Here is a 576716-nt window from a genome sequence, read left to right as displayed (position 1 = left end):
AACGATTATAGAACTAGTGTAAAGATTTGGTGTGTTTTGAACCATCAATGGAGCATAATGATGTGGAAAGGTGACACTTATGTACGCATAGTAGTGCCTGTAAGTTGCGGGGACTATGGTATGCGGGGACTATGGTGCATTTATGAACAAAATCATGCTCGAGTAATAGACAAGTAATATATTTTGATTGAGAATCAGTGGCTGGTACCGTGCTTTTGAAGATATTTGCCAAACATACTGACTGATTTTTTCTAAAAAAATATACAAAATCAAATGGAAATATTCAATAATTAAGACAATTATTACTTTTGTTTTATGATTTTGTGAGTTCTGTGTGCATGAAACTATACTCTTCGATTCTTGCTAGCTTCTAGCATTAATTGTAAGCAGTATACTGGCCACTTTACACCCCCACCACGACTCGCTGCGACCCCCTCCACTAGAAATAGACTATTAAACCTCAGTCAACTCCCCTCTCCTTCTCCCTGTCCCGCATTGCCCCTTCCTCCCCTACCCCTCCCTCTCTCTGCTTATTCCCCTTCCTTTCTCCCTCGCTTCCCCCTCCCACCACCTCCCCTGCGTCCCCTCCTCTTATCGCTACCCACGTTTCAGTAATCCTCTCGCAAAGATTGGTCTACAAACCAACCGCCCGCCCGACCCGTGAAGCCCGATACACCATCCCATCCCGCACTATCTGGATGTCTCTGTGGCATCTGACAATTATTAATTTCACGTGTCGACAAAAGTCATATGCTATTGGCAATACTTCTTTCCTTTTTACGATTTTAACTGATTGAAAATCTGACAAATGTTTAACATCACTCAGGGATGTGTCTCAAAATCTCTGCCATGAATGGCATCTCATGGTTTCGATTTAGATTAAGAGATATTTTACAAAGTATTTTTTTCAAAACATTCAACAGACTTTTCTTTTCATTCGGCATCTCGACATCATAAATGACAAGATTATTGATAATTATTAAAATAAAACCGTCATATTTCTTTGCGTTGTCTCATTTCATGTGCGTTTCGGTTACAAACTTAATTTTCAGTGATGTGTGAAATGTGAACATTATTTTTCGTATATAGATTCCGACAGCCTCGGGGCCGGGCGATAGCGGAATTTAAACTGAATCATTTGACAGGAATATCAATATTTAATTTTTGTCCCCCCACCCTTCTTCTCAAAGGCTATCATGCTGCTATTAGATTCACCTTTCACCGTACTTAATACATGGGTGAATTCTAAGACTTTTGAATGATACCACAATGAAGGGCGGGAATGAATCATATGCTAACCACAGTAAGTAGAAGCAGGTGTATAGGAACCAGGACAAAGGGAGAGGAGCTCCCTCAGTTTTGTGAGAAAAAGAAAAAGTATCCTTTTTCCTAAAATAAAGTGCTCATTTTTGTCATAAAATGTACCCTTTCCATTTTAGTAAATATAAAAAGTTAAATGTGTTCTTTTGTTTAAAAACAAATGATCAAAATGTACTTGACGGAATGCAAAGGTCTCTTTTGTTGGAAAGTTTTGAGGTAACGTTGTGGTTTGACCACTCAAATCAAAGTCACATGTTCCCCCTGGTCCCTCGAAATTTATATCAACCCCTCCCCCCCCCCGCCCTCCTCGCCCTCCTATACAACTGAGCAGCCTTTTCAAAGTCCTATATGACAACTAAAAAACCAATGCCTTAAAAATTTAGTGAGTTAGAAAGGTAAACTTGACTAAAACAACTTTTGAAAGGTCAAAATGTTTTAGCCCGGTCAATAAGCTAAAAAGTGAAAGTTTCGGCGAAACCTACATAGTTTTGTTGCAATTATGAGACATACAAAAACCCCTTTACCATAACAGTTTCCTTTACCCGTAGAAACGATAAACCGCAGATGTTTCCGATATTTCGACTGAACTCAGTTTCTGTTGCAGAATAACATTTAAAATGTGGTTTGTTTTTGTTCCTCTTTTTTTCATTTTCGGTTTGTCATATTTTGGTTAGCAAAGTTGTTAACACTACGGCGTGATTAGTAAACTATCTGCAACATTTCTCAAAAGCATGTATTATCTGTTCGGCAAAATTCAGCGATATTTTCTTTGAGCTGGAAAGCGTTTGGCGATATCCGGGTCAAAAAGCACATCGAGATATGAATCGTGATAACATAACATTTCAACAACTCCTCTCTCAAGGTCATTTTCATTGCCCTCAGAATTTTAGCTAAAGCTTTCAAAATTACTTTGCTTCGAGTTTCTGGCCTCCAAATTATTCCGAGACATTGAGGAATGTTCAATAAGACAATTTAAATATCTCACTGAGGAAAAATGCTTGGTGGGTGGGAGTAACATGCATGACCATAGTCGGAATTTCAAGCATATTTGGGGGAAATATTGGTGACCTTTGAGCGAAGTTACTGCGAAGGGGAGTGAAAGTGCCGGGGAGGGGGGGGGGGCCGGGAGAGGGTTTGGGTGGATTTTATAGGAATAAATTCGCAAACAAAACACAGCACATTTCACTTCATAGATTATGAATTAGGAAACTTGCTAATTGTCCTTTTCCCTACAAAAGAAAGACTGTATATACGTCCATGCACGTTTTTCACTGTGCAGAAATTTCATACTACACTCCTCATATTGACTACATAACAAATGCCTTGAGTCTTATTTCTTATTGCATTTATTGGGAGGGGTAACAGGGGTGGGGGGGGTGGTCAAAAGCATCTTCCATTCTTGTGTAATTTTATTTTTGTATTATCTTAGATCTACTCCAAACCACACATCTTAACAGAATAGGTTTGTGCTTTAATCAAACTTAGAAAGCACCCCCATTTTGTGATGTCATATTCTCAATATTCTTAGGAGGATGTTTTCAGTATTTTTTTTATAATCTAAATGAATCAAAACAATATCATGGGCTGGCACCCTTCACTGATATAGACACTCCTATTGTGTACAGGTTTATGGAGGTTGACATTCACTGATACACAGATGAAGGCATAAATTTGTTTCTTAATATTAATGCTATGAAAATGCAATGAAAATGAAAATTATGCAATGATTTTTTTGTTAAATAAGGTACCCAAACTAAAAAGCAAAAGTTCTCACACTGAGTGTATGGGTTTCAATGGTATTTGTTTGAAATCAGCAGCATAACCAGGAATTTGTATGAGTGGGGTGCAGGTTGTTGTATATATATATGTATGTGTGTGCGTTTGTGTGTGTATATGTCTATATATACTGACAGTTCGTTATGATCAAAGTTTATCAAAACCAAATGTCAACAATTTCTGAATGAATTTGTGCAACAATCCCCGATTCCCCTTTCTCATTATGTCAAGCTTAATGTCGCACACTGAGCTGAAATAACCGAAACCTTCATGCACCCTCTGACCCTACCCATCCTCAACCCCACTACTCAATACAAAACTTTCTTTATGAACAGTTCTACTTTCGACTTTCCTCTACAATTACCTTCACAGCTATCTTTAATGGAATGACAATGGAGATTACACTGGCAATTATAATCCCTCTATGCCTTCAATAAATTCACTTTAATCTTTAGACTTATTCATCTCATTCTATCAATTTAACAGTTAGCTCTGGAAGTCTGTGTAGTGTGAACAAGATTTTATGGACATTGACAGCCCTTTCTTTCTATAACTGACATAAACCAGAGGGAAGGAGTCTGGGAGGTCAAAAGCTCGGATAATTAAGTGCAATAAACAATTATGTTTATTAACAGGTCAGAAGATATGAAAAGGCCTCTTTGGTTAACCACAACAACAGAGTCAGTGCCAAAAAAAATACAAAGAAATAGGAAAAATGCAATTACAAGTAACTTAAATAAATGTATTATGGCAAAAAAATTTGGGTACTTTAGTCAGAATTTATCTACAAATTCATTTCACAAAAGAAAGTAGAAAATGTCCTCCTCTGAAATAAAATTAAGGAAAAGCTATTAGATTAATACGTTATCATAGACACAAACAAACACACACATACTAACATGCAAACACACATATGTACACACATAAAAGCATAGATACATACATAAACATACATACACACAAATGCACACATTTATACAACAACCCAGTAATCTAGCACCTATCTGCTGTTACATAATTTGTAATAGAATATGTACATTTCTTGCAGCAGCATATTGTGCCTGCAAGGTAATGTTAACAATGTTTCCTGTCATACAAATAATACACTCAAGCACAGTGTATGTTGTTAGTTGTATGTTCAGGTCAGATCTTCAAAATGGCTGGTTGCATTTCATCAATTGGTTCAATTTTCTAACTCATTCTTGTGTTGTTTCTGGTGAAGGGGGGGGGGGGGGTGGGGGACTGATGATATATTTATTATGTGTTTAAATGATAATTCTCAGAATAAATACTGTGTTAACAATACAACCTGCACTGACGACAGTAATAGAATGTCATCAATCAGTATTAATTCTCTGCCTAAAGTGTATCTAAATATAAATCAAATTTACATCTACATCAATATACATTTTAACTGGTACGATAAAACTGGTTCGTATTAAGACTATACCGTCAACCATGTTCTCCAGTATGATGCTACTACTTAGTCTTATCTAGTTTTATGATATGGTTGAGTTTTGAGAGTATTTCAGCAAACCATCTAGCATTATGCTACTGCTTAGCATTAACAATATCATACCGGTCTACAGTAGGTGAAAATCTTATCTAGTGTAATGTTACAGTTGAGTTTTAGTGAGCATCACACTCAGTCTTCTATTGTGATGATACTGTTTAGCTTTGAGAGTATCATATTAGTGCAATATGAGAGGTGACATTCTTATCTCGTGTATTACGTTAACACTGAGTTTTAAGAGCATCACAGCCAACCATCTAGTGTGATGATACTGTTTTAGCATTATCAGTATCCAATACCAGATTATGAGAGTTGACCATCGTAAACTAGTTAACCTAGGACAGCCATTGACATCACTAGTATGATGATACTGCTTGTATCAACAGCCATTGACATCACTAGTATGATGATACTGCTTGTATCAACGTGTCCACTGCTCTCTCAATTCCCCTCAATTTAATCATCTTCTGAAACTTTTCGGGTGCTTTGTCAAGAATGTTTCGCCTGTCTCGCCTTTGCACTGCACAAGAAGAAAACAGAGTTTTTAGTAAATTTGGGGATCTGCTCCAGAAGGTAGATGACTATGATGCTCTGTAAACTTCTATCTTCCTCTAAAACATCACGAATTGTGATTCCCTCTGCATGAGATTGCACACCAATGATTTTTATCGTAGTTAACCGTATTTCAAATTTTGAAGTGATGTAGGGCTGCACACTCCCCCCCCCCCCCCAAAAAAAATTCTCATGCATCACGGCTTACTGAATCCTCATGGGAGGGAGAGGGCGATAACGAAATTGAACCTGAATAATTTTGCAAAGATATTTAAATATGAACATGCTTTTCAGGCGCCCCCGCCCTTTTCCCCCATAGCTGAGAGATCTTTGCATTTACCCTTTTTGAGGGTTGGAAGCTCCCCCACATCCTAACCGAAGCATGTACCCCTCATATCCATTAGAGATCTTGGCTGGTCAGCCTTTTATTAGAAGGTTACAAGCTGTCTCATCCAACGCAGAAATTTTGGTCAGATTGATTTGTTTGCAAACCTCTGAGGTTGATGTCTAATTTCATTGATACTGGCCTGATGTGGGTGGACTAAAAGCAATGTACTGTGTGACTCGGTACATTATCTTTCATTTAACGGTTAAAATATGTTACCACCAGATTGTGACCAATTTCAAATTTTCAATGCAAACTACAGGTTTAAGTTGGCACTGATAATGTATAATATATGATAATGTATGTTTGATCTATTAAAGAACTATGCACAATTAAAAGCCCAACTCTTCTTGATGCCCCTTCCCTGCCACCCTCTGAGTTGTATGGAATGGTACAGGGTGTGATCCCTGGCTACATGGTATCCAAGGTACTGTGACCTCTGACTGGTACACCCTCCTTCCTCACCAGCAATCAAACAGGCTTGATAGCTCAGTATGTGGAATCCTGTCAGTAGTTTGTATCCCATGGCAGTCGCTAATTGCTTTCCTCGTTATTAATTCATTAAAATCCCTTTTCAGTGTTCTGTTGATGATTTACTTATAATTAACAAAAGTTTGCAAAGACTGTTTCAACCAATAATTTATTAAATGAATAAAAGCATTTTCTTTTCATTTCATTTTTGTTCATATCTCTTTTTTCCAATATGGGAAGTGGCAGTTTGCTTGGCTGAAGGTGTGGGGTGCCTGTCCTTAAGCAGAATGTTTTCGGAGGGTCGGCTACTAAGAACACCAACGTAAAATAAACTAAATCAACAGGATTAAAAAACAATGTTCAATGACCTGAGTTTCAAAAAAAGAGACAACTTACTTTGTTCAGTCGCAAAAACATCAAGAGAAAAGTTCTCCTCAACGTTGGAATGGGGTGTTATCTGTATTAGCCAAGTCACAGTGTACACAATTCTAAAAGAGTAAAAACCAAAAAGAACAAAACGGATCAGAAACATTCCAAACATGGGAAAAACATAATCAGAGGGACATGACAGACAAGGTGGACGCATGTACCTCTCGTTGTCTCTAGTCCTCAAGGGTTCTTTGTATCCTTAATTGTATCTACATAAAAACATTTCATAACGTAAAATTAAAGGCATTCCAGAACCTCCGATCATGTACTTGTGAGTAAACAAGCATCGACTTAACCTTGTGTAAAAGATTTTTAAAAGTTCTGACCATTTGCTGGTCTCCAGTGGGCAGCAAATGAACTGATGAATGAAGTTAGACAATGGCATGCCTGTGAGTGAGCACACATGTTACAACGGTTTTCAACTTTTGACCTCTAGTCACCTAAATTGACCATTAGTCTCCAGTCTTAATATAAAACAGGAACTTGAAGAATTGCCCATACGGGCCTAAACACCAAGTTTACGGTTCATAAAGATGCCTGCCCGGCAGTTGTTATTGGAATGATTAATTTGTTTTAAAGTTTGACTTCAAAATGACCCATGGAATCAAAAATGGCACTGGATGAACTATGTCACAAGCAGGTTTAGAGTGACCTCTATGATTGCCTCTACGACCCAACTACCATACGCAGTCTTTACTTTATGTGGCAAGTGGACAGATGAGCAATACCAATGATACGTACAAGCCATTTTGGAGTTATTGTGATGGCAAGGTTTGCAGATTCTTGTCTCTCTTGATCATTCATCTTTTAACTTTATAAGTTTATCCCTCCACCTATGCACACAGCCCCACCCCCCCCTCCACCCACCCCTGCTCTTCCCCATTCTATTCTGGTCCCTCACTATTCTTGAACTCGAAAACCCTCCTCAGACATTTTCTGTTGCTACACAGTCAAGAAGAAAACAAGCAACCGTTTGCCCAGAAATGTTAACGTTCACTGTAAGTTTGGTCGTACCTTTTATTGTCATTTGAGCATTAGTTTCCACAATAAACCCCATCTGAAGCACAAAAACCACTGAGTAACTTTACTTTCTTAATGGACTTACCCTCTCTGTACCGGATGAAAAAACTGCAGGATGGACAGGTCATTATTCGGATAGAGGGTAACGCAACCTGGGTAAGTTTTCTGGGGATTTGAAGAAAGCAAACACATAGATCCTGTAACTTTTTAGTTATCTTTTTAAGATTCTAAGTTACATATCTCTGATAATGTTTCACTTTTCTACAAAAATAGCTTTCTCTCTCTATCTTTTGTGGTTGCCAAGCTAATCTATTAAGCTCACAGCCTGTATTTTTTTTTGCACAATCTCATGAGGATGTCATCTTTGCAACACCAAGTGACCATCTTATTAGACACCTTTTACTATCAATTTGGTGAATGATAAATTTCCTGATACTTACAGATGTGCAAAATAACTATTTAAAGAAATTTTTATATGTTCCAGGGCTTGCATCCATATGCATCCTATACATTAATATCAATATCCATGATGTAAAAGTTTGATGTTACTTGACTACAACCTACCAGAAAGTAATGTCTTACTTCAAACTTTTTGCTATATTATGTTCAATTACTCTCCCTAAATATAGTGATTATAGTCCTTTACTCCCTGTCTATTACCAGGAGCTTTTTATACACAATGACACATATGTATATTTCACGTTTTAAATTTACAAGAGACATACAGGAAATAACTTTCACTTTGCAAAGCAAAGAAAATTTCACTTTGCATAGCAATTTTTCAAGATTTTTTGTTTATTAGTTATAAACTATTTATTTCATGTTCGAAAAACTGCTCTAATACGTATTTACATGTGAAGCAAGTCAGTCACGGTTACATACCAGTTTGCTATCTGCTACCTGATCAATACTTCACTTAACTTTGTGAATACCTGTCCTTAAAGCAGCAAGTTGTATTTAATGACAGTTTTACACTTCCCAGCTGATTCTAATCACCTGCACAACAGTGTACAAACTGTGTGAAGTATTTACTCAAGACTCGAAACGTCAAAATTTGGTCATAATTATTTTCAGCGGATAATGAAAACTACAGCATCAGATCATTAATAATGTGCAAAAAAAACTGACTGAGGGTTGATAAGATTCTTTTTTTTTATCAAAGCAGCAGACTTTTATTAAGTGTCTGAAAGATACTTTGTAACATTAATGCAACAAACTAACAACTTTTAGCTCAAGCATATTTACAGTGAGTGAAGTTATACAGCCACCACAACTGCTTTAAATTGCCATGTTAGGGGGCTGTGTGGATCCATGGGTACTCACCGCGAAATGGTTGTATGCTTTCTTCCTTTCACTAAATTTCCCCGAGTACTGCTGGAAACCTCTTAGAAATGGCTGCAGAGAACATGACTGGGTCATCTGACTAATAAATGCATTGATATCGTTTCTGACCCACACATGGTCGACTGAAATCTCTAACTTTGTGATCTGCGCTCTGTGTTCTTGTTCTGCTAGAGCTGGTATTGTTGACTTCTCAGTTACCTACACGAAGAAACAAAATATTAGATCTCATTTGGAAAATCTTGTTGCCAAACTATTCTACTTATGACCACAGTCAGCTTTCTTTTCTTGCTGTGTCTTCTTCCTTCTTGTTGTGCTGACTTTAAACAATGAGTAAACATTACCGTTTATTTTTGTTGTTGGATATTTATTATTGGTTTTTCTTAAGCGAACTCTTTCATACATCTCAGTAGTAGATAGTGGAGCTATTACTCTATGCAATATTCATAACACACTGTTGCCAAGGCAACATATTCCTTGGAGCTTAAGATATGCGAGGATGTCTTCAGACAGCAATAAAACAAAACTACCACAGTGGTAAAAGAAGAACCAACAGAGGGTCAAGGGCTGAGTGGTTCCTTGAGGATGCTAATACTTCTGTGTAATAAAACTAGTTGAAGTTGGATTTGCATATTCACTGGGATAATTTTGAAGTGGGTTGGGGGAGGGGAGGGGATGTCCTTATACCAAAGATGAGTAACAACCAAGCTGGTTACGACTGGAATGTCTTCTCAGACTGTCATGGTAAGTTCAGGATTTCACACAGCAACACTTGGGTGATTTGATCATTAAACATCAACAATTTCTTTGCACATAAACAAAATGACGTGGGCATTTAAAAGGCCAAGTATATTTTTTAAATTTTGTCACATCATAATAGTTTGTTCTAAAGATAGCTACACTAAGAATAAAACTTAGTCTACCAGAGGCAGTGAGCTGTGGGGCAAGGCATTACAACACTATCAAATACCAGTTACTTTCCTTAATTGAAAATAAACTCTGACCTCAGTTTCAATGACCTCAAATTTGACCTTAAATTCAAGGTCAGAGCAGGCTCCGTCTATCGTCTGGACTCTGACAGTTCTCTCTGGTGTTTGCTCAAGCACTCTGCTGATGACATCATCAAACCGGATTCCCGTAAACGCTTCTTGAAGTTGCACCTGCTCAAGAAACGTTAAATATACGATGTTAAGAAATATCACATGTATAGGAGGTTTGGGATTTTGTAATATACAATTAATTTAATCCTCAAAGAAACTATTAAATGGATCAAATTTATGCTGGAGCTAAACATTTGTAATATCAAAAGTTCTACGTTGAACATTGAAGACAAATTAATAACGAGAAAAAGCAATATTCAACATGATGACAGGTGAAACGGTCAAATTTAATAGACAATGATGTAAAATAATTGTTCATCTGATGACCTTTGGTCCTGGACTAGGTAGTCCAGCCAATGTGATTAATGATCCTTAAACAGGGTTCTAAACCGGGTAAATCCTTTCAATCCAAACTGACATGAAGATGTAACCAGTATCGACAGAAGTTGTTTTAATCACTCTATAAGAATCCATGACATTAACTTTATGACCTCAAGTCAACCTTTCCATCCTTATGGTAAATTTTACAAAATGGCTACAAAAATAAGAATATTATCACATAGCCTGGTACAGTGCCTCAGTGGTCAGATTTTTCATACCAATTAGAGGTATCTGAATGTTGAAACTATAAAATAAGGAAACTGTGATTATCTGTGTACAAAAAAAAAATTCAATGTGCACTTGAGGTCATGTTTTATATATAACCTAATGCAATTACTATATAGATCAGTGATTACATCATGAGGAGAAATGTTTACATAAATCTATTTGAGTGAACATACTTAACCACTCCAGAAAGTCATAATTGATTCCAAAGTTTCAGAAAATAATTCCACACCCCCCATACAGCAACAGTGGATAGCAATTCACTCATTTATTCTTACTGAAATGACAAAAACAATTAACAAGGTCAATAATGCTAGTTTACCTTTTTAAGAATTGTTTCCTCTTCTCCAGCTGTAGCAGAGTCACTTTCATTGATGCCATAAAATTCTCTGCAAAAATAGAACAAAGAAAATAGTACAACTGCATACTTAATCACAACAAGATTACAAATCACAAGTTATCCTGATTGAAGTCTACAGAACAGGTCTGAATTCATAATAATCCTTACAGTGTTCTCAGCCATCAAGAGGAAAGAGGTAAGTAATATTCATATTATGAAAGCAAAATGACTAATCCAAAAGGTTTTATATGTAAATGTGTAACAGCAGAAATATGTCAGCCTTTAATCAAGTCACTTACAATTGATTTTCATTTTTGGGATGTTGCATTAAATCCTAACCAAGTTTTCAAAAGCTTGTGGAAAACTCTTTGTTTATTAAAAAAATATAGCAGTGATTCTCCTAGGCCTACTCGAACACTTTATTGATATACCTACCAACATGCTTATCTGAAGATAATATTTGGCCTTTACTGCTTTACAGTGGTTTATTACACCTTCTTGTCGAGAAGAAAGGACATCATAGTGTTTGTAACTTTTGTGTCGAATGTTGCACTTTACCACTTGAGTAAACCTGGCAGTGGGTGGAATACAGAATTCCAAAGGCTAAGAAAAGGGAACACAACTAGCTGCTTTCTGAGAAGACTTAAAAGATTTATGTTACTAACCCAATTTCCTCCAATGTTGTGGTCGGTATCTCTAATACCTTAAACTCCTCCTGAAATAGTACATCTTCCAACTGAGCAATCTCATCTTCTAGCCTCAGTATTTCTGCTTTACAGGATCCTACTGTCTGCCTATTCGGTGGAGAAGAATTGCCATTGACATTTCCTGCTGTTGATGTCTCTATTCTTGTACTAGACAGAACTGGATGTTCTGTCACCCTCTTTAGGTATGTCTCTATCGGTTCGGGGACATCATTCTCACTAGGGAAGCTAATATAAAAGTAAACATCTTTGACAAATCATCTGAATGGGTTAAGTCGGCAAAAATCTTACTAATGGACATAAACGCCAACTGAGCACTACAAAGTATGAGTTATAAGTTATTAGATAACAAAACAAGAGTTAGTAAGCTTGTCTTTGCAACAGTATAGACTAGGTGCATGCACAATGTCTGATGCCAAAGCATTCCAATGTGGGGGAAGAAGGAATATTTATATAAATTCTTTCAAGCGTAGGGAACTTGGAAGTTAAGATCATATTTATTACTTGTGTTAACACTTTTTGTTGGGATTAGATTGTCTTTATCAATTGATACAAGATTGTTATTGATTTTATAAAGCATTTGTAGACGTGTGTGCTTTCTTCTTGTTTTTAGAAAGGGCCAATCTAATTCCTCAAGCATATTTGTCACACTGGATTTATAAGAGTAGTCTGCCATACAAAACAGGGCTGCTCTTCTCTGAATAGCTACCACTTTATCCACATCACACTGGCGATGGGTCCCAGACTACTGAAGCATAATCGAGTACTGGCCTGACAAGAGTTTTGTATGCAGCCTGTACTGCCTGTACTAGTTTTAACATCTTTGGTTTGGACAGTTTGAGAGGTAATAATACTTCTAAAATTGAATGCTTGCACTGTAGATCCAGTCTAGTCTACTTGTAATGTTACTTAAGCCTAGCCTACTATTTTATTATGATAGACAAAAAAGTAAGTTAATTTCAATCACACGTTCAAACCAATATAGGCCTTAGTAAGGCCTAGGCTAACATCCTAACATATAGTTCGTCCCAAGCCTAAACCCAGGCCCAGTTCTGTGAAATTGTATGTTGTGTCAGTTAGAAGTTTTATTTTAACTTTTCCTTGCGCTCTTAAGTCTAAGGCCTAAAATACATACTCATCGATCGCCCTTGAAACTGTACTAAAAGCATCTATATCAACTTCCGATGACATTGCAGCAATAAACGGAGGATCTAAGACTGGTCACATCACATTTACCGTTTGACAATCAGCAGACTACACTGATATGATAAACAAAAGTTACCGGGGAAAATGGGTGCATCGTACTAAACGTCAACCTATACACATTTTGCCCCGTTTCTTTGCGCAGACACCGAGTGCTGGACTGGAGTAAGGACGCGTCTTGTTTGGGTTAATTTTCATTAACTGCTTAGATGTATGGTTCCTGCCACATTTCGGAGTTTGATATTTTGTTCCTTTTGTCGTCAAGGGAGGATAACGACCTACTAAAGGTCATTACTTAAAATAATCAAACAATAAAAATGGTCTTACGTGTTTACTTGACTCACAGACCATACGATGAACCTCCATGACAGTGTTTAATTAAACAAGACATAAACAGTAAATCTATACGCAAATCAGTTATCCACAAAAACGGGGACTTTCACCCACGAGACAATATTAAACAACACGCGGTACATAGGGGAAGGTCCATGCGTTTGTTCGGACCCAATTCCTCCCCACTCTCCACAAACCCGCACCCCTTTAAGATTGAAAAACAGACAGGTCGTAATTTAACATGTAATGTGGAAATTTTGAGATAAGATATTAAAACATTTCAGATAAACGTTCGAAATGAATGTCGAAACTACAATTAGACATTTCACCTTCATCAAAAATGTTCCAGAGAAAAACGTGCAAATAATGCAGCAGTACCGTATGAGTTAATACTTCTATATAATTTTCAGTTTTGGAAAGTACATTCTTCTCTTTTTCGTAAAGAGACTCAAGCGCCAACCAATCTATGTACCCATAGGCGTAGGAGGCGGGGCTGGTGGGGCTGGAGCCCCTAACCAAAATTTTTTTAGTGAAAATTCGGGCAATATGCTGAGAATTTTTCGGGCACCTACGGTACTGAAAGAATAATAAATTGCAGTGTGTTTTTCCGATTTTTTGGTGACAATTCGGGCAATATGCTGAGAAGTTTCCGGGCACCTACCGTACTGAAAGAATAAGAATTTGCAGTGTGTTTTTCAATGGTTAAACTTATATTATTATCATCATTATTGTTGTAACGACTTCCCCAATAATTACAACCAATATGGCAGGGTAATAACACGGAAAATGATTGTCATGTGATGTAAACTTTTATTGGCATGTGATGTAATAACCGATGAATGCCTATTTAATATGCACACTAACCCTTTGAACGCGCGCGGAGCGCGCGAAAAATTTTGGTTATATTATTCGGGCAAGTCGTTACAGCCACCCCCCCCCCCCTACAATCAAATTAGGCTCCTACGCCTATGTATGTACCAGTTAGAGTTCCTTTAGTAAAGGAAATCTAGGGTTATAACTTAGGAACTCTAGTACCAGTAGAGTTCCTTTATAGAGATTTCTAGTACCAAGTTCATGTAGAGCGCTCTCTATTCATTCGAAACGTACAAGTTTAATTCTAAATGATAATTAGTTAGGTCGATCATATGTTATTATTATACATATCCGGCAGAAAGTCCATATTCGAGTACGAGTTAATAATTTCAAATATTTAATTTTTTTTTACTACCAACCCAGAAGGTTTCCTTTTCGTTTTTGCTTAATGAAAAAAATATCGTTGCCCAATTGACTATTCCTCAAAGTTTAGAGGGTCATAATCTTCCGGAGGCAGAGCATACACGTTTGGTAACTTTGTGCAAGTTTAGCATGCTAACTTGGGGACTGACTAAATACTGACGTCATATCTATATTCCACTTTTTCCATCCACCAGTTCGGAAGAGTTAACTAGTCCACTATTTTACACTACTTCTAGTGCAATTACATGCAGACTTACTATATACCAGTCATTGATAACTGTCGATGCGATTACTTATGAAGAATGAGGCCTTCATATATTATATCTTTTTTGGAAAATAAATAACAATAGTTATATTTCGTGATCAAGTTTGTATAATGAAAGACGTCGACGTCACGTTGCACAAAGTGCCCATATATGCAATGTACACTCACGAACTAGCAAACACGTTTGTCAAATCTTTCAAGTTGCCCTTGTCCTCAATGTTTCGATCTGTTTGAACATAATTTTTTTTTTTGCAAGTGGATGAATTTCTTCTGAAATTCTTAACCGTTCTTGAAATTGATGCTTAAGCAATCCACAGAGCACAGAACAATCATTCCTGGTCAGTCATTGTATATGGGGTGAACTCGGTAATAAGAAAAAGCGCAAATGCAAACATAAAAATGTCCTATAGACACCAATCTGTCACAGGTCACATCCTCTTTTGGAAACGCGCACCTTACGCAACTTTATTTTGCGTAGTCACTCGCATGCCATGACGTCATTAACTAGAATTTTCGCGCGGGCTTGTTCAGTACAAGGACCACAGAAATTTCTGTGACTCGACAGATGGAGTAAATTCTGATTTTACATTATATAGGACATGCGCTCTCCAAGTGCGCAAAATCTTATACACATGTGCAAACAAACGTTATTCAGCACATTATATCATAACTTCAGCTTTACTTGCTCCGTATATAAACAACGCGAAGTTAGTACTATAGTAGTAGTACTAGTAGGTTTCAGACTATGCTTGCAAGCGGTAAACATAAACATAGCCAACTCTTGCAAACTTGGATCTTGCCTAATTTACCTATTGTAAACTTCTGTAGAGAAGATTTCGAAATAGTGTAAACTTCGGTTTGTTCCATAGGGTATACCTTTGATCAATCCAATTGAAGGTGGAATCTGATCAGAAGAAGCAATTTCTAAGTTGTGGGGTGCTCGGTCAGCTGCAGTGGCGCGAACAACATGCCTCCCGTTTCAGTGAGAGAGACCGTATTGAATAACATCCAGTCGAATGATGTTATGGTTTTCAGCAAAACGACATGTCCGTTTTGTAATCAGGTACAGAATTGCATGCGTATTTCTCATGAATTAAAAGAACGAAAATAACTTATGTCATAAGTTTATATTACTAACGTTACTTCTGTTATGTTACTATAGTACTGGCTAGGCTTGCTGTAGGCCGTAGCATTCTACTTGTAAGGTATACGCGTACAGTTACTTCAGGTCTACGCCTAGGCTAGCCTTATGATTTTAGTAATAATAGTATCGAAGTGTTTCTGTTAGGCTATTACTAAGTATTTAGGCTAGTATATACCTGCAACGTACAAGGATACAGTAACGTTACCAGCGTAGTACCAGACCAGCATCATAACTTGGTAGTGGGCCTAACCTTCATAATAATAAAGCCTAGTACTAGTACAGTATGAACATTGTTAGTGACTTGTTACTCATTTAGGCGTAGCCTACTTGGATTTGTCAGCCTAGCCTGTGACTAAATTCTGTATTATCATCATGATCATAATCAGTACCTTACATTAGCCTGCAAGTGCAACTAGTGCAAGTTACATAATAGCCTAGGTCCATGAAGAACGTTTCTCTGTTTTCCATAATGGCTTTAAAGCACACCTGTATCATGTACCTTACTACCTATCTTTACATTTCCCCATTTGGCTAAATATCTTGTTCATGATCATAAAAATTCATTGATTTATTGGAATCTCACATGCATGTTACTGTACCTGTTTCATCTCTAATTGAGATCTTACAATTATACTTCTTCAGATATAATTGATTCAATTGTATGACAAATTTTTGCAAAATATTAAAAAAATAAGTTGTATTGTTTTGCAACGGTTGACCTTAGGATTGGGCACACCAAATAGTTGTACCAATTATGTAGTAGCAGATGACACAAGACTTAAGACATGGTCTCCAAAGTTTGTTCTTCAACAACAACTCGCACAGTCAGACATATTGAACCTTCCATGCAAGTCAGTTCTAGCTACCATTGAGCAATGAAAGCAATTTGTCAGTTTTATCAGTCCTTTGTCCTGATTATTACATTTAAAGTGTTTGGAGCTTGTTAAATATCATATCTGCTACCATTTCTTTGACCACTTCAAAGTCCCACAAAGGAAGGGTAACCCTTCAACTGAGACCCATCCCCTAGCCCCAATAGCATGTCCTAGGTGGTGGAAAGGGATTCATTTATCCAGTATTGCATTGCATAATGGTCAAATTGTTGTACAATTCAAAAGATGTTTACATTTTTTAATCTGCTACACAAAATTTAAATGCTCACTTAGTCCCTGGTGGAGCAATGACTTTTATACTGATAAACCATTGAATATTGGTCTGACTCTTGTCTCCAGACCAGTTAAGATTTGCTCCAGAGATTGCAGACTACTGGAAGCTTTCATTTTTGGCTACAGATGAGAATGTTGACATATTTAATTGAGCCTTGGTGTTTAAAAGACATAAGATTTTGAACTCTACAGTTAGTTAGAATGCGGCCACGTACACACAAATATTTACTTACCGTGACTTCTGCAATCACTGGCCAAACTTTGTATGCTTAACAGGAAATTGATGGAGGTTATGAAATCTACCAGTTATATTAGAGCTTAAAATGCTGCAGTCATGAAAACTGTGTAGGGAAACCTTCATTTGATAAACTTTTTCACAATGTCAGCTAATTTTGTTCAGTAATCAATTAGTCAGATGCTAGGGTAGTGAATTGGTGTGAGTACTTGCAGCTAGTAGCTATGAGAATTTTGCATATGATTTAGAGGCAAGTTTTATTTTTTAAAAGAGGATAGGAGGAAAATATATGAATCACTGAATCAGCATTTCAAATTTGCTTTCAGTTCAATTCAGTTCATTTATTTCGTCTATACATGTGTAACAAATAAATAAAGAGTCCAGCCAAGGGGGGGGGCGGTGGGGTTATATTTGTCACTAAGTCGAAGTGTATTTGTTGCCAAACTTCAACGGAGTCTTACGAAGATAAAAGACCATATCTTGTCTTTACAAACTTTGATACCAAGATAACAGAACACGTCTTGTCTGTATAAACGCTTAAGTAATAACTGCCTCCAAATCTGTTCCAAACCCTATTAAAAGAAAACACCCACAACACGCACCATAGTAACAAATCACGCATCGCAAGCAACACGCACAACCGACACATGCATAAACAATCTTAACACCCTCCCACACGCACAGTTGATGCGCACATTACTTCAGTAACACATTGTTACAACATGCTTACAATAAAAATGCAGAATAGTATAAACAGAAAACTAGAAAAACAAGGAAAGTTTATCAAGCAGTCGACCAAATGAAAAACAAAGAAAGACAAGCTTGCACATTTTCGAGCAATCAGCACCTGGAATTCCATTCCAGATAATTTAACTTCTAAGCCTAACATACTCTCCTTTCGTTACAACTTTACAAGATCCCTTATATATACCATTAACCATGGAGGTCTGTTTTTCCTCCATGCACTAACTAAGACTTTTAGTATCTAGTTTGTATTTTGAATGCTGTAGTAGCCATCCTTTGGTATTGTAATTAAACTGTGAAGAAACAAATAAATGAATTGAAGTAAAAATAAAGTAGAAAATATACAGGCTCAGTACCATTCTTGGTGGATCTTGAAAATCATTTGAAGTCAACAGAGTTTGGAAAACTTGTAACAAATATATATCTCAAAAATTAAAAAAAATGTTGGCAGATGTGATACTTGGCATGTGGCTTCCCTAAAATGAGTACAGCTTTCCTATTGTTTTTGTCAAAGGTCATTTGTGGTCAGCAAATGGCTGTAAGTACTTTACTGTATGTGAAAATCTTAAAAGCAATAAATGTATATATCGCAAAAACCATAACATGGATTTAAAGGTTTCCTTGTGTCTTTGCCAATTTAGTAAATTAAAGCAATAGGAAAAAACAAAGAAAAAAACCACATGATAGCTGGGTACAGTGTACATACTTGACACTATTTCCTTCCGTGAAGATTATTCCTTCAAGAATCTTGCATTCCATTCCTTGCCATCATCCCATACTTTCAGATGAGACCCTGTGATCTTAATCCCGGAATAGACTAGGATCAGGGGAAGATTAGATCCCACGCTTGATGTTAAACATGACTTAATCGCAGCTAAGGTTGACCCCGGATCAGTGGTGATCTTTAAGTTCCATTGTTGTTTGTTACACGCATAACTTGGTACAATTATTATCTGGGCCTCATGTCATACTACTTATGGTTTCACACCATTTCTGGAACCCCAACTTCCTGTTTGGTGATCGTGAGCGCTTGTTTTTAACAGTATGTAAATGCACGGGTGTTCAAATCAACTTAAGGCTGAACACAGAGCACTGGGTCTGAAAGTTTGTCATAATATAAAGTTTAATAGAAACCTCGTTATAATGTGCAGTAAAACAGTAGTAAACAATGAGCAGTAAAACAGTAGTTCTCATCAGTCATGTGGCAAAAATGTGCATTTCAAAATTCCCTTCAAAAATTTGAAAGCTGGTTTTACTTTCCTTATCATTATTTAGTATTGACAGGAAAAACTGGGAGGGCTTTTACTCAGGTTGTGAATTGTTGATAGTTTAGCTGATCCAGGCATCATTTTTTGTAAAAAGTGTGACATATTTACAGTGAGACAACATCTGAATGTTTCCATAATGTAGGCCTTGATGTCTGTTGTGACATGATTGATCATTGGATAAAAAATCATAAAATTATAGATATCAGTTTACAGTACTGCCCTTTCAACCAATTTTTACCCTCAGCCCCTCTTTCATCCTCCCTTGTACTTCCCTACTCGCCAACTCCATAGTAGCTCCATGCTTTGACCTTGCAGCGATTCCAACAACCTACTCTTCAAGAATCTGTGTACCTGCCATGTGCACATGTCTCGCTAAATTCCACACAGTTCTCTACTACATGTACGTACTGTAGGTCAACTACACATGCGCAAATCCTCAAAACCTGCTCCAACATTTACCCTGGGCTCTTTGCAGTGTTTGCAAACAACCTTCTCCATGAAAATTACAGTAGGCCTATGTAAATAACTTTTTATGCAATGTCGATTTAAAAAAAAAACGAACTTCTATGGCTACTTCTTGACTACACAAAGTACATTAGTTTACACACGAACATTGCACTCAAAAAATTTACGTGGTCAATGGGACTGCGAAAAAGTTTGCAACAGAATCTACTGTGGTATGAATGTACATTTTACATCAGCAACTCTCAATGCGGAGAGAAGAAACATACTGTAGGATGCACGCAAAATCCTTTTCAGTATCAGAGATGTTAGCTTCCCACAAAATTCATAGATTGTCTCAACTCATAACATTTTCTGATCAAAACAATGATTCAAATATTACGTGATAGTCTCACAAACAAATTTAAGTGCATCTTCCTACCATGAGCGCTTGTTGTGGAAACATACAGTACTGTATGTGACAACAAGGCCTAACGTTATGATGTTTGAGTGCACACATATGATAGCCTATACCACAAACGTTGTTGTCTCTGGGAAAGTAACGATAACAAGTAGTTGCATACTTTGTGTTCATTGAGCACTATTATGCAAGAATGTATGCAGACAGTTGGTAAGGCCAATCATCGGAAATTTGGAAAAGCATCATTGACTATTTTTAGCATGAAATTCTTTGTAATGAAAATGTTGTTAGTCCTGTACCTTGCCGTAGATTGTTATGATTTATTTGTTTTCAAACAAATTCATTCAACTGTAGGATTTGAAGGTTTTTTGGTTCTTTTCAGGAGTAGTTGTGGTTTTTTTTAAAGAGAGAAAGAAAGATGTTCATTCAAAGATGTATTTTGTTATGTTTTGCATAGGCCTAGTTGTGAGTGTGTGCACTTGGGGTTTGTTTCACTAATGAATAAGATTGCACCCCCCTCCCCAACCTGAGCAATTTGAAGGTTTTGCTACCCTTGCAAAAACATTGCTTCCCATACCCAGAATCCTGCATTCCTAACAATGCTGATAATACTGTCTGATAATGTCAACTCATGATAGTGTAGTTCAGTCAAGCAGTTGAAATGCAAAATGATTGCACCTTAATGGAAGTTTTTGGAGGCCTGGAAAGCTGAGAAGGGTGAGCGATCCATTTTCACCATATCTTTATTTAACGGAACCCTGGGTGTTACGTGATGGGGTGACGTCTATGGATGTACAGCGATTTTATCAGCCAGGCTCTGAATAATTGATGGAGTGTGCTGATGTGTCAGCTAATGATGAGAGTGAAGGAATCATCACAGTTTCTATGCCTCTTGCCTTGTACGTAAAAGACCAGTTTAATTAAAGGATTTTAGTACTGTAGGAGAGATAAAACAGTATTAGCAAACAGGTAAAACAACAGCATTTTATGTATTTGAAGAGCCTGTCCAATTCAAGGATCGTTAAGTCACTGCTGATGATATTTTGTGGACTTATGCCTGGATTCTTTCAGGTTGGTGTCAATATCAACATATTTAGTCATGGTTTCCAGTGAAACTGTGGTACCGTATAAGTTGCTCCCTGTCGACACCAAGTTGGGACGAACTGGGTATGATTTGTGCCCCAACAGAATAATTGTCATAACATGCTTTAGCGTATCATATATGGTCTGTCTCCAGTTGCCTTTTCATTTGTACATTTGTAGCCATTTGTACTGGCATATACCTATACCTTCACAAGTGCATGCTGTCCTGCTATTCCTCCATATGTACAGTACTGTCATAAACTACTGTAGGTGGAGGCAACTAATGTTATCAGCTTAAAGGCATTGAAGACTTGCCCCAAACCGCGTGCCACGCTCTGAAAAAAGGTAACTTTCCATTGCTTGCAAGTGAAGTTTTCTTCTTGTTGCTACAAAATGCAGACAGTAATGAAACGTGATACCTTGTTATCTTTTATTTAGACCTGAGATGTCCATCGCTGCTATGTACACTGTGTTGTGGGTATTGACCGTAGCTGTATGTATTGACTGTACACTTGTGTCTAAGTACCAACGGTAGCAAGCTGTGTGTGTATTTTCTGGGATCGATGGTGGTGTCTACAATTTCTGTTACACCTCAGTCGAAACTAGGTCAGATTACCAGCATGAGACATTTCTTTGTGCGCGAGTCTTCACACCCTTTAATGTCCTGAGGGCAGTGACCAGTGTTGGGAAAACAGCTACGGTTGTTGTACTCATATATATATATATATATATATATATATATATATATATATATATATGGTGATATATAAACTGCAATTAAGTTTAGCACACACATTGGTTTACTTCAATCAGCGACAAATTTGACAACTTGAAAAGTTTGTACTCGATTTGCACTCATTGGCAACTGTGGTCTTACTGTACCTAATTCAGCTTGCGGTACTGTATGTCGCCATTAGAGTCTCAGGCTTGCATACAGTAAGTCAAGGTAGTAACTTTATCTTAAGTATTTGGTGGACCTAACCCCTAAGCCAGACCCTACAGAAGTATTGCCTGGGCGGTTTTAATATGACGCTGAGATAAGCTACTGTTACAAGTTTACCAGAGAATTCATTCATTGGGTCACAATAAATGCTATAAACTGAAAATAACTGCCTCTTATTGCTTTCTGTGTGAGGATTTGTAAATTAAAGTTTGGATCTAAAGTTATAAAAGATGACTAGCATGTGCCTGTATTGGTGAGTACAGTTCCTGAACCATGGATTGGCTTGAACCTTTACCCAAACCCCTATTCATTATTCCAAACATTGCCAGGATTGAGGAATGGCTCAAAAGGTTTAGGTTTGATTTCAAGATTGTAAGCATGATCTGCTGTGGCATTGGAAAAGGGAAGGAGGAAAAAGGAGTATTATGGTATCTAATGGTTTCAAGAGACTGAAATGCAAACTCTGCCAGTTGGTTTAATCACTGAATTTTATTTTGCAGGTAAAGGAACTGTTCAAGCAGGAAGGCATTGTGTACAAGTCATTAGAATTGGACAAATTGGGTAAGTTTTACAGTACATAATAAATTTGTCCATAAAGGCTACCTTCCCTTAGAATAATGTCTGGAACATTGTGAAGAAAGTATAATTGTAAAATTTCAGTTTTTAAAAACTGGAATACCAGTTAATACTTGTAATGCCCATTCTGGATACTATCATAATTCTACTTATATTTCTACTTATATTCCAGTAGGGATGTCTCTGGAGTCTGAGATGATTAATTAATTTATTTTGTTTCAAACTTTTGACCCCATGCCAAAAGTATTTAAGTTGCTTGCTGCATTGTTGCTGCATGCTTGTTACTGTGTGTAGGTTCACCTTACGGTGAATACAATAACTCTGTTGTTTTCTTCTAAAAGGTTAAAATGAGTTGAAAGGTCATTTGAGGTCAACATAGGTCAGTCTAATGTAATATCTCCTGAAGTTCAGCTTGGATGAACTGCATATTTGATATGTAGAATGACCTTTAAGAAGTTAAAGAAATAAAAGAACCCAGTTAATTTTTGGGGAGGATAAAGGTCATTTGAGGTAAGCAGACTCAATGGACTCACTAATGGCTCTAACAAGATTTCTCTCTCACAGGAAAGTGCAGTGAAAGTGAGATGCTAGTTTTAAATCTTCTTTCTATGTTACTGAAGGGATGTATCTAAATGTAATTCAATATGGTTTAGCTAACAGCCCAGTACATCTTCAGTATACAGTACAACACATTCTCTTCTGAAATTCTCTATATAATGACCAGTTTGTCAGCAATCTTCTTCTCATAGCTACAGTGATAACATAACAGTAAAGCCACCATAGCTATTGCAATTTTGTAGGCACAAGTTTCATCACAAATTTCCACAAGACCTTCTTCAACCTACAGTATATAATTTCATTACAAGAAAATGCTGTGTCACAATGGATGTGATGGTGGGTGTAGTCACTCTGAAAATTTGGAGCAAGGTTTTGACACTATCATCCTCTGCCATTGGAAGATCCCTTTAGTATAGGTTTAACAAGTTCTGTTCAAGCGTAAAACATTGAGAGTAGAACTGAAAGTTCTTTTCCCCATTTTAATACGATAGCCGCCTACCACTAATTTAGTCAGCCGTGGCACAGTGAGGCAGATCTCGCTTTTGTGAATTCATCTGGAGGCCGGAGTAATTATCTTGTGACATTAGAGAAACTATTGATTTCGTATGGTGTGCGTGTTAAAGGCTGTTGGTAATTGGATAAGACTGGATGAGTGCCTACAGAAAATGCTGTGTCATACCATTTATTTAACTCTAAATACAAGGTTCAGTTCGAAAATTACCCTCCGGCTGGCTTATAGCTAGGCTCTCCCAGAGCTGATTATTATATCGGTTGTTTCAGCCTTTGAATTGTTTTATATTGTGCTGAAGTCCAAATCTATGAATTTTTTGCACCGTAATGCCTTCGACTGGCGTATATATATTAACGTCCAGGCAAGATGTGTGTCAGTACTGACATTAGCAAACCTCACTTGTTTTCTATGCTGTTGGTGTATCAGATGGTTGTAGGTCAGGCTGGATTGTTGCATAATCGTAATTTGTCGTATGCTTTTTCTACCAGCTAATAAATGAAGAGTTAGTGGGTTTGTGTGTCAGCACTGACATACTGTAACATAATCTCACTTGTCTTTTGGTTTTTCTACTTGTATTGGAGGCATCTGTTTGACCTCACTGATGTTACATAAAATTACTTGTTTTGTGTTTGGTTTGAACTACAGTACAGTAGGATTCCACTCCACTTGCAAATAATTTACAATTGCACTACTACAACTTTTACACTACTACAACTGCACTTTTGCACTACTACAACTACAGTTTCACTACTCAGAAATTCTGCCTTTTTTTTTTTCCAACATGTCTTGCATGTGCTAACTTTAAAAGTTTTAGATTCCTGGAAAAAATTGATTGGTTATTGCATCATTGTACTGTATAATGGCACAGTATCAGAGCAAATGGTGATGTTACATAACAATTTGTAACAAATGCACAGATGTTAAGCTGTATATGTCTTCCCAGAACGTCAGTAATGTCAACCAATACCTAAACATGGATTTTGGAAAGAACAAATCATCGAATCGAACAAATAAACAAATAAATAGTGTAGATACATCAATATTATGTCACTTATAATTGGAAACTACAACCAACCTTCAATGCAGCTCAATGGGAGAGGCGTATTGCAGCTCCAGTGAGCCACTACTAACGGCAAGCAATACTGAGTGGATTGTTTTTATAGCTACAGAAATAGAATGACAGTATATAATCACACAAATACTACTGTACTGTACTTAGAGGAAGGTACCCAAATTAGTGTTCTGAAAGAGTCTCTCCCATTTGCAACAGATTTTGAGGATTTTGAGGAGATTATTTCAAGTTCAAGTTTATTTGTACCATCATCATCATCAACATTAATTTATATTTTATAACATGATTAATAGTAAATTAATATACTTACATATAATAAATGATATGCAAAAATCAGTATATATATATATATACATATGATGTGTAGAGGAGTCAGAATAAGCAAAGCTTTTCGAGTCTGACCCCTTACAAAAAGAAAGGAAAAGCAATAAAGAAAATAATTAGCAATGTGCTAATTACAAAAGAATAACAGCAACGTTAAAGAATGGTTTAAATATGCATGTAATTATATGTAATATGAAGTCGACATCAATTTTTTCCTCAACCTATTTTTAAAAGTATATAAAGTAATATTCAATTCAGTGAGATTAGATGAGAATGAATTCCAGAGAGTAACACCACTTGAGCGAATCTGGGACTGTCTAAGTCTAGTTTGTGAATATGGAATGTTTAGAGAATACATAGATCTAGTGTTGTAATGATGCATATTATATCTATAATGAAAATATGAGTTGTAAATAGGAGGAAGATTTCCATTATTAAACTTAAACATAAAAATACCTAGCTGATAATCAAATAAATCAAAAGTAGTTAAGACGTTCAGACTCTTAAAAAGAGGACCCGAGTGAGCAATATACGGCGCAATACAAATGTTACGAACCGCACGTTTTTGCAGTTTATATAAATTATGCAACAGTGATTTATTTGCACCTCTCCAAGCAAGTCAATTATAATTCAGGTGTGGAAGTATTAGAGTATTATATGAAGTCAATAATGTATCTTTCGGAAGAACATGTTTTAATCTATAAATAATTCCATTTGCACCGGCAATTTTACTACAGATATATGAAATATGATTTTTCCAGTGAAGGTTACAATCGATAATACTGTAGTACCGAGAAACTTAGTAGTTGCTGTGGTTACTACAATAGTGCCATCAATATTGATGGGAATATTAGTAGTATCATGTAATTTATTGTCGAATATAAGAATATTAGTTTTTAATAAATTCAGAGACAACTTATTTGCATTAAGCCAGTTAATAATATGAGTAAACTCTTTTTCGGCTTCTAGAATTGCATCAGTTATATTATCCTTCTGATATAAGATTGTAGTGACATCAGCAAATAAAACAAAGTTTCCCTTAGTAGAAGAATGAGAAATATTATTAATGTATATAAGAAAAAGAAGTGGGCCTAAAATAGAACCCTGTGGAACACCAACATTACAAATGGACCTTGCAGATGTAACTTCGTTATAATATACATAGTTTATACGATTACTTAGATAACTTTGAAACCAGTTATAGGAAATTCCACGTACTCCATAAGCAAGAAGCTTCTTTAATAAAATAGAATGATCAATGTTATCGAAAGCCTTTGATAAATCAATAAAAATACCAACAGTAGACATTTTTTTATCTAAGCCACATGATATACTATCAATTAAGTCGATAGCTGAAAGATAAGTTGAATAGTTTTTCCGAAAACCATACTGATGTTCATTTAAAATGTTGTGCTTATCAATGAACTTAATCAATCTGTCATACTGTACACTAGTCGTTCAACAATTTTGGAAATAGTGGTTAAAAGTGAGACAGGTCTGTAATTAGAAAACAACTTATGATCTCCAGATTTGAAAATAGGAATAATTTTTGCAACTTTTAACTCTGATGGAAATATTCCACTAGAAAATGAACAATTAATAATGTGAGCAAGCGGAGCCGCAATAAAATCATTAATATGTTTTATAACATTATTGGTAATTTTGTCATGACCTGGACTTTTATCATGACCTGGACTATTTCTGTTGTTCATCATACAAAGTCTAGAAATATTTGGTGCATCTCAGCTTTCCACTATTAATATGGAAGGCAGTTGTTTGTCAAAGAGGCGAAGACTTTCATATCCGTTGAGAGATTCTTTTCCAGTCACAAGTAGAGGGAGGGACCTAACAAGTGCAGTAACAAATACTTCAACCGCCATGTGTGTAATCATATACTGAGTTTCTTCAATGTGCGTGTCTTTGGTGGAAACCTTGTGACATAAATGTAATATGATATTTAAAACAAAGGTCAATGTACATTCTGGACAAGGAGGTAGTTTGAAAAGGATCTGATATTAGAAGGATATTACTGTAAGATTAAGTGGGAGGTGTATCCAAAAGGTCATCAAATTGACCTAATGCTTTTAAATATTTGCAGATCAAATTTGCAGATCAACCTTTGTTAGGTTTTGTCCCTCTAAATTACATCCTGATATTTAGGAGAGTTGTTACATACATACTGTACAATACATACTGTACAATACGTACTGTACAATACATACTGCACACACTGTACAATACATATTGTGCATACTGTACATTTTACAATACATACTCTACAATATGTCGCAACTACTCTTGCCATATTTTCCAACTAGCACACTTCGTTCCTCCAACAAACTGTATTTAACTGTTCCTAAACCACGTTTGAAGACCTATGGTTACAGAAGCTTCGAATACTCTGGCTCTTATCTCTGGAACAAGTTACCAGATCACATTCGAACATGCTCTAAACTTTCTACATACAAAAGTCTACTGTAAGACCCATCTTTTCACTTGTTCTTTTGTAAATTAATCTGCTTTCTTTGTAAAGCGCCTTGAGCAGTGACTTTTGTCTACTGATTTGGCGCGATATCAGTCTCATTTATTATTATTATTATGTACTGTACAATACATACTGTACAAAACATACTGTACATGTATACTGTACAATACATTCTGTAACAAGGAGCGAAGAGAAGATGTCATACTGTACCACCCCACTTCTAAAGGATCTTCGCTGGCTTCATATTGACTTTCGAGTAAAGTTCAAAATACTTTTACTTGCATTTTGTGCTCATGATTTACAACAGCCTGTGTATCTCACTAACCTCCTATCATCTTACTTTTCTGTACACACATTACGTTCGACAAGCAAATCATACCTATGTGTACCTAAACCTACTCAGCCACAAGTCTTTGGAATCAGTTACCAGACCCTCTTCAAACTTGTTCAAATCTATCAACTTTTAAGAGTTTACTGAAGACTCAATTTTTCTGTTCTGCATTTCAATTTTGATACTTTCCACTTTGTGAAGCGCCATGGGCAGTTACTCGTTTCCTGGAGTGGCACAATATAAATCTACATTATTATGATTAATATTAAATACAAAATGTACATATTAAATTATGTACATACTGTACAGTACATACTGTACAATAAATACTGTACAATACATATTATACATACTGTAACTGGTAAAATGTCTCACTGGTGCGACAATGCTTGTTCAAGTCAAACATCAGTGACCATAATAATGAATATGACATATCTAGACTTCTAGCATATAGGGAGGAGATGGGGAATGGGAGAGGAGAAATAGCTTCAAGACTGAAATCACCATTTAATTCTGCCATGTGAGACATTTGAAGACAATAACTTTTTTTAAGCTGAGTGAGCTTTCATAACTTTATATTTTTTTTTAAAGTACTGCCTTTCACACCTAATAATTCATACAGTATATTCACTGAGAAATACATGTTTTCTTCCTCAGTTCCAGTACTTCCTTAAAAGTATGAATAACGCAGAGCTCTGATCTTCTCTTCAGTTGTAACAGATATTACAACAGATATTACTTAGCAACCTATTAAGGTTAACACAGAAGCTTCTTTAAAAGACAATCATGACATTGTAATATTGCAGAAATTATGCTGTAGGAGTTGAAAACTTTCAGAGGTTGTATTCATACGAAAAATTGCTTTCATTGTTTGGGCTCTAATTCTCACAGATTTGCCACATTAATCAGAAAAGGTTTTTGTTGAAAGTTTGAACAAATTTCTCAGTTTATAGAGAAAGATTTGGTGTGTTATAGGTTTCAATATTACAGTACATGTCTAATCACTTACCAGTCTCCTCGCAACAACAGCACCATTTCAAAGGAGATTGTATGGTTACTATATAGTAACATTATTGCCTTAATGATAATGTAGCCTTGTCTGAATATTAAAGTAAAAATCTTGTGAAATTCTCAAAGGTTTCAGTAACTAGTGAAAAGATGGGATAGACTTTGGTTTACAACTGAATGTTAATTGAACTCTCAGGATGTGGTTGTGGTATTGATTACTAAAGCTAAAAGTTAAAGCAGTTAAGCTCATAGGTATTCTTATCAAGCATTGCTTTCCTGTATGGCCAATGGGTCATATCAAATGTGACAATTTTCAAAAACAAGGAACTAATGTAACCGACATGCAGGTATATGCTGACTACTATGAAGGGTTCTATGTCTTGTATGTACACACAACAAAGTCATGCAACAATACAAATTGCTTGCCAGAAATTTCCTGGTGATGACATGATATCCGATATTATGCAAGGTACTTCATTTGAAGCCCTTTTGGAGCTATTGTAGTATGCTGCAGCCTGTCAAAGAGCTAGCCTACAGTATGTTATAATTATGAACTGCCAATGCCTATGTTAGGGTATTGCCTTAAGACAGACTTACTGTTGGCACCTTTACACTGACTTAGGAAGTTCATAACTACCCAAACCCAACTACACAAATGGTAGGTCTAAATGATGGAGATACCTGTAATAAACAATGTCCCCAAACAGCCAAGAAAATATCATATTCCATCTTGGGAGATAATCATACTGTAGATTTAATGTTGCTTCACACACAAGGCTAAACCTGTAGACTTGATCAAGACTAAAATATGAGTCACATGTACTTCATTTTTGATTATGCTTTTCTTTATTTTAACTATCGTACAATGTTTCTCTTAGCTGTAATCCTGTAATTGCAAAAGCTGAATAAGAAATATTCATGCTCTTCATATGACCTAATGATGGCATTGGGTTTCAGTTTCAACACTGTCAACATTCTACCTTGAAAATATGGAGAGAAAAACAAAGATAATTAAGTAAGAGGTTTAGGATCCCTAGTGGCATTATGACATCACAGATTTACAAAATGGCAGCGACCCAGACTGGACTCCTAAACTACTGTAGGATATCCCCCAAGCAGAAACAAGACTTTTCTTAGATCTCTGTTTGTTGGAGTTGTTCCTCACAAACATCTCTGTCATAGCCCTACAGTATAAGCTAAACATGATGGTTGGGTCTGCATCCCCTTGAAAGGGCATCAGTATTGCTCTCAAAGTTTAGAATGCTAAATATTATTTAAAAGTACTCTCCTGGTGGTTCTTATTTCCTCCAAATTATTTCCAAATATTTCACAGAGGACAGATACTTTAAGGATAGCAGTTAAATGTTTGTTGAACTGGGGTTGACTTTCTAGCATATTCTAGCATACTTTCTAGAATAATACTAATGACCTTTTCCTTAAGTCATGTTTGTTCCAGATGATATAGTAGAAGGTACTATGATCATCGTATTATAAATATTATTAATGTATGTGGTGGTTTGATTGCGATATTAAATGCCATCAGTCTGCTCGTCATAGTTTAGCAATCTGAGCAAATGTTGATTTGTTGCAATTTAAGTACTCTCTTGGATTTTTATATCCCTCTAAATTACAATCCCACAGCTTTCTAAGTGAGGGACATAAAAGGCTTAAAGTTGTAATTTCTACAGTGGTTGCTATGGTTAGGCTACTGTTCCTATCAACAGTAGTTTGCTGCACACTGAAAAGATATTGCCTCATCACTCACAAGCAAGGAAAGAGAGAGATTTAAGCCGATGTTGGTGCAGTACATGCTTAGATCAAATTGAGACAATAAGTGGAGCTTACAGGTATGTCAGCCTCGTGTGACATCTCTGACTGTAAACAAACAAAATCTTTCATATAATAGTATACTTTACATGCTTCTGGGGAAAATGTCTGTTTTGCCCCTCCCCTCCCCTGCCCACCCCTACCCTCCTCCACCCCCAACTCCTGCCTTCCCAGACCATCATACTGTACAGTGCTTGGGAAGACATGCAGAATTTGTAGTCAGCAGCATCTTTCATGGACTTGACCTGCTCTGTGAAATCTTTTCTGTTGTGGTTACATCTTAGCAGATGTTACATCAAGCAAAAACCAAGCTGAACAAGCTAATGAAAGAAACAATGAAACTAGCATGATCTTCTCCTTTATGAATATTCACGTACACAAGTAACTTATGGTAGAGTCATAGATGAAATTAAAATAATTCTAAAAATAAAAATACATTAAGCAGGAGGGAGAAAAAACAATGAAGGTCGTCTTTGCTGATTGGTCAACAGGATATAAACTAATGACAAAAAACTTGAAGACCCATGAAGTAATGTAGCAGGCATTTCCAAATGAATTGATTATGTCACAATCTGGCAAATTTAGCGGTGGTTTCTCAAGTTACACATCCAGATGAGATTGGTTTTCTCTTTATTGATGTTATTTAATTCTCAGGAGGAAAATGAAAAAAAACTGTTGGGCCTTTTCTCAGCAGTGTTACAGCTTACACTGGGCAGCTTTTGTTTTAATTGCTACTATAGTGTATTACTATGGAACGCGAAAAGGACCACAACATATGATGATGTTAATGATGATCTAATTTTATACGTTCATGTACTAAAAAACTTGCGATCATGTACTAAACATATACGATGATGTACTAAAAAACTAAGATGTACATCAAAACATATACGATCATGTACTGAAAACTTGTGATGATGATGAAAAAGCGCAAGTTACAAAAAAGTGGCGTATGAATATCCATTATTGTCGTTTGAATACGCGTACCCCTAGGAATGATACCGAAGCCCCACCCCTAATGGTTCTTAATGAGTTTACACTGAATATTCATACTCGTATGCATACGCCACATATGAATATACATACGCGTATGCAGACGCCACTTTTTTTGAACATAACATTATTATGTACATCGTACGTTTGCAGTACATGATCGTATATGTTTAGAACATGATCGTATACTTTTAGTACATGATTGTATATGTTTGGTACATGATCGTAAATTTTTAGTACATGATCGTGTATTTCTAGTACATGATCGTAAGTTTTCAGTACATGATCGTATAACATTAGATCATCATTAACATCATCATATGTTGTGGTCCTTTTCGCGTTCCATATATTTCTGCACCTTTTGCAGTGATGTGACATTACATCAAGCGAAAAAAAAAAATAATAATTGGGGAGGGGATTGATTGTTTTTCAGATGATCTTAATAGGGATTGTGTAGTTAGAAACTCTGGAAATTTCATTTGAGACAGACCTGAATTATATTTATTCATATTTGAGTTCCTGTCTTTGCTTTAAATTTTTTTTTCTTTATTTTTCTAGACAATGGCCTGCAAATACAAGATATGCTGTTTGAGATGAGTGGACAGAAAACTGTTCCAAATGTGTTCATCCGCGGTTCTCATGTGGGTGGATGTGACTCTACGATCCAGGCTCATACAGATGGAAGGCTAAGGCAACTTCTCAGTCCACCGCCTGCTGAAGGCTACGATTATGATCTGGTTGTGATAGGTGGTGGATCTGGTGGACTAGCAGCTTCAAAGGTTTGTCCTTCCTGCATTGATTCAACTTGAAACATTGGACAGGGGTTCCTCTGCCAAGTGAGCTTCAAAGATTTGTCCTTCCTGCATTGATTTAACTCTAAACAGTGGACAGGGTTCCTCTGCCAAGTGATAAATGGTTAATCTGTACATTTACTTGATTCCTCTCTCACCTGTTTCCTCCCAGACATATATGCACTCTGATCTACCTAGCTAACAAACTGGTGACATTCATAAAGTTTTGGGGTGCCTTTGTTTTTGATGGATAGCATAAATTAAGCAACATTTAGTACCTTCTATTTTTGACCTGAATGCTCCTGTTTTGAGAAAAAGGCTGGAAAAAAAAAAACATGAAAATGTCAGTTTGATTTTTCTTGCCAACTCAGCTACACGAACTCTGGATAGTTGGACAGGTGTTGTGGACCCTCCTCCTCCTTGATTTCAACACATTTGCTTCAAAATTCTAACTGAACCTTGTTCCTTTCACATTGATGAAAGTGCCAACCACTATCCACAAGATAAACTAGATCTTTATGCCCTGCTCACCTGTCTCCCCCAAATACCCGCACTAACCGGACATTATCTCACCAACACTTTTTTGGTTTGGACCTGTTGCTGTCTGCGCAACATCTCGAGGAGGTGTCACTGGGGGCAGTGTTTGCTTTCTTCCCGTTTACTTGTAGGACACTTTTTTGTTGGGAAGGGGGAAACCGTCTTCGTTCCTAGTGGCTAACCTAGGATATGCCCTCCCTATTCTTTCACACATGTACAGTAGTATTGTTAAAGATTCACAGTCTGAAAACGTTCTCTGTATACCCATTGAGCGTCCTTCATGATGATACATTTCCTCATTTTCCAACACTTATTTTTGGTCATTTCTCTTTGCCCTTAAAGATAGTATAGAGGTTTAGCTCGGTTAACCTTGCACATTGAAATTCTACTGATACGGTATCAGAATTGGAATTCATAAGATAAGAAATCATTGAACAATAAAATATGCAATAAACAACTGCTCATTTGATTGAAATCTATGTAAGTATCCTTGTGCGATTAATGCCACTCCATCAAATAAAATTATAAAAATATACATAGCATTATAATATCTGAGAACTGCCTAAGTCTACTGGCGACCTTCAAATTATTGCAAAGATAGCATGTGCTTCATCCTTCTACAGTATCTCCAAAACCATCTGGTTTTAAAAGATTAGACTGGAGACGAATAAAGTCCTTGAATTCCCTTCGAAATTGACGTTCCTGCCGTAGAAATACGTATTTTATCTTCGACTTTGCAGTGTTTTTTTTTTTTTTTTTTTGGCCTCATAATGGAAGGTAAATTTGTTTTGTTCAGAAGGCATGAAGCAGCCTTAAAAGCCATTATTCTTCATCAAGTTCTGTCTGGGCATGCGCAGTCGTCGTATCCTAGAATAAGCTGAGCTGTATATGGAGGATACTGCTCGCTTCATCATAGTAATGTATTTAATACTGAGAGTGATGTATGGTACAGTATAATACACCTAGCTTACATCAAGGGCCTCATTATTAAAACAGCTTGCTATGTACAGTATCTAGGGATGCGTAACTTGTAGACTGTACCATGTGTGTTATTATAAACAGGTCGACACACAGAAAACGTAGTTGACTACTTCTACAGTAGTACAGTAAAATAAGGACTTGTTGATGGCTCTTAGTATTAGTCTGATGTTCTTAGCTGTTTTGTACTCGAGTCGTTGCACTAAAGTATTAATTATTCATCGTGAGAAGACTAAGTTTTGAACAGTGCAAGTTCTTCATCTTGTGGGGATATTTACGCTGCATGATCAGATGTCCTTATAAAGACAGGTTTTATGCTTCCTTGCCAGAGGCTTTTTATAGGAATCTATGCAATGGTGCTGGGGTGCATGTCTGTGACACCATTGGATGGTCATTAAACACTGTAACTCTAAAACTGCATGGCTGACTAACTTCGTACTTGGTATACTGTACATGTAAATGTTGATTTTATCTCAGGGAGTGATGAAGCTCCCTCTTGTAGCCTTTTTTGTCATAGAGCTAAAGGTCACCTGAGGTCACAGGAGGTAAAAAATTGGCCAAAATTGTTAACATAAAGTATATTAAACTTAGGAGCAAATTATACCCAGTATGTAGAACCAACACACTGAGCACAAGGTACCTCTAGTTTTGGTGGGGTCAAAGGTCATTTGAGTTGACCAGATCAAAGTCTGCAAATCTTATATAGCACAATGTCAGTGAAAATTGGTTAAAAATTCACACCCATTGTATAGACCAACCTACAGTATCTGAGTACAAGGCACCTATAATTAGGGGAGGTCACAGGTCATTTGCAGGCCAAACTAAGAATGTAGTGTGCAGTGTGCTACATTAAATGTTCTCATGTGAAACATGGCAATGAATCACTAAGCCTGTTAGATTTCTGGTTGTCTGCAGCAACTTAAATCTTTCCTACTTCTTGTATTAGAGCAGCGGGTACGCCTTCCCGTTACCTGTCTCCAGTCTACTGATGCACTTTCCTCTTCCTAACCTACTTAAGAGGTAACGATTTAGCACTGTGACCCCTATCCCAAATTTCTGGCTCCGCCCACACTCCTCTGAATCTACCATTCAATGGGGGACCTACATACGCATTTTTCACAGACCCTCAATTGTGGAACATCGGCTTTAACTATTGTGGTGACTCGCTGCATCTCAAGGGACTTCTTTGACCTTAGTTCTCTACACAGTAAATTCAGCATTGCTTGGACTAATATTCATTCGCATAGTAAACAGGAAAGATTAGGAATAAGGAAGTAATGTTTACAACCATCTTACTGATATTAAATTGCTCCCCTCCAGTTTTGGTTTTCAAAATGATGTGTGTTGAATTACACATCATTCCTGTTCTACTCATAACATTTCAGGAGGCAGCCAAACTAGGGAAGAGAGTGGCAGTGTGTGATTTTGTGAAAGCAACCCCCAAAGGAACAACATGGGGTAAGTACTTAGCAACCTTTTTCTTCTCTCTGTGACATCACGGACAACCCACTTTAGAACCTTTCTATAAATCACATAACAGACATTCCATGTTAGCACCTGTTCTCTTAATGATAATTTATTTGATAATTTATTTGTCATTCATAATTTATTTTAATAATTTATTCCTTTCATTTTGAAGTGCAATGAAAATGAAATAATCAGGGTATGTATATTTTACATGATGTTCCAACCACACAATAAATTTGGTAATTTTTCTTAGTTTGATATGGAATGATAAATCCAAAGTGAATTGCAATCCATATCTGATCTATCAGGATTTTTTGTCATTTTTAAAAAGCCCACATTGTCTACTACCACAAGACAGTTCCATTTAGTTTCTTTCATTTGTTAAACTTTGATGGATATTCCAAGTCGTTCGTTTTAGATATCAATGCCTTATTCCCCATTCACATGTTTCCTTACTTAATCCACCGTCGATGGTCAGGCCTAATGTTGCGTAAATTTGCAGAACTTGCTCCGAATTAAAAATAGTTGTGACCTTTACGCGTAGAATGACTCAACAGAATCTTCCAGTGTATTAACATCTGCCAGCTGAATAGGTCTCAGATACTACAATGGTACTGTTTTTTTTTTTTCTAAGTCATTTCTAAGTCAAATTTAATCTTAGATCCTTTGATGGATTTGGGCATTTAAAGAGTTGCAGGAACACATTAGATTTGGGTGACCGGGCTTTTTAAACTGGTGGTTTGCATGTTAATGGGTCTGGCTATACCACATAAACTTCACTAGATGGAAAGTGATGCTAGTCGGTTGCTTTAATGTGTCAACAGATGTCTATTTGTGTACAGAAATATTCTTACAAAATATTGAAATAATCACATTCATTTTGGTCACATGTTCTCTGTGTCAACACTGACCGTCACATGACTATAACATCTTACTGTGACAAACAAAAATTTGCCATACAAAAATTTGTTTTTTTGGGCTATTTTTTGTGAAAAGTTTGAAAGCTCATGGAGAGAGTACTTATTTAACGAATAATATGCATATTAATACATGAGAGCCGCCACTATGATGATGTTTTTGAGGCTTGAAATCCCAAACAGGAAGTAGAATAACTGGTGCCGTCTCGTAGCCCCCTTTTGGTACTGTAGCTGGCAATTACTATTAGAAATGACAATTTAACAACTCTTGCCCCAGCTTCTTACTTAGTTGAAAGTTTATTAGTTATTATCCCCAGAATATGCTAGAAAGTCCGATAGTGGTCACCTTTGCTCAAATTTCAACAAACATAAATTACTGCCACTATTACTGCCACATATATTACTGCCACTCTTAAAGTAGTTTATCCACACTGATAGATAATTTGTATAATTAGACTCTTACATATATTCCTCAATGGATGAGAGTATAATATGGAAAATCAGAACCTCCAAGGGTCAGAGAGTCCTCTTGTAAACTTGTAGTACATTTTAGCATATCTTGTATGGTGTAAAAGGCTGCCAAATTCTGAAGACCTTTAAGGATGCGCAGTTCTGAGACACTTGGTTTTTTAGAAATCGTTTGCGACTTAAAAGGCTGAACAAACGAACAAGGAAACTTTTATACTGTTGTGTATTCTTGTGTTGCAACATCACAAAGTACAACCTAGCCTTTTCAAGCTACAGTGGTTTGATGAAAATCCCATATAAACAAAATCACAAGCAATATTGTCAAACGGTATCCTGCTGTAACCTCAGAAAATTTGAACTCAAATTTTCTTGGAAAGTAACCCTTCCAAATGTTTGTACAATATTTATACAAATCCGACATTTAACTGGATTTCCAGCACTGTCTGAACCACTGCAGGACACATGGTTGAATAAGTCACAATGTACCCACTCCTTAGTGTTGTATTGTTGCGATTCCCTATACAGTGGGGCAAAAGTTTATTATTATATATAGCTGCATGGTTCCTTCATGAGTGTTGACTTCTGTTGTAAGCTTCTTATTCAATCTACTTCAAACATTCAAGTCAAACAGAAAACAGAAACAATTTGTAGGGATCGGTGGCCGCTATCGTTCCAGTATTTAACTTGAAACCTGGAATTTGAAGTACACTAACTATGAGCCCTGCTAAAACCAAGTATAGCATTGAAAGTTTTTTCTTTTTTGGGGGGAAATTCTGCTATTATACTATTGTGTTTTTATTAGAACGCCAGTGTCTTGGGTAATGAAAGGATTACGAAAATAAGGAAGTTCTGGGCAGTGAAATGACACCTTCTGAGGTTGATCTTAATGTTTTCAAAATCTTGTTTACTTCTCTTCTGATGTTAGTCACTGTGATTCTTATTGTTAATATTACCACGCAGATCTTTTGGCTCATTTCCTCAGAACATAAGTTGGCTTTCCTTTTCGCTCCTTGCTGGAAGCAAAGGAACCTATGTAGTCAGGTTGGATATGTGTATTTAGGAGCCAGTTTTTGGGGGTCAAAATATTTTTGGGACCATTTAGGCACAAATTTTCAATCGTTTTTCAGACTTTGTTGGTTAATAGCTGGTACAATGTGGTGCCTAAATATGCATTTATTTGATCAACTATGAAATTGGGTGATGACACACGTTACTTTAATAATTCTACAATAGCGCATGGCACCGTAGTGCCCGTTGGGCTCTTGTTAATTTTACAATCCCTGGAAAACATTGTTTGAAAAACCACCATCTTTTTAACATTTCAATTGGGTTATGACGTTCTGAAATACTTCATGTGTATGAGCCTTCAAAAATAATTTTATTTAGTTGAAATTAATAATTTGCTTAAACATGGGAACATAGTGAAGTATTCTTTTGGTAGTTAACTCTGTGGAATTCATAACAAGTACAGTGTTTCTATGCAACGTAGATACTGAGCATACCGAATGTGAACTTATTGAAGAATTCACACGAAAGTCAAGAAAAACACATGTCATGGAGAAATGGTACAAAAAATGTGGACTTCATTTTGTAGAAATTTTCAAGATAAAACATAATCCCTTACTGTATTACTTTCATCAGTTTTGAAATATTAACATCCCCCCCTCCCCAAAACAACAGTGCTCTGTAAATCAAATTGTCCTTTTGACCTTATAATATTAATGTTTTATACACAAACTTGGCATTCTGATGTATGAAACAGAGATGTACTGTATCTCGATACATCTTGATACAAAATCGCTGTTTGTCCTGGTCGTGAATTTTACTATAATATTTGTCTGTGAGGGGGATGTTCTACAATGCTTTGTCTGTGAGGGGGGATGTTCTACAATGCTTTGTCTGTGAGGGGGTTGTTCTACAATGCTTTGCTTTGTCTGTGAAGGGGGGGGGGGCGTTCTACAATGCAAGGTTTATATTCAACAATGGAGATACTAACTTTACCTAAAAATACTCAATTTTAATCACCATGTGTTTCTTACCAAACTAACATTTGAATGTTGAATCTTTTCTGTAGGTTTGGGAGGTACGTGTGTGAATGTTGGATGTATCCCAAAGAAACTGATGCACCAAGCAGCACTCCTGGGTAAGTTGGCAGTTATATAGGTATGGGGTCTTTTAAAATGTTTTTATTCAGGGGGAGTTACCCTTGAATCTTGGAGACACTGTATATTCAATGTGTGACTTAAATATGAGTCATATGTACATTTATTATTCATGAATTCCATATTTGCTACTTACGATAATCAATCAAACAAGTCAATTGTTGAAAATGAGAAAGCTGAAAGAGTGGATGTTCTGAGTAAGGTTTCTTGTGTCTGTATGGTTATCATGTGACCTGACCTGAGACTACTACAGGCAAATGTGCCAGCTTGAATCACAAAATATACGTAAATACTGATTCATCTCTCTGAAAAGTTGACATCTATGTGGATTGTTTTGTATACAGTCCGATGTGCCACCCTCGATGCATTCAACCTTCAATACTGCAAAAGTTGAGGGAATGATTACATGTTGATTTATTGAGTTGTTGTACTTAATGGGCACATTAAATACTATGTAAAGTACTTAATATCTGTTCTGAGTGGAAGGCGTTACACCAAGCATTTCCTTCAGTGAGATAACTCTTCACTGCAATTTGTGACAATATGTAGAGTAGGGGGACACAACCTCATTGTCAAATATGTTTAAAATTGGTTGGTGGACGGGGAAGGGAGGGAGGTGGGACGGGAGGTTGGACGGAAATACCCAATTACCCATCACTCATAACGGTGATATTGATAGATAAACATTATTGCTTTCTTTTTATCATTTCAGGGGAGGCATTGAAAGATTCCAAGAACTATGGCTGGGAAACACCAGAGAAAGGTAAAACTATAAACAGGTTGTTATGTAACCTACAAGCCAGAACACCCCCCCCCCCACCTCAAACCCACAGGTGAACAGAGCACATCTGGCCTCTGGTCTTTGAGTGGCTAAATTTTGAAGCCAAGCAGCATCACAATAATTTTGTCATCAGTTAGAGCCCTGTGTACGTTACTAAGTGATATATATATTACCCTCTAAGCAATTATTTTAACCTCTCTGAGCAGTTATTACCCTTTGGGCAATGTAAGACACAAACCTCAAATCAGCCTGCAAACATTTCCTAATTTTGGAAATGAGAGAAATAATATTATTGCTATTTTTCTTGAGAATGGTTGGCCCTGGAAGTATTTGGTCGTTTCCTATGCCAGCTCTGTCACTCTTAGCGCTCTGTTTGGATCAATCATTGCATTCAAATACCTGGCAGCAGGTCAATTGTGTTAGGCAAGATGGCCGATACTCAACAAGTGGAACCAGTTGAACAATAATAAATGATGTGGATTACTCGTTAAGAAGTTGCTGTCCAAACAAACATGTGAGCTGAAATGATACAACTCATTTCCCCCTCCCCCGTAAATATAGTGTCTACATTCGTCAACGATGCTTAGATCACTAAAGCTACATGTTATGAATAACTTGGGCAATACATCTCTACTGCCATGAGTGTTTATTGAGAGCTGATGAAATATTGAAAGGGTTTTTAATTCTTCCAAAAAAAAGGCCAAAATAGACCTGATGGGTAATTGCTATGGCCAAGCTAATCAAATATGTACACTGTTTAAATTCTGTGATTATCATTTAAACTGATTTAAAAAATCCTACACATGTGTTCATGCAAGATTTCACGTATCTGAAACCATCTTTCAATGCGAAAGAGGAAAAATTTTGTGCGGCATATAATGGAAAGGCTGATGCAGTCAGTCCCAAGACGATTTTCATGTTATTAAAATGTTTCCCATATCATATTAAGTTTCTTGCAGAGCAGCTTTTAAGAGACCTAGCTGAGAATTGTGCAAACAGACTTTAATAAAAAAATGCAAAAAATTCCAATGTTAGTTTCCTGTACTGTAGGGCAATGTCGATTTCATTTAGTAGTCCTTCCGCCATCTTCCGGCTGAGTATGTAACCATGGAAACAGTTTTAATCAACGTCATTGCTATATTAATTTCAAAATATTACTGTGAAAATTGGTTTAACAATAGGTAGTAATATTAACGTTTATTTAACCCAGAAATCACATTTAACTCAGAAATACATATAATTAAAATGAAATATAAAACATTTTCACTCAAAGTTGCCATTGGGGGTGACTTAAAAAGTTGTCTTTCATAAGTTGGTCAGAATTAGTTTAAATATACCTTGACGATTGTTGGTGATTTTTCATAGATGCACTCAAAATGTTTTGTTATTAGATCAGCAGTCGTCTTAATATGGTTAGAGTTAATATGAACCTTTAGCTAGGTAAGATCTACTTCGTAGGAAACGTTGATTCCACATCATTTTATTTGCTATAGTCGGATGTGCCGGTTAGTTATGTAAACGGTGCAGCATTTAATTTCGCTTTCTAACGTCTTTTTCTTCTTCCTTTGTCAAAAGTGCAACACAACTGGGACACACTGAAGAATGCTGTTCAGGATCATATAGGTTCCTTAAACTGGAATTACAGGGTTCAGCTCAGGGATAAAAGTGTGACTTACATCAACGGTTATGCTGAATTCACAGACAGGCACACCATCAAGGTAAAAATATGTAGAAGGCAATCATTCTATGTGCGACTCACTTCTGTAAATTATGGGTTTTTTTCTCTATGCCCTGTCAAACAGCAGCATCCTTGAATCATATACATATGATTAATACATATCATCTGGTTACCATAGCTTGTATCATCAGCAAATGATAAACCGTTTTTAATAAGCCCTTGGAACAACTGCACTGATTTAAGGAGATGCCCCAATGGTAAGACCCACTCATTTGGAAATGCAAAGGATATATATATATATATATGCATACATACATGTACTGAGACCAAATGGGAGGCACTTGGTATTCTCCCCCCCCCCCCACACCACCTGCTCCATTCCCTCTGTTTGTGTAGTCCTGCTGTAATGTCTAACTTCAAATAATTTTATGAAGTACACTGGAAAGTATTGCTAGTTAGTAAAAAAAAGCTGCTTTACTCTCAGCAAGAGAGAGAGAAAGAAAGACCAAAGCCTGTGCTTGGTGAACGGGAGAGTGAATTTAATGATAAGCCTTACCCTATTCTTACTGGGTCTGTGTTATCATGTTTCTGGTATCTAAGGACACCACCAGCTATCCTAGTTTTTTGATATTTCAATGATGAGGAGATATCCACCCCATAGCTCTGGCTTTGAATTTGGCTCTCTATTTGACACATGCCTTTCAGCAATCCTTCAAGCCCAAAAAAAGGGAGAGAGGCAATTTCCTGACTCTGCCTCATCAAAGTCCATTTGATGTTTTGAAGCATCAGTTTCCATGGAAACAAATGGCATTTTGTCTGGTATAATTACTTTTATATGAGTCCATGATTGCAGGAATGTTATTTTGGGAGGCCTGGGTGAAATGACCTTCTCTTTCCGAAGTAGTCTGTTGATTATTAAGTTAACGATTGTCCTAACTGCCGGTAAGTCAGGGATAGATCGATGTTTGATGAGAATTGAGAGCGAGATGGAGATTCATTTATCAGTGCAAATTATGTTACACGATCGTCCAAGGCGACAGTCAAGGTTAGTTGGCATAATTCAGTAACGGATGGCATTTTCAGGGTCTCCCCTTTTTTGTACACATCCGGTACTAAGGTCACAAACATCAACTGTGATTGGAATTTTGTAGTGTAAGCATTATAGTGTAACAGCGACTTTAAGGCTAATAATCAGATTAATTAATGTGTTACCAAGTTTTTTTCTTTATATGATGTCACAAGTTAAAACTAAAATAGTTCAAATCGATATCGAAAAGGTAAAAACGATTGAAAGCAAGCCAGATATTTGTTCTTTGCGTTGTAATTTGATCTCACAAAACCATTCAGCATAAAAGATGCTGTACGGTAGATAACGAAGCCCAGCCAAGGGATGTATGTAGTTAGATGCATGGAATTACATAATATATAGTTAGATGCAGATATATAGATAGAATATGTAGTTAGAATATACAGCTAGAATATGTTAAATTTTGATTTGGATATCATCTAAATCAGCAGGCTGTAAGAGAGGCTATTTTGAGCACTTTTCTGTTGTAACTTTGTTGGGTTTATGTTATAATCCTTGGTCAACACCAACTGTAGATATATTGTATGTGTTGTAGATTAATAGATCAGATGTGTTTGTCTGTTGTTGTGATGTTTTTAACTATTTTTTCCCTCTGTCAAATGACCATTCTTGTTAAATGAAAGAGCCTAAAAGGCCTGTATGATACTATAACATCGTTAAACTTTGTTTTGGGGGCTTCCATTGTTCTTTTCAGACCGTTAACAAAAGGAACAAAGTGCAGACTTTCAAAGCAGAGAAGATTCTACTGGCCACCGGGATGAGACCACGGTATCCAGACATACCAGGGGTGAAGGAGTTTGCAATAACAAGGTAATGAATGCTGTAGTATGTTTTAACTTGATACATCCTGACTGAGGAAAGAGTGGAGAGATAAGGAAAATACTTTCATCTGAATGTGTAGCTCACTGTTTAAGTCACATGGAATTATAAATACACTGTCTGCCACAGTCATAGAGAAGTTCACCTTGTCGTCTGAGAGCAATGGATAGTTTCGTCTCAGAGTGTGAGAGGGCTTTGTGACAAATGAAGGGTTTAAGTTGTTAATTAACACCTGATAAATAAAGGATATTCAGTGTGGTGTATCCGACATGTGTATGTTACCTACATAGCAAGGTATCTAGAGTGAGGTGCTGTCTGAAGACAAATATTTATATGCTTTAATTGGATAGTTTAGATTTAACACAATTGTGGGAGATTAACCATAGCTTGTTTAATATTTTGCAGGTTTGGTAAAATGTTGATAACATTAAATCCTTAGTTGATCTGTGTTTCAGACAAAGACTTATTCCAATCTTCATATTAAAGGTTTCTTGCAAAGCTGTTTCCTTTATAGCAAGTATGCTTTTGCAATTACAGGCAAATCCAATAGAAAGTTCATTAGGAAATAAACATAGTATGTGAATGGATGGTAGGTTGGAGTTTTTGACATAAAATCTCTTAGGCACATCCCTGAGGAACAAGATTAGCAACTGGGCTTGTGAGAGTTTAATAAGTCTCTTTCAGAGGAAACAATGTTGAAGCCTTTTACTGAGAGAATGTCTATCGTGTACATATTAAAACCTTTCTGCATTTTATCCAGATTTCACAGTTCTCAAAAACAATTTGTTTATCTTGTGTGTAGATGTTAACACTTAAAGGGATGTGGTGGTTGGTTCCATGTCTCTGGTTAGTCTTACTTATACACATATACACAAGATTGAGTGCAAATGATCCTGTTATTATCATTCAAAAACATTTGCAAGAACGATTAACTGGAGTAAAGCAATATACAGAAAGCATTTGTATAAACAAAACAAAAAATGACGATAAATATTGCAAAGCCCCAAGTTGAAGAAGTTACTGAATAATGTCCTCGAGCTCAAGAAAAGACTTGAGGAAGACAAAAGCATATTTGGAAGCGTTCTGGCAGAGCAGACTTTAGCATAAACTTCAAGTAAATCTGAATTAAGGCCATGAAAGAAACACTAACCCTCTGCATCATACTCTGTGATTTATCCTGGGATGTCATAAGACCTTTGACCCATCACTGTCTGTATCCCTCTGGACCAATCTACTGCCTTCATTTTGATTTGGAAAGGTTGCCTTCTTCATTGGAAATCTTCGCCACCGACTAAACAGATTTCTAATGTCATTCGGAACCATTCTTTGATCTCTTTTTTTCCATTTCAGCGATGACCTGTTTTCCCTGAGCTACTGCCCGGGAAAGACGCTTACAATCGGTGCCTCGTACGTATCTCTGGAATGCGCCGGTTTCCTGACCGGAATGGGTCTGGATGTCACAGTGATGGTTCGTTCCATTCTCCTCAGGGGGTTCGACCAGCAGATGGCAGACATGATCGGCACGTACATGGAGAAACACGGCACGCACTTCCTCCGTAAGTGCGTACCAACAAGGGTGAGTACAGTGTAGGCAGTGAGAATCAGGAGCCCTGCATAGCCAGGCTTGATCACTTAGTTAATTGTAGTTGTAATTGATACAGCATATCACACTTTCTACTAGATCAAAGTTGTGCCATGGATTGTGCAAGCCCCTTTGCAGGGCTCCACATTCTCTTCTGTGAGCCTCTGGGGCAAATGTTTTTCAGCGATCCTCGATGTTTAAACAACCAAATGAGCTCTCGCTTCTTTTCCATAGATTGAGCAGATTGAAGAAGGAACCCCACCGTTGTTGAGAGTCTACTACAAGAAAACAGATGATCCTCAGGAATTTAGTATAGATGTGAACACGGTAAGAAGACAAGTGATCATTAGGAGATCGGTGTAGATGTGAACACAGTAAGAAGACAAGTGATCATTAGGAGATCGGTGTAGATGTGAACACAGTAAGAAAACAAATGATTATTAGGAGATCGGTGTAGATGTGAACACAGTAAGAAAACAAATGATCATTAGGAGATCGGTGTAGATGTGAACACAGTAAGAAGACAAGTGATCATTAGGAGATCGGTGTAGATGTGAACACAGTAAGAAAACAAGTCATCATTAGGAGACTGGTGTAGATGTGAACATACTAAGAAAACAAATGATTCTTAGGAAATCAGGATAGATGTGAACACAGCATAGATGCAAACACAGAAAGGAAACAAGTGATAAGGAACTACGTATTGATACAAACTTTAATGTTAATAATAACATAATTACCACGTACAAATTTTCGTACTGCAATATATAGCCATTTGGAATTCTGGTTCGAAAAACTTCTCACTTTTGCCATTCCCTTCAAAGTCATAAACGGAGAGCAAGAGGGCCTTCTCTGATAACTGGTAAACATCGTGGTAATAATGTGTGATCTGAAGGAAGAGCTGTTATGACTTTCAACGAAAGATAATTTTCTCAATTATGAGTGTCTTAGGCTCGGTAGCTCAGTTGATAGAGACTGTTTAAGTTCAAATAGTTATTCAATATTAGTTTCAAATAGTTATGCAAAATGATGCTGGTTTTATGTAGTAAAACATTAATTCAGTATTAGATTTTAATAACTCTGTGTGTATATCTTGGTGGTAGGTTTGCCTTAAGCATGTTTTTCTATTACATGAATATTTCACTGCTTCATTTTATTTCAATTTTTCAAAAAGGTTTTAATGGCAATTGGTCGTGATGCCTGCACCAGTGAGATCGGCCTTGAGAAAACTGGAGTCTTAACGAACCCAAAGTAAGTGCAAGTTTAATCAACACTATCACTGGTCACTGTAAAACCGTGGATTGGAAGGAAACTTAGAATCCTATGTGTTCCTTTTAGAATTTCTTTCTGCTGCTACCGCCTGTCTGTCTGCCCGTTCCTGTCTGTCTGCCCGTTCCTGTCTGTCTGCCCGTTCCTGTCTGTCTGCCCGTTCCTGTCTGTCTGCCCGTTTCTGTCTGTCTGCTCGTTCCTTTCTGTCTGTCTGCCCGTTCCTTTATGTCTGTCTGCCCATTCCTTTATGTCTGTCTGCCCGTCCCTGTCTGTCTGTCCGTCCCTGTCTGCCCGTCCCTGTCTGCCCGTCCCTGTCTGTCTCTCTGCCCGTCCCTGTCTGTCTCTCTGCCCGTCCCTGTCTGTCTCTCTGCTCATTCTTTACTGTCTGTCTGCTGCTCGTTCCTTTCTGTCTGTCTGCCCGTTCCTTTATGTCTGTCTGCCCATTCCTTTATGTCTGCCCGTCCCTGTCTGTCTGTCTGCCTGTCCCTGTCTATCTGCCCATTCCTGTCTGTCTGTCTGCCCATTCCTGTCTGTCTGTCTGCCCATTCCTTTTTATCTACTGCTACTGCCTGTCTCTCTGCTCATTCTTTACTGTCTGTCTGCTGCTATTGTGACCACTTTCAAGTCTTTCCGCATATTTGAAACAGTAGAGATTGTTTACGGCTATTAATGGAAATGTTACAAAAATCTTCTCTTGAAATCACTGTAAAATGTATCCCTTTTTGTTGTTTCCCTAGTACACATTTTGCTGTAAGTTGTTTGTTATAAAATATGTGTAGTTTTGCATTTCTTGTATTGAAGCTTGTAAGTAACTCTCATTTCTTTAGCTTGGCATTCCCACAAAAGGTTGTCATAAATGTTTTGTTATCTTGTCCGTTTGGTTGTTGAATGAAGAATGAATGGTACTGTTGATAATTTTTTTTCTTTTAACAGTGGTGTATTGTTCTTTCACCATAAATGAAACTTTCTTTCAACCATTTGTATAATGTTCTTTCATTGTTCATGTATTGTGTTCTTACACTGGTTGTGTATTTATCTCTTGCGGGTTATGTATTGTTTTTTTCACTACTTATGTACTGTTCTTACACTGGCTAAGTTTTGTTTTTTCACAGATTATGTATTGTTCTTTTACTGGTAAGGTATTGTTCTTTTACTGGTAAGTTATTGTTCTTCTTTCACCAGTTATTTTATGTTCTACTTCCACTATATGTATCATTCATCCTTCACAGGAACGGGAAAATCCCGGTTGTGAACGAGCAGACCAATGTTCCTAACATTTATGCGATCGGTGACATCATGGAGGGCGGCCATGAACTCACTCCAGTTGCCATAGAGGCAGGCAAACTCCTCTCAAGGAGATTGTACGGTGACTCATCGAGACAGGTGAGTTTTCAACTCCAGTTTTCAGTATCCCTCTAGTTGTATTTTCTAGGCTTTACAATTTTGTTAAATGTAGAAATGTAGAATTTTCTGTATCTTCAAATTGCGTTTCTTGGCTTGAACTTCTGTTTTAATTTGAAGATATCGAATATCAGGATCTTTCAATTGTGTTCTGCTTAATATTCTGTAAAATGTTGAACTAGAGTGATATGTCTGATAGATTTGAATGTGAAACAAACTCAGCAATTTCACAAGTGGATTTTTTGTGTGCGTTTTATCGTTTCACAGTGTGATTACATAAACGTTCCTACCACGGTGTTTACTCCGCTGGAGTATGGCGCCATCGGCTATTCAGAAGAGGATGCTACTGATACGTTTGGGGAAGACAATATTGAGGTAAGTAAACGTCAGAAAAAAATCCCAACCATCGTCATGATTTGATCAAGGAGATACGAGGGTGAAGAGGTCGACATCTGTGGATCGGCTGGGACAAAGTTTTCATCTCTTAGGGATATTTCATGATTAAAAGTTATTTCAGGGGGGCTGCCATTAACTGTCATTATGTTATGCTGTGGAGCCAAAAGAACAGCAATATTTTAACAACATTTTACAAATACGACTCGAGATAGTTAAGTTAGTTTACCACTCTTGAAGAATTTGCATGGAGTTCAGTTTAGGGAATTATAAGATACGGCTCTGTATAAGATGACCATGAATAAGGGAATACAATTTAAAGACAATTGGCACTGTGATGGCCTTTTCAAACTTTGGTTTTCATTTTGAGAATTTAGTTGTTTATATGAAGCAATGTCATATTTGTAATGTTTACCAAAATGGGGAAATCTAATTGGTAGATGTTTAAGATAATGGTTTGGTTTGCTTGTTCCTAGCAGGCATAAAATAATATCAAACACACGCAAGATATCATGAGGAACTTCTCACTCTTGGTTGCCGATTGTAACAAACAAAACCCTCAAAATAAGATGTTGGTATATTCAACTAAAACCCAACTCCCTAGACCTATTCGCCTGATTGACCTCAAGGATTTAAAACGATTTCATTTTACTCTAAAGATCTCCCCGTCTAGACACTTTCCCTTATTCTGATTTCTGTTGCTAACATACAAAATTGGAATTGGATACTACAATTTCTTGACTCCATATTCTTAATTCTTGCGACGTGAAGCTTGACATGTTCAAGATAATGCACAGCATCACTATGGGATCTAATTATTGAATAAAAATTCACCAATTAACCCAAATTCCCCCCAAAACAGCTTTCATAATTAGTTTTAAACGATAGGATACCTAACCTTGTAGTGTTAAGAGAACCATGTTCTACTTTTAAGTTAGGATATATACTTAAGGCTTTGTCATGTACACTAGTACCATGTGATTTTTAGGTTTCAATCACATGACTGATCTCGGCCTACAACGTCTTGTGGCTATCCGGCCGATTACATGCTAGTATTCAATACTATTGTACTGTAATATTAAAGAAAAATGAACAATATAATCGTTATCATAATATGTCATTGTACTATGTAATACTATATGCAACAAATATAATTGTGGCTTTTTAATATTATATTATTATGATGAAATATTATGGTATGATACTATATGACATGGGTAATATTATATGCAACAATATTATTGTGGATGTTTTATATTATATTTATTATAGTACAATGTTAATGTATGATACTATATTAAATGGGTAATACTATATGCAACAATATTATTGTGGATGTTTTATATTATATTATTATGGTACAATGTTATTGTATGATACTATATGAAATGGGGAATACTATATGCAACAATATTATTGTGGATGTTTTATATTATATTATAATGGTACAATGTTATTGTATGATACTATATGAAATGGGTAATACTATATGCAACAATATTATTGTGGATGTTTTATATTATATTATTATGGTACAATGTTATTGTATGATACTATATGAAATGGGTAATACTATATGCATCAATATTATTGCGGATGTTTTTATATGATATTATTATGGTACAATGTTATTGTATGATACTATATGAAATGGGTAATACTATATGCAACAATATTATTGTGGATGTTTTATATGATATTATTATGGTGCAATGTTATTGTATGATACTATATGAAATGGGTAATACTATATGCAACAATATTATTGTGGATGTTTTATATGATATTATTATGGTACAATGTTATTGTATGATACTATATGAAATGGGTAATACTATATGCAACAATATTATTGTGGATGTTTTATATGATATTATGATACCGTATAACTGTATGATACTGTGAAACGGGTGGGTTATCATTATTATCAGTAATTCAGTTGGTTGTATAACCTTTGTACACAGTATAACAGCTCAATAACTATAAGTATTTTGTTTTGACATTTTGACTGCACTTCACCTTACCTCATGTAGAAGTTTTTATGCTTTGAAAACAAAGTAGATATTTTATCATACTAGTTGTTATTAGCATTAATGTTTGCTACAAGTAAACATTGTAGAATAAGTCAAACTTTAATAATTAATGTTTCTAAGTCCATATTCTGTATGTCGGACTGGTTGACAACATTTCCATCTCGGTTGCTAGGGACATATGCAGCATACCTTGCAACATTTCCAACTTTTGTACACACTCTTGATAATTTATATGATAACACTCCCACTTTTGCTATTTTCAGGTTTATCATGCCTACTTTCAACCATTGGAGTACACTGTTGCCCATAGAGATGAAGCTGGTTGCTATGGGAAAATAATTTGCAATAAAGCTGATGGGGTAAGAATTTGGTTAAGGGCTAAATGTCGTGCTTGTTTGATGTTTTGAGAAGCCATTACTTATCGACACTGGGAGAGAGTTTTCTAACAAATGCTCTCTCATGACAAAGTCTGTACGAAAGACAGTGGATTGTTATTGTGATAAATCAAGCAAATTTTGTCAAATGTGACAGTCAGCAATCAGTCTAAAACCATTGGCCTAAATTGAGATGTTTGACCCAAATGGTCTCCTGCAAAAAAGTCACTGGAATTATTTTTTCCCTCAGTACCCTCAGTACCTCAGTACCATAAGTGGATGTCCCCCCCCAGTGAAGTCAAGGTTCCTACACTGCATTCTCTAAGGTGCCTTGTCCACTCGTAATGTACTCATCCCATTTCTGAAACCCTGTGGCTTATTTGTAGTTTTGGATTCTGCCCCCCCCCTCCCCCATTCCATTCATTTCCCACAATTCCCACCCCGCTCTGTGTATGCATTAGCATATTTGAAGCCTAGTGTTCAATTCTTATTTCAGGACAGAGTTGTTGGATTCCACATCTTGGGACCAAATGCGGGCGAGATCACACAAGGCTATGCCGTTGCTATGAAGTGTGGCGCCACCAAGGAACACTTTGATACCACCATAGGTATTCACCCGACGTGCTCTGAGGTAATCATGTAGTTTATAAACATTGCATAAAGCATGAACAAAATATTTATGAAAACGAATTCGAACATGTATATCTCTCAGACGTCATGCTCAGTGTCGTAACTCTTCGAGGAGGTACTTTGATCCACAGAGTTTAAAAGTAACAGTGTTTTCTGATTTTATTCACCACGCTGTAAGACTTGTCCCTTAAGGGTCATCATAGGGTCATCAAAGGCACATGTAAAATATTTGAATGTAGTATTCTACTTCCCATATGTAAGAGTCCTGTCAGCTTCCATGGTATTAACCCTACACAATCCTCTCTTTTGCTTGCCAGGTGTTCACGACCATGGATGTTACCAAAGCGTCGGGACTAGACGTGACCACAACGGGTTGCTGAGGTTAAGCCCTGCTGCTTTAAAGGAAGCCTTAGTTATGTCTGTTAAAACCAAACTCTTCATCTCTTTAAAAGGTTAGAAGTTCTCAAGTCCAGATTATATGAAAACCAATTGTGTGCACCTACTTGCACCTTTTTCAATAAGCCAGCACTTAGGTCAGAGTTTTTTTCCTCCTTTTTTTGTGTTCTGATATCATTTTCTGCACTTTCAAGAAGGACGTGTTAGTGGCATTTTGTTTCTTTTCATTTACCGTCCTGTATCAGCGTCAAAATGCTCTTGATTTTTATCGATGAAATACTAATTAAAATAACAGCTTTCTTCTATTAACTTGCCACAGTTACCATCCAGTCAAAGTAACTTTTTAATTAACATAGCAATATCTAAACTATCCTTAGTTCTTCCACCAAGGTTTTTTGTGTCAAATTATGATAAGTTCCAATTACATTTTTACCACTTTGGACTTGAGAGTATTCTAGGCTTGTAAGGATGGATTTTGAAGAATAAAAACAACAACAACAACAGACATATCTGAAGGCTTCTCGGCAGTAGGGTAGCGAACATTGAGTGTTAAGCAGAAGAAAGACGTCTATGAAAAGACTCTATGAAGACATTACTCCTAAAACTTGCTCTCACAGGCGGGATGTTGTCGGAACTAATCTCTCTTTTTGCTTAACTTATATATCATCTGCATTGATAGGAGTGGACCGTAGTCTGGTCTCTACTAAAAAATGATATGTTTAAATTTTTTCTTTTCTTATTTTAAATTTTTGTTTTCGTTCTTATAGCCCACCTCTTATTTTTCCAAAAAGTTATCAAATCAAAAATCCTTGGGCTAAGGAAAAAAACGTTTTTTTTTTTCTTATTGAAAACAGCGACATAATTGTTTGGGAAATAGTTTTTGGTATTTGCGCGATTGTAAACGAACCTATGGCAAGATCTTAATGAAGACGAGTGCTCTCCCAGTTGGTAAAAACTTGCTGATTAACATCGGCTTTTTTGAGATCTTCAACACTTATAATAGATGTGTCCCTGCTTGCCCAATGTCGGCGTCAGTCAGTGATATGAATTGTGCTGCATGCTTGCCCTCAACAAAATGATTCGCATCTTTTGGTACAACATTTTATAAGGCTGTATAAATCATCTTTTGATAACTTTTTTTGACAAAACCTTACGATTGTGCAAAATAATTCAAGTGTGCTCACACAATTGTTAGGATTTTCCTATTTGTAATGTTGGGCAAAACTTTTCTTATAATGGGATGGTTTAAGTGTTAATTTAATTGTTAAGTGGAAACCATAGGGGAAAAACAATAAGCAAAAGGGCAGTTTCACAGCATTTAGGTGGATTTTGTATCCCTAGTTTGCATACCTAACCACCACTGAAGGGGGTTGTGTGGGTCTTCAAATTGACTGTTTGGTCAACACACAAGTGCCTGACATAGTAACATCATCTAACTAAAACCTGTGCTTTCAAATCATCACATTACTGCATTAGGATATCATTACGTGGGTTTCACAAATAGTCTTAGATAAATGAGTTAAATACACGTCGATATTGAAAAATACTTTATAGCAGTGTGTCAAACAATTGTAAGATATTGAGAGGGTATCTGGGCTTCAGGGATGTAAGGAGGAGCCTTCATGACTCTTTTGTAATGACAAATATAAAATATTTGTCTATAAATATTCATGCGCTTTAGTATTGAAATGTGACTCATTTTCAATGAGCACTCCAATAATTACAAGAGTTGTAAAAGTGATGTTTTTACATGGGACTAAATTGTAAAATATGAAGATTGCTTTTTGTGTCTTTAAAATCCACTCCTATCAATGTCAGTGTTATTCACATTTCCACTGATTTTTCTGTTTGTTTTTTTCATTGTTTTTCTTTTCTATAGCAACATATGTATATGAAAGTGACTTTGATTTTGTAATGATCATATAAAGTAATGTTGTAATGTGTTGTTTATGAACAGGGACAAATATTACTATTAAAATGTAACTAATACAGTGGCACTTGTTAAATGTCTTTTTTTAACATTTTTGTCTCTTATGGAAAACTTGATGCACACTTGGATGATAGAACAGGTATTGTATGGACAATATCAAAACAAATTTTCCAGGCAAGGACCGATCAGTTTGATCGGGAGGAAGATCATTTCTGGAATGTTTTCAAGTTGGTAGATTTTTAAATGTGACTTGGAATATGCAAAGCAACCTTCCAAAATACTAAAATTTCTTCTTCCCAATAAACCACCTTTGGCTATCAAGCTCATCTACATTTTCTCATGATGGTTCCACGAGAGGGACCACCATCAAATCCACAAGAGGGACCATCATGTCCACAAGAGGAACCATCATCATGTCCACAAGAGGAAGCATAATCATGTCCACAAGAGGGACCATCATGTCCAAAAGAGGGACCATCATCATGTCCACAAGAGGGACCATTGTCATGTCCACAAGAGGGACCATAATCATATACCCACAAGAGCGACCATCATGTCCACAAGAGGGACCATCATGTTCACAATATACCTGGTCACTTTTGACATAACAGGACTGGTTTGAGAGAGTGATGAAGTACAGGTAAAGATTTTATTTTTCCTTGCTTGTCCGGTTCTGTCTTTGGCACTGATTCTGTACACACATTCAGGGAACTGTGAAGATAGGTGCCAACTCTACTGTAAGCTTGACCAACAGTGACTCTCTGAGGACATGAGACCAGCGGCATTCAACAGCAATTCAGCTAGTGTCAAAGCGCTGTGGCACCTTCCAAGGTCATCGGAATTTGGCTACCAAATTACGGCTAGCTAAAAATTCCTAGAAGTTTTCAAGAATACTTTAAATTATGAGATGCTCTAATCCTGCAAATTATTCCCAGCTATTGAGAATTATTAAAATAAATTAGATAATTAAGTATCCCAGGATGGGTAACTTTTTGTTTGTTTTTAACAGTGGCAGTGAAATACTGTTAAATTTATAGCATTGGTGGCCATCACTTGACTTTCTAGCATATATGTGGTTAACATTGATGACCCAAATACTGCTGACCATTTAAGGCTGACCCTTTAAGTTCTCATGAACTCATGTTGAAGTTACTCAACGCAGTTCAACACTCCCAATGTGTTAGATACACTCCCTGGCCTTTGAAAAAAAATTGAAAGGCAAGACAACCACTGTCATGTTCATAATTTTTATCATTTATTACATAAATCATACTTTGATATTATTCAGCTTTCACATAGTACAGAAAACACTATGTCTTACCATGGTTAACTCCTATTCATTCACATCACACTAAAGGTAAATTTCATTTGTATGAGAAACACTGTATCCTTTTACATCTTTATGATTATTTGGCATAGATAGCTTAAAACACAGATTTTTTCCTGGTTCCATGATCATGGTTCCATGATATGGGAGGTAGCAAGAGGGAAAATATGATATGGATTGTGGAATATGCAAGAAATGATCAACCACTGCATTTTTTCCCCCGCACCTTAAGATCGATATTTACAATTTGTTTCATTTGATTCTGATAAATTTTACATATATGTTTATTAGATACAAGATCACCAAGACACAAGCTCACCAAGTTCACTTATTGTTTTACCTTTTTTTAATCTTTATTAGGTGTTTCAAAACCACATTTAACACACTTTCAAGCTAGAGAATTATATTGCTAGTGAAGGTATCGCAGCGGAAAACCAATTTTTAGATTCAACACACATGTAGCAATACTGGCAAGTAAACTAACCGTAAATCATCAGCGAACTTCAATATACATGTGACAGGATATAATATATATTAATTTTCATTTCAAAGTGTCCCAGAAATATTCATAATTAACATTGCTTATTTTGTCCTTATTATATTTATAATGTATTCATGTACTATGTCTCATGTCAGAGTATGACTCATGTGTCCACTGTTAGGTCAAAGACTTCAAATGTGCTTGTGATGAATCTCAATTCTAAAACAACAAAAAACAAGGAAGTTAAAAACTAAAGATATTAATCCGACCCAACTAATTTCACCCTGCAATTGCAAGTTTTGGTAAAAAAAATTCTATACGGTTGCATAGAGACAGGAATGTGAAAATATAGAATGTGAAACTGCAATGTTGGTTTACAGTGAAATCTACACAACAAGCATATAGGAAATCATCTACTCAAATCTTCTAACTAAACATAGCATTGAGGTAAAAATACAGCATAAGGGACGGACATTCATTTGATGATTTGTCCAATGGTTATAAACATAAATTACAGATAGCAATATGATAATATAAACTTTAACAAGAATGTCCCTTGTCAATTAGTGCTCCTCCGTTTGGACTCTAAACGGCTAGACACCTGCGTATTGGTATCTATCTCCCTCTCTCTCTCTCTCTCTCTCTCTATATATATATATATATATATATATATATATAAAATATGTCACCAAAAACAGAACTAGTATTGTTCGATACAGGTGACAAGCGCCTACAGTGGAATTATGACCTTCCTTACCGGTTTCGAACCTCTGGACATACAGTCAGCGTCCATAGCCTAGTGGTTAGGGTGTCCGCATGTAAAGCAGGAGGCCCAGGTTTCGAATCCCAGTGGAGGCTGGACGTTTTATCACTGTTTTGGGTTTCCAGCTCATTACGTTTTCAGTTATATATACATATATATATAAAGGTGAGAAGTAGTTGAGACTAGTGGAACACTAGTCGTTGTTACTCCAGAGTTTTACGTGTTTGACAACCGGTACGGTACAGACAGATGCATGCTTCACGCATGACATACTTCATGCCTCCTGGTCATGAGTCGAGTCAAAGCTGCGACCGACCCATCGAAGAACCTATTTTGTTACCATCTGAATTTTAATAATGAAAACTTCACGCAAAAAGCTTAAGAATTATCACAAAGTATTGTCAATTCAATATCCTATTTTGCTTTGAAATATGTCTTTGGCAAGATTGTCAACAAGTGAGGTCTTAATCACCTTGATTTGTTTAATACCGTGACTGACCACATGATGCGGGAATCAATTTAGACATTTCTTTTCATATTTCTTCATGACTTGATTGGCCAAGCGAATAAAACTGCTGTGTGAGAAGACTTTTACCATTAAACAGTGGTGACTTAATATAATCATCTATGGTATTAACAATTTCTTGATATTAAACCCAAAACTTCTTCCCATCATCAATGATATTAGCTATGTAACAATGTAACAAAATACCTAAAGTATATATAAAGCATATATATACATATGTAATCTTGTGCCTTTAAGTGTATCTCAAATCATGAAACAGCTGATTGAAGATTCGATTATACAGGTTTTATCCCAAGAATTGCAAAGACGGGTCACGATAAATACCTGAAACGAACGTCTCTTTGCATTGACTGAATAAGTACCCTGCTGAACGAAAAAACTGGTGAAACAATGTCCAAGCACCCTGAATAAATACTGAATAAACAATGAATAAACATTGCCAATAGAGTTGGTCTAAATAAATCCTAAATCTATAGAAATACTAGCAGCATGTTACAAATCATGTGTTCCCTGTTATTTGGCAAGTGAAATCACTTGCTAGAACAATAAGCTGTTTTGTGCTTTGAGCCTGTGTTAACCCTGTCCATTCTGAGAACACATGAATTCTTATAACAGTAACCCACGTTTTTTTACTAAAATATCCATTTGTTAAATGATCAGCATTAAAATTGCGTTGTTCTGAATAATGCTACCCTCCAGCTACGTATTCAATATTTTGAAAAAAAGTAGTTTTCCATTAAAAAAAAAAGGATGTCTCCATAAGAAGAACCTGGTTATGATTATGAGAAAGTGGCAAAATAAGCATATTCTTACACATCGGATTAACTAAAGGGAAATTTTTTTTAAAGTAAAAAGTATAAAAGAAATATATGAAACAAGAACATGTGAGCTAGTCTTCATAAAATATTATTTGCAACAAAAAACAGCTTAAGATGGTGAAATTTCTTAGTTGAGAAAAATTAATGCCATAAAATATAACAAGTATTACAGATATGGTAAAAGTCCTATAAGTAACAAAAGCTGCATATTCAATCAAGTTCTTCAAATCTTGACACATTTGGCTTCATTATAGATAATCTCTTTCTGTGGAACAAAATAATTTAGTCTTCCTCCTCTCCGACACCAGGGGTGATGAATTTATCCGCCTCTGGTATGGATGAACCGTTACCATCCTCTCCTTGAGAAGGGACTGTGGTCTTGAGGACCGAGTCCTCCCCCAGTATCTCGCAGAGCTCGTGTAATCGCTGTTGCATTCTGGGTATTCCGGCCAGCTGGCCCTCTAGCCGCTGCTTCTCTTCGTTGAGGCTGAGTCTGGTAGCTGTGTTCAACTCTTCGAGTCTCCAATTCCCCTCTCCATCGAACTGAAGTAAATGGGTGTGGTATTTCCTAGAATGGCAAAAAGACAATATTTTATCAATTATAGAAAGTAACTTTTTCTGCAGCTCTTTGAGATAAATTTAAATTTGTGACCCTCTACCGATATTCAAAAAAACTTGAGAGAAACATAAACTGACAGAGAGACATGGACGTCAACGATCGATGAGTTACTCACCAGAGGGAAGGTCTGTGAGTTATGGTCAGGAGAATGATCCCGGCGTCCTTTGCTCGTACAAAAATTTTACCTTCGACGTCGATGCTCACTGCACTGGTACACTCGTCAAGAAGCGCAAACTTTGGTCTGTAATCGAAGAGGAAATTAAAGAGATTTGAAATGGTAGCACCTACTTCATGCCCAAGCTCCATCTTAAAGTATCTGGTCATTCTCTGATCACATAGGGGTTGCTACATCATTAACAGATCATAACATAGAGATATTTACCTTTGATAGAATAATCTGGCCATTCCCATTCTCTGCTTCTCTCCTCCAGAGAAGACGTCCGTCCAATCGTTTATGGTATCAAAGCCTACAAAGGTAAAAATAAAAGGAAAGAAATTAATCAACAGACAATAAAGTAAATCATTTGTAGGTTCTTGAAAGAGTAAGGAATGTTCCATCATTTACAATAAAACAAAATGTTCAAAATCATAAAATGTTTTTCTTCATTTCAAATATTCTGAAATATTATTTTCAGTATAGAACTTGTTTGGACACTATTTTTTTTAAGATATGATAAAATGCAGCAAAATGATTGTAACCACACTGATCTCTTGAGTTAAGGGCTTTCCAATCATGCAAAGATATTTAAAAAAAAAAATTTATTTAATAATATATTTAAAGAGTAAACAAAGCACTTTTTTTCTTTCTGTAAAGTGAAGAGGTTAAAGTTTCAAACAATGATCAAGATGGTATTACGTAATTCTTTATAACCAATTTAGCCAGCCATGTATCGCAGATTTCTAGCAGTGAAAAGGGAAGGCAGCACTTGTGTGCAGGTTATGTTTGTATGTAAATTCCAGTTTTCAAGATATCTATATCAAAATATGCTAAATGTCTGGAATGCTCCTGTAAAGCAAATGTGGTGACAAACACTTGCCAGTCTAAACCTTTAATGTTGATCCATTGTTTTGTAATTGTAATTACTCAAACAAACAATACAACATACCCAGCATGAAATTACACCACATTAGTCCTTGACAAAATGTCTGATATATTTCAAACATTTAATTTAAGGTCAAAAAATTCTATCTGAAGTTTGTGTTGCTTCTGATGAGTTGACATATAATTGTTTCTGTGGCTAGATAGACTTTGTAGACCAGCCGCTTTGATTTATGAGACATCCTATTAATGTTTAAAGCAGAATTTCTCAAAAGCTTTGCAGGGTAATCTGCATTGATGTTTGACAGTCTAAAACTTCATTTCTTTATTTTCTGCCGGCAGTCAACCTTTAAATCTACATACCGCCCTCTCGCACCACAATGTACTGAAGGTTGACAGTCTCCAGGATTTCCTCCAAGTCATTGTCCGAGAATCCTTTGGCCTGCATCTTCTCGGGAGTATCGGGATAAATGATTTGGTCCCTCAGTGTGCCCATAGACATGTACGGCCTGGAAGAATAGAAACGTATCACTTCATGAAGGCCAAAACTTCATTTCAACCTCAAATCTGGTATCCCTTAATTTAAACCCCAGCTACTCCAGGCCACCCCGACCTGTCCTCCTTTCTTGAGAGATAAACCCGGTTTATGACCCTAGTTTTACGACACAATCTCATTGATCCAGTCACTGTATTTAACCTTGTTAACATCTGCTTCACCAATCAAAATGGCACTGAAATCTTTCACAGTTTGACATTCTCAAATTTAATGGTTTCATTGCAATAACATCAGCTGCTGTGCTGCAAGCATGTTTGGAAAAGATGCTCACCGTTGAGGTATGAACAGCATGTGCTTAGCATCGGGCTTGACCAAAACCCCTCCATAAGCCGGCCAGAGTCCACAAAAGATACGGAACAGTGAGCTCTTGCCGCAACCATTGGGCCCGGTGATAAGCAAGTGCATTCCTTCCTGAATCTGAGTTGAAATCATTGGAAAGACAATCTTATTTGCAAATATTCATTTAAAGCACAGACCATTTTATGCTTAACGATCCTACAGACTCAGCGCTGACCAAGAGCGCAATCACATTTTAAGTACGGATGGGAGGGAGGGGTGGGTGGGTGGGATTTAGAATGTTGTTAGAGAATTATCTACCGTTTTCATCGTACAGCACATACATGTTATACATATTAATGAACTGTACACTAGGATTTTTTGTACTATTCTGTATGCCAGTTGGGGGAGGAGGGGGTTTGGGGGGCATGGTTGAGCCTCAGTCACTGACTTCATAAGAAAAAGGTTATTTAGTAGAATGTGATCAAAAATAAACAGTTTCAGGTTGGAAGCGTAGAAGATGAGGTTCAGGTTGGACGTTCGTGTCCTGCTCCGTTTTATGGCTGGACTCCTGAAGCTCAAGTTTATAATTCCTATGAAGTCAACTGTCCCCTATTTGGAGACCTCATTGTGAAAGTGTTCACAGATCTCTAATCATAATTTACTGTAAATCAGTTCAGCTGCTTTTATCGCAAAATGCTGGTCGAGCTTTGCGAAGCTCAAATAGCGAGGTAATTGGTGTTATGAAAAGATAATGATTTCTCAGACAAACCTTTATGGATAAGCTGGACACGACCACATCTCCTGTGGGAGTGATGATTGGTAAATCTTGGGCAATAATCAGCGAGTCGTCAGTAGTTGTGACATCTCCTGAAATATGTCAAAACAGCAGAAATCTCAATCTCAGTTTATGTTTTGGTTTTTTTTTAATCCTTGCATGTGGATATAATTTTCAATTAATACTGACTGAAAGGAATCCCCCCCCCCCCACCTGCAGTTCTGTTAGTCCATGGCAGTAAGGGCTCAACCATGTATACTTCTTGGAGGCCCCCCTAAAAGAAATTGGGAGGAGGGTCACCACCTCACACTGGCAGACAGAATATTAAGAAATGTCCTAGTGTGCAGTGCATAAAAATATAACATGTAAATGCAGTACAACCTAAAGTCAACATTTCTGTTACATTGATTCAGAAGTTGAAAATTACTGAACCATTTTGCATCTAAGCACTTCTATTTTACCAACTTCCTCTAAAAGTCATGACATCTTAGGGTTCCCCCCCCCCCCCCCACCCGTGTAAGTTCTACCAGGCTGCATAACATGTAAACTCAATGTACTCAACATGAGCATATGATTGGGTAATATAGCTGTAATTATTAAATAATAATAAAATAAAAAAGTACTTATATAGCGCGTTCATCAGCAACGCTGCTCGAAACGCTTTACAGGAACTGAAACAATTAATATACAGGAAACATTTAAAATACAGGAAACATTCAAAAGCAAATAGTAGAAATATATCGCCTAAAAGGTGTACACCATAAAACTTATAATAGGATAGAAAAATACAATAAAGCTATGGTGATACAAAAAATACTGTACAGTTCAAACATCAAAGGCAATTCTAAAATAATATGTTTTCAGCGATGTATTAAAACTGGCAAGGCTTGCTCAGGTACGTATTGAAATCGGCAAGGCATTGAATCGGCATTAAAATCGACATTCCAAGCACTGCAGAAAAAACAGTCCTACCCACTGTGGTCTGGTTGTTGGGCTTATTCAAATGATAGTCAATGACATCCAGGGTTAAAACCTATCCCTGGAACCTTGTAACCGTGTAGCCTGAGCTAATGAAAAATACACCTTTTTTTAACCTGACCTTTGCATTGCTCTTATCATTGAGACACTGGCAACAAATGTAAAACTAAACTTTGCTTGCCCCTTATCTTCAAAACTACACAAGATATATACACTTAAGTGCAACAAGTGCATCTTGAGGCCTTTGGGGGTTTCATACAACATCTACACCATGTGCATTAACACATGGCATAAATGCCATTGACTAAACTACAGACTAATCATAGCACTCTTTATCAATATGCATGATAGTAAAAAACCAAAGCAGTCTATGAAATACACAGATCATGCTTAAAGCAGTCTATGACATATACACAGAAAATGCCCAAATCATTCCATGAAATACACAGATAAAGCCCAAAACAGTCTATGAAATACAGAGATAAAGCCACAAGCAGTCTATGAAATGCACAGATAAAGCCACAGCAATCTATGAAATACACAGATAAAGCCCCAAGCATTCTATGAAATACACAGATTAACAAATTTAAATATGTATGCATCATTTCTGTATATATTTATTCAACACACAGTTTTGTAAATTCAGTCCTATGAAAAACCACCTAAAATCCTCCCTCTTTCTAGGAAAATCCGCTCAATGAAAGTTTCTTTCTATATAGCATGTTCGTATATCTTGTATATATCTTGCGTCTTAACTCAATAGGCGGACCGTAAAATTGTTACCATAACCATTTCCAAATGCAAGGATAATGCGTCGTGGCTTGGCCAGAAAGAGAGGAGGTTTACACAGACCACTGTATCTGACACACGGGCTGGCTACAAGGCAAATTACATTACCTTTCCATGAATGACGCTAATAAAACAATAAAATGCTTACATTGAAACTGCCGATAGTGAATAAGAGGAGTTTTTATTCAACTTACACTGTATTATGAATTTATGGTTTTTCTACTTAATCTTTTGCTTCTGAGCAAATTATATGGTGGTATATTGGTGAACTGATTACAAGATCAGTTTGACCATCTGAATAATGGACAGAAAAGGTTTTGTCTGGTATCAACCAAAATGGCCTCAATACTGGCTGAGTACAGGTATGTGTTCTGACCTTGAATTGCTAGCGGTTTACGGACCCTGTCGGCAACTTTGTCGTCGGTGCCATTCCTGTTGCTGACGGTCGTCCGGATGTACGTGCCCTTCCCGACCTCTTCAAACACTGTCAACATCTCGTATACTCTCGATGTGTAACCGGCTAACTCTGTAATCTAATAATGGACACAAGAGAAAGAATACATCCACCTGTGTTATAGGCTCGAGTGTGGAGAGAGATGAGTTGGGTTGATATTGCCCGTTATCAAACTTACATTAGTTTTGGTACAAAATATGACAACTCCAAATACCAACAGCTCAAAAAAAAACACAGATAAGAATTGAATGATAATTTCACTGTGATTTTTGGGAATCTTGATTGTGAGGGCATTGTGGTCAAGTGGTTAAGGCAGTGGACTTGTGGTCTAAGGATTACAGGTTTGAGCCCTGGCCAGATCATTACGTTGTGTCCTCTGGCAAGGCGCTTTACCTCCATTGGCTCTCTTCACCCAGGTGTATAAATGGGGACTTGGGAGGTAACGAGGGACACGTGGTTGTGGTGCCCCAGGAGAGATTGATTGAATTGTGCACACTTTGGTGTGTAGGTGTGATAAGTTACCAATGACCAGGGTTAAGTTGTAAAGTCGTGTGAGAGGGCCTTGGCCCTGAACAAGACTGTAAACCTAAAATTATAAATTATATTTTATCAGTTAAAATAAGGTCAACACCTGGACTATCCTTCTAATTTTACAGGAAAATGTGCAAACATTCCTCCCAATTTCACCAGACGTACTTCCAAGTGTTCTATCACCCTGGGTTATATTTACTGGAGAAGGTTATGTACTAGAAATACAAACAACTATATAACAAATATATTTAAGCAGTTCACCTCTTTATAAGAAGACAGAATTCGTTCGATAGCATCACCACCGTTGATCAACAGGTTCTTGGCTGTCGTGTAGGCCTGCGACCGCAAACTCATCGCTTCAATGTCCTCCATTTGAGAGCCATCTAAAGATTATGGAAGAGAGATAATATTCACAGTATATTAAAAGAAAATATTACAATAACTTGATTTATTCATCGATATTTCTCGCAAAAACTTTTTTAAGAAAGACACAACTGCTGCACCTGACATAGAGGGTTTGAAATCATGACAAAACAGTTTAGCATCCACTGTATAGTAGTCAGGCTGCCTTGAACACAGGTGCTGTGGCCAAGTGGATAAAGTAATGTAATAGACTAATACAACAAGTCAAGTGATGTACACAGTTAAAATGCTATATACTGTAGTATGAGAATGGTAGGGGAGAGAGGTAAGTGCGGGGGGAGGGGGAGGGGGTTTACAAGGCAGGAGAAAAGAGATGATGGCAAGAAGTTGGCAACACAAAGATCTAAGGTGATACAAGCCCATGTATGCATTTGGACTACACAAACAGTGTTTATTAATGGAGAAACCAGAAAAAGTCCAATATGACCATAGCAGATAGTGTATGACCATTAATGAAGGGAGCACCCTAGCTAAACTTTCTATCTTTAAAATGCACCATAACGAACATAGCAGTAGCTTACTCTGAACTGAGTGAAGTGTCATGAGCATTGACATGAGCATTCCCTCCCTCACCCCCCCCCCCGCTTCCCTCATCCCCCCCACTTCCCTCATCCCCCCAAAAAAAAAATTTGAGCAGCCATGATGAAGACAGTTATCTAGACTGACCACTGATAGGTATTACAAAGTGTCTATGTTGATCACTCAGTAGCACAGTTAATCTGTTAGTTGTGCACTACACGGCAGTTGCAGAACTCTTTTCATAATAAATTAATATATAACATCTTGTCAAAGTGTTCTTTTGTTATGTAAATAACACTTGGAATATCTCAATCTGATATGAGACACTGATTACAGTTATTAATATCTACAAGATCAAAGAGATAGTTTGATGAACTTTTGGTTCTGTGGGCAAAAACGGAGGTTAGGGTCGAGAGAAGCCAATTAAACACGAATCATTAATCGGATCAAATCACTCGAGAGCTAACGAATGGGGACACAGGTTAATCAGTTCAAAATGAATAGATGAATGCATAGCTTTACAGCAAGCTACAGTGGATTCTTTGAACACTGGATATTCACAGTTGTACACATGAATAGGTGTGCATAGTTGGTGGCCTTATAACTAAACAGAATTACTGCCTGCTTATTTATTGATGCCTTAATTACTGCTCGTTAGTTAAGTACTGCATGAGTCTTCGGGTGAAGAAACACTGGTCAGATTATGTATCGATTTAGTTTTGAGAAATACTCAGAGAGTTTGGTAAATAGCCCCAAACCTCTTGTGAGTATCCACAAACACCTGCAAGTGTTAGTAATGAATATGCTAATAATATACAAATTAAGTGCACTTGATTACCATCAACTCCATCAAAATGCCCTTTTCTTCCCAGGGCATTATTTATTACGTATTATATCAATTTATGTGAACATATATTAGTAAAGTATTCAACACAGAAGGTGTTTCTGCTTTTTCGGTTTGTAAAGTCATTTGTGCTCCTTTAAACCACGGTACAATTAGAAAGACTACAATTCTATTTTAAGGCCAAGGTTAAGACTGCCATTGATCTAGTTTGTAGCCTTGGTTGTTGTTTGTTCATGATACTGGAGGAAAGAGAGCTTAACACAAGTGAAAAAGTGTACCAATGGAAATGAGTAAATCAACATGTTTGCAAATTTTTAACAAAATGCCAAATCCTTCCCAAATCAAAAGCGTGACACAGTCTCCTTTATAGTTAAAAACTACGGAGATGGGAAAATATTAATACTGTAACAGACTGTATATACAACGATGTTTGTTCACAAGGTATATATGATTACCCCTGTACTGTAGGGTCGTGCAGAAGATGTTAAGCTCACCATACAAGATCAGATTTGAAATATGTAAGGCAGGGAGGTGGAGATCCTGAGGGTAGGGGAGGGGGAGGGATGGCTGGGACACAACAGTTATGCTGTTTCCCTGCCCCTTACCCTCCCCCTTCCTCTCTCCTATGATAAAGTCTCTGGTAATGCCAATAGTCATAACAACTGAAAGTGTAGTTGTTCATTTCAACAGACATTTTGACTCCAAAAACTCTGCAAACAACAAAGGGGAGGAAATATCAGAATCATATTTACCAGGATTCGTCGGCGTTGCAGTCAAAATTGGAATTGCGACCATGGTCATTCCTGAGGCACTCCAGACGTATTTCATCAGAAACTGTTCCAGCATAATATACCAGAGTCTCTTACGAAATATCATCGTCATCTGCTTAGCAACCTGTCTGTATTTCTGCCACAGCTGGTCTTGTTCGATCTAACAAACAATGAAGTAGTATCGAACGACGTGCAGTAAATAATACGGTAATTTAATTGAGATTCACTCTTTTAAAGAAATTTAATTTAATTGCAAACATTATACTTGGACAATTTTTTTTTTCTCTTTTAGTTATGAAAAAAAGGATTTAAGCAACTGCAGGAAGGAAAGGTTAACTGCTACAATAGAACCTTGCAAGGCCGGTTCTCTCTTTTCAAATGTTTTGCAGAAGATACATAGTCTCAGAGTGAGCAATTTGAAAGAGTCTGAATGTTTGAAAAAATGGACATTCTTCGTCCATTAGCTACATCCATCTCTGAGGGTATATAAGAAGAGACTCACCTCATGGCCAGAATAGAAGGCAATTTCTTCTGAATTTGTGATGACCCTAGAGTGGCAGTATCTCAATTGACCTTTCCTCGATGCCTCTTCTGCTACCAGCTTGCCAAACTTTGGTGACGCCAATCGCAAGAGCTTGAAGGTGGTATATAGAACACAGGCGGCCAGAAGTGCTGGGAAACCGGACTGTGCGTTGCCCTCATTTGCCATATTCACCAGGGAGTACGTCATGATGACGACGTCCAAGATGGGTTTGGTCAGATGCGAGTAGAGATGGGCGATGGAATCGCAGAAGTTGGTTATGTCCTCCGTCAGGTTCTGGTCGGCGTTGGCGATCCGGCTGTCCAAGTTGCCGACCCTGTAGTACGTCTGGTTCCTGAAGTAGAGTTGGTAAGAGTGTTTCACTAGTCTGGTGCGGAACGCCAGGGCGAGACTGCACTCCAGGAAACGGATTGCACTGTTGATGAAGGTGGCCGGTATCGAGATACCTATCCACTGGCTCAGGACCACGGCGAACTGGTAAGCGTCGGTCTGGACGATGGCTTTCACCATCATACCTTCCAACTGCGCAATGTACAACGAAAGAAACGTCCTCGATATTAAAGCGGCCGAGTGGAGGAACAGGATTCCAAACTCTCGGCATCTCACCCCCGGCAAAATGATCTTCAGAATCCTCCAGATGCGCTGAAAGAATTCCCTGTCCACAGCTATGTTCTTCTGTTTGGCTTTCTCCTTGGCTTGGCTAGCCTTGCGGCTGGAACTGCCGTAGATCAGCAGGGACGGCTTCGATACGACCCGTACGAGGGCGGTTGCCGGGGAGTCGTTCGGTTCACTGCTGTTGTAAACTGCCGTGACCAGGCCCTTGGCCCCGTAACCGGCCAGTAACGTTGCTACAATTCCAGCTGCGACCATCTTGGGATCCCCAATGTTCCTCTTTATCAATTCTCTTGCCTGTGATAAGCTTGCCATCTTTGAAAAAAATTCCAGCGGTACTTGCAGAGAGAAACTTCAGGATTGCTGATTTATTTTATCTAGATTTCTATAAAAAAAATCTGCTCAATCTTCAAAGAATATATCCAAACTGTGTAAATTTAAGTTCTTCCTGTCATGGTGTTCTCGGTATGTATACTGTTACACGCACACTATGATGGAGCACTTAGCAAGTTGGAAATCCATGTCACAGAAGCAATGACAGATCACTATATCTTGACTGTGTCAATAGTCCACCTGCAGATTTAAAGAAATTGAACAAGTTCTGTATTTAGGGTCTCTGATTGTTCTCTTGTAGAGCACAAAGACTACCTGTACATTAATACCAGTAAGCATGGAGGGTTTGACATTCTTTCACCTCTGTTTCACAGAATTGTCCCATGGGATAGGTTTTTTATTATCGATGGCAGGCTTCTGTGTGGATTGAATAGTGGCACTATAGCTCACTTAACAAATGAACTTCAGACTTCATGAAGATCTCTAATGTAGGCCTAATGAGTGCTGAAGTGGTCGCTTAAAATATTTAAGAGCACCATCCGTATTTAGACGATTGGATAATAGGGCTAGCTGAGTCTTAACCAATTTAAAACACAAGTACAGTAGTGTACGATATTTGAAGATTTTTAACTTAGGCTATGATAAGATGATAATTAATGTTAAACTAGGCAGCAGTCCAAGACTCCATGGTACTGTATGTAAAATAATAATATTAAGGCGATATTAAGATTCACCGTATGTCCCCAATCTTTTTGGGGACAGTCCCAGATTCCAATGTGTCGTCCCTGAAGAACAAGTGTCCCTGAAAATGTCCTTGATTTGGCAAAAATGTCCAACATATAAATTAATAATAATGTTGTAAAAATGTAATATTTTGTAAAGGGTACGTATAGCCTACTGTGTAGTGTGTATAGTTAAGGCTTCATAATTGCACACCTTAGTAATTGACGTCATTCAAATATTACTATCAACGATACAGCAGGCAACCTAAACTTTTTGCAGCGAAGCAGTGTTACATATTTCATGAGTTTGAATACCTTTCAGGTATGTGCTGATCAAATTATGTTGCTTAACACCCTACCCCCAAGTTCTTACTACCTAAAAATAACCAAAATTACCTCAATATGATACCACTACTCTCTGGGACCTGACCTGTCTGAGCTTAAAGGCTCAGAGTATAGCAAACAGCATCCAGAGTCAATGGATGTATACTTACACAAAAGTTACAGTTAGCTTTCGACGAATGTGTCAATTTCGGGGTATGAAAGAACTTGACACAGCAGACATTTTGTGGTCAAATTCTGCTCAATTGTACATTGCATAGGCACTGAACAATAAAAGTTTTGAAATCATTGAATTTCTGAGGAACTACACATACAAAAAATGCATACAGTTGATTAATTTGGATTTTTCTTTGATAGACATTGTTGATGAAAAGTGTGTCAATTATGAGCCCACCATGCTACCTTATGCAAAAGTTGTGAAGTTGGCTAGTACATCAACATTTTTAAATTATGTTTTGTACTGCATTCCTAGCATGTGATAGGCTAACAAATAACAAGCATCTGCAATCACAGTGATCCAAAGTGCAAGAGTATCACTGATTTGTTTAGTACTGCTATGTACGTAGCCTTCTGTAGCCTTTGCAGAAGTACTAACACTACAGTGTCACGGTGCTTTTACGGTGCATCTGGTACATGGACTCATATTACATGATGTAAAGTCTACGAAATGAAGAAAGCAACACACAATTGCTCCAAAAATACCAAAATGTAAGTTATGACAGTGGGCCTAGATCTTCAATTTTATTAGAAAATTATATAAAAGCGCTACAAATATATAGCGAAAAAGGAAAAAGGAAATTGTTCCAAATTAACTTGACTTAAAACCTGCCCTTATAGTATCAACATTTTGCATCTGAGCACCCTTAAAGGTAGTCTGTATAGGCCCCAAATTATAGAGTGCTTATAATTGTTAGGTTTCAAAAAGTACTCATCTGGAGCTATTTTCCTCCAGAGTGGTATGAAAACAGTTAAAGAATTTTGACCAAACGTGACCATATATCTATTTCGCATAATTAGGTTCAATACAGCATACCTTTATTTAAAGGCATTGAAGACTCGAGCTCGCCCCAAACCGTGTTCCGCGCTCTAAAAAAAGTGAAGTTTTTTTCTTGTCGCTACAAAATGCAGACAGTTATGAAACATGATACCTTGTTATCTTTTATCTGGACCTGAGATGTCCATCGCTGCTATGTACACTGTGTTGTGGGTATTGACCGTAGCTGCATGTATTGACTGTACACTACTGTCTAGTTACCAACGGTAGCAAGCTGTGTGTGTATTTTCTGGGATCAGTGGTGGTGTCTAACACTTCTGTTACACTTCATTCGAAACTAGTTCAGATTACCCGCATATGACGTTTCTTTGTGTGAGAGTCTTCACTCCCTTTAAGCCCATAAAAATGTCTTAAAGGACAGGGGAACCACCTCCACTTAGACTCCTCCCCCAGGACGGCAATTATAACAGGTGTCCCGGATTTTCAAAACTTAAATATGGTCAGCCTAATCAATAATGTATACCCTTTTTCAAGATTGTGTGTTATTACTGTATCTCAGCGTATTGCCTTATAATAATATATTACTACTAGCCAAGTTATATTAGTACTAATCATACTATATAGCCAACATGCAGTAGGCCTATGTACTACAGTGATCGTACTGTTTCTACCAAGCGAAATTATGCAAAAAGTGAAATTGCTATTTTGATCAAAAGCATGAAACTTGACTGAATTTACTGCCAAGCACAGAAATATTTCCGACTGGAATTTAATCGTGGAAATTCATATTTAGCCATGCCCATTTAATTGTTCGTGAAATTGGTACCACTACTGTACTGTAACTTTGTAAGCTAGGCTACTCGGTCACGCTAGTAGTATCAATCGAAGTATCAGTTATTCTTATGCTAATTTAGAAATGTTTAACCAGTGATACAGACGAAGACTTTTGTTCCTAGCGATCAGGAACGGTTTTAGCTCTTTTTTTACTCACCGCAGACTGAATTGTCCTTTGATCAGCGAATGAATTATGACGGAGATGACTTTCGAAGACAGAGACTATTGTATTGCGTTTGGAATTGCTTCAAGTTCCACAGATGAAGCTTATGTCTGCATGTGACATGGGGGAGGATCCGACCTAAATAAATAAGTACCAGCTGAACCTGATTATGAGTGATGCTTTAGACCACGCCCCGTGCGGAACATAATCCCTTTGGCTCCGCCTACTATAGGTTTTTTCGTTTGTCCAGGAACAAGAAGGTAATTGTTGTCTTCCTCGGTGGTAGTGCTGTACCACATTTTCTTCTGAGGCAATTCGGCGGACATCTGAAAGTGACACATTTGTATACCTCATTTACAACAAACAAGTTTTACCAAACCGATGCTCCTGAGTCTCACCAATATTAGGTAGAGTCTAATATTATAATAGATTAATGGGTGCGAATCTGTTTCAAACTCCCTACTCCGAGGCAGGGGCGAAACCACATATACTTAATTATAGGAGCTCCTACTCCCTCCCCGGAAATAATCGGGGACTCATCGACCGATCCTCTCCCCTCCATGGAGACAGCTGAATAGTACTCCAAAAATCATAGTGTAAGTTCATAAATATAAGAACAAAATGTATGCGGTACAGCCTATAATATGATAAGAGTAGAAAATTCTACAACATTGTTTAAAAAATTGCAAAACATGTCGCACCACTTTGCATATAACTTGCACTCACCATTTTTAACAAATCTCTCGGAGGGCCGGGAGGAGGACACCTCCATCTATTATTGACCCTTCCATGGGTCTCTCCCTGGACAACTTAATCATTTTAACCTCCCGCTACAATCAATAATGGTTGCGCTCTGAGGCTCTTCAAATGTAACATAGTCATGATTTGGCACACTTACTCGGTTCGTTTGTGCATACATGTGAATGCAAGTGTGGATATGTATGTCTGTGTGTTGATATGTGTCTCTGTGTTGATTGCTGCAAATTTGCAGAAATTGCGCAACTCGATCGTAATTTTCTCTCTAGTGGGAAAAAGCATGGTAGGCGTCACGTATGGCTGCCACTCATGTTGTGACGATACTGTTGAATGACACTTTCAGTTGCAATCACTGACAAAGTGAACTTCGTCATTATCAAGTGTTACCAATGGGGAAATACTTTTACTTTTACCCCTTGCAAGCATAAAACTTCAGTAGGCCTACGGCCTACCAACAATGATATTTCCGAACGACAGGCAAACAGAAAGATCATATTATTTCTAATGGTTCGCCGGTGGCGATATTTTTACTGTGACGTAGGTGGGTAGCGCAACATCATATGGAACAATAATCACTGAAGTCAACGGACCCGACTTTATGTTAGACATATTAGACACACATAAATTAGTAACACACTGAACTTGTCTTTGTCGTAAGGATGGTACGTAGCTAGTCCTGTGATTCTAACCGCCTGGTGATATAAAATCGTGAGTATTAATCGAATTCGTACACAATTCGAATTGAGCGTAATTGTAAGGAAATTTCAAGGACAGTTTCATAAAAGTTCTGACCCAAAAGTGATGGGTGCTAAGTTAGCATAAAGAGCAATTACTTAGTAATGGTATCTACTTATATATTTTCATGATACCAATAATCAATTACTGTTATCATAAATTATTTAATGATATCATTCAATAGTAAACATAAAGTGAAACAACTAGTGATACGTTATTAATTTGTAAACTGAACTTTTGACACCTTGATATAAATTGATGATATCTTGAGTAGGTCATCAAGAGTTGAATCCATGATATCAACAATTCGATAAGAAAAAATATATGATAATATCAACTTTCCGACACCATTTAAAGATATAATAATGAATTAAACATATATTCAAATTAATTGAAGATATCATTGAATCAAATGATTTTATAATTAAAACTTGAATAAAAAGTAAGATGGCTTTGAAATACGGTGGCGCTCTGTTAATATATGCCAGGCGGGAAATAGGAAGTTACAAACAGCAAAACAACCTGGGCCTAGCTCCAGCCTATTCGCCTAGCTAAACTAAGTGGAGTGAAAGTTTACGTAAGGTGAAATATGACGAATTACACATGTTTCTGGTCAACTTTAACGGAAGGTGATTTAACTGTGCATAAAGGCGTGTTTATTTCCTAGTAGTGGTAGTAGTACTAGGGCCTATAATGTAATAATGTTAGGCTATTAGTATTAGTACCAAATATAATTCACCTTCTCTACTATAGGCCTTGACCTGACGTTAGGTCTAGGCTAGTACTAGCCTTACATTAACAGCAAAGGCAAGCAACAACATAGAAGTATCCCTAGCCTACTGTTACTTGTTAGTTAGCTACAGTCAACAGTAGGAATTCAGTGTCAATGTTACTTGTTAGGTTAGGTCTAACATGATTGGCTGCAGAATTTTGGGGTTTTCATTTCATTTTTTTCTCCAGCAAGTTTACAGAGTTATAATACTAAAATAGTGATATTTAGGCCTACATGTTGACATACTGTTGTTCATTATACCTCTTAATATTTCTCAGGGTAAGACTAAAAGGTGAGAATTTGTTCATGTTACAAGCAAGCACTTGCAACTTGCCGGTAAGGTAGGGCTAAATTAGCCAATAATGTCGGACAATGTTCCTTCATATAAAAGTAGATAAGGTAATGATGACCTAGCATCACACCACACTTGTAAGTTGTATTGCATGCAGTGCTTGTAACACGTGTTTGCTAGTGTCAGGGTTGGCGTGAAAAAACCAGTGCAGGAAATACTTCCGACTGGGAGATAATGATTCATAGGTGGGAAATACTGGGAAATTTTTAACAACTGAATATTTTTTCATTGTTTTATTGTTTATTCATACAAAAGTGTTGTAACAGCACCTTTAAGACCAAAGAACCCAGAAAATGACCAAAGAAAAGAATGATTACTAAGGCTTGTAGGTTCTATGTACAATCATGTAAACACAATACTGAGCATGAATTGTTTCGATTAAAATGGTACAACTGTTCAAATTTCCCCTCAACATTTTTGTATGAAATCAATTTACATAGTCAATGCTGTAGATGATACAATCATACAATGGAAACTCATTCTATGCCAAATCACAAAGTAGTCCCCTGGTGACCAACTCCGAGTTTGCCAGATTCTTCTATTATTTACACAAAATGAAACAACAGAAAACTTAAGATCTGTAACCCAAAGGATGGGGAAGTTACAGCCCTCTGAAAGGTAATATTGTTTTATTGTAAATGTTGCCACTCAGCTGTATTGTTCTTTTTTTTTGCAGTTTAGGATGCTAATTGTGTTTGTCGGATAAATACTGGCCAAAGATTCAGAATCTGGTGTCAAAGTAGAAAAATAGGCTAATTTCGTTTTGTTAAAACAACTAAGTACACAACAATTAAGTCAAGCAAAATTATAAATACCTTTTGAATCTAAATTGTTACCCTATATGAACACTACAGAAAATGACAGCCTGTTAATTTGCAATTGTGAGTCGAGGTGTAACTTGGCATCTCCCACTGTCAAAGTTCATTGTCAGAGGACAATGTGATGCCCATCTCACTGATGTCGCTCAATGGTTTAGAAGCAAAGTACATTAGTGACGTCACAATCCTGTTTGTGATGTTCTTTCTTTGTGGGGGTTGTGTTCATTTTTAAATGTCTTTTTCTCCCCTCAGTCTGTAGTCATGAGATAAAGGTATACTTTGGTGATGTTTTGTATTTCTCAAGTTATCTGCGATATCCAGGCTATTTGGGAGCCACAAGTTCTGGGCTATTCTTTGAATGATTTTAGTGAAACATATCCAACTGTGGCATATATACTATGTAGTTAAGGGTCTTGGAGCCAGGACCAAATTTGTCAAATTTTGCCAAGACTTCACTAATCCTAAATTTGGTTTTCTGGTTTTCCTTCAGAAGCAACAGCTGCAAGGTTGGCAGGAACGGGACAAATGGACATGCAGCCTTCGATTTCTGAGATGTTCAGATGAGGAACCGGTTGAGGTGAGAAAACTGGCAGTTGTTATTAGGGTTGTGCGGGATCCCGGTAGTCAAGTGAATACCGGTATCCCGATCCCGGTTTTGACTAATCCCGATCACAAAGCAATGTGTAAATACTACCGGTATTGGGAAAACAACCGGTTATTACATTCGTTTCGGTATCATTCCCGGGAATCCCGGACATAATAAAACTATCTACGTGTTACTATTTGAATTAGAGAAAAGAAAACACGTTTATTTCTGGCTCCTGTGTTCTTAGTTTGAATAATATCTGATCAATTTACGCACTGGCCTAGACATATTAACGAATCAACTTTTCACGTAGTAATTTGGACCTAGGCTACACCAAATATCAAACGTTAGTTAGGCTCAGCATGTTACGAGACCTCAAAGTTATTCAGAAATTTTCGTTATTTATTCTTCCTTCAAACGATGATTGTGAAGGTTCCCATGTACAAAATCTTACCCTTATGCATTTCACCACATTTTGTTATAATAATTATGACGATTTAATATTTTTTGAGCCAAAACCGCAGGGAGTATATCTAGTTTAAATCCATCTTCGCACGAGACTGTATATATATTATTATAGCCTAGGGTATGGTACTGGTAGACACTGCTGTGCGGTACTTGAGAGTTTATGCTGTAATGAAATGGATTCGTTTATTAATGCGGGGGGTTCCACGATGTCATTTCTAGTTATCTTTCGCTACTTTTTTATTTTTAAGAACTTTTGTACGAAGATTGATATTGTACGTATTGAAAGTATATTTTCTGGAGTAAACAACAGCCGATTAACGATATAAATAAATCTGAACTATTCTTATATATGTATATATATATATATATGTAGTTTATAATCCCGTATTTGTGTAGCCCCTATCTTACATTATTATTGTCTGAAGTTCAAACACGTGGGGACTTGTTGATAGTTAAAACTTTACATTGTGAACTTTTAAACTTAAAGTATTAGTAGTAAGTCGAGTCCTGTCTTTCCGACATGCTTAGTGATTCCCGTTAAATTAAATTGAATTTAGGTAAAAATTCATGCAAACTAGGTAGGCATCGGCCGATCCTAATTCTAAGCCTACATCGAAAGTTACGCCCTATACACCTCGCAAGAAAACCACGATAACCTTGAATGAAAAAACAATATTTTGCACTTGAAGATCTGTCTTCCCCCAAAATGCAATGATAAGGTTGATACATTGAGTTTCCAATTACTAGTCAAAAATATTTTCTGGAAAAAAAAAACGTACCGATATTTTTCACAAAAATTGATGATCAGATAAATGCTTCCTCACAATCAACGAGCCGCCCCGAAATTCGCTCCCCTTACGTAAAACTTCTATATATATTACACGTGGAAAAACCTGAGTTTTTACACACATAATTCCCATTGACATTGGTCACGGAACATAAGTAGGTCATCGACATTCGAACTTGGCAACTTGCCCAAGTTCATCGCACCTTGGGAACGACCCAACAGATTGAACATTATGTTACATTTTCCCGCCATCTGGACGCCAATTGTAAATTTTGGTGTAATTTGCAAATTATGAATGGTACTGCCCTTGGTAAAAACTTAAACTATTGCGACACATACAAATTTTGGGAAGCTGTTGTAGAAGTAACTTTTGTATCAAATGTAAAGTACTGTATGGTAGGCCTACTATAATTTATAAAAGACGGTTTTCCTCAGGTGATAGGGAAAAGGGATGTTTCAGTGAACTCGATCTCTTTGTATAGTACTTGGATACTTAAAATGACCATGCAGTTTCTATCTTCTATAGTAAGCTCTACTTAGCATTTTTATCCTTTGTGGATCTTTATTGGAATAAATACGAAATGTATTGTTTGACGCCAGTATTTAACGGTAAGCATTTCTTAAATTGTTGATTGAGCTTCAAAATCCATTTTCAAACAAGTCTGTTAATTTTTGTGAAGGTTTTATGAAAATCGACTTACAGCTAGGGAACGAAAGTTTTTCTACAGTATATGATCCAAATAAAATACATGTTTCTCCTACTGAGATCTGAAAAAAAAACGGGCGGCAATTTTTCTTCTTTTCGTGCGCTGATACTAGTTTGGAATATGTTCCAACCTTTACAAAATAATTTTTAAGGATAGTTTAGATTTCTTGTAATCCGAATAGAAACTCGGGAATCAGGAAAAAGGAGGCCCATTGCGCGGAAGAGAAACATGTTTTGTTTTTAACAGGCCCTGCCTCAAATATGTTGGGTGGAAGTTTTTTTTTCTTTTCATTTTGTTGGAACCAATGTTAAAAATAATATAAAAAATTGACACAAGAAACGCTTAGTAACACTTTATTATTTCTTCAAAATATTGCTAACTATTCAAAGTAAACTTATCCTCCGTGGAACATGGCGGCAATTTGTTTGTCAACGAGTTTATACGCGATTGTACTTGTTGATACGTCTTTATACGATCATATGCGTGTACACATGTCCAGTTATACGTGGGCAGTACTCTAGGCTATGCATATTGAATGTATGACATTGAGTCTCGTAACTAAGTGCTTTGAACCATAGATGAAAGTTGAGGAAAATACCGGTTGTAGTTACGATACCGGTATTCATGTTGCAACACTACCGGTTGTGTGAAATCCGACTACCGCACAACTCTAGTTGTTATGGTGACTGGGCTTCATCCAACAGTATCTGAATTGTACAGGTGAGGAACTGAGGGAGATACTTAAAAAAGACCTCTGTAGGTTTGAACATTATTAGGTTAAATTTAAGATTCTGCCTCTTATTATGATTTGGATAAGGTCTAGAGTGTTTTGAAAACTGAATATATGGACACGAATATAACAGATGGAAGGGATTGTGGAAACAAATAACCTAAAAGCAACCTAAAAGCAAATAACCTAAAATCAACCTAAACACAAATAACCTAAAAGCAAATAACCTAAAAGCAACCTAAACACAAATAACCTAAAAGCAACCTAAAAATAAATAACCTGAAAGCAACCTAAACACAAATAACCTAAAAGCAACCTAAAGCCTACTATTCCACATCAATTGTGATTCTTTACAGATGATTCTGTTCATGACTTGTGACCTTATAGATAATTGTTATGAGAGGCACCACCTGAAAAGGTTTTTGAAGAGAGTTCTTTCATGTTGTTTTATTGTAACCCCCAAAACACCATGTCCAATAGTTTGATTTGAATGGGGAGAGACAATGTCTGGAATAAATATGAAGGAACTCTGAACTATTCTTTTGAATAGAAGCAAGCTGAAAAACCCTCTCTTGACCTTATTCCATTGAGATGCTTAAGATGAAAAGCTCTATCAAAAGTAACAAAATGTCTTGTTTAATACTCATGAGATTTTTGCAAAGTTTGATTTCAGATAACCACAATGGGGTAAAAACAACAAACTCCCCTCTGTTTTCATTTTCTGAATGTAAAAGATATATATTGTTGCTGAAAACGATGTCAATAGCAGGTAATGAAAGAATGAGAATGAAAAACATTGCAGTTTAAATTAAATTAAAGCACTGTGATCCCACCACCCCCCCCCCCCCAAAAAAAGTCTTGTTTAGCTTGTTAAAGGGGTTTTGCATCTCAAATAATCTCTATCATATAGCCTAAAGATGATTGTTGGCGTGATTTCTTCATCAGAAAACACGTATTGAGGCTTTAATTGGGATTTCCATGATTAAAATGGTCAAATATATTTATTGAAATATTGTAAAGGAAAACAAATCAGTTTTACCATGAGATGGTGTACAATCTTTTCACTATGGAATCTCTTGACCTGTGAAAATATTTAAATTTGTTAATGTGAGAGGGTTAAAAACAACCCTGCTAGGACCAAAGAAACTGAGTTTTTCTTTGTGATGTAGATCTGTGATATTTTATCCTTTTGCTTGTATTTCATGTACTTCATTGATATCCTCGCACTATGCTGAAGTAACAAACCTCTCCACCATTACGACCGGGGACTCATTTATCTGGTATTGCAATGTCATCCAAAGTAACCAAATTGCTACACAAAATGCCAAAATATATCACAAATTTTATTTAACAGAATTATTGTTGTTTTCACTGTTCTATGTTAAATACTAGTGTCCATAACTCATTGAAACTTGTTATCTGAATCTGATTCAATAGTCCTTGTACTTAACAAGGAGAGAACTGTAAGATTTCCGAGCCACAGATGGTTAAAGGCTAAAATCCAAAAACAAAATACAATGTACACTAATAGTAGCAATGTATTCAATGTTCTAAATCTGTGTTAAGTCATCCTTTAATGTAATTATATGTGTTAGTTTCGTTTTCTTTAACACTCTTGTTTCTTTTTCTCTTCATAAGCGACAGCAGCAAGGTTAGCAGTGTCAGGACAAAGGATGCCTGAGATGTTGAGATGAGGAACTGGAGAGTTGGCTGAGATGAAGAAGACTAGCAGTTGTCATGGTGACAGGACCTGCATCGACCAATCTCTGAGATGTTCAGATGAGAAAGTGAGAAGATGCTTGAGATGAAGAAATTTTTGTATGTTTATTCTTAGGTTTAATACTAAGGTGTTGTCTCTCATCATGATTTGGATAAGGTCTAGAATCTGTCTAAAACTAAATATACGGATACATTTCTGACAGATAGAAACAATTGTGGAACAAATAACCTAAGGCCGACTATTCCAAGTCAATTGTGAGTCTTTACAGATGAATCTGTTAATGGCTTGTGACCTTATCGATAATTGTTTTGAGAGACACCACAACTCAAGATTTCGTTTTAAAAGATTAGTTTAGAGTGCCTTCAATTTCTGTAACCCCTAAAACAAATAATAACAGCAAATTTGATTTGCATGTGGAGATAAAATATCTAGAATAAACTTGAAAGAACTCTGAACTATTCTTTGAAAGAAGAAGTAAACCCAGCAGTCTTCTTTGAATTATATGATTGAGATGCTTCACATGAACAAGCTCTCTTAAAAGCTTAAAAATAGCTTCAAAGCTAAGAAAAGTGCTGACATTTTGTTAATGTTTGATTTGATAGTGCCACAGAGGAGGTTAAAACTACAATTTTCCCTCCTTTCTGAATGTGAAAGTTACATGTCGTTGCTGGAAACGATGTCACCAGAAGGTCAACTAAGACTTAGAAAGAAAAACATTACAATCTAAATTAAATGTGGCTTAAAACTAGCTGAAGTCTTCAGTCTTATGTAGTAAGTAATTAATGCTGTGATCTCCCAATCACATGATATTCTTGTTTAGCTGTTTAAAGGAGTGTTTCATCTCAAATTATCTCTATTATATAGGGTAAAGATGATTGTTGGCTTGATTTCTTCATTGATATGGTATTCGTGTGTTAATATCATGGTGTTACTGGTATTTGTGCTGTAAAACCAAATCAAATCCTTTAAACATTTTCTAGTATTCCTGATTGAATATTGGGCTGTTCCTGATGAAAACACAATTGAAAACACAATTGATGAAACAAAATTGATTTTACAATGAAAATTCTCTTAAGAAAAAGTCTTCATTTTAATGTTTAATTGCAAAACTTTTCTAGCATTGTAATGTCATGGTAACACCACACCAACACCATTTAAAGAAGTATCTTGCAACTAAAAGTGTCTATATGTTGTTTACCTATGAAACTACTTTAAATAATATCTGGAAATATTAATATAACATATTGAAGCCACATGGACGTGGTTTCCCGCAAAAAATATTCAGCTTGTTCGTGTAACTGGTCTGTAATGGTCAAATCAGTTTTACCATGAGATGGTGTACAAACATATCATACATATATATATATATCATATCATACATATATATATATATAATGAATTCTTGCCTAGCTTTTTAAATGAGTTTTCATTTCAAATTAGCTCTATTATGTAGGGTAGAGATGATTGTTTGCTTTATGTAATTATTAACACTTGAGAAATGCAAATCTCTTCTTTGAATCCAGTGAATGAGGTAGATGATTTACGAGTACCTGAGATCATCTATCCTGAAGGGCATCACAATATTTAGTTGAAGGGCATCACAATATTCAATTTGAGGGCATCACAAACTCTTTAATTTGAAGGGCATCACAAATCTTAATTGGGGTTCCATGATTAAAATGGTCAAATGTGTTTCACCATGAGATGTCGTACAATCATATAACTATGGAATCTCTTGACCTGGGAAAATATGTAAGTTTAAAAATGGTTAAAAAATACCCTGCCATTACTTAAAGAAACTGAGTTTATCTTTGTGATGTAGATCTGTGATATCTTATCCTTTTGCTTGTATTTCATGTACTTCATTGATATCCTTACACAATGCTGAAGTTATGGTCTTTAGTTGGAGGGCATCACAATCTTAAGTTTGAAGGGCATCACAAACTCTTTAATTTGCAGGGCATCACAAAATATTAGTTGGGATTTCCATGATTAAAATGGCCAAATCAATTTTACCATGAGATGGTTTTAAGTCATCCTTTAATGTAATTATATGTTTTAGTTTTGTTATTTAAACTTTCTTGTTTCTTGATTTCTTCATTAGCGACAGCAGCAAGGTTAGCAGTGTCAGGACAAAAGGATGCCTGAGATGTTCAGATGAGGAACTGGAGAGTTGGCTGAGATGATAAAGACTAGCAGTTGTCATGGTGACAGGAGCCGCATCCATCAATCTCTGAGATGTTCAGATGAGGAAGTGAGAAGATGCTTGAGATGAAGAAACTTCTGTATGTTTAGTATTAGGTTTAATACTAAGGTGGTGTCTCTCATCATTTTGTTGTTGTTGTGAATTCTGGATATTGGTTGTAGCCCAAACAGAGGTCTGTGTGGTTTTGTTGTGACTTTCCAAACTTGAAATCAAACTTTCTCCAGTTTTGTGCAGAACATGATTTCAGTTGTTGAAAGAAGCATCATTGCTTATCTACAGGATTGATTGTTTGTTGGACAATGAAGTATCAATCAGACATGAATGTTAAGCCAGACCCAGTGAACCATCATTGTCAGTGACACAGACAAATTGAAAGAGTCATTAATTGATCTATTGATAGATCTTTGACTAGATTAGTCGGAAGGGATATCAATAAATCTATCGATCCATCAGTCAGTAGTGTTTATCAAATCATCTGTTTATAGCTCAATCAGAAGTGCTCTCAGTAGATCAATCAATAGTTGTTCAATATATCTGCCAATGGATCTATCAGTAGACCAGTGGATTTTATCTGTCATTAGATCTATAAATAGATCAGTCAGTAGTGTCTATATATAGCTCAATCAGAAACTGTGTCAGTAGATCGATCAATAGATCTTTCAATGGATCTATCAATCGATATTTATCAGGATTTTATCATCGGTCAGTCAGTAGATCAATAACTCTGTTAGTGGATAAATCAAGAGTTGTGTCAGTAAATTAATTCATAAATCCTATCAACAGAACAAATTATCTGTCAATAGATCTATTAATTGATCGACCAGTTTGATCGAGAGATATATTTGTAGATTTCGGTAGATCAATTATTTCTATCTGTAGATCTTTCAGAAGATCTGTCAGTAAATCCAAAAACGATAGATCTATCAGCAATCCATCAATCGATCTATCAATAGTCTGTCAATAGATCTATTGATTTTTCAGTCATTAGCTGTTTTAGAAGATATGAAATTAATGATGATGATGATGGCATTGATAATGTGTAAAGCAGCTCCCGCAGGAGTTGACTTAACCCTGAATTGGAACCCACAATTGTACTGAGTAGTTGGCTTATTTTCGCTGCTGCTTGTAAACGCGCTCACATGATATGTTGTTTGTGATTGTTACGAAGTGTGCGTCATGTAAAGTTGCAGTGCTACTGCGCGTGTGCGTGTTTGTGCGAGTGTGCGTGCGTGCGTGAGTATATGTTTGAAATTTGTTGTTTTCGTTGGTTCTGTCTTTACGATCATTTACCGTAATTTGAGTTCAGTCGATATCAAGAACGTATTGAAGCAAGAAGTATTTTCCAGTGTTAAACCAAAGATTTTATGTAAGTTTAGTTTTTATTGATATAACGTTATATATTTGTTGCATACATGATTATTTATTCTGTATGATTTGGATTTATGCATTTATTCTTCAATAATTGACTTATTCATTAATCGATTTCCTGATTGTTTAATTACAAACGTATGTTTCGTTTTTATTTGTTTAGTTACCAGATTGACAGATTAGCAGATTAACAGATTACCAGATAGTTACCAGATATCAAAGCTAATAAATCACGAATCGACTCAACATTACTTCTGCGTTGAATAATCTTTGGATTACAGGAATACAGAATAAAGAAATCTTTATTGATTTACACTGCTGTTTCACTCCTCTACATTTGATTTTGTATTTTTGTATTCATTCAGGTAGTTTGAAGAAAAAGATGGCAAAAGTCTAAATATCGGGAGTGTCGTTGCTAACTGCACTATGTCACCCAATGTGTTTGTGTTACTAGACATTTGGTTACTAGTTTGGTTACTAGTAACATTTGGTTACATTTGGTGTTTGTGCTACTAAACATGTTTGTGTTACTAGACTGGTGCTGGCTATCGGATGTAAAATGTTAAATATCCATAGAAAGTTTGTCATTTCCTTTGTTAGTCATATTATAACGTGGCGTAGCCTAAATTCGATATATTCATTTTTCAATATTTTTTTCCCCTCCTTCTCTTTCCCGAAACAACCTTCAAAATTGTTTATTGCGACTATTGGTAGAAGAAGAGATATTTAGTGAAGAGCTTGATGATTCATTGTTAAGAGATCAAGGCAAAGATAATATAAATGGCTATGAGTTTTAGGTACGTGGTTTACAGATTGGGTGTGGGTATGAAAGTCAATGCGGCATTACTGGATTACTTCTTATAGTTTTATCAAATTATATTAAAAAGACATTCAAAAGTCAAGTTTTATATTTCGTATGGGATGTAAAGAAAAGTGACATACCCTAACTTTATTTTTTTCTCTTGACTGCAAACAGATTGCAAAAAACGAGCACAAAGAACGTCCTCATTCATCTTAAATTCCAGTAACGTGTTATTGAAGAGATTAATTTGGACTGTAAAGATAAACAAAATGTTGCATCTTTGGCTGCAATTTTTTTATCAATTTTTCATCACTTTAGGAGGAAGGAGAAATTTTTATTATGGTATTGTATTAGATCAAGGATAGGCCTAGCATATCAGTCAAGATCTGTGTAGAAGATTTGGCCCAAAATGTTTTTCCTGTTTTAAAATGAAATTTTCGTTCATACTTAACATCTCTCAAATGCCGTCTTGTCGGTCCCAGCTTCCGTTTGATTCAGAAATGTGTGTGTGTGACGTGTGCAAATATTTGCAAACACATACTTATATATACTCTCAGTATAGTGAACGAGCATAACTTAAATTATACGCTTGTACGTAGTCTTGGGTATCACAGACGATTGGAGTCAAATTTAACCAATATTGAAGAAAATTTTTTATTAAAAGACAGTATTATTCACAAATGTTTAACTCAAAATTTCATAAAACAAGACCTCCATTAAGAAGTCATCAATATTTGCCCCAAATGTTAACTTGCTAGTTCTTCAAAGTTCTTCAAAACTTGTCTGGAGGTTTGGGGCCACTATAGGTGATTTACAGACATGGAAGAATGCTTTTAATGAAATAATTGCTGTGGTCTACTGAAAGGAAGTGATATGAAGAAATATTATAGTTAATTGCAATGAGTAATTAGTTTTGAAGTTCTTAAGTGACCATTCTTTGACCTTTCTAGCATAGAACTAGTGACCTTTCAATGTTTGGTAGAAAATGCGAAATTTGTGCTGATATTTATACTGCTGATTACCTCTGGTGAATCGTTCTGAATCTATTTAGCAATAATTTAAGCTTTTCTAAAAGAGATCCTAAAGGCCTGATAAGGCAGTTTGTAAGGCTTCTTGTAATATTAATCGGTTATCGGTAAGTGGACAGGACTGGTATTATTAATTGCGAGAAATCGTGGAAATGTTTTCACATGTTTTAAACTTCAACTTGTGCGTCCAAAAAGTTTGTATGTTGTGCTTCTCACTCAGACCGGGAGGGGGGGGGGGGTTCTTTTTGTGGAATTTTGGGGGTTTAGTATCTCAAAACCTGGAATTTATGGTATTTTAGGGCAGCTTGAAAGTTATTTGGATTGTTCTTCTTGGCAAATTATTCCAAGATGTTACTGTCTATAATGACATGTAGTCAAGCTATCACATATATCGTCGAGCTACGGTTTAGCTATCAGCTATGTTACTCCAGCAATGTAGTCAAATTTTATACAAGCTTTAAAACGCATATGTAGTCCAGCTATGTGGTCAGGTCAAATGCTTACCTATAAATGGAACATTAATTCCTCCAAACTGAACAATATGCAAAGACAAATATAATAACAATTTCCTGTATTCACGGGAAAACTTGCTGGCCTTGATTTTCGGAACCAACGTTGGACCACTCTACTATTACTACTCTCTTGACACTAAGAATAATTTACATTGTAACAGAGCATGTGGGGGGAAAGGGTGTGTGGGGTGGGAGGGGAGTTGGGGAGGGAGAATAAGCCATTTCATTTCACGAGGCATTTCTATGCAGTTATTAATGACTTGTAAATAAATTGAATAATTTTTTTAAGGTTGCTCAAGATATTTCCAGATATTCAACATTTTTTTCTTTCACTCTCAAGTATATATAGTTTGGTTGATGAAAGAGTGAAATTGTTTACATCAATATTTCAAAGTAAACCTATGTTTCTACCACTACTTGGTTCCCTCAAGTGTAATTGTCTTGATGTGGTATTAGTAGCATTACTACATAATGTACTATCATACTATAGTGAGGTATATTAAAAAGAAATTGTTTTCATACATTTTGTTCCTCATTCTACTTATGTTCATACAATTCATACTTTTAACTTTTATTCATACTTTTGTTCTTCATTTATCTGCTTTCTTGTCTCTTAGTTACTTTTTTATCTTACTGCTTGAAATAGCGAGTGAAACAACCTTTCTCCATCACGTTAGTAGTGAGAACCACATTCTGAAAACATGATTCAATCCGAAAGATATGGATTTTGAAAAGTTTGGAGAACTCTCTTCCATTATGGTAACTGCCTAATTAAACTAATGTGCAAGTTGCAGGGATTTGCTCGATGGTTGGTATGCTCGTTTTAAGAATAGATTGTTTTCAGGTATTACATGTCTGCTAAAGTAATACTCACACAAAACAACAAACAAGAAACATTGTGATGGTGAATTTATGAGATAGAACATTCCAGTTTATGACGCCCAATCAGTTTCACTAAAGCGATATTAATAATAATAATAATAACTAAGATTTATAATAAGCTAATTATAAACAAAATAGTTGTCAAAAGCGCCATACATATAAATATGAATAGAAAGAAAAGCAAAAATAATAATGCAACAATGAAATATAGTTACAAATCAAATTGAAAAATGTTTAGCATAGAGGTAGGTTTTTAGTTTGGATTTGAAAAGTGATTTATTAGGTATACATTTCAAATGGTTTGGGAGGGAATTCCACAATTTGGGACCAGAAACTGAAAAAGCATGGTTGGCATAAGTAACCCCATTGGTCCTAGGTTCAAGGAGGGTAATAAATTTTGACTGACGGGTGGCACGCTTGTATTGCTTTACTATTAGGAGTTCTGAAAGGTAGTTTGGAGATAAATGATTATAAATACAATTGTGGATTAAAATAAGGACTTTGAAATGTATACGCGTTTCAATTGGAAGCCAGTGTAATGCTTTAAGAAGAGGGGTAAACATGTGTAAACTTAGTTTGCCTGAAGATAAGTTTGGCAGCCCATTTTTGAATTTTTTGCAAACAATTTCCAGATTTTTTGGAAGGCCAATGAAAATTGAATTACAGAAATCAAGCGGGATGTAACAAAAGCATAGATTAATTGCTCACTCATTTCTTAGGAGAGATATGGTCTGACTGATTTAATATTCCTTAAGTGTATACAACAAGATTTAATGACATGAGAAATGTGTTGTTCAAGAGAGAATTTTGAATCCAGTGTTACTCCTAAGTTGCGAGCCTGGTGACATGGATTTACAATCCTCCGCAGAGATTTAAAGTTATGTTTGGTAAGGGTTTCTGTCTAGATTTTGGGGGCATCAATAAAAACTCAGTTTAGAAGGATTAAGTTTCAGTTTGTTAAGTTTCAACCAATTGTTGATTTCAGAAAAGGTGCTCTGAATTAAATTGACTTTAGTTTGGATATCAGTTGGGTCATCTACGTTAACTTTAGTCCATATCTGCGTATCATCTGCATACATGTGAAAAGAGATGTTAGACATACTTGCTAATAAATAGTTGAGAGGCTTAGTATATAAAGTAAATAATAAGGGACCTAAGACACTTCCCTGTGGGACACCAAAATTAAGTTTATAGTTTGACGATTGATGGGTTAAAATTTGATTCTTAAATATTCTGTCAGCCAAGTAAGATTTCAAAATGTCAAAAGCTGTGCCAGAAAATCTGAACAATTTTTGAAATCTATCAAGAAAAATGTTATGATCTATGGTATCAACTGCTGCACTAAGGTCTAGAAGTAACATTATAACTGCATGACGAGAGTCAAGGGATATTAACAGCCTATCAGAAATAGCATTGTGAATTCCATTTTTGGTTTCGATGATAATTGTAACCTATGCATATATGGCTATGTGTGTGAGTGCGTTTGTGACGCCCAGCTTGTAAATACGATATCTCAAGAAGGGAAGCGTCAAACCAATTTCATATTTAGTGTGTAGAAGTACCACATTGAGTACAAGGAGCCTATTATTTTTGGTGGTGATCAAAGGTCATTTAGGCACCAGGGGTCAAATTGTGAAAACCTTGTAACACGATATCTTAAGAAGGAAAGGTCAGACCAATTTCATATTTATGTGTAGAAGTACCACATTGATTACAAGAAGCCTATTGTTTTTGGTGGAGGACAAAGGCCATTTGGGGTCACCAGAGGTCAGATTGTGAAAATCTTGTAAAAACGATAATTTTAAGAAAGGAAGCTTGGGCCGACCTCTTATTTAGTGTGTAGAAGTACCACATTGAGTTTAAGAAGCCTTTTGTTTTTGGTGGAGGTCAGAGGTCAAATCGTGAAACCCTTGTAAACATGTACACCATCACTATACATTACATCAGATTCATGAAGAAAACTGCTCATGTTACATCATCAAAACCACAATGCATTTTTTTCATTCTGGTTTTGATGGTCATCGTGCAAGTTGGTTCTTTGTGATGACAGAGGAATACACAAAAGTGATGGACTTAGATTTGGGTGTTAACCAGGCATGTGGTGTGAAGAGGCACAACCAAATTTTGCCCAATGTTTTATTCCTTGCCCGAAGGCTCAAGGAATCTATGCGATGGTGATTGCGTGTGTGTATGTGACGCCCTTGGCTCGCAAACACAATACCTCAACAATGGCAAGTTGGATTGAAGTCATACTTGGTACATAGATGCGCCATGGTGAGTAGATGAACACTATTGGTTTTGGTGCTCATCTCATGAATAATAATGAGGTCACAGGGTCAAACGAGAAAATCTCCAAATACTTATAACTCCCCAACCGAAAGTCAGAATTTATTCATACTTGGTATTAATGTGTCGGTAGGTTTTTGTTTCTTATATTTAAGGTTCATAGCGGGAGGAAAGGGATATAAGAACAGTAAAAGCAACTGCCTACACTGGGGTTTGAACCCTAGCCATGGAGTTTGTCTTGAGAACTTACCACTGCACCAATTTAACTGTTGAGAAATAATGCTTGTTTCTAATATTTAGAGGTTCATAATGGAAAAAGGAAACTGCCTTCACAGGGGTTTGAACCCTAGACTTTGAGTTTGTATCGCACTTCAGGTACAGAACCACTAACCCATGGGCGCAGATCCTGGTGGGAACAGCGGGACGCGTCCCCACCAACTTTTTCAGTGGTGGGGACATGATATACCGTGTCCCCACCAATTTGTCTTTGACCAAACGCAGCATTTCAAATTCCCGCCCTGTATTGAACCTTGGCCCAGTTTAATCTAGCATTGTGCAAATGATAAGCTATAAAAGACGAGAATCATGACTATTGACACTGTTAGGCGTGACTTCTCCACTGAACTATTAACTCATTCAATCATGTGAAACATAATCTATACACGAGACTGGTAAATTGTGGTCAGCAAAACGGACTGAGTGCGAACAAAACAGACGTTAACAACTCACACTGTATGTTGCTACCCTTGAGCTATCTTCACGTCCTGCGGTGTTTCCACTTTCAGTTGAATTACCTGAAGTTGTGGTCAATTTTTGGAAATATTTTGAGAAGATAAAATTTTGGAAGGAAAGAATTTGAATGTTTCTAATTATGTGTCTCTGATGTAAGATGTAACAGGGGCGTATCCAGGGGGGGGGCGCAACAGGCGCGCGCCCCCCCTATTGGCCGTCACCAAAAAAAAAAAGTTAAGCAAAAAAAAAAAAAAAAAAAATTGATGACGACCTTTATGTGAGATGTCGGTGATCGCTCAACCCCCCCCCCCTCCCGTATGCTTTATTTTTTGTTTGCCAAAAAAAGGTTCTGGCGAAGTTCGGCGGCATAATAGTTTTAGAAACATAGATGGTAATTGTGTTTGTATTATCACTATAAACACTAAATGACATGCCAGCCATACTAAATTGTGCATTTTGTGTCCATATTTACTGGAAATGTTGCTTATTATTAAGGTCGAAAAATGGATCACATATGGCCATGGGCGGCGATCCTGGGTGGAGGGGGGATATATCCCCCCATGAAAATGGGTGGAGGGGATGTAATGCACCATATCCCCCCCCCCCCACCAAATGCCAGGGATAAGAATATTTTCATGCCTACATTTATGCATCTTCGTTAATGTACGGCTCTTTTTTAGCTTCATTTCTCGCCTACCATAAACGCAGTGCGATCTTTTCAAATAAAGCGTCTTTATAAAGCAAAAATAGTTGACTGTAGGCTTCATTGGCCCTATAACAACAAAATGTATTATTGCGCCCACGGTATTGATATAGTACATATATGCACCCTCATAGTATTCATATAGGCCCTATAGTAGGCCTACACACGTACATGTTCCCTCGAACAGCTGAGAATCTCATGTAACCAGGGTAATGCTTAATACACGTTTCACCTGGATGCCCTAGCAATCGGTACCTAGGAATGTAACTATGTGTAATTGTGTATTGCATGTGTATAGGCCTATAATAGCCTGCATGAGGCCATTTTCTTCATCGAATAATATAACAGAGCTCTCGAACATTCTAACGTTGCGCCTGAAACAAGATTGACAGGGGCAATTTTCCCAAACTAACACCCGAAATTTAAAAAAAAAGTATTTTGGATCCTGATTATGAGATATTTCGGACATGACATCCCTATTTTAAAGTTGGGTACATGCCGCTTGGAAACCTCGGGAAGTGCCGTTTCCGGCCATCTAGAGGGTTTGTTAATCCCAAAATTTTCTTGTACGCTTCGCGCCAACTCATGGTGGCGCTACGCTTAGATAGTCAACAAGGTCATATCCCCCCCCCCCCCACTCGGAAGTACGGATCGCCGCCAATGCATATGACACCATTTTGCATTTCAGCCCTTCTTTGAAAGCAAAAATTGTACACCCCTCCCCTTAGACCCATCCCCCAGGACGGCGATCATTCATGCCTGGCGCCCCCCCTATTGGAAAATCCTGGATACGCCCCTGTGTAAGAATAAACTGGGCCTTACAACCTGCAACATTATAATACACTTTTTCTTCGTACCGTGTGAGAAGTATGAGCATTTTAAGATTAATATACGAGCATGCAGGAGCAGTATTCATATATGTCGATGTAAATTAAATCATCACTAGTTCTCATTTTATTATATTTATACACAGTTGTTAAATATAGGACGGAAATCGCATTTGCGGCAGTCAGTCTATTTCTATGAGAGGAATCCAGACCCATCGTGTACAAAAGTCTACTGTGTCCCAGGGGAGGTTTTAGCACCAATTGAAAGTGGAGTTCCATCAAATTGTAGGCCTGAAAAAAGCCTTATAAATATGCTAACATTAGGGTTAGCACTGCCTAAAACATTTAAAAAAAATTTTCACAAATCATCAATCAGGTTTTTTTGCCCCCCCCCCCCTTGCACGCCCCAACACAACACCCAATTCCAAAAAGAGCTTCAGATTCGTAATCAGCGTGTCGCGAACTACCAGAAAAGGTACACATTTATCGTCTTTCAACGAAAAGTTTGTTCACCGAAGAAAACCGTAAGGGGTACGTAACTCTTGCAGTTTTTGCCAAAACTTCACCCATTTATTCATAAATGTCAAGATAAAACTCAAGATGACAAACAAAGGTTTGATTTGACTGCTTTGAAATCACGTATCACTGGCAAGATGCGTCGAGCGCCCTTTTATTTCGCTCAGTTTGCAACTTTTCAGAGGAACAATAGAAAACGGAAAAACTTTTAGGGGCAACAAAAGATTTTAATCCTTTGTTCGTCGTAAAAGTTTTTCGGTCTTACTTTTTCAAGTTTGAGGTGGAAAAAATTGTTGTCGCAAAATCGATAAATGTGTATCTTTTCTGGTAGTTCGCGACACGCTGATTACGAATCTGAAGTTTATTTTGGAATTGGGTACCAAAAAGAGGTACTTTTTTAACTTTTTAGACAAAAAACCTATTTTTGGCGCAAATAAAAATTGCCAAAAATTGACCCCAAATAGATTTAGCCCAAAAGACGTAACAGGGAGTAATCGATGCTCAGGAGCCCAAATCTGCAACTCCCAGGTCCATATCTGCTTCCGTTCGGGAGATACGTGGTCCCAAAGTACAAGATAGAAATACGTGTTTTTGCCAAAATTTATGCCAAAATTTCACCCATTTATTCATAAATGTCAAGATAAAACTCAAGATGACAAACAAAGGTTTGATTTGACTGCTTTGAAATCACGTATCACTGGCAAGATGCGTCGAGCGCCCTTTTATTTCGCTCAGTTTGCAACTTTTCAGAGGAACAATAGAAAACGGAAAAACTTTTAGGGGCAACAAAAGATTTTAATCCTTTGTTCGTCGTAAAAGTTTTTCGGTCTAACTTTTTCAAGTTTGAGGTGGAAAAAATTGTTGTCGCAAAATCGATAAATGTGTATCTTTTCTGGTAGTTCGCGACACGCTGATTACGAATCTGAAGTTTATTTTGGAATTGGGTACCAAAAAGAGGTACTTTTTTTAACTTTTTAGACAAAAAACCTATTTTTGGCGCAAATAAAAATTGCCAAAAATTGACCCCAAATAGATTTAGCCCAAAAGCACGTAACAGGGAGTAATCGATGCTCAGGAGCCCAAATCTGCAACTCCCAGGTCCATATCTGCTTCCGTTCGGGAGATACGTGGTCCCAAAGTACAAGATAGAAATACGTGTTTTTGCCAAAATTTATGCCAAAATTTCACCCATTTCTTCATAAATGTCAAGATAAAACTCAAGATGACAAACAAAGGTTTGATTTGACTGCTTTGAAATCACGTATCACTGGCAAGATGCGTCGAGCGCCCTTTTATTTCGCTCAGTTTGCAACTTTTCAGAGGAACAATAGAAAACGGAAAAACTTTTAGGGGCAACAAAAGATTTTAATCCTTTGTTCGTCGTAAAAGTTTTTCGGTCTTACTTTTTCAAGTTTGAGGTGGAAAAAATTGTTGTCGCAAAATCGATAAATGTGTATCTTTTCTGGTAGTTCGCGACACGCTGATTACGAATCTGAAGTTTATTTTGGAATTGGGTACCAAAAAGAGGTACTTTTTTAACTTTTTAGACAAAAAACCTATTTTTGGCGCAAATAAAAATTGCCAAAAATTGACCCCAAATAGATTTAGCCCAAAAGACGTAACAGGGAGTAATCGATGCTCAGGAGCCCAAATCTGCAACTCCCAGGTCCATATCTGCTTCCGTTCGGGAGATACGTGGTCCCAAAGTACAAGATAGAAATACGTGTTTTTGCCAAAATTTATGCCAAAATTTCACCCATTTATTCATAAATGTCAAGATAAAACTCAAGATGACAAACAAAGGTTTGATTTGACTGCTTTGAAATCACGTATCACTGGCAAGATGCGTCGAGCGCCCTTTTATTTCGCTCAGTTTGCAACTTTTCAGAGGAACAATAGAAAACGGAAAAACTTTTAGGGGCAACAAAAGATTTTAATCCTTTGTTCGTCGTAAAAGTTTTTCGGTCTAACTTTTTCAAGTTTGAGGTGGAAAAAATTGTTGTCGCAAAATCGATAAATGTGTATCTTTTCTGGTAGTTCGCGACACGCTGATTACGAATCTGAAGTTTATTTTGGAATTGGGTACCAAAAAGAGGTACTTTTTTAACTTTTTAGACAAAAAACCTATTTTTGGCGCAAATAAAAATTGCCAAAAATTGACCCCAAATAGATTTAGCCCAAAAGCACGTAACAGGGAGTAATCGATGCTCAGGAGCCCAAATCTGCAACTCCCAGGTCCATATCTGCTTCCGTTCGGGAGATACGTGGTCCCAAAGTACAAGATAGAAATACGTGTTTTTGCCAAAATTTATGCCAAAATTTCACCCATTTCTTCATAAATGTCAAGATAAAACTCAAGATGACAAACAAAGGTTTGATTTGACTGCTTTGAAATCACGTATCACTGGCAAGATGCGTCGAGCGCCCTTTTATTTCGCTCAGTTTGCAACTTTTCAGAGGAACAATAGAAAACGGAAAAACTTTTAGGGGCAACAAAAGATTTTAATCCTTTGTTCGTCGTAAAAGTTTTTCGGTCTTACTTTTTCAAGTTTGAGGTGGAAAAAATTGTTGTCGCAAAATCGATAAATGTGTATCTTTTCTGGTAGTTCGCGACACGCTGATTACGAATCTGAAGTTTATTTTGGAATTGGGTACCAAAAAGAGGTACTTTTTTAACTTTTTAGACAAAAAACCTATTTTTGGCGCAAATAAAAATTGCCAAAAATTGACCCCAAATAGATTTAGCCCAAAAGACGTAACAGGGAGTAATCGATGCTCAGGAGCCCAAATCTGCAACTCCCAGGTCCATATCTGCTTCCGTTCGGGAGATACGTGGTCCCAAAGTACAAGATAGAAATACGTGTTTTTGCCAAAATTTATGCCAAAATTTCACCCATTTATTCATAAATGTCAAGATAAAACTCAAGATGACACACAAAGGTTTGATTTGACTGCTTTGAAATCACGTATCACTGGCAAGATGCGTCGAGCGCCCTTTTATGTCGCTCAGTTTGCAACTTTTCAGAGGAACAATAGAAAACGGAAAAACTTTTAGGGGCAACAAAAGATTTTAATCCTTTGTTCGTCGTAAAAGTTTTTCGGTCTAACTTTTTCAAGTTTGAGGTGGAAAAAATTGTTGTCGCAAAATCGATAAATGTGTATCTTTTCTGGTAGTTCGCGACACGCTGATTACGAATCTGAAGTTTATTTTGGAATTGGGTACCAAAAAGAGGTACTTTTTTAACTTTTTAGACAAAAAACCTATTTTTGGCGCAAATAAAAATTGCCAAAAATTGACCCCAAATAGATTTAGCCCAAAAGACGTAACAGGGAGTAATCGATGCTCAGGAGCCCAAATCTGCAACTCCCAGGTCCATATCTGCTTCCGTTCGGGAGATACGTGGTCCCAAAGTACAAGATAGAAATACGTGTTTTTGCCAAAATTAATGCCAAAATTTCACCCATTTATTCATAAATGTCAAGATAAAACTCAAGATGACAAACAAAGGTTTGATTTGACTGCTTTGAAATCACGTATCACTGGCAAGATGCGTCGAGCGCCCTTTTATTTCGCTCAGTTTGCAACTTTTCAGAGGAACAATAGAAAACGGAAAAACTTTTAGGGGCAACAAAAGATTTTAATCCTTTGTTCGTCGTAAAAGTTTTTCGGTCTTACTTTTTCAAGTTTGAGGTGGAAAAAATTGTTGTCGCAAAATCGATAAATGTGTATCTTTTCTGGTAGTTCGCGACACGCTGATTACGAATCTGAAGTTTATTTTGGAATTGGGTACCAAAAAGAGGTACTTTTTTAACTTTTTAGACAAAAAACCTATTTTTGGCGCAAATAAAAATTGCCAAAAATTGACCCCAAATAGATTTAGCCCAAAAGACGTAACAGGGAGTAATCGATGCTCAGGAGCCCAAATCTGCAACTCCCAGGTCCATATCTGCTTCCGTTCGGGAGATACGTGGTCCCAAAGTACAAGATAGAAATACGTGTTCTTTATAAGTGCAAAATTTGGAAAACCCCCTCTTTTCAGCCTCCTCTCTTGTCCTCTCTGAAACACCCATCGACATTAAAATTAGACGTGGGGTAGAAGACACCCTTGTTTTTGTTACACATCAACTTCGTGTAATTATCTGACCGGTAAAGGCTTTTTGTCTATATAATTTCTATTTTTTCTATTGTTCCTCTGAAGTTGCCAACTGAGCAAAATAAGTTTCTAGAGAGTGCGCTCGACGCATTTTGATCTTTTGCGATTTCCTCTTCCATTCTGAAGTAGAAATTTTAGAAACGAGCATTATTTCTCAACAGTTGCTGTGGCGCAGTTGGTAGTGCCTGTACCTGGAGTGCAAGACAAACTCAATGTCTAGGGATCAAACCCCAGTTGAGGCAGTTTACCTTTTACTATTCTTATGCCTCTTTCCTTCCATTCTGAAGTTGAAATATTAGAAACGAGCTATATTTCTCAACAGCTACAGTGGCGCAGTTGGTAGTGCCTGTATCTGGAGAGCAAGACAAACTCAATGTCTAGGGTTCAAACCCCAGTTAAGGCAGTTTTCCTTTTATTATTCTTATGCCTCTTTCCTTCCATTATGAACCTTAAATATTAGAAACGAGCTTTATTTCTCAACAGTTGCTGTGGCGCAGTTGGTAGTGCCTGTACCTGGAGTGCAAGACAAACTCAATGTCTAGGGATCAAACCCCAGTTGAGGCAGTTTTCCTTTTTCTATTCTTATACCTCTTACCTTCCATCCGAAGTTGAAATATTATGAACGAGCAATCTTTCTCAACAGCTACAGTGGCGCAGTTGGTAGTGCCTGTACCTGGAGTGCAAGACAAACTCAATGTCTAGGGATCAAACCCCAGTTGAGGCAGTTTTCCTTTTACTATTCTTATACCTCTTTCCTTCCATTATGAACCTTAAATATTAGAAACGAGCTTTATTTCTCAACAGTTGCTGTGGCGCAGTTGGTTAGTGCTCTGGACTGGGAGAGGCAGACAAACACACTGTCATGAGTTCAAGACCCAACCAGACCCTTTTTAATTTTCTGTTCTTTGGAGCAGGTGGAAATATAAAGGTAAGAAACGAAGATTATTTCATTGGGAACCAAAATGGTGTAATGGGTTGTTCTGTCTGCGATGATACTGAGCAGCAAATATTTGAAATGCATCCAACAGTAGCATCTCACCTAATGGTCTGGTGGTAGACACAAAAAAATAAGCATCACAAGGTCCCTGGTTCAATTTCAAATCATGCTCTTCTTTTTTTTATTCTTCCAGTGAAAGCAAAAGTAAAAAAACTCACCACCGATTTTTCACATTTTCTTTTGCAGCTTACAAGTAAAAAAAAATAACCAAAACTTGCAAATAAACTATGTCCACTTAGTGCCAACCAAATATTGCATCTATATCACACCTACCAAAGAAAGGAGTTTTAGCATTCACTAGATAGGGGGCAAAGAATTTTGATTTTCTTGCCATATAATTTGCACAAAATCCCACTTGACTATCTGACTGATGTAGAGTCAAGTGAGTTAACATTTGTTCAAGAATTAAGTGAGAACCAGAAATGATCAAACAATTCAAGCTCCCTAGACCACAAGAAGGTGTACAAACTCACTCTTTGGACATCAACCTATTCAGTCACTGATGACGTTTTTAAGTTTTATGGCCAAAAATGGTTTAAAATCCAGAAAGAACAGTCTTCCTTTTATGTGAAATATAGACCCAAAGATGTTGAATATGTATGAGCAAATGGACATTACCCCTTCAATACACTTAAATATTTTTAATAACAAAGCATCTAGTATATGTAGACTACACAGAGTAAGGCAACTTTTCAGACAGCCTGTTTACCCCCTTGAGACTCAACTAGTGACAACTGCCAGGGATCACTTGAGGTGTGTTTTAAGATCATACAACACATGATTATCACTTCTGAAGCAGATATCATTTTCCTGATTGACTGTTTATGCATTGTTCAAGGTTACTTCAGATCTACAGTATCTGTAACTTGAGCCAATTCAAAAACTGAAGTTGATCAAATTATGTTCACGAAAAGGAAATGATTGCAATGGAGAACTCACAGTGGGGCACCGTCATACCAGGTGAGCGATTCATCCGACCTTAACTTTTGGAGTTATCAAGGTGGTCAGAATTTGACCCTAAGTGACCTTTGACCTCTTCATAGAACATTCAGTTCTTGTACATTTCTGAGCATGAGGATAATCGCAGCTCTGATTTTGAAGCTATATATGTCGACAAGAATTTCAGGCTTTTGGCAGCTGATGACTCCAATTTACATTTGACCTCTTAACAGAACTGCTCCAAGTGTAATGCTCAGTGAGGGGGGACCTACCACCTAACTATGACATTTTACCGATACAGATGTTCACTAAACTCGACTACGAGGTTTTTGTATTTTGGCCACTGATGACCTCAATTGACCTTTGACTCCGCTCAATGACTGGAGCAGCTAAAGAATTCAGTGCTGTAAATTTACATCCTAATTTTTAAGAAATTCATGCAAGAAATGCTTGCATCATCACATGACCATCCTTAACAAAAAACCTTTCACAATTTCCATCTGTAAATCTTAGAAAATTTTCAACACGATACCCCTGAGAATAGCACTTTGAAAACATGCAAGAGAGAAAAAAACACCGGTATTTTTAGCTGCAGGGCTGAGATGGTCTTATGGTATTGCAGAAGTATTCAAGACTAAGCATGAAATATAGGTAGATTTCTCCAGGAAAAATTCTGCCAAAATGTTCCTTAAAATTTAGGAAAGCAGTGTTTTAAGTACAGCTTTCATAACAGTATTCTCCATTTTATCTCTTGCTATTTCAAGGAAAAAGAAATGCATATCCTTAGTGCTTCAATATTTACACACATGGTCATACAAAAATTAAAGTAGAAAAGCTTACATATATATATATCATATATATATAATATATATATACATATATCTTTTAAGAAGCTGCAACATCGGTGGCTCAAAAAGTTTGTGATCCTGAAAGTTTGAGACCGGCAGGACTATCTGGTAGCTGGATCGAATCACTTTCCGATTCTTCTTCAACTTTAGTCCTATTTCTAATACCTCTGAAGGAAACTTCCATTGGCTTGTCATTTTGGATTGATGAAGCGTTGGGCACGTCGCTACCTGAATTGGAACTTGCTGTCTTCTTCTGCCTTCAGGAGGTTATAGTCTGGTAAGCCTTTCCTGATCTGGTCAGAGTTAGACCGTACTTTACTCGGAGATGAGATTGAGGCTGTCATGTTCATAATGAGACTAGAGAAGGGATCTGAATCGGCTACAGGGGCTTGGGATTCCAATTTATTGTCTCTGTCTGATGTTTTGTCATCTTCCTAAGTCTCTTCCAAATTTAAGTCTTCTGGAGGTCATTTGGGGAGCTGTTCCATGGTGGTCACCATAAGTGGTTCTGTCAACAAAAAAAGTATGAAAGAAAATTACTAGATAAGAAATATTCCACCAAGACCCACCCTCCCCCCTCCCAACCTCCCAGACCAATTCTCTCCTACTCTCTTTACGTGTAGGGTTGTCCAGAAAGATCTGACCTGACCCGACGTTAATAATGTTACACCCTTTTCAAGATTTTCCTCTAAATATATTTATATCTCTGGGATTATAGGACAAAATTATCACTGCACAGAACAAAGCCTTATTTGTCAAAACAAACGTGACACAATGCACATACGATTTAAGGGAAACACCCCCCCCCCCCAAAAAAAAATAATGCACAGTTGCATATGGCAAAACTAATGGCAGGTATAATATTGTTTCCAATACACTAGTAATTTATCCTTACAATATGCACCAAATGTACTTTACACTGAATCTGAGGACGAAGAAACTAAACTTGATGTATTCTTTAACGTTAGGAAATATCCACTCTCCTCAACTCTGTTGTATTCCATCGCCTTCGGTAAGACTGAATATTACTAAGTGACATTTCATCACGGTGAGGGATACTTCTTTCCGGGGGTGGGGTGGGGTTGGCGGGGACATAAATTTCAACAACTGCACTCATTCAATACAAAACCTTGGTATCAATTCCATATAAGTTAGGTAATGTTCATCTTCGCTTGCGAACTACCATAAATAGAACATTTTAACCAAATTTAAACGTCCCTGATTTATGCTTGACACTCCTGCTACACGCACTCAGGTTTATTTAGCAGCGAAGTAATTCTTTGTACGCAAGACAGACTAATTGGTTAGTTTTGAAATTCATTCAAGTCATGTTACAGGAACAGATCTGAGAAGGAGTTGAAATTAAAGCCTCAATGAATGAGCTGGAGCTTGCGGATTAAACACCAAATGTTTCATGACCCACAGCAGTGGGTAGTTTCACTCAGCATTCTATTAAACACGAAATGTATTGTAAGCAATGAAACTTGGAATTTTCAACAGGTTACATGATGTTGCATGTTAGTCGCAAAGTAACCTTGCATCTAATGATATTAAACACCAACAATGTTTAATAGGACAGCTCTTGAACAAAGCAATTAAACTTACATTAAACTAATGAAACTATACTCAAACTGACAGTTGAATGATCCATTAATTAATAGTTTTGTCATCTCACCTTCATTCTGTCATGGATTGCTTCATTAGTCATCTTAATTCCTTGCATACCTTGAAGGTAGCCATCTTTATCAATCACATCTTTCCTGTCGAGAAAAACAGAAACGAATGAACTTGCTTATAAACTCCCTTGTTATGGGATCTTAGCATCTATTACGATTAAAACATAAGACAAGATGGCAATCCAATGGCATCTCATCTCTTCTATGATGGAAAGGATCTACAATGAACTTTGACCTTGACCCTTAACAACTGCATAAGTTAAATAAGTTAAATTTAAAATTTGTCCCATTATAGTCTACATATTTTGTGGTTTAATGACTTTTTCCAACATACTGACAAGCAGAAAATGGCTACAGTGTCTGGGTATTTGACCTTCCACCTATGACATTTATACCAATCACCTAAGATCAAGTTTACAGTACATGGTCAGGCAACTACCCACCAAGTATGAACCTGATCGGACTTATAGTCTAGGAGAAGTTCACGACACACTCTTTTGCACAATTTAGACCAATTTTAACTTTAACTCAATTGACCAGTTAACTACAAGCCTAAACAGCTACATCTGTCTCGTTTTAAACTTTGTCTCTTCATTCTCTACATATAATGTGGTTTAATGCCTTTGTCCAACAAGTTGGCATGCAGAAAATGGCTAAAAACCATTGTTAAGATTTCTTGACCTTCGACCTCTTTGACGTCATCAACCACGCAGGCATGAGTTAAGATGGTCAGGCACCCACCCACCCACCCACCAAACTTGAACTTGACAAGACTTTGGGTCTTGGAGGAGTTTGCGACATACTTAATTTGCTCACTCACTCACAAACACGCACTCACCCACCCACCCACGCAATTCAAAGAGCAATAAAAAGTAAGACTTGTAACTCTTGACAGGAGGAACTCTAAACAGGTAAATTTGTCAACAACAGGTTGGAAGAAAGACAGGACCCAGTGACAAAAACTTGTAACGGTTTATCAAAACCCAGGAAGGGGAAGTAATCATTGACCGTCACAAACGCCCCTTACGATAATTACGACCAATTTAAACTAAAGGCAACTGTACTGCTATCTCTTTGTTTCATAGTCTCCTTTTAAATTTCTTGTTTGTTCACTCTTCTCTCAACAGTTCAAAGCAGCTTAATATCTCATTTAATAACAATGGCTTTTAAGAGTCCAAGGAAGTAGAGGAAAAGAATGCCACAAAATGTGACAAATTAACATGGTCCTGGAGTGAATGCTGATTGGTCGAATCGTCCGGAAGATTAGAGCATTGTACATTAGGCAGGACATTTTGTTGAAAACTGATTGGTTAATGTTTTTCTATAAATATTGAAGACTTAAAGAAAAATTATCGTGCATTTAAAATTGTCTGATCACCGGTTTGAACATCTGAGCACCACACTAGCATTTTTAAGCACTGTTTTGCTGTTAGCGTGTAAAGGAAAAGCATTTTACAGCATGTGGGTTGTGTTTTCGTCTTTTTAGCTTTGGTATCCATTTTTTCATAGGCCAAAGACGGAGAGCATAAAAGCCAAGGCATAGAGAGTTTGTTGAGGGTATTCAAACCACATTGATTACTGGCAGTCAAACGGGCAATCAGTAGAGTGGCTGGTAGCAATTCACTCCTTGTTTAAATAATCTGTATCTGATCAAGTAGCTACTGGATAGTTCCCTAAAAACATTTTGATGAGTTTTACTTCAGCGCCGTCGAAATGGGTGCAATTTAGTCCGTAAATGTATGATGCTTGGCTTGGCAAAACATGGATGGGGCAGACATTGAGACTCAGATTTAAAGAGGACAGAAACAAACAAACAAGCAGAGACTTAAAGTAGACTCCAGATGTCGTTTTTATCACTGAATGGAGAATCGGTTGAGAGCGCATTTCAGAGATGAAGACTGAATTGAAAGCTAAAATAAAAGATCAATCAATTTTGTGAAGAAGCATTTAACCTACTACACTTTATATTCCATTCCAATTACCACCAGGTGAACGCAATATTATGCAATATTATCTGTACGAAACCCTTGGTGTATTTCTCCCCCTCCAACCCACGACCAAAAGAGGTGCAACTTCACATGGCTAATTAGCCTGATCACCTCTGTCCCTTCTGCAATATGCAAAGTAAAGTAAGACATCTTAATCGTCTCTTACATTTGATCTATCTGTGGTTTTAAATTGTTTGCATATTTTAAATATTCAGGGTGGCATTTAACCCCACCCCCCTCCCCCCCCACTTCCGCACACACATCACCCTCCACCACCTAGAAAAATGAAAATGGATGAAGTAAACAAGGTAAGAAAACTTCAGTTTCTACTGATGTTTGTTCTAATAATGTCCTCATAGATAGTACAGAAACCTCAAGTCTGCAATATAAATCCACCGTGAGTAAATGATGATATTTCGGTTGCTATTATTTCCCAAGATGCACTTTTGTTTTGCTTTTGATATTTAATTTATTTCCTATACCTGTTGGCCTGGTTCCATACCATCACATGAACTTGACAGCGGCGCATCCTGGATGACCGAGTGGGGAAAGAAAACCAAAACTTGCAACAACATCAACGACAACGACTGAGTAAATACAGATTTGCGACAAATTGTGACACGTTGTGACAACGTCACATCAAAATCACATCTTGTAGCATTTCTTTGCTGAACAGCCCAAAAAAAATGCCCAAAAAGATGCAACTGTCATTTTGTTGTGCAAGTTGAAAATAATACTGCTTATATGTTGGATGGCTCCATAACAGTCACCTGTGATTCATGGAAACTATAGAGTGGACCTTCACTATCAAATAAGCTACATGTACTACTTAGTGAGTGTTTACAAGTCTGTGATGGTATAAGCTCTAAGGTGATGGGTATTACTTCCACTTTTCCTCTTTGAGGTAGCTGAGAGGTATCCACACCTACCCATTCAATCATCCCATTCTTTATCATCAAGTTGAAATTTGATTTCTTCTTTTATAATTTAAATAATTTAAAGTTGCTCACTCTTCAACCTCAGCAACTTGTTTCTGTTCTTTTAAGGTGAGGTCATAGAATGATAGAAAGCCAATGTGAGGGTGGAGTTCATAAATACTGATTTAGTTTCAGGACAATAACTAACTTCTATTTCACAATTTGTTCTAAAACTGCAGTTAATGAGTTTGGAGAAGCCATTCATTCATAGAGTATATTCATTAAAATGTTGTTATTATTATTATTATTATATATTACACGAAATTTATATAGCGCCTTATCCAATTAAAAAATTGCTCTAAAGCGCTTTACAGCAAAAGATAAAAATTTGTTGCATTTTTACCTTTCAAAAAGCAATCCATTACGTATAGTACTTCTTCACTCACTTCTCTAGTGCAATACAAAATATGAGCCATCGTTGAATAAAGTTGCAGGGTCTGGCATAATTATTATTGTGTGACAATGCTGGCTGCTTTAGGGGCTGTCCTGTCTGATGAAAGAGAAAATGAATGAGATTACAGCACATTGAAATACTGTTGTGCAGCTAGTAATGGTGTTGTTGGAACAGCAAAGTTGACTTTATCAATATCTATAAACATCTACAGCTCAAAATACTCATCATGAGCCTTACACTTGATCATCACATAGCTCTTAACATTAACTTTGAATAATGGCCAAGTACAGTGATAAGTAAAACTCTGGCTTTCTTATAATTAATGTATATGACTCTACAACATCATATACATGGCATTCCATATCAAAGTATCCATTTCTTGCCCAATGAAGTAGCACTTGGAAGTGTAAAAAAACATAGTTTGAAAACTGAAGTTTCTCTTGATCATACCTAAAACCCTATCACCTCTTTTAGCAGCTTCGAGACAATGTTTAGAAGGTTGCAGAGATGAGTCAATGTAGATACCTAAGTCTCTTTCAACAAAGACCTCCTGTTACTCCACACCATTAAGATTGTAGGTATTCTTTTGGTTACTTCTCTACCAATATGAATCAACTTGCATTTATTCATATTAAAAAGCATTTGCCATCCCGGAGACCAGGAAAAAACCTTATCCAAATCCGTTTGAAATTTCTCAATCTCTGACTGAGTCTGAATCACTTTTGAAAGAGACCTCAGAAGAAAAGTTTGGTGTCATCAGCAAACTTCTTAGCTGTAGACGATATACTGTATCTCCGTCAATGTCATATACTGTATATGTATAGGCAACAAAACACAAGGGACCCAAAACAGACCCTTGTGGGACCCCAGGGCCACTAGTAACGTCCTGCCAATAACATTAACAATGCAAGCATGCATTGTCATGTATGATGTTAGGCTACACCACATTCATGCGAGTCTGTTCATTCTTAATAATAGCTGCAGCCTAGTGTTAATATTCATACTGACATTGATTCTTTTAGTCGTAGCCTACGCAGTGTACGTTGTCGTCCTATCGTTACAAGTTCACTAGCTAATAATCGAATAGCACCTGCATTAATACTACTTACTATTTGACATATAAAACGTCCCAAATTTTAATGATAAAACTGCAGATCCTTGATTTCCAGTAAGATGCTTAGACAATGCACCGCAGAAGAGCATTTTCTGTAGTTGCTATGAGACGCGGTCTCAGTAATAGTACCGCGCCATCTTTTCATCTGGCCTTCGTACTCGTAGTGTGTGCGTGTGCGCGTGACGTTCACCGTACGTGCAAATGTCTGGGGTGAGCACCCTCACCCCCACGCAGACCCCTGGCACTTTATTCAGTATTTCACTAACTCCTGATCACTATCTTTCTTATCCTCGCCGCATATTCGAGGGCGGTTAATAATATATATGGTACTGGTCGACCAAACGGGGATCATGAGCGAGTTCGCGGACAGCCTTTTCCGTAACCCCCACGCCCCCCCCCCCCCCCGCCGCTCCGCTTGTCAGGCCTGGCGATCGCGACAAATATACGTCGAAATTTACTGACATATTCCATGAGTTACATTAATGAGCTATGAAAAATACTATAAATTGCTTAAATTCTGCATATGGAATAGTGCAATCTGATGCATATTTAGGCTATAATTAGGTCTACACGCAAGTTTCTGCTTACGTCCTTTTTTGAATGTCCTGTTGGAAAATCATACCATCCGCTTTCAATGTCCATTCCCTCCACAAATGCTCTCTATTAAGTTAGAGGGTCTGAGTGATTTTTTAAACCTTATCATGTGAACCTTATGAAGATGAAAACGTTTGAACGCAAAGATGAAAATGTTTACAACATTCTATAGAAAAACCTTCTAGTCTGAAAACAATTTGAATGTGGGGGGGGGGGTGGGTCACAGTGACAGGGAACCTCTAAAGAGCCTCTTTTCTTAAAAAGAACAGCACCTATTGATGAAACAGTACACTTTTCGTTTTCTGTAGCTAATGAAAAACCTTTTCTCCCTAAGGCATAAATCCATGGGTTGTGTGGACTGTCCCCCCACCCACCCAACTCTTTTTTGAAATATGGAATATATCATTGTGATTTGTTTAGCTGGTACCTTTTTTTCAAAAGCTTCAAATTTCCTATAACCAACATAACCTTTTCTTTTAGTTGTGACAAGAACCTTGCTTTACTATATTACATATCACATTGATTGGACTCGATTCTTAATCAAGATATCACTTTTATGAAACCTACTTTGAGTTGAATCTTGGACTTGGGTCACTGCATTATCTAGATCTATGGGAAAATGTCCATGAAATTGTGTTTGAGTTACTTAATTTCTCTGAAATTTAGTGACTCTAGTCCTGACTCGTTGCATAACTGGTAATAGTTCCTGAAAACTCAACATGATTTGAATATGGACCACTGAATCAAGAACTACTGGAGACTAATAATTCTGCAGATCCTTGGCTAGATGAAGTATTGGTTTCTAATACAAATGGTATACTTTATCAATCCGCAATCTGCAATTGAATTCGAGATATCTGCAACTCTATTTCAGATATCTAAAATTCTATTTCAGATATCTGAAATTCTCTGGTATTTCGAGATATCTGAAATTGATTTTAAGATATTTGCAATTATTTGTAGATATCCTAAATAAATTGGAGATATCTGTAATTTAATTTGAAATATCTGAAATTATTTCGAGATATCTGAAATTCCTTATTAAATGTTAAAACGGCTTTCCATAAAACTCCACTCCATCTGCAGCTACAGATGCTAATACATACCATTGACTGTATGATCTTCTCTATGATGAATAATACTGCCTCAACTATAGGGAAATCTGTTTCTCGGGCTGGATGGTCGTAGAGAAAAAGGGGAGGGGAAAGGGTAACAGGCGACGGAAGAGTTAAATATCATGTGTGGGGAGTGGGAGAAGAGGTGACAAAAACGTCGACAATTCTATATATTTATATAATAGCAATTGCCGATTACTTTTAGAATGTGTCAAGACAGGTGACGCACTAACAGGAGGGTACTGCCTGCAGCACTTTATGTAACCCACAGTGGTTTATAATCTAATCCCAAAAAATTAACGAAACTAGATAACAATAACCGTTTCCTTTTTCATCATTTTCGTCCACTTTTTCTGTCACTGTGAACAAACAATTTAGGACAGTGTCACATAAATAATACGACACAACGTTTACACACGTGACAGTCAGTTTGATGCTACATTATAATATTTCGAAAGCCAGGGCTTGCCAATGATCAGAAGTTCGAACTGGTCACTTACACTCGTAAACATAAAAAGTTTGAATATTTGAACCCTAGTGTTTCTAAGTAGTTTTGCTCAATGTGCTCAACAGGTAACAGTGGTTTGCAGGGTTCGTATGTCTCGTTAAACGATAAATTAAAGATTTGTGACGTAGTTTTAAGATAGTACCAATTGCCCAAACAGTAAGGTTAATGGTTGACGAAAGTGTGTTATTTGTCCCTTCAACTCTTCCGTAGTTTCTGTTGTACTCTACAAAAATAGTACAAGAGAAGATATGACATTTGCCAAAAACTTTTCAGTGCAACTTATTGCATGGGAAATTAGATAACTATAGTGTCCTGGCAACAGGTTGCACAATTACTCAGGAAGATGAATTGGGTCGGCGGGACTAGGTATTTGGAGATTTGATTTAACTATATTTGTAACCTTACAAAAATGTGTTAACAAGTTAAACTTAACCTTGTTACATCCAAGCTTATGCAGTAGTGACCTAACGTTAGACTCCCAGTCTTAGAGCCTTGAGCTAACCTAAGGCTTAACTAAGTTAAACCTAACTTAGTAAGGCCTAACGTCAGACTCAGACCTAGCTAAGCATAAACCCGGGCCTTACTATAGCCTGAAGGGTGTGCCTTATCGACAGTTTCGATATGTCATCGTTAATGTTACTGTAATAAGTAGTAAATCACCCACTGCTTAACTTAACTTCACTACGCGTATTAAAGTGCTTACCAGTCTTAAGTTAGGCAACCATTGATTGATCTTACCTAAGGTTAGGCTAGGCCTAACCTAACAACAGTAATATTCCTAGAGCCTGAGTAACAATGCAACGTTAGACCTAGCAGAAGATAGTCTAGTTCGTTTTATAAGGTGTAATGCTTAGCCTATGTCTAAAATAGGTTACTAAAACATAACTGCAAGATCAAAACAGATGATAGTAATATTCATTAGCATAGAAAAGCTCTGTCCTTAGGCTTACATTGTGTTAAGCAACCATTACTAGCTACTTAATATTAGCCTAACATATTTTCAGTTACTGTACATTTGTTTTTGTTTATACAATACAGGAACCGCTTGAGAATGAAAGATGAGAAGAAGCGTCAAAAGGTTTGATTTTTCCCTTCTATTTGCCAGAAAAATGCATCACCAAGAGCTCTTCCATCATATTTACCAATAAAATTCAATGTTACAGACAAACGCTTCAGTCCATCATTGTGTACAATGTAGTGGAGGACATAGTGAAAAGGAAGACAGAATCATTATTTGGTCAACTACATTAACCCCATGCCCAGATATAATACCTATGCCTAGACTCCTCCTATACCTTTGCATCTGGGAGCATGGACTAATGGCCATTGAAAAACACAAGTTAGAAAATAGTTTACAACTGCCCACATCCTTTCTAGAGTTTTATTTCAATAGTTAGACTTGGATAAGTATTCTGTTGTTTTTATAAGATATTATTACAAACTCACTCATGTTCTCAGGAATTCTTTGAGAAGCAGAAATCTGCCAGGAGGATGAAGTTACATAAAAGAGACGATGAAAGTAAAGATCACCCCTCATCAAGCCTAGATCTGATATCTTTACAAATGGCTCATCTTACAGCTCAGCAATTCAAGAACTCAGGTATGTTTAATTGTTTCCATCTATTAGCTGGGGTGCTACCACCATTTGTGAACTGTGAGGAGGGGGAGGGGGGAGGAGGCTTATATGTTATGATGTTAAGAGCTGGAGCCACCTCTCCCCTATAGGCAATTTTAGTCAGTGAAGGATGCTTAGATGCAAAATAGTAACACATTTTCCAACTTTTGAAATATTGTTGTTCAAGAATTTCTGACTATTTATGTGTTGTACTGTATATACCTGATATAAGTTTATGTACTATGCACTAGAATTTTTCTACCGGTAGGGGGTGGGGCTGGGGGTGACAGTTGGGGACCCACTGAGTTTCTCCTGTTAGGTTGCTAAAGCTCCCCCTTCCCTGAAGTATACATCATTGCGCCCCTGTAAAGTGGTTACTTTAACTGTTACTTCTTTTGTAGCTAAGACTCCTAGGTCACCGAAATGTTAGCAATGCTATTATTTCCTTTGTTTATTCTAAATGGATATTATTTTTATCAATATCTTTGTGTGGATAACAACTTAAAGAAAGACTGTAACAAGTTAGTTGAAATTAGAACCATGAGCGACCATTATCTGACAATTTAGAATGCCAGGGGCAAACAGTGATGACTGAGTTAGAGAAATCTGTGAGATGTTCTATGATGCATTGATGTGGAAACAGGGTGTGCATTTCTGAGCATTTGATTCATTAAGGCTTACGGATATAACTATGACCTGAACACCTATGCTGTTCAACATAATTTACACATATTTTGGGCTTTCTATTTTTGTCCATTAATTTTCTGTTTTTTGGGATAAATTCTCAAATTTATGACTGATCAAACACCTATTTGCAGAAATGTATTTATCATGTATTCCAATTCACTGATACAGTTGTATAGAGTGATAGAAATAAACACTATATTATAGATGTTCAGGTTAGATTGAATATGAAACATACTTTAATTTAGATTGAAAATAAAACATTCTTTAAAATAGTTTTTTAAAGTTTGATTTTTCTTTTTTGTCACTAAACTTTGATTCTCTTCAGACACAAATAAAAAACCAAAACACCTGAGCAAGGTTAATATGGAGAGACCATCTTCCATGGGTGGTTTCCACTTTCAGAGACATAACTTTGTTGATTTACCGACATCTCCTCACTCCACACCATCATTGCTACAGCTCAGTGATGATATTCCTAGGTAAGTAAACCAATGAATGATAAATCAGTGAATGTGGCCAGCATGTTTAATGGCATTTTCCTGCTGTATCTGTGCCTGTAATCTCACACTACACCATCATTGCTACAATTCAGTGATGATATCCCTAGGTAAGTAAACCAATGAATGATAAATCAGTAAATGTGGCCATCATGTTATGATATGTTATGATATCCCTGATATGTAAGTAAACCTAAGACATAGAGGCCATCTAAAGGTGGCCATCATGTGTAAAGGCATCTTTCTAATGTATCTGTGCCTGTAATCTCACACTACACCATCATTGCAACAATTCAGTGATGGTATCCCTGATATGTAAGTACACCTAAGAAATAGAGGCCATCTAAAGGTGGCCATCATGTTTAAAGGCATCTTTCTGCTGTATCTGTGCCTGTATCTCTCACTAAACCATCATTGCTAGAGTTCAGTGATGATATCCCTGATATGTAAGTATACCTAAGAGCTAGAGGCCATCTAAAGGTGACCATCATGTTTAAAGGCATCATATATGCTGTATCTGTGCCTGCATCTCTCACTACACCATCATTGCTACAATTCAGTGATGGTATCCCTGATATGTAAGTATACCTTAGAGATAGAGGCCATCTAAAGGTGACCATCATGTTCATGAGCATTGTTATTATGTATTGCCTACATCTCCACACTCTATGACATCAACATTACTTACGGGCTGGTTTGTACCTCAGAGGTGGGTCGACAATACTTTTTGCCATGACTAAGTACATATTTCTATGCAGCAATTGATGTTGCAGGCAGTAGGAAGGAGCTTTCCTTGTACTGAAGGTTCTTACATTAACTTAGAAGGGTGTGGTCAAGCCTACATTAATAGAGCATCTAGCTAGACCTAAAGACACCAAGGAAATTTCTGACGACAACCAGGCGGTTCTTTCTGGTCGTCCGAACAGCAAATCAAGAAATGTAGCAAAGTAACAATGACCAATATGTACACTGTAGGAGAGAGATTTGGTGCAATAGAACACCAACATTGAGGGTTATACTAATCTTATCATTTAACTGGTTTGGAAATTTTCAGTTACAATGCAACCTTAATAAGATGTAGACTGATAGTTGTGGGAACATCTATTGATGATTTATTAAATGTTATAAAACAATCTAAGTCTGGAAAGCATATTTTAAAGGTGAGTATTTGTAATACCAAGAATTGCTAATAAAAAATTAAAAAATTGGACTATGACACTTCAATATCAAACGTCCGCCTACTAAGGCATCATATATAATATTGGATACAGAGGAGGCATGAACACTAAATTATTGGGTTTTTTTTATGTGACAGTCGTACATGATGCCTATATGATCTAAGGATCTCAGAAACATTACTTAGCATATTCAGCACTAAATTGACTAATTGTAGCAATTAAGGTCTCAACATTCTTCCTCAGTTGGTTCAGAGATGGTTACTGAAGATTTATATTCTAATTATCTTCATTAGTGTATAGTCATGCCAATATGATATAAGGATTTTCCAGAATATATTTGTATTCATTAGATTTAGCATACATTGCTTCTACCACTTATGGATTCCTTTTCCTTTTCTTTATTTTTTAACATGGAAGTTCAAGTCGTGAGTTGCATCATAGTCATACTTCCAGCCAAGTGTCACATATATCAAGCAGTTTAATGTCACACAGACAAATACAGCCGTTTACAGGTTACCCAGATCAAAGATTACATGAGGTATGAAATAAATATCAGTATCAGTTTAGTGTTTGGACTTCATAATTCATAATAACCATGTAGGAGCTCTGATACTCTACTGTGTGATGACTCTAGTGCATACCATGTGATGACTATAACATTGTTGTCACTCTTGTATGAATCATGTATGGGGACATTAACCCCCAACAAGGGATGCTGTAGTACTAACCATGTGATGACTCTAATACTAACCTTGCAATGACTCTAGTACTAACCATGTGATGACTAATATGCAAACCATGTGTATGAATCATGTATGGAGACATTAAACCCCAGAGGGACAAACCAAGGGAATGCTGTAGTACTAACCATGTGATGACTCTAATACTAACCATGTGATGACTCTAATACTAACCATGTGATGACTAATATGCAAACCATGTGATAACTATAATATTATACCATGCTGTAACTCTTGTATGAATCATATATGGACACATTAACCCCCAGAGCGATAACCATGTGATGACTCCAGTACTAACTACACGATGACTCTAATACTAACCAGATGATGACACTTATATTATCCATGTGATGATATAGGGTACCTAAGTAATATCCATGACTGAACCATGTAAAGTGTGATACGAAGCACCCAAATGTTGATATATCACATTTTTGTCAATACTGTTGACATACATGTTGTGAGTCTTGACACCGTTAACACTTTTCCATGTTCAGGTGAGATCCCAAGCTGTGGCCAGTCAAGTTAGAGATACAAGAATGAGTTCAGTTTGTGCGTCAGCCGAATCAGATAGCCAGCCCAGGAGACAGCAGAGGTCCTCAGAGCGTACAGTGGTGGGCCAGAGGAAGGTACCTGAGGGGGTGCTGGTGGATCATAGGAGACCTCCAGAGGGTATGCTGATAGGTCAGATGCGGTCATCAGAAGACATCTTTTTCCAGTTCACTTCATCCGCTCCACAAAGGTAACTTGTCCTGTAAAAATGTTCCAATTATATTAAAGTGGTTTCCTAAACATGAATACAGTTAAAGATGATTACAACAGTTGGTAAAGATAAAGTGCATTCAAAATTTTAACAAAAATGAATGTAAAAGTGTGACAATAGGAATACATGAAATTCTTGTGTCATTATATCCATGTTCATCTGATGGTAACAATTTCCCTTTAAAATCCAAGTTTTGCGTTTGAACAAGAATTTCCAGATATTTTATGAATTGAACTATTGTAGAGATACTCTAGATACTGTTCTAGATTTTTCATTGCACCAAATGAAGTTTAGTCGGTGATAAATTTTATCATCCATCTTTTTTCATTGTAAAATTTTTCCATCCCATGATGCTATCAATCACATACAAAAGTCTGATTGTTAAACTGTTCAAAACTTTTTTTTTTTTTTGTTATGTTGAAACTGAATCTTAACTTTCTACTATGAAATACGTTCAGGAAAAAAACCCAAAAAACTCAGCTGCTTCAATTGCACGTCTTTAATTCATTATGTTCTTTTTTTTTTCTTTTTTTTATCTCAGTACTAGAGGGAGCTGTTCAGGACCACCTTTGCAACTAAGAGAAACGACTGTAGCTTCCTCTAATGAAATGTTCTTGGATTCAGAGTCTTCAGATGATTGCACAGTAAGTAACCTTTAAATAACTCTCAAAATACATCAGTCGTTACTAGATGGTAGGAATTCTCGGTGCTTCCGTGTTCACGTTTGTATGAAAAGAACATTGTTGTAACAAAGTTATGACGTAGAGTCGCAAAAAATAATTCAAACGTGATTTGATGTTGAACAAGTGTGTCAATCTTTTTACCCATAGAGATAGCAGATTGATTCGATTCGACTCAAGTTTTTTTACTCAACTCGAGCGAGTGAAGTCATCACTGGTAATTTCTCGACTTGACCGTAAAAATAAAACAACTCTTCTCGACTCTGGTTAAGTTGTATGAAAACTTTAACATTTCACATAAATGAGATAGACACAAGGAACTACCAATGAAATAGAGACGGGCGTTTTGTATGTGTTTCACTAAACGGAGTTTTCCAGCTCTCCCTGAATGAATATTGTACAATATCATATTTTAAAGACCATGAAGGTTTGATAAATTCAACCGATTCAATGTACCAATTTTGTTCCTAATTTTAGTAGCTAAAGGGTTAATTAAGGGAGAAACAAATTGAACACAGTAACAGTCATGTTATGTTGAATCAGTAGTAAATTGATTTTTTTTCAACATTTCTCAGATGTATTCTCCAGATGAGAGAGGACAAGGTTACCATAGCAGCCGCATGACTAACGAAGCAAGTAGCTCACTTAGAGAACGTACCGAGACACATCAAAATTATACAACATCATGCCACAAGTCTTGTTGCCCTTTGCAAAACTCACAGCGCAATCGAGGAAATTTATTCAATTCTACCAGAGCAGGAGAAGAAGTAAAGAATGTAACCAGTGGTCAGCCCTGTACCTTTGGTGTTCCTGGTGGACAACTCTGCACCCACGGTGTCCCTGATGATCAAGTCTACACCCTCGGCAGGTGTGGTCCACGAAACAACCAAGAGGACTCCCCGACAGCGATACCAGGGAGAGAATCTCCAGTTGATCTGTTATGTCATGAAACGACTAACTTCACATCACCAGAGAGTGTCGTCTACATTCCAAGTCAAGAACTGAACCAACAAGAAGTCAGCAAACAAGAATCACCAAATGAAGGTACTGCACTAAAACACATCACATACATTTTTATATCTATATCTATATAATTTAAATCTAAAACATTTCAGGCCAGGGAGGAGGAGTGGGGTGGAGGGGATTTCAGAAGCAACAAAACCTGATATATTGAAATGTTTAGAAAATACACTAATTTCAATTCTATCTGGTTTTCCTCAAAGCTGCATTGAAATCAAGGATGAGATTGTGAAGTGGAGTAATCATCAGTTCTGCTGATAACTAAAAGTTACTGAACTGGAATTTCTGGAGGTTGTTATTCTCCACATTATTGCAGATATTAAGGCCTCCAAATTAAGACATGTAAAGTGAATAGAATATTCTGCTTATAACAGAAAAATAGTTAAGTGATTGGTGACTTGCCTTGTTATGTCTGAAATACTTTATTTATTACTATTATAACTTCTTTTTGGGGGGAAAGGAGGGGGGGGGCTTAATTCATTGTATTGATGATGGTAGACAAACTTTTGAAAATAGAGGGCGCTATGCAAAAATAAATGTTTTATAAAAGTTGAATGGCCCAAGTAACATTTCCTTCCTAGTGGCCTTCTTCTTCATGGGCTAATAGAAATGAAAAAGGAATCACATCAAATTAAAATGAGAGACAGACTGACAGATGGACACTTTAATTGGACAATGGAACAATGAAAAGAGCAAATTAGACAGAAAAAACTGTGAGATGAAAGTGACGAAAAAATATATCTTACTAATGTTATCTTGCATTCATTGGATGCCCCTTTCACTTTCTCCTCAGGAGATATTCAAAGAACCCTTCAGTCTCCAGGCATGCGGTCAGAAGACTTATCCAGATTAAGAACTAACAAGAACAGGTATTAGTAAAGAGTTTGCTATTTCACTTAAGATTCTTTTGTTCCTCTGTTTATTTTATTAATATCTATTCAGAGTCATCTCCATTGTGAAAGTCATCCTTGTATTAACAGGATTGGTCGTAACATTCACAGTGATGTCATCATATCTGTTTATCCACCTGTATGGACTTATGTACATTACTAGAGAATTTTTACTCAAATATTGATAGAATAATTATAAGAAAATACTAACCCAGGCATCACCATTGTCCTGATTGAGATGAACATATAATGAACACAAACTCCCAAATTTTTGCAGAATATTTAATTTCCTTAGGAAGATAAGCCAAGCTGAAAACTCTTACATTGTGATTTTCATTTTGAGATGAAATTGTTTATTCACACAGTTCATCTTGTTTTTTTTTCAGAAGCTCTAGTATTAGCAGCAGCAGCTTAAGTTCATTACAAGATGGATTTCCTAGATCAGTCTTAAGGGAGGTGAGAAAAGACTCTTTTCCTGTTTCGAACTTTTTTTTCTCAATTAGTGTTTTTATAGAGACACATCACTTCATGTGTTAAGGCTAAATACTGTTTGTAAACTGTACAATTTTTTGGTTTTACATATTCTCTTTCGATAGGTTTTAAACTTGGATGCTGATCTCAACAGAGGCTACTCTTCACCGGGAGGGCTTGGTGAGTACAGAGTATGATATATGGGAACTTTGCATGCTATGCTTATGCATTGCATGTGGTGTGAAATGGAGTTTTACTGGGATAGCGTGAAGATCATGTTGAAATTATTACACATGTTATAAATTGCTTCTAAGATGCAAAAGCCAATGTTGAAATCAATGCTAGTATTCATCACTGCCTTTAATAATCAAACAGAATACCTAGTACACAGTTCCCTTAGTGTTTAGCACCATCTATAAATCAGTGGCCGTTTTCTGTTCAGTTAAATACCACGCAAGGTCACAATCGCTGATCCTCTTTTGTGTTCTGAGTGATCCATGCTTTACTTGTTTTTCATATAATCAATTGCAAATATAAAACAAGGCTTTTTATCTATGTTGCCTTTCTGCATATATCATTGTATGCATAACAAAGTGTACCGAGTCCCTGCATATCATGTGAAATATACAGTGTACCCCTTGTCTACATCTCTAGGAAAGTAAACAGTGTAACCATGCCTACATTAAATATAAAGTACTACATACCAGCTCAATTGTAATTAAAGTATGCATGCATTGTGCAGGTACCATTCTCTCATGTTATTACAACCGACAATGTATTTTAATAGCTACATCAACTACTCTATAAAATTATTTTATTCTCTACAGATGATTTTGATGAGCTACCCTCATCACTGAAGAAGAGAAAGCTAGATACATTATTTATAGAAAGCTTTCAAGAAGATGTAAGTAGGGAATTCACTCATGGGCATGTCCCTTTTACATAAGACTGTCATTCCACAGCAAAGTCAATATATTTCAGATAATTGAATGATATTAGAGCCATTTGCAGTATCATGTACTCAGTGTGAAGAAGACGATAATTATTATCACAGGATTCTAAAGTGATATGTACAGGATTCCCATACGACACAAGTGACAGGAAAACCTGTAATATTCAGCCATTTGGGACCAGGGGTTACTCAGATGAGAAATGTCTGGTTAATACAGTCTTAATGTAGTTTACCATTTCAACAGCCTTTAAGTAGCACACCATCAAGGCCCGAGGAGTGTGTTGGGGGGGGGGGGGACGGGATGGAGGTGAGTCAGAGGGGACAGCTAATGGACCAGAGAGGAGAGGGTGTATTGGTAGCTTTTCCAAATAGGTTGGGAACCACTGGTATAAAACATCAGTTTGTTGAGGAAATAGTATCATAGGAATGCAAGGAACAGCCTAGCCTAGACTAGCTTTCTTTTAAATTTATCAAAATGCAATGTTTCTGATTGTGAGTTTTATTCAATAATCATGAATCAAAATAACATGTTTCATGTCCCTGCAGGCTACATAGTTTTACTCTAAATCAGTTAATGCCTAGTCAGTCAACATGTTAAGGTACGTAGCCCACTGTTTGCCCCTGGACACCCCCACCACAGCCCAGACTGAACCTCAACTGTTTTGGCTTGCACATCAAGGTCGTCCTTTTACTCCCCGCAAGTTAAATATTTGAAGGATTTTGTTTGGAAAGTCAGGCTCATCCCTGAAAACAATGAATTTACTTTTTGAGGGCAAACTGATGTGCATTAGCAACATACAATGTAGGTTTAATGATTTAAACTGCATCAAGGCATCATCCTCTATGATATCTAGAGAATTTATTTTACTGGCGCTAAACTGTAGATATTGTTCAATTCCATACACCAACCTTTCAACATTTCAATTGTTTGTTTCTATCGTCTTGATTTTTTTTGGCAGTCTTGCAAGGAATCTGGATCTCTTTCATCCCATCTCTCGCGATCTTCGGATTCTTGTGTCACTTCACCTCCGCCTCCTTCTCCTCGTCTGTCTCATGAGAAGAAGAAGAAACCATCAATTCGAGAGGCGGGTGACACAAAGACCGACCGGAGGATCCCTGAAACGAGGGCTTCTCCACTGTCTCCTTACTCTAGAGATGTTCAGAGGCGAGCGTTGGAGAGTATTTCCTTAATCTCGCCAGAAGGAAGACAAGAAAAGACATCAGAAAATGTTGCCGATGCCAAAAATAATGAAATTTCCAGACCAGCTGACCAGAATCTGAAGGAAGATGTAAGAAACAGTATTTCCAAACCAGTGGAAATAAGTGAGTACTCCAGTGGGTCAGATGTGGGTCAACTCGGACACATTGAGTCAGAAGGGGGTCAATCCACTGAGCAGTTAGTCGCAGGTCAGGTTCGTGTCAGCTCTGGGCACGGTCTGACACAGAAAGGGGTACAGTGTGAGATTGGAAAGCCCTCTGTGAAAGAACAGGGTACTCAGAGTGACTGCAGGATATCGATTGAGAGCTGGAAGGACAGTGGTACCCAGACAGAGGAGACAGTAAGCTGTGATAAGGGTACTCAGTGGGATGGGCGAGAGGGTCAGAGGTTAGCTGGGAGGTCAAATCCACTGTCAGGTAACTATGAAGAAATGCCAGTCGAAAACAAAAGAGACGGGATGCAAAGAAGGGATGACAGAATGAAAACTGAAGAGGATGGAAGTTCTAAGGGCATCGTAAGCAACAACAACAGTGAGAAAGGAGTAAGAATTGCTCACTCTGGACTTGTATCTAGTACAGCCAGCAGAGGTAGCCAAATAAGCCCCGACACAGACCGAGCAATCACAACTGGTGGACTGACTCGGGAAGTGGATGAATCATCAACTGTTCAAAAGGGTCCATTGGAAATGAATAATGGACAACAGTCTGCACTGGAAACAAAAGTCATTCTGGACAAACCCCAAGAGAAGTGTCTGGAGTCAGTGGAGATAGATGTTATCGAATTGATTGGGGGCGCGTCTGCTTCACTAAGTGATGTCGGTTCTGATGAAGAGGTAGCCGAGCGCAACGATAACCAGATGGCACCAGGAGAGGCGACTAGAGAGGACGATGAAAGATGCAAAAGTCAGGTAGCAGATAATCCCGAAACAGAGGATTCCACATTGAGCGATTCTGTTAACTTATTCAGTGCAGAGTCCAGCTATTCCGATACGTTCGATTCCTGCAAGTCTGTTTGAAAGGCCCAATCAGAAAGTTCATGTTAATATGTTTTTTGGGTTTGTTTTCTTTTCTGGTTTTCTTAGAGCTAGCTTAAGATAACAGCTGCTGTAAAAACACAAACTGATCTTTGTTAGGATACAAATGGAACTTACCATGTGAATAAATGTATATTATATTAAACTTGGAAAGCTAACTTTATGGAGATAATACAATTGTTTTTAAGGTTGACACAGTTTACTGCCCATATCAACCTATATATTATGGCAAGGAAAACTGAATAAAAATTGTTAACAAATTTGCTAAAATGTATCCAAACAAACGGAAAGGACATTTTCCCAGCATGCTTAGTTTACATATGGCTTTATGCATTCATTAGTAAGACAGTAGGTTGTACCAGTTGTTTTAATGGAATTTAACTAAAATTAATATTTGACAATTATCAACTTATGATAGCATTTAACGCCTTCTGACACGGATGACAGAGATTGAAAAGGCTCCCTGTTTTTTTTTTGCAAAACTCACTTCTGTATTGGAAAAAAAATAGTATTTTTAAAATTAACTTAATATATCCATCAAAATATGATAGAAAAATAAATGCTTTTTTGGTTGCTGCAAGTTTGCCCATGTTTAGCCTGACAAATCACATCTCACATGTTGCTTATTTTACTAATTTAAATATCTTTAAATCTTTTTGCTGTTCACACAAATGAATGTGAAAATTTTCTACATACTGTTTCAATGTGTTTGACTGTTATTCAGTAGTTGCAGGATTCTCACAGTCATCAAACTTGTTGACAGTTTAATTCCTCCTGCATGTAACTTGCAATAAATGAAGATATAGCCAAAATTTTTCTTTCTACATTCTTCTGGTTTGTGCTATAATTTTCAGCTATTATTTACAGTAATTTAAACTGATATTATTTCAATGAAATCCACCGCTGTCCATATGGTATTTTATTGCCATATTTGAGATCAAATTTTTACGACTTTGTAAAATTTCTGTCAGCAAAATAGCACATAGAGTACACAGGTGACAACAAGATTCAGATTTCTATCAAATGATCAGTTCCTCGGGATGGTGACTGCTTCACACCCTCCCCATGCCCCTCCCCATCACGGGAGTAGTAAAATCGTTCACAGACAAGGTACTCAATCAAAGGCAGCTGAGTCAGAGACAAGGTACTCTGTTTTGGGATTAGCTACTGGATCACAGACAAGCTTCTCCCTCCATCGAAGACATGCTGCTTGATCACTGATGAGGTACTCCATTTGACAAGCGATTGAAACACAGACAAGGTACTCCATCAATTAAGCTATTGCAACAGACAAGGTACTCTATCACAGACGAGCTGCTTAATCACAGATAAGGTACTCCATCTGATAAGCTTTTGCAACAGACAAGGTACTCCATCACAGACGAGCTGCTTAATCACAGACATGGTACTCCATTTGACAAGCAATTGAAACAGACAAGGCACTCCATCCCAGACAAGGTACTACATCACAGACAAGCTGCTTAATCACAGATATGGTACTCCATCTGACAAGCGATTGAAACAGACAAGGTACTCTATCACAGACAAGGTACTCCATCACAGACATGCTGCTTGATCACTGGTGATGTACTCCATCTGACAAGCGATTGAAACAAACAAGCTGCTAAATCACAGACAAGTTTCAGTAATTACATCACAGCTGAGCAGCTTGTGTTTGTTCTCATTTGATTTGGTTTGATGACAATGGTCAAGTTAATATCTTTTTTAACGTCACCTTTCATATACTTACACAGCTTAATAGTGTTAATATCATTCAGGTCACATGAGGACTTAGTTTCAGACATGATATAATCAAAACAAACATGATTGATGTCTGCATCGGCTACTGTGTATAACTATTAAATCATCAATAGTATATATAGTGGAATTACATAAAATTCAATTAAACATTCATATTTCCTTTTTTTTTTCACATAAAGAAAAGATGATGGAAAAGTGAAATTTCATTAATAATAAAATAAATAAATAAAACTCACACTCAGACATATCACTCAAAAATGTGTAAATAAATGAAAACAAACAAATTAAAATCATACACAAAAAAAAAACAATTTGATACAAGCTTTAACTTTCAACTCTTTTATTCCTTTCAAGAGCTTAAATTAATTAAGTCAATTTTCATTACCCATAGTATAAAACTCTTGAAATCAAATGAATAATAGAATGCTATGTATGCCCGCAGTGCATTGAATGTAATACTTTGTGTTCAATTGTCTCTTACATAAAACTAATAGCTCTTGTATATGTTTTGTCAGTTTTTATCTATGTTTTCTTCATTTTTTCAGATCATAAAGAACAAATGCTAGAGGAGTGACATTTAATATGAAAAAGAAAAATGACACTTGGACATATCACTCAAACAAAACAAAAACATAAAAGAAAATAATATACACAAAATAAAACCAAAAAAGCACTTGGGCAACTTTGATTGTCAAGATAATTTAATAAGTCAAAAAAGTAAAAATTTTCATTTCGAATATAAATTCTGGAATTTGCCTCAACTTTTCTTAGATTTTCTTAGATATTTAGAGCAGAATTATAGAACAGTAATACGGCAATAATATTTTCTCACTAATACGATGGATATCTCTGTCCGGAATATTTCCCAATATTCTGCAACAGTGGTGTGCACAGGATTTTAAAGGTGGGAAATGGTGGGGCCAAATTCAAAATTTTCCACTGACTGTTTTGGGGTAGGAGGCTGTACCTGTATGGAAAGGCCAGAGGTGAATGAAGCATTTTATAATGGGGATGTGCTGGCCAGGGGGTCATTGAAGTGAACTCCTAAGTAGGGGTCTCGGGGTCCTCCCAACCCCCCCCCCCCCGTGAAAATATAGACATACGGTATTTAGGAATATGTATCAGTAGCTCTAAATGCATGATTGTGCCAATAATAATTAATCAAATTTTCCCCAAATTGATTTAGAAAGGAGCCAGAACAATTACAGGAGGCCCAAGGGGTGCTACCATGGGTCATGGAAGCTAACTCCCATGTAAGGAGGCCTGGAGGGGGGGGGTAGGCCGGGGGACGACCCCAACCCCCTCCCTCCACCCCACCAACCTCTGCACACACCACTTTTTTGCATTCCAAATTTGGCAAATTTGTTGGCCCTTTTCTGAAAAATGACACTTTCGTGGAAGTAAAATTTGATATTTTGTACTAGAGTATGTGATATTAAATTGTTTGTATAACAGATAGATTATAGAAAGGCATTAATTAATTGCCCCCAATCACTTCTTGGACAAAGATTCCCTTTGAAAAGCTGGTAACAGCATAATTTAAGATGTTTATTTCCAGATAACCCTTTAATGCTGGGCTTACCTCCTCCCCTATCATTACTATCAGTTAATTCAGCCCACTCAAACTTACGGCTCAAATTACTGCCTCAAAGCACGACATACTGAAAATAAAATCAGCACAAAAAACAAACAAACGAAAAAAAAGAAAAGAAGAAAAAAAAAGACATCATGCATTGAACACTTGGAACCAGTTTCATTTTGTTTTATATACGAATAGACAATCTATATATAACAGTTTTGTTATACCAAAGACAATGCACATCAAATATATAATACCTGCAGATTCCTGTATTGCCATATTTTTATGAATTTAAGAAACTGAATAAAACAAAATAATACTGTAGTAACTTTCCCCCTCTAACCACAGTGTGGGGGTAGTGTGGGGTAGTGTGGGGGGAATTGGTGGGGGGTAGGAAACCCTCCCTGGATTTCCAATCACTATAGTTCTATGCTAAAGTACATAGGGTTTTTGGTTATTATTTGTGAACACTCCTGACAGACAAGAGTTCATTTACACACAAACCTGGTTTTGATGGTTTTTATAATGAATATATTAAAATTTGTCTCTTTTTCTCTCCATTTTGAGTATTAAAAGTTGCATCCAAGAAATTCTGACAGCCCTCTTGAAATAAAATGAAAAATAAAATGCTATGTATGCCCACAGTGCATCGAGTGTAAATATTTTGTGTTAAAATACATTTTTCTTTAAATATAATACTAATAGCTCTTGCATATGTTTTGTAAGTTGTATCATGTTTACTTTTACCAAAGGATATCAATTGAGGTACATTAATAAAAATATAATTGCCAAAAAGAAAACCTGTATTCTTTTCTTCCTATTGAAGAAAAGGTATTTTTTTTACTTTTGAGGGTAGCAATGTCACTCAAATGTCCTTTGGAATTTTCCAGAGTCTTTGAGTTTTGAAGACAGTTTTCCTGTTTTCTGATGAGCTTCCATTGTGTGGTTTATACATAACCCTACACTGAAGACCCGGCCATTTACACAAGATCCAAGGTCCGAGTCAAATGCACAGCTCACAATTTCATCTCTAGTGTATAACGTTTTTATCTAGAAAGGAAATTTTGAAATTGCAATAAAATCCAAGACTGGGAAAAAACACCTCAAAATCAAGTTTGCAGTGTATAAATGATAATTGAATCGTGAGGTGACCCTGGATCAAAGGCGATCTCTGTGTTTCAAAGAGAATATGAATGTCTGCGTTGTAGTCGACACTACCACTCGGCAAGAAAAAAGGCGTCATTTGTTTATTTTTTTTCGGTGGAGATTCAGACAAGATTCAGTTCTTGTGACTTTACTGTCAGGAAATATCCGAGACAGAACTTGAACTTTCAAAAGGTAATGTCACAAAAGGTAATGAACTTTCAAAAGGCAATTCAAAAGGTAATGTCAGCCAAGTCTGACAAACATGGGGACTGATTTTTATGTTTCTGGGAAAGTGTGGATGTAGATTGAATTTAATTGAATATGAGGTGACCCTTAGGTGACCCTGGATCAACGGCGGTTTCTGTGTTCAAAGAGAATTTGAACGTCGGCCTTGTAGTCGACAATAGTACTCAGTAAAAAATATAAAAAAACGTCTTGTCTCGATGGAGATGGAGGCAAGATTCAGATGGAATTGAATTGAATGATGATTCTGCTAAGTATTACCGTCATCTTCTTGGTTGAGTACCTCGTACTGGCCTCTCTCCCTGGACGCTCTTCCCAGACGACAGAAAGGAGAATTAAAGAGATCGGTAACTTCTTCTAACCGTTTGCCTTTGGTCTCTGGGAGGCAGAGATAGATGAATAGAAGACCTGTGAAACAGATGACAGCATAAAGTCCAAACGTCCCTGAAAAATAAGAGAGAAATATTAAATAAATTAATAGAACCAGCAAACGTAAGACTTGGATAATTGGATTCAAACGTCTTTTGTTATCAATTTAATTATCCCTCTACCACGTTTTTCCCTGAAATTCACAAATTCATATTCATAGAAAAAAAATTCTCCATACCAATTCTGATCGTCTTTTCTTCACATTTGAAATAAAAGAAGAAGATGTTTTTTTTTGTCAAAATTATGGCGTTTAGAACAAGCGGTTTAAGGATTAATAGACTTTTGCTCTACAGGGATAGATCTTCTGAAAATCCCAAGTTCATACTGGTCCTTATAAGCCATTTGTTTGCTAGGGGGGTTGCAGGCAAGCTGCATAAATCAGCATTTAAATTGTAACTTTGTTATCTCTCCGGGCTAAAGCATGTAACTATGCAAAGTACACTCAAAATACTCAATAAATGAACAAGAATGTCAACAACAGCTTTGAAAGCCTTGAAAGTCTGGTCGCTGCATTAAATTTTTGTTTTTGTGCGGGTGATAGTAAAATCACATAAAAAGGTAAGTCTTTAAAGCAAATACCAGCACAATCCACCACTACAACATATATGTGACATAGGATTAATAGCTAAACAGGTTGGGATAAAATAAGGCCGACATTTATTACTTGCAAGATGTTAACACGCCGAAACTGGAAAAACTTTAACAATCAAAGGGCATTTTCATGAAAGAATTGGTTCTAAATCTTAGCAATATAATGACAATTTAAAGGGAATAGAAATTTTTAATTTCGAAACACACAGAAATGATGACTGCCAGTAAAATTCAGGATTTTCCTCCCTTTACAGCTTCTGCTTCATATCTCTCAAAGGATAGGCCAGAGGAAATATTCCAATTTGGAAGTAGAAAATTGTCACCAAAACCATTAAACAAATTTGTAAGTGTGTTTTTGTGATACCAAAACCTGTCTGCTTAAAGTCTCTCTTGCTGTAAGAACCTAATTTTTACATCAAATTTTGTTACCTCGGAAACGGTGCATAGGATTTGCATGCAAATTTCTTAGGATGCTTACAATATGTTCTTCCTTCATCTCTCAAATGTAAATTTCCTCCCCGGACTATCCTATCATGTATCAAATTGATACACACCGAGAAAGCTTATCATTGTCCGTGGTTGCACGATACTCTTTGACCTATAGCTGTGTCTGGACATGTTAACTCATTAGCATAACAAAAGGTCCTCAAAATTTTGACTACAGTGGCATACCTTGTCTGGTGATGACTTCTGTCAAACTAAGGAATGTCATGGACACAAAGATATTAAATGTCCAGTTGACCGTGGAAGTTATAGCGTTTCCTGAGCTACGAGCCCATTGAGGGAAGATTTCGGCATTGATCGTCCATGGCAACGGGCCCATACCTGAAGACGCAAAAGAAAGACAGGCGGTTGCCTAGGTGATGTAGGGAAATGCAACCAATTCATGTATAACTATGTACCATAGCTATGGTTACAGGGAAGGCTAAACGGCTGTTTTAAAGTGGCAAATTGAATGAATTTGCATCACAAAATTCCAAGTGTTTGGTGACATGTCTTTGCGTGGTCATGTTTGAACATATAAGACATTTACAACTTGGTTTGTGAAATACCAATAACAAATCAATTGACTGACTGGATTTTGAATAACCAATGTCTTATAGTCAGGGCATCTGAAAACAAGTTGTAGATATTATTCAACAGCTACTGTCTGTATTGACAATACGCAAATTATCTCCCATCACTTCCTGACTATCCCTCTCCTCTCCCCTTCCCTCCCTCAACCCTGCCCCACCCCCCACCCCCACATTCTCATAACTATAGTACTGGATAGTAAAGATGATAATGTACCGCTGGGAACAGCATCATTCAGATGAGTGCAAATCCACTAGTCTATACAGCTTGTTTAACACATACATCACTTTACCTGGAGCGAAAAACATCAAGTACATGATAAGACCAACCAGCGCCAGGAATGATAAGGGTGAAGGGCAGTAGTCCGGTGCCCACGTGTACTGGCTGGATGGAAGCTGCAATCTGGAACATGGACCTTCACTTGATTGGTTCTGATACCGCTGGTCTTCTGGTAAGCAGTAGCTGTTAGCGATGGAGTGGTTAGGGTACGAATCAAAGCAGAAGCCACACTCTTCATACAAGATGCAAGAATCGCAAGAACTGCAAAAAGGAAAATAAAAACAAAACCCAAAAAACACATTGAATACCTGTCAAAATGGAATCAAACCATGCTTTGTATGAGTGTAATTCTATTATCTTCATTCTTTGTATGAATATATTTCTATCATTTACATTCTTAGTATGAGTACAACTCTAAAATCTTCATTCTTAATGTTAGAATAACTCTATAAACTTCATTCTTTGTAGGAGTATTATTCTATTATCTTCATTCTTAGTATGAGTACAACTCTAAAATCTTCCTTCTTAATGTTAGAATAACTCTACATACTTCATTCTTTGTAGGAGTATTATTCTATTATCTTCATTCTTAGTATGAGTACAACTCTAAAATCTTCATTCTTAATGTTAGTATAACTCTATAAGCTTCATTCTTTGTAAGGGTATAACTCTATAATCTTCATTATTAGTATAAGTATATAACTCTATAATCTTCATTCTTTAGAGAGTAAAGTACATTCCACTTAATTATTCTAAAATTCTTTTTGCTTTTGCCATTACCATTAGTTAGTTTCCTTTAATCTGGTTTTGTTTTTAGTTTTACTGGTAGTTGCAAGGTATTACTATCACATCACCAGATCAAGCTGAGGCTGTCAAAGAGTAGCTGGTATACAGTTACACAACAGCATACTTGATTCACTTCAGCGAACTGGAGTGAGATCAGATTTTACTCACTCAACTGAAGAACATGGTAGATTAGCTGTACCATTCATCCAGTTTTCAACTTCAGGGGATGTTTCTGAGATGAAAACGAAGGCCACTGCGAGAAAGACTTGACTGAAAGCGACACCTGAAACAGATAAAAACATGATAAAATGATTAATTTCAGAACATCGCCATATTTCATGATCACTTTTGGGGCAAACACAGAAATGAGAGAATGATAAAAGGCTCATACTGTAAATGATGGTGTTCTGAATGATAAGTACATGCTAATTAGTTTCATCACTGTGTACTGTGTTGATGTGTACATGCCAGTACTGAACTTGTACTACAATGCACATTTACATCAGCCACATGCTGTATTTCCTTACAACACCTCACAACATAGCTTAAACACTCTGTTGATGTGTTTGTATGCAAGTACTGTACAACAACACATAAATACATTTAGGGGAGGGGAGGGGGAGGAATGGAATGGAGGAGCGGGGAGTGGTAGGAGTGAGCAGTATCGCTGACAATTGATATCCCCTTCTCCACAGAATGAGAAAAACAGCATTTCCATAAAGTTACCATCCTGCCTGTAATTAAAAATGGAAATGTAAAGGAGTTATAGAGCCAGTCTTGTTTAATTCCTATGTAGATCACTGCTCTGTAAGGAAAGTTTTTAAACGACAGCATTGAAACTTCTTACAGAAAAATTGATGTTACCATGGATACAAATTCAGACGTGAATGTTCCTGAACATTTGTCTGATCAGCCGTATATAGTGATATACCCATCCGTGAGGGAACATCAACTTACCAGCCATGCTGATCAAGGCAAGCATTCTTCTGCCCAGTTTCTCTACGAAATAAACTCCAACCAGAGTGAAAGAAAAATTGACAAATGCTACAGCTGCTGCTAGCCAGATAACAACTTGGTCGTTTTTAACCCCGGACATCCGTATAATGGAGGCACTGTAGTACCTACCAACAGAAAAGAAAAAAAAACAATAAAAAACAATATTACATCAGATGAGTCAAACCTACATTGAAGTATATAGAACTTGATATAACTTAATATGACTTGATATGTCTTGATATGACTTGATATGTCACAGCTTGAGGGGAGAGAAGATTTGAACGTCATCCATTATTGCATCGCAAAATGCTAAACAATTCTTTTGCAAAAGTGTTTAAAGAAGACAAAGATATATATAGCAGTTTTGTACACAGGGAACCATTGGTACTTTATAAGAGACCATATTCAGAGACTTCAAAATTGCTAGAAAAAAATTTAAACACTAATTATTTCCCTGGTATATTCTGGTTTTCAAGGTCTAAATTGATGACTCGGCTGGACAGCAAGGGAGTGTTGTTTAATTGCATGTTGTTGTTCTTCTTGTCTTATCAATAATGCAACTGCTTCCAGCCGGTTTGTAAGATAATGAATCTTGTCAGAATTTACATTGTAGTACAGTACTTAACGGTAATAATTAAAACCTTGAAAACAAGTTTGATGGTATCACATAACAGTCACGCTGATAGTGGTATCAACCGAATGCTGGTATGCTTTTATAATACAGAATATGAGACCTGCAAAATTATGTCGTTCTTAAAGATATTTGTCCTTGATATGATATTGTTGTAGAAAAAGACAAGGAGGGATTTTATGTATTATACATGTATGTATGTATGTATGTATGTATGTATGTGTGTATGTATGTATGTATGTATATATATTAGTATCACTGTTTGATACATGTTATCAAAGTTCTATTCCTTAATATGATTAGACTAGAGTTTGTATCTGTAATACATGCTTCCTGTAATCCATAAGATGTGTTTAAACCACAGTTGGCCAGATTTTGGTGTGCACATTTTCTTTGACATGCGAGAAGTAATAATACTCATTTGCAACTTTCTGATTTTCTAATTTTCATGTCTTTAGTAATATTTCCATTTTGGTAACACATTTTTGTGCCCACCCCTGTTCTAAAACTTAAAACTTTTTTTTCCAAATTCAGTTTCATCTTTAATATGATTTTCTTGTGGCAAACAATGCGAAATTTATATTGAAGAAGGGAAAAGATTCCACACTGCTAGTTGAGAAAAACCCCATCTCAACATATCTTGACCAGAACTTGAGGTATGGTTGATTGAAAGTTACCTACAGTACTTTGAACGGCTAAAAGTGCAACTTCAACTCCAGGAAGTTGGATCACAGTAGGGGGGTCTGTGATATCATCTGGGCAAATGCCGTTTCAAAAGTTTTACTTTCATAGGCTATTATAATCTCCTTGTTGAATTATCCTTGAACACCTCAATACATAGAATTTCATCAAAATGTATCTTTTTGGTACAACTTTTTCCTCGGTGGATAGGATAAATGACAGAAAATTAAATCATTAAGAAAAACAAAGACACATCCTGCCAGAGTGCCCAGATGATATCAAAGGTGTTTTCTCAACAACATGGGATTTATAATATTTTTGCAGTATGTCAGGTCTTCCTCTTGAAGAGCCTAATAATAATATAAGAAGCGGTTAGGCTTACATGATAGTGTTAATCCCTGCTAACTGCTGGAACATCTGTAGCCCACAGCCTAACATGAGGGCTCTCCTAACCGTTGGTGTCTTCAGCATTCGTAGTAATGTGTTAGATGACACTCCATCTGTCAAATAAAAATGTAAAATAATAATCGATGAAATTCCGAGTCCGGAAAGGAACTCAATAATTCAGTACCTCAAATTATCTAGATCTGTTCCCATATATTCGGGTCGCGACACAATATGTGATTCGCGGAGGATTTACGATGGGGTCGCAATCTTCAGAAAATGCAAACAAAAAAAAACAAAGGAAAAAAAAAGAGTGTTTACATTTTAACTTTTCTTTTAATTAATTAAGACTTTTGTCTTAGAACTACTCATCAAAAGGAATATCGTAGAGAGAAAGGAATTTGAAGTAAGGGATGGAAAGTTCTCAGAACTAAAACACATACTCTTTTGACTATCCTCTCGTTCTTGCTCAGCAGACATTTTAATGGCCTCAAACTCCGCCATATATCTTGATCGGCCGTATATCTTCAGGAGGACGTGCCTTCCTTCTTCCAGTCTTCCATTCTTGATGAGCCATCTCGGGCTCTCGGGTAAAAAGAGAAAGCCAACAAGTTGAATGAGAGACGGAATTCCAGCCAACCCCAACATACATCTGAAAGAGAGAGAGATAAAAACATGAAAACAAACAATCGAATGAGAACTAACAGTACACAGTTGTGGGAGGAATGCAAAAATGTACTGAGTTATCATTGACTGAATCTTTTTTCATTTTTAAGTGCTCAGATAGCACCTGATATCTGTACACATCATACCCCTTACAAGAGGTCCACTATTGATGTCCAACGGCTATCAAATGCCATTTCACCTCCACTAGACACGATACCGTGTTTTTATTTTTGAATTTATTAGGAGGCAGCTTCAGGCTAAGAATGAGAATCTGCCGAAATGTCCAATCTGGAGATACAGTGTATACAAGGTTTCCATATTTTGACCACTGTTGACCTCAATGTGACTTTCAATAATAAACAACAGGCTTTATAGCAAAAATCTGTATTACAAGGTATGAGATGCTTCCAAATGTCCCCTCTTGAAACTTTACCTTCACAAGGTTTCCACACTTTGACCTCAGCTGCTCCTGTAAGACCTTGTACCTACTGTACAACAAAAACAAAAGGTTTCCGCTACTCATTAAGGAGAAACCTCAACCTAAGAATGAGAAGCGCCGGAATTTTCCTTCTTGAGCTTTTACATTTTTCACTAGATTTTCACATTTTGACAGCTGCTGTCCCGATGACCGCCAGTGACCTTTGGTCTCCTGTGCTGATCTCCTCGGGACTATATTCCCACAGACATGGTGCGGCCACCTGTTGCACCACTGTACATAAGTCTAACTTCTGCCCAAACCCCCAACCCCTCTTCCTACGTCCAGCTACCAAGGGTTACCTCATCTTCAACCCCCCAAATTCAATCATTTAACCGTTTATCAAAAGCCTACAATTTTCCCTCAATGCATGTACATACATACATGTATGAGGAAGTTGTGGTTCCAGCTTACCTCCAACCCCACGGCCAATATGACAGCACACCATCTGTTAGTGCTGCTACAAACTGACCTCCTGTAATGAAGAGGTTGTTGATGGTGACCATGGTCCCTCGGATGTGTGAGGGCGATGCTTCCGCAATATACATCGGGACCGTCATGGAGGCTAACCCTGTACCGAGATGACAAAATCAAGAATCGCTAAAGCAGTCACCATTGGCTAAATCTGGGCATACTTAACTCTACGATGAACTACACCAAAGTTTACCAGACATAATTTGAGCCGGCTGTACAGTAGTTAATTAATAAGTTTATAAATTTTTTTTAGTACACTGAGTCAGATAGAATTTACAGGTGGATATTTCTAAATTCCCAACGACAATGGCACATTGCGTGATTTGTAAGATCACATAATGAGTTGGAGGCTTTTATAAATACTTTTGGAGGTCCTTTTGTGCCACTAAGCACCCTTTTTGCGATCATCAGCGGCCTGAATGAAAACCGAATTTAAACGGTACTTTCCTTTAAAGTTTCATGTATTTGCAGCATTTCTACCATTTTAATTTATGAATATGTTCCTGACATTGCAAAATATACCACCATCTTTGTCAATGACTCTGAGAATGGTTTTTGATCTGTCTGTCTGTCTGTCTGTCTGTCTGTCTGTCTGTCTGTCTGTCTGTCTGTCTGTCTGTCTGTCTGTCTGTCTGTCTGTCTATCTATCTATCTATCTATCTATAAGAAATGAATGTGTAGAGAGTGGTATGAGAGAAATATAGTACTAAATAAATCAAGATCAACACACTAGAAAAATTCCACTTCACGACCGGTTTTCGTCCATTTGGGACTCATCAGGCGAAGGTAGAAATCGAACCCTGGATCTTGTGTCACTGACCGAAGTCCGTACCACTCGACCACAGTGATGCTACTGGTGTGTGTGATCCACAAAAGTGAGTCCCAAATGGACGAAACCGGTTGTGAAGTGGAATTTTTTCTGGTGTGTTGATCTTTATTTATTTACTAAGGCCCCGGTTCGAATCCCGGTGGAGGCTGGAAGTTTTTTCACTGTTCTTACTCATTACGATTTTCAATTTTTATAAATAAATATATATATATATATATTTCCACATGGTGTACAACATACTGTTATATATGTGATCAAGCTACTGTATAAAAAAAAAGCAATAATATTCTTACCGACCCCGGTGCCCACTACACCTCTTCCGATGATAAGCATTACTTTGTTGAAAGAAGCCGCAAGAATGACGGATCCTGCCAAGAAAAATACGCTTGAGATGAGAATAACTGGGCGGCGTCCGAGTCTATCGTTTAGCAGTCCACCGACGCTGGCAGATATGGCCGCTGCGGCGATGGTTACTGAGACAAACAGTTCCTGCCATACCGTCTGCAGCTGGAACTCTTGTTTCAAGAGAATGAGGGCGCCGGATACGACGCCTGTATCGTAACCGAACAGAAAGCCTCCGATAGCCGCAAAGACAGAAATAACTTTCAGAAACGGTGTAAAGGACTTGGCATCTGAATCTGCTATTAAAGATTCCTCTGGGTGGGATCCGGTCTTGGAGTTATCATTTTCAACCAGAGGAGACTCGTGGTAAGAGTTTACCGATGGCTTTGTGCCAGCGTTGATATTCATCGTGTCCAGATTGATGTGGTCATCAGTCATTCCGCTTCATTCTATTCACTGCATTAATTGGCAGCACTCGGGTAATCCAGTGCAAGCACCCCGCAGTGATTCTCAACAAGGTACATTAGAATCCATCAAGTTCTTGCATAATTAGCATCCCTCAACGAATACCATGACTTTCTTTCTCCAGTTACTGTATTTCATCCGTGATTCACAAACTGTGACATCAATTGGTTAATTTTTTTTTACATTTTTGGGTCGACATCAAGCTTTGCTATGATGTCACAAAGAATGGAACGAATGATCACTTGTAACGTAAATATCTCAACGGTCCACGATTAAAGTTCGCTTGAAGGTTTAATTCATCTCCATCAACCTATGGTATTCATACGACTGTCACCTGTACAATAAGCAGAAAAATATTACTTATAAACAGAAAATAATATGATTAAGATATGATAAAGAAAGTAAATGTATAAATAAAATGCTTCAACAATGAAAGGAACCCTGTGCATTCAAAAAGATACTGTAGTTTACTGTGAAATAAATACTGTGAAACATAGTTGGCACTACAAAGACAGAAATATTTTATTTTTATATTATTGGTTAAAATTGGCATCAAAGACCATTCCTCATACTGAATCGCAGCATGCAATAGCAACTTATAAATGCACAACTTACAAATGTATTGCACGAAAGCATTGTAACCATTATTTTGTATAAGTTTGGACTGGACATTACAACCTCTGAAATTACTTGTAATATGTTAGGAGCAATTTATCACTAAAAATATCTGGAAAAGGATATATTTATTTCATGAAGTTCCAAGCATACAAAAAATTGGTTATTTTGAGAAGATGTCGAATTACAACATACTCCAAAATCTGGTGATTTGATATGGAATTACCCTATATACGTAATTGCTGACTACTGTAGATCGGTCACAAGATGCCCTGAAGCCATTTGCATCCCCAATATCACTGCCAAAGCTGTCGCAAAAGCCTGTCTCTCAAGTTGATGGATCTCAACGTTTGACACACCAGCTACAATCACCACAGACAGAGGTATGCAATTCAAATTGGTCTAATTCAGTGAACTGACAGTGCTGAACAAGAAGAAGCAAACTCATTCAATGTTTAGTAGAACGCCTCCACAGACAATTAAAGACTGCCATCAAAGCGCAACATGACCCTACGCATTGGAGTGACTCATTAACGTTTGTATTACTCTGTATCCGCACGGTGCTAAAAGAAGACATCTGCCACAGGGCCGCTGAACTGGCTTTTGGTACAACCGACCTTTACCGTTTATGTCGACCGCCTTTGGACACAAAATTCTCAGCTAAGCCACACCTAAAGTTCAGAACTAGATCTCGCACACTAAAACCACAATTGCACACAGATCTAGAGCGCTATACACATGTTTGCGTCCGCGCACTGCGATACCGTCAAAATGCCATTTCCACCGCTACAACGCGGTCCTTATCGAGTCATCTCCCAGGGAGACAAACTTTTGGGATCGAGATAAATGCTTAGCACGACACAGTGTCGCTTGACCGGCTAAAAGTAGTGTGGACTCATCAAGCTGATATTATGCAATCTACGCAGCTTACACTAACAGACATAACGCCAGGTTATATCCTCACACCCGCCAGCTCCATCGTCTACTGACAAAGCTACTTCCATATAGGCACTTCCCCTGATCCCCTCCGGTAACAGTCACTTGCTCAGGACGCTATGTCCGATGAACAGCACGCTTTCGATGAGGGAATTTCCTTTGATGTTTTATATGTTTTAACAATAACTCACCTTTTTTTCTTTATATCTGTCAGCGATCTGCGAGAGGGCTTATGTAACGACGTAATTTGACACCACTATTGTAACATATTTCAATGTCTTACCTCAGACTCAGGCTTTATCTAGGCCTATAGTAACAATACGTGGGAGAGTGTCAGTTGTGCAACAATGGTTGATCAGGCCTAGACATGCACTGCAGTAGACTACACCATAGTAATAACGTCTGCTACACTGTACTCAGAACTTTTATAAATATTCAGATTGAACCAACACATTGCAACTGCGATATCACATACGAACTAGCTTACCTGTAAATCGATCGAATTTAAGCTAATGGAAGCGATCATGTCTATCTTATTCAGCCGTGTGTTCAGTGTGGTGGGTACGTTGCACGGTATCTAAACTTTCATGCGGCTCAATTATTGTATTGATGGTACCAGCTGATGTTATGATGGCGGTATTTCGGTAAAGTATCCAAGCTGACCAGAAAGTATGCGATCATATTTGCCATACACCTATTGTTGCGTAAACATCTGTGTATGAAATGGAACGGGGGAGATCTCAGGCTGTAAATTATTCACAGATCGAGGAAAGTAATTGCAATTAGAAAATTTAAATGTCTCATAGAAAGAAAGAAAGAAAGAAAGAAAAATGTTTTGAGGGTGTGTGTAGAATTTATCTTGAAGTTTCAACACGAGTGACTTTTTTCTTCTTCTTTGTACATTTGGCGTCAACATTGATATCCTTTTAATATGATGCTGATTTGGGTTAGCTTGAAATCATGCAAATTTGTAGAGTACATTCACTGTTTCTGATTTAACCGACTTAAAAGTTTCTTTTCACAAGAGTAAGCTAAAACGTGTTGGCATATGCATGTTTGCTGCACTGGTTTTCGTGTTGTGTCGTAAACACTGGAGGCTGCAGAGTGCTGATGGTCCTTTGCAAGTGATCTTTTCTGCCCCGGCCCAATTTGCTTGAGACTCCCGTCATCAATCCCAATGGCTCAAAGTGCTCTACACTGACCAACTCTCCAAGGGCCCCACCCCATGCAGTCTACATTATACCTGCCTCTTTCACTGACCTGCAAATCCAGTCTTGGCTTTCAGGTTATTGCAGGTGAGCCTGCATGAGTACTATTTAAAGGGTGTGAAGACTCGCTCAAAAAGAAACGCCTAATGCATGTAATTTGACCTAGTTTCGAATGAGGTGTAACAGAAGTGTTAGACAACCACCATCGATCCCAGAAGATACACACACAGCTTGCTAACGTCGGTAATTGGACACTAGTGTACATTGAGTACATACAGCTGCGGTCAATACCCACAGCACAGTGTACAAACGATACAGCGATGGACATCTCAGGTCCAGCTACAGATAACAAGGTATCAGGTTTCATTACTGTCTGCATTTTGTAGCGACAAGAGAATAACTTCTCTTGCAAGCAACGGTAAGTTAACTTTTTAAAGATGGCGGCACGCTGTTTGGGGCGAGTCTTTAATGCCTTTAAGAGAAATCCTCCCCAAGTTGAAGCCTGTGCATAAAATCGAAACGACTTGCCCAGTCCCCTTACATCGAGACGTACAGTAACAGCTAGTATGATCATGGATGTTACGGATCAGATTAAACGTTGGTGAGGGATCTTCTACTTTGAACATGAGTACATTCATGGGAGGTATTACATTCGGTCGTGAATTAAAGTTGTACCAAACCAGCCATCACTGTCTCTAGCCTAAATGATAGAGATCTTATTTGTGAAGAACAACTATGAAAAGCTACTGAAGGAATATATTGCTCTGTTTAGTAGATATCCTCGTTTAAATGTTGTGTCTGGGAGCTGTAATTTTGTTAATGAAGTGTGAAATCATAGTTGCCACTAGGATCTGGAATGTTTCACTTTCTCTTTGTTTTTCGTTTCATATTTTCAAGGTCCATTGTCAATTATAAATACAAATTGAAACACCTGTGTCTCGATGATGTCATCTTTAGACTTGATCAAATCATCAACCTTGCATGTGAAGAAACATTAGAGTAGTGGTATCTCCCAAATTAGTGGTATCTCCCAAAAATGGAATAAAAACGTTCTAAGCTGTTTGTGGAAGTTGTTCATGACAAGTATCTGTATCTTTATGATATATAAATGATTTGAGTCCGGGGTTTGTCTCGCTTTTAATAAATTAGAGGGCAGTATACAGAAACAAGTTTTCTGATGTTACGTTTCAGTAGTGATGGCGGTGTAGTGCGTCAGATTAGTAACTTAGAAGTGAAATTGTAAACAAATCCATCCAGGGCACAAATGAATAACCCTCCCCTCCCCTACCCGCCCTCTCTCCCACTCCTTACCATCGTTTTCCTATCTCCATTTCTATAACCCTCCACTCTCCGTGTATATAGGTAGCTTGATTCCCGCAAAGGTGACAATGACGTCATAGCGACGTGTCCGAATTTTGGCCTTTCATTCTTTGAATCAGACAAAGAGAGAAACAATAGTATCCTACTCTATAAACAACGATGCAATTAATTAAAAAATAAAAGCTAACGCCAGAGAGGAAGCCATCTCTTTTGTTAAGGCTATAGACAGTAAACCGAGTCTCGTCTTTTAGTCTTATGTTATGGTTGTAAGGTCACCAATCACCTTTGACAGTGTCACTTCAAAAGTTTTGGTTTGCACCTTTTTGGCCTTGATAGACAATACATTGGCCAAACGTCTACTTCTCTTAAGCATGATGTACGCTTCAGCCATCACAACAAAAGAGTACGTGTCTTCAAAGGTATTTGGTTATAGTCAAGCAGGACCTGACGAGAGAGAGAGAGGGGGGGGGGGGGGTCTCATGCGGGGCTACAGCCCCAGGACCAGGTTTCAATTAGGTGACACGGGAAAATATTGTAGGGGTCCCGGAAATATGAGATGCACAAAAATGAAGACGGTTATAAACGGATCTATCTCTGCCCAATGATATAGTTGTCTCAGGTTACCAACCCACATAGCTCTCGACGTTAATTAGGTTTGCCACTCCAAAGCATTAACTACTTCAAATTTGCCCTAATTCGTGTGTATGTGTGTGTCTGTATAAGTTTGTGTGCGTTTGTGTGTATAATGTGATTATTCTAGCACTTCCTAACATCTTTCGTTTTTTTTTTATCTTTTTCTTTGTAAATTTAATTTTGTTTGGATTAGGGGATTTATACTTATACTGCAGAGTTAAGCTTTCCTTTAACATATTTTTTTCTTCAACATTTATCATTTATAATTCTAACTTCTCCCTTTTAATGTTATGTCTAATCATACGTTTAGTTATAATTATAATACTGCCCTCAAAATCATTCAACCAACACGATTATAGACAGGTAATACATACTGTGCATTATTATATATAGTCACTCACAGCTCGTCACTGTGACGTATACTGGCCTATAGTCACGGGAGGCTGAACAATTGTTCTTGTGAAGTGTGAAGTATGGGTGTGTGGATATTGACAAATTGTTAAACACGGTGTTTGCACACTAACTCATCGTATACCTTGTATTACGTTTGTTAACTTGGTTAAAAGCCTTCTGTTCTATTATACCAGCTGCCAGTGTCAGTGTCTATTACGGGGTACTTCAGCTGAAAATTCGTATAGAATTAAATTCTATATCACTGTCATACCTCGCACGTTAGGCCTATGTAATGTTTTCAACATACATTGCGCGTTGCCTAAGTATACTCTTACATGATTCACATGCATACACAATACGCATAAACAGAAATCAGAGTATTATTGAATAAGACGTATGTTGTGCTCGTGTGGTATATGAAATACTAACGTCATTTTAACGTCCTTAATACATGTTTTAACATTGGGACAGCTTTAAATCTCTTGGAATCTCCCATGAAGCTTATTTTCATGATAGATAACTCAGTCGTTTCTTGGCTATGCGCAAGCAAGCTGAAGTTCAATTACACGAAAGTGTTGAGGTATTATTTATTTATTTTATTGATGAAACCCAGTATACATAGCAAATATTTATGAAAAAGGAGCATCAAAAAGAAAACAGAATGTGATATATATATATATATATATATATATATATATATATATATATATATATATATATATTTATATATATATATATAAATATATATATAAATAAATAAATATATATATACATATATATATATAAATATATATATATATATATATAAACATATACATATATATATATATATACAGGTTGTCGTCAATGCATTTCCCTAAGTTGTCAGTTTTCGATGTTCTCTCAACATCTGGCACATGCATGTATCTCAACACCTTATGATTTAGATGACAACTTGAGGTCATCAGCAAAACACATTTCCTTCGAATTGTGTTTTGGATTGAGCAATAAGTTCTTCCGATCGCATTTTGAAACTATTTACCATTACTAGTGTGTTGATAATTCAAATGATCATTGATAAATGAACTGTTGGATATTCTACATGATAATACAGTGTCATCTGCATATTTTGTGACTAAGAGATGAACGTTAGATTGAACTTCGTCTGTGTATAAAGTTAACAGTAGTGCAGACAACTACCCCTCCCCTCCCACTCCCAGTGCTCCACATAAAAAATAAATTGAAAGTAAATATTAGAAACAACTTTTCATATAGACTAAATTTTAGACCAAATTCAGAGCCGTAATATACACAATTATTATACACGTCTAATTCTTTTCGCCCCGCCCCCCCCCTCCCCCAGACTCCGTTAAAGGGGATGCGTCATCAACGACATTAGAGCCACACCCCTTCTTTAGGCTTTTGCAATTAACGAGAAATAACCATTGTGTAATTTACCATTTACATTTTTGGGGGAAGGGGGTGGTATCAGTTTGTCACTTTTATCTTTCCAGTGACAAAGTTCGCCCGGTTGAAAACATTCCATTGCTTTGGATTTTTTTTCTTCTTCTTTGGGTGTCAGAATATTGTATGTTGTACTTTTGGACTCGATCGATAACAGATGACAGATAACAAATAAATTTGATTCCTTCTATTGTCTAATGATATCTTTAGTGCTCATTCTCGGAGAACCTAGTAAATATAAAAGGGCACCTTATATGATAGCTATATAAAAGAGCTTAACATACCATCTGTGTGTGTGTTTTCATATATTATTTACAACATATTTGCATTTAATATAGTTAAAAGGCTTCATAGTCATAATGCAATACACTTGATCGCAGTTACCCGTAATACCAATTTGAAATGTGTGGTTTACATAAATTACAGGATGATTTGTGGGCAGTGCCACAGTCCGTTGTTATGTTATATAAATTATTAATAGCAATTTTCATGTGTGAAGATTACGCATTTTGGATATAACACATTTAATTTCTGAAAATATACCCATTAAGCGGACCATTAGACGCTTGTCAATCAAAGTGAAGAATGCTTTAACTCTATAGCTTCTTAGAAGCAGTATAAAATATAGACAAAATGTAAAACGTAAGAATCACCCATCTTAACTAGTGTTATGAAGGGGTAAGGGGAAGGGAGCGGGCGGGGGGGTGGGGGAACCGCGAGATCGTTCGTGAAACGGTTTACGTATAGCTCTTTACGTTTCCAGCCGCTGCTAAATTTAAAGCTGTTGTCTGGCGCAAATATCGCGGGAGTTTCGGACTTTATTTGAGCCCTGATATTAATTTGATTTACTATAAAGGCCTATACAAATTATCCATAATATGAAACGTAACTTACGCCAAAAGTTTGTCATCTTTTTGGCAACTTTTGTAAGATTAAATTCAAAGGACAGGGCATGAAAGGGGGAACTGGGAGGGTTTGCTGGTTACGAAAGAAATTCAACGTCAAATAGTGCATTCCGAGGCATATGAATGTAGACAATTGATTAGGAATATAATAAGGTTTTAACGCTTTAAGATTGTGCTAATAAATAATAATAATGATAAATTCGAAATCCCCCCCACCTTGATTGATTTAGCCAGGGGCCTGTACATTTATGGGAAAATCAGAGGCAAATGAAGGATTTCATCAAAGGAGGGGGTCCTGCCATGGGGTTATTGAAACCAACACCGTTGCTGTAGCGGTGTGGGGTCAGGCGTTGGGTGTCCTCATTTAGAAATATGTAAACGTCAAATGGTGCTTTCTTATAGGCATATCTTGACTATAAATTGGTCTATATAAGTAACCCTAAGTGAAAGGTTGGGCCAATTAATAGGTTGCGAATTAAAGAAAACAGTGAGAAATGGCGTGAGGGGACTAATATAGCAGGTCTAATTCTTTCAAGGCTGAATGCAGAAAAATTCCACGACTGCATCATTTCCCAGGACTAATCCCCCCTCCCCAATCCCCCTGCCCCAAGCCCCCCCCCACCTAGCATCTTCCCTTTGCGCACTCCACTTGGAACAGATAAAGTTACCTCTATAGTTCTACATAAGGTTCATCTTTCATTATCTTTTCAGTTTTTTTTTTATTGTAATGTTCTCATATTTATTGATTGATTGAACTATATTTTACGCAAATTTGAAGAGAATGGCTTGTATTTGTTGATAACACCTTCCTCTCCTATATGCAAACATAGATAGGCCTATGATCAGAATAAAGAAAGTAAAATTTCACTTGACAGTGACAAATTCGTGATAATTAATAATCACATATAAGGGTTTGATCACTTCTACCCCGAAAGAGCGTCTTCATAACTTAAACCCTTGATTCTGCCAACTTTTTCTTTATTGTTATTAATAATAATAATTTCACGAGTGCGGGTTTGTTTCACTAATTAGTTACATTCGCGCTTGCTACGCAACACGGGTATCTGCACGTCACAATATAAGTTGTTCTCCGCATTCGTGGCCAATCGATTTTACTATGTATACATATATATATATATATAGTCCTTCGTTTCTTTTCTTTCATTTCGGCTGTTCCTTTCTTTCTTTATTGGCAACACTGGAAGTTTGACGGATAATGAAGTAAAGGAGTGACATCAATCATTATTTAAAGTAGCTGGTTGTGTTCACAATTTCATATTTTACCGTACGTAACAACTTGGGGCAGAAAATCTAATTACCACAATATATATTGTATAATATTTTGCTCTTTTACTATATGTACAGAATGAATATCTCTTCCTTAACATTCAACCAGCATATCGACCTACAAAACTCTTATAACAGATGTACATCAACGGCTCAACGTCTTATTGTTATTTTAATTTTGGTCAGCTGAATGTGGGGGAGGAGGGGGGGGTGGAGGAGATGAAAATTTAAACAATCAGGCTACTGTTAAAGGTCGTCATTGATTGCAGTATTTGAAAACCTCGAGGACCGCAAAATAGTTGCTCGCTGGACTCACGCTGACCACCTGAGATCTACAACCCTGGTATTCAATTTGTTAAACCTTCATCCCCTTGGCGACACCCCCTCCCCCAGTGGTGGATATCGTGGCCTGGGGAAGGGGTATACGGGGCCCTTTTGAGAAATGTTTATGTGTTTAAGTGTGTTGATTTTGAAAAAGGTGATATTTTTGAAGCAATGTTATGTTGAAGATTCTTTCCCCCCTTTTTCCACAAATATCCACATTTTCCTTTTACTTCCAAATTTTATAGCGACCAGCCAATTTTTTCTGACTGTCTTAAAAGGGTTTCGACGACCACTCTGAATACCACCAGTGATCTTGAGGGTCAGAGACGGTCAAGATAATACTTTTATTGGAACCTACGCAATTAATTGGTTATAAAAAACTTTGGATCCAACGCTAATGACCACTATACTTAATAATAGTACACCAACTCCATGTAACAGCCGTCCATGGAACTGTAAGTCAATATACAGGCTGTGAAGTAAGGCAGACCATTTCAGCCAAACCAATACAGATCGAACAAGAAGCTACATTTAGCTGGAACAATTAAGCGTTGCCTACTACAAACAATCAATATTTACAACTTAGCTTTTAATTCCCTCAAATCCTTATTACGTAATCGTTCGAGATATATACAACTTTCGAAGTTCCCCTCGATAGAGCGCTGTATCTATATATGTAACAATATATATACGGTATATATAGACATGCAGTTTAAGGCTAACGATATAAGAACCTCTATTATAATGCCATTTACTATATCAACGGCTTCAATACATTACGGAACATGGCTTATAAAATATTTTTCCGTTGTAGATGTTATGTATACTTATTTGGTGTCAAAGTTATATCAACTAATGTTGCCTTTTATTTGTTACGGTTTTATTATGTTATCATCGATAAATGCATTCAGTAAGACATTTATAAAACTAAATAACGTGTTTTCAACCTAGTTATGGAATATTATCAACTCACATTTCATCAACAAAGCCGCTTACATCTTATATATTTAAAAAGCATTTGCGTCGCAATAAAAGGGGGCAAAATACTTATCGATGTGTAAGTTAAGTATTTATACGCGATGCACGTAATTACCTATTAACGTTTTAAATCCGAAAAAGTAGGCGTAGGCTATATGTAATAGTTTACGACCAATATTATGAGAAGTATATATGTATCAAACGGGAATTCAGGTCGTTTCTTATTTCTGTATTGGTTTTGAATAATTCATCTTTAAAATAAGTCAAATGTCTCGAGTGCTCCTATAAGATAAATGTTGATGATGACGTCATGTCATGCGCAGTAATTCATTTAAAAAAAAATAAAACACAATATCTCTGTCAAAGATGCACGTTCTATATATATTTAAACGCCATTCACCAGCAACGTGTAGTATCTGTGCAAAGGTGGCATCCAACATCACGCAGTTTATCATTGTGAAAGTTTGTCATGCATTATTAGCATTTTTATTTGAGAACCTGTCAGCTTTAATTCCTATTGACTTTGTGCTGATTCGATTTAAAGAGTGGACCTAAAATGGCTGCTGCAGCATTTGTCACACAATACATAGTAAATGCAGCCATATATAATTGCACTCATGCTTTCAAAAGGTAAATTCTTAAACCCAAATTTTGTAGTAAATAAATGATACAAATGAGTTTTTTTTTGTGGTAAATAAATCTGCAAATGTGATAGATGCGATTGCTCTCTGGGTTAAACGTCAATATTTTGATAAATCGGTATAATTTATAGGATTTCATTTCAATTTGATTTACTTTCGTTCAGTATATGTTGTCTTTAAATCAGTTCACAAATATTTGCATACATTTTGCAACGTGGATTTCGAACTGGAACAAGTAATTCTTTACACACATTATTCTTGAACAATTTATCCTCCGAATAATTTAATTAACAGTGACCGCTCAGAAGCACAGGCACTCCAAACGTTGTGATAAAGTTTATATATATATACATATATATATATATATATCAATTTACAAACTGAACTCTCTGATCATGTTAACTCTGCTGTTTACAAGACTGATTGCTTAGTGGGTTGTTCAGTTGACTTATTTAACACCTCGTACTTTAAACCTCTGTTTTATTTTAATTAGATGTTTACTTTGATTAATGACGTCGATAGTTGTCAGTTCGACCTGATGTGCTACTGCTGTGCATGCTATACAAATTAAGGTAACATACCGGGTTCATGATACAATAAACAATGATACAATTTAATGCTGTACATGCGACCAACGATGAGAACATATATGTGTCGTGCATGATGCAGCACTACGGTAGCCTCAATGAGACCATCGAGTCGATTTAAGTAGAATTAATACTAACACATTGTTTTGCATTGGGTGGTTATAATAGCACCGTTTCAAACCGGTACTCCAAGAAAAGATACTCTTTCCAATCCCCCTCCCCCAGCCCCCCCCCAGGGGTCCTTGCAAATGTCACTTGTCTTGCCTTGGACTATGACATATCAAGATTACAAAGTTCCTGATTAAAGGAAGGGCATGGGAAGTAACTTAAAGATCAAATCTGCTTGTACTTATGGCATTATAAATTGCTACATATAGTCCCTTGTTATTTACACACACACGAATATAAATATATATAGAGCCTCTGCGTGAATGTCAGATAATCCCGTTCCAGAGTCTACGCGGGGATAATTCAAGGGAATTCCCATTACACGTTAAAATTAACTGCGATGCTTCAGCAATGAAACAATGAATATACTCAACGAACGGTTGGTTGATCTTATTGTTCTTCACGGTGTTATGTGTATCTCTGTAGGGTTTGACTATAAGATTACTGTTCACAACACTAAATCCACCTATTATAATGCACCACTCACATTATTGAATATATAATGTTCTGATTAAACTGTGGACGTACCCAAAATTGTAAGATGGTCTGCTCATTAGCATCAATATATTAAAGGTGCTGTTAGGCACAAAATTAGTTTTGATATGTTGCAGAGACTATATATTACTCCAGTCCAGTTTGTATTTACCACTTTATTTTTTTTGTGAAATGGCCTTTTAAAAAAAATCCGAGGGTCATCAATTAAAGTGGCTGTACTACTTAGTCTATAACCAGGGAGTTGCTATTTGAAACACAAAACATCTGTTCATCAGAGGCAAAACTACCTCCCCCACCCTCCTCCCGACTGCACCCGACCCCCCCCCCCCCCACCGAAGAACAGGAGACAATATTACAAATCTCTTTTATTTTAAAGCTAAAGCAGTATCCACCTTTAATACTCTGTGTGTCTATCATCCTTCAAGTTTGACAGCTTATAAAGAGCGTTAGGCTGAACAGGATATTCAACGTGCAATTTGATAAGCCTTTATGATGAAGAATGGAAGCAGCCTTTATAACCTATGCACGTATTTATATGACAGAGTTTACCCATTTATATTGACTTAATTGAATGTATTTTATATAGACTTGTCTTTCATCTATTGAACTTTGGTTATCACTAAACGGGAATTTTACAAGAGTGAATTTTGCCATTTATGAACCGCATCATCTGATGAGGAAACGGATGAACCAAGCATTATTCATAGACAGTCCCGTTATCTATAAGACTTTAAAGGATCAGTTCATGATAAGAGACATTCGATAATCGATAATCTCAGTCCGAAACTATCAGGGCACAACCCAAAAGAGGGTTGCTAAAAAGGTTTCGGTGGCGCGGGATCCCCCCCCCCCCCTAGAAAGTCAAATTCTGAGGGTGGGTAGTGGCTCAGTCCTCATGGGAAATCCTGGCACACGTGTGGCCTAAAAGTTTTGAGGACCGCCCCTCTACAGTCTTTTACTAACAACCCCATCAATGGTGACATTAAAATGACCAAAAAACTATATACAAGTCCCACTATAGTTCAAAGTAAGATGTTGGCGTCCTCAGAATATAGGTCAAGCAGGATCATCTCCCCATTTGGCCTTTCCCCCTCTAATTTTGTGCCCATTATACCGAATACTCCCCGTTGCCTTTCCAAACAGGAACCTATCTGCCTCTAGGTATCTTACATACACTCCTCCCGACCATCACCGAGTGGATGACGTCACTTCCGATACCGACAGTTTACGTGCGGTGAGTTTGATATCATTCTGTTATATATATTATTGTCCAATCAACAGTCTAGGACTCCTCTGTATATACTACTGATCATAAGATAATGATAATTAATCAACGTTCATTCCACTTCGACTGGCATGTTTGATGTTTTAACTGTTATAGATAACATACACCGTACGGAAGATCAGCCGGATACGGAAGATTTTAACCAAAGATATCACTACAAAACTTGTATGTTCCTTGATAATGCCCAGGCGCTTGACTACTGTAACTCCCTTTTATTTGGCCTTCCTGACTCTACACTGAAAAAACTTCAAACTGTTCAGAATTCTGCTGCCCGGTTAATATCATGTTCATCGCGTCATGATCACATGTCTCCAGTGCTTCAATCACTCCATTGGCTTCCAGTAAAACATCGGTCAATTTATAAGCTCCTCCTTTTAACGTACAAATCACAACACTCCCTTGCCCCTAGTTACATTACAAATTTAATTCCTCAGTATCATCCTCAACGCCAACTTCGCTCTTCTACAAAGTGTCTTCTTGCCACCAGCCATACCCCAAACACAAAGTTTTATGGAGAAAGAGCCTTCATCTCTGCTGCACCTCATCTCTGGAACAATCTACCATCTTCAATTCGCAATGCACCATCGGTTGACAGTTTTAAGCGTCTCTTAAAAACACATTTATTCCAAAATTTACAGTGATTTGTCTTGCATATTTGTGTACTTGTTTTAAGCGCTTTGAGGCCTTTGCATAAAGCGCTCTATAAATATTTTCTTATCATTATTACATGGGTTATTGTTCGTATTCTATAAGTGCCATATGAGTGAATACTTCGAGATAAAATATAAAGGTATAGAATATTGAAATGATGACTGTTGTGTGCACTGTGAACTTGCTACGCAGAGATATGCCACTAATTACTCGAGGTTACTCGAGTAAAGTTACACTAATTACTCGAGTTACTCGAGGTTACTCGAGTAAAATTACCTGTGGAGTGTGAGAAGTCTTCACCAAGGTCATAAAAGTTAAAGAACTTGCTCGACATTCTTCCTTTATTTGCTTGTAATCACTCCATGGTGACTGAAATGTTAACTTCATATTTGAGCCAATGCCTCCCTCCATGGTATGGGCATGGGGGTGGGGGGGGGGGGTTGGTGAGGGGTGGGAGGGAATGGAGAGATCCCATGGATTCCCTTTAGGAATGTCCATTGACTATTAGCCATATTTCGGATATACCCTACACAAGTGTTCGTTTTCTTTCTTTTTAAAAAAATTATAATAATTTCCGTGGCAAAGATGCAATCAAGGTATTCATCCTAATAGGTTACAGCCAAATTTCTCAGAGATTCATTGGAGAATATTCGGTTGATGAAACTGGATTTTAAACACCAAAACTTTCATTCGACTTTGTGCCCGATGACTCAACAACACGGGCAAATTATAAAAACAACAAAGCAGAAAACAAAAAGAAACCATACAAGAATGCAAAATGTCTGAGCATTGTTACTTTTATTTGATCCTTTGGAAAAATACAATAATTAATTCATAATGTACAAAGAAACCTCCACAATGTATGAAGCTTTAGTGCAGCTATGGCAAATATGTAGAGAAAAGTAAGGCACTGACATAGTTAAATTTTGGTGAAAATGTACAGGAGATATTTAGGTAAAAACAATTGAGTAATTTCAAGTTGTTTTTGGTTTTCGTTGATCGTATTTTACTACAAACACAGCTGACGTTTTCAACTAGTAATTACACAAAATAAAACTAAAAGACATTGTAGTCATTGGCAGTTTCTTCTTTATCCCTGATTGGTTAATTCGTTGATCGTATTTTACTATGAACTTAGTTGACGTTTTGAACTAGTATTTACACAAAATGAATCTGTCAGTGCTCAGGTAATTTCAATCCGACACCTTAGAAAAAAGAAAAAAAGTAGTGGCCAATACTTACAAAGCTTGTTTATGTAAAATTTCACTTGCCAGAAACCATATTAATGAAATATTTAAAAGTAGAATACAAATACTGAAACTTGTGCATCGTAAAACTTGATGCCTTTTTCTCTCTCTCTTTCTATATATATATATATATATTTGCAGTTTAATGGTTAACGGATTGGCATAAATCAGTTTATTAATCTACCTCAAATATCATTATAGCGCAAGAATTTATTTTGCTGCATGTGACATACACCTACATATATATATATATATATATATATGTATATATATATATATCTATATATATATATTTATATATATCTTTACATATACACATACATACAATATATATATCTATATCAATACATATACATATACATGTATGTATATATGTGTGTCTGTATATATGAACATAAATATACGTATACGTAGGTTTATACATATCTGCATGTAAATACATATACCAACATATAGAGTTGCATCACCATGGCAGCTTGGCTGCAAACGTTGGTAGCTCTTTAAAACAGATAACAAAAGAACTGTGTCCTGCACAGATAGGACTGACTTCATGTTACCTAAAACTCCTCTTCATCCACTTCTCAAGCCCCTAATGACCCCCCTCCCCCCTCCCCGCCACCACCAACCATGCCCTTCTTCCTTTTACATCATCCCATATGCCATCAATACAAGACAAAGTTGATAAAATCCCCTAAATGAGTCCCTTCGATTGCAAGAAAAACTTGAGGACGATTAAAAACTCCACATCCCCAAGTCATTGTTCTACCAGAGCAAGGTAAACCTAGCTATCTATTTTCCTATTGACTTGTCTGTTAGTCATCCTGGAAGAGAAACTAATTCCTACTTTGTTGATCCCCCATCAATGTTATCAACCATATCCCACTTAACATACAAGCTTATCTTCCTAAGTACATGATAAAACATTCCTTACCGAACAGTGTTGCACCACACAGACAGACAGGTGTTCAAAGTTCGACAACACCAGCCTAACATAATGGAAGTTGTACATGTATGACACAGGCTACAAAACGACACAAGTGGACAATTTATAATCAACTTGTGACATTACCATGGTTACAAAATATCAATTCTCACATTTTTATTTGGAAATCAAATTTGTGAGATGACAAGATTTGTGACAAGCTACTGTAATTACAGTAAGCATGACAGTGATTTAGTCTTAGTCACTTCAAATATCATAAGAATGAAAATGGAAAATATAATAACATAAATGTCAAACAATAAAAGCCTAAATGAAGGGGAGAAAGATTTCATACAGATATTGTACTATCTGAAGTTTGGTAACAGTTCCTGCAATGCATATATACAATTTTGCTTGAATACAATTTCACTTGAAAAACTTCTTTACTTGAATACATTTTGCCAAATATGCCAGTGGAAATTGTTGTGAGTTGGAAAATCCAGAACAGTGAAAAAAAGTTACAGCTTCCACCGGGATTCGAACCCGGGCCTCCCGCTTTATATGCGGACACCCTAACTGCTAGGCTATGGATGCTGATTGTATGTCCAGAGGTTTGAAAGCCGTAAGGAAGGTCGTAATTCCACTGTGGGCATATATATATATATATATACATGTATATTTATATATATATATATATGAATATGAATATATTTCAAGTGAATAATTTTGTTAACACACAAAAAACACAACATACACGATATACATACAACATAAAATACTCACAAGGACAATTGCGTTTGACTGAAAGTAGTTAATCTTAGTACATTATCTGAAAGACCTCAAATCTGAATACATTCTTCACAAAAAATACAGCATGTTTTTTTCTCTCTTTTTTCTCGATAAGTTTCTAAAAGGTTAAAAATATTACTCCCACATAGGTTAATTTTCGTTGGCATACACCCTACGCATCTTGTGAATATTTTTTTTACAATATACATGAATACTGTGTACAGGCATTCCACATAGAATTTCTTTTAAGTCAATTGCAAAACCAGGTTTGATAACCTTTGCATTATTTTCCATGGCAGACACAAAGTGTGAGAACACACATACGCACACAAAGCACACAGTGGCAATATACCAATTGTGACACCTTGGCAAAGAATGATAACAAAAATGCCAGGTTTGCGCTTGAATCACCTTCCACAATAGGTGTAGCCTTGGAAATATGCAGCGGTTAGGGTTGAACTCGACAGGGCAAACGATACTTTCACACGACGTCGGTTGAATCAGATGGTGATTACTAACCGCTTTTATTAATTTCCCTGTGTCATCCACTCTTGAACACAACAGTGTATTATTACATACTGTGGTATTTTCTCTTATATAATAAATCATTTATACAGTCCATCACTGTGGATTTCTTTTCTCTAAAATCCTGAATCATTACAGCCCATCAAAATAAAGAAACCGTTCCATCCACATTGGTCAATATTTAAATTAAAAAAAAAATTCTTTAAAACTTGTCAAAATTGTTTTGTTTTCTGGCATGACTGCCAAGTATGGTCTTTCTGCCTTCAAGGAACCCCCCCCCCACCTCCCCCTCCAACCCTTTCACCAATCTTGTTGAAATCAGTTTGAAGTTAGTGCTCAGTAAACTTAAATACTAGTTGAGAGGAAGTATCACAATATTTTGACTTTATACTGCACATAACACATAATTCAGTGAAAATGTGATGGTAATACCTTTTGGGTTCTGTTAAAAAATTTATCCTCACAGAAAAATGTAGGATATATATATTCTTGTTTCAATGGACTGAATAATGGACAATGACTCTGCTGGAATACATCCACTTTGCTTTAGAGCTACTCGACAAATATGCAGCGTCAATTTCAAACATGCATCATCCAGGAAATAACTGCATGAGTGACATTTAAGTACGTTATTTGTAAAGTACGCTCTGTGTAAAGTTACGTTTGTTGTGTGAAACTGAATAGAAGACTAGAACAAACAAAACAGGTTTGCTTTGCAGAATATGCGGTCACGGGCAGTCTACTTCTTTTGTACACTACGGTTACATTGCTTAAAGTGGCCACTGATCTTATAACGGCTGGCCTGGTCAAGCCATCTCAAGAAAACACCATCTGCGCATCTACCACACAACCCGATGCAATTACCGACAGTATTTATCAGAAAAACTGTACCTTCACTTATACTGGATCAAAGGTTACTTGATATAAATCAAGTCAGAGCTAAGAAGCTGTTTGCCTTACATCTTGAATTTCTCAAGAATCCATTCTTCTTCAATTCTCCCCGAGATACATGAAAGCTCCATTGAAATTGAAAGGAAGAAAAAAAACAAAAATTTAGCAGTTGCGTCTAAGAATCCCCTCAACAATTTTTGGCTGTTTATGAAAGCTACAAACCGAAATGAACTAACACCGTCTATAGGATCAAGTTACCTCACACTGATTTTTTACTTTAGAAAGAAAAACAGTCTCTCTGCGATTTTCTTGGCTGAAAAATCACAGATTTTGCCTCGAGCCATTCAAATTAAGTAGTAGGAATGGAATAACATAGCTGTTTTCAACCCCCCCAAAAAAAAACATCTAAAATTTTCTCCATACTTTGTCTTGGGGAAACATGCTATACAATAGTAGTCTTGTTTTTCTTCTACAATTCATACAGAGTAACTGGCAGAATAAACCTTGGCAGCCAAGAACTGTACATTTTGTGTACAGTATATTAATACTACTGAATGAATTGAATGATCTTTAGGGAGTGGGGGGGGGGGGGGAAATATTCTCTTTGCATCTCTCACTTTCCACACTGTTGTGCGATATACAGTATGTGGAACCCTCTTGCCCACGGAAACGAGTCTCTGATTTACATATTGACTCTCCCTTTGTGATTAACAGACAGAAATCTTTAAAATTCCTTCATGTTGTCCACTAAAAATTGATCACAATCACTCATTACATCTTCAAAATCCCTTTCTGATATATTCAGTACCTATTTTTTTATTTTATTTGCCTTAATCTCCCTCCTTCCCCATAAACTAGCCTCTTCATGATGTACCTTGCATTGGGTATGAACATTATATATATATATCTTAAAAAACAATTCTTTAATTAAAAGTATTTATAAATTTTGCTTAATTTCTACGATAAAAAGTACATGTTATCTTCAATATTTTTACAGATAAGTGGTATCTCTCAAAAGTTCCATTGGCAAGCTAGAACTGACATTGTACAATCACCCATTGATATTTAATCACCTACTGATGTGCCATATTCACTCATTTTCTTCTTAATATTTAACTACCCTAGCAACATTCATATATATGACCAGAAAATATGACCAGATAGAAATAAAAGAATGAAAATAGTACTGCATAAAGAAACAAAATACGTCGTTGTAAAAAAATGGTCCATTGTTGATGTGACGCTATAAGTATACGAGCCTGCCAAACGATATCAAGTAGCAAAAGTGGTTGTCACAGAACAGGCTAACTGTGTACTGTCTATGCTGATGAAGATCAATATAAATGGTGTGGTTCAGTTTAGAGGATGCAGTTCGAGCAGGAATGCAACGTCCCCAAAGTTGCAGGCTACGTACCCTACAGACTGTACAATCTGTAGCTATCTACAGTGCTGCAGTAGCAAGCCATAAAATATGCAGTATACATATGGCGGAATATGTGGTACATCTATAGCCCTACTGTAGCTGCATGCAGCTGCATATATATATACACATATAGCTCTACAGTAGCTGAACACAAACCACAAAATGCACATGACATCTGTAGCTCTACTACAGCTACAAACTGCAACAAGCATCTTTAGCTTCAATACTGTAGCTACAAACCACAGCATCTGAACAGTGCATCTGTGCTCTCTATGATAACTTTACTATGTTAACTATTGTAGCTTTTCTGTAGCTATAAACCACAGCATGTATATAACATTATTGTGGCTACAAACCACAGTTTATATATATATATAGTACACCTGTGCTCTCAACGATAGCTCTGCAAAACTGCAACAGAGTATCTGTAGCTTCACTGTACTGTAGCTAGAAACGAAAGCATGTATACTGCCCTATTGTAGCTAGAAACCACATATTAAACTGTGCACCTGTCCTGTCTCCGATAGCTACAAACTGCAAAATTATACAGAGCAATTGTATAGTTCTAACATAGCTCTACATAGCCTAAACTGTATGTGCTCTCCTGTATGTTCAATTCAAAGGCCAGAAAGTCTTCAAAGAGCATGAAACAGCACAAAAACTACTGTACTACTTCTGTGTATTCTTTTCAGAGGAGGAGACAAAGTCTTTCCTCCTTTGTATGATGACAAAAAATTCATGAAGCATCCAGAGCAAAAATGAGATACTTGACTTTTCAAAACGATTTCTGTTTTAAGTTTTAAATCCTTTAGAAAGGAAAAGCGTCTAGAAGAAAACATACTACTGAACATAACAGTCTGTAACATTTAGAAACATCTTATATTCTAATTTTCTAGAGTATTTTACTTCATTTCAAATTATGTATGGCAGTAAATTTCTGTTACAATTTCGACAGAAATATTTAACTTAACAGATCTATGTTGACAAAAGTGCTTTTTTTTGTTCAAAAAGAAGGAAAAATGTTATAAAATTGGATTCTGATGTTCTCTAAATGTGGTAACACATCTTCACGCTTTGAAAATTTTCTATTTGCTCGTAAACTGCTAGTTTTTAGCAATTTTTGAAAGTCAACAAGAAGAACCAAACTCTAAAATTTTTTCCCTACAGCGCACTAAATGAAGACCAAAAAATGGGAAAAAAGGAACTTTGCCAATTTACCCCTTGGTTGAAATCATCATAATGGATTTATATTACAGATCTGTCATACCTACAAAACAACGTCGTGCGGCGAGTTTGACCTTCGGCTGCTTTTCGGAGTTCCTCTGCTGCGCGTGCTCTGGTCACCAAGGGATGCGGTATCCCCATTACTTCTCCTCTCCGATTTGGGTGTCACCTGAGCGTACGCTGGCTCGGCTGCGTCGATCGCAAACTCTGTCTCTGACTTCCCGCTTCCGGTGCTTCTCCGACTGTCGGCGATGCTGCCATCTCTTTTACCGTACGAGTTTAGTGAACTCCTGGAGTGTGACTTGAATATGTTCGAGTTGACGGTGCCATAATCCCGTCCAACGGTGCTCCCTAGAGGTTGGATGAAAGAATCAATGACAGATTCAGACCGCCTGACAATAATAACTGGTTTTAGGTAAGGGATCATATATATTCAGTTATCACATCGTAAAAGTGCTTACATATGCCTCCAATTAAAAACATAAGGCTTAGTGATTTCTTGCCTTATAAGTTTATATTGTATATGGATGGAATCACTTGATTGATAGAGCAACTGAGGAAAATGTGTCCTGAAGTCAAGTACCCGAACATCATACCAGACAACTTGATCATTGCAAAGGTATTACTCTTCTGAAAAGTTCATGACAGTTAACAGTCATTAGTGGAAGTGGAAAACCCTCTCAGCCACTTAAAAGAGGAAAATTCAAATCCTATGACAGTTAGGGACACAGAAGAGCCATTCGTCAAACTTAAAAGGTTTCCAGTTTTGACCTGTTGGGACTTCAAAATGACCTTCTATCAGCATCACATTTGGGAAGCTAGTTGGACAACATCTGTCACTAAATGTACTTCTTGAAATAATAAGCACTAATAAGGGCAACTGTTATTAGGTTATGGTCAAGTATTCAAGTATGGTCAAGTATGGTCAAGTAAATCCCTGAGGTCGTTAATATTGAGAATTCAGAGCAGTTTCAGATATTGTGCAGTAATTTCTGACTAAACTTAATACACACAAATTTATGACATCTTAAACAGGCTCAGCATCTTCAACCTGTACCAATTAAGTATAGCGCGAGCACGGGTGTATACAATATAGTGAGCAATGAAATATCACCCTGATATGCCGTAAACTTTCAGGAATTACTAATTAGGTTCTAAAAATACAATTTACTCACAATTTCATAACGACATATCAATTATGGTCTGACCAATTACGTACTTTTCTGTTCACCATGTCCTTGCACAGAACGTCAAAATGTACTCATGATAGGGCATTCATATGCCAATATGACATCTAATGAAACTGCCTATCTTATGCCATGTTTAAAATTCCCAGAGTGTAACCTCTGCTGACCCCAGATGACATGTACCCTCCACCTAAAACAATAGGGTTCTTGTACCCATCATAGAGAAGCTATAGCCATATAAACCAGCTAGTGCAGTTTTCTATCTAGACATATGGCATTTGCATAGTTGAGATGTTATGTGATCTGGTTCAAAGTTGTGTACTATGTATCTGAAAAGAACAGATCACTTTTTGAAGGTAAGCCTAAGACTGAATCTGGGCATGGAAACCAAACTACCAAACTACTGATCCACTCTCAACCCTAGCCACTTTGCATTGAGATTGTGACTAGGTGATCATTGTCAAGTCACTCAAGTGTGTATCACAAGTCTGAGAACAGATACTACACATTACTAAGAATGAACCATATATGATTTCTGTCGATCATATGGTATATAACACACACATATAATTCTAATTTCCTTTTAGTATATAAATGTTAATTAGTGATTTAGTGACTGTAATTATGATATCCCAGAATTATGAAGAAAATAAACAATCAAAACATTTCTTTAGGTTAGTATTAATCAAACTGAAAAACAAAATCTGATATTTTCCACAATTCTGAGCTGTTGTCATGTTTACATCTCTACAGTGTGCTAATTTGCATGTCTCTGAATATTCAAAACCTTTCACTCTTGTCACTCAAATTGGAGTCTGCGGCAAAAGCTGACACAAACTGTAAAAGTGAACTAGGGTTAGCAAATGATTGTAACGAACAGCGCACAAATAAGCATTCTGCTACAGTATGATATCTATAGACAATCTGATAATTCAAAAGTGTTTTGTTTTGCTTTTTTTTTCTTGCAGACTAATGCTGAAGTTTTACTTTTGGTCACTGCTATATATTCAATACACAGCTTAGACACTTTGGGATATTTTTTATTTTATTTGGAAACGTTAATCTTGGGTTTCTATATATCATCAACTAATCAAATTGATTCATTTGAAGAGAGATTTTTGGAAAAAATTAAAGTGAATTTTATTTTATTTCCTTGACATGAAGTAACTAGGAGTCATACTGTACTTAGTTTGCAGGTAGAAGTGAGATCTAAGAACATTGAAATCAGCTCACCGTTTGGTCTTGAATAATCTGAATATGTCATGTCAGCATCAAGTTTATCCTGCTTGATAGCCAAGATGAAGGCTAAAATACCCAATGCTATGGCGTCCAGTACAGCTATAATGGCAAGGATGAAAGCCCAGCCAAAAGGACACTGTCCTGCATTAGCTCCGCAGACCGTAAAAGCGATACCGCCGGATAGGCCTCCTCGTCCGACAGCAAAGAGAATAACGCCAATCAACACAAGTACACCTGCCGAGGAAATAGATACAAATTTGTTAAAATTCGGAATCATTATCAATTCAAAACCATTATTTAACAGGTACAAGTAAGAAAAAAACATGGATTTTGAACAAGACTTACAAAGTGCAGAACAGAGTTAAAAACTATAGTATTGTTAATGGCTACTGCTTGTATTGATGAGATGAACAGGGTTGTAAGTTTTGCAGACAAAGTAAAGCAGTTCACCTTAATATTTGCAACCTAATGCATTTAATACCCATAGAAGTCAGGCCAATGTTCAGTGATATAAAAAGTGCTATTGAAACCATTTCTCTGAACATTATTGGGGGACCATAGGCCCAGGCCACCTCTGGGAGTCTTTAGTATAGGGCCCTGGCTTCTGCAAACAATTTTCAAAACAAACACATGTATCTTCCAACAACAATATTACTAAGTAATGACATTTAACATTAGACTGTACAGTATACAGGATAGGTCATTACATGTCACGTATTATATAATCACGAATATGCATGTTAGCCTACATATGGCTTATGTGCACACTTTTATATTTAAAATTAGGACCCTAAAAATAAGGGTAGGCCTAACGTTTGGTCTTTAACTTAAGTGAAATTCTAACTAGTTTAACCTTGGGCCAGTATACTACTTACATAAATGCAAACTTAACTTACCACATGCGATTTGTAGTGAACCCGCGATCATAAATACAGTCGGTGTTTTGGGTCGCTTACAGAGGAAGAGAAGCATGGAGAAGATGGAAAGGCCGACCAAAACAGCAGCTACCAAAATCACGATGGCAGCTATCTGTATGGGACCGTTGGCTTCAGGGTAAGTAGAACTCGTGGATCCAAATAAACTTGACTCGCATGTATCCGGTGCTAAAGAAGTGCTTGGTTGTCGACAATATTGCCAAAGGCCAAACGAACCCATTCCTTGGGTTGCACCGTACATCCAACTAGGTTCCACGAACAAAATAATCATAATTATGGCGAAACAAAATGTAAAGATTCCCCATGCTATTGCAATAGCACGGGCATTTCTAATGTAGTTAGTGTGGTAGGAATATGCATACGCATTCTCTTTGCGCTCTTTCGCCATGACTGCTGTTTATTTTCTTTGCTTCTACCGAATATTTATATATATATAATATTGTTCCAGATTTGTTCAACTAACGTCTTACGTTCGCAGCCGTGGTGAGTAAAATTATATATCCGTTATCCAACAATTTCTCGTTGTGAAGACACTTTATCCACGCATTGATCCTACTGTACCCTTCTGTGCAGACTACATAGATATCGTAATGAATGCAACCACTACTGACTAAGCTTTGAAGCCCGTTCTGCTAGTTTACCTATGATGAAGTGTAATGTTATTTCTTACCTCACCTACAATATATTTTAATATCTTTTATTTCACAATTTCGAGTCAAAAAAATATATTAGACATGAAAAAATAATAAATTAAATTAAAAAGACTAATTTAAGACGGAAATAATGAAATAATTTATTGAAATAGTCGGTACCATTTTTCAGTGTGTCGGTGTAATGGGCGTAAACGAATAAGAGTTGTCAAAGTTCACACTTTTTTGTTTCGGTAGTACATTCCAGTTAGCAGGTGTGCTGGGAAGTTGGTGGCGCAATTCAATTTTTCGTTCACGTGCGTGTGGGGGTGACACGGTTAACAAAATTTGAAAAAGTTTATCTGATAGTTTACTACTAATTGCAAGAGTTAATACCCTTTATCCTAGAAGCAGTACCAAAATGTGTGCATTTGTGCATGAATCAACAGAAGAGAAAGATGTTCAATACTTTACAAAAGGATAATAATAACAATAATAATCATCATAATAATAATCATCATCATATTAATATTGATAATAATAACAATAACAAAAATAATAAAAACAACAACAACAAGATGAGTATACATCACTTTATGACTTTTGTTACGGATAGCATATATAGCTGATACCTCAAAACCTACAAAATCGTGACCTCGCATTTGGAGTAACACATTTTCCATTCTTGAGCTAAAGGTTCATGACATTCAAAAACCTACAGTTTCCGTTCAAGTGGTACCTACTTTAAAAACCCATCATTTGCATAAAACTCACACTCATGAGAAGCCACATAATTCTTTGGACAATAAATAAAACTAATTTCTGTCTGTTCTATAGACTATAGGGCAGTGAAGACCTGTAATACAGCCCTAGACAGAGGAAGTTGCTGCAAATATTTTGAAAGTGACTTAAATTTGACGTTACAAAGTACAATAGAAAAAAATATCATTCCTATCCTGTATTTCAAAACAGATGTATGTGTCATGACATGCATCTGCTTGTGTTACCGGTATCACTTGACCTTATCTACACTACATATTACAGGGAATACATTACAGGGTATCAATGGAAAAATGCCATGTACAAATGGTCATGTTGATACACAAATACAAATATGTATGAGATGAAAGCGGGCTTTTATGGTCATAAACATAAATATTGCTCGACGTCATATGAAACCAAGCTTCAAGAAGTGTTATCTAAACTTGAACACTAAATTATTCACCTCATTGCAGCAAGTGAAAACCAAAGTTCGCCGAGCGTCGACTGGTGGGCAAAACATTGACACAAGATCAACAATAATACAGTTGGAAGTCTGACCTCAATATATGACCGTTACTAGCAAATTTTCGAGCACAGCTACTTGACACGGAAGTAATTGTTTCGCGCAAATCCGGTTCTACGGACTTCGGTTCGCTACTTCCATGTATGGATGTAATCGGTAAAATTCGCAAACATCCCAATGTCATTCGGGTTTACGAGTATCGTAGCTCGATAAAGGATACTTTAGAGATTCAAATACGATCATTTCCGGAAAGAAACGAAGATTTTACCAATAGAACAGTGCATTTTCTTATCGACGACCAACGCAAAAACATAAAGGTAAGTCAAATCGAGTCGACGTCTATCGTTATGTGACTTTCGCGTCTTAGACAACTTTCAACCGTAAAAATAGCATTTTTGTAATATATAAGCTTGAATCTTACTCATATTTTTCAGAAAAGTTGTAACTCCCCCGAAAAGTGTGATTTTTTGGTCAACGAAAATGGTGCTCCTATGTGGTTTTGGTTGCCCCTAATACATGTATCCTAACGTACATAATACACATATACACGAAAGTACCGTATCCTATAACGTGCAGCCTAGCGCTATATGTCGACTATGATGTAGCAAATGCTAGATTGCAACGTCTCGTATTTTTCGTAATCTTTCTATTCGGCATAGATTCCCTTCATTTTTTTGCGTTAATATGGAAAAATCAGGGAGTTGATAAGTCACGGTACTACTTATGGCTACTAAATAGTTAAAATTTAAAAATTCGAGGGCATAGCGGACAGTAATATTACTGTACTAGGCCCCTAGCCTATAGGCCTAGTACTTTTGTATTTACTAAAGTAATATACTACGACAAGTTTTTACTACAGGTAGGCCCTAGCCTAGTTTTAGTAATACTAGAATACCTGCATAGTTTAGTCCAATTTTAATAATGGACTAAGGCTTATAACCTTTAGTTCTTAGCCTACGCCATCTTGTCCTTGTGGAATAATTCTAAGGGGCCTGTTCTTGAAAAGATTTGGACTGCATAAGATACAATTTAGTATTATTATTATTATACAAAAATTATTAGTAGTACTTGTAGACTGCCTTTGTACTATGTATAAGTTAAGATCATGGCTTATTATGAGTTTTATTAAAGCTGGACTGGGTGAAAATTTCCTCCATCCTGGGATCGGGATCCATTTCAATGTCACTTTGTTACAAGTGTTCAAGACCGGTATTAGATCCATGACTTAAGTCTAGGCCCAATTCCCTATGCTTAATATGTAGAGCAAGATACGTAACACAGAAATAAAACTAGCTTGCTTTATACTGCTTACACTTTATACTTATTGCTATTACAGTTAGACCTACTGCTGGTACTTGAGAACAATTGCACCTCATAGAGCCATGTAGTTGTACATAGCTACTTATAATTCCAGGTGACTTAAAACAATATCAGGGATCATTTTGTGACAACATGTTTTGCTGTTAACGAGAGTTTACGATCTTTTTATTGTTATGTTGTTTTCTATGATAGGTACAGTAGTAGAAGTACTTAGTTAGTCATTCACGTGCAGTCTTCCCTATGTGTGTGTGTGTCACACACAGATTTCTCTAAGGTGGTGCTTTCCCATGTATATATGACCAAAAAAAAGTTATTCCCAAAAAGAAGAAAAGTTTCATTCACTATTAGATTTGTTTTGTTATGTATAATGACTAACATTGCAAAATGCAGTTCCACTGGTATTAAGTATTAGCCCAGAGAGCTTCCAGAGTTTATTACATCCTCATGTTTATTATCCTCATATCTGAAGTCTTCATATAAGAGTTTATTTATAGAAATCTGTTAATAAATGTAGTCTCACATTCTATTTAATACTATATATCTTTTAAGTTCCTAGCTCTGTTATATGTACCCGTAGTAAGAAGGAATGCAGCCTGTGGATCAGTTAAGTGCCTGTTGTTACAACTCTGCTCCAAACTATTGTTTGTTTAATCAGGTTGTATTATTAGTGTGCTACCTTTAAGCAATTTTGTTTTCTATATATATGTAATTTACATTTTTCCTCAGTTTCTGTTATACTCTTATAGAAAGAACAAGTTGTGTGCAGCAGCAGGCTGTAATATACTCAGCAGTCTCATGCCTATTCTCTAGCTAACTCGAACAGGTTATTGGCCCAGACACATACACTGGAAGTTAACTGTGTACAATAGATTGTTGTTTGGAATTTATGTGCTGATTTTGGAACCATTTCTTGGGAAATGTCGGTACTTAAATTGGTTAATTTAGTCGTGACAACTGACCAATATGGCTGGAACAACAGAAGATATGACGTGGAAAATTAACAAAATGGATGGAGTGAACTGGCTGACATGGAATTTCCAGATGAGACATTTGTTTCTTGCAAAAGGCCTGTGGGCTATGAGGATGGCTCATGAAAGTTGGGGGTTACTGTATGTGAGAAGTAGAAGAGTGCAAACTTGAAAAAGACACAACTGGCATTTTTCACCATTGTGCTTGCAATAGCATCTAGTCAGCTGGAATTAATTACAACAAGTGACAAACCAAGTGATGCTTAGGATGCCTTGCGTACTCTGTTCGAAATGGATTCTCTATCCAACAAAATTCAACTCAAGAAAAAGTACCTCAGAACTGAAATGGCAGAGGGCAAGTCAGTTGGAAATAATTTGAATTATATGAAAGGAAGTATAAACGTTGGGATGCTATTGGTGCTCCTATTTCTGAAGAAGACCAGGTTGTTAAAGTTATATGTCAAGTTTGGACTTATTTATTTACTTTCTACTCTTACCTTTTACTTTTATATATTTGTCTTTTAATGTTAATCTTATGCTATATGTCACAGGTATATCTCACCATTTCAAAGTTACAAAACTATCCATCCTGCCACCTGAACTGTTTTTGCTATGTCATGCCTTCACTATGCCACCTTGAAATACCCCTTCCAGTCATAATGCACTTGACATTGTGTGTGATTTTTTTTTCAGACAATATTATTGTATGAAGTCTTCACAGTATGAAGTGCGTTTCATTTCAAGAAGTGTTCAAAGTTTGTTAAGCTATTCCTTCCATTTGAACAAAGTATTTCACTTTGAAGTGATCGAAGTAATTTATTTTTCATGCCCATATTTTCACAGGACATTAAAACATGTACTTTCATGGAGAGTGTCACACCAAATGTTTTTTGTTTTCTTTTTTCTGTTGCTTAAAGTGCCTTATTGTTACAGTTATAAAATCAATAAAAGACCAGGCAACTCTATTTCCACTGTTGACTAATGTTCTACTATGCATGTGCAAAAGAAAAAGAAAACAGCCCTACTCAAAATATTTGGTCAGAGTATCCATAGAACGTGATGTATCCAAACGCGTCCTGTGTACTGAAAGTCCGCTTTTAATTAAAGTCCCCATATGTGGCAAAACCACCTCATCCCTCCAAAATACCCTAACTCTTCCCAAAGCTGGTGAACACCACACCCATCCCAAAGCTGGGAAACTCCAAACCCTTCCCCAAATCTGCTAAGCACCACATTCCCTCCCCAAAACCCCTAAAACACCACACCCCTCCCCTAAACAACACACCCCTACCCAAGCCACAGTACTTAACTTCAATATTGGCAAGTGGTTATGTAGTGTGATACATGAACCAAACAAGGATTGGTATTGACTGGAAAACTGTTAACTGATATTTATTGATGAATATAAGCAACAGATGAGTACCCAGCTTTGCAGAATCTCACTGAGTAAGGGCTACTGTGGAATTATGGTAAGTGGGTAAGTATAAATCATTTGGTATTGTTGGAAGTTCCTTAGAAAGCAACTAGAAATAAGGTTTGGCCTAGGCCATGTTACCTTTGTATATTCGACATGTGGTATGACCCCTTCAGTTTTGACAACAGACTCAGGAAAATTTGTGTTACCTTAATAGTTACCACCATTAATTTAGCTAGAAAGGAAACACCATCTCCCTTGCCCCCTACCCCATTTTGTCTCTCTTACCCCTCCCATATGCAGCTCTCAGTAATTTCACATTTTACCTAATCATATATTAGAGTTTGGGACAAAATTTCTTCCAAACCTTAGCACAACTTATATTACTTAATTTCACGCCACAAAACCTAACATTCCTAATAGACCGTACACTAAAGGAATGGGTTCCACTACATTGAAAACGATTTGAGTGAAGTCTTGTCGGTAGTAGCCCATAGCATGAAAACGGCTTGGCGAAAGTCTATCTAATTTCAAAATGGCGGCGACAGCAACAAAATCGCCGAGTCAAGGTAATCGTTTTGTGACTGGCCGTCTTAGACAACCATTTCACCGAAACTTTACAGCATCATGTAGGAGAGTACAAGATCCACAAATGGGAGAACTTTTTTGCTGTAACTCTCTTTCGTTGGTTCGTTTTGACCTATTTTGTGTCAGTTAGGAATACATGTGTGAGGACGAAGTTGGATTGCAATCGTTGTTTCATAGGTTTTCGTTGATTTTTTCTCGGGTATCTTTGTCCTGCCATACATCGGAATTACTTTTAATCCATTCTGTGAGGTTCCGGTAAGTTGTAAACTATCAATGTCTGTAAATTCTGTGAGTGAAACGTAGGACCGACTTTACGTTAAATGCGGGCAAATTCAAATTTAATGATATGCGTGATCGTTGATCATTCTTCGAGGTCACGGGGTCAGACTTCCAACTGAATACACAAACGCAATTAAAATAAAAGACTGCAAACTTGGTATGTGAAATGATGATATGAAGATTTCTATTCCATCGAACCTGGCAATGTTTTTGTTACTGAGTTTAATATTTAATACGAAAAGATAAAGTTCTTTTAGCAGGTCGAAAAATTGGAAACATTTCAAATTATTTGGTTTGCATTGAATTACGCAATGACTTGTATTATTTTATCATATTTTGAACATATATGTAATACAACCATAGAAATTCCTAATCAATTTCTATGAATAAAACATATCAATGTCACAAATGGCGTCTCATACATGACCTTTATTGTACATTGTGCGAATTGGTGCGTTTTGGTCCTGGCAAATTTGTGTCACCAAAGAATTCCCTAAATGCAAAGAGAATTTTAATCTGTGATCATCGACACCGTACGTGTTATTGACCTATCTCTTTCACGCCGTGCTTGTACTTGTAGGCAAATGTTAGGGGCCAAGCTGTTTGTTAAGAGTCATGTCACTGGCATAGTACTGTACTAGTACTAGTACAGTAGTAGCAGTAGTACTAAGCTTAGGCATAACGAGAGACACAACAGCTAGGCGCAGGGGGCCTAATAATATTGTAATATTACTATTAGGTAGGCCAAATAACCTAAAGTGACACACTATCAAGTATCATTTATGAATTGTTGCCATTGATACTGTTATTGGTTAAACCATGGAGAGCAGGACTATGCTAACAGCACCCTGGTTCAACAAAGCTAGCCAAGAGCTACAGTAGGCTCTAGCCTAAGTGATCTCAACACTAGAGTGCATACCACATCCCACATCCACTTAAAGATATTAGTCGGGGTTACACATCAATTCCAATTTACTTTTCAATATTAAGCTTAGGACTTGAATTCTGATGGCAACAGGATCTAGCAGAATGTACATGACATATCTGCCTAATTTTATCATGCTGTTACTGTGCATCCCACATCTGGGGTACTGTGGTTGAATGACTTCAAATGCTATAACATTTCTTCATATTTACATCACTTACATGTGTTCACTTGCTAAGCATATCAGCACACATTGATATGCAGACCAAGCTATTGCAGTTTGTGGATGTTGGGAAGTATCGTAGTACACTAGTGAAAATAGTGTTGGGGGTTGGGGTTGGGGAGAGGGGTACCAGAAGTCAACTTGTTTGAGGAGGTTGCATTGGTGCTTTTTTCTTTTTGGTAGTTGTATTCTATATTTCAGTTTCTTGTGAAATCCTTATACTCAGAAAGTTACTTGCAAATGCTTTGAGGTATAAAGGACCATCCACATAGAATATTTACAGTGATAAGTTACAACTGCAGAGGTGCCTACAATATCAGTAAAAGAAGCAGAGTTGAGCCTAGACCTCCTCAAGTCCATACCCCAGACTATAAGAGCTGCTAGTTTGACTTGAATTACACTTCTTCTCTCCTTTGATAATCATATAAGACATGGACCTATTGTACATGTTCTGTGGCGACATTCTGACTTGTTATGTCAGTATGCATATTCACAATGAAAGAATCGAAAATTTGAACGTCTCATGAGCTGTATTGTTCAATGTTCTTTGGTTTCTTGTCATTGCGACAGATGCATCCATAGTTGGACACAGAGTTTTTCAATCACTCCTATTGTTGTGTTTGAACAGAGTAAATACAGAAGTTTAACCCCTGGTGTGTCTGCTCGATCCTCCTTCTAGGAAATTATGGATTCGATGTTTGGAAGTGGAGGCATTCCAGAAGTCATTATGGCAGGTATTGTTAAAAAAAAAAAAAATGGAAGTTAGCAAGGAGTAGAGGTCTGCAGTTTGTTGCTTGAAAACAAACACAAATATCATTTTGATATCAAAGCCTTTTGAATGTTCATTTAAAGGCTGTCATCACAATGTAATGTGAGGGAGGAACTCATCACAGCCTTGTCAGGTTTGTGTATCTTGATCCCTGAATAATGTTCTTTTTGTTCAAAACTAATGTAACGATCGGTAGACTATATTGGTTGTTGGTCGTGTTTCTATAATTCAAGCTCTGTTTGATCCTCATCCCTTTGAGTATCAGTTGATACATTGCTGGTAATTTAAACCTTTCAGTAAATTTGTTTGATTATATGTCATATCAGCTGTCATTTGTTTTTGGTGTTTCTTCAAGCAGGGTAACAATTTCTTGACTGCAATAAATTTGCATCTAGGTTTTTTTGTGTTTTGGTTGAGGTTTCAGAGACTGTGTGTATCATCTAGAGGTGGGATATACTACGGTTCTGTCTGATGACATAAATAAAACTGTTGTTGAATGTAACAAAAACTTGATCAAATGGTATATGTATTGAAATTTTGCTATGCTTAATACCTTGGTTATACCAGATAGATTATGCCCCTTAATAAGTTGTTGCAGCACTTGGTAACCACTGTAGGATACATTGGGGTAACACATGAAGGCCAATATTGCTATAAGGACGAAGCAGACAGGAAGAGGAATTGTATGTATTAATTACCAAACTACTGTAGCTTTGCAATGGTCACAATATCTCCCCCACTACACCCCCCCCCCCCCACAATGTTTGAATCGATTCTGCTAGGATTTTTCTGTGAAAGAAAAAGGGGCGGGGGGAAAAGGAGATACTTTCACCATAAGAGGAAGCTAGTGTTACACATGGTTTGGTGTCAATATTTTACAAACAAGCAAAAATGGGAAAAAAGCAAGAACAATTGGATATAGTTATCACAAGCTCTGGTGCAGAGTAGTAGCAAGTAAGGTGTAAAAATTTAAGCAAAGTTGGCAATAGTGGATCGAACTACAATACAAAACACAATAATTGTAAACAAACTACAAATGACCATACCACAGATTGAGTGGGCTTTTGACCACTTTGGCAACAACAAAAAAACAGTAAAAGCCATGATTCCGATATTCAAGTTTTGTTTGTAACCCATGTTCATTAATGATTGCCATTAGTTACGGATGTGAGGTGGCTTTTAGGTAATGTTCATCTCTCATGACGACTGGACATTATGGTTGTGTTGCGTCTCTTCCATTACTTAACTCATCAATCTATTTTAACCCCGACCAATCAGATGCGACCGAAACTGTCGAGCCATCCAAAGTATCGATACCGGGCCTGCAGTCTAGCTTCGTACCGCAGGGTGAAGCCACCTTGATCCACCAGAATGAGAAAGGTGATCTAGTTGGTCCCGAGGGCTCTGCCAAATCTGTCGACGAATACCTTTATTGTCGACTGTGCCAGGCCAAGTTTGAGGTAGTAAAAGATGCTATGGTACATTACAATGGAGAGGACCACAAGGAGATTCTGATAGCGCTCGGTAAAACGCAAGGTAAGTTATATGGACAGACCTATTTTGTAGGAGATACCACCTGTTGCAGCCTATCTTCATTCAGTTAGAAACCATTCCTCAATAAATAAAACAATCTTGTAGTGCCTTTAAAGACAAACTACTGTAGCAAAGACAAATTGTCGTTAGGGTTTTTGTTTTAACACCTTAAATGAGACACAAACGCCACCATTGTCTATGGCTAACTTGACAGTGAACATTGTGAAGAAAAATCTTGTTCTGTTTGGAAAGTATCGTATCGTATTGAAATTTATGTCTGGGGGTTCTCATTGTAAAATTCTGTTATCACTTAGTGCCACTATGGGATATGAATCCTTTGACTTTCTGGGGGTTTGTTTCTTTCTTTTCATTTTCAAGGTAAAATATTATTTAGAGGGATTTGGAGCCACAAGTTTTATTTTGAAATTTCTTTATTCTGTTCTGCTTCAAATTTATGTTTTTTTTTCTCATATCACTTTGGTGTGTAATAAAATGATCGAAATATGATAACCAGTGTTTTAAAAGTCCCCCCCCCAAAATAAAACAAAAAAACTTTGCATTTGTTGATCCTTTTAATAGGTTTGACAACTGCCAGCAAGCCAACCAAAAAAGGAGGCAAAAGAAAAGGTTAGTTTATACTAGCATTAACCATGTTTAGCATAATGTGGGATGTGAAGAAAAGCAGTTAGAGATTAAAGGGTGTGAAGACTCGAATGAGGTGTAACAGAAGTGTTAAACACCACCATCGGTCCCAGAAAATACACACACAGCTTGCTACCGTCAGTAATTAGACACTAGTGTACAGTCAGTAAATACAGCTGCGGTCAATACCCACAGCACAGTATACAAACGATACAGCTATGGACATCTCAGGTCTAGCTAAAGATAACAAGGTATCACGTTTCATTACTGTCTGCATTTTGTAGCGACACAGACAAAACGTCTCTTGCAAGCAACAGAAAGTTAACTTTTTCAGATGGCGGCACGCGGTTTGGGGCGAGTCTTCGATGCCATTAATGTGGTATACCTTAGGAGTGTTTTCAACTTTTCATGGTGAATAGGTTACAGAGTTAACTGGCAAGGTCCTTTTGTGTACAACGTATGAAGACCTAAATTCCTAATCTCCAATTCTCTATCCAAAACGATTTATTTGGAGAAAGATGGACATTTTCTGATCATGTGGCACATTATAAAATGTTTTGACACTTTTTTTTTCATTCTTCGTTGTTCTTTCACTCATGTATTTGACACATAACTTTGCATAAATTTGTCGATAAAAGCTGTTTAATTTCTCTCTTTTAAACATTCTATTCACCAGCAAATAGTCAGCATAACAGAGCCAGCAAAATGCCTGCCATTGCAGATGGGTTGGAAAGTGGTATATTCGTAGACGACAAGGGCTGCCTATGGGGTGCCGAGAAGAACGCCCTGACACTCGGAGAATTTAAACGATGCAGGTTATGTAGCGTCACGGCGAGTTCGTTCAAGACTGCCAAAGAACATTATAACGGCAACAAGCACATCAAAAGGCTGAAGAGGAGAGCTGAAATCGAGGGTAAGTACTATTCATCACATAATAAAATATATATAAAAAAAAAAACAGGTTAAAAAAACAAGAGAAATTGATTCCTTAATGTCAAACTTGGATAAAAGTACTAAAATTGCAAGGAGCAGAGCTGTGGCCACATTATAGTTTCCATTCCTGGTCAGTCAAACCAGGAATGTGTAAAATTCTACCAATTTGCATTTTGTGCCTAAAGTTTTAGACTTCTGTCCACTGTCTTCTGTCCACTGACTGATTCTAAAGACTGTCCTGTATCTTTGTGTGCCAATGGTCAGAGTGTTTATAGAATAGATTCGCTGAATAAATTAACCACGACTTTAGTTTCTTCCAAATGATCTTTAGTTTCTTCCAAATGATCTATGTGTGAACTCACATAGGTATAAAACAAATTGACCCCCTCAGACACTGAGGTTTGATATATATGAACTCAATAGGTTTTGATAACTCGGAAGCATAGGCATAACACATGGGTGTAAGACAAATTAACCCTCTCCGACACTGAGTTTGACACATATGAACTCTTTAGCTATAACTTGTAATCAGCTTCTTAGTAAGCAATAAGCATAAGACAAATTAACCCTCTCCGACACTGTGAAGTTCTTTATAAACAAGTTGTTTCCTAGTTCAGAAAACTTACAAAGGTATTGAAGAAGGTTTTGAAGGTTAGAATTTAAATGCAGTTTCCCAAGTGTGAAAGTTACTTTGCAGTTACATCTGGCAACTTTTGTTGATGAGTATGTGGTCATTATTGAGGTATTGTACAGATAAGATGCCTAGATAAGAACATGTTGCGATTACACAACACGACAACATGAAAATTGTTTCAGATATTATATGCATATTGTTCTACGTTGCAATAATAGGCTCATTGTATATAATGTAAGTAGCAGCTTAACATTTCAGCACCTTCTCAGAATGTCCTGTGGATATTAAAGTGAGTGAATGTTTTCTTTTTCAGGATTGGAGTTCAAGTCATTGGGCAAGAAGCTGTACATGGCTGTTGCACAGGGACAGATTGAGAGAGACGATGACCCTATGGGCTTGTCAGAAGACATGAGAACAAAAGTACACAAAGATGCAGCTGCAGAAAGAGGTAAGGCCAGAGCCTAGCTAGTAACTACCAAAAGAGGTGGGTTAAAGAGAGGTAAGGTAGAATCCTAGCTAGAGAGATGTAAGGCATGAGCCCTTGCTAGTAGCTACAGAAAGAGGTGGGTTTGAGAGAGTAAGGTAGAATCCTAGCTAGATGGACTGAGAATATGGAGGCCTATACACAGATAGGTAACAAAGAATCCTAGCTAGAGAGATGTAAGGCATCAGCCCTAGCTAATAGCTATGCAGCATAATTCCAGCTATACAGAATGGTTTGGGTGGATTTCTAGCTGAGAATAGTGAAGCTATGGAGCGACAGAAGGATACCTTTAATTAACTGCATTATGTTAGTCAATTAGTCTCCATAACTTTATAACCTTGTCCTGTTCCATTTTCCATCCATACCTGTATTCTTCATCATTACCATTTACCTTTAAGAAGATCCTTTCATTAATCTACATGTTTCATGCACCTGCTAAATACTTGAATCTTATTCCTTTATAGAAGCTCAAGAAAAAGAGAGGTCAGAGGAGGCCGAACAGGAGGGGGAGCAGGAGGAGGAGGGGGAGGGTGTAAAACTTGAAGAGGACATGGAAAAAGCAAGTGAGAAGCCAGCCCCTGTCCCTGATGCCCTTGTGACTCCTATCCCCGCGGATAAACAGGGGCCATCGGTGCCAACCAAACCGAACACCAATCAGTATTGTTCGACCTGTCAACTCGAGCTTTCCTCAAAGAGAACGGCAGAACTCCATTACGAGGGAAGGAAGCATGCAAAAATGCTGGCGCTGAAAAAGTACGGACCAGATCTGACCAAAAGTAAGGAAGGCCAAAAAAAAACCGCTCAATTGTTTCAAAGGAATTGAGTATTTGTATTTGTTTCTTCGTTTGTACCGTCAGTTTTGTGTCAGGAAATACACAACATTAAGGAATGGTGTTATGGATGTGAGTAAATGGTTCAGTATTTGTGATGTCTTTATCTTTCATGTTTGTGTGATTTTTTAAGTAAAGGATTTTGTTTTATCATTTTTGGTGATTTATTTTTTCATATGGTTGTGGTGGATTTCTTTACTGAAGTAGTTAGCATCCTAAACAGGTATACCTTGACATAGTAAAACTTCAAGCCCATAAGTGAACTGCTATTTTCCCCTCTTCCCCCACCCCCCCTCCCCCTCACCATTGTTTGTAGCAGTCAGGGGTCTAAACCTTATCATTGCATTTTTGGGGAAGTCAGATCTTCAAGTGCAAAATATTGTTTTTTCATTTTAGGTTATTGTGGTAAGTGGTTTTCTTGCGAGGTGTATACGGCGTAACTTTCGATGTAGGCTAAGAGGTAGGATCGGCCAAGGCCTACCTAGTTCTCATGAATTGTTACATACATTCAATTTAATGCCTAACAGGAGGAACTCATATAAATAGTAACAGACGGGCAAATTGCCGTAATTAATATAGTGGTTGAAGGGTGCGTTGAAGACCAGACGACCATGGCATAAGCCCATACAAGCCATTTGCACTAAGGCAGAGGTCTACTCCAGACAGCACGGCCAGTAGTGAGGATGACTCTGATTCTGAAGATGATTCTGATGATGATTAAGTACAGCGGCCCTTTTTCAAATTTTACAACCTGCGTCCTGGGTTACCTGCCTTCTTGCCTCAGTACACAAAACACTTTATATGATTATCAATAAACCAACAGAAGACTCAACATATAATTAAAATATGAATCTGTCTCAAATTTGTTACGAAGGAAGAAATTCCAAAGTAGAGATGAGAGATAGCAACATATTCTGTTTCTTATAGTTGATTCTCTTTGACAGTTATTAATAACAGAAACATCCACCTTGTAGATCTGAGCTTGGGTACTAGACCTCTGATTAGTCTTGCCTTAACAATGATAAATTGTTTTCATCTCTCCTCGTAGATGGGAAGCCCGTCCTTGACCTGGCCGGTGCCGGTGTACTCTACTGTTCGTCCTGTGAGGTGATGTGCATCACCCGGGAACAACTCGATGAGCATAATACAGGTCAGGCTTCCCCCCAAAAAACAGCAATTAAGTTCATCAGTGTTAACAATAAAACTGTGTTGAGTGGATGGGGAGGAGCTGGGGGGTGGGGGTCGGGGGGAGAGGATGAGATTTGGTGCAATTAGGTTCATCAGTGTTATCCATAAAGCTGTGTTGAGCAGAAGGGGAGGAGCTGGGGGGGTGGGGGCGGGGAGAGGATGAGATTCAGTCTCTTCCTTTTCATGGGGTAGGGTTAACCATGCATCTCTCTCTGCCAGCCATGTAGGGTTAATAGAGAGGTTGGTTATATGTACAAATTGATTGCACATGTTTTGGGAAACTTTGTTGAACCTATTAGAAATATGTGTCATTCCAGAGCAAGAATTGTTCCATTAACTTGATGCTCTTTCAATCAATGAGGTCTTTCTGATCTCAAATATATAAATACTCCTTATTAGCGACTTATTAAACACTCAGTCCAGTGAGCTGTGTGTTCCCCCAAATCAACAGAACTATCAGTGTTTGTGAATTTGTGACTGTCACTTTAGTTAAGGGTTCATGGTGATACTTTTAATGATGCACCGTAACAATTAGTGTTTTGAAGATCTATATCTTGGCATGAATGGAGGAATTTGAAACCAAAATTCAAGGCAACATCTTGCTATAAAGGAAGGAATAAAAAATGTAGAATTTATCTTTCTTTCTTTTGCTTCTTCAAGTTTTGTAATTGTCTACATTTACATTATACAGATCAGTCACAAAGTACCTTATTAGAACTTATTAGTTGATCAATGCCTTGTGAAATTTTGCACATTTCATGGCATATTATACCCCATTTACTCATAAGGGCTTGTAGGATTTAATGATAAACTGCTGCACTGGCGGATCCAGGGCCTTTGTTTGGGAGGGGCCAAAGTGGCATTAGAGTGATATTGGGGAGGGGTCTAAGGGGAGGGGGTGACCCCCTCCCCTTTGGAAAATTTTCTATTGCTGAATGCCCTCAGATGCAATTTGGTGCGACAAAAGTGTACAATGGTGATGTTAATTTACTTCTAAAAAAAATGTTTCCGAGGTGTAATTTTCTCAAATATTTATGAAACAAAGTTGGGATCATCTTTCTCAAGAAATTTTATTTCTCATAGGTTATAAATTTCTTACAACCAGCCTGTAACTGCAAAATGGTGTTAAACTGTAAATCCGCATGCTCGATTTTTTTTGGAATCCTGGTGATGCCTACATGTAAAATGGTGGCACTTAGAAAGGCTTTTGTCACCCAAAATTTTCTGAGAAATATGCATTTTTTTGTGTGTAACATCAATAAATTGATTAGTAGGTGATAATTCATTCTTTCCCGTGGCATGAAAATGTTCGCTGTTCGCCCCAATGAAAAGAAATATAGGCTAATTTGAGGTTCAAATGATGCTGTAAAGGAGGTTTTATACTCTATTATGCTAAATGCTAAAGAAATGATGGTTGCTAAGTCAAAATTAGATGCAAATTTTTTTATGTATACTTGACAATTACAATGCGTTTTTTTCGGACGCTTGTGCGGGTCAGCGGGTTTGGGTGTTAGAATGCGGGTCTAATTCCCGCGAATTGCGGGTCAGTTGGGAGCTCTGCATTCAATTTTAAACCAGAAAACAAAAAGGTTTGGACTAGTCTACCACTGCTATTCCTCTCGATTTTTTTAATTTCCAATCATATGATTTAGCGGATGTTCGGAAACACTTTTTGGCCCCCCCTTGGATCCGCCAGTGAACTGCTGTTATTGATCTAATAAATAATAAGCCGATGGTGTACAGAATCCCAAAAAAAACAGAGGTTAATAAGTAAATAATATAATATAGTACAGACCAGCTGTACTATCCACACACTCACGCACACGCACACTCAAAACACAGACATTTATAGATAGCTAAGTAATGAATATTTATATGTGTATGTATGCATATTGAAAGAATACAAAAGTGAAAGTGTGTATGATCATATACTGGAGCGTGCTATAATATAAGTATGTCTTGGTCATCTCTCAATCAAGGTCAGAAACATTTATCTGTCGTGGAGGGCGAGAAACAGAGGCAGAAAGAAGCCCAGGAGGCTACCACGGGCGATTTAGGATATGGCTGTAGAATCTGCGATGTCAAACTCAACTCCAAGCAGAATTACATTGAGGTAATTTTAAGTTTTGGCTAGAATGGGATTTAAACTGGCGACCTCAGGGTTTGAGATCCTGCATTACAAAAATTGGTATTTTCTCGCAGTCAGTGTTTCATTCACAAGTTGGTCTGATTTTTGAGGTGCGATAAGAAGAAAGGAACTCACAGGTCATTGGTTTACAGAATTTCTGTAATCAGTTTCTATTTGAGCTGCATAAATATTCCTGAAGTAATGTGCTAGTTTGCACTCTTGTTTGTACGCTTGTCTCTACTCACTAGTTTGTACTCTTGTCTCTACTCCCTAGTTTGTACTGTTGCTCTACTCACTAGTTTGTACTTTCATCTCTACTCACTGGTTTGTACTTTTGTCTCTACTCTCTCTTTCGTACTCTTGTAAATAAGTGCAATTTGTTCCTCACCCAAAGAAGTGCAATACCATGCAAGTTTAGTCAACTACTCAAAGGAGAAGACCATAACAACCACAACAACCCAATAATTAGTCTGCTAAAGTAGGGCCTGTTTTGGTGCTCTTCACATTTGCATTAGTTGATGTGCATTTTGCTTTGAGGGTGTTTTGGGCATATTGTGAATTGTTGATTGTTTCAGAAACAAACATTATGGGGGATGGAGGCAGACGTAACACTACAAGCATAAACAACATATGTAAGGATTCTGTGGATGTTGGAAGCATTCTACAAGCCTTTGAACTAGGCATGGTTATGATTGTGAATAAATTACCGTTACTGTGAACTGATAAAAGTGAGTGGTTAACGACATTGCCTTGATCAGGCTGACGATTATACACGTTTCTAGCTTACAGAGATATTCAGAGATTATATTTATTTTTATATTACTCATATATTTTTCATATATTATTTATATATATATATATATCATTTTCCATAGATTATTCATATTTTACTAATTTATTTGACAGCATAAGCAGAGCAAGAAGCACCTCAAGAAATGGAGGGCTAAAGAAGAGAAGAAGATGGAAGGGAAGATGCCATACGGGGTAAGATGCAAAAGATGCTTTTTAAAAACAACGATCGATATTTCACTCAGCTTTTGGTGCATAAATTTAAGCCCATCATACAGAGTAGGGTTGTATCGTGTAATCAGCCACACAGACTTCAACACAGATCCAGTCACCACTGTATGCACTATGTTAATACTTAGGCCAGATATGTGTCACTAAGACATATTATTGGACCTCTGCTTCTTAGTACTGACAATGCATTTTCAGACAAACCTATATAGAATGAAGGAAATAATAACACCCCAAGAATGTCAAACCAGGTACCTACGTGAAAAACGTGATATCCAAACAAAAATTTCAATAATTTTTCTTGTTTGTGGCCAAATTTTACCAGCAAAATCTGTGATTCATGTCATGATTGATAATTCTCTTTGAATCCTGTTTTAAGAGTTTCTTGTGTGTTTGTGATCATAGATTAAAATATCACAATCATTGTGAGATCTGACTTAAATTATTGCTCTTTAATTCTGTACAATTAAGATGTCTGTTCAAGTTAGCTGTCTGTCTGTCTCTTTTAAACGTGTCCTTCGACAGTGCTTTTGTTTCAGTTTGCCCTGTTTTTACCTTGACATGTTTTTTTTGGGCTGTAGAATAAGCAGTTTGTTAAAAGTCTTTTTTTGGCCTCTCGCTTTAATATGTTGCTCCAGTGCCAAAACACATTAAATGGGAACATATTGTGTATTTCAATTACAGAAAGTTTTTGCAAAATATTCAAATCAGTTTAAAGAAAGTTCACATGAAACCTTTGCAGTGTGTTACCACATCGTGGTTCGTCTCTGTTGCAAAAGTGTGTCCCCTCATATAACCACCCCTCAGAATCAGTTTAAGGACAGAAAATGAACCCCTTTGTAGGGAATCTTGGATGGAGGAAATATTAAACGTACTCCTAGAACTGATTATCTTCAGGGTTAGGTTGACCTCACCTTGTTATTAAGTATTAATGACAATATGGATTGCCTCAATATCCAATGACACTGTCGTAAAAGAAGTTTACAATTTAAATGTGGATTACATCTGTGTACATATATCACACAGACAACTATTGACTGCTCTACTTTTATTTCTTGGTCAGGGTTTCCGCCCCGAGCAATATCCACCATTCCCTCCTATGCCACCATTCCCTCCTGTGCCGGGGCCCCACCACAGCCCCCACCGTGGTGGGAGAGGAAGGGGCTTTGACGTCATGGAGCACGGCGGCTGGGAAAGTGAGAGACCACCTTTTGAGAGAGCAGGGCCTGGAAGATGGGAAGGGAGAGGCAGAGGTAGAGGGAGACCATGGGATAACCATCAAGACTTTTCAGGTGAAGGACACAGGAGTGATAGTGAGACAGGGTCCAGCCAAGGGTTTGATTTCTCAAAGGCTGTTAGCTCCGAGGGAGGTCTGTCCGAGGTCATATTGAAGTATCTACCCAAGGAGGCGTTAGTGCAGCTAGCGATGGAGGCATTGACTTCAAAGAGTAAAGAACTTATCGGGAATGCTTCTACGGGCGCAGGAGGTTCCGGTTGGAAAGGGAACGAAGAGGGGCAAAGTTGGGATCAAGATGAGGACTATAGAGCGTACCACTCAGAGTGGAGTGAGTGGAACGAGGGTGATGGAAGGGAAAGAGGGTTCTCAGACCGGGGTCTGGGAAGAGGGTTTGATGGTGGTAGGGGTAGAGGATCTGATGGTGGTAGGGGTAGAGGGTTTGATGGTGGCAGGGGTAGAGGGTTTGATCGTGGTCGAGGTAGAGGGTTTGATCGTGGTCGAGGGTACGATGACGGTTGGTCGGAAGGTGGATGGGGTAGTGGTAGTTGGGAGGAAGACCGTGGTGGGTTTGGAGGCCAGGCGAGAGGTAGGGGGTCTGGAAGAGGATGGGGTGGTAGAAGGGGTGGTAGCTTTGGAGGAGGATATTGACATTCTAAAGGAAAGCATCTCTTCAGTAGCATGCAGGCATTACACTCTCCATGTGTGTAATTCAAGTACATAATACATTAACACATCACTGGGCTAATTCCATATATTTTCACCTGTCCTATGGAATTCCAACAAAATTGTTACTGTATGTTGTTAGTTGTTTCCCTGTGTTCAGACTTGAGAAGGATTCTTCTTAGCATATGATTTGCATATGATTTGCATATAAGAAGAGCAGATGTAGTAATGTACGGTGCTGATGGTTTCCAAATACATATTGGAATATATATATATGTATATATATATATATATATATGAAAAGTGATTCTGTGTGGTTCGAAAAAGGAAATACATAAAACTGTTTTTCTCACAGAAGAATGTGAAAGTGAACACCAGAATAAATTAAGGCTTTGTAACCATGCATGATACTGTATGAGTCATGTCTTACCATTGAGCTACTAGTATTAAGTCTTCTTATTCTCTGTACAAATGCAGACAGGTTTTATTTTGGGGGGGGGGGGTTTCTTTTCTTTTTTTCTATCCAAGAATTTTGACAGAAAATTAAATGAAGTTTTTTCAAGCTGACTTCCTGGTTTTGAAAAGCACAATGCCTTGTTTTGTACTTGAAATATTAGTTGTATGTTCATTTGCTGATAGAACTATGGACCTCAATTCGCCCACTAGTATTAATTTAATATTGAGTGGTTTTGTTAACCTGCAAGTACCCAAAGTAAATTTGTTACCCAGCTATACAAGATGTGCTAATTAAGTGGTAGTAACCATCTTAAGTAAGTTTGTTAACCCAGTTTATCAAGATATTGTGACTGAGACCTCTGTCTACCCTCTCACACCCGTCAGAAGTTAATTTGTTACCCAGTTATACCCGAGATAAATTCTCTAACCCAGTGACACATGATAATGTGACAGGCCTCTGTTAAACGTCTAGTTCCCGTCACAACTGATTTCGTTACCCAGTAACACAACTTGATGGGACGGAAACCTCCGTTAACCAACACATACCCATGGTTAGTCAGTTTGTTACCCAGCTACGAGATAACAGGACTGAGAACTTGTGTACACCGCAAGTACTAACCAGAGCTGTATGTTTGTTACCCCACTTGGACTAAATAAGTTTGGTTTCCCAGTTACACACGAATAATGTGACAGACCACTTAACCCACAAGTAACAATCGTTACTAAAGTAACAATTTATTACACACAAGATAACATTTACTGAGAACTGGTGTACACCCACCTGTAGACCTATGTACAATACCTAACTTTCTTACTCAGGCATTCTGTATAAACTGAGACCTCCTTTAACCTACAAGTACCCATGATAACAAAGTTACCCAGTTACACAAAATGTGACAGATCTCTGTTAACCCACTACTATCATAACTAAGATTGTTACCCAGCTACAAAAGATAATGTGAAAGAATTTTGCATGACATTGGTATAAGGTCGTCTTACCATAGCTATACCTCCTCTCTCCCCCCCCCCCCCCCACCCTTCTATTTCAATCTCCCACAAAAAGTCCAAAGTAATGACTAGCACAGTTTTAAAGTATAAATAAATAAGCCTAAGAATGCATTTGGAGGTCGACTTTACCAACCCAAGGGCCACATCCTCTTCTTAAGTATATCCTGCTTACATCCGCTCATGTCTAATATTAAGTTATTATATCAATGAAGTGTTGAAGTGTCTATTTGTTTTGTTATTGTTTATATTTACATCACAATATGTCGAATGACTTCACACCATGCCAAAAAAAAAAAAAATAAGGATCGGATACGGAATCGTTTACGTGCCATCCTAATAAAGACAAAATAGTGCAGGCGATTATTGCATACCGTATAACACAACTTAATCCTGACAACAGTGCTCACGAAATGCGCCCAGTAAAACGTTTTCAAAATCTATATGTGGCCCACCCTAAGCCCGTCGTCAATCGTTTACGGTGGATGGCGAGTCGGGTACAAAAATAACAGAAGGTTCTTGATGAAAGCTGACAATAATACTCTGTAGTTACAAGCAGTGGTAATATTTTTTCTTCAAGTTTTGATGTGTGCGTGTTTCTTTGCTTAATTAAATTTTAGACAATTTACAATCACGATTGCAATCAAATTGGGGGAGGGTTTGGGTGAGGGAGGGGAAAGTGGGATGGGGGAGTAGAGCCTATACTTCGTCATCGCTGTTTTTACCACGTATAGGTCAATTCCTATGGCTGGGTTAGCTTCACATATATACGGACTTTCTTAAGTTTAGGGCGAGGCGCGGGTACAGGGAGGGGACCCGGGGAGAAAATCCGCCCCTCTTCTGAAGTTTTGGCACTAAAAGGTAGTTACATACACAACTTTGTTCAATCAACGTAAATAGTGGAAAACCTTCGTGTTTCCATTTCGGTAGAAATCGCGGTATATACCGATACTTTTCTTCCCGGTTGCCTCTTCCCGACAAATCCTGGATCCCGGTGCCACCGAAGGCATGTATTGTTACTGTATAGTAATTAGTGCAAATTAATCAATTGCTAACAAATTTGTTCAACAAAGTGTATTTGCATGCCACTGGGCGGGTAAGTTATACCGGGAATGCAAACGCAATCTATACTCGATCGTTCTTTTTTTTATTATTATTTATTATTGAGACCTTGAACCACGAAGTTTGAATTACCAAGTAAGACGGTTTTGTCAGAGCAGGACATTGCGGTAGACTCTTTTTTTTCTTTAACCAGTAACGGATGGTTACCTTACATGAAAGATATAGTGTACTATAGTCACACAATGCGGACCAAAACCTATACATGAACTGTCTACGGTTTTTGTAAAGATAGACAGAAACCAAACAAGAGACAGTTATGACGCTTTCGTCTCACAACCGGATCTTAAACCATCTGTAAATATCCTATATTATTTACCAACAAGGCACAAGCTTTATTTTGTTTAAGTTTTCTTCTCTCTAGGTCAAGGTTTGTCTGCTGAGTTATTATAATCTATGGAAAATAATATCTATAGTTAGGCCAGCTGTACTGAGGACCTGATGACATCATCAATTTTTAAACCATAAAAGAGCATTCCAGACGAAGAATCAGATTGTAAAGCTGAAAATATAGTTCTGCTTTTACGGACTGCGGTAGCTTCAATACGCCATCGAGATCAGAAAATATTTCACAAAATAAGTTTGAAAATAAGTCAGCAAAGTGTTCTTCAGATGGTAAGAAAATGTCTCGTCAGAAAAACAGAAAGTGATGGATTCATTAGTTGCGGTATCTCTTATTAATAATAATAATTATTGTATAAAAGTAAGTTGGCCTGACGTTTCGATCCTAGCAGGATCTTCTTCAAAGGCTAAATGACAAGTAACAGTAACAGAAGGGACAAAAATACGCACAGAATACAGACAGGTTAATGAGCATGGTGAGCAAAAAGAGATAGATGTAGAGAGATAGAAGAGAATAATTATGATTATTATAATACTTAATAATATAATAATAAAAACGATCATGATGATGATGATGATGATGATGATGATGATGATGATGATGATGATGATGATGATGATGATGATGATGATGATGATGATGATGATGATGATGATGATGATGATGATGAAGATTTTGATGATGATGATGATGATGATGATGATGATGATGATGATGATGATGATGATGATGATGATGATGATGATGATGATGATGATGATGATGATGATGATGATGATGATGATGATGATGATGAAGATTTTGATGATGATGATGATGATGATGATGATTTTGATGATGATGATGATGATGATGATGATGATGATGATGATGATGATGATGATGATGATGATGATGATGATGATGATGATGATGATGATGATGATGATGATGATGATGATGATGATGATGATGATGATGATGATGATGATGATGATGATGATGATGATGATGATGATGATGATGATGATGATGATGATGATGATGATGATGATGATGATGATGATGATGATGATGATGATGATGATGATGATGATGATGATGATGATGATGATGATGACGATGACGATGATGATGATAATAATCATAATCATAATTCAATTGAACACGGCTTTGTGATAATTCGCTATATGCCAGACTATAATGAACAGCCTATTTCTAGTATTTTTCTCTCTAGGATTGGCCCCTCGTTTATGGAATTCCATGCCACATGAACTCTGACATGGCCACTCACTGCGATATCAGCGCTTTTATAAATACTGATGATGATCGCGTTTTACCTATGAACACAATTAAGATCCGGGTCCTTGTCTTCACACATCATGCCTCGCAGTTATATTCTATACATGCAGTTAGTCGGTATGAATCAATTGATTAGTTATAATGATAAGGATCTACAGCGACGTTATATATTATTTTAATTTTATTATATGATGTTAACATAATAGGCCTACGTCAGCAGATGTCATGAAACCTAGCGAATGTTACCCAATCGTTTAAAATGATATAGTGTTACATTTCTGGGCGCTTATTCTCTTTGTCTGTTTTACATGTCTCAGTCAGAAAGTAAAGGGGGTACTCGGGAGGCTGACAAATATGTCGCTCACTATGGGACGCGGAACAGGTCTGACAAAAGGCGGTTGGAATTCGTCACTTTCCAAAGCGTAGACAGCACTGACTCTCAACTGGCATGTTCTATACCTCACCACATGATAGTAGCCTCGCCCCGCCCGGCAATCGCAAACTTCCATACTATATATATCCTTTCAGATTTTGAGCTATAGAAGAGAGGGTAAGTTTAGAATACTGCCCTTACAAATCCCTTCCGACTGTTCGCTCGTAGTAATACCCACATTAAGTCCCCTTCTCCTCCCTCCCCCTTCCCCCTCCCTCAAATGCTTTCAATCGAAGAACTATGCTCCTTAACATATATACGCGTAGAAAAACAAAAACAAAACATGACATCGGAAATATGCTAATGTGATCAGCAGAGTATATCGTTTTATATGCACTTTTCCTTTCGAGAGGATATACATTACTATTAATGGTGCCCTTAGCGCAGGCTATATTTATACCAACAAGTATTGCATCCGCATGCGTATAGTTCTTGTTAAACTGTATACAATTCGCCGTTGATCTTGTCGGCAATGCAGGCTATATATACGTACATGATATTCACATGCAAAGTATCTTGCCTATTCCCCACGGTGTTACTTCACTTGAAAGTTGACGTACCACCGGCGGTCATGATCATATGCTGAAGTCTCACTGTAAGGGAACTATACGGGTGAGATTGTATCATGTCCTTTTTGTGTGTGTGTGGGTGGGGGGGGGGGGAGTAGTGATTTTTCTTAGACAATAGGTGATTCATTAAACCGAAATTCGCTTAACTGTGACATAAACATGGCATTTATATGCTTCCGTATGTCGGTACTATTACCTTGTTCTTTCTCGTGCACACATACATTACAGACCCTTGGAATTACGGATTTGGCCGATTTGGCAGCGTTTTCTAAATAGCAGAGGGGCCTCCCCAGCATAATATCAAAACATCCTGTTTCTCCTCAAACGGTATCACTGGCTTTATAGTATGTTGTGATCGTCAAGTGTGTATTGGCAGTTATATACTAGCGTTATCAACACTGACTGCAAATATATGTAGACGGCATATATACACATATATGTATCTAGATAAATATGACATTGTGTAATCTCAAGGGGAGTCATCGTGCAGATTCTTTCAAAGTCTTTCAAAGTCTAGAATCCGGGTTTACAGGCCTTTAGGCCTTTGTATTCACGTATAGGGTGAGCCGAGTTGCAAGGTAAGAGTTCTTTGAAATGGTTTGACTTTGTTACGTAAAATTAAGGCAAACGTTCGTGACATGGTCTTAAATGAGAACGTTTAATTTTTCTCGCAGGTCTTGGGAGCTGGCGTAGCCAATACTCTCTTTAACAACAACAAAATCGTTCAGGTGTGTGTTCAGTTATACTGTCGTGCCCCATTCATCGTATAGTAAGATGATTGGGTGAAGTGGGGAAGTGGGGGAGAGGTGGAGGTGGGGGAGAGACGGCAAGGATACGGTGGGTGGTATTGAGGACAGGTGGGTCAGAATACACCATCAACATAGAATCACTAAGTTCTTCCCCTAACGATGTTACAATATGGAGCTGTCACGGTGTGGCTCATATGCTGGTGTGTCTGGCTGACAGTGTTATAAAATGTAAAATGGTCATTGGTAATTAACACATTTGCTAGATAACTAAGGTCAGTGTATGGCTGGTCCATGACAGTAACTTGATGGGCAATACACTACATGGGCGTGTCTATAGCCAGATCTCACAGATGGAACAATGAAATCCGTCAGTACCGGTCAGCTGTAATACGCAGTACATAAAACAGGTTATTTGTACTAGAATACTAGATAATATGTTGTGATGTAAATCGTGTACGCACCTTTAAATGGCCATCAGAACGGCATATATAGGTCTCAGCTTCGAAGACTAGAAACCGCCAATCGGGTGTGACGTTAAAATATATTACATAAAAAAATAAACGTAGCCTATATATATGAGGACTTCCTTCGTGACATTGGGCTTTGTCATTCTGATGGTGAGGGGTTGGGGGGGGGGGATCCTTAGTCGCATTTTGATTCAGTGTGTTTTGACTTTTTGTATGAATTTTGCGTGCTCGCTCCTGTTTTAATACGTGCTTGATAAAATACACCGGGTTGTAGAAAGTTTATTACATGGCTGCAGAAATTACGTACCGGCTTTTTTTTTCTTTTGTTATATATAGGATGTCTTTTAGACACAAAAATAATAACTTTATCTGTTCCAGTTCTTTAGAAATCACTGCTAACAGTTCAACTTGTTTTCCTGTTGAGAAATTACTCTATAATATGAGGCTCATTGACTAAAGTGGCTGGTCTATTGAGCCTATAAGACAGATACATATTAGGTCAGTACTACTCATATGCAAATGCAAAGGGCAAATGGTGTTTTATTTCACCGAAGGGGGTTTCCGCAGTTGTTTGGTATATGAAGTTAAGAGAACAAGTTGGTTGAGTTATTGAAATAGTATAAAACAATGGTTTAATTAACATTGTGATATCGTGTCTACACTGAGGAGTCGACGTCATCATCAGTTTAGCCTTAAAGGAGCATCCCAGAGGTTAATCATATATTTTTAAAGCTAAACCTCTTGAAAAAACAGAAGAGTTATAAAGAAACATATATAACTTGTATTCAAAATTGTCCTCTATTCGTGCTCATCCGTTAATGTCATTAATTTGGCATCGTGAGAAAAATAGACTTTCATGAACATATTTATTTTCTAAATAAGTGACACTATTTCCTTATTATCCAAGTACACTTTAAATGTTGTTCCATACCCTCTCGTGTCACGCTCGTCTTCGTCTGAAATCTATTATGCAAGCATTGCCTAGACTCTTTTAGCTTTCACTTTCGAAGTTTACTCAATTGATATGAACCTCGCTGTCAAGTCATAATCAACCCCCCTTAATCAGCCAATCTTAGCTTTGTTTTTAATGTAAAGGAAGAAGAAGGAGAAGAAGGGGGAGGAGGAGAAGGAAAAAAAGAGAGACCAGGGAATTCTATGATTGCAAAATTTGCGACAAACATACGTCATTAATAAGAATGATAAATACCCATGTATATCTCAGAGGCGGATCCACACCCACCCACACACACTTCATTGTCAGTTAAAGCTATTAAGATGCAAGTCTGTTTCGAGCTGAACATCATACGAAAGGGTTAATGCGAAAGCTGAAAAAAATAGGAAGGCAGTGTAGCCCGTATACTTTGTTTGGGTGACGACAAGCATGGGGAATGAGATAGAGAGAAATTATGGAGGGGGGGGGGGGGATGTTGGACACACAGACGGATGGATTCTTTTAAATTCTCCCCCTCCCTCTCTTTCTCTCTCTATTGTATTTCTCGCGCATTATGCTAGGGGTTATGCTGCATGCCTAAATAATATGTCTCAATTATCAAAGTAAAATGATATCAAACATTCTGTAATATATAGCTTACTGGTTTTAATGTAGTTTCACGAAATCTTTCGAATAGCCTAAACACTGGTTGCCTGTTGAATTCAGAATTAAGTTCAAAGTACTGCTCCTGGTGTATAAGTGCATTCATGGAATGGCACCCGCCTATTTGTCGGACGATCTGTCCTTCCAGGTCAATACTCGTTATACCTTGCGTTCTAGCAATACACTCACTCTCACTGTTCCCAGAACTAAACTGAAAACCTATGGCGACCGTGCCTTTCCATCAGCCGGGCCCAAGCTCTGGAATGGTCTGCCCATATCTGTGCGGAGTTCTCCCACTCTCATTCAGTTCAAGTCTTGCTTGAAGACTCATTTTTTTAAGTTGGCTTTCTATTAGGGTTGTACAGCGCTATTGAATCATTCGTAGATTTTATCGCTTTATAAGTTCATTTATTATTATTATTATTATTAAACAACTATAACTCGATCGTTATCCAAGTCTGGGGGGGGGGGGGAAGAGACCGATTTTTTGTTTTAATTCTCCTCATGTTTTGTAAAGTTTATGACTTCTTACTTTCATGGATTTCAGTCCAAGTGAATTCGACTCCAAGTTTGGGACCGAATTGGCGTAGCGCATACAATTCTTTTTTCTTTTTTTTTTGTAAACGACTAAATTGAAAGACAAAGGCTAAGAAACGCAAAGTAATGTGAGTTTATACGAATTGGCTTCATGCCAACTTTCGTTTTAATTATTATATATATATAGCTTGATAGAGAGATCATATCGTCCATGTTTTAGTTCTATATATTCTTGAAATAGTCAATGGCTCTTGTTATTTCATGGCAAATGGGAGTCGAATGGGAGAGGGGTGGTGGTAGGCAGGTAAGGTAGAACTTGAAAAATGAGTCCATGCAGAGGTAACAACGACAATAGCCTGACATATTTTGCATAACTTTGAAACGAAACTTATCTTAACAATACATTCATGTACTATGCAATTCCCTGAAAAGTCTTCCAAAAAAAAAATTGAATAAAAGAGAAACAAGTCAGTATAATTTGGCTTTAGCATGCATTGTAACACAGCTGACTTTGTTTACTGGCATCCTTGTTGATATAATAATAATAACAATAATATTATAATAAATAGCAGACTGCGTATACAAATCGCACTCGTTAAGAGGAAATTAATAGTACCTATACTAAAAGATACATAGAAGCCTTAGGGCCTATTATTTGTATGATAAAGGGATCAATAACTTGTTAATTCAATAAATGCTTATTATGAAGGAGATGAGAAAGAAATTCCGGGTATACTGGTCAATTTGAAGCAAAGGGGGAAAATATCAGCACGAAACTTATTTCGTTATCATTGTTTGCAAAAAAGAAACGAAAAAAAAAGAACAGATTTTCACGTTAGTTGAGTTCGGTCCATTTGTATACTAATGATTGATGCTAAAATTTAAAGGGAATTGAAAGAAATAGCTAACAATTTTACTTAAAGTAATACTTTTTCTTCTCATAAATTTTGGAAATTTGACAAATTATTCCTTATTAAATCACGTGAAAATGTGTGTTTATTTATTTTTTTTTTTTTGTGTGCATTGAATTTCGTTCCCGACAACGGTGTAGAAATCATTGCACTGAACCAAAAACTCACGTCACGTGACCAGGGCTATTATGTTTAGGGCATTGCATATTATAACTGGTCGTGACCCCATAATGGGCTGTAACTATATAGCAAGATTATGTATCTATATAGCGTATATTATATATGCAAAATAAGATATTACCTCCGTAACCAAGGAAAGTAATTTAGTTTCCTAATCAGCCACTTTTGTCTTTTACATAACCTTTACCTTGTACTCTGTTTTGTTTTTACTGACTAATCAAGATGTACATCTATAGTGTAAGCGAATAATTGAAGTCCCATGGGCTAAGCGTGGAAGTATACAAAGCCTAGGACGATGGATGTGGTAATTACCTCATGGCATCACACCACGTTAATGTTCTGAGCATAATCAACCAGGTTTATACTTTCATGTAATGCGTGCAGAGTCCTCCCGTTGTATATACATTTGAAAAACGTTCTTTCTCCTCTTGAAGTTTCATTAAAAAAAAAATTAACAAAAAGTCAGTGGCGCTAGACTGAAATAGCTTGTACAAATTTCAGAAAAATCCGATTAGGGCAACAACAAAAGTTTGGTTTACCACAACAGTGCACAAACGCAAAGCCTGTTAACTATTCATATGTATAAAGCAACGACAAACAGGACCAAGTATATATAGCCAATGTACTTCCAATTCACGGATAATTGATGTTCTGCAACTTGGTAGCTATATGGTCTTTGAGTTTTGTGTCATTTTGTGTTATTCACCAGTCTACAAGTCGCACTCACTTTTGAACATAGCAATTACCACATGGATTCTACTTAGCAGGATGATTTCGTAAGAGTTTATGACCGTTTCTGGTGATACAGCAACTTCGAAGTTATAGAAGCGGATATAGGGAAATCGTTTACGTTTTCACGTCCTGTTGTAAACTGGTACAGTGTTATCAATGAAGTAACCTCCACATTGTTTGTTTTTCGCAGAAAACGGACTCTTCTCGGGTTACTACATGTGTAAAACCAACTAGTATTAGCACAGCTGAAAAGGTCAGGGGTATGTATGTTAGTCCATAACTAACGATGAAACATATCCAGCGATGACGAGAACTCTCAAGGTCTATTTCTACCATCCTTCATGAATCCGAGAACACTTGCACAAAAAATCACTTCAGTTGGGAATATACCTATATAACTAGAGTGTAGGGCGAATTCTATAACAAGTTCATTGTTCATTTGCTCTGTGTGTCGATAGGTTCTACCATGGAGCTATAAACATGTCAACTTCAGTCTTGAAACCATTTGTGTATAACTGAATCTTCTCAAAAGAGATTGAGTTTTGCTCCGTCAACGAGGAGTGTGTGCGTGTGTATGTATGTAGTGTATGTTTGTCTGTGTGTATACGCCATAGAAAGCACGCACAAGGGAAAGATCCAATGACGAATACGGCTGACTGGGGAATTATAGACTTCGTGGGCAATGGCTGAGCTAATCCGCGCCATTCAAAGCGAAGATAAAGTAGAAATATGGAAACAACTGGCCACAAGCAAGGAATCGGCTAACTATCAGTCTAAAACTAAACGTGAAACGCCGTTGTTCTGGGCGAGTACGAAAGGATACACCGACGTTGTCAGCAACCTGTTGGCGAAAGGCGCCAACGTGGAATCGAAAACCAACTGGGGGGCGACACCGTTACATGCAGCCTCCGAAATGGGACACCTGGAGGTAGTAAAGTAAGTCTGATACATCGCTGTATTGATCTGCGTACGGGAGGGGGTGGGGATGGAGGGGGAGGGGGCAGGGTGGGGTGTTCCAACATCTCTTTGGTCGTAGGGGGAGGCGATGGAAGAGGGAGGAGGTTGTAAATAGTATGTATTCAAACGGGAGTGCGCTGTTATATCCATGTCTATTTTCAGGCTTTTGTTTTGTTTGTGCTCAGGAAACTCCACTGAGAAGTGGAAGGGATGATCATGGAGGGATGGGTGAAATTGGGACGCAAATTGAAAGTTTAAAATATAGTTATCCAACGCTTTTAACAGTAATATGCCTCTAATTATTGGAACTCTTGAAGAAGAAGAAAATGCCCGATAGTCTCATGCAATTCTGCCCACCCAGTCCTAGCTCCCGTGCTACATATAGGCTTACCACGGACGGATCGGCAGGATTTCAAAAAGTATGTCGTTGAAACCGACTACCACGTAGGGGGTTCGAGGGTTCTCTCCCCAGAGATAAAATTAAAGTGTATAGACGTGAAATAGTGCGTTCTAAGGCATATTTCGATAATAAATTAAGTCCATAAGAAGGTACGCAAGCTTGGGCTATAATAATAACTATTTCATTTTGTATTCGAGGTTGAAAACTGGGTGGGGGAGGGGGGAGGATGTTCACCACGTCGATCCGCGAGGCACCATTCCAAACCTTTGGTTAGAGATCTCGTAACACCGAAATCTGTTCACAGAAAATTCCATCTTTTGATGTTATGGTGTTAACACCCCGTGATCCCAGATTGGACCAGTCGAGTGTGTATGCATATATACGCCACACAAAACAAAGCAAACACTCCGTAACCATTTCACGTCAGCTCGGATTCTATATGCAATTTCTATTTTTCAAACGATAGTCTGATCCGTTAGGGTAATTTTTTTATTAAGGTTTATGGCTCACGGTATGATATAGAGGGTCCTAAGTCTGTTCTCAGTTTGTTAAACGGTTGACATTAACGTAACACACAGTTTGTTGACCTGTTTCCACTATACAGGGTAAACACGTACACAATCATGATAGGCGCCTCCCGTATCATAGATATCGTTGTTTAATTTTATGAATGAAGATTAAAAGTAAACACCAGACGCGTCCCTAGCCTGTTTAATTCGTAGCGTACGGGGTTGTGGTGTGATGGGTAAAAATTCCGCGCCTAGCCATGCAGGCTTCCGTCTTGTGAAGGGTAAATGAGTTGCGCTTAGCCAGCCTTTGGTCGTGTGAGGGGAAAAGACAAACAATTGTCCCAATTGTTGATGGTCAGTGACTTTTCATGACACCGTATACAGATATAGGCTCTACCCGTATATAACGGTGTGTAAAGTATGGCAGGATTGTAGTGATAGAGTGTAGAGTCAAGCACACGATTATACACCCCAGAAATCAGCCCTGGCCGGGTGAAAGCACCAGCCTTTGTATGGTTTGCCAGGAACGAAACTCACAATATAAATTACCGGGGTTTCTAAAACTAGCCCCCCCCCCCCCCCCACGCACTCCTCTTTCATCTTCCGTTCCCTTGTGCTGTCGGAACGAAAGTCGCTTAAAAAAAGTCGACTTGTGAAATGGTTGACGATCTATTAAAATCAGTGTATTGTGTACAATATTTGTTATCGTTCTTAAATTCAAATTTCGGAAATAATTTAGAGGGTTAAAGAACTTCCACCGTAGTTTTAGAAACTAATTTCAATTGTTAAAGGCAGTAGGGTTGTGGGGGGGGGGGGGGGTTGCGGGATGTAGGGCGAGTTTTGATAATTTGCGTGGGGATTGTATAGGGGGATTTGAGTATTGGTAGCTTTCAATAACACAACTTCCGATATCTCTTCCATGACAAATCTGTCGACTGCCATAGTTTATTTGCCACGCGTGGGAGTAAAGTAATAAGTCTGTATAATTGTATTTAGCATGGAAAGTGAATAAGGGGTGTCTGTGTATGTGTACCCTTGTTGTAACATGTACAGGTGTACTTACTTGTAGCGTGGGCGTCAATTTGTTATGTTATACTTATAAAATAACGATTCGTGGCAATCGGATATCCGATTCAAATGAAAGGGCCGCGTGGGCGTATAGAGAGAATTTGAGTTTGAGGATTTTACAAGTTGCTTCTTCTTTTTTGTTGTTGAAAGAATATGCAAGGGTACGGTACTAAATTGTTGACAATATTGCCTTATAGGCCTACATGTTCACAAAACGTTCAATTATGTACTTGTGTGGATATCAGTCCAATAGCACACGGGTTTTGAAGTTATACCCATCAGTATAGATATATAGCCTAACACACACTCTTAAACCATCCCAATTCCTTAATCCAACCCTCCCCCTCCCCCTTCCAACCCACCCATTCATTTCACTGTCTGACCAACCTGTTCGACCGCGAAATGAGACGCTATGTAACAAACCTTAATGTTTTGGGAGCGATAAAAGTATTCTTGCACTTCTCAACTAATGTGAATTCCTTTGTATACACACACACACAATACCTGCCATCCCCTCCCCAAAATTGTCTTTAAAAAGTAGTTCCTGCCTTTTTTCCCGCTATCAAAGCACTGCCCCCCTAAAAGTAATCAAGCTGAGCGCGCCCTGCGAAGGTGGGGGGGGGGGCGGGAGATACCCATCTATGGTTATTCCCTACCACGTGCTCCACCGCTGCTCCCAAGTGAGACTGAATGACGTCTATAGGCTCAGTGAAGAGCAAGTATGTCAGACTTTCAATGACATAGACTTCTAGATCAAACTGAATCTGCAATGAATCATTAGGTTCATGTTTCTTGCTATATAGCGTCGATAGTTTTTTTTTCAAGCTGCAACAAGCTAATGGCCGTAAGTTATCATAGCGTTACCAACTTACGACATAGCGTAACACCGGTCAGCCCCTAACCCGCCTGCACACCGCCCACGCGTCAATTATTAATTATGCTACTGATATAAACGGTAAGCTCAAACTGCAACACTGCAATCAAAGACTAATGGAATAATATATATATTGTCCTATAATTCACACCAACGATGAACAGAAGATACAATTGTTTGCTTTATTTATCTGGAAAAGAAAGGAAGTGACGTGTGCATGTACCTTGACCTTATTACCCTAACTTTTTTTCCTGTTCTCAAGATATGAATGGTATATGCATGTATCATAGGCTTATATGTATATACCTCCTATCTACATAAAGTGTATAGGCATATATGTCGGGTAATTGGCCAATATTTGATCAATGAGTTATCTAGGCAACAACTTTAAATACTTCTCGTCGAAGGAAGGATTATCTCTTGTAATATTTCAATCTTTTCCTCAAGTTGTTGAAATACGAATATATCCCCTTCACCCATCTCGACCCAACCCCCCCCCCCACACACCCAACCCCCCCCCCCCCTTCCAAAACACTTTTTTTTTGTAATTCTCGGTTGACACATTACTCCTTTGAGATATATAAATCCTTCAATAGTTCTGGAAATAATTTTGGAAAAAAAAAATAATAATAATAATTCAAACATCAGTAAGTTTCAGTGTACTGATGATCTTTAACCCCTTCCACAAACACCGGACGATTTTCTAATTACTTCTTCTTTCTTTTAAATTTAAATTTAAAACAAAAGAAAAACACATAAAACAGATAAACAGATAAACAAAACACAATAGGAATGTGTGATACAGACCCCCCCCCCCCGCGTTGTTGTTGGTTTTTTTTTAACATCCTGTATTGTTGGGAAAGGGGAAAATAGACACGCTTATTACCACCACTCAGAGGACACAAACAATACAACATATTATCTGGCTTATAATGCATGTATAGAGAACCTGCTTATCGTCTGAGCAATTGAACAATTTGAAGTGATTATTTGTTAAGTTAGATGCCGTGTTAACGGTATACTGAATTGTACAGAGAAAAAAAGAAACTCCGTATCGTGTAGGGCCTATATAGTATCACAGTGATTATGTCTGTATTATATTCACTAAGTAATTATATGAATAGTAACAATAGCAGCCTGTATACCCGTGACCTCTGTAGATCCGGGTTCAATGAATTATCGCGCTATGTACCATAATATATATATATATATATATATATATATATATATATATATATATATATATATATATATATGCAGTTGTTTCCATTTGATCTTCCATGCATAATTTCCGTCTTTACGTTTTTCTATTTTTTTTTTATATATACAACGGCCTATTTACCCTTAGGTACGCATTATTTTGATCGTAAGATCAATAAATATTACATGTAACGTCTGTGTGTATTATAAAGTGCACTATAGGGTATTGTTTTAGGTGATAAATAGCAAATGTTATTTGAGGTCAACAGAGGCTACAGTAGGTGGTAAGAGCATAAACAAAATATATATAAAAATGTAATATATAAAAAAAAAAAAAAAAAAGTGTACACCAATAAGCCCTTCACTGTATGTGAACTAGTGGGTATAGTACAGATTATTCCACGTTATAGTGCAGTGCCAGTATACCTTGTTACTTCGCGGGAGTTGAAGAAAATAGTTCGAAAACGTTCTAAACAGAACTGCACTAAAACCTTGTATGAACCTCACACGAATGCTAATATAGACATTCAAACAGTCAAATGCTTTAGAATAAAAGAATGGTTACGTAACTTATATTATGTAGTCCCATAACTGCCTAGATATTGGCAGGGAGAATCAGTATATATGCCACTGTGTATAGATATTCACATACCGTATAGTAATAAACCTTGCTCAAAGTTTTGAAGGTTTCCTAAATTGACTAGTTCACCCACACCCCCCACCCCCACCCCCCCCCCAAACAATCATACCCACCCTCGTGCTCTTCGGAATCTTGTAACTGCTGTATTCCAAACTAAATTACTCCAATAAAAATTCGCCATAGAAATTACAATGCAGATGTAACGGATAAGTTTCACGCAAAAATATTAGGTCAATAATAACAGTGTACGTGTTTCAATTCTCGTTGCCCCCCCCCCGCACCCCACATCCTCCCCTTCCCATCCGTTTAATCACAGTTGCTTCAACTTTCTCCTCCTTGGCCTGTATATTTGTCCTAACTGATTCTGGTTATTTTCCAATTTCCCCAATTTTCACCCTAAATTATACCTATGTTCACGTTGCCGCATTTTCGACGGGATGTAAGCCATTGTTTTCTGCAAGTATACTTCTTAATACGTACTCTGCCCAGTCTGAGAGTTTTCGGCTCTTTTCGGCAAAATGCCAAATACTGTCGGAGTGTGGTCATCGCGTTGTATTATGGGAAAATAATACTCAGCGTTTTGAACTGTATTAATTAATCTTGTAATGACAAATGGCAATATAACCCATTGGTGACTGCATGTATATTACTAAATAGCGGATGCACATTCTAAATCCTTGTTGATTTCCATGAATCGTGTCTTCATATCAATGTGGTGTTGGTAACTGCACGGAGAGTATACGCCTACTGTAAACACTCCGTTGTTATATTGCCGCCGCTATAAACGTCACACGGTTAAGTAGGCTATATATCTAAAAAGCATTTATGACTTATAATGTCTGCTCTCTGTAATTATGCTGTTTAATATAAGAGTCAGACAGTCTCAGGAATTGAAAATCATTCATCTTTACGACATGTTATAGAACGTCTGGTTTTATTCATTACCTTTTACAATACTGTATGTATGGGAAGTTTGTAACGCAATTATTTGCAACTGCGTAACTCGTATCGAGAAATAATTTTGTTGGTGTATACAATTGTACACTATTCTATTGCAATAGAAGAAACTAAGGTCCCTTATGCCAGCTACGGAGATTTCCCTTTTCGTTGTTTAGTAGTCGAATTCATAGAAACATGAATAAATGCCAGTTTATCGTTTGGTGTTTAACATGCAGTAAAAACGACTGGGGTGGAAGGTTGAACGATTAAAAACGCGCCATGATATTTGTGGCACATCCGTGTGCCCCCAATAAAACATGTGAGAATCAGCCGTCATGTTATTTTTATTGGTCGAAGTGACTTTTATCGTAATTTCCCTTGTAATGATTGGTTATTGGCTATATATGCTGCTGCATAGGTGTTTAACAACATCAGTATATTTAAACAGCTATATATGGCCCGATGTGTTCTTACCCGTTATCTTATTGAGTTTCGTGTTCACATATGATTCATACATCCGGCCTGAATATAAAAACGGGGGCACTCTGGAGCGGGGTAGGGGTAGATGGGGAAACTAAGACGAAGTGTGGCAGTACCTTGCCAGTTTCCAGGGCGGGAACTCCCATTCGAAAATTTATGACAAAGGTCAACACTTTGAGCTTTTGGATCCCCAATAGTTTGATGTCTAACTGATTTTTTACATTAGTTAATTCATTTCTCAACTTTTGCGCTACCATATCATTCCGTGTGATATTGTCGCTATTTACTGCACTCAGGTCGTATGTCTGTTTTGTATATTGTTTTTTTTTCACCATTCAATACATTAATGTTTAATTGTTTATTAATTTCTTTATTAGGTTGCTCATCGCACACCGGTCACCGTTAAACCTTCAAACACAGTTCGGAGATACACCGGCGCATCTTGCTGCATATCGCGGTCAATTCGAAATCGTGAAATTTTTGGTCGAAGCTGGGTCCGACATATTCATCAAAAATTCAGAGCGTCGTACGATCTTAGATGAGGCCTCAGTCGCTGAGAACGCTAAAATCGTGCGCTACCTGGACGGTGTGGTATTCGGTGGTAAGTACTACGTTTGATAATAAAATGGAGAGGAATTGACCTTTAAATATTGGTGTCGCTGTGACGTGACAAGATTTTAAAGCTGCTGGGCTGACGGGAGATAATTCTACTTTCTTGTTAACCCCGACTGACGATTGAGGTGAGGTGATAAGAGCGCCCTCATCATCTTTGCGCCAGTCACGGCGGCTGAACGACCAATAAGCATAAAATGCCTTAACAAGTCACTTCCTCAAAAACACCCGTCGCACCTACCACCCCTCCCCACCTCCCAAATGAATAACAATGTGTTACCAGAATTGAAAACAATTGAATAGCATTAATTCTCGATTGAGACTGCTGGGACGTCAGCCTAAAGTTTGGGTTAAAGGAACATTCCAGAAAGTTAATATAGAAGAGTGCGTTTGTGGTGTACCAAATTAGATATTTAAATACGACTTGCAATCAACTTGTCTAGGACAATCTAACCCCTAGGAACCACGGTTAATAACCGCATATCAGCAGGGAACAAAATACCCCTCAAGTCATCCTTTAAAGACTTACTGATACTTACATAACTCAATCTTTCTAATTCTTATTATTTAATTGACTGTTTGATTGACTTTTGCAGACGATATGAAACCGACCCTATGGAAGACACCGTATCATGAGGATCCAATGGTGACCACCAATCTTATGCACCCAAACGGCACCAACTCATACCCAACGTCACCACAGAGAAAGCAACCTGTGTGTCGATCGCACTCGACACCCTTCACAGAGCACGACAAAACCACAAAGGAAAGGAAAGGGATGCTCAAAAATTTAAAGCTTAGAAATCGAAGCTTTGATGAAGTTGTCCATCATCCTACAGTGCGACTGCGCGCTAACAATCAAACAGACGACGTTTTGAAATACTGCGGAAGCCGAGCGAGACATCCCGGGGTGGATAGTTTGGACTCACCTAATCGGAGAGAGTCGGGCAGCTTGGTCGATGACGTCATGCATAAAAATAAACATCTCATTACGTCATCTTCGCGCCCTCGTTCCGATATTCCACCTGCCAGCCGACAGTTAACGAATGCGCGTGTAGGCGAGTTGGCTGAAAGCGCGCGTGCTCAGAGCTTGGAGAAGTTAGTACAGGAACTACAGTGTGGGCTGTCCTACACACAAGACGAGCTCGAGAAAACCAAATCAGAGTTAAAAATGGCAAAAGAAGAAATTGATTTACTCTGCAGAACGCAGAAAAACATGAAATCACAATTCAGTAACAACAACAACAGCGACAACCGACAAGCATCAAGCAATGAAAAGAAAAGATTTATTCTGAATATTAACCATAAGTAAATCAGACCTATTTCTATTTCTTTCTATACATATTTTTTTTTTTGCTAGTTTTAATTTGTGTAAAATATTTTCACAACATTGTAAATCGAGTTTATGTTAACCAGCAATACGTGTACAGTAAATGGCTTATATTAAGGAATTTGATCACAAACGTTGTCATCATCTTTGACTCGTTAAAGTGTTATTCCGGTGGCAGTCAATGTAACACTTACCCTTAAAGGAGAGACATACCTCAACCATCATTATTTGTGTGATATAGATAACCGCCATGAACAACCACCCCCAAACAGCTAAGAGAAATATTATGATGTCGTTACAGAAGATATCACAGATTTTATGTTCCTTCACACACTAGACCGAAGACTTGATCAAGTCTAAATATGACATCATCGAGCCACCTGTCCTCCATTTTATTTTCATTTTTATGGTTTTTCTTTATTTTATTACAATGTTCATTTTTCTATCATGGAGATGAGGTTTGCAAATAATGAATCTAACATATTAAATCACCTGACATAATGACCTAACGATGACATAATGATTTAAGTTTCAACACTGTTAACATTCTACCTTGTCGTGATGACATCATTCACTCGGAATGTTGCCAGATGCATTCAACAAGTACCATCAAATTTGAAATATCATCCATGATACATGATGTGGTTTTGTGGTAAAGATGCCGCATGTTTTAGCCACCGGAATATCTCTTTAATAAATGTAAACAACTGTGCCATTGGTTCTTTCGCCTGTTTTTTCTTTTTTAAATATTACTTTATACTTTTTTTAACAAGAAACAATGAAACTTACTCTGTTTTGTTATTAATAGAAGCAACGTAACAGCGAAACGCTGAAATAGTGTCCCTTTAAGGGAGTATAATATAAGTAAAATAAGAAAGCCTTTCACATATTGTAAAAGCATTATCTTACTTTTATCTTACTTTTTTAATTTTATTTTATTTTCACCTATATGTATAGTAAAGTTGTTGTAATTCCCATTCTCCCGTTTGGTATAACAATTATAATATATGATTAATATTCCAACGGTTTTCATAATTGAATGCATGTGTTCAAATACGCTTGCAAACGGTGTTGTTATAGCCTAATTGTCATCGTTAGTATGACATCATACGACGTTTGGCGACGATCGTGGGAAACGTTCCAAGCTATTCGATTTCTAGCACTTCCCATAACAATTAGTAATGTTTGTTTTTGACATTAAAAATTTGACTAAATTAAAGTTCCATTTCACAATGGCCACAAAAAACAACATGAAAAACGCTTCTAGTTTTCGAGTCCCGTGCTAGGGTACATATTTTGTACTCATGCCATATCAAATTGTACTCAATTTCTTAACCTGCAGTCGCTACAAAGCACTCAACTCATTACGCTAAGTATGAACGAAATGGATTTTTAAGCAAACACATTTTTTTAACATCTTTATGAGCCTACATAAAAACAAAAGCTTAGATGTTAATTGTCAGTGTTGTAACGAATCATGACGCGGGATACAAAATATCAAAAGTGAAATGGTTTGAACAATTTCTCAAGCTTGACTCGTAAGTCGTAAAGATAATATCGTAAAGTCACCTCACTGACGACAAATTACAAATTGACCAATTACGGTTTTTTTTTTTTTGATAATTCATCATAATCATTTATAGTAAGCGTAGATACATGTTTGCATCATTTTACTAAGCATTTTAGGCCACGAACCATCAACATTTAATATAGGCCTATTTCGGCTTTTTGTTGTTTCATTAGACTACTGTATCCTACTGTAGCCTAGGCCACGTTTTCGAAATGAATGTACAGTATATATTATAATTAATGATGATATGTCTTTCTTCATCTATTATTTATTGTTACGCATTCAACATGCCTTAGTGACTTTCATTTAAGCAGTTTGTTGTGTTTTTCCTGCTATGTCCGTGAAGGAGTTGTCGCCAAAGCAACCAGCAACACACAGAGCTTGTTTGTACTAAAGGACATACCTCTGCCTAACACACTTCCATATGGCTAGTATACGTAGCCGAGTGTAACCTAGCTTACTGAGCCTACATTACGTATAAACATTCAGGGAGAAACTTATCGTTATTCACTGGTACGGTTATACTTATGGTTACCAGCTTAAAATCATTCACGGGAAGCGTGATTTTTTTTCCCAGGATGCACTGATTGAGACACGCCTCCTTTTATGGTAATTACCCACAACCATCCTGGGAAAAAAATCACGCTCACGGGAAATGTGGTACTAGTTAAACGTACGTAGAACTGTAGAGCTGGAACATGTTAATATATGCAGGAAAACACGATAACCTTTCCGAATTATGTATGTAGCCTACCGTACAGCCATCTTTTGATTACGTCGACAGTGTGAACGTTCGGTTTACATGTGATTCATTTTTCATTTGTCAAAACTGTATGCAAAGCACAATGTTTCTGTCATATGTGATATAGAAACACTGAATATTCATAAAGCTGTCCAAATAGCCTATACTTAGCCTTGATTCTGCTATTTCTCGATGTCCCGATGTAACTTATGGTTATCTTTGATTCACCCTTCTATGATTTCTTGTAAATGCTACTATATATTTAATAATAATTTTTCAATGGTAGTTATAAATTTTTGATTTTGCCATGTATCTTTTCGACGTATCTTGGTTATGATTATAATTATTATTATGATTATAGTTATTTGTCCATGTTATTATTTATGTATCCATGTCATGAGGTATCTCTCAATGCCAATATATTTTCCATATTAATTGTACAATTTTATCATTGTCATTATAGTTACCTATATTTGTCCACGCTATTGTATATTTGTCCACGCTGTTGTATATTTGTCCATGCTACTGTATATTTGTCCAAGCTATTGTTTATTTGTCCACTAAAATATATAAAACTATTCCCAATCAAGAATGGGTGCCCTGCTATAGCGTTGAATGATATTAAAATTCGATGCTTGTTTACTCGTTTATTTGTATTTTTTGTGGATGAAATAATAAAGTAAACACAATGCAGTAACTTTCATGATTTCATTATTTCGATTAAATATCTAATTTATTATAAGTTACGCATCTGAGAAAAGTCAACTTCTTGTGGCCAGTTTGTTTCCCTGCGACGCCATTTTGGATCTGGAATCTTCCCCTACTAGTACTACATAGTGGGGCGAGGAAGGGCGTACGTGTTCCCCGTCCCCCACAAATCAACGCCCATGACTAGTTTCCTAGGGTATACGGTACTAAATTATGGTTACTAGCCAAATTGTGATTGCGTTTTCATGGCAGCACATTTTACTCAAAATCTCTGTCTGTATAACTTACGTATGGCTAGCCTATAACTTTATGTATGGTTCAGCTTCAAGTAAAAACAACGACATTGTCAAGACAACACAGAGTGAAATCCGGGTTTGCTGGAAAAGGTAAGCCTAAACCATTCTATGGCCTAAACACATGTCCAAGTGATCTCAATACTCTCGGTATAAATGTGTCTGCACGTACAAGTGGCGCATGTTTTTTTTTTTTTTACCTGGGAAGTATCACTATATCTTCAACTTGAAACCATGTCTCTAAAGAGGTCGCCGGAAGTTGGGTAGGCCAAGGGGGAGGGGGGGGGGGAGAACGAAAAGAGGGTGTGGCTGGGAACATGTTTTTGGAGGAAACATTACAATCTACTGTAGCTTAAACGTGTTCATGCGAGAGTTAATATAGAATAAAAATATGGATTTAAATATTAAGATGTAGAGCGACTAAAGTTATGACAGATCATTGTGTAGAGTGCCAATTTTGTAACCATTTAGAATTGTCTGGATGCACGTAGTCAATGGTAATGCATTTACGATGGCGAAACCGAGCTATTATATAACAGACTGTAAAATATACAATGCAAGCGGTTTAATTTTTTTTTTAATCTCTAGCCTACTATAGTTTACAGCAATTTTCGAAACATAGGGGAAATTCTTCAAAATTATGATTAATACTGATGAAATAACATCCACCCCCCCCCCATTTTTATTCAATAACTAACAAAACAATTCATTAAAATTTTGTAGTTGAATTTGATGAATTTGTCACAAAAGTCACTTTTGTACTATTCAAATATTGTTCCTCTTTTCTGCAGACTGTTTGTGAACAATGTTCCAAAAACCAAAAATATTCCTGTGGTTATTTCAAAACTTGAACAGGCAGACATTATGTTACTATATATAGTCTGCGAAATTACACCGAGGAGGATTATTGCGCAATGGGTCAGTCGGTACACAGTACGAAACTTTAGTTGATAGATTTTTACGTCATCCTACACCTATATGTATGTACACTATAACGTGTTAGGGAACAGAAAATATTATAATCTATCATGGCCTGGCCTGATAAATCGACAGTGCTTATGATCAGCCGATACTATGATTCAGATCACACACAACTGGAGAGTTATGAAGGAAGATCGGTCGGTTGATCATAATAAAACAAAAATCATAATCATAATCAGCAGACGCTTAACCGACCACAGATGTGGAAGAAACTCGCAATGGGCTTATCGATTACAAATTACACATCGGGTGGTTTCCAATTCAACATTTTTAACTCCAATTTGGCATCTTTTCAATTTAGAAAGTTATTTCCAGATGGGAAAACCATAGATTGCTATTGGATGAAAAACCACCTTATACTATTTATGACCCAATCGTGTATCGAACCCGGAACCTCCCGATTGCTAAGCCTCATTGCTTCAAATGCCACCGCCTTTATCCACTCAGCCACAGAACCGGTACCGTATGTAATGACATTAGACTGGCAAAAGAAATGGCTATAGTGACACAGAAAGGTCACAGACAGGTACAACGCGTGGTTATAGTTGTTATATCTAGCTTATTTAGAGGGGCAGTTCAGATGCGATCGGAAGAAGGGGCGGGGAGGGGGGGGGGCAGTGGAATTTTAGACTTTGAGTTGAGGGCGCAAACCACAAATCGTCTATAAGCAATATGATTATGATCACTAAGAGATTTCTGTATCACAAATTCCAGTATTTTTGGAATCTAATTTTCAACAGTACACCGGGCACATTTTCTCATTTTAACAATTTTCTGAATTTCACATCAAAAGGGCACTTTTTGAATAACCAAAATGGAAAATAAAAGATACTTTTCACACACAAAAAAGAAAGAGTAGATTAGATTTAATGCAAACGTGTTACTAAATAAAACCAGCATGATTATTTGTGCAGAACGGATTAACAAACTTGCCATTCATTCTCAGACGACAATGCCAAACTCTGCTAACATTATTTCTATTATTTCTACTTATTCATCCCGCCATGATTTACAACACAAAATATACCAACAAAGTGCTTATGGTCAAGTGGTTAAGGCAGTGGACTCGTGATCTAAGGTTTGCAGGTTCGAGTCCTGGCCAGATCATTACGTTGTGTCATTGGGCAAGACACTTTAATCTCTTTTAATTATAGAAGTTATGGAAATTCTGGAAACTATTAAAACTATAGAACTGTGTTTTACAAAAATGTCAATGACATAGTGTTAAATGTTATCGAATTGGGTGCGTATGAAGTTACACTGATATGGTTTGACTAAAGTTTTACAATTTCAAAAAAGGTGGATGAACATTAACTTTTATGGCTGTAATAAGGACTTCATCAACAAGATAGTCTTAAAGGAGAATTCCAGAGATATAACATATTTTAAACTGAATAGATATAGAAACATTATCAGCCCTCCCCCCCCCCCCTTCCCCCAAACACACATCTTTTTATAAATTTTCTTGGACTATCACATATGAAACTTGTACCTTGAGTCTATGTGAATACAGCTCAAGTCTATGGATATTGTTGTCTTTGTATATACCCTTTTCTACAATTACCTGTTGAAAATCGTTTTTGGTATTTAAATATGAACCCGGATCTCAGATAACGAACGAACTTTATCGGTCTTATAGTACCTGGATTTAAAGAATATAGCGTGCCCTGGGAGTTCTTTTTCTTTCCACGTAGATCCTTCTGGGCTATTTAAGGTTTTTTATTTTTTTCCAGATCACTACATCCTTTGCAAGGATTTTTGCAGAGCTTTCGAGCAAAACGAGCTCTTCTTCTGTACAAGATCACCGAAATTTTGACCTTTCGGTAATCTATAGTTTTGCTCGAAAACTCTGCAAATCCAAGCATTGGCTGTTTTTACTTCCAATCATTCACTAATTTAATTTCTGTATCTCACTCGAGATCCAGCCGTTCTCTACATTGCAGCATATAGGTTTTTCCCCTTTACTCCTATATATATATATCCCATATGCATATATCTACATATATCTATATATATATATATATATCTATATATATATATTTATATATATATATATATCTATATAGGGCCTATATACATATACATATATATATATATATATATATATATATATCTATATATATATATATATATATATCAATATATATATATCTATCTATCTTTATATATTGATACATTTATATATATATATATATATATATATATATATATACGTCTATATATATATATATATATATATATACGTCTATATATATATATATATCCTAGAAACTCTAATAATGGACACTCATGCTCAAACCTATAAAGTATTTGTTTGCCACCTTCGAAGTATAATCCGCCTCATTGAGAGATTCATTGTACGCCCCCAATATCTGGGCATGCATAACGAGGAGAATCAAAACCTTCTAGATGGTATATACTCTTGACAACTTTTAGCACGCTAAAATGTAGGATCAACACTGATGACCTTTCACGGATATCCTGCTGGTGGACAACGTGGCAACATTAGTGAGGATATAAAGTAAATCAGCGTGTTGCTATGTATCGCGGTAGTGGTTAATATTCCCGAAAAGTTAACCATAATAAGTAATTTGCCCTTGTCATATGTTTTGCACTTAATCTTCTTTGAAAATAAATAAATCATTAAACAATTATAAACAAGCAAACAATAAAAGTTTTGGAGGACTCTTCTCAATAGAATTGGAACCGTAAGAGCACTTGCTTAGATTTGACTTTTTTTTTTTTGCAGGAATTCTGAAACCGTTAAATTAGGGGGGGGGGGGAGGGGGGTGACGGATCAAATGTTACGTGCTCCCGACTTATTTAGGCAGAGCACGAGCCTTTATGGAAAGTTGTGAAAAAAATCCCCCCGAATGGCCGTATCCACTCGCCTTCAACAACCCATCGCCCCCTTTTTGGGGGGGGGGGGGCACGCTACTCTCACACACACACACATACTAATATGCGATTGCTAATTTAACCATATGCATATTCGTTAATATCTCATGACAGAATTTGTACGTGCCTGAACTGCATTTTCCTTTAATAGCATGATGCTAAGATGGCGTGATAAACCACTACGTCCTTTAACCAATCGTTTCTATAAATGCATTGATTAGCATAATGCGAATGAATCATCAAGAATGCACCACGACAAAGCAGTTTTATACAATATAGCACAAAACGAGGAATTTGAACAATTGACTGAAGTGGAACTTTAAAAATGTTAAAATTCTTCACACTCCCTCGTTCTCGTCTATCACGTGATGTATAATTTGCACACACAACCAAAAGTTGAACTAAAAGCATATGGAAACAAAATATCCTTTAATATCGTGTATCTACATAGTCGCACCACATAATTAATAAAGAAATAATTTTTTTTGTAATATTTTTTGTAAACGTTTGTGTGTAAACGTCAATGTGTGTTTGCCAAATTTAAACTTCGACCTTTCAAAGCTGCCCTAAAAGCTCAGTGAAAATGACACCGTTCTATGCAATTTTCATATTAATATTCATTATTTTTATTGAGTTATCTGCCGTTAAAGATCTGCTTTATTGGCCGCATTTATAGCACGCTATAGCTACGAAAGTTTTGTGATTACGTAATCGAACTGCCACGATCGTAAGTCGATACAATTTGCCTGCATAGCTTCTTAACACCATTAGGCTCTTTCTGTAAACACTGTTTGGAAATATGTTCATGTCTACAGTGTGGTTAATCACAGAGCGTTCACACAAAGACACTCATAGAAAGAATATGTGGCAGGCTTTGCAGACTAATTGGTTGAAAGAGGTCATTTTACGACCACGGCAGATCGATTACGTAATCTCAAGAAACTTTTCCATGATAGCGTGCTATATAGTTGGGGTCTATACAGCAAACCTTTGAACATTTGAGCTGAATAAAATTCGCCAGATTTATTAACAAGTCCGTAGATTCTACAAACTTCAATCAAAATTTGCAAGCCCCACCCAACAGATCATGCGCCAATCAAATCTCTGTGTTTTATTTACGACCGTTAGGCATAGGACTAATTTCACTTTCGTGGCTAGCCTATGTTAGGTTACACCCCTTGAATAGTATCTTTATTTTGATCTTACCGATGTAACTTGCAAAATTTTGTCATTTCCTTCCATTGCATTGAATAAACAGATGTTTCCAAACGTTTCCTCCATGGAATTGGGTCAAAGAAAGTGGACGGTACTGAGTATATAACGGTTACAGTTGTGTAATGAACATGTTGATTTGGACGGTCGCAGTGATTTTACGGTAAATCGTTCGCGCCATAAGGGCAACAGAAAAATAAATTTCTTTCGATTTCGACAGCTTTTCTCAATGAAAACCCACCTGGTCAGAGTGCATTAAGAATAATAAACATTGAATCTGCTTCGGAAGTTTGTTTTCCGAAACACATCAGCAAACACGTATTGAGACTTTAACAAAGAAAAATATTTTGGTCCAACTCCTCAACTTGACAGCTTGTTCCATTGCTGAGATACAACATTTTTGAAAATTGCTTCATTTTAGTTGGACGAGTACATTGTGCAATATATTGTGACGTTATGCATGAATAGCATTTCAAACTGTCTTCGTTGTTTACTGGTTTTGATTTAGTCCCTAGCTCGAACTTTACCAACATAAAGCAACTCAAAGTTAGGTAAATTTATTTTGTCAAATTTACGTTAACATCTTATTATTAAAAACAGCTATTGTGTGTGGGCTAGTTCACGTATAACGTTACAGCTTATTGCCGAGAAGACCCTCATACAAGTAAAATTAATAAACTGTAATATATATATCATAAGAACCGAGCAAACTATGTAGCTAAGAATTTTAATCAATGCTCTTTTTTAACAAGCGTTCTGTTGAGTTTCTTTCTTCGAATTTCTGACTTCTTCGTTATATATCCCTTTAATTCCAAATATTATATGAGGGGCCAATCGTGACAAAAACAAAAAAAATAACCCAAAATATAATAACAACCGGTTTTTCATTATAATTATTTATGATTGTGTTAGTATTTATCATATAGTTATGGTGACTATCGATTAAATCTTCTGACAAAATTAACACAGTGTAAAAAATGTATTGCCATAAAAAAAAAAAAAAAAAAACTGACGCTAACAACATGAAGTAGGACAAGCTTGTTGTTTGTAAATTACTGAATTTGTACCATGCTATGGTCTTGCTCTGTGACTGAAAGACCTCTCTTAAAATAAGTCATATTTAGGAAACGTTTCGTTATTTTCAAAATAACTTTTACATGTCAATAATTGTTCATTTCACAAACGGCGTTTCAAGAAGATATAGTATAGTCCTCTATATACCTTACACTAACCTCTAACCCCCTATACCTTACACCACAATTAGAGTAGTGTACATCCGCTCGAAAGGTCAACCATTGTAGAAAAAAGGAGCTAAAATTACCAAATGTGATGCTTGTTTTATTGCATATTAACACAGTTACCATCAACTGAGTGTTCGGCCTTTTAATGTGAAAGAACATCATTAAAGTACAGATGGTGTGAATAAGTGGTTAACCGTGGGAAGATTGCCCTAAAGTGCTCTACTGTATTGATATTTTGGGCATTTTCTGAGGCATCATCAATCTTTTTGATGCTTGGATGCTGAAGAGGATGAAATAAACTACTGATGGCCTAAAAATCTGGAGGATTGAAGGTGAATTAAGGTGGTGAAACAAGAAGATTCCACATCGAGAATTGGCAGATGGGTTCGGGGATCACTATATGCTAAACTTAGAGCTCTTCTATAACTCAAAATCTAAACGGTCATGGTGGCAAAAGTTGCGCCAACATCTATATGGTATGGTGGGTAGGACGTGTCAGTTGAAAACTTATATCTATGCTCTAGCGGCCTTGGAAAGTGACGAGTTTAGTGTGTAAGTCAATGGGAGCAATTAATTGTGGTGCGACACCTAAAGGTGATGTTAACCAATTTTAGAAATTTCTTTGGTTAAATTTTGATATTACTCCGAGCGAGCAGACGGTAGGAATGGGATTCAGCATGCTAAACGTGCTCCTCTTCTAGCTCAACATTTCAAAGGTCATGATATGGACATTTGCAAGTGCGATGATAGGCCAAGACCTCAGCTATGCATGTGGTGGGTAAAGGATATGCCAGTTGAAAACGTTTATCTATGCTTTAGGCAGGTCTTGCAAGTGACGAGTTTAGTGTGTGAGTCAATGGAACGATTATTTGTGGAACGACACGGTATAGGTATACGTCAATGTATCATTAAAAATATGACACTATTCAGAAGCATACTGGTGCATCGGGTACGCATTTCTTGGGTCAGGGGCGTCGGAGCCGGTACGGCAGGTCCGGCGAACGCCGGACCAATATTCACGGCGCAAAAAAAAAAAAAAAAAAAAAAAGTAGGACTAAGAAAAAAAAAATTGCAAAATATAAAGAACCAAAATGAAACAAGCAAGTAGGCTAAATTTGACTACTCTGGTCTTGTTTTCAAGCTCGGGAAGTGCCATTTCCTGCAATCTGGGAGCCATTTTTTCAAAATTTTCTCCATTACGCTACGCGCCAACCATGGTGGCGCGTAGCGTAGTTTGACTTACCAAACGTCCCCCCGATAATTATGATAGATGGCCACACTCCGATCTGCCGTACCAATCCCAAATAGCTTCCGACGTTTGTGTATATTATTAATGGTTTGCCCATTGTTTCGACATATCGAGTCACCCCGACGGTGAGCGCTGTGATATTTCCTTTTCATAATTATGAATGAAAACAGATGACTCTCTCTGACCCGGACAGAATGATGGAAATTCTCCGAGAGCCGGGCAATCTAGCCTTTAACAAATACCAGGATATACGTTTGGTTCCAATTGTTTAAAACAAGAAAGACAAGGCTGTGGAATATTCGTTTTCATAACCGGTAAATCTTAATCCGATTAATACATCTAACAAAGACCTCCACCCCCACGCCCCACACCCACCCATTTCCTGCAGTTTTCAATACAGAGCGAGTTACGCCAAATTTGAAAACAGTTGGTTATCGATGCGACCAGTTCTGCTTGCTCCCAGTTGTCCGTGGTTTAGGATTTCATTATTTGATTGATCAGACGTCAATCAAATACTAATATGATTAAGAATATTAATTATGTACAACGATAACAAAGGTAACGTCACTATGGCGTCAATATATGCTGGAGTTATACCTATTCGTTTACTTGCAACTTGTAACATATGAAGTCATGTCATATTTTCTTCAGCAACGGAAAAAGAGATGGCGCTATTTTAATTCATTTTCTGATCATTTCATGAAATATTGTAATAGCTCTTGCATGTAAGCTCCCATACAGAAAGAGCCAAAAAGAAACGACGCCTCATATAAGCTACGAATCCGATGGGCATTCGCCGCACACCTGTCAATTGCAAAATGTGCTTGAACCCTCTAGCCAATGACAAGTATTTCCGAATGTCTCCCCCCCCCCAAAAAAATAATGCGTTTCCCACCGCCCGACCCTCTTCAATTGGCATCACCTCAGCCATTGCCCTGGGAGGTAACCTATACAATTTCCTCGGCAGTTGAAAGCAAACGAAGCAAAGCATATAGGGTAGGCGCGTAGCCAAGGGGGTGGCAAAGTGTGCGACCGCCCCCCCCCCCCTCTTGAGCATACTTTTGATATCGCTAGTAATTTCAAAATAGAATATGCTTAGATGCAACTTACGAGGCCTGGGAAATGCCATTTACAGCGATCTGGGAGGCATTTTCGGCCAAAATGTTCTTGTACGCTTCGCGCCGACTGGGTGGCGCTACGCTTAGATAGTTTGCCTACAAGCTTTGCCCTCCCTTGGCAAATTCCTCGCTACGCGACTGGCGTAGGGTAACATCAGCCTATGAATTTTTAAAAGTCATCATGCAAGAACATACAACTGATACAATTAATGTGTATCAAATGCTAACACTTATTTGGTTTATATATTATGGTTATTTCCATAATTTGACGTGATCAATTTAAGTCTTGCATGAGCATGAGCATTCAACCCTTAAAGTGTTACAATCATGTGTAATACATGTTAAAACTTATGAGGTGTGTGCTAAATTGGCATAACTTGGCACTATATGTGTAACATCAACAGTATGGAACCCTTAAAGTGTTACAATCATTTGTAATACATGTTAACACTTAGCTTTACATAATTTGACACTATATGTGTTACATCAAACAGTATCCAACCCTTAAAGTGTTACCCTCATGTGTAACAAATTATTTGACACTATATGTGTTACATCAACAGTATCCAAACCCTTATAGCGTTAGACCTATGTATAACACTTGCTTTATAGTTTTACATCAGCATTGTAACAATTAAGTTTCTTTCTTTTATTTCAACTACGCTTGATTATGGTGTTCAGCAAGTTCTTCCCAAAACAAGTCTTCTAAATTCCTCGCTGTTTCAAGATATGGAATTGCGCCCTCCTTTGGAAGACTTTTATGCCAATCTTATTTCCGTTCTTTCTACCAACTTTGCAGAAACAAGTCGAAGAAATGGATCGGAGTTATGGTCTTCGTTTCAAGGAAACCTTCTAAAAATGTGACTTTTTTTTTAAATTTAATGTGATATCTGTCATTGGCAAACTCGAATATCAAAATTCTGAACCCAACTCTCGTTTTCGTTCAACTTTAACACATAGGTATAGGCTATCAGTTTAGTTATCATTAAGTTTATGACTAAAGAAATGAAGGGATATACCATTTGGCACTCAATTATTCTTTTCTAAGAACAGTTCTTCAAAATTATTATATTAACAGCTTCAGGAAATGGCTGAAAAGGATATACTAAAGTGCAGAGTTAAATTGACTTCTGACATGTTAATGAGGAAAACAATTTAAACATCCTGTTTCCCATCTGCTGTTGCGCATGGCGATCATCCAATACAGAGACAATTGAATCTAATATTTCATTATAAACCCCTAATGTTGGTGCCTAATTTGCATAACTCCAGATTTACAAGTCGTCAAAGCAGGGCAGCGCCGATCCCAGGATTCAATCCAAACTACAGTATGAAATGTTGCCTCCGAAAGGAAATGATGGCGGTATTGAAGAACTTAGCATGCATTTTGACTCATTTAAGAGTATTTACTTGGAACAAGATTAGATATTTCTTCTTTAGCTAGTCTGTTTCGTACTCTTCTCTGTTTACTTTCTCCTCCTTCCATCTATTTTTCCCTTCCCTCTCTTCTTTTCCTTTCCTTAACTATTTGCCTTTTTATTTTTTATGGTCATTTCATGTATTTTTGTCTGTGTAAATTAGCCAGACCTCGAAAAGCATATATGCTTCTGTCAGGCCTCCCCCACGGTCATTTTTGTAATATTTTGGTATATTGTGTTTGTATATGATTAAATGTGGAACTAAAAAAAAACTTAAAGTAATTAGTTAGCCTATGACAGATATAGGCCTACCAGAGAAGTATATCTGTGTGAATCTGTATGGGGCGGTGTCTATATCTGTGTAGTTTGTCGTTTGACCGTGACGTGTTTGGTTCCACTGATCTGTACACTAACAGATCAGTGAGTGGTTGGTTCCCGCTGGTTGAATCAATGCACAAAGCATTATGTGTTAGCCTGCGTGGTACGTACCGCTTGAGTTAGCGTATATGATTCATATATTTGTGCATGCACCATTGCGTATATATTCGTGGTCAGTTATCTATTTATGTTACAGTTGTTATTGACGATTCGATTATCGGAAGATATTTACATTTTCTTGGAAGTAACCGTGTCAACCTGTCACGTGCAAACAAAACACATAAAATGGCTGAATATATCAATAACAAAAAACTTGTACGGTAACTTTGGTAAACAACAGGCTACCAAAAGTATATTGTAAACAACGAGGGTTGATTTTAGGTTAGAAATGACGACCCTTTTCTCAAATTTGTTCAATACAGGTCCTTATCGAAGGACAGATGGGCTTTGAAATGGTTACAATGGTAACATGATATCTCCAATCGGGTGTAAACAGATCATCAACGCGCTTAAACATTACTATAACAAAAATCATGTATGATCCTTAGCTGGTACTGATTATCGTGAATGTTCAGACGTTTCTATAGTGTGTATAGGTTAGGTGAATAAAACCCCTCACCCCCCCCCCATCCCATGACAAAGCAACGCAGGACGCTAAAACTATGTTTGAACTAGTAATTTCAATTAAAAGTCAAAGCGCCTAAGTTGTATTCATGGGACTGCTCATGCGCTTACAATATATGCCTATACAAGAAATTGTCTGACCTCAAAGGCGACCCCAGGCTTTCATCGACTTGAAGACAGTTAATGTTATCCTCTCCGTGAACTCTTCGTTGTCCAAATCATGTTACATGTCGGCACGAGGTTTCGCTTTCTGGAAGTCACCGTTGCCAAGAAAAATAAAAATGCAACATCCAGGGACCGTGCACGGTACAGGGTTTCTAATTTTGGGAATTAGCGCAAACGTCAGAACAATGTCATTCACTGGTGACGAAATTGCCGCCAGTATTATAATGGCACCAATCCCGCCTGAGGAAATCGTTGATGTATGTGATGATTATTGGGGAAGGAGCGGTAGCGGCTAACGGTGTCGGGCGGCTATGAGGTTCAGTGGATGGATCAACTTAATTCAACATCTTCATGTCATGGCATGCCACAAGCGACCACAAATTTCAGTCAAATTCGAGGAATGGGAAGAATGTATAATAACACACATGCATGCATGTAGTAATTTCATGTACCGTAGTAATTTCATGTAGTAATGTGAGGCTGACTTTCTCATCACAACAAATGGATGATTACATAACATCAACATAAACTTATATAGCCTGGTATACGACACAGTAGTATTCTGTTATTTATTCGTATAACATGATATCTGGTGCGTGAGGTGAGAAGGTGAAATTATGGGAAAGTCAGAGGGGATTACCCATAAGACAGGCCGTATCAGAGGCGAATGGGATTGAAATCCGACTCATTAAAGCATGAAATTTAAAACAACCAATCTGAAAACAAGAACTGCACTTTGCCTGCAAATACACAGTAGTGTAGTGCGCGTGGAGTGCTTGCAGTATCGGGAAGAACTTTTCGGTTGTTTTTTATGGTAAGTTATTTTTTTGGGCGGACAACACACCAGGGAGTATAATAATGTAGGTACCTACAAAGTGAGGGCGCTTTCGTAGCCAACTTATTCTGAGCCTGTCAGTGACAGGCTCAGGCCAGTCATGTAGTTATCGTTCACTTGGCCAGTAATGCAAATATTGTAGCGCGCACGCGCACTACAATAACAAACAAAAACATTTCGTTGTAGATATACGAGAAGATAAGGTAGATCAACATTGATTGTTTAGACTTAAATTATATACGGCGTAGAGAAACAATTATGGTCTGGCAAGAAAAATATATTAGTATTATTTTCACTTCGTAATTATCTGCAGTGCATTACCCCAAAATACGTAAGTGAAAGAAAGAGGGGGGTGGGGCACAATTGAGTGGTCATGCACCTGTTGTCAAAACATTGTATATTACTCTCTTTCAGAATTTGTCGACACAGAATTATGAAATCAATCAAGTTTGGGTCGGTAGAATGTCTGCGATGATTTGGGAGGAAGGTAAATACTTTTTGAGAAACTATTTTTGACCAAACTGCAGGATTTGTTTTTGGGGCAAAGCACGCAACCTTTAACTGAAAACAAGAAGAAGGCAACTTACGGTTATCGTTGCTTCAAAAACCGGCCGGTACGTCGATTAATCCTACCGACCATATACACACCGGGTACTCGTGAAAAACCCGATCCTCCATGCATGGTCCCCACATACTTCATTGTTAAATAGTGGGATAAAAACATTCACACGAACGACAATAAGTAAACAGTCCGTTCTTAATTGTTATCATATGGGTATATCGTGACCCGTCCATATGCTATAAACTTTAAGCAGTGTTAGCCTAATACACCATTTACTGAAGGAAAGCGTGTTCGACATACCACTCGCATATTATTCTTTTCAGTGTACACGAAATAGTTGTATTTGAAGATTACGTAACTGCATGTATCCTTGCAACAATAGAGAAACTTACCAATCCTACTATAAGTAGATGCATTCTATTGATGCTTAATTCATCAACACTTTAATTACTTAATATATGTGTTTGATCGCGTGTAGCGGAGGAACTGGGGTGAGGAGGGTTAAGTGGGGAGGTTGGAGGTGAGGGGAGATGAGAAAGGGTGTCTGAGTGGCACAGAGTGAAGATATTTTCTTCATTTACACCGTTTCACTTTAAACTAAAAATTAACTCTATTCTAATCAATAATATATAAAAAAAAATCATTAAAATGACAGTTGACGAGATCGCATTTGTTCCTAATCAGAAATATTTGATGAAACTGTGTTACGTGACCAGACAGCCTGCTCACTATGTTACATCACGTGACATTCATAAGTATGTAAAACTCGCGTTTGTTAATTCAGACGCCAGAGAAATTGTCGCCAAGTGACTCCGTATTGAACTCTCCTATGTAACCTTGCAGGGTCCTACGGGACAATAACAAGCTTCTCTAGAAGGGTATATACAGTTCACTTGGTGGTGCAGGGTAATACTCCCTGCCTGTGGAGACATAATATCTCGTCACCACCGCCCCCCCCATTACTCCCTCACCCCTACCATCATGTTACCCACATTCTCATCGTATCACCATTACTCTATTGTACCCGCCCCCACCCCATTCCTTTTCAACCCTCATACCATTCCTATCACGATTCCCACCCTATACCCACCTGATCCTCACTACCCTACCCCTCACGTTCCCCTCGCTGCCTCCCCCACCCATCCTCCATCGCCACACCACTCCATCCCGTTGCAGCCATTCGTCTTGCGTATACAACCGATAATATTAGTAAATAACAAATGGCCGCTATTACAAAATATGTACTTTATTTGTTGCAAGCCTTGCTGGTGTGGAATGCCTATAAATATCATAACACAGGCTTTAACAAGAGTCATGACATCACTATCCCCCCTGGACATATATATATAGGCCACATCGTGGCGACCGTGCGGGAGTCATGTTTGCCAAATGTGAGAAGTTCCTGAATTCAAAGAAATAACAAGCACCGTATTTGGGGAATTTTCCCTTCAAATTTTATTTCTTTCTATAAAAAAAACAGTAAAAGGATTAGGAGGATTTATAATTCGCGTTTGAGCCTAAGGTGCCATGGAGGTGAAATATTTTGCACTCCGTAGACGAGATACAAAATAGGTTTTACCAGTCTTAAAGAAAAAATTGAATTTAAGAAATGGCTATTTGTCAAATGTTTATTTGAACTGGTTTTATGAATAGGCTAACTCGCGTGACTTAATAAAAGTACTTTATCAGCAATATGTTGTTGCGGCCTCACCATCCTTTCATATAGTTTGGTAATTTTTGAATATCAAATTTGAACTTATAACATATCATAAGCTTAAACTTGCAATAATTAAATTTGCGCACAGTTCGCAGCTTTTGAATACTTGTGCACTTGTTTGTAAAAATAGCTTCTGCAATGATCTTTCTCAGAACTGTTTATTAAATTTTCCATATGATGTATAGCAACAATTCCACTGACCGCCTTACATATTAATATGTAAAGGATGTGTAACCATCACGGGTCTACGGTAACTTTTAGGATTCTGGCTTTAAGATTTACGATCCTCAAGGAAGTATCATATGTGCACGTTGCGTGACCTTTGGGCGGTGTACTTTGGGCTCCTTACAGTCTTTGCATGTGTTACGTGTCTTTCACGATCACAGTATACATCATGTGATCTTTTCATCTAACTTACCCCTTACATGACGGCGCATGAAACACAGACGTCCCTCTTGGCCATCCCCCCCCCCTCCCCTCCCCTCCCAATTCCCCACCTCTGTACCATGCACTCTTAATGCCCTTCAAACAATTGATCATTTCCAGGCACCGTATAATACGTCTTCTTAATTGTAAACAAGTAATGGCGCTTAAACGTCTCCGTAGTACTGTTTTCCGCCTCTATATTTTTTTCCTTGTTATGTTGTTGTTATTTCGTGGAATTGCTCGATGACTATTAAGCGATAGTACACTGATAACGGATATTGCAAAGAAAGTGGTTACGAGATCGTACCAGCCTGTTCCAAAGCAAGATATTTTACACGTTTAACTTAATTAGGCTAATAGATACTGTCGCATCTGTTTTATTCACGAATAAAGACTGAGGTGAGCTTGAGTTCAAGTTTAGATGTGACTAAGGTATAATCAAGTTGCGGATAACCGACGGTTATAATCAAGTGAGCTTTAGTCAGTACGTTTCTTTGTAGGCTAAATAGGAACGATATGTATAGATACCCCATGGTCCACCCAGTGAGGACGGTTTGTTTGAATAATCTGTCCTCTCATGTCCTGCTTCAAAAACACTTGTACTTGTACTGGTATCATGAGCACTTTCAATACCGTGTCCGCTTGTCAGTAAAATGTTGGGAAGTGTTCATACTGTAAATACCAGTGCTTTGAAGCACGATGTGAGAGAGTACAGTATAGAGTGGCATTTGCATTTGCACTAGAAACTTGCTCACAGTACTAATTTAGGGGTGAGTGCAATACTGACATACATTGACAAGTCTTGGCACGGTGCCAAAGCAAGTCATAGACATCATGTGATGTAAGAATTGAGAACGTGCAAAATTTTAGTAACAGACAATGCAATGAGACGCGCGTAGCTAGGAATTTTCCAAGGGAGTGGCTAAACTGTAGATTCGGCAATGCAAACTATCTAAGCGTAGCGCCACCATGAGTTGGCGCGAAGCGTACAAGAACATTTTGGCTGAAAATGCCTCCCAGATCGCTGGAAATGGCACTTCCCAGGCCTTGTAAGTTGCATCTTAGCATTTTCTCTTTTGAAAATACTAGCGATATCATAAAAACATTAAAAAAAAAAAATATGCTTAAGGGGGGGGGGCGGCTGCCCCCTTCGCCCCCCCCCCTTGGCTACGCGCCTGATATTTGTTATGTTAAAATGGTTATAATATATTCTTGTGGACAGTGTTAACTATGCCTTGAAATGTGCTAATTACGAGACTATTTCTTCATTGTATAGGCTACGACCTCTGAGGTACAAACTTAACACGAAACAATGTGTATCTTTGGGCAAAGAACTAGTATACCTACTTTCGGTGTGGATAACTGATCTGCATAACAAAAGTCAAATCAGAAGACAACAACAAAAGAGAATAAATAAATAATGAAAACATGTAATTTCACTTTACATTAATAAAACCTTGAAGAAATTCTTCGCAATCAAACGTGACATTTTGGTGACTTTTTTAAACCAAGTTTTAAACAATAAGACTCACAGCAGAATACATATATCTGACAATTTTTCTTTGAGTTGTTTTTGTTTGGGGAAGGGGTGGGGGAGGGGGAGAGCGGGATAAATTATCGACATAATCATGAATAAAACTTGAGTTTTCTCGTCGGTGTTTTGATGGTTTTTGTTTTTGTTGCAAAGTCACGTGACTACAATGTGTTATTCTTTTCATATCTCTATGATATATAAATGATGAGTTGAAAATATGACAGACATTTATTTCCTTGTTTTCCTTTTAAGGAGTCGACTTCAGACATCTTTCCGTTCAACCAGACCAATTAAACCAGCTATATATATATATCGATGCCAATCGGTTAATTACACGGGTTGAGTTGTGCAATGTACTGCTCAGAAATTAAGTCGTTATAACATGCATATGTTAATATTATGTGTATAAAGGCATATACATATATATATACAGCACATATATATATGTAATATATTCAATGATCCTCTTAAGGCCTAAGGAAGGAAACACGTACCAGATGTCGAAACTCATCGAAATGATTCTTGACATCGAGCCAGGGCTGTCAAAACATGTTGAGTATAAAACCATCTGTGAAGCAATGAATTGAGAGTCGCACAACATTGAAGTCATGGGATACTTCAGAACTCTCTATATAAGTATATGCAAGGGCGTCTATTACTTTCCAAGATCTAGGTTATATGTTCCTAAGGTTATGTTTCAAAGTTGGCAAATTATCTGCATGTATTCTAATAACTTTATGAATGACATAAAATATTAATTAGAAGGGAAATCAATTATGTAGAACTTGTGCCATGATAATATCAGAAATTAAAAATTAGGCCTATATGTCTCAAGTCTAACAAGAATAATAACTATAATCAACTCAATTCAAATAGGAAAATACTATTCTGTTTTTTTAGCACTATAGCAATGATGGTGTTGTTGGGGGGGGGGGGGCATTTTTAACCGTTGTGGGAGGGGCACTTTCCCTTCTCCCCCCTCCTAAGATCTACTCCAGTGTAGCTATGATATGTAATTGTGTATCATATCATCATATCATTGTGTATACAATGAGTAGGGTGATAATAGTGGTGTGATACGAATGAGTGGGAACTGGGAGAGGTGTGATACCGGGGGGGGGGGGGGTGTTTTGGATGTATTCAGACCCGTCCGCAGGCCGGGGAACACGGGGAAGTACCTCCACCTCATCATAGTACATCACTAGTTTGGTTATCGTTTTACCATAACGGTGAGCAGACGGACGGTAAAGGGTGTGTTAGGTTTTATATAATACACAGTATTGAACAAAAAGAGTGCTGTAAAAAAAAAAGTATAACGCATGGTTCTATTTCATAGAGTGCAATAGAGCGGATTTTGCATGCAATCGACGAGCAACTGACCAATCAAATGGCCGGGAATATAATTAGGTGTTATATAATACACAGTATTGAACAAAAGGATAAGTCAACAGTGGCTTTAGTGACAATAACAATAGCAACTCGTTTGAGGCTACATTACCGCGCAAAATCCTAAAGGATAGGTTAAGACCCTTATCTTTGGGTCTTAACCCAAAGATGCCAAAGATGCTTTGGGTTACGAGCATCTTAAGAGCTAGTAATTGTTTGCCTCAAACAGTAATCGATCGATATCCTACCCAACGGACGAATCACTATTGTTATTGTCACTAAAGCCACTATGGACTTATCCTTTTGTTCAATACTGTGTACTATTCACATGCGTTGATGTTTTTTACACTGTAACAAATAAGTTTCGTCGGAACGGGTTAACCGTTCGTCTCCTCACCGCTATGGTAAAACGATAACCAAAGTAGTGATGTAGGCCTACTATCGATATCATTATTGTTTTTACATGTATGACTTAAGCACCCGTATTTTCTTGGTTGATGTGATGCCGTGTTGCTCTCGAATAAACAAAAAACTGTACAACACATCGCTTTTGTTCTCATTTTGACGTTGTGTTTTACCCACATAATGTCCAACTTGTCTAATAGGTCCCATCCACGTCCTATATCGGGTCCCACATGACAAACGTCCTATAATAGGTCCCACATGACAATACGTCCTATATCGGGTCCCCCTGTCCATTTTGCCCTAGTTCCGGTCCCCCACTCTTTATCGATTATTGCCTATAATGGGTCTATACACTACTAACAAGCTAGTGAGCAATACTATACCCTTATAGAAAGGTGGTTTCCAGGTACTTGAATGCCAAAGAAGATGTTAAAAGGTAAAAAATGCTGACATCATACACGTGGTTCTCACATCATTGCTCGCGTCATTGCCTCAATACCCTGTTACATTTTCAATCGGGTTTTCACTTCTGGGACGTACCCTGATGCTCTTAAAACCGCAAAAAAAAAAACAAATTTTCAAGAAAGGAGACAACACTATCGCTGAGAACTACCGGCCAACAGTGGCGGAGCGTCCAAACAGTCAGGGGGCGGATGCCCCCCCCCCCCCTGACGGACTCAAATGGATGGCTGGCGCCCTTTTCAGCTTTTTGGCACTTTTTACTTATTCGCGATTATTGACTTTTTTATTTGCACTCTCATCTACCTATTGACATTTGTCACATTTCGTTGGTGTAGTTTACTGACAAAATGCTCTAACGTACGGCGGTATTTAATTTTTGGTACATAATTCTGTTGTACGAAACTCTTTCCAAGAACTGTACGGGGTTTTCGATCTATTTTTTCGAAAACATGAGCACTCACAAAGATACCACATGGATTGTGATGAAGCGCATATACTTTCTACACCCATATAAACTTCCGACTTGTCACAAATGGCGATGACACATATTTATTATTCGTTTATCTGCAAATTTGCAAGGCTCGGAAAGGGTCATTTCCGGCGATCTAGGGAATATCTTTACTAAAAAAAATTCTGTACTCTCCGCGCCAATCTGTGGTGGCGCTCCGCTTTGATAGTGTCGAAAGCGCCCTTACATGCCATTCTCGCCCCCCTGACCAATATCCCTATCTCCGCCACTGCCGGCCAATAAGTCTATCACCCTAATAATATTTCAGACGCAATCTTTGATGTCAGTTTGACGGTCATTTCAGTATGTTACTTGGCTGAAAGCCCAGTCAATCTTTCTTTATTTTCCACGCGCAATTTGCAGATTTGTCGAAAAATGTCAATGCCGGTGTCAAACTCACAAAAGATATGTCATGATATTTCAAAGTAACTTACCAGATTGTTTTTTTTTCTATTTCACTAAACTATTTGATGACCATAGCAAAACATGGGATCTCAAAATAAAGGATGTTGAGAAAACTTTAGAGCAGCTTAGAAGGCCTGGGAAGTGTAATTTCCAACGATCTAGGAGGCCTTTTTAGCTAAAAATTCCCGGTACGCTGCGCGCCAACTCATGATGGCGCTCCGCTTAGATAGTAACAAGAAAATGGTCAAGCCCACCCCCCCAGGAAATGTTCAAGCCCCCCAGCGTGCCCCCACTGAAAAAATCCTGGCTACGCCTCTGCACCAGATAGACTGCCTGATGACATCACAATTTTTTTTTTATCATCTACCTTGAATTGTCTCCATTAAGCATGTGGGTTAAGCTAGTCTTCTTGCAAATCTACGTAGATAAATAACTAATTCCAAAAAGTTAACTTGAAAACCAGGCTATTAACTAGAAAATAGTCAGGCTTGGTCTAACTTTCTATCAGATTTCTTTGAGAGAAGAGCTAGCAGTTTTGTCTATACAAAGCTGACCAACGTAAGTTCAGGGAACCAATTCCTGGCCTGGTAAGTATTAGGTTAAAGAGTCAATCGGTTACAGCAGGGAGTTGTTATCCCTGGTTACAGCTGATACGTTTTCCAGTAAACCAACGGTTTCGCTGACGTCATTGACACGTGTATGTCAACACCGCATAAAACGCCTATTTGATTACGGTAGCCTAGAAAAACCATTACATGGATTTGCACACTTGAAAAATGTCCTTGCATTTTACATTATAATATTTGCATACGGATAGTGCTGATGGTTACCGGACGCGCAGCCAAGTAGGTCGGAGTGGCGGGGAAGGGGGGGGGGGTTAGAGGGGAAGAGTATCGGGGGTTTCCCGCCCTCCCCCTCCTCGAATGACTTGGTTCGTAGAAACTGTTCTTCACAGTGTGCTTGGTTAATGGAGGGGCAATGTTGAAGTCATCAATAACCCCTTGGTATTCAGGGGGGGGGGGGGTAGTCCATAAATATCATTTAATGGGCAATTGGAGTAGAAAAGGTCTGGCAACGTAGAATCATTTCAGAATATATCACTCTGAAGGAGAACCGAGGAAACCACGGTTTTCAAAACTCTTCTGGTACTGAGTGATAGTGATGAAGAAATAAATATATAATAAGAGGGGGGCGGGAATGGGGAGTGAAAAAAGGGACAAAATGGGGTATGGTTGGAAATAATCAGTCGCTTTGTTTAATTTAATTCATGAATATAAATATAAATCCTTTGTTCAGTTGAGATAATAAGATCGTAATGTCTCCTATAAGCCTCTGTAGATTCTAAACTTCAATAGGCGTCCTACGCCTGAACTCACAGACAGGTGAAATTTTGGTTATGTTACCGTGTGCAGCGAATTCTCGAGAGCTGGGATTTGCGCTCATTACGAAAACTTTTACATTGGAGTAATAATCAAACTTACACACGTTACTCTTTCTAGAATAGAGATAAAACCATGGATTCGAGTCTTGAAATTTCACATCACCCAACCTACTTTGAAGCTATCATCAACAGAATCTTCTGTGAAAACTCAACCGAGAAATTCATCGCAATTTTTCAGACTTTGTCGAAAACTTGAAATCCACTATAATTCATCATGCCTGTTGACTGTACCTGCAAATGTTGCCAGGGTAAGTTGAGAAATTGCTAACATTTTAATCAACTATAATTTAGCCTATGGAATATCACATGGTTTGTTTATATCTTACCGATACTAAGCAAAACGTAGTTTGTACGCAGTTTAAGGAATTGAGTGAACATGATACTGAGCCTATAGGCCTATTCATCAGAGTAAAGCTTTCTGCGAACTAGATTTCGATCTCGTAACAAGACTGGCTTGAGTATCTGCCATTAATTGTTCGAAGAGTACGTAAATCAGCTGAGCGAAATTGTTTACAGCCTGACCTAACTTATGTTATGGAGTAGTAGGAAACATTTCAGATGTTTATTCCCATTGTTATTTAGATATCGAATGTTTACCGTTATCATAATGAGTGACAATATAATCTAATTAATGTACGGTATGATCAAGATTTTATGTACCCAGAATTGCACTATATAGATATCAAGTTTATATGTTGAGTAAATATATCAAGTAAGCATGTACGTCATGATATGAAAAGTTGAATAAAGTGCAGAGATATTTACATTGAATCATTCTTACTTTTGCTTCCTTCAGGTGGAACCTGCAAGTGTGGCCCAGATTGCTGCAAAGAAGACGACTGCGCATGCTCCAAGGGAAGCTGTGCTGGTGAGTTTGTTTAACAATACCTTCATTACTTTGTAGTTTGCTAAAATATTTATTAGCAACATCGATTATTATTAAGCCTAAAAACCTGGCCCGGATTTAGTTAAATCATGAACTTCCCAGGCACAGCAGTCAAAATCGTAAATATAGGAATTTGTGACTTCCATCACTGTATAAATATGGTTAGGTTTAGGACATTTTAAGCATATTTTATGGCACTTTCGGTTCAATTCAACTTACTGATTGGGGGCGAAGTTAGAATAATATTTGAAGGAGATGAAAATTATAGGAAGCTAAGATGGAAAAGGCAGGAGTTCTACTTTTACAGAGGGGGCCAAGTAATATATATACCATAACCGATCAGTATTTTCACCACAAATTGGATAGGGGTATGCCCAAACTGTTGGGAGGGAAGTGACCATCTTAGTTATAGGGCTACAGTGTTGCTTTTCATCTATGATACTAGATACTGTATAATGTCAGGTGTCGGGTATTTGACCAATAAGAGACTTAATTAAGTATTCTGAAGTATGTTTTCACTGATAATTATCTTCTCTCTCCATTCTGTTTACTCACAGCTGGTAACTGCTCGTGTGTCTGTGAGTCACCGTGCAACTGTACAAGTTAGATATGCTAAATGAAGACTACACGGATTCACTCACCAGATTGAGGTTAGTTCCACACTTCAGAAATTATCATTTTAATTAAAACCACTGTTTAAGTTAATCACTCCCAAAAAGAAAAGCCCTTGAGAATTTTCTTCCAAATTTTGGATTCTTTATCAAGCACTGTCGAGATTCAGATAATGGCCCCCTGATATTCCTTTGCCATTGGAAATCCCGACATATATAGTTCAAAATAAAGCCAATTGATATGTTCCGATGCCCTGGTCCACATTAGACTTGCTTAAATTTACAAGTTCTAGAACATTTGATCCTGTTCCTTCTAATTTTACTAAAGAACCCCTCTTCCACCCCCCAAAAAAATCCATCCATTTTGCAATGTACCAGATCAAGTATATGGTATGACCAACTGAACTTAATTAGCTTCCACACACCAAATTAAATAACGTTAATTATTTTTACTTTTCTACAGTTCGAACTGACCACTTCACTGACCACGGCTTTCTCTGATCACCGTTCAACGATCGCGTCACTGCCTCGCCAACAGCATACCATGCACTTAACAACGGAACTTTTTTTTTTTTAAAGTCGGACAATCACGGTTCCACCACCATCTGGAAGAATCCAATCTTTTGACCATCTGAGTTTGACGAGAACTGACCAATCGATTACCTTAAATTGCCACAGATATATACACTACAAACCTCGATTAGATGTTTTGTTAGATATTTTTGTCGTGGTGTGATTCGTTGTTGATGTGTATGATAAAGTGACGCGGGCGCGATTACATCATGAGCGTGTGTACGGTGTGATACGTTGGTTACCATTGCTACGGGTAAATGTACATAACCATATATTCAATTTTGTAATCATTTTGTGTTCATTTGTAATCATTGCTGCCCATTCAGCTACTCGCATTTTCTGCTAGTTTTCTTGATGTTTTGTCTAACCTTTGTATTTGTTTCATACAGTATAGATCCATTTATGAATATTTCTCTCACAAAATGTTCTGCAGCTGATTTATTGGAGAGTTAAAAAATGTGTTAAAAAAAAAAAAATGTTTGTGAGGAATGTTGTTCAACGTCAATATTTTGAAAAACTATTTTGTTGTTGTTATCATTTATGTTGATCAACGAAAATGCCCAAAAATACTAAAAGTCTTCGAGATGTTAAGAATACTTCATGTGTCATACACTATGTGCTGTTAGCATGATACCGATATTTGTTACGTCATTATATCTTACAGCTAGATCTCTCAAAGGTCATGAATATTCAAAAGATACTTTTTGACAAGCCTGCTTCTCCTTCACCCTCTCACGATTTGTTTTGTACTATTTTTACATTTTTTCAACTGTTACTGTTTACAACTGTTACTGTTTACAACTGTTTTTGTATCAGTCCACTATCTAGAACCAGCTATATGCATAGCAGTTTAGCAACTTTGAAAGTGGTCAGTCGATCATGAGAAGCACAAAATACACTGTTGAAAACTGTTATAACCAAACATTTATGTGTGATTGTTTCAAATTTTGTTCAATTTCTTGACCTTAACCTACTTTACTACTAAGCAGTACAACCGAGAGATTATATACAGGGCACACCCACTCACCACTCTTTCGATATCCCAACACCCCATCCCCAGCATGCAATACCCACTAGAACTCTCTCGATATCCCAACACCCCACCCCATCCCCAGCATGCAATACCCACCAGAACTCTCTCGATATCCCAACACCCCATCCCCAGCATGCAATACCCACCAGAACTCTCTCAATATCCCAACACCCCATCCCCAGCAAGCGATACCCACCAGAACTCTCTCGATATTCCAACACCCCACCCCATCTCCAGCATGGGATACCCACCAGAATTAACTTGTTCCATGGCAAATAAATTACTTAACCACCACCCCTTTCCAAAAGAAATTTGTTGGATTATGAGATAGTAAACTTGATCCTTTTGCTGAGTGAGGGGGGGGGGTTATGTGGTGACACCCCTCCTAATCCAACAAGTCTACATGGGCCATCTTATGATATGACTTCAGCCACATTGGCTGACAGTCACCATTACAAAGCTTACAGAATTGTGAAAACAAAACGACAAATAAATACATAAGCTAGCTGACGTGAAGTTATTGGCTATTATCCAGATTTAGTATTCGGAAACGTGCATGCTCTCCATCTGCTGGTCAATTCTAAAACTTCTTTGCAAAAAGAATCTTCGAGAGAGCTAACTTGATCAAGTGCAGTTTACATGGTTGCAAAAAGCACCATAGAGTGTTAATAGTTACAGTCAAGCTGGTTTTCAGATATTAACCTTTAAAATAGGATTAATCTCTGCAATGCTCCTTTAAGTTTAACTTGATGAAGACATTGGCTTCTCAGTGCAATTTCGACAATATTAATTTGTGACAGTCTTAATTTAGACAGTATTCATTTGTGACAGTATTAATTTAAACAGTATTAATTTGGATGCAAACTACCTGAGCTGAAATGTTGAATGTTAGTCCAATCTCTGCAATGCTCCTTTAAGGTTAACTTGATGAAGACATTGGCTTCTCAGTGCAATTAAGACAGTATTAATTTGTGACAGTAGTAATTTAGACAGTATTAATTTGTGACAGTCTTAATTTAGACAGTATTAATTTGGATGCAAACTACCATAAGCTGAAATGTTGAATGTTAGTCCAATGTTTTAAAACTCAACCAAAACATGCGTTGTAAACTTGTTACAAGTCATATGCGTCAATAGAAATCAAAAATGCTTTTCTATTAATGTTCTACTTGTTAGACTACAGTCCCAGTCACTTTTACTGATGAACCTCACATGCTAAAAAGGCAAACTTTTCAAAAATTCAGTGGTATGGAAATTCAAACTCACTAAATAGAAGGACAACGCTTCAGATATGTACCCGTGGCCAGTATGGACGAACATATACGATGAACTTTTAACTTAATCAATTCAACGTCATTTTACTAATTATAACATATAACACAAAGATGATATTGTATATGAAAGTATGCTTTCGTCACCAGTTGGTGAAATATATTGGATTACTATCTAAAATTTACAGTCAAATTTTAATTCACTTCTGAAGCAGTTACGAAGGTGCTGGCCCGCAACACTACCGGAAGGTCCATATACCCTAAAACAACCTTGATATGGATTGGATACCAGGATTTTATGAAGGGCTGTAATACCAAGGTCGTTGAATCCTACTTCCATGTACGTGGTTATTAGAGTCCTCCCCAAGAAAAGTTTAAAATTTTAGATGTGAAATTGTGAATTCTGAGGCATACTAAGGCTATAAACTAGGTCAATAATTAGCTCTATTCGCAAGGACTGATATATTTTTTTTCTGTGAGGTTGGTGACATTTTGTAACTTTTGCCAAGAGGCAATAGAGGATACAGAAATTAAGAAGGGGTAACTTGTAATTACACAACAATGGGCAAACAATCTCTTTAATCCCATTTAGCCATTTTCAAATGAGATTGAAGAATTGAAATTGAAAAATTGAGATTCAAGTCTAAATATGACATTATTGAGCCATATTCTGCTGGCAATTTCGTTTTTTTTTCCCCCTTGTAATGCTAATTTTCTTAAATATAGAGATCGCTTTTGAAATCCTGAACCAAGAAGAATCTTAAATGGAAGCAATAGGCTGACAAATCACGACAGAATGGCTGCCGTCGTGACGCGACATTTACAACATGTCATCTCAAACGGAGGAAGATTCTCTTGAGATATCTGTAGGAGTTGCTAATCACAAAGGACTTTATCACATCAGCTAAATATGATAGTTGGATTGACTTCCCCTTTAATGACATGACTCATAGCACCAGAATGCGGTCATAACAGCCTATTACCAAATTCACACTGATCCCTGAAATGAGATGGCACTCTATAATCTACATCCCTGTTTAGGAAATATCCATATCCGTGACGGATATATGCATAGGAAGTGTAATGGAAATATGTGTTATTAAAAGGATATATCTTAACTAATTAACTTAATTAACTAATTAAGCTTAACTGTGATAATATTAGGTGCTGGTTATCATTACAATTCATGCATATTCATTGAATTCAATTTATAAAATCTTTATACTGTAGTGTTTGTATTTAATTATATAATTATATGATCCAAGCGATATCTGCACAGCATTTCCTCACACAAGTCAGATTGAGTTTGAACCTGATAATAAATATAAATAACTACAATAATACTTCTTTTTTTTTTCTTTCATTCAAACTTATATATTATAATCTTCTCTTAAAATAATTATCTCTTCAACTGCCCCTTTCCTTCAGATTGTGCAATAAGTTGCAATGTACATAACTTTATTCTTCCGGAATAAACGACGCCCATACGCTGATCATAGCCTTACCCTAACCAATCCATTAAACCATGACACGTCTGCCCTTATACCATTCCCACACTCCCCAAATAACACTGAGATATTCAGAATGGGGATCTCCAGTCAAAATAACAAGTTCAACAGGGTGTCACTGTCATATCGGCCCCATCTGGTTCCATGAAAACTTGAAAAGCTGTTGCTATGAGTTTTAGTACCATTGGCACAGAATCAACTGCAGTAGCATGAGTTGACCACCATTAAGTTTCTTTATAACCCTTGAAGGAGTGGTGGTTTGAAACATTTGTCAGAATTTCCAAGTCAGACAGGCCTGTTTATAATCATCGTGTAACTTGTGGTTTTTAAAACCTGTGTTTCGATCGGCCAAACTGACCGAGCTTCATTTTGAGTCCATCATCCAGTACGCCTCTGCGTATAAATTCATTTGTTGCATTCGCACAGTTTCATATGAAATTGGTCCCAATTTTTAGCAAGGTAGGCCCTTTCTTTTCTGTCTGATATAAAAGCTTTTGTTACCGAAAAATATTCTACAAGTTAAGCATAAACTTTATATACACTAAGATATCACAATTATGACAGCATTGACCTTCAATGACCTTGCTTCATATAAAGAATTGCCTCCTAAGTATATGCTTCTTGTTACAATCAATTGATTGAAATATAATGAAATATATCTTAACACTGGGACTGACCTTCTGTTGTAGAAAGGGACCAAGTTTAGGACAAAAATATCCCTTTCTCCCCCCCCCCCTCCCCCCCCCCATTTTTTTCCATACACCTAATCAAACTGAAAGACACCTAAATTGTATGTATAAATTGTAAAACAGCAAGGATGAAAGAAAGTCTTAAGATGACAAGAGGTGATGCTGTACCACTATGCCCCCTGTGTCTGACAAAAACCATTAAATATTTCCTGACTAAATGCCGGAAAATAAACAAATATTTTGGTTTGTACATGAAGGTGCAATATTCCAGACACTTGACAACTTTATAATTCTTTCCAGTTATATCATAAGTACTACAGGAGTGCTTTTGTTGTCAAGTGATGTTATCACATAACCATTTTTTTTTTTAATTGCATCCTTATAGCTTTAAAAATTATCTTGTAATCTTAGTCAGATTTTAAGAGAAAACAATACTACCTTGCTATGATAATCCTTCAAGGCTAATATCCAAAATTCCATCAAATTTCAAAATCCATATAAATAAAATATTTTTTGTTTCAGTTTGACTTTAATCCCCAAAACTAAATGTCATATTTTGATCAAACATAAAAAGAACTACATTGAACATTTTCTATAAAATGTTGACTTTGATCTTTGGCAAATAATTATATTTTTATGGTAATTCTTGCAAAATTTCCACCGTGTAAAGCAGTTCCCTTATGCAATGTGTGATAACATTCACAATGAACTCCTATTTTAACAAGCTGATGTTTTAAACAATTCACACAAGTTATTACAAAACTTCATGTGACCTCTTTATGGCAAAATTACAGAAATTTAAAAGTGAATATATTCTCATCTTAATTAATTTCATTTTAATATTCTAGCAGGTAAAGTCATATCTTGTTTTCAAAAAAATATGCTAGTTTACTGTGTTCACTACACCAACTATTGCACTTCAAATTTCACCCCATTCCTCCTCCCCCCCCCCCCCCCACTCCAGAGGAATTTCATGAATGTCGCTTTTCTTCATTGGCAAAGATTGTCAATTTCTTGACTGGATTACAGCATGTTAAACTCTCACAACTATTATTCAGCAATATAAAAGTAGTAACATATCCATGCCCAACATTGAAAGAAACACACATACACAAACCCAAAAAAGGTTTGGTCACGGTATTAATTTACTTGTCACAAGCCAATCAACAGGTGGGAATTCTGGAAGAGGATAGAAATGGGACCATTAAAATGTAGAATTAATTCTACCATGCATAATTACTGGGATGTACCCTACATGCTAGCTCTATGATGTGACCAAGGTCAACAGCAATTTCATCGGTTATTACCAGCCCCCCCCCCCACCCCCACCCTTATTGTTTTTCTTTACTTTTTAATCTACCATTTTGACATTTTGGTGTTGTTTTAAAAAATTCCCTACAGTCAACCGATTTTTTTTCACCTAGCTAGGTAGTTTAGGTCCTGTTCTATACAACTTAGTAGGATTATTCTAAAGTCATCCCGTATGTTAGGCTCTGGTTCACGCTTATGTGCACGTGTACAAGAAATGAGATTGTGATTTCAGTTTTTTAGATTTTTAAATCTTAAAAATTCAGGAAACTTAATGTCCTTGCAAAAAGGCAACAAAACTTTTTGTTCCTACTTGGCCGACTGGGAAAATAAGAAAGATAGCATTTTAGATTCCTGCAATGTAAATTCACATTTCCTTACTTATTTTTCACAGAAGTTTTGCTTCTGCAGTAGGATAAAATACGGCGTATAAACATACTATCTTTTTGAAACGTTTGAATACCTTGAGACTTAGCTATGATGTTTTGTTCAACTCACTATTGTGTTCAAATCGGCTTAGTAAAAACTTGACCGCGGCTGTAAATGTAACTGTATAGCGTGGAGGGTGGTTTGGAGAGTGTGTGCACTCAAGTGTGACTCATTATCTGCTTGTGGCTGTGCTCATTATAGCCGCGGAAAAATCCACCGGCCCGGACATGGCGGTTAGATTTGCGAGGCTTCCCTTACACAACAATAAATGAACATCATGTGTCGAGATTCTGATGCATCTAAAATTTTCAGCAGAGAGTTGGAAGCAAATTTTTGAAGAAAGGTTTGGGTTATTATGCATGAAATTTATGCATCAAGTATTTTGAAAATGGCATGGAGGAAATTACATGCAAATTTCCCCATGAAAGATGATGGTTAGATGGTGTTCTTAATTTAGACAAAAATGATTTTTTTCCGAAAATAATTCATGTCATCCCAAATGTTTGCAGGATGTGTTGGATCCATTTATATTACTAAGTGTTGCTACGGTAACCATGAGGTAATGTACAACTGAAAAGCTGCTAAATGGACCTACTTCATACACATTCTTAATACACATAAAATGTTTAATTCGTTACTACAGCACACATCATGCAGTGATTAACACGAAACAACAGATGCAAGCCTGAAAAATCATTAACCAGCTATTCCTTGGAGAGAAAATAAAAGAAAAAAGGCATTTCTTAGGAAGCACATTGAACTGTTAGAGATATGAAACAATTTGTGTTTTCTTATTTATATCCAAACACGTACAACTTGCATAAACAACATTTTTTGGGGGAAGTGGCCTTTTAAGACATAAGTTGAATACATTAATTATATACTGTAAACTTTGTTGAATAATATACTTTTACATAAGTTGATTTGATTGTAAGAAATGTCTTTCAAAAAAAGGTCTCTATTTATGTAAAGGATAACAGCCTTTGTCTATAAGAGAAGCTATGTGTGTTTATTTTATTACATGACTTCATATCATTCAAGCTCATTTCCAGCATTAGTCACCTGTGCTTGAAGTTATCGAAAAGACGGATTTAAACTCTGAGCTAATTTAGGCACCAACTTTATGAAAGGTCATCTCAATATTGGCTGCAATTATGCTAGAAAGTCAAATAATGGCCACACTTGCTCAATCTTCAGCAAGCAATTCTCTGCCTTCCTTAAATCCATTTTCTGTCATTTTTCTGGTATTTGATTATCTGACACAGACAGTCTTTATTGCTTCTTGTTTGGACAGAAATGCGGATCGCCGTTTTTACTGTCCCTTGTTAGCTACTGCAACCCTTACTCTCTCTTGTGGCAACAGTAACACCACAGACAGTCTTGACTATCTCTGGTTTGGACAGTAACACCACACACAACCTATTTTGTCTCTTGTTTGTACAGTAACAATCACAACCTTTTCTATCTCTTGTTGCAACAGCAATAGCTGCCACGAAACTTTACTGCCTTAGCTGCAGCAGTAACACCCATCGCATCCTTTACTGTCTCTTGCGGCAACAGTAACACCAGACAGGATTTACTGTCTCTGGTTGCAACAGTAAAGGCTAACACAACCTTTACTATTGCTTGTTGCAACAGCAATAGCTACCACAAACTCTACTGCCTTAGCTGCAACAGTAACACTGATCACATTCCTTTACCGGCTCCAGTAACACCAGACAGGTTTCACTGTCTGTTGTTTAGACAGTGAAACCTTTGACATCATTTGACATCATGTGTTAATTTCTAGTCTTGAGGTGGGAAGACGAAATTGGTGAGTGATGCAGCGATAACCTGCTAAAAAACATATGATAACTTTGATACACACAAAACCTGGATCACTAATATTCAATGGATAGCCAGCACACCAATGTACATGCCTGCATACACAGAGAAGATTGTATACATAGTGACATGCCAGTAGCAAGTTTGACCGCTTGACTTGCTGTGAGAATATACCCCTGCTATGTTGACTAAACTGCAGGAGGAAAAACAAGGGGGGTATGTGCAGTCAGAAGAATGGATTCTCTTGAATCTGCATTTCCTTTTGTTTCTTTACCTAAAATCGTGTACAAAGTCAGAACGATTCGGGTCACATCTATGATAGCTTGTGACGAGTTCAAGACAGAGAGAACAAGGTGAAGAGCTATTGGCATGATACCGTCGTTAACTTCTTGGTTTAGAGACACCCAACCATGTCTTCAATACGCATTAATTAGCTTGAGCTAGCAGTGACTGGTTGAGAGACACCCAACCATGTCTTCAAAATACGCATTAATTAGCTCGAGCCAGCAATGACTGGTTGAGAGACACCCAACCATGTCTTCAATACGCATTAATTAGCTCGAGCCAGCAATGACTGGTTGAGAGACACCCAACCATGTCTTCAATAGGCAATAATTAGCTTGAGCCAGCAATGAACCTCCTGACTGTTCTTCTACCAGCCTTCATTTCCTAGCTCTGAAACAATCCCCCTCTACTTCAGAGATTTTTAAAGCCGATCTTGGACGAGATGGAGTCGAAGACTGTCGTGATGCCCCCGGCCTCCGGGTAATCTCTCCCTTTGACGACTGACGAGTAAATTCTCCTGAATAGGTGAGAGACTTCCTCCAGTTTCTGCTTTCGGGTGGTCTGGCCCTCTTGGAGGTCCGACCTGTGGGAAGATAGGAAAGATCAAAGCATAGTCGTTGATGGGTTTGATGTATCCCTGGCATCAATCCTTGGGTTTTCTTTTTCTCTGTTGTTGTCGTTAAAATGCTGACTCAGATGTAGACACAGCTCTAACAGGGAGCAGAGTTAAACAATCAAATTCTCTTCTTTTCATGGCACTAATTTCTAAAGATTCCAATGGAACGGATACGGTTTAACAGCAGCTCAGCAAATGGCTGCTTATAAGTGGATGGTAGTAAAGTAGGTGGGGTGTTTGTTACATATGACAATGACCCTCTGTTAAGTTTGGGCTTGACTTGAGAGTCCCATTGTACCCAGTGCACTTACTAAAAATTGATGTCAACTCTTCACCAAAGGAATAGCACTGCTAAAAACTTACATTTGACATTAAAACTTTCCTTTTTGGAGAGGCGACTTTGTCACCTCTGCATGTATGGATGAAAAGAGAATATATATATATATATATATAGATATATATATATATATACATACTTTTATAAAGCGCAAACTCCATATGATCAATGCGCTATATATATAATGCCCTATATATATATATATATATATATATATATAAATATATATATATATTTTTATATATATATATATATATATATATATATATATATATATTTATATATATACATATACATATATATATATATATATGTATATGTATAAATATAAATATATTTTTTTGCCGACATTAATATATATCTATTTTGCTGACGGAGGAAGCACTTACCACGCGTCAGTGCTGGCGCTAGATAGACTGGACTTCTCCGAGCGCTGCGAGATTGGAGAGCTTTGCGGTGTGGTAGCGTCGTGAATGGTTCCCAGACCACTTACCATTTGCCAGCTGTGGCCGTTTATAAATAAAATCAGAAAATAGAGGTGCAAATGTAGCGGGCAGGTAGGTGGAAGAAAAACACGAAACAGTGCAAAGTGGAACCCAAAAAATATGAAGACTTGGAACAATGGCTGCACCTATTTATTGGTCATCAGTACCACCCTCGTCTTCACCTAACCTCCCTTCCACTCCGTTCCCATCTCTCTACCCCCCCACTCCCCTCACCTCCCTTACCCTCTCCCCCCTTTTTTCCCTCATTTTTGGTGCATTAATAATTGAATGAGCTTGATATGATTTGTGACATGTGCAAATTACTAAGCTATCTTATGCAAATAAAGCTGAGCTTTCTTGCATTCGTAAGCTTAGATAACTAAAGAATTTATACCGTGCCGCATACTTTTGATGTTGGCACTTAGCAAATGGATCCTTTTTCCCCTAAGCCTCCATTTCTGCCCCTACTCTCTATCTCCCTCCCACTCCTCTCCCACTCTTCCCCACCCATTTTTCCCCAACCCATCACGCACCCTTTTGGTGCCTTTCTGGTGAATCAGCTTGGTATGGCTTGTGATAAATGCAAATGACTCGGCTTTCTTATGCAATGAGGTGAGCTTTCTTGTATAATGAATATAATGAATGAATGTTTTTTAAACAAATTCGATGACTCAAAAAGAAAAATGATATTTGGTACTGAATTTTTTGTACCATGCTGCGTATTTTCCATGTCGGTACTTACCAAATGATGTTTGAAATAGATCAAACTTGCGGCATACACACTACAGAGTACCATACTGCACAATCCAGAATTCCAGTTTTCCCTCCATGCCACACTGACCCATCCCTCCCCCTCCCTCCCCCTCCCTCCCTCCCACTCCCTCCCCCCTCCCCTGCCGTTACCTTCCTATACTGAAGAGAATGAAATCCTACCTTCCACATGCTGATGGAGGAGTAGCCTGGAAATGGAACAAAACAAAAAAAATTAATATTTACACAGTTGGCATTCCATAAAAAGCTTTAATGAACAATCTTTTTCTTTCTTTTCTGATATTTCTTTCCTTTCATTTCCTTTAATATTTACATAATTTAACAGCTTCCTTTGTGAAAATACTTTTGTAACATAGCTCTTATTGCCTCCTCAAAAGTATGAAAAGAGTATAACAAAGAGATTGGGAGTGAAAAGCTGCAGACATTTATTAAGAATCCTTGTATTTCATGAGAGAAATTATCTTTCACAAAGAGAATATTTTGGGCCCGAGACTGTCATGCCACCCATCATATTTATCTACAGAAGTCATTGAAAAAATAATTAATCTGAACATGAAACGCAAATTTAGTCAAAGTGATAATAACATGACGTATGGACTATAATCCAGCAAATCTCTTAGACAGTTTGAACAAAGGCTCGTCAGACACGTAGCAAGGAATTTGCTTCGGGAGGGGCGAACCTGTAGGCAAATTATCAGAGCCGTAGTTTCGCCTTTGGAAACTATCTAAGAGTAGCGCCACCATGGGTTGGCGCGAAGCGTACAAAAAAAATTGGGCCGAAAATGCCTCCCAGATCGCTGGAAATGGCACTTCCCAGGCCTTGCAAGTTGCATCTAAGCATTTTCTATTTTGAAATTACTAGCGATATCATAAAAACGTACAGAAAAAAATGCTCAAGGGAGGGGGGGGGAGGAGAGTCCCTACTGTTTTGATATCAGGATGACATAAATTTGATCAAAAATTAATGGTTTTACCTCATTTTTCGCTAGTTCGAGTATTTCTTTCAGAGGCACCTCGATGGGACTGGATACTGGATTAGAAGTACCCGAAGGCCCTTCAGAGCTACTGTACAATGCGTTGGACTTGCCCGGGTAAAATTCTGTTTCGATTACACTGCGAAAGAGGTGAAGTTCGTTCTGTCATTTTTTTAATATTTAAAGAGCGAAAAAATAACATTTCATTTTGCTACAGAGGCCTGAGTACTTTTGTGATGGTATGTTATAAAGTACCATAACTATTCTAAGGTCAGTATCGAAAACAGCTGATAGTATCAACAAATATATCCTGTCAAACAGTCTTAGAGAATATTACCTGTTACAGGTAATGACCACAATGTTGTTGTCAGATGGCATTGCAAATAAATTGATATGATATTTTGGGTTGTGTGGTTGTAACTTTAAACAGGGCACATTATCACAGACAAGGGTGTAAAACCATTTTACCCAATCCATTCAAAATTTACAGTTCTTTTTTGACTGAGAATTTCTGCCTTTGTTAATCCTAATTTTTTTGGGTTTACGGACATAAATCCCGACCCAACTCTACTTACACTGTACAGAACATCTGGATGAACTTTCTACATATAAACATGCATACACAGACAGATCTACCAACACACGCCCACACATCATAAAAAGCAGGGTATGTATAAACAGGCATGCATTCACACACATTCACATACAAACACCCGTACACACATACATAAATACCTATACATCATAAAAACAGGGTAAATATAAACATGCATGCATATACACATTCACAAACACACAAAGGTACACACGCATATCCACACACATACACACCAACGCAGACACGCATACGTACAATCATACACATACATACACCCATACACGCATTTGTAGCTTAAGATCTTACCTATTGCACTTCAACTGGTTTTCACTAAATTGGCTGGTTCCTTCAAACCCATCTAGATTCTTATGTGATGTGTTTTTTGATGACGAATGGCTACTGGGTATACTACCATCTAGCACACTGCCAGAATTTTTATCTACATGTGCGAGAAAAAATGAAGATAAGAAATAAAGCGCATATAATCAACTGGCCTGGAAATGACCTTTAAGTCTTGTCCAAAGTACCTCGACAAAAGAGATTGATGTTGACCAGATGTTAATTGTGATATACATGTATCCCCACCAATCTACAAAGGAGTTGGGAGGGGTTGGGAGGGGAGGGAGAGGGTGGGAGGGACTTCAGGGAAAGAGTTCTCAAGCGGGGACATCCCTTCCAAATTTCCATAAAAATAAACATCTTCCTAAAAACACTCCTGTGTCACCAAGATCTGAGAGATTTATTTTGTCAACTCCCCATTCCGTTTAAAAATCATTCTATTCTATGAGCAAACAAGGTGAAAGGTGACTATACGTAGTATGAGGAAGTCCTGAAAATTCCGGAAAGAAAAGAAATTGGCATATTTGCCTATAAGCCTGTATTTCTCTAATACACAGGATTGCCTCAGAACATACAATAGTATGTGATGCTGGAGTCGTTACGTTACAGACGAACATCAAAGTGAGAAACTGTGAGATCGAAGCATATCACAACTTTTACTACCTCAGGCATCATTTTTACTTTACAAGAACAAACAACGAAACTAACATTCATTACATTTCCTGGAAAATGTTTTTCATGAGAAAAAAAAAAAAATCAAAATACTAACATGTGTGAAGAAGTTTATGTTTTTTTTTATGTCAAAAATTATGGGGTCAAATCTTACCTAATAGCACCATAGATTCACACGAACTGTTTATGGTCCTGTTTGGTCTGTAATGCAAAAGAAAAATATAATTCCAATGAAGCTTCAAGTATGCCTGATCCCCAAAAAAGGAATATTTAACCTACCCCTCCCTACATGGTACAACATATTTTGGTAAAAAATTTCTTCAAAACTCAAAAAAAAAAAATACCCCCAAAGTATTGGATGAAGAAACTCACCTCACTACGGAGAATTCTGAAGACGTGATATGTCTTAAAAAGTTGAAACAAAAAAAGAAAATCTGTAGAAGAGGGGAAATAAAAGCAGATGTGATTGTAAGAAAATATTCTGTCTTCTTTACAAAGGTTAGGTTGTATTGTTTAATGTTTCATTGTCATCTGTAAAATTCACATCTCTCTCTCTCTCTCCCATCTCATCTCAGCAGTGATAAACTACTTATACTAAGTATGGTAGAGCAAGATGCAATTAAAAAGAAAGGAATATTCCAGGCGATAATTTATTTTATCGGGCTGATGAGAGAGGAACATATCCATATCATCCTGGCTCAAGTTGCCATCAATTCCTATTCATTATTTTCAAAATAAAACAAAAACTGTTAGCAAACTGCTCATCTTCTAAAGAGCCTGTGTAAGATAATTTTCATTCAGCCTCTGAAGAATATCCTGCTAGGATCGAAACGTCAGGCCCACTTACTTATCCTCATTATTTTCAAGACGACAACATTTGAAGATGACATGTTTTGTACCCAAAAGTGAACTTGAGGAAAACAGGGTGTGATGTCATAGGTGCACACTGACAAATTTCTTTTTCTTTAAAATCGAATTTTATTTCTTCAAAGTTGAGGTACATTGACATTTTAACACGGTACAGTCATTGGTGGGTATTGATAACTTCACACACCCTTTCAAGCAAAGATGGAACTCTGCCCAATGCAATGTCAAATCAATTCCCCCCCCACCCCCCCCCCCCAAAAAAAACGGCAAAAACTAAGCACTTTGCTCTCAGTGTGCAACTATGACATCACACCTACTTGCTTCAAGTTCGCTTTTGGTAACCAACTGTGACAATTTCTAATATCAAAGCATCAATATCTTGAGAAAACACAAATTTCACCACGATGCCTTAGTATAGGCTGTTCTTTCAATTCGACATAACTAAGTTTTCCTCTTAACTATCCTTTTAGCATGCTTTAGGAAATCATTAAACAGGGTTGCAATCCGATCACTGTGGGAGGCTTCCTGGAAGTTGAACGTGTCAAACAGGACCACATCCCATTTTCCGACGATAGCAATATTGGCAAAATAATTTGAAAAAATTGAAATAAATTCCCTTTGAGACAGTACAGTATGAGTTTAACAAATATCTAAACTTGACTGAGCGAGGAAGAAAAACAAAAGGATGCTCTACATACTTCTATATATCACATTGAAATAAAAGAATGTTGTTTTTTACAAAATATCTAATGAATAATGCAGGAAAGTTGCTGTGTTATTGCAAATCAAACCCTCAAGTCTTAATAAGCCAACCTCCCCCCCCCCCCCCCTTCGATTAAATAGGTTTAGGCTTAGAGAGGGAATTGCTGTAATGCCAAACTCAGCTTTTGTATTAATTATTCCTTTGCTTGTTTCTAAGGCTCTGTAGAAGATTTTACAAATTACTTGTTTCACTGAACACTGTCAGATACTAAATATTTAATATAAAATATGTTGGACATTTATGTACTAAAAATATCTTATCAAAAATGTACAGTTATTGAATATTCCCAGAGATTTACATAATCATAAATTAAAATTTTACAACTCACATCTTCTCCCTTGTCTAATCGGTCACTTAGATTGTGCCTGAAACGAAACAAAGAAGGCTTACAAGACATGTGGAGCAGGTAAATATTGGATTATAAATATTGGATTGTAAATATTGGAATATAAATATTGGATTATAAATATATAAATATTCTTAAATACTTTGAATAGAGCAAACTGCCTTGTCGATACCAGCCCCTGGTTATTCATTCCATATTAAAGCTGCTGTCCTCTCCACTATTTTGTTTGTTTTGGTAAACACTCCTTTATTTCTGACAGCTAGCTTACAATCACCCTAGCATGTTGAAGTATTGCTCTTCCTAAAAAATTCAGAATATTACTTTTTTATTATTCAATCAAATCACAACAACTCTCTGTTTTCGCCACAAAACGCCTGGATTTTATTTTAGGTATTAATTTGCTCATACAAAATTTGGGGAAAATTAAAACAAACGTAGAAGTACAAAAATCTGTTTTGTTTAGACAATGAGGTTTTGTTGAGCAATCCTGTACTAACAAGGCATTCCAGCCTGAAATCACTGTATATTTAAGTTTCAGATCTACCATCCCTCACCCAAAGAAAGGAAGTCTGTCTTATGAATATGGTATTCCCCAGAATTGTCAAATAAAACCCAACCCTGCCAGTTTAAAAACTGGCAGAAACCTAGAAGGCCGCAAACCTCATTCTATTCTCCTAGCCTTTGGTGTCATTAACAGAGCTGATATTTTTGTTATCGGTTATTTGATGTTCTGATGCCTTATGCTGCAAACTACCAAACTGATCTTGGTACCCTAAATCATGTACCACCGTGGCAACCTCCAGACAAGCTGTTATTTTACTCACCCAAAGAGAAGCCAGTCGTAGGATATCGTCAGGTATAATATTTCTATTGCAGTCAACGAGGCGTTCACCCTACCGTCCTGATGGAGGGAGAAGGAACGTTGTTTATCATCATCGGCAAACATCAGCATTGATGTGATCAAGATATCGTGGGACATATCATATTAATGACGTGACGGTATTAAATATGTAGTGAAGTATTAAATTTAGCCAAAGAGACTAAATTCTAGTCATAATAATCTTTTTTGCCAAAATATTTTAACCTTTTAGTTCATGCTGAAGGATGAAAGGCCAATTTAGACACGTAAAATGTTGACCAAAATAAAGTCCTTGACGGCATTACATAATAAAACCCACAGAACTTTTGAAACTTCATGAGCACTTCATGAAGGAAACAAGGTTTATGTGCAAGAATCATAATTAATTAAGAAGCTTCCTCAACATTTAAACAGCATCAAACAGTAACATTTTGCTGTTTTCCAACGACACAAGTTTTGTCATCAGCAGATTTCAGAATGCTGTCGAGTGAGGTTTGACTTTTATAGATAAAGTGAAAAAATTGTGCGACAAGTTTCGTTATTTGATTACATACTCTGCATTGTCAGTTAAAGGAAATATCCACAATACATACTAACCATAGACATCCTACCAGTATAATTAAAACAAAAGTTAATTAATGTTTCAAACTAAAAAGTGAAAACTATTTCACCATTCTATTTTGTGGTGAAAATGCCACAGCAAATTGACAAAAGTGATTTTATTATAGTTGTCTGTTTTGAAGGGTTAGACCAACAACATTTTGATATATGCCTTCTTTCATGTATGACTCTATAGCTGTTATGACTATTCAAGTGAAACCGAAAATAAAATCAGGACCAAGTTTTTTTTTTAATACCCTGGACATTCTGTAAGTACATAAAGGTATATGGTGCACATAACTATACATGGTTCCATTTTCGTTATGGAATTTTAATCTTACTTCAGTCTGCTTTCATACTCCCCCACCATGTGATTCTGAACTGTTACATGACTCACTTAAAGGTATGCATGTAGGACACCTGGAAGTTGCTGGGGAGGAGGGAGAGGGAGTCGTTTGGGAAACACAAAACACAAATTTAGCCAATCGTGTCCACTTTGGAAAATAATGAACTATTCTTTTTTCTTTACTTTGTTATTTTTATTTTCATTTCTTGGTAAAATCCTCTTACTTTACTTTCTCTCAGATAAACATGGTTCCTCAGGTAATTTTTACTTTTTTACTAAGAATTAACATTTGGGCAATTATGTCCACTTTGAATAATGCAAGAAGGATCTGCCCACCTCTCCCCCCCCCCCCCCCCCTCCAACAACAATAGCCATTAAGCCTATTCTACCAGTGGCACTGGCAGTGTAAAACTATGCATACATATAAGTCTTTTTTTCCTTAACATTTATTTCAAATTGAATACCATGGAAGTACGGGTTATATAAAGTAAGGTTTTTATTTATTAGACTCACCGCCCACAAAGATAACCTGAGAAGTGAAATAAAGAGAGGGGTACGGTCCCATCCTGATATACAATGTACCAAGAGACCAGCATCATCTAGAAGACAGAAAGATATAAATATTAAATATAAAAAAAAAATGCTTGGTTTAAGGAAGAAAAGATTAGAGGACATACACCAATATCTACCAATATCTGGACAGGAAATCTGGTAAAATGTTAATATTTTATTCAGAACGACGTTTGTTTGTCAGGTTAGGATGCTCGGTGTATAAGTCTGTCCATCTACTTTTGTGAGAGGCTTAAAAGGCGAAGCTGGTGGTTTTTTCCACATCCTCTTATCCGTTCAGATTTATGTTACATTGAATATTTACACTTGTACCTTTCCATCAATGTATGGCACATTTGTTTTATTTTCTTTTGGGACTCGGTAAAACTTGATCAAACCTAGCACATTTGGACAAGCAATTGGCTCTTTTCGAAAACATTCGTCAGCGCTCACGTGACTGCAGTTCAACCTGTGACGTACATGTGAGGAGTCGGTTGAGGAAAGATTTCGATCAAGTTATTCACCTTAGCACTAACACTACGCCGATACGACACTCTGTCATACTGTTAATATTAAAATGCCAACGAATTGTGAAGTAGGAGGTTGCAAAAACACTTCTGAAAACCGAAACTGAAGTTTCTTTCCGTTTCCCAGTCATCAAACCGACGATAAACATCGCAGGCTTTGGATTAATTTCGTAAGTAGCACCTGCAAAGACTTTCTCGCTCCCGGGGTTCACCACCATCTGCAGGCAAATATATGTTCAGCCCACTTCAACACAAACACATATTATAGGCAGTATAGTCTACGCAGAGGCCCTCTAAGGTAAAGTCTCCCTAACTTTGATATATGCCTAAGCTCATTAGTCACATATGCCCCATTATTCTAATGTGCATACTCAATTGCTTATCTTCAGCCGTGATTTTCCCCATAGGTGCAAGAAAAAAATATCATTTGCAAAAGAGTACACTGTACAATAGGCCCTGTGTGACTTAGTTCTCTTGAGCAGAACCAACGACATGACACTACGCACGGAGCTTACTTAGTGATGCACAACGGACAATATGTATTGTAGGCATGAATATGTTGTACTGAGACGGCAAAAGCTTTCAAATTTTTGAACTTTTGAAACTGGGATATGGAATTTGGAATCAGGCGTTTTTTTTTACTGTGGTGTTCCCTTCGCTTGTGTATCTGCTTTTGTGGAGTTGTGACTTTCTGAAAGCCTTACGTTATGGCAGCAAGACTGAGACATACCCAAAGCTTTATATTTCGTGGATTCGATTAATGGTGCATCTACTAAATGAGATCCACAGTATTGTTTGTGTACTAAACTACTTTAGTATGAGCACAAAAAAAAGGATTTTTTTTGCCACCAGCTATGCATAGTATTATTATACTGATCTTACAAGGTTGGCCACAAGTGGGCAGTGTATCCGTAGTTCACAAGTGAAATTCGACACACGACAGAATAAAGACGATTCAATTCCCATGTAATGAGTCCGACCAATGTAAACTTTCATGTTATTATAACTATTGCCTTAATAACTGAGTGGGTACAAATAAATACATTCCCATTGTACGACTGAAACAATGTTTATTTTCAAACGGACAAACGCAGTCTGCTTCCTAGAAGAAGTATCGTTTAGTTTGCTAATGACCCGTCGAATCATTGAAATATTTATTATGATGATTTATTATTATAATAATAATTTATTATCATCGTTAACACGCATCTGATTGCAAGGACTAACTAGTGCTGTAATAAGGATGTGCTTACTTTTCGTTATGATGGACAGTTGCAGTTTCAGGTAGTTCTGCGTGATTTTAATCAGATCCCAGGCTCTGTACATGTGCCAGTCTATGGTCGTACCGGCGACCACACTGTCGGGAATACTGAGACTTGCATCGACGAATTGCTAAAAATGAATCAAAGAGATGATTTGTTTCCTTAGGGTGACCTTAAAACCATTAACTGAAACTCTGATGATGGGATTATTACTATCATGATTTTATGAAATATATCTATAAGTTAGTCACATTTTTTCACTTATAAATATAACTCAAAGGATTATTAAAAATATGTGCACTTCATATATCCTTAACATAGTTAGGAGGAGTGTAATTCGTTTTAGGTGGTAGCAGAGAGGGGATGGGATGTTGGCTTGAGGGTGAGAGGGGGTGGGGTGGGTATATTGTTACTGACCGAGAGAACACAGGGCTGTCAACAGGGGAGAGACCTGATTGAGGATCCAGCAGGACACTGCTGTATTGTTACATTTGTAGACATTTTCTGGTAGTGATATTAAAGTACAAACATTCATGTGAAAAAGAGGAAAATTCTGTGATATTGCCTATTATTCAATATTATTTAATTTTTTCCAATAAGAACAGCCTGATATCCTTTAATCGTTTCAATACCTGTGACCAATCAAACTTGATACCCTCTGCATTGAATCCGTTGTCCCTGTAGTCTTTGAAAAACTCACAACCGGGGTAGGGGGTCGAGATGAGGCAAAAGTCATCGTACCGCCTCTCCTTGTCGATCTTCTCGGAGGATGATACACTGGTCGGAAAATAAATAGTAAAACAGTGTTTGACAGCTACTATTGCATAATCGTCACATAATTCCATTATGAATGCCTTCTATTCAATGCACGGACAGAACGTTACTTATCGCGGACAAAACTCAGTATCTCAGATTAGGCCAAAGGCATTTTCTAGCACGCGCACTTTTTGAGTCATAGTTTTTGGAAAACTAATAGTAATGGATGGTATAAATAAAAGCAAAAAATTGTATCAATTTTTATCTATTAAAAACAAAGAAAGCTCTGTGTCTGTTTATTGCTACCTTTAATTTTCATAATTTATACCTTTAATTTTATTCTGATCTTTCTTTTGTTAAAAAGGACTCTCAACTTTAAATAACAGACATCACCATAATTAAAGTGATGTAGGGTACCCTGCCAGTGCTGGGATTAATTATGCCATGGTATCAGGTTTTGCAAGGTTACCAATCAAATGTAAATATATTATGCAACACTGCCCACTTTACTGTGAAGCCATTCCAAAACAAACCTCAATGGCAAAGATCTTACCACAGAATCGTTACCAACGTTTCCACACTTTTTTTTGTCATTTCGTTTTGTTATTACATCAAGAAGGCAGAGGAGGAATTGAACATACAGTGGGATTGGTTATGTCACTCAAAATTTTGGTTCCAAATTTGGTTTACCTAGCATTCCACTGCTGCTTTTGGCACATAAATTGTAGACTGGTCTGGGATCTTGTGGTAGAGTTTTGGTCTCTAGAATCCAGGAGAGGTTTTGGGCTAAGATTGGGGTAGGGCTTGGAGAGAGTAATAAAACCATTGGTTTGTCATGTCATTGTTAATGATTTGGACTGTGTGACTGGGACTAATTTTGGATTGAGTTCAGAGTATTTGCTTCCTAACTTTGACAATTCAATGGCTTAACTTTGCTTGGTGTGGCATTGTGTGCTGTTTTTTTGTTATCCAAATTATCCAAAGTTGAAGAGAGAGGTCTGAATTATTTTTCAGGTCTGTCATCCAAAATTCTGGAAAGTTTCATAAACACTTTCATACGAGGAAAAAAAAATGAACTCATCATTTCCACTTACTACACACCAAACTTGACTTTCTTGTTTTCCAACATGAGGTCACAGATATGAGTCACTGAAAGCATCTGGAGAAGGTTGATGTCTGCTGCCCTCACTCTGTCCATCAACGGCCAATCGTTGTTACTAGAAAATAGAACAGTCAAAATGTTTGCTCCATTAACTTTGGTGACTATAATAACTATGTAATTAGCACAACCATAATTTATTTCAAAACATTTGTAAATCTTTCATACATTTTTAATTAATCTACTTTTTCAAGATAGTGACATAACACTGAAAAGATACTTACATTAATTAAAGCTGTTCTAGGAAAGTGTCGGGGGGGGGGGGGGGGGGAAGGGACGGAGGGAAGAGGCAGCAGATTGAGATGGGAAGGAGACAGGTTAGATATGAGAGCAATGAAGATATTTTTCATTCTGACATTCTTTTTTGTTACTCACATAACCAAAACCACTGCAATTTTAAAATTCAGATATATATTTATTTTAAGATTTTTCGTGAAGTCTCTTGTAGGTGCAGCCACTCTTTTGACGTGGGAAATTCCCTGGCTTCTACACATGGAATCAGGGCTTATTATCGAATACCCTAGGTTTGGTTTCTTACATACAAATCTTGTTCCTGTTTGAACAAGATATGCAACATGAAAATAGTTGATAAATGTTTTCTTTAATGATAACGGGTACCTCGCACTTCCAACGATGCCTGTGTCATTCGGTTCTACTGCTTGACTCAAACCACCTGTGGAAAGCCAATAAAAAAAAACAAAGTGTTTATGAATTAATAATAACGAGATGGTGCTTCACAGATATCACGACAGATCCAAAGATGGGCTTAAGCCAGCAATTTTCCTTTTATTATCCTGAATATTACTTCACATGCCATATCACTCTTTGCGCATAACTGTCACAGATCCATTTATTCTATTTTCATTTGGACCAGAATTTATTTTCCTTGTGATTGAGACAAATCTTGTATATGACACACATTTCACAACTAATCACCATTACTGACTTTTTTCCTTCTCGATGACCTTTGAGTGAAACCTTCAGAGCTAGGAGGTCAGGATCAGAGTCATAGTTTTTCTCGATTGTAATCATATTTTGAACAATTAACTCTTTTCGATGACTTTTTAAAAGAATTGTTGATCGATATTACGTCAACGCAAATTACAAATGAAAACGATAGCAGCTGGAAAAATGTAAATGTAAATATTTGTGTTTTATGCTCACAACACATACCCCCTCCCCTATTCTCCTTATTCCAAATAGCCACCAATCCAGAGAATAAGAAAACATGGTATTTTACACCAACCATAGTCTTCATAAAGTAAAAAGGTAACCTCATGACTTTGCAAACTTAATTATTAATATGGACAATATCAAGATATTTATATATATTGTTGAGAGTATAAACAACTGGCAGACAGAGCTCTACTATTCAAACAATGTACTTGACATTTCTATTTGTTCCATGCGATGAATTTACCATTAATAATATAAATATTTTGCGAAGCCAATGACGTTCGGGTATAAATGTTTCATGGCTCACCGGAGAAGATATAGTGGAGTCCCGAACGGCCATAAATTTCAGCTCCTCCAGCTAACGTCGCTGATCTGCAAATATGCTATATTTGGGGGGAAATGGAAAATTGATAAACTAAAAAACCAAGAGCGCTGACCAAAAAGGTTAAAGATTTAAAGGATTGCCCAGAAGATGAAAGATTTAAAGGATTGCCCAGAGGGAGAAACTTTATTTTAACTGATGAAAAGAGGATTATTTTCTAAGCATACTGGTTAAATTTGTTATTCCTTTAAAGAATTTCCCAAGATATTGGTAATTGAAGATGTCACAGTTTATATCATGTTAAGTATACTTGAAGCAAACAGGTGTGATGTCATAGTTGCACAGTGACAGCAACATGTGTTTACTTTATTGTTTTGACAATGGATTTGATAAGGTTCAAACATGAGCTAAGTAGATGTGAAGTAAATAACACACCACTGACTATTTAATTGGAGATGTACTCCACTTAGAAGTAGCAAAATTGGATGTTAATTCTGTAGTCAAACGTAAAACCAAATTTGTCAGTGTGCTTCTTTGACATCACCATGACATCATACTTTTTGATTCAAGCTCATATGGAATGCATTCCAATCATAAAAGAAGTAGCAAAATAACAGTTAATTCTGTAGTCAAACGTAAAACCAAATTTGTCAGTGTGCATCTATTACATCACCATGACATCATACAGTTTGATTCAAGCTTACTTTTGGTACGAAATGTGTCAACGTCAAAATTCAAATCTTTGTTATCTCAAAAGCAGAATTTAGGAACTGGAAGCAAATTTTACTGAAACTCTTAGAGCACCGTATGTTTCTCTTCCAAAGGTGGACTTTCCATCTAAACTACACTCTTTAAAAGTTAACAGAGGAAACGGAAAAGCCACTGACAAACACATGTACAGTCTTTTCTAGTTGGGAAGAGCTGTGTCATTAACAAGAAGTGTCTAATTGCGACTGAAATTGCTATGGGAGATGTTCATTTCCTTTCACGGTTCTAGGAACTTTGAAATGACTAACTATAGAGGTGAATTCCTTACCTTGCCATCAAACAGGATTACAGGAACAACAAATCTGCCCCTACATCTGGCTAGCCTGGTTTTGTACATGAAATCCCTGAGCTTGGCAATATCGTACAACGGTTCCACACTACGGAAGAAACAAAGACAGCAACAAAGATGATAATATTAAAAGATGATCCGATGTGAGAAAGAATACAGTAGGTCTGTACATGAGTAGCTATTTAATGTTACCATTCCATGTAATAATGTATTTACATGAAATTAGCTTGACTAACTTAGTCGAATTTCATTTCGCGCAATGAGGTAGAAAGTCAAGTCTCTTTTTGGAAATGTTCTGTGTATTGCAGGTTTTACAAAATGATGTGATTAATAACAACCATTTTGTGCAAAAGTGAATGAGTCCAAAACTGTTCTGAATCTTGGAATCAAAAGTACTAATTATTTAGTCGTTAACTTTCAATCAGTGAAGAAAAAAATGTCTCAGGCTGTTTTATTGTACAGTAGCTTGAATAATTTCATCCATTCTTCGAATCAAAGAGAGATGTTTGAGCTTGATGTTTCGATCCTGCTACAGTAGGATCCAAACGTCATGCCCTCTAACTTTAGCAACATTTCTTTGAGTAATAGTGGGATCATTTGGTGAAATGTTTGACAAAATGGCAAATGCATTATAATTGTGACACTGCTACTGTAGTACAACAGTCTTTGTGCTTTTAGGTGTAAGCTCACAATAAGTACCGTACCTCATCTCTAACTTGTCTACAACCACAAATTTTTTGTGTTTAATGAGGTAACCTTGTGAAAATGAAACCACACTTGATACATGAGTTTAGTTTCTCAACGATACTTGTAAATCGTGGATTCAGTCGTTATGACAAATGTTGAGAATACCGAAACACATTTCGATATTCAACCATTGAAAGGCACTGTGAACGTAAACCACAATAAAAGTACCGTTGGCCTCCTGTCTATGTCTGCTTTGACTGTAAATAACTGCGCTGAAAAGATCTTTAAAAGAAGAGTTTATGTTTAGTAAGCGGTATTATCACAAGCGGTATTATTAACCGTGAGTATGAACACAGCAACCCATATCCGGAGCGTACAAAAAGGTTTTTTTTATGAATTGTGTATATCTAACAGTGTGGAAAGGGACTTCATACCGTGGTATATTGAACTTTCGACATTTTTTCTTGTAAAAGTTGTCTTACAAACCATCTCCATCATAATAGGTTCGATACAATCTCCTCTACAGAGATCACTGTGAATCTGGCAATAGGTTTAAGATTTAAGGCTTTCAGACGTACACTAGGTTTAGAGTGCATATGTTGAATGGAGACAGGTAAGTGAGGAATGAAATAAATACAACAATATACATAAGCAATAGCCTTACTTGGATCCAAAAGGGCAATAAAGGCCTCCCCCCCCCGAAAAAAAATAAAACAGTTTTTTTCAAAGTTTTTTTCAATTTTGTTTTTTCAATTTTGGTCCTTGGATCAACTTTTAACTATTGTTTAGTGGTTGAGAGTGAGGGGAAGGGGGAGGGGATGGGCAGGAAGTGTAGGGGATATATGCCAGTACCCCAGAGCAGTTCTTTAAGAAGTAGCTGTGTTGTGATGCAAGTTAGTTCCAGCTGTGTTCATTTATATAACTTTTTTCAAAATGTTCTTGGAGACTATTTGGAAAGTATGAATTCATACTGAAATTTTGTACAATATTTCAATCATAAGCCATTACTCACTGTTGTGAGGCAATATTTAATAAAAGCAATAAAGAATATATTATACAGTTCGTCACCGATGTCTTGAATCATGAATTGAAAATGCTCTCGAGGCAGTGACTTACGCTGCCCCTGGGTGGTCCTCTGAGCTGACTTCATATTCTTGAATTATGAGCTTTGTTGGATAATGACTGCATAATTCACCATTCCCATTATGAATAACCTGTGGTTGATAGATAAAATAGAACAGGATTTATGAAAATGTGATGATACACCCTCTGACTTATGCACTGATCTGACTACTACAGGAATAACAGTCATACTTACACAGAAATGAAAATCAGATGGGACATCATAGACCCTATTGACTAGGTTGTCAACTCAGGACTCACTGTAAAAACTGTATACTTCCCACCCTAATGCAATAAATCTAAAACAATTGCTGATAATTTCAAGGCAATTAAGAAGTCACCCAATGCCCCCTCCCCCCACCCCCACCTCCCACTCTCTCTCTGCCCCAAAAAGTCACAAATCTCGCCAAGAAAGCCTGGTACAGTTAATACGAACTTCATTTCACATCGATTTTAAAGAATGCTACATTGCCAACATAACCTTGATTTTCTCAACATACTGTACCATAGACCATATGTATATACTGCACATCATGTTAGTGATTGACTGGCAACCAATAAACATATTCACCCGAAATCAACTCTGAGAACATCCCAAAGGCCCTATAATAATATCAAAATACCCACTAAAATTCACATGAATGATTGCTCTGGAGAGCAGGAGAGTTATAAACATGACACATACAAACATAGGAAAATAGACATGTAGAGATTATATATACACTAAAAGTTACCTACAGCATCAATTTTACACCTATTTTAACAGGAGGCAATTATACTGTGTACATGTGTTGTAGGTATTAGTACTTGTTGCAAGTCTGCAGTATGAAGTTAAAGCTTTAACATAAGCCTTTTAGATTACAGTAGATTACTGTTGACATCTGTTGTACAGTTTCATATAAACAGCCTCGTTAATCGAGTATTCAAGGTCCCGATCATGTCTTTTATTCAAACAGGGTGACGGTCAATGAGCTGCTGTATTGTATAGTAATTATAAGAAAGAGAAACCGGATAAAATTAAGAGGAAAATTCTGATCCAGTTGGATTTTATGAGCTACAGTAAGTGTCTGATTGATTGTCTCTAGTCTAGACTTCTCAAGTAGTGGGCACAATTAATTAAAATTTCTAATCTTCTAACGAGCACTGTTCATCGTGTGAAGCCAGCAAAAATTGATCCTTTTGGTTTTCTGAAATCTTTTCCCGAAATAAAATCTTTCCCATAAACTTGTTTATGATGTATTACCATTGCACATTCACATGGTACTCAACCATACGGAGGTGGGGGATCGATCCTGGGGGGTTGGGGTTTCAAAAAACTTCAAAGGGGGGTGGAACATGTGACTTTGATTTCAGCACACACAAATCACTTAAAAACATAACATTATGGACCCTCAACTCTCTGTTCATTCTGTGCCTCAAATTCCAGTATTTGAATTTTCTTTTTCCTTTTTCCCCACAGAACATCACTTATTTACGTACAATTTGTTTTGTTAAAAGTTTCAACAAATAGACAATTTTGAATCATCTCTTTTTTTTTTTTAATTACAAAAATGAAAACAAAGGACAAAGGAGCACAATTTCTAATTAATGAAAAGAGACCCTATTTTCCAAACCCAGGCCTCCTTGCCCCCCCCCCCCCCCCGTATGGCCAACACTACTTTGCCGGCCCTATGGATCATAGTTCTGTATATATAGATGACATTCAATTGTGACAACTACAGTACAACCAGATGTCCAAAGAACCAATATTGAACTTGAAAAAACTTTCAAAACTTCTATTCTTTTCACCTTGAATTTCAAGGATGTGATCAGAGATTAAACATCTTTCTGACATCTGCAACTTCATTCATGATAAACAGTTAATTCGAAACTCTCGATTCGAAATGAGTCCTGTTTTGAAAGAGCTCTCTGTAGCTACTTCGAAGTTCTGGACAACAGAACCATCAATGAACAGGCAGGTCTAACAATTTAAAACCAGAATCGTTCAATATCTGAAAACTATATTAGTGCTCAATACACCTTACATCTCCCTGGAACCAACAGAACTGAAGTTATAGTAGCCCCCCCCCCCGCCACCCCCATCCCCCTTCCATATCTAAATTACTTGTACATAATATTATTACCTTCTACATACTGTCAGATTGAGTGCAAATCTTGTCATGATACCCAACACAAGAAGCATGCATACTGTACATGTACAGTATATATGAATATGCAAAAATAATATGCAGATTTACATCACAAGACATACATCTAGCTCTAGCTCTAGATAATAGCCAAAACAGCAAAACTGAAAGTGATTCTTCACTCTTGAAGCATTGATCACCTTACCTACAACTACTGTGGGTTCAGTATTTATCGTATAACACAGTGTGAGCACTACTAGGGCTTTCAAAGTGAAACCGGCTGCAATTTACCCTATTCAGCAATGATTTGCACTTAATAACACTAAAGATATACTACTTCATTGTACTCACTATTACAGTGACCCTCTCAAGTTCTATAAACTGTATTAGTCACAGTATTTATGATTAAGACAAGATATCTTTACAGGAATCTTTTAATCCAGTCATATTTTATTTTCAAGGTCATTTCATGCATAAATAATCATGATACAGCAAATTAGTTTGAAAAAAAAAAATGTGGAAAATTCACTCTTGAAAACACTAAAGTACCGATGATATCAAGCATGCTAGTGGATTTTGTAAGTTTGATTGGTACACTAATTACTTATGTACATATAGAGAGAGCAGGTGTGTGAGCAGTTTAATATAGTAACGTTTTAGTTCCTGACATAATATCTGTCTGACCTTTCCATTTCCTGCAGTTGATGTATAAACCTCTGTGGATTACTGTGTCTATTAATTTGTTATGCACACACATATATATTTATATATACAAATAAATTTAAATAGTAATCTACACTATAAAAAATTCATGTGGCAATAAAGTAAAAATATATTGTTTGCTTTAATTAATAAGGAAAGAATATTAGCCAACAAAATGTTTCACTCTTAAAATCTCTGGATATAACAGTTTTGGTATCCAAACAAAATTGTCAAACTGTTCTGGGGAACAAAGGTTCTGTTTATTGATACATTCCAATCAACTTCAAATCCTTGGATAGTTGAAATATTCACCTAATTGAACAAAGCTGTCAACAAACACAACCTTCCCTAGGACCATCTCCTGGCCCTACCCAACCCCTTCCCAACCCCCCCCCCACCCCCTCCTCACAACCTTGCCTCTAACATAGAATGACCCTTGCATCTTGTGTGATTGAAAGTTATATATTTTCTGACAAATCTCTAGCATATTTCAGGACTTACTGTAAACTGGTAATCCTTGGCAAACAGAGCCTGACATTTTCTTTCAATAGCTTCACACTGCGGAGAGAGAATGGAGTGAAACAAACAATTGAAATACTGACCAGTAAAGAGGAACTTCCTCAAGGAACTGCTTAGTACAGCTGTTTACAGAAAATACTTAATAACTGGAGTAACTTCATTCTTATTACTGGGACAAAACAAACAGACAAATTTATATTATAGATCTGGCAGTCCACTATTGATTCTTTATAGCATTCACAAAGTACACGCAGCGATAGAAAATTGCATCTTTACAATGACACTTCTAAACGTACAGTAGGTCTTACAAGAAATGCTATTTTGGTGTTCGATCCGGAATTCTGGACGCAAGTTTTTTTATGGGACACAGACCTTCTTTTCTCCAGTACCTCCAGTAACATTACTGCATGTACAGAAGTTAGGTGCATGTAATTGGTGCAGGTTTGAAAACAACTTAGGCCTGGTAATTTTAAAGGTTGTTCAAAGTTCTGTAACACCTTTTTAATAAGTTGTTGATGGACAACTAAACCAATTATTCCATTATCAACTTTGGTTTTGCGACATCTTAGGAGTGAATATAGTTTGTAGGACAAATTAGTAAATGTACTGAATACGCTGTGATATACAGCTCAGTCAGTGAGAGTAGTAAGAAGTTCTAACTGTAAATGAGTAAAAAAAGTGTGTTCTCCTCTCAGTTTACTACTCATCTCCCCTTTTTGAGTCTTTGCTTGGCAATGAAATTTAAGGAAAGATATAAATATATATTCTGCAAAATCAATATGAATTAGTCATCATGTCAATCATCAACCTGCCTCATATCACCTCCATATCCTTTCTCATGGGAATATAACATTTTGTCATTTCTGGCAACCGTGGTCGCACTCTTGCAAACAGCTGTAACTGTTGAACTCTGAATAACAGGCCAAGATTGGATACAGAGTAGTGAGTTCAAGACGGGGACGTGTTCAAATCTCGTACTTGGATCAAACTTGGAGATAATAATCTGGGCAGAGACAACGGCTGAACAGGGATCTCTGAATCAAATGTATGGAGTAAAACGCTCTCATAATCAACTCCAGATCGAATGAGACCTCTGTATTTTTGTCTGCAAAATGTACATGCTATGTATTCTGTCAATTGTGTTACAACAGAGTGTTTACTTTGATATTAAATCAGGAAACAGATCTGAATGAACCAGCTACTACTGTAGATGGATCTGACCCAGATCTGTTGCAAACTGGGTCTACGTCTCGTAGACTCTGCCTTGAGGAATTCATTCCACTTTCAACGCTTCATCCTGTGTCACAGTGTTCATGCTGGGTTCATAAGATATCAATATCCACAGCCTTTACAGGAACGGTACTCTGCCTATCTTTAAGGTGTCAACAATGTCCCAGTAATCCTGTCTCACAAGCTCTTTGTCATTGAAAGTGTGATTTTTAATTGATTTGGTGGAATGAATTACATAAAGATAGCTCATGTACAGTATGTCTGTCTCTCACTCATGATATCATAATCAAGCTATTCGATAGGTACTGCCAAGTGCTCACATGCAAACACAGTCTCTAGATAGAGAATCAGCAGATCTTTGTTTAGGAAATAACAAAGGGATGGGCTGTAATTACATGTCATTCCATTATTCCACTATCATTCATTAACAAACAAACCATGCACCCACAGCCAACACCCTGCCCCCCCCCCCCAAAAAAAACGGGATTATTTATATATTCTACACTGTGCAAGATGAAACCAAATTCCCTGACACAATTAAGGTCCTGACCTAGAGAATAATTTATATGTATTGCATTGCTATACAAGTGCAAAGATGTGCAGTAGCTTTTAAACATGTGCAGTAACAACATTCTAAGTGAGCAGAAGTTTGTACGCTTCCAATATTAACACTGCAGGTTGTACAAGTGAGCATTCAACCTGATGACATAAATGCTTATGGTGCAGATCTTTTGGGCTGCATTTCTATTTTACATGCTTTAAAGGCATTAAAGACTCGCCCAAAACCGCGTGCGGCCATTTGAAAAAGTTAACTTTCTGTTGCTTGCAAGTGACGTTTTGTTTGTGTCACTGCAAATGCAGACAGGAATGAAACGTTATACCTTAATTGTTATCTTTAGCTGGACCAGAGATGTCCATCGCTGTATCGTTTGTATACTGTGCTGTGGGTATTGACCGCAGCTGTATGTACTGACTGTACACTAGTGTCTAATTACCGAATGTAGCAAGTTGTGTGTGTATTTTCTTGGATCGATGGTGATGTTTAACACTTCTGTTACACCTCATTTGGAACTAGGTCAAATTACTGTTTCTTTTTGTGCGAGTCTTCACACCCTTTAAAGGCACTGTAAACTTGCCCCAGACCGCATGCCACGCTCGAAAAAGTTAACTTTCCCTTGCTTGCGAATGACGTTTTCTTCTTGTCGCTACCCATCTGTTAGTATTAGCTGTAGCAGTAATTTTAAGTCAGACCCAGAGTATAGGCTAAAACCCCATACCATATTATTACTAGGCCCAATGCTACCTACTTCTCTTTCTTTTCTTGAAGTCACAGCCTAAGCCGAATTATGGTTAGTAGGCTACACTGCTTTTATGTGTTCCTCTTTATTCGGATAATTTAGCGATATGTTAATGACAATATTATTACTACGAGTCAAAGTATTTGTAGGCTGTGTTACTCGAGATTGATATGAAAAGATACGTACGAAGCTACTTCCATCCTTGGCTCGATAGACGTTTTTGGTGAAATGCTCTACTGTTCTACGAATATCCTCCTCGTTAATGAGATCCACTTTATCTCCCATCTGAAATTTTCTAGAATCTATGTTTCTTTTTTGCAGACACCAGGATTCATATTGGAGATAACTTTTTCAATGTGATCGTGAGTTCATATCCTATGACAAACATTGGGTACAGTACATGTAGGCCGCGGCCGATGAATATGATGTACAACGAAGATAAACACTAGCAGCACACCTGAACTTACATAACAATGGCTCTGATTGGTGGATAGTAAATTCTAAACCAATGCAAAAGTCCCTTAGTTGCCATCGAAGGCCATGTGAATATCGATAATATTGCGTAATTAGAGCACTTCTAAAGGTCATTTTCATGTCATTGTAGAGCGCTAATCCAGAACTTCAGAAGACGCACTCAGTACTCTGAACTGTTCAACTTCCAAGGTTCAATCTGTGTTCAGTGTATTTCGTTATTAATTAGTGATGCGGTAATCGCTTTATTCTCATCTAGCCACCAATCTCAATTTCCAAGATTTGATTTTCAACTTGACCCGGACTCGGATAACAACAAATGTCTCAGGCTAAGTAAACATTGCGATTACGCCACAGTAAAATTACCGGTTAGCCAACAGTACAGTTGCGCGAATAGGCCTAGAGAGATCTAAGGCTCTTATCAAAGCGATATACGTGTACCATTGTTATGTTTCTATGTGGATACTTTTGCAATGCATGTCAATGATCACAAAATTTATGTTTTTATGTTAATTAAATAATTGGGTTGGACCTACTAAAAACTTAACCACAAAAATCCATGCCCCATTCTGAATACATTAGTAGTATCATACCCAGGACTATGTTTATTGTTATGGCCGTGGCTATTCTTACGACTAGTCGTAACAATTATTTATAAACTATTCTTACGACAAAGGCGAATTCAAGCGCAGTAAAGTAAATTAAGCAACTGCGCATGTAGTAGGGGTAACACTAACTTTAACCCTAAACCCCAATCCTAACCCTAACACTAACCGGAAATTATTGTTACTCCTGGTCGTAAAAAATAGTACTCCTGTCATAAAAATAGCAACTGCACATGCGTAATCGGAAATTATTCTTACGAACAGTCGTAAGAATAGCCACTTTGTATTGTTATTCTTCCTTTTTAGATACAATGTTATAAATTGTTATTTTAAACTGTTCCCAGGTTTTACAGAACTCAGGCATATATTTGCTAATATCCATCACTTTCTAATTAAGTGTTCTTTCTTCACATACAGTACAGCATAAAATGAGGAGAAGACAGCACCTAACTGTTTAGTGAAGTCAGCTCAGTATATATTCATGATTCTGTAAACCTGGTCACCATGTCACCTGTATCTAGGGCTAAACATGTTGTTTGTGCTCTCTCCGGGGGTGTGGACAGCGCAGTAGCTGCTTTACTCCTAAAATGGAAAGGTGAAGATGTGGAAAGGATTTGTCTATCAATATTTAAATGTTCCACAAGTGCAAAATACAACTAGAAAATTATATGATTTATTAGAATAATATTTTTTTTCCTTCTTGTCTCATTATCACAAAAGGTATTTCTTTAGTCTTACTCTTGTGTGAATTCATTCACTACTTTGTTATGAAATTTGACTTTTGGTGCATTGAAATGTATTTTTGTTGACATTGTTCTATATCTTGTTTGTTACATAATTGTTTTTTAAATGTAGAAAAATGGAAACTGGTGTTTACAAGTCAGCTGCTCTTATTCAACTGAATGGTTATGCTTTTTATGATTCATTTTATGGATTTCATTTACAAGATCTTATTCCTCTAAATCTGAGAAACATCTGTTACTTCAGAAGGTTTTACAAATTCCTTTGTACAGGTATATAAGGCAGCTTGACCTTGCAACTTTAGTGTGTACATTTATGAATTTTCCCACTTTGGATAGCTTTAATTCACTGAAATTAGTTTTATTTTTCACATTCTTCACAGTCCTCTTTTTCATTTTCGATTTTTGTGTATGTTGATACCGTATATATTATTTTAATTGAATAAGTGAACAAATTTGCTTTTTGTGGTAGAACTTTTAAACAAAATGCTTGGTAAAATTTGAACATATGGCAGATTATTTATTTTCCTAGTATGTTGCTGTACAGTTCTGATGACCTTTGAACCTTTTGAATTTTCCAACCAGGATACCAGGTCTCCGGTTTGTACATGAGGAACTGGGATCAACTGGATGAGACGGGAGTCTGTACGGCAGATAAGGATTGTGAAGATGCAAAGTTTGTGTGTGACACACTGAGTATACCATTCCACGAAGTTAACTTTGTGAAAGATTACTGGCACGACGTGTTCAGGTACAATCGTCATCTCTCTCTGTGGTTTGAAAATAGAACATTGAAATAGTTTTTTACATTCATTTACTTAACCAAAGTATTGGAGAGGTTGTGCCAGCAACGAGAAAACTGTTGATGAAGATTATAATCAGTCGATGGGAAAACTTAATTGGCTCTAAGAGTTTGCGTAAAAAAAATAGAAACAAATTTCGTTTCGGTGAAAGATGCCAGTAGAAGTTGAAGTTGTACGTTTGCTCTTCAATATTAGAAAGGTGGATAAAGCATAACGTGACAGAATCATTGGGTTTTTGAAAGAGGATACTGTCCTTTAAAAGACTATACAGTAAAGGAAACCATTTGATATGAATAATCATAGAAGAATTGTTATTTGAAGTGATTGTTAATCAAATTTTTTCACACTGTGTTCGTCAAAATTTATGTAGCATATTTGAGGGCATAACTTCCTCCCTCTTAATTTGCTAGTTTTCTAACACAATTTTTATTTTTTAAATTTTTTTATATAAATTGTGTTTGCAGTATATTTCTCAAGCAGTATGAAAGAGGCCTGACCCCAAACCCAGACATCATGTGCAATAGAGTCATCAAATTTGACCGACTGATAGAACATGCCTTTCAGCATCTCCATGCCGACGCGGTTGCTACGGGCCATTACGCCCGCACTAATCTAGGTGACAGCTTCCTTCGATTAACTGAAGAAGATGTCAAGAGAGATATTAAAAGAGATGAATCACGTAAGGTTCCTATATAATTGTTGTTTCTATATAAGTGTTGTTCCTTTTCAAAGTTTGTTAGTAACGAAATGATTACATTTAAATGGATGAACTACTGTACTTGCAAACTAAACAAAAGTCATATTAGAGCAATATATGACTGGTTTGGCAGGAGTGATAGAAGTTGTCAGTGTGCAGTGGTCTTATGGTCTCCTAATAAATAGCCTACATGTCATAACTGCAACACACTGCATTGATCAGGACTTTCAGTGACAGTGTCAAAGGGTATACTGTAGTATAGTCTTTTAGTTTGTGAGCCTAAGCATTGCCAAACTGGCTTAATTGTTAGGACAACCTTTAAATGTGGAATGCTCTTTAATATATTTTGGACCTTCAAGACCATAGGTTCAGTTGGAGAGCCCCCAATTCTTGAATCATTGGCAGTATTTTTTTATTTTATATCTAATTTAAGTTTTATATTAAATGTCTTCAAGTATTGGTCTTAGGTTGAAGAGGATTTATCAATATGAAGGGCCAAGACTAATTAGTAAGTTATACTAATGAGTTACGTTAGTAAGTTATGTTTAATTTTGCTTAGTAAGTTTCCATTGCATATTCATGATACAGGTATGTTTTTGATTTTCTTCACCCAGCTGTAAGGTTACTAAAGTCAGTGGATAGCTGGAAAGACCAAACGTTCTTCCTGTCTCAGATATCCCAGAATGCACTGCGGCGCACCATCTTCCCTCTCGGTGACCTTACGAAAGATGTTGTGAAGAAATTGGCGGTTCAGGCTGGAATGGAAAGAATTGCTAAAAAGAAAGAGGTAAATCGTAAATTGTTTAAAGATAAGCTGAGAAGAAACCCACAGATCATAAAACTACAAGTAGATGGGTGTTTGGGGGGGGGGGGGGGGTAGAGGTGGCATGGGGTTGGGATGTATTTGCAATACCAAGAAAGTATGATGGAATCTGTAGTTTAAAGAAAGGAAGGTACTTTATCCTTCAAACACTCTCCTACTTTTATTTTGCAGATTGATATTGTGTGCATATTGGCATAAGATTTGTTTATGCCCTTATTATGAATTTAACAGCAGTAGCAAGTAATTTTGTTGAGAGTTGCATAAATTGCTTCCCATTGATCACTTTGCATTCCCCTTTTAACAAAGAGAACAATATGAAAGAAACACTGCTCAACTCTTTAGAGTATTCTTAAGTATGGCAGAAATCTCCCCTGAAATACATGTTCTCCCCCATCTTGACTTGGTTTCTTTTTCTCCAACTTCTCACTGTATATCAGAAGTTTTTGGACTTTTCACTTTTCTGCAGTTTTTAGCAAACTCACCCTGAATAATGAAATAGTCCCAGTGATATCAGAATTCATAAACAGACTGCCTTCCCAGCAACAACTCTACTCATAAAAACTTAAAATGCCAATGAACATGAATCGGCCATAACTGTTTTGAAAACAAGTGCTGTAGGATTGTTTTTTTGTAATATTTTGAAATCTTACAGCCATTACAATGTTTCCAATAATTTAGGGTCACTATAAGGAAAAATTGATTAATTAATGGAAATCATTCCCCTACTGTTATCAAATATTGCATCATTAGAAGTTACCTTACTGCAATATTTCACTTCTTTTTTTGTTTTCTCACTTTTTATTTATTTTCACAGAGCATGGGTATATGTTTCATTGGGACTAGAGAATTTAAAACTTTCATAACAGAGGTAAGCTAAACATTCTTCCTACTTTGAAGGTTACTTTTCATTATTAAGAGAATCAAATTTTGACCTACTTTGTCGCACGCGAGTAGTTAACAATGTGGACTTAGTGTAAACTAACGCTCACCTGGGAACTCTCAAACCTTTTTAATGATATTATTCATTTGTGTTAAAAGTGATATTTCAAACTTACCACATTATTTTTTCTTTTCTCTTCCCCCCCCCCCCCCTCCTCCACCCAACAGTATTTAGATCCGAAACCAGGAAACTTTGTAGGTATTGAAGATTACAAGGTGAAGGGTCAACATGATGGTACGTACTTTGGATACAATTTATGTCGTTTCCATGAGTTTGGAATTTCATATCATTATGTATGCTTAGAATGATATTGGTGTGATATCAATTTGTTCGTTACCACGAGCAAATCTGTAGAAGATAAATATCAGGAGTGTTTGCTACTTGGTTATCAACAGAAGTTGCTCTTTCAAATGTTGTAAACATTGTAACAAACAAAAGTGACCTTTTCAAGGAAGCACGCAAACAAAGCCCATACATTTCTATTATTTCCTCCTTTTGTTTCGAGGGGAGAGGATTCTCATTTCCTCTTTTAATTCCATTCTGCTTTTTCAACTTTTGAACGTCATAATTTGAGAACGTTTCCTTGAGAAGTGATATCAAATTTTTGTAGTCGTGCAAGTTAAAACTTCCCTGAAAGTTGTCTATTGGGGAAGCATTTTATTGATAGGTAGAGATCTGTCTTAATTTCCATTATATGTTAACTTTGTATGACAACCAGCACTGCTTTTAAAAATAGTCTGAAAAGTAAGGCTGCTTTGCCCCTATTACTATATATCATTATATAATTAGGATCATATAACTACCCGAATTCACTTTTATACTGCCCTTGTTAACCCTTATCGGACGTGCCTTCATCAAGGTTTAGAATCTGTTAAGACATTTTCTCCAAAGTAAGAATGGTTGCATCTCTAGCATGAGTATTGTGAAATAAAAGGAGTAGCTTAGCTTTGAAGTTACAGGAGGGATTTCCCCCCTCCCCCCCCCCCACCTAACTGTATTTATATTTTGTTTTGTCATATGAGAAGACTTGTAGAGGGAAGAAAATGGAAAAACTCAATTCTGAAAATTGCTTTCATATTTTCTCTCTAGGTCATTTTATTTATACCATTGGGCAGTGTGCCAAAATTCCAGGGTTCCCTCATAAGATGTTTGTAACTGATAAAAATCCAGACACTAATGAGATATTTGTGGTAAGTTTGGCAACAAGTTTTCACCTGTTCCTTTAAATAGTCCATATGTCAATCTTTTGACACCTGATCATTGTTGTAATTGCTTGCATGGTTGCTTTCTGTTATCGTTGTTTGTTTGTGGTTTGGATGATGGTCCGCAAACTATGGCACTGGACCCAAAAGTGGGTTGCCATAAATGTTAATTTTGGTGGGCTGCGGGAATTTTTCAGACTTGATAAAATATCTCTTCAGCTTTCAGTGCCTGCTGATGGAGATCAATTAAGTTATTTTTTGTGTCCAAAGTTACCAGTTAGCTTTTCATGCATTGTGAGCTTCGATTCTGAAGGGTGGGGGGAGGGTCTTGTCTGTTGTGGCTTGGTCCTAACGGAAGATCCGTGGGTCGTGGCCCTCAAAGTTTGTGGACCACTGCATTATAATATTTACCATACATTGTTCTCAAATTCCACCTGCCCTTTTTCTTTTCCAGGCACCTGGTACCAACCACCCCGCCCTCTATCACCAGACCTGTATGACAGATTCCGTTCACTGGATCAACGAACCTCCACCGCAACTTCTAGAGAGGGAAATGTTGGATTGCTTTTTCAGGTTTCAACATGCTGATCCATTAGGTAAGTCTTCAGATGTTGAAAGATTAAGATCACTCTTTTCACCAGAATATTTCTAATAAAACAAAACTGTTTAGCAAACTGCCTCTATAGAAGAGTTTCAGCCTCTGAAGAAGATCCTGTTAGGATCGAACCAAACCAAACCAGGAAGAAGATTTCATTACTGTAGTTTCTCTTTCAAAGAACCTTATTTAATATTCAAAGATGTTTTTTGTTCCCCCAGTAAAATGTACATTGACGCTGGCTGGTGAAGGTTCTGTGATTGTGTCTCTGGAAAAGCCTCTACGAGCACTGACACCCGGTCAGGTAAGATGACACCACCCTGCACTCTACACCCACCACACGTACCCCACTAATGCACTCTTCACCCACCATGCGTACCCCACACATCCATTCACTTTTCTTCCATTATTACTTGTTGTATTTGCCTTTCAAATATAATTTTTTTATGATTATTGTGATTATTGTAATAGTGAGTGCTAGTGGTATCAATTTAGTGTATCAGAAAGGTTGATTTAGAGAGCTTGCATGTTGAAGATACGATTGTAAAGCATTAAATGTTGAAGTTTCATGGAATTCTAGTTAAGCCGAACATTGGAAGTTATTCTATCAAGGTATTTAGTTTAGACTTGAGAACTCTGTATGGTACTTTATAACTATGTGTCATCTTTAAATTCTTTAAAACTATGGGTCTTCTATAAATTCTTTATAACTATGTGTCTGCTATAAGTTCCTTACAACTATGTGTCTATCAATTCTCTATAACTATATGTCATCTGTAACAATTCTTTATAACTATGTGTCTTATATAAAAAAGTCATAACCATGTGTCTTCTATAAATTCTTTGTAACTATGCATCTTCTATCAATTCTTTATAACTATGCGTCTTCTATAAATTCTTTATAACTATGTGTCTGCTATTAGTTCCTTATAACTATGTGTCTTCTATCAATTCTCTATAACTATGTGTCATCTGTAACAATTCTTTATAACTATGTGTCTAATATAAAAAAGTCATAACCATGTGTCTTCTATAAATTCTTTATAACTGTGCATCTTCTATCAATTCTTTATAACTATGCGTCTTCTATCAATTCTTTATAACTATGCGTCTTCTATCAATTCTTTATAACTATGCGTCTTCTATCAATTCTGTCAGAGTGTTCTCAGAAGAACATTCCTGCTGGGATCGAACGTTCTGATTTTCATGTAACCTTAAAACATTTACCAAATAGCCTCCTTTGTGTACATTAGACAAGCATTTTGTTTTAACAGGTTCTGTTTTCTCTCTCTCTCCCTCTCTCTCTCTCGTTTTTGTTTCTGGCGGCAGTACGCCGTTTTCTACCTCGGGGAGGAGTGTCTGGGAAGCGGTCAGATTCTCCAGAACGGGCCGTCTCTCTACGCCCTAAACTGGAAGCAGTATCACTCCGGGGAGTGGAGGTGGGATCCCGCCACTGAGGAGTCCACGGATTACGGGCAGACACATGACTTTAAGAAAGACACTTGGGATAGATGGAGAAACTTCTTACAGGGGAAGTTTAAATGGAAAGATCCGTTCAACGGCGGTTGATTTTTCCCCGTCGTAATCTAGCACTTCCATTTATTTTTGTTACGAAGAAATTTGGAGGTATCATGTCATGCGAGGGTCTTCTTCATAGATTGGAAGGAAATATCACCAATTATAGACCCACATACCAGGTTGGCATGAGTCAAACATCAAATGCCAGCGATAACCAAAAACTATTTTAATACTCTGGTATTATGTTAGAGGTGCAAATATTAATCTTTGTAAAGTGTCGAGATTTAACTGGACGAGTGTCTCCATGAGAGGATTAACTATCCCTGACTTTTAGATAGCCTCGATTGGACGTTGTTATCGGATGATATCAGTCTTGTACGCATCTCCATAATATTTCTGGATAGTTCACAACCGCAGAGTGAGGAAAGACCTAATTTTGAAAGTATTTTCATATTACTACTTTACTGAATAGTTGCAATCTTTGCAATTGATTATTGTCAGATGAAGAGAAACACAGATGCTGAAAATTAAGAAAATGATTGTAAGTAATAGGAGAAGAGCTTATTAGTTGGTTAACTGATTTACTGATTTAGTTCAGAAGTATTAAGAATTTTAGCGATGACGTGTTAAATACTGCAGCTACATTCTGAGTTTCCTTTACTCCAGTTTGTTGCAATGTGACCATGGCTACTGATTATTACTCAAGTCCAGACTACATTTGTTTAAACTAACGACAGCCTTTGAAAAATTCAAGTGCAGATGCATGAACAAGTATAACATGGTAAAATTCAATATTTTTATTCCCTCATACACTTTTGCATGTTGGCATTAGTCACACACTAACACCATATAAGCAATTTTCAAACTATTCATTCAATGATTCCACCCCCCCCCCCCTCAATATTGGCAATACAATTTGACCATGGTTCATACTTCATAGTAGCTGAAAATAAAATTTGTCAAATAATTTTAAAAAAGTCAAATAAGATTTGACTTAGTAATGAAGTAAATCTTTGTGACATTTCAGTACTGAATTCATAGAAAATTTACATACTAACACGAAAGCTTCCCTAAAGTAGCGGTTTTGCATTTCATTGGCAGTATTAAATGTAACCATATCTCATTTCCATACCTATATATTTTAATATTTTACATTAGCCTTCTAAATGGTGAGGCTATACCACCGAGCATCCCTGTTGAGTTGAATCAAGATCATACCGAAAATAACCGGCAGAATCTCAGTTGAAATCAGTTGCAGCGTAAAAGATATTTGCGATGAATAGGATCAGATTTAATGATGCATATGATACGTAAATGGCTTCCTGTATATTGCAACCAAAAGTGTTAGTCTTGTAACAGAACATTTACTGCTTTCAAAGTTACTGATGAAAAAAAGTCCCATTGTTTTCTGCCTCCAACTTGGTACAAGAAAATGTTACTCTACCATATTCACTCTCTCTTTCTGCCTGGTTGTAGTGTTCTTAGTATACCATCCACTTGCCATATTGCATCTGTGCTAAAATATTGTGATATGAAAAAGGATGATGATATTGCTTGTGTGTGTTAAGGAGTTAACAGGGAATCATTCTGTCAAAGTGCCTTCTTCATCTATATATTGTGATTGGGAGGTTGATGTAAGCTATGTCGTGATTTAGACCACTGGACATGCGCATGCAGCGGCATAAATTTATTAATTAGCGATGATGACTCAGGTCACTAAATTTTAAAAGCAAAGTAAACACAATTCTTTCATTTTCTTATAGCGATGGTACATTGTCTTCAATCATAAACTTTAAACAGCTCAAACAAAATTAATAGTGATATGTTAGTGAATTTGCTTGACCATAAAGTAAAGGGCTTCTTTCATTACAATAAAGTCACTCTTTATTTCAAATAAAGTAACTTGTTATAGTAAAAGTATGACAGTGATATGTTAGTGAATTTGCTTGACCATAAAGTTAAGTGCTTCTTTCATTACAATTAAGTCACTCTTTATTTAAACTGGAGTGACTCATTATTAAAATACAAAGACTTTTTTATAGTGAAAGTATTACAGTGATATGTTAGTGAAGTTTGCTTGACCATAAAGTAAAGTGCTTCTTTCATTTACAGTTATAGTGAAATTTTTTTTAATTACGAGTCACTTTATTTAAAATAAAGTGACTCGTAATTAAAAAAAATAAATTAACTTGTTAAAGTGAAAGTGTGTTTTGGACATGCAGAATTCGTTGATAACCATGTTCTGGCATGGTAATGCAGTGTATAAATGTACACTTGATAATTAAAGCAGCCTAATTTATGGAAAAAATAGATATGTTACGCCTCATCTTTCTTCCTTCCTTTTTTTTTCTGATATTCCACGCAATATAAATGGAAGCTCTAGAATTGGTTTAGTCAATGGTCTCGAAGGTTTTAACATTAGTAAGGTTGAATTGACACAGTTCATCAGCCTACACATCTATATATTTTCGGCTGTCAATAGCATTTCATGTCAATTTCTCCATGATTTGGAATTAGATAAAAGATGACAAATTTGACACCGGACAAGAACAAAATAACAGAAACACTTTAAAGAAAAGTATAGGTTTCCTTTTTTGATGCATGTTTTCATTTTTATTCCATAATAAGGGCATAAACATAAATATAACTATTTTCGGACATTTTAAAATACACAAACCACATACACAGTGGCAGAGCTCGGAGCTCCTCCGCAATATCACAGCTAACTTGTTTATCTGGACCGACTGGCTTCTTGACCCTCCGTGGCTCACTTAACGGAGATCAAATACATTCTCAAGATTTGGTATTATTTTAACGGTTCTAGAAACACACCATCAACAGATAAAAAAAAAATTGGAAATCCTGGCCCCAAATTTTAGTTTTCTAAAATTTGATCAAACTTATCATAAAGTAACTTTCTGGTGAAATATGACCCACGAAATTCATCGAAAACAATAAAGAGTGTACGGTCTTTGACGATAATGTCGTCTCACAGAAGGGAAAGCTCGCTGAGGAGTTTTGGCGATCCTATGCTGCAGTATGAATATGGAGAGAGATTATATTAATATTCTAGCATTTTTAGGGACAAAAGTTCATAAAAACATTCCAGTGACAAAGTGGCGTCAGCCAGCTTTGAGTACTTGGTTTATTATTTATGACAGAATTATACTCAAATTATCTGTCAGGATTTAAAAGATTTAAACAGTGTACCTAATTTAATATGCTAAACATATTTTTTTCCGAGAATGTTAAAAACTTGATTGCAATACAGATAAACCCTTTGAGGACCCTATCATAAAATAGCCACAAACTTAAAGTATGATATGTACATATACATACTATACTATATTTCAAGTACGTTACGCATACGTGTGCTGCCTGCAGTAAAATGGTCATTTGATATTTAATGCAATAAATGTTTCACTTTTGGCACAAAAGTTGGTACAACTGAGCGACGGGAACATTTCGGGGGTTTTGAATCGTTCCTAGACAACGCCTTGAACAGCTCCTTTAAAGAATGAAAGAAAGAAGGTAAAAATGCCCAACAATAAGTTAAAAAGAACTACCCTACATCCTTCCTTAAAATACATTCTTAATTCCAGTCCAATCAACTGGACAAGTGATGTCACTGCTTTCCAAGAAGTTACGTTTACTACAGGAACTTTTGCATCAACCATTCTTTGAAAAATTTGACAATGGCAATTGTTGACAACATGAAATCACTGATAGTTCAAAAAGGAGTCTTTAAGACCACACCATTTACCATCATTTTATCTCACGTTGCTTTATCAAGAATGTCAAGGCTTGGGGCAGGGCAAGCAGGGGGGGACGGCATGGGTGGTGAGAGTCACATGAAGGGCACAAAGGTGGAAAAATTAAGGATGGTCCATTTAGGCAGAAAGAAGGGATTTATTTGAATGAATATAATTTTGTTTATGGGATACCTAATGTATGGATGTCATATTAGTGTTGGCTTTCAATGAACCTGTCTTTTGGTATCTGGACAACTAATGAATCAATTCACTTTGAAGCAGTTGACCTTAAAATAGAAGAAAAGGAGCAACAGATCATAAACACACACACACTCACACACACACGCACGCAAACTTGAAGAATGCCTACTTGTTTACCTCAGTACCATCAAAATTCTATATCCTACCATGGTCACATTTTCATTGTCCATCGCCAATTAAGTCTTAATTAATTAATTAATCCCAATATCATACAATGGGTCATGATACTGGCCTTCCCACCAGAGGTTCTACATTTTAAACAAAAAGTCACACACAATGGAAAATGCAAAGGTCAACAGTCACACTTTTTCATCACGATAGAAATTTTTCTTATTTTATTTTATTTTTTTCCTTCCTTTTTCTCTTTTGATTTTATATAACTTGTCAGTTTGGTAAACCCAAATGAGGATTATGAATATTTCTAGGCAGTTTCCAAGTTTTAAAAATCTCTTTTGAACAAAACTGATTCAGAAAGTTTTAGCATTCCAATTTTCAAGAAAACACCACTGCATTAATCCCTTTAAAGGTAGAAAATGGAGAGGCCACTGTTTGACTTCATCCTCCTGAGTGTTAAGTGTCGATCCACCGTTAACATTGTGATTGGGTAGCCACGTCGAGGCAAGAACAGCCTTAGTCCATGATATTCCGATTCAACACTGCTGTGTCTATCAGATGTTGATTGCTTTACCGACGTAGGCGGCCATGTTAGCTTCACGGAAGGCCTCTGACACGGTCTAGAAGAGGGAAACGAGAAATGAAGATAGGTCTTTTCATAACTGTTCAAAGGTATTGAGAGAAAAAGGCTACGGTTGGAAATTCCCTCACCCCCCACCCCTCACCCCCCCGCCCCCCCTCATATATTTGCTCCACACACAAAAGTCTCTCCACTGTACCAGGAAATCTTACGGTCATAACATCCAGCAAGGGACATAACTATTAAACTGCATGATTGGTTTCTTGTTAAAATAACAGTATAATTCAGTCAAAAGGCAATCCAAATTTATAAGCGTAATTTATACTTCACAATATGTTTATTCGTGACATGTCGGTTTGTTGTGACAGCCGTTTACTGAAGTTACAAGCTGTTTGCAAAGGACGAATCAACAGTATTACCGAACCTATGGTCATAAGACATCTAGGCTTGTTGTGACAGCCATTTACTAAAGCTACAAGCTGTTTGCAAAGGACGAATCATCAATATTACTGAACCTATGGTCGTAAGACATGTAGGCTTGTAGTGACAGCCGTTTACTAAAGCTACAAGCTGTTTGCAAGGGAACCATCAGTATTACCGAACCTATGGTCATAAGACATCTAAGCTTGTTGTGACAGCCATTTACTAAAGCTACAAGCTGTTTGCAAAGGACGAATCATCAATATTACTGAACCTATGGTCGTAAGGCATGTAGGCTTGTTGTGACAGCCGTTTACTAAAGCAACAAGCTGTTCACACAGGACGAACCATCAATATTACCGAACCAATGGTCTTAAGACATGTAGGCTTGTTAGAACAGCCGTTTACTGGAGCTACTACATTGACGGTATCCTTCTCTCTGTAAGTCAATACGTGACATGGGAGTCTGAAACTTACCGGATGAGCATGGCAGACCCTGGCTACGTCTTCACTGGACGCACCGTACTCCATGGCGAGGGCAGCCTCATTGATGAGTTCCCCTGCAGAGGATGCTATGATGTGAGCACCGAGGATCCTGTCTGTCTCCTCGTGACTTATCACCTTCACCAGGCCATCCGTATCGGCTATAAGAAGAAAGAAAACAACAGACTGAGATCGTGAAGGGTAGAGTAGAATAGAGAGCAGTTGCAATAAAGGGAAGGGGGTGGGGGGAAGAAAGAGAATGTCTTGTCCTCAGATTCCACTTTATTCATCTTGAAACAGCTTTTTGAGATTGGTTGGCCAAGAGACTAAACTTAGCGAGTGAGACTCAAAAAACAGACTGCATGTGATCCACAGGGACCAGTTAAAATGAGAATAAAGAGCAAGAGGAAAGGGAGAAGGTTAACCTTCTTTTCTTTTACCCCAAAATTTGTATTTTTAAAGCATATATTTTGGAGATGGTTCACCAGTTTCAGAGATACTTTAGCTACTTAGTAATAGCCTAAACTTTTACAATTTCTATAAATTATAGCTTGTTTCCTTTTCTTCCAAATTTTTTTTTGTCAGAATAGCACCTTAAAGCAACTGCCTTTATTCATTCATATATTTATTAATTTTTTGTCAATTTTTTAGACAATCTCATACCTTTCCTCAGACCAAGTGCTTTTTGGCTGCATCTGATTTTCTCTTGACCTGAGGTCTCTTACTTCAGCCTTGCTGTCTTTGCAGTTGGTGAGTTTTTTTAACAAAGTCTTGCAGTTGGCAATGAGTGTCTTATATAGTTCTATCAATACCCTGGGACAATCTTTAGCGCGACTTCCAAATAAATTGTGGAACGATTCTTTTGTCGTCGTCGATTCATTGTGACAAGTATAAAGCCTTTTACACCTACTGCCGAAATTATGCACGGAAGAATGCCAAACAAATAGTCCTTTTCGTCGTAGCCAATTGCGGGAATGAAGATTTTAAATTTGCGTCTTTCTCAATTTATGCCGTGGGAGCATTCTTTCAATATCTCCCTCAATTACGCACCTTATTTCACCATTGATGACCACAGAAAGACATACAGACAGACACACAGACACACAGATAGACAGACAGACACACCATAGGGAATGAATCTCGTGACACCACTCACCGTTCGTCTTTGCACGACTGTTAGCGGCCAAGGGGAATTTCCCTAGCTTGTATTTGACACCTTCCTCTTTTAGTTGTTCTTCTGATTTACCGACCCAGGCGACCTCTGGATGAGTGTAAATGACCGACGGGACGCAGTTGTAATCAATGTGTACAGCGCCACCTGCCATGCCTTCTACAGCTATGATACCCTCGTCCTCAGCCTTGTGTGCTAACATGGGTCCGGCTATGCAGTCGCCTATGGCGAATACGCTGAAAAGCAAAATGTTTAAAATCATACATTTAAACTTGCAAAAGAAAAATTTGTCATTGCAATAGAAAAAGAGACAAGATAAAGGTAAATCTTTGAGATAATGAGGGTGACGTCAATAAACGTACAAAGAGGGCGACATTCATAAACAGATATTCATGTGCAAATGACAACACATCACAATTGAGAAAGCATTTTTGACTGTTAACATAAAGTGTTTCCTAGTATCCAACAAAAGATATAAAGCAGCACACACAGAAAATAAGAAAACAACAAAAGAAGGAAAAACAAATCCACAGCAAAGAAACAATCGGCTGTGACTTGCCATTATTTTGTTTTCCTTTTGGTACATTCTTTATACTTTTGATCATCAAAATTCCCACAGAAAACTAACCAATCAAATTAGATATTATAAGTTCTTGAAAAAAAATTGAAAATTTTGAAGCTGCCAGAGGTGGACATAATTAATACTGATGGTGTACAAAATGTACCCATTATTTAAGTGTATTCAGCCAGCAATCTTTCTTAAAAATCAGCATTTTGAGCCAAGTATCATCAACATCTCCACATGGAATGGTACTACGTTTAATATATCCCATAATATTGTCGGCCATTAGCTTCTCTAGTTATATATCAATTGAACTGATCACATTGGAGTACACAATCTTGATATTCTTCACATTTGGCCGGTATGGTATGATTAATAGTGGTACACTGTAGTGTCTGGGTGACGTAACATTGTGGATCACATCGAATCATTCTCTTTATGTCGCTACTTGACCTTCGCTCCATTCAAAACCTACAGGGTGTTTTAATCCGATCAATTGCAAACTGATTGGAGACATTGCCGATAGTTTTGGTATAATTGCCAAACAGCAGTTACAATCTGAAATTCTTCATTGATTTAAAAACAGAGAAGGAAGATGTTCTTTTAGATCCTCTTAGGTGACATGCAGTGTCCAAAAAAAAAAATAAAAAAATAAAAATATATATATATTTTTTTAAATATAAAGAAAATCAAAAAAGATGTGCAGTGTCCTGTTTCTTGTACCAAAATGGAGAGTTATGGAAGATTGAACCAGATTGCTTTACGTAGATAGAAAGGTGGTTAGAAAGGTGAAGGGTCACATCTTACCTTGGAACTTTGGAAGCAAACCTACTGTTGACAGGTATCCTACCCCTCTCATCCAATGCAATTCCAACCTCCTGACACAGAAAGAAGAAAAAATATGAGATTTATCACAGATGCTTTCGACAATTATGTGCTTTCCTACATGATAAAGGATTTACACTGTCATCTCGTTAGTAGTATCGCAGTATCATTTCCAAACAAATGATTCATAATCTCTATAAAGGTTGTGACCATTCATAACAAGTATCAAACACTTAACACCGGCTTGAAACACTGTCTTAGCTGATGCACATAATTTTAACCATAACAATAATGATCATAATACTTGCTTTTTATATAGCGCTTTATACCAGCGATAGGTCTCAAAGCGCTTTACAGACGTTATATTACCCCTGGTCAATGATAACCTGTCCCAGAGACAACCCCTCCAGTCGGCAGCAGTTATATACTGCGCCCAATGACAAGTTACCTCACAGGTACCACCCATTTAACCCCTGGATGGAGAGAGGCAATTGAGATAAAGCATCTTGCCCAAAGACACAACGTAATGAACTAGGCAGGAGTCGAACCAGCAATCCTTGGATCACAAGTCTGACGCCTTAGCCAATTGGCCACCACGCTCTCATCCCAACATAGAAAAGAAAATCCTTGAAAGTATATGGTAAGGTTAAATGTTATGTGACCATCTCACCTCCAGTCCTAGATTCTTTGTGTACGGTCTCCTTCCGATGCAGACCAAGACGGTATTGCAGTCCAATTCTTCCTTCTTGCTAGAATCCTTAACAGACTCCACCGATACTTTAATGCCGCCATCAGAGGACTTCTTAGCTGAGACCACCTTTGTATTCATCATAAATTTCATACCTTGCTTCTTCAGTATTCTCTGGAAGTTTTTACTGGAGTGGGAGAGAACGAAAAACAGAAATCATTTCCAAAATAAACGCAGAGGCAAAGTCAGACACTCGATGAAGAATTACTATGCTCAAAGAGGAAAACTCACACAAACTGTTATCAGTTTTATAGTCGTAATTTGCTCTATATTAATATAATAAAATTATTGGCAAACTATTTCCATCACAGACAACCATTCATACAAGAGATAGAACTTGAAATGACATTTCTGCACGACCAGTTCATTCTACTGTTCAAATGTGTATGATCAAGAACCAGAAAGCTAGTAGGCTTAGTGATTCCTTGCCAAGCGCTGTATGGAATCACCATACATCTTCTATCAGCATCATATTTGGGCAAATATTTGGATAATATCTGTCAGTAAATGTACTTGTTGTAATAACACCAATAATAGGAGTGCAACTGTAATAGGTTAGGGTCAAGTGTTTTGTGTCATATTAAATTCCCTGAGGTTTTTAATATTGAAAATTTAGAGCAGTTTTAAGATATTGTGCAGTATTTCTAATTAAACTTACAAACAAATGAAATCTTAAACAGCATCCTAAACCTGTACCAATTAAGTATGGTGAGAGCATGGATGTCTACCAAGATAGTGAAAGCAATGGAATATTACCCTGACAAACTTTCAGGAATTACTAATTAAATGAACTCTGACCTACATCAAAGTGTACAAACTATGCAATACACAAGGCTATCATACCATTCATATATGAGCTCCTTTCATGTTCTGGTTCTGGAGATATAGCACTTTTGATATAGTCATATTTTGCCCTCTGCTGACCCCAAATGAACTTCGACCTCCACCACAAACAATGGGGTTCACTGAACTAATTGCAGGAAATCCACATGCCAGCTATAAGAACTGCACAGGCGACCTTCCTTGAGATATCATGTTTACAAGATTTTCACACTTGTTTCCCTTGTAGACCTCAAATGACCTTTGATATTCACAAAAAACACTACATATCGCTTACTCACCAAGCTACACACTAAGTTTGAACTTCCTGCAACTTCTACTTCTTGAGATATTGTGTCAACAATGTTTTCAGATTTGACCCATGCTGACCTCAAATGACCTTTGACCAATACCAACAACAATCCCAAACCAGTGCTACCTAAGGGGAACCTACGTAAAAAATATGAATGTACCCCAGTCATCCTTCTGAAGTTAGAGCGTTTACGAGCAAGTGTAACATATACACACACAAACATGCCATCACCATTGCATAGATTCCTTCTGCCTTGGCAAGGAATAAAAAAATGAGCTATGGGGAAATATTAAAACTTACGAAATTTCCATGTCAATACCGATGCCACCAATATGGGGCAAGAACTCTACAGCGGTGACCTGTGACCCCAACCTCTGCCACACAGAGCCCTGTGAAAAGTGCAAATATGTAATTATCATGTAATTGCAAGGAAATGAGAAAGATTTTCAAGTTTTACCAGGATTTTGTTTTTGCTAGTTGACTGACAGATGAAATTTCTTAGCGAAGAAATTACGTTTAAATGTCATGGTTTATGTAACATATAATATTACTGACAAATAAACTGCTGTTCTGTAATATATTCTGCACGACAGTAGATGGAGAGTGCTTATGTTACGAGGAGACAAGTAAGAGAGAAGGCCAAGTGAATACCCTAATCCTATAACATATGCTTGTAATTTGAACTGTGAATGGCAACAGTTACTATTCAAATTAATCAATGGAATATCATAGCGTTAATGAAAAGCTCCAAGTTTTAAAGTAACTACTCCTGCATCTTGAGAAAATTCCGAATGACTTCTTGAATATAATATACAGAAATAGCGACTAAGTGTACCACAAGAACTGCTGTTGAATGACCAAACCTGTATTTAAAAACATACCCAAGTTAGCAGAATCACCATTTCACAAAAGGTGCACAAAACTGCAACATTTCCAAGAGTATTACAATACTCAATGGTATTACTTGACGGCATTACCTCTACCTTCATCCCCCACCCCACCTCCCCCAAAACAAGAAATGAGCGACAAACTTCTATTTTTTTACACTGTGGCAGCAACTTGCATGTAGCTTTGGCCTTAGGTGCGTCTAAAATCTGACAAAGCAAGCAACATTTTCTTTTCTATCCCCTGAGTAATAGTCAGCATCTATTTTAATTTGATGATCAGAATTTACAAATGGCTCTAAAAAGAAAACCCAACAAAATTTACAGAAATTGAATGACTTATTGTAAAAGGTTTACTCAAACTGAGCAAATCTCGTCAACTCACTAATTCTAAGCCAATCACCCCTGCTCCTATTAGCACCATCTTCTCTGGCACCGCATCCAACGATAGAGCCCCCGTCGAGGAGACAACCGTCGTTTCGTCGACCTGTGAAAAGAACAACAAATATATTTATTGTTAATTCAAAGACAAATGAAATATATTTGCACATTTATCAGAATCAGCAGACTGCTTCTCCAGTTAAATGGTGTTCCTTTAGTATGAGAAGAAACATAACTCATGTTACCTTTTAAATTGGTGATTTTTGCAGGAGAGGAAGTTACATATACAGTTCCTAAGATATTCCGGCTTCTTACCAGTTAATTAAATAAATCAAAGCAATATTTTGTAGAAATAATCGGTTCTTACCTCGAGTCCAGGAAAAGGAGTCACCTCTGATCCAGTAGCGATCAAGATGTTTTTAGTTTTGACAACTTCCTTGATTTTGCCGTCCGGATGCAGGACCGCCACCTCTCGAGACCCTGTGATGCGCCCATGGCCTTTGAGGTGGGTAACCTTGAGGAACAGATTCAAAACACCAACAATTAAACAATGATGAATACCAAGACAAGTTGAACATTTCTTTGTAGTATCTGGTAGTGGTAGGCATGTCTTGCTTCATACAGACTGCACATTTCTAAAGCTCGGCAAAACCACTTCAACGTCATCTTTCAAACTCTTTCACTTTTATCATGTTAAATAAATGCAGTGTGAAGTATCCATTCAACTACTGGATCTTAGTGACCTATGACTTTCTGTACTAAGACTGCCAATGGTAGTGTATTATTGTAGGAGTGCTCCAACAAATCTCTTTTCAAATCTTGGTTTGACTTTTCTCGAGATCCATCCTGGCAATTTACGAAACGTAGATTGAATTCACTGAGGCTTTGATGTGGTTTATGTCTTTGACAGGTGGTAAGTGTTTCTAGGGTAGACTATACATCATCAAACTTGTAGATCACTGTACTCAGTCAAATTATCAACCCACTCTAAGAGAATCATTAGGCCCAATCAGCACTCCGCTCTAAAACAAAATGAAGTGAAGCATAATTAATAAAATCATCAATCTGCTACTGTAAATCCATCCGGCTTATCCCTTCTTCTTCGACACAGAGTAAGATTTATTTTATGATTCATTGAACGATAGAATTGAAAATAGATCTACCCTTAATATGTCACCTTCTGTATAAGTTTATTATTAAAAGCGGAGGGGGTGGACTTTGCTAAATCACAATCTAACTGCTAACTAACCTGACCAGTTACTTTATTTTCTCCTTGACATTGTCTTTCTGTTTTGTTTTACAGTCACTAGCTTTAATGAACAGTATTGTCTTTTTCTAGTGTCCATCATATGTAACATTATGTAATTCTTAGTTATAACTACTCTTGACAGTGAGTTATTTACATATGAAAAATAAATTGCATTGAATCAAAACGAATTTAATAAATGCTTATTCAATGAATACTTCATCAAAGCAGTACATATCTAGAGTTTAATCAGGTGGGGTAAAGTTACAAAATAGAAGCATCAATTGTATCTTCAGCTATTATTCATTGAGGAGAGACAACACATGAGTTTTTTAATTGTGCACTTAAAGGACTAACTGTGTCACTTACCCCATTTTGTTTGAACAAATGTGCAATGCCTCCAGTGAGGGCCTTGACTGCAGAACTCTTCTGTTCCATCATCTTTGGAAGGTTTAACTTCAGATCTCCGACTACAAATAAGACCAGAAGAAGGACTAATAATCTCTTCAGTTTTAGGATTATTGTTTACTTGAACAAAATGAATCGCACAGTACTTTAAATCCATCCGATTGAAGTGAATATATTTATATTTACTTGACTTTAATGTTTTATTTTCGTAACAGCATACACACATACAAACATATATGTAGTGGGTGAACTTCAAACCACTGCTGAACTTTCTTCAAGAGAAAATTTACGTGTGAGTCCATTCGGTTAGCATTTCATAAACACACATGAGACATTCGTTCCTGGCACTTCAAGGTGACGCACATCAGAGTCGTTATTATGTGTTCACTCTTTGAAACATTTCCATTGAATGATGAATCTTACCGTCAATGCCTCTCTTTGCAAGGTCACCTGACTGAGCCAGATGGTACAAGTGTGAGTTGTTCAGTAATGCCTTGGATGGAATGCAACCAACATTGAGACAGGTACCGCCTAATGTCTCGTTCTTTTCCACACATACAGTCTGTGAATACAAGGGCAAAATGGAACATAACAAGGATGATTTATTGCTATTCACAATTACTGGATTAAGATTGGCAAAATCATAATCATAATAACAAAAATAATAATTGACCAAAAGGCCACACACTGAAGGTTTCTTCTCTCAGAAGACGTTATATTCAAGTCACAGTATATATATATTCTGTCACAGTAGATACAGAGAAAGAAAATAGAAGAAACAGCGTTGTCTCAGAGACAGGATGGATTATGACAATGATTCTTCACCTTCATTCCAAGTTGGGCTGCTTTTATCGCTGCAACGTATCCTCCTGGTCCAGACCCTATGACGACAAGATCTTGTTCCTCTGTAGCCACCGAAAATTGTCGTGTCTGACAGGCAAGGACAGCACCATGATGTTGATATATCTACAAAGCAATTCAAAACATACAGAAACATGAATTACTAATTAAATGCCAGAAATAATTTCACTTACATAAATGTCCATCAGGTTTACCGAGACTGGGAAGAATTTATAAACATTCATTCAGTAAGCAGTTGTTCTGTTGCAATGCTACAATGAAGTTTAAAATGAATTTCCCCATAATATTCCATATTAGGTTCTGAGACATTTAAATTGAAATTTTCTCAGTGCATAACTCAAGCCCACAGATTTCAGAGTAATATTACCATTCATAAGTACTGCAAAAATGCCATATTCTGAAACTTATAGTCCATTGAAATTACACAATATCTATCTAGGCAATGAGAGATTACAAATATGGAGTTATTTGTTTCAATTTTTTTTATGCTTGAAAATGGTATCTGATAGACCTGACACTATAATATGCTACCAGCAATCAAAGTTTGGTGAACAGATTTCCTAAAACTTAGTTAGATTATTGGACAAAACATATGCGAATATAATGGCTTTAATTATCTCATATTAAATAACGCCATTAACTAAAACAGACTGATGAATGAGATTTGATGACTGATTCAATTTTCCATCTGGCTGATATGTCAAGAAGACCTGGCCATCACGAAACATGCCAAAAACTTATTAAATTCACATCCAACATATTTCAAATGGCACAAGGCTTTTTTCTCCCTTAGGCCTACTTAATAAATTTTAACCAAGTAAGCTTCCACCAGGAATTCATTGCAATGTACCAGATGTATGTATTGTATATATGTATTGCTACTGATAAAGATAAGTGTGTATACTGTAGGCTTATATAGGCCAGGCCAAGACATATCACAAATGCTGATCAGTTTTGGCAACTATGGCATGTATGTTCCAGGCCTAGTCTATGTGATTAGTGTATGATATTTCCCTTTACTGCTGTTTCATGATTTGGAACCTTGTGTTTATGCAATGGAAAGCCTTTTTTTTGTCTAAAAATAATGAACATTTTGCAAATAGAGATTATTTTCAGTGAGTGGCTTGGACTTTACAAGCAGGTGGTGGACACATATGTAAAACTTTCATTACTATGGCTAACTGTATGCTGTGAACCTGAAAGCCTAAATGTTCTCACCATGGTTTACCTTTGCTCTAAGTTAAGCTGTTAGAATATGTAATAATACATATTGCCAGGCCAGGAGTATAGTACAGAGTTTGTAGGATAAGTCCTTTCGCAGGTCTGTAGAGTAAATTTAAGATGCATGTACATTTACCCCATTTAAGCAGTGTAGGCTCAACTGTAACTGAAGCTGCTTAACTTGAATGTTGGTGTTTTGAATTTCTAGATATGGAATGTAACTTATAGTGGGCAAGGCGGGCCTAGGCTTACATTATGTCTACCCCTAGCCTTGGGCCCCATGGCCAAATGATAGTGTACATCTTACTTTCTTTAGATAATGAATATTAATAATGACGACCATCCTCGTTTATCGTCGATATTTGTGCATCATGGGTGAGGCTGCACTTACATACATAACAATTATATCTAGGCCTAGCCTACAGTAGACTACGCCTAGGCCTAGGCCTAGACTCTTTTATAATTATACTTGTAGCCTGTACTAGCCTAAGTTACAGCCTAACACTTTAGCCTAAGGAATGCAGACGATACCGTACGAAACATGTCACGACATTGCCCCTTGCTTGGCAAAACTACTTATAGAAATGATATCCACCTGTCTTTGAAGACGTGAAGGCAACCTTCCAATTGTCTGAAACAAAGACATTTCGCTGAATTTGAGTGTGAGCAGACAGAAAGTAGTAGAGTAAACCACGGTTACCGTCCACTAGCGTGAAAAGAGCAAGCCAAGTGGTCAGAAATCGGTACATATGGATAGCTAACTAACGTAAGGCTATACTACACTGACATGAAAAGCATGTAAAGTGATGATGTGACCATTCTTGTATGTGTGTATGGGTGTATGTATGTATGTAGTTTAGATCCCCCTGCATGTAGGAACCCGCGAAGAAGCCTCATTGACTTATCAAAGCCGCAAGCTAACCGAGGTCAGTCTCTTAGATTCATATTTAACGTCCATGATTATGAATTATGAATTGTCAACATTGTCAACAACAATTGTTAACATGGTCAACATCTTGAAAACATTAGCAGGCACCTAGTGCGTGCCTATGGAATATTAATTCAATAATTACAAATATCTGTTAGTAGAAGATATCCGGATGACTTAGAGATATCCGAAAATGATTTAGAGATATCTTTAATTATTGAATAAATGTTAAAATGGCGCTCCATACGTGCTTATTGTGAGCCGTTTTAGTATTTATTCGTGAAATGATGATACATACCAGCATTAGAAGTGAAGGAGCGTGTCTTATCTAAACCTTGGTACCACATACTGTTGCTACAGCACGCTATCATGGAAAAGTTTCTTGAGATAACGAAATCGACCTGCCTTGGTCGTAAAATGACCTCTGTTTACCATTTAGTCTGCAACGCCAGCCACATATTTTTTCTTGTATGAGGGTCTTTGTGTGAACGCTGGATGATCATGGAGTTAGAAGTCCATGGTATGATTAGCTACACTTTAGACATGAACAGATTCCACACAGTGTTTACCCAAATAGCTTAATGGTGTTAAGAAGCTATATGGCTAATTGTAGAGCCCGAGATCGATATACGATCGTAGCAGGTCGAGTACGTAATCACAATTTTTTTAGCTATAGCGTGCTATAATTGGAGCATATAAAGCAGATCTTTAATGGACTAATTTTGTAAAAATGAACCAAATTACAAGGGTTAATCCATTGCATCCCACTTAAGCCAGGGTGTATCGTACGCCTTTAAATGAAACTATTATCTCACGAAGGGTGTCGCATTCGGACAGTATCCAATAATACTCCCCTCGTCACCTACCCCAACCCCTACTCTTATTCCCAGGTGTAAAGACCAATGGTGTGCGCAAAGGTGGGGGTGGGGTGGAAATGGCTTACCCCACCTCCCATTGTCAAATGAAAAATTCTATGGTGGCGGGATATTTTGCGGTCAACACTGGTAGAAGATTTAGACCACTATACTAAGGGCATAACCCCCCCCCCTTCCCTCCTCGAGTCCCCCTCTTTCTTCAACCTCACGCAAGTATTGACTAGCATAACCTTGCGTTTAGAGCGACTTACATAGAGCGAATTAATACTCTAAATATGCCTCAGAATGCACAATTCAGTAACGTCTGAACTTTTTCTGTGGGATGACCACCCCCCGCCCACACACCCATTTGAAATTATTATTCAACGTTCCCGGAGTAGCACCCCTCCTTTATAAAATCCTCGACGCCCCTCTGGCCTTTAAATAAAGGTTCAGACCTACACCTATATACACACATCGATATACATTTCCTTTTGTTTATACTTTATAGGTCGTGAGGGATGGGGGTATTCATCGGAACCACCCATCCACCCCCACCCCACCCACCCACCCACCCCACCCCACCCACTTTGTGCGGACAAGTATATCTTTCCCAAGTCGGTAGTGTATTCGTGGTATTCAGGTTTAAATCTCTTGGTAATCTGTACTAAAGTTTGACATAAGCAATGCGTAAATTTTAACGCACTTTCTCAGTGAGGTCAACAATGGATTGTATTGGCCTCCGTAGAATTTCCAAATGTCTCAAAATCTCGTCAAATGCATCGTTTTCTGACCAAATTTCAATATATATTATGTTAACAAAACATTCAGCCACTACACTGAATCATATAATTAGAGATAACTACTTTCATGAAGACGAACGAAGGCCGAGAAATTTAGGAACATAAAGCATGGTAGGCCAAAAGTCTTCATCAGTGTTAATTTATAACATTAGGTTCACTAAATGCTCAGTTGAGCAGCTTTGTCCGGTTTCCGTCGGGGCAACTGAACCTTTTCGGAAAATCGATTTTCGAATATTTTGACATTTAGTCCTTAACATTTATAGCAAATGACCCGAAAATATCTTTTAGATATTCTTATGGTACTATCACCATCGAAATATTAACCGCATCTTTCTTGAAAATTTCTAAATTTTGTAATATTTAGCTGAATAATTGTGTATGTTATCTAATAGAAATCAGCACTTTGCCTACCGTAGCAAACGCGTGCCATCAATTGCATAAAATGATATCGTTTGTTACTAACTAGTCTTCTCGCATAATATTCCACACATCACAATTATACATTGGCAAAACATACGAGACACACAGGTTTCACTAAATGTTCGGTAGCTTCGTAGTTGATGATAATAAGATAATATCGTCGACACTGACCTAAGGGGGTACGGTACGGTGTCTACAAGGGGAGGTGAGGGGGCTTGAAAAGGGGTCTCTTAAGGTGAAGGTCTCCCCTTTGAGAAATCTTCTGGGGAAATCTTACTTTGGCTTTCTGCACCCCCCCCCCCCACCCACACCCAAGACAGAGACACCTTTGAGATCTTGTGCACACCAATAGTCACGACTGGTTGCAATAGAGTGATAAGTAGGGTGGTTTACTGAAGTTCTGAAATGTTTGTCACTTTTTTTAGGACCCGGGGACACCAATTATGGAGAATGGCGACTGAAGCCCGCGAACTTTAAAGCTTCAAATTTTCATATTTTTTTTTTCTGTATTGTCATTGGTGGGGTTTCTTATTCCTCTCACTACCTGATTCGACAATGTTCTTTCGTTACCGTTATCATATCTTATACTTCGTTTTCTTTTATATAATCATCTGTTGCGTTCTGTACTCAGTAACCGAGTTATACATTTATGAATTTTTTACATTAAAAACTTTAAAAAATGTCTCTTTCCAAGTGTGGAAAAAGAAGTAAACCTTTGAGGAAAACTAAAGAGCACTTCCTGTCTGATCATAGTAAAAGAATGAGAATAAACTGCATGACTTCTTCTTTACCAAAACCGGGGGGAGGGGAGGGGAGGGGGAGGGGAGGGGGAGGGGAGGGAATACACGAAGAGGGGGTAGAAGGCGGCGTAGGACTTGGGGAAGCAAACGAAAAACAGCCAACTCCAAAAGATAAAAAGGAGTTCAACTCCCATCACACCTCACCCCTTCCCCACACCCATTCTCCTCCCATTCCTTTCCCTCCTTCTCCCTCTTCGTACGGGTCACGTGACATTGAATATAATACACCAAATCCAGACAACCGAACAAACAGACACATTATATAGGAAGAGGGAGCATGACAATAATATAACGTCTATATATTCAATTATTTAGATGGACCACGCCTTTAATACACAGACAGGTCTTCACATGTCACGATAAAAGTATCATGCAACAAATGCACATACACGGTCTAATGAAATACCAAAACTTGATATCGATGTGACCATATTAAGTTGCACTAGCATACATGAATTATATATGAATATATACTGCAAGTACTCTATACCTGCATATCTTGATTAGGTGATCAATTTAGAAGAAACAAATGTTTTAAATTTGACGGTACTATCTTTTTTTTATCTGATGCGGTTCGTCACCTCAAATGACATCAAATTTATGTACGGTACAAACCTATATAGACAAGGGATTGCATTCGTGTTCTTGTACTGTGTTTCATGCACAAAAGCAGTTTAAAGTCAATGGTTGTCTGTCATATTCATAAACTACGTCTCAATTGATTAATTCCAAGTTCATTGAGTAACTTTCCATGAGACTTGCAAAGATTCCTATCGTTTAAAGGGGTAGTCTGGTGACAGACAATGTAAGAAACTTATATATATTCTGTTAGTTCAAAATCCCGTGGCAATATATTATCCCTAACTCGAAATGTGATACATTGAATGTAGCCTATTTGGACTGGCTATACCTTCCCTTACTCCAGAAAATGGACCTCAGTAGGTAGTCTGTGATGTCATTATGACAATGATGCTCCTCAAAAGCTTTGCTTAGTTTGGCTAGCACAATCTTTGTGCTGATATTTTTCCTTGAAATGTTGTACACGTATTTTGAATGTTTGTTATGCTGACTATCTTCTCTGTGGTAGAAATATCATTTCCATATATAAGATGACGGAAATATTATATAGAAAAAACAAAGACATTTTCAACTCGATTACCCTGATGACGTCATGCACTCTGTTGTTGCCAGATGCCTTTAACAAAATATTAGCAAATGTAAAAAAAGAACCACTAGGACTCCTCTCGAAAGATCCCCTTCTTTCGCATTCTATTCAGAAAGAAAAAAAGGAAAGCATTCTTTGTCCCTCGAAAAAAAATTAAAATAAGTCACGCCCGTCATTCTCGTAGAGGGCAATATTCCATCAGAACGCATATCAACTCGTTGACATAATCACGTTCGCCCGATCCATTTATGCAAACCAGAACATGTTAGATACATCTGCTATGGATATGTTATAGTCCTTTGCGGTAATGCTATGTGTGATTTGGAAACAACAGACTTCCTCAACTTTATTTTGCAAAAAATGCAAAAGAGTATTTGCATAACATAAGAAATTATGTTGACGGTCTTTAAATTGCCAGTAAATGGTTAAGAACTCAGTAACCGGACTGGGTGGGTTGATGTATGCAAATTCCATCCTTTTTGTCGTCCCAACACGAAGCTAGGTTCCCTTTTGCGTCAAGTAAGATGAAAATTCCTCGATTTGATCAGGAACTAAAGTTGCACCATTTGTGTCACCTTGGGCCATCATCTATAACCAAAAGAAAAATAAGAAACGGAAAACTATATTTATACCTGATTTTGATGCCTCAATTTTTGTATGATCACAACCTTATTCAGGGTCGATTTAACTTTTCTCTTCTACCCACCCCCCCCCCCCATCACTTCTCCTCTCACTATTCATTCTTAGGTTGTTTTATTTTATCAGCAAAATTTGGCCAAACTTTAAGCATAACTATTTTTTTCGTTTTTCATTCCACAATATTCTACATCAAAAAGGTATCGATTTGGTTTATATAACGATATGAAAGTACGAATTGTTGGAGTGAAAGAGCTTGTCGATGCATCCGTTTCTTTTGTTTTACATGAATGATACCCAATGGCACCCTCCCTACTCCCTACACCTCCCTTTTCAAATGTCCGCTCTCCCTTTTAGCTTCCTGCAAGCCAAATAGCTAAGAACCTGTTTCGTTTGTACAAAATTGTGGAATATAAAAATGCTTATTTTGACTCGATAATTGCAGTTATGACTTCATACAGGGAACACTTCTTACATCTTATCTATTTGAGTGACATATACATATATATATATATATATATATATATATATCATTTGACTTAAGTATTTGACTTATGTATTGCATTTGATCTATTTGACTTACGTATCAAACAATCTTGACCTGACCATCCTTTTCGACAATAACATTTTTCGTGTCCAATGCAAGTACCACGGCCGTTACAGTTCCCCGTACACATTGCTGCGAGGAAAAAAATATATAAACATGTTTGTTTTGTATAAATGCTTTAAACGAAAACATATAAGAAGAAAAAACTGTGAAATTATATTAAAACGATATTATATATATATATATATATATATATATATATATATATATATATATATATATATATATATATATATATATATATATATATATATATATATATATATATATATATATATATATATATATGGTCTTGTTTTCAGTCGTTTCAAGATTGTATATCGTAATGAGTTTTCGGCCCTGGAGGTTAAATAGATTTAAGATCACGCAATTGCTTTTATGTATTAGCAAATCTTTTCAGAGAATGAATTCTGATGTAATTATATTTGCAGGGTTAAAGGCAGCATTCAGTATAAATATAGATTATGAAAAAAATTACAGCGCAATATTCTATGCTAATTTCCATAACAATGTATTCAAGTTTCTTTCAAAAACAAAATGTGCCTGAACGACAAAAAGATTTGTATGGAATCAAATTTCATAAAAGAATCTATAAGAGTACTTATTTATTAAATCAGTGAATATTCTGTAATTTGAGATCTACTGCTGATCAAATCAAAATGCTATATGCACCTGTCCATGCAATATTCAAAAGGCGTTCATGTTCGAAGGGTCCCTGTGGCGCAATCGGATATCACATTGGACTTCTATCACATGTGAGTTATTTAAAGGTTGCTGTTCGAGTCCCGTCAGGTATTTCAAAATTTGCTGGTTTTGGTACGGAAGTATTCATATGTTCTATATTAGCGTCATATTTTGATGTTGTATTAAATGCCACAATTTAAATTTTGTAAATATATTATATAATTTTGCATATTTATTACTGTTTTGTACAATGCAATGGTCAATAAACTGAAAGTAAATTAGCATTATAAATAATCAGTATTCCTAGTTTGAACCATATTTGGTGGCTAGATTACCATCATAAGGTATTTTTTTTCCTTTTTAAAAATCATATATTGTATTGAAATAATTTAATCAGGATAAATGGATTTTGATAGAGAATAGTTAATTGGCACCCGAAAACAAAGATATTATCCGTAATACTTTAGGGTTAAAGTTGCACTTCGATATTTTTCTAGGCAGTCCAGTGTGGCGCTATCCAGATAACGCGTTGGACTTCTCAGGAAGTGGAGAGGTCGAATCCAATGAGGGTATAGACTTTGGGGCTTCGGTGTGGTTCTAGAAATCAAGATTTAACGGGTTTTTTATTATTATTTATTGTTTATGAATTTATCTTTGATTGTGATCTTCTTTGTCGATTCCCGATGTTGTACAATAATATAACACATCATCTATACCTTTTTGGCAATAAGCACCGTTGAAGCCAGTAGGACACACACAGATTCCAGGGGTGAAGCAAGTGCCTCCGTTATGGCACTTTGGTTGACAAAAAACTGAAATGAATCAAGTTTAAAACGAGAATTTGATATTTATAGGGAATTGAAACAATACGAAATATTGTGAAAGGTTGAAGGATAAAAGCTATAGATAAGCATAAAAGTCATATTAAAATAACGAATATACAGGCTACTAGTGTACCGAATTCTCTCTTCAACGGAAATGAATATAAACTAAAACAACAGATATTAAGTGTTATATCGCTTCCGACCTGAAGTTCATCGAAAAGGATGTATATATATATATATCGCAAACTTATGCGGATTTTATGTTGAAATAGTCCGTTTTGCATGACTGCTTTATTCATAAGTATATGCCTAGTAAAGTACTCATTCTTAGCGAGTACAGGATATGCCTATTAACATTCCGAGTACCACAACTGAATGACGAGTCATCCGAGTATACGAGAGCACGCATATATCTGCAACACTAATACTGGAGTACCGAGAAGTTTTCGAGTACCACTAGTACTAACACTGCTATAGATGACAGCCAAAACTTAGACAGCCTGACATATTGTTTAGTAACACAAACATAAACTAGTGAGAGGCGGGGGGGGGGGGTAGGGAAGGCATTTACATGGTTTTGTAATTTTGATGTGAAATATGACTAGTCAACCGAGTGACTTTCATTATGATACTGTTTTGGTATGGATGGCCATGTTCGACGTTTTATCGAATCTAAACCAAAGAGCTATACACTAAGAAAACGTTGTAAAAACCACTAACCTTGCTCACACAATGGTCCGTAGTATCCTTCTGGACATATACAAATCCCCCAATCATCACAGATACCTTCATGTTGACATGGTGGATGGCAGCCTTTAAGAATGTAATAAATAGAAAATTGAGAGAAGTCTTGAATAACAACCTATTCCTTTAATCAAAAGTTCAATATTTGAGTGTAGTTTCTTCTGTCAAATTATCTGAAGGACGAGGGCCTATCTTCAGTCAGAATGTCATATTTAGTCATCTTAGGATTTGGAAATACTCCCACACCCCTGCCACCCCCTTAAATGATGATTTACCGTTCTTTTGATAATTAAACTGGAGTGACATGACCCCCTCACAAATCTCTCTCCCCCACGCATTGTGTGTTTGTGCAATAAACTTTGCTTGCACCCGAGTCCTTTACCATTGGTATTGAGTTGCCTTACAAGAAAGCAAAGACCAGACAGATTTATTTAACAATCACTGTCTGTGCTACACTGCGTGCCTACCCCCCCCCCCCCGCCCACACGCCCTCCCCACTCACGACACCACCCCCCCCCCCCCAGAATGTACATCAATCTCTTATACACGGTACAAGTTTGATTATATATATATATCAGCATACAATCGGATTGCAAACTACTTTTCTTGCATGTATTCGATTAGAGAGGGCAAAGTTCCATTGTTTGAAGGGTCAATGGGGTCAAAGGATACATTGCTTCTTGCTTCCAAAACTAGTTTTTACCTAAGATCACCCTTCTCCGAACAAACTCGCAAAAAGCAAACAGGTGATATCTGAAATATGTAAATCTATGCAAATTAAGTATGACGTAACTCTTACTTTTCCTGCAATCCTTTTCTATTTCAAATGCCAGTCCGAGTTCCTTCTGTACATCGTATCCTGGAGCTATCTCGATCGTGTTTGGTAACCGAGAGAGTCTGAGGACCACCTTCCCGTACCCGATGCCAGAGGTCTCTCCCGAACAAGGAAACCCTATCTTCAACACTGTGTACAAGAATAAATACAAAGTTGCAGATATTGTAATACAGAAAAGCTTAAAGGTATGCTGTATTGGCCCCAAATATGGTAAATATTCAAATATGGCCACCTTTGGTCAAAATTCTTAAACTGTTTTTATTACAACCTTCGAGGAAATTTTCCTCACTGGGACATTCAGCACAGGTTTCGGTGCGCCCTCTCCCCCTCCCACTCCCCTGCCCCCTCCCAATACCTCTCCATCGCCCAGATGCGGTCCTGCTTCATTAATCCGACTACACCTACCAATCAATGGTATATAACCGGGTTCGTGTCAATACTCTGACAAAGTATGAGTAATAGAGGGCGACGTTTGACATTGTGACGAATAAAAATAGCGAATCGTGTAAGATTTGAAAGGAAAGATATTAAACTGTTGGTGTTTTTGTCACATTTGATAAATATACTTTGTCTTTAAAATGCCCCAGCGTTTATTCATTTTTTTTCTACAGGGTATATCATTTGCCTGCATGATTGGCATTTAGAGAGTTAAAATATGGGTATTGCTGCTTTCCATGTGATCAGAAAGAGTTTAGAAAGATGAGAAAAGTTACCATTTGGTTGTGTCGGTATCATTCCCCTCTTCGGAATATTGACTGTGGGAGCCCTCATCAACACGTGATCTGATGACGCCAGTTCCTCAAACTCATACTGGAACTGGAAATATGAAACGATAGTTATATAAGTCAGTTAACTCAAAGCAGTGTATCAAGATGGAAAGAAATCTCACAGAACCAGAATCACGTATTTATCAATTAAACTGCTTTCGATGAGAGTGGGAGTGGCCTATTATTCACGACTGGTTTATCTAGATAAACCAGAAACTTGACATTCAGAAAGGTGAATGTATCATTACAATAATAAAGTGGAACTTTGATACACCATGACTAAGCAACCCCCCCCCACCCTCCCCACCCTCTTGTACCCTGTACCCATCCACCGCTATCCCCAATTGCTCAGCACTCAGCACTCGACACTCAATACCCCTCCTCTTAGACCCCTCCTTTTAGACCCCATAATGGACCATTTAGCACCTCGCAAAATACCACCATGCATCAGCCAGTGTCTTGCCCTACCGATCTGAGACTCCTGCCGGCTCCCCTACAATAAGTACTTTATCTGGCCGGGTATATCTCCCATGAAGCTTGCTCAACCATACGGACATTATAACTGTCATTACAACATACAAAAAACAACCTCGAAACTGTACTGATTTTCTAACTAACTACAACATGTTCACCCTTACTGCACTATAAACACGTAACCAATACCATCATTAAGACGTGGTGGGGAGGGGAGGGCATGGGAGAGACGTTTATTCCCGAGGACCATTTTTGGGTATCACTTATTGGTATGACCGTTGCCATAGTCCCGGAGATGTTCGTTCCATTTCCCGTCCTCGTCCCCATCCCACTCCATCACCCTCCCCCTCCCCCCCCCCCCCATTCCCACCTTGTCGATTTCTATATCACGCATTGTGGACTTTATGTTCAATTCAATTCAGTAACTATTTTAACTTATCTATTTACAAACGGGACGCGCGGGTCCTTCAACATCTGAGCACCCCCTTAATTTTTGACAACATATAAACAGACTATATACAATGATATCATAGTATCCAATTTAAATTAGGTGTGTCATATACAAAGCCGTATGGCCCTGGACATATACAATAGTTACTGCCCTCTATTATTTGTACACCCGTGGGAACATCAATAGCAAGGTTGTTTTTTCGATCATAATAAATTTAACAGATACACTTCGAATAAATACGGTCAAATTTATAACATTTTAGTGCTCATTAAGATTTTACAACGAAATTTATGCTACGTGGGGGCTTCCAGACATAATACAAAATTTAACGCCTCAACATTATTCCATTATTGAACTGAAAACTAAAATTGAGAAATATAATATAAATATATAAAAAAAATCTTAAATTTCGCAAGAGAATTTTTTTTTTTTTGCTTCTTCTTTTGCTGAAGACTAAGTTGGCATTTGACCTCTTAAAAACGTTATTTTCAATCACTGCGCCTGCTGTGAATACAGTTCAAATACAGTCATCGTTTCAGGAGATTGACGTGAAACCAATGACAGTTCCCCTCGAAGCTCGTTAACCCGATTGAACCCACAGTAAAGCGATACTACTGTCCGTGCCGCGTTTCAGTCTTGAAACAGTTAAAACAAAGTATACTTTTGTATACCAAGTGCATTTAACCTCGTATGAAAATATTATACTAAAATGGTCACTAAATAATTCTACTCAGTATACGCACACTATGAATCCGTGATATGGTAATTATGGAGCAGATTCGACCATTCATTGCACGAGTGGGGACGGTAGGAGGGGGACATCGATTGAAAGGGCAAAGTCAGGGAGGGTGCTCAGGGCCCACCCCCTTCTTAATTTTCCTTAGCGCTCAAAAAGAGCCTATTACATACTTTTGATGGTAAACAAGGTGCAATTGTTGACATCATTCCGGAAGTACGCATCGCGCGCGTGCATTACTTGTATGTTTAGTTTAGCTTAGTAGGAAAAAAAGGATCAGGAGGGACACTCAAGTCCCCATCAAGGACCCTATCGGATAGAAAAAAACTTTGTTAACAAAGTTTTCTATCCACCGCCATTGAGGTAGACATTCCTATATCTATCCACTCTCGGGAATTTCTGGATCCGCAATTGAGTTGCAGTCATTCAAACAGAGAAACAACTCCCTGATTCAGAGCAAGTTACTGAATGGTTACTGACGTACATCACTAAATACCACACGAATTGTTGCTAAACGAAAAAAAAAGTAAGAACACTTTAGTTCAGTTGTCCGATTTTATGAAGAATACTATAGTTTACTCACCCTCCGATTAATTTGTACCTGGCAATGCCATCTATCGCCCATATCACGACCAAACAAAACAACGGAAGAGCTCAACTTGTGAAACGACTAAATAGCGTCACAGATCATGAATATTAAGAGAATGTCATTGTGACGTCATGAATACAGCATGGGTGACATCCTATAATTGAAGAAAATGCGTACTCAACCCGCGTAACACCTAACGTATTAAATTCATGCATGTGTGTTAAGTTTGAGAATATAACTCAGTTTAGTCTACGAAATAGCTTGTCCTACTTCAGATCCGAATTTGGGTTGCGTGTTGGGAGTCGTTAAATTTGTTGACCTTAAATCTATATTAGTTCATTCACGAATGTACTCCTTTATGACCATCGTGGAGTCACTTTTCTTCTTTCAATCTTTCCTTTTCAGAAATTTAAACTAAAGAATAACTGTCGACAGAACCTGTTAGAGCACAATTTAATGACGCGAATAAATACGTCATGATAAGTGATTTTGAAGTATCTTGTTTATTTGTGAAATCACGTATCAATCACTGTAAACATATAAACTTGAGAGATGGTGTTCTTGATCCCGTGAGTTCGAAAGACAGATATACTCAATCGGGAGGTTATGCTGTCAGACAGACCTTGAATAAACAAAGGAAAACCTTGCAATTTCTGTTGAAAGGTAAAAGTATGTTTCCGTAAAAAAAAGTGGTTAGTTTTCCGGTCGTTCATAATATTAGTAAATGTTTGCGCGCGGCACTATAAATAACCGATAGAACACGATTGCTTATACTCGTTCGAGAACTTGGACTAACTTCCTTCGCACGTGACTGAATATAATCTGTCGTCTGCCCGTGTTTCTTACAATCCGAATGACGTCAGATACTCTGTAGCTCAATTTGCTCTGCGCTTAGTACTTTAAAAGTGGTAATCAGTGCTTCCGGTACACTTGAAGAGCTGTGTGAGTATGCATCATTTGAAATTGATTCATAAGTTAGAATAACTTTGTTCTGTAGGACACGTCACTTACTGTTAAATTTGCCAGGATGACGTCGTATTGTGGATCAAACAATATGTGTGGATATATGAAACACTATGAAAACAAGTTTTCGCGAAAATCGTCACTCTCCTTCATAACAAAATGTGAGTTTATATATGTAAGTCGGGTCGAGAGACAAAACATTGACAAAGCCTAGTGTTAATTATGCAAGCCTAGCCTATCCATCATGAAATGTTCCCTCACTTTCATGTATTCTTATGTCTTTTGCATAGAGCATTGGTCAGTCTTCGTGAGTTCTGGAAGCTTACGCGTTCTTTACATACAGAATAGTTTGCTGCCACCAGTTTGGGTTTCCATGCAAGGGTCAATGAACTACGTTATATATCTCTATCAGACAAACATCCTCTAACCATCGAACGCCAAATATGACTATATTAAATATACCAATTATTGATTAGATGAACATATTATGGCTATTGGATGTTAAACTAAGGAAAAGTGCGATTTTCACTCACCCCTGCCGGAGCTCGCCACGTGATATTTAAATGCGCTATGTCACGTGGTAGTTTGAATCTCTGAACTGGAGTCAAAGACCCGCCCTCTGCACGTGACAGCAAGGCACTCGGTTCTCCATTACTTATCAGATATACGGGGATATCCAAGTCTACACAATGCAGAGAGAAACGTGAAGAAATGACGTTAATCAACCAAAGATGAAAACTTGTTGCAAAGAGGTGAATCATTTTCTAATTTCTTTACATCTAAAAGAAGAGATATATTGAATAAAATACCGCCCTCTACAGTGGCAGCATAATATAACAAAGTATAAACCAAATGATGCTTTAAGTTTTTCTTACCTAAAACTTGCGACTGTCTGGAGTCTAACCAAATCTCCAGTCCGTACTCCGATTGTGGTCCAGTCATGAGCACGGTTGTCCAAATGATGACTATGGCGCACGTGATGACCAAACGAGCATACAACCCTCTCATCTATGATAGAAGAAAAACGAAAACGTGAACCGTCAAAATCATGTCAGTCAGCATGTATGTGGGTGATCATAGTTTTATTTTCGGGGAAACAAGTTTTCGCCACTTGCAGTAGGAGTTCTACCGACTCCTGCAAGCTCAACGCCACTTTGATTCATAAATCACTTTTTGATTCTACAGGTTTTTTTATTCGATTAATATATGCACAGTTGTTCTTATAGCCTCACACTAATTTGGAGACATTTTGCGGCTGCGTTCCCAGCTGTCCCAATCAAAAATTTGTCACCAAATAAAATGTCTGTTATATACTTGTCAACAGAGCAGTCAAATACCCTCTTTGTAGACTTTTATCTGTTACTCTCGGCAGCTTGGTGATCAAATTAATATACTAAAGATATCCGCTGTGTACGTAGTAGGTATACCTGTTATACGATCGTGAAAGTTCATCCACCCTTAAGTCGAGCATGTTAACAATTGCTTAAAGATTAAACGCTCTACGACTTTAAACTATGAACGAACGAACGAACGAACGAACGAACGAACGAACGAACGAACGAACGAACGAACGAACGAACGAACGAACGAACGAACGAACGAACGAACGAACGAACGAACGAACGAACGAACGAACGAACGAACGAACGAACGAACGAACGAACGAACGAACGAACGAACGAACGAACGAACGAACGAACGAACGAACGAACGAACGAACGAACGAACGAACGAACGAACGAACGAACGAACGAACGAACGAACGAACGAACGAACGAACGAACGAACGAACGAACGAATCCCTGAATCAATGAAATATAACATAAGACAATGTAGAATGCATGACAATATTAAAATCAACAGCTTGTCCAATTTAGTTTGAACCTATCGGCGTTCGTTTCACAATTTCATAATTTATATTAACATGTTACGAGAAAATCATCAGTGTATTAGATTTTAACATCTATCATGTCACGGTTGATGTTGATTTTTGTTCACCCTACACATATCGTTTTTTTGGGGGGGGGTCTCGTGTGGTAAGATTCACCATCGTAGTCAGCTATCTGGAAGCTGAATGAATAGAAGGATTCAAGCTACTTTCACAGACTTACATAAGTTATAGAACGGTTTGTTCATGAACGGCGTTCCATAGTCAGGGTATCAAGATATGTCACCTGCTTTCCAGCTGTGGTTTGGACTCAAAGAGAAGAATCTGTTGCCATGTAAACCAATAAATGTCAGCCCTCCGAAATATCGAAGGGTTTTAAACAGTTTATGGCACGGTTTACTACGGGAGGTACGTATGGGGTCAGACAAGTGACGTTTCTCGCCATGGGTGCGCGAAGGCAAACAATAAAATATTTTGTAAGATCGTTTAGCTGGTCCGTTGGTCACCCACAGCTTGAACATACATGAGTGTGATACAGTACTACGTTAAAGGTTACCAGTAATGACCCGAAATGTTAACATACTAAGGGTTGTTAACAAACAAAACTTATTTTCCACGAGCTTTCTGAACTTTGAAGCTTGTCTCAGTTATGAGAATGTGGTAAATTAGACAGATGCATTATAACGTGAAACAACTATAAAAAAAAACTGAGGATAAAACAAAATGTTCCTTCATGTTTGAGCATAATTGACCATGATTCTTTGACTATTTTATCATATGTTAGTCAACACTGATGACCTGCAGGGTGAAGTTTTGAGTATAGTATTTGAAACCTTTCCTAGCAGTAATCGTTAAAATAAATCGACAACATTCCCTGTAAGGAACCAGCGTACTAGTACAGGCAGACAGTAAAACATCACATATTTTCAACTATACTAACAAGGATAAGGCGATAGTTATCAACTAATTTATATAATTACTGAAAATTTGAAACAAAGATTTAGGTTGTCGGATACGTTATTTGCGCAGTGGAAGTTTCAGTACGGTAACCAGTTTCCTTGAAGCTGCATGTTGTATTCACAAACTTGCCAAATTGACAAATTTCAACGACGCGTTGACGAACGCATAATATAAGTGAACGCGCTTTTATCTATCAGGATATTGCTTGCTGGTATAAGTCTGTCCCAAACGGCTTGCCATACACGTTTATAAGTGTCATCAGTTCTAATATATTAAAACTCTGCATTGTTGAATGCAATATTTGGCGATTTGTACCAGCGTACAGTACCGGCTTAGAAAGATCCGAGCTGAAAAGTCAGTGGATTTTATTGACTTACATACGTGCATTTTTACATGAGTTTGTACTTTTATCACCCAAGTTGATAAGGAATCTTGCCTTGGTTTACCCAAATCCTAATTTGATCCCTAGATTATAGGCCTTGAGGGTTTATCTTGCAACAAACGGAGCCATTGTCGTAGCTGTGTGTAAATGAAAGGTGCCGTGCAAATTCTATATTTGCACTTGAATTGGGTTACCGTACCATCGTAGGCTTTGGTCCGCCAGAAAATGTAGGCTAAAATATTATTAATGATAATATCTTCAACAAAAAAAGGGGTAAGCGTCGTATACTCTTGCCTGCGTAGCCTAGCTTTGTCAGCCAATGCTGGGTCTGTTATGCGAAATTTCTAGTCTTATAAGAACTACCTACGCAGAGAACTTACCGCTGTTCCTTACATTCTCCCCCCCCCCCCCCTCCTCCATCTGTAAGTTTACACGACTGGGTTGAAACAGAGGAGAGGGAACAGCCAATAAGAAAGTATGATGCATGCAGGGTAATATAATGTGTGCTTTGCATATATCTGTAGGGAAAGGCAAATTGGCCTACAGGTACATTAGTTACACGGAAAGGCTACATAGGCTATATTATATACCAACAATGACACCTACGGTTCAAACTTTAAATATGCCTAAATGCCAATTTTTTTTTTAACACATCAAATATTGGACTTGAATGAAGCGATCGCTGGCGAAATATTGTAAGGAGTAACCACCATAGCCCAAGGAAATCCATGCACCCCTCCCTCATCTTCAGTGACTAGAAGAAAAAAATTACACTTGTGACGTCAAACCTGTCGAGAGTATTTTATCAACTCAAGTATTTTGCTTCTCTAGTCATTTATATAGGCTCATCCCAGCATTTGTCTCATCTCCATTCTTCCCCTGTCCATTTCACCTTTCCTTCCCATTGTCCCCTTCCCCCATTCCTTTCCCCCGTTTCCCCTCCCCATTGTCCCCTGTCCCCATTGTCCCCCTCGATTTCACTCTCCCATTTCCCTTCCAATATTTACCCATCCCCATTATTCCCTCCGCATTGTCCCGTCAGCATTTTTACGTCTCATTCTTCCCCATTTCCTTCCCATTGTCCCCTTGATTTCCCTCTCCCATATCCCTTTCCAGTTTCTCCACCCAATATTGTTCCATCCCCAATGTCCCCGAGCTCCCAATTCCTTTCCCTTCCGTTTCAATACCCCCTCCCCTTCCGTTTTCTACCCCCTCCCTTCCGCTAACTACCGAAAAAGGGGGTTTGTAACCAGAAAAACCAGTAGGTGACGAATTACTTTCCACAGACTGGCAGAAAAGTCATCCAATCTCGCGTATCACAAAACATCTATTGACCTCACATGACCTTATCATATCATGGAACGCCCTGGTGTGGATGACATGTGATTACAAATAAATAGCCAATTCACACACCCAGACGGCTGCATGTTTCATCAAACACCTCTTATAATATCAGGCCCAAAACAGTAGGGTTTATTGTACCGCATCTTTTATGATCCGAACACTTCTATCAACAGATCGACTAACGTTTTATATTTGCTTTCAAACTATAAGTCCGTTTGATGATTACTTACGACTTGACCGTGGAATCCATGGCTGAGATATAGACGGCCAAGGGATTATTCCAGGACTGACGGAGTTCATTCCCTAGCATGTTAATATAGTATAGCCTACGAAGAGTATATACAGCATTATGTCTGGCATGACACAGTGTATTGGCGACTCTCATTTTAAGTTTTTACGCTACAAAGTACGTATGGACCACAACACCGGCTTGAGATTCAGAGGGCCGAAGGAGGGGGTGGTGGGCCGGGGTAGGGGTGATGAGTCATAGCTGTTTACCCTCCTCCCCCAATGCAGGGGACTCTGGTACGTTCGTTGAAATCCATGTATATTGGCTACGAAATTCATGTGTGCAATAATGAAATCTCTAGAGGCCTATCTGAATATTAGTGATATATTTTGCAAGCGAAATGATCAACAACAACAAATACATAAATAAATCAGTCACATGTTAAACACCTGCTTTGACAGAAATAGCCTATTTTGTTCAGATCTATCGATGAATTATGGTAAATTCTGTCACAGTCTATAGTAGGATTACACCACCTACTGCGGCAACTTCAGTGCAGTTACATACAGCGTGTTAATAACTTGCGTTGTAATTTTACTTCATTTACTTAATTTTGTTAATTAATATAGAAAATACCGCCTGCTGAATTGAATATATCAAGCCTACACCATTTTGATAAACTGTCCGCCACTACACAGCACGTTCAACTCGTCACAGCTGCTCACATATATAGTTTATATACGCAGTTTGTTATTCTAAGTTAGTCTTCTTTCACACGCTTTGACAACATAACAAAAACATAGAAAAGAGCAAACCTTGTCAACTACGTGAGAATTTGCCCCTCTTCAAGTTAATCAGCTGTCTGTATGCGAGCTTAAACTTACGGCTATATACACATATAGCTATACATCACAGATCAAACTAACCCATTGAATACGATATAGGCATGGTTGGGCTGGCTCACAGAAGATTTACATTGTGTGTAGTACGTAAACAATTATGTAAACGATATTGGCAAACTGAAGTGGTTTCAAAATCATATAACATCGTCATAATCATGTTGAGAAGTATTTACATAAGGTATGATGAATGACTTTCAGATCCCATTTCAAATGTTAAGTACTTACGATAAGCACTTGATATGCTATCCAGAGGTGTTATAACTTCGTGACGGATGCCATGTATATCTCTCACATTTCAAAGATAACATTTTAAAGTCAAATGTTGGATATTAATCAATAAATAAACCCCCGGGGACTGCCCCCAACCCCCCCACCCCAAAAAAAGCAGTACACATACTATACGAGAGGGCCTCAGAGAACTACAGCCCCTGGCCCAGGTACAACAAGGGAGCCGGTCGAAATATAGGAGAAATATTAAGGGATCCTCATTTTAAGAGAACAGAGAAAAAAATTGAATAAACAATTTCCGACTTTCTTCATTGAAATAAGTCAAAATATTTAGGGTAGAAATCCTATAAAATTCCACCTTTTGAATAAATAATCTGCTTTAATACTCTCTGGTATGCCATTAAAATCCGTTAGAGGCCTCAAGGTGCCGGAAATAATTATAGGTAATAATATTATGATTGCTCAAACACCCTGAATCGGATTATCTGATACCAATGGCTCTCGGGTTGTCCATTATGGCATTCACCACTCACTGGATTAGTTCTATAAAACCTAAAGTAAACCGCAGACGGTATATCGGTTACTAAGGACTTCTCTATTGAGGCTTGTTTTGTGGTAGGCTATCCTTCATACTTTGGCGGTAAACTGGCCTATTTGTATCAGGGAGTTGTTATCTCCCTGTTTATATACAGGTATATAGAAGGCCTAATATACAGCGGTATGAAGGTGAGACATTGTGTTGAATGTTTCCAGACTTCACGATGTTCTGTTTTGAAAGGATTTGCTCCAGACGGGAGGCTAGTTTAAGCAGACGTCCCATCTCTTACCACTTCCACTTTGGTTCTCATTTCACCTGCTAATATACTTTACTTTTTCTTTCTGACACTATTATTCTTCATATACTAGATACGAGAGACTTCATACATGAACCAGTGTAGCATATACTTCATACAGGCACTGGTATAACCTACTATATACGGTACTCCATGCAAGAAGTGGTGTAACATAGCTACTTCATACATACACCGGTGTACTTCATATAGGCACTACATACCCACACTATATTGTACTTCGTACATGCAGGCACTGATGTGTATGCCCCGTACTTCGTGCAAACACTGATGTACTTCTAACAGACACTGGCGTAGTTTATACAGGCATTGACGTACTCTATACACCTCAGGCACTGACGTACTTTATACATGCACTGAAGTACTTCGTTTCGTGGGGAACAAGTGCTATTCATACAGGCAATGTGTACATGCAATAATGTAGGCATCTGTCCTGCAAAAACTGTGTCCTTCAAACAGGCACTAGAATATTTCATTACACGCACTGTTGTATTTCATATACATGCATGCCCGATACGGTATTTCACTTATGAAATAATGTATGGTAGCATTCTTCATATATTCAGACACTAATTAGTGCACTACATACATAGTGCACCGATGTACTTCACAAGGTAGGCCTACACATGAACGGCGACTTTACTTCATATACAACACTGTAGCCTAGCTACTGGTGTACGGATTTTTTTCTTCACAAAGGGTATAGCCGCGGATAAAAAAAATTGTTTACCGGTACAGCACATAAATCAGTTAATGTTTAAATGATGCCTGCTGCGTATTGCCAAAACCTCTCATGACGAACATACAATAATTATGTATGAAATCTAGACATAATCACCAAGATGAACTGACGTGACCTCCATAAATTACGACCGTGATTGTTTCCGGGGCACTGCCGTACAATATTTTTAATATATAATATGAACCCGTAATATCACACATACACTGAAACGGAAAGACATGCTGAACTTTATCACCCTATTATAAGATTTTTTTTTTAAATATTTGATATTGGAAAAATATTTGAACATAAAGTATAGAGTGTGAAGATTACATGACTTCCAGCACCCTCAGGAAACATAGAACCTTCCCATTACTCAACATTTCTGAAGCAGGAAGGGTGAATGAGTGGAGGGCGGGGGGGGGGGGTGTAACAGGGATAAAGACAACTAAACATTAGGAATTGCGAATTTTTTAAACTTGTTAAGCATTACTGTCCTTAGATATACTCTGGAAATGTAAAACAAAATGGTCACCCCATATTCAAACTTCAATAAGCAATTGACTGCCAACCACGAATATAAAACAGGCATCCCTTTGCCTTCCCATTGACACATTGTACTGATTTTATGTAATGAGTTTGATTGACGAGAACCAAGTTTCGACACTTTTAGCAACTTTCAACTTACTGAAATTTGGGGCTAATTCTGATGACATTTATAGACTTGTGAAATATGAAATGTGATCAGTGGTGTGCGAAAATGGGACCTGACGCTAAGGGAGTAGGGTGGGGGTGAAATAGTCAGCCGCTGGGGAGAATGAGAAGTCTCCTGTGTTCACTCTATTTTCAACCTCACACAAAATAATCAAGACTATTTTTTGACAAAACTCTGCGTTTAGTAGAGCTAATTTATATACCTAAGTTATACTCTATATATGCCTCAGAATGCAATTTGACGTCTACGTTTGCTTTGGATAGAACCCCCACGTCCCCCTATACACCGGAGGCGGCTTCAACGACCCCATGCAGGACCACAAGCCCTCCTTTACAAAATCCTGCATTCGACTCCGGCGCTTCCATATACAGATTCAGCCACTACTTAAATCAGTCGGGGAAGTTAAGAATCCCCTTCCCTTCGCCTTCCCCACCCCACCCCACTCCCATCCCACACACGTTTGAAATTCCGTCCGGTATGCCAATTAGTTATCTCTGTTGATTCTGGAAATCTAACATTAACTTTGGCATTGGCGTTAAGATAACACGCGGCATCATCTTGAAAGTATTCTAGGACTGCAAAACAGAGATCTAAATTCCATTAAGATGCAGCTGCCTGCCGCTGCAAAAATACATTAGATGTTAAAATCTACAGACATTAGTCACATCCGGTAATATCTATGTATATCTTTATAAGAGTAATTTGCGACTAATGATCGAATTAGTTCAGTATAATCCATCGCAAAAGTGAAATGCTTATCAGACTAGAGCACATCTCTATTCTATGGTACACTGAAGATCACAAATAACAGATTAAAATTAACGTCTCCATTTGATTCTAAGACTAACAAGTCTCCCCCACATTTGTTGTTGTTGACAGTTTCATGATTTCCTATATAGTTCATAGTGCATGAGGATTGGCCCATATTAAACATACGTAAGCCCAACTCAAGATCACAAACTTCAAATACAGACTGATTTGACAAGGACGTCCGCAGCAGAAAATATAATCTAGATGGGCTGAGCGGGTGGGGTTGGGGAAGGCGGGGGGGGGGGTTCAACTTCGATCTCGATAACCGGATAACGGTCCAAAGAATTAACCTGTTACTTAGATTTTGTTCTTATTCTATACTTCTTCTTTTTTCTAGATAGGGAAATGTGCCTCCCCCACCTCCCCCACCCACCCCTGCGAACGTCCATGTTTCTTGATACGGTTATGTCTAGTTAAAGAGACTTACATTGATAATAGAGTGGACTGTTGTTGGATTGGCAACATCAAGTTTTGCATTAAAATTCTACAACGATATTCATCATGCGGTACTTGTAGTTCCTCAAATGGTGATACTTGTGTTTATATAACTTGACCTGAAGATGACCCGGACCAACAACGCCCATGCGCAGTTGAACAAAAAAGGTTTCTCTACACTGACAATACTCGACGTACGTTTAGAAGTAAGTTAGATGAGACGTGGTGAAGGGTAAGGAAGTAAAAACCGCAATGATCGTCCTCCCCTATTTCAACACTCTCCATCGCTCCCTAACACCCCCCCCCCCTCCCCGCCCCTCTCTTGCTCTTCTACTCTCAAGCCCCTCCGCTCTAAATCCAATTCCCCTCATATGCAGTTACTTATAGCTAATCTACGTCATTTATATTTTTGGAGATATTTTGGCGCTAAACTTTCTACCTGAGAGTTAAAGTACACCAGCTGTATATTACCTAATGCATACACATGACACTGCTGAAAGAAGATGGTCGGCGGAGTAATATGGACAAGCGATTTGATTTTAACCAGATGACATTTTGAACGTGCGACAATGTAGATAGATGTTTGTGTTTTGCGCGTATGATTGGTATGTGCAAAGTTACCCTTGGGAATAAACGTTTTGATACGCATTCTTGCGTGATGTAGGCTGGATACCGACGGCATCCATGCCGATTGACTGATAGGGGCATTCCATACCAAATAATGGAATTGGACTTGGTAGCTATAAAAAGAAGAAGCTCAATGTGTTTAAGCATTCCTAACAGTACATTGGCATTAGATGTACAAATTACCAATCGGACCTGTCCAACTTATCCTTTATTTTTCGAACAACAAGAAGAGGAGCCGAAAGGAAATAGCCTAACATTCCTTTCTTGGTTGGGAAGTTTGCTTAGTCAAGCTAATTGGTTACATACATAGCGATGATTCTCAATTAATTCTCTACCAGCGCCAGAAATAATTATAAGTTGCAGCAAAGAGTCAGAGGTCACCAGAATATCAATATATACATATAGATAAGGCAATGTGCAGTGTATAGGCCGGTATAGGTGTTCAAGCCTAACATTTAGGCCTACATGGAGGGTCCCACATAACCGAGCAGTGCGAGACTTTGGGCCGTTTCATTGTTGTTGCTATTTTTTTTTGTTGGTGGGCCGAAGTAAAATCGTTCATGAACCGGATTGGACAGCGGGCTGCCTTTGAAACCCCTGCTGTAAAGTTACCGGTATATCGTAATTAAACCGAAATGGCATTAAAGTTCAGCTATACTAACCCTAAATTTGAGCATGTAGATAACATTTTCTAAGATTGTTTACTGCGCATGACTCTTCTTATTATTCCAAGACATGTAATTTTCAAATCAAACTAAAAAGATTGATGAAGTGTGAGCATAGGTGACCATTATTCACTTTCTAGCATATTCTAGCATATTTTAGAGCAACAGTTATGGCCTTAAAGTTCTCCAGAATAGCCTCAAGATTGTCGTCCCCAAATTTAAGGAAGCCAAAATTGTTTGAAAATCTCTGACAAAAATGTACGATCGTTTCGTTTTCCCGATTTCAATGTTTCGACATTTTCGTTTCAAGATTTCGATTTTCGACTTTTTCGTTTCGATGTTTTGAGGAGTTTATTTCAATATTTCTCTTTTTCGAAATTTTGATATTTCGCCTTTATCGTTTCGAGGTCTGCTGAGCATAAGCCCCGCAGCTTTGAATCCAGGGACTTGCTATCCGGAATGATACACCCTGTAGTATCATAGTTCATACAATACCGTATACCTCTACAAATATAGTCCAGACTGACAAAAATGACAATCAGAATTCATTTCTGGTTTATCGTTTTTTCTCCGCACGTGTAGTAATTTGTTTGTGTTAGCCTCTATTACAAATTTGAACCTCATGCTCTCGATATCTCTGCAAAGCAATAAACAAATGTTAGAATTAACTAGAACGCAATAAAAATAGACCAGAGCGAACGATATTAGGGAGTCTGAAATTGGGTCATATTGGTGCTTTCTATATAATCATAAACATATTGCAGAGAATACAAGTTTGTACACAGAATAAAAAAGAAAAAAAAGAGTGCGCAGTTCGTCGTCAAATGTCGCAGACGTGACCGTCAGTAACTACCGTACTAATCCTATTGGAATACTTCCGACGGGAAATTATGTACAGTCAAGGGATATATAGTGCGATGCCACCTTACAGCAGTTACAGACGGAGAGGTGTCTGTATGTAGGCAGTAGACCTAGTTAATGATAAAGGTGAATTTAAAAAGGAGGGGATCATTGGTTGAGGCGGGGGGGGGGGGTGGGGGATAAGGTAAGCAGAGGAGAGGGTAGGGGAAGGGAGAAGGAAATGTGTGTATGTCTGTGTTGGGGGGGGGGGGTTGGTTGTTGTAGAAAGTGTTAATGGTGAACGAATCTCGCGACACTTTCGTGTTTGTTAACGATGTAGTGGAATTGCGGTAAATTAACAATACATCTATTTGCATTGGTGACGGGCCCTGAATGACCACTGCAAAACCCCGTTTGCTGGAATACACCCATTATTTGCCAGTATGCGGTGGTCTGACTAGTGTGCAAGTTACGTATATTTAACATTTTCAAGCGATAATACTACATTGAAAAGATTTATATATGCTCAGTGTGTATTTTAATGTATAAGCGCGATCAAACATAGCCATGTTTGTTCTCAATTTATAATATCACCCTCTTCCACTCTCCTAGCGCCCATCTTTTACAAAAGGTACTCAGGCTATAACTTAGTCCTGTGTCATCTCACACAGGGCCCCCGGGCCGACACCAAGGAGAAGGGGAGCACGTAACGTTCACAGTAAAAGGTACTTCACGCGGGAGTGGTATACCGTCGCTGCAAACGGCAATTTCCACACCACTTAATGTTTCTCTGACCTCTTGTTCCTCAACTCATCTCCCTCACCCCCCCCCCCCCCCCCCCGCCAATTCCAAATCTGTGTAAGTTCCCTACCAAATATTATTTGATGCGCAGAGCACCGAACTATGATCAGGGATGCATGTTACACATTATGTAGTAATAACCGCGCACAAACCCACGCCCTGTTTTCCTCACTTTTCCCTCCCCTTTCACCCCCTCGATCCCCTCACCTACCCCCCCCCCCTCCACTCGACGCCTCCTCGTTCTTACACTACACATATCAGCGTCGGTGTAATGTGTGCAGCAGACACATAATATGTTTTAGACCTGTACTATTTTAAGAACCCCACGTCGTGAACAAGTGACTTACATAGTCTAAACAAGAATCGAGATGTTACTTGGACCCCTTGAGCAGCTCCCTGTGTTTTTATATCATTCATCGCCTTCGAATCTATTATTTTATATATAATATTATATATTTTATATATAATTATATTATAATTATTATTACTATATTATATTATATATCCATACTGCCTCGCTTTTGGATGCATTGAAGTATCTATAATTAATCGCTGACTCATTGCCTCTAGAAAAACTATTGTAAGAATTGTAGACCTCCGTTTAATTACCTCACACCCCTCACCACCACCCCCTTTCTTTCCACCTCTCTCACTCACTCACTCACTCACTCTCTCGATCGATCGATCGATCGAAAAGAAAATTTTATTTTTTGGCTCATCGGTGCAATGATATCAAAACAAACGCTCGAAATTAAATCCTTGAGAAAGTGCATTATACTCTTCCAAACAAAACATCAGCACTGGAGTTTATATTTACTAGTATTTATATAAGAACTGACTTCCAAGTCTAGCCTATATACTATGCATACAAAAATTACTCTTTGAAAAATTGTTCTTTCAATGTATATAGTGTTAAAGTATCAACATTAAGCACAAATGATTGTAAAGTGTATATTGATCAGAAATCTTTCCAATCGCTTCTATATGAAATATTATACGGTAGTTATTGGAGTTGAGAATCTCAAGGGGAAGTGAAAAAAAGTTATTCAACTTTTTGTCCCGCGACACAAACCAACTATATTAACACATCGAAATAGCAAAGAGCTATATATATATATTGCCTATATATATAGCCTATATATATAGCCTATATATATAGCCTATATATATATAGCCTATATATTTGCCTATATATATATAGCCTATATATATAGCATATATATATAGCATATATATATACGATATAGGTTGATTTATAAACTTACCGTTTTCCAGTTCCCCATAATCTTACGGTAAATACTCCAGACCCGACTTTGTCTCATGTCACTTCTGCGACTGTAAACAGTAGTAATCCAACGAGTCGACCGGTTACTGATAAATGTTCATATCAAAATAGATATATGACAAACAACCTCCTCCGACTTTCACGTAAGGCCGATTACCTCCTGATGGTGACGTAGAAAGATATACACAGCTGTCAGCATGGATTTCCCAGGTATGGTAAACCGGTTAACTGACGGGCACGGTACGGTATCACAACATACTAAAGTTGGAGATGTGGAAAGGGTTATTGTATCATCTGAAACAGGTTGGAATTCGCCACGATATATCACGATATTAAATAACGATATTTACCGATATATCGACCAGTTGTAAACATACTTCCATGCAGATTCGTTAAAAAAAAATTGAAGAAACGTTTCTGCGATTATTCAGAATAGACGATTTCTATAATAAAAAAGAGACAGAATAAAAACCAACACTACTTTCATCTGTGACTACACCCATCGCCAATTAGAACGTCCTTCTCCAAAAGAGATCTGAACAATTTGTACTTTCTATCAACCATCTGTCCCCTTTTACTAAACTGTAGCTGAAATCGTAAAGTCAAATGGACAAGTCTTTTCAAGTCCTGTAAATCTACACATCAAATAAAAGCAGATGTGAATAAACACAAGCAGGTAAAGTGGGTTGGTAAGCCTTCTGGAGATGAAAGCCTTTAGAGGGTTGTGTTTTGGGAGGAAGAAAGCACCAATCGGTTTCCTTGCTTGAGTAGGCCGATGATGAACGTTTGCCGAACCCGGCTCATTTATCTTTAACCCTCTTTTGAGTTATTTTTTGGGGTGGGAATTCTTCAGGGTCGAAAGATTGAATGCATTCTTACCACATGAATACTATCGGTAACACTCGCAAAAACAAACTAATGGGAAAAAAGATGAGTGCCTTTGTTACTGTGGTGAGCCATAAAGGTAACCAATAAACGGTCTGTGGTTTTGTATGAAGATTTAGAGAGAGAGAGAGAAAACATATCATTGGAACAAGACGACACATTCCTCGGATTACGTGAGAAAGGTAACGGACACTATGGGGACAACACAGACTGAACGATGCATATACATGCTAATATAGGAAGATACTCGTGGATACTTGTAACATGAAATACGGTACACTTGGTCTGATCACTAGCGGGAGGGGGAGAGGCGGAACACGTTGGCTGAGGTTATATGGCATCCCCTACCCCTACCCACCCCCTCTTCACTGAAGAATCGCAGCATTTAAGACTTACGCGTACATGGGCTCTATACCCAACGAAAATTTACAAAGTAGATTTCTCATTAAACTTAAGTATACATATATTCTTACATTTTATAGACGCACATATACATGCACATCAACTATAGTCTGCATAAACTTCACACAGGTCATATACTGTAATTAATAAGAAATGTGTGAAATATATATATATATATATATCTTTGTGAATCAAAGCACTGTAGAAATTTTAGCCTATACAACCAACCCCACAAAGTAGTCTAAAAGTCAGTTGCTTCCATTCATATTGGAGCTAATAATTCTCAATTTTGTTCGTTTCGTTTTCCAATATGAGCCCATTACCTCCCCTCTCCTCCCTGCCACCCCCTCTCTCCCAAAAGGAGGAAACGTCTTTCAGTTGCTTCACTGTGAAAGATCGGTGCATGGTGTTTTGAACAATATAACATCTTTCAGAGTAAACAGAAGCGAGGATTTCTGAACAAACTGTTCCATCCTATACTACCACACAAGCACCGCCTATACACTGAACACTGACGACAACAAACAATTACCCTAATTCCAGCATAGCCCCTCATCTGAAACTATGCTTGAGTACTTAACAGTAGCACTGAAGCAGGGCGTGTAAATGAAAGGGTATGTGTACACAAGAGTTGTTTGCACGGTACTTTCTTCTTTTGCTTCTCTCAATAATCTTGAAATTCTACTTTATATTTGTGCGTGTGTGTCTCAACACAGTATAAGGTGTTCCTTTTTTACGTTCGTTCTTCAAATGTCACCAGAATTGTTTAGGACAACTCCCTTTCCAGGCGTGCGTGTAGTGTCAGACATTTTGAGTACCGGATATCCACTTTCGTGACTTTCATGGATAGTTAATTGATCCCTAGAACCAGGGATCCGCCAAATTATTGTTAAATTACATTCTATTTTGAGTTAAGTGAAAAAATAAAGTTTTGAACCCCGCTGTGTAGTTGCCGTGCAACTATTTGAAGAGGGCAGTATATAACTGACCTTAACTTTCAAAACACTTCCATGGATATAGACGATGACAGATTTACACTGCCCGAATTTATTTATGTTACAATTCATCATATTATTGGCTATCATAATGACGCGCAGTTTGAAGATTGCTGGCCTTATAATAACAATATTATGACATATTGGTGTGTTTGATTACCGTTGTGTACATGTATCGATAAACTAAGTGTACTACCCCACTTGTAGAGGCAAATGTTTGGAGACTGTCGGCTCTAATTTATGTCTAAAATACGTGATGACATGCGTGATCGTTCGGTAATGTTTAGCTAAAAATTTTGGAAACAAAAACTTGCCTTATTTGGGTCATCGGCACAATCTTCCCAGAGGTGAAGCAAAGAGTAAGGTAATTTTACTGAGCATGCGTGGTACGGTAGCAGTTCATGGCAGAGACCGCTCATACCCATGTGTACACATAAACCTCGTTTACTACGAATTGTATTGACGTAAACGTGTTCGAACAGCCGGTGTGGCAGTAATGAGTGTTCGTGCGTCCTACGGATACTCATTACCAGGAAATAGTGTCCGCCTTTCGTGAAGTGTCCTGCTGACACTTTTCCCTGCATTCAATGCCATAGTGGAAATGTCCGCGTTCTCTTGAAAGAGCTTTAACGTGACTCTGCCGAATGACAAACGCTTGTGGCCCTATCTACAATCCCTTATTCCATAAGGTTATTTACCAGCAAATGCCAAATCAACAATGATATATCACTTGGTCAGCCTGCACCCTCAACATGCAATACCTATATTTCGATCGTCGACTGTTGTGGGAAGGAGGTGGCATAACGTTAATTGTTTCATGCAGACCATACTCCAGAGGGAAGCTGTCTGTTATATTTCGATCTTCGACTGTCTGAAGGAGGTGGCATAGTGTGACATTCTCTTCTAAACAAACTAATAATAACTTTCTGTTGCTCGTACGTTGTTACTATCATAAACAGTCCTTGTTATTAATAGTTTGGGATTTCAAAATGTTGTGCAAGGATGTTATCTATTGTTGAATACCTCACCCTGTCCTAATCTATCATCAGTGTTAGTCAGTTTTTGTTGGACATGTGATGTACAGCATTTGCATCACATTAAAACAATATTTTGTATTCCTTGGACTTTTCTATGATGAAAACTGGAAGAGGAGGGGGGTGGGGGGGAGGAGGCAATCAAGGGTAAATAACTGGCTGTCCACTGTCAAGGTTTAATGATTAATAAAACTATCACCCAACTGTTAGTTCTCCAAGCATTGAAGAGTGAAAGTCTGTCATTTCTCACAAGTTACATCTTCACATGCCCCTCTTAATCTGGAGTAATGGCCACGTACATTAGTTGTGACAATCCACAAGTAAACGTAATGACAGTTTGCCAACAGACTTACGTATGCTAGCAGATAATTATTCACCTATTAACTCATTTTATCCCATCGTGCTGGGTCCATCATTAAAATTTAAAGACCCTCAGGACTTCTACAAACAGAGTCATTTATACAGTTCTGCAGTCCTCCACTACTGGAGCCCCACCACAGGTAAAGAAAGAGAGCCAGGGGGAGGGGGAGGGAAGGGTAGAGACGAGAGCCAGACCAATGTTCAGTTGTGTTGAACCTGTCACCTATATAGTGGTGCCACACTCATATAGCGTGCATCCCTATGGTGTGGGGGACCAGGGGTCTTCTTAATGCTTTATTAATGCTTTCTTAGTTAACAGTATTAAAGTTTGATCTGGTGTTAAGGATATGGTCACTGATAAAAAATTCATGAGAACAAAACACATCAAGAAACATAACAACAATAACTTTCAGTTGTATTATTTATTAAAACCTTCCTTCCAAATTAAAAATATTTCATACTTATACTATTCCTGCATGTTCCTTATCAGAGATGGTTTCCATTTGCCATGAACTATATCCAACCTAACCCCCACATACAGTCAACTTATCACTTAACACAGAGGTGTACACACAAACACCACAGAGGTGTAGCATTAGGTGGTTCATTGAACTAGGGCCCCCACATGTACCCCCAAGAGTTGGTTCCCATATTATGAGCTAATGGATAATAACTTCTGGTCATGCTTTTGCATGAATAAATAAATGGGTATAACAGTTGTTTTCTGGTTAAAAATGTTAACATTCAAGTTCAATGTCAGGCCTATTATGGTGCCTTTTTCTCTATGTTGTATTTATGGCCTTGCATCAAGTGCAGTTTAGATGAAATAACAATAAAGGACCCGAAGCTAAAACTCTTGAACCAGAGCCCCTGAGACAATAGCTACTACTTCATTATAATACAAACACTACAGTTTGAATTCACTTAAAATATTATTATAAATATGATTCATTTCTTATGTCTTCCATCTGTAAAATGATCAATGCTCTTTTAAAAAATTATTATACTACCCTGGTACAGATAAATACCCTTTTCATTATTAATTATATGACAACCCCATTCCCCCCCCCCCCCCTACAAGTATATAAAAAGTAAATCCATTCCCTTTAGTCACAAATTCTCTGCAAATATAACATTACCTACATTCCAATTTTGTCACCCAGACAAGTTTACATATTGGTATTATCAACATGCAAAAAGTAAACTGGCAGACATCACAACTTATTCTTCATTGCAAAAAAAGATCTTTGTGTAGTTTACCTTCATAGACTCCCCACTTGAACTAAAAAGATATTCTGCCTGCATGATGTCACATCTTACAAAGCTTTATCATTAAGCCCGAAATTAAACTTCATCATAATATCGTTCTAAAACTGAGCAACAGAGAATGCAGCGCAAGACACCATTTGGATCGCTCACACTGGAGACTCACTATTTAGTATAATATTTGGTTACAAAATAACACAAATACTGCACATAATAGGCTACACAGAAACACAGATGGAGGGCAGTTTTTTCTTGAGAAACAAAATGCTGTAGAAAATAGGCCAGTTGCTACATATGTTTTCCTCTACAAAGATGGATAGCAGTGTTTGTTCACAGAAGTTAATAGAACCCTCGTACTTTTTGATAAACAGCGCTACCAAACCTCCCAATTGAGAGGTAATCAAGTCTGTTCTGGTTTCTCTGATTTTAGCTGACAAATGTCAGATGGTCTGTACATCCCTATTCTTGCACTTGTTTATTTATCTTTGATATATACGGTCTGCTCCAAGTACCAATGGGTGGGGGCGTGTCATGCCACAGCCCCCACAAAGTAAGTGGGGTGGCACACCCGGGTACCGTTACGGATAGGGGGTAGCTACTTGTAAAAGCGGCCCCAGATTCTCATTATTACCAATGTTTCGCCCCAAAATATGTTATTTGGTCAAAATGTAGCCTGCACGTTTCTTATTGCCAGTTTGCATATGACTGTGCTGTACTGTATAGAAATATATGCCACCTGCAAACATGACAATGTACATTTTTTTAAATATATATGTTTATATTTTTAAATGATTTATGGGGATGCTAGTGGCAGGTAGGGTTGGGCGATATATCAAAAATTATTATTATCGCGATAATTTTTTTCAAGACGATATTTTTTGAGGATTTAACAAATGATGATAATTTCTTGTGAAAGAAATTTAAAATAAATGTGGAAAAAAATTGCGATTATCCTTTCTCCGTTTTATGTGTAAATGTTATTCTAGCATTCCATGGTTAGGAATGTTGAAAAGAAATAAAGTTTATCAACTTCATTTACTGACTTTTGAACTTCGTAACAAACCCGTCCTTTACAACATGTTCGCTACGCACACATATACACAATGAGAACGGTGTTAGTGACCCACCCTGTATAAACCACACAGTACTACGCGATAATGTGTTTGTATGTTCAAGACACAGAGCTATATTATTACTCTGTTCTGACAGCTTTCAACAAGACTGCGGAGTGTGTTTGACCTTGTGATTGGTCCGTATGAAAAATCTTTAGGTCACTATTGAATTCTAACGTGTATTACTGGGGAGATGTTATGGAACAACTCCCTGGTACTATACGCACTGAACAGCTGTACTGTATCGAGGGGGGAGTCAATATGGGTCTCACCAATATGAGTCACGTGAGCAGAAAAAGTTTCAAGCATTCATTCACGCCAAGAATTGCATCAAACGAGGCAAAAAAGATGTGTGACAAAACTAGTGATAAACTCACACAATGTATGTTTCTGTTATGTAACAAAGGCGCCAATTCCCCAGCTTCATTGAAACAACATGGTTAATGTTTTAAAAAAAAGCCTGTTAACAAGTATATAGTTATGATGTGTGAAAAAAAGACGAAAATGAATATCTTATCGCTGAAAATGTCTTAGCGCCGAAAAAGTCAGTGGCCGTATTGCCTCATTGACCGCCTTGTCTAGTACATATGCATCTCATTCACATATCCCATTATTGTCTTTACACTGCAGCCAAAAGTGATCACTCATCATTTTCATTAGTTTCGAGAAATTCTGGAAGAATTTAGCAAAGTTTATTTTTGATTCATCAACGTCTTTATATTTTTTAAATTTATTGTTTAACAAAAATACTTGCAACTTGAAGGAATAAATGGCATATCAATCAACCACGGACGTTGCTATTAGGGACCGTTTGGTGGCCAAGCGTGGTACGAAGGCCTTAGTTTGGCAGTACTTCGGCTTGGACCCGGATGAATCCGGAACACCAAAAAAACAAACAGTTGCCACGTTGTAAGGCATGTTTAAAAGAGGTCCATACAAAGGGAGGAAACGCTACTAACTTAAAGTCGCATCTTGCAACTCATCATCGGACTTTAAAAACAGAGCTCGGCATGCTTGAAAGTCAACGGGCAGTTCCTGAAAGTCCATCAACTTCACGCAACATGACGTTAGTGCAAAGTTTTAGCTGGGTCGTTAAGTATAACTGCACGAGTACTAGATGGAAACGTCTAACAGAGGCAGTTACAAAATGCATTGCAAAGGATGTTTTGCTGCTCTACAGTGTGGAGAAGACAGGGTTTAGAGACATGCTGGCATGCTTTGACAGCCAGTATGATTTACCTTCTCAGAAGTATTTTTCAGACAAGGCAATACCAAAAATGTTCCATGAACTAAACAAGGACATAGAAAAGGAACTCGAGGGTATTACATTTTTATCCGCTACCTCCGTTATGTTTATGCCCCAAGACCATATGGGTGAGAACATTGCCAATGCAGTGACAGAAATTTTAAGAGACTGGAATCTGAACAGTGAGTGTCTGTCTTGCATAACCACCGATAGTGCCGCGAAAATGGGTCTTGGCTTTCCAAACTTTAGGTTGGCAGCGTTTATCTTGCTTTGGACATAACTTAAATTTAGCGATAAGCAAATCCATGAAAAATGACCAACGGATAAGTCGGGCGATTGGGATGTGCCACGGGATCGTTGGTGCATTTTCGCATAGCTTCGGGAAGAGAAGAAACTTGAAAGAAATGCAGGAGCAAAAGAACATGCCACAGAAATCTCTGATCACGGTAAGACGTTTGCTTTTGTACTTTATATTAACCTCAATGCTGTCAGATGGTATGGTTACTTCATAATGACTTATCAAAAACGTAACTTCAGATAACCCTAGTTGTGCTAGAGGGAGGTGCCAAATCTAAAAACTTTAAACCTAATTACTAAGATTCATCATAACTTGCAAATGATCTTTATGTCTATTTGGTTTAAGCCTACCTACTATTGCAATGGTTCTTGCCCCCCTTGTACAGGGAAGCTTGTCAGTATACGGCAAGCAAACTTAAAACAAGCTGCATAAAATACGAAGAATGAATTTAAGAGTGAAGAATGAAAAATGATTTTATATATGATAAAGAAAACCTTGTCAAGTTCAAAACAGATTATTAACACGGATGCTACATCCGGTACCCTCTCTTTGATTTTACATGAAACCACGTAGATTTTACAAGATCCCATGTATGCGGACAGAACGGTTTAGGCGATCATTTTTACCTAGAAGTATTAAGACTTTGAATTGTATGATACATAGATAACTTATTTTTAACCTATTTTTGAGATGCTGTAGTCCATTTTATTATATTGTCATTTTATGATGAATATCAATAAATTTTACTTTACTTTACTATTCCTGCAGCGACTGGAAGCAGCCTTACACAAACAGTTGCCGGGGTGAGTCGCAAGCGAAAGCTAACACTTTCCGAGATGCTCTCTGAGGCAAAACAGGAAAAAAGACATGCCGCATATGACGGACAGAGGAAGGGCAAGACTCCAGAAGAATTTATGAATGAGGAAATCACCAAGTACCTGGCCTTTCAAACGGAGGATGGTTCCACTAACCCTCTGTTGTGGTGGAGACTGAATGGACAAAAGTTTCCAACCATTCGTTATCTAGCGCGGAAAACCCAGTCGATTTGTGCCACAAGCGTTCCGTCGGAGAGGTTATTTTCTCTTTCCGGTCAGATTGTTAGCAAAAGAAGGACTCTCTTTAAGCCAGAAAAAGTTAACATGCTGACATTCCTGGTTCATAATTTGCCTTAAATATATTCACATTTCATGGTAATGTTCAACCTGTAGGGACCTGGGGGAGCCAGAAACTAGTGAGTTTCAGTACTTTCTTAATTAATCAGTTTTTCATTTGCCTTTACATTTAGCTTAAGTTCTCTTTTACACCACATATAGCCCGCCTTGGACTAACGCATCATAAGCCTTGTGAAAACTTAGCTAATAGCTTAACTTTAAGTTGTAATTTTTTTAAGTACGTTTTATCCTCTCCGAAAGGCGGGCAGTATATATCTGCAGAACCATGTGCACTCATTTTCCTGGAAATAAATTGATTATAACACGTCATTGCACGCTGTTCATGTGTTGGTAGGCCTCGTCCAAGCTTGTCTTATCTGTGCTATTGCGCCCATTGTTGTTCTACTTCTAAAAGTATTTCTGCCCGATAGCCAATCAGAGGTGAGGAGACAGCTCGAGTACATAAAAAGCAGTGCTTATATGGGAGTGGCAAACTTGTCAATCAAATGCATGTCCACCTATCAAGCTGAAGCGTCATGAAATAAGTTTGTTAACCAGCCGCCTTACCGCCAGCCACTGCGCCTTACCAGTTCCCTAGGGTGGAAACAAGATAACTGCAACTTTGCAAGTGCCCATTCTGATGGAAGTATAACGTGTTTTCAGGTTAGTGCGCCATATTATCAAGAACGAAAGTGACACAAGCTAGCCTACCTAGACCTATATTGTCAACGTTAAAGTGTCAATAATTTTTAAGTTGTAGGCCAGAAGCATTCAGAACTAATTATTTGTGTTATTTTAAGTCTAATGTCAGACGACTGGGACTTCTTCCAGTGAGAAAGACACTTAACAAACTGCATTGGAGTATAGTAAAGTATATGGTTTAATTTTGTAGTATATTAATTTCATTGTCGTGTGCCATAATGAATGATAACGTTGGTACTACTAGTGGAAGTCAAGGAAGGCAACCTACAATGTATGCTTATATGCCAATGAATTTACAAATCCCTTTATTCCCGGGTCACCCCAAAAGTGTTAATGACCCTACATTGTCAGACTGGATTGCTACAGTCAAAACTGTTCACCATACTTGGAATACCCCTGATGATCAACGGGCTGCGTATTAAAGCAATCAGGTACCTGGGAGGGGAGGCAGAGCGAGAAGTATCTGTTGTGGCTGCCGCTGAACGAGACACTGCCGATTGTAATGAGTATTGTCTTATGTTGTTTTGTATTAGCGCCCTCCATACAGGAGCCCACTGTAATGTGATTTCGAGTTCTGTTTTGAAGTCCCTGAAGAATGTGAGGATGAAAAGGTCAAGGATGCATTTGATTACCTATTCCGGACACAAGATACAACCAGTAGGACAGTGCCTCCTTTTGTGTGAATACCAGAACCGCTACTACACGTTGACATTTCAAGTCATTGAAGGAACAAGCAAACCACTATTAGGGCTGACAGCTTGCACAGCTCTTGGACTGATCAAACGTGTTGATGTTGTAGATTCAGAACTACAAGCAAAAGTACAAGAGAAATACAAAGATGTGTTTACTGGACTTGGTTGTTTGCATGGTAAGGTATCTCTCAAAGTAAAGCCTGGTAGTACGCCAGTAGTACACCCACCTCGTAAAGTACCTACTGCCTTCCAAAAGGATGTGAAGGATGAGCTGAAACGTATGGAAGAAATAGGTGTCATAGAAAGGGTTACAGAACCTACAGAATGGGTCAGTAGTATGGTTACTGTTATTAAGCCAGACAGAAAAAGGGTACGTATATGCATCGATCCAAAAGATTTAAATGAAGCTTTAGAGAGGGCTCATTACCCCATGAAAACTATCGAGGAAATAGTGACAAAGCTCTCACAAGCAAAAGTATTTTCCACCCTAGATGCTAATTGTGGATATTGGCAGTTAGAGCTTGATACAGATAGCTCAAAATTATGCACATTTAATACACCCATGGGTCGATACAGGTACAAAAGGCTACCATTTGGCGTAAATACTGCACCCGAAATATTTCAGAGGTGTATGACTGAGTTATTTGATGACCTCACAGGTGTAGAAGTGATCATGGATGACATATTGGTGTTGGGTTCCAATGAGCAAGAACATGACATGAGGCTAGAGCAAGTATTACAAAGATGTCGAGACAAGAAATTGAAGCTGAATTTGGATAAATGCAACTTCAAGGTAGATGAAGTGCCATACATTGGGCATATTCTGACATCGGATGGTGTAAAACCTGATTTTAAGAAGGTAAAGGCAATTCGAGAAATGTACCCACCAACAAATATCACAGAGCTTAAAAGATTTTTGGGTATGGTCAATTATGTTGCGAAATTTGTGGACAATCTATCAGCCATATCAGAGCCTTTGAGAGTACTTCGTATGGATACTGTTTGGCAGTGGAACGAAGAACAACAAAAGAGTTTTGATGCATTAAAATTAATGATAACGAATGCCCCAATACTTAAGTATTTTGACACAAACAAACCAGTTACACTGAGTGTAGATGCCTCGAAAAGTGGTGTAGGAGCAGTATTACTGGAAGAGAACAAACCTGTAGCCTATGCATCAAAGACTTTTACAGAAGCACAAACTAGGTATGCACAGATAGAACAGGAACTTGCTGCGATTGTGTATGGGTGTGAGAAGTTTCATCAACATATTTTTGGTATAATGGTAACAGTTGAAACGGATCATAAGCCCCTGGAATCTATTTTTAAGAAACCGCTAAGTCGAGCACCTCCACTACTGCAAAGGATGTTGCTCAAGTTACAAAAATATGTTCTGTCTGTATCATACAAGAAAGGCAGTGAATTGCATGTAGCAGATGCACTGAGTCGAAACTACCTACCTGACACATCAGAGGAAGTGAATGATGGTTTACACATTATGGAGTGTGTAGTTTCTCCCCTGCCAATTTCACGAGAAAGATTGAGACAAATTGAGAAACAAACACAGGAGGATACAATTCTAAGCAAATTGCATTCCCAAATTGTTAAGGGATGGCCATCAAGTAAGCAAAAGTTAGACAAAGATTTGGCCCCGTATTGGTCATGTCAGAGTGAGCTGACAGAAAATGGGCTAATTTTGAAACACGAGAGAGTAGTAATTCCTCGTAAGATGCGAAAATTGATGCTAGAAAAAGTACATCAAGGACACCAAGGAGTCGAAAAGACAAAGAGATTAGCAAGAGACATGTATTGGCCAGGAATGTCTGTGCAAATCACTGAAACTGTAGAACACTGTAGTGTGTGCAATCGATTTAAACACAAAAATAGGAAAGAACCGCTTATGAAGCATGAAATCCCTGCTGTGCCATGGCAGAAAGTTGGATCAGACCTATTTGTATATGATGGTGGTACATATGTTATCACGGTTGATTATTACTCTAATTATTTTGAAATTAAGAAACTACAAGAGACTAAGTCAACTAATATTATCCATTTCTGTAAGCAGCAATTTGCAAGGTTTGGTATTCCCAACATACTAATGTCTGATAATGGACCACTGTATGTATCTGCAGAGTTCAAGAAATTTAGCAAAGCATATGGGTTTAAACATGTCATGTCATCACCCATGTACCCACAGTCGAATGGAAAAACCGAAAAGGCTGTGCAGATAGCTAAAAATCAAAGGCTGTGCAGATAGCTAAAAATCAAAGGCTGTGCAGATAGCTAAAAATCTTATTAAGAAGAGTAAGTTGTCAGGGCAAGACCCTTACATTGCCTTGCTTAACTTTAGAAACACCCCACAAGAAGAGTCCCCAGTACAGTTATTGATGGGTAGAAGAACGCAAACATTGCTACCGACATATCAAAAATTAATGAAACCAGAAATCCCCAAAAATGTTGAGGAGAAATTTAAGAGACGTGCAAAGAAACAGACAAAGTATTTTAACCGTGGTGCTAAGTTACTACCATCTGTTAAAGTTGGTGATGCTGTCGGTGTAAGATTTGGTAAAGAATGGAAGCCAGGAATGGTGGTGGCAAAGTCTCAGTACCCCAGATCTTTTGTGGTACAAATAGGCGTAGAACAGTATAGACGGAACCGCAGAGATTTGAGAATATTACCAAATTTGGATGTACCACAGTTTGGTTATGATGTAGATAATCAAGAAGAAAGTGACACCCCAACTCATAGAGAGTCTCCTATTGTTACATCTAGAAGGGGCAGAATAATTAAACCAAAAAGAGATGTAAACTTTTCATATTATTAAACTTTGTATTTTATCACTTTATTTAATCACCATATTATGATTTCATATCTCAAGAAAGGGAGATGTAATGAGTATTGTCTTATGTTGTTTTGTATTAGCGCCCTCACCAGCGCTCCCTGTCCATACATGCCATCTAAAAGTAGAAACCGAATAAACTAAAGATAATAAATCAATCCTTCGCATCAGTTGTAATCATTACACCGATAAAGTGTTTAAGCAAAAGAGCCGAAATTTAAAACTCTCTGATGGAAAACAATGGGTGGGCCGGGTCACTTGACTGCAAAAGAAATCGACAACCTTCAATTGTATTATGGACTTGCGATACGGAGAAATACTGGTAATTTAGAGGCCATGAAAAAGCACATTTGTGCAATTCTCAAGCACAAGGCAAGTACTAATGATAGCCATGATCACACACTCTGTCCAGAAGGAGAAGCCAGTTGGTGTGGATTTCAGAAAGCCAAAGCAAAAGGGGAGCAATATAATCATAAACACAGTTTACCAACAGCGATTATAGACGCAATAACACCAATTTTTAACAACCTAGATGGCTTTACCCAAAACGCTTGTGAGAGCTTTAACTCTCTTATTTGGAAGAGAGCGCCAAAAGAAATATACACAGGGAGAACTGTGGTGGCTACTGGTGTTGCTTTAGCTGTAGGCCGTTTCAATGATAGGAGTGAATTCGTTGTGCAAAATACTGAAATTGTTGGGTGTTGATCCGGGACATCACACCACAGCTTGGAGATTAGATGAAGACAAACTTAGAATAAAACATAGCAAAAAGAGGGCAGAAACAAAAGTAAAGAAAATAAGGCAGGCATTGAGACAGGAAAGGGAGCAAAATAATGAGGAAACAATAGAAAAGGAAGGAATAACATATCTCTCTGGTGGATTTTAGACATTACTTTTTTTTGCGTGTGTCGTATATTGCGCAATAACTCATTATCATATTTTCGGTAGGTTTACGATTTGTAACAGTCATAACTTTAGTTAGCTAAATCAGATTAACTTCAAATTTTCAGAGACAATGTATGAAGTGTTGTTTTATTCAATGACAATGAGAAAACTGATCACTTAGTTGTGGACAGTACTTATACATTTAATTACTATATGATGATGTGCTTTCTCATTAAATATGCAAATTAATGCGCTGCATTAATTAATGAATAATATTTTTTGAAATTTCTTATTGTGGTTGCATGAGGATCTACCCCCTTAATAAAACAAAACAAAAACCAAAGCTATAGGTTGTTTGGTTAAAAAAGATATGTATGTTGGAAGTTTTATGTTATGTTATTCCTTTATTCATTAGTTACCATGGCAACGGTGGACGAAAATTGAAAAAAATTGTTGTATTCTATATTGTTCCTTTTAAACTTCCATCTGAAGTGATAATTATTTATAACTACGCTCATAAGCAAATTTTTCAGTTTTTCTGTGGGGGTACCCCCTTAAACTTCTAAGAACGATATATGGAGACAAAACCCCAGAAACTACCCTCATGGCTACATTTTATCCACGGGGTCAGAGAAGTGAGGAGACTGTCGGGCAATATGGACTTGGTTTGCGTGAATTGCAGAACCGAATAGTCACCCGATTTCCAGGTGCAGTGGTGAACCCCAGATATTGTCTTACGAGATCGCTTTGTGGCAGGCATCAGAAATAGTGCCATACAGATGGCACTCCGAAGGGAGATACCAAAGAAGACCAGTATGACGTTTGAGGAGGTGAAGCAAGAGGGTATGATTGAAAATTCTACTCCATTAGAATGTTTCAAGCAGTACATCAGTGATGAAAGCTTTTGACTCTGTTGTTACTGAAACAAATCTCTTTGCAGAGTAGGTCATAGAGGATTCCAAGGAAACGGGAAAAGAACATTCTCGTGGTAAAATGTGGGAAAACATTTTACGATGTGAACTCAAAATTTGTTAGGCGTTGTTTATGCTTACCAGAATTATCGGTAAGCCTGCATTACATATCTATTAGAGCACCACACAGGCTGTACCGACACCATTCTATTCCTTGTCAATGACAAGGGACAGATTTCAGCTGATTTTGCAGTTTCTGCACTTTAATAACAATGTCAATCAGAAGGATTAAGGTCAGGCAGGCTATAAACAAACTTTTCAAGATTAGACGGTTGTATGACACAGTCACTAAGGCTTTTACATACGTATATACCCCACAGCAGAATGTCTCGATTTGATGTAGCATTACTAAAGAAACTTTGGGAGGCTAAGCTTTAAAACTTACAACCCTTGAAAACCAGCTAAGTATGGAATGAAAGCTTTCAAGATTTATGATGGTACAGGATATACCTGGAAATTTAAGCTGTACACTGGGAAGGAAGTTGATGAGGAAATAGAGCAGCTAGGTGGTGGGAGTAATTGGACTTGTCATGCATATGATGAAAGAGTTGTTGAGGAAAGGATACCACCTATTCATTGATAACTGGTACTCCAGTCCTACGCTCTACCAGAAGTTGTCTGAAAATAAAACTCATGCTGCTGGAACGGGACGGGTGAACAGGAAACATATGCCTAGGGAGCTCTCGCACAACAAACCCGAAAAAGGGTAGAGAAAGAGGAGAAGTGGACTTTTGTAGGAGTGAGAATCTGCTCGCTATGAGGTATTTCGATATACGAGATGTCTATTTGTTGCACTTCAGCTCCTTATCTCGGAGTGGCTCTTGCGAGCACCCACACCCCGAGATCTCTCTATGGTCCAGCTAATGCAACGGACACTGGCCCTCCTTGTGCGCCGTTCGACTGATCAGTATTCTCGTGTGGCGCTTTGTTCGGTTTCTCTGTGTCCGCATAACATTCTCCCGCTGTTGGGATTGTCGGACATCGCCTCCGGTGCTCTTATGGGCGCCCCCCACCCCTTTCCGGATCGAACCTCTTCGGAGGTTTGTTTCAACAGGTCGTTGAGCAGGACGTAGTGAGGAGAGACAACCTCCGTAAGACCACAGAACCTTCTCCTCCCTTGCCTCCCTTTCGCGGGAGATCCGTGAAACCTGCTAATAGCGGTCAGGCCCCCTGTTTGGCCTTTTCTAACCGCTGTAGGGGCGCTCGTCGTCCACGACCAAGGGATACACCGCTGGGTTTGGCTCATTTCTAAGGTTGATACAGGCAAAGTTGATAAGGACACAAACAAATCAAAAAAGCCAAAGCTTATCGTTGATTACAATGAACAGATGGGATCTGTGAATATGGCCGACCAGAATGGCCAAGGTGTACACAGAAGCACGTCGTACAATAAAATGGTACAAGAAACTGGTTTGGTACTTGAATGATGTTGCTGTCACCAACACAACCTGTTTCTGGCAGAAACATTCCTCACATGGATTTCATCCTTGCATTAGTCGATGAACTTATTTCTGAGGGCCTGATGGTATATTTTGACATATTTAGAAATGTTTGTGTCAACATTTTTGCTAATTTATAATCTTTGTTGAGTATCACTCAAGAAAGAATTGTGCACTTTCCACTTAACAGCAGCTTTCCAGTTACAGCAGTCCATTCTCTTTTCAGCTGCATGGGGTCTACCATAACCACAGTGGTGAATAAACTGACATAGTTAGAAATGTTTGTCTCAACATTTTTGCATTACCATTTAAAAGATTTGTACTGTTTTCTTCATATAGACATCCAGGAAACGCTGAAGCAGCTAAAAAAGGTTGTCCGTAAGATGACAAACGTTGAGTTTTCCCAACACAACTCATCAGATGAAGTGCCACGGGAAATTCAAGAAATTGAATCAACTTTGTCGTTTGACCACCTTCAATACAGACCCTCGGTTGTTGGTGTAATTTGTTTAGATGAACCTCTCTGTTTCATGCTTAGATGATATCACAATTTTTCTTATTAAAATCAAGGTAGTTAGAAGGTGGAACAAATCAAACCAACATGTTTGGATTACTTGTAGAAGGAATCTGTACAATCATGTTGTAACGGTTGTGTGCAGGTGTGTGTGTAAGATGCTTTGTCTTGTCATCGCAAGTCAAATTGAAATGTTATCTGAATATCCTTGTCGGTTTATAGGTTTCCATGCAGTCACTGCACCTGTTTCTGCAGTTCTCATATGTCTGAACTGGTCTTTTACCTTCACCCTTTTCCTAGGTTGTTGAGTTAAAGAAAGGTTATGGGGTTTACCTGTCAAGGACAGAAAAACTGGGAGCCAGTACCGCAAAATCTGATACGACAATGGCCCGTAATTTGATGTGTAGGATTTTCAAAAGAGAAGCACTACTGCAATGCAGTGTGAAGGGAAACGTGGCCAGGGGTAAAAGTGCCAGTAGCAAAGGACAGGAAAGAAAACCACCCTTAAACCCCTAAAACCACCCTTGTTACATAGTGTGCGTCATGTAAAGTTGTAGTGCTACTGTGTGTGTGGGTGAGTGCGTGTGTGTTTCAAATTCGTTTTCGCTGGTTCTGTCTTTGCCATATATAGGGTGATTCGGCTAAGTATATACAAGCATTCTTAGTAGTTGAATGCACCCAGTTTGTTTACCGCTGCAGGTCACATGCCAGTGTCAACAAGGTTTTATAGTGTAAAGATGGCGGCCCCCATAGCACGAATCCGGGTGTAATCGGACCAGTTTTGAGATTATAACTGCAATTTTTGTGATCGGGTTTTGATAACTTCCGGGTTAGGCTAGCGATTTAAAGGTCCTGGACAATAACAACAACAAGATGGCGAGAAATAAGGGTAAGAATGCCTCCGAAAAAGAGAGAAAACGAGTCATTGAACTGCGTATGATAGGACATAGCATTAGTGATGTGGCTAGGATGCTTGGTCGTAGCATACCGTTTGCTAAGAAGACATGGGCGAAGAGACATTGGCCTAGCTTGAAAGATAAACAAAGGAAGAAGAGAGCAGGGAAACTAACTCCAGCTGGAAAGGGATTCATTACGAAGTTTGTGAAAGAAAAGTGGGGCATAGGGTATAGAAAGGCTACCAGAGCATTGAATTCATGTAACATTAATGGAGAGAAAGTGCATGCATCCTCTGTTCACCGTTTCATAAAGAGTCAACCATGGGGAAAAAAATCCTACAAGATGGAGGTTAAACCACTTCGAAATGCAACACAGACTGAGAAGCATTTGTCGGCCTGTAATTATTGGCATCGCAATGGATACTTGGATGACAGCGATGAAAGCAAAGCAAAAAGAATGAACATTTTGTGGACAGATGAAAAAAACTTTGAACTTTATCCGAAACCAAACAAACAAAATATGCGCATGAGGTCTGAGACAAAAGCAAATGTGCCAGTTGCTAGGGTCGTTAAGGACCCTTTAAAGATAATGGTGGCTGGAGGCATGACCGGTTATGGACTGACAAACTTGTTAATTATGCAACCAAGAACCATGGTGAATGGTGATTTCTACAGAGAAAACATGATAAGACAGTTATATACAGCAGCTTTCAACAGGACAACAGGAGAAGACAAGTTGTTTGACAGCTTAGACAATGCGGTGTTTATGCAGGATGGTGCTCCATCTCACACGGCCAATTTAACCCAGGAACTTTGTGCGCAGGTGCTTCCAGCATTCTGGAAGAAAGACTTTTGGCCTGGAAACAGTCCTGACTTAAACCCTGTGGAAAACCTATGGTCAATTATGGAAAGTAAAGTGTACTGCCCCCCCTCTGGCCACCAATAAAGACACCTTGGTAAAGAAAATTAGGGACGCGTGGGAGTACCTCAATCTACGGCGCCATACCATACTGCCAAATCTCCTGGAAGGAGAGCGTGGCTGGAAGAAGCGGTGCTGGAAAGTGATAGAAAACCAGGGAGGTGAAAGCTCTTAACCAAAAGGTAACCCTTACATTTAAGATATGAAGAACGCATTCAAGCAAGAGATGTTTTCCTGTGTAAAGCCAAAGAATTTATGTAAGTTGTGTATTTATTAATAAAACGTGGCATGTTTGTTGATTGTTGTATACATGATTATTTATTCTGCATGATTAAGATATATGTGTTTATTTATTATTTCCTTATTCATTCATTGATTTCCTGGTTGTTTCATTATAAACTTATGTTTTGTTTAATTTGTTTAGTTATCAGATTATAGCTGATCACAGCAGAATATATGCATCGACTCACTAAACATCTGCGTTGAATATTCTTTGGAATACTGAGTTAAAGAAATCTCCATCTAGACTGAAAGTAAATACAATCTGGAATTTGAAGATGTCTCAGATGAGGCTGAGAAGACGTTGGTGTTACGGCCCAGGAACAAGAAGGGAGCCTTAACGAGGGCACTGAATTCCATTTCTAGCCTTACTAGAGAGGACGTGGGAATAGACCCTGTCAAGGAACTTTTTGAGAAAGCAAAAGAAGGTTTGGAAGGGACAGAAGAGGGCCCATCAAGCAGTAATTGAAAAGCTTGTGGACGAAGAAAGGTTTCTATTGGAAGAAGAATGGATTGCCCACGTGGACATCAAGTTCGTTGCAGTCAGGGTCCAAGTCCAGAGGTACGTAGATGTAAGCATAAAATAGGCCAGAGTGGATCTCAGAAGCTCCCCAAGTGCGACGAGGAAAAGAGCATTACGGACAATGATGATAACAGTATTGATACTAGGAATAGTAACTTTAGTCATGGCATTTGCTCTAGGGAAGTTAATGGTGTTACGGATGGCAATAATAGTAACAGACCTCAAGAATGTTGAAGGTCTTCAACATTTAAGATGGTCTAGTTCTAGTTGTGATTCCAACTATGGTTTCGGGCCTATCGAACTCAAATTAGCATTATAGTTACCGAGGGACGAGGTATTCAAATAAAATGGAGACCCTACAGATTATCGGTACTTCAAAACCAATTTCGAATTATTGTGGCTAGTAAATTGAGCGGTGATGCTGCGCATTTGCAGTATCTTATATATAATGATTATTATCTGACTTTAGTCCCCTCCAATTATTAATATTATTATATTTATTGTTATTATTTTTATTATTATTGTTATATGACCATAGTCCCCTGCAGAAGTTGGAGAAGTTATGGGAATAGAAGGACATGGAACTATCACAGATTGTGTCATTAAGCAGTGATGGGGCTAGTGTCAGCACAGGCTGTTGGAATGGTGTTGGGGCGATATTGAAGCAGCTGTACAACCCCCGACTAATCCATATCCTTTGTGTATCCCAGTGACTTGCACTTGCCGCAGGAGACGCTTGTCGGGCAGTAAGCAGCTTAGAGGACTACCAGACAGTGGTACAACAGGTGTATAGGGGTTATGCAAACTCTACGGCTGGCTACAACTCTTTGCGAATGCTTCAAGAAGTTTGGAGAAGCGAGAGTTCTGATGAAGATTTCCCATACAAGGTTTGTGTGCTAAAAGAACCTGCGACTATCTGGAGAGAAGAAGAAGAAGCGAGAAGAATAAGAAGCAAGAAGAAGAAGAAGCAAGAGGGTGGTTGTCATAGCACCAAGCAGTGAATGCACTGCATTTTTGTTATCCTGCCCTTCATTCGGCATTGGAACACAAACCAGAGAAAACAGAATACTGAGGAGAAAGGACTGGCCAACAAAGTAAAGAATGTTGGCTTAGTTCTTGTCACAACATTCCGGCTAAATGTCCTACCGACCCTTACCAAGTTAAGCAAAACATTTCAGGGAGACGTGGTCGATGTTACCAATAATTCAGCCACTGGTAGCAAGCACCACATCAGTACTCGGTACTTTCAAAGATGAAAACGGGCCTAAAGTGAAAGATGCGTATGCGCAGGTTGAATCCAGTGGCAGATACAACGGGGTGAAGGTCAGTGATCGGCAATCAGCTAGAATGCTCTTCCAACGTGAAAGTATGCAGTATATCATAGGATTGTGTACAAATTTGGAAAACACATTTGACCCAACGTCAATGGGGCTTCTGAAGTCGATAGACGCAATTCTGAACCCTGCTAACATACCCACTTCTGCTGCAGGACTTTGCGAATATGGTGTAGATGAACAGCAGAAAATATGCGATGTGTTCTGGGTTGAAGCCGTAACCAACCTTTCAAGTCAGTTAGGTCATTCAGACAAACTCCTACCACTATCTCTCACACCTATCAATGACATGGAATGGATGCCACGCGACTTTCATCAAGTCAAGGTATCTCTCCGTTCTGGGAATTTCCCTGGGCTACAAGCTGCATGTCAAAAGCTCTACCAAGTATCTGACATGTTCCAGACTATGGTGTAATTGCTCAAGTAGTTATGGCATCACCTATTACGTCAGTTGCATGCGAACGTGGGCTGTTCCGTAAGAAATCGATTGGGCGCATCTGTTACCAACTTGCCTTTCCAAATTAATGCAAATCATGCAGGATGGACCTTGCTTGCCCTACTTCTACACCGCTGTTCCAACATTTGCTGAGATAGAAGAGAAGGAATTAACCAACAGTTACTTGAAACGTTTTTACACAGACAATTAATATCTGGTGTTCAAACAGTTTAATGTATATTCTTCAAATAGGAGTTTATTCATAAATATTTATAAGGCAAGGAGGAAATACTATTCTCGTAAGGTCCCTAAAGCTTCTCCACAGGAACTTTATATGACTGTGGATTTTCTCACAAACGGATAGAAAACATTTATGCTCCCAGACCAGAACTGTCAACGAGATTTTCCTGTTATTTTTACAACAAAATTACTGAACTTCGTGCCTCAGTCAATATTCAGAGCCAGCATTCATCTTTAATATGTTCTGTTACACCATCTTCTGGTACTCTACTTGACTCTTTACCTCAGATTGTTTCTGAGGACTTTGTGAGGAAAATTATTTGGAAATCACCATCCAAGTCATGTTTACTTGATCCATTGCCAACATGGTTAGCTAAGGGTTGCCTGACTGTGCTGCTTTCTTCAATTACACACATTATTTAATCTTTCTATGGCAACAGGAACTGTCTCAGACTCTTTTAAAGGTGCCCATGTGACTCCTGTGTTACAGAAAAACGACTTAGGAAGTACCTTGATCAGAGATCATGTGAGGTTCTTGTAAAAGCATTTGTTACTTCAAAACTAGATTACTTAAATTCTCTTTTGTTTGGACTTCCCGAGTCCCAAATCCGGAAACTTCAAAACATCCAAAACACTGCAGCACTAATAGTCAAAGAAGCGAAGAGAAGATGTCATACCACCCCACTTCTAAAGGATCTTCACTGGCTTCATGTTGACTTTCGAGTTAAGTTCAAAATACTTCTACTTGCATTTCGTGCCCATGATTTACAACAGCCTGTGTATCTCGCTAACCTCCTATCATCTTACCTTCCTGTAGGCACATTATGTTCGACAAGCAAATCACACCTCTGTGTACCTAAACCTTGTGTGAAGGCTTACGGATTCAGAAGTTTTACTTACTCTGCTGCAAGTACTTTGGAATCAGTTACCAGACCATCTTCAAACTTGTTCAAATCTATCAACTTTTAAAGAGTTTACCGAAAGACTCATTTTTTTCTGTTTGCATTTCAATGTTGATGCTTTGCACTTTGTTAAGCGCCATGGGCAGTTACTTGTTTCCTTGAGTGGCACAACATAAATCTACATTATTATTATTAGTGACTGACTGTATCAAGTAAAAGTCTGAATGCTTTTCAGTGCCCTGTGCAGCAACACCTAAGCATTATGTCCAGTTGTAACCAATATATTCTATTTTAGTGTTGGTCCTGCTTCACAGTACAAGAATAGGACTAATGTTTCTACAAACTTGAGGCATCATAAAGAAGACTTTGGTTTAGATGCAGAATGGAATTTTTTTGGACGCATCGCATGGGAAGAGCACATGTGATGGTATTGGGAGAATAGTTACATGACCAGTGTTCGATTTTTCCGGTATCGCATCGCAAAATGCGATCCAAAACGACAAACTTGCGAGACGTTTCCAAATCAGCATCGCACAATGTGCCGATTTGTGCGATACAAATTCCTAGTCAGATTTGGGAGCAAACACTCAAACCTTAACTTACGAACTGTCGATCACAATGTAGAAGTTATAATTTATTGAGTTTATACTCAATGTACAACTTATTCACTTGACCGTATAGCGAAAAAAAAAAAACCTGAAAAAAATAATATCCTACCATAGTTAAGTGTAAAGCAAATAGCCTAACCACCTCGGCGGTTACGGATCTCACGTAACTAAAAGGTTCCCTGGCAACGTGCCAAAAAATGTTAACAAACAGGTGTTACACAGGGGATGAGCTCACAGTTGTTGGGAAGGTACCTGGGCAAATTCGCAGCACATGTACCCTGGTACAGTAGTTGGGTATAGGGTTAAACACTGCAGTTGTAAAAATGTACGCATAGTGCACGCTATTCATTGTTAGGCAGTCTAGAAACGGGGCTTTGCTGAACGTTGTTTGTTTCATAATATCGGGAGTTTTGTAAGTTGCACTTTTTAAAGATTGAAAGACAGATTAAATCTCTTTTCATTTTATAACATATATAATATAGCTACTTTAACTTGTCATTTTAAAATTTTCATCAGTTTCGTGACAATTTAAATAAAAAAAGTTAGTATTTTGCATCCTCAACTGCGAATTTTTTCATCGCCAGACATCGCAAAAAATGACAACAATTTTCGGGGGCTTTCGCCCCCAGGTTCCCACGAGGGGTTCTACCCCATGACCCCACCATAGCCCTAAGACGGGCCCCTGGACACCACGCCTTTATGCTCGCACGTTACGCGTGCTAGGCAGGCGAACACCGGCGGGAAATCGGCAGTGGGTTCGCGGGAAATTGAACAAGGTTTTCCAACACTGCTGAACTGTGCAGTTACTGTATGCATCATGTTCAAGGTTTTCACCGAGGCTTTTGAGGAAATGAATGGTTAGTACAGTGTATATATGCTGCACTAATGCTGTGTGTAGGCCAAGGTTCACGAAGGTCATTGGTTATATTCGCGCGCCGTAGACGTGTTTTTAGATGTCACGGAGAGTCAGGTTTCCATGGATATTAATTGAAAATGAATCTGAGTTTAACTGACGCTAAAGAAATGGATCGTCTTGGGCAGATTAACAAATCATTGCAAGTATAAATAAGTACAAGTAGCTCTGCTGTTAAAAAGAAAAGTTCAATATCGGCTTGCTGTTATCGGCAATTAGGCAAAATTTTACCGATACCGATATGCTGCCGATATTGCAAATATCGGCCGATACCGATATTGAAAACGATTATCGTAGCAACACTAGTATAAATAATAATAATAAACAAACATTTTCTAGTTAATACATTGATCGCCAACATTTGGTCCGTTTTGTGGTAATTTCAAAACTGCTATTCAATATTGGGGAACTGCTATGGAACAAAAAAATTGTATAGCAATTGTCGAAATTTGTTGCTATGCAAGTTTTTGGCCATAAGTCGAACCCTGTACATGACATGAAACTAGTGTTTAAATATAATTTATTTTTAGCCTGACACTTGTTGTCACATTCAAATTGCAAACTTGGGAATGCCAAATTAACCAAGCCGGTGATAGCTAGAGGCAATCCAAAGGATGTGCACTAGGCTGCAAGTAAGATTGCAGTCATGTGTAGATTACCTGAAAACACAGGGTTTACAATGAACAGTTATGTAGCATTGTAAAGAGACGGTTTAGTTTGTACAGTCAGAGCCCAAAGTGATCATACCAACTGGACCAAACATAAGAAACACTGACACACCAAGGGCTCACTTGGAGCAGAGGCTAGAACTAACACGGAGGGAGCTCCCTCGGCCAAAGCAACCGCCAAGATTAAAGAGGAAACTTATTATCATTTGAAATCTTTTTTAAAACATTGATGTGCAGTAGGCTGCAAGTAAGATTACAGTTATGTGTAGGAGATTGCCTGAAACACACGGTTTACAATGAACAGTCATGTAGCATTGTGAAGATACGGTTTAGTTGTTACAATCAGAGCCCAAAGCGAACATACCAACTGGACCAAACATCAGAAACACTGTAATATCATTACAAATCAAGGGCAGTCTTGGAGGAAATATAAATAGACACTGTTTTTAAATAAGATTATCTCCCATAGCAGGTGTGCTGAATAAGGCACCTTTTGTTTCATCTTTACTATAGCCTTCCATTGTTTCTTTTTTTGTTAGTTAAATTAGTCACCAGCCCTGGCAACAAGTTCACTTACTACTGAATATGCAAAGTGACCAACATATTATGTAATAGCAGTACCAGTTTACCAGTGGCAAGAGTTTATTTAAGATAAGGCAGGATGTTGCCATCTCCTGATTGGGTAGATTGGTTACTACCCTGTACCTGTTTAGTCCTCCCTAGTAGTGAAGGTTCTGTCTGTTAGCCAAATGTATAAGCAGAGCTACCCAACCTGCCAAGCTCTGAAGACCCACTTTTTTGTAGTTTTGTAGTTAATCACTTTAACTGTGTAGAATGTTTATGTGTGTATTAAACACAGCAAAGTCCTATTTTAATAATAAGTCCAGCTCTCAGCTATAGTAACCTATAAAATAACTAAAGATCTTTGTCTAGAGGTCAGCTTCACCGTTATCAATATTCATACCACCTTTTGAAGAAACTCCCTCCTGCCCGTCCCTCGTAACATTCGAAGGAAGCCAGAAGTGTTTTATTTTTTTATTTTATATTTATATAAAGGAACTATTCAATTATTTGCCATTCTACATAAAGGAACTGTTGCCAAACTATTTACTTACTTCTTTTTGCCAGATGGAGACATTTACTTAATATTACCCCTTACTATATATTGCCCCAATGGTAAGACAATTGTTTCCTACTTTTCATCTGTTAAAGAAGACCTTCAATAATAAGTTAAGCCCTAATAAATTATGATTATCAACTGAATTATCCAATATATCCATCTGCTTCCCTCACTTTGTTCAAAGAACTTCTGAAAACTCATCAGATGCGTCAAGCATTTATCAACGTTAACCAATAATTTTTTTGTTCATTCGTTGTTTTGCTTTCATATCTCTCTTTCTCTCCCCGCATCTTGAGCACCCTTCGGGGTGGATATGTGCGCATTAAAAATCACCATTACTATTAATATTATTATTATTACTATTTATTATTATTGTTATTATTATTATCTGACTATAGACCCCTGCACTCTGTTATCCAGTGTCTTATTTCTTTTTTTCTTCTGTGTATCCTAGATAATGCTCAGAAGTCCTCATACTTCCTGAGCATTAGGATTTCCAAAGACTAAAGGTTAGTAAGAAACTAACAAGAACCATCAGTGTTTGATTGCCTGTACACAAAGGCTAGAACGAACACAAAGGGAGCTCCCTCGGCCTAAGCAACCGCCAAGATTAAAGAGGAAACTTATTATCAACATTGCTTACTACTTAGCAGAGAGAGATAGACACTTCACAGAGATGCACACTAGCAACAAGTAACAACCTAGTCACAAGGTTTCATTGTTCCTAGTTACAAGATATTCTTTTAAGTAAGATTTGAAGACTTTACGAAGTAATTTACGTTTCTATTACATTCAGAATATTATCTCTCCAAGATACCTTTACTTTCCTAATATTAGAATACAACGTTGATACATGAAGCAAAACACGTTTATTGTAGTAGATTTATGATTTCCAAATTTTGTTTCTCATTAAATACTGAAAGTTAGATTCTGAACACAAACTTGTCACTTGTGTAGCAGTACTATGTTTCTTTGCCCTTGTGTACCAACTTTCTTTCTCATTAAATGTACCCAAGGTCTGTGTACAACCACTGCCATGTTTCTTTGCACTTATGTACCAACTTTCTTTCTCATTAACTGTACCCAAGGTCTGTGTACAAACACTGCCATGTTTCTTTGCACTTATGTACCAACTTTCTTTCTCATTAAATGTACCCAAGGTCGGTTTAGGGAAAACCGCTTTTACATAATTGCACTTGTGTACTAAGTTTCTTTCTCATTAAATATGAAAATATTAACATCTCTGAATGCTGCTAAGTACCTTTGCATTCAAGTAGCATCTTTCCTTCTCATGAAATGTACCTTAAAGGTTCTGAAGACAAAAACTGCTATAGTTAGCTTTGCATCTGTGTAGCATATATTTCTTTTTCACAGAGCTTGAAAGGTAAAAATGTTTTGTACACAAAAACTGTTACAGATCTTTGCAATTGTGTGTGACAGGAAAGGGCCTCACGAAGGATTGATTTTTACAAGAACTAGTGGTTGTCCTGCAGACAACTTAGGCATTACTGAAGGTTGCCTGAAACGTGTACATGAACTGCTTGCCTCAGAGGAAACCAACAGCAAGGATAATTTTGATTATCCCACCTTAACTATGGTCGTCTCAAATGACTGGACAGCCCTCAAAATTCATCCCGCAACCTCTTCCTCATCCTTTCCCCCTCCTCCAAACATTGCTATTAAAACAAACCCAAGCCGTTCCTCTGCTGATCTTGTCGACTTCTTCTGTCCTTCTTGATTCTTGTTTTATAGAATTTCTTCCAGTGTAACCCTTCTCTGATATCACGTGTCACCAACATACTGGAGTTGACAGAACCTTGGTCTAAAGCAAGGAAACAAGAATTGAATATTGAGAGTTTCTGTAATAAATCACCTTCACTACAGTATTTCAAGGTACACAGTAACAACGTTCTCAGAAATCTATAAAAATTGAAAGATGTATACAATGTGACAGACAGACAACTGACAGATGGACAGACAGACAACTATGTTGCAACTACAAACAATGAATAGAGTAGAACTAGTCTGAACACAGAAGGCATTAACCCTCAAAGATAAACTGTGCAGAAGGGTGAAACAATGTGGTTTAATTAGTCAGTAATTAATGGTAATAATAATTAGTAGTTCATGGTGAGTCAGTAATTAATGGGGAGAATGAAAAGGAGGATTGGGGAGGAAATAACAAGTGAGTGTTGTTAAAGGACAGGACGTGAGGAGGGGGTGATGGAAGGGGGTGGAGGAAGAAACTTGAATGGGTCATCAATATTTACTGAATACTTCGAAGAGCACATCACAAAATCAACCAAAGAACAGTATTCTTTAAATTTTGAGTTGAATTATTCCAGATGGACAAAATGTCAAATATTCTCTCATAGGGTTGGTTACAGTCATCAATGCATCACATTAAGAATTGTATAAAACTTTATTTTTAGTATATCAACAACAAAAATATTCATGTACTCTTATCCTACAGTTGTTTCCATCCATTTGCCCATTTAGAATATCAAAGTCAATCCAGGTGTTTTCTTATGAACTTGCTTGTATCCTAACGACAACTTATGCAATCTTTAATGGCTACATGTTAGAGAAAGTTCCTTTATGTTATTACCTGTCAGTGAAATCCGGGAAACAGCAAACAAACTGAACAGACAAATCCCGATGTCTCTTCAGCCAATCTTTAAGAATATCTGAATGTCTTGTGTCCGTTTCCAACCAAATATAGCCACCAGGTTTCAAAACATGCGGAGAGAGTTTGATGATGTCAAAGATGACATCAGCACCATCACGGCCACCATTTAAAGCAGCTGTGTCTTCAAACCTGACATGCAGAGAGCAGAAGGACATGAAAATAATCAGTTCTCAAGCTCGGATGTAAATCAAACGAGTCGAGAAGACAATAAGCGAGACAACAGTTTGCATATGTTTCAGTCCGAGGAGAAGAGATGCCAATTTTTTTTTATTTCAAAGTAATGATCTGTGTAGACTATATATGCTATTAGTCAAATTTCAAGAGTTCAAAATGATGGTGCACAAATTGACTGGAAAATTGCATGCAGACTGTCCTTTCTGCATCCCTGCCAACCATGCACTAACTATAAACACACTGTGGCTAATCAACATAGCAAGATACTTGTTTACAAGGTACTGCAACATCTGCAAAGGTCCAACGATTATGCATCATGTTTGCAACTTATATCATTTGAACTATTAGATGTGAAACGGTGAATAATTTATCCGGTATCGCACCGCAAAATGCTATACAAAATGGTCCAGTTGCTATACACGTGCAGAAATGTGTATCAGTTTATTACACAGGAAGTACAGTATTCAATGAGAGAAAAAAATTCAGAGCCATAAATAGTCCTACACAAAATCTGAACACTAACTTATTCCCATTGTAGTGTGTTAAGTCCATTCAGTTTAAGGGTCCTTATGTCATTAACAGGTATTGGTAATCACTGGTTGTTAAGTTTTAACTTAACAATACCAGAGGTCTTGAATGTATTCAAGCTCTATTTAAGGAGAACATAACAAACCTTCAGCCAAAGAAAGGGACAATCACTTTTACCCAACCCCAAGCTCTACCCACCTACCCCCTTTAACATAATTTAATGTTTTAAAAACTTTCTTTAACCTGTACCATCCACTTACTTTATAACCTCTGGTTCTAAACCGTCCAAATCCTCTTCAAAGATATAGGGTGGATTGCTGACAATCAGATCAAACTGGAACTTGCTATTTTCAAGATGTTTTGGTACTCTACATGAGACAGACTCATTGTAGATGTTCAATCTATCCTGTACATTGTATCTGTGGGAAGCAAGAGATATTAACAGAGATCAACAATCAACATAAACCATAGCTTTCAAAGGCCACAATTCATTGTTTAAAATTCCATTAAAATCTGCATAGCAATTTTGAACTTTATGGGCATAACTTGTTAAGAATATTGAAGGTGGTGACAAGGGCTATGCATCTGTGCATTTGTGTAACAATTGTACTAACTTGTATTGGAGAGGCTTGCAAAGCCAGGATTTATTGTTCTCAAACAGCTGATGTACACACTCTTCTATAGCAACATGGAATTATAATGTGTGTGGGTATCTAAAGGAATTATTCCTCTAGTCAACTGATCAAGGGAAAAGGGGAAAAAACTACAGTATTTCATACCGTGGTTTTCTCTTACTAATTCACAGACTTGTTTATTTTTTCATTTTCTCTTTTCACAACCCCCCCCTCCCCTTCCCTGCCCCCAACTTCTCCATTACCTGTTTGCAGAAAATACACACTTATATATTATTAAAATAAAAACTGTTCCCAAAGATGGAAATGTTGATGACAATGATGTGGTTATTGACATTGTTGCTTTATATAGCTGAACAACAATTTTTAAGACAACATGGGCAGCATCTTTCTTATTTATTATTATTATTATTCAATGTTTTGATACACTACTTATTTAGCAATTCCATCAATCCATGGAGAATCTGGTAACCTTTGACATTAACTGCTCATCATTATGAGATTTGGATACTAAGTCACAGAAGTCTAACCTGGCAGCATTTTCTTGTGTAAGTTCGACAGCTTCTTTCAGGACATCAAACGCTGTTACATGACTCTGAAAATAAAATGCACAAAGCATGAAATGATGCATCACTTGATACCGCTGATGAAGACTTAAAACCCTTTGAAGAATCATGTTTCATACATATTCATGTACTGTAAGTATTAACATATAATTATAGTACATGGAATTACAGCTCCAAAAATAGAATATATGTAAAATATTGAACCTACCCCCTTGCAATCAACAAAGTCCTTTTCTATGCAATAATCTCAGGCTTTTTGCAAGTATACTACAACCTAACCAGGTATGCATAGTAGAAAACTATGCTCTATCAGATAACGTATTCCTGCTTTTTTTCACAAATAAATCTTGTGTTCGTTCTCAAAAAAAAAAAAAAAAAAAAAATTTAATGACCACTGAATATTCAAAAGCTACATATGGCTAGGCAAATTAAACAAGTTATACATAGCAAATAGATATGCTATACCAGATCAAAAGTCTTCCCTCTTGAATTATAAACCCTGTTTTGTCAAACAAAAACTTGATGAGACTGACGAAGACTCGAACCCTTTGAAGAATCATGTTTCATACATATTCATGTAAATATTAACTTATAAAAAAGCTCCCCGCCCCTGAAGAAAAAAAAATCAATATTACATTAATTAATATTAATGACCACTGAATAATCATAACACTGCTCAAGGTTGCAATCCCAACAGCACATTAAACAGGCATACAAAGCAAATAGCTATGCTATGCCTGATTTACGTGTTTCCTTTTAGAATTATAAACCTTGTTTAGATTTCCTTCGACCAAACTTAATGGGAACTATTAATCGCACTGACTGTTCACAACGTGCTAGAAGCACAGACCTTCGTCAATCTCTCGTCACGTTATCTGTTTCAATGCACAATCAATTTACCCTATTATGAAAGGGCTACAACTGATGATTGTATTGAACTTACTTTAAATATACATCAAGGGATGGCACACTACGACATGAAATCAATTCTCGCAGGAATGAGAGATAGCCGTCTGTACTGGTGATGAAGACCACCCACCAGTGAACCAAAAATTTCAAAATTTGCAATATATTTTTACAGACTAGAGATATACCAGAATTCATGCTTCCCTGGGTGAAAATGAGACATACAGTACATCCCCAATCATCACTACAGGTCTACGTGATAGAGACAAATGTCATATATGTCCTATGTTTTTCATTATTTATTACAATGTTTATTTTCTGTGAAGGAGATGGATTTTGCAAATGCTGAATCTAAAAGTAGTGACGTTCTCAAACATGATCTAATGATGGTAGTAATTTCAAACACTGTTAATATTTACCTCGGAAATATGAAGAAAGAAAAAAAAGAAGGGGAAGGTTTCAGATCCTTGAGGCAATATGACATGACCGATTAACGAAATGACAGCTTGCAGACGAGGCTTAAAAAAAAATATCTCACCAAGTGGAGCAAGATATTTCTTAGCTGTTTGGGTGATGGGGGGGGGGGAGGGGGGGGAGTTGTTGTTCACAAAGATCTGTCATTTAAGATGTAAAAGTGATTGTTGGGTTTTTGTCTCCTGTCACTTTCTGTTTGACATTTTGAACGAAACTTTCAATACCAAAACAGAAATCTACCCACCTTATTAAAAGCACGCAACAGGGACACAGAAATTGCTCCTGAACCGCATCCAATCTCTAATATCTTCAGTTCTTCGTCTTTCCTATAGTGGTCTGTGATGATTTCCACAAATATCTAGTTTTGGGGAGGAAAGAAAGGTACTCTGTATAAATAAATCTATTGCCATTTCTTACAGAATATAGTAAACATCTCAACGAAAGTTCATGTCTGAGAAAAAAATACACCCAATTTTATTAGTTTCAAACTTCTACGTACAAAGTTTGCCAGACTCGAGCTGAAAGTGATCGTCGTCAAATTTAATATTTTGATAATCTCGAGAGCGCCTGAAGGCGACTTCAGGGAAAGTACAACCAAAGTGTGTCAGTGGTAGTATCTGCTGTTAATTACTGGAATAATAAATTTTGGGGCATGCCATGAGTGGTTCTGTGGTTTTATTAGATTTCTAACAGATAGATAAAAGAAAAAAACAGCATTACAGTAGATTCTTTGAAATTTGAATGCTGGGTCTATTGATTTTTACCTTTGATCGATATGTCACTGCACTAACATATTGTTCAGGAAAAACCTCGGAGAGTTAATGTTCTTTAGTAAAGGATTTACATTTACCAAATGCAGAGGAAATGTTTGATTTTAGCTGTAAGGTAGGAAACCTATAAGGTTACAATTGATTAAGTGGTTATGGCTGGCTCAAGCCCTAATTACTATCACAAAAAAATATAGAACAAGATCACTGGATCAGAAAAATGATTAAATAAAAAGGAAAAGTGGGTGACTAAGTAGAAATAGCTGGAAACTGATAAACAATACCTCACACAAATCTTCTAACACATTTATCAAACATTTCTTAGTCATCAAAATTTTCCAATTATCCAGAAGGTGGTTTACCTATCCTGTCAGGATCTTATGAGATAAAGGCTTTATGGTGTATGATTCCATGTCTTATGCAATGCAAGCTCCCAATTAAATGGAATGTTTTCAAAAACTATTTCATGCAAGATGCTGCTGTTGCTTGGAGAGTTGGCAGGTTGAAGTCCCCTGACTAATTTTTGCAGGTCCCAGTGTAAATAGCAAATTAACATGTGAGTCTCAAGTTAAAACTGTGAGACTTGGCAGGAATGTAGCTATCATAGGGACTGACTCAATACATAGCACCAATATGTGAACTATTATAAATAGCATGTAATATTCTTATATGAACCAATAATCATAGCACATTATGGACTGTATACAACACACAAGGCAGTGTTATAGCTTAGATTGTACTATATTTTATGTAACATATGATATATACTGGAACAACATATACAGACTGATATAACACATAACACATATACGCAGTGTTACAGCTTAGATAGTAGTATGTATTTGAACTGAAACAACATACGGACTGAAACAACATAGCATATCTGCAGTGTTACAGCTTAGATAGTAGTACATGTGTAAGTACTGGAACACCATATACGGACTGATACAACACATAGCACATACATGCAGTTTTACAGCTTAGATAGTAGTCACATATGAACTGAAACAACATATACGAATTGATAAAACACATAGCACTATATATACAGTTTTACAGCTTAGATATTAGATAGTAGTCATATATGAACTGAAACAACATATACGAACTGATATAACACATAGCACATACAGTATGCAGTGTTACAGCTTAGATAGTCGTACATATGTGTACTGGAACAATATATACGGACTGATACAACACATAGCACATATGTGCAGTGTTACAGCTTGGACTGAAACAACATAAACATGAACTGTTACAGCATATCAAATAATCTATGAAACCAAATTTGTAACACAAAGCATATGGGCAACTGGAATGAGATAAGCAAGTCAATAAATCTCACCTCAGTTTCTGACCTGGGAATAAACACTGGTGGTTTCATTATCAATGTCATATCCCTGAAATCCCATTCACTGATAATATACTGTACAGGCATCCTACAAACAGTAAATGGCAAATAAACTGTTTGTGATAATAGGTATAATGCAATGGTATGTATTTGCAAAAGAAAAGAACAAATTAACATTTGCTGAAGGTACATATGTAAATGTCCAGTTGTCCAAATAATGTTCAGGTCATAGAGAAAAGCTGATTCTGACATCTTCGCAGTGTTCCTTGGAGTCTAAAATAAAATATCTCAAGCACATTCAACTTTAAGCTTGGCTAGTATAGTCGCTAACCCAAGTAATTCCAAAATGATTTCTTTACTTATATTCGTACATATCTCCCATAACCTACAAGTTTGCATATCTTTACCTCTCAGCTGTGCTTCTGTCCTACCGTAACTCACAATTCTCTGCAATAGCCGCACCCCATCCCATATTTACCTGTTGTTACCCTGTTACTATAATCCTTCTACCACTTGATCTCCCCTCCCGCATTGTCTTCCTAATTAATATGCAACAAATGTGGTCACCATATAGCCCTACTCAAACTGCATTCTTCAGTGAGCAAGCATTTGACAATAGAATAAATGCTTCTTGTAATTGAAAAACATCATTCAGAAATATCCCTCAATGAACACAAACTATACAATTGACTAACATAAATTTCACTTGGATCTGTGCACTGTTCGCAAAAGACTGTGTACCAAGGATAAATGATTTGGAAACATGTATACATGTACAGATTGTTAAAGTAATGTAAAAGGGTAAAGCAATAACATCAAATTGGAAATATTAAAAAAATTAACATGGCTAACTGCCCCCTACCCCTTCCCCACAATCTTCATTCATAAAACCTTCAATCAGCACCTGGTGATTACACTTGAAATCCATAACAATTGTTGGCGCAGTACACTAGCTTCACTACTTGGGTTTCATTTGAATTTACGAGGAAAGAGAGAAAAATGATAAAACTTTCTACAACATTGGCTCCATGCATGTGATTAGCTATAATCTGAAAAAAAAGTAATTGAGCAATAATTTTTTTTAAATCACACTAATCAGTATCTATTTGCTATTGAAAGTTTATTTGGTGGAAAAATTGGTTGCAGATCACTTCTACTCTTTTTCAGGTTTGGTTATATAAGAGCTGAAAATACAAAGACAAAGATGATGTCACAGCTTGAATCAACTAGACACTCACCAATTCTGATTACCTTTTTAACCTTTGGTGACAAAGTCTATCAATGTCTTCTTTCTCTTTCTTGGTTGGAAGGAGAGTCATAATGGAAGCATCGAGTTCATGAAACTGAGGACATAACAATGATATGTACATGTTCTATGAAGTACAGGCATGAATAGATACATAGGTAATGGTGCTTCTATTTCCAATGTATTTCTCTGAATTTCTCCAGTGACTTCTACCAGCCACCTTCCTTCACTCTTTCTAAACAGTCTCTCTTTCCTGTCTTTCCTTAAATCTAACTATCACAGTACACTCAAGCATAATTGGCTACCATATATATGACAATCTCATTAGAAGAAACATTTAGAGCAGCTTAACAGAATACCAAGTGCTGTACAGATTGTTAGAAGGAACGTAAACAACTCTAGTAGTGTACAATACTTAATATCATAGAATTGGAATGAATGATAGCAACGACAAAGAAAACACTTATTACCACAAGGAAAGAACCATTATATATACAAAACTATACATCCAGGTGAAAGATGTCTTGGTTGAAAACAATCTTTTTTGCCGGAAACCATTTGAATTTGCCATAATTTCAAATATATACTGTCAAACTGCTATATCAATCATGAAGAAGTTATCCTTTACAGTGTGTTATCTATGTAAAGTTGAATAATTACTTTCAGACACTTATTTTTTAACTTATTTTCACCTGATTTGGTTAAATCAGTCATACCAGGATCTAGTATTTTGGGAAGGCTTAGCTCAAAGATGATAAAAAACAAGATGGTGTTAAGTACTCAACTTACCTCCCACCTTACAATTTTCTCGGTGATATTTCATGACATTTGATTTTAAACATATTATTAGGTATTATATTTGCTATCGAGAAGGAAGATAGATAACATCATCAAATAATGACAAAATGGTAGAATACACGTTTTTTTTCACCCTTTCATTATTTGAGTCACTTTATACTTGTGTCCTTAGCGAAATTTTTCTTAACCTTGTCCATTTCCCTTTTGAAATCTACGGATTTGGGTCATGTCAGAGTAACTGAAGTCACTTATTTAATAGTCATTTTCTTACGCTTGGAACTGTTATCCCAAAAGCTATTAAATAAAGAGAAACTATCATTCAATGTGTACATACCATTTTTTTACCGAGGACATGGGCAACAATAGCTTCTACTGAGAGATCAGACTCTGGTACACCTTCCTCCTCAAGACATTTTCTCCATCTTCTCTTCAATCCACCAATGGTCACGTCTTCGGATGTAACATCTTTTTCGTTCTTTGGAATATCAGAGGTAAAATATCTCTCTGGGAGTATACTCCATCCTCTGTGACTCAAGGATAACACTGCCTGATTATGATAAGAGAATAATCTACCACCACCGTTTATGTACTGATAATCTGTAGAGTCTCTGCGGAAATATAGTTCCCTCAGGTGCTTCCACGATTGCCTTAAAACAAGGCAACGGCTCAAAGTTGTAGCAGGAAACATTTTTTCTCAAAAGTATGTTGTAACCCTCCTGAAAATGATAAACAGACATATAATATCACATGACGATTTCCAAGAATGACCATCCAGAGGATGAAAAACAGAGAGCAAAAAGTTGTGAAGGAAGGCTGGGGTGGAGGGGAGTGGAGGTAGAGGAAAAGGAAATCAGTCAGCCCACAAAGCAGCATGCCAGAAATGTCATCCTCTGATCCTGTTGCATTTCACTCACAAGTCATTTGCTTGGATACTAGACTCCATTTGCACTGCAAATACTGTCACTGAAACCTGATGGAATGGTACTAAATTTGCTTGAAGTACGTGGAGACGCTAAAAAACAGCAACATTTAGTCTTTACGTTCACTTTGTTTAAAGATGAACAACTTGGGTCACATTTACGTACTGCTTGGTACTTAATTGTCTTCAAAGTTTGACACAACGTTTGCTATAGTTCACTGTATAGTAAAGGCTTCATAATTGACGCTCCTTTGTAATTGAAGAACCTTCAGATATTACTCACATAATGATACAGCAGGCAACATAAACTTTTTGCAGTCAAGCAGAGTTACATATTTGAAGAACTTGTTTTAATCCATTTCAGGTACATGCTGATCAAATTATGTTTTTTTAAAGGCTTTTACCACCCTCCCCCCAGATTTGCATGTTTTTTTGGCATTTGGAAATATTATTCCCTAAAAATAACCAAAATTACATCAATAAATAACAAAAATTACCTCAATATAATACCACTACTCTCTGGAACCTGACCTGTCTGAGCTTAGAGGCTCATAGCATAGCAAACAGCATATAAAGTCAATGGATGTATACTAAGGCATGCCTACACTTCAGTTAGGTTATCGACAAGTGTGTCAATTTAGGGGTATGAAAAAAACTGACATACATCATATATGAGGTCAAATTCTGCTCAATTGTATGTTGTGTAGGCACAGAACAAAAATATTTTGAGATATTTACAATTCTGAGGAATGACACATAAAAAACGTAGACGTAGACGTTGAGTGATTTCAATTTTTCGTTGATAGACATCATTAATCAAATCCTTAACTAAGTGGGTCAATTATGAATATGAGCCCACGATGCTATATCCACTTCGAGCTGATTGATATATAATAATAATAATAAGCAAATATTTATAGAGCACTTTATGCAAAGGCCTCAATGCGCTTAAACAAGTACACAAAAATGCAAGTCAAATCACTGTAAATTTTTGGAATAAATGAGTTTTTAAGAGATGCTTAAAACAGTCAACCGATGGTACATTGCGAATTGAAGATGGTAGATTGTTCCAGAGATGAGGTGCAGCAGAGATGAAGGCTCTTTCTCCATAAAACTTTGTGTTTGGGGTATGGCTGGTGGCAAGAAGACACTTTGTAGACGAGCGAAGTTGGCGTTGAGGATGATACTGAGATATTAAATTTGTAATGTAACCAGGGGCAAGGGAGTGTTGTGATTTGTACGTTAAGAGGAGGAGCTTATAAATTGACCGTTGTTTTACTGGAAGCCAATGGAGTGATTGAATTTTTTGGCAATATTGGCAATGATGTATAGTAAAGGCTTCGTAATTGACGCACCCCCGTAATTGACGCACCTTCAATTATAACTAGCAACGATACAGCAGGCCACCTAAACTTTTTGCAGTCAAGCACAATTACATATTCATGAGTTTGAATCCATTTCAGCTATTTGCTGACCAAATTGTGGTTTCTATTAAGCTTTTACCACCCTCCCCCCAGTTTTACACGTATTTTGGACATTTGGAAATCTTACTCCCAAAAAATTACCAAAATTACTTCAATATGATACAACTACTCTCTGGGACCTGACCTGTCTGAGCTAAGAGGTTCAGAGCATAGCAAACAGCATCCAAAGTCAATGGATGTATACTTAGGCCTACTCTACAGTTAGCTTATCGACGAATGTGTCAATTTAGGGGTATGAAAGAACTTGACACAGCAGACATTTTGTGTTCAAATTCTTCTCAATTGTACGTTGTGTAGGCACAGAACAATAAATATTTTGAGATCATTACATTTGTGAGGAACTACACATATGAAAAGTGCATGCAGTTGAGTGATTTGGATTTTAGGTTGACAGACATCGTCAATCCAATCCTTAAGTGCGTCAATTATGAGCCCACCATGCTACTTAGAAGTTAGTTCTTGAAGTTAGGTTAACCTTACTCTAACGTTTGATCTACCATCTTCTTGCCTTACTGAAACCTGGGAGCATGTGATTTGGTCAAGGAAAATTTAGGCTTTAACTTTTAGGCCAACATAACAGACCTTGCCATAGGCCTACACTCATTTCACATTTAATCCTAGGCCTAGCCTACCATGAACTTGATGAAGTTACCTTAACATAAGTTACATGAAACATGCAAGACACATCATGTAGGCCTTTCGTAAAGAGTCGTGTTGGACTAAGCCATTTATAACGGGTACAATTATAGAATACAGGGCCATTCATTAACTCTTCCCAGCATCCGGATGCGCGGATGCGCGGTGAGCCTGTACATGTCCGTATAATTACACGTATGACGCCCTCTAAAATTCCATCACGTATTTCATTTTGACTCCGCATCCGCGCATCCACCTCGTGAGTACTAGGAAAGGACTTAAATAATTTTCGAAAGTTTCCCCATATACCATCGCGTATTTCATTTTGACTCCGCATCCACGCATCCGCGCATCCACCCCGGGAGTACTAGGAATGGACTTAAATAATTTTCGAAAAGTTTCAACATATACCATCACGTATTTCCATACTGAAAGTCCCGTATGTACGAAGATATTCCACATCAATAGTGTGTCGTTCTTAAAAGGCATCCGTACATGTGCGACGCCCACTAAAATTCCGGAAGTACTAGAAAAGGACTTAGGAAATTTTTGACACCTCATCCACGCATCCGCGCATCCACTCAAAAAGAAAGAACTGGGACTTTGACATTTTTTACTTACATACGTACTGGGGTGAGACTGAGCATCCGCGCATCCGGATGCTCAGATAGAATCATCGAGTGGCCCTGTATTCTATAATTACTCCTTATAACGTGTGAGGAAAGTCTTAGTTACCCAATATTCCAAAATGGGGCAACATTAGCCTAGCCTAACGTTGGGTCCCAGGTCCCTAAGTAGGCCTAAGTTGTCGTATTTCTCTAGTTTCCTAGACCTTACTTTAGGCCATGATTACTCCCAGCAGCGATTCGGTAGGGCTTACGACAAGCTATTTATTTACTAAATGGATGGTAGTGCAATGCAAAGAGTGGCCTTTCCGGTTCAAGTTCTCACTTCTTACCAGTTTTGGTTCAGTAAGGCCCTGGGCGTTGGGAATGACAGACGACAAGTCACGAAGTACACACATGTCGAAATGTTTCTCAACGCATGCTTTTTGTCGTAAGCCGTTTTTGCAAAATTGTGACCATTTTGTGAAAGTGTAAAAATTACTGTAAGTATATCATGGGTGCATATACGTTCTCTAGCTGCGCAAGTGGCAGTGGCATAATTTAAAGGGAAGTCATGATACTGTATTACACAATGCAAGTGTGAGACGTATAATAGTTTTACATGTAAAGTTGTTTAGTAACTTCAATTCTTTATTCCTAGCATTGCTTGGCAGCCCGCCAGAATATGTAGAACGCTGTTGAGAGAATCTATACTACGCGTTGTTGTTCGTCGTTCTGCGTACGTAATGTGCGTGACATGATATGATATATTTGCATATATTTGCATTCAGCTGTGCGCGTTCGAATGGCTTGTCCAATCAATAGTTATTATTATTGGTTCTTATCGGCACTTCAGCCAATCAGCTGAGTGTGGGTACATGCTGGTCTATTCCAGTTTGCGTGACCAAATGCATGATCAAAGATGCAGATTTTCATATTCGAGAGTTCTCAGTTAGTCTTCGTCCCGTTTGGTACCCGATCAAATAAACCCACCTCGAAATTTATTCAACGAGTTTTACTTCATCTTTCATGTGTTCTCATACATTTCTTTAACTTGAATGAACACGACACTTGTCTTGTATATTAGACAATGCCCCTATTGACAATTAAGAAACTTGCTTGTTAAAGAAAAGGGTTCAGAGCCCTGACTCACGGGGTCCCATTCACATCCATTAGGTTGAACACAAATAATATCTCACTAAAGGAAAGCCATCGACCCTTTGTCTCTCCAAGTGGTTAGCAAGCATTTGTGGCCTTCATTCCAAGGCTGCCAACTGTCAATGATTGGCTGTGATATCGCAGATTTTGGGCAAAGTCAATACCTTTGTCACAGATTTAAGTTCTATCTCACGAAAAGTTTCTTGCCAGTATTAAGTGTATAAAAATGAAGAATGAAGCTCGCCCTTCGTCGTTTTGACATTTCAATTCAAACTTGAACAAAAATAAGGATGAAATATGTTTTGCCAAGGGTGCTAAAGGGTGCCCTTGGCCAGAATTTAGTCTTTATATGTCGTGGTCCAAAAAAAGAAACAAAAAATATTTTCTATAGCTATTGTGGCAGCAGACGCATCGCTCGTTACCGCACATTTTCACGCTTTTATTCGCCGACTAGGGCAGTCGGCAACTTTCTTTCGCGAGACTGCTACATGAGATAATGACTGAAGACGTATACTCAGTTCTTATTCAAATTCCGAACCTGGACAAGCAAACGCCAAAGATATTGTGTTACTGCACCAATTGATGCACCAGTCCGCAAGAAAGAGCCACAAATGCTGCTTGACCAATGTTTTGTCGGATATTGGCTCCATGTACATTCCGCATACCTAGCAATATACAATCCCTATAACACCACTGTACACCTCACAAAAATACGGAAAACTTCGGGAGTTTCCCTTGAATGACGTCATCAAGTTCCGGGAACACTGGAAAAGTGTGCTAGATTCGTCATACCATTAACCATCATGCATTATCTCGGTAACAGTACAAAGACTACGTTGTCCGCTACACACAATATCATACAAGCCTAGCTTACTGCGTTTTGTAAGTCACTTGTAGGATACGGTTGTGTCAATTAATCAAGTATTACGAGGAACAAGTACCAAGCCAGGCCTGAAATTGACATAAATCCCAAGCTTGTGTCAGACAACATGGCGCAATTCATTCGAGATATTCCTCCGAATATTCTGTTTAAACTGTACAACATGTTGGACGTACCGGGCACACGAAATAACTGGCGAGAGTTGGGTGAGTTACTATATGTTACTCATTCGTCATAACAGGTTGCTTGGGTCTCTGCAAATTACGTTGTTTGTTGTTCAGTTGCAACTTTACACCCCCCTAGCCACGGCAGTCCATTATTAATACTAATTTGACACTATTCATAGTGCTAGGTGACCCAACGTCTCTCATTTTGAGTGACAGTGTTTGATTTCCGGGGACGGTCCACAGAGTTCTTGTACCATAGCCGCTAAAATAGTTGATTTAATGTGCCCAGACTGTTACTGGTGTCCCTGGAAGTTAGCCCAATTTTTTTTAAAGGCTATGAATAATGTAGAACTTCATCTCTTAGCTTGAAGGTAAGCCATGGTTGCTAACTTAACCTAGGCTACATATTAAGTTCAGTCACACACAAAAGTTAACAGTAATCCAGATCACTGAATAATTTGACAGGCTTTGATTCTCAAATTTACATAATCTTTTTGCAATTTTCTTAAATTGCAGTTATTTTTAAGTTCTTTTATTCTGGATTGCATTTCAGACTAAAAGCATGTACGTTTATTGAATTTTTGTACAAAGTTGGCAGTTTGAAAAGTTTAGCAATTGACCATGTATCCTTTAGCTGACCACCAAAATTAGATGCCTTCAAAATTCCAGCTGTCTCTTTGAAGGTACATCTTAAATACTACCCCATGTCATGTCACTGAATATCCCCAATGAAAGATGATCATCCAATCATGGTAGGCTGTGCTAGAACTTCCTTAGCAACGCCTGCATGTGAAAAATGTGAGGAATCATGTAATCATCAATGGTACTGGTTCATTGCCTGTATACATGTTATATTATAGTAGTGCAAAAAATATACCAAATAATTACCTATTACAGCTACAGAGTAACTTAAATATATGACAGACAAACGCAATGACGACTGTATAACCTAAATTGTATTCTAGATCTGCTTTGGAATGTAGCACGCTTGGCTTTGAATGAATAACATGATGTATGCAAATTTAAGACATTCACGTACGAATAGCAAAAGATCCAGGTTATCAATGCAAACTACGTACTTGTCAATAATGATCTTTTGTACACATTATTTTAGGAGCCTATGCTGGATTTGGTATGGGAGACATACAGTGCTTTGAGAAGGCGAAGTACAGCGGAGGAAGTCCGACAGAACAGCTTTTGAGAGTGTGGGGGTACAGGAATATCCGGGTCACCGACCTCTACGAGACACTCGCACAAATGAGACATGCACAAGCCATGAAGCTTATCAAGCACTTAGGTAGGTAAGCCGTTTTTAGACACACAATGAATATATGTACCTAAACGTAATTCCTGTGAAACTAATTTAGCGCAAAAGTAAGCCTGATTTTTAGGCACAATGAATATATACCTAAGGGTATTTCCTGTGAAACTAATTCAGCACTTACGTAGGCAAGCCATTTTACACACACAATGCATATATACCTAAGTGTATTTCCTGTGAAACTAATTTAGCACTTAAGCCATTTTTACGCACACAATGAATATATGTTTTCCCCTGAAACTAATTCAGCACTTGGGTAAGAAACTCCCACCCATCTGTGAGATAATACAAGTGCTGTTACCCTACTATGTGCAGCTTCTCCTTCAAGATAGAAACAACCCACATCTACACTTGTACACATACTGTGTCTCCATGAAACTAGATAGAAGCACTTAGGTAAGCACTTGGGTAAGCACATGGGTTATTACACACTGAGGTAAGCCACATCTACACAGTTTGTATTCATACTGTGTTTCCATGAAACTAGAAAAGTACTTAAAGGTAAGCACTTAGGTTATTACACACTCAGGTAAGCCACATCTACACAGTTTGTAGTACACATATATCTAGATGAGCAATGCAGATACTGTACCTCCATGAAACTGCAATTAACCACTGTTATAGGTATTGCGCTTAATTAGGTTAAGTTCAGCACTTAAGATGTTACGCCATATATACACAAATATTAACATATACACTGTATCCCCATGCAGTTAAAGATAAAGCTTCTGCATCAGTCAATTGGTCCAAAAATTTGGTGCTTGTGTTGTTGAACATGACAATATATACAATATTCCTCGAAATGTTTCATGTTCTGTCAAAGCCTTGCTGGTTAAACAAGTTTAACAGGTAACCATTTTAACTATTGAAGCATATTTGCTGTTTCACTTTTACCAGCAAAACTGAGCAACGATTGTGCAATCATGTATCCTCATGTTCACTCTGTTCGTGAATGGAAATAACGTTCCTTTTATCTATTGGTAATTATAATTCTGGTTCAGCTAGTCCATATTTATATGGATTACTCGCTTAGGTGTACACGTGATGTATGACGTTTCTATTTTGGAGTTTTCCTTCCTTTAGGGAAGTGATGACAATAGGAACCAATTGTTCCTGTTTAATGGACTCAGCAATATATGCTCTGTTGCAATAGTGGTATTTCAAGTTGTTAAGTCCCTTCTGATATCAATAGGCAAACATCCCCCCTTCCCCCCCCCTCCACTTAATATTACTTTTCTTTCTTTGCAATGCTTGGAACATCACCCATTTTACAAATTTATATTAGCCAGAATATTTGCCTATAGATGTCTTTGATAAAGGTTGCAAAGAACTTTAACAATATTTGAGGAAATTTGGGACTCGATTCAAATTGAAACTAGAACAATTAAGTTCATTGTAAGATTAGTTTGGGGATACCAAAATGCTGAGAAAGAAAACAAGGAACTGAAACAAACCCTGAGTGACTCGTTTACTCGTTACTCGTTAGAAGCTGATACCAATCTTAATATATTACCATTTAGCAGGATATTGTATTAAAGTACAGTCAGTGGATGTTTTTAAGTCAGACTTTACCAAAGTATCACTATAAACACTTCTTACTGAAAAAAATGTCTTACAGTGGACCACGGCTTGTTAGGTTTGACGGTCGGTATATAAATTTTCCTTTTTCCAACCACGAAACGGTTGTTCAGTATTGGACTCAAATTTTTTATAGAAATGCTGTAAACTTGCGAAGAAGGTTTTGGAAAGCGATTTCGTGACAATTATGAATTCTCCAAATCATTCTGTCAACTTTACGATTGTGAAAATAGACAATTAAACTATCTCAGTGTGGAGACCTATTGCTTTTAGGAGACTTGGCAATAAAGTGTCTAGTGAAAATTAAGCATGGGTGACCATTATTGGACTTACCAGCATATTTGGGGTACAATACTGATGACGACCTTTCGGAAAGCGTTTGCTCGAGTCTTCTTGTTCACTTTATTTATTTATTTATATTTTTTCTGCTTTCTCTTTTCTTTTGTTTTTCCTTTTATTTTTGTATGCACAAATTTTAATCTTTGTTTTTTTAAGTTACCATTTAGAAAGGTAACTGTTGCAATATAACCGTATTCTCTAGTTTACGCATAAGCCTTCTAGTTATTTGCAAAGCAGACTAAGCCCCTGTGCATGTATCTAATGGTGTAGGTTGTTTAAAGGTAGTCTGTATAGGCCCCAAATTATAGCATGCTATAATTGATATAAGTTTTTAAAAAGTACTTTCCTGGAGGTCTGTACTCTCCAAATTAATAATTTTTACTCTTTTCACTACTTTTTAACACCATTAATGTTTCTTTTTAAATCCCCCTGTTTCTTTTAATTTTAGTTGACCCAAAGTTACACTATATGATTGATAACATCCAGGGAAATCCATTGGATAATAACCCACCAGAGAGTAGACACCAGCCACCAAATTATATGAGTCCCGCTACTCGCCCACCAGGGCCACCAATGGCTCCAGGTAATGAAAACAAAAATTATAGTCCGATTTAAAATATCTGACGTAATTTACATAATTTTTATAGTTGGGGTAAATGTGTAGTTTACCCTTTCATATTGTGATATCTTCCAAGGTTTAAAATGCAATTTACTGAGTGATAATATGACATTTCAAGCATCTATTTTCTCGATTCATTACTTTATCACTTTCCTGTGATATTTAGATGTGGTTATGAAGCCATAAGTAATTATGAACTCAGATGAAACAAAATTTTGTTCTTAAAGAGTTTCTTGTCCATGATGCAGTAACCTGCACATGATTACAAAGGTGGCGAAGGGATGAACCTTCGTGGATGGGATATTCTAGGCCCAGAGAAATGATTTCATTCTTCTGCGAGTGAACTGAGATCCCTTGACTGAAACTAATCCCCCTAACTCATGATTTAGGTGGAAGGCCCATGCTATGACCACCTGCCCTCCCCCCACACCTTCCCACCCCACTCTTCCTGTGCACATCACTGCCAGTTTATCTTTCAAATATGGTTGGACATCTTCCCTTTTGAAAGAGCCAAATTTTGCCGAATAATCTTGACTAACTCAGCCTAGTGTTAATTCTTGGATTTCGGGCAGGAATTATAACTTATAATGGTATCATGTTGTTGTTGTTTATTTCTTTTTTTTTGCTCTCTCTATATTTCTGTAACACATCCATTGGTGTTTCATTGTTCTCTCCGACAGATAAAGGGATGCCCACATCACCTGGATACCCACAGCCAAGCATGAACTATCTCAGACCCGAGGATCAGTACAGACCAAGTCATCAACCGTCCGCCGTCGAACCCAACAACTATTTTCTGTCCTCGCAACACAGCCGGTACATGCCAGGCTACACTGTGGGTTCTAGCCGCATGTCCCCCGGAACAGCAAACCCCATGTCAGTCGGGGGACCCAATCAGCCGTTCAACCACCCAGATAGCAGATTATGTCCCCCGAGTAGCCCCTATGTGCAGCAGCAGTCACAGGAATCACACGCGCCGCCCAGCACAGACATCAGTCGGGAAGAAAGACAAAAATGTAGGTGAACATTACAGTTGAAGTATCGGTAAATAATCTAATAAGCAACGCTAGCCCCCACATCCACACGTTTCCACAATTTTTTGATTTTTCACTGCAACAGCTGCAAATTTCAAACCATCTCCATGGCAACTCCGTTAATTTGTGATTCTGTGTGTTTGTTCTTTCAGTTTTGGACTTTGTGGTCTTTAACACAACGTTACACATGGATTACGATGTCATCAAAAAAGCTACCAACAACTTTGACGAGAAGAACAAACTAGGAGAAGGCTCCTTTGGAAAAGTTTACTTAGCCGACATTAACCAAACGAAATATGCTGTGAAAGTTCTCTTACAGGTATTGAAACTGATCCATTTCATTCGTGACAAAACTAAAGTTGTAAAACTGAAACTAGGATTGTTCTAGAAACATATTAAAATTTGCTTCCATAACCTGACTTTGTTTACTTGTTATTGATGCCATGGCAACAAAAATATCGCAATATATTTAAATTTGCAGTAAAAGTTCTATTATGGGTATTAAACTTGACTCATTTCATTGTGACCAAAGAAAAGTCTGAAAAACACTGGATTGATCTAGAAACATACTGTATTTAAACTTGCTTCCATTATATTCCTGATACTATTTACTTCATGCCATGGCAACGACAATTTTGCAGTATTCATACAAATTTAACAAAAAAACATTCCCTCTTTTTTGGATGCATACCAAGAGTGTTGGATGGAGGTGCATACCTCACTGCTACAAACATGCAGCAAGCATTCCTTATATTTATTAAAAATTATGAAACCAAAGCTAAAGGTCTGTTGAGGTGGCCATAAGGCTACACACCCTCACTGCTAGAAGTACCAAGTGACTGACATGTGCTGACATTCAACGAGTTAGCTGTGAAGACAATTTTCCCATGTGGGGTTCGTATGGGTGGAGGTACGTGTGGCATCGTCCGGAAAAGTAAACTCTTTAGAGACTTGTGGAGCTTTGATCAAGCCTGAAGAGCACGGTATGTGCTAATCTGATATGTATTTAAGTCGGTGGAAAATATTCAAATGTTTGCATGAAACTTTTTCTTTTTTCTTTTGACAGAATGATAAATTACAAGTTGCTTTTCACAATAACCACAGGTCAGATCAGTCAAAGGAACTTAGTGCTCTGGCACAGTAAGTACATTACAGTTATATGACTCATCCCTCTCCTTCCCCTCTTCCCCTCACCCATTTATCCCTCTCCCCATCTTCCTTGTGCCCCTCACCTATTCCCCCCTTCACCTCTTCTCCATACACCTCTCCCCCTCAACTTCCATTATTTCAATGCACAAAGCTTCTAAAAGGCGAACAAACAGTTTCACAAAAGCTAGAATAAATTAGTTTGCTGCTTGCATGGTTGACAGTGGGAAGGGGTAAGGGAGGAGGTAGGGGGAGGGTTAGGGAGGGGGTAGGGGGAGGGTTAGGGAGGGAGGTGCCATTGAGAGGAATGTGTGTAAAAGATAGGAAGTATTTGTCATCACTGTCACAGCAACAACAACAAAAAGGGTTAAACTTTCACATGTATGAAACATTTCAACATGTTTGTAGAAACAAATCACCAAAGTGACAATATAAGGGGATTGTTTAACTTGTATTTTCATCGACCTATGCAAACTAGCAAAGAGAAGGCACCATAGAGAAATTTGTTAACACAAGGGTACCATGCTGTACCTTTCCACATATAGATACTGTAATTGAATGAGTTTATACTGTACAAGCATTTCATGGAACTCACACGAGGCAGGAAGTTTGAAGTCTAAAAGTTCCGCACATGATGTCATGTTTCCTGTTTCCATAGCGATAACCACCTTAATACTAGAGTCAATCTTCAGCCTTCACTATTTTTCCACCGACAGGTTCAAGCACAAAAACATTGTCTTAATGTCCTTCTTCTCTGTGGACGGTGAGAATCCTTGCATCATATACGAATATTTGGAGAACGGATCTCTAGAAGATAACCTTTTAGGGAAGGTGAGCATTGGTAGGGAAGTTAAAGTTCAAAGTTGAATTTTCTTTCGGTTGTGGAGATAAATCACTCTTATTGAATGATCCAGGTATTATCTGATATTTTCATTTGATGTTAAAGAATAGTCCAGAGGTTTTTAATGTTAAAAATTAGATAACCCGAAAGATACAAAACAACACTTTGCCAAAGCTTTCATACATATGTGCTTTACAGGTTGGAGAGAAAGTGACATTTGAAATTTACCACAATTAAACCCCCAAAGTTTAAACAGTGCGGACATGATTGTGATGTCGCAGATTCGGTTTCTCTAGACAGCCAAAATTATTTCTAGTTCCACTTCTGCTGGGTCCTGATTGCCCCCCCCCCACCACCATAAAAAACCCTTCCTAGCAATTATAGTAAAACAATATTTCAGACCCTTTACCAGTACATCAATGCAGCACCACTAAATTGTAGTATTGTGATTTACAATGGATTGTTAGGGAAGTCTAGCCAAGTATAATAAACAAAATGGAGAGAATTATCTTGCGCTAAAACCAAGTTAAATGTGATTGAGGGACTCAATCACCTCAAGTTATTTACGGCATAAATAATTGTTTTGAAACAATCAGAGTTTCAATCGTGTATGGAATTTGGAATGGCAAAACTTTCCTTGGAGTTTTTGAAGTCTTATTCAAAATCTGTAAGTTTGGCAAAGAGACATCTGTACAGTGTCTCTATGGGGTTATGGTCCACCTAGGTTGGAACAATGAAACAGTGTCAGGAATTTGAAGTTTTATTTCAACATCTATACGTTTGGCAAATAGACATCTGTACAGTGTTGCTATTGGATCTGGGTCCATCACCTAGGTTGGATATAGACACAGGGTGAATCCCAGATGTCACAAACTTGTTTGTACTTTGTAAAATATGTGGAGGGGGATGGGGGTTGGGGGGGGGTTGAGGTAAGGTTACCATATTCTTTCAGGATATCAGTGGTGATGATATTGCTGTTAAGCCCCCTCCTTTCCCCACTCCCCCAATGTTGATATCAAGGGATTGTAACTATACACTGTATATCTGAAGGTCACTTGTGTGAAACTCCCTCACTTATATAACATGCAATATTTGTTTTCTTCTTAGGGAGGAAGAAAGCCACTTTCATGGCAGAAAAGGCATTCAATCGCAGAAGGAGCAGCACTTGGTATTAACCATCTGCACAAGGCCTCGAAGACTGCACCACTTATACATGGGGATATTAAAAGGTAGTGGTTCTTTCTCATGATATACATTGGTAATGAAATGGAAGTGATTGGTGAAAACCAATATGCACAAGGACTCTAAGGCTGCACCACTTATACATGGGGATATTAAAAGGTAGCCATTCTTACTAAAAGTATACATTGGATATCAACAAGGAGAAGTGCAGGGTAAAGACCATCTACGCAAGCTGAGACTACACCACCTTTAAATAAGGGTACTAAAAAAATGGTTCTTTCACAGTGCACAAATTGTTATAAAATGGCAATCATCTTCACAAAGGCTTTTAAGACTTCAGCACTTTTCCATGGGGATATTAAAAGGTAATAATTTTCCTCGTGGTATAAAATGAAAGTACTTGGTATAAAAGTATTTTCACAAAGGTTTTTAGACACCACCACTTATGGGTGGGTGGGGGCCGGGGGGGTTAGGGGGGTTGGATCTTTACAGATACTTAAATTTAACATTTTCCCCCCTGTATTTTGAAATGAAGTAGGCTACTGTCTACAGAAGGACTAGATCATACCTCGTATTTGGTGTACATCCCTTTCCAAAAGTGAAAGCACTTCTATGTAAATATCTACCCCTATGGGGACAAAACCCACTTTGACATATGACCCACCTAAGACTTTATTTTACCTCATTTAATCGATCCATCGGAGAAAAGTCTCCGAGAGAATTTGCATTCCTCTTTTGGTTTTTCCGAAGACTGTACTGTTTATAATATCCTTCTTCTTTCCAGTGCGAACATCCTCCTGGACAAATACTTTGAGCCCAAAATCGCAGACTTTGGATTGGCTAGACCGGGCCCTACCGATGGGCGATCTCACACATTCCTGAGGACACAGTTTGCTCACGGCACTCTCCCGTATCTGCCCGAGGAGTTCAAAAGGAACCTGCAGCTATCTATCAAGGTTGATTCATTCAGTTTTGGCGTGGTAGGTGTATATTTGGTGGCGTTATATATATATGGGGAGATGTGTATTATGATGTGTATTATGATGCATTGCTGAAAATGTTCTAGGCCTTGTTTCGATGGTGGATGACATGACAGAAAATGATGTATCTTCCCGTTATCTGACCAGGTTGGAACCTGCGGATATCTACCACACTGAGCCACCCACTTTTCAATTTGTCATTTTTTTTCTTAAAAGATATTTTGAAAATGAGAAAACTTCTTTACCTCTCCCCCATGATTCTGGGGCCCATATATATATATATATATATATATATATATATATATATTTATATATATGTATATGCATATATATGTTTATATACATATACAAACCAACCGTATTGTTATGATGTTTACTTAAGATACTTTCCCGCAGGAACTGTGTTCAAAATGACTGATTATTGACGTTTTCAATTACAGGTGTTGATGGAGATACTGACAGGAGAGAGGGCCTACGACGAGAGGCGAGAACCTCATCAATTATTGGTAAGTGAAAAAATAATTTACAAAACGATTGGAATAAGATACATTCAGTTGAATTCTGATGTGATTTGGTTATTCCATTCTAAGGATTCTCATTACATTATCTGATCCACAGTATCTCTCTTCTTAACTTATAATATTAAAAAAAAAAAAGTTCAAGCTTCATTTAATCATAGTTTAAATAGTAAATGATATTGGCTTTAGCCCAACAAATTTTCTCACAATGAAAATGAATGATATCACCAATATTTCCTACCAGAAAAATTCTTGTGTTTCTGTTAACAGTATGAGATGCTAGCAAAATTAATGATTGATCTCTATTTGTAGTCGAGCTATGTTACCGAGGTGACCAAGAATAAGATGATGTCCATACAACAGCTGAAGGATAAGCAGTGCCCTGATTGGCCAGACAGACCGTTCGGACAAGTGCTCAACTTGGCAGAGAGATTGGTCGGGAAGTACAGGCAGAGGCCAGACATGGACGAGGTATTAACATACTTAAAAACATTGATCAAGATTTCTGGTTAACTAATCTTGGGAAATGGGCAGTGGATTTGGTGAGGGGGGGGGGGCTAGGTATTGGGAGGATGGTTTGCAGTTGATGGTTACATTTTGTCATAGTAAACCATGTTTAGCTTGATGCTACATTCATTCAAGCCAATATAATTCTGTCTGTTCTTTGGAGATAACTAAACAGCTATCATTTCATTTTTGCTCATTTTTTATTTATTTCTCTCTTTACTGCAGGTTCTCTCTTGTTTAAAAGCCATTTTCTCCGGTGAGGAGGTTGGAAATGAAAATGAAGGTAAACAAACAATATTATTAATTGTCCAGTACACAAGAACTGTTTCATCTATTTAAGTCAAGGGCTGGAATTAACCTTCAGGGGGAAATTAGAAGAAGGGGGGGGGGGGGGTTTTGGGTTTAAATTTAAATTTCCTGTCTAGTTCACTAGCTTAAAATTCAACTGAACGATATTTTGGTTGTGGTCTCTATATAACTTAATAGTTTCAAAGGTACTACCTGTGGCCAGATTGGCCAGAATGGAAACTTTTAACTACTAGCTTAAGTTATAATAAATATCTGATGAGGATGGTTTGCAGAACTGACTGACGAGTGAAGTAACATGAAGTGGAGAGAGATTGACCAAAACCAGGTGACTTGTAAAATGTTCAGAGTTGATCGCTAAATCATCTCTCTTTTGTCTTGACAGCCAATGCAGCACAGAATGGCGACTCCCTCTCAAGTTTGGAGTCGTCAGATTTGGGAAAGAAACAGGATGAGGCTGCCAGCCTGCCTCCGTCAGAACAAGCCGTGATGGGTAAGGTGGAGCAGAGGGACCTTCCTAAAGATTCAGCACTCACCGAAGACGAGCTACAGAGGCAAAAATCAATTGAAGACTTTCACAGAAAATTGGAGTTGATGTCATTAGGGGTGAAGAATGAACAATGTAACCCCCCTGGACACCGCCCCACCATGGGGACAGAGAATGACACTCCATACGGTGGGGAGCACCCACCCGACCTGTCTGAACCGTCCTTCCGTGGCGGTCATATGTTAGGACCCAGTCAGCCAGGTCTTAGAGAAGATCGCCCCAGGTGGGACGACTCAGGCAGACACATGCCAGAAATGTACCAGTCTCAGTTGAGTCCGCAGAGCGGATTCAAGCAGAACGGATGTTACGACGCAGGCAAATTGCCGCCGGGTGGAGCTAGGGACGCGCCGTTTAGCAACGTGTATCAGGACAATTCCAGCACATCTGGATCTTCAAACAACCCTTACTCGTACACCCATAGGTACCTGGGGGGTAAAGAAACAGCCACGGACAGAGCATTCTACGAGGGTTACCGGCTTGGATTCCAGAAGGGATTCCAAGAGGCGGTGCTCCAACAGATGCAACTGAGAGCTATGCAGCAGGGGAGGGAGGACGCCGGGAGGCTCTTCCAACCCCCCGACCAAATGTTCCCCTCCACACAAGCAGGTCACGAGAGTTACCCGGGGCATCCCCGATCTTCTCCCGCGGGTCATCCGGGGCCTCTCTCATCTCTACCCCAGAGAGTAGAAAACGTTCAGAGGATGGGTCCCGTCTCTCCGTCGATGAATCACGTCCCACCCGCTGCGAATCTCGGTTACGGGGCCCCCGCCCACGATATGAAACAATTGGTATCTGTGGACCGACAGACCAACAGAGCCAACTCACCGCTGACAAACAATAAGACGGACGATGCAAAGATCACCACCTCTGGTGAGCTGTCCGAAACGAATTCCCACGAGAAGTCGGTCGCCGCGCTGAGGACCAAACCGATCAGTCTCGATGAATTCCGATTTCAGAAAGAACCACAGCAGTCCACAGAACCAATGTAAAGGAATATACTAAACAGTGAATCATCCTTCAACAAGAAAGAAATCTAATCTATAGTGATATTTTTGTGTGTCTTTAATAATAATGGAATATGGGATCTGGGATGTTAAATTCTCATCTTAAGTTTGATTTTGAGAGTTGGGTTGTCAATTGTTTTGCATTGATGTATATAAATATATTATTTTGGTATAATCAATATAAACCATAATTCAACATTATAATCAAATGGCATTAAAAAAAAAATTGGGGAAAATGTTAGTTAAAGACCTTATAAAATGTTGGCCAATATCTAAAGAGACCTATAATACAAATAGTGTATACATAGGGTGTCCGAAACTTTGAGAAATTCAAACGATTTTTGTCTTTTTCTATTACGCTCTGATCATTGTTTTTTAACTGAAATAATTGTTATCCAAGTTCCTCCCTCATACATTGGTGCTATGTTCATTCTGACCTGTAAAGATTAACCACAAATCAAGTACTACTCCTTAAAACAATTTCCCTGTTGTAAGGGTTGTAACAGTTTGTAATGTGAAGTGCCCTTTTTTTACATTAGTGACACATTTTCCTGTATGATTATTAAAGATTTCATTCATGTATTATTTATTTTATATATAAATATGTGTTTATATATATATATATATATATATATATGTATATATATATATATATATATATATATATATATATATATATATATATATATATATGGTGCTACGTGGGTAACAAAACAGTTCTCCTTGTACATAAATATCTGCTGCCACTAAGTACTATTTTTTTACCCATATACATAAGGTAGAGTAAGCAAAACCAAAAAAATCATTTTCTAAGGAAGGAAGGAGGAGGGCCTAAACTTTTTTTATTTGGAATATAGATGATCCTCCAAATATTTTTTTAGTTTGGGAACTTTTGTGTACTTGAATACAATCCCCACATAATTTCCTTAATTATGCGAAGTAAAGATCGCATGCCGAATATCCAATCTACTGAAATTTTCCAACCAACATTTTGAGTTTTACCCCTGAAAGTGTTGTAAATGAAAATTCAAACGCAAAGTTTTTTTGGGGGTTTCTTTTCTTATAGGCACTAAATGTTAATACTAACCAGTCACAGTTAATTTGTATAGGGCTGTATTAGGCTAGGTGAGCATAGTGCACAGACTCTTATGTACACTGCTTCGTCTTCACGTTAAAATAAAATAGTCAAATGCTGCTTAAATTGAGAGCTTTTTTCATTAGGGAAGCGACATTTTTAAGTTCCCATGAGAGAAAAACAAAGTGCTACAATGCAAACTGATGTGGGGAAGTTTGTGAAACAAATTACTTGTGTGAACAACCATTGGTGAATTTTTTTCATAGCCTCGGTAAAGTGTCACACATCCCTGTGGGACAAGGAGTATGGGATGCGATCAAATTTGAGTAAACTAGAGCATACAATTTGTTCACTGGTTTGGAGATTCTACAAAACGTTGTAGCTCTTTTCATGTAGTCTTGACACACACTTATAAATTGCATTCTTTAAGTGGTCTTTTAATTTTATTTATGATTTTAAAGTACTTTTTCCAGTGCGGATCGAGTGACGATGACATAGAAATGGGTCCGGTACCTTGAAGGCCCAACTATGTGTTTTCTTTTTTTAGGTTGTTAACTTTCTATAATTTATAAATATTTGTTAGATTCGATCGTTCTAGTAATAGATCAGTACTAAACTAAACTTAATTTAACATTTTCCTGTTGTCTTTTTGGATTTTACTCTCCAATGGCTTTTTTGCCACCTCCCGTTTCTCCTTGCGAGCTTAGACTTCACCTACATCACATCACCTACATCACGTCACCTACATCACATCACCTGCAGCAATCAGTCAATCAGTGAAGATGACGACCATGTACAGTAGGAAGAACGGATTGAATTACCCACCATCAGTGTGCCTTTCCAAAATCCCCCACGATACCTTTGCGGTTATGACTTAAACAATTGTATAGATGTACCGTTGAGCTGATGCCATGTGAGCTTTCATACCATGTACATCTTTAAAATCCAAGCTTTGTTTGCATACAATTTATGACATAACCATCCCCTTCCCCACCCCCGCTTCACAATTGTGCCAGTTTTAACCAACATCACAATCAGTGAATACACCCAGTTTAAGGAGACTTGGTGTCTATTTGACTTGTTGCAAACCACAATGATTTTTTTCTCCGCATCACCTTTCTGCCAAATTATGTCCTTTCAACTTTTCGAGAATGAGAGAGAGAGAGTCAGTGCGCAGAGTGGCTAGAGCAGGTGGAGGGGAATGGAATATGACATATTATGTCATGTTTATGTCAAAGTCCAACTTAACAAACAAAAAAAACTTTTGAGTGAGTGTACTGCATGTCATCTTTCTGTATCTATTTTACCATTTCAAGATATTCATATTTCTTTTTTAATGTATTAAGTGTATGGAACTGCTCCTTTAACTGCTAGTCTAATGATGGTGTAGACTCCTAAATCATTCGAAGCCAAATTATCAACATTTAATCTGACGTTATACACAGACTAACATGTCTATTGATAAATGTTCTCTTTAACTTTCCATTCAGTGACAGAGTACATATAGATGAAATTAATCCCTTGTCTTGAACAGCTTCCAATTGCATTGTGAAACAAATCCTTTGAGGCTATGAAAGCATGTTTATTTCCTAAATATGACTTGTGAGGAACTAACATTATTTGGACTATGCTTGGCGGTTCAGTCACTTTGACTTATGAGCCTCTGATGTTCAAAAGGTGATTTCAAAAAAATGCATCGTTGACTGAAAGCAGTTCTTAAAAGTGTAAAGTTTTAATGGGCATACAGTCGTCTGAGACGGCCAAATTGCGGTTCGGACCACCAAAATTAAGCTTTTCAGGTTGTCAGGTAGACGACTTGTTGATAACATCAAATTCAGATTGCTTTGAAACTAAACTAAATAACCCAAAATAGGTGAAATAATAAATTGGTGTCAACAACCCCCCCCCGCCCCTCCCCCACCCAATCACTTTGGAGATACTCAAATAAACATAAAATAGTCCACGATCCACATAAAGGGGCAGTTTACTGGCCCAAAAGTTGGACGGTGTTCCATTCACCAAACCTTCACATCTCTCCTGCAGTTTACATATTCGTAATTCTTTGTCATTTTGATGCATTTTTTCATACGACCAAATTTGTGGTTCAGACAACCAAAGAGTATGACCCGGTAGTCTGAGGGTCAACCAGGAACAAAATCCTTACAAAAATGTGTCAGGATCAAGAAAGTGGCCGTAGTCATCCTTTGAAATCACTGGAACCTCTCATCATTTGCTAACCTTTGGGTGTGCTTGTGCACATTCTCCTTTGAACTCTACAAAAGTCCATTCTCAAGGATTGAATGCTGCACAAACAGGTTTCCGCTCTTTGCAGTTTTAAATGATGTTTATCACTGGCATCTTTAGATTATCGTCTTTCCCTTCGTGAGATGCCAATGAAACTTGGAAGGCTCCAACTCCGTTGAAGCAGTTTCTCTAGATGCAAAGAGAACACTGCTGCATCATCCAATGTTAATATCCTTTCCATACTGGTCTGGCCATAGTTCTGCTGTGGTTTATAGCTAGCTATTATTGCCAGACTCAGGTAGCAAATTCTTTGACTGCAATCCTAGTCGCGACTGAATCTAACAACTTGCTGTGTTTTAGCTCAGCGTCAGATATTTTGTAGACCTGCCAAAGAAACAGGAAAGAATAAATAAATGAATAAATGGTATCAAATATAAACCAAACGAGCAGTAACGACCTTTCTTCACTTGTACAAAACTAAAGACTGCAAATCAACATTTACAGTCATCGGAAATCTGGAGGAACCCAAACAATATTGAACAGAAGTAAAATATTGTGCGGTCGATCGTGCTCTGAAGAAAAAAAAATGTATTATTTCATTCTTAATATTAATCTTGGGAAATATTCTATAAAACCCAAGATTTACGTACCAGCAGAAAGTCAAATGCTTATACTAATTTCTAGAGACACCATACTCAAATTTCCATCGTTTCTGACATCAAGTGACTAGCGAGGTTCTGAAACAATCGCACAAAGTTTCTTACAAGGTGCATTTCTAAATTCCAGCATCAAATGCTTTCTTGTGCTCATGATGGTGGTCGACATAAAAGACTACAAATATTCCTTAAATAACTTATTATCGTAAAGAAGTCAAATAGATTTTCAAACCTTCTTAATGATGTCTTCATTGGTGTATCTATTCAGTTGGTCCAGGGGTTTCATCTCCGCATTAATCTGTTGGGCAACATTCTGAATCTTGAGTCCATCGAAATCATCGATGGTGACTGCTACAACGGTGCTATCCGACGGTGATACTCCGAATGTTCTCAGAGACTCGGTGATCTAGAGAACAAAAGCAAGAAACATTAATGTACTGGAGGAAGATGTTTTGAAGGAGCAGAGCTGTATGGTACCAGTATGTGAGAAAGTAAAATCATGGTGAACAGTTGTGCATGTTTAATGTATCCCACTCGAATAGCATGGAGTGCAACTCCTTTAGGGCGTGAAAATTGATTTTACCCCCCCCCCCAAAAAAAAACCTGATTAATTAGACTAACAGAACTAGAGTAGGCATGGACAGAGTAGCAAGAATCTTCCGACAAATGGAAGCAATTGGCCAAAATGAGACTAAATAGAGGAGAATTTAGGAACATTAATTTAGGAACATTCTTTAGTAACTTTTATGAAATAGAGTCCAGCTCAACTTTAGTCATGGAGCCAATCCCCCTCCCCTCCCCAGACCTGGCATGGTGAACATGGTACAGGGTTCCCTACTCAAAGAAACAGGTAACATTCGTTTATACTGAAACCACATGAACATGATGTTTTATTTCTAATCAGATTCACCCAAGTGTATACCAGGGATATAGCTAGGGGGGGGGGAGCAGGGGGAGCGACTGTAAAGACCATCTGTGCCATCAGTCCAAAAATCCCATTGCAGGCATTTTGTGGGTAGCTGTTCAATATTTAAATTTATCAAATCAAACAAAAACAAGCACTATCAGGTTCAAATACACCGATGTGGTAACAGCACCTTCCTACTGGAAAATTTGGAACAGAAGACTCAGAGGTGTACACTGCAGCATTATGCAGAGAATCTGTGAAGTTCCATGGACACATGTTCTGTCCAAATAAGCACTTACATTATTGGATGGTGACAAACTGAAGAGTACTTCAGAATTAATACTTCTGGTTTTCAGCTTGCCATTGCTTTTAGCACCAACTGCTTTGGTTGCAGCCACAAGAACCTGGAATATGTCACATATCTGAAGAAGGAAACAAGGAAAGCAATTAGCATATACCACATACTGTACATGTGCTACTGCACAGAATGAAGTTGGAAGACACTGATAAAGCACGAAATCCTACAAAGCAGGTCTGTAGCATACTATGCCACTTGGCCCCTGCTTCATTTTACTAGGCTAATGTTTAATATTACACAGAAAACATGAATTTAAATATTGTAGCTCCTCAGCAACCAACCAAATGAATTTCTGATGCTACAGCCTTAGCTCATTCTGTAAATTACAAAATAATATATTGTATTATTGTTAGGCATAGGCCTACCAAAACAAAGTCTTAAGTGGCCAATCGCAAGATTGACTTAACTGTGCAGACTACCCAGCAACCATGTAGTTTCCACTTTGATGCCAGCTTTGCATTCGCAGTCACTGGATAGACTATAGGCAAGCCTAGCCTACTTGGACAACAGCAATGCAGTAGGCTACATTGGTCTGTTAATTGATGTCATTGCCACCCTCAAAATATGCATCTTTCTCACTATCCACATGTATGTCAGTCTGTATGCAAGGTGACCATGATGCCAGTAATTTTTTCGAGGGTGTCTTCCGAGTTGCTGTGTATTCTGCAATTACTCCACTAGATTTTTCTTCAGAGGTGACTAAACTTCAGTTTCATTTGATTCAAAATGGTAAAACATTGCTGTGACATGTATGTCAAACATTGTGGAGTTTCTCAAAATTATAACACCTGGGCAAGAAAGCCAAACAACTTGGTCCACTCTCACCTCACTCCCATTAAAACGAGAGTGTAACCACATTATCATGACGATTTCTCATCAGGTTAGTTTCACGAGTCCCTTGCAAATGTATACGATTGATCAGATTAAAGGTTGGTAAGTGCCATAATGATTGCAAATTCGCGTAACTAGTACTAGTTCGAAACCGTACAAGCACTGTACCCTAACTTACCGTAGGCTAGAAAGGGCCCTACATTAAATCATAAATGTACAATGTCCGGTCACCTACCTTTTTGGCTGAGAGAAGAGCTGCATCTATTTTACCGGAGATTATTTTCTTTTTCAGTTCATCATGATTTTTTATGCCATCAAAGAGTGCTATCGAGATTGTAGAGTTTGGGAAAAGGTCGACTGGAAAGGTACGTACATGATCGCAGCTAGCCATTTTAAATAGGCTACAATAATTGCTACGTGCCACCAACCATTGATATTTCCCTCAGATGGATATTTTTCATAGATGCATGTATTTTTCGATGGATATTGCGTCAATGTTCCGATGGCTGAAATGAAGGAAAGCATACGGCAGAATCTTCGTCTTGATATGTCATAGTCAATTTGTAATGCTACTAACGTTGCTCCAGCAATTGCAGTCTCAAGATATTCAGCTTAAAAAACATGCTAAATCTAATCTGCTAACTTTGACATCAAATTTCTCTAAATTACTGTCTCTTTCGACTAAACGTCAACGTCATACGTCGGTTACGGTGTAAGGAAATGGGGCTTGCATGAGAGTAGACCAATTAAGTTTTTTTTTTTGGGCTGGGAGGTGGTAGGTTCGAGCCCATGGCTTTATCTTGGGTGACTTCTTGAAAACAAAAGGACCATTGTAATGATATCACTCAGTGATTCTGGAAAAGGTAAAACAATTTGTGTGGCCGACTCAACTCAGTTGTATACCACACTAACGCATACATAACTGCACTGTCCGGGAATCGAACCCGGGTCGCAAGAATGGGAATCTTGCATGATACCACTACACTAACAGTGCTGTTAACAATTGTGCAAAGAAATGCTGTCTTGTCTCACAAAAAGTTGTTTTCTTCTGCATGTCAGGGATTTCGGCCTCAGTCAAGTTTTCAATAGAAAAGTACATCTACCAGGATTGTCTTTGTATTATTTCATACTGCCCACCCCATCCGACACCCTCCCCCCTTCCCCTAAAGAAAAGACGAACATAAGACACTGTGTGGGATAGGTTGTAGGAATTCTTTTCTTACAATATATCGACAATTTCATTCTAGAAATGTACAATTTTTTAAATTTAATAGTATTATTTTCGTTCAATTTATTTTCTTTGAATTTTTTTTGTACTACAAAACAGTAATAACTAAACAAAATGATAGCCTACAATAGATATACAACAGTTAAATAGTGGAAATACATAAGAAAGCAAAGTTAGAGTTTCAGATTATTGAAAATTTCATTGAACAAAACAGTTAAAAAGAAGTTGTAGCACATCTATGCAGATATTTGCACTGTCCGGGAATCGAACCCGGGTCGCAAGAATGGGAATCTTGCATGATACCACTACACTAACAGTGCTGTTATTGTTGTCGTGGACTACAAGAAGCTTGTTTTTCTTCTTCTTCTTTTTCCTCTTTTCTTGTCTTTTTCTGGCAACCCTCCCCCGTTTCCTTTAGCCAACTATTATGTAGGATATGCTCCAACATTCATTATATTATTTAGTGTTATCCCGATCATAAACTCTCTTAATGTGACCTGTGAACTCGGACCGATGACGTTTGTTACCATAGCAGCCACAAATTTTGATATTACTTGACACATACATGATATACCTCTAAAGGTTGTAAGTCAATTCAATGCTGCTCTTTTTTTTTGCTTTTTACTAATTTGACTCTTTCACCTCTGAGGCTGACAGTGTGACATTTGTATGGGGAAGTCAATACCCTGTCCCTAACTCAATACATATATGAAAGGCCCCTGTAACGCCAAGGTGATGGTTACTTAACTTCCCTCAGTACATACCTTCATGTTAATGTTATTCCACTTCTTTATCAATAACTCAATCAAAACATGTTATTCTAACTTCATATGGACAGCTGTCCACCATTGGATAACAAACAACATTATGTGTGCTTGAGAAATTTGTAATGCATTTTAAACATATTATTATAGGCCTTAAAAGTATTATTTTTCACATGTTTAATATTGTATCTGAGGAACTGACGTAATCGTCTGTGTGTTAGACTAAGTAGTCCAGTCACTTTCATTGATGACCCTCAGATGTTGAAATTATACCATTTCTCAAACATTAAAGACTTTATAGGAGAACTGGACTGATATTACTGATTCTTTCAGTTTATTGAGAATTTCATTGTACAAAACAATAATAAAATAAAAAAATTATGCTGGTGGTGATATTGGTTTTTTTAAAGGTCTACAACATATCAAAAATTGATTTAATTTCATCCTGTAAGCTAGCCTGAAAAAAAATAAAACATGTGCACTGTCCGGGAATCGAACCCGGGTCGCAAGAATGGGAATCTTGCATGATACCACTACACTAACAGTGCATGTGTTGTATTATCTTCCATTAATCCCTAAGATGGTGTATCTCTTGCTATCGTATAATTATATTAGCCTTTCCTTCCATGTGTAAATATTAGACTATGCAATACCATCATCCGTCAGGCTCACGTTTTCGTACCCCATCTTTTCGGTTATACCGATACCGAGAAGGAAGCGAGGTCAACCAGAGAAGAAGAAAAAACTATCCTAAATATTTGGGCACTTTGATGCATTCTATGACAAATTGGGAAAAAGTGAGTCTTCCGATATGGCTTTCAACTTGCGTTATTTCTACTGTAAATGTCTGGAGAAGGGATCAGGGCGGGGGGGGGGGGGTATAGGTGGGTTAGTGGAAATGGTTGTAATCACGTAACTAGAAACGATACAATAGAGGGATCGCTTTCCCTTTAAAGTAACAGACCACACTGAATCATCAAGCTATATATATATATAGGCTACACGATGATCCGCAAATATGCATGTAGCAACACATACACACGCACAAAATGTAATAGAAGGTGAACGTCCATACGTTTGTGCGTTATATTTGTTGGTTTCTTTTAAACGAGTTTTTGACCGTTTCATTCAACGCAATTTCCAATCATTTAATAAGTCTGCCCATAGGTCCTCGCTATTGTCTTTAAATATGCTAAACGGTCAGAACATGGTCATCCACTCACAAACATCTCACTTCCGAACTTAAAAGATATGCTGTATTGGCACCAAATATGCTAGATATACAATATGGTCACCTTTGGCAGAAATGCTTAAACTGTTTTTATTACAACCTTCGTGGAAATTTTCCTGACTGGGACATGCCTAGTTATCTACACAACGATATACTTAATTGCCTAGGTTTACACTCCTCAATGGTTGGAAATTATTGGATGATCAGAAAGTATATTCGAAAACGTCTAGTATTTTGTATAGCGTGCAGCTAAAATATGGGGCCAATACTGATTACCTTTAATTTCATCGGCATAATAGTAAATCAGTAGACTGAATGGAAATACAGCTTGAAGCGAATTATTAATGGCGCCCTCTTTTTATTTAATTTGTCTCTTTTTGTTTTGTTTTGTAGAACGACTAATCTATGAAGGAAAATTTCCTTTTCCAAGAAACAAAACTGTCGAAATCATGCGTGATATCACAAGTGTTACTTTCGTGATCTGCAATACATAAGAAACCTTACATTTTATATGAAAGTCTAAACTTATCCCATATGACCAGCATGGTCTACATTTATAGTGCTCAGTGAATGTACAAACTAATATATCAGTACCTCGTATCTCTGCATAATTTGCCTGAACTGATCAATTGTGCGGGTTCCAGTGAGAACCATGACGGATCGCTTCTGTGGAAATGAAATGAAGCAACGTTTCTAGGAGCAACTTCAAAAGCAGTTTGGGATCTCAACTAATTGACCGAGTTAATATGCAATTAGTTTATACACTGAAAATGCACATGCGTATGTTTGAAAGCTTCTACTGTGGTTGTTTTGACGAATTTGTGGAAGAAGTTTGTTTAGAAGAGATTTCACTTGCATGAGGAAGGGAACGTCGACAATTCCGAAATATTTCAAATTTATTTTGAGTATGATTACTATAATGGAATGTGGAGAACGGCTGGCCGCTACGAAATGATTATGATAAAATCACATTTATTACTCGGATAAGTAACTTTCATTTTCATTTGTTTGGTGAAAACATTTATATAATGTGTATTATCTGAGTTTAACCTCAGACTTAGTTTGTGTGATTATTGGTTGAGTGTGTGTGTATATGCAATTTGTTTTGTATTCAGGCTGAGGAAGTGATTTCCCAAAAAAAATAACGAAGTCCTCAAAAGAATTTCATTGTCAAGGGTCATTGTTATAAGATAAGGGAACATGGATTCGAACAATGGAAACAAACAATGGGTCCTCAGTCTGAATGTAATGGACCCTTTTTTGTGTAGGCCTATGTGTGTGGTCATTGGAGGAGGGTAAATAGGGGTTAGTAGGTTTTGGTGTTGTAAAGGGTACTAAATATTCCCGAGTAGCCCAGAATGAAAACAAAGGGAGGGAGGGGGGGGGGGGGGAGAGAAAGGGGAAAACGTGACTATCTAAGTCATGAATCCGTGATGGAGATGACTGGATGAATAAAAACACTGTTTTTTTTTGGAAGTTATGACACAATTTGGTGCATGGACACAATTTGATTGCCATGAAACAATTTGTTTATATATATTTTTTATGCTTTACTTTCAACGTGTCATTTATTAATTATTTGTAGCAAGGTTTTGTCGTATCAATCAATCAATAGTGTGAAACAATATAGAACCCCGCTACTTAGTAATGCTAAAACGTAAAAGATATTTCCCTATTCCGAAAATTCTTTCTTAGGAAAGGGAAACCATTCTGGCAGGATACCAGAAAGGCAATGTCCCTACTCTTCCTGAGATATATTAAAGAGAAGTATGATGAGACGAAGGGCTAAAGACAGTAGAATGTCATGTTTCCATGTCTTTTAACAGTCGCCAACGTGATCAAATGAGTAGAATTACGGCTCTGGGATTGGTTTTGTTATAGCGCCCTCTTTTTAAATAAGTTACTCATCGTCTGGATATGTTGAGGTGATGTCATCCGCGCAAATACAAACAAGCTCTTCTCTTTAATTTTCAACAGACAAAAAAGCCGCTAATAGCATTTGCGTCACGAATAAACATGACTGTGATCAAGAACATTCCCAAACACACAGGTCAACTCTTGTTTCATGTGGAAAATATCACGGGTCGAAATAAATACCAGGCAACTGTCATTTTGTCAATGCGCGATGTATATGATAGTGTCTGAAGGCGTCCACCTTTTCTGTTTTTCGATATGTTAACGGTTTGTCGTGACCAGAGGTGGTCTGACCGGTAAGGCAATCAGTCAGTGCCCAAGAGCCAAGGAGGCCCAATAGCCGCCATATCCTGCTAACCAAATCCGAAAAAAACCCTATCATACACAACGAGAAGCTACGGTATACACACATACGTAGACTCCCCGTATCGGGCGTTTTCTTACATTACCCTGCAGTTCCATTGTGAATGTATTGTAATATCAAACTATTCGCACCTGCAACCTGACACTCTCATTGATAAAAATATTCACTGCAGTCAAAGATGTATTTTTATTATTATTATTATTATTAATATATATATATATATATATATATATCATATTATATATATATATATATATATATATATATATCATATTATATATATATATATATATATATGAATATATATATATATATATATACAGATATAGATTTTCCTGTGATGTTGTTAAATGTTCCTTCATCATATTTCCACTTTCTCTTGTCACCTTCCTGCCACCTATATCTTCATTCGTCTCTCATTTCACTCTCCTTTGTTCCGTTCTCCTTTTCCTTTCAATTATGACGATGCTAGAATGATTCGTGATACGCCATGCTGATGTCTAAACGGCCTTCAAAACGTTCTTTCTTTCGTTATCTTTTTAAGTAAACAGGCTGAAGCTGTGTATGTTTCTATAGCAGAAAGTATACTGTCATGTATACTATACTCATACTATGGAATGATGCATATAGAAGAAAATACAAGAACTACAGTAATTTAGCAAGAACAAGGCAACAACTGAACAAAAGAACAGAACACTATACTATATCAGATAATAAATGCGATCGTTGTCCGAAGTTATTCAGCACACGTTTGTGCTTGCTATATTACGTGACGTACATACTTAACTGAATCATTAAAACATATTGTAAGTCAGTTGTCTTTGTAATGTGATCGTTGATGTTTCAACTTAGTGCCTCCCGGTTTGTAGTTACTTTCTAACGCACTTTAGGATACCCTCTGGATTGCTCAATTTTCTTTGCTTCGTGACCCCAGTTTTCACCCTCATTATCTTGGCGACCCTCGAGTAGCGGACATTGTGGCCTGGGCCGGGAAGGGGGGTCTACGAAAACAGCCCCCACCCCCACAGAGACACTGCTATATTATTGACATTGGAAACATTTTGCAACTTTTGAAGAAAATTATATTCAAGAGTTTTCTGCTTCTATCCACATATATCAACAATATCCTGTCTTTCTGCCTATTTATATTGCGACCCTAATTCTTTTTGAAGCACCCCAAAATAGGGTCGCGATCCCCACTTTGAATACCAGGGTCGTAATGTATGCATGCACGTGTTGTTATTGTATACCCTATATCTAACTTACGAATCTAAATCGCTGTTTAAATGTGTGAATGTTTCCATTCGCAAACCAAACCATGTTTCATCAGTACCCGTCGTGCATGGATACACGTATACACTTAGCGCGGCATGCAACTTCCTTGGCAACAGTGATGTACCATAGTGTAGCTTGCTTTACATAGCCTATCATACCTATAGCAGGGAGCTAGAGTAGCAGCTCCCTGCCTATAGTGCACAATTTCATTAACTGTTTTTTGGTAAGAAGGTACAAAGTCATTTAAACGTTTTGTGATCGAGGCTTAAATGTTGAAACGGTTGCAAAGACTCGATCACACACACAGACCTTTGTACTACTGATAATATCAGGCTGTTGAAATATAGAACATAGTAAATTAATTTATGTTACTAAAGCGCAACCAGATCCCTTTTTACGAAATATCAACCAAGATTGGGCGAAAACCAAACAACCTTATCCACTTTCAACCCTATCCCCTTATACCGAAGTTGTAATCTTGTGATGGTGACAGTGTTATGCAGCCAGGGAGCCCAAGACCATATCGCTAATCTTTGTCATGTGTCAGTCGTCTGCACTAGGTTTCCACATAATCCCATAGTCACACTCATTCATAGTAATTGCAATTTTTGATAACTTTGTGAGTTTGCGGGATTTTGAGGCAAATCCCATTGACTCCTTTCGTTCGTCTCGTACACCGAAGAAAATTGGTGATGAAATGTAAGGGATGTTATCAGGGATTCGGCTCTATGTATAGTTAATCCTCACGATGACAGAAATAGCCAATGCGTTCTTCATTTGTAGCATGAACGACTGGGGCTCCCGCTATTTTCAACCGCGTGTAAACATATTTGTGGTGTTTGGTATCGGATGACGTCATCTCCCTACCAAACAGCTGTTCGATGACGGAGAAGTTTGTGTAAGGAAGCACTGTCAGGACACTAGGTCTCTGAGATGTTCCTCAGTTTCGTAATTGACAGTTCAGACGCGGCTATGGTACCCTTCAATCATGAATTCGAACAATATATTAATTTTAAACAGGTTATGACGGATGTAATATCATATGAGCATATATTTAAAATCGAGAGAAGACAAGCTTAATATTAACCAAATCAAATCAAAGGCTTCCGTAGCTCCAAAGTCGTTGCTTCATGTACTTAATCAAGGTGTATCACACATGTGTGTATCATTGCATACCATCAATTACCTAAATATTGAACGTATGTAGTAGTGTGTATTGAGTATACGATTACATATAGGGTTGAATACAAGTGTAGACCTAGCTACACGCACGTATATCGGTCCAGTGAGTGTTAATTTGCTCAATTGGGAGTAGTATTCTCTGCCTCCAGCTCGGAATTTTTTTGTTTCGGAACCCTTTACACAGACCATTTACCTTTTCTTCATAGTTAAGTGTCTAATGTGGATTGCATAGACGGTTTGGATATATCGTACTTTTTCGAACGACATCATTTCCCGGTAAGTTTGTAAACATTGAAAGTTAAAAAGTTTGTGCTTCCGAACTGTCAGCAGCCTATACTACCTGCAAGACATATGACATCAACTTGAAAGTTGTGGATACCGTAGAGATGTGATTACGATGTCATGCAGAAGGCAACGGCCTACGTACGAGCAGAATGTACCGGGCTTGAATATGGATACGTTATTATTGTATTTTGATTGCGATTAGGTTTGTTAAGAATTTCATCTAAGTTAGACCTAACTTGAGTTGTAAGGCCTAGGCACCCTGAATGAATAGTGACAATGTTTTGAAAGTGGACTAGGCCCTATGCCGAGGCCCAAATATGAGCCAGACTAGCCTAACCTAGCACTAGTAGTATATAATGTAAAAATTCGATTGTAGGGAATGGTACAGCCCATCGTTGCCATCTGTACATCTGTCAGTCAGTGTTATAGCTTAGAATAGAGGTGTAAAAATCCTAAGGCCTACCTTTTAGCCAACTATTAATGCACTTGCTAGTCTTAGAATTTGGAGTGCAAGGTAGTGGCTAATCTATTTGCCTAAATCTGTCTGTTACAGTGTTAGTAACGACCTATAAAAAGTTGGGACCAAGGCCTGTGAATGGTAGCGCAGGTTACTATGTGTAAGTTGTCTTTTGTGAATTTTGTTAAGAAATATTGAGATAAATTTCTTTGCTGCTCTCTATAGCTTCACTGTTTGTGACTTTTTAGTTCACTGTTTCTAATTCGTTTGGCAAGTTATTTTAACATGTCACTTCTTTGACTAAGTCATGGGACTAAAAACTGCAGCACAGTGAAAATAGTAAAATTGCAATAATTTGCTAGCTTATAATAGAATCATTAAAAATTTCAAAATTTTGTTGTAACATTCTTATTTTTTTATTTTTTTTAAACAAAGTTGGTATTCGAAATGTAACTTCTGCTTTTGCTTTTTGCATTCTGTCTGTTAGGAACGTTGCTAATGACAACAATTACAAAGACTTGTGCAGAAAATAATGTCTAGTGTAAGAAATAGAATTGTACATCTCTTCTGGAACATGATACGTGAATACATACATGTAGTAAAATACAATACAGTGATACTTCCACTTTTAAGCGATAGTCTTGCTTTATACTTTTATGTACCCACACAAGCCATAGTGAAGTAAAATGACATTAATTATACCCACATGTATTAACAGACTGAAAGCTCCCTTACCACTCAAAGTTATCTGATTAAAAATAATAGGAATCTTTTAACCTTTACCACTACTCGTACACCTTAGCAATTGAAAAAAAAAAAATACTTTCACTCCTTTACTAGAGGGCGAGTGATTGCATTGCACATTAATTTGTTGTTTACGCCAATTAGTTTTGCATCCCCCAGGGGATGCACACATGTCCCAGATTAAGAAATGCTTCGCAAAGCAATGAATAATTTTCATGTAATTTGGCTTCACTATCTGCAGTACGTATAAATTAACATAGAGTATTGTTTCCTGAATGTCTCAAGACTGCAGATAGCATGTTACTGTATAATACTACACTTGTCCATTGTGGTTTGTAAATAAAGTTACAAATGACCCGCATCAAAGTGGCATTGCCGTTGAACATAATGGTCTTTACTTGTTCCAACACAATTTTTTCCTCTAATCTAGTAATGGACTCGGCTTAACAATAATAATCACAATACATTTATATTGCGCTAAATGCAACTCTGGAAGAGCAACTATCTAAAGTGCTTTAAAGTTACAATTTACACTATTACAAAATTAAGAAAAAGAGCACAATTAAATAGAAACAACCTTAATTTGGACTCGAAAAACCTACGACAGAAGTCTTAATTTCTAATAGATAAATGGAGTGAGTTCCAATGAAAGGGAACAAATTTTCAGAGAGAACGAGTCGACTATTTGGAATGACCAAAAGATTGTTGTTTGTACTATGGAGATGTCTAGATGGTTGATATGGATGCAAGAGCTTCTTGATATAAGAATGAGAGCTTGTTACAAGGGCACGGTAAATAATAATAAGTACCTTAAAAATAACTCTCTGCTCTGTGGGCAACCAGTGCAGTTAGTAAAGTATGGGGCTTATGTTTAATTGTTTAGGCATCCTAGTAATGAGTCTAACAGCTGAATTGTGAATGCGCTGTAGCTTCAGTCAGTTATAGAGCTTAAGTACTGCTCTCGCTTCCTTCTTGTTCTGCACTACGGTTTCAAGAATATCATGAACACTTTACCCCAAGTTTATGAGCAACCTTCAATTTCGAAACAAACTGTCAGTTTGTTTCGATGGATCATGTAACGTTTAATTTGTAGAACTTGTCAGTATAAATACATAGCACTCAGTACACTCTCTGTATACATACATCATGGGGGTCTTTATAATGTAAATTAAACTGACTGTCCACTTTGTGAGTCCTTTGTTTGTGTCTCTGTTACACTGTGCGCATCGGTACTAACAGTAATATAATGTCAGTACCTACAGTACATGATGTACTGGTGCAACAGACCATATAAACGAATATGTCTGAACACAATCGTTTCTAACTTATTTATACTGAAATGAGATATTTATAATATATGAAGTTTTATAGAATGTGCAACAGAGTTGATTTTATTGTCAGACAGAGGAAAGTCACTTGTCATTTAATGAAACTTTTCTGAAGGAACAAACCTGTCTAGATTTCTCAAGGTAGGCCCGCATTTTGCACATTTACTCAGTTCAAAAAGGTGAACAGTTTGTGTCAATTCGTGGAGAAGGATGTCTGAAATATATCTTGTTTGTCATATATAGCGACATCTCCTTGCACTTTACAGCACGCTTTTACTCGTGTAAGACATGTAGTAAACTTTATTATAGTCTATATATATAAACAGAATTACAGTACAGTATGTGATGTACAGCATATATACATACATATACCCTCATTATCCTTGAATCTTTTTTTCTTGTTTTTCACACCTAAGGCAGTCGAAGCCTTTAACTACCTTAAACAGGGCCTTAACCATGCGTAGCGCTAACTGTGCGGTAGCATACGATGAAGTGTCGACCATCAGAACGAATAATTCGAAATCACATCTAGATATTACAAATTATTGCCAGGTAGGACAGAATACTGATAACTCAGATTAGAACTTAAAAACATGTGTATGCACAATTGGTATATATAGTGCTTCAGAAGTGTTTGTGCCTTCGTAATTTAGTCAGACTAGTGTGAGTGAGTCAGTGAGATTGTTTCAGGTCATCCATTTCTGAACGGTAAAGAAATTTTGTTGAGGGTAGACTTTTTGTTTTTAACTAGCTCAGATTTTTAAGGCTTACAGTAGCAAATGAAGCTGTGATCTTTTTTGTTTTTGTTTCATGTACCCCAGATAGATGTATCTCATACAGTCCAAAAGTTGATCTTAATTCCAGATTTGAGGTTCTCTTGATAGTGGTGGTACAGTACAGTACGTTAACAGACAAGTTTATCTACATATATACTGTTTGTGCATGCATGCAGCGCCTTGATGCGTGCGTAACTTGTTAACACAGAAGTGGACATTGTACTCTTTGCAAATTATCCGATTAATTTCTCTCTGTTAGGTTGTGTGTGATTCTTACTAGTATACTATAATATAGTGAAGTGACTATTGGACTATTTCGGTAATGACTGCAGCCTTTCCATGGCTCATGACAAATCATGTGAAACCAACTGTATTTGACCCCCCCCCCCCCTGTTCTCAGTCTGTTACCAAGCATGTTAAACAGTACATAATGTCTGCCCTATTTTGTTGGCATTTTGGCCACTTTATAAAATGAATTGGGTAATACACTCTCATTTCTTACACTATACAAGACTGCTGTGATTGCTCGACCTGAGGGGGAGAAGCAAACACTCTCTCACCGCTTTCCTTGCAAATTCATCTCTTTTCACATATATACTATATATGAAAGCCACTCAAGTTAGTCATGCCCCATGTGTATAACCAAACTACAAGGATTAATGGAGATTAAAATGTAAGTCACAACTTAGTCGGATTTGCATGAACATAAGTTTCAGTATAGCGGCGTCTGCGCTGTGGCTGTAAATGAACATTACTTAACGGTAATATTGTCTGTGCTGTTACTTACAGTACTGTATGGGAGTGGTTTGTTGTTGTTATACATTGCTGAAGTTTCACATAAATTTGCAGTACTTGTTTATGTGCTTGTAGTATTTTTTTTCTAAATGTGTAACACTCTTATATCTGGTTGTGCCTGTATACTCAGAAGTGTGACAGCAATGGTCTGGTCCTACCGTACTACTTAAACATTGTAGGAATATGGTCTGGTTTGTATAATAACTGCTCAAGGTGACAGTGTTGGTCTGTTTGTTCATATACTGTAGTACTGCTACTGTGAATACTTGAAAATTGTAACATAAATTCGTCTGGATTGTGTTTAAATAGGTACTCATTTGTCCAAACATTTCAAAAGTTTGATATTTGTGACATCTGCGGTTAGCTTTGTTAAATTGGGAAAATGAATATATTCTGAAACAAAAGCAGGATTCTGAGAAAGAAATTAGAGTTTTGCCTGGTACTCTTTTAAAGTCTGTATTTATTGTAAAAGGCAATGAAGTTTTTTTCTTCCACTATCTACAGTACTGCCCCCCCCCCCCCCCTCAGCTAGAGCAAACCATGATGTATGAGGACAGGTGTCCTATATTTTCAAAAGCCAAAACTTTTGAGTTGGGTGACTCAAACTCTACACATCTCCCTGATTTGAACTTTACAGCAAACATCCTACTACATAAATTCAAACCAACATTTTTTTCCATCCATTTTTGAAGGTTTTGAAGTTATTAAAGTGGGCAAGTCATATCCCGAGGGAGAACAGCCTTCAACCAGAGTCTGCCTCCCATATAAAAAAAAAAGAACCCGCAAAGAAATATCTATAGACAACCCCTCCCTTAAGTCTTTATGACAAATATTATTTTCACCCGCACAAAATCCTTGTGACTTGCTCCGAAGGAGACAGTTAGTCCTTTTGTGTCGTCTGGTTTACCGAGTAAAAGGTCTATTGTGTTGCTGATAGGGGGGAGATTTCAGACCCCTGGGTATCATTTCGGCTGCCTTATTGTCTTGAAGCACCTCAAGGTGCTCTATTCATTAATCCATGGAACCCCATTCAGAGTCGCCTTTTGAGATCTTTTGCTGGTTGATGGGTTTCCTTTTATTGAGTTAAATTGTGTGAAATGAAACTTGAAACCATATCTGTAAAGTCTGCTGAAGATTGGCTTTTCTATGCATAATCAAACAATTTTTTGCGGGAGTCTCGAGACTTGCTTCAAATCACAATAATACACCACCACATTTCTTTTAGTCCCGTTGCTAGCACTAGTTCCTGGGAAATACTGACAAAATATTGTTGTTCCGGAATAAGATGTTTTTGATGATGATGAATCATTCAAAGTTGTATAACAGACTTCTTACTTGTTTTTTATTTCTTTCAAAATTTCTTAAATCCAAGGTTGAATGTTTTGAATGAAAAAAAAAATGAAAAAAAAAAACATCCTTTGACAAAGTACTGTATCAGTCAATAATTGTACATATTTTTTGTCTGCTTTCTCGCGCACATTTGGGAGAAATTTTGCAACTTTCACATCAAAGTAAGCGCTGCACCGGGGCTACGTATACACGGCTCGATGTTTTCATGTATATATTACCTGTAGTCGAGTGAATTGATGCGCAGACCTTTTAATTATATGTGACTGATTGGGGAGTTACCTTGATCCATCCTGCAGTACTTCTCATCAATTTTGCAGCTGGCACCACCAGCACGGAAAGTTTGGCATTATCATTTACAAGGTGGGTGGGTGTACTGTACATTGTAAACTACAGGTACATCTTACAGGTTCTGCACACGGTGGTCGACTTGATGAGGTTTGCAACATTTGTTGAGGTATACATCATCTTTATCTATCAATCCATCAGCCAGGTCTCCCAGGCTGTGCAGTAGTATACCTTTTACTTACTGGTTTTCAACAACATGCGATCTGTGGTTTTTTCTTATCAGAAATGGGCCAATAATTGAATCCATTATGGACAAAATGGTGATAATGCCTTAAAAGTGTAAAAAGTAGCTCAGGTGGCTATTAAGTTATTGTTGCATTTATATAACTCATTTTTTTTGGATTAGATTAAATGATGGTACATACATTAAATCACAAAATAGGAGTATTTAATTGCTCACAAATTTACTTACAACCACAAAGAATAAACGGTCTGATGGAAAGGACAGACCCCAGCATATTGCATAGTAAGTACTGCATGCTTACAGTATGTTGGTGATATGCGCAAGTTTCCTACAATCCCTTGCAACTTTAGGAATTAACAGCAGCTTTTCATCTCTCTTAAATTTCTTTTTCTCCACATTCCACCTATTTTTGGTCCTGTTTTAACCCATTATCTCTTGGAGAATTACCTCTGATTAAGGATTGTTTTTGTGTGTTGATCTCAAATTGGAAGTCCTGTGACACTTGTAGTAAATTGTACTTTGATCCCTCACAACCACTGTACACTTGTTCTAGATACTGTTAAGTTAGTTGCTTAAAATACATCCAAACCAGGTATCTGTTTTACCAAACATCACTTCTTAGAGAAATGCTTGTTATAAATAATGATATTTTCCTTTAAAATGACCCTCTTTCTGCAGAAGGTCTCTCAGAGAAATCAGAACTGTAAGCAAAAGGAAATTTGCTCTACCGGTGAAATACTGTAAACTCATTCCCGTTTGCGCTCAAATACTTCGCTTCCTCAAACGTGCGTACATCCGTCGAACGAACTTCTCGCGATGTGTGCATCCCCCAACTACTTGAACGAGGCTGCGTATTTGTGAAAATGGCCGAGTACTTCTGCCTTTTTTTCTTCCCCCTTCTCTCTCTCTGGCCTTGCTAAACAAATTTTGTTTCTTGAATTTACTAACACGCGCCTTGCTAAACAAATTTTGTTTTCTTCAATACTAACACGCGTGTATTCCTTTAATGGTCTTCTTGCTGGTTTCTCTGTATCTCTCGGAGCGAAGTACTTGAGGAAGGCTGCTCACAGGTGAAATAACGGACTCCTGCTCTGTTTGTTCAAATACTTGAAACAATCATTGCCATGCCGAACCGTGACAGGTTTCAGTTGCAGTAGTGTGACATGGTGGGATGCCAGCCTCCGATCCATTGAGAGTTTCAAAAGTATCGCAAGTCTTGGGGTTACACGAAAGGCAAAGCAATTCATGAGACGGATTTAGTAACGCATTCTGGAATCGGTCGGGTAAGATCCGATAGGAATTATTCCCCCCCCCTTCTCTTATCCTGGGAGCAAGATAAGTATGGAAGAGATCTAGGCTTATGTGAGGCTTATGTGAATTTACTTTCCCTTGCTGTTCATAGCATTACGTGGAAGATAGTTGAAAACTTAAAAAAACAAATTACTGGTCACATCCCATTTATTCTTAACAGTCTAGTTAACTGCATCCAAAATAAAATAAAACTGTTAGCAAACTGCTTATCCACTAGAGAGCCTGTGTAAACTGCATGTTAGAATTTTTTGCCAGTTAAAACACCAGCCATATTAAAACACAGCTATATTGCCTCTATCTATATGAAGGTAATTTCTACAGGGTCAGCAGGGAAATACCGGCACACACACACGTACACGTGTGAAACGCCGCCATCCTGGGAACTACTGTACGGTAAAATATTAAACAAACAAAGGGAAATAATTGGATATAATCAAAACGTAATTCAAAAGAGATGAAGTAGATAATTTGAAGTTGTTGCACTTTACTGTTATTCATGAGATCAGGGTCTTAAACACCGGTCATCTCAGTGTTTACCAAATGGGGCGGGAGGGAGGCAGGGAGGGAGGGGTGGAGGGAGGAAGGGAGGGAGGGAGAGAGGAAGAAATTGGAGGTTCAAATGTCCTCGATAACTATTCGCCAGATATCAAAGCACAGTAATGTACAGTGTCGACATGTTATGGAAGTTTAGCAGCGATACAACTGCCAGCCATGGCATGCAAGTATTTCCATGGTTTCTCTCTTTGAACTGGTAATAACAGTACTACATTTGGAGGCCAGAGTACAACAAAAATCTTAAAAAATACTTTCTTTACACACACACACAACCCCCCCCCCCCCCACACACACACACACAAAAAGTCCCAACTGAATGTCATGTAGCTGTGTAAGCGTGGATGAAGGGATGAGAACTCATTAAGTATGGCCATGCATTAATTGGGTTGCTATTTGTGTGATGTGCAGGAGAATTGGTTCTGTTTGATGCATACTATCAATGCCATTGAATGTAGATGAGACTTGTGTTACAAATACATGTCCGATAAATTTGGTGGCTTGGAAAAAAAAATCCTTGCTAGAGTTTTTCTATATTAGAAATCGAGAAGACTGACAGGGTTCAACTGATGAATATTTGCATATGAAAGTCATGCAAGAGGGCCCTACTGTACATGTAAATGATCCTGTTTGGTTCGACGGTAAAAGGTCTTTGAACTAGAAGGGTGTACTGGATACATATTTCAAGTCAGAGGTGTTGGCTTCCATCTACTTGATTCAAGCAGGTTACATTCTGGCCGCCGCTGCATTCCCGTTGTCAAGGAAAGCCAGTATCTTTGATGGAGAGACAAGGTTACCAGAGAGGGGTGTCCTTGAAGAGAGGGATACTATACAGGTAATTGACATTTACCATTCCAGCAAGAAACTGATCTGATGACATTGCTATGTATCTTACGGAGATGACGCTACTGCCCTCTGTGGTCATCATGAGGTGCGGAGGTTTGCTTTAAAGAAACCTGGAGTGACTCTCCAACTGTTTGTGATAGATGGTAGAAGAGTACTTCGATGGAATGTTGCATATTCATGTAAACTTGTTTGTGATTATAACCATCTCACATTGTGTCTTGCCATGATGGTAAATTCTAAATGCAATCATTTCTTACCACAGTATAATCACATAAAAAACAAGAAAAGGGAGAAGGGCAGGGGAGGGGGGGGTATAGAGGTGCAGAAAGTGAGAAAGTAAGGATCCTTTTATAGCCACAGACCATTGCTTATCAGTCCAATTTTGCTCTATCATTGACAATTTGCATTGTTTAAGTTTTTACCTTATTCCTAATTATATATGACACTGTACGTGTCCAAGTCCACATGAACACCAACTCACATGCAAAGGGATTTCTTAGTTGTACTTCATGTGAAAACAGCTAATGAAATTGATTTAGTTACATAGTTACGGAAGGATAATGGGTTGTGCCGAATGTAGCTGTGAAACGCTTAAGCCATCGTTTAAGGGGATTTGTGGCCATCTTGTGGGACGATAATCTACCAAGGAAAAGTTAAATGATACCAGAAAGACAATGAACTTTAAGGGGATCAGCGAATGAAACAATCAGATATTTCAATTTATTTTGTGGGACATGGACTTGATTTGGTTAATTTGAAGCAACTATGATCAGTTGTTAAGTTGATGGTGTGCCCACTATTTCATTGAGGGATGTATCCAGACTGTACAGTATGTGCAAGTATCGCATGGTTTGGTCACAAAGTTACAAGGTCCGTATTTGAAAAGTAAAAGAGCAGATTTGTGTTGCAACTAACTAGTAAATTGTTTTTAGCACTATGCTGGGTTTTGGCCTGATAAAGGACATACAGTGGTGTGGCTACAAATTCCCCTCCCTTCCACCCCCTAGTATAAAGAATTACGTATTAATAATATCACCTTGCAATACTGGCATTAAAAACTCAGGCTTTTGGTTCATGCAACAAGATTTGCGTATTAATGACGATCAGCTCGTAAGACGAGACTCCATTTATCATTTGTTTTATGCTACACTCCCGCTGTTATTAACAGAACACTCGAAGCTTATGAGCCCACGGGGATTTGTGAAGACCGAAACTCCCGGCTCGGTTTGTGTTCATTGCCAGGCGTAACAAGCTTGGTGTAATAAGTTATTCATTTCCTTTATATATATATAACACTATTGCAGCATCGGTGCCGGCTCCAGCTGGCAATTAATCTTGATTGATAAGCTTTACTAACGTACAGTAAGGGCCTTTTGCAACGGTAGCTTGTATGTACAGTAGGCCGACCATACCTGCAAATATGAACATAACAATTTTTAGCGTTGAGATGCCTGGCTTCCTAAAGTTTAATAGAGATCAGTAACCCAGGATACGGTATATTAGACATATATGCTGTACTGTACATGTAATTGGGTCAGTGTTCTGTGAGTGCCAATATCCTAATTAAGATTTAGTTAACTGTCTGTTAGTAATATCGGTAATATGTACACTATATAATATATGTTTAACTTAAGTATGAGGCTATCTTACCTTCCTTAGTAAGATCATATAACCAAAACTACTTTAAAACCATCTATTATACAATCAGATCAAATGGCAAATTTGTGTATTCCTCCACAACTTTGTAGAGGGACCAAGTTTGAGGTAACCCTCCTAGAGGGGAAGGGGGGGTAGAGGGGAAATTCTTTGACTGACCACACCCTGCAGCTGTTGAAGCTGATAGTACGAATGGACAATCATGGAAGTCTTAAGGAATGGCTGAGATAGCTGACCTGCAATTCTTAATGATACAGTAGAGACTTGTTTCCTTCCTCACTGAGGGGACATGAAGAAGAACTTAGTTATACAGTAGGAATCATTTCCCTTTCTACTGAAGGGACATGAAGAAGAACTGAGTTATACAGTAGAGATGTATTTCCCTTCCTCACTGAGGGGACATGAAGAAGAACTCAGTTATACAGTAGGAATCATTTCCCTTCCTTTCGAGGGGACATGAAGAAGAACTTAGTTATACAGTAGTTCCCTTCCTCACTGAGGGGACATGAAGAAGAACTTAATTATACAGTAGGAATCATTTCCCTTTCTCACTGAGGGGACATGAAGAAGAACTTAATTATACAGTAGGAATCATTTCCCTTTCTCACTGAGGGGACATGAAGAAGAAGTCAGTTATACAGTAGAGACTTGTTTCCCTTCCTCACTGAGGGGACATGAAGAAGAACTTAGTTATACAGTAGGAATCATTTCCCTTTCTACTGAGGGGACATGAAGAAGAACTGAGTTATACAGTAGAGATGTATTTCCCTTCCTCACTGAGGGGACATGAAGAAGAACTGAGTTATACAGTAGAGATGTATTTCCCTTCCTCACTGAGGGGACATGAAGAAGAACTCAGTTATACAGTAGGAATCATTTCCCTTCCTCACTGAGAGGACATGAAGAAGAACTCAGTTATACAGTAGGAATCATTTCCCTTCCTCACTGAGAGGACATGAAGAAGAACTCAGTTATACAGTAGGAATCATTTCCCTTCCTCACTGAGAGGACATGAAGAAGAACTTTACTGCTATGGCAACTACAGGAGACTTGGGAACAGTTTACACAAATTAGTGAATCTGTCTGGAATGTAATCATGTTAATATTATAAATAAAATCCATCTACTGTACAGTAGTTAATATTTCAGTTGACTCAGATAGTTTTAAGCAAACACTAGCTCTAGCCCTTAAGACAACTGTTGATTGCCTTTTCTCATCCAACTCTGCGAAGCGTGAAATTTCCCTGTTATTCAAGATACACTATTAAATCAGACGTGACGAAAGCGAAAAAAAATTGATCTTCCCAGTTTTCTTCCTGTCACAAAATGAAATTCTGAGTGTTTTACACAGCCATACTAAGTGCTTATATGGCATATTATTTTGCATTATGACTCAATTATTTCGATGTCAGGTGTTTATGCCGGCTGCCCGTAGGCTACTCTGCCTCTCCTGTTCGTTTCTGCAGGCCTAATGATGTAAAATGAATTAAACCTGACACTGCTTCGCATACCGTGACCCAAAACAAACTCACATACATACATGTATGCCTTGCTGGAAACATCCCCTAATGAATTTCATAAATCTAGTCACGTTCCAAAGAGTTTGTCGAAGATTCGTCTTTTCGCGTTACAGCCTTCGTTCTTTAAGACGGTTCCGTCTGAAAGTGTTACAACTAAACCGGCCCCATAAAAGCCGTTCATCTTTAGTAGAATTTATATAAATACAGTTAGGTTTGTTGATTCGTATCAGGGGTTGCTGTGTTTTTTTTTATATATTTTATTATAATGCATATGGTAAACGAATGATGTCGTTAGGCAGTTTAGTGATGCAGAAATCACTTTAAATGACTCATCACCAGATCTCGTCCAAGTATCCCTTCTGTCAGGAGACTTCAGGCCAAAACTTTGCGAAGGTCATGACGAGCGAAACCATCGTTTTTGTTACTTTATAGTATCTCTCCATCACATTGTATCCGAAATATTTTTGAAACATTTTTGGGTTGTTGCCATCTCTCGCTTTTTGAGGAGGGAAGCGGAGAGGAAAAGATGGGCAGAGAGAGAGAGAGAAAGATGAAGATGGAGATGGAGACGGACGTAGGTGATGATTGATGGAGGAGTGAGATGAACTATCCAAGTTCATCAGTATCGATGAAGGACAATTTAATTTGGAAGCAGTCTGAGTGAATGTGCAGCTGTCTTTGGGCATGTATTGACCTGATTAGCCGTATCTCCACGGCTCGGGGAATCATGCCTTTGAGATTCATGTGGAGAGTACAGAGCACGAGATTGTGCCACATTTACATGCATAAAACAGTATAATTGATAAATGATTCTGGCCGCATGTATGCATCCGAACCGGTTCATTTACATAGTATGGCACGGTTTATAACACGTTAGGCAAGATGGCAAATCTTTGATTGCGGGGTATTGTGTAATACAGTGTGTAGGTCTGCGAACATCCTGCGACAGTTATGAATTACGCGCCATGCAAGTTTGAATAATTACCCAGTTTTAAATCGTGGTTGCTGTCAAATGTTACCATGCTGAGATTTGCGATCAGTTTTCTGCAGCCTTTTCTTTCAGGAGAGTCAGATCTACAGAAGATCAAATTCTGTAGATTTATTTATAATCAGTTATGTATAGACTCTTCTGTATATTATATATATATGTAGATAGTAATCCTTTTTCTCAAATCGGCATTCATGCTAAAGGTTGTTACTATGACGATGTCTATCAGGTGCGAGCATCTTTTATTTATGCCTTTACAAACAGACTGACAAAAAAAATCTTTATTTGAGTGTTCGGAGTTGAGGCAAGTGTTTAGCAAAGCACAACCTCCTTTTCGTAGATGCAGTTAGTATTTGATAAAGGTCGTTAGCAGTGCCTGGAAATTAGAGCATGCCATTTGATAGTCTTTTACCAAAATTACTTTCTTCACCCGGGTGTTCGTTTTCCTCAAAAAAATATCGCCAGAAATCTCAGTTTGGAAAAAATTTGATGCCGAGATGATACTCTTGGGGTGGCAGTGAAACCATGAATATATTTGGACAACTTTCAAACAACATATTTGTTAACCTAGATTCTAGAGGCCTGTGTTAGAAGATAAAATAAATTGTAGACTTTCGAATCGGTGGGATTTACTTTGCCCGGGACTCTCTTACATGTCCCAATTGGAAACCACATGTATACAGACTTTCCCCCATCGACCTAAACTACATGACTGTTGGTTAAGTTAGAGTTAAGTTAGTTAAAGTTAGAGTTAGTGTTAGTTAGAGTTAGTTAGAGTTAAGTTAGACAGGTACAGTAAGTATCATTTGTGATTTTAATATCTGTGCAATAAAATGGAAGGTTTGGGGGTTCTGACCAAATGGGATATAACCTCTTACATTTCTGGCATATTTGGGGGACAATACAGATCATTTTCATATTTTGTATATAAAGAGATATTCACAGTTTGAGGGTTGTCCTCCTAGGCACTGTACATGTAGACATAAATGTAGACATACATACATGTAGTAAATATTTCCGGTCTTGTTCGTGGGTGTCTCCTTTCGTCATATAGCTTTATTGAGATTGCCCACTCCACAGCAAGACAGGCAATTGATTTCCTGGCCTCTCAATTAGAGAATCACCAATGTAACTCTCCAATTAGATTAACAGACAAAAAAAAAAAAAACTTGCATTGATTTCTCTGGCCATCGCAGGGAGTGCTGAGTGTGTTACATCGAGAAGTGCTGTAAATATATAGTGGATGCCGCTCACAAGTACCATTGGCTAACTTTGTATACATGCTCTGTATGTTCCATGATTAACAACCTACGAAACCATTGGACTCACCCCCTGGTTGGCTTGCCTGCAGTGTTTACGAAAGAACATGGGCGATAAAATTAAGCTTTTCTTCAACCGTGGGTTGTTATCGATGTCAACAAATTATCGTCTGCCAACGTCTAGAAGGATGGAAGATGGGTGGATGGTCTTCTCTTGTGAAAATTCTCATTCATTAAAGAAAGAGCAAAAGTAGCTCGGTCTATTTGAGTTTTATTCTGTGTTTTTTGGGGGTTAAAAAACTTTTTGTACCGTACATGACACTAAAAAGTCCGCAGCGATATACAGTTAATTAGCTTGTGTTTAGTCACATTTCATTTGAAAAGAAAACAAAAAGTTTGACAAATTATGTGAATGTTGTTTTCAAAGTAGCATGTTATAGTAATATAAGTGTAGGAAAGTAACTGTGCATGAAGTTATTAAAACATAAATGGATGTGTTGTAGTCATAGCACATTAAGTATTGTACTTTGAAATCAGATTCAAAATTGATGGACATGTTTTTTCTTGCATTTGCCTGTTTGATCTCTTTTCCATGTGTGATTTCAGTTGGATTAAACCTCACATTTTGTTTACCTTTTCAACCTTTGTTTTTTCTTAGTTGAGCAAAGTTAGATGAGGAAAGAAAGATATTTTTCCAATCACCAATAAAGTTAATTTGAATCATAGCCGATTAGGTAATTTATAATCTTAATGTAATAACACATTTTCTTGCCAATTGAGAAACCATTCGAGCCAAGCCGCCTATGCTTCTAGGTTCAAAGAAGTCAAGCAATTAATGAGAAAAGCACGCACATGAACACACATGGCACTTGTATTTAAAGTAATAATTCGAATCATAGCCAATTTGGAAAAAAGAAAGAAAAAAGAATTGAATCATACTGTAGCTGAACGATTAGACAGCTTAAGTCATCAATCTGTTTGTATCAGAAAAGGAAAAAAAAAAAGGAAAAAAAAAACAAATTACATGCAATCATCCCAGATGAGAATATTAATGAGATGCGGATATTTGCCCAATTTTTTCAGGCATAAAGAAAGGAAAGAGAGAGAAATAATTCAGAAAAATGAAATCAAGCCACTAAAGCTATAAAGCTAGAACGAAGTTGAAATATACAGAACTAATTATCTGCATTGTCGTTAGCTTATAATCTTAATGTAATAACACATTTTCTTGCCAAATTGAGAAACCATTGAAGCCAAGCCGCCTAGATGCGCTTAGGTTCAAAGAGATCAAGCAGTAAATGAGAAAAGCATGCATCTGAACACACACGGCTACTTGTATATTAAGTCATATTAAGTAATAATTCGGTTGCACTTTTTAAGTGGAGAGAGAGTAAAATATCGTAATAATGATCGAACGACACAAGGCCAGTCTGTGATCATGGTACTTTTAAAGGTTGGGAAATAGCAGTTGGCCTATATCGTCGGTGCTGTTTGACAAAATCTTGTATCCTCGCTACTGTTTTCCCTCCAAATAACCTGTTTTTGTCACAATCTTAATCTTGCCACCCACAATCAGCAATCAGTAAAAGTATGTAGGTAGTGTAAAGTCAGAAGGGAAGAAAAAAAAGAAGAAAAACAGAAAAAAGAAAGTTGGTCAAAACTCCAAGCTCAACACAAACTGGTTAAGTTCACGACATTCTGTACTCTCTCTATTATAATTTTTTTTTTTACAATCGCGTGCTTCACTCCTCGTAAGTTTTTCTCTCACATTCCGCCCTATCATGAAAGAAGAAGTTGATCACTTTCGTCGAATGTTTGTTCTAAGTCAACTGAACTGTAAAGAATGGGAGAGAAGGTTTTAGAACACTTAATATATCGTGATGCAGAAAATGGAACTCATAGCTACGAGCGATATCTACATTTGAATGATTGTGCCCTAACATACGCTGAATTGCGTCAGGCATCTTTTCCCTGGATTATAATTACGCCTAATACTTTCGAGTAGCATAAAATGTCTCCTCAGAGTGACAGAGATACAGTCTTGCATTAATACTACTTCATTCCGTACGAACAATCGTTTTCATATCAGCAGCGGCGCTAGGCTTTTTGTGTGCTAAGGTGTTGCCTTTCATAGGTATTATAATGAATGTGTACTATTTAACATCACTCACTCCTGTGGCCTGACAGCTGTATATACCTGACTTTACCCATTGGAGATTTGGGCAGATCTACCCCTGTAGCACTGTCTTGACTAGAGTGACCAGGTCACTTTCACCTCTGAAGTTCGCTAGCCTCCTACATTCTTTATTACAACGGAAGTACCTGCACAAGTGTTGGTTGTAATCCAAGAATGATCTTCTTGTGTTTTCAAACAATCACAGCTGTAGAGACGTCAGTGCACTACTATTGGGAGGAAAATTCGGAAGCAGTATTCATCTCGATTGCGATGTAATGTTTGGGCCGAGGGTAATCTTGATACAGTAGTTGGGTGATTGTTGTGGTGCAATGAAGGGTCAGATCTAGTGTATATACTATAGCCAACTGTGGATATTGTTGAAAGCAAAGCTAGAAGTACCAACAGAGGTCTTATGGCTGCACCAGCAGCTAAGTTAGTGCTACGTTAAGTTAAGCTAGTGCTACGTTATTGTATAACGGTCACAGTATCTAGATTGGACTGCACAGCTGTATTAAACCCAAAGTCCTTTTCAACAAGTGTTTGCAAACACATGGCATATCTGCACTATATATTCATGAATAATAAAACTTGATAACTAACTTGTGTCTCAAAGTTCTCATTGAACACAGTTTGTGTTTTTAAGTTTCAGGGGAATAACTGTAACGTCCAAATTTTGTGTCATTGCAGTTCTGGAAATTTTCTGACTGTTGTCGCTTATAAAATGCTATGGTTCTGTACCTGGTTATAAAGACACTGCTATACATGTTTACACAGTTTGTATAACAATCTGACCATTTTGCGATGCGTTACCGTATAAATGATCATCTCCAAGGTTACGGTTTCACATAGAAGTTGCCAATTGGTGACCAAATATTGTATGTCAAAGACTCATATCTTTACTTGTTCTTTTGATTGTGATTGACTTGTTTTGTTAAAGTGCCTAGAAAGGCTACTTCTTGTTTCTGAAACTAGCACTATATATATCCACTGTATTAGTATTATTATTGTTATTATTATTATTGCTTGTACTATTATGTACTCAATAGTTTATACGTAATCTCCCAACTAATTCATGGCAGTCACAAGTTAATGCATTACTAATAAAAGTTTCCTCAACTACAAGATTGCTACGTCTACTACGATGGCCACCTACTGACCTACAGTACATCTGCGTTTTGTCCTTTCCCCGCCTACCCCCCCCAATAAAAATGTCATCGTTTACTTCTAGGGAACATTTCTCCGACCAATTGCTGCCATTTTTTCCGTCTTCTAGACACTGTCATGAATGAAATCAATTGAAGCATGGCAACGCTTCTTAAAGCTGCGTAAACATCGTCTGTCGGGCAGCTATCTCCTCAGAACGTCATCGTTGGATGTGCAACTGCGATAATATCCATCTACGTCGCTGGCAATTAGTTGTTTGAGCGCAAAATGTGTAATAGTCGAGTACATTATTTTCACTACAAAGGAGGTTATATCAACGAAAAAAACCTGAAAAACCCCACTTATCATGCATTCTTTTTTGCCTGTGAGAACTTGCTAAATATTAATGTACTTTTGAGTTGATCTATGATGCATTGTTGAAGTTTTTTTGCTTTCTTGTTCCTTTTTTTCCATTAATAGGCAAACATTCAGTACGGTAAAATTCAAATGACAAATTTCGACAACCTTCTAAATATACTGTAGCTCTTTATGCCTTGTTACACACGTATACTGTATTATATACCTACTAGTTTGACCTCACAGTAGTTCTACAATTTTTCTAAAGCGGTCTGGTAACAATATTACCAACAAGGTTAACATAACTCTACATACTTTTATGTAATGTTATATAATGTACTCTTTTATGATATACGTTTTTTTTTTGTTGGGCTCAGACACATTTGCTTTTGGCTTGGTTCCTGTTATTAAGAAAAATGTTCTCTAGTTAATTAACTCAGCAAATGTTTTCACATGGCTTACATGAAAGGTACATAAGAAAATGTCACAAATGTCGCGATCCCCTGAATTTATGGAAACTGAGATCGTGTGAATTTCTTCACAATGCAGCGCTGCAGGAAGTTATGCCAGTTGCTTAAACTTCCTCACCATCTTGAAATGTATTAAAGGCTTATTGCCATCTTCATGAACGTGTGGGTAGTTCGATGCCCCACTTGCTCAGACTTTAGGAGATATATACTTTTATCTCAAATGATTGTTGGCCTATCGATTATCGCTCCTCAAAAAACCATTGCACTCTTTGTCTGTTGTACAATGTACAGTGTATAGTGTTTTGTATATTCATTACTAAACTCACATCTAGGCATGGTCTAGCTCTTCTAATGAGAATGTTTAAACAAATTTTTTTTTCAAAATGTCACCTTTTTTACGCTGTTTCCGTCAGTTTTGACAACTATCACTGTCATTTTCAGTCATTGAAGGACATGTGTCATCCATGAACAACACCAGTGGCACATCAAAACATAAAGAAAAACATAACATCAGAAATTATCTTATGTTATTTCCCTTTTTCGGTATGCACATGATCACTTCAAAATTTTGATTGTATTATGGGGCTCTAGATCAAGAAAGCAAATTTATGGTTTTTAGTCAGACATAGTAAAAATGATCTGGAAATTTTTGGTGCAAATTGCTACTATTAGTCAGAAATCACATACTCTACATGTTCAAGCTGCTAGTACCGTTCTTTAGCAACATCACACCATGTACTTCACTCCCCACTTCCCTGTACACTCACTACAACTGCACTCTTGTTTCCCTGTGTCTAAAAATGCCTTGTTAACCATTTAGCACTGACCTAATACTACTACCGTACAGTTAATGGACCAGACCGAAATGGACGTAAACTATTCTACCTCATGTAAAACGACTTTACATGGATATAAAAGTTTTGCATGAGCTGTTTTAAATAATTTCTTTCAGTTTTTGAAAAGTCCTTGTTCTTCGTACGTACTGTTTTCCTCGTCTCACCCTTCCACCCCATTTTTAAGTGCTTATGAAGCTTGTAATCATTATTTTCATGTAACATATTTTGTGTATATAATCAGTTTATATCCACACAGTTAATCATGCACACGCCTTGTGGAAGTTTTCATGACCCTAACCCATATATACCGTGGCATTATATACAGTATATTGTTATGCATGAGTACAGTTAGCATATTAAACCTGTCCATATTAAACCTGTCATTTGAAATATGTTCCTGTTTTGGAATGAACCACTCTGCCTCCTCACAAGAAAGTTGTTTTTTTGAGTGATGCTTCTCTGACAAAGGGAAAAGACTTACCCTGTGTATAATTAAGAACCTCATCAATTGAGGATGAGACCATCAATGGTGCTTCCTTACTCCTTAGGCAATGGATTACTCATGTAATGTAACTAGTCAATTTTTTTTTTTATGATTTTTTTTCTTCTTTACTATCACCGAAGGAGTTCAAACTCTCGCTGAATAATAGTTTGTGAATCCTTCAAGCGAAAAACTTGCTTACGGTGATGAGAAAGGACCCCTCAGTGCATGCGATGGGTGACCTCTTCCCTGCTTCTCCAATCCAGTTTGTGTACAACCATCTCGTGCCAGTGCTTTCGATTTATTATTAAACGTGCAAGTTTTTACGATGATGGATGGGAAGAAATTCCCCCCACCCCCCCGATCGCTCTTGCTCATGTTCACCGTGAACGTCTTGCTCGTGGTGTTACGAAGAATCCATCAAATTTCTCTATCAAAGTCAACGAGAATGACATACTGTAATGTATTTAATGACATTGGTAATGGATAGGTTGTAAGGTACATTGTCCTGCTTGTTAAGTTTCTTAACTATGTGCAGCATGTCTGATAACCTGGGGTAACCATGGCAGCAGGGATGAATGATCATGTCTGACCGAACCTGCATCTCGCTCCCCTTCAATAGATCTACGGACCATCATCATACAATGCTGCGCAGGGTCGTCAAAATTGGGGGAAAAATTTCTTTTGTCCGAATTTTGATTATTTATCTGAGGGATGTTCAAAGCAATATTTTAGGTTCAATGCTATAAAGAGTACAGAACACCCCCCAGTAGGATGAAAAGGAAACATTTCAAACCTATGTCTTGCCTTTCTTCTTTCCACTTTCTTTCTATTTACGTCCCCAAAGTCTCTACTTTCTTTTGTGTATCTTGGCTGTCAGTATTAAAATATATCCCTCCGTATTTTTGCGGCTTCAGAAGTCGAGGAGAGAAACCCCAGGGCCTTTCCGATAAGTATAATTTTCATTTTCATTTTCAGTTCTGTATTTTCGGTATCTATGGGTGGGTATGTACACTATTTCTTTGCAAAGATCTCTAATTATCAGGTACAGCTTAAGATGAAGTGATGGTTATACGTTTGTGTCCACTTTGATAAAGCACATTTTGTCTGCAATAATACTGTCACTTAACACTCGTTATGTGCGATATACTCCCAAGACTTCTCCATATTCTTGCAAAATTATAGCTCGTTTGTAAAGTATCGTAAATATAGCGCACATTCACACAGTGCGTTTATACGTATGCCTGTTGAAAGTTACCAGGTAGTCCCGTAAGTTTGTGGTACTTGACACTGGGGGATTAGGTTACATGAATGATCTGAGAGTGCTGCAGTGTTGTTAGCTTCAAATCGCTAGCATTTTGAGCACAGGTAGTAAAAAAAGGCTCAATTGGCAAAACTAGGGCAAGAAGAGGTATAGGAAATCCAAATATTACATTTAAAGGTGCTGAGACGATCAGTGAATGAATGAATGACTGATACACCAGGACATATTCATCACCACTCATGGATGTGATGCCATAATTTCAAGCTATGATGATGTCGTCTGCGTATCTGCCCTGTATCACCAGGTGCTGGATTGTTTTTGACAACAATAGCAGGTGGTTAAAAACACAGATAGAACAATATCTGAGGAACTTATTGGTTAGGATAACTTCCTTAATGATGTAAACAGACCCAAAATTTGTTATCATTCCCGATAGGAAGGGCTATATCTACGAACCGATAGGATTAGCTTTTGACCTGGCTGCTATATACAAGGGACAGTTTAAATTGTGTTTGTCACGGGTAAAGGCTTATTTTCTAAAGCTTGCGGGATACGTAGAACGATTAGCTGCCCTTTCTTTTCTAACCTACTGGAATGTTTGCCAGACTAATTGCATCGTCCTCTCAAAGAACGAAAGATTGCAAAAATAAACTTTTAAGGAGATAGAGCCTGAGTAACATCTTTGAGAACAAACTTGCACATCCTAGACAAACAAGTCGTCTACAAAAAAACTATTGAGGCCTTTGTGGTAGGCATCTGATGGAAGATTGATTCAATATCTCAAATTATTTGATCTAAAATATTGATTATTAAAGCTCTTTGTTCTAGACATTTGGTCTAGAATTGATGAGGGTAGCGAATTTGTACTGTACAAGGAGGTGTTACCGTGGTGATGTATAAGAGACATACAATTTCACATTTTATATTTAGTCAACGTGTAATAACATCATAGCTTTGCATGCATGAGGAAGGATGATTTAACAAAATGGGGGTTTGGCCCTGTATTTTGCAGTGATTTCAAGACTGCTTTGTTCACCATGGCTGTACTACAGTCATCAACTCCCTCAGTGCAGGTGAACCACAACCTCCTCTGTTGGGAGGGTAACATTAAAAATGGCATTCCTGTGAGTGTAAATTGTACTTGAAGTGTTTCAAAATGAGCTTCTGTTTGCTGCTTATAAACCCATGGGATTAATGAAACCAAACTAAACTGACTTTGAATACAGTACCACTGGTGTTACAGGACAAGATGGCTTGCTTTCCTTTCCCTCCAGAATACCAAACCATCCCCCCTTTCACCTCTGAAAGTTAAAAATGATCAAATAACAAATCGTAGTTTTATTTTTGTTACAGCATATTTACTGTACATACATATATATATATACAGTTTATAAGAATCATATACATGGTCATGGTGTCTACATGCTTTTATAATTGTTAATTATCAAACTCCGTCCATACGCACACCCACAGATATTTGAAAGAAATATGCCATCTTTTCTGTGAGAGGAACCATGCAGAACTGCTCTTCCTTTAATATGCATTTATACAGTACATTACCATTGAATTAATACAATAGATTGTATAGAGCCGCTAGTCAGTTATTATAACAAGTTGTGTTACTTTGAGTAATTTATTGCATTATGCATAGCAACGGGTACTTAATGAAAAACAAAATTGGAAAAATTGCTACTCAAATACAAAAATGCGGAGTGTCGTTTTGTTCGTAAAGGATTCTAGATAATTCTGTCACCAAACATGACAAACAAAATCCTTGAAAACTGATTATAATGCATAATTTTAAGAGACTAAATTATTTTGTCCAACTGTGTGGATACTGTTTAGTCTGTAATGAAGATAGTTAGATATATGTGCAAACACACTTTCAGTCTATTTTATCAACTACTGTGGGAGAAAATGCATGTAAGGATGATCAACTTTTCTGCTTTGTATTAAACAACAGTACTACTGTATCTCTATTCGGTCCAACTGTGAACTTCAAGTGGGTAAACATTTATAGCGTTCATGCATGACCCATGTGCATGCATGTACTGGTCGAAACAAGCTTTGACAAGCTCTTACGATGTGGCTTATAGTATGACAAACTGCTGTACCGATAGTTTCACGAATTTACTTCCTCCTCGCTTACCTGTTTCCTCACAACCAATAGCAATTCGTTCTACCGTGCCTAGAATGTCCTGGTAACCTTTTAACACTGTGCGCCCTCTATGACCGACCCCTCTGGTCTTTGCCCTTCCTTCTCATTCTACCATTCAAAGTGTCTGAATCTTAGTTTTTCGAGTGGAATGTGGATTTTCTTCCTCTGATGATAGTAATAATTTTTAAGAGTTTTCTTTGTGCTTAATAACTTTGAAAAATGGAAGGATGTGTGATAAGTGATGTTCGGTCAAGGGTCACCAGTTACTGTGAACTAGTTTTTGGCTTCTGTGTACAGTGAATAGTAGGATACAATTTGTAGAGCTATCAATGAACTATTATGAAATGCAATGTGTTTTCCTAAGTTTGATTTGATTATGTTTTAAGTTCAACTGTCAATATTATTGTTATTATTATTATTATTGTAAATGATGATGAAATACCCAAGGCCCAACACAAGTTATAGTGAGTTCAAAGTTAAACAGAGTATGCGCGAGTGTGTACGTTATAAACATGAAGTTTTATGTTAGTAATATTGCGTATCATGTGTTCACAAAAAAAATAGAACTGTCTTTCAAAAAAAATAGAAGAAAATCAATTAACCTCTAAAAAAAGGTGGGGGGGGGGAAAATCCAGAAAAAAAAAGAAAAAAACAAAAATAGAATCATGAGGTGAATGTGTATTTTAAGTGGAAGTGTGTTGGAAGCAGGCGTGAAAAAAAACCCCTGCTTTTTGTTGATAGCGATTTCTGAAACTTTTCCCGTCCCTGAACGTGGCAAAGTTGGCACGACACACGAAGATGAAAACCAGTTACAGTTTTAAAACGCTGGTATTTTTGAAGGATGTCGTCGTCGTCGATGGAGGTATGCACGCATTTATTTTCCCCAGATCAGAAATTTATGATAATTTAGAGTGAGTCATGATAAAATTTCCAAGGCTAGGTCTAACCGCTGGGAATTGACTGATAGTTGAACGGAGGAGGTGCCGATGGGAGGAAGTTGTTGCAGAATACTAACCAGTTGTGTACCCCTAAAAGGGGGGGGCCAAGCTACTCAAACATAGGTATCACGTAGAACAATATTTTCAGAACTTCATCACAGATACCGTACGATCTTACGCCGAACCCCATTTTAATAGTGAGTTCATCAATAGTGTGATTGTACGCTTGAAAGTGATTGATGACTACTGGGTAGGGGGCATCTGGTCGTTGCCTTCTCTGTGGATATAATAAATAAAAAAAGATGTGATTATTAAAACAAGAAAGGAACTTTAAAATAAAAGGGTACGGTAGGTCATGCAGCTCTGGAAGTTACATTGAGACGCCTAACAAAATTCTAGCATTAGCACCTGAGGTTTTTTTCATTTATTTAAAAAAATTTTTTTTTTTATGTAAAAGTAGGAATATTGAGTAAAAAAAAGGGAAGCCCTCAAACTGTTCAGCGGGAGGCGCTGAGCTTGTCAGCTTGACAGATGACTGTAATTTGCTGCACATTACTATTCATGCATACTGTATAAATGTTAAGTTTTAGGTACTGTAAGTTGGGTGTCAGCTGGACAGCACCGGTGTCCTGTTAACAATTTTCCAGTTTTGCTTTTTTGCAAGAGGAGTCTAGATATTATTTCCTGAGTGAAGTACAGTATAGCTATGCTGTCCCATTCTGAAGCAGCAGTTTGATTTATGACAAGGTCAGTCACTTTCCAATGCAAATAGATTGTTATAGAGGGGTTTCCAATGGAGAGTGAGAAATGGAAAAGTTATGTTCAAGGAAGAACTAAGGCGGCAGGTCTGGTGAGAAGTAAAACCACTGTATGAGGGGAAAATGGTTTATTCGTTTTTTTGCATCGGGTTTAAGGAAAATTTGTGTTTTAGGGGGTGGGGGAGGGGGAGGGGTTGGGGAGAGGAAGGAGGGTAGGAGAAGGACAAGAAATAACAATACACAAAACTGTGATACAGAACCGATTGGTAATAGAAGTTTGAGTACATAAAGTCTTAAAGCAAATTTTGGAGTCTTTCTTTAAAAAGTGACAGTGTAAAAAAAAAAAAAAAAATGGTGGAAAAATTTGATAACCAAGCCTTCTCTTGGCTGTCTCATCAACACATTCAGTAAGCATTCTATCTACCTCTATAATATAACGCTTCATCGAATCTTAGATAACATTTGCTCATAATGGAATATTAAATTATTTAATGAATATTAAAAAAAACCAAAACCCAAAATTGACCATGTAACCATAGGAATCATTTATGAACTATTTACTCATTGATTTGCCAAATACCTGTCAAGATATATGTCTTTGTACATCCTTAATACATCCTTATCCTTTGATGCTATAACGAATTGCATTTAAGAAAAAATGCTTTGTCACGTTTTCAGTTCAGCAATTATGTTTCCCTTTTCGTGCCCTCCTTCCTCCCCCCTCCACCCCATGCAAGTATCTACCGAGATCTACCCCTTCTATCCCTTTAGGGGAAAAAACCACTGGAATTATTTGAGCAATTTTTTTTTTTTTTTTTAAATTTGAGTGACCATTGAAGCAGACATAATAGGTCAATGCCCATGTCTGCTCCAGTCTGCTTCGATCAGCCTGAAGTCAAGGCTGTGTCTGACCGTTTGCTATTTATCCCGCTTCATTCTGATCAGTTGAAGCACGGCCAAATGAGTCATTAATTGATCGTTAAGGGAGCAGGCCCAGTTTCATTTATATTTAATTAAATATCGATGCTGTGTGGTTTGATGTCTTTTTCCCTTTTCTGGGGATTGGAGGTTGAACTTTTGCCTGCTTGGTATTGGGAAGTTCAATATCGTTCGATATTTGCCGAGAGGGTATATTTATATGCCCTCAGGCGTTGCTTTTGTTATACTACTGTCTCGTGGTGACTTTAATACTTTATAGCACTCATTGTATCGTAATATAGTGGTCTGGACCATGGGCTTCAATTGAAGTTTGCTTTAGGCTATTGAATTGCTTTCCAACAGTTTACCCCACTTTTTCAAATCGGGTTACAACTTTCAAACTTTTTTGTCTCTCTCAAAAAGTTTTGTAGGGTTACATTCTATTTTGGATAAATGGGACAGAACATTCACCAGAGTCATTATTAAAGCATTTTGTTTTAAATTTGACGGTTGTTCCCAAATATGCTAGAGTCATATCACAATGGTCACTTAAATATGCTTAAATTTCTATCGGCCTGTTCGTTTTATTCCTCGATGGATATTCCATCACCGAGACTTTTAATTGTCGGTTCTAATGTCAGGGAAATATAAATTCAGAACATTTATAAGGAAAGTACTTTTTAAACGATTCAAACTTAGAAAGGTAAAATTTGTGGCCAAAGCTGATGAAAGACCTTGAAAAGTAAAAACAACAACAACTATAACAAATTAACAATAACACAATAACCACATCTAAACCGAATCACTCGCGTTTTCATTTCAGTACCGCTAGGTTAATTGTCTTCAAACACAACAACAACAACAACAACATCAACAACAGCAACCAGAACAATAACAACATGTATTCCACCTCCAACAAAATCACCACTTTAAGTAAAGAGAGAACCCCCCTCTTCACCCCCCCCAACCATCCCTGTCCCAAATATTTTTCTTCCCCTACCAAAGTACTGGATACAGTGTAAAGTACTGTATGTTTTCAATTCCTTTTAGCTTTTCTTTTCACAGCTAGGTTTAGGATGCATTCAGCAGTTGTTTTAACCAGGTTTGTGGTAAATTTCTTCGTTCTTACTTACCTGTCTCCCCACAACCATAGCACTCTCATTCTACCGTGCCTAGAACGAACCGGTAACCTTTTAGCACAGTGCGCCCTCTATATTCGGACCTCTTCGGTCAATGCCCTTCCTCTTTATTCTACCTGAATTCAACCAGAAATACAGTACTATCACAGATCATCTTCATCGTTTCAGATATCCTCGCCACACAGCCACTTTTCAGCAAGTTTCATAGTATTTCAAAGTTAAGATTCAACGCAGTACAGTAGCTCTCCTCCGTACCAATCCTTATCAAATATTCTGTTTATAAATAATACGGTAGTAATTTATTGTGGAAAAAAATTGCTTTTAACACTGTTTTTGTATGCAGATTTTGATCTGTGTTATATACCAGTCTATAAGTACAGAATTATCATACCTTGTCATAACATGCGGATCGTTGTCTATGCCTTTCTTAACTGCAGAGAATTCCCTCGTTGGGCCTTCACGACATAAATTTATGAGTTATAGTCTTGTTTAGTCCCAAGAAAGTGATGTACGTATCATAATATTATGTATCAAAAAAACCTTTAAAAATATTAAAAGAACAACAGTATAAATAGAATGAAAGCCTAAACAATTAGGAGGAGAGATATGAAGGAAGAAAGTAAATATAGGCATGTCAAAAAGTATTACTACTTCTTAACTCCTGACTTAAAATTCTGTGTCATAATTTTCAATGATTTATGTTTTTGCAATTCCACAGGTTGCTAGAAATAAAAAAAAGAAAAGAAAAACTGTATTGCTTGTTAAAGGAAGGAACGCTAATGGTGTTGAACGGTATTTATTTACAAAATAGACTTGAAACATGATCGGTGATGGATGCTCATATTACAAGAAATGCTGAATGGGGGGGGGGGGGGGGGACAGAAACAACATTTGATAATGAAAATATGAAATCTTTTCATTTGTATGATTGAGGGAACATTATTGGGAGCGTTGGTATCTCGTGGAAAAACTAAAACTTTTTTTTTTTTTGGTTCGTATTCCTTTCCCTGCAAGCGTCTAACAGGCAGAAGGAAACAGCAAAAAAAAAAAAAAGAATTTGAATTTAAAGGGTCCCAATGTGACTGATTAAAATGAGTCATCTCGCATTTGCATCTCTCAATTTTGCAAATCATGTGCAGATAAGTCCCTACCTACATTTTAGAGATAATGCCAAGATGAATGATTCAAATCCTAAACGTCACCCCACATCTCCTAAACGTGGCTTTTTAATAGCTATTCGGCGTCACGCACATCTGATCCTTTCTGACATTCCGTAAGTTTGTTTTAATCAGGATCGAAAATTCCAATTAATTTGGGATTGCGTACAGATGAAGAAAGAGTTTTTATTACCATCAGAAAAAAAACGTTTTCAGTGTCAAAGAGGAGATATTCAGGAAGTGTAGCACAAACAGTACTGTAAGCCTTGCTATATATATACATACTGTAAGATTCGATCCTATCGGCGTCGACGGGCGCACTGTTTGCATCAATCGTTAGGATTTAATGTCTGCAGCAGAAGTGGCATTCTTAATTTTCCGCATCATTCATCCTCTAGAATGCCGTACTATAGAGAGTTTAAGTCAGATGGAGTATTGTTATCATCCCACAAATTGACTCGCTAAGCAGTGTGTAGTATCCTCCTACTCTCTGCTTCTCTTTCAGACATGAATTATTACCTCAATCTTTAAAGCTAGCTGAAGTGTACTGCATACTTTTTTTTTAGGAGTAAATATGTTGCGTGCTATAACCGCTGCACTTAAAGTTGGTCGTATGAATCATGCCTGTTTTTTATTAAACCCCCCCCCCCCCCCTCGCCACCGTTCTTCTTTCATATCGAAAGGGGAATAAAAACTCGGAAAAAGAGAGTTGATTAAAATTCACCTCTGCCTATTTTGTAATGAAGGAGATCTGCTTCGTTAGTGTTTTATCACTGGAGGCTAAATGTCTTTATGAGTAGCAACCCATGCATGTCAATTTGGAAGAAGGAAGTGTGACTGTCACATGCTTGTATGTATCTTCAGCTACCAGGACAAGAGGATTGGTAGATTAGTTGGGGGTTATTGGGGGGGGAGGGGGGTTGGAGGTTGGTTGGGGGGAGTGACTACATGATCAGCTTAAACCAAATCAGATTCCCCCCCCAAAAATTATAAAATTTCCAGCACAGTTGTCAGTTTAATGATGGATTGATTACAAAGTTCCAGTTAATGTTTTCTCCCCCACAGCAATGATGGGGTGTGATGGGGTTGGGGTAGGGTTGAAGTAGGGTTGTGGTTGGGGTAGGGTCGGAAGGTGGAGGGTTAATAACAAAATATGGCATCATCTGTTACGTTGTACCTAGCAGACACATGTTATTGATCTCCTTAGCTAAATAAGAAACCTCTTCAATAGTGTCATTTTCCACAGTGCGGAAGGATTTCATAGGAATGTAGGAATTACAAACCAAAAACAAGTTTGTTTTTAATTAAAATGTTCTTACCACAATGACCAAGTAAATAAAGTGTGAATACTTTTGTAGTCCAATCAAGCTATACAAAACCTAGAACCTTGCCGTTGAATTTTGGCGTTGCTGAAGACAATGCGTATAACGTATATAGGCAATTAACGACCAATGTGGTTTGAATATTTGAAGGCACCTTGCACCCATCCAGACTGATTCTCCTCTTATCGGTGGGTCCCCTCTCAAGTGTACAGCAGAGTACCTCTTGGCTACTAGCATGTCAGCTGAAGGATTCACTCCTCTGGGATCACACATTTTTTGCTTGTGCAATATTTAAATTTGGTCTAGAATTGACACCATTTTTGATGCGCCGATGCAGGGGGGCCTCATCCTCTCGGAATGACGGGACTCCCGTGGAAGGAAGCACGTACAGTAAATTCACTCAAGTGTTTATGCAAACGAAGTTGGTCGTAGACAGTGGTAGCAAGAAATAAATGTAATACGATACACGGATTGTTATGAACCATTTTTTTTCCCCGTTTCTTTTTTATTGGTGTGGCTGCCAAGTTGATGGAAGTGCCACTTGTGACCTTGAATTATGTCTTCCCTGGTTGTTTTGGTTCGGAGTTGATGCAAAAACAGAATCGGTCCTCTGAGCTTGAACGTATTTCAATTAGCTGCAGAGGTTATATTCTCGAAGTGGCAAATTGGGGGAGTCTTCCTTGTCATATATTTGGGAAATATTGTGGGAACGTCAAATTTTTAAATCTATTGAGAGATTTGAAGGGCGTTAGAAATAGTTTGTGGTCTAGTCTATTGGTATAGTGAGTAGAAACAGGAATATTCTCTGATTTATGATTCAAAAATTTCAAAGGGCCATTACTTTGTGCTTCGTAGATATATTAATTATATTTCCCTTTAGGCTCGTTAGTGTCTATCACAGCTTTTTGGCCGCCCTCGTTTAGTCAAGAATGTACCAAAATCTGTCGAATATTACTCAAAATGACATTGAAATTTCATCAAACCTATAAGAAATATTCTCTTTCACCTTTTTCGCTGATTAATGAATTTGATTTGATTTTCTTTCTGAGACAGGTTTCCTCATTTAATCACATTGCATGTGGCAAATTTGGAAATTACAACTGTTTTTGTTACTGTTACGGCATCATTTAAATTGAAAATTCATGAATCGAAGTGTGATGTGTCTACAGGTATAATCAGAGAGTGAGGGTGCAATGCTAAAACGTTCCAATAGTAGTTTAGGTAGTTTTGGGAAAGTGCAGATGTTGAGGAGGGGAGACAGATAAATACAGTATCGTGCCTCATAAATCCCAAACCAGTAGGATTTGGGGAACAGCTCTATCTATCTCAGATAAACTTGAACCTCTTCAAACCACCTACCCACCCACCCATCCTACAAACCCACCTACCCATCCTACCCACCCACCCACCTCTGTGGCAGACCCTTTCTGCCTTCCAGGTTCCTTGCGTGCAACTAATAGTTAATGTATGTCTCTACCATGCAGAGGATTTGCATAATAACAGTACTTGTACATCTGCAGTCTCAAAAGTGTAGAGTCACAATATTGTCGTACTTATTTTCAGGAATGGGATATCAAGCGAATCTACGAGAGGTGTACCTTTCCCAATTCCCCATTTCCTTGCTTTGCTTATATCATACGGATTAAACTCTCATAAACATTGATGGTACTATAAACAATTGAGAATTTGGTGACCAACCTCAGTCCTCTGGTAAGCATACATACACATTGTACACACTCCGATTCTACCCTAACCGAGAAACTGCCAACAGGAAAGCATGGTCATTCATCAGAGAATAATTTAGTGCTCAAATTTTTGTCTAGCAGCTTTTTGAAGGCTCCGAACATGCCCTGACAAAATATTCTGGTTCCTGTGTACAAAAAAAAAATTGCTATGCATCTTTGCACTTACATACATATACTGTAGCAGATATATGCCACATTTTGCATAGCATTTTTTACGATGCGATACCGGATGAATTATTCCCTGTTCATAAATAGCGTGAGTCTTGATGTCCACCCACTTCCCTGTACAAACTCAATTTGGCAATTTTATGGATATATATCCATGATTTGGTATATAAAATATGACCACGATCGGGTTTTGCTGGTGGTAATACAAACAATGCAATGTGTATACTGTGTTTACTCAGTATCTTTTGGAATTGCTATTTGAAGATTTAGTATCATTAATTTATGAAACCTGGTGATGGAGAAGATAAAAGAATAAAGTGTTTTTTTGGTTGATATGGTTATATTGTTGATTGATGGTTTGTTACATTGAATGCTGTAGGGTTACTATGTAGGCTCCCAGGTGAGAAGGGATGTAAATATGCCGCATGAAATATGGAGTTGCTTATGTATACAATGGGTCGAAAACAGGTTTGATATATCGGCTTATTTAGAGCTGTGTGTTTATAATGTACATGGGGGAAGGAGAGATGTGCAGTTTGGCTGGTGTGAGAGGGAAGAAAACAGGTGTGGAATTATTATGGAGAGGTATGGACTGCTCCTCAATTTAATTTACTGTCCGAATTAGTTTATACTCAAATAGTGTAAGGAATTAACTGCTTGTTGAGTGGTGATTGTCCACACCTCCAGCCAGCACTTCATGTAGCAATCAATGAGACCTTGCTAAAACATTGGCCCATGAAGAAAAACAAAATTTTTCCCCTGTAAGCACTCTCAACGAAACAAATCTTTACCCACAGGTTCCTCCTCAGAGTTTAAGCTGTATAACCATCATCAGTGAAAGAAGCAGTATCATTTTCCGTACCTAATAAACGTAAGCCCTGTATTGCTGTCTATTATCAGCAGATGTTGTCGGGCTGCTATCAAAGCCCTGTACAGTAACTGATGGGTGTTTTGTGATTCAGAAAAAATGCCAGTGAAAAATTGATTTTAGCTTTTAGTTTTATCAAGCACTGGCATGTTTCAAGAAGTACCTAAAGTTACCAAAGTCTAGGCTGGCTTGGCAGTCTCAAACTACTAAGGATTAGGACACTGAAGGTCTGACTAACCAACCTGGCATCCATCTATCCCTCCCACCACCACCCCCCCCCCCTCGTTATGTGTTAATGGTACAACATAGGTATAAGTCATTGTTCAGTCATCTAATGTAATTTAAGGTGATTCCAGACAGCTGGGTTTGTCTACACATTTTCAAATGGAGGTGATACAGCTGCCGTCTGAGGTGGTCTGTTTGATTTCTGGTTTATGCCCGACCAGCACTGTCGGTATTATTATACACACCACTCAGAACACTATTTATATTTCTGAAGCGTAACCAGCTTATTTGGGTAGGGCTTGTACGAACAGCAGCATCGTTCCCTTGTTGTTCAGTGTATAGATAAGACATGCTGGAATTTGTTAATGAGGCATCTCAGAGTATGAATTATTGTTTCTGAGGCAACCACCAAAGTTATCCAATCATGTTATGTTTGTACATACCTATGTGTCAATGTGTTTGCGTGCATATTTATGTGTGTAGGTGATGACTTGCATGTGAAGGCAATATCTAAAGTAGGGTTAACTTGGGTGAATGTTGCAATTGGTGTGGAGATGCCCCATATTGACTAAATGATTAGTTTTTAGTAAAGATAAAAGGTCATTTGAGGTCAGCAAAGACCAAAGCCTCAAAACAAGAAGGGAATCTTGGATCTATGGATGTACCTCATATTTAGTAATTATGTAATTTTCTGTATACCTTGTAAAAGACAATACCCTAAGTAGAGGAAGTGGGATGAATCTCATACATCGTACATGAATATTTCTCATATTTTGATCAAATAGGAAAAAACCATCTTGTTTTATAAAGTGGACTTCAGTGGTCGTTTGAGATCAACAAAAAGAACAATTGACTCTGGAAACCTGTTCAGAACATGATATCTCACGAAGAGTATCTTCAGATTTGACTTCCTACTAGTGATTCAGTTAATTATGTCATCGATACCTCTTTGCATTCTTTGCAACTCTAGTCATCCGTGCCTTCCTATCTGGATTGTTTTGGAAATAGTCTCGCCTAAGAACATTTTCCCCTTAACATAAATTTGGGCTATTTTCATCAGCACGTTTCCTCTGTTACATGACTAGGGCAAGCCAGCAAACAAAAACTGGCAGAGCTAGCAACAGCAGCCTCGGGGGCGAAGTAGTAAGTACAGAAGGATTACCGTAAGCCCCAACCTGTAGGGATCTTGACTACCTCCATTTTTAAAAGAATTTTCATACCGTGACCCAGATTCTTGTAGTATCTGCAGCCAGTATTATACCCTCACAGGTGCTGTTGGCCCAGTTACTGCCGGGGAGATGTTATATACAATTCTGCAGAGCTTTTATATATCTCAATCCTGGGTTTGTAACTTCTTCCATGGGAAATTAATTTTCACCAAGCAGGATTTTTCATGTGAATTAGCAGTCGAGAAATGACATGAAAAAGAAAAGAGAAAAGAAAAAATGATAAATGAGAAGAATGCCGTCGTCGTCGTTGCAGTGAAGGCTAGCGGCAAAGAGCGCTACTGTTGCAGGGTATTAGTCTCGGCGAAGCTGTCACAATCTTGTCAGGTGTTAGGCGGTAATACCCGAAAGAGGTGACAGGAATCTGGTGATTCACCTAGGTAAACACTAACCCTGAGCCGGTAATGTAATATGTACAGAATGTTCTCTGGGAACCCAATAGATGGTTTCGGGATATTCTGGTGCAATTTGAAGGGATACGAATGCCGGCAGCATCATCCGCATGGGATCGTGCAAAATCGTGTTCTCTCCCACTAACATTTGTCACACGAGGCAGGTCGTTCCTTCTCGCTGTGTTTTTTTTAACGGCGACAAAATGTATAAGAAATTAATGGCAATTTGTTTATTTATTAAATTTATAGCGAGTAAGATGAATTTGGTAATGATGAGTTAGCTGGCCGTATGATTGATGATGTGAGCGATGAAGGAGTTTTGTCAATCGATACAAGGAAATTTGGTGTAGGACGTTGGCCGGGATGGGTGGGGGGTTGAGGGGGAGGAGAGAGTAAAAGTAACAATTTTGTGTATGATGATGAATGGTAGTTAATGGCATAGGCATATACATGGCAATTATTTGACTTGAAGGTTTGTATATTGGAGTGATTCACTACATCATGATTCGAAAAATAAAGAAGAGATATTTTGCAATTGAAATGTATCACAGAGTCACCTACTCAATGTAAAAACTAGAGTAGCCATTGTTTGATCCCTTCCTATTGGTTGACAAGTTAAAGCCATTGTTTGGTCCCTTCCTATTGGCTGACATGTTAAAGCCATTGTTTGGTCCCTTCCTACCGGTTGACATGTTAACAGGGAGAAAGTAATGGTCTTGTTGCATTTACTGTATTTGCGAGACATGCAGAGATAGATCCCACACACAGTATTATCATGTTACCCCTCTTTTCTTCCTCGGTGTTGCGAAATCTCATCGGAACAATTCCTCTGGCCACATTGATGGTAATAGCCTTGTTAATACAGACCGTGAATTCACATGGGATTTACAGTACGACTGCTCCCATCTTGGTTGATATCAGTATGACAAGACTCGTTTACATATATATTTTTTTACAGCATGGAGAAACTGTCTGTTATGATATCATTATGCAGATTATCAAGGTTTTAACCATTTATGAGACTTTCAAGAATTTTGAAGAGAAAAAGAAAAAAAAAGGCAAGGAAGCTGTGGTTAATCTTTAGACATATTTTTCATTTGGTTCAACCTTCAGCCGTCGTTAGGGTCTCCCTCTCTTTTCTTGACTGTTTGTATTTGTTTTTGGGTGCTTAATTTCTCCTTCCGTCTTTTCTTCCTCCCCAGACCTTGAATTTCTCCGTTGACTCTTCACCCAATTACTTCCAGTATTGTACACACAACAACCGAGGTGAGTGCAATCGGGTTATGCATAGATGGTTATAAAATGTAGGTAGTACGAAAAAAATCTGGGAGCACTAAACGTTTGCCCGCCGCTCTCAGTTCACAGGAAATGTATCACTTCAACAGGATATCGAAACAGACAATTCCTAAACCCCACGACTGGCTAGGGTTTTAACTTTCAAACCCTCGAGAAACCATTCGGCGCGAAACACGCCGTTTGAAAACCTGTCATATATATTACATATATATATATATGAGTTTCTTTCTGATAAAACTTTTGTGTGAGTTTAGTAGTGGCTTTCATAAATTCTTCAGTTGTCAGTGTTGAGCATTAGTTCTGCTAGATTTCATGGATAAATGTCCTCGTACATTTTTCTGCCAACCCGTAGAATTTCGGCAACAGATCTAATGTTTTCAGATAACTCATGACTTTGAGGAGTGAGATAGGTTATACGAGTACCTGCTCATTTTCGGTATCTTTGCCCATGTTCTACGTTGGGAAAAGTTGTACACTTGCAGTTTTCTCCTACGATTTTGAAACTTTGGTTTCAGACAGGTTTGACATAATTAAAGTAGAAGAGATTTATATGATGTCTATGCCAGGGTTACTAATTCCCTCATGGTGGATCTGTTTTGTCCCGAGGGTATGAATCGTATATTGCCACAATTTAAAATGAAATTCTTGGATCGGCCACCATATTCTTTCTGTCATATTTGAGATACATCTGCTGGTTATTAAAAAACAAAAAAAACCATAATTTATGCTGTATGCTGTATAGCAAAATAAAATTTTGTTTGGCAAGGATTGCTCTGAAGTCTAGTGTGCAACATTCACTGATTACTAAGACTTGTTGCCATCCTATTCTATTTGGTCACATTGATGTAGAATGTTTGCATAAATAGTGACCTTTGACCCACAAAACATAATATCAGTGAATGTAATTATTTTTTGCAGTTTTGGAATTATTCCTCTCTTACTGTGTACAAGCATTGGATTTCACTTGCTCCATCTACCTGGCTTGTTAAAAAAAAAAAAAAATCTTGCAATACCTTTGGGCTTTGCTTCATATGCCCCTCACCCCTCACTGTACCCCCCTCCCATCCCTTGTCAGACAGATTAACTCAGTGTCACTGCATGGTGGACCCTTTCCTATTAGGAGGAGTTGGAGAACCCAATTTGTAATTGTTATCAAATATCTGACTATTTTTGATAGCGGTTTTCTGATGTAGACCCTCTTACATGGTATAACATTTAATTTGCATTATTCCCCTTCAAAACAAATCTTATAACATCTGTTGTGTGCCCTTGAACTTCCTGCCTGCCAGTCGTTCCACTTAAACATGGCTGATTAACAGTGTACGGTAGTTCCCTATGTAAACAAATCCGTGGCAATTGATTTTGTATTGGATCCCCCATGAGGTTTAAAAAGTCATTGAAAACTCTCTGCTGTATCTTTTAGAGCTTCCCAATTGTTTCAAAAGATTTTACTTTTCTTTTTTCGTCTGGAAGTACAATTGTAAGGACAGGTAAATGGATATATTTTGAGCAGAGTTTGTGACATTTTATGTGTGATGTCTATGGAGTAGTACAGTGAAGTGTTTGATAATGAAGATGAATATATATATTTTAGGAGGTGATATTTATTTGGAGAGAGAAAGACCAACAAATTTGGTTTTGAACTTTTTAATTTAATTTTTATGACCTGAAACAGGATGTTTATATATATATATATATATATATATATATATATATATATATATATATATATATATATTAATATATATATATCATCTTCACTGATGATTTAAAAAGTGGGTTGCAGGATTTTTCCAGATGGATCAAGAAGAGGACTTTGTCTATGGTTTCAAGAGCTCGCCGACCACAATCAAATATATACTGTTACAGTTTAAGTCACTTTGATTGAATTGGTGGAGGTGTGTATTGCCACGTACAGTAGACTGACCTGTGCTTATCATGCCAAAGTGTAATTGTAGATCTGAATAGTGGATCGGGAAGACATAAGAGGTATTTCTGGTGAACGAGCAGAAGTCTAGCGTAATGCAGTCATTGAAACTTGAATGCATTTTGAATTCTGGCATTAAAAACCCAGATAACTTGCATGCATTTTGAAGCATCGATTGTGAGGGGTTGGGGGTGAGGCTGGGTATGGGGGGAGGGGGGTTTGTTGAGTTTTGGCTTAGTCCTCACGAAAGGTCATTGGTCAACACCTTGCAAATCACTGCTCTAGATAGATTTATAGCTGAATGTATATAGCAAGATGGATATTGCAATAGAACCAATGTACGGTGGTACATAGGCTGCATGCTGCTAAGGCAGAGCGCTGGTTAGAATGAGACAACAGGAAGCCAGGTATGATCAATGATTTCAGCCATACTTCTGATTGCTTTGAGAATCCTACCAAATGTATAAACCAGGGTCTCATGCGTTACGAAATGTTAAAGAGGAGCTGGGGTCATGTGACAACAGATCGATCTATCGAATACCTATTAATGTGGTTTTTCCCCGTGAAGATGGTGTTCTGCTAGGGATGTTAGTCAAGAAATCATGCCTAAATAATGGCCTATTAAATTGCTCCAGTGACTTGAAGGGAATTGTTTGACGTCAAGAAACACCTGGGTCGTAGATCAGACCAAATATATCCCCGAAGTGGGTCAGCCATGCAAGATATACTGGCAGTTTTATTTAAATTTATTTTTTATTCCCAGACTGTGATGCTTATGTTGTTCCTTCTTGCATGGCCATAGTGTTTAAAGTAAGTTGTGTAAGTCAAGTGTGGGATCAGAAATTCAGATGTCAGGGTATATATATATGGATGAGGCAATAGTGCTCTCCAAAGTAAAGAAGTATTTTTGAAAATAATCTGAGGCAAATCAATGAACAGGAGTTTTTTAAATTAAATTGTAAATTTGTGAAGATTGAAAAGCAGTAATTGGAAGGTGGAATATTCAATATCATTTTGATATGTTGAAAAGTGTCATTGTTAACTTTAATATGAAAAGGAGGATACTGGGATAGAATTGATACAGGGAAAGTATTATTCAGTTAATTTGAGGTGGTCGGGAATTCTGACAAAGACAGACAGACAGACTTGGCTTTTAAGGATCATGTCTAATGTATTTCTCCTTCTGGAAATATTGTAATACTACGTACGTACGCTATGGGCATAAATGATGCACTATTTACAAACCTGCCAACACACATAAAGTTGTTGCTATCGGCAACCATCAAATTCAAAGGGTTAATATGCAACACGTTCGTGTAAACAAAACAAGGAAAAACATAACTTTTTAGTAAAGTGATAAATTTATTTCCAAAAAAAAAACCCTGTTTAAAGATGTAATTAAATATTAAAAAAAAAAGGTTTGTCTACAATATCAGTTCCTACCATGAATAGTATATAATTTGGATCCTTTAATTGATAAATTAAGAAAACAGTTAAGGACTTGTCATATTTGAGCAAACTGTATATGAAAAGAGAATGTTTGAACTTTGAACCTTATCATCATATACATACATGGAATGACATTGCAATCTATCAGCATTGATACAAAATTAAACATGAATGACAGACGATCCATTACAGAATGATAACAACATAATTGTGAACTTTGTACAATGATTCAGCTCTGTACACCTGTGTACATATCTTACTTGTCTCAATTATATACATATGCACTCAAATCTGCCTACGGTAGCCTTACAAAAGTCGGTAACACGTCAGCACTGCGCCTCCCCCTCCCCCTTCCTCCCCTTTGACCTCCAGTACTTCAGGGTCAATTTCCACATCCTTCCAAATCTACTGGTTGTAAAGGCTTACACTATAATTCGATGGTTTTAAAAGTTTTTGGTAAAGCTTCTGAACTCATTGTCTTAAACTCCAAAAGTCACAAAGTAGGATTAATATTCGGCTACTAAACTAAACTAAACTAAACTAAAGCATTAAGGACCCGAAGTTAAAGGTTAACATCACCCATATCAAGCACTGATACTGTAAGTATCCTGTATACTGTAAGAGTTTTGCATGTTCATAAATAACCCCAAACCAGTATAAATTTTTCGGTGAGATGCAGTATATAGTCTATATAGTGATAAGATTAAATAGCTGACACATGTCAGTTTGCTAAGTACACAGCCTTGTATGACAGGGTAAACCCTCTCAGTTGTTAAGCTGATTTGAGATTTCACTGTGGTTCGTTTTGATTATTGAAACCAGATAATTGAATTACGGATTGTAAATTGCATTCTGTGGGATAACGAAACTTGTAGAGAGCGTTCAACCGTGACTTTACGGAACTTACTGTAGATGGAGAAGAAAGCAAAACAGATAGGTATTTATAAAGTAAGTCACTTTTTACAGCATCACGAAGGAGAATACTCACGATTAAGAAAATGTTTCTAAATGATTGCGGAAATCCGAATACATCAGTGCAAAGTTGAATTCTAAGAGAATTTCAAGGAAATGAATCTCCAAGGTTTAGTGAAAATTTCCTCCTGATATAAAGTGGCTTTCTTTTTGGTGGGATATGCTGGTGAAATTCTGATGGATAGGTAGAGTTTGGGATGGATCGGGGTGGGTGGGGGAGAGTGTGGACAGAGGGAGGGGTGTGGATGGGGAAGGGGATGTAGAGGGAGGGCAGGAGAAGAAAGGCATTTACTAGAACATATGGTGTTATTGCAGAGGTGCAAATTATTTGAGGGAAAGTGATACATTTCCAACACTAGCCTTACTCCTAAACCAGTGTTTGTTTTTTTTAAGTTGAGAAATCTTGTCAAGTTAAACTAGAGCAGAATTGTTATTCAATAGAGAATCAAATTTTGTAAGCTGACAAAATTCCTTCATCTCCATGTCCTGGTTAACTCTCAAAGTTGATGTCTTACATGTTCCTTTTCTCCTCTATGTTTTTACGCTTTCTCAGCAAGCAAGAAAAGAACATGTAAACAGAACAGCGCAATAAGACCGACCATATCAAGAATATCTTTAGAGGGCTCTTAGTTGATGATACTCAATACCGGTGAACCGGCTAGTGTGTTGAATATTTTGTATGGTTGTCCTGAAACCCCACCTGGGGGATGTCTCATTCAATATTCTAATTAGGTACTCTGCTTTACATGGCACCCGCCCGCTGTTTCCCTCTTAGTGATCACAATTCACTGTTTCATCCAGAAAAGTATAACAGTGCAATTTGCAACATTATACCTGCGTTTGGTGTTTGCATTTGAATTCTTTGACTCGGCTACCTGCGGTGATAGGATGCCTTTGATATGATGATGATGTTTCCAGAGTCTTTGAGTAAGTAGGTGATTGGGTGATATCTCAGTGATTGTTTAAAGGGATATTCGGGTGGTAGATAATATGAGTTATGTATATACTTATATGGAAAGTATATAAAATATTCCACACTGTTAAAACTTGAAAAATCCCAATAGATTGATTTACTTCGTTCCTCACTTACCTGTCTCCCCACAACCTTAGCACCTCCTTCTACCGTGCCTAGAATGAACTGGTAACCTTTTAACACTGTGCGCCCTCTATGACCGGACCCCCCGGTCTATGCCCTTCCTTCTAATTCTACCATCCAAAGTGCCAACATCATGCGTTTCGTTGTCTGGATTTTCTATAGCGGTTTTCGTACAGCATTGGAACCTACAGTAGGTTCTTGGTTTTTTTCCATAATTTGGATACTGAAGTGTTTTTTCCAAGGGTGCACAGCCCGATAAGTACCCTTTTCTTGATAGGGAGGGATTTACTAGCGGTTTTTGAGAAACGGTTCCTGAAGAAGTGGTCTCATGAGAAGGAAGGGAATTGACCGGAGGAGCCGGTCATAGAGGGCACACAGTGACGTCATAACAGCAACTGCTCTTCCCAAGCTGTACTTTTCCTATCATAATCTCTGCATTCATTTATCCCTGAAATCAGATACGTTTTGGAAAGTTTGCTTCTTTAGCCAGTCAAAAAGATCAATGTATATAGAATTTTCATCAAAATGCACATTTTGGTAGAAATCTTAAGTTTCTTCTGTGAATAATAGGTGAATTAAAAATATAGGACATAGAGAAAAACAAAGCGATCTTCATTTGAATTGCTTGCCCTGATGACATTATTCAGGCCGGCTGTTGCCCGATGCATTCACGAAATACCGGTCACCAATTTTGCAAAATTCATATCTTTGTCACACTAAATGCTACGCGGACGTGGTTTTTGACCGCTAGATGCAGAAAGTTTCCACAAATTCTTTCTAATCAAGTAAAGCTCCTTCAGCTGCCCGGATATATCCCTTTAATGAGTGATGGTTGCAACAAGCTCTCTCACCATGGAGGATTTATCCCAGTATTTCTTGCATGGGCTCTCGCTACAGTACCCGTATGGTAATCAGGGAAGGCTGAGCTGCTGTGCCCTAGCTGGGTGGTTTGCTAATTTGGTAAGAATGTCATTTTCTTGAAAGGATTCTAATAAGCATTCTTGAGATTCTATCTGGAATGGAAGATGAAATGGAAGTGTTGGACTGTTTTACAAGCACAGCGTGATGCCATGTTTAGGGTTCGTGTGAGTCATCCAGTAGCCATGTATTAACTGTGGCCTGCTTATCATCCATGTTTATTCTGGCCTTTGTTTTGATTTTATACAGTATGCAAAAATGTAAAACAGGAAATGTTTGGCATTGATGATGGTTTAGAAAAATAAAACTGGAACTAACAGGGGAGCAAAGTTGTTAGCGTAATAAGCAAATCAAATGATAATACAGGGAATTGCGAAGTGACTAATCCATTCTATTGTAGGGTTTTGTGTACCACTGGGTTTGTTTGTCCAAGCAAGAAACCAGTAATGACTTCCTGGTGGTGTTGATGGTTAGTTTCAGAGAAAGTTTGATGCAACATTACTTATAAGCATGAAGAAGGAAGTGTTGTGAAAATAGACGTTTAGTAAAGAGGGTTTGGCAAGAAATGGGAGAGGGGGAGGGGTGGTGATGGATGGGGTTGGGGGATGGTTTTTACCTCTCTACCTGTCTCCTAGCAGCTTATCTGTCTTTCGTTCTACCCCTAAATTTGCTTCACCCTTCACTTACCTGTCTCCTCACAACAAATGCACACTCACTTGACTGTATCTAGAGCACCTGGTCACCTTTTAGCACTGTGTACTCTCTTGGTTACCAGCTTATTCAGGTCTACTGCCCCCTCTTCCCATTCTACCACCCAAAGTGTCCGGAGCACATAATGAGAGTCTCAACCACCCCCGACCCACCCCACCACCTTTGGTTAAGCATCAGAGCCTATTTGAAGGATAGATACATCATCTTATTTACCAAAAAGACATCTCCACACAAAGATTGGATGGCTATCATTTTCTTTTGGACGATATTTGAAAACTTGTTTTCACTTCTCAGGTTGTCCTGTTTGTCGCGCCAATGTTTCTGTGTTTGGTGAAGTTGCATCTGGGTCTGGGGTTCTTTCCTCTCTCACTCCCTCCCTCCATCAACCTCTAGACATTAAAGATTGTTTAGAGGAGATTGTTAAAGGTCACTCTCAACTATCCAAACTATACTATCCAAAAAACCCAAGTTTTGGAATCTTTCTATGAAAGAAATGAATAAGGTTATCAGGTCATGAGGCGTTCTCCCCGAGACTTATAAATGATGTCGATGATTTCTGTAGTGTTTGTCTAAGTTTTTAAGTGTTTTTGTGGAGTGCTTGTTTACCTATTTAATTCCTAGCTGAGGCCAGAACTTCCAATCATCACCTCTCAACGATTTGCCAGTCGGTCAATAAGGACTAAGTTTCTTCTCATAATTTGAAGAAGAGAAGTGATCTGCAAGCTATTAGCTTATTAACTTATCCTGGTGGAATATGTGATTTTCCAACTACAGTAACAAAGTACCTTCCCTTTCCATCGTACTCGTCAAAGCTCAGCCATTAATTGTGAATGATGGTAAACAGTGTGGTCACATTACAGTGTTTTTGTATTTACTTGGTTCCTCGCTTACCTGTCTCCCCACAACCTTAGCACCTCGTTCTACCGTGCTTAGAATGAATTTGTTTTGTTTTGTTTGTTTGATAAACTGATCTAACCGGTTCACATGCTAGTATACAATACTATTGTAGTGTAATATCAAAAAAAAATATTAACATTATATAATTGTAATCATATCATATCATTGTACCATGTAATACCATATGCAGCAAATATTATTATGGATTTTTCATATTATATTATTACGGTACGATATTATTGTGTGATACTATGTGACATGGGTAATACTATATATATATGCAGCAATATTATTGTGGGTGCTTTTATATGATATTATTATGATACAAATAGTATTGTATGATTCTATGTGAATCGGGTGAAAGTACTAACATAGGATATTAATGTCCGGCTCACATCCTGGTGGATTTCATACATCATGTGAGAGTAAGTATTGCGAAACTGAGGAAATATTTTAGCCTGCAATAAAGCAGGAGGGGTAGAGTTGTTTTTTTGTCGAGTAAGGTTTCCTGATCTTGGTGATAAATCCTGATACTGCACTGTTAATTCTTTGGTTCTGATATTTTGTGTCCTGCTGATATTATTGTTGCCTACCAAATGTGGTGAAACTGTTTACTGTGAAAACAAGGAAATTCTTATAAACATGTAGCAATACCGGACGAGTTTTAGCCGATACAGGTGTAAGTTTACAAATACTATTGTACTGTAATATTATTTAAAAAAAAAAAATCAACAATATAATAATTGTTATCATATCATATCATTGTACCATGTATTATACCTATATGCAACAGATAGTTTTTGGATGTTATATAGTTTAGTAATTATGATACAATATTATTGTATGTTTCTATATGGTTCTGCTGAGAGTTTAGTGCAAAGTCCGGTGCAATGCCTGTTCATACTGTTTGATGCCCTGGTCAAGTTAATAGCAACTTTTTACATGAACCCTGAAATTGTGTCAGTCTCATGTTGCAGTAGCTCTGCAGTTTGAACAACAGACTAAAAACTAAAGCTGTTCCTTAACAAGCCAGATTTTGAGTTAGGTGAAAAGAACATATATTGTCTGGGTGAAAAACATTTCTAGGTCACAACATTTGCCAGATATGTACCGGAATTACTAATAACTGATATAGCTTTTTTGTTTAATGGCAAATATAAGTATATATTATATCTGGTTGATGGTGCTATGAAACCTCCTGTGTATTGCCCCAGAAAAGGTAGTCAGTTGCATATATACAAAGCCCTGTAAGATTTTTCTATCCAACTTTGAAGATGAAAATCTGTTAAGTTTAAAATGAATCTGATTCCATCGTCAACATTTTGTGGCGTGGGCACTTCGCACAACTTACAAACGTTCAACGTACAGAGCAAATTGGAAAATTTCTTAATTAACATTTTCAATTTTAATTTCAAATTTTAATCTCATATGAACCTTGACTAGTCACACTGTGAAGATCCCCCCACCCTACATAGTTATGGGCTTTATATATTTCTTTTTAGTATCAGACAAAATTGTTGAAAAATCACTAGAGAAGTTGCTGTGAAGGGGGGGGGGGGGAGAAATATTTTTTTGACAAATGTAGTGTATGTAAACTACAGTGCCATTGGTTTAATGTCCTATTGTCCTACTGTAATATACACTTCCTATTGAGAGTGATTGAGGGTGAAAAAAAACTGTCGAAAATGATTAGCTCTTGATGAGCTCACCAGCACTTGTAGATACAGTAGGGTTACACTAGTACACAGGTACTGATATACTGCCTCCATACAGCTCTACACACATATATGCAGCATGTGGTATTCTATAGGGGCAGACAGTAACATGCAAACTCATATCATATATCATCACTATTATTATTTGAGAAAAGCTGTGTTATCATAGCTTCCATATAACCCTTGGACTCCCAAGTTGAACTGTACAATACCCAAGAGAAATTCCTATACCAGTACACAGTACACATACACTTATGAATATATGCCATATATATAGGAACAGGTACACCATGCAATACAGGGTAGTATACAGACGGTGATCACACGTTTTTTCGCTGGCATCATGTTCTATATTTATTGTTATTATTGAGAGTAGCTGAATTATCACAGATTCCATATTAACCTTAAGGACTTCTCCAAGATGCACAGTACCCAAGAGAAATGCAATTCTGGGCTACTATTATCATTTCCCATTTGTGCCGCTTGTCAACCTGAATGGAACCTCCCGACCTTTGACCTTCCCGCTGGAGGTTGTGACTGGTGTGTGTTCTTAATATGCCTCAAGCAATACACTTTGGCAGATATGATAACTCTGAGCTGTGTTTATTAAAGATAGAATGTGGCGGAAGGAATTTTGTTATTTAGCCTTGAGAAACATGGACTCATGGTTTCAAATTAGCATATTTCTTGTTATTTAAGCTCTTTTGTCTTGCCGAATGTTGCATTGACACTGTACAATGAGAAAGCTGTTACAAGGGTACTAGAGTCGAGGCAAATGAGTGCAGCCTACTGTCTGCGAGAAGGGGTACACATATTCATCCTGCCAACGTCGTAAAGTCCTCTTGTATGCAGAGGGACTCATTAGTAACGAGGGTCCAATTAGTGACGAGGGTCCAATTAGAGTTAATAAGTGTGAGAGGAAATTATGTCTTTCCATATTGGGATCTGCTCGCTCAGATAATGATTCCTCATTGTAATATATTCTGTATGGTTATGAATTTAATTTTGAAAATATAAACCAGGAAGTTTTTGCATCAAAGTGAAGAATATTTTTGTAAATGTCAATCCTTATCTTATCAGTGATCCCGGGGGCATCGTTTCCTGGTCTGTGCTAGTTTATAAAAAAATTGAGTATCAATTATATGTACAACTGGAATTAGGCTCCACCCACTTAATGCAGTAGAAATGTGTTAAATCTGATTACATTTTTTGTTTGTCAAAGTTTTAGAAAATTTAAAAACTCTTGAAAATTGGATATATATATTGAAAATTTGAAATTGTCTTGTTTTGAACTGATGGGAGTTTTTAACATGTAACAAGGAATTCCAGAATATATTGACCAAATTAGGATGTATACTCTAGACCTCATTGCTTCTAAACTGGGTTGAACCAAAGAGTATGGTCTTGAATTAATTTAAATTATTGATTATGTTCATACAGTACAGAACATATCTCTCTTGGTGTAACATTTACAAGTATATTTATAGTACGAGCCTTTTGAAAAGAAAAGGGAGCAAACTGTCAACAGACTTTTTGTCTCAAATATTAACCGATTTCTATTCCAAAAAGTAGCAATATTTGCTTGATATACTGTAGCTATAGGGAGGAATTTGGTCGCCATAGTAACAAAATTTATAAATTTGTAAACTCTTTCCAGCTGAGGATGACAATGAAGTGGTTTACCAGTATCAGCTTAGGGTACAAAGTGTGATTGGTAATATTCTTGATTCTCCATACAGTAAAGTATTAATCTGCAGGTGAGCACATTTTTGAACACATGGCTTTGCATTTTAGCCATGGGCCTTTTGTAGCTCTTTATAAAGCTGATTTTCAAAGTTACCATAATTTCTTATTCAATTAGCTTCTGTATTTTACCTGTTCATGAAGATCAAAGGCTTCATCAGGATACATTAACTGTTACCAGTTAACGTGCTTATAATACATACTGAACATAACAGACTGATTCAGTTGGACTGTTTGCTTGGTTATAAGTCAAGATTATTTGTGTTATGAACTTCCCCAAAATACAACCTTTTTGTGCGGAAAAAGAGTTAAATATTATAAAGGGTGTGGGAGGGAAATATCCCATTTTCAGCTGAATTGCAGTGATGACATCATTCTTTGAACCTTGCTGTTGCCAGATGAAATCACAAGATACCAACAAATTTGAAGAAAAAAAAAGATAATATGTTTGCCATGTACAAAATGCTATGAGGGTGTGGTTTGAGCTAAAAGTTTCAGAAAGTATCCCAGCCACCTGAAGGACCTGTTTAATTTTCATTACACACTTGAAAAGTCTCTATCTCTCTATAAATATTTATATCTCTCATATCTCTCATATCTCTATATATATTTATATCTCTCAATCTTTGAGAGCAAAGGTTGGAGCAATATATCATCATCTTTTGTTGCTAGTAAAGCCTGTATTTGTTACCTGTAAGAATATTGCACTCATTTCAAATGACATTTAAAGATCTATTTATTGCTGCAGTAAGCAGCATATATAATATATATGTGTGCTAGTCCATGTTATATAGCAGAATGCATCAGTAGGTACACTATTATATAGGTATAACAGTGTCTGTACTTCATGCAAATCCAATCATTTTTCTAGCTGCATTTCTTATTAATAAAAATATCAAGACTTTATATGAAATTCATGTGCTTAAGTCATAAATTTATGAAATTCATGTGCTTAAATCATAAATTTCTCTCCTCTCTCTTTGTTCGCTTCCTTCAAATCCAATCTTCTAACCTCTGATATTTACATTAATGATACAATCTTGCCAAAAACAGCAAATGAGATTTCCTTGTGCGGTGGACTGGTGATTTATCTTTAAGCAAAGCATGGCGTATACATTAGGTGAAGAAATTAAAATTAAATGAAGCCCTGGATTTCAAGTAGTGAAATTTGTTAATGTAATACTAATTATTGCAGCCACAAGCATGGTGATTAGCATTGGCACGAGTACTCTTCACCAAATCAACTTGCAACATTACACCTATTTAATATCCAGACAAACTTTTAGCATCACCTGTCTCCACACAGCCACTGCACTCTAGCTATAGTCTCTTCTTAGCCGCATTGGTTATTCAGTTATCATTTACTTAGTTCCTCTCTTACCTGTAGCTGTCGTAACCATCTGCACTTTTCCTATCTACCCAAACTACATGACTGGAATGTTTTAGAACTGCGCCCTCACTTCTGGGGCATGACCCGCCGACTCATCCTTTCCGAATCTACCATTTCAGACGACTAAACAAGGTGTTTGCGAAAGATGAACTTTTCTTGCGAGTTTTTCACTTCATTTGTTCTCTCTTTCCTATTGCTGAGATTGCTCAGACTTTTTTACTGCTCTTCTCAACGTTCCACAACCCAAAGGCAGGGACTAGCTAGACATCCTTATTTTGGCGGCAAATAGTTTTCTTGGGAGAGGGGTGGGGGGGGTGGTGGTGCCAGAACCCCTCTCAAGCATCACAGGGGGCCAGGCAAGTATTTGGGGTGCCTGGAGCCTCCGGGTCCTCAAGGCAAAGTGACTGCACCACGTAACTTGAAATCCTCAAGTCATTGTATGCTTTGTAACAATTGAAAGTTAGAACAACAGTTAAGAAGTTTGATGTACATTGTTTAGAGGGTATCATTTTCAACCTTATGATACTGTTCTGTGTTAGTTTTGGAAAGTGTTTGACCGGAGTGGCTCTTATAGCCTCAGGCCTACCCCCTATACTTTCTAGTATGTTTGTACCTGTTCAGCTTTTTAGCTTCCTGTGGGCTCCACTGTCCCTCTCTCCCAACAATTGCATCTTTTCACAGTGGTGACTGTATCTGAGTAACACAGACACAAATTGCCCAGATGATGAAGATATTACATGTTCAAAGTGCATGAAAATGTCAAGGATTGTACTAATGATCTTGCAATTATGCAAGATCTTGCAATTATGCCAAATCTTGCAATATACCAATATACCAATTTGGTATATATACCAATATACCAAAATCTTGCAATTATGCAAGATTCGTTTTGGCTGAGTTGGACGACGCAGACACTGTGTCCTAATACCGAAAAAACGTCTACAAAGAATTTGGTCATGAGCGGATGCAGATGGATGAAAGTCCAAGGCCAAAAACTCGTCATGGCTTCTGAATGGGTAGATTTGGAAGGAGGAGGGGGGCACTGACCTCATAGAGGGTCATTTGAGGGGCTGTGCAATTGAGTGTTACTAGTGTGTAGGTTAGGTAGATCATGTTTATGAGGAGACAGGTAAGTATCATCATTTGTATTAAATAGCCAATTTCAGTAAGTTTTAGGTACCAATTGCAACACTTATGATGCATCAACTAATAAAAAAAAAATTGCATACTTTTTTTGTGCACCTAACACTGTTTGAGTGTTGTTTGACATTGTTTTTTTGCCAAGGAGGTGTTCTACGCATTAGTCCACGCTCCTTCTCCTGCTCCTCGTGGGTTCTTGTATATGTTTACCAGTACTTTGGATGTTGATTCCCGCCAGCTTAAAGACTGATCAAAGATTTCCTGCCTTTCACAGTCGCTCTAATTGCTCTCATGGCCTGATTGCCTTTGTTCTCACGATTCGATCTGTTTCATTTATTAACTCCAAATTTCCTTGTTTATTGGAAGCTTGGTTCATTGAATTGCCTGCAAATGACATCCATCCCATTACGCACAAATTGAAGCAGGTACTTACTAATATACATCCAATTATTTCGGAATTTTTATTTCGCAGTCGGGAATTTTACGCGAGAAAATCGTCTATAATCCCTCTGGCTCAGATACTGTAGTGCTTATACATCTGGAGATAGTAATGAAAGGAAAATAAATAATTGCTTTAAAAATTCTGACGATTCACTTTGAAATTGGGAATCATCATCTTATGGAACAAAAGATTAAAAAAATTTGTTGTACTTGTGTGAAGTGCAGTGGATTTGATTGTAGTAAACTGTTAACCAAAAAGAGTTTTAAATATGTACTTACAATTTTTCGATTAATTTTCCATATTAAAATTCTTTATAAATAAGGCATATTGTCGTTTTAAGTTTGACTTAGTTTGACAAAAGTTTCATTTCAATATACAGTAAAAGAAAAAGTTCTGAAATTTTCCAATTTGAATTTACATGTGATTTAACGTAATATGCAAATCCAAAAAAAAAAATGTATCTGGGCATCATATCAAATTTACTCATTAACCCTTCATCTGGTGAAAATGTCCTAATTTGAAAAAAATAGCAATCTTACTTTGATTAATACTACACATACTGTGGGTCTACTTGAATTACCCACCAAACTAGAAAACCTGCTTTCAGCTACAGAACTGCACAACATGCAAGTGGTATTTGATGACAAATGAGGGCAAGGACATGCCTGGTCTTTAATTTTCTGTCTAGCAACAATTTGTACAACAATTGGAGTGGAAAGGTTTTTATTGTCAATAACAAGTTGTAGAGTCTGGGTAGTTAATTAGGCCAAACTACCAGCAACTTGATCACTTCTGTTTGGGAGGAAATATCCTATCAATAGCAAACTTGGATTACAATTATCCTGTAGAAATTGAGTGGGATTATAATACAACATTCATGACATTTTTGACTAAATGAAATGGAAGCAGATGGTTTTTGAGCAACTTTAGGCAGATCCCTTTTGGCCTTTCCTTCCCATTTCATATTGCAATTATCACCTTGAAAAGATCCTCTTGGGTAAATTATGACTTCTAAAATCCTGGTTTTCCCTTCCTCCCCCTCCCCTCCCCCTCCAAGTATTTCTACAACTCAATATGTCGCAGTCTAATCTTGGTCCTTTGTGTTTTGTAAAAATTTGTGAAAAATCTTGATTAACTTTTGCAATGAGAAGCTAGCTAGCTGCTACCTTTGGCAAAACAGCCCAGATCAATTGAATAAAGACCACACGATCTTGAAAGTGAATGTATTGTGTATAGAATAATGTTCCGTCGTGTCACACGTAGGGAAAAGAAACAAAATCTCATTTTGATATCGATTGCGTAGTCCATTTCACTAGAAGAGCCAAAATTGAAAAAAAAAAAAAAAAATAAGGAGAAAAGACCCAAAAAAGTGCATTTGCTTGTTCATGTTGAAAACCCTGTCTATTTAAACAGTTAAAACAGTTTCAAAGGCCATTCATGTGTTTTTCAATGCCTTCATTCTTGTGGCTTTTGACGATTGTTTGCCCTTATGGTATTTAATTTCTCATTCTGTGTACTCAATTGTACCGAACGGCCTTTTGTTTCCCATTGTGCCCCTCCTCAATGCGCTTGTTTGCTGGGTTTTAGTATACATTGGTTGAAAGTCGTCACTCGAAAGTTGCGTGTTTCAAGAGTGTGTGCCTTTCGTAGCTCTTAACTGTAACTTTGAAAGCCGAGGCAGTGATCTCCAGATCAATAAAATATTGATTTTTGTCTTACATACTAGAGATTATGGGGAAGCTGGGAATCCTCGCACCAAGGTCATTTTTTTCATCTCGGCCTCAGAAGACTTAAGGAGAAACAATTTGCTGGTATTTCTTGGTACATATGGTTAGGTCAAATTAAATTAAATAAATCAGAGAAAAAGAGGTAAATGGGTAAAGTAAATCCCTCCAAAAAAGAGGGGGAAAAAAATGGCTGTAAAAAGACTAATCATAATGTGCCTTCAGGTGTCAAAATCTTCCTATGTTTAAAGCAGCTGCCAGCAAATTTCCTGCGTGTACAGTACATGTGCTCACTTGCCATGATAGCCAGAAAATATTCAGCACACAAACTGTAGAGGTCAGTATAGTTTGGTACAGTAAATTCTTATTTATACAGAAGCTGAAATCCTCCAAAAGGCTGTTATATTTTCATTAGAAATACAATCACTTAGCATAGCCTACCACACTTTCAGAGCAGGTATATTTTAGTCCCTATATCCTATACTTTACATGTATAAGAATTTTGGCTGATTTTATCGTCATTAACTACTGTAATTGCTAAATGTCCAAATATATGTGTTAAAAAAAGATATATGTTGATTATTGAGATTTAAATCACTACATAAGTTACTTAGATAAATTTTGTTGGGAGGGGCGAATAAAAAAAATTCAACTGAAATTTATTAAGCTGATATAAACAAAAGAGGGAGGAAAAGTAAGGGAAGCATATTAAAAATGGAGAGGACCTAGGCCAGCAGATGGCTATCCACAAATATGTAGCCCACATGCCAGATGTTTTCAGGACATAACCCACTAGGGAAGGGGGGGGGGCAGAGAATGGGAAAGGATGGGAGAAGGATGGAAATGGGTGAAGGAGGGGGGGAGAAAGGATTGGAAAAAAGGGGAAGGAGTTTTCAAAGGTGGACGGGGAATGGGAATGATTTTTGGATAGAGTCATATTATATGCTTGTTAAGTGTGTAATGAAGAGCAGATCAGTGACTTGAAACCTGAAAAAGAAGCAAAAAAGATAGAGAAAATGTCATCCATTTCACACCTAGATGTTTTCTAGCTATCTCAGGTTCAGTGTATGTGGGTCGCTTTGGAAAACGAGTGCATTCTGCTCTCGAAAATCTGTTGACGCTTGGGAAATTGTTCACTCACTCAGCAGTAACATGTAGAGCTGAGTCCTCTCCTAATTATTGCCATGTTACAGTAGCTGTTTCTCCTCGCCAAAATTCAGAGAAAAAAATTTGTCCCGAGCAATTTGTCAGATATGTCTTTTATCCAAGCTTTTTCTTATTCCTTCTTCCTGCATCGGCTTTGAAATTGTTGAATCTTTCCGATAAATTGAGAGTAATTTTCGACCAGCTTTAATTCTCTTAGAAACTACTGACTGAAAGCCTAAGGAGAATAACAAAAGCCAGGAATAAAAAAAAGAAGAAGGAACAAACATGTTTCTTCGCTGCCATTCTTGTTTGTCCTAGCATTCATTGAAGTAGCCCCAGTTTCTTTTCGAACTGCCGATAATAAACTGCGGATCGAATGCTGCCGAGACTCTGTGAAATTTTTCGGGCGACTTACGTTATAGTTACACAAGACTATGATGTTTGCCTTCGAGGGATGTGTCATTCTTGATATTGCGTTGGACATTGTGAATTTTTCAACTTTGTATTAATCTGCTGCATAGTAAAGTGGTTACCTGCCTCGACAGTCAAGTCTGGGTGTGTGTGTGTTTGTGTGTGCGTGTGTACTGACATGATATCAAGGGAGCTACTGTCAGGGCTAATCCCATACTTGGCTTCATGCAGGCTTAAATCTATGATAAGTTGCAAGAGAGCCCTATTTATTGAGGATGAATATATGTATAAGGATTTGAGGCTGTCAGAAATCAAAATGTAAAAATTCATGTGAATTGCCATTCTAGTGGCAAAAAAATTTTATTTTGTCAATTGCTCTATGACATGCAAAAAAAAAATATAGTCCACAACATTTGAAAGATTTTAAAGGTCAATTAAGGTCAATTGTTTCTACCCACTTTCTCTAAGGAGAAGAAAACTGTAGTCTGGTAATTTTCAGTACTTAAGGTCCTGCAGCAAAGGTCAAGAGGTTATGATTTCTACTTGTCATTGACCCCAAAAAGGTGTCAAAACAGCCACTTAAAATTCAACTGTTATGACTTTCAATGTTTTGAGGTAAAAACAGGTCACCTCAGATGTGTGGCAGTTAAGTGTCTTCCTTTCAAAAATTGGCCAATTTTAATGCTGGTTTGACAAGTCACCCCTGGGAGGGTCATCACCATGGGTAATAGTTCTGCGAGGGTTCTTGTAAAGGTCATGCAATACAATACATTTTTCTGAAGTGAAAAGGACATGTCAATTGCAGGCCTCTTAAACTATCAGGTCTGGATCCAACACTGAGCAATGTATACCAATCAATTTCCCAGTGCAACAAGTTTTGATCGACTGTCCGTGAAAACAAATGATTAATTTCCAAGCAGAGAAGCAGCCCCCCAGTGAAAAATATGGGGGGTGGAAGTATCATTCCGCCCCTCGCTTCGCAAGTCAGAAAACCCCTTTTTCATTTCCAAATGGGAAAAAAAATCTCATTTGGAGCACCAAATTGCATCTAAGGCCAGGTGAAAATGCAAAATTATATACAAAATAGGGTGGGTGTTGAAGTGTGCTATATTGCACCAAATTGCATCTGAGGCCACCTGGAAATGCAAAAAAAAAAAACCTCCCCTTAGACCCCTTACCCAGGCCGGCCATCAGTCTTCAGTCACCCCACTCAAAAGTACCTTCCTACGCCACTGGGCTAATATATGACAGATCTTTGTGAAGAATTATCCCCTCCCTCTCCCCCTCCCCCTCCCTCTCCCCCTCCCCCTCCCTCAAACAGCTAAGAAATAACCGTCAACTCTGTCTAGAAGATCTCGTACTTTTAAAAGTCGGTATTGGGAGCTGTCATTTTTTAAATCTGGGATGTCGTGTCGTGAAGCTAGGAACGAGAAACTTTTTACAACATCTCTTCAGTAACTCTTCGTTTCTGCAAATTTGTGATGTTGTGTTAGTGAAACCATGGAGCTATAAACAGATTATAGCTCCATGGTGAAACTAGGATGTGAAACCTTTTACTACAGTATCTCTATGTTTTCACATTTTCAAAGCAGATTCATGTGAACTGTGTTGTTACTGCAAGTGATGTCAACCTTAATCCAGGTCTTGTTACGAGGTACATTGTTTTGATAGTGAGCAATAGCAGAATCCATCTTCAGTTATATAGTTATAGTGTACACATATGGTAGTCTTCATAATTGTCCTGTGACTCACTCATCTGTTGATGTAACCACTTTGTGGATCATCGATAATAGTGTCAATCAACTGGAGTGGAAATTGATCAAACATGATATTGTCCATTGTGTCCTGTTGAGAACACTATGCAAACATTTACATAGTTCATTGAATGCTTAATTATGAAAGAACCAAATAGCTTCTGTGTACATGGTAATTACCCTAATTTCTGCAAAAATTTATGTAAAATCTAATATCTAATATCTAAGTACCACGCGTTAAAAGTATCTCTGAAATTTTTATGTATCTTAAACATAGATCTAATTTTCTCCTTTCCGCTTTTTTGAATGATTGAATTTTGACGAATTTTTCGGTACGTATTCCCATTGCACGAAAAGTGTGGCGCAAATGTCTTCTTGCTGTCCTAACATGTTTTGCCAATGTTTATAAATGTTTATAAATAACTAGGATCATGTAGCTGTCAGCTTCTTCTAATGTGATTTCTGTAGTAACTTAAAACTGATAACTGTATTTTATGGTAGCCATCTTCTAAACTTCCAAACTCTGGTTTCAGATTTCATGATGGCTAGCTCTGATAGAATTAAGACAAAATGAAATATATCCAGCCTTCTTTAACTTGACAGGTAGTCATAGTGCTATAGGGACAGCTTACCTGTCACTACGATGTACTCTCATCATCTGAAAAGACTTGTCTTCAGGTGTTAATTAGTACCTGTTAACAGCTCTTATCTCAAAGTACTACATACAGTACTGTCCATCTGTGGAATACACATTTTGAAACAATTTGTTCTTAACTTCTTCACATGTATTTCCTTTCACTTTTAGAACTAATGTTTGCGTTCTCTGATATAAATGGTCATCTTTGAGATGTTTTAGGGCTCTTAAACTGAAGGGTTTATCGGCTCCTCATCCGCTGGTATGGTTTAGCGCATTACTTGTGCGTTATCTCCTGGTCGTTCTCTTCGTGTACCGTCTGGCTTTCACAGCTGTTAAGACTTGAGTGGTCGTTTTGCCCGCAAATCTTGCTTTTGAGCTTGAGGAAGCAGTTTAATTGGCTCCTTGGTAAGTGTTGCTATGGGAAGGTTTTTGAGGAGCCCAAAGTCTCATTTGGCTGGTTATATGGAGAGCACTCCAGATTTGAAGTGACCTGTTTGAACTCACTCACTTTGATGACTCACTCGTACCGTTTACTATGTCAGCTACTCGTACACACACACACTCCTTGCACAGACTTACAATCATGTACACCGTAGGTTCCTCCTAGACGGGAGAAGAGTAGTATTATTGATTTTGAATTTTATTATCTAAAATCATTTTGAAAGTGATGTTTATTCCTAATTCATAATAGAAATTGATTGACTCATAGTATGTTGAAACTTAGTTGGTTTGTAACGTACAGTACATTGCTTTTAAATGGGGCCGGTGGGGGGGGCAGAGGGGGGGCAGAGGGGGAGATGGTAGGAGTTGAGATTGGCTGGGATGGGTGGGGGTGGGGGTGAGAGGAGGTGGCAAGGGAATGGAGAAGATTGTCAGGATTTTTAAAGAGATTTTGATAACAATTAGTGCATTAAATATGCTCCGGGAAAAGGACATGCCTGTGTCCCTTTGCAAGTTTCCATATGCTTAAACGTTACTAAAGTATAGTCTGTTCCATGAATCGCCAAGTTAAGTTTGATATGTTGTAGACCCATTAAAACAAATCGTCATATTCAGTCCAAGTTGTACTTTTGTAAATACCCCCGAGGAACATCAATGAAATCTTGACCTGAAACAAGTTTGGCCAGCCCCTAGTCCTACAGGAACCTACCAACCTTAATTTGGTAATTTACTAGCACCCTACTACATAGCAGTTCTTACTTAATTTTACTCAGTTTAAATATTGACATTGAACATATTTGAGAAAAATGTGTTGAATTTTTTTGGGGGGTCAAATTTCTAAGTGTTCTTACTCTCTAATGTTGCTATCTTTTCATAAGGCTAACATTGATAAAAGCTTCAGGGGTGCATTATCTGTTCTGTGTCAGCCATCTTTTTTGAATTGTACACATCCCCCTCTCCTCTCCCCCCCCCCCAAAAAAAAGAGAGGAGAGAAAAAAAAACCTGATAAAATTTATGACATAACCGACTAGAACACTGGAAAAGCAGACATTCTGAAATGGAAGGGATAATTTAAACCAGCATCTGTAGGTGTTGTTTCCAGGCACTGTTTACGTCACACGGTAGATTAAATTAAGACCAGTCTAAACAGGTTTCCTCATGGAACATAAATAACTCTTTCTCATTCACCTTGTTCCCCCTCTCCTTCTCATTGTAAGTATCTCTCGGTCGTTTGCTATGCTGACTGGTTTTCGAAACACCTCGACAGTGCCCCCTGGAAAAAATTCTATCGAAGACGATTCCAAATGCTGGCAGATTCCTGTAAATGATGAACCTCTAAGATAGTATTGAAGAAGTGGTCTATAACTTTTTACAGTATTTTTTACGGTAACATTTAAAATCTTGAGTAAAATTGGTTGTCAGCATGCGTGCTATCTCTAAATGTTTAAGGAAAAAAAAGAAAAAGGAAAAAACAAGAAGATCACCCCCCCCCCCCCGTTCTGTTGACTTTGAACATTTAGGACAGGATAAAAATGCACATATACATCCCCCTCCCCCTATCATTGTGACAATGAACAAAGAAATCTCCTAACTTCCCCCTCCCCCCATCCCGCCCACACACATGCGACTGCATATCATGCTGTGTTTCTAAAGTCTGCTCAGGTAGAAGTGTAATGTTAAATTTCTCACATAGGTAATAAAAGAAAATGGGTACCAGTAAGAAATTTATTTATGATTACCCTTTTTGATCTTCCCTTGTTTTATTGTACGGCTTTCCCTCAGCAGGCGATCTTTCCTTCTCCGTGACTACCATACTTGCGCCATGAGTGGCTCTAATGGGCTCTTAAAAATATATTGATATTTCATTGACTTCTGCTCAAGTGACCTTGGAATTGCAGGTGTGCAAACTGATCAGCCTTTTCAGTCAAGTTTTTCAAAAGGTGGAAAGTAACGGGTAAGAAGTTTAAATGTGCTGAGGAAAAAAAAAGAAAAAAAAATGAATTTTTCCTGCAGAAGAAACAGAAAGATGAATATATTGTGAAAACTTGCTGGTCCACAAGGTTTGGGAGTTTTTGTAGTAAAGTAGTAGGTTTTTGTTGCCAGGGTTTCCATTTCTACAGTAGCTTGTTTGATATATGGCTGCATGAATTGTATCGAGAATGAAGAGCAATTTTTTTTTTCTGGTTGCCCTTCAGGCCAACCAGGCCAATTTACTTCTTTGGTTGCTTTTACCTGGAGAGGGGGGGGGGTGGGGGAGGGGGTTCCAATGCAATTTGAACTTGATGAAAATAACTCGTCCTCTCAGCCCAGAGGACCTCTAATAGAGATTTGGAAGTAGTCCCAGACCATCTTGATCTCGGAGGACTGTTCAAACTTTGTCCTGTATTGGATAGTAAGTGAGGTCAGTGTTGCCAATGCTTGAATTCTTATGATTTATTTGGTATCGTGTCTAAACCCGAACAGGGAATTAAGTGGAAAGGGAGCGTGGAATAAAGTTGTAGATTTTATTTGGTGCTAAAAGAAAAGGAGGAGAAGGAATAAGTAGTGGGGGGGGGGGGGAGATGTGGAGGAGGTATGAAAGAGGCTGGAAATGGATATAGCTACCTATTATGTCACTGATTTATTGTTTTCCTGATGGGAATTTTTGTTTCCTTCGTATCTATAGTTACTAAAGACAAAGTGAGGTTGAGTGATGGCTGGCTGACCTCAGACTCTTAACTAGTAGACTTACAGCAATAATGGTCCTCTGCCATTCCTCCTCAACTTGAATAATTGTACCTGTTTCAGATTTCGTAGGCGCGACGTACAGTTTTATAAGCGACTAAGCCGAAAGGGATCGGATTAGGCGGCTTCAGGTTTATGGAAGGCATTAAAAGTCTTTTTGCTATGGTACATTTCATTGCTTTAGTAATTAATGATACCTTCTGCAATGCCATTGTCTTTGATAATGAGCGAGGTCATTGTTCATTGCAGGGTGTCTTTGTTTCTCTGCAATCTTTTTTCTGTCTTGCATCCACAATTTCTAACGCAAAATCTGCCGCCACTCTTTGATGACATGTCAGTGTCACTTAAAACACATGCATCGGTAATTAATTAATAAGCGTCGTTACCCAATTATACCGCTAATCATAAGTCATACGGCTAAGTATCGTCCCAGACCCCACAGAAAGGTGTTCCGATTTGGTTAAATCATATAGACCTTTTGATAGATATAAAAGTTAAGTATGGTTTTTAATGACCCTTCATAAATTCTGTTGAATTTATGTGCATATTTAACCTGATTTTTTTTTGGTGGGAGGTAATTAAGGAGAGCTTTCAAAATCCCCTCGACTTTACCAATGATGTAACTGAAGATATTATAAGAGCCTTGCCATCATTCATATTCTAAGACAAACAAAAGAAACATTAAAAATGGATTAATAGACCGTCTAGTACATAACCGCTGAACGGTCCTCAGATGTATGCCGGGTTCGGTACTCCGGCTGTCGTACTTTCAACTTACCACATAAATACATAGAATACTATGTAAATTATTAATGCTGCTGGTATAGAAAGACCTATAGCCTTCATCTGGGAAAGCTGAATCACATTAATGGCAAACAGTAAAGTGGTCTCTTTCTTTTTCTTTTTTTTCCAAAATATTTTGCTTTTAACAAGTTTGATTGTGATTTTTGTTCTGGAAAATTAACCTCATATTAAAATTCAAGAGCCCTTTTCTTTGCCTCGGTAGGTTGTGACTCACTCACTATTTTCATGTACATATATTTATTTTTTCATTTATTTATGTATATATCCCCCGTTCCCCCCCCCCCCTGTCAGTGTCATGAGTAATTAGAAATAGGACAAGAGTCACTCTCTCTTTTTTGTGGCGGTATAGAAAATTATTAGACAATATTTGTTGCAGCGTGTAAGAGACCTTGATGGATGAAGACTAACTCCTAAAAGCAGATAAGAATCTCCAGAGTGTTTTTTTTGTATGTGGATATGTATACCAGCAAAGTGTTGATAAACGTTGTCGCCTAATCTCCAGGGCCTTGAAACACCTGGAGTTTTACTCATTTTACATTGGTAGCACAGAACAAAAGAATAGTTTTTTTTGGGGGGGGGAGGGAAATATGAAAGTAGTACACATTAAGAGTTTGTCCATGTGTGACTTTTACTTTAGGTTATTGTATCTCCGATCGTGCGGAAGACCTGAAACAAAGAGAAGGGAAATTTGTAAGATGAAAATTAAACAGCCCTGAGTTGTTTAATTAGCTACCATTGACTTGAGACCTTAGTTATTAGCTCTGGTTCAAGGCACCTTTGAATTAGTTCGCTTTTGGCTTCGCAGTCAAAATTTATTTAGTCATTTCAAGAAATGAGAAGGATTGAATATCTGGGGAAGTCTTAAGTGCATTAACACAGTTGATAGTTGGTGGAAAAAATAAAGAAAGAATGGAAAAAGGTGTATAAAAACGAGGGTTCTTTGATCATTTTCAAATGCACCTTTCCTTTTTCCTTTCCAAAAATGGCAGTTTGCTAGAAAAAGAAACACCGGTACAGCAAAAGAAGTTATTGAGAAGGAAAATAAATTTGATCATAGGTCAGTACATTGATAAATATTTTTTTGTTGCATTTGTCAATGACTTTTAGACTCCAGTGGGGGGGGGGGGTGGAGGAGGGGGTGGATTACAGAAGTGGAAAAAATAGGTACATTGGCATATTAGATCACCATCAGTCAGCATCAAGTTTTTATTGGATATCTCAGGAATGAAAGGTGACAAATTTGGAAGTGAACAGGTATGAGGATGATGTGGGGATGAGAGAAGGGAGATATCAGGAGGGAAGGGGGATATCAGGAGGGGAAGGGGCATATCAGGAGGGGAAGGGGCATATCAAGAGGGGGATATCAGGAGGGGGAGGGGATATCAGGAGGCGGAGGGGGATAGTGAGTTGGAGACCAGCATGCTACAAAAGTAACTAGGTCTATTGTGTTTCACCATTGCTTTCGCACATAGTTGTGCTGTAAATGATACGTGCATACAGTTTATTTTGGTTAATGCTAAACAAGACTGAAAATAGTAAAGTCTGTTTGATGACTTTCCGTCATTTGCAACAGTTAAATTCCTTCCTTTTTTTTAAAATCTTTTTGGGAAATGGAAGTGGAATATGGTGTTAATTAATGTTTAAATAGACGGACATGCATCCACAAAATAAGGCACATCCATCCCCCCCTAACCCATCCACCCAGCCCCTATCCAATTGCAAAAGCATTGCTAACAGTAAGTTTATTATTGATGGAGTTTGTATTTTCAGGTATTGACTGTTAACAAGGTCTGACTACTTCAATTTCCTGATTGAAAGTGTCTATTGTCTTTGCTTATTCTTATCCTCTTAACCTTCAGAAAGGCCTGTCAAAACTATTAGGGCCAAGGTCATATGTAATCGCCTACCATTAATTATACCTGTTAAAATATTACAAAGGGCCTTTGTTTGCCAGCTGGTTGGTGATGAAAGGTGGAGGATGTATGCTATGCCCATGACTTTCCCCTGTATTAATAATAATGAGGGGGGGGGGCTCTTTGGAGGTGGTCACCATTCAGTCCGATTCGTGTGGTTTTAAAAATCACTTGAAGTATACAAAGACTGACGTGTTACCATGTTGTGTTGAATATAAGAGTAAGAATGTTTGAAATTTTATGAAACTTGTGTTTTATGAAAATGATGCTACAAAAACAACCGAACTGCCTGCCTGCTGAAATTTCCTTGAGAAAATTTCATAACCTAACTGATGACTAGACAATTGATGCATATTGACTTCTGTTTATATTGATGGTTATTGGATGGAGTTCTTATACTTGAAAGGAAAGGACACATGTGTGTGTGGGCTGAACAACAAGCCAGACATTCTTTCAGGTCTCAGCTGTTTCTGTTTCTTTTTCTTCCCCTCCTTTTCTGAGTAGAATTGTTCCCAAGAGTAATAATATTTATGGCTGCTTCCTTAGTTCTAGAATAAACATACTCTGTTCTTTAACCATTCAGCTGTAGCTATGTAGTTGTTGTTTTGCAGTTGAAGTTTGTAGGTCAGAGATGAATTGCATCTATATCATTCATTGTAGCCGATTGACTGTTTCACCTACTTAGACAATATTGTTGAGTTCACATTGAAAGTTGATCTATATGTTGGGTTTTGTTGCTCAGAATTTTTTATATTATCTCCATCTTAATTCTTCCTCTTGGACCATAAAAGACACAGGTTTTACTCTCGAGGTGAGTAAATTGGTCTCTCTCATGTGTGGCAGCAGGTGCAATCCGTGTCCAAATGTGGCAGAGAACTATATTATTCCTATGACATTTGAGTAAAAGTAAGTCCTGGTTTGTTTGTAAGATTTCCACAATCCTTGCAATTTCTGGGATCTTGTATTTTTGAGGAATCCTGTAATTATATAGAAGATACGGTAAATGATATAGGTTTAAACATAATTTGCAATCTTAACTTTAGCCATCAGTACTTTACATTTATGTGTAACATTACTGTCTATGGGCTTTCCAAAACCTCTGTTTATGTTTCTGGGGGAGTCAACATATATCTGTGCAGCTGTCTTCTGGAAGTTTAGTGACTCAGCTAGACATTCTCGACAACAGTCTTTGCAATGCAACACCGCACGCCCGCACGGCCCGCCTCGCAGAGTTCGCTCGAATACAAACTCTGTATTGTTTGCCCTCCGTTCACAAACAGATTTGAAACCTCCAGAAAGTGAATTAAGTTGTTAAAAGCAACTTGTGTGAACAATTCACCTTGGCTTAAGTAGTACCACATCCGTCGCTTTCAAGAAAACCAAAAACCTCAGGATAATGTTAGCATCTGAACCTTTTGTGTAGAGACTTATTCGTCACACAGATCTATATCATTTTAAGTGTCAGTCTGCAAATTTAAATTCCGGGGGGGGGGGGGAAGGGAAATGTTGCCAAAAACTATTCACTAAAAGCAAGGGTATGTGTACCAAAAAATTAATTCAGTCCGAACTCAAATTTATGTGAGAATTTTTTTTGTATTTTGGGTATGTGATCTTCTATGCAGCAGCTGTCCCAAAAAAAACTGAAATTTGAAAGAAAATGCAATCGTAGAATGGGACGATCAGTTATCGTTTTTGTTTAACACGATGAATATTCATATCCTACAGTGGCGCTACAAACAGAGGAGCTTCAAACTTGCGCAAGCTGCATAGGTAGACACAACAAAAACAAACCCCCATTGTGTCATGTAGTAGTTCCTCTGATGTGTGCTTCCTTGCCATAGTGAGACTACTATTATTAATATTATTATGATTATCATTAACCCTATAGACCGTGATATACATTCGAGAGTCGTTCACACATCGGAGAGGGAAGTTGACTGCTCTGGTGTTTATTTTTTGTGGAAAGATTACAAGCAAAGTTAGGAAACTTGAAACCACTTTTGTTAGAGTTGTATTTTTACAGTGAATTTGAAATGGGGTCACCTCAGCATAGTTGAACTGGATGCCACCGGCACTACCCTACCGTAGGCTAAAAACAAAGTCCAACTTTGGAAGAATGATTACTTTGTCACAAATTTATGTAGTAACTTATAGACCGTAATATGCAATCTAGTCTTTGCCAAATTTGAAGATCCTCTTGGCATCAGTATCTACCCAAGTTGATACATTTCAGTACGTTGTGTAATTTGCGGAAATGCTGGCCAGAAAGATTGTGATGATCTTTGACCCATGGCAATGCTCCACATTTGAATCGAAAGGATCAAGTGGCATACAAGCATACAAGCCAATGAAGCCATAGTCCAGATAAGAAAATTTTAGTAAAAATGTGATTTTATTATAGACCAATATTATATATTCATTACTCAACTTCTGTAATAACAGGCAAATTTTTTCATGGCTACTGTATTTTACCGACAGGTGTTGTTTGCTTGTAAAAATTTGATTTAAAAAAGAAAAGAAAAAGAGGTTATTCTTAGCACTCTTATCTTCCTTTAAGACCAATTCCCCCCCCCCCCAAGAAGCATTAAATCTGCATGATGGCACATAATGTATGCATAGATATAATGATGATGTATGCCAATTAAACATTCATCCTACCGGTAAGTTGTGACAAAGAATGAAAACAAGAACGAATATGGCAGGGGGAAAAAAATTTAAAAAAATAAATAAAAGGGGCAAAAAACTTAGAACTTGAGATGTGATGTATTTGTGATATGAATCATCAGCCAGTTAAGAGACAAATACTGAAATATAATCTGCTTTATAGTCTTCTCCTATCACAACAAGCCTACTTAGCGTCTCCTCTGGAATGCCAACCCCCAAGGTACAATTTTCGTTTCCTTCCATTCTAACGTAAATAAACATTAGAAACACCTCGCATTTTTAGTAATAACAGTGATTATAATGATGACGATAAATAATTACCGACTGTTCCACCATCTCTTTCGTCGTCGTCGTCGTACAATTTCCGACCGGTAATTGGTGGAGCGGTACTTCTCTCTCTCTCTCTGGGAGAACTCCAGCATCTCGTCGTACTCCTAGTAGCCTTGCGTGAGCCGCTCACATAGATTCATGCCTTTAAGCCTTTCAACTCCCTAGTTACACGATCGTACACCTAGACATAGATGCAACTGTCATACCTACTGCTTGGCAGAGTGATCTAATTAACGGCTTACCTCGTTAATTTCTTCCACCAACTCTTTAACGAGTATCCTGGTATATTTCATACCCATAATTTCCCGTTCCCCGTATCTACCTGTCTCTCCGGGACAGATGTATGGACAGATATCCTCTAGTATATACTCCTGCAGCTCCTCCTCTAACAGTGTGACCCGCTTCCCTCATCCTCTCGCCGTTATGGGACTTTTGTTTCTTCTTTTGCCAGTCATCCATTGATTGTCAAATTTATTTCCTCAAATTGTTCGTCAAGGGTGGTAATCTCAACAGAGGTGTTGACGACTTTTATGCGCAAAGCAGAGTATTTCTGTTTCTTATTATTAGACTTACTGCATCAGATGACAAATAATGTTTTGGAAAGAGGAATGAATTCTTTGCTCTTTTTCAACTTTGTGTAAATTTGATGTCAGTTTTTCTGTTGTTCATAATAGCTGGAATTATGTTTGTTTTTTGTTTTTATCAGATTGGGTGCACAATTTAAATTCCAAGATAAAAGATGTTTCCGTCCTTTTTAAATTTGTGATGTTCACTTAACGTACTGTGCCCCCCCCCACACTCTCCCCCACTACCAGATCAGAGGGGGAAAACTTTTAAGGTTTTTTTTCCCTGCTTTTCCGAGGGACAACCAAGTTGTGCTTTTCGGTGGTATGAGAGTGATGTGTAGGTTTGGCGAATAGAACATCAGTAATACTAGGGATGATAGTAAATTCATCATTTTAAACCTATTTAGGGTTTTAACCTATTTGTTTGAACCCTTTTTGCATCATTTTTACCTATATTGGTGTGGTGCCTAGTTACAATGCAATCTGATTTTGTTGTAAACAAAGACGGGGTACGACCTTCAAAGCTGATTTTGGGCATCCAAACAGAAATTTGGTCCTCTCGGATGAACGGAGCAAATTACCAACATGAAAACATTCCCTTCGGGTATGTCCTCTTCCTGTTCCAGTGATGCACCATTCTGAAGTATAAATGAGTTCAGGGGGTTTATATGGTAACTACAGCGTGTAAGCAGAAAATTGGGCTTGCAAAATTCTGTTATGTATTGAGCTATCATATTTCATAATATGATTTGACATAAAAGGAATAGTCAGTTTTGTCACTAAAGGAAAAAATTACTAGGATCCTTCTTTTAAGTACTGCAATAAGTTAATCATTTCATTCATAATTCTGATTTTTTTATATATTTTTCTATGACTCTGTCATAACATTAGAATTGATTATCACTACAAAGTCCGAATGGATACAAATTAACATCGTTCTGAATCATTTCATGTGCAAAACTTGAATCGTTAAGCTATCGAGTTACCTTCTAATGGGAATCTGTGTGAAAGAGGATATCTTCTGATGTCAGAGTAAAGAAAAAAAAAGCTGCTTTCCAACTTTCGGAAGTTTTCCGCTTAAATTCTATCTGCGTTAGAAATCTATCTATCTATATATATTTATATATCTATATATATATTGCTTTTTTGCATTGAAGACAAATATAGCAAGCTGTGAATATTAATATACCAAAACTACAATAATCAAGTATCAAGTTCCTCTTCGCTCTAATAACAATTTTTCTTCTATTTTTTCTCCTCCAATAATTTTGGTTTTGATTAAGTAATTAACCTGGCTGGTGATGACAATCTGCTGGCAAATCACAGAGGAGCATTTTTTATTTTCAATTTCCGTGTAATAATACTGTTTACCATGGTTGCAAGGTGTTTGTTGATGTGCATGGTTGTGTAGTAGAGTCTTACTGATTAAGAAAATCATAAATAAAGTATGTTTTGCATAATGAGTCTTCCTTCCAGCAACACCGATCTCTTTATGCATCGTTGGCTGAATTTATAAAATAAATATTTTTGAATTTTTTTTTCTTTTTTTACAAAATTGACTTTCTGCTTGATACTGTTGCTCAGTGTCATGTGAAGCAATAATTATGTATATTGTCATGCTTTGCAATTAATGACTTCTGAATCTGTACTAGAAACTAAAAGCTGAGATAATTATGCCCTGAGAACAGTTGTGAACACTTAATTGGGTTTATAAGAAGCTTTTTACTGGAAACAAATATTGCATATTGCCGGAAGAACTTCGGAAGTTAATTCAGTGTGTTCTAAGGTGTACTGTAGGTTCATTATCAAACCAGATGGGAGTATGTTGTTGATTACTTTTATTATAGGGGGAAAAAAGGGTAATTAAAGGAAATTTTCATAGATTTTATAAAAGTTGATATTAGGAATACAAAAAATTGGAGAAGATTAATCACATGAGTCACAGCACCTCAGATTAGAAATTCTAATTTAAAACTTAATTTCCTTTTTGGAAATAAAAGTTTAAAACCAGGTTTTATCTGTTGCATTTAGTGTTATACTTATCTTCAGTAATTGTAATCACTGTGTTTATTTTATTATAACCGCATGTGTGTGTTTGAAGAGTGTAAAACTTTGTTTTGCTATCAAAATAGATTTGAAGAGGAAATATTCTGCTGGTTTGAAAATCTCAAAGTGAGGGGTGAGGGAAGGGGAGGGGAAGGTAGAGGGGTCTGTGAGGGCAAATATGTAATTAGGGAGTCTGTGGAATAATTGGGGTCTGACATTTTCCTGACTTTCATATAGAATATATTCAGGACAGTCAGAAGAAATCTAACAAAACTTAAATTTTTCAACCATGGTGGAGCTGAGATCATTGGTAGTGATCATGAGTACACTTACTCTGGGGGAGGGGTGGGGGAAGGGGGAGGGGTGTCATTACACATGTTTTTGTCATTTCTCCTTTATATGTCCACTGAGCTATGGATTGAAAAATACCTACGACCTATACTATTTTCTATATAAGAATTGGGACATATATTTTTTTTGTCATTAAATTGTTGCGGTCAATTAATACCAACCTTGTGCACCTCTGAGAAGTTGGTACTCAAAAATTGGTACTCACACAAATCATTGCCTATTATAGTCACCGGGTTGCTATGTACTTTTGGCAGGAAAAGCAGCACTTGAAAGTTTAAGTGAACTGCTATATCCAGCCGAACGTGGGCACACTGTTAAAGTAAAATCAAAATACCGCAAAGTTAACCACCGTTGCTTACATTTATAACTCAAAGTTTTAGTTTCATACGCCATTTCTCACTTTAATTTTGCATAGACCAAGAACAGTGCTTTGAACTTCCTCTATTTTACCCATCTAGTTTGTAGTTTCTCTCATTATCCTCCTTCAATTTCTTGCCTGTTGTATTTAAATTCGTGATTTTTGTTTTTGTTTCTACACGGTCACTTACTTTAATAGATGACAGTCTTTGCTGTATCTGCTCCCCTTCATCTGTTTCCTTTCCAACTGTTTCGCTATATATTGTATTTAACTTACAAGTGCAAAAATATGAGATATAAATTGAAATCGAAAGTTAAAATGTAGAAGTCTTATAAAGTTTCACATCAAGGGATGTATTACAGCTACAGTACCGCACACACTGTAGAGGAATAACGGTTTTCTAAATCCAAGTGAACCGGGTGGGAGACTTTTTGAAAAATCTGAAAGCAGAAGTTCTTCTTACATGCGGCATCCCCCCACACCCCCGCGGCATCCCCCCACACCCCCGCGGCATCCCCCCACACCCCCGCGTGTCCAGTTGCCTTTTTATTCCTCTCTCTCTACGATTCTTATCACTGTCCATTTTAAAGTTAAATTTGATCTAGGTTATCATTAACGTTGTGCAGGAGAAGGTTCTAAACCGGTTGAGACGGTTCTGAACCGCTGAATTTGTGTGCTCTCTATAGTTACGCAGCTCTCCTCATCCTCGGGGTAAAAAAAAAAATGAAATCTGATGTAGGGCACACAGCCAATGGTGCTTAATTTCATGGTTGAGTAAATTACCCAGTTACGGTTCACTCCGGCGGGTTTGTTGGGGAAACGTGAAGAAATGCATACATCACCGCCAAACCAAGACGATAACGTAACGGAGGGCGGTTCCAATTTCAGACCCTACGCGGAGCGAGATCGGAAACGATGTTTCGGAGTAGTCACCTCCGCAGACAAAGCCTCGGGTCACGCAGCAGACTCGCGGACACGATGTCTCGAGGCGCCTTTTAATTTTTTGAAACGCTTACCTCATGGTCTGTGAACGAGGCATGTCCCAGCAGAGTTAACAGCCAAGCAGCTCGTCTCTGGAATGTCTGTAAGTGACACACACACCACATACACACACTCCCTCAATGGCACTCTCACAAGTGCCTGCGAGGAATACACACTCTTTGGAGAGCCGTAATCAAATTTTGATTTAGTAAAAGCAGGATTTAATTGATATACTCTGTGGAAGCCATGAATTGTATGAGATGAATTATAAACAGTTTTTCTTTTTCCGCGCTTCGTGGATAAACACTGTTTTTTTCTTCTTCTTTCTCACGATTCAAGGAGCAGGAGACGGCGACAGAAACTTTTTTTTTTATTTAGTAAGAGAATCGTCGTAGGACGGTGAAGAGGTTTTTTTGGAAATAATAAATGCGTTAAATGTTTCTCAGGAGAGCAGGTCAAAATGTTTTCATCGAAATTAAAGTTCAAAAGCAATCTTTGGTCAGTAGTTGAAAGAAAAACAGAGGTTTAAAATGTCTAGGTGTGTGTGGGGCAGCAATGAAGTTTGTGGAATATTACTGTGGACGTAGTACTGTAATGAACTGTAAATAAACGGAATAAGAGTAAGTCGCAAAGCAAACAGTCTTGCATGAACGGTCTTGGAGAGACGTTAGGTAGGCTAACGAAAGAGAAATAAATTGTCAGCTGTTCGTATTTTTGGGGAATAAATCCAGGGAATTTGATGATTGACACTCTTGATACATTGTTTTGCAATAGTGCAGGCCTTCCTTTCTTGCAGTACAGTACCTGAGGTTAATCTTGAACATATTGCAAACAAAATGGAAATATTGTCTAATGTCCACATTTTTGTTTTTTTCTGGTTTACTTTAAACAGTAGCAATTGGTTGTATAAAGTTTCCTCGCAGATATGCATGGTAACAGCTCAGTATGTGTTTTCATAGCAATTACAACACCAATTCTGGTGAGTGTCGTTGGAGTTTGGGCGTTGTAGACATTGTACCATTAAACATGGTAGTCTCAGGTTATGGTTTCATAGGATCTTAGTTTACAACAGAGCACCCTCGGATGGCATTTCATCACCTTTCGACACGTTTGTCAGTGAGTTGTTAACATGTCATAGGTCATATATGTCTCATTTCTTCCTCATGGAATTTTTTGGTTGCGTTCTGAGGAATTGACCTAAATATGGTTTTAAATTAATAGACTAATAACAGTGACCATCCAGTCATTAATTAATGAACCCTCAGCAGTTTTAATGGGTTTATTTTGCCAAAAATTAATAGTGGTGTAAAAAACACAACCTGGGCTGATTTTTTATCTTTTTTATCCCCTTTTTGTAACGAACTATAAACATAATCAAAATTAATTTTATGCTTTAAGTCATCCACTAATATACTTTACAGAGAAGATGCTTTTCAAGATGGTAACCTTTTACAACATATGGCTTTGTATAATTACCCTCGCTGCCTCTCCCGGAGGGTTCATATAGACCCAGGGTATAACCCCCCCTCGTCATCGACCACAACAAACATTGGTTGTCGAGCCAAATTGAGATTCTCAACACACATCCTCCTGTGCTTAAAAATTAAAAATTTGGGGATGGTTTGCAAGAAGCAACGGTCATCATTTAACTTGATTGCTTTTGTTAAATATGGGTTATTAAATGTTACCCTATCTCACCCTTTTTCTTAATCTACACGAATATGGCTTCCTGTTTTGATTCCTGTACCGGCCGTAACAGGAAGCAGTCGCTAATCAGCTATACAGGGATCTGAGTCAGCAGCAGCCACTCGCTTAAAATATAAGACCCTAATAATTGCCCGAGAGTTTTTACTGTCCAGCCTTGGTCACGCTGATATTAACTTCCTTCCTTTTGCATGATTGTGGCTCTCTGAATCAGGGGGAGGGGGGGGAAGTAAATATACCTCGGGTGAAATGTTTTACTAATCCCTCGAGATATATTCTTTTAAGTCTGCTTGTTTCAGTTTCAAAGGAAGGTAAATAGAATAAAGAAGATGTCGTAATGGTTTAGAAGACAGAAAAAAAGGAAGGAAATTATCAACCAGAACAGGGGAAGGAGAGGGATGCAAAAAGCCATCAACTGGTCATTTGTCAGTCTGCGATGTGCAAATTATGTAAATGTTGGTCGTAGTCATTTAGTCGCCGCTCGTGGGAGAGATACCGTCTCTTCTTCCGAAGGTATAGTCAGAGTCCAAGGACAGTTATTTCAGAGAGGAGCTGACCAAATAAGAGGTTGGTTTGAAAAAAAATTCACCCGCTCCCCCTGAAAATGTTTAGGCACAGAATTATTAGTCGGAGATATATATAAATGAGTCATAACAGAGGTATGTATATGTATGTGCGTCCATGCGTGTCCCTTCTCCTTGACCATACTGTTTATATACTTCACATGTGTCAGTCGTGGAAAGACGAGAGGAATAATTACTCTTCCTAGGATGGGATTGGAAATGGAGATTTTCAATGTTTTTCTTCGGTTTTGAGACTACTTTTTGGTTCCTTGCTTTAGCAAAAGGAACCTATGCAGTCAGGTTGGCGTGTGTGTGTATGTATGTATGTATGTATGTATGTATGTATGTGTGTATGTGTGTGTGTGTGTCTGTGACACTTGCTTGGGTACGCTCTATCTCAATAAGGGAATGTTGGATTGAGGCCAAACTTGGACTATAGATCCGCCATATGGAGAAGGTGTGCCCTATTGTTTTTGGTGCCCACAAAGGTCACCAAAGGTCAGTTATGGTTAAAAAACCGAAAATATTAAAACTGCAATAACTCCCAGTGCCAATGTGCGACAAGATTGATATTTTGGGACAAGTTGTGAACTGGTTAGGGGAGCATTTTCAAACTTAACGGTCATGTGATCCGAGGTCACCAAAGGTCAATTAATGATAAAAAACTAGTATTTTTGCAATAACTTGAGAACGAAATGTCTGTTAGAGTTGGGAGTTGCCTCAATGTAATCCAATTGTCGACCCGCATCTGGGTGACCCTTGACCTCAATTTGACCTCTGGTGACCTTTTCGTGTTTTTGGGATTTTTACAGTTTCGATGCTATTTTCAGATGTCAAAGGTACCTTCTGATCATAAATGTCAATAGGTTGACCCTGTGTGACCTTTATGTGCGAAGTTATATGGGGTCAAAGTTTTTCGGTCGGAGTTAGGATGGTTGTACAGACTTTTCGTTTTGTTTTTTGGAATCAGGAGATTAAACTACATCTGAAACCAAGGTCAAAAGGTCAAAGGTCACATTAGAAAAAATGTGCTTATTTTGGGAGGAAACGAGCAAAAAAGAAAATGTTTGGTTTTGATGCTAGATTTGGATATCAAAGGTACCTTTCGATCAAAAATGTCAATTGGTTGACACCTGTGTGACCTTCGTGTGCGAAGTTATACGAGGTCAAAGTTAATTTTCAGACATTTAATGCAACAACTCCCAGTTCCAAGGTGTGACATGGTTGATATTTTTGGACAAGTTGCAAATGGTATAGGGGAATATTTTCAAACTTACCGGTCATGTGATCCGAGGTCACCAAAGGTCAATTAATGTCAAAAAACTAGTATTTTGGGGGTAGAAAATGGGCAAAGAAAAAAATGTTTGAATTTTTATACTTTGATGCTCTAATTTATGTCTCATCAATCAAAAATGTCAATAAGTTGACCCAAGGTGACCTTTGTAGGTTAAGTTATATGAGGTCAAAGTTAATTTTCAGACATTTAGTGTAATAACTCCCAGTGCCAAGGTGTTACACAGTTGATATTTTGAGACAAGTTGCAAATGGTATAGGGGAATATTTTCAAACTTAACGGTCATGTGATCCGAGGTCACCAAAGGTTAATTAATGATAAAAAACTAGTATTTTTGCAATAACTTGAGAACAAATTGTCCGTTAGGGTTGGGAGTTGCTTCAATGTAATCCAATTGTCGACCCGCATCTGGGTGACCCTTGACCTCAATTTGACCTCTGGTGACCTTTTTAGTGTTTTGTGGATTTTTACAGTTTCGATGCTATTTTCAGATGTTAAAGGTAACTTCTGATCATAAATGTCAATGGGTTGACCCCCGTGTGACCTTCGTGTGCGAAGTTATATGAGGTCAAAGTTAATTTTCAGACATTTAATGCAATAACTCCCAGTTCCAAGGTGTGACAAGGTTGATATTTTTGGAGTAGTTGCAAATGGTATAGGGGAATATTTTCAAACTTAACGGTTATGTGATACAAGGTCACCAAAGGTCAATTAATGATAAAAAACTAGTATTTTTGCGATAACTTGAGAACAAATTGTCCGTTAGAGTTGGGAGTTGCTTCAATGAAGTCCAATTGTCGACCCGCATCTGGGTGACCCTTGACCTCAATTTGACCTCTGGTGACCTTTTCGTGTTTTGTGGATTTTTTACAGTTTCGATGCTATTTTCAGATGTCAAAGGTACCTTCTGATCATAAATGTCAATAGGTTGACCCCTGTGTGACCTTCGTGTGCTAAGTTATTTGAGGTCAAAGTTAATTTTCACACATTTAATGCAATAACTCCCAGTGCCAAGGTGTGACAAGGTTGATTTTTTTGGACAAGTTGCAAATGGTATAGGGGAATATTTTCAAACTTAACGGTCATGTGATCCAAGGTCACCAAAGGTCAGCCAATGTTAAAAAAGTAGTATTATGGGGGGAGAAAATGGGCAAAGAAAAAATGTTTGAATTTTTACAGTCATGCTCTATTTAGGTCTCACCGATCAAAAATGTCAATTGGTTGACCTCCGGGTGACCTTTGTGTGAAGTTACATACAAGTTCAAAAGTTAATTTTTTGACATTTAATGCAATGAAATCTCAATGCCAAGGTGTGACATGGTTGATATTTTGGGACAAGTTGTGAATGGGGTGGTGGAACATTTTGAAACTTCAAGGTCATGTCATCTGAGGTCACCATTGTTATCATATCTGTTGACACGCTTGTAGGTCTCTTATATTTCTTACATTGTTGACGCCATATTTAGATCTCAAAAGTGCCTTTTGATAAAAAATCCGATCACATTTTGTGATCACAAAAGTGTTGGCTATAGTGTTGGTTACTTTATGGGAACATGTAGGACAATTACTTGGGCTATTTCAGCCCAATCTTGCTTGATAATATGATGTGTATTGTCTTATACCCCAAGCAAGGAACCACAGTGCCCTTGGGCTCTTGTTTTTAAAACCCGTTGAATTAACCGTCGTTGATTGGAGGGATCGCTTCCATTGCAACTGATGAAGAATTTGGGGAACGGTTTTCACCGATATTACATTTCTCACTGATTTGCGTCGGGAGCGAGTGAGCGACAGTTTAAATGACATGGTGTAGTACTGTTGGCGGCAGTTTAATAGGTTTGTTAAACAAGTATGGTAGGGTGTATTCTTGTGGATACCAAAGTGAGCTTGATAGGTATGGGCTGGTAAAGGGAGGGAAGGGGGGGGGGGGAAAGAAGTTGTTGTGTTCAACCTTTTCTAAATGGATTGATGTGGAATTGCTTAAACAAGATATGGGTGGTTGGAATGTGGGCTAGATAGATATGGCTAGGGTAGGAGGATTAGGAGGGGTGGGTTGGAAAAGGAGCTGTTGTGTTCAACCATTCTAAATCGATTGATATGGAATTGCTTTAAAAAAATATGGGTGGTTGGGAATGTGGGATAGCTAGGGGGGATAGGGGAGGGGTTCAGAAGTTGTATTCAATCATGTGACAAAACCAACCGCATTTTATGGGAGTGTCTCCCTTTCACAGCCTAGCGTTGTAAGTCAGTGGTCAGCTGGGTATACAGTATAGCTCTGTAAATATTAAAATTAAATAAAAATAAATATAATGTAAATATTGTAAGATTTCAGTATGTATCTACAGCTCCTCTCACTGCAAGATAAAACCAAAACTACAGTCTGACATACTTCCCGAAATGTAATGAGGGCGGTATTGAAGAATTTAGTGTGCATAGACCTAATTAATTCACTATGGCTTCGACTTTTGAGTACAACGTTTTTGTTTGCTGCCGTGTCGTACGAATCTGACAGTCTTGGTAATCACAGACTTTGCGATCCGCGTTATAGTCATCGCCGACTTTGCATTCGGCGGTCCCCGTCACAAATTTTGCAAGGTCAGTTAGAGTGACTCGATCCATAGTTTTTCCCTTTCGGGAAAACGTAAAAAAGGATTTTGAGAAAAGGATATGAAGGGTGGTATGTCACATTCTTGTGCCACAGTTATCATCATAATAGAAAGCACAATCGCTGGTTTAAAGCTAATTTGATGACTATATTGCATACACGTTGTACTTTGACCCAATGTCATCAAACCATGCAGGTGTACATACTGTCACTGTTTGTTGATAAGCCAATAAAATATGGGAAAGATAACTGCTGGTTATGCGAGGGGGGGGGGGGTGATTTGCTTGAATGGTATTAGCAGCATTTGTTTACTTTTAAAACAAAAGTCAATCTTCTATTAGGATCAGTATGACTCATATTTGGAGCTGTTCTTATCCGATATCAAACCGTTTGGTCTTTTCAAACGTCGCTGTGTTCGTAAGTCGTAACGTTATTTCGAGGAGTCAACTCTTTCAGTCTTCTCGTCAGGGATATAGATACATAAAGATAACCATTAATAAAGCAGGCATTGCTGAATTTTAAGGATCGAATGGCATCCACAAGTGGTCTTTGCAAGTGATTCTAGTTTGTTGGTGTAACATTCACATCAATATTTTAAAACAGGTATTTGGAGGTTGGATCTTCATAAGGATTATCAAATATTAACATTAATATTTGTATTCGATTTTAATGCATGTTGTTCGTTGTGGATACTCTGGTGTACTGCTTCAGCATGTCGTAGTTCTATCTGCAGTTATTTTGCCTTGCTGAGATCAAACAGGTCCGTTGAAAATGGATGATGGTTGAAAGTTTCTGATTTGGCCGAGTCCGGGTGTATTTTGCCATTTTTTTTTGTTTTTTGAAAAAGGAAACACAAACCGATGTAAAACGGATGTTTCTTCAGGCCTTTTTTATTTATTTTAATTTGTTTGAAAACAAACTTATTTGTGTTTGATATTTGATATTTGTTGTGGGATGTTTATTTATTTTGATACATGTTTTTACAAAGTATGGCCTTCCTTATAAAAAAAAAAATGGAATAATTTATTTCTCTGCTATTGACATCATGTCTGTACAAGTTTAATTTTCTAAACCCTAGCCTTAACCGAGAGCATCGTACTTTAAGATAATCGGCCTTGTACCATTAGAAGTACCACTGTAGTCTTACTGTACGACTATCAACTACTGTTCCCAGTACAGTTGTGCCATGATGTATCTCGGCATTACTTCTGTCAGTACTATTATTGAATGACTTGTCACGGTTGAGTCAGTCGCCCTTATATACTATTATTTACTTCTTTATGGGAGGTACATAGACCAGTCCCATTCATTGCCATCAGAGATAAACCTGGTGATAATCCTTCAATTGGTGGTAAATAGACCCATTGTGAGTGGTGTCTTCTGTTAAGGGCCTGTTTGCAAATCTCTGATACTGTGCATTATACAAAGCAATGTGTTATGTAAGAGCAATGTCTTGTTTTGGAATGTGAATAGCATTGTATTTTTTTTTTTTTTTGTGGGTGTCCAGTGATTGGAAAAAGTATAGTCAAAGGAATTGTTAACTTGTAGATGTTCTATGAGAAACTTTTGAGAAAGACTCAATAGTAAGAAGCCTGAGTACTTTTTACTGTACAGTATATATATACAGAGTGGAATGCTTTCACTTCACTACACGGAGTAGAGTGCTTTCACTATATCCTATACAGAGTAGAGTTCTTGCACTGTAAAGTATATATATACAGAGTAGAGTGCTTTCACTATATCCTATATATACAGAGTAGAGTTCTTGCACTGTAAAGTATATATATACAGAGTAAAGTGCTTTCACTATATCCTATACAGAGTAGAGTTCTTGCACTGTAAAGTATATATATACAGAGTAGAGTGCTTTCACTATATCCTATATATACAGAGTAGAGTTCTTGCACTGTAAAGTATATATATACAGAGAAGAGTACTTTTACTAAACAGAGAGTGTGTTCACTTTACTATACAGAGTAGAGTTCTTTCAATTTCCTATACAAAGTAGAGTGCTTTGACTTCCCATATACAAGGGATGACGATAGGTGCCTACCACTGCTTCTGCTTATTTTATATGCCTCAGTTGAGTTCAAAGGTAATTGGGTCTGCAGGCTTTATCTCAACAACAAAAATTGTTGTGGATGAAATGCATGTTCATCATGGTCACCATGCATGGTGACCCATGCATGGGTCACCATGCATGGGTCACCATGCATGGGTCATCATCATGCATGGGTCATCATGCATGGGTCATCATCATGCATGGTCATCAATGCATGGTCATCAATGCATGGTCATCAATTCATGGGTCATAATGGACGGTCAGGTGGACTGTTGTGTATACAGGGATCTCACACACTTTGTACTGCATTATCTTGATCAATCAGGTGTAATTGAACTCCTGTTTTACCAGCATTTTTAGGAAGCTGGACTGGTGATAATGTTGCATCTCAACCAAAAATGATCAATATTGGCGCTATTTTTGGGAGAAGAACAAACCACACCAGATTTGGTTTCCAGTGTTCCTACGTGTGACTGTAGTCCTCTATGAATAGGAGGCGTAGCCAGTCAGTTGAGATTAGCGTCAACAGTATACATCCTGTTTGTAAATAAGTCGTTAATTGACTTAAAATAATGGATTTGTTAGTTTCCTACTTTATTCAAGAGCAAGTTATCCCACACCTATAGCTGAATTTAATTGTAGTGTTTGTTATATTCCAGGTATACATTGGGGAGGTACTACGTTGAATTGTAAAACCACTACTGCATTCTGCTTTGCGGACTTGTGCATTTACCATTTTAACAGAACAGTCCATCAAACATAAATGTATTCCTTATACTTTATATTTAGATATATGCCTAGTAGTAATAAAGAAATAAAAAAAAACTAACAAAAAAATACTAATATGTCAAAGTGGGCTCATTTTCTGCCTCAGACTTGTCAAAAGTACTATTTTAGTTCTTTATCCTGATCACACAGATCTTTGCCAAATAACTAACGATTACATATTAGAGCCGGTTTTGAACCTCTTGAGGATGAACATACGATCTCCCTTCTCTCTCTCTTCTGCTAGATTCTCGAGATGACAGAAACGAGGTAACGGAGAGGATGAAACTCGATGCATCGTCGTTTTGAGAGGCAGATAAAACAAAGTATGCTCACTGTCAGGGTATTCCACTCCTGATTTCTCTCTCAGTGCATTGCAAGCAGACAGACCGTATAGCGATGGCATTCTTGCCAGTCAGAGGACAGCTTTCTTTATTACTCGTAACCGTATTGGTATCTCTGCTCGCCCCCTCGTCCTCCCACACGTACCCCACGTTCGTGGCGGAAGAGACCTCCACCCAAGTGTCCGATATCACCCAACAGCTCTACAACTTGGTGGTTGATCCCAGCTCGGGGAACGTCATCGTCGGAGCCCTCAATAAGATTTATAAGTTATCCCCGGATCTGCAACAGACTCACATGGAGGAGACGGGGCCTGAGGTTGACAACCAGCAGTGCCCCGTCCCCCCCAGGAGGTGCGACAGGGAGCGTGTGCCCACCGATAACATCAATAAGGTACTGGTAGTGGATGAGAGCAAGTTGATTACCTGTGGGAGTATTTACCAAGGGACTTGCCAGGTACGCCGACTAGATGACTTGACAATGTTGGCTAACAGTACTTCTCAGGAGATTGCTCCAAACACGGTCAATGGGACCGTGGTGGCCTTCGTCACGCCTGCGTCCATGCCTTCGTCCGACGAGAAGGTCCTCTTTGTCGGCACCTCAAAAGGGAAGTGGCAGGACTTTGACGGTGTCCCAACAATCTCCAGTCGCCAGCTTCCCAGGAACTCCAGCGACGGCAACCTGCTGGAAATCGTCAAGAACACGGAAGGTTTCGGGACCAGTTCCAAACAGCTGTTCCCCCCCGAGGATGCTACGAATCCCACGGGGTTCAACATCGAGTACGTGTACGGATTCTCTCACCGGGGCTTCAGTTACTTCATAGCCAACCAGCCGATAGACGAGCAGCGGATATCGCCCGAGAATTACACCAAGATCGTCCAGATTTGTCAGAAGGATAGGAAGTACAACTCGTACATCGAGTTACCCTTGAACTGCACGCACAACGGAAACAAATACAACCTGGCCCAGGGGGCGTACGTGATGGAGATCAGCTCGACGGAGGGTCTCCAGGGATTCGTGGACGGGGAGGCAGTCCTCTTTGTGACGTTTTCAAAGGCCATACCAAACACGATGTCACCGTCAGCGGAATCCGCCGTGTGCATGTACCCGGTCAGATCCATCATGCAAAAGTTCTTTGACCGGAGGATTAGTTGTTTCTCCGGACAAACAGCCTGGACCGACATCAGGTGGTGGGAGCCGCTCAGTTGTCGTGCTTCCAAGCCGCTGGTGAGTAGATATTAATACATATATGATACAGGAATATTGATATTTCTCTGATATATTAAAGCCACTGCACAGCAGTAAAAGTTGAATCCTAGAAAATCAGATGCATTTCAGAGGTTATTTTGCCCAAATGAAGATTTCCCGAGAGACTGTATCAGTTTGGTTCAATCTTTCGACAGTTTTGCCCAGACCAAGCAACCATTTTTTAGGGGTTTTTTTTGTCGGTCAAACCTGCTGTGTTGTCTCTCAGAGAGGATAAAGATTTGTAGCTCCTTCCAAACAAGGATATTCTGGTCTAGATTTGTCACAGCATGAATATTAAACGGATGTCAAGATGAAAAACGAGACATCAATAACTTCAGAAATTTAAGAAACAAAAGGTATAAACTTTGTTATATTTAGTGGTCAAAAAATTGCCTTGGAAGTCTTTCTTTTGTTGTTGACAAAAACTATATTGTTTAATAACGCTGGTTTCGAACATGTGCAAACCCAGACTGAATTATGGAGTCTTGTTTCTTGTTTTTTTCGTTGGAGACTTCATTTCCTTCCTTATCACTTCACTGGAACCTTGAGTTGGTTATTTATTTATGTATCGGGGTAATGAAATGAATTCAAAAGAAAAGAAAAGAAAAATAGTTCCTTGATGATGTTGTGATATTTCTGACTAAACCATGCTTGTAAACATAGTACCTCTCAAGCATGGATTTTTTAACATGTAGAAACCAATTTTGGCTGTGATATTTCGGACCTGCATAACTTCAGAACCAAAGTAAATTTTTGTTAAGTGACTTGCACAGAATTTGAAAAGGTGAGGAGGAGGTTGAGGGAGGGGGGGGGGAGGCGATGGTGGGTTGGAACCTATTTCCAGTTGCAATGATATTTTTTGTAGGGGGCATGAACCTTTATGGACGAGCTGTATAGGTCATGAAAAATGTCACAAAAGAGGGTGTAACTGTGGGTTCGTTGAACGCTGCTGCCATGTAAGGGATTGTCTATGGTCTCTGAATATCAACTTGTGCATTCTGAGGTATATTTTGATTGTAATTCATGTCCATAATTTGGTCTACCCGTAAGGTTGTTGTAATATATATATACTAACGAATTTTTTGAAGAAAAAAAAAAAACCCGTCGACCTACGATGGTGGTGGGAAGGCTATAGCGCCCTCACCTATCCCCATTAACCCCCCCCCAATTATATTTCTATTATTTCCTTTGCAATGTTGCAATTTACTTATATAATGTTATTCCTTTGTTCAATTTTGGTGGACTGAAAATGAAGGTAACAGATTGTGTTTTCAGTGTAAACACAACTATGTTTGAAATTGATCTAAACAAATGCAGGTTTCATCTCGTTGACTTTGGTCCACTGCTATTGCTCTCCTCTTCTAAATCGTACCGTTCACAGATTGCTCAAATGGAAGCGGAAGGCCCCGAATACTGTACGACCATCGACTTCATCCAGCCCATCGGCGGGGTGGAGGGGTACGACTCCGAGGCGGTTTACACAGACTCATCCGGCCTTACATCCATCACCGCGACCAACCATGACAACGACACCATCATATTCCTCGGTAACAGCAACGGGCAACTCAAAAAGGTACAACTTTATCCACCACGTAGCATGACGGTATTTGTGGTTTAATTAAAGCTCACCAGTGTCAGAGAAATATGCTAGACTGTCAGTAATTGGTCACTTGTGTCCAAACTTTCTCAGCAAAGCGTATGACTGCCATGATCAGACCATTTTATGTGACATCTCATTGTCTAATTTTACACTTCTCAATGTCTTTAATTTATAATTAAAGGGTGAGAAACTTTAGGGAAGAAAGACCTTTGTTTGAAAAGTTTGAGCAATACATTTGGGGTGAAAAATATCCTGATGAGCTTAATAATCAATAAATGAAGTGACCTTCAGTGTCTGACCTGTTGTGAAAGTACAGTTGGTGATTACCGGATCATCAAGTGCATCTCTATCAAAATTCCGAAACAACGAGGGTCATGTTAAGGAGAATAAATCTGAAACCCATGAAGAGATCCACATTGCCTGACGGTATTGCCAGTACTACACTAATTGGTAATGACTGATCGATCGATATTCTCTCAGACTTACTCACATTGCTGAATCGTGTAACTGCAGTTATAAGGTGACCGTACCTGCAAATTGGACATGCAGAAGTACAAAATACCCACCGATTGACAGAAGAAAAGCCCCCCTTTCCTCTCCCCCCCCCAAAGAAACAAGAATTAAAAAAAAAAGAAAAAAAAGTCTTAAACAATTATTAGTCCATTTCTCATGAATCATGCAAGGAAAAGTATTGTTTCATCTTATCTCATTCATATGCTCCTTTGTGGGAGGTGGTGGGAGACTGGGGATGGAGGGGTGGGATGGGATGGGGTGGAATGGGATGCCAAAAAAAAGGGGGAAGGCTAAAAACAGAGCAAGCCGTTCGACTGTCAACCAATCAATAATGGCGGTGACAAACTTTTGTGAAAAGCTTGATTCTTCCGTGTTACTGCTTTGTTGTTTGTTTAATTTACGGGCACGTGTCTCAAGACTGACGGATTGGGGTGAATTTCCTCGTGGTACGACTACCGTCAATCAGGAAAAAGAATGCTAGATGATTCTCATTTCATCAAATTCCACTTTTCTCAGAATGAAGAGGTTTTGATTTGTTTCAGTGAGAGATGTTATGATTTAGTCATACTCAGTGCGGAGCGTTTAACTGATTTGCTAGGGGATAATTTGGGAGTGGAAAGGAGGGTAGGGGGTGGGGGAAGGGAGGGGAGGTAAGACTCAATTATTTTCTGCCTGGTTTGTATCCATAACTTCACAACTTTACAAGTCCTTTTTAAAAGGTGAGAGAACTAGGCCAACCGACATCATTGAAATGTTTGACATTTGACTGGCTATAGTGGAGAAGTCATCAAATTACCACCTCCTTCCCATCTGATGTCACTCTGTAAGTGGTTTTGACACTCTCGGAATTGATTTTGACAACTGCTCCCCCTGACCTGGCATTGTGTGACTATTCTTGATGCCATACGCCAGCCTTCGGCACAATACCCCCCTCTGGTCGAAGCCAGATCGTGGGTTACTTCTCTGTTGATAGATGTCATTTTCTCCTTGTCATTTCAAGTCCTTGGACTCCTTTCCTGGCTGCAGCCTTGATAAAATATGGAATTTAAAATCTTTGCTTAGGAATCTTTTATTCTTCCTGATCTCTATAGCTTCTTGCCTCATCGTTATGCTGAAATTTTGGAGATTTTTGTGTGTGTACACAACTGACTTCCCTTGATGTCTAGACAGATTCCAGATGATGAATCTCAAAATTATTTTGAAAGTGAAACCGAGGAGTCTGAAAAACCAATAAAAGGTTTTAAATTGTCTCTTTGCTGATGAGGAATCATAGGACTGTTTCGTTTCTATCTTTCGAATGTGGTGGTGTTATGCTGAAGAAAGGTACTGTTGCCATGGGGATGTGTGCCGAGCATTGTGGGAATGATGGGAGTTGGCAAGGGGATGAGGAAGGGTGAGTGTGGAGGGTGAGGATACAGCAGAAGGGCAGGATGGAGGTTGATGGAGGGTATACACATAGTCATGGCAGGATGGAGGTGAATGGGGAGGGTATACACATAGGCAGGGCAGGATGGAGGTCAATGTGGAGGGTATACACATAGTCAGGGCAGGACGGAGGTTGATGGAGGGTACACACATAGTCATGGCAGGATGGAGGTGGATGGAGGGTATACACATAGCCAGGGCAGGATGGAGGTCAATGTGGAGGGTATACACATAGTCAGGGCAGGATGGAGGTGGATGGAGGGTATACACATAGCCAGGGCAGCATGGAGGTGGGATGGAGGGTATACACATAGTCATGGCAGGATGGAGGTGGATGGAGGGTATACACATAGCCAGGGCAGGATGGAGGTGGATGGAGGGTATACACATAGTCATGGCAGGATGGAGGTCGATGGAGGGTATACACATAGTCAGGGCAGGATGGAGATGAATGGAGGGTATACACATAGTCATGGCAGGATGGAGGTGGATGGAGGGTATACACATAGCCAGGGCAGGATGGAGGTGGATGGAGGGTATACACATAGCCAGGGCAGGATGGAGGTGTATGGAGGGTATACACATAGCTAGGGCAGCATGGAGGTGGGATGGAGGGTATACACATAGCCAGGGCAGTGATTGAGATACAAGATACAAACCTTTAATAGGTATAGCTTCCAACTCCAGTCACAGTGTGTCTGTACAAGCACATGTAACCTCTGTGCTGTGTAAAATGTTCAAATCGCTGCCACTGTCTCACATCAATAGCGTATATTCAGTAGGAAGAATATTCAACAGGGAAAATTCATCAGATTGGAATTGCTAAATATCTCAAATTTTGTATGACATGTTTCACGCTAGAGAAATTAAAGGCATTGCTTTGTAAACAACTATTGCAATATGGTATTCCTGAGACAAGCTACATCCTGAAGGAATATTAAAGAAAAAGAAAGTCTCAAATTGTAGCACTGGCGTAGTGGGCATTGCATGTAAAAGGCTTAAAAGTAGAATCATACATTGGTTTTCTAGCCTTATACAGTCAATTCTGGTTGTTATCGATCCCTGGATGGTCTAGATAAAAGTGCTATATACATGTGACCTTGATCATTTTTCAGACTTACAGCTGATTGGTCTTGCTAAACTGCTACGATTCCGTCTGGGAACATGACCAAATATTGTTGCTAAGGTGGCCATCAATTGCTGTATCATTTCCTCAAGAGTGGTTGAGATCAGTTAATATAGTCTTGTCTATACGAGGTATTTTGCATGTTGTTTTAGTTAAGCGGCAAGCATGTTTGATTGGGTTTTCCAAGGCAGCTGAAGTCGTAAACTTGATACTTAATGTTTTCCGTTCCGCCCATGGGGTGATTACCTGGAACTTTATACCCACGATGAGACAGAATAGAAAAGCTACATCAGGTTAAGTGTTTGAACTGAATTACCGTCTGAAAATCCAAGATATCAGCACTCTCACATACCAATTCTTTAATTCGAGATAATGCTACCCTAACTTCCTCCTTCAGTGGCTTATTACAATTGGTAATGCAATCGACACGTTGCATTCGTTTGGTTAAAGTTAAATCCTGTTGTTTAATGTGTGATACAGCTTTGTTACACATTTTTGTATACTGTAGAACATGTGTATCTCCCCCTCTCCCCTCTCTCCTTCCCCCCTTCTCCCCTCTCCCCCTTTCCCCCCTCCCCCTCCCCCATGCTCTTGATATATTTAGTTGGGCGGACGGAAAATTATCATTTCTTTATACAAAAACTCAACTATGGAAACAAGTTTTCTTTCGCGGTTATTTTAAGCATCGATATACCGTAGTAAGTAAAGATATTTAACATTATATCCATGCAAAGAGTTTTACTTTAAAACTCTAGAATGTCAACCAGACGGTAGCGTGTATATATCCTCGAGTTTATTTTTGTCTCAGCAGCGATATATTAAAACCCTGTGATGCACTTTATGAAATTGCGATTATCTTTCATTGAATATCATCGTTACGTCCTCTTGGCAATCCTAGTGTTTTTGTGCGTGTCAGGTGTGACTGCAAATGGCAAACATTTCCTGTAGTCAAGGATAAATGAGAATTCTAAAAGTGGTATTAAGGAAGTCGACCTTAATGATTTGGTTTCTTTCCTGTTTATTTTGATGACCTCTCAGGATAAAAGCAGCAGGTTATGGTTGTAACATCACATCCTTCACTTCTAAAGAAAAAAACCCCCACTAATCAACCTCTTCCTCTCCCCCCTCACCAAGCTTCTGCACCTGTCACCTCCCCCCCCTCAAGAAGTAGAGACAAAAAAATGGTTGAGTGACATTTGCATTAATATCACAAGAGTTCAAATATCTAGAAATTTATGGTTTCTTTATAACACATGCCATCGACATTTAGAGTAGCATACAACTCTTTCTTTCATCTCAAATGTATGTCGACATGTAAAAACCAATGCAGACTTATCATTAGATCTCATTTGTTATTAACTGTTAAAGTTAATAATCATCTAATTTAAAACTTGATTAGATGAGGAAATTAAAAATGTTCATATATAAAAATTTTTTTTCCACTAGGTAGTAGTTAGAAACATCATATAAAATGAAGTCTTGGGTGAAAATTTGTGTATGTTTTGCTACAATCAAAGAAAATTCTCCCATCTCTTATGTAACTTCATACCCCATTCTTTTATCGTCCAATCCCCGTCCTCCCTGTTTCCCTCTGTCCTTTCCTTATCCTTTTTCCTGACAAAATCAATTCAACCGTCAAGTTAGAACCAGTTTCCTCCCGTGCTTTAAAACCTTTCATTAGCCGTAAAAGATGAAAATGTTTTTTGGGGTCAATCACGTCGTCAAAAGTGGGATGGAGTCGTTAATCCGAGTCGATATGCCTGGAGGATTTTTGAAGACGGAAAAGTTGCATGTCACAGGTGGTAGAAATGGAAGGACATAGAAAAAGAGAAATTTAAGAAGGAGTCTTTTTTTTTTGGTCCCTTGTAAATATATATATCTGTGTAGTCTTCTTAAGGAAAAATATACAAAATATACCAAAAAATGACTCGAGGCAAGTCCTTCAAATTACCGATGGTCAGGTCGAATGGGATCGATAGTTGTTGCCAGAGGTCTCCATTTGGTAATAATTTGATTGCCGATGTATCCATGTGAGGAGTTTGGTATCCGATGGTTACCCCGCCTCAGGAGGTGGAGGAGGAGGAGGTGAAGGAATCCGTGTCTTGGTGTGGGATGAGTAGTAAAGAAGGGAAAGTAACAGAATGATTTGGAATTGAATAGGATACGACTAAACACGAACCTCGTCGTTACTGGATACGTTTTCCGACGAGATGTCATATCAGTTTGTGGTTTATGAACAACTTGTACGTGAATATCAAAGAGCTCTTTGAGATGATTTGGTTTTGAATGGGTTTTGATTTGATTTGTTTGAAGGTTTTCCATGTATATAAGGATCTACTAAGATCGCATGTTATACATCGGTTATTAGCATTAACTAGTTAACCTGTATTTCAAGTATTTAAAGTGAATGTAAATTTAAGGTTACAAATTATCAAACTTGCTGCTTATTAATTAATACATGTGGGTAAATACTACCGTGAAAAAAGTGTCTTCGTTGAAGAAACGTGTAAAAATCAAATTGAAATTTTGCTCGATAATTCTCCTTAGTTTTGTTGCAAAAAGTCCAGAAGGATGGTAGTCCTTCTAATCAGAATATAAATATAATGAGAAAGTTTGATAAAATACTCGACCAAGCTCTGTTCATGATTTATACTGCCTAAGACGGGCCTTATAAGATCACACCAGTCTTTTTATATATTTTTTTTTATAGAAGTTACAGATACAAATTGGATTTCTATTCCCAGGGTTGTGTATCAGTTGCTAGGAAACAAATCAGATCTTGCTTGAATCGCTAAATTTGTCGGGGCAACTTATGTTATCTTACAGTGTTCATCTTTTTATCGTTCCATATTTTTTTGGTGAGAGCAAATTACAGTCAAAATGTTTCTTTATCGATTGATTTCCCAGTTGCGGGTCATGTCGGCAAGTCAGGCCAGTCTGTACGAAGAGAAATCTATCGACCCGGGGAGCGCTGTGACCCAGAACGGACTCCAGTTCAGCACGGACCATGAGTTCCTATATGTTATGACTCAGCGTAAGGTGAGTACAACTGTTTTTTTAACCATTTTTTGCTGTTTGTTGCCGTTATTGAAAGATCTTTAATTCACTTCAAAATCGGAAGATATCTTCAAATTGATGCCATTTAAACCCAGTCCACATACACAAAACACCACCCTACCCTTAACATCCCCTCCACCCTAGCCTTGACATCTCCTCAACCCTACCCGTAACCATCTTCTCCCCAGAAGGAGAAGAAGAAGAAAAATATAAATTATCCTAGCAGATGAAACAAAGGTTCCATGTAAAAGTTAGTCAGTTTGCCTTGCCATATTAGGAAGTAGAATAATACCCATTTGAATAAAGGCAAGAGAAGTTTCTACATTAAAGATTAAAGACTTGGGGCTACGAAGGTAACCTTTTCTTCATCCAGGCCATTTGATATTTCAGCTTAGCTCTGTCAGCATTTTGGGCATGCCCACAAATGTTTGCCCTTTCAAATATCTATATGTATATCTATATATATCTATATGTATATATCATATATATATGTATATATATATCATATATATATATATATATATACGCATATACGTATATATACATATATATATATATAATTAAAATCATAGTGAGTTGGAGAATCCAGAACAGTGAAAAAACTTCCAGCCTCCACCAGGATTCGAACCCAGGCCTCCCGCTTTATGTGCGGACACCCTATATACATATATATGATACAATCTTTTCTCTTGACATGTTTTGTGGACCTAGATCCAGTACCTGGTAGTACATTAAAATGGTAATTAAAGGATTTTTTGACATTTTGGAAATCAAACAGTGTGATGTAAATTTCAGGCCAAAATCCAGAAAATAATTTAATAACAAAACAACAACATAAGACAAGAAGAAGTCACAGTGATTGATGGTAGGGAGGGAGTTAGGGAGATTGAATATTTGACTCTAATGAACATCAATCTATGGGGACGTTAATCTTCTCAGGAGATTAACAGCATTTTCAAACATCTGTTGTTGCCCTCCCTTGCCCACACATTTCTCTTTCCCATCTGAGCTTTTCTTTAAAAGAAACTAAAAAACTTCAGGGTTGAAACGTGTCTCATTTCTTCTTTTGTCGCGAGTGATTTGCATATTTACATATTTACATGCTGAGAAGGGAATAATTTGCCTAGGTTTGAGGATTATTTCCATCATAAAACCATCTTGGCTAGTTCTTGAGAATGGGGGGGGGGGGGTTGGGCGTGGAAAGGGGTTCTTCTGGGAGGTAATATTTTTCAGCAATTTTCTTCCGTGGTTATAAGTTTCATAGTTAATACACCTATAAGACTGCGACAATCTATCTATCTGTCCAGGATACATGTATGGAAAAGAATCCATCGTTTGTTATGGTTGGAACTTTATTCATTTGAAAAATTCCACTGTGTTCATTTAGGATTTTACTACTTTTTTAACAGTTTATCTGAATTATTCAAAGTGTAAATTGATTGCCCACAGGTATACCAAGAAGTCCAAAACGATTTGGTGTCTATTAAAAATGTCCATCTTCAACCTTCATTGGATACCAAGTTCTAAATCAGTGAGAGACTGCAGTCCATTTTGACATGCACGTCGTTTTGGGGGGGGGAGCGGGGGGGGGGGTGGGGGATGATGCTGTATCAAAGTAAGGACTCTTTGTATCTAGAAATGGCCACAATTTTTCTATGAAGGTTTGATATATTGTGTTCCACCTGGTGAGAATTCAGGCATAGTAGAGTACCTGTTCACAACAGCCAGTTGGAAGACTGGGTACCCAACATGCCATCATAGCATTGCCAATTTATGAACATTTAAAAGGTTTTAATTCTGTCTAATAAAAGTCTAATAAACAATTTACCAAATTTAGAAAGAAAGAAAGAGACAGCCTCCCTCCCGAAAAAAAAATATGAAATTACAAACTTGAACTTGTAATTACCAATAAAATTGGTATAAATTTTTGTAAAAACAAAAATAGACAAAAATTGGCATGCTAGAATACTGTTTGTTATGCCTCCTTGAATTCTCAATACTTTCAATACTTATTAAATTCCTTTATTCGTTGTTGGTGAACCGAGCTAATCATTGCACTAACAGTTGCATGCATCTAAATTACATACTGTAGCCAATATAGCCCACAGAAGACTCGCCCCATCTTTGTCCTTTGTGTTAGTCCCTATGGGGTTTAGTGAAGGGCAGGTTTTTAATGGTGTTTTGATCATATATTACTCTTTGTTCTTCTTCAACCTTCTAGTCAAACATCTTCGCCAATGATATTACATTCATACTTTGGATGGTGTTATGACTCCCAGGAAACATATCATTGATATATATCCACGCATTCTCGGGAGGTACAAGAAGTATGAGTAATTGCAATGGACTATTAAAACCCTTTCATGAGAAGCTCCCCTTTTTTCCACTAAATTCTCTCCTTTCTCATTACCCCAATAATCCAGTCCACACAAATCTTGCTCTCTCGAATCCCTTGGGTGGGATGTTGCATAGTGAAGCTCAGCATAGTAAATGGAAAGCAATAAATAGCAGGTTCATACATGCGTGATGGTATTAAATTACATTAGAAGATGCTCATGAGATGTGTGTATCATCTGATTCTGTGGCAATTTATGTTGGATTGCCCTTTAAATCTGTACCATTTTGCATCTGGCCCCCAATATATAGCAGGTTGATATGTGCATGATGGTATTAAATTACATTAGAAAATGCTCATGAGATGTGTAGTCTGATTCTAGGACATTTATGTTGGATTGCCCTATAAATATGTATCATTTTGCATCTGGCCACCAATAAATAGCAGGTTCATACATGCGTGATGGTATTAAATTACATTAGAAGATGCTCATGAGATGTGTGTATCATCTGATTCTGTGGCAATTTATGTTGGATTGCCCTTTAAATCTGTACCATTTTGCATCTGGCCCCCAATATATAGCAGGTTGATATGTGCATGATGGTATTAAATTACATTAGAAAATGCTCATGAGATGTGTAGTCTGATTCTAGGACATTTATGTTGGATTGCCCTATAAATATGTATCATTTTGCATCTGGCCACCAATAAATAGCAGGTTCATACATGCGTGATGGTATTAAATTACATTAGAAGATGCTCATGAGATGTGTGTATCATCTGATTCTGTGGCAATTTATGTTGGATTGCCCTTTAAATCTGTACCATTTTGCATCTGGCCACCAATATATAGCAGGTTGATATGTGTGTGTGAAAGTATTAAATTACATTAGAAAATGCTCATGAGATGTGTAGTCTGATTCTAGGACATTTATGTTGGATTGCCCTATAAATCTGTAGCATTTTGCATCTGGCCACCAATATATAGCAGGTTGATATGTGTGTGAAAGTATTAAATTACTTCAGAAAATGCTCATTTGATGTGTAGTCTGATTCTAGGACATTTATGTTGGATTGCCCTATAAATATGTACCATTTTGCATCTGGCCACCAATATATAGCATGTTGATATGTGTGTGATAGTATTATATTACATTAGAAAATGCTCATGAAATGTGTAGTCTGATTCTAGGACATTTATGTTGGATTGCCCTATAAATCTGTAGCATTTTGCATCTGGTCACCAATATATAGCAGCTTGATATGTGTGTGAAAGTATTAAATTACATTAAAAAATGCTCATGAGATGTGTAGTCTGATTCTGTGGCAATTTATGTTGGATTGCCCTATAAATCTGTATCATTTTGCATCTGGCCACCAATATATAGCAGCTTGATATGTGTGGATAGTATTAAATTACTTTGGAAATGCTCATGAGATGTGTAGTCTGATTCTAGGGCATTTATGTTGGATTGCCCTATAAATCTGTATCATTTTGCATCTGGCCACCAACATATAGCAGGTTGATATGTGTGTGAAAGTATTAAATTACTTTGGAAAATGCTCATGAGATGCGTACATAGTCTGATTCTATGACATTTTATTTTGGATTGCCCTATACATCTGTACCAAAACAATATGTACCAAAATGAGCAAAATAAATTAAAAAAGTAATAAAAAACAATTTAAATAAACAAATTGCATTAGAAAATGTCATGGGATGTGTGTAGTCTGATTCTAGGACATTCTAGTTTGGATTGCCCTATACATCTATATCATCAAAAAATGTACCAAATTAGTATTAAAAATAAATAAAAAAGTAATTAAAAACAATGTAAATGAACAAAGCATCCCTTTGCCGCCCAAAATAGAAAGAAAGGAAGACATAAAATATGAATATTCATGTGGAAAGCCTTCAAGGAGAGCTAAAACTTCATTAGCCTAACCAGAATGCTATAATATGTATATACTTTATGCACATGCAGATATGGCCAAATTGTAAAAAACAAAATGCACTTATAGCCAAAGGTTACTGTACCTTTAGCATGCTATAGTACAAAGGTCATTGTTATTAATGTGTACAAAGCTACTGTAAGTGCCTGCAACATATAGAGAATTGGTATGTCATATAAACTGTGATAAGCCGCATCATTTGAGATGAAGCCAAAGATAAGGAAGGTGGGGAAAACATAAAAAAATAAAATACAATACAAATATTGTATAAATCTATGGCAATATTTCCAGATTATCCTCTAAGATGACCTTTAAAAAATGAATTGGGATGTGGAATTACCTTCTTGGCAAATTCAAAACTTCATAGCAACCACATGGTTCTACCTCTAACAGACAGAATGTGTCAATATTTATATTATTGTACCCCCCCCCCCTGCTCCTCCTCTCTCAGCAGCTGTTTGCTCAATATCTTTCCTGGGAGGATTGTCCAAACCTGGCAGGAAATATGAATGGCTTTCCCAGTTAAAATCTTTGTGCCTTCTGTACCCTGTTTGTTCCCTTTGAGCACAGTGCCTTCTGCACCAAACCATGGTAACAGTTGTTCCATTTCCAAGTTGACCTATGTATAGAAACCTGAACACCAAATCAACCCAGGTAGAGGGTATATATATATATATATATATATATAAATATATAAACCAGGGGATGTTATGATACAGTGATATTTTGTGGGTACAAGTTCACATGGGGTCAAGTTTATGTGGAGGGGAAAGCCTTGTTGTTAATATCCTCAGCAAGAGCTCTTGAGATATTTTACCACAAAACCTCAACTATTTCAAAAATTTGTACAGTTGCAGAGCATTGGAAAGGTGGGGGAGAGGGGGGTGGTGGGGTCGGTGGAGGTCTTCATGGTGCTCTGCTGGTAGGAAAAACAATTAATGAAGGCTGCTCTGTAGTAGTACTCAGTGTGTAGCCTAAACCCGACAACGGTATAGTCTGCTCTGTCTGTCTTCCACAGCAGCAGCGGATGAGATCATCGATAAATTTGACTTTAAGCACTGGTGAGGTAATTAACATGCACTTAGTTGTACAATTAATGGGCTGATTTGCGGTAGTAGGAACACAACTTAATCTCACTGACTGTTGAGAGTAAGTTGACAGTTATTGAGTGGGTAACTAGGATTTCCCAGACTTGCATGTCTGGTGTATGGCATTAAAGCTGCTACTGTTTGCAAGGTGTAATCAGTTGCCATAGTAATACATGCACACAAAATGTATTTGTGTTAGATTTTTGCAACATGTATATTCCATATATATAGGCCTATATATATAGGCCTACAGTATATATATGGGCCTATACATCTATTTATGTTTAACACGCTATCCCATCGCGTTGCACACATTGAGTTCTTTTCACTGCAGTGATCATCAGACAACATATACATTTATAGCTAAGTCACATATTTAAAGAAATTCCGATTACACTTTACTTTTCATGCAGCGAGGCCAGGCCAGGCCTTATTTGCTTATGAAATGCAGGGCTGAAAGTTGAATTGTTATTTAGCACCTATTGTTTTCACTATTGATATTCAGTGTGAATACTGATGCTCCTCCTACCATTCCTCTCCAACCCCCCCCCCCCCTTAATTGGCGGTAATATCCCTGTATATTTCCAAGTACATTCTGGGGACACCTGCACTGGGTGAGTCATTTACAATAACATTTGGGACAAGTAGAATTCACAAGATACAGTGTTTGTTCTGTTAATACTGCAGCACTGAATATAATCAGTTTAAGGACAATTGAATCGATTTCATGTTAATTTCAATTATGGAAGGCCATCCAGCAACCAACCAGTCGGTATTCAGTTTTTTCTCAGTTATTCTTTGGTACCAAGGTCTTTAATTTGGTTTACACCTGAGTTATCAAATGTATATATTTATGATAAAATATATATACCCACGGAAGTCTTTTTGTGTATAAATTGGTACCGAGTCCCCGAGAGATGTTATGGCTTGATTATTTATATTAATATCACTGATAACATCTGGAGTTTGTTGGATCTTTTGTCTGTATAAATTAATATCAATCTGTCATGGATGATGAGTGTAGACTCAGGGTATGACTGCTTTGGGTGGTCTGTTAGTGACATAAACCTGATGAATCCACAGCACAGAGCTAAAGAGCAGTGGAAATGCCACTTCCTTTCTATGCATGCCGGTAGAGGTATAGGCTACTGCAGTTATAGGCTACTACATATATATATGCCATAAACAGCTCATTCCTAGGAAAGATGAAAATACAGATGGGTGAAGGTCCATGGAGAAGCATGAAGGTGAACTTCTGGCTGTTTTCATTAAACGGGTATCGGGAAGAGGGAGGAGGGTCTTACTGTCCCTCAGGAGGGTAATAAACCTGACCCCAGATGTACCTGTCCACTTTGTGAGAACAGTGGCGGAGCTAGGGGTATTGGGGGCAAGAATGGTCTGTAGGGGTGCTTTCGACACTATCTAAGCGGAGCGCCACCACAGGTTGTCGCGGAGCGAACAGAAATTTTTTGAGCAAAGATACTCCCTTGATCGCCAGAAATTACCCTTTCTGGGCCTTGCTAATTTACAGATAAACGGAGAATAAATAGGTGTCATCGCCATTTTGTCAGAAGATTACACCAACAAAATGTGACCAATGTCAATAATTATTTTAGAGCGCAATAAAAAGTCAATAATCGCAAATAAGTAAAAAGTGGTAAAAAGCTGAAAAGGGCGCCAGCAGTCCATTTGAGTCCGGCAGGGGGGGCATCCGCCCCCTCTGACTGTATGGACGCTCCGCCACTGTGTGAGAACATGGTGCCAGTGCTGGGGTATAAAATTAAATGTTTAAATTGTACAAGATTCCTATGTAACGGTACATGTTACCTTGACAGTACACACCAAAAATTGCCATGCTCAATTAAACTGTGTATAATCTTACGATAGCGATAATGCAGACATGGGGCTCCTATGCAATTTATCCGAGTGATTAATATGTTTGGAAATTATTTATGGGGCGGACAGCAAAATACGAGAGCTCACTTTTAGGCCGGTGTAATTAATACAATTTGTATCCCCTGTTTTGTACCTCAACAAGGTTTTTCCATTTAATAGTAATATATATCTCACACCTTTAACTTTGTCTAGCATTTCAACTTTCAATTGTTTGTATTTCTCAATCCAATTATTGTCGTGAACATGAGCGGTTGGAAACACTGCTTCCGTTTATAGAAAAGGATGGGGGGAAAGGGGAGAGAAGAAGGAAAAATAAATAAGTACAAATAACATAAAATAAAAAATAAATATATATAAATTAAATAAAAAAACTGAAAGCTTGACAGTAGTGGATTAAAATTCCTTCAAGGATGGTGCAAATGGTGCAAAAGTGTGTTTGTATAAAAATATATAAATATACATATATATTGTATAAAATACCTTATAAAATACAAACTGCAAAAACAATATTGTATGAAGAAACAGATCCATTATTATTCCCTGTTAGGTTTGGTTTCCATGACAACCGTCAGCTCTTGTTGGAAGGTTTTCTCTGGATATCCTCATTTTGTGTTTTTAAGTATATCCAATCACTTGTTCACTAATTTCTCCTGGAAAAAAACTGTTGCCATGCAGTCTGTCTCTGAATGTTATAAATTTACAGATGGCGTGGATGCCTCCCCAACCCGCCTGGGTTATTTCTCGGCATGCACGATTCCTCTTTCTATGAGAAATTCGCGTCAGTTTTGTAGGTAGAGTTTTTTAGGCTTATCTCGCTCAGAGACTGGTAAATGTCAGATGGATCCCTGCCCTGTTTGTGTGATACATACGTGTATGATTTATTGACTTATTAATGTTTTAATGTTAGAACATTTTCAAAAGCAGAAACCTTATGACCTTTATCGAACTCGGTGGCATTCCATGTGGTCTGATATATATATGTGTGTGTATATATAGCGAGAGCTTTTTTATTACAATGAGTTTTGTGGTTGAATTGTTGTTGTTGCTAGGGAATAATCCCTACAACTTTTACTTGTAGTAGATGATTTGCAGGTTATGACAAACTTTGTTTCATGTGATCGTTATGAGTTGGTGTCGATCAAGACTGGAGGGATGGAGGTAAGCCTGAAATAAGTGATGGTAAGTGTGGGTTGGACCTAGACCGGGGATTAGCCTGGTTAGCTCATACAGTACCAGCATGCTGGTGTGAGCTATTGTTACAGTGCAGCGTCTATCACTCTATCCGTCAACAATTGGTAAAACCGCTCCCACTCGCACAGTGTTTGATGGAATTTCATGAAACTTGGACACAAGGACCATTGGATATAGGGCCATCAGAGATGGTCCGAAATTTGGGGTCAAAGGTCACCTGTGGGCCATAATGGGCCATTTTGTGAAAATACGCAAAATGCTTCTTCTCCTACAGATTCCATGGTACAATGTTGAGGGTTTGTCACGATAGTAATATGGAAGTTTTACCTTCAGGGTGTTCATGAATTTGAGATCAAAGATCAACTAGGGGTCTTTTGTGGCCCGGGCCGAGGCCCTATATTTTCAAATTGCTTCTGTTCGTACAGTGTATGGCCAGTTATAATGAAACTTGGTCACAACGTTCCTCGGGATGAGAGTTACGAGGGGTGTTCGGAAAATTGAGGTCAAATGTCATTTAGGGGGTCATCGGGGGTCATTCTTTGTAATATTTTCAAATATCTCAATCTCCTCAAGATTTTGATGTATCATATTCAAAGTTGAACTGATGATTGTTGGATTGTGTATGAATAAGGTGATGCCTAATAATTTTTGGTCAAAAGTTAATTAATTACAATTAATCCCCATTGTTTAAAAAAATCTGAGCCTTCACCTTTTGCCAAAGCTCCTTTAATTTGTCTCCCAGTCTCTGCAGTGTTTGTTTACATTTGTGGTTAAGCTCTGCAGAGGCTGTTAGTGGAATTAAAGCAGGACTGGGAGTTGTTATTAACTGTTGAACTGTAAGCATGAGAGCCCTATAGCCAATCAGCACTTGCCGATTCTTAGAAGTCTTTGAGCTTGAGGTATGTAGGCAGCCAGCCAAAATTTTGGCAAGGAGTGCTTCAGGTCTGCTCTGGTAGAGGGGAGAAAGTTTAATAGGGTAGGTCAGTGGTATTGTTTGAGAGAGTGGGTAAAATAGGATTTAAAGGGGGAAAATAGGAATTATAGCCAGTGGTGTGGCCAGGGTTCTGCTAACGGAGGGGGGGGGGGTTATCCCTCATGGGCCCAAAATTTGTGGAATCTGAAAAATGGCCTGAAATTTGGTGGGCCATAAAGTTTTGTGGGCCCTACATTTTTAAGCTCGAAAAGGTATGAGCTTCTGCACCTTTGGTGCTCTAGTTTAAGTGATGGTAAGAGTGGGTTGGACCTAGACTGGAGGCTAGCCTGAATTAAGCGATGGTATCAGTGGGTTGGACTTAGACTGGAGGTTATCCTGATTTAAGTGATGGTATCAGTGGGTTGGACTTAGACTGGAGGTTAGCCTGAAACATGTAATGGTAAGAGTGGGTTGGACCTAGACTGGAAGCTAGCCCTAATTAATTGGTGCGTGAATGAATCAGTGCCTTAATTAATCGGTGCCCGAAGTAATCGGTGCCTGAATTAATCGGTATGAGTGGGTAAATTGGATCCATAGAGAAAGGATTGACTCCACATTAGAACATTAGTCATTTAAAAAGTGATAGACCGTGTCCTTTCTAAGTTCAATATTCTGAGAGAGACAAATTTTAAAAACTTGATCGCAGTTGTTGAGAACAAGTCTCTATGATCATAACAAAAAGACTTTCGAGATCAAAATAGTTGTTTTTTTTTCCCAGATATTTTTACGCCCCTGCATCAATCGACTAGTTTTAATAGGACAGTTTGATTTCATGGTAACTTGGCTTCCGTATCATTTCCTATGTCTTTACCTGTATTCCCAGTTAATTTCCTCGAATCAATCATTTGAGCCGCCTGCTAGACCTCGAGACTATTAACTCGATGTGTTTTGTAAATGAGTCGAATATATGTTCATTATATAGTATCGATTCTGCAGGGCAAATCTCCAAGGCCTAGATGCTTTTGTGCTAGTATCTAGGTAATTTACAATGAGTTTATCAACCTTCATTGTCTAACTCTTCTTTTCCTGTGTGTATATTTTGTATGGAATTGCTATTAAATGTATATTTTCATATATATATATCTATGTAATGTATATATCTAGGCTATATCCTATACAGTGCAATGGATAGGGTTTTAAGTCAATGATACCTTTGATCCCTCTACTGCCACCCCATGCATACATCAGCTACATTGAGTTGGCATGAAGCTCACACTAGTACTGTTTGCTATCTAGCTGTGTATATATTCTACTATGGGCTGTATATGGGTGTAGGCTAGCTTCTACAATTAGGTACCCCTTGTGTCTGTGGTCTGCTGTGTAACTTGCAGACTTGCACAATGTACATGTGTCAGTCTGTCCACTCTTCATTGCAGTGGTGAGACATGTAACTCACAGAGAAGGGCACAGTATGGTCACTTGTGCATACAGTCTGTGAGGAACTGACACTTTTCTACCTTTCTTTATGTGCTGTATTTGATGGATTAGTTGGTACTCTACGATTGCTTTCTTCTCTGCATATACAAACAGTCCATATCTGAACAGTCTGTGATAAAATGGCAGACTTCTGAAACCCATTACTTTGTGTGAAGTCTGCATTGAACTGATGATAGACTTCACATACCTTGTCTGTCTGAACAGTCTGTGACAAAATTGCAGACTCGTTACTATGTGTGAAGTCTGTATTGATTGAATTGATGATAGACTTCACAAACCTTGTCTGTCTGAACAGTCTGTTATAAATGGCAGACTTCTGAAACCCATGACTATAATGTGAAGTCTGCATTAAACTGATGATAGACTTCACATACCTTGTCTGCCTGAACAGTCTGTAATAGAATTGCAGACTCGTTACTATGTGTGAAGTCTGTATTGAATTGATGATAGACTTCACAAACCTTGTCTGTCTGAACAGTCTGTGATAAAATTGCAGACTTCTGAAACCCATTACTATGTGTGAAGTCTGCATTGAACTGATGATAGACTTCACAAACCTTGTCTATCTGAACAGTCTGTTATAAATGGCAGACTTCTGAAACCCAGTACTATGTGTGAAGTCTGCATTGAACTGATGATAGACTTCACAAACCTTGTCTGTCTGAACAGTCTGTTATAAATGGCAGACTTCTGAAACCCATTACTATGTGTGAAGTCTGCATTGAACTGATGATAGACTTCACAAACCTTGTCTGTCTGAACAGTCTGTTATAAATGGCAGACTTCTGAAACCCATTACTATGTGTGAAGTCTGCATTGAACTGATGATAGACTTCACATACCTTGTCTGTCTGAACAGTCTGTGATAAAATAGCAGACTTCTGAAACCAATGACTATGTGTGAAGTCTTCATTGAATTGATGATAGACTTCACATACCTTGTCTATCTGAACAGTCTGTGATAAAATGGCAGACTTTCACGTCTCCATCTGTGTCTGCATGCAGTCTGCATCGCATTGCTGATAGACTTTCACATTGCTTTTTCTGTCTGAACAGTCTTTGATTAATAGTTAGACTTCCACAGACTCCATCTGTGTCAGCTTGCAATCTGCATTAATCGATATTAGACTACCAGAGTGTACTTTAGTCAGGGTTAAGTTTTGATTATTAATGTAATTTATTTAACATAATATTATTTTAACATAATATGCTTTTGCTTTTGCTTTTGCTTGTACTCATTAAAAAAACAAAGTTGCTGTATTCTCAATGGGAACATCTAAAAATAGCAAAAGTAATCAAAGGCACGGCCCCATGTGAGCATGTACTGTATACAATGGAAGAACTCGAAGAAGTCTGTGAAGGGTTTTAACGATGATGCGCATGTGTGCACATATTAAAGATGAATGTATATATATAACAAAGAATATCCTGATAGTCAATGGGGTAATTAAGACAATAGTTTCTTGATTTTAAATAATAATTTGAATTTTTCATAGAATATTCATGTTGACCATAATGTATCTGATGGACTGCCGAATTCAGGAATCACTCGATTTTGAATTTCTGATTACGTACCGCTGGGATGAGAATTTTGGGGAGGGTATTTTCTTTGTCTCTAACTTTAGCACTGTTCGTTGAAATATGGCACACGTTGAAACAAGTTTGAACTGATTTTACTCCTCGTCAAATAAATTAACCTTATTCCCTACAACACGTGTTAGCAACATGCACAGCAATGAATAATTGAGATATTTTGACAAAAGAAATGAGAAGAAAGAAAACGTGAAAACACTCTCGGGGGGGAGGGGGGGGAGACACTCAGGGGAGGGACTTCTGTAGATGTATCGTGCTAAAACTGGTGACATGTGTGTCTTAAAGCACAGACTAAATATATAATGTAATTAGTGGATTTGTAGCTAACATTCATGCCATCTGAAGAGTTGCATATATTTACTTGTGGTATATTTTAAGAAAATTTTTCTTGGGAATTGTAAGATTTGTTGGCTGATATTTCTTCATTCTTTATATTAAATTTTATATTAATTACATAAATTGAATTGATTTAAATTATTCAACTTAGTGATGACCTTGACATCTTTTGACTTATTTTTTACACATTGATTAACTCAAGTGTTACTTACGATACGTTGCTACCTGGTAAAAATCATGACAGTTTTGTGCGCATGCATGATGGTCTACTGTGCAGTATTAGGATCTATAATCCTATTCACAGGGAGCTGCTACTTAGAGTAGCAGCTCCATGCTGCTATTCAGTGCTTATTAGCATGAATTTATTTGTGTTTAAGGTATATACCATGTTAATTGATTCTTCTTTAACCAACTAGATGAAATAAGATTCGTTCCAAACGTCTGATATTTCAAACCATTTTTTACCCCCGCCATTCGAAGAAAATGTGTAAACAATCTAGTCATTAGTGATGTACTTTTTGAACAAAAAGAAGAATAAAACAAGCGAAATAACAAAGGTGCCGGTGTGCATTTATTGTTTACTTGAGATGGGGCTCTGACGCAACCATTTTAATCGTATTCCCTTTTATCGCTCAACTATTCTCTGGTAGGCAAACCTATACCATTGGCGGGCGGGGGGGGGGGGGGTAGAGGTGGTGGGTTCTCTGCCTTTTACCATCGACCTATTTGATGTGACCTTAAATAACCAATCACTGCCAATTCTTTCTGAAATCTCCATGGCAACGTGCACTCAACTACTTTCTTTTCTCGTCGTAACTATGTTGAGTATGTTTCAGAAGGAACTGATTATTTAATTCAATGAAGGTGTTTTTTTTTTGCCGCCATAGTCTTTTGGGGAATTGATGACGTAACTGCTGCAAAATAAATTTGCAAATTCCTGACATTTTCCTAAAAGGGGGATGTAAAAGGCCTTCAGTACCATAGATAAAAAAAAAAAAAACATTGAGAGAAAAAAAGTGTATAGGAGAGAAAGGAGGAATAAATTAAAGACAAAACAAGATAATAAAGACTAAAGATAGCCTTCAGTTAGTTGTTAGCCATTAAAAGAAAATTATAATTTGAAATAATTTGTCTACAATATTTTTCTTTTGACATCAAATATTTAGATAATTCTGTCCGTAAATATTCACATTTTCATAACCTCTAAAGCAGAGATACATCCCATCTGCAACGAAGAAGCAACAATAACATGAAGTAGGAGTGATATAATTTGAGAGCGGAATATCGGCCTATATCTACACATCTAAATGAAGTGAACTCAGCGATTGGAAACTTCATTAATATTTCAAGGTTATCCCTTAGATAAGTTTGATAGTCGCAAGAATTCTTTGGATTTCTCGATCCCAGGAGGTGAATAATTGAACGGTAAGATATTATCGCTGGTTCTTTGGCTGTGAAAGAAGTAACAAGACATGAAAGGCCATAAAATGGTGGAAAATTCCTCTTTTCTCTAGCATAGATATGACTCGACGTGCCTTTGAATTGGCCCTCGTTCAAATCTTCGTCCGTTGTCTCCCCAGAAAGACGATAAAAAATGTATCAAGCTGTTGAGTCAGGATAATTTTGAGACCGTGAAAAATCGTGACTTGCACCCTTTAGCTCGTTTCAATAATTGATGAACCTGTGGGTACACAACCGACTCATTTTGATATTATAATGGTATAAGGCCTGACTTTTAATTCAATCGAAATTTTTATGTCACATTTTCTAGTCTTTGAAAGGTATTCATTACTCCACATGGTAAACCTTTGATGACTCTTCGATCGTGCGTGTAGAGAGCTTTTCGATGGTTCTTGGATCTCACAACTTTATTCCAACCTTAATGTAAGAATGTCGGCTAGGAATGGGGGGGTTCTTAATCCAGTGTTTATTGCAGAGGGTGGTGTCCTATTGGTCCTAGCAGAGCGGTAGATTTTGCTCCGGGTCCTAATACATGTCAAAATGTGTGTCATTTACTGTTTACAGATCTCCAAAGATTTTTATAAAGCACTGTAACATACCTCAGAGTATGTGCTAGTCGTGAAAATAGGTTGGCTACTCGTTTCTCCTTCTGGTTCTGTGTAAAAAGATCGCATAAAAAAAGAAAAATATTACAACAACAAAAATTGCAAGAGAAAGGTTTAAACTGTGTAATTGGACAAATTGTGTGATTTGTAGGAAATTTGTTTTATTTTCAGTAATCAAAAAGTATTTTTGTAACATAATTTCATTTTAGTCTGTGAAATGCAAACCAAATTGTAGGTGACAAGTACCCAATTGTTTCTGGGTGGCTGAAAAAATAAAACCCAAACTCCAAAAAAAACAAAGTTATCTTTAAGTTTGTAAAAAAACCAGGATGGAAAATGTTACAAAACATTTTTTTGCCCAATTAAACTATGAAAATTTATTTTATTTTCTGTTTGTAGTTGCTATGAAGTACTGTATCAGCTTTCCTCATCTCTCCCCATCCCTCCCCTTCCTCCCCCCAACCATTAATATAAGTGCATTGTTGCTGGTTTATCTCCCTCCTGGTATCCAGGTGGTAGGTCCTCTCTCTGTACCTGAGGTAACACTTTGATGATTTTCCCAAGAGGTTCAAGATGAAACAAAAGAAAAGTTCAATTGTTGTGACCTGTAGACTTCTAGGTGCATTTGAAAAAAAAAAATCTAAAACAGTCCTAGAGACCACACTAGAGAGTGGTATAGATGGGGGGTATATACACTGGGGGGGGGGAATGTTTGGTATTAGTCAAATATGAGAGATATAATGCCCTTTGCCCTTTCACATCATCCCAGCATGGTTAGCTAAGTACTGTTCAATGTGTATAGACCTATGTACAGTGTATACTTGGTACTAGCTAGAAGTGTGATCTCTCATCTGCAGAGAACAGTACATCATTCGAACCACCACTCACTTACAAGCTTAAATTGAATAGCAAATTTACAGTGTATTTTACAGTATTAAGTTTGTATTATCCCTTCATGCTGTTGAATGGTATTCGATCGTGAAACACCCTCTGATATGTTGCTCTTGATACCTGATACTCCTGCTTGTGATACTCCACATGATACTCCATGTAATTACTGATACTCACCTCTTGGGAGAAAATTCATCCACTCCCTTGCTCCTTCCCCTCTCATCTCCTTCCCTCTCATCTCTTTGTTTTCTTCCTCATGATACTCCTTTCATACATTTGATACTCCTTTCATACATTTGATACTCCTTTCATACTCTTGATACTCCTGTCATATGTTTGATACTCCTGTCATACGTTTCGTACTCCTGTCATACGTTTGATACTCCTTTCATACTTTTGATACCCCTGTCATACTTTTGATACTCCTGTCATACTTTTGATACTCCTTTCATACTTTTGATACTCCTTTCATACTTTTAATACTCCTTTCATTCGTCTGATACTCCTTTCGTACTTTTGGTTGTCCTTCCTGTCTTTCAGCTCCGCATCCTTCTAATCTCCTTGATACTTTTCCCTAAATACTCCCGATTTGCCTAATTGTTCCGGATACCCCCTTCATGATATTACCCCTTCCTCATCTATCAGTATTGGTGGACTTCCCAATAGTCTTTTTTGTCACACATGCACTTTTAGGATGAAATCCATGTCACAGCTACAATATGTGGCAGATCTTACGTGTGACCTTTCAGGACAAAACCCTTCACAGCGATGTACCTATATATATCCTTACTACAAACATACTCCTGATCAATAATGCAGTGGTTTTGCACTTTTTTAAGTGCTTTATGAACTCCGGGGAGAAAATTTTGTGGAGAAAGGGTTTAGTTGAGAGAAGAAACCTGACTTATAAATTGATTTATAAAGCATTACTACTCAGAAGGTTGGTAACTTTCCATTGATGAAGAAAATAAAAAAACAGGACATGTATCTGATAATATAAGTGACCTAAGATCTATAGTTCATTTCATGTTTAGATTAAAAACATTCACCAGTGTTTTACCTGGTTCTGTGATTAACACTTCTTGCAGTTGAAATAGCTCTGTAAACATGCAGTGCATGTTTTTTTACACATTAAAATGTTGGCATTCCATACATGTATGCGATTTCCAGCTTCCAAACCTGTTTTTGTACCTGACTGATACGATCTGTTTGATGCCTATATACATGTTGTTGACCTAAAGGAGGCCCAGGTCGATCTGTTGGAGAGGATTTTTGTTTTTCGTGGCTGAGATCTCTCTTCGTTGAATCCTATTAAAGATCGTTTTCAGCAAGGCAGCTTAACTCGCAAGTAGCTGCATTGAAAATAATCACGACGCTGCATGTATATTTCAATCCATGTGCTGTGTTAGATCATTTCATTACGATTGATTGTTATTATTATTATTATTACATAAATGTAACAGAACTGTCTGATCAGTGACAGATAGTCCTCATAATGGGAGTCCCCAGTTTGTTATTTAATACACAAATATAACAGAACTGTCTGATCAGTGACAGATAGTCCTCATAGTGGGAGTCCCCAGTTTGTTATTTAATACACAAATATAACAGAACTGTCTGATCAGTGACAGATAGTCCTCAAAACGGGAGTCCCCAGTTTGTTATTTAATACACAAATATAACAGAACTGTCTGATCAGTGACAGATAGTCCTCATAACGGGAGTCCCTAGTGCAGTTGGTAATTAATCATCTCTTAGTGCAAAATAAGCACTATTTACAGCAGGGGTTGTTAATACTGTAGGTGGTGGGCCCATGGAAAAAATCAGGCCCGTGGAAGCTTTCAATTTGGTCCACAAAACTAAAATGACCCACAATCTTGAATTCATTGGCTATGGAGGCATCTAAGGCCTGGGTCTACATGTGTCTCAATAGTTTTCAACGGAGCTAAAGTGAGATTTGAGTTCCCACAGGCACCTTCATCCAATCTGAACTGTATTTCTCTGGCCTCAAACATTAATTGAGGACCAGGCCTGCACAATTGGTCATCATAACTAGGGTCATTTGGTACCTCTGCTTAAAAAATTATCGCAGTTTTATACAAAATGGCTGAATCGCAGCAGCCAGTTGCAATTTCATTGTATACTAATAATGATATTGATAGCCATTCCAACCAGATATTATACTTTGTAAAATATTAGTTGATGTCATACAGTACCTGATATAACATATATATGCTATAATATTGTGCTAAATTGGACAGACAGCTTGATATAATACAAAAGAAAATTGATAAAAAGTTGATAATAGCTGTTTTAATCCTGTTCAAGTATTTGATCAAATGGACAAAATGTCTTCCATATTTTTAGATCTATATAAAGCATCCAGGATTAGCACTCTCCAAAACAGATCTCACATTACCTCCAATAACCTCGAAAGGTTAGGTTCGACCCTGTCCTCGAAATCTGACCTGCCTGAAACCGAGCAGAGGCATAATCACGGATCCCAAACACTTCCTTAATTTCTTGCTACCTCTTCGTATTAGATTTTACTTTTTGCAATAGGATTATTGTAATCCTGGTCAATTGGTCTTAGAAGCCTTGGTATTAGTGGTTAGGCTTACATCTCACCCGGCAGGGAAATACTTTATCCGGTATCGCTACACAAAATGCTATGCAAAATGGCCAGTTTGCTATGCAAGTGCAGAGATGTGTAGCAGTGTTTTTTATTAACACAGAAACTATCTAAGAGACATAGTTCAAAGATTGCAAAACTGCTAAACAAAATTTGAACACCAAATTATTCCGCCTGAATGGTCCGGGTATGTGCAGAAGTTAACAAGGTTGTTACGTTGAAACAAATTACTTAACAGCTGCATTGAATATTTCAAGATGAAAGTAGAAATTATCTTTATCATACACTCACTCCCTCCTCCCTCTTCCTCCCTCCTCCCTCTTCCTCCCTCCTCCCTCTTCCTCCCTCCTTCCTCCCTCCTCCCTCCTGCCTCCTCCCTCCTCCCTTCTCCCTTCTCCCTCCTCCCTCCTCCCTCTCCCTTAGAGGTTGTGGCATTTATGAATATGTGTGGTCTAAAATGATAGGTATTACGTAGCATATCGCACGATATTTCAAGCAAAAACATTTTTTGTAACAATATTTCGTCTATGTACACTGTTTCTGTAGGAATCGTTACGTTATTCATACATAATTTCTTTCATTAATGCAACATATATAGTCATTGAGCTATAGTTACTTCGAATTAAAACTTCCTTGGCCATTGGACTACACTCAACAGTAGTACAGTTTTGGTAACGTGTACCTGACATGTTTAAAAAGTATGTGCATACTAAAAATTGCCACAGGCTATAAATTTATCTTCCTCTCCCATCTGTATGTACGTTGCGAGGATGTCTGGACAATATATGGCAACGTAAAGCTGCACCTTGCGTTGAATATTCCAGTTTGCTCAAAAAGTGTTTATTTGAAATGCAGGAGGCACCTCCTAATTTTGTCCTTACCTTTGATATCAAAGGCCACTCTAAAATTTTTATAAGAGATAGTATTAACGTGAAGGTCATATCTATATTTCATCCATATTCAAAGAAAGAAATATGAAAAAAGAATATAATGGGGAAAATAGTAGAACCTTTCAGGAGAGGTTTTTTTTTTCTCCTGTAGGTTTTTTTTGTTAATGTCAATCAATATTATTTACATTGAAGTGGGTCAGATCGAATCAAGGATTGGTTAAATTTAATATTTCATCGGAGAAATACATTCGGAAGGTCGCAGTGTGAAATATGTACAAGGTTATAAGCTCTTAGTGTAAAAGTGCACCATGTTTGGTTGACCTTTGTATCAGTTTGTTTGGGTGTCATTATAAAGTAATTTTGTTTCCTCGTGAATAGAAATAAAAATCCAGACCTATTTGCAGTACTCCTACTGTCTACCTTCCATATACATCTCAGTCACTCCTTTATGGTTCACCCCCACCCTCTCTCCCCCTCCAATTGTTCACCTTTTAGAACAGTTTCCAAACCGCCCTCCCCCTCTCCCCTCTAGGCAGAAGATATATCAATGATAGAAAAACAACCGGAGTGAAATTTATTCCGAAAGGCAAAGCAACAGAAAAGACGAAAGCAAAGAGAGAAAGAAGGAAATAAAATAAAAATAAAATGGGAAACAAGAAAGAGAAAGAGAGTACTGTAGGAGTATGTAAAAAAAAGAAAAATGTTTCGTGGAATTTTTGTCAATGATTTGTAATAAAGATATGCAATACACAACAACTGAGGTCAGAATTCTTTGAGATTAAAGCTGAAATACAGAGGAGGAGGAGGGTCAGGGCAGTGACCTGTCTGGCTGTGTAATCCCTGTTAAAGCCTTTGTGACTGGGGTGGCAAACTATAAAGTCTTCACGACCGATATAAAAAAAAACCTGTAAAGTCCAGGTGGTTAATGACCTAAGCAATAGTTTCCAAAAGTACCTGCATGCCTGGCAAAAGAAGGTCCTTGATCTCTCATTCTCGGTTCTCTATATCTCTCGGAGAAGACCTTAAAAAATTTATATCGTAAACTTTTATCAGAGTTCAAATTTTTTAATGTGGCTGTTTGGCAATCAGCACTCTCATGAGTGGTGGTGAATAGTCGTATTAGGTCTGGCAAACATATTAATGCTATATTGTGGTTTCCTTGTCTAGGGGTGTAAGTCACATGTGATGACTTCTTAACCCATGTAATTTTTGTACTTGTCTCAAACAAAGGATATCACATTTTTATTTTATTGTCGTGGCGATTGATCGGGCAGGATGTCGTAATTGGGCTGTAAGGAGGGAGGTTTTCGTTCAATGTTACCCTGATGAAGGAAAGCATGTAATTTTACTAAAGGATTTATGCTTAGATACAGTAGAAATGTGTGTGTGCGTGTATTATGTGATATGCTGTTTGGCTTGTAAATGAGGTTAAAGTATCTTAGAAATGCAAAATTCCAACTGATTTTCATTCTTTACATATCAACATTTTCTATAGAAGTATTTCATGTGCAAAAGACCCCTATAAAGTCACTCTTTATGCAAGCTATTAGCCAATTTCTGGTATATTGGACAAATTGATGACAGAATGAAATATGAAAATGAGATGGTAAATTAGAAACACCCACCCCCCCACACATAGAAATTTTTTTTGTTGACTTTTCCTTTAACATTTGTAATGGATCTACAATTCCCACTGGTTTGCTGCATTAGTTTATGTTATCTGTGCGAAGAAAAGTATTCTTCACTAGAAAAGTATTGATCTAGTAAAGTTGATTGCATAAAAACCTGGCGGTTTGCCTTTACATCCATGTGCTGTTCGCATTAAGTGATAGCACCGTAAAATTAAATGCGAAGTGATTTATGCGCGGGTTTACTCTGAACTAACATACCATAGAGTATTTCCACCCCCTCCCCTCAGTCCTGGTAGATCTTAATGTGGCAGTATGTACTTTTATCTTTCTACAGATCATCAAAGTGCCAGTTGCTGAGTGTGAGCAGTATACGGACTGCGAGTCTTGTCTCAACGTCGGCGACGGGGTCGGAGACCCGTACTGCGGATGGTGTACCTTGCAACCAAAGTAAGTTCCGCATTTTTATTCTGGTTCCGTACGATACGTCCTGTTTTGATTTACGTCGAGCAGTTTGCTATCCGAGCGATTGAAATCTATAGCGAATCTGTAACCACCGTAGCTCGGAGATATCGGACACGGTACGCAGACCGGAAAGAAGCCGAAAGAATAATAAAAGGAAACAGAAGAAGGAAAGGAAGAAAAATAGGAGAGAAATAAGAGGGGGGGGGGGGGAAGAAATGGACAGTGAAAAACAAAGAAAAAGAGAATTAAACCCAAGTCTAAGCTCCTTTAGGATACAAGTCCCCAGTTGTGTCTTCAAAATTCAAACCCCTTAATATCACCATCAATCTAAATAACCCGATCAAGAAGTGAAGTATTAATGATGATAAATGAAACGAAAAGGAGAGAGACGATTCCTAGGTGCTCCCTCGGAACCTATCAGTCAAACACGGTTGCAGCAATCGCCTAGCCTCCTCCTCCTGCTCCTCCGTAACCGGACCCCTCGGTTTATTTTACGACCGCGGCGTTATCGAGCCGCTATTTAAATTGGCAGTCACAGCTCTGGTTCCCCACAGTGGCGATAGTCTCAGCTGTGATTTATGACGGGATTGCAGCATCCTGACACTTTGGACTTTTCACCACTGTGGAAGTGACATTCAAGAATAATCGCCGATTTACGGCAGAGTAATTCCAACCCGCTAGGCGAAGACGGAAGTCGCGGCTCAGCTGCAGACGCTGTTATGGCGCCCTCCCTTTTCAGGGAGGTGTCGTCGGCGTAGTCGCCCGAAGGGGATCTGGTTGCCTCTGGATCTCCTGTTATATATCATAAGAGATGTTCCAAGCATCCTTTCTTTTTTTTCCCCCCTTCTACATAACAAGATTTCTTTATGCTCTGAGACTTTGAAAGGATATACCCGTCGTTTTGAATATTGTGAATGGTTGTGTTCTAGGTTTTGCTTTCCCCGGTTCAGTTATTTGAAACTGGCTCTCTATCTCCATCTGGCTAGCATCGACAAGAAAAGGGATGGAAGGATAACATTGATATTGCGTGCATGTGAATGATCCATTATTGATGGCAACTATGGTTGGATTCATTTCTGTATTTGTGTGCGTGTGTGATGCCCTCGCTGTAAATAACAAACAAAAATATGAAACCCCCCATTAAACACACGGTTATTTTATACTTGGTATTTGGCTACACCTGGGTGGGTGGGTACAAGAACCCTGTTGTTTTTGGGGGGAAGTCAAAGGTCATTTGAACCCACCAGTTGTTAACTGTCTGGAAAACTTTTAAACATGATGATAACTTCCAAAAGTTAAACTTTGATCCACTTCCATAATGGATTCTTGGTAAAAGCAACAACGGTCTCGAAACAAGAAAGGCATTTCTGAGCTCCATGGACTTCTGGTCTTGCAGTCCTCTAATATGCATACAATTGCAATATCAGAGAAGCAAAATCGAACAACAGAAAAATGTAATTCCTATATATAATACAGGGGCTGTGTGTTTATGTGGTTTGCCAGAAACTTAGCATGTGACTTTGTGGTGGAGGTTTTAAAGTACCAGGTTAAAAATGAAAATAACACAACAACAGAAACAAACTGAAATTGAAGTCATAACAGGAAGGAATTGGAAGGTCACTATGTTGTCGTAATATCTCTGTGGAGGATGAAGCAATGGATTTTCATATCCACAGATAATCGTTCTCCAATCAAGGCACTACTAAATTATGTAGAGGAAATCAAAATCGCGACACAGCAAGTTTTGTTAAAAACAAGAAAAATAGAAGGAAAAAAAGGTTCCTTATTCGTAAGGTTTACCGCAGGTTTTTGTATGTATATACTGTATATCTATAATATAAGCGCTTCTGTATTTTTAATGCATAGGTTTTTCTATGTCAGTTTTTGAAACTGTTACGACAGATGATCAAGTTCCCGCCACGTGGTTTTTTATAGAGGGTCGTACTTGCACGTTGTCATGCTGATGTTGTCAGGGTGACTGAGTTTATAGCAAACGATTATGTAGAGAATTACTTTTTCAGCATTGAAAGTTTTGTTTTCGTCTGCAATTTGAGGTTACTCTTGGTTATATAACCACCATTTCAGAGCCTTGAGGTGAGGGGTAGGGCAAAAGGGAAGGAGGAATGGGGGGGTGGGGGGTATTGGGAAAAATATGTCAGGAAAGGGGACAGGGTAGGATAAAAGAACCGGTGTATGAGTCCAGTAGAAATCGACTAAAAACAGAAAAGAGCAAACTTTAGAATCTGTTTACCTTTTTTTCTTGTCACAGAGATTTATTATAAAGAGATGTACCTCTGTTCACATACCGCTATTAAAAATAGAAATACGGACAACGAATCTGCAAGCCAGACAGAAAAGCCCGCCGCGAAGCTACGCAGTTTGTCTTTCGTCCAATGCGATGTGATATCGTGGTTTATTTTTTAGCTTTAAGTCTGGATTGGGTTTTGGGTCAAGATACTGAGCTTAGCTCACAAAAATATTCACGGATAAGTAGGTTCGTTATCAACCGTCAAAAGCACAGAGATGTAACGTTCACACAGAACACAGGTATTCACCAACAGCAGCCAGGTCACCGAAATTTTGCGGTGGGGTCCGCAAACTCTCATCCATGACCCAATTCCCCACCGAGAACCTTGCCATCTAATGAATATATTAAATTGGTCTCTTTTTGTTTTGTTACTCAGCATAAATCAGTTTAATGTTTCACTTCTCGTAACCTTTTTTTTGTGGCGAGCGAAAGGTCACCCTGAACAGGATGCAAGAACTGTAGATCCTCTTACCTGCTAGCTGATTCAGACTAATCCCCTGGGATTAACGGATTAGCACGTTTCCTCTTCCCCCCCCAGTATAGACCGAGTTATCTTTTGTTTTTTCTCCCCTTGTTTACTGGCGGAATAAGTTCATGAATATTTATGATGTTTGGTGGTGTAGTCCTAGGATTTCTTACACATGTTGTGAAAGATCTGTGAGCGTAGATGAGAGAAAGATTTCGGCTCGGAAAGACTAAAAATTAGGCCAAAATAAATCATGAGTTCTGTCCACATTTCAATGTTAGAGCCAATTTCTGGACCTTTTTTTTGGTTGGGGAAATCCTCTTTGTATGAACTCTTATGAGTAGCAGAACAAGGCTGTGAAGTCTGTAAGGGCAAGTTTGAATACTTGTACTGGTATCTGTAAAAAACAAAAAAAATACCCAGAATGCTCTGTCCTCCAAGTACCAATCCAGGAGGGCGGATACAAGTACAACTTTGGGAATCACTTAAAAGTCAGCCAGCTAAATGATTCCAGTTCCTTACACAGGCTCTTGCCACGAAATACTTTTGGCAAAAGGTTGCAGAAAACTAAATACAAGATTTCCACCAGAAAGTGATGGTACTTGTGAAGGAGTTCTCCTTGTTTATTTGAACTGCTATTTATTATATTATACTATTTTCTACCAACAATTCTTGGCATACAGTTGTGCAATTTGTGTGTAAGTATATATCTATCTAACATACTGCATCCATAATGCTGAAAGGGTCACCATTTTTTATCGACTAGTGGTTTCCTGTTAGAGGAGATGTACTTTTCAAAATAAATGCAATGTCCTCTCCTAACTTGATGTGACCCAAACTTTTGGGATCTCAACAGATTGGCCATTTAATGAAAGATGACATTAAGCACTTAGTGCAAGGACGGTCGTCGGTCTGACGGATATAAAAAGAGTTTGCACCTGTACGATGCTGTTAGTGCAAAAGGATATTACGGTCTTCCTGTAACCCTTTTACCTTGAATTTATATATCTTAACCAAACAGTATTGATTGCTGCCTCATTCCTTTTTGTTTTTCGATATTCACTCTGCCGGTTAAAAACCTGCCATAGGCAAGATCTTAGTCATCTTGTGAGTCCTCCTTCTCTCGATTACTCTGTCTAGTCGAAATTCCAAGATGCCCTCAAAAAGTTTTTTTTTCCCCTTCTGCTTCACCAAGGCGTTCATCTCTTTATCAAAGATTATTTTTATGACTTCTCCGTAATATATTTCTCTTCCCTTGTCCCGTTTATCTCCTTCTCCCCCAACACTGTAACAAGATACCTTTTAATATAAAGACAAAGATATAAAAATTGAAGCCAAATTTTTTTTTTTTGGAGTAGCGCAAAAATGAAATGTGGTACTATCGCTCTTGACGAGAGCGATAATACCTCTAATAGCTTTCCGATGCCAAAAGTGATTTGTGCACATTTAACCAAAACGTTGACGAGATAAATATAGTTTATGGCAATTACCAAAATAAGTTTTGAAAACCAAATTCTCTCAAACGATGTTGATAATTGCTAATGGAGACAAGGTTTCTGCTCAATCGTGTGCTCGATAATTTCGACGGACTGATGATTATCGTGTGGTCGGAGTGCCATCTTTCGAAGGTAATTGAGGAGTCTTGATTGTGAGTGGAAAGAGGGGGGAAATTTGTTTTAGGATAGATCGAGGGCTGGTTTCATCTGCATCAGCGATTAATGGTTGCCTTCGAGCTGTGATGGACTACCTACAACCAGCAGAACCCACAAAAAAATGAGAAAAAAATGAAAAAGTAAAAGAGATACAGAGAAAGGGAAACCCTTCCATGTTTAAATGTAGACGGCATGAAATGGGTATCGTGTATTTACATCGTAGCAGGTTTCAGTGGAAAGTGAGAAAAATAATGAGAAATTAACAGGAAATTGTTTTTATCAGTTTTGGTAATTGGGTTGTCAAATGTTTTTAATGGTTAGCTAACCTCTGCAAATGTATAGCTGAGGGTATTAGGCCTATAAAATTCACTTAATTTACTTTCCAAATTGGGATGATATTTGCCGTAGTTACGGTAGTCTGTTTTGCACGTTTTGATGGTATCACTTCTCTAGTGTCACACTTATTCAGCAGTTACTTTAAAGGACTTACTGTAATTTGCCACATCAGCTATGGAATATTATTTAATGTGGTGTTTTTTTTTAATGAGCCATGCAATAACTGTTTACTCAATATTTCTATCTAGGGTATATTTCAGAAATCATCGAAAACGAGTCGATCATTCGGTAGCTAGCTATATTTTAATTGCCTATTTAATACCCTTTTTTTAGATTGTTTTAATGGAAATTGACATTGCTTTCTTCACACACAGTTACAGTATACGTCAGGTGCTCTTCGTTTGTAACCTACAGTACACTACTGATTATGTAAGATCCTGGTTGGAATGTAGGTCGAATGTTATAAAGGGCAGCAAGCAATACTATTGTGAACTATTCCACACAAACAGAGTTTGATTGCATATTCTATTCACTACTTTTGATTACAAAATAAAGGTTAGAACAAAAGTTACTATTTTTGTGTGTGTGGGAGGAGCACTGTGAGTAAAGGTTCAATATCAATGTAAACAACAAACAGGTCAGATGTTGTTTACATATACATTATCCTTCCTTTTGCTCTCCGGTTCTGTAAGTCATACTCCTTAAAAAAAAAAGTGTAAATATTACATCCATGCCATTTGAAGGAGAGAGCAACTCAAAGATGTAGGTTACTCCTGTAAACCCGTTGCCATATATAGCTACATGATTTGATGGCATTAAGGAAATTCTCTTGTAACACACAGCCCCGGCTTAGGACTCTGCAAACTTTGCTGCACAGTTTTAAACTTCATGAATATTTATATTTTGATGATGCCAATCACCCACCACCCCTGTGGTATTAAGTCTATACATATCAGTGATTGTCAGTCCCAAAGTCGGAGGTTATTAGGGAGCATTGATAGGATTTGTGGTCATGCTTTGGAGATGAAGTCATCCACCAGTCTGTAGCAACACCTGTTTAAGAATATATCCCTTGGGGGAGGGGGGGGGGATGGAGGATGTATAATAACTGGCTTTGTAGCACCGATGAGATGACGTGTGATACTGCCTCAACCTGTTTTTGCATGTGAACCCATTTTGAATGCATCCATACTGTTGTGATTTATGAAAAGATGTTTTTATACTTCCTTGCAATCATTTTGCAACCAATCAAATTGAGCTTCCTTTACCCATTGATGGGGTCATGCAGTCTGAGAGTGATTATTATGGAATAAAAAAAAAGAAGATAAAAAAAAAGGTTAAAAGAAAAAGAGTAAGAAGTGAATTGAAAGAAATGGTTGGAGGTATTGGAGTCTAAGGTTGGAGGTTTGATTTGTTACTGATTGCTGTATTCCTTATTTTTGTTGCCATATCATTTTAAGTGAGTCGTGGGACTTTTTTAAATGTCAGACTAATAGATGAAAGGAAAAATAAAGCAGGTGAATGAGGGGGAGGAAGAGGAAGTGGAAGATGAGGAGGAGGAGGGGGGGGGGGAGGAGGAGGAGGAGAAGAAGAAGGGAATGCATGGCGTGATCGGTCTAGGCTACAAAGATTGGAAGCGTCTTTGACACCATGTCCCTGCATGGGGGTTACATATCTCTATCATGTCTTTGCGCGAGGCTGTTGGGGATGAATTTTGAAATACTGTTGGCGTCAGCAGAACGGGGGGGGGGAGGGTGGTGGGGGTGGTGGTTGAACGATGTACCTAGACATAACTGATTCAATATAATGTTAAAACTTAGGAACCTCAGTAAGTATATTGACGATTGGATAAATACGTGAAAGTTGTTTACATTTATTGTAACCATGAATATTCATGCTCTCAACGTGACATGAGAAGTGCGTGTATTACTGGGCATCTCGTGAAATCTCTCACGGTATCCACTCATCGTCCGAGGAGTTGTCACATCACGTTGATGGAAGCGAGGTGAAATTACACATCGCAGAGAATCTTAGTTCTTCAGCGAGGGTCGCAAATGTATCTCCGAAGCGTGAGTGCATAATGGTACCTTCGAATCTCGAAAAGAAGAAAGGAGAAAAAGAAAAAAAAAATATTGAAATAAAGTTTGATATTTCTCTGTTTCCCAAGGTTGTCCTCTTCAGGTGATTCTCTTTCCCCCTTTCTCTGTTGCAAAGAAAAAAATATGAGCCCTGTGGCAGATTTATTTATAAGGCGTCATGTCTACGAAGCCTTGGGTGGATTCATCAAACTTTTCTCCCTCACAGAGATAAAAACGAGAAACGAAAAAAAAAAAAGGAAAAAAAGAGAGGAAAAGAAGATGAAATTCTTCTCACGAAAATGGACACTCTTCCAAATGGATTGTTAAATGCGTACTAAATACAATCTGCTTTATCCTGTTTAGTTTTTTAAGTGTATATCAGGGCTTTTGAAGGATAAACAAAGCGATGCGTTGAAAGCCGTTTCTCTTTCTGGTATTTTGAAGGAGCCTCAACATATATAAAGCCATTCCTTTTTGAGGCAAAGCTGTTTGATAACTTGAACAAACCAGCCTTTGTGAAGGGAGATATCTTTTTTCTTCGTCACAGTTTATATCCTTTTTCTATCAGTGGTGAAAGCTCTTATCAGCTTCTGTTTATGGATCTGTTTGTAATACCCATACAATTAACTCTCCTGTTTGGTTTGTTACATACTCTTAATACAGCTGGTTGTGGTCAAGCGTTAACAATTTGTTTCTGTAAAAAGAGGTTCAAAACAAAGAAGCCTAATTTCAGCTAAATTTCACATTTTAAAGGAATAACGTGCCTTTTGTCTGTTTGGTTAATTATCTTTTAATAATTTGATTGATTTCATGTTGTCAGTATTATTACCATATACTGTAAAACCCAAGTATCAGCTTTGGCCTTATACGACAGAGAACTTTATGACGGACAACGCCCCCCTCCCCCATCTCCCCCTCCCCCATACGCCTAAGCAATTAACTTGTTCTGTTAATATTGTGGGGGTGGGGAGGTAGGCAAAAGGGATAAATAATCAGTGTGATAAATTTATTCGTGCTCAGTTTCTTATGACTCGTCCATTACTTAATTTGAGATGATGTAATATTATTCCTTGACTTGATGAAATAAATCAAACCAAATCAAATCCTGTCACGACCTGCCGCTTGCTGCACTTTTAAAAAAATAGACAGGATCGAAATGCTGTCTCTGATAAATGCACGGACTATATACGGTTGGTGTGTGTGGGATTTGAATAATGCTCCCTGCCGAAGGTGCTTAAAACGTAATGTCTTCATAGTAATAAACACTGAAGATATCCCAGCACTGATATTCCTTGATCGCACTCATGTCTACCCATTGGAAGATTTATGAGAATTATAATAGCTGAGCAGCAAAGCATTCTGGGAGGTAACCCACAGTGTGTTGAGTGTCTTTAATAATGACATGAGGTGTATTATTTGATTCCTGTCATAGCCCTGCATAGTTTTTTGGGAAGTTATATATATATCTTCTCCCTGTATCGTCTTTCAACCGACCTTTAGACGATTTTCCAAGATCGGCCGACAGAATTTAATTCAGAGTTCCCAGTAGTTATTGTTTGGATCTGATGATTATTCATGGAGGACATTTCTTTCTGTTCCTTCCATGTGCCCTTCACTTGGAACCTGTTCAGCCCTTTTATCCCCATCCCATATTTCCTCCCTCCTCATACCTACTACCCGTACTGCCTCTCCTAACACCCCACCCCCTACCTCCCCATTCACACTTTCCCTTCTCCCAAATTGGCCTCTTCTGCCATATGTTTCACCTCTTACCATGGAGGTATAAACCAGGTTTATAGCTCCATGCTCATACTAAGAAAGTGAATACCACCTACACACAAAGGTTAGTGGCATGAGTTCATAGTATTGCTATTATAATGCTATGGGCCCCCCAATAGTAATTTTCATAAGTTGCCATAGATTGTACATATGGCTGTAGGTATACAGTATATTTGGTTCAGTTCTATATGGTTGTTGCATGGCTTCCTTTACTTCAGGGAAGTGTGTTTTTTTAGAGGTCGTTGAACCCTCTCGGATGCCTCCCCGATGAAGAAATAAGGAATAAAATAGCTTGTTTGGAAAACTACCAGCTGTTACCGTCCCAGGCAGTTTGAAAAGAAAATATTACAATGAAATCATTTTTTGAACTTGGTGCATGACAAATTATGTAGCCCCTAGCCATTAGAATCCATCTAACCTTTTTCTTGTATCAAGGAACGGTCATATTTATAAGCTTCTCTTGGCATAAGCCTCCCTTCCTATATCTGTAATTCTCAAAAAGATATGTTACTTGCAAAATAACATTGTTTTTTGTTTTTGTTGAAATTCTCAACTTGTATCCCAGTTTTGATATTAAACTCGAATCCATTTTCTCTCTTCCCATTTCAAAACTGAAAGCCAGTTATGTTTATTTATTCGGCCGACTAAAAATCATCCACACATGCGATTCTTTAGGAAAGCCTTTCAGTTTTGCGTTGAGATGAAATATGCAGTACTTGCCGTTGCTATGGGACACGTTACATTAATTTTAAGTTTTAAGTGCTACAGGTGAGTCTGAAAAGAGGAAGAGAAACAAGGAAAGAAATTAAACTCAACCAGATATTAATACCGGAGAAATTACAAGGAGATACAGAAGGGGTTCATAAAAGCCCTCATTAGCCGAGCGTGAATATCAAAGTTAATGCAAGCGAGAGTTATCACCTTGGCAATCATTGTCATTTAAATTAAACTTTGAAAACTTTGTGAAAGTATGGAACATAAACAGGCAAAAAAAAGGGGGGGGGGGGAAAGAAAGAAAAAGAGAAAAGATAAGAAAAGGAAAATGCTTTAGTTATTCATCAAGGTTCAAGCTATTAGAAGATTTCTGTGTGACAGATTTGGAGCCTGATGCATATATGGTAGAAAAGATTCTGATGGATTTGGTTTTGGGATGAACAGTATGTAAATTTTTGAAAGAGCTTTTTTTGGGGGGACAAATGCAACGCAGAAATGTGTAATATTTTGGATTGAACGTAAAAAACAAAAAATTATACATATTATTGTAGATATTTTCATTAATATAAAGTGGAGGTCACACAACCTGCCAAATTACAAAAGGTGCAAACAACTATGTGCACTGAAAAGAATTCTTTCTCTCCTCACCCCCCCCCCCCCCTCCCACATCCCATTCAGATTTAGATTTCCAAAAGTCTTTAAAGGTTTATTATATTTCTTTTTTTCTATTTTAATTCCTGGAGGGATAACCATTTGTTATCGATCTGGTATAATCTCCTCTCTCTCCTGCTTCGGCCGTCAGCACATCAACATTCACCGTATTTCAGAACTATATCTAGAACGCAGTGACATAAAGCGCACGGGGGTCTTGTTTACAATGTAAACATTCCACCTTCCGACTATGTTTTGGATTCTCTACGAGATCCTTTCAAAGGAGGTGAAAAATTAAAGCGAGCGAATCCCGTAAAAACAAGATTTGGTTCGGACTCTTGACTTCTTTGTCACATTCAAGACAGTTTTTGGAACTCACCAGGGAGGCGTTGGGGAAGGAGCGATGATGCATATTCTGCAATGTGGAACATCAGAGAGCATTATAATGCTTTATCTGTTCTAGTCGTATGTTAAAAGCTTCGCTCCGAAATCCTCTCGTGACCTGCATCGGTAGTTCAAATATTTGAGATGTTTCTGGTCAATAGGGGTGTTAGAGAGATGAAGAGAAGAATTATATATTTTATCCCCGCCCCCCCACTTTTTTCCTTTTGTTTGAATTGTTGTCACACTGCTGGGATAGATGACTAAGATGCAGAATGTTGCTTAGCAACTGTGAAAGGAAGGAACTTGGCTGTCTGGGCAGAAGGAGGTGTTTGAGAAATGTTTTGTTTTGTGAAATATGTGGGAGATGTGTGATGAGATGGCTTGGGTAGATAATTTGCGGTCCACGGTATGAAACAAGAGAGAGAGACAGTGAGAGAGTTATGCGATGGAGGGGGGGATGGAGGGGGATGGAGGGGGGAGGGTGTAGTGAAATGGCAGTTGGACAGGCAAACTGTCAGAAGATTTTTCCAGGATTGAAAGTGGTATTGGTTGGTGTTCTGAGATACTTGTACAAGTAGTCCTTTTGCACAGTGAAATTCATTATTTGAATTTACTCTATATAGTCTTCGCACCAAACAAAGAGAGTAATATTTACTCATCCATGTCTTTAAATTATCTCCCACATGCATGGGGAGAGGAAGAAAGAGACTGATATTTGTGTTGGCAAAAAGTATCAAAAAATGCCCGATCCATAAATGGCTGATTTTGTAGTGAATCTCTATTTGTGTTTTACCGACATATATGTCAACCTGAAATATATCCAACGTTCCGGTAACTTCCACACGCAGTCACCGATATGCTGTTTAGGGAAACCGATTTTTAACTCCCTATCATTTTTGCCTATAGGTCGTATGTCTTAATCGAATCAAGTTTAGCCGGACAACAACAAAAAAGAGGAGAAAAAAAAGTCTGTTGTTTATAGAAATTAAATCAACATTCTCACCCTCGGTAAAAGTCACCTACATGTCTCGGGCAGCTCTATGTCAATTACAGAGATATATTCGCTCATTTAGCCCTCCTTAGAATGTCGTTTAGGATTTTTGCCCGAAGACAATCGGTGAATCTCTTTCTTCTTCTTCGAGTTCCTTCTCCGGCATCGTAGCAACAATATCAATATCGTAGACACGTGACCTTGGCAACATCGTCATCGGCGACGACAACGTGGGGAAAATGAATACCGGTCGGTGATCAGAGAGAGAGAGAAAGGAAAGATAGAATTAAATCTGTTACCAGGAGGAGATGTGCACAAGGCGATACCTTTTTTTTACAAAGCGTCCCGGCAACCAAAATTGAATTTAGGGATCCCTGGGAATTGTGAAGAGAATCGGAAAGGTATCAGAATGCCTGCCAATTACTCCATTTGCTTTTAATGTAATCATCGGAGAAGGGAAGGATGGAGGCAATTTTAATTGTGGACAGTACTGGAATGGGATTGATCAGTCTTTCATGTGTCCAAACGAAAAGAGAAAAGGAAACATGAAAAGTATCAGATATAATTGAATATTGTTCAGAAGATAAGGAAAGAAAAAAAGGGGGAGACGAGGGACTTAAAGATCATTAAAGTTTTTTTTAAAATTAACGACAGGTTGTGTCAAGTGGCTCGCAGACATTAATAGCTACTCGTCATGTAAACTTCCCCCTTCTGAATTGATAAAATATTTTGTCCATAGTTCTAACTTGCTCATTTTCAGTCACGAAGCTGATGTAATGTCATTTTTTTCAGTTACTACTATGTTGATGTAATGAAGTATTAGAAAGTTTGATATTAAAGATGAAATGGTTATACACCCATTATAGTTGTGACTATAACAATGAGGGAGGGGGGTGGGCAGAGTATGTAGGTGGGGGAAGGGAGGTTGAATTGTTCACAAATTTTAGACTTAGTTCAAGATAATTTCACATTCATGCACAGTTAATGTGCAGTCTTCCTGGTGTTAATGGAAGAGCTTGTCTTAAGATTTAAAGACAGCTTCTGGTGAGAAGTAGCGGAAAGATTCCTTCCCAAGGTTTGCTCGGCCTTCTTGTGCCAGGTTTTGTAATTTACCATTCGTAAGAAATAATTCACAGTTTTCCTTCCATTACATAAGCTGCAAAATGGCGTTCTTAATCCTTCTCCATGTCCCTATCCCTTTCCAGTTTTCTTTATCCCCTACTAATCGTGAAAATCCTCTTTTTCCTTAACAAACATGTTAACAGTTGAAACCAGATAACTACTAGTATTCCCTACCTAACTACATATCCACATATCTACCTACCCACCCACCCACCTACCCACCAACCCACCCATCCACCTACCTACCTTAATTATCCCCCAACTTGGTCATTTGGACAAGCTGTGGCGATGAAAAAAAGTTGTTCTGCGTTACTATTATGCCTCCAGCTTTCTCAGCGCAAATTTTGAATCAAATTTGAACTGTTACATCAATTGTTCATTAGCATTATAATGGATGATTTATAGATATAGATATAATTATACATATACCTCTACCCAATCAGTATATACTATTAGTGGGATGTAACCATGAGTGCCAACTATATACAAGTCCGCCTTCTTCCCCCCTTCAGTCACATAGTCGATGTATATATAAACATCTGATGTATCTTAGAAAGGTACCTTGGGATATCAGCGCGCCTCCTGATTAATCAATAATCTACAATATGTGATACCCCCTTCTGCCATCTCGTAAATTATTTTGAAAGCTTTTTAATTGACTTATTTCCATAAAATTAAAAGCATAATGGGTAGCTATTCCCAGTTGGGATCACATTTTTGCCCCGCAGATTTTCATTCCAGCTAACTGGAATTTTGTGAGTGAAATATGGTTGGGTGTGTTTCAAGATGACTTCACCTTCTCCTCCTCCCCCCCCCCCACTCTTCTTTATTTGTATTTTTGAGGTGATCCCTTTGCAGTCCAATTCCCTCAAGAATGTAGGTCAAAATGTTTAAGAAGGTGACTCGGTTTCCTTTTCCTGTATAAATTGATTTTGTTTTTGGTCTTTTTCGGAAGGGAGGCAGTGGTAGGAATGAAGATGAGAAATCGGAGACGATGAAAGCGAATGTTTCAGGTTTACTGTGTTACATGGTTCAACATTGATCGTTACGAAATTGGTTAAGAGGAAAGAACGAGAGAAAGAATTAAAGAAACAATAGTTTGCATATTTCTGTTGGTGATCGATCCTCTCAGTTAAAGGATTATTATAAAATATTATAAAAATAATGACTAGAAAAAATTACCTCAATTTACGGTGGATAAACTCCAGTTAAATATAATTTAAAACTTCAAAAAGAAGGATGCAAATTTAATAACAAAATTAAGCGGAAGATGAAACTAGGTTAAATCCAGAAGCAGAGGATAATACGTGAAGGTGAGCCCCCAGGAACTAAAAACAGAACCGAATATCAACTGTTCACGTCTGGCTTTAATACTACTGCGATGTAATTGATTCAGGAGTTTTCAATTGGATTTGCACATTAACAATGATCAAGATTTTGTAATGTTGCTTTTATTCCGTCATGAATGTGGTTTCTCAGTTCGGTTAAAGTTCAGTGATCTTTCTGTATCGGGGCTTGTGTTTAGTAACTGAGGTTTTATTTTAAAAGTAGTCCTTTCACAATTTAATGCCATCGAAAGTTTCATGATATATTAAAGCCCCAATTCAATAGAGCAGAATGTTGACTAAACGTTGCGGTATTTTAAGTATACCGTGTGAATTTGAAAAATTCACAAGACAATTTTAAAAATCTGTGTATGGCAATACATATTTAGATGAGTGCAGAGAGAGAGAGTCGTAGCATGTTCGTTGTTGCGTTAATGTGATGTAGACATGAATGAATGGTTCTCAATAATGCTTTGTAACCATGTTTGCCATTTGATATGGCATTTGCCATTTCATTGCAGCAGTTATTTTGAGAAGGTGGTTCCATGATTAGTTTATAACGGTTAATGTAAAACATTTCTCAGTGATCACTGGCATTTCACTTGATGCACAATTCTGTCACTGCTGGTTGAACTCAATGCATATCTCAACACTGATACTGCCGGCCCTCCTCATGTGCACGATCAACCATATCCTTAATATTAACCCAGTGCCCATCGTATTAAAGAATTCCTGCTCAAAATTTCGTCCTTTAAAGAGAAGTACCATGGATGATGATTCCACATGTATAAACAAATCCCAGAAAAGTAACAAAATTTTCAAGAGTCAGTTCTCAAAGATGATATCTGTCAGTTTGAAGTGAAATGCAAGGTGAGTTTAAATGTTGGAGAGGTTTGTCCCATAATGATCATTTCCACTCTTTAATTCTGACATTATTATGGTCACCATGCAATCTGCATTTTAGTTTTCTATACCCCTACTTATCTCCCCCCCCCCCTCCCTGCCTGCTTTCCATCTCCCAAAAACCATATGTATGATCACACTGCGATTTCGTTATTGAGCGCATACTCTTGTACTATGTCACCAATGGAAATACATTTTGAAAAGCTGTCAGTACATATTTCCATGGCAATGAGGTGAGGTACTTCTTTCATTGCTAATACTGCCACACACATTTCTTAAAGCCACGATTAATTGCTTGCACTTTTTTGAAATCTTAATGTCCTTTATGTTAGGATGATCCTCCCAAAGACTGAACAGAAATAATTAAACACATGCGTGTTATGTTTCAGCAGTTTCCTCCGATAATTATTGTTTTTGAGATTTCTTTCGTGTTGGCAGATCGTATGCTATACGTTCGTACGATCGATCAAACATAGCCTGGGCTCAAAATGGAGAGATATTTAATTCGCCGTGGGGCCCACCCCCAGCAAAGAAATAACAAATAATAAGTTTAGAGATCCCCAAACTGTTGAAAGAATACAAGAAAAGTTGTTTTCAAAGAGGCCACTGTAAAACAGTGGAAGAAGGATTGGTTGGTTGGTTTGTAAAAGAAAGAACAACAAACTGTTTATCTACTGTCAAGCATGTCAAGATTCGCTGCACGCTTAAGGTGCGAAATTTAAACATGGTGCCATGAGAATCAATCCGTTTCTCCAGACAACATTCAACGTTAAGAAGTTGGCATTTGATCAGCACGAAGAAAGTCCATGGTTTAAAGAACACATTTCATACATTTTTATGATTGCTTCTATGCATAAGAAGTGTTAAACATTTAACTCATAAAATAGCCCCTGCTGCCCCAAAATAGCCCCCTACAAATTGTGATGGGGCTTCCTTGCTTGGGGGAGGGGGAGGGTATAGCCCCCATAAAATCTAGTTTTAGGTTTTACTCTGGCTTAGCTCCTCCCTTGGGCTGAATGGCTGACTTCCCTTCGTCGTTGAAACTCCTTAAATATACCAAAACATTGAGGAAATTTGGTATCATCTACAGACCAAAAGTGACACACCTGTGTTGAAGTTTTATCTTGTGTCACCGATTTTCTCGGCACATTTTAAAGTTTAAAAAAAAGTAAAACACATGCAGTTCCATTAAAGATCACACAATTAGTAAAGTGATCAGAAAACGATATACATGACTAATGTTTCACTGCAAATAGCTTTTTGGCATTTTCTGCCATTAAAGATAACAATACATTCAAAAACGGGTCAGGTTTTGAAGAAACTTTCCCATTAATTGGCAATTTCACTTTTGGCCTAGAGGAAGAGAATAATATGGAGGATAAGGAGGAGGTGGAGGACGGAGGGATGGAGGGAGGGATGGATGGAGAAGTTATACAGACGTTAGAGGTGATGGAACCCTGGTACAGAGGAATTGAGTCATTTTGTATCTCAGTGAGTGAGTGAACATTGGGATGAAAATGTACTCGTTGGCCTAATTAACATAATCACTGTGAGCTCACATGTAAGTACAACTGTAAACATATCTGGGAGGATATATGTATATATCTATATCTATATAAAATATCTATACATCTCTATATATATACATAAATATATATTTAAATATATATAGACCGATCAAACAATTTCTACACATACATACAAAGCTTAAAATGTACTGACGTGGCTTATGATATAAATTAGTATTGCAGTCAGTCAAGTCGATTTATACGATGTTTTTTCTCTGGCAGCTTACTGAAAATATGACAGCTAAACTTAGATAAACTAAAAAAAAATAATAAAACTAAATAACTAAAAATAACTAAAAACTAAATAACTATAAAAATAACTAAATATAAAAAATAACTAACAAAATTACTAAAAAAAATAACTAAATAACTAAAAAAACTAAATAAGTACAAATACTAAAAAACTAACACTAAATAACTGAACATAACAAAATTAAAACTAAATAACTAAAACAAAATAAAACTAAAATAAACTTAGATAAACTAAACTAAAACTAAAATAAAGTACACAATTTGTTTGTAGTTTCACAGATAGAACGAAAGAAAGAAAACCGTATATCGTGCATTTTGGACGTCGTACGTTTTGGTTGATATTCTGTCATGTGCGAGATTATTTTCAGGTTAAATAGCAAGCTTATTTCATGTGAAGGAAAGGTGGACCCACTAATGATATTGTTATTTTTTTATCATATGGGGATTTATGTCCATGGAAACATCAATTAATCTCTCTAGTACAGGAACTGTTGTTTTGGAAACCCCTTGAATAACTTGAATAATTTTTTGCCGTTGAACGATATGGCTGGTCTGAATGAAGTTTACTACACGCCTCCTGAATGCAATGACCATAGTCATTTACGGTTTCGGTTATGGTTACGGTTACGGTTAGGTAAATTAATTGTACCAGATACTCTTCTTCAACAATAATCTTTTCCTTTCGATAATAATCCACAAAGACCTATTAAATACGTGTTTTGTCATATCATGATGAGTAGCAAATTGATTTTCATTTTCATTGTTGGCATAAATATTGAGCAGTTTATTTATGAAAGGATTCGCGCACGTGTCCTTTTTACATTTAATGACTTCCCAACTTCCCCCCCTTGCCATAGGTTTTCCTTTTTTTCATGTAAGATAAATTGCTTTGTTTTTTAGTTCAGTTTCACGAGGTTAACAATAGGGCGGGGGTGGGAGGGAGAGGGGGCTTATCTTAATAAAAATGTTAACATAAATGAGTGCTGATTTGGAACAGCTAGGCCTGCTACTAGCTATTAGTAGCTCCCTGAGTGGGGAAGGAAGTTGAAAGGGGGGTGGGAGGCAGGGGGAGGGAGGGTAAAGAGAAAGGGTGGGAGGTAGGGTAAGAGAAAGGGATGGGAGGCAGGGGGAGGAAGGATAAGGAGAAAGGGTGGGAGGCAGGGGAGGAGGGGTAAAGAGAAAGGGATGGGAGGCAGGGGGAGGAAGGATAAGGAGAAAGGGTGGAAGGCAGGCAGAGGAGGGATAAAAAGAAAGGGGCAGGAGGAGGCTCTTTGACTATCTTGATAAAGCATGACAATTAGGCATTTGGTGTAACAGACTCTTTGTAGAATCTTACCCTCATTACTGTATATTATAAGCTAGCACGCATTGCATACAGCACCCATCTGTGTGCATTGCCAACATTGCCATATGGCATTCTGGGTTTACTGTTAATTGCCACATATACGCCATGATTTGTAATTTTACAGCAAATAATGATGATGTATGATGAAATATTCCATAATTAAATGAGTAATACATCATTTCTTAATTAGACAGTTAGGATGGGTAAGGACTTAGTGGTCAAAGCCCTTGGAAAGGAAATGAGTTTTAGATTGAGGGTTTCCTGGCAGTCTTTTTCCAACGAACCTCTCGTAGAAAAAAAAAAAGAAGAAGAAAAAAGTTTGTAAATAAGTCAACGACTGACAGATGGAACGTAGGTTTTCCAACCGATCCAAAAGATTACTCCGCTCCGAATTAGAATAAATTTGCTCGAGGTGTTCTTATTTGAAGAACAGCAATTTTAGTTCGAGAACGTAGGAATTAATAAAGAAGAATAAAAATGTTGAAAACAGAAACTGCAACATGAACAAATACATATTTTGAAGTCATTCATGTGAACATTGTTGGAAAAGGAAATCCCCCCCCCCATTAATCTAGGGTCGTGTTTCATTATATATTGAATCCAGTTTTTTCGCATGCAAGATACTCTTGAATAATCGAGATAGCAAGTCCCCTGGAACAAATGCTAGAATATGTCGAAAGTAAGATTTTTTTTTTTTCCAAATGAAAGGAAATATGGTAGTAGGTTAGTCTGTCCCAATGAATAATTCACAGGCCAGTATGCAGGGTTTTTTTTCTTTTATGGGTTGGTGTACATGATTTACTGAAGATGTGGAACTTGTTATTTAAAACCTTATTTTGTGCCTACATGTATATGCAAATTGTTGCAATATATATTTTTTTTTACAAAACCATATCAATTTGGTTTGTGACATTTTGATGCAGTTAGTGTTAACATCCTTAATGAAAGACCATTCTCTACAATGAAAGACCATATTCTACAATGAAAGACCATACTCTACAATGAAAGACCATTCTCTACAATGATAGACCATACTCTACAATGAAAGACCATTCTCTACAATGATAGACCATATTCTACAATGAAAGACCATACTCTACAATGAAAGACCATTCTCTACAATAAAAAGACCATTCTCTACAATGATAGACCATACTCTACAATAAAAGACCATTCTCTACAATGATAGACCATACTCTACAATGAAAGACCATTCTCTACAATGATAGACCATATTCTACAATGAAAGACCATACTCTACAATGAAAGACCATTCTCTACAATGATAGACCATACTCTACAATGATAGACCATACTCTACAATGAAAGACCATTCTCTACAATGATAGACCATATTCTACAATGAAAGACCATACTCTACAATGAAAGACCATTCTCTACAATAAAAAGACCATTCTCTACAATGATAGACCATACTCTACAATGAAAGACCATTCTCTACAATGATAGACCATACTCTACAATGAAAGACCATTCTCTACAATGATAGACCATATTCTACAATGAAAGACCATACTCTACAATGAAAGACCATTCTCTACAATGATAGACCATACTCTACAATGATAGACCATACTCTACAATGAAAGACCATACTCTACAATGAAAGACCATACTCTATAATGAAAGACCATACTCTACAATGAAAGACCATACTCTACAATGAAAGACCATACTCTACAATGAAAGACCATACTCTACAATGAAAGACCATTCTCTACAATAAAAAGACCACTCTCTACAATGATAGACCATTCTCTACAATGAAAGCCCATTCTCTACCCAGGAGCATTGATATCAGGGAAGGGAGAGGGGGTTGGGGGGAGGGTATGCATGTTTCTGTGTTCATCTGGATCAATCGATTTTCTTCAATCACATGTGCACCATAGTCACAGTTATAACCAGCAAAATTGACATGAATGATTTATATAAATATCAGTCACCATTATAACCGACAAAATTGACAGTCACCATTATAATGGGCGAGTTGACCGTGCTGTAAATTTAATCACCTGTCAAATAAAGAAAATTACAGCTCTGAAACAGCACATGATGTAAGCTTGATCATGTAAGCTTGATCATGTTGGATAAGCCGATAAGAGGTACGTTCACTTTGCACCTCAATTTTGACCTTCTCTACCATGTGACGCTCTCTATCCAGAAAAAAAAGTATACAAACTACACCACTTTAAATGTGATATTTCTCTCTCCCTAAAACTGCCATGTGCAAGTGCCCCATTTATCTTGTCATATTCTAAATACCCTGGAAGAAGTATTTTCTGCTCACCGACTATCCTCACAGTCTTGTTGGATTAGCGTTCATCTCCGCTTGTACAAACAAATTTTTGCAGTTTGCGTTACGTGCCAGCTCACCCAATTTGACGCAGAGAGACCTTCGCTCGAATATAAGTAAGGGAAAAAAAGAAGAAAAAAAATTTACTTCCCTTTTTAATACAAGGAAGGAGTGGTTAAAAGCTTTGCACAGGTACTAACAAAAAAAAACTTCAAATTCAAGGGAGAAAAGAGAAGAAGATAAGTGTGAAAAATTAAGACTTCTTTATCACGCCTTTAATTAACTTTTGTCTCTTCTGTTCCTTCTGGTACGTGTATTAGCGTCGTCGAGGTGGAAACTGGATAATGGAAAGTGAAGGTTACATGCGGTTTTTTTTTTTGCAGGTTAGGGGATTCCTTCCTCTTAAGGGGGGAGGATGGGGAGGGGAGGGAGGGAGGTGGATTATGAGTAATATCATGCTTGGATAGAATATAATACACTCTAATTCTATTTCTTTTTCCGAAGCTACTCTCTCCCTTGCGTGGATGAATTCTGTAAAAAGCCTCGTATTTTAAAAGATCATATAAATGTGTTAGTTGTCAGTATATTTATATGCGCAAAACTATGCACACAGATAGCGATTGGATAACTTTTACGACCGAGTGGGTCGGAATGGATTTTTGTCTTTGCTACTCGAAATTCTTGGTTATTTTGAAAATCGCGAACTGTGAACTCAGATGTTATCTGCTTTGTCGTTGGTGATTTAAGGTGATTTTGTTCTAAAAGTGGAAATGAATAGTTAGGAGGGACGAGTGGATGAAGTTAAAACTCCTCTTCATCTTCTAATCTTTCCATCTTATTTCTCCCATTTTGACTGATTTTGAAGATTCTGTGATCATTTAATCAGTTCTTTTCACTTCCTTTCTGCTGTAGATGTAAGGATTATTTTGTTCCAAATGGATGTCTTCCTCGATCGAAGGAAGTTACCTCTTTGAGGAATGCAACTGAACATTGATGACACTATTTTTATAATATGAAATAGATGGTAAGGGGGGGGAATGGATATAAAAAAATTAGGTTTAGAAATTATTAAAAATATTATTAATAAAAAATAATTAGCATATATAGACAAGTAAATAAAAAGTACTAAAAGGGTAATTAAAAACAAAGTGAATAGTATAAAGAGGAAACATGGTCAACCCTATTTGTTGTGATCAAATTTTGTTTTGGTGAGAAAAAAAATATGAAAAAACAATTCACCTGCTTCTTTGATCAGAATGGATTGATTTTCAAATTAAAATTTTTGTTCACCCTATTCCAGATATTCTTTCTTACTTAAAAAAAAATTTCTTCAGTTATTAGGATAGTCATATGCAAATCCCCCCCCCCCCCCTATTTGGGACATTTTGCGATGAGTGAGTGGTGTTAACTTTATTCTCACCAGAAGTACCGGAACCTTGTACAAAGTATGTCAGTGAATAGAATTGTAAATAGAGGGCGGTATTTACTTTTATGTTATCTGTAAACATGGATTATAAATTCTATCCAGTCTAATAATAAAATGTTTGCTTCAATGGTGGGCGAAAGACCTGAAGGGAGGATGCATAACCAACAGGTGGATTATTTGCAAAGCAAACATAAAAGTGAAAGAAAAAAAAAATTATGTCCGACTTGTGTTCAATATGGCAATGTTGCTATGAAAATAAGCTTCGTTGAAAGGTCAGTGTTTTAAGTTGTGTTTGCTAAAAATTGTTAAATTATGCTGTGGTTTCCAAAGTTTCTAGATTTATCTTAGAGAATTAAGCTTTAAAAAATAATAAAATCTTTAACAGTTTATAAATAAATCAGCATGATATGGGGGGAAGTTCAGGGAAGTTTTAACGCAACTTTGGAAAACGGGAGGGAAAAGGAAAGCAGAGAGGAAAAAGAGAAAAAAAAAGGAGATAAAAATTTGAATTAATATACCATGCTGGGGCCAGCATTTTAGTAGATAAAGGCAAACTGATGGATTCAAAGTTTACAATGCCCCCTCTGAGGTGTAACAAGGGTATGAAGTAGATAAAGTCAATTAACAGCCCTCAAGATCAGATTTGGATATTTTTAAAAAAGTTAAGAACCTCTAACTGAAGGATTTGTTTTGCCAGTTTGGTAATATTTATATCGAAATGGTTGCACACCGTTTGGATTACGGCCCTTTCTGGGTTCATCCCAACGTCGTGATGTCGAAGAGAGTCATCAGGCCCCTCTGGCTTCATAACTGGTAACTTTAGGACACCAGATCGATGGAAGTGTTTAATTGGAAATATGATGAAATTTTTCGGGGCGGTGGGGTGGGATCAATAATGGTCGTGAGGAACGGGTGAGCAGAATCATTATTTATTTGATTCATGCAGTTTGATAAAAAGGGATAGTTTTGTCGTGGATACTGTCATTCGGGTTTAAAGGGAAACTGTGTTAGTTGTGTATACAAAAAAAGGTCATCATTTACACTGATTAACATTAAAGGGACAGTACAACTAAGGAACTCTGGAGAGGTAATGGCAAGGAACATGGAATTGTAATGTGAAATCAGAAAAACGGGGAGTGATACATGAACATGCACGCTCCGCGCACTAATTGACTTTGTTTCGTTAATTACCTGTCCCCTCATAGCAACTCCCACTCTCACTCTCACGTTACATGCTCAGAATGATCTAGTAAAGTGTGTCGACAAAATTTGCTTTGAAAAGATATCGTGTTTACAGACATTTGAAAACAAATTGATAAAAATTAATTCATAACATAGCTTTTAATGCCCAAAATTTGGGGATTTCAAATTCCGCATGCCCATTAAACTTTCGAGCACATTTCCTGTTACTATCCTACTCCCCCGTTATAAAATACATTTGTATTTATTCTCCCTTTAATTTTCTCCTCTTTTACCTTGGAGCTTAATTTCTTTGCCAATCTCTTTGAGATGGGTACGTAAACGAGGGGTTCTTAACTTACGTCTTTCGTGTCGACCTATATCCTCAAATTTTTCTCTTTTCACATTTTTTCTTACATTTTAGAAAGATTTTGAGACGGGAACATAATTAGAAATATTATAATTTTCTTCAAACTTTTCATAGCAACCTATAGTCGTAACTTTATACGTGGGTTTTATCTTTTCTTTCTTTCATTTTCGAATGATTTTGAGATGGGTACGTAAATTAGGAATTCGTACTTTACTTATTCCCATAGCAACATATATATTCATTAATTTTGCCCATTTGTTTCTTGCATTTCAATTTTGACTGATTGATTTCTAGATCATTACTGAGAATACCGTTATCAATTATTAATTCGTTTTGATGGATTAAGGAAAAATTTCTTCAGGTAGATTAATTAGGATATTATACATTAATGTTTTGGGAGGGATGATCATGCATACCTTTATAGAGTTAGAAATTACCTCCAAAAAGATATTTTCCGAAGGAGAAAACTAGGCTTGGAAGATCTGCGAAGGAGGAAGTTTTGTTTGAAACAGAATGACTGTTCTGTGTGACACGTTCTTTTTCAGAAATGAAAGGAAAAGTGAAGAATCATACGAAAGTTAGATGGCCTGATGTTTCGATCCTGACAGCGTTCACACGTACGCAAACTGGAGTTGTGTTCGTGCTAGTGATAGTTATGATCCTGTGTGCTTGATTATATGCTTCTGTGAAGAAGATCCTGCTAGGATCACAATATCAAGCCCCTCCCCCATATCCCACCCCCATTTTTATATGTTAATTAACCTGCCTATGATTTTTGTAATAGATAAGGAGTTTGTTAACAGTTTTATTTCTCTCTCAGAAGAGAAAAACATGTTGAATGCAGGTCATGTGACTGGTCATGTGACTGGTATTGTCACCTTATATAAATGGTGTTGCCGGTATATAGAAGTAACCAACGAGGATGATAAGTTAATGAAGTATGTACAATGGAAAACTGACAGGGGTATCATAAACAATTGAAAATAAGACAAGAGAGATTGAAAGTAAACTAGCTATCCCTGCCATTCTGCTGTGGAAAGCCTGTAAGTAGAATTCTTGATATTTTTGGCAAACTGTAAGTGTATACTTCCATGGTGATATGGTACTGTTCATCTACTGTAATGTTTCAGGGCCTTGAACCCATGCCTTTTTAAACTTTTTCAGTAATGTGTGAGGTCACACTCATAGTAAAGAAACACAACCAGATCGTATAAGGCAGTGATCGGAGGTTTTATTCGGCTGCTCGTTATAATGCGGTCGATTAATTGAGACCGTGATTGCTCCATAACCACTAACCGGCAGCCGCATCATCATCGTCATCATGGAACAGCCTTAATGTCATTTTCACGATTGATATTCACAGCTTCATATTTTCATAGTGATTTGAATTGGTCCCTGGGATGTTGGGTAACCTGATTTAAGCTAATATCTTGTGGCATATTATCAATTATATCTTAAGTGTAAAACCTGTAATGACACTAATGGGATTTTCAATCAATCTTTGAAAACCCGTTGAAAAACCTTGAAGCAGTACTCTAGAAGCAGTTTCTAGAAACCCCCGCTGCCATCATCAAGATAATGGATGGGAGCTATCAGAATTAAAAAAGAAAAAAGGGTCAAGTTTTGCACAAAGTAATACTGGAACTTGTAGGATTTTAGAATCAAATGAAAATAATTTCAGAAATTAAATCTTGATATCGCCGTTCTTGTAAAGTGGTTGCAATCACACACACTGTATTTGACCGTTAATTTCCTTAGTGATTTTTGGACAGAAAACTGAGTGAGAAAATTTGCTAAGAAAATGATAGATGCATGCTTGCTGATGGAGCTCATTTTGTGTGCTTCTTAAATAGAGGTGTAATAGTAGTCTGCTCTCTACACTGCACTTACAGCAATATGATAAAGGATCAGATTACCTTTCAAACCCGTACAGTATAATTAGGTAACTAAGTACCTTTTATAGGTAATTTACCTATAAAAGAAAGGTAGCTAGGTAATGCATGTACTGTACATATATATAGGAATATATAATCTTAACCTTCTTAAGGTTACCTTTCAAGTTGGTACAGTATAGGTAACTACCACTTATATATACATAAATCTAGCTATAAAAAGAAAGGTAAGTAATGCCTGTACTGAACGTATAGGAATATAATTAAGGAAGGTACTGCATATAGGGAAATAATACGGGATATAATGGTATACTTTTCTCGGGTATCTTACTACTTATGACAGTATATAGCTAATTACTGTTACCTGCAATCTACTGTTTAGATATTACAGAGGTAACAGTGTTACTTCTATCATAAGGTTTCACATGTTACCTTTAACTTAGGTCACTGACTGAGTACCTTGTATCTGACTGTATACCTAACTGTCATCTGCTGCAACTTAAAATCGTTTTCTTCATAACATCTGCGAGATGAGCGAATGTTCACCTTCATGTGGCATCCCGTCACGAGACTCTTTCTGCATCTTTTTAATCACGAAAATTCCCGACAAATATGTTTTCCAATCTTTTTATCCACTTCTTACTCACAATCCCCGAGATGAAAGGATGAATTATTTTATGCATTTCACCATTTGCCGCAAGAAATTGTGTGACTATCATTAATTAAGACAGCTGAGGACTTCTACCAAAAAACAAAACAAAATCTTGCGGTACAAAAAGTATTTTGTTACCATGGTAACTTAAGGTACTGACATACAGCCTATCTGATTTCATATCTCAGGAGCGAATATATGGAACCAAAAAAAAAAAAATTTAGAAAAAAAAAAATTAGGAAAAAAAAAAAACAGATAACAGGAAAGGAAAACTTTGTTTGCACAGAAATGTTTCATTTTGTAACCCAGGTAAACAGTCATTTCTTACGATTGTCAGCCAGGTTGACTTCTTGATTAAGGGTGCCTCGAATTGACTAGTTCAAGGTCACGCCGTTACCCTCAGACAATGACAAAACACCTCCGGAAAACTTGCGCTCGCCCGGCGAAGGACAACGGCTGCAACGGGCTTTGGCCGTTCCCCAACTCCCCCCCCCCCACATCCTTTTGTCTGAAAGGGTTGATATGTTTTGACACATTTGGGAAAAGCTTCTCAAGGGTTTAAAGGCCTCTCTCTGTATTGGCTAAAAACTATTTCCCTCGATAGCGATCGGAACAATATATACATTATTCAGATCTTAAACTTTTATGAAAAGAGAAAATATGAGTGATGTTTGGTTGTTTTGAGGTAGGGAAGTACGTCAGAGATGAAGATCCCGGCTCGCAGTTAATTTGCAAATATATCCATCAGACACTGTGCTTCTCTCATCTCCTTAATTTTTCCCATCCCTGTCTCTTTCAATCAGGTTACGCTCCAGCCACCTCTGCGTCAAATTCCCCTCCATTCATGCATAATAGCCAAGGGGCTCGAAACAACACGCCAGTTTGCGCATGTATCGATTTTTGGAGTAGGGGTGCCGGACAAATTTAGTTTTAAGAGGGCATAAATTTCTACTGCCTGGTTAACAGCTCCAAAAAAAGGAAAAAGAAGATAAAAACCCAGCTAATGCAAATCGAAGAGTTTTTTCCGGAAGAAAAAAAAAATTAGTGCCAAATTTAGGAATGGGTGCAATGATCTTTTGTTGTTTTGCTTAAATGCCTCGGAAGGAAAAAGGTCACCGTGAGGGAAACAGAAGTAACATTACATAGAGAGAAGTGCATGTTTGTCCGGTGAACCACGATTCCGTGATGCAAGAGAGATTTTTTGGGTGGGGAGAGAAAGACATAACCCCCCCACCCCCACCCCCCAAAAAAAACAACAGTGATCCGATGATTTGTAGAGAAGAGATGAACCTTGCTCCGCAAAGAATGTAACAAAACAAGATGTAGAGTTCCATGTAACAACAAAAACAGACATACAGACAGACTTGATAATTGAAGGACACGCTTAAATGCATGATCATGTCATTATGTCACGGTATGTGCTGTTCTTATGCATAATTAGCATAATAAGTCGATGCCATATAATCATGCATAATCCATGCATAAAAATTCCATGAAATAAACATGATTTGTTTGTAGGAAACTTAACACTTGTATTATCAGCATTTCAAGAAGGTTAAGGAGAAGTCAGGCAGCAGTGCAAAAGGAGTATATATGGTTATCGTTTGGGTAATGTAGGGAATTGGGGTTTCCATCGGTGCACATACACCAGGAAAATTGCAGCCGTTCGCCGACTGGTTCCTTGCAAGCTTGTTGAACTGGTGCAGACGTCCCTGTTTCACTTCCTTGAGAGCTTTTCGATGGATGAACACAAAAGATAGATCCAGTCATGGACGGTTAGATGCCATTACATGATCAATGCATGACTCATGCATGGTGGAGAAGTTCCATACGACTAATGTTTAATTGATGTAACCGCAGCATAGAGATTTGTGCAGGTGTATGTGATCTGTGATACCTTTGAAAGTCTACAAAAATATCATAGGTATGTTCTACTTTATGTCAGCTAGCTATGTTAGTGTTCCTTTTTAACCATGCAATTTTATGCATGATTATTGCATGACACGAAACTATATATACAAACACATACCGAGCACAATACTTATCCTCCTGGTTCGTGACATTTCATCGAACCCACAGGATCGGTGATTTCAAATGTAAAAAAAAAACAAAACTAATTTTGGAAGTTTGTTGAAAGGTAGATATTATTTTCTTTCCGGTTTGGGGCATCGACTATTCATGACATGCATCTTTGCCAAATATTTTTTTTTTACACTTTGATGTGCGTTGATCTCGTTTTTCCTTTCTTGTGCCATTATGCATGAACCCATTGGTTAATAGAGTAAAAGAAAAAAAACTAATAAATAAGAACAGGAAATACCCAGAAGTATTTTTTTGTTTTTACTAGTCTTAAACAAGTTGTTCTGTGTTAGGTTTGGACTAAGTAATAAAGGAAAGGTAATTTGAGAGATGCACCGTTGCTGATAATTTCTGTTGATGTATTCATGGGATGGGGGCTCGCGTGAATCTCGAGCAGTTCTTTTAACACTCAGATAGCGAGCTCGATTCGTCAACTCGGGGTTTATCAGTATTGTCATGGGCTTACGCGAGAATAACTGATATTTTTTCTTAAGTCTTTTTTCCACCCGTACCCTTAAGGGGTTCCTGAATTATGCAGGTGACTTTTGTAATGGTGTTATATGTACAAGCAAACTTGCTGTTCATTATTCACAGACATCGCAAAAGGTATACATTTGCATCTCAAACTTTTTTCCGTGTGCCTCTCCGATATTGTCGCCGGTTTATTTGATCGGCTAGAACTCGGAGAATCTCGCTATAGATATATCTATATATATTATGAAAGTTTTTGGAGCAGTGCACGAAAGATACAAAGTAAACCTGCTGTGAATTTGACGAACATCCAATAGCCCTTGTATGAGTGGAATGATTAAATTATATGAAAGATGAGAATTAAGGCAAAATGATAAAGATATTAATAATTTATTTTCATGGTGGAAGAATGAGTGGAATTTGAATGCTGAGAGTATGTTCTTAATACTTGCAGGCATGCTACAATGTGAAGAAACAGGAGATTTCATAAGTCTTTCGTCCATATCGTGACGTCATTTATGCTCGCTACTCTATGGCAACTTTTGAATATCATCTTTTGTAGAATTCACAACTTCTTCAGGTGAAAAATATGATATAATCGTAATCCGTATTCATGATCATGCAAGAAGGTTGTATTGAACAACTTTTCTAGTTGATCTATCAGATTGAATTTATGAGCTTTATGATTGGGGGGGTGGGGGTGGGAGGGGGTGATGGTTTGGGGTGAATTCCATCCCTTAGGAAGGGACTGAAGGGGAGGAGCATTGTTCCCCTTGAACAAGTTTGAATGCCAGCTGTTTGGAAAAAACAACTGGGGAAGTTTGAGGGGCATGTGCTCTCCCCAATCCCACTCCCCCCGTCATCACCCGATTTTAATAATGTCCCCCCCCCCCACCTTACCCTAGATTATTTATTCACTGAAGAGTGGTCAGTGCGTGTTGATTTCTTAACATCTGATGTGAAAATAGTTTACATATCATTTTCCCATCATATTTTGGACTGGTCCTATATGGATTCATATGATTCTAAAAATTGTTATCTGTACTGTGTCACCTAAGTGGGAAGGGAGGGAGACATTTTTAATTTGGACCATATATCAAGTTGATAGTGCCACTTAGATTTAGCTTACATGCGTTTAACAAGCATAGTCTAACCTATAGAACTGTGCTCTTAGGCTAATTATTACAAAAGTCTGAATTGTATATAAATTCATGTGCAATTATGAACAATTTTTACATCCCATAAGAAGTGTTTCAGTGCACCTTTCTTCAAAGGAGATCATTTGTCACATTTTATACCAAATTATGTCATATGTTTTAATACTGACCCTTGTTATTTGGCAAGTACTTTTAGACAGCTCGCTACACCTCAGTCTCTCTCTTTGTGTTTTGCTGTCGTTGGTGCTCGTGCATTTCATACGCATCCCCTCATTCATCCCCACAGCCAATCAAAAAGAGTGCGTTAATTGACGTCATAATAGGCATTTATAATGCCTCCTTTCTGAAAGGTAGGGGCTCGTTTCAATAGCCAACTTTCCATTAATTTATTAACTCGAAGGTCTGAGAATAATACTCGGACGGAATGTATTAAGCGCATCGTTCTCGCGAGCACTTTTTCCACCAGAAGCGACTGTACTTTTTTGTATCTGTAATCTGAATTAAATTGACTCAAATATACTAGGACTTGAGGTTAGAATACCATTTGCATACGATCACCTGTTGTTATTTACATTTCCGAAACACCATTTTCTAAGGCATATAAATTGGCAATGAAGGACGGTTTAAGGTGTTGCATGGCACACACAAAAAAATTGAGTTCACGGAAAGTTCCAAGGATGGAGTTGTTGAAAGCCTTTGACAATTAGAGAAATAATATTTCTCTCTGAAATCCTAGAGGGAATGGAATAATTCATAACCTGCTTAGAGCAACGTTTCTATCCGTCGTGACCCAGTTTGGGGAGCCGTGGTAAAATCTGTTATTCCATAAACCGACTACTTTTTGTAAGATTGAGGTGAGAGAAGGAAACAATTTATGGTTCTCTAAGCTCTGTAAATTGATTTTAGAAAGATCACTTGTCTGGAGGGCAACATTTTTTGCTTTTAGGGTATGGGAATTAAAAATAAAAAAAAGCCTTTTTGGTGAGATCATCACTGGCAAAGGTTTTTTTTTCGTTTCTGAGTAAAGGTTTTTCTCGACCCAGTGAAGGATGGCAAGGGTTAAGAGAAAAAATATTCTTCTTCTCTGGGCTACGTGAAATGGATTTGAATGGTGAACGTCAAAAAAAAAGGAAAAAAGGAAAATATCAATAGTCAACCTTCTGTGTTGGCTTTTTATAGTAAAAAATGTTTCGAGTTGGTGGATTTAATTAGATGAAGTATTATTATTATTAATTTAGTTATTTATCCCATTGAGACCTCCAGATATGGTACAAAGGTAAAAAAAAAAAATTGCTTACCAACAAACAAACAACAAGTTTTTCAATTTCCTTTATCTGCCTCATCTCTCAGGGTCGTCGTTACTTTAATCTCTGTTTGAGTTTATTATAAATTGTCAGAAATTTGGTAAACTAATCTTAAAACCTGCTGCTTCTAGCTCCGGTTAAAAACAATCTATATTTAGCGGTGTTGTGTTTTGTGATATCAACAAGTTTTGCTAATTGGTGCATTGTTTGACACCGTTGCAAATTTGCCATTATTGGGTTTATAAGAAAACCAGATGGGTCTTATATTTGGAATTGTTGGCTGTGCCTGCATAGACAGACATATATATATATATATATATATATATACATATAGATATATATACATCTCTCTTTTGAGATTCGGCTTTAGGATTCACAAATGATTTCGAGTTTGTTAGCATCATGTATGTTCTCTTAGAGAAAGGCAAAAATTTGTTACCCAAACAGGACTAGCATTGTTCCATACAGGTGGGCAAAAGCCTACATATATATGAATTTATATATATATATTTATATATATATATATATATATTGATATATTGATGTATATATGTTTATATACATATATGTATGTATACATATACTAATATGTGTATATATATATATATATATATATATCACACTCACATAAACTCACACACATACACACACATCTAGGACACACATCTACATTACAGTACACTGGTACCACACCTCTCATGCTTCTCCCATGAAATTCAAGTATCGAGACCACTTGAGCACCTCACCGTGGAATGACAGTCGCTAACAAATATTTGCTGTTTGCATGCATGCATTCGCTCCGATTTTCTCTGGTTTGCACTCATTTTGTAGGATGCAAACAGAGCATCTCCGTGGCGATTATGACTGCAGCTAGGTTTTTTCTTTGTAGAGTACAGTTGTGGAGCAATTAAGGATGTCAGAGGTATATTTTACCTGATAGTCGATGAGAGAAGCTGTTTGAGGCTTCGTCGAGGGTACCATCTCCGCTAAGTACCTGACGGATCAGTTCGCAGCTTCTCCTGAAAAATTACGGCCATTAACTGTCAAAATTTCAAAGAGAACGAAAGTTTGAACTTGATGCTTTAGCTTTCTTGCGGAGGCTTGATTGATGCGGGGGGTGTAAGGTAAACCGTGCCGCCCGGTTTCTTCTAGGTGAGAAAGATAGATGGTCACACATGCATACATACACCCACCCACACAGACATGTTGCAGACTGCAAGGCCTTTGTATATCTTTCCGGGATCAAGTTTCCAAACGGCGAAGGGGGATTTATGTTCTTTTAACTGCAGCTTAATTGGCTTGATCGACTACAGTAGGACAGATTGTTGGAGTAAGATTACCCCTCCTAATGAAAATGAATCACTCCACCTGATTTTATCCGAAGCGCAATTTTACAGCCACTGTTCAGGAAAGGGATAACCTATCGCAAGAAATGCATAGTGAGTCTAAGACCTAGCTGCATGGAAAGCACTAGCTTGCGTGTATGTATATGCAGCTCCATCAGGACGATCTAGTGCAGCCCTAAATACAGCTCTCATTGTCAAACATCAGCAATCACAAGAAATGGTCAGCTGACATTGCCTTAATTTTCATATTAATAATTTGCATATTGAGTAATTTGCATATTGATTTGTATTTGCATAACATGTCATATTGCTGCAGGTGTGATGTCACATTTGCTGAAGCTGTCATCTTTATATATTACTGTTCTTGAAGTAATTTATTCAATGTGACATTCATACACTGTATGAAACTAACATACTGTAAAACACCATTAAAAGCTGTACAGTTTTATTCACATTGTAAGTTTTTATATCTTGCAAGGGGAAAGTTTGTTTCCCTTGTTTGTGCCCCCATGACTATCATTTGATTATATCCTTGATATATGTAGGTTGAAATCTAACCCTGAATTTCCATAAAACATTACTGTTGGTAGTTCCAAGCTGTAATTTAATGTTTTTTTCCCCCTTTTTTATATATTTATTTATATATTTCTTTGTCGTTGTTAAAACGTATTAAACATTGGTGTGAGTCTATAGTTAAAAAAAAATTGCATCATTGTAGAGTGATATGATTAATGATTTTTGATTGGTCCCATCATCATTCATGTGAGTGGGTTTAAACAGTCATTAGCTGGCATTTGAGTGCTTCCTTGACCAGCTTATAATATTAAGGAAAATACTAAATTATTGATGCCCCTTTGGCTGGGCAAGAAAACAAGAAATAAAAAGAAAAAATGGATTGTTACAACCTGCAGAGTATCAGGAGTGAGCTTTGTTAGAGGTTCTGCGGAATGGTCAGTGAACTCCATACTTTCCATTTCAGCAAGTTTATTTGGGAGCTGTGAGATAAGCCTACTTAATTCACACCTTAATTTATAAAACAAAACATACAGTGTCATAGATTAGATTTGAAAAGGGAAAGATGTTACATAGAACTTTGTGTGAGTTTTAATACCGGCAGTCCCCATGAACTAACCTGCACGATAGTTTGATTTAAAGTTCTAGGATAGATTTTACATGTACACGACTCATTATGTTACATATACATCAGTCTCCATGAACTAACCTGCACGATAGTTTGATTTGAAGTTCTAGGATAGATTTTACATGTACAATTCTCATGTTACATATACATCAGTCTCCAGGAACTAACCTGGACAATAGTTTGATTTGAAGTTCCTGGATAGATATTACATGTACACGACTCATGTTACATATACATCAGTCCCCATGAACTAACCTGCACGATAGTTTATTTGAAGTTCCAGGATAGATATTACATGTACACAAATCATTGTGTTACATATACATCAGTCTCCATGAACTAACCTACACGATAGTTTGATTTGGAGAGGGTATATGTAACATGCACATGAATCCCTATGAACTAACATGCAAACTAGGTTGATAATAATTGATTTGGAGAGAGGCGATGATCTTAGTGACCTTGTGACAGTTTTGGATAGAGTGTTGTTTTCGATTAGCCTAAAGTATGCTATTTGATTGACGGAAATTCCATGTTTACGATGAATTATCCAAACTCTATATTGCGATCAGTAATACTGACTGTATGAATCAATATTTACACCCACATTAGATTAAAAAAACAAGAATTTACCATTTTGAATATCCAAGGAACTATTAAACCAGAACGGTCACTCTCCCCGACTTTTCCACACTAGTTTCATGAAAATGCGTCGGGAATCGCTCGATTGTCACGTTTCTTTTACGGTGCAACTATAGGCCCTCCTACAAGTGGCTAGGAATAGTTTTTCAGAAGCGGAAAATTAAAGGAAACTACTTGAGAATGATTTTAGCAAAGTATTAGTATGCAAGATATGGGGCCATTCTAGAGATCTTCTTTAAGATTCACACACTAAACTAATTTTTATTTTGCTGTTGTTGAAATTTTGCTATTTTTGTAAAGTGTTGTCCTGGAAAGATTATAAGGCAGGCGGCCTCCACCCATTTTATAAACTCCTTATCAGTTGAAGTAAACAACAAACAAAGTGTTCGAAAGAAAATTAAAAAACGAATCGTCAGGGAGGAAGGAAGGAAAATGACAAAAAAAAAAGAAGAAAAAAAACCCCCGTAAAACTAACAGTTGATATGATCTGAATTAGGTAAGGGCCTCTTATGCATATCGCTACTGTTGCCACATTGAAGGGTATGTTCGGTGTAAAGGCAAGCTCCCATGTCACGATAAAAATCGAATGACTTAATATTAACGATTTCAAAGTGAGCAAGACCTGTCAAGCCTCGTGTCCGACTTCATGATCCGAGGGTATATGTGGATGATGCAAGTTGTGGGAAATGTTAACCTAGGTTTTTTGTTCTCCACCTGCCACGGCACGGGATTACCCATCACTGTCAAAGTTGCAGTCTGCGACTGTCACCACATCGCATAAAAATTCTCGACGACACTATTAAAGAGAAAGAAAAAAAAAATGATTAAAATTGGCTGGAATAATTTCTGTCATGGCGGCACGGATCAAGAATCATCAATAATTCGGTACTCGAGTATCTTTTTTTTTTCCACTTTTTTTTTCGTGAAGTGTTCCTAATATACGGTTAGGATCGAGGCAGCTATTTGGGAATGACGAGAAGATCTAATCACCGTGCTGCACCCTGGCTCCCTGGCTCGCTGCTTTGAAAAGGCAATGTGTGACTATATAAAGGGTACTGTGTGTGTGCGACTGTTGTATTTATGAATTTGCCTCATATCCAAAATTAGGTTACTTTTGTACTGGGGTTAATTCAGAACAGTAACCTGAAAGTTGGTTTATGGTTGTGCAGGGGCTTGAGTATGCTGAAAATGGGCCAGACAGTCTGGGTTATGCATATACCATACGTAAGGGGGGGTGGAGGGGTAGGAGGGGCAGGTTGAGAAGCATGAAAGAATAAAGGGGTAGAGGTCCCACCAGGTGTTAGAACCTAATGAAATTTCTATTGAGAAGAGATATAACAGTAAATGAACAATAGAATACTGACAGGAAGTATGAACAAACTGGAAAATAGCATCTTACCGTAGTTTTTGTTGGATCATTACCATAATCCCCAAAAGAAGGGGGGGAAAAAAACAACGACAGCAAGAATTATTTCTACCACCAAATAATCTTTAGTTTGTATTTTCCAAACTATTTCTTCCAAGCAATTAAGAAAAATGCACACTATTACCTGCAGACCGGTAGTTGCCTTTTTTTCGACAGGCTTAGAAAGAAACAGATATGCATTTTGATTGCACTGCATAGCAATGGCAACGATCAGGCTATCGTATCTTGGATTGTCGTATGGTGAAAAAATTGTTCGATATCACATCCAGCCTCACGCTACAATTTTTGTTCGTAAAAACGCTGGAATCTTTATACCTAATTATGACTGTGTTTTTGTAATGATGACTCTGTGTTTGTGCTATTTGTGCAAATGTCAAGCACTATTAAAGTTTGGTGAATATTTTTCATTTAGACAACAAATGCTCGTGCCTATTTCTATGAATATTCATCAAGTTTTGATTGGTGAAGATTCGTTTCTACACCCCATCTTGTCTATCAACAAATCAAATCCAATCAATCTCATTCTGTCCCATTTTTTGTAAAAATTGTTTTAATAAGTGGATTTAAATGCTTACAGTTCAACTGCTACTTTTCCAAATTGTATTCATGTTATCTTTCAAGGACAGTGCCATCCATCCATAAATCTATCTATCTATATCTATCTACCTATATATATATATAGTTATTATAAATATATTTATATTCATATATCTTTGAGCTCTCCTATGGGCTGTTCTGTAACGTCTGTTTGTTTTCAAATCTAGCTTTTCCTACTATGGGTATCTCCTTTTTCAAAATTGCATAACTAGCGAAGCAGCAACTCCATCCAAGAGTTTTCTCTCTCCCTATCTATCTTTCTTCCTGGGCTTTTTTGTTTTTTTAATTGTTTAACGTTATGTTCACGGTGATGCTGGCTTTTTCATCTGCGCGAGCTGATTTTATTAAATTAATTCTGATCGAAGCTGTTTAATTGGAAGTAATCTACATGCTAATACAAGGTTACAGACCTCGGTAATTGTCTAATAGTTTACTCTCGGCCTTCCCAAGCCTCAAAGCTGTTTATTTGTTTCATTTCACTGCAAGGTAAAAAAAAAAAGAAGTTCTTTGGTGATATTTAAGGTCAATGTTTAATAGAGACATTTGTGGTGTGTGGGGGGGGGGGGGGGAGTGTTTAGTAAAGCCACAATACTTTTGTTGAACTTTCACAGGAAATTGTGCAACTGAATATTATGTCCTTACCAGCTGATCCCAAAGGGGGAAAAAAAAAACTCTAAAAATATCAACTGATATGTAGGGTAAAGGTAAATGCCCAGAGAACTATAATAGCCTCAGTTCAGTATTGTTGATAGCATTGTTAATAACTCCTGCTTCATTTTTTTCTTGTTTACTTGTAAAAAAACAAGGTTCTCAATTTGTTAAACATTTATTGGCACCAATTAATCTATAGTTATACGACGACTATCAAAGTATCAAGTAATTCAAGTGTATAATTAAGTCTTATTATAGTTGTATGGTTTGGGGAGTTGGAGGGGGGAGTCAGAGGGGGAGTAGGAGGGGGAGGTTGTTTTCAAAGAATAGTTCTGACAAACATCATATCTGGCATAATATTGGTGGAAGTGGGGATGGAGCAGGGGGTAAGATGTGGTGGGTTAATTGGTGGGTGGTGAGGGATAGTGGGTTAATATAACTGGTTCTATATATAGATAATGTCACATGTCATTGTAAGCATATACAGTATGGTCAGTGCTTAACATGAAGGTGAAAGTACATGGACACTAGGGACTCCCCTCCCCACACTTCTCTCCCACTGCTTTTATAGGACAGCTAGAGTGTCTCGTCAATCAATTCTCATTCATTTTTGGTTGTTTGCAACTTATAATGTAACTCCTTCTAGTCCATTACATGCTTAGTCACCATTGAATGTTATCCACTTCTGAAGCCTGTAAAATTAGGTCATGTTGTTAAAGATGCTATTTGCATGCCCAGTAATTTATTCTGACCCAAATATGAAAAACATGAGATCGATAGAGATATATATATCCAGGCATGCAGGTATCAAACAGGGAAATCTCTATGAAATAAAGTTTTACTGGAAATATACATGCCTTCAGTGAGCAGATTTGACTCATATTGTACGTATGTATATATATGTACACATGTATACATATATATATATTTATATAAATATATATATATATATACACATGTATATATATATACATATATACATATATATATATATATATATATATATATATATATACACACATGTATATATATATATATATATACATATACATTAATGTAGATATATTTATATATGTATATATATGTATGTATATTTATATATATACATAAATATAAATATATATATGTATATATCTATTTTATATATAGAGGTTGCACTCTTGTCCTGTGATCTTCTTTAATTTGCATCAGCGTCTTTCAGGTACACACATGCATATATGCAGTGTAAGCAGAAGAGACAAGTGACTATTCAAGACATTAGAAAGTACTCACAATTACTGTATCGTGTCAACATATGGTCCCATAAATTATGGGTATTTTTTAATAGGCAAGGGATGCAATATAAACCAAACTGTGATATTCCAATTGATTGGATTATTTATTATTGAAATATTAGTATTCATTAGATTCATATAACACACAAGTTTTGTTACTCATTGTATATGATTCTATTCTAGGTTGGGGAGTTTGGTGTTTAAGTTTACTTTAATATTGGCTTCTCATGCACAGACACATAATTGGTAAACAGCTGCAGGAGGTTCCCATAGATTGGAGAGAAAGATGCGAAATATATACACCTAAGTACCATTATGCCCAAAACGTGTATCTACTTTAAAACCTTTGATAGGTTCATCAAATGTTCCATTAGCTTTCTGTCTGGAGGTGTAAAATAAACCTTAGGGGCTGCTGCCATTTACTTGCAGATATGATGCTTCATTTTTTTTTGACAAAAAAACAAGAAAGACACGAAACAAAACCTGAAATGCATTTGCTTCTTCTCTCTTTCCCTATATTTTTTCCTCAACATTGTAAAATTTTAGCAAAAACTTCTGTATTTTAAGTTTATGCCTCACGCCTCCGTCTTTGTCTCTGGGTCTGAAGAAAATGATGAGTTTTCTTACTTCGTCTCAACTCTTCTGGCTTTTTAAAAATGTGAAAGTCTGAAACGTTGCCGTCATGCTTTTTGTCAAGCGATTCGTAGAGCGTTGCCCATGGCATCCACGACGACGGTGAATGCAAGAAATATCAAGCAAAGAAAACCACTGGGAACGTGTGATCTCGGGCTACAGAACACATATATGTTTATGTTTGATGTCATTTCATGTTTTGAAAACTGGTTTTGCCCAAAGACTGTAGCACAAATAGAGGAAATGCAATAAATGAGTTGTAAAAACGCAGCTCTACAAGAAGCATGCTATACAGAAGTAGACAGGGGGGTGGGGGGGATGGGGGGTGGGAGGGGTAATATATCTATATATTATTATACATATATATTGATGTATAAAACACAGATGTAGTTTATGATTTCTGACATTTTGAGGCCAGACTTATATATTTTTTCCAAATCTTGTACACCTAACTCAATCAGTCGGAAACTGTATTGTTTTGTAGCAGGCAAATGTCCCCCACGAGTTTACAAACTTTCAATATTCTCAAAGTTAAGATCGCCCTGTTTATTCCCAGCGTGATACTTGAACAACACGAGGGGAATTCCCTGTACTGGTCTCATATATATCTCTCTCCTCACTGGGTGTGAAGCTACGGTAACACATATACAGCCTCAACATAAAGGTGTTGCCTAAGTACGGCCGAGTTTATTGGTCAAAAAACTGTGGGATTTTTCCATCTCTCTGCATACAGCCAACTTCTGAGATTTGCCCGGATCGTCACCTCGGCAACTTACGAGACCTCTCTTTAAATTCCCTCGGCGATCAAATCGTTTCTTTATATAAAATCAAAATTCATCAGGGCTTGAATTTTGAAAATTTGTTCAACATTTCAGTATTAATGGGAAGAGGTCAGTGCATGAATCTGGGGGCGTTATTAATTTATAGAATATCAAGTGGCCAAGTTGGAGACTCGAATACCTCAATCTGACTTCGAAAAGTGTGGAATTGTCAATGCGTTTATAATTTAGGCCATATAGACAAAGTAATTAAAGGTTCAATACTGCAATCACATTTATAATATCATGTAATTTACATGAAGAGTACATCATATTTTCAAAAAGTTTTGATTTACTGCATGTCCCCCCTTACCTGTCTCCCACTGTATATGCATACGCACCCCATTCTACCCTCGTCCTAAGAACTGATAACTTTCTTGCACTGTGCCAAACCCCCCCCCCCAAAAAAAATGACCCTCCTGTCTCTAACTGTATATGCGGACACACTCCATCCTACCCTAGTCATAAGAAATGGTAACATTCTTGCACTGTGCAGCCCCCCCCCCTCTTGTCTCCTACTGTATATGCATAAACCCTCCATTCTTCCCCAACCCAAGAACTGGTAACATTCTTGCACTGTGCCAAGCCCCCTCCCCCCCCATGACCCTCCTGTCTCTTACTGTATATGCATACACACTCCATTCTTCCCCATCCCAAGAACTGGTAACTGTGCCCACACTGACACTCCAAAGTTTATTCCATCCTTCAAACCGAAATCTTTAAGTTTAACATTGGAATCTCATTTCTCAAATTTCTTAATTCCCATCAGTGAAGTTATGGATTAATTTTATTATATGACATCACATGTCTAGTTCTAACCTACATCCATTCTTTCAGGTCCTCTTCAAAATGGTAAATTATAATTATTATTTAGTTCCAAATTTCTTCATTAACTATCAGTGAAGTGATGGATCAATTTTATGATGTGGCATCATGCACGTGCCTTCATAATCCAACTTGAGTTGTGCGTCTCATATAAACTCATTCAACTCCCTAAGACTGTATAGTAACCATGTCTAATTCAAAACCAGAAAATTAGCAAGGAAGTAACCATGTCTAATTCAAAACCAGAAAATTAGCAAGGAAGCCTTATTTATGAAATTTAATCCCCGATCCTTCTAGATCTCTCGCTTTTAATCTCATTAATAAAGTATAATTTTTCGTTGACTTTTCTTTCATCCTCGTTTTTAAAGGACTTGAGTTTCGAAGCTTTCGTGAGTCATCCCGTCTCCTATTTCAAGTTCCGAGTTTAGTAAATCCACTCGCAGCTTGATTATTTATTCATTAACTCGTCATACTTTAATTGCCATATGAAGGATGGTAAGTTAACCAAAGAAAATATCAAAATAAAAAGTTAGTCCTGATAAAGTGTCTTTCAAGAAATTGATGTTTTATTGATACTTCAGACATCTGCATGGTAAAACTGCATGCACATCTACAGCACTGTATGCAGGCAGATGCATAGTCTAACATAGTCCCCCTCTATGCCTGCCCCCCCCCACCCAGGATACTTGTTTTTGGTTAACAATAAAATTATTAATGTTACAATTACTGTAGTTTAGTTAGAGCAATGAATGCACTGTGCTGGGGAGGGGGGTGGGGTGGGAGGGGAGAGGGGTGGGAGGGGAGAGGGAGGGAATAGGGAGGTGCATATGGTGGTGGCATTGGAATGCAAGACTGCAAGTGCGTATTGATGGAATATTACATGCTCCCTTGTAACATGCAATACACATTCTGTTAAGTCTTTTTCCTTAGTATGCAGCCATAACATTTTATGCAGTGATGTACTAGTATACAGAAGCTAAGATTCTGTCCTAGAAGAACCATTTGTGTCTTCTGTATGTAATTCTTTCGGTGTACAAATGAAGAATCGTGGAAAAGGTCATGGGTACATGAATATGAATAAAACACCTGTATGAAATAAAAAGAAATAAAAATTCAAAAGTTTGAAAGTGCATACACCTGGTGCCTGAGGACAAGTTCGATTTAATCTTACAATTTATTGATTACGTATCAATACTTGATATGGTATTCAGGAAAACTAATTTGCTTCTGAGAAACACAAAGGAGACAAGGGACTTGGGTGGGATGGGTGGGTGGCAGGGCTTCATGAGGGGTAGAAGGAGGAGGTACATCTATTAGCCAATCTGCCTATATATTCTTCTGATCAAGTGCCTTTGCATTCAGAGGGCTTGTTTAAGGCGAGTCTGCCCCTCCAGTCCTGGGAACAGATCACCATCCCTGTGTAAAAAAAAAGTGTTTTGAATTTGACGGAGAGACTGATTATTATTATTATTTTAATGAAACTGTGACAGATGCTATTGTCTAAAAGGCACAGATGTTGTGGTGCTAAAAATCTTATGATTGAAATTTTTTTTTTTTTAAGTCTTCCTTGGATATAAAAAGGAAAGAAAGAGATAGAAACTGCTCGAAGATGTGGTCGAAAATTTATATTAATTAACCTCTGAAGTGTAGAAACATAATTCAAATTGTTGTTGATATCAGAGTCACACTCAGACTGCTATAAATTGCAACCATCATTGCTTTACATGCAGGAACTTGATGACCTATATCATGAAAAGCGTTTTTTTTTGTCAAAGGGACTTTGATTTGACATTAATAATGCAGACACATAGACATTTATTTATGACTGGCCTTTAGGGAAAGATGTATAAACACTGTTTGTACATGAGCAACTTTGAACACATCGGTAACGTGATGAAGCCTCAGACCTTTTATTAATGTGTGAATTGAATTCTGTGATGGATGCATAATTGTCTATTTATAAGGATATTTTGAAACACCGTGCGTATATGTTTTCTAATTGTCTTTCGATCGTGTTTGCTTAGAGGTCCACGGACACCTATGAGAACAACATTGTCCTTATCACTCTATAGGCATTACAAATCATGGGAGAAGCTGCAAGTCCCAGCAAAATTTCAGCAAAGATTGACAATTTTTACTTAATTTTACTCTTTTCTTAATTCTAGTTTTAGTTTTGAATAAAAATGAGCTAATAATGCACATTGACAACGTAAAGGGAGTGACTGCCTAATTTTCTGTTACATTATTCCTTTGTGTTTACAAACTTCGTTGCAAGGACACTGAACACAGGTTTTTTAACATATTATGTGATATATTTTTATATCTTTGAAAAGAGGAACATCACATTATTCAAATGATATATGGGAGCTTCTAATTACGGGTTAACTTATTAAGGCCTGAAATAAGAAATTCTGATGAGCGCAACACTCCACGTCATAGTTTGCACATATTTCATGAGCTTCTCAGATTTATCAAAACTTTCCATTGTGTATATCTTAGAAACGAAAAGAGCTTTTTGAAAAGTTTCAACAGATTTTGAATGAGATTATCACACAAATGTACTGCATATGGGGCAAGATTGGATAGTTGTCCATAGTATTTTGTGAATTCCTAATTTTAAATATCAGAGGAGGTCAAACCCAAATTATGTTGCAGGTAGTTTTCAACTTTGCTTGTTTGTAATGAAGAGGCTTTCCTCTATAGTAATTTGCCTTTTTTCCTTTTTTATTGTGGTTATTCCATTTTAAATTTCTTCCAAGTTAAGTAAAGCAATTGAAACATGAACTAACCATCAAATCAAATTGACCCTCTAAGAGCTTTTTTTCCACTTTTTTCTCTTTTTTTCTCTCAAAAGCTATCGATATCAAAACTTGTACTAACTAGCAGTTTCTATGGTCATTCATATAGAAATAAAAAGAATCATATTATTTTTTTTTGATGATTTTCTTTTAAATTACATCTTTTCGGAGAGGTAATTATTAAGAAAACTAAAGGAATTAGTTGTTTCGAGTGGGCCATTCATGGAGGTGGAATATCCTTTCATCAGCTCTAAAGTGTGTTACGGATAGGGCATCCGTTCCATCATAAGTGATTCACGATTAGCTACCTGCAGGGTTTCGTTTACCGGTTTTAACGACGTCGTAGATTACCACTCATATGAGCGTCGGATTGCCCGATGATCGTATCAAGCCCGAGATAAAAAGTAAAGACAATTGCCCAATCCACATTTGAAGAATGCAAATAAAACGACAAATATTTGGGCGATAAATTGGGAAAAATTAAGAAACGTATAGAATTGATGAATTGCTGTGATTATGCCATCCAGCCCTGTCATATGTGAATCATATCTTAATTTTGTCGGAGAGCCGAGGATTTCTGATCGGGATGAAGTTTGATACGACTGCCCGTGAAAGGCGTGTATGGTATAGTTAAGCGATGCCCTGGGCATCACTAATTCTCTAGTTATGAATACATAGATGTACGATTATAGCTTCTGTCTAATAACGCCAAGGGGACAAGGGTACTTTTAGCCAAGAAATCTCATTTACCGTTACAATTGGTAATTTCCGTTGCACTTTTTTCGGGGAAAGCTTCAGTCCTTTTGTTTGAGAGAGCTCGATGAGTGTCGATTGTCTATGATGTACCTTTAGGTTGTATGAGTCATTTAAACGTTTTCTTGTATACTCGGTTAAAAATGAATGTGTTTTTGTGATGTGATGGTTTGCCTTTTTTTTTTTTTTTTTTGTCTTAACTTCAAAAGTTGATGTCATATTTGGAAGAAAGGAGTCAGGAGTCAGCTAAAGAAGGATTGTAAAGAAAAATAGTAACATGGAATAGTGCAGTAGTGTAGTTCATAGCAATTAAGTTCTTCTGTAACGTTTGGTCGGTGTTTAATATTGGAATGATCGGATCAGACGATTAGTATAGATTTGTATAGATCTATAGGTATAGATAGATATATTTAGATAGATAGATAGATATATATATATATATATATATATATATATATATATATATATATATATATATATATATATATATATATATATATATTAACACAAAGGCGTCAAAGGTTTCAGTTTCTAATGGGGATTCTGTCTAGGACAAATCGATTGGTTTGGGGTAGCCCTGGGGTGCATGGACAAGTACAGGATTCATTTAGTAAAATGATTCAATTGAATGATGTGAGTTTGTAGTACGTTTGGAAGAAAGAGATAGCGAAAAAGAAAAGGAAAAAAAAAGACCCCAATTGAGGAAGAGTTGTGAGTTTATATGAAAAGAGCCATCTTATTATTAACCAAACTAATTCAGTTACTTTCCAAGAATTGAGGTTTAATTTTACTTAGACAGCTTTATTGCTACTGTACGTAGATGTCTCTGTTTTAGCCATTAATGTTGTGTTTGTCAGAAGGGTGTAGTATCAGGTGTATGCATCAGAGGGCAAAATACAATTTCCCCACCCCACCCCACCCCACTCCCCCACCCCATACCATCGTAGTATCTTTGCAAACATGCCATGTAGTTGTAAATTTGTTTGGCACAGGTAGGATCCTGCTGGTGATTATTATTAAGTTGAGGGATATATCATATGATAGATGCCATGTTGCCTCACTGAGCTGGAGTCAGGACGGGGGAGCAGAGGGAAGGGAAAGGTGAGAAAAGGACAGGGAAGTGTGGGAGAGGGGGGGGGGTGGAGGGTGCATGATCTAATGGGTTTGTGACAAACACATATAGGATGTTTGTGGAGCAGACCATCATCCATATAGGATAATTTAAAAATCTAGGTCGCCTGTTCGCAACCCAGAAACGTTCGGGTTACGCTCCGATGTACGTGCAACGTCGGTTATTATTCGCACACATGATCGCTATGGCCTAATTTAAACCTCTGTGTTGTGATTGATGATGCACGGTGTAATATACGTGTCACCCTTCTTAATCGACCTTCGTAAACATAAATTATTCGTAACATCACCCGACGATCAACGACATTGTACATGTTCAGATGGTTATTTTCAAAATAAATTAATAGCTTGAAAGGAGGCGAGTAGAACAGGAGTTAGGAAATGTCTGCATGCCGTAAACTGACAGTAGAAATTATCGTGCAGGTCCACTAGCTCGGCTAGCTGTCTTGCTAACACGGGGATGAGCTCACTTTTGTTACGAGCCTTCAATATCCTTGTCAGTTCTAGGGGGCTATTTTAGGTAAAAACTCATTTTGTAATGATGCTTGATTCTCTTGGGAACTCGAGTTCAAATAATGGCTGTCTAAATTAACCCCCCCCCGTTTCCCCCCATATCAGCATGTTCTCTCACCGAGCCTCTATAAAATGAAAGCATTTGTTATGCACTAGTGAGTTAGATTTTACTTTTCCAGGGTATCTATTGGGTTTTACTAATTTGAATATCTGATATGTTTGGGAACCTCTGCCACGCATCTTGGGTTTCGCCGTTGCGAGGTGTACTTTATCGTTTAGACGATACGGCCCAGAATAAGTGGAACTGTCAAACATGTACGGTCATTTAGCAGGGAAGGAAGATGATGATGAAGGCGGTAGTGGGTTTTTGAGTCGGAATAGGTGGCTCTGTGTGTGCGAAGTAAGTGGACAAGCCTGCAAGTGTTTGGATGGACGGCCTCTCACTGGAAAAGGAATTACCGGGATATCAGATATGAAAATGATTGGTCAATAATTCCAGCGAGAGTAAAGAGAGATGACCGATGTCCAAGAGCAATATCCTCATGTTTAAAGGGGTGTAAGAAGACATGGCAAGGGTTGAAAGACAAAAACAGAAACAATTTGTGTATCTCTTTCATTTCATTCATCTGTTTTTCCTTTTGTCTACTAGAAAATTTAAATATTCACATAATAAAAGTTAAATTGGGAGAGGAAGTGTCCTTAGACACCTCAGGGATTTATCAAAGGAGAAGAATCGACCATGTAGAAAAGAGATAGAAAAAAAGGGAAGCAAGAATAAAAAAAATCTAAAAAAAATATTTAAAAAAATCAAAGCAATTATGAAGAAATATATTGTAAAAGTAGTTGTTTAGGAAGGTTAATTAATTTGTCTTGTTGGTAAATTTTCTATTCAATACTAAACATTCATGAGTGAAATCACTGAAATGAATTAAAAGCTTTTGTTTTGAAACCAAAGTTTTAAAACCAAAGATTCTCTTGATTTTTGAATCTGTCCATTTTTTTTTTTATAGAAATAATTGCAGCAACAGGTTCTATATTTAGTATACATCAATTATAGATATTGAAATTATTGATTTATGGAATGTAATCATGCCTCTGCCTCTCTGTTTAACTCTCTGATGATGCATGCATGAGGTCACCTCCCCCTCCCCCCCCCCCCCCCCAACACTCCTTCCTGTCATCCAACTTTTCAAATATCTCTATAATTTTTAATATTTCTATTTTTAAGTCCTGACATCCACTTTACACATAGTGCTGCTGGAAAATTGGATTATGTAATCAGTAATAATTGGCAAACCTCCATCTCTGTTTGCCCTATATTTATACCCCCCCCCCCCCTTCTAATTCCTTTTTCATCAATCTTGTCCATTCCATCTGCTTCAATCTCCAAGGAGTGAATTTTATACATCATGGGTTCCCATCTGGGAGCCAGACTTGTCTGGTCAGATCAATTTCATCGATATTAATATCATATCTTTATAGCTTCACTCTTTTTTTCTTTTTCTTTTTTTGTGCTCCTCTTGGGTCATGATATTCAATCCTGCTATTAACCTGCCCCATGCAACCTCTCATGAACTGATCTAGGAAACTAGGAGAAGGCAGTCATTTCCTGTTCAGCAAAGTTTCTTTACCCTCCAGGCACGATGCTCCCAGAGGGGTTCATTCAACCTTTTGTTTTCCTTTGCCCTGGTGCCAATTCTCTTGTACTTCTGTCTTTTACCACCCCTGTCTCACAAGATCTTCTCCATTTGATCAATCAAGAAAGCTTGCGTTTCCTTTTTCTCAAACTCTGATGCTGGTTTTAATTGAAAGGGCAAAAAGTGAAGAAAGTCAAACCAAAAAAAAAAATGAAAAATTGAGAGCGAAAAAAAAAGAAAAAGTTAGCTCACTCGATAAAAAAATTACTCGATGGGGATTATTCGTATGGAGGACTCTGGGAACAAAGAGTTTCTCTCTGCGATTGCAATTTTGTTGAAAAATTGAAAGAGGGATTAGCCATTTGCCCAGACACGTCGTCTTTATAAGAAGAAAATAAAGAGTCTATGAATCTTTCTGCCGAAAGGCATTTTCAAAATCACCTTTGTGACTTGTTACATTTTCAGAGAGTAAAAAAAAGGATATTTAAAATTTGAGATGCATCTTGTAAGTGATTCTGACAAGTCGTAAAATGGCATCGGGAGATATGCAAATGTTGCAGATTGCGAAGATTATAGACAGAATCGCACAGATTGTATTACTCTAGCAGAGCAATTAATTCTTCTTCATTACCAATTAAGTGCGAGCCATTTGAGGAGACTCTATGGAAAAGACATTTAGCTCATTACAACCTCACTTGTGGGTTATAAAATGCCAGTTTAATGGTTATATAGTGAATGAAGTACCTTGTTTTGAATTAACATTTGTCTAAAAATTTAGATCAGCTGAGATGAAGATTTAGTTTTTTACCAAGGACCATCAATGTAGCTGTTTTTATGGGATGGTAATATTATACATCATTATCAGAGATATCATTTAAAATGTTACCATTTTAAATAGCAATTTTGACTAATTTGACTAATTTTATGACTAATATTGCTAATTACTGAAAATGTTTATTTTGTGAAGAAAGAAAACATGAACAAATGGGTTTGATGGCATGAATTTATTTTGCATAACATATTATTATGCCATTTCCAAAAATATATAACCAAGGGATTAATTTAGTCGTTCAAATTCTGTGTGGACGGGTTTTCCAATTCTCTGACTCTTGTCTCTCACAGTCTACTATGGCTCCTGTGTAAACAAAACTGCAATATATATCTTTGCATTTTGATAGCATTTTGCCCATATTTTTAATACAGTATTTTGCGATGCCATATTGGATAAATTATTCCGTGAAATATATGCATCTCGATCTCAGTTAGCTGTCTCAGCTTATGGGAAGTAAACGAATCAGATCAAGTATAGTATGTCAACATGTCAACAAGCCTCTCTTTGAAAGCCTCTCTTTGAAAAGAAAAATTTAGACTCGTTTTGCTTAGTCTTGTAACACAATAGTCCCTAATCCACTGTCATTAACGTTATCACATCTGCTTAAATTTAGTACGTTATCACATCTGCTTAAATTTAGTACAAAATGTTTACAACTTGTGCTATGAAAATCTCTGCAAAGGAACTTGAAAGTAACTGTAATTACCGTTTTACTTTCATGGAACCATGCATTTAATTACTTTGATAATGGCGAATAATGGAACATCATACCGATCTCATCTTGGTGTGACTGTAACGGATGTCTTAGGAGCAGATAACATCGGGAGGAAAAATAAAAAAAATTGCCCAAATTTAAACTTTTCCGTACTTTTCTCCTGACATATATATACTCGTTAATTCTCGGGCCTGAGGTTTTAAAAATGTCACCGTGCGTTAAAGTGCACTTTCTTTTGTCTTTGCGAATGATAGTACGTCTGTCACATGACGATCTTCCAAACCTGTGATTTATGCTCTGTCGATGGTTCTGTACAGAGTACTATTGGTTATAATGTAAGTAGTCAGATAGAAGTCACTGTATTAAGTGCAATCGTCTGTTAGATGGCTCTTAGAGATGGAATTTGCATAAATGTTGTCACCCTTGTCTGTATGTCTCTCTTACATTTACTTAATTGAGAGTCAGAAAACAGAAAAACTTGAGATTCACAAAGTTGACTATAATGTTAATTGACACGATGAATTAAACATTTTTCTTTTGGTAATAATAAAAATGTTTTCCATTTTTTTCACTACAGATGTACAGTAAAATGTTGAATATATGATCAATATCTGACAGCTTTGGATATTTCATTTTTAGAGCAGACTGCAGTTTGCTTTTAAATAAAAGAATTGTGCTTTATGTCACCATGGGAACTGCATAATAATTAACATGGCATGATTGTTGCTAGAAAATGCTTGCGTTATGCAAAATAAGGCTAGACGTCACAACTAGCTATGATCAGTTTGACCAATTTTAATTATGCATAGTATTCTTTTAAGCACTTATTAAGTAACAGTATTTCGGGCAATATGAATATTCAGTGTCTATTAAGATTTCTATTCAGTTTTGATTGGTTCATAATAATGTGAGCAAGATCTCTCAACACAAACTAACCACGTTCATACGTGTATGTGTGTATATACGACATGTTCACACACGTTTATTCCTCTGTCTTGTGTTTTTGTTTCTCTCCAGCTGCACGCGTCGTCGAGAATCTCAGTGTGCGGGATCCAGAAGTACCACCTCCCTTCGATGGGTGAATAGCAATAACAGATGCCCCCTCATCAAGCAGGTCACACCACCGAATACACCCAGGACAGAAACAAAAAATGTAAGGGAACACAGTTTTTTTTATATCTTTGGCAGACAAATACTCCATCCCTCTAGGTGTACTTAAAGTTTCAAATCTTTGGCTGTATATATGAATATTAATAATTTTTATTGTCTGTCTGTCTGTCTGTCTGTCTCTCAACAAATAGCAACAAATATCATCCTTCATAAAGTAACATCCGCATTAAAACACAGCTGGGGTGAACTCTATTTCAGTCACTTTTGAAACAAACAACATAATAGTACACAGAACATGATAAGGGAGGAGTGCCCACAAGAAGCTTGGAGTATCTTATCAAGTAAGTGAACACCCCCCCCCCCCCCCTTTACAAAATACAAATACGTTCATGTGTACAAAGAAACTTTTTATAAGGGTCTGTGACAACAACGCCTCCTCTGTTCATATAATACTAGTGTATACTTAGATTCCAGACAGCGATAACTTGTACAGGTAGTAACATGCGTGGGCTCTTTAATCTGCATTTTTAGATATACATACTCAAACTACCTCAACCAATATCATATATCCCACAATATACTAGTACAATATACTAGTACAAGAACTAGCACAGTATACTAGTACAATAACTAGTACAATATACTTGTTCAATATACTAGTACAATATATTAGTACAAGAACTAGTACAACTTTGATCTGTTTTAGTTGAGGTGGCATCTTTATCGTATCTCCTGGTTGTAGTTTGCTATTGCAGTCCGGAATGAAAAAAGAACAGAAAAAGGGCACTAAAGAAAGGGAACCAATGGGAATAATAAAGAAGGTTGGGATGGGGGTTGGGGAGGGGGAGGGGGATGGGGGTTGGGAGGGGGAGGGGGATGGGGGTTGGAAGGGGGAGGGAGAGAAGAGTCAAAAGAGCATCAAAGCAAAGAGAAAAATACATAGGGATGCACCCAACCCCACCAGAACAATGCATGCATAAACAAACCAGAAAAATGCTTATAAAATGCTGTCTGTTTCTTACTTCAAAGTGAAAGATATTGGTCGGTTGTAGAAAGGACCTATCCCTGTTATTAGACTTTTTAAGCCGAAACAAATTGTAATAACTAATCTGAAACAATTTGAGGATGAATAATTTTGGGCATTTTTATATGCATTAGTACTGCCGCCCGCCCTTTTATCAAACATGTATGCTGCACATTAATGCTCAATCTTGTATTAAAGACAGTATTGTGACGTGAATATATAGACATACATACACACACATACATCAACATAAACACACACACACACACATACAGTATCTTTTGTACATGTATATATTTTTGATTGATTAATGCAACAGCAGACTAATTTCACAATCAAGTCATCCATTTCCAATCCATTCATCAAGGAAAACATCTTTCCTTGGATCGTAGTGCTTATTAGTTGGGCCTTTCTTAATTGTTTTCCTCCATTTTGTCAGGTGATGAAGCAGGAAGATATGACTTCATATACATATTTATATATAGAGACAAAAAAAAAACAATCATTTTTGTCTTCTGAATTGACAAAAAAAAGGACAATAAGGGAAGCAAAAAAAAAAGAAAGAAATATAGTGACGTGCCAGACATTTGTTCGGTAAATTACATGCATGGTCTCTCTTAGGCTTGCTCCACGGTCTGTTAAATTAATTCTTTTTTGGTACCTTATGATCTGTGTTTAAAGCCTTTATTACATTTTTTTTACTATTTATGGTTGATGAAGGCAATCTAGCTTGGCGTATTATTAATATATGAGTCACGGTGTGTTTGATCTCTGCCAACTATATTTATCTGGGTAACATATGTCTGCTTTAGCAGTACACAAGACCCCTCACTGACTCATGCACGCTTCTGTTTTCTAGATTTGTATGTTTATCTTTTTATGTATGTCTAGAAGTGTTGTCTTTTTCTTCTTCTTCTTCTTCGTTCCCCTTGCACTCACGTGTTTACAGTCGCTGCGTTTTACATACATTGTTTGTAATCTTTTGATGGATTGCTAAATGTGATATCCATATTGGTAGGATTTTACATGGAAGAGGGTGTGGGAGCCAAACAATGGTGGTGTTCAGAAAGGAGGTGGGGGTGGGGGGGGAAGGAGGTAAGTCACATGTAACCACCAATTATACAGTGGTTTAGTTTTAGCTTTGTTCACAAGTGTATAGGGGTACAGTAGGTCACTTGACCACAAGATGAATGATTTTTGTACTGCACATTTGTACAGCAACTTAATTTTGTGGGACAAACACAATCGTAGAATGTAAAGGGTCATCTCAAAACTTAGTAAAACTTACACATGTGTTTGCAAACTGAACCTACAGGGCACCAACTGATTCTTTTGATTTCAACCTAGCTACCTAGCTACCTACCTACCTACACGTACCTACCTACCTACCTACCTACCTACCTACCTACCTACCTACCTACCTACCTACCTACCTACCTACCTACACGTACCTACCTACCTATGTACCTACCTACCTACACGTACCTATGTACCTACCTATGTATCTACCTATCTACGTACCTACCTACCTACCTGCCTATCTACGTACCTACCTGTCTGCCTACCTACCTGCCTATCTACGTACCTACCTACCTATGTACCTACCTACCTATGTACCTACCTACCTATGTACCTACCTACCTATGTACCTACCTACCTATCCACGTACCTACCTATGTACTTACCTACCTACCTACCTACCTACCTACCTATGTACCTACCTACCTATCCATGTACCTACCTATGTACCTACCTTCCTATGTACCTACCTACCTACCTACCTATGTACCTACCTACCTATGTACCTACCTACCTATGTACCTACCTACCAATGTACCTACCTACCTACCTATGTACCTACCTACCTACCTACCTACCTACCTACCTACCTACCTATGTACCTACCTACCTATGTACCTACCTACCTACCTATGTACCTACCTACCTATGTACCTACCTACCTATGTACCTACCTACCTACCTATGTACCTACCTACCTATGTACCTACCTACCTATGTACCTACCTACCAATGTACCTACCTACCTACCTACCTACCTATGTACCTACCTACCTATGTACCTACCTACCTACCTACCTACCTACCTATGTACCTACCTACCTATGTACCTACCTACCTATGTACCTACCTACCTACCTACCTATGTACCTGCCTACCTATGTACCTACCTACCTATGTACCTACCTACCTACCTACCTACCTATGTACCTACCTACCTATGTACCTACCTACCTACCTATGTACCTACCTACCTATGTACCTACCTACCTATGTACCTACCTACCTATGTACCTACCTTCCTATGTACCTACCTACCTACCTACCTATGTACCTACCTACCTACCTATGTACCTACCTACCTACCTATGTACCTACCTACCTATGTACCTACCTACCTATGTACCTACCTACCTACCTACCTACCTATGTACCTACCTACCTATGTACCTACCTACCTACCTACCTATGTACCTACCTACCTATGTACCTACCTTCCTATGTACCTACCTACCTACCTACCTACCTACCTATGTACCTACCTACCTATGTACCTACCTACCTACCTATGTACCTACCTACCTATGTACCTACCTACCAATGTACCTACCAATGGACCTACAGTACCTACCTACTTACCTGTCTACCAACCTACCTACCTGTCTATCTATCTACTTGTCCTACTTAAAATCATTTTTATCATTTTTCTTGCAGATTATTTTGGATGTGTTGAACTTGCCTCGGCCTGTAGAGGTTGGATCTTTGGAGTATATGTGCGTGTTTGGTGACTTCCAACCCACGTCTGCTGTGGAGGTGTATGATCCAGTAGAGAGTGTCTCGAAAGTTAATTGTTCGACACCTTCTAACATAGGTACCACCGAAGGTAAGTTTATTTTAAAATCACTCAAAAGAAAGGTTTGGATCCCAACATCACTTTGTTGGTTTAATATAGTTAAAACTTCTGGAAGAGATGAACTTGGTGTAATTCAGTTTCCATCTCCTATCTGTTTGCGTAAAGACTTCCATTGGTACTGTGAGAGCTCTACCGAAACTGGCGTTATCATCTTGTAAACATCGATGAAAATATAGCCCTGGTTTTGAGGGGTATCAATATTTACTCGCTCATTAGCATTAATATATAGAGTTAAACAGCCTACATGTCAAATGTAAAGCGTGTGAAAAATAAAGCACGTCAATAGCAGTGACATATAGAGTTGAACAGCAGACATGTCAAATATAAAGCGTGCCATACATATAGCACGTCCTGTAGCAGCTTGCAACAAAATAGAATAATGTACACTTGTTAATTATGAAGCATGTCATTAGCAGTGACATAGAGTTGAACAGCATACATGTCAAATGTAAAGCGTGCCATAAAAATAGCACGTCCCATAGCAGCCTGCAACATACTAGAATGATGTACGCATGTTAATTATATAGCATGTCAATAGCAGTGACATATAAAGTTGAACAGCAGGCATGTCAAATATAAAGCGTGCCAAAATATATAGCACGTCCAATAGCAACGTGCAACATAATAGAATAATGTACACATGTTAATTATATAGCATGTATATAAAAAATAAAAAGCAAATATAAAGCATGCCAAAAATATAAAGCATGCCAAAAATATAGCATGTCCCCGCAACATAATAGAATGATGTACGCACGTTGGCATGGCAGCAACATGATACTACATGTAGAAACACAAATCTGATTAGCAGTCGAGGCATCATGTGCCCTTAATATAGTACTGAATGATCCTAAACGTCACTTTGTGTTTACTAATGGAAGCCTTTACATCCCTTAATTCCCATCTTCTCGTTCCTGTCTGCCACTTCCTCTTGGGTATGACAGTCTGAGTGGAGAAATAAAACATCCACTTCTTGTTTTCGGGGAGTTATTTGACTTTGTCGTACATACGTCATCGAGACTCCGTAATCGAAATAAGAAAAAAAAGAAGAAAAAAACGCTTACATTTGGCAGTGACCATGATATCTTTGTACTTTCTATCGCCAGAGGGTACCAAAAAAAAAATGAATAAATAAAAAAAAAATTAAAAATGACTTGTGAAAGAAGTAATGAATCATTGCATTTGTTTCTTTTTTGGGGAAAATATGACCAGCTGCCAAGAGAAACAGAAACAGAAAAAAGAAAAAGAAGAGGGGGGAAAAAATAAATAGGACAAACAAGCCAAAAATATGAAATTGCCATGCAAAGTTTGTTTATTTAACAATCATACATTGACTGTTAGCTGTGCCGTAGGGCAACTCCTGGTTGGCCTGATATATGGTAATTTTCGGCCCGAGGCGAGCCATAGATGTCAGAAATTAAATTTGTGATGAATGAACCCGAATTTAGAGTCTTGATAGAACAGGAAAGTATAGCATAATATGAAACCATAATTGTGGGATTAGCTTGATCTTTGCCCTTGGATTTATACCAAAAGTAATTCAAAAACAAAGATTTTTGTCATTCATGCAATTTGGCATGGATTTTTTCCTTTTCTTTTTTTTCTAAAAACCTCCTGGGCTCTTCAATTTTGATAGTTATTTTGGTTGATAGTTAATTTGTTTGAATATATCGAGGGGTAAGGAGAATTGTTCGGGTCTAAGGAATTACACGAGAAAGAAATTGTGCATTATTTTGCTTTGATGCGTGCCCAAGATCCCTGAATAGAGGGCAGTCTTTTACTTTTGACGCAGGATATTAATGGTGATCTCCATTTTCACACGTACCTGTAACAGAACAAAAAATTTCACACCCCCAAAAATTTATGATTTATGGAATCATATAAATTATACATATATTCATTTTTAACAATTTATGGAGTCGTATATTACATATTATTCATTATTTCATATTTAACAATCTCTTAAAATCCCCACACTTGACATAAATCATTAGATATTACATGAGTGTAGTGTCTCGTCCCATATCTAGTAATGAAGTATCTCTTTGCCTACAGAGGTGCGTGCATAAAGACTATTCCCATTGAAAAACTTAGCACAATTCTCTTAAAGGAAGATGAGCAGGTTTTTGCCAAGTGTTTGCCGAAGCCTATGTTATTATTATTATTTCAAAGATCGCTCGTTGGAAAAGCAAATTATTTCAGGAACAGCAAAGGCAGATGCTCCGAGCCCATGTAAGCGTAACCAAGTTATTAAAATGAAACGAGAGCTTAAGGATCACCGGCCTGAAAGATAAGTGGCGATGAAACACGAGACGTCTCACAACTAATTTGTTTTTATTTGCCGGCTCTTCTACGAGCTGAAAGCCTCTCGAAGTGAATCCCCTTTGCATGGACAATTTTATGGTTTTCGAGATTAATTTCGAGTTTCAATTTTTTTTCCCTCTCTCTTTCTCTCTCTCCGTTATTACGGGAGCGATGTAAAAGTGTAGTATCTTTTCTACTGTCGTGCGAACAAGGCCCATTCACAGCAGCATCTTCAGATTTTAACTAGAAGGGTTAAAACCAAAACTTGTTATGTGTGTTAAGACAAAGTTATGCAAGGCCAAGGTCAATGGAGAACTTCAAGCCTGGGGGATGAGTTAAGGAATCATAAATAAATGAAGAAAGGAAAAGAAACAGAGATTTTGAAAGGTGACATGTTGACCCAGCCACACCAATCATACACAAGAGGTGCAACTCAACATTCATCATTTCTCATTCATTTGGGAGAAACAGATGAAATGATTTTGGGACAATGAAATCAATATTGAATAGAATTCATCAGTAAACAAATATTTATGATTTTATTTGTCTCGACTTGCAAAGAATGCAGGAAAGTACACAGTAAAATCAGACCTACTGTGTGAGTCATGCATTGTTGGTACAGCGATATAGCAGCCTGTTGGTTGGCATTCAATGTTGGTACAATCATATGTAGCAGTCTGTTGGTTGTCATTCAGTGTTGGTACAATCATATGTAGCAGTCTGTTGGTTGTCAGTTAATAAATGATACAACAGTATCACAGCCTGTTGGTTGTCATTCAATGTTTGTACAATCATATATAGCAGCCTGTTGGTTGTCATTCAATGTTTGTACAATCATATATAGCAGCCTGTTGGTTGTCATTCAATGTTTGTACAATCATATATAGCAGCCTGTTGGTTGTCATTCAATGTTTGTACAATCATATATAGCAGCCTGTTGGTTGTCATTTAATGTTGGTACAATCATATGTACATAGCAGTCTGTTAGTTGTCAGTCAATGTTTGTACATGAATCATATGTAGCAGTCTGTTGGCTGTCAGTCAATAATGATACAACAGTATAGCAGTCTGTTGGTTGTCATTCAATGTTTGTACAATCATGTAGCAGTCTGTTGGTTGTCAGTCAATGTTTGTACAATCATATGTAGCAGTCTGTTGGCTGTCAGACAATAATGATACAACAGTATAGCAGCCTGTTGGTTGTCATGCAATGTTGGTACAATCATATGTAGCAGCCTGTTGGTCGTCGTGCAATGTTGGTACAATCATACAGTATGTAGCAGCCTGTTGGTTGTCATTCAATGTTGGTACAATCATATGTAGCAGTCTGTTGGTTGTAAGTCAATAATAATACAGCAGTCTGTTACTTGGTCGCTCAGTATTGGTACAGCAATATATGAATTTGATTGAAGACACATCATTTCTAATTGGTTGATGATCAGATGTATGTAAAGTTGCCAAACCAACGGTGGACAACATTTTGTTGCTAAAATGTACGAATTATGAGTGCTAAATACTGTTACGTTAGCTCGAATATGTCACACTCTGATTGAATGAGGGAATGCCCAGAAGTGTCCTTCAGAGATTCCTCAAAAGGAGAATACTCAATGGTTTCAGAGTCTGCAGCCTGTCAAAAGTTTTCGTGGAACAATATAGGACGGATATATGACAGTGCCCCCTCTGTTGATTTAGAGCTAAGCTGGAGATCCACAATGATGTATATATGTCTCCTTTTAGGACAATCACCTTAAAATATATTATCCTCCAAAATGTCTTGATGGCTATTGAAGCATTTTACAAAGATACAAAATGTGTATAGATGTGCAAGAATTGAACAGTTTGAAGCAACTGTCCCCCCCCCACACACATTCAATTTAGAATTTTATTCGGTTACGTCAATTAATGAAATGGATTCTTTTCTCTATTTTTTACTCAGCGGCTCTGACAGTAGACTTGGGGCTCTTCTGCAGCAACACAAACTCCATCGTGGCCAGCACACAGTTTGATTTCTTTGACTGCCAGAGCTTCCTCTCTTGTACAGAGTGCGTACAGAACGACTTCAACTGTAACTGGTGTATCTTTGAGAACAGCTGTAAGAGAAACTCTGAGCCATGTGACCAGGACGGCACTGTGTACAGTCAGATGGTGAGTTGAGTCGCTGTTTGCGTCAGTATGTGGAAAATAATGGAACTAAGCTTTATTGAAACTCGGGTGATGAAACTCATTCAGTTGAACGGGGGGGGGGGGGGGAGGTTTGGTTTGGGGTGAGATTGGGAATGAGTTTCTCATTCGTGAGAAATGTGTTCAGGTGACATTCTAGACAACTGTCGATCCTGCGAGATGATGTTCTCACGTTAATCTCGGTCTGCAAACTACTTTGCCTGAAACAGGATTTAAAACTGTTCCTTAATCGCTTATATTCAATGTTAGTGTTCGATGTTCAGGTTATGATGTTATTATTGCATGTTAATACTGTTAAATGACGGTCTCATGTTACAGTTTTGGTTTACAAACTGCTTGCATGTACAGTATCTACAAAATTGAGACTGTGCCTTCCTTTAACAAGCGTCTGTTTTGTACTAAATCGCCAAGATGAAGTCAAATTTGAGGATATCGTCGCATGCATAGGAATTTGATTTTCCGGTCTCATAATTTGTCAGGGCATACATGTATAGGAGTCCTAAGCATGCACACACACACATATATGCATACACATGTAGTTACCTTGATAGGCAGCTGCACATATAGAAAGAACCTAAGCACCACACATACAAGCACAGGTATAGGACCTATGTGTGGACAATGTAGGACAATGAATGTAAAATATGCCAGGGCTCATCCAAGTTCACTTAATATGATAATTTGATCAGATTTATATTTTTTATTATATATGTATGTTTTTTACTTTGATTGCAACAGAGTTCTGATAGCAATGTCAAAGGACGAGAATACTGCCCTCATATCCTGGAGGACAATCTACCCATTCTCATACCAGCTGGTGTGACCATACCGTTCATTGTGAAGGCTGCAAATCTTCCCGAGGTAGAAGTAAGTTGAGTCTGAACTGTTTAAAGTTGAGGATTTACAGTCTTGTATCAAGGCAAGGCCTTCTCACATGACTTTCACAACATTTAAGGGATGTTCATAGGTAACTTGTCACCCCTCCCCCCCTACACACCCAAGTGTGCAAACTTCAGACACATCGATGTGTTGCACCACATCCACGTGTCGCACGTGGGACTTCCCATAGGTTGCAGTCACAAACCGGCACACGTCATTGTATTTACTACGAGTTACCTCACAGGTGTCCGCCATTCTCACAACTGGGTGAAGAGTGCCTTGCCCAACATAGTGATCTGGCCAGGACTCGAACCTGCAATCTTTTGATTGCAAATCCTTCGCCTTCCCATTGGACCATTGCGCTTCCACAGCACGATGACAAATATTTACATTGCTCCTTTCTTACATGAGTCTTGTGACTGCTTTGAAACCGAATCCCCCAAAAATTGTATCTGGGATATTTCCAATTCACTTGACAAGAAGTTGGAAGAAAGGCATGAACCATCTTAGTTATCGTTGCCCATAGATACCGGTGAGGAAAGAAAAAAATAATTCCACGGCCTGTTCGGAGAACAAGTCCGTTTAGGTCCTGACTTTCGGTGTTTGAGTTTTGATAATCCACAAGGTTAATATCTAACTCACTTGGGTGTTTTATCCCTGCCTTTCTCGCATCAAAGCTACAAGCAAGAGTATTTAGAGAGGTGAGAAAAATTAAAAGTCAAAAAACGTTTTCCCTGATAGGGTAATTGAAGGAGTTTTTTTGGAAAGACAATTATTCTGTGATGAAGATTCTCACAAAGTGTGTATAAGAATTCGATTGCATTCGAATTTGAGTCACAGTCACAGAGTAGCGTCAGATAAGGTTGTGAAAATGTCACTTTCCGTAGTGTCAGGTTGTTAAAATAATTTATTGGTTCTGTCACTTTTGGTGGATTGGGCTGACAATTTTCCTCTTTTAATTACCATCTTTAACAGTCAAATTTATGTAAATTGAGAGCCTCTTTTTTTTTTTGTATTTTGTGTGTTTTTTTGTTTTTTGTTTGTTTCATGTGACCATGGCTTTATAGTCTTAATTCCCACAGCAGGCTTCCTTTAAAATGTAAAACCGTTGTATAAATAATGAGTACAGGGGATGAATGTCCGGGACTTTGTTATCTAAAAAAACAGTTTGGATTATAGGGCTCAGAAAATGCAGATGAAGACTGCAAACTGTGCTGGAAAAAACAACTTTGTTGGCTTTGCCTGCAAGTTATTAATTTCATATACCTTAAATCCCTTTGAGGAGGTCGTATTGGGCCAGGGCGAAGGATCAGAATAATGTTTAACTAGGTAGTACAGTAAAGTTATCTAAGCCACTAGACCTGTCTGAGGATTTTAGCAATGATGTGTATCCAGATCCCTCCCTCCCTCCCCCTCCCCCTCCCCCTCCCCCTCCCCCGAAGACAAACTCAATTTATAATTTCTGATATCATCTAATAATTGGTGGTATTAATACATAGGTATATATGTTGGTAGCTATCCATTTTCCCATGCCTAGCAGAATGTTTCTAGCTAACTGATAAACACTGGTCTGGCAACATATGGAAAACAAGATCTGAATATTCATTCAGTCGTACTCTAGGACGTAAATTTCAAGAGTAGTTTTGAAATTTGAAACGGGGGAGAAGGGGTTTAGCACTTTTGGTTCGCAGACAGTACCTCATACCCGCTGTAAATTAGTCATGGCTGTAATAAGCTAGAGTTTTTTCAATTGCTATATTTCATACCGGGGGGAGGGGGGCGTTATCTTCATACAACTCTGGTGTGTTACCATTATTCACCAAGATCCTTTTTGATAAATTGACACAAGGGAGCTGTAACCTCGCAGCAACTGTTACTGACTCTTGCTGTTTTGAAAAAGAAAGAAAAAATTCTTTGTTTGCATTTAACCTTGATAGACTTTAAGAGGTCATTTCCAAATTGAGCATTCTTGCCCCTTTAATTCCAGAAAATCCCAGACATTATTTTGAAATGGTTCCATTTTAGTCCTTCTCTCTGTGTTGGTCTTTATAATCGTTCAGTAGTTTGTCTCTGAGTCTATACCTGAGGTGATTGTGTGACCGCTCAGGTGTGATGTTGGAAGCAATTAACCCGGACTAAACTCACTAGGTGTCCAGTTTTACCTCGTCTGGCATTGTCACCTGGACAATGAAATAGGTCTTCAGAGGTGTGTGTCCGAGGTATTAAAGTTCACCCGAGTGTGCACTATTAGAAGTAAAATTTACTTTCCATACCCAATTCTTTGCAAATCAAATGTAACAAAAGCTTCACAGGAAAAAGAAAAAAACAAATTTTTACCAAAGATTGAAGCAATGACACCTTTATCCCTCAAGTCAAACTAAAGCCTGTTAGCCGAAAATAACATCGTGAAATTTGACTGTTTTGTCAAGGTTTTTTTTTTTTTTTTAAATAGCGCCTGTTGAAAAACGTGAACTCTTTTTATTTTTTTATAAAGGAAAGTTGGTTTTATGAGTCATTTTCATGTTTATTGCTAATCTAAAAAACCCTCCAGGCTGTTTGGGAGCATTTATAAATACAGTTTCATTGATCATAGATGGATTAACTCTGAATTTATACAATGGTTGTTGCATTTAAAGTTGAAAGCAAAATGTCAAGTAGGTAATTTAGCGAGAGAGAGATAAAAAACGTATCCCATTTTGTATTCTTTGACTTCTAAATTTCTTTTGGTTTTCGTCGTTGTTTGGATTGAGAACTTTAGTAACCCTTGCTATGATTGGATAATGATAGCAGACAATATTATCTTGCCTAGGAAGATTTACAATTCAACTGTTGTCGACAACTGTTGTGGCCAATGGTAGGGAAACAAGTTTTGTTAATTAAGCAGCTCATATAAGTTCTGGTTATTTTTTCTCTTACAAAGTTCTACAGTTTCTCTGCATTTGTATAGTTGCCCATTTTGCAAAGCATTCTGGGATGCGATACGGAATCAAATTTTCGCCCTGCAATGGTCAGTGAAAGAAACTATAAAAAATATTGTCAGACCCCGAAAAATAAAGCAATATTTTTGTATAAAGTATAAAGAATGATAAAATAATGGTTGGTGTTCTCGCTCACTCGGAGCCTGTTTGTTGAATTAAAAAGACAAAAAAATTAGCCCGGAGGTTTTTTTTTCATGTTGATAATATATAACCATTAGAAATACAAAACTACTTCAAAATGGCATGTATTTATCTGATTTACAGTTCGAGACCGAAATGACATTTCAAAATTTACCACGACCCCCCAACCAAAAAAGAAAATGTGGTACAACTACTACAAACACGGTTTTGGCCTCACAATTTCACTTTGTCCAGTTGTCCATTGGCTATTTATCATTAAATATTGAAACATCTGGACTATTCTTTAAAGAACATGTACAGTGCTCAACTCGCTGCTGCATAATGTGTAAGAATTTTTGGAAGTCAGACAGAAACACAAGTAATAATGAAAAGAAAAATGATATCTGTATACTATACAACCTCATCTAAAGCAATTATCTTGTAACATTTAATCTATGTAGTATGTATATATATATATACATGTGTAAGCGGTTGGTCTCGTGGAAATACATTTTAAGATGACACAACTCGGTTTTGTTATAACTAGTAGACTATGAACTGTAAGGATTGGAGATAATTGCCTTGTAAGGGACTTTGTGAAAACAATAATGCACGGAAATTTTGAGAAAAATCGCACCAATTACCCATTATTGCTCAATATTCAGAAGATGAACCGATGATCAGCCGTGAAACCTCAAACCGATCGGCTTCCCGCCTAAAATCAGCCGGGTCTTAACGTTTTAATTGCCTGTCATAGATTTTCCCTTCATTGACCTACAAAATATGTATCTCTGATTTCTGTCAATAATTTAAAGATACGTGACTCTCGCTAATGTTGTCAAGGTTACCGCATGTGCACTCTTGATAGTTGGCTTCTCTAACACATCCACCCGGTCTCCGCTCCACCAAAGCTACGGCCAAACCCAGGTCTGCTCGAGTGGGAAATACGATCGTAGTAGTGCACCAGCACCGACGCAAACAGATCCAGCATTTAATTTCTCTCAGTGAGATGACCAATGGCATAAATCACACGAAATGAGAGATCGTTGAATGGAGATTAGCCTATCAGCTCCCCCGTTCGTTCTCTGAAGAAGGAAAAAAAAATAAAAGAAAGCAGAGCCCATGTTTGAAGCACGGCAGTAAGCCGCAGGTGATCTGGTGATGCTCGCTGTCTTTTGCCCTTCTCTGACTGGCCTTGCTTTAAACCAATCTTTTATGCTCCATTTCCTAAAGCCGCTATTAACATGGTCGGAAACGGGTACCGTGGAGATTATCAATCTTGCGATAGTGACAAGTTCAAGATGATCGGACGGGGATTCGAGAGCAGTAAAAGGAAAACAAAGTCACAGTTTGTGTTACACAATTTTAAGTGTCAGTTTCAAATTTCCCTTTGATTTTACACACATTGTATCATAGACCTCTCTAGCTTCGTTGCCGATGTCTAATCTGCTTCACTACCACCAAGTCGGTTTTAAATCTTTGAAGCATGATTGTCACGTCTGTAGTCCCGGTGTAGAGAACATCATGCATTTGTTTGGAGAATTTTATTCTCTTTCGAAGGAACTTTCTCTCCGTCAAAATATGCCAGTGACATCTTCTCTCTGGAGCATCGATAGTTTTGTTAGTTGCTATGGCAATTGCAAAAGTACATTGGCAGCCAGGCCGGTCCTTTATTGGAATATTTTTTGTCGGTTTTAAGCGATTTAGCAACAACTGATCATTCATTCTAAACTCGCTCAAAAGTGAAATAAACCTGCCTCCTGTAAAGTTTGTCTCACAAAATTGGGTTATGAAGTCAAGTCACCATATGATTGATATGGAAACATGCCCAATGCTCGGTGATCAGCCTACCGTCTTCATTATGTAGAAAATGCACCGTCGACTCGAAGATTAACAAAACTCATTTTGTAGAGTGCACTTAACGAGGTGTCTCTTTAGACCATATGGTGATGTTTGCCAGCGTAATTGTAATGTGCTAATTCATACATTTAAATAGTCATTACACACGGCGTGTTAATGACATACTCCAGCAGCTGTTCGAGCAGATAGTCAAATTTGATGGTCCAAAATGTTTGCCGTTCATAAATACATAATGTTAATGGAACCGAAAGTACATCCAACCTTCTCGTTTCTCTGTCTGTTCCCCGTCCTCGTATTAAGTTTTTTGCGGTGACTCAGAATTATCAAAAGTTAAGACTCGTGAAGGCGGCACAACGTACGCATGTGTAAAATGTTTGAAATTATAGGACGGTGTTTAAGTCACGTGTGGATTTCCAAATTGATAAAAACGTCTTTTTTTTCCAGATCACTAAGTAATAATTTTTCCAAAACTTGTCGAGCTAAATTTCAAGAAGAAGTCTTGAAAGTGGTCGAACAGATCACATATATCAGCTTTAAAAGAATGTGCGATGAAATTGTTTGCAAGAGAATGTTACTGAGACATAAAGAGAGATCAAAAGGAGGAAGATGGGTTTAAAATGGGTAATGATAATTTCAGTGTTCCCAAGAATGCTCTATAATGTTGGGAGTTGGGAAGGTAGAGGGAGGTGAGAAGGGGGGGGGGGGGTGAGGGGAAGGTGGAGTTGTGATACTGCAGGTCGGCAGTGTTTATTAATCAATCTCAGAACCAACTGTTGCATCACATGGTTTCTGTGCAGATGTGAACTTTATGTTATGAAAATGTTAATGCATCTAGCATTTACCATTCTTGATAAATTATGAAAACTATATATATCATTTAATGATTAAATAACATTGAATGCTTAGATAAACATGACAAATTTAAATTGAGGTATACCAAAATAAAATAAGCAGGCTGTTTGCGGGATATAGTCGGCCTGTCGTATACTATATATGGTGTTTTTCTCCTGGAGGACTTTTCATCTGATCTGAGCACCTTGCGATCCCATCCAAGCTACAGTGTAGCTTGGTACTTGTAAGAAATAACCTCAAAATAGGCAAAATTAAGCGAATTAACATAAATATGACAACCACTTCTCTCTCAGCATGAGACCCTTAAGCTTCTTCATCTTCAGAAACTGCAAAACTCCACACAACCATAGTATTATTAAGTGAAGTTGAAATCATCCATATTTGCTTCATATCTGAATAATATCTTCTCCCCCCCCCCCAATTGCAATTAAAATAAAACATGTTCCAAAGGTAAATAAAAGAGCAAGTACACATGTTTTCATTTCAGCTATGAAAAGTTTGACATTATCAAGCGTGTTGATGCGTAAGTTATATTGCGACGACATGATTTACAATGTTTCTCCCTGCCTAATCCCTTTCCCTTAATTTACCGCAGTGGCCATATGAAGTATGTAACGGTATCCTGCAGGTTCCTGAGGCAAAAAGAAAGAAAAGAGAATGGAATGCTGGTGCTTCTTACCTTTCCATTTTAAATTGACAATTTTACGTTAGATGATTTAGTGGATGGTAAAGTTTTTTTTTTACCTCCAGCTTCTTCTCTCCGTGATATCCATCGAAGGATTCGTTTTTCGGTCTTGTCTGTTTTGACAAGATAATGAATTATGGGCAATTTAAAATAAGAAGGAAAAATCTTCCACAGGAATGTTTACATCACAATTTGAATCGGGCTTCTCGCAACTTGTCATGTCTCCGGAAACGGATGTAAATAACTTCGGGTGCTTTTGCCTTTTCTGAAGGAAACCGACTCTCTCGTCTTGTTTTCTTTTTGTGTCGTGCGGTCGGTATTACCGTCCGTTGCTTCGTTATTAACGAACTTTACAAAACTCCTCACCGCGGTTTACAACTCGGAGAGATTGTCTAATTACAGTCTAAACAAAGATACGATTAGCAATCTCGTAAGAGAGTAGCAGGAACAGAAGTTGTTGTTTCTCTTAAACTTGATATTTAAATTAGTTTATCAATGTTTATAAACTTGTTTATTGTATGTTCAACATATCACACTGAGACTTTGGGATTTTATCGCAATGTACATGCGTGACATATTGTACGGCACAACCAAGACGGCATTTTGACTTAGAATGATAAAGTAAAAAACCTGGTAAACGAAGAGCGTTAAACCAGTGTTGCGTGTTTTGAAACAAAACACATCTCTTGCTGTGTGACAGTGGAGAAGAGGTAACTTGTGAGAAGTTTGTAGATAACAGATTTAAAAGCCATCAGAACAGGCTTAACTTTCAAAAGGAATTGTCATTATTTATTCTAGGCCAACCCAAGCTTTTTCGATTCTGCGTAGCTCATTTATGTATCAGAATTTGGCGAAATTAATGTTTGTGTATTTAATTAGTTGGATTTATCGTAACTTCTCATATTGGGGTCCCTCCCCCTCCACCCCTTTCATAACTTGTTCCTTGTCCATAGACTTTGACTACTTACGTGAGTGTGAAGTTTGATAGTTAGGAGAAGATGGCTTGTAAATTTATGTAAACTCATAGAAAGTCAGAAACAGCTAAGTTGGCATTGGAATATGTCTGATACTTACAAGGTGTTGCTGAATAATTTCTGCTGATCGAAGGAAATCATAATTATTCATTGTTGCTAAGAAATGGCTTAATATTGATAATATATCACAGCTTGATCCAGACAAAACATACAGTCTTAACTTTGCATAGACTGACAGTACAGCGATACACAAGATACCTTGTCTGAATTTTATCATTGAAGGAGTTGGTGACATCTTGAAGGACGTCATAAATAGTTCCAATAAATTTGATGTTAACTGTGATTATGATTGGTTATCACTAACCAAGTTATACAAACTCGATTTAGGGAGAAGTTTGATTTGAAAATGTTCAACTTCGATATCAGGTTCTTAATATATAGTTGAGTAATTCATATTGAAGCATTGTATCAGGTAAGGAACGGAAAAAAGGAGAAAAAAGAAACTACAGGGGACAATCCCGGCACTTTCCCTTTTGAAATGATGCATTAAGAGAGATGGAGAAGATAGTTGCATGTTTGTAACTTTTCCCCAACCCAGAGCTATGCGATTGCTAACTCAATGAAATGCCTGAATCTGAGAAAGAAAATAAGAACATGCGGGCAGGTTGTAGTGGATGGGATATTGATGGAATAATATACCTCGATCACAAATGTTTCAAAATAATAATTACCATATCTCTTTTCGTACTTTTTGTTTTTTCAAACAAAGTCATCGCTTGTTTATTTCGTAACGTAATCTGTTATATCTTCTTTTCTTGTTTTGTTCTTGCAGCAGCCGTTTTCACAGTACGAGTGTATACTGAGGTATGAGAACCTTAACTCTGTCGTATCCGCTCAGAGAATTGACGCTGAGACATTGAGATGCAACAATAAGATGGTGAGTTGGGTACAGAAACCTCGTTATATGTGTTCTGCCATAGACACGAACATAACGGTCCCTAACCCAACACTCGGTTTTTGGTACTATCTCGGGTACAGCAGTTAAATATAATCATGAACATGTCAATTGTTTTGTTTTTTTGGCTAAAATGTTTAGCCCTTCTGCAGAAGAACAATGAAATTGGAAACATCTTGTGTTTTAATAGCCACACGCAGTTAGTCCCCGATATTGACCAGGCACACAAGCTAATGTGTCGGCCATTAATGTGTTGTACTGAAGGAAAAATATAAAAAACAATTTAGGAGGCTACAGGGTGAACACTTAACAGCTTGTACTCAGTATCGCCAACAATTAACCACTCAAACGTATTTCAAAAATGTGTCCTCCTTCGAACGGCTCACTCCGGTACGGAAATGTTGTATAATGGAGCCAGACTTCATGTTATATGCCATCGGTTTAAGTGATTATATGAAACGGGTTATTTTCGCATTTAGCCTAATATACCTTCATGAACGGTAAGGGATGGTCAATAAACCTGCCCCTGCATGCGTCCGGCGATTAATGCTTTCGGTAAGCAATGGTGTTGTTATTTGTCTGGTATTGTTGTGTTTGGCGTTGTTTGAATAACTGTTCTTATTGCTTGTTATTGATCCAGGTGTTATCAAAACTGATTGACATCTGTGTTGTGTTTTTGACCCCTACAGATTGTTATTCGTAACATTAGTATTCAACACACATTGAACACGAGACAAGCAATTATGCAGATCTATGCACACAAAATATTACCCATATTTTAGACTAGTATTTTATGTAGTTACAGTACCAAAGGAAAAGCCCCCAAAAAAGATAACCCCTCAATATCAAATAAATTCCCGATGCACTTGCTTCCCACAGCTAATTAAGCTACCCTCCGTCTAGACACATACAATTAATTCATTCCATCTCTGATCACATTGTTAATTTCGTTAAATCTCTCCAAAAAAATATCATCATATCCCATGAAAAATACAAAACTGATAATATTCTGACAAATTAAGTCACTGCAGGCCTCCTGCTCAAATCTCTGGATATCTGAACTGAGTTTACAGAGAAAGGGGAAATAAAATTCATATCACATGCAATATGGATTCCTTATTAAGGGAAATCTAACATCAAGGCTATAAAGACATTGTTTGGATGTGCTAAAATTTGTTTGAAAGAATTTATTGGTATAAATTTGTTTCTTTCCATATTTTATGGATTTTTTCAAATCTGAAAATATAAATGCCGAAGATGTCTTCTCTGCAGGTGGTTCTTTTCTTGTTGTCCTGTTTGGATGTAAAATTTAATATGGAGAGCCTCAATCTCATTTACAATTTGAAATTTCATGATTCAATAATCTCAAGTCCTCAACCCGTCCCCCCCCCCCCCCCCATTGATGTCGAGAGATGCTTAGAGGTGCCAGGTATCTTAGCCAAGTTCCTTTGGGCCTCTGGCAAGTGTATTTGGCAGCTAGATGATGGCTGAAAGCTGTTTCAAGCTGATGAAATAGGAGAAGAACTTGTGTGGACGGATGCCCTCTTTATAATTAGTTTTTAATGAGAAAATGGAGTCCCGAACGAATAAATGTTTTTTTTAAGGAGATTATCGGAGGCTCGTGGAAATTGAAGGAAGAGAAAACTAGTCAATAAAGGCCAAAAAAAAAATTAAAAAATCAAAGTGATATTGATGGAACATAACCATCAATATCCATTGTGGATATGACTAGAATCCCATGCATCGATGAAAATGGCTGTTGTACTGTGTTGAATGTTTTATGCATTAGCCCACAGAGTTGTGAATGCTGTAATTCATCAATGGGTACGAACGGTGCATCACCATGATAAAACTATGCAAAATGTCACTAATCACAGGAGACCCCTTGAATCCACCAAACAGATTTCTTATGTGGTTGAAATAGTTAAGATATTTTTTAATCAATATTAAAGCTATTTAAATGTCTAGTTTCCTTAAAAATATCTCTTTTTGTTGGCATTTATGCCTTTAGTCAATTAAGGCTTTATCCTCTTGGCAACCCTCCAGTGGTAGATGTGCCTGGAGAATGGGGCCTACGGGCAGGAGTTGTCCCTCCTCTCCCCCACCCCACGTTTGAGAATTTTGTAAATGATTAAGGTCTTATATAGCTACAAAATGGAAATGTATTTTGAAAGTTTAACAGTGATTTGTGACTATTCCACTCCCCCCACCCAATGTCCCCCTCCACACAGCCTATTGCCCTCTTGATCCCCATATTTCCTTCCATCCTATAGACATTCTGCAACATCACAATGATGACCCTACTGAATGAATATTTGCAAACCCAACAAGATCATTTTGACCACAAATAACACTAATTTTCATAATATTAATAACCCCATATTTTTTTTCTTTATGTTACAGTACACCTATGAGAATGAGACACAGCAGCTCGAAGTTGTACTAAGTGTAACCTGGAATGAAAACTTTGTCATAGATAACCCAGGAAACACCACTGGTAATCATATCTTGATATAGGTGATATGGGTGGGGTGAGGGAGGGGGAATAACCCAGGAAACAGCACTGGTAATCATATATTGATATAGGTGATATGGGTGTGGGTGAGGGATGGGTAATAACCCAGGAAACACCACTGGTAATCATATATTGATACAGGTGATATGGGTTAGGGTGAGGGATGGGGAATAACCCAGGAAACACCACTGGTAATCATATCTTGATATAGGTGATATGGGTGGTTGTGACTTGTGAGGGATAGGGAATAACCCAGGAAACACCACTGGTTAATCATACATTGCTTCAGGTGATATGGGTGAGGGAGGGGGCATACCAGGAAACACCACTGGTAATCATATCTTGATATGGGTGTGTATGAGGAAGGGGAATAACCCAGGAAACACTACTGGTTAATCAGATCTTGATGTAGGTGATATGGGTGGAAGCTGGTCACTTCGCCCAACCAGCCTGGTCATTTCGCCCAACCAGCCTGGTCATTTCGCCCAACCGTGATTAAATATTATACTTCAAAATGAAACGTGCGGGAATTGTTAACGTTACAAGATACGAACCTAATATTAAGGAAACTTGAGGATGGATCAGTGTTTTAGGGGTTAGGTTTGATAGGAAACGTTCTGGAATTGTTAACGCCTAAAGTAGTGTAATACTACAACCCAAAATAAATAAAATTGAACTAGTGAAATAGAAACGGTGATATTATTCCACACCGATTCCCCTTTGTTTTAATAATAATCAATATAACTACCACTGTATGTGTAGCCGCCTAAAGTAGTGTAATCCTCCCGTTATAACCGAAATAACTGCTCAGACTCCAATCGATATCGAGTGGACCTCACTTTATTTACCTACCACGAAGTAATATAATCCAAAATAAATTAAATTGAACTAGTGAAATAGAAAAAGTAATATTATTCTGACTGAATATTAGTAAAAAAAAAGGTTGGGCGAAATGACCAGGCTGGTTGGGTGAAATGACCAGGCTGGTAGGGCGAAATGACCAGGCTGGTTGGGCGAAATGACCAGGCTGGTTGGGTGAAATGACCAGGCTGGTAGGGCGAAATGGCAGTTGGGCGAAATGGTTGTTGGGCGAAGTGACCAGAAAGCATATGGGTGAGGAAGGGGAATAACCTAGGAAATACCACTGGTTAATCATATCTTGATATAGGTGAAATGGGTGGTGGTGAGGGAGGGGAAATAACCTAGGAAACACCACTGGTAGTCATATTTTGATATGGGTGTATGAGGGAGGGGGATTGGGATCTATTTTCTATCAATGCTTTCATTTCTTTCTACTTTCAGCTATTCTTTACAAGTGTCATGTCCAACGTAGCAGCTGCGGTCAATGTTTGGTTGCCCCCAGCAAGTTTGAATGCGGATGGTGTAAAGGCACGGATCGATGTACCATCAATTCTCAGTGTCTTGATAGTACCATGTGGCTACATAATAATGTTCTCTGTCCCAACCCTGTCATAGACAGTGTAAGTTTCATCAGTGTTGTACACCCACCACGTACCGCTGTAGGATCCCAGTGTATTTATTGATAGTACAGTCTAGCTACGTGTCGCCAACCCTGTCATCGATAGTGCAAATATGAGTGTACGTGTATTGAGGGTATCACATGGCTAAGTGGATGGTGTCTACATACACACACGTAGCACTGTTTCATGTACCATTTGGTCACTTGAGACTGTTGACCCAGTTTTCTGAAACTTTGCAAAGTAACATCCAATTATGATCTGTTGTACAACATTTTAATTATTGTTTTAATATCCCAAAAGACATTGGAAACATTGAAAAATGTTATGTTAACTATCCTTTTTGTGTTTGCATTTATCTCTCACTTCAGTTCTTTCCAATTGCGGGACACGTGGCTGGGGATACGGTGGTCAGAATCGTTGGCCAAAACCTGGGCCGTAATGTCACCAATATTAAGCAGATTCTGGTGGACGGAGTAGAGTGCGTGGTGATCGCAGACAGTTATGTACCCGTCTCAGAGTGAGTAGCCTGGCTTGTGGTACTATCGTTTCACGAGAAGTCACACTTGGGCTGCATTGTGACACTGCAAACATGCATGATGACTCTTGTCGATAACGTTTAGTGGAGTGTACTCCAAGAGAAGTGTTTACTGTATCGCAGTGTGTGGGATTTAGACAATGCAGAGGCTTCCTTCGGGGTGAGGTAAGGGTGGGGTGAGGGGAGGGTGTGGTGGGGTGGTACAAGATGTGTTGCTGTGACAGAAATTAGTGTATGTTGAGAGGGACCGGCATGGTCAGATCGATTGATCGTTCGATCAATGAAAACGATCGATCGATGAAAATGTCAGTATTTTCAGCTGTATTATTTCTTTTTTATTTGATTATTATTATGATTGATTTGATTTCTTTTTTTTTGTAGGGTATCTTGCATCACTAAACTTACAGGCAACTATGTGGGAAAAGCCCACCACGGTAAAATAGAAATTACCATAGGCGATGATGAAAACGATTATAAAGGGGTGTCCAGCCAAGATTTCTACTTTGTGGTTAGTAGATTCAGTCTTGTAAAGAAGAAACAAATAATAATGATGGTATTCAGAAATGTGACCGTATTGGATAAACAGTTAAGAACAAGGAGGTCCTTAATAAATTAAGGTTAGCTTTTATTAGGCCTGGAAGGAGGTGGGGGATTGGGTGGGGAAATTCCATTGGCTTTGTAGCATCATACATTGCTTACTGTTGCTTGCATGGACTGATGTACAACCTCAAATTTATTTATACACTTTCCTTGTGAAAAAATATGGACAAATCTGACGTAGATCTGTTGAGTTTTGATAGTTTACCAGCCTAGACTTGCAAATGGGGTTTCTATGACAAGATTAACAGTAAAGAACCGACACCGTTTGCAGTTTTTACTGCGACAGAAGTAGCAGTGCTCGGACTGTGGCAGTTACTCTTGAAAGACCAGAGACTGTTGGAGATGAGCATGTTTATTATCTGTTTCTGTTAGATTCATCTATTTCTGAATTAGTTCCCTCCAGCCTTTGATGTTTTTAGCCCAATTTCTTTTTTCCCCCCACTCCCTCTAGTATCCCAAAATCACCGGTGTCTTTCCTAAGCACGGACCATGCTCTGGCGGAACGCTAATCTCGGTCACCGGTATAGATCTACACGCTGGGAGCAACATCACCGCGGCCATCGACGATTATCCTTGCGAGATCGAAAGGTATTCTACAGCGAACGTTATTCATAGAATTTGCATGCCACCTCCCGGTGAATGGACACTCTGCTTGCGCCCATATTCAGCCAAACGGAATATGGCTTAAGTATCTATAGTGCACCGACATATCTCGGTGCACCGATGCTGCTATGGAAATTATAAACTTGTATATAAAGAGGCCAATATTGCTCACAGCTAAGACTGTGCTGTCAATAGCAGCTCTATGTCACATCTTGAATTCACTCACAGTTTGTTTAGCTGTGTTCTCTTTTGTTGATTATATTCTTTGTTTGTTTCCTCCCCATCTGGTGTAGTCAGTATATGCAGTTATAAAGAAGAAACCTTGGCAAGAAATGTATTAAACCATAGTTTTAGTTTAAATTGTTAACGTTTACTTTGAAAGTAATGGATTCTGATATGACATATTTGATGGGGAGTTAGAATTATGCTGAATTAAACTGGGGAAAAAATATAGCCAAACAAAAACCTTGTGGATGCAAATGTCAGCTTGCATCTGATGTGAGTCCCCGAAAGGTTGAAGAGAAAGTTTGAACTCGCATCTAATAATAAATCGTATTACAGATTGTTGTATCCCCAGCGGATGCTTTGTGAGGTCTTCACAGGGATGTTCCAGAATGTAGCACTGTCTGGCACAGACATTTTCATTTGGAACATGGGAACATTTAGAGGAAAGATTATATTTGTCAAGCAATTTCTTTAAAAGATTTTCTCGGAGGTGCGTTTAAGGACTTGTAGTTTTTTACCAGATTTCTCTTGGGGAATGTCAGAATTCGCTGGTAGTCTAAGAAATGAGGAACTGAGGTGAGAAAGGTTAATGATCCATTTTGATGAACTTATGGTCTATATTTTTTTAATTTTTGCAGCATATCACCAGAGATGATCACTTGCCACACCAGCGCGGCACCGGTCGGGAGGCATTGGTTCGTATCTCTGACCTACGACGGACACTGGATGGAAAGCGTGGATAAATTTATGTACATGGAAGATCCGTCAGTGGTCGAACTGTCTAGAAAAGCTTCCATCCAGAGGTAAGTCGGTGTCGAAAAGGTCTTGTTCATCCTTTACAAGATATCAAGGATGAATCCTAATGGCAGTAGCTGGGGTAGTTTATGTTATCAAGTAACAAACTATATTATTGGTCGAGTGAATTTGAGGACTGTTTTTCTATAAGGCAGGCTTGACTGGCATGTTGGATGATTATATTGGATGAAGTCTCATTTGCAAGAATGTATTTACTTAAAACGGCACTAAGTAGTGCATCTAGTCAAAAATCTATTCCAGTATTTAATGTAAAATTGGATTCATTTGCACATGTTGGTTAGGCATAGGAGAGGAAAATATCTTCTGAGAAACATATTTAGTTTTTGGGAGAGCATTCAGAAGTAGGATTTAATTGGCAGAAATACAAGGTAGCATTGTGTGAAGAAGAGGTGTCCAGTATGTTTATACAAGATTGTGGATAAAACCATGAGGGGTAGAGACTTGGTATAGCAAGTCCAAGCTATCAAGTATTTTATCTAGTCAAATATCAAGTATTCAATGCAATTTAGTGTAGTGAACCATGTCAGGTATGTGTTAGTCGTTACATCCTATCAAGTATGAAAGACGAGCTTCCAAAGTCCAACAATTGTTTTCTCTCTTTTCTTCGTAGCGGAAACCTCACCCTGCGCGTGACAGGAAGTAACCTCGCGTACGTGAATCACACAGCCATGGTCTTCCACCTAAACGGTGTCCCCTTCTATGGTGTAAGCAACTTCCTTTCATTTTGTAGAAATAAGGTAGACAGTGTATTCCTCTTTATTTATTTCCATATTATTTTTAAAACTCTATGGCAAATGTGTAGTAGCTGTTTTAAATATGTACTCTACTAAATTTTGATAACTAGTGGGTGTTTTTACTTGCTTCATTCCTATTCAGCCTTGTACAGTATTGTCGGACACAGTCATGACCTGTACCACTCCAGATGTATCCAGTGCCAACCTTACATTACCGTACAAGGTCCCCAAGGAAGACTACGGCTTTATCTTGGACGGAGTCCAAAATTTTACAAGCTTGGCCGACGAGGGAAACTTCCAGCCGTTCGAGTTTGTTTCCGATCCCGTCTACCACAAATTTACGGGCGTGTACCCAATACAGGATGCATCCGTGAAGTATTTTGAAGTCAATGTGAGCATCTCATGTGCATATCATTTTCGAAGGGTGTTTCGCATTTCCTTATTCATGTGTTTTACCGTCATGTGTGTTATTGATGTATATGATAAATGTTTCAAATATCAACATGTGTTGTGGTATCAAAGTGGGGATTTATATTGATTCATTTGTGTTTTTTCTTTGACAGGGCACTAATCTCACTCTGGCATACGTGTCTGGTGATGTTACTGTTACCATCGGGGAGGAAGAATGCCTCAACATCTTCCTGACTGGTGACACCTTGAGATGCGATGCCCCGTTGAAGCAGCCCAATAGCATAACGGGAGGAGATTTACCCTACGTGACGGTAAGTTTACCAATCGGTTCTGCTCTCCGATGGATTCTCAACGGTCTGGGCATTTCATGATTCGCTATGCAACTGGCTATGCCATTCCAACAGTGTTCTAAAAGCAATGCTCCGCAAACTATGTGGAGCGAACCTCCAGAAGTGGGTTGCCACAATTTTTTCGTAGGTCACAGGATATTTTCAGACTTCCAGACTTGTTAATAATGTCATGCTTGTGGGTGGAGGAGCGTAGCAACAAGTTTTTAGGTAGCATTCTGAGGGATGGGGATTGGTACAAACCACCTCTCCGAACAACCAGAATGAGGACTTTTTTTTTATTTTGAACATATTTTATTATTCAACTTAAAGAGAAATTTGTTATTGTTTGTGTGTTACAAATTGCTTTGATTGGTTGTCATCTTTCAGGTGCATCATGGGAGTATTGTAATGACGATAGGCCAGGTCCAATATCTGGAGGAGGAGCTGCCTCTGTACATCATCTTCATTGCGGTAGCCATCGGTGTCATCATCATAATTTTCTTCTTCTGCTTGTGTACTGTGTACCGACGAAACGCCACCAAGAACGAACGTAAGGTCAAACATCTGTTGCAGGAAAGGGACCGTCTGGAACTACAGGTGGCCATGGAGTGTAAAGAAGGTAAGATGAGTACCAGACAGCCAGCAATCCAGCCAGCCAGCCAATCGACGTTGATGATAAATGTATTATTTTTCCTAATATTTCTGCCCCCTTCTATTTCCCCTTTGCTAGTTTGTATTGCTAACATTTTTGTCTTATTTTTCCTCAGCCTTTGCTGAGCTACAGATCAGCATGAACCACTACAGCAGGGATGTTGGGGCCATACCATTTCTGGGTTACCAGCAATATGCCATAAGAACGCTTTTCCCCGACAAGTTAGATCATCCAGTTCTGAGTGAACTTACGGTTAGTAATTCGGTTAGTAATAGGATGTGAGGATAGGACAGGATAGGAAGGAATAGGAAAGGACAGGATAGAATAGGATAGAATAGGATAGGATAGGCTAGGACAGGATAGGATAGAACAGCATAGAATAGGACAGGACAGGATAGAATAGGACAGGATAGGATAGGACAGGATAGAATAGGACAGGATAGGCTAGGATAGGCAGCGAGCAGCACAGAACAGAACACAGAACAGAGCACAGAACAGAACACAGAACAGAGCACAGAACAGAGCACAGAACAGAACACAGAAAAGAGCACAGCACAGCACAGAAGAAGATGGATGGGGGTGGGTGGGTGGGGAGGGCCTGACGCGGTCGTGACTGGCAGGCAGGCAACAAGACTGAGGCACGGTGACAGCATCAGACGGCATCAGAACAGCAGTGAAGCACCCCATGAGATGTCAGCGTGGAAGCACCACAGAGAAGTTGAACCCTTCGAATGGAGACGACCACTCGAGTTGACAGATGAAGAACAGAGAAACTTCAGAGCAGCAGTGAGACCAATGGAAGCGACACACGAGTGAACAGAGGTGGATGTCAGAACTGTGGGAAACGAGAAGTACAACAAAGACTTCAGATGACCAAGGACGAACAGAAGTTGACAGCAGTGAAGCAACAACACCAGAGGTGGATGTCAGAACTGTGGAGATGACCAAGACTGTTGGAGTTCAAAGGACCTAAGACGAGATGACGAATGAGTGAACAGAGGTGGATGTCAGAACTGTGGGAGACGACGAGTACAAAGACGACAGAGACAGAGACGTCACATGACCAAGGAAGAACAGAAGATGAGAGATGACGTAACAGAAGCTGCCAAGATTGAGGGCAGCAGAGAAACAACACACGAGAGGAAGATGTCAGAACTGGGAGACAACGAGTACAAAGACGTCAAAGACAGAGACGTCACATGACCAAGGAGGAACAGAAGATGAGAGATGACGTAACAGAAGCTGCCAAGATTGAGGGCAGCAGAGAAACAACACACGAGAGGAAGATGTCAGAACTGGGAGACAACGAGTACAAAGACGTCAAAGACAGACGTCACATGACCAAGGAAGAACAGAAGATGAGAGATGACGTAACAGAAGCTGCCAAGAATGAGGGCAGCAGAGAAACAACACACAAGAGGAAGATGTCAGAACTGGGAGACAACGAGTACAAAGACGTCAAAGACAGAGACGTCACATGACCAAGGAAGAACAGAAGACGAGAGATGACGTAACAGAAGCTGCCGAGAATGAGGGCAGCAGAGAAACAACACACAAGAGGAAGATGTCAGAACTGGGAGACAACGAGTACAAAGACGTCAAAGACAGAGACGTCACATTACCAAGGAAGAACAGAAGATGAGAGATGACGTAACAGAAGCTGCCAAGAATGAGGGCAGCAGAGAAACAACACACGAGAGGAAGATGTCAGAACTGTGGGAGACAACGAGTACAAAGACGTCAGAGACAGAGACGTCACATGACCAAGGAGGAACAGAAGATGCCAAAATTGAGGGCAGCAGAGAAACAACACCCGAGAGGAAGATGTCAGAACTATAGGAGACCAGTACTAAGACGTCAGAGACAGAGACGTCACATGACCAAGGGGGAACAGAAGATTCTCGAGAGATGACGTAACAGCAGCTGCTAAAATTGAGGGCAGCAGAGAAACAACACCCGAGAGGAGACGACGACGACGAGGAGTACAAAGACATCAGAGACAGAGACATCACATGAGCGAGGACAAACAGAAGTTGAGATATGATGGGTCGTCAGGCAGTAGTGTGTCTTCAGGCAGTCAGCCAATCAGTGTGTCAGTCTGTGGGTCTGTAGTGCGTCTTTTGTTGGTCTTCAGGCAGTTTCAAGTCAGTGTGTCAGTCCGTTTAAAGTCAGTGTGTGGTCAAACAGTGTGTGGGTCTGTAGTGCCTCTTTTGTCGCTCGTTAGTCAGTGTGTCAGTCCGTTTAAAGTCAGTGTGTCGTCAAACAGTGTGTCAGTCCGTTTAAAGTCAGTGTGTCGTCAAACAGTGTGTCAGTCCGTTGGTCTTTGTTCGTCTTTTGTTGGTTGTTAGTCAGTTTGAAGTCAGTGTGTCCTCAAACAGTGTGTCAGTCCGTTGGTCTTTGTGTGTCTTTTGTTGGTCTTCAGGCAGTTCGAAGTCAGTGTGTCATCAAACAGTGTGTCAGTCCGTGTCTTTTGTTGGTCGTCAGGCAGTTTGAAGTCAGTGTGTCTTCAGTGTGTCAGTCCGTTGGTCTTTGTGCGTCTTTTGTCAGACGTTAGTCAGTTTGAAGTCAGTGTGTCGTCAAACAGTGTGTCAGTCCGTGGGTCTGTAGTGTTTTTTGTTGGTCGTCAGGCAGTTTAAAGTCAGTGTGTCGTCAAACAGTGTGTCAGTCTGTGGGTCTGTAGTGCGTCTTTTGTCTGTAATTAGTTAGTTTAAAGTCAGTGTGTCGTCAAACAGTGTGTCAGTCCGTGGGTCTGTAGTGTCTTTTGTTGGTCGTTAGTCAGTTTGAAGTCAGAGTGTGGTCAAACAGTGTGTCAGTCTGTTGGTCTTTGTGCGTCTTTTGTTGGTTGTCAGGCAGTTTAAAGTCAGTGTGTCGTCAAACAGTGTGTGGGTCTGTAGTGCGTCTTTTTTGTTGGTCTTTAGTCAGTTTGAAGTCAGTGTGTCGTCAAACAGTGTGTCAGTCCGTTGGTCTTTGTGCGTCTTTTGTTGGTTGTTAGTCAGTTTCAAGTCAGTGTGTCGTCAAACAGTGTGTCAGTCTGTTGGTCTTTGTGCGTCTTTTGTTGGTCGTCAGGCAGTTTAAAGTCAGTGTGTCGTCAAACAGTGTGTCAGTCTGTGGGTCTGTAGTGCATCTTTTGTAGGTCGTTAGTCAGTTTGAAGTCAGAGTGTGGTCAAACAGTGTGTCAGTCTGTGGGTATGTACTGTCTTTTGTAGGTCGTCAGGCAGTTTAAAGTCAGTGTGTCGTCAAACAGTCTGTTGGTCTGTAGTCTTTTGTCGGTCGTTAGTCAGTTTAAAGTCAGTGTGTCGTCAAACAGTGTGTCAGTCCGTGGGTCTGTAGTGTCTTTTGTCGGTCATCAGGCAGTTTAAAGTCAGTGTGTCGTCAAACAGTGTGTCAGTCTGTTGGTCTGTAGTGTGTCTTTTGTCGGTCGTTAGTCAGTTTAAAGTCAGTGTGTCGTCAAACAGTGTGTCAGTCCTTGGGTCTTTGTGCGTCTTTTGTTGGTTGTCAGGCAGTTTAAAGTCAGTGTGTCGTCAAACAGTGTGTGGGTCTGTAGTGCGTCTTTTGTCGGTCTTTAGTCAGTTTGTAGTCAGTGTGTCGTCAAACAGTGTGTGGGTCTGTAGTGCGTCTTTTGTCGGTCGTTAGTCAGTGTGTCGTCAAACAGTGTGTCAGTCTGTGGGTCTCTAGTGTGTCTTCTGTCGGTCGTTAGTCAGTTTGAAGTCAGTGTCGTCAAACAGTGTGTCAGTCCGTGGGTCTGTAGTGTCTTTTGTTGGTCGTCAGGCAGTTTAAAGTCAGTGTGTCGTCAAACAGTGTGTCAGTCTGTGGATCTGTAGTGCGTCTTTTGTCGGTCGTTAGTCAGTTTAAAGTCATTGTTGTCAAACAGTGTGTGGGTCCGTGGGTCTGTAGTGTCTTTTGTTGGTCGTTAGACAGTTTGAAGTCAGTGTGTCGTCAAACAGTGTGTTGGTCTGTAGTGCGTCTTTTGTCGGTCGTTAGTCAGTTTGAAGTCAGAGTGTGGTCATACAGTGTGTCAGTCCCCCAGGGGTCTGTAGTGTGTCTTTTGTTGGTCGTCAGGCAGTTTAAAGTCAGTGTGTCGTCAGTCTGTGGGTCTGTTGTGTGTCTTTTGTTGGTCGTTAGTCAGTTTAAAGTCAGTGTGTCGTCAAACAGTGTGTCAGTCAGTGGGTCTGTAATGTCTTTTGTTTGTCGTCAGGCAGTTTAAAGTCAGTGTGTCGTCAAACAGTGTGTGGGTCTGTAGTGCGTCTTTTGTCAGTCGTTAGTCAGTTTGAAGTCATTGTGTCGTCAAACAGTGTGTCAGTCTGTTGGTCTGTAGTGCGTCTTTTGTCGGTCGTTAGTCTGTTTGAAGTCAGAGTGTGGTCATACAGTGTGTCAGTCCGTGGGTCTGTAGTGTCTTTTGTTGTGTAGTGTCTGTAGTGTAGTGTTCTGTAGTGTCTGTTTGCGTCAAACAGTGTGTCAGTCTGTGGGTCTGTAGTGCGTCTTTTGTCGGTCGTTAGTCAGTTTAAAGTCAGTGTGTCGTCAAACAGTGTGTCAGTCTGTGGATCTGTAGTGCGTCTTTTGTCGGTCGTTAGTCAGTTTAAAGTCATTGTTGTCAAACAGTGTGTCGGTCCGTGGGTCTGTAGTGTCTTTTGTTGGTCGTTAGACAGTTTGAAGTCAGTGTGTCGTCAAACAGTGTGTTGGTCTGTAGTGCGTTTTTGTCGGTCGTTAGTCAGTTTGAAGTCAGAGTGTGGTCATACAGTGTGTCAGTCCCCCAGGGGTCTGTAGTGTGTCTTTTGTTGGTCGTCAGGCAGTTTAAAGTCAGTGTGTCGTCAGTCTGTGGGTCTGTTGTGTGTCTTTTGTTGGTCGTTAGTCAGTTTAAAGTCAGTGTGTCATCAAACAGTGTGTCAGTTAGTGGGTCTGTAGTGTCTTTTGTTTGTCGTCAGGCAGTTTAAAGTCAGTGTGTCGTCAAACAGTGTGTGGGTCTGTAGTGCGTCTTTTGTCAGTCGTTAGTCAGTTTGAAGTCAGTGTGTCATCAAACAGTGTGTCAGTCCGTTGGTCTTTGTGCGTCTTTTGTTGGTCGTTAGTCAGTTTCAAGTCAGTGTGTCGTCAAACAGTGTGTGGGTCTGTAGTGCGTCTTTTGTTGGTCTTTGGTCAGTTTGAAGTCAGTGTGTCATCAAACAGTGTGTCAGTCCGTTGGTCTTTGTGCGTCTTTTGTTGGTCGTTAGTCAGTTTCAAGTCAGTGTGTCGTCAAACAGTGTGTCAGTCGGTTGGTCTTTGTGCGTCTTTTGTTGGTCGTCAGGCAGTTTAAAGTCAGTGTGTCGTCAAACAGTGTGTCAGTCTGTGGGTCTGTAGTGCATCTTGTGTAGGTCGTTAGTCAGTCTGAAGTCAGAGTGTGGTCAAACAGTTTGTCAGTCTGTGGGTATGTACTGTCTTTTGTTGGTCGTCAGGCAGTTTAAAGTCAGTGTGGTATCAGTGTGTCAGTCCGTGGGTCTGTACTGTCTTTTGTTGGTCGTCAGGCAGTTTGAAGTCAGTGTGTCAGTCCGTTGGTCTTTGTGCGTCTTTTGTTGGTTGTTAGTCAGTTTGAAGTCAGTGTGTCGTCAAACAGTGTATCAGTCCGTGTGTCTGTAGTGTCTTTTGTTGGTTGTCAGGCAGTTTATAGTCAGTGTGTCGTCAAACAGTGTGTCAGTCCGTGGGTCTTTGTGCGTCTTTTGTTGGTCGTCAGGCAGTTTAAAGTCACTGTGTCGTCAAACAGTGTGTCAGTCTGTGGGTCTGTAGTGTCTTTTGTTGGTCGTGAGTCAGTTTCAAGTCAGAGTGTCGTCAAACAGTGTCTGTGGGTCTGTAGTGCGTCTTTTGTTGGTCGTTAGTCAGTTTGAAGTCATTGTGATGTCAGACAGTGTGTCAGTCCGTTGGTCTTTGTGCGTCTTTTGTTGGTTGTTAGTCAGTTTCAAGTCAGTGTGTCGTCAAACAGTGTGTCAGTCTGTTGGTCTGTAGTGCGTCTTTTGTCGGTCGTTAGTCTGTTTGAAGTCAGAGTGTGGTCATACAGTGTGTCAGTCCGTGGGTCTGTAGTGTCTTTTGTTGGTCGTCAGGCAGTTTAAAGTCAGTGTGGTATCAGTGAGTCAGTCCGTGGGTCTGTACTGTCTTTTGTTGGTCGTCAGGCAGTTTAAAGTCAGTGTGTCGTCAAACAGTGTGTGGGTCTGTAGTGCGTCTTTTGTTGGTCTTTAGTCAGTTTGAAGTCAGTGTGTCATCAAACAGTGTGTCAGTCCGTTGGTCTTTGTGCGTCTTTTGTTGGTCGTTAGTCAGTTTCAAGTCAGTGTGTCGTCAAACAGTGTGTGGGTCTGTAGTGCGTCTTTTGTTGGTCTTTGGTCAGTTTGAAGTCAGTGTGTCATCAAACAGTGTGTCAGTCCGTTGGTCTTTGTGCGTCTTTTGTTGGTCGTTAGTCAGTTTCAAGTCAGTGTGTCGTCAAACAGTGTGTCAGTCGGTTGGTCTTTGTGCGTCTTTTGTTGGTCGTCAGGCAGTTTAAAGTCAGTGTGTCGTCAAACAGTGTGTCAGTCTGTGGGTCTGTAGTGCATCTTGTGTAGGTCGTTAGTCAGTTTGAAGTCAGAGTGTGTTCAAACAGTGTGTCAGTCTGTGGGTATGTACTGTCTTTTGTTGGTCGTCAGGCAGTTTAAAGTCAGTGTGGTATCAGTGTGTCAGTCCGTGGGTCTGTACTGTCTTTTGTTGGTCGTCAGGCAGTTTGAAGTCAGTGTGTCAGTCCGTTGGTCTTTGTGCGTCTTTTGTTGGTTGTTAGTCAGTTTGAAGTCAGTGTGTCGTCAAACAGTGTATCAGTCCGTGTGTCTGTAGTGTCTTTTGTTGGTTGTCAGGCAGTTTATAGTCAGTGTGTCGTCAAACAGTGTGTCAGTCCGTGGGTCTTTGTGCGTCTTTTGTTGGTCGTCAGGCAGTTTAAAGTCACTGTGTCGTCAAACAGTGTGTCAGTCTGTGGGTCTGTAGTGTCTTTTGTTGGTCGTTAGTCAGTTTCAAGTCAGAGTGTCGTCAAACAGTGTCTGTGGGTCTGTAGTGCGTCTTTTGTTGGTCGTTAGTCAGTTTGAAGTCATTGTGATGTCAGACAGTGTGTCAGTCCGTTGGTCTTTGTGCGTCTTTTGTTGGTTGTTAGTCAGTTTCAAGTCAGTGTGTCGTCAAACAGTGTGTCAGTCTGTTGGTCTTTGTGCCACTTTTGTTGGTCGTCAGGCAGTTTAAAGTCAGTGTGTCGTCAAACAGTGTGTCAGTCTGTGGGTCTGTAGTGCATCTTTTGTAGGTCGTTAGTCAGTTTGAAGTCAGAGTGTGGTCAAACAGTGTGTCAGTCTGTGGGTATGTACTGTCTTTTGTAGGTCGTCAGGCAGTTTAAAGTCAGTGTGTCGTCAAACAGTCTGTTGGTCTGTAGTCTTTTGTCGGTCGTTAGTCAGTTTAAAGTCAGTGTGTCGTCAAACAGTGTGTCAGTCCGTGGGTCTGTAGTGTCTTTTGTCGGTCGTCAGGCAGTTTAAAGTCAGTGTGTCGTCAAACAGTGTGTCAGTCTGTTGGTCTGTAGTGTGTCTTTTGTCGGTCGTTAGTCAGTTTAAAGTCAGTGTGTCGTCAAACAGTTTGTCAGTCCGTGGGTCTGTAGTGTCTTTTGTTGGTCGTTAGACAGTTTGAAGTCAGTGTGTCGTCAAACAGTGTGTGGGTCTGTAGTGCGTTTTTTGTTGGTCGTTAGTCAGTTTGAAGTCATTGTGATGTCAGACAGTGTGTCAGTCCATGTGTCTGTAGTGTCTTTAGTTGGTCGTTAGGCAGTTCGAAGTCAGAGTGTCGTCAAACAGTGTGACAGTCCGTGGGTCTGTAGTGTCTTTTGTTGGTCGTTAGTCAGTTTCAAGTCAGAGTGTCGTCAAACAGTGTCTGTGGGTCTGTAGTGTCTTTTGTCAGTCGTAAGTCAGTTTGAAGTCATTGTGTCGTCAAACAGTGTATCAGTCTGTGGGTCTGTAGTGCGTCTTTTGTCGGTCGTTTGTCAGTTTGAAGTCAGTGTGTCGTCAAACAGTGTGTCAGTCCGTGGGTCTGTAGTGTGTCTTTTGTTGGTCGTCAGGCAGTTTAAAGTCAGTGTGTCGTCAGTCTGTGGGTCTGTTGTGTGTCTTTTGTTGGTGGTTAGTCAGTTTAAAGTCAGTGTGTCGTCAAACAGTGTGTCAGTCAGTGGGTCTGTAGTGTCTTTTGTTTGTCGTCAGGCAGTTTAAAGTCAGTGTGTCGTCAAACAGTGTGTGGGTCTGTAGTGCGTCTTTTGTCAGTCGTTAGTCAGTTTGAAGTCATTGTGTCGTCAAACAGTGTGTCAGTCTGTTGGTCTGTAGTGCGTCTTTTGTCGGTCGTTAGTCTGTTTGAAGTCAGAGTGTGGTCATACAGTGTGTCAGTCCGTGGGTCTGTAGTGTCTTTTGTTGGTCGTCAGGCAGTTTAAAGTCAGTGTGTCGTCAAACAGTGTGTCAGTCTGTGGGTCTTTGTGCGTCTTTTGTTGGTTGTCAGGCAGTTTAAAGTCAGTGTGTCGTCAAACAGTGTGTGGGTCTGTAGTGCGTCTTTTGTTGGTCTTTGGTCAGTTTGAAGTCAGTGTGTCATCAAACAGTGTGTCAGTCCGTTGGTCTTTGTGCGTCTTTTGTTGGTCGTTAGTCAGTGTGTCGTCAAACAGTGTGTCAGTCGGTTGGTCTTTGTGCGTCTTTTGTTGGTTGTCAGGCAGTTTAAAGTCAGTGTGTCGTCAAACAGTGTGTCAGTCCGTTGGTCTTTGTGCGTCTTTTGTTGGTTGTTAGTCAGTTTGAAGTCAGTGTGTCGTCAAACAGTGTATCAGTCTGTGTGTCTGTAGTGTCTTTTGTTGGTTGTCAGGCAGTTTATAGTCAGTGTGTCGTCAAACAGTGTGTCAGTCCGTGGGTCTTTGTGCGTCTTTTGTTGGTGGTCAGGCAGTTTAAAGTCAGTGTGTCGTCAAACAGTGTGTGGGTCTGTAGTGCGTCTTTTGTCGGTCTTTAGTCAGTTTGAAGTCAGTGTGTCGTCAAACAGTGTGTGGGTCTGTAGTGCGTCTTTTGTCGGTCGTTAGTCAGTTTGAAGTCAGTGTGTCGTCAAACAGTTGTCAGTCTGTGGGTCTCTAGTGCGTCTTCTGTCGGTCGTTAGTCAGTTTGAAGTCAGTGTCGTCAAACAGTGTATCAGTCCGTGGGTCTGTAGTGTCTTTTGTTGGTCGTCAGGCAGTTTAAAGTCAGTGTGTCGTCAAACTGTGTGGGTCTGTAGTGCGTCTTTTGTCGGGCTTTAGTCAGTTTGAAGTCAGTGTGTCGTCAAACAGTGTGTCAGTCTGTGGGTCTGTAGCGCGTCTTTTGTCAGTCGTTAGTCAGTTTGAAGTCAGTGTGTCGTCAAACAGTGTGTCAGTCCGTGGGTCTGTACTGTCTTTTGTTGGTCGTCAGGCAGTTTGAAGTCAGTTTGTCGTCAGTCCGTTGGTCTTTGTGCGTCTTTTGTTGGTTGTTAGTCAGTTTATAGTCGGTGTGTCGTCAAACAGTGTTGTCTGTGGGTCTGTAGTGTCTTTTGTTGGTCGTCAGGCAGTTTAAAGTCAGTGTGTCGTCAAACAGTGTGTCAGTCCGTGGGTCAGTAGTGTCTTTTGTTGGTCGTCAGGCAATTTTTAAGTCAGTGTGTCGTCAAACAGTGTGTCAGTCTGTGGGTCAGTAGTGTCTTTTGTTGGTCGTCAGGCAATTTTTAAGTCAGTGTGTCGTCAAACAGTGTGTCAGTCCGTGGGTCAGTAGTGTCTTTTGTTGGTATTCAGGCAGTTTAAATTCAGTATGTCGTCAAACAGTGTGTCAGTCTGTGGGTCTGTTGTGCGTCTTTTGTGGGTCGTTAGTCAGTTTGAAGTCAGTGTGTCATTAAACAGTGTGTCGGTGTGTCATCAGTGTGTCATTCCGTGGGTCTTTTGTTGGTCTATTGTTGGTCGTTAGTCAGTTTGAAGTCAGTGTGTCATCAATCAGTGTGTTAGTCAATGGATCTGTAGTGTCTTTTGTTGGTCTTCAGGCAGTTTTAAGTCAGTGTGTTGTCAAACAGTGTGTCAGTCCGTGGGTCTGTAGTGTCTTTTGTTGGTCTTCAGGCAGTTTAAAGTCACTGTGTCGTCAAACAGTGTGTCAGTCTGTGGGTCTGTAGTGTCTTTTGTTGGTCGTTAGTCAGTTTCAAGTCAGAGTGTCGTCAAACAGTGTCTGTGGGTCTGTAGTGCGTCTTTTGTTGGTCGTTAGTCAGTTTGAAGTCATTGTGATGTCAGACAGTGTGTCAGTCCATGTGTCTGTAGTGTCTTTAGTTGGTCGTTAGGCAGTTCGAAGTCAGAGTGTCGTCAAACAGTGTGACAGTCCGTGGGTCTGTAGTGTCTTTTGTTGGTCGTTAGTCAGTTTCAAGTCAGAGTGTCGTCAAACAGTGTCTGTGGGTCTGTAGTGTCTTTTGTTGGTCGTTAGTCAGTTTGAAGTCATTGTGTCGTCAAACAGTGTTGTCAGTCCGTGGGTTTTTGTGCGTCTTTTGTTGGTCGTTAGTTAGTTTGAAGTCAGTGTGTCGTCAAACAGTGTGTCAGTCCGTGGGTCTGTAGTGTCTTTTGTTGGTCGTCAGGAAGTGTTAAGTGAGTGTGTCGTCAAACAGTGTGTGAGTCTGTGGGTCTGTAGTGTCTTTTGTTGGTCGTCAGGCAGTTTGAAGTCAGTGTGTCGTCAGTTAGTCAGTCTATGGGTCTGTAGTGTCTTTTGTTGGTCGTAAGTCAGTTTGAAGTCAGTGTGTCGTCAAACAGTGTGTCAGTCTGTGGGTCTGTAGTGTCTTTTGTTGGTCGTCAGGCAGTTTCAAGTCAGTGTGTTGTCAGTGTGTCAGTCCGTGGGTCTGTAGTGCATCTTTTGTTGGTCGTTTATAGTCAGTTTGAAGTCAGTGTGTCATCAAACAGTGTGTCAGTCCATGGGTCTGTAGTGTCTTTTGTTAGTCGTCAGGCAGTTTCAAGTCAGTGTGTTGTCAAACAGTGTGTCAGTCCGTGGGTCTGTAGTGTCTTTTGTTGGTCGTAAGTGTGTCGTCAATCAGTGTGTCAGTCCGTAGGTCTTTGTGCGTCTTTTGTTGGTCATAAGTCAGTTTGAAATCAGTGTGTCGTTAATCGGTGTGTAAGTCCATGGGTCTTTGTGTGTCTTTTGTTGATTGTTAGTCAGTCTGAAGTCGGTGTGTCGTCAATCCGTGTGTCAGTCCCTCGGTCTGTAGTGCATCTTTTGTTGGTCGTTAGTCAGTTTAAAGTCAGTGTGTCATCAATCAGTGTGTAGGTCTGTGGGTCTTTGTGCGTCTTTTGTTGGTCGTAAGTCAGTTTGAAGTTGATGTGTCAGTCCGTAGTGCGTCTTTTGTTGGTTGTTAGTCAGTTGGAAGTCAGTGTGTCAGTAGGAATATGGTTTAGTTACACAGTGTCTGTCCGTTTGTCTGCAGTGTGTCTTTAGTTGGTCATTTTGTGTCAGTCTGTGGGTCTGCAGTGCCCTTATGTTGGTCGTCAGGCAGTTTCAAGTCGGTGTGTAGTGTGTCATTTGTGGGTCGTCAGGCAGTTGGCCAATCAGTTTGAAGTCAGTGTGTTGTCAATCAGTGTGTCGTCAGTGTGTCGTCAGCTTGTGTCTCGGTTTTATATGTTTGCCAATGTGTTAGCAGATGGGTATTTAACAGTGTGCCAAAGTCTCCCAGTCATTCAGTCATAGTGTACAATTGGGCAGTCAGTGTGAGTCAGTGTGGGTCAGAAAGGAAGTACCAACGTGTTCAGCTTTTATTTATTTTGTTTCTCTTATATGTTATCTGATACTTTTACTTCTTTGTATTTCGTAAGCTTAAGATATTGCTAATATGGAAATGTTTCTTCTTCTCATAAATCTGACTTGTTTCTTAGAATGTCTTCTTTATTAATTTTTTGTTCTCAGCAGCTACCAGACGAACAGGCTCTACAAATAAAGACAGCGCTGAAGGAGTTTGATCAGCTGATCAATAATAGAACGTTCCTCTTTCTCTTCATCCAAACCCTGGAGGAGCAACCGACCTTCATGATGCAGGACAAGACCAGCGTGGCGTCTCTACTGATGGTGATATTGCAGAGCAAGATGGACTACTGTACCTCTGTCATCAAGGTCCTCCTGGGGAAATTGATAGAGAAACACGTCGAGTCAAATCGGGCTAAACTACTCATGAGGAGGTAATTATACAAAATATACAAGTATCATTATAATGTATGAGAAGAGAGATCTTATGCTCCTTATGAGGAGGTAGGATATTCTGAAAACAACATGAGATTAATATGCTCATAGATGGTAGGGAGAATGAGAGAGTAATGTCGCCAGCGATGGAAATATTAACATCAATTTATAAAAGGTTTATCTTCTGCCCGTTTCCATCGTTCCCTCCGCTAAGGTAGTGTTTCTCTCTCGTGAATTCCCTTCCTGTTTCTCTCCCATTCAAAGGAACGAATCCGTAGTGGAGAAGATGGTCAGTAATTGGCTGTCGTTCCTCCTCTACACGTTCCTGAAAGAGTCCGCTGGGGAGCCCCTCTTCACTCTCTTCTATGCCATCAAGCAGCAAGTTGAGAAGGGACCTGTGGATACCATCACAGGAGAAGGTCGTTATGGACTCAGTGAACTCAAGATTATAAGACAACAGATAGACTATCAACCATTAGTAAGTAACCGTTTGCAAAAGTCTACGACAGTGATCAATCGGTGTAGAAAATATTCAGTCGGCCTCTCAGAAACAACTGCGTAAATCATTGAGAATATTTATGAAATGCTAGATTCATATTTTTTCAAGTTAGTTGATTGGGGATACCCTTGAGTGCCTTGTTTCTTTTCACCGAATAATATTTCAAGTTCAAATGCCTTCTCACTCTTTTTTGTTTCTTGGGGTGATTTTGAAACAGCTTTTTGAGGTAGCTCAGCAAATTTTCATCAATTAAATAGTTATTGTTATAGTACTGTTAAGTCCCAATCCTAAATGTTTTTGCAAAATGGGAGGTTAACGAGCAGGTAACTAACGATTAAGCACTCAGATCTGACCGTGTAGTTGCTCAGACACTACTATCACTTGTATCTCATTTACTTGTTAAAGTATAGAATTTCAAATTTTCCTTCATATTTATTGAAAATCCCTTTCCACTCTTTTCTTTCCCATAGTCCATCTATGCAAAAGGACTGGACAAGAATATGGAGTCGATTCAAGTCAAAGTTTTAAACTGCGACACCATCTCACAGGTCCGAGAGAAAATATTAGACGCCCTCTATCAGACCACTCCGTACATTCACAGACCACCCAAGGAAGATTTAGATTTGGGTTAGTCAATTTCAACTGCTTTTGTTCTCTTGATTAACTTTGCATTTTATATTGACTGGACCATTGCCACTGTTAACAGGTATCAGTGAGAAGCAACCCAGCATAGCTTGTTCTGTTTACTTAATTACATTGCACCATGAGGATTCAATTGCTGTGGACAAAGTAACTTCATACTGTATGTCTGAATAATAGTGCAACATAAAAATAAAAAAACTTGGCAATAGCCTCAGGGTGGAGTATATTGTTTGCTCATATTAAATTGACAGCTAGGTTGTACCATTGGTGGTAGTGGTGGCAAGCAGAAGTTTATTCTCCTAAAGAAACTTCTATTTTACACATGGGAACATTTGCACTAGTTTCTTGGTGGAGTTTATATTCAATGCAAGTGTCTAGCTAGCAGAGCAGTCTGCAGAGATAGAGAGAGCAGTTTGATTTCACTTGATAAATTTTAATTTTTTTTTACCTTTTCTATTCCAGTTTTGAATTGTGGTGTGTCTGGATTTAGAACCCTCCAGGATGAAGACAGCACGTCTGAAATGGATTCTGAATATAAAAGGATTAATACATTGAGACATTATGGAGTAAGTAACGAGAAGGTTTGTCAATGGCGAAGGACAGGTTAATTTCTTAAAAAGACTTATTGCCCAAAAAATGTTATGGCTTTATTAAAGATGATAGCTATGTGAGGGAATTGCAGAGAAATGTAAATAACAAATTCCTTGAAATATTTGACCACCTTTTTGTGAGTTTTGTCTGTTAAGGCAATGTTTGGCGACTTTTTGACTAGTGAAATCGATAGGGTTTTGTCCTAGCTTTCTTGTAATGTGTGACATTGTGGGGGTAAACCACAAGCACTGACTTATCTGCCACCAAAGACCCCTTGAAAATCCTCTGTGTACATCCTCATACCAATATGTTACCCATTCCTCCTACATTTTCCTACCATCCATCAATGTAGGGGAGCCTGTGCCTATCCCTGCCACCTTTACAGGGTTTTTTTTAACTGTTGGCATGAAGCTACTTATAATGTGGGAGCATTTCATTGGCCCTAACAGTGTCATATCTCCTCCCCCTGTTAGATTCAAGACGGAGACACACTCTCTCTGGAACCGAGGCAGGGATACAACTCGGGGGTTTACACCTCAACGTCTGGAAGATACGGTATGTCTACCAAAAAAAAAAAATTATTGATCTAGGTGTTGTTGCAGCGTCATCTTGGGTAAACTCAGATTTTAAAAGTACATGTAGGATGTTTTTTGAAACGATTAATTGGATACGTTTTGTACTCACATTTTCTTGTTTGGGTTCTCGTTTCATATTTCACTCTTCGTTTGTATCGCATAGCTACAATTTCAAGCACATCCAGCCCTAGTAGAGTCACATCGCCGATGTTAAGCTACGAAAATGAGAATGGAGTGAAATATTGGCATCTGGTGAAGCCCTCCGAAATGGAAGAGAAGGGCAAGGGCCCCGGTAACAGGATGATGGCCGAAGTATATCTACCTAGACTCCTGACAATGAAGGTAAATACCACTTTCCCTGCCCTGTGCCATGTCTGTTCTACCCTTTTCACACTGCTCCTTCTACTGGTTCTACACTTGTCTGTTCCATGTCAGTATTCCATTGCTTCTATGCAGTGATATGACACCTCCTACACCATGCGCAAAGCCCATGCCATGGTGCATTGAACATGCTCTACGCCAACCTTCCATGGTTGTAACACCTCCCCCCCCCACCCCACATTTCATTCCATACCATATTCCTCAACATGTGCCAGGATCACACCCACACCCTTCTCCATCCATCGACTGTTTCTCCTCTCACCCCCCCCCCACCCCCAATACTCCAAACATTTCATGCTTGAAGGGGCCAGCTGGCCTGCAAGCCTAGCAGACATTTCAGTCTGTATTAATATTGTTATCATATTAAGCATCTCATGCTAATCCTCAGAGAAAATGAAGACAATAACATAAACCAAGATACACATTTTTGATCAGAATTTGTTTACTGCAAGCCCCTCCTTATTTTTCAGAGGTAAGAGGAGGAAGAGATGGTGTATTGTTTTATTGCATCTATCCGCAAATATGGGCACCCTCATTGGTAACCAATTTTTTTCCCCCGCTCTCTCATTTTACAGGGTACCATACAAAACTATGTCGATAATTTGTTTGAGACCATATTCAGTGTAAATCATCGAGGAAATACGTTGCCCCTGGCAATCAAATATCTCTTTGATATATTTGATGACTATGCAGCCCACCATGGCATTACAGACCCTGATGTAGTGCATTCCTGGAAAAGCAATAGGTATTTTTTTTTCCATTACATTTTGGCATTCTAATAATAATAACTGAAAAGTAATAGTTGTTAAGTCCCAATCAATGGGGGGACCAATACATTGCTTTACTGAATGATATCACTGCAAATGCGCTTTTTGGACATCGTTGGGACTTGTGCATCAAATATTGTAATTGGTTGTTATAACGTTATGTTTAGATAGCAAGGGGGGGGGGACATCGGAACAAAGGAAAGGGCTTGGGAGTGGCGGGGCAATGGGAAAACAATTTTCATCAAAATAATTTGAAATAGTGGGAAAGTTAGCACTCTTCTTGTGCAAGCACTCCTTTAATAAGTTTACCAACCTGTTTTACTTATTAAACGTCTTAGCGTGTGTCTAACGACATTATCATATTCTCGTCATACAGTAAGCACCAATTTGTACCCTCTACATGAAATGTTTTGTCAGCAGATCACGACATTAAGCAAATTTTTTACCATAGAGTATTTTGCTTAAAGAAAACAATCTTTTATATCTCTTATATTCTCATTCCAGTCTTCCATTAAGGTTCTGGGTCAATCTAATCAAGAATCCAAACCTCATCCTGGACATCCATAAATCAGACACTGTGGATGCTTGCCTGTCCATCGTCGGCCAATGTCTAATGGACGCCTGCTCTTACTCTGACCACCCACTGACCAGGGACTCCCCCTGCAGCAAACTGCTGTATGCTAAGGACATCCCTAACTATAAAGACTGGGTGAACCGTTACTACAGAGACATACAAAACCTGCCGCAAGTCAGCGACCAGGACATGAATGCGCTACTAACCGAGCATTCCAACGCCCACCAATACGACTTCCATAGTTATTCAGCACTGAACAAATTATACTTGGGCTATGCACAGAAATATAGGGATCAGGTAGGGTACCTTTCCGATACTTCCAAATTTTGTTTTCTGAATGTTGTTGTGGTTGTTGTTGAATGGGTAAAGGAAGTAGTGGCAATAGGGGTAATCAAAGGAAAGGAATCTGGGAGGATTTTTTTTTGGTGGGGGGGGGAGGAGTTTCTAGTCTTGGCCAGTTATCATCCTGCAGTCATTGACCAATTAGTCATTTGAAATGGGTTTAGAAACAAACCCAATATAATCCCCTACCCATCAAGGCTTTGTAGCCGAATATTTATCATTTCAAGATTGGCTGTGCATGAAATTGCAAGTTTCTGGTATGCTCTGGAAATAACAACTTTGCCGTGTTTATGCAAGAAACAAGAAAAAAAAGAATACAAAACAAAACAACAGAAAGCAGATGGGATTGTTAGTTTCAAAGGTCGTTTTCTTTTAACCTGGAATTCAATTAAAGCGAAGGTTTTGGCACTTTGCATGCATGGCATCGCTACAGTATCTCTTTGTGTGTTGTTTACAAATAGTGTAAAATTATACAGTCATAGGTTTCAGGATTTATTTGCCAGCCAATGTATCTAGTTTGTCTCTTAGTTTTCCACTCAATGGGTTTGAAATTAATGTCTGCCATCATTGAAATTTTTATCGCTCAGGGCATGAAATTTTAATGGGCCTTGAATTTGTTAACTTATATGGTAAACTTGTCAGTCTAGCAGAAAGCTTGTTCAATGTTGCATTTTCTGGTCAAATCACTGCTTGTAATAGCTTGTGTGTCTGTCTGTCTATTGTATCGCAATGCTGTTAAATACTGACTTTATATACTCTATCCATCCACAGATTCTGGAAGCACTATATGATGATGAATTTGCCCAGAATAACAACTTGAGAGAAAAGTTTGCAAATCTAGAAGATTTGATGAACAATGATAGAATGGATCATCAACAAATTACGGAACTTTGATGAAGCTGATCCGCCATCATTCCATCGGATCGTGGAAACAGATGACAGAATGTTGGTGTCAGTGTTCCCTGCACATTGTCAGGGATCGCCAACAGGTGTTGGAAATAATGACGAAATATTACTCGAATTGGAGACAGAGCTGTTAATTACTGAACTTTCGTGGAGCTTATCGGAGGCTGGAAGCAGAAATGATCAACCCAACAGTGATCCCATCAACAACTAATGATGGAATTCTCACTGATAATAACTTTTGTTCTTATTTCGTTCTATTTCCCACACTGAAGTTATTGGATGGACCAACGTATTACATTAATTCAATAGAGCATGTCTTAATATGGAAATGCGTCCGATCGATCAGTTACAGAGCCATCAATAACTAACACTTTACGGTATGTGGTTAATCACCACCTAACATTTTACAAAATTGAGCTTGTGGATTGCTAAGAGAAATTCGTGGAAAATGTATGGTCTGAATTTGTGCAAACAGACATAGGTGCTACAACACCACCACCTTATATCAACTATTTGAATTCTCGTCTTTTTTATTTTTCACTTTTTATGATTCCCAATCTAGAGGCCACAGGAATTTTGCCAAATTATATGGACAGCCTGTACAAAAATTGGACACTCTCTAGCCCCTGCATGTTTCAATTTACAATCTGCGGCTAAGGTGGTCAAGTTGAAAGTTACCAGAAGGTTTGGAAAGCATTTAGTTAAACAGTAGTTGGATAATAAAAGCAGGTTGTTGTTACAAGGGCCGTGTATCATACAGAAAGTACCCATTAGTGGGTGACAGATCTTTAATAGAGATATGCATTTTGATAAGTCTCCAAGGTTTACAAGGAAATCTTAAGTAATGTTAGTTCTGATAATTCCTCAAGTGAACACTGTGATATAGCCACTCTGTATTAGACTGCCAATTTTTAGTTTTGATAATAGAAAAAAGACATATAATCATAGCATATAGTATCCCATAGCATATAGTATCCCATAGTGTCCCATAGCATATTTACTGTAGTATCCAATAGCATATACCATCCCATAGCATATATTACCCATATACAATCATGCTTCTAAATTCTACTGCCGTTCGTATGGTCATTCATGATATCCATTTGTATTTAATAGGAACAATATAAAGTATTTGTAATTTTTTAACTTTTCCATGAAGAAAGGACAAATATTTGATTCAGTCGTCAAGTGTTGTACTATGGCACCAATGTAAAGTGTCCAGGTATTTGATTGTCACACCATGCTTTAATGTTTGATCCCTATGTAAAGTGTCCAGGTATTTGATTGTCACACCATGCTTTAATAATTGATCCCTATGTAAAGTGTCCAGGTATTTGATTGTCACACCATGCTTTAATGTTTGATCCCTATGTAAAGTGTCCAGGTATTTGATTGTCACGACATGCTTCAATGTTTGATCCCTATGTAAAGTGTCCAGGTGTTTGATTGTCAAACCATGCTTTAATGGTTGATCCCTATGTAAAGTGTCAAGGTATTTGATTGTCACACCATGCTTTAATGTTTGATCCCTATGTAAAGTGCTATATGTTATCATGCTTGACCAGTTATTTGATCCCAAACCAAACAGAAAATGATGCTTGCGTGCTGCTATTCCTTTTCCAGTTGGTAATGAGTTTATTGCAACAAATTTTATTTCTCTAAGAAACAAAAGCTCTTTTAGTGTGCTAATTTGTTCACTGCCCTGAATTTGTCAATAATTTATAGCCTTTCTGTTGTACCTCAAAATCACAAAACTGCAAAACTTTGCCAAAACTATAAATTTTTACTGCCACTGTAGGAAGATATGCCTTGATTGCATCTTTCACCACCCTCTTGAATAACAAGTGTCCTTGCTATCTCTAGCTATTATGTGTGTGTAATACATAAAACAACTCTAGGCAAACAGCCAAAACTATCAGTTGTCAAGATGTTACTGTTTGTATCTAGCAGCCTCTCTGTCTAGTGGCCTCAACTACTCACTAGATTCTAATAGCCCCCTCCCCCCCCCCCCACAATGTGTGGTTACCCATTGCAGACCTATTACCAATGTGTGGTTTAAACATTGCAACATGCAAAATAGACTATTATGGAGTTAAGTGTTTCATCGCAAACAGTGTTTTGTTGAGACACATGTATCGTTTCTATCGATGTAAATGCAATTAAAAGCTTTCAGTTATTTATGGTGCAATTTCAATAACAACTTTTTACTCCAGTTTTATCAAGTTTTGTCAATTAATACCTGTTTGCATCATGAAAATTCGGTTCATCTTTGTCTGTCAGCCATGAAAATATATTGATATATGGAAATAATGCTAACTTGTTCTGTACATTATAATGAAGCTTCATTTATCTTCTTTTTTTTTTTGTAATTTGGCTCGTAGAACTTTATTGTAAATATTGAATCAACTTTCAATAAGTTCATTACTATAATGCTAATATGATCATTTTTGATATTAAAAATTTTGCATTTTTAACTTTAAGTATAAGGATTCATTTTGCAACGGTATATATTAATGGTGTGGTGAAAAAAGGAAATAAAAAGAAATCTTGTCTGGTGCTTTGCAAAATACAAACAAAATATCAAAACAAATGTGGTTGTTTTCCCCATATTAAAAATGTAAACATGAATATGTTAATATGAATAACAATGTTCTTATAAAGGGAAACTGTTGTTATTGTATTAAATGTCTACCTTGAGATAATAGGCCATGTTTTAAAATATTTTTGGCTTTGTAACAAATGGCCTCGTAAAAAAAGAAATAGAAAAACTAACAAGTAATAAACCATGTAAATTTATTGAGACAAGGAAGCGGGCTATGTGGAACTGTCCTGGTTGTAAATATTCAAAGTTTTCCAATGGGTTCCCTTCTTCGAACAAATAGTACAACCGATATATTTTATTTCATTTTAGAAGGGACAAAAAATTAAAACAAGTTTGGTGGTAAGTGGTATATTTCTTACACATGACTCCATTGCCAAGTAAAAGTAAATTTCTTTAAATATTTTGTAAAGCTAGGCTTGTGTATCCTAACATGTAATTTGGATATTCAATATAAGTGTTTTGTATGAAAGGTCTTTTTTCTTTTCTTCCATTTGTTTGTTTTTTGATCAACAGGTTTTCCTTAACTCTTCCTCTTTCTCTCTCTCTCTCTGAATTTATGTACACCAGAGAATGCCTTTGTTTTTTGTTTTTCTTGCTTATTTCTAAGTCTTTGTAATCAGTAAAATTCATTTGCTTTTCAACGACATACACTAGGTGCCTTCATATCATGTGAAATTTGTGTGTAATTAAGTAATAACGTGCTAAAATCACAAACTATTTGGGATTCAGTTAAGTTTTGGATTTTTGTTGAAAGCATTTAATCATTATCATTCATACCTTATGTATTCAAGGTGTTAAAGTACACATGAAATTGTAAAACATGTGAATCATTTGTAAGTTTCATCTTAAAAAAAACTTTGCTTTTCTTTTTTGTATCAAGTCAAACCAATAAAGGTGATATTTTGTTCCACTTTGTTGCGAATATAAAGTATATGCTATCATATATATCGAAAGTGTTCTATCTCATTTGTTGTTCCTAGATTTGTAGGATAAATTGATTAAACAAAAAATGTCCATAAAAATGGTTGAACAATAGGTGTTGGAATTATGGGTCACAGTATGGCTTAGAAAGCGGTACACAAATATAGATTGTAAATTAATGTCATAAATTCTAAGTCTTAACTTTAAAAATGCTAGGCACACAAGTAAATGGCAGCCTGAGTGATATTCTTGTGCTAAAAAAAAATAGGTGATAGATAATTAGAATGGGTTATACCACCCGCAGTAATGGGTAATAAAATAGAGCCAATGCTATTTAATAATTGGTACAATATATTCTACAGGGGCTCCAAACCATAATGAGGGTAGATTACAATGATCGAAATGGGTCCAAAAACTACATTTTTTGAAAATTTAGCCTCGAATGGTTCAAATCACCCTAAAGGTTAAGTAACTTTTCTAAAGGTGATACTTGGAAGAGGTCAAATCCTGCAT

General features: G+C 37.8%; 17 protein-coding genes, 3 long non-coding RNA genes and 3 other non-coding genes across 40 annotated transcripts; 10 read left to right on the top strand and 13 right to left on the bottom strand.

The window, feature by feature from the left end:
* Positions 1-3812: 3812 nt before the first annotated feature.
* Positions 3813-12852, bottom strand: LOC139962092 (centromere protein P-like). 2 transcript variants are annotated; one of them, XM_071961959.1, is made up of 9 exons: positions 12693-12852; positions 11519-11785; positions 10836-10902; positions 9812-9967; positions 8790-9008; positions 7552-7631; positions 6414-6505; positions 5036-5129; positions 3813-4993 (listed from the first exon to the last, which is right to left on the bottom strand). In XM_071961959.1, exons 1-9 carry the CDS (start codon positions 12746-12748, stop codon positions 4966-4968), a joined length of 1059 nt encoding a protein of 352 aa, XP_071818060.1. In that variant the 5' UTR covers positions 12749-12852; the 3' UTR covers positions 3813-4965. The 2 variants fall into 2 exon arrangements, with proteins under 2 accessions (XP_071818060.1, XP_071818059.1); XM_071961958.1 differs by having other exon boundaries at positions 3813-5129.
* A 2317-nt stretch (positions 12853-15169) lies between these two features.
* On the top strand, positions 15170-53478 carry LOC139962090 (thioredoxin reductase 1, cytoplasmic-like). The gene is made up of 16 exons (XM_071961956.1): positions 15170-15657; positions 22540-22600; positions 32283-32503; positions 35416-35488; positions 38957-39025; positions 39757-39807; positions 41401-41543; positions 43285-43400; positions 44760-44985; positions 45226-45318; positions 46166-46242; positions 47490-47643; positions 47929-48036; positions 50351-50446; positions 50958-51092; positions 51409-53478. Exons 1-16 carry the CDS (start codon positions 15562-15564, stop codon positions 51469-51471), a joined length of 1782 nt encoding a protein of 593 aa, XP_071818057.1. The 5' UTR covers positions 15170-15561; the 3' UTR covers positions 51472-53478.
* Positions 53479-54655: 1177 nt separating this feature from the next.
* Positions 54656-70601, bottom strand: LOC139962089 (ATP-binding cassette sub-family D member 2-like). Its single transcript, XM_071961955.1, has 11 exons — positions 70444-70601; positions 66411-67634; positions 65891-66068; positions 63614-63735; positions 62744-62900; positions 60595-60692; positions 59818-59963; positions 59354-59499; positions 58334-58418; positions 58067-58192; positions 54656-57900 (listed from the first exon to the last, which is right to left on the bottom strand). Exons 2-11 carry the CDS (start codon positions 67374-67376, stop codon positions 57615-57617), a joined length of 2310 nt encoding a protein of 769 aa, XP_071818056.1. The 5' UTR covers positions 67377-67634; positions 70444-70601; the 3' UTR covers positions 54656-57614.
* A 6517-nt stretch (positions 70602-77118) lies between these two features.
* On the top strand, positions 77119-84504 carry LOC139961934 (uncharacterized). Its single transcript, XR_011791100.1, has 3 exons — positions 77119-77150; positions 78799-78978; positions 80985-84504. It is a non-coding gene; the product is annotated as an uncharacterized lncRNA (long non-coding RNA).
* Positions 84505-95916: 11412 nt separating this feature from the next.
* Positions 95917-104024, bottom strand: LOC139961753 (uncharacterized). Of its 3 annotated transcripts, none has more exons than XR_011790980.1 (4): positions 103825-104024; positions 102665-102811; positions 99356-99440; positions 95917-98188 (listed from the first exon to the last, which is right to left on the bottom strand). It is a non-coding gene; the product is annotated as an uncharacterized lncRNA (long non-coding RNA). The 3 variants fall into 3 exon arrangements; XR_011790981.1 differs by lacking the exon at positions 103825-104024 and adding an exon at positions 103436-103454; XR_011790979.1 differs by lacking the exon at positions 103825-104024 and adding an exon at positions 103166-103308.
* Positions 104025-106279: 2255 nt separating this feature from the next.
* On the top strand, positions 106280-118557 carry LOC139961957 (uncharacterized). Its single transcript, XM_071961682.1, has 13 exons — positions 106280-106412; positions 107085-107124; positions 107505-107646; positions 108674-108827; positions 110441-110561; positions 111264-111508; positions 112071-112173; positions 112785-113253; positions 114023-114098; positions 114506-114575; positions 114716-114770; positions 115418-115494; positions 116502-118557. The coding sequence occupies exons 1-13, from the start codon at positions 106390-106392 to the stop codon at positions 117774-117776; spliced, it is 2850 nt and encodes a 949-aa protein (XP_071817783.1). The 5' UTR covers positions 106280-106389; the 3' UTR covers positions 117777-118557.
* A 1321-nt stretch (positions 118558-119878) lies between these two features.
* On the bottom strand, positions 119879-133819 carry LOC139961944 (proton myo-inositol cotransporter-like). Its single transcript, XM_071961650.1, has 10 exons — positions 133664-133819; positions 131112-131959; positions 129930-130086; positions 128818-129026; positions 128373-128490; positions 126640-126803; positions 125851-125965; positions 124910-125157; positions 124216-124368; positions 119879-122967 (listed from the first exon to the last, which is right to left on the bottom strand). Exons 2-10 carry the CDS (start codon positions 131596-131598, stop codon positions 122774-122776), a joined length of 1845 nt encoding a protein of 614 aa, XP_071817751.1. The 5' UTR covers positions 131599-131959; positions 133664-133819; the 3' UTR covers positions 119879-122773.
* Positions 133820-148403: 14584 nt separating this feature from the next.
* Positions 148404-156476, bottom strand: LOC139961251 (LHFPL tetraspan subfamily member 3 protein-like). The gene is made up of 3 exons (XM_071960337.1): positions 155838-156476; positions 154936-155175; positions 148404-152866 (listed from the first exon to the last, which is right to left on the bottom strand). The coding sequence occupies exons 1-3, from the start codon at positions 156262-156264 to the stop codon at positions 152559-152561; spliced, it is 975 nt and encodes a 324-aa protein (XP_071816438.1). The 5' UTR covers positions 156265-156476; the 3' UTR covers positions 148404-152558.
* Positions 156477-162762: 6286 nt separating this feature from the next.
* Positions 162763-169325, top strand: LOC139961302 (uncharacterized). Its single transcript, XM_071960428.1, has 7 exons — positions 162763-162892; positions 164187-164241; positions 165555-165812; positions 166389-166436; positions 167128-167364; positions 168332-168466; positions 168967-169325. The coding sequence occupies exons 2-7, from the start codon at positions 164193-164195 to the stop codon at positions 169323-169325; spliced, it is 1086 nt and encodes a 361-aa protein (XP_071816529.1). The 5' UTR covers positions 162763-162892; positions 164187-164192.
* Positions 169326-169398: 73 nt separating this feature from the next.
* Positions 169399-175763, top strand: LOC139961300 (uncharacterized). Its single transcript, XM_071960425.1, has 5 exons — positions 169399-169404; positions 170338-170482; positions 172500-172633; positions 173555-173632; positions 174729-175763. Exons 1-5 carry the CDS (start codon positions 169399-169401, stop codon positions 175548-175550), a joined length of 1185 nt encoding a protein of 394 aa, XP_071816526.1. The 3' UTR covers positions 175551-175763.
* Positions 175764-181103: 5340 nt separating this feature from the next.
* On the top strand, positions 181104-197955 carry LOC139961339 (uncharacterized). Of its 2 annotated transcripts, XM_071960479.1 has the most exons (4): positions 181104-181349; positions 186132-186877; positions 193386-193609; positions 194217-197955. In XM_071960479.1, exons 2-4 carry the CDS (start codon positions 186624-186626, stop codon positions 194930-194932), a joined length of 1194 nt encoding a protein of 397 aa, XP_071816580.1. In that variant the 5' UTR covers positions 181104-181349; positions 186132-186623; the 3' UTR covers positions 194933-197955. The 2 variants fall into 2 exon arrangements, with proteins under 2 accessions (XP_071816580.1, XP_071816581.1); XM_071960480.1 differs by lacking the exon at positions 181104-181349 and having other exon boundaries at positions 185781-186877.
* Positions 197956-219308: 21353 nt separating this feature from the next.
* On the top strand, positions 219309-221739 carry LOC139961943 (uncharacterized). The gene is made up of 4 exons (XR_011791104.1): positions 219309-219476; positions 220025-220096; positions 220672-220764; positions 221189-221739. It is a non-coding gene; the product is annotated as an uncharacterized lncRNA (long non-coding RNA).
* Positions 221740-221763: 24 nt separating this feature from the next.
* Positions 221764-253150, bottom strand: LOC139961940 (phosphatidylinositol-3,5-bisphosphate 3-phosphatase MTMR14-like). Of its 2 annotated transcripts, XM_071961642.1 has the most exons (19): positions 252897-253150; positions 250165-250221; positions 246830-246927; positions 245006-245114; positions 243955-244030; positions 243090-243144; positions 242407-242529; positions 241189-241333; positions 240548-240686; positions 238732-238817; positions 237238-237314; positions 236396-236432; positions 234810-234871; positions 234592-234638; positions 233733-233865; positions 232829-232967; positions 232017-232042; positions 230988-231101; positions 221764-230228 (listed from the first exon to the last, which is right to left on the bottom strand). In XM_071961642.1, exons 1-19 carry the CDS (start codon positions 252993-252995, stop codon positions 230057-230059), a joined length of 1794 nt encoding a protein of 597 aa, XP_071817743.1. In that variant the 5' UTR covers positions 252996-253150; the 3' UTR covers positions 221764-230056. The 2 variants fall into 2 exon arrangements, with proteins under 2 accessions (XP_071817743.1, XP_071817744.1); XM_071961643.1 differs by lacking the exon at positions 230988-231101.
* Positions 253151-253286: 136 nt separating this feature from the next.
* On the top strand, positions 253287-264634 carry LOC139961942 (mitochondrial tRNA-specific 2-thiouridylase 1-like). Of its 4 annotated transcripts, none has more exons than XM_071961649.1 (11): positions 253287-253373; positions 254204-254381; positions 255112-255277; positions 255794-256008; positions 256641-256813; positions 257664-257717; positions 257957-258023; positions 258879-258979; positions 259446-259587; positions 259808-259890; positions 260916-264634. In XM_071961649.1, exons 2-11 carry the CDS (start codon positions 254291-254293, stop codon positions 261153-261155), a joined length of 1332 nt encoding a protein of 443 aa, XP_071817750.1. In that variant the 5' UTR covers positions 253287-253373; positions 254204-254290; the 3' UTR covers positions 261156-264634. The 4 variants fall into 4 exon arrangements, with proteins under 4 accessions (XP_071817750.1, XP_071817748.1, XP_071817747.1 ...); XM_071961647.1 differs by having other exon boundaries at positions 253300-253502; XM_071961646.1 differs by having other exon boundaries at positions 253300-253514.
* Positions 264635-265043: 409 nt separating this feature from the next.
* Positions 265044-276907, bottom strand: LOC139961941 (dihydrolipoyl dehydrogenase, mitochondrial-like). The gene is made up of 12 exons (XM_071961644.1): positions 276749-276907; positions 274897-275037; positions 274495-274633; positions 274033-274133; positions 272785-272931; positions 272422-272523; positions 271453-271541; positions 269943-270147; positions 269255-269325; positions 267871-268121; positions 266709-266875; positions 265044-265851 (listed from the first exon to the last, which is right to left on the bottom strand). The coding sequence occupies exons 1-12, from the start codon at positions 276797-276799 to the stop codon at positions 265786-265788; spliced, it is 1530 nt and encodes a 509-aa protein (XP_071817745.1). The 5' UTR covers positions 276800-276907; the 3' UTR covers positions 265044-265785.
* A 3351-nt stretch (positions 276908-280258) lies between these two features.
* LOC139961490 (wnt inhibitory factor 1-like) lies at positions 280259-303832 on the bottom strand. Of its 2 annotated transcripts, none has more exons than XM_071960681.1 (9): positions 303097-303832; positions 290309-290441; positions 289967-290115; positions 286167-286269; positions 285418-285582; positions 284595-284687; positions 283767-283862; positions 282343-282438; positions 280259-281711 (listed from the first exon to the last, which is right to left on the bottom strand). In XM_071960681.1, exons 1-9 carry the CDS (start codon positions 303151-303153, stop codon positions 281695-281697), a joined length of 909 nt encoding a protein of 302 aa, XP_071816782.1. In that variant the 5' UTR covers positions 303154-303832; the 3' UTR covers positions 280259-281694. The 2 variants fall into 2 exon arrangements, with proteins under 2 accessions (XP_071816782.1, XP_071816783.1); XM_071960682.1 differs by lacking the exon at positions 303097-303832 and adding an exon at positions 295052-295177.
* A 22802-nt stretch (positions 303833-326634) lies between these two features.
* LOC139961124 (MTRF1L release factor glutamine methyltransferase-like) lies at positions 326635-343188 on the bottom strand. 2 transcript variants are annotated; one of them, XM_071960029.1, is made up of 9 exons: positions 342878-343188; positions 339215-339596; positions 338088-338179; positions 336831-336924; positions 334960-335073; positions 333300-333364; positions 332398-332556; positions 331355-331564; positions 326635-330568 (listed from the first exon to the last, which is right to left on the bottom strand). In XM_071960029.1, the coding sequence occupies exons 2-9, from the start codon at positions 339566-339568 to the stop codon at positions 330529-330531; spliced, it is 1128 nt and encodes a 375-aa protein (XP_071816130.1). In that variant the 5' UTR covers positions 339569-339596; positions 342878-343188; the 3' UTR covers positions 326635-330528. The 2 variants fall into 2 exon arrangements, with proteins under 2 accessions (XP_071816130.1, XP_071816131.1); XM_071960030.1 differs by lacking the exon at positions 342878-343188 and adding an exon at positions 342757-342832.
* Positions 343189-344483: 1295 nt separating this feature from the next.
* On the top strand, positions 344484-358352 carry LOC139961123 (uncharacterized). Of its 2 annotated transcripts, XM_071960027.1 has the most exons (13): positions 344484-344768; positions 345844-346026; positions 348416-348550; positions 349267-349602; positions 349773-349939; positions 350687-350760; positions 351483-351597; positions 352715-352836; positions 353574-353769; positions 354210-354275; positions 354600-354758; positions 355020-355077; positions 355486-358352. In XM_071960027.1, the coding sequence occupies exons 1-13, from the start codon at positions 344672-344674 to the stop codon at positions 356634-356636; spliced, it is 2859 nt and encodes a 952-aa protein (XP_071816128.1). In that variant the 5' UTR covers positions 344484-344671; the 3' UTR covers positions 356637-358352. The 2 variants fall into 2 exon arrangements, with proteins under 2 accessions (XP_071816128.1, XP_071816129.1); XM_071960028.1 differs by lacking the exon at positions 344484-344768 and having other exon boundaries at positions 345890-346030.
* Positions 358353-359004: 652 nt separating this feature from the next.
* On the bottom strand, positions 359005-363152 carry LOC139961125 (EKC/KEOPS complex subunit Tprkb-like). The gene is made up of 4 exons (XM_071960031.1): positions 362958-363152; positions 361833-361955; positions 360859-361032; positions 359005-360354 (listed from the first exon to the last, which is right to left on the bottom strand). Exons 1-4 carry the CDS (start codon positions 363111-363113, stop codon positions 360265-360267), a joined length of 543 nt encoding a protein of 180 aa, XP_071816132.1. The 5' UTR covers positions 363114-363152; the 3' UTR covers positions 359005-360264.
* A 493-nt stretch (positions 363153-363645) lies between these two features.
* Trnag-ccc (transfer RNA glycine (anticodon CCC)) lies at positions 363646-363716 on the bottom strand. Its single transcript has one exon. It is a non-coding gene; the product is annotated as a tRNA-Gly (tRNA).
* A 483-nt stretch (positions 363717-364199) lies between these two features.
* On the bottom strand, positions 364200-364270 carry Trnag-ccc (transfer RNA glycine (anticodon CCC)). Its single transcript has one exon. It is a non-coding gene; the product is annotated as a tRNA-Gly (tRNA).
* Positions 364271-365191: 921 nt separating this feature from the next.
* On the bottom strand, positions 365192-365262 carry Trnag-ccc (transfer RNA glycine (anticodon CCC)). Its single transcript has one exon. It is a non-coding gene; the product is annotated as a tRNA-Gly (tRNA).
* Positions 365263-370658: 5396 nt separating this feature from the next.
* Positions 370659-576227, top strand: LOC139962153 (plexin-A4-like). 7 transcript variants are annotated; one of them, XM_071962102.1, is made up of 31 exons: positions 370659-370956; positions 406019-406082; positions 448600-449921; positions 451324-451515; positions 457514-457645; positions 478910-479022; positions 528505-528640; positions 532355-532523; positions 536794-537002; positions 537777-537905; positions 546222-546323; positions 548745-548838; positions 550159-550337; positions 550706-550854; positions 551254-551380; positions 551924-552060; positions 552939-553103; positions 553727-553820; positions 553993-554241; positions 554414-554572; positions 554978-555209; positions 555358-555494; positions 567134-567402; positions 567668-567881; positions 568373-568529; positions 569007-569110; positions 569609-569690; positions 569874-570052; positions 570667-570836; positions 571363-571729; positions 572546-576227. In XM_071962102.1, exons 3-31 carry the CDS (start codon positions 448752-448754, stop codon positions 572666-572668), a joined length of 5739 nt encoding a protein of 1912 aa, XP_071818203.1. In that variant the 5' UTR covers positions 370659-370956; positions 406019-406082; positions 448600-448751; the 3' UTR covers positions 572669-576227. The 7 variants fall into 7 exon arrangements, with proteins under 7 accessions (XP_071818203.1, XP_071818201.1, XP_071818196.1 ...); XM_071962100.1 differs by having other exon boundaries at positions 546219-546323; positions 567137-567402; XM_071962095.1 differs by having other exon boundaries at positions 546219-546323.
* The last annotated feature ends 489 nt before the right edge of the window (positions 576228-576716 follow it).

The sequence above is a fragment of the Apostichopus japonicus genome, chromosome 20, assembly GCF_037975245.1.
Source record: "Apostichopus japonicus isolate 1M-3 chromosome 20, ASM3797524v1, whole genome shotgun sequence".
NCBI classification, from domain to species: domain Eukaryota; kingdom Metazoa; phylum Echinodermata; class Holothuroidea; order Aspidochirotida; family Stichopodidae; genus Apostichopus; species Apostichopus japonicus.
This window is presented reverse-complemented; position numbering and strand designations above follow the sequence as displayed.

What these genes read in the sequence shown, in the direction of transcription:
- LOC139962089 (XM_071961955.1), bottom strand. Translation starts at nt 67,376, where the DNA reads ATGGCAAGCTTATCACAGGCAAGAGAATTGATAAAGAGGAACATTGGG. An exon ending in TGTCCAGCTTATCCATAAAG is followed by an intron (nt 59,964 to 60,594) that starts GTTTGTCTGAGA and finishes ATTTCAACTCAG; the next exon opens with ATTCAGGAAGGAATGCACTT. An exon ending in CATTGTGGTGCGAGAGGGCG is followed by an intron (nt 58,419 to 59,353) that starts GTATGTAGATTT and finishes TTACCTTTGTAG; the next exon opens with GCTTTGATACCATAAACGAT.
- LOC139962153 (XM_071962097.1), top strand. Translation starts at nt 448,752, where the DNA reads ATGGCATTCTTGCCAGTCAGAGGACAGCTTTCTTTATTACTCGTAACC. An exon ending in GCACTGTGTACAGTCAGATG is followed by an intron (nt 537,003 to 537,776) that starts GTGAGTTGAGTC and finishes TGATTGCAACAG; the next exon opens with AGTTCTGATAGCAATGTCAA. An exon ending in CTAGACTCCTGACAATGAAG is followed by an intron (nt 570,053 to 570,666) that starts GTAAATACCACT and finishes CTCATTTTACAG; the next exon opens with GGTACCATACAAAACTATGT.
- LOC139961957 (XM_071961682.1), top strand. Translation starts at nt 106,390, where the DNA reads ATGAATTGGGTCGGCGGGACTAG. An exon ending in ATGAGAAGAAGCGTCAAAAG is followed by an intron (nt 107,125 to 107,504) that starts GTTTGATTTTTC and finishes TCATGTTCTCAG; the next exon opens with GAATTCTTTGAGAAGCAGAA. An exon ending in AGTCTTCAGATGATTGCACA is followed by an intron (nt 112,174 to 112,784) that starts GTAAGTAACCTT and finishes AACATTTCTCAG; the next exon opens with ATGTATTCTCCAGATGAGAG.
- LOC139961123 (XM_071960027.1), top strand. Translation starts at nt 344,672, where the DNA reads ATGGCGCAATTCATTCGAGATATTCCTCCGAATATTCTGTTTAAACTG. An exon ending in ATACATGGGGATATTAAAAG is followed by an intron (nt 352,837 to 353,573) that starts GTAGTGGTTCTT and finishes TCTTCTTTCCAG; the next exon opens with TGCGAACATCCTCCTGGACA. An exon ending in ATTCATTCAGTTTTGGCGTG is followed by an intron (nt 353,770 to 354,209) that starts GTAGGTGTATAT and finishes TTTCAATTACAG; the next exon opens with GTGTTGATGGAGATACTGAC.
- LOC139961124 (XM_071960029.1), bottom strand. Translation starts at nt 339,568, where the DNA reads ATGTTTCCTGCTACAACTTTGAGCCGTTGCCTTGTTTTAAGGCAATCG. An exon ending in TGTCACCAAAGGTTAAAAAG is followed by an intron (nt 336,925 to 338,087) that starts GTAATCAGAATT and finishes TACTGTTTGTAG; the next exon opens with GATGCCTGTACAGTATATTA. An exon ending in TTCCCGGATTTCACTGACAG is followed by an intron (nt 330,569 to 331,354) that starts GTAATAACATAA and finishes TCCTTGCTTTAG; the next exon opens with ACCAAGGTTCTGTCAACTCC.
- LOC139962092 (XM_071961958.1), bottom strand. Translation starts at nt 12,748, where the DNA reads ATGTCATCGGAAGTTGATATAGATGCTTTTAGTACAGTTTCAAGGGCG. An exon ending in ACAACATTGGAGGAAATTGG is followed by an intron (nt 10,903 to 11,518) that starts GTTAGTAACATA and finishes CTATTTTTGCAG; the next exon opens with AGAATTTTATGGCATCAATG. An exon ending in TGTTTTTGCGACTGAACAAA is followed by an intron (nt 5,130 to 6,413) that starts GTAAGTTGTCTC and finishes CTTCTTGTGCAG; the next exon opens with TGCAAAGGCGAGACAGGCGA.
- LOC139961944 (XM_071961650.1), bottom strand. Translation starts at nt 131,598, where the DNA reads ATGACTGATGACCACATCAATCTGGACACGATGAATATCAACGCTGGC. An exon ending in TGCCTTGATCAGCATGGCTG is followed by an intron (nt 125,966 to 126,639) that starts GTAAGTTGATGT and finishes TATCTGTTTCAG; the next exon opens with GTGTCGCTTTCAGTCAAGTC. An exon ending in AGAAGTCATCACCAGACAAG is followed by an intron (nt 122,968 to 124,215) that starts GTATGCCACTGT and finishes CTTATTTTTCAG; the next exon opens with GGACGTTTGGACTTTATGCT.
- LOC139961490 (XM_071960681.1), bottom strand. Translation starts at nt 303,153, where the DNA reads ATGAGACAAAGTCGGGTCTGGAGTATTTACCGTAAGATTATGGGGAAC. An exon ending in CAGACAGTCGCAAGTTTTAG is followed by an intron (nt 290,116 to 290,308) that starts GTAAGAAAAACT and finishes TGCATTGTGTAG; the next exon opens with ACTTGGATATCCCCGTATAT. An exon ending in AGAAAAGGATTGCAGGAAAA is followed by an intron (nt 284,688 to 285,417) that starts GTAAGAGTTACG and finishes ACATTCTTAAAG; the next exon opens with GCTGCCATCCACCATGTCAA.
- LOC139962090 (XM_071961956.1), top strand. Translation starts at nt 15,562, where the DNA reads ATGCCTCCCGTTTCAGTGAGAGAGACCGTATTGAATAACATCCAGTCG. An exon ending in CTGGGAAACACCAGAGAAAG is followed by an intron (nt 39,808 to 41,400) that starts GTAAAACTATAA and finishes CTTTGTCAAAAG; the next exon opens with TGCAACACAACTGGGACACA. An exon ending in TTTGCAATAAAGCTGATGGG is followed by an intron (nt 50,447 to 50,957) that starts GTAAGAATTTGG and finishes TTCTTATTTCAG; the next exon opens with GACAGAGTTGTTGGATTCCA.
- LOC139961302 (XM_071960428.1), top strand. Translation starts at nt 164,193, where the DNA reads ATGGATTCGATGTTTGGAAGTGGAGGCATTCCAGAAGTCATTATGGCA. An exon ending in TCCAGAAGTCATTATGGCAG is followed by an intron (nt 164,242 to 165,554) that starts GTATTGTTAAAA and finishes CCGACCAATCAG; the next exon opens with ATGCGACCGAAACTGTCGAG. An exon ending in GAGGAGAGCTGAAATCGAGG is followed by an intron (nt 167,365 to 168,331) that starts GTAAGTACTATT and finishes TTTCTTTTTCAG; the next exon opens with GATTGGAGTTCAAGTCATTG.
- LOC139961941 (XM_071961644.1), bottom strand. Translation starts at nt 276,799, where the DNA reads ATGTCTTTGTTTCAGACAATTGGAAGGTTGCCTTCACGTCTTCAAAGA. An exon ending in GGTATTGACATGGAAATTTC is followed by an intron (nt 270,148 to 271,452) that starts GTAAGTTTTAAT and finishes CTCCCACTCCAG; the next exon opens with TAAAAACTTCCAGAGAATAC. An exon ending in TTTGCTTCCAAAGTTCCAAG is followed by an intron (nt 268,122 to 269,254) that starts GTAAGATGTGAC and finishes TTTGCTTTTCAG; the next exon opens with CGTATTCGCCATAGGCGACT.
- LOC139961300 (XM_071960425.1), top strand. An exon ending in ACTCGATGAGCATAATACAG is followed by an intron (nt 170,483 to 172,499) that starts GTCAGGCTTCCC and finishes CTCTCAATCAAG; the next exon opens with GTCAGAAACATTTATCTGTC. An exon ending in CCAAGCAGAATTACATTGAG is followed by an intron (nt 172,634 to 173,554) that starts GTAATTTTAAGT and finishes TTTATTTGACAG; the next exon opens with CATAAGCAGAGCAAGAAGCA.
- LOC139961339 (XM_071960479.1), top strand. Translation starts at nt 186,624, where the DNA reads ATGGCTGAGCTAATCCGCGCCATTCAAAGCGAAGATAAAGTAGAAATA. An exon ending in GGACACCTGGAGGTAGTAAA is followed by an intron (nt 186,878 to 193,385) that starts GTAAGTCTGATA and finishes TTTCTTTATTAG; the next exon opens with GTTGCTCATCGCACACCGGT. An exon ending in GGACGGTGTGGTATTCGGTG is followed by an intron (nt 193,610 to 194,216) that starts GTAAGTACTACG and finishes TGACTTTTGCAG; the next exon opens with ACGATATGAAACCGACCCTA.
- LOC139961940 (XM_071961642.1), bottom strand. Translation starts at nt 252,995, where the DNA reads ATGGGAGATAAAGTGGATCTCATTAACGAGGAGGATATTCGTAGAACA. An exon ending in GAGGACCACCCAGGGGCAGC is followed by an intron (nt 245,115 to 246,829) that starts GTAAGTCACTGC and finishes TTTCTTCCGTAG; the next exon opens with TGTGGAACCGTTGTACGATA. An exon ending in AACCAGTTGAAGTGCAATAG is followed by an intron (nt 232,968 to 233,732) that starts GTAAGATCTTAA and finishes CCTCTTTCGCAG; the next exon opens with TGTAATCGAAACAGAATTTT.
- LOC139961942 (XM_071961649.1), top strand. Translation starts at nt 254,291, where the DNA reads ATGTCACCTGTATCTAGGGCTAAACATGTTGTTTGTGCTCTCTCCGGG. An exon ending in TACTGGCACGACGTGTTCAG is followed by an intron (nt 255,278 to 255,793) that starts GTACAATCGTCA and finishes TTGTGTTTGCAG; the next exon opens with TATATTTCTCAAGCAGTATG. An exon ending in TCAACATGCTGATCCATTAG is followed by an intron (nt 259,588 to 259,807) that starts GTAAGTCTTCAG and finishes TTGTTCCCCCAG; the next exon opens with TAAAATGTACATTGACGCTG.
- LOC139961125 (XM_071960031.1), bottom strand. Translation starts at nt 363,113, where the DNA reads ATGGCTAGCTGCGATCATGTACGTACCTTTCCAGTCGACCTTTTCCCA. An exon ending in CTCTTCTCTCAGCCAAAAAG is followed by an intron (nt 361,956 to 362,957) that starts GTAGGTGACCGG and finishes TTCCTTCTTCAG; the next exon opens with ATATGTGACATATTCCAGGT. An exon ending in GTTTGTCACCATCCAATAAT is followed by an intron (nt 361,033 to 361,832) that starts GTAAGTGCTTAT and finishes TTTGTTCTCTAG; the next exon opens with ATCACCGAGTCTCTGAGAAC.
- LOC139961251 (XM_071960337.1), bottom strand. Translation starts at nt 156,264, where the DNA reads ATGGCGAAAGAGCGCAAAGAGAATGCGTATGCATATTCCTACCACACT. An exon ending in TTCACTACAAATCGCATGTG is followed by an intron (nt 155,176 to 155,837) that starts GTAAGTTAAGTT and finishes TTTCCTCGGCAG; the next exon opens with GTGTACTTGTGTTGATTGGC. An exon ending in AGATTATTCAAGACCAAACG is followed by an intron (nt 152,867 to 154,935) that starts GTGAGCTGATTT and finishes TCCAACCTCTAG; the next exon opens with GGAGCACCGTTGGACGGGAT.